At 44.5% G+C, this 483,150-nt stretch overlaps 7 protein-coding genes, 3 long non-coding RNA genes, 2 other non-coding genes and 5 pseudogenes across 101 annotated transcripts, besides 29 other annotated features; 11 read left to right on the top strand and 6 right to left on the bottom strand.

The window, feature by feature from the left end:
• Positions 2,159-52,675, top strand: USH1C (USH1 protein network component harmonin). Of its 22 annotated transcripts, NM_153676.4 has the most exons (27): positions 2,159-2,303; positions 13,253-13,320; positions 15,033-15,176; positions 15,283-15,421; positions 19,244-19,352; positions 19,535-19,559; positions 19,765-19,822; positions 20,134-20,228; positions 22,040-22,124; positions 23,097-23,156; positions 23,308-23,364; positions 23,649-23,791; positions 25,164-25,229; positions 25,581-25,705; positions 30,285-30,334; positions 34,521-34,673; positions 36,054-36,170; positions 36,737-37,219; positions 40,626-40,745; positions 41,878-41,928; positions 44,595-44,636; positions 45,040-45,093; positions 45,425-45,524; positions 48,304-48,413; positions 49,762-49,817; positions 50,898-51,006; positions 52,199-52,675. In NM_153676.4, exons 1-27 carry the CDS (start codon positions 2,268-2,270, stop codon positions 52,241-52,243), a joined length of 2,700 nt encoding a protein of 899 aa, NP_710142.1. In that variant the 5' UTR covers positions 2,159-2,267; the 3' UTR covers positions 52,244-52,675. The 22 variants fall into 22 exon arrangements, 21 of the variants coding, with proteins under 21 accessions (NP_710142.1, XP_016872564.1, NP_001427610.1 ...); XM_017017075.2 differs by lacking the exon at positions 52,199-52,675 and having other exon boundaries at positions 50,898-52,162; NM_001440681.1 differs by lacking the exons at positions 36,054-36,170; positions 36,737-37,219; positions 40,626-40,745; positions 41,878-41,928; positions 50,898-51,006.
• Positions 17,028-17,231: a silencer, noted in NCBI's record as "fragment chr11:17550891-17551094 (GRCh37/hg19 assembly coordinates)". NCBI's record gives its function as "represses an EF-1alpha promoter that drives an FKBP-Casp9 reporter gene in an ReSE screen in K562 erythroleukemia cells {active_cell/tissue: K562}" and the evidence as "EXISTENCE:reporter gene assay evidence [ECO:0000049][PMID:32094911]".
• Positions 50,569-51,069: an enhancer, noted in NCBI's record as "H3K4me1 hESC enhancer chr11:17517053-17517553 (GRCh37/hg19 assembly coordinates)". NCBI's record gives its function as "activates a minimal SCP1, AML or CMV promoter by ChIP-STARR-seq in primed H9 embryonic stem cells {active_cell/tissue: H9 hESC(primed)}" and the evidence as "EXISTENCE:reporter gene assay evidence [ECO:0000049][PMID:30033119]".
• Positions 51,070-51,570: an enhancer, noted in NCBI's record as "H3K4me1 hESC enhancer chr11:17516552-17517052 (GRCh37/hg19 assembly coordinates)". NCBI's record gives its function as "activates a minimal SCP1, AML or CMV promoter by ChIP-STARR-seq in primed H9 embryonic stem cells {active_cell/tissue: H9 hESC(primed)}" and the evidence as "EXISTENCE:reporter gene assay evidence [ECO:0000049][PMID:30033119]".
• Positions 52,842-53,341: an enhancer, noted in NCBI's record as "H3K4me1 hESC enhancer chr11:17514781-17515280 (GRCh37/hg19 assembly coordinates)". NCBI's record gives its function as "activates a minimal SCP1, AML or CMV promoter by ChIP-STARR-seq in primed H9 embryonic stem cells {active_cell/tissue: H9 hESC(primed)}" and the evidence as "EXISTENCE:reporter gene assay evidence [ECO:0000049][PMID:30033119]".
• Positions 54,210-69,924, bottom strand: LOC124902641 (uncharacterized). The gene is made up of 2 exons (XR_007062609.1): positions 69,844-69,924; positions 54,210-54,555 (listed from the first exon to the last, which is right to left on the bottom strand). It is a non-coding gene; the product is annotated as an uncharacterized LOC124902641 (long non-coding RNA).
• Positions 69,730-154,077, top strand: ABCC8 (ATP binding cassette subfamily C member 8). Of its 6 annotated transcripts, none has more exons than NM_001351297.2 (39): positions 69,730-69,946; positions 71,548-71,689; positions 76,353-76,474; positions 82,971-83,137; positions 84,750-84,989; positions 85,899-86,087; positions 93,292-93,456; positions 97,904-98,059; positions 103,263-103,397; positions 103,693-103,855; positions 114,331-114,371; positions 115,616-115,761; positions 117,905-118,010; positions 118,170-118,286; positions 118,633-118,708; positions 119,421-119,526; positions 129,613-129,645; positions 131,236-131,271; positions 131,965-132,063; positions 133,097-133,181; positions 133,829-133,909; positions 135,922-136,059; positions 138,058-138,183; positions 139,122-139,221; positions 139,446-139,687; positions 139,787-139,953; positions 141,012-141,081; positions 141,906-142,063; positions 143,822-143,914; positions 148,134-148,236; positions 148,778-148,891; positions 149,262-149,382; positions 149,529-149,659; positions 150,645-150,723; positions 150,857-150,965; positions 151,300-151,403; positions 152,176-152,309; positions 152,816-152,878; positions 153,447-154,077. In NM_001351297.2, exons 1-39 carry the CDS (start codon positions 69,799-69,801, stop codon positions 153,582-153,584), a joined length of 4,743 nt encoding a protein of 1,580 aa, NP_001338226.1. In that variant the 5' UTR covers positions 69,730-69,798; the 3' UTR covers positions 153,585-154,077. The 6 variants fall into 6 exon arrangements, 5 of the variants coding, with proteins under 5 accessions (NP_001338226.1, NP_001338225.1, NP_001338224.1 ...); NM_001351296.2 differs by having other exon boundaries at positions 129,610-129,645; NM_001351295.2 differs by having other exon boundaries at positions 84,750-84,992; positions 118,104-118,286.
• Positions 70,518-71,074: an enhancer, noted in NCBI's record as "H3K4me1 hESC enhancer chr11:17497048-17497604 (GRCh37/hg19 assembly coordinates)". NCBI's record gives its function as "activates a minimal SCP1, AML or CMV promoter by ChIP-STARR-seq in naive H9 embryonic stem cells {active_cell/tissue: H9 hESC(naive)}" and the evidence as "EXISTENCE:reporter gene assay evidence [ECO:0000049][PMID:30033119]".
• On the top strand, positions 110,369-111,552 carry SDHCP4 (SDHC pseudogene 4; annotated as a pseudogene).
• Positions 131,447-133,605: an enhancer, noted in NCBI's record as "VISTA enhancer hs1977". NCBI's record gives its function as "enhancer in: pancreas[10/14]" and the evidence as "EXISTENCE:transgenic organism evidence [ECO:0001131][PMID:17130149]".
• Positions 140,639-140,933: a silencer, noted in NCBI's record as "tiled region #5134; K562 Repressive DNase matched - State 8:EnhW". NCBI's record gives its function as "represses a minimal TATA promoter and a strong SV40 promoter by Sharpr-MPRA in K562 cells {active_cell/tissue: K562}" and the evidence as "EXISTENCE:reporter gene assay evidence [ECO:0000049][PMID:27701403]".
• Positions 156,836-156,935: a silencer, noted in NCBI's record as "silent region_3186". NCBI's record gives its function as "represses an Ori minimal core promoter by ATAC-STARR-seq in GM12878 lymphoblastoid cells {active_cell/tissue: GM12878}" and the evidence as "EXISTENCE:reporter gene assay evidence [ECO:0000049][PMID:35858748]".
• Positions 157,016-157,525: a silencer, noted in NCBI's record as "silent region_3185". NCBI's record gives its function as "represses an Ori minimal core promoter by ATAC-STARR-seq in GM12878 lymphoblastoid cells {active_cell/tissue: GM12878}" and the evidence as "EXISTENCE:reporter gene assay evidence [ECO:0000049][PMID:35858748]".
• On the top strand, positions 157,229-161,327 carry KCNJ11 (potassium inwardly rectifying channel subfamily J member 11). Of its 4 annotated transcripts, NM_001377296.1 has the most exons (3): positions 157,418-157,734; positions 158,499-158,557; positions 158,729-161,327. In NM_001377296.1, the coding sequence occupies exon 3, from the start codon at positions 158,745-158,747 to the stop codon at positions 159,654-159,656; it is 912 nt and encodes a 303-aa protein (NP_001364225.1). In that variant the 5' UTR covers positions 157,418-157,734; positions 158,499-158,557; positions 158,729-158,744; the 3' UTR covers positions 159,657-161,327. The 4 variants fall into 4 exon arrangements, with proteins under 4 accessions (NP_001159762.1, NP_001364225.1, NP_001364226.1 ...); NM_001166290.2 differs by lacking the exons at positions 157,418-157,734; positions 158,499-158,557 and adding an exon at positions 157,229-157,401; NM_001377297.1 differs by lacking the exon at positions 158,499-158,557.
• Positions 158,734-159,387: an enhancer, noted in NCBI's record as "H3K27ac-H3K4me1 hESC enhancer chr11:17408735-17409388 (GRCh37/hg19 assembly coordinates)". NCBI's record gives its function as "activates a minimal SCP1, AML or CMV promoter by ChIP-STARR-seq in naive H9 embryonic stem cells {active_cell/tissue: H9 hESC(naive)}" and the evidence as "EXISTENCE:reporter gene assay evidence [ECO:0000049][PMID:30033119]".
• Positions 159,388-160,041: an enhancer, noted in NCBI's record as "H3K27ac-H3K4me1 hESC enhancer chr11:17408081-17408734 (GRCh37/hg19 assembly coordinates)". NCBI's record gives its function as "activates a minimal SCP1, AML or CMV promoter by ChIP-STARR-seq in naive H9 embryonic stem cells {active_cell/tissue: H9 hESC(naive)}" and the evidence as "EXISTENCE:reporter gene assay evidence [ECO:0000049][PMID:30033119]".
• On the bottom strand, positions 164,914-194,775 carry NCR3LG1 (natural killer cell cytotoxicity receptor 3 ligand 1). Of its 4 annotated transcripts, XM_047426906.1 has the most exons (6): positions 194,536-194,775; positions 189,574-189,924; positions 179,228-179,566; positions 177,611-177,708; positions 166,910-174,569; positions 164,914-165,478 (listed from the first exon to the last, which is right to left on the bottom strand). In XM_047426906.1, exons 1-5 carry the CDS (start codon positions 194,603-194,605, stop codon positions 174,063-174,065), a joined length of 1,365 nt encoding a protein of 454 aa, XP_047282862.1. In that variant the 5' UTR covers positions 194,606-194,775; the 3' UTR covers positions 164,914-165,478; positions 166,910-174,062. The 4 variants fall into 4 exon arrangements, with proteins under 4 accessions (XP_047282862.1, NP_001189368.1, XP_011518376.1 ...); NM_001202439.3 differs by lacking the exon at positions 164,914-165,478 and having other exon boundaries at positions 169,234-174,569; XM_011520074.4 differs by lacking the exon at positions 164,914-165,478 and having other exon boundaries at positions 169,234-174,569; positions 193,892-194,564.
• Positions 167,191-168,390: an enhancer, noted in NCBI's record as "MED14-independent group 3 enhancer chr11:17399732-17400931 (GRCh37/hg19 assembly coordinates)". NCBI's record gives its function as "activates an origin of replication core promoter dependent on BRD2, BRD4, P300/CBP and CDK7 cofactors, and independent of MED14, by STARR-seq in HCT116 cells {active_cell/tissue: HCT116}" and the evidence as "EXISTENCE:reporter gene assay evidence [ECO:0000049][PMID:35650434]".
• Positions 169,697-170,235: an enhancer, noted in NCBI's record as "NANOG hESC enhancer chr11:17397887-17398425 (GRCh37/hg19 assembly coordinates)". NCBI's record gives its function as "activates a minimal SCP1, AML or CMV promoter by ChIP-STARR-seq in naive H9 embryonic stem cells {active_cell/tissue: H9 hESC(naive)}" and the evidence as "EXISTENCE:reporter gene assay evidence [ECO:0000049][PMID:30033119]".
• Positions 174,657-174,857: a silencer, noted in NCBI's record as "peak1220 fragment used in MPRA reporter construct". NCBI's record gives its function as "represses an SCP1 promoter by STARR-seq MPRAs in K562 erythroleukemia cells {active_cell/tissue: K562}" and the evidence as "EXISTENCE:reporter gene assay evidence [ECO:0000049][PMID:32103011]".
• Positions 193,360-193,409: an enhancer, noted in NCBI's record as "active region_4488". NCBI's record gives its function as "activates an Ori minimal core promoter by ATAC-STARR-seq in GM12878 lymphoblastoid cells {active_cell/tissue: GM12878}" and the evidence as "EXISTENCE:reporter gene assay evidence [ECO:0000049][PMID:35858748]".
• Positions 193,634-194,235: an enhancer, noted in NCBI's record as "H3K4me1 hESC enhancer chr11:17373887-17374488 (GRCh37/hg19 assembly coordinates)". NCBI's record gives its function as "activates a minimal SCP1, AML or CMV promoter by ChIP-STARR-seq in naive H9 embryonic stem cells {active_cell/tissue: H9 hESC(naive)}" and the evidence as "EXISTENCE:reporter gene assay evidence [ECO:0000049][PMID:30033119]".
• Positions 194,236-194,837: an enhancer, noted in NCBI's record as "H3K4me1 hESC enhancer chr11:17373285-17373886 (GRCh37/hg19 assembly coordinates)". NCBI's record gives its function as "activates a minimal SCP1, AML or CMV promoter by ChIP-STARR-seq in naive H9 embryonic stem cells {active_cell/tissue: H9 hESC(naive)}" and the evidence as "EXISTENCE:reporter gene assay evidence [ECO:0000049][PMID:30033119]".
• Positions 194,709-195,762, top strand: LOC105376576 (uncharacterized). The gene is made up of 3 exons (XR_931094.3): positions 194,709-194,796; positions 195,401-195,538; positions 195,664-195,762. It is a non-coding gene; the product is annotated as an uncharacterized LOC105376576 (long non-coding RNA).
• Positions 194,834-194,953: a silencer, noted in NCBI's record as "silent region_3184". NCBI's record gives its function as "represses an Ori minimal core promoter by ATAC-STARR-seq in GM12878 lymphoblastoid cells {active_cell/tissue: GM12878}" and the evidence as "EXISTENCE:reporter gene assay evidence [ECO:0000049][PMID:35858748]".
• An 832-nt stretch (positions 195,763-196,594) lies between the features above and the next one.
• Positions 196,595-269,836, bottom strand: NUCB2 (nucleobindin 2). Of its 53 annotated transcripts, none has more exons than XM_024448527.2 (16): positions 269,747-269,836; positions 263,632-263,786; positions 259,858-259,941; positions 255,210-255,335; positions 251,108-251,251; positions 250,364-250,471; positions 244,705-244,831; positions 236,900-237,003; positions 235,565-235,750; positions 235,292-235,382; positions 234,645-234,703; positions 234,455-234,547; positions 231,100-231,189; positions 216,278-216,448; positions 215,592-215,673; positions 196,595-197,230 (listed from the first exon to the last, which is right to left on the bottom strand). In XM_024448527.2, exons 4-16 carry the CDS (start codon positions 255,210-255,212, stop codon positions 197,211-197,213), a joined length of 1,278 nt encoding a protein of 425 aa, XP_024304295.1. In that variant the 5' UTR covers positions 255,213-255,335; positions 259,858-259,941; positions 263,632-263,786; positions 269,747-269,836; the 3' UTR covers positions 196,595-197,210. The 53 variants fall into 53 exon arrangements, with proteins under 53 accessions (XP_024304295.1, XP_047282938.1, XP_024304308.1 ...); XM_047426982.1 differs by lacking the exon at positions 269,747-269,836 and adding an exon at positions 269,480-269,552; NM_001352661.2 differs by lacking the exon at positions 196,595-197,230 and adding an exon at positions 214,364-215,163.
• LOC124902640 (uncharacterized) lies at positions 200,530-209,436 on the bottom strand. The gene is made up of 2 exons (XR_007062608.1): positions 209,041-209,436; positions 200,530-204,774 (listed from the first exon to the last, which is right to left on the bottom strand). It is a non-coding gene; the product is annotated as an uncharacterized LOC124902640 (long non-coding RNA).
• Positions 269,573-270,002: a silencer, noted in NCBI's record as "silent region_3183". NCBI's record gives its function as "represses an Ori minimal core promoter by ATAC-STARR-seq in GM12878 lymphoblastoid cells {active_cell/tissue: GM12878}" and the evidence as "EXISTENCE:reporter gene assay evidence [ECO:0000049][PMID:35858748]".
• Positions 270,193-270,282: an enhancer, noted in NCBI's record as "active region_4487". NCBI's record gives its function as "activates an Ori minimal core promoter by ATAC-STARR-seq in GM12878 lymphoblastoid cells {active_cell/tissue: GM12878}" and the evidence as "EXISTENCE:reporter gene assay evidence [ECO:0000049][PMID:35858748]".
• On the bottom strand, positions 317,387-318,324 carry RPS2P40 (ribosomal protein S2 pseudogene 40; annotated as a pseudogene).
• Positions 334,962-335,141: an enhancer, noted in NCBI's record as "active region_4486". NCBI's record gives its function as "activates an Ori minimal core promoter by ATAC-STARR-seq in GM12878 lymphoblastoid cells {active_cell/tissue: GM12878}" and the evidence as "EXISTENCE:reporter gene assay evidence [ECO:0000049][PMID:35858748]".
• Positions 338,276-338,798: an enhancer, noted in NCBI's record as "H3K27ac hESC enhancer chr11:17229324-17229846 (GRCh37/hg19 assembly coordinates)". NCBI's record gives its function as "activates a minimal SCP1, AML or CMV promoter by ChIP-STARR-seq in naive and primed H9 embryonic stem cells {active_cell/tissue: H9 hESC(naive and primed)}" and the evidence as "EXISTENCE:reporter gene assay evidence [ECO:0000049][PMID:30033119]".
• Positions 338,441-338,520: a silencer, noted in NCBI's record as "silent region_3182". NCBI's record gives its function as "represses an Ori minimal core promoter by ATAC-STARR-seq in GM12878 lymphoblastoid cells {active_cell/tissue: GM12878}" and the evidence as "EXISTENCE:reporter gene assay evidence [ECO:0000049][PMID:35858748]".
• PIK3C2A (phosphatidylinositol-4-phosphate 3-kinase catalytic subunit type 2 alpha) lies at positions 338,589-460,000 on the top strand. Of its 6 annotated transcripts, XM_047427127.1 has the most exons (35): positions 338,589-338,727; positions 342,200-342,268; positions 352,161-352,186; positions 376,769-377,898; positions 390,946-391,049; positions 395,920-396,077; positions 397,788-397,908; positions 398,947-399,058; positions 400,633-400,712; positions 400,844-400,907; positions 409,950-410,093; positions 411,416-411,464; positions 411,546-411,756; positions 414,537-414,659; positions 417,108-417,275; positions 423,762-423,873; positions 424,242-424,387; positions 426,601-426,789; positions 427,262-427,355; positions 427,836-427,930; positions 428,904-429,084; positions 432,110-432,214; positions 433,909-434,001; positions 436,014-436,143; positions 441,270-441,406; positions 443,744-443,913; positions 445,141-445,297; positions 446,606-446,715; positions 449,311-449,518; positions 452,190-452,314; positions 454,299-454,416; positions 454,507-454,579; positions 454,919-455,028; positions 455,116-455,241; positions 456,655-460,000. In XM_047427127.1, exons 4-35 carry the CDS (start codon positions 376,834-376,836, stop codon positions 456,835-456,837), a joined length of 5,061 nt encoding a protein of 1,686 aa, XP_047283083.1. In that variant the 5' UTR covers positions 338,589-338,727; positions 342,200-342,268; positions 352,161-352,186; positions 376,769-376,833; the 3' UTR covers positions 456,838-460,000. The 6 variants fall into 6 exon arrangements, with proteins under 6 accessions (XP_047283083.1, NP_001308307.1, NP_002636.2 ...); NM_001321378.2 differs by lacking the exon at positions 352,161-352,186; NM_002645.4 differs by lacking the exons at positions 342,200-342,268; positions 352,161-352,186.
• Positions 338,661-338,770: an enhancer, noted in NCBI's record as "active region_4485". NCBI's record gives its function as "activates an Ori minimal core promoter by ATAC-STARR-seq in GM12878 lymphoblastoid cells {active_cell/tissue: GM12878}" and the evidence as "EXISTENCE:reporter gene assay evidence [ECO:0000049][PMID:35858748]".
• Positions 338,799-339,322: an enhancer, noted in NCBI's record as "H3K27ac hESC enhancer chr11:17228800-17229323 (GRCh37/hg19 assembly coordinates)". NCBI's record gives its function as "activates a minimal SCP1, AML or CMV promoter by ChIP-STARR-seq in naive H9 embryonic stem cells {active_cell/tissue: H9 hESC(naive)}" and the evidence as "EXISTENCE:reporter gene assay evidence [ECO:0000049][PMID:30033119]".
• Positions 338,871-339,130: a silencer, noted in NCBI's record as "silent region_3181". NCBI's record gives its function as "represses an Ori minimal core promoter by ATAC-STARR-seq in GM12878 lymphoblastoid cells {active_cell/tissue: GM12878}" and the evidence as "EXISTENCE:reporter gene assay evidence [ECO:0000049][PMID:35858748]".
• Positions 344,164-344,665: an enhancer, noted in NCBI's record as "H3K27ac hESC enhancer chr11:17223457-17223958 (GRCh37/hg19 assembly coordinates)". NCBI's record gives its function as "activates a minimal SCP1, AML or CMV promoter by ChIP-STARR-seq in naive H9 embryonic stem cells {active_cell/tissue: H9 hESC(naive)}" and the evidence as "EXISTENCE:reporter gene assay evidence [ECO:0000049][PMID:30033119]".
• Positions 350,798-351,299: an enhancer, noted in NCBI's record as "H3K27ac hESC enhancer chr11:17216823-17217324 (GRCh37/hg19 assembly coordinates)". NCBI's record gives its function as "activates a minimal SCP1, AML or CMV promoter by ChIP-STARR-seq in naive H9 embryonic stem cells {active_cell/tissue: H9 hESC(naive)}" and the evidence as "EXISTENCE:reporter gene assay evidence [ECO:0000049][PMID:30033119]".
• Positions 352,150-353,131, bottom strand: RPL29P21 (ribosomal protein L29 pseudogene 21; annotated as a pseudogene).
• Positions 408,305-408,636, top strand: RPL34P24 (ribosomal protein L34 pseudogene 24; annotated as a pseudogene).
• Positions 430,812-430,923, top strand: RNU6-593P (RNA, U6 small nuclear 593, pseudogene; annotated as a pseudogene).
• Positions 468,675-468,874: an enhancer, noted in NCBI's record as "active region_4484". NCBI's record gives its function as "activates an Ori minimal core promoter by ATAC-STARR-seq in GM12878 lymphoblastoid cells {active_cell/tissue: GM12878}" and the evidence as "EXISTENCE:reporter gene assay evidence [ECO:0000049][PMID:35858748]".
• Positions 468,908-472,187, top strand: RPS13 (ribosomal protein S13). Its single transcript, NM_001017.3, has 6 exons — positions 468,908-468,956; positions 469,098-469,146; positions 469,329-469,407; positions 470,952-471,121; positions 471,378-471,478; positions 472,109-472,187. Exons 1-6 carry the CDS (start codon positions 468,934-468,936, stop codon positions 472,140-472,142), a joined length of 456 nt encoding a protein of 151 aa, NP_001008.1. The 5' UTR covers positions 468,908-468,933; the 3' UTR covers positions 472,143-472,187.
• SNORD14B (small nucleolar RNA, C/D box 14B) lies at positions 470,707-470,797 on the top strand. Its single transcript, NR_001452.1, has one exon. It is a non-coding gene; the product is annotated as a small nucleolar RNA, C/D box 14B (small nucleolar RNA).
• SNORD14A (small nucleolar RNA, C/D box 14A) lies at positions 471,831-471,922 on the top strand. The gene has a single exon (NR_000022.1). It is a non-coding gene; the product is annotated as a small nucleolar RNA, C/D box 14A (small nucleolar RNA).
• Positions 472,188-483,150: the final 10,963 nt, after the last annotated feature.

Here is a 483,150-nt window from a genome sequence, read left to right as displayed (position 1 = left end):
ATTCACTTCGTCATCACTTAGGGAACACCAACTAGATGCTAGGTCTTACAGAGGATGATGATGATGGTGGTGGTGGTGGTCGTGGTGGTATTGGCCCCAGTAGACTTCTAGGCAAGGGTATAGATTTGAGATGCATTCATTCATTCATTCATTCATTCATTCACTCAACAAATTTGTTTGGCATTGATTCCATGCCATGCACTGTTCTAGGCATATAGTGGTAAATAAAGCAAACACAGCTATCTTCACACAGGAGGAAGCTGGGGGCACAGATAGGAAGATGAAGAGGAAAGAGCTAAGGATGGAGCCTTAAGGAATGCTGGTTAAGGAACAGGCAAAGACTGATTGTCTCCAAGGAAGCTTGAAACAAAAATTCATGAGAGAGGAGAACCAGGTCTCAATGCTATTCTCAAAACAAAGCAGGGGGCATTTTAAGGTGGAGGGAGTCTGTGGGGGTAATGGCCAATGTAAAATAAGGATTGGTGTGGCAGGTGAACAGCATTCCCCTGGATAAGGACATTCATTCACCTCTGCCAGGATTCTAAATACAAAATAAACAGCCATATGACATTCTTTTCCAATGTAGAGAATCAATGAAGTAAGTCGGAGGGGAATGCATTTTGTGTGGCCTTTTCTGGACCATTCAAAAATCCCACAAGTCTTTCCATTTTATCGCTGACTTAATAGTTAATGCTAAGGTGAGAAAACAGATCATATTTTAAGGTTCTTCTCCAAGAGGGATTTACATCTTAAACTAGGCAACAAAAATAGTGTGCTTGTAAAACTTCAGCTATTGGGGAGAGGGACGCAGAGGGGTGTTTAGGTGCCCCAGAGTTACAATTGTAAGTGGTTACCTGATGTAAGCTGCTGTCCATCTCCTTGCCCCTGCCCTTGACAGGGCACAAAGGGCTCAGGTGCCTCCCTGGGTTAAGTTCAGGCACAAGCCCCATACTTAGCCTCTGATTTACACATTTTTATCACCCCTCTCCTAGCCCCTCTTTCCTTTCATCTCTTTCCAGGCCTGGTTCATCATTGTCTTTGATGAATCTTTCCTTTCATTCCTTTCCAGGCCTGGTTCATCATTGTCTTTGCACCAAGCACTAGACCTAGGAGTTAAGCAAATGCTGACCAAATTGAATTAAATGAACCAGAGGGTCTGGGCCCTGGGTGAAGGTCAGCCATAGATCAAAATGTCACTGCCAGGCTCTGCCAGGCTTCGATGGATATGTGAGTGTGTTGGGTTTGGGTTTTGTTTTGTCTTGTTTTGTTGGGGGTGGAGGTGTTAGGGAAGGTGGGAGGGGAAATCAGTTGAGGGGGGCACTCTCACACACACTGATTCAGACCCCTGCGGCCCACAGTAAAACCCAGCCCTGTCCCCAAGGAATTCACAGAACAAGGATTGATTTCTCCCTGGTGGAAAAGTGCAGGAGGAAGCCAGGACTGAAGGTACGCTGGAGGTGAGGGCGTAGCAAGGGCTGACAGTCCAGGAGGGCCATGAACCTCGACAAGAGTATCCAGAGAAGGCCGGGCGCGGTGGCCCGCGCCTGTAATCCCAGCACTTTGGGAGGCCGAGGTGGGCAGATCACGAGGTCAGGAGATCGAGACCTTCCTGGCGAACACGGTGAAACCCCGTCTCTACTAAAAATACAAAAAAAAAAAATTAGCCGGGCGTGGTGGCGGGCGCCTGTAGTCCCAGCTACTCGGGAGGCTGAGGCAGGAGAATGGCGTGAACCCGGGAGGCGGAGCTTGCAGTGAGCCAAGATCATGCCACTGCACTGTAGCCTGGGCGACAGAGCGAGACTCCGTCTCGGGGGGGAAAAAAAAAGAATATCCAGAGAAAACGGACTAGATTGCCCCGCCCCCCGCCCGTGTAAATAGTTTCCGTATCTCTCTATTCCGGTCCCCACAAAAAAGTCCCAAACCTCCTCCCTACGTCTCCACGATCTTCTTCCTCAAACGCATGTGTTCAGGTACCACTTCCAGAGAAATACCAGCTTGAAGCCCAGCTACTGCCACCTCAGGCCCATAGGCACACTGGGGCCCATTTGCTCCCAGGCTTCAGTGGGAGGCGACGACTCAGCACCTTCGACTCCAGCCTCGCAGCGGCCCCGCCCCACAGAGGCCTGGCCCCGCCCCTCCGCGCTCAGGCCCCGCCCCCAGCTCCGAGGGCGGCTGGCCCGGTCGCGGTCGCGGCTCTTTCCAGCTCCTGGCAGCCGGGCACCCGAAGGAACGGGTCGTGCAACGACGCAGCTGGACCTGGCCCAGCCATGGACCGAAAAGTGGCCCGAGAATTCCGGCATAAGGTCAGAGCTGCAGGGCGCCCCAGGCTTCTGGGACTCCGGAGTCCTGGGCGCGGTGGGTAGGGGGTGGACACCCCGGCACTGCCCCTCCCTTTTCCGGCCCCACCTGATGGCTCTGGTTGGGCTGGGACACCCGAGGGTCGTCTGGCTGGCAGCAGGGATCCCCAGTAAAGTGAGGGAGGGAATGCGGGGACTCCCGGCTCAAGGACTGCTAAACGAGTCGATCTTCTGCCAGCCTTTCTCCCTCTGCCTTCCAGGGGCAGGGACGTCTCTGGGGTTTGAATTCCTTCCAGTCTTGGCCGCTTTTCTGAGGTGCCCCCTTTGTGGGCAAGCCCCTCTCCTTCCTAGTGCCCCCAGCTCAGGGCTGTTGAGGCATGTGGAGACAGTCTGGGGCAGTATCTGAGAGGTGAGGGTTGGGAGAAGGGAAACTAGACGTCTCTCTCTCTGCCTTTTGACCTCAGAACATGAGTTAGAAGCATTTCAGCCCTGCCTGCCTAAGGGCGTTTCTTAGGGTCTGAGAAGTAGCTGAGGAGCTGGTGCTGACCCGGGTGCGGTGGGGAGGAAGGGAGGAGGTACTGAGGGCGTCGGAGCTGGGCTCTGGCCGGCCAGATCCTTCAGGCAGAGCCGGGTCCACCCTGGTGTGTCCCAGTGAGGGGCCTCACTGGTGGTCTGGGATTCTCAAGGACCATCTCTGGAAGTGGCCAGGTTTCACACAGGGCATTTCGAGAATGATTCACAAAGCTGTGCAGAATCTGCTGAGGCCCTGAGACCAGAGAGGGCCATCAAAGAGATCCAGCCTACTTCCCCACCAAGTCTTAGGATGCCTCTGAGTCTGGGGATGAAGCCGCTTGGGGGGGGTGGGTGGTATCTGGAGCTCCCCACAGGCCCTGCCTGAGGGGCAGGTAACTATTGATAACTTAACTATTGATAACTGTGTGACCCAAGGCTCTCCCAAAGACCCCAGGGGCAGTGTCTTTAGACCAAGCCAAACCTCTTCCTGGTTTGAGAGCTGAGCTCAGGTAGGGCAGGTCAGGGTGCTTAACTCCTTCCTTCCCATAAAGAGGCCCATAGGAGCCCAAGGAGCTAGCCAGTGTAGGGGCCACAGGGGCTTGGGGCCAAGGGCCCGGGGTCAGTTATTCATTTAATAAGCATGTTTTGAGCATCCTCTCAGCCATACCCAGTCTGTGCCCTTTGCTGGTGGTGTAGGTGGGAGGCAGACCCTACCCTGGTAATTACCCATGTCTGAGTGCTGCGTGTTGAGGCCAAGCTTTTGTAGGGGCACAAAGGGACAGCTCAAACTGGCAGAAGGCTCCTGAAAACAAGGTCTTGGGCATTTCTGGTCCTGCTCCCAGGGGTGGGTGATAGCTGGAAGTTCAGCAGGAATTTAGGGGCTGGCGAATACCAAGGGGAGCTTGAGAGAGCATTCACTGTTACATCCTGTTGCAAAGAGACATGTCGGAAGAAATTTCAGCCACTAAGGACATTTTGTGAGTGTAGATTTCAGGCAACCCAGTTTGAAGGAGCTCAGCCTTCCATCCCCCAACCCAAGACTCAGGGTTGAATTTCAGTTTCCTGCCCCTGGCCTGAAATAACATCAGGTCTTCTGCCTTCACTCTGTGGGGTACCTGCTCTCTCTTTTTTGTGAGAATCATCTCCAGGGTCCCTGGTGTCTGATGCAGATCCTGGGTTTGCCCTGTTCCTCTTCCCCAGGTCCCACAGGCTCCAAAGGGCCTCAGACCTCCACGTTTCCTCTGCCCTACTCTTCCTCATCGCAACAGTCATTACTTATTAATATCCCTGTGTGCAGGCAGGGCAGGCGCCATGCGCTAGGCAAGGCCCAGGCTGGACTTTGTGCCCTGCTGCCTTGGAGACAGCCACAGCCTTCCCCTCCCAGGTTGGGGATCATCCAGGAACTGGGGAGAGAGGATGAAGCACAGAGGATAGAAAGGAGGCACACAGACATGCTGGGAGAAATTTACAGCTTGCTGTTGTTTGCTTTGTAGGGGTCCCTTCCTTAGTGTTTTGGAAGAAATGGTTTGTGATCTAAATCCTTAGTTGTTGGAAGTAATATTTAAGGTAGTGTGTTATAATGGAAAGTGCTCTGTGACCTTGAGCAAGTTACTTAATCTCTCTGTGCCTCAGTGCTCTTACTTGTGAAAAGAGATAACAATATTTAACGAATAAGGTTACCATGAATGCTGAATGAGACCTACATGTGTGTGGGGAGCTTAAATAGACCCTGGCACTTAGGGAGCTCTCAAGAAATGTCCATGTTGATTATTATCTGGAGTTAGCAGAACTGGGACCAAATCTTAGCCCTGTCACTGTCAGGAAGACCTTGACCAAGCCACCCACTCTCCCTGAGTTTTAGTTTCTTCAGCTATGAGATGGAGTTTGTAGAACTTACCTCACAAGACAGTCAAAACTAACTAGCAATTAAAGTACTGGCTGCTCTGGGCCCACAGTAACCACACTGTTTCCAGCTGATACCTGCAGAGTGTCCAGTGGGAGCCAACAGGCTCCAGGCATCGACTCCCTTTGATTTGTGAAGTTACCCCAAGGCCGCCAGGAGCACTTGCATACCCTTCCAGTAACTAGTAGCAACCTTGGGCCAGGATGTGGGGGAGCAGGGCTTGGTCAGAGACTGTTTTCTCCCTCAGAGAACCAGCTTTCAAAGGGAGACTGCTCTTCTGTTCGCAGCACCAGCACAGGGTAGGAACTTGGTTACTCATTGGCTTAAAAGTATTTATTGCCTCTTCAGCAATCATGCATTTATGAGCATAGCTGTGTATTCTGCCTGAGGCCAGGCATCTGACAACCGGTTGGGATGAATAAGATCAGAAAGAGCCACCACTCTCTAGGAATTTGTTAATCATTCATTTATTCACATAGGCAATAAATATTGACTGAGCCCTTAATATATGCCAGGCAGTACTCTAAGCATCAAAAAACAAAATAAAGCCCTTGCTGTCTTAGACAGTACATTCCAGTAGGGAAGACAGGTAGTTAAAAGGAAATCAACAAAAGTATCATACAATGCCAGATAGTGATAAATTCTATGAAAAAATAAACTAAGATGGGGAGAGAGAGATAGTAAGTGACAAGGTAGGCAGTCACGAAGGCCTCTCTGAAGAGGTGACATCTGAGCAGAGACCTAGAAGAAGTGAGGAGAAGGAGCCACAGAGATACATGTAGAAGAGCATTCCCTAAAGTGGAAGCAACAAGTGTGAAGGCCCTGAGGCAAGCAGATGCCCGCCTGTATGGAACAGCAAGTAGGACAGTGTGTCCCAGAGGAATCGTGAGTGGAGAATGGTGAGAAATGGGTCGGAGGGGTGGTAGGGGCCTGGTAGGCCATGGTCAGGTCAGGATTTTCTTGTAAGTGTGAATGATTTACATTTAAAAGGAATTGTTCTGGCTGCTCTGTAGAGAATCCACTGAGGGGCCCAAGAGTAGAAGGGGACCTCAGTCAGGAGGCTCCTGCAGGAGCCCAGGCCAGAGGCAGGGGCTCGGACTCGGGTGAGAATGGGTCGGATTCAGGATACATGTTAAAGGAAAAACTGACAGGCTTTGCTGATGGATTGGCTGCGAGCGTAGAAAGAGAGGCATCAAGGGTGAATCCACATTTGGTGGAGACGGAGCAGGTTGGTGGAGACGGAGCAGGAGGTGGTGGAAACCTAGCGTTCCACTTCGAATGCTGTAAGTTTGAGACGCCTGCTAGAGGTGACTGAGAAGGCTGTAGGTCTGGCCTGGAGATAAGCATCGGTAGGTCCTTGGGGGTGTGAGTGGTATTTAAACCCCTGAGATGAATGAGGTCACTTAGAGAGACAGTGCAGATGGAGAGGAGACCTAGGACAGAGCCCGGGGTACCTCAACTTTTGGAGGAGAAGGAGCAGCAAGCGAGGAAGGAAAGCAAGGAGAAGCAGGGCGTGATTGCTGTGCCAGGCACAGGGTGAAATACTACAAACTAGCTGACATGTCAAGAGCCTCTGAAAAGATGAAGGGCACTGTCTATGTCCTTGATGGTGGTGATGCTTTCACACGTGCACATTTATCCCCAAACTCATCAGGTTGTATACACTAAATATATACAGCGCTTTACATGTCAGGCATACCTCAATAAAGTGGTTCCAGAAAAAGAAAAGAAGTCAGGTGTGGCGGCTCACGCCTGAAATCCCAGCATTTTGGGAGGCTGAGGTGGGAGAATCACTTGAGTCCATGAGTTTGAGACCAGCCTGGGCAACATAGCGAGACCCCATCTCTACAAAAAATACAAAAATTAGCCAGGTGTGGTGTTGTGCACCTGTAGTCCCAGCTACTTGAGAGGTTGAGGCAGGAGAATCAATTGAGCCTGGAGGTTGAGGCTGCAGTGAGCTGTGGTCACACCACTGCACTCCAGCTTGGGTGACAGAGTAAGACCTGGTCTCAAAAAAAAAAAAAAAAAGAAAAAGAAAGAAACAGAAACAGAAAGAAAAGAAAGAGAGAGAGACAGAGACAGAGACAGAGAGAACCCTAGACAAGAAAGAAAGAAAGCAAAAGAAAAAGAAAAGATGGATGATAAGAAAATGAGAGTCAAATAAAGCCTGGTACCACTGGGATGCACACTCTAAAGGCCTGGGAAGAAGTGTGGCTGGATCTATTCATCCCACTAACATCTACAGAGGGCCACTCGCTGCCCACTGCTGTGGATATAGAATTTATGTCCACTTATTGTCACTTAGTTTTATGTAACAAACACAGGACTTACTACCTGCCAGGCACTGTTCTGAACTCTTCATAATTATTAACTCATTAAATTAATACTAAAAAACAATGATTAATCTCTCATAGTGATTAAATCCCATTTTAAAAAGAGATGTTAGTCCTCATTTTACAGATAAGGAAACTGAGGCACAGAGAGGAGCAGACCCAGTTGGGGAAGGGGTTCTTTGGCTCTACCACCACACTCACAAGCCAGGCCTGTGTCTGGGCCACACACAGGCTTGTGGGGAGACAGGAGGGTAAAGGGAGAAAGTTCAGCACAGCTTGGTGAGTCCCATGGCAGAGTTGGGGACAAAGTGCTGTTGTGTGCACAGAGAAAGATGTGGCCAGCTTTGTGTGGGAGCCTAAGGAAAGACTTGGCCAAGAAGAGGCGACATTTGAAGTGAGTCTTAAAGATAGAGGAGGAGTCCACAGAGAGGAAATACTGCTGGTACCACCATTGCTAATGGCTAACCAGGGTGGCAGCAGGGAGCAGGTGGCTCGTCCAAGGGGGAAGCCAAGAAAGCTTTATGAACAGGTTCTACAGAAAAGGGCAGGATTAAATGACCCAACAAGCTGCACCCTGGGGCCAGATGCAGGAGGCCAGCATCCCTGAAGGGGCCAGTAGAGGGAAGGTTACCAGAACAGGTGAGAACCAGGGCTGCCAAAGAGGCCCAGACAGCAGCTGCAGCCTTGGGTGGAGGAACCTGCCTAACTGTGGCCCAGCAGCCAGCCCCCAGGGACTAGGAGCCTCAGTTCCTGTCTCCCCACGCCTCTCATCTCCTGCTTGTGCCTCCCGATGGCTGAACACAGCAGAAAGCCAGAGGGGAGAGGAGCCCAGGCAGAGCCCTCTGGACAAAGGGCAGGGTGGAGAAGGCTGGAGGCATGAAAGGAAAAGATCTAGCACACATTTTGGAGACCTTGAAATGTCCCAGGCATTGTCATACGTGCTTTACACATACTCACTCATTTAATCCCCGCAACAGCCCAAAGAGACTTCATCAAGCAGAACAACATGCATTATTTAATTTGTTCTGGCTCTCTTTCTCCCTGTTTGGCTGGGTGCACACCTAAAGTTGAATCTTCCTGAGTTGACTGTCCCATGGTTCCCCTGTGTAGCTATCCTGAAGGGCCAGTCCATATGGGGGAATACAGAGGGATGAGACTGGAGGGTACCACATGGCCAAACCCAGCTTTTGCCTCCAATACCCTAGACAAGGGGCCTGAAGATTGTGAGGGTGGAGATGCTCCCTGTCCCCTCCTCCCTCCCACACAGACCAATAGCACAGTGCCAGAGAAACATCAGTCAGCAAATGCTAATCTAGGCAGGGCTGGCAGCAGGGGCAGGGGGTAGCAGGGATGATAATAGAGATCCCCAACAGCTATTTGTAGATGGTGGGCTCCTTTAGGGCTTCTGTGCTTAATATCAAGAGGGATCCAAGAAAAGGAAAGGCTTTCTAAATCTAGTCGGAGAAAGAAGACTGGTGTCTTTCCCACAGTAGGTGTTCAATAGATGTGTAATGGACAAGTGGACAACAAAGGAGTTATATTTCATAAGTGGATACCATGTGGTAGATTGAAAAAAAGCAGAGGTTTTGGAGCCAGTAGGCATAGGTTGGGGTCTCAATTCTGTCACTTCTCTGAGCCTCTGTTTCCTCATCTGTAAAGTGGGGATGATAACGTTCACCTCAGAGGGTTGTTAGGATATTAAAGATAATACACGTAAAGTTCCTCAGGCAGTGGACAGTCAGTAGGGAGAGGCTGGCTGGGATAAGTGAGCCAGACAGAAAGAGACTCAGGCTGGGAGGCAGGTGAGGAGGCTCCAGACTCTAGAAGAGGGGACTTGGGCCTCATCTGAAATGAAGGCAGGATTCAGATGAGAGGAGGAAAGCTGTCCATTGTGGATAGATGGAGTCGCTGGGACCTACTTTTTTGTGATGAATTGGAAGTGAACTAAGGGGAGGCAGACCCAGAATATATGTGCTGAGGACCAGTGGAAAGGTGGTGACCCAGGCCTGGGCCAACAGGTCAGAAAGAAGGCTCTAGACTAGAGCAAATAGAGTTCACGTTTCATCAACGGACGCCACTGGGCACCGTGCGCTTGTGTGCATGACATGGTTCTGGGTTCCACAGGGAAATGAAGAACATGTTTGGAAGGAAGGGAAGAAAGGAGTGTGGGAGATTTACTGCGTGCCTAGTGCTTCGTATGTACCTGAGTACAGGGTACTGGGACAATGGTACAAAGCACCCTAGAGCAGGGGCTCCCCAAAACTGATCCTCGGGCTAGTGCTAGGCAGAATTCCAGAAGAGAGGAAACTATATAATTTTTTAATATTGGAAAAGTAATTTGATTTGGACCACAGGGAAGACTACAAAGAAAAAGTAATTTAAGTGATGGTGGTATTGTTACTGCACGTTCAGGCTTTAGAGAAACTTCCATCTTTCTCAGCTTTCTTTCCTGGTGCCTTTTAATGCCTGAAGAGTGAGGTGTGAGTGTGTGTTTTCACTCAGGTGTGGTCAGAGAACAAAGCAGTGCTGTTCTTTCTGAGTCTTTCTGAGATATTTCTGGGTGAGAATGATCCCTCCCTTTGCAGGATCTCCTGTGTAACCAGTTTTCAAGTTTTTGATGATCTATCACTTAGATTCATATTTAAAGAGCATTCTACACAAACCAGATCTATTTTCCCTGTTAGCTGGTATGGTCTATAGAGAATTGTTTAAATAGACAAGTCAGACATGGCGGTAGATGGAATGTTCTGAGTGAGGACAAGGAGATTCCAGTGTGTCAGGGGAAGGATCTGTTCCACTGCAGCTGAGTCCCACTTGGGATGTGGTGAAGCGAGCAATGGCAGAACTGAGGACAGGGTTTGAGTGACCTAACCGGTGACAGTGGGTGGACATGAGGCCGAAGAGCTGAGCTCTGCAGCTGTCTCAGGAGACAGGTAGGATGAGACCTCTGGGAGCAGTGGTCAGTGCTGGAGGGCTGCTGACAAGGGCCAGGAGCCCGGGACCTTCAGGGACAGGCTCCTTTCCACCAAGACCATCTCCAAGTGATCTGTGCTTGGCCCAGGGAAGGGAGAAAAACAGAACCCTAGACCCTAACATTGCAAGTTACCTTACTCTTCTACCTCAGTTTTCCACCTAATGCACAATAAACATGGTCTAAGGAGGACAGTTCCTCACTACTGAAATCTAATGCTACAGCAAGATACATTTCTGCAAAGAGGGATAAGAGGGAACTTCAGTCCTAAGGCCTCAGTCAATAAGAGATTCTCTGTCCCATCTTCTTTCTTGTGTCACCACCCAGGGTTATAACTAGGCTAGAAGTCTTTAGTCAGGGTGTCCTCTCTTCAGCCAAAGCAGACGTGATTTTTATGCTCCCCTTAGAAAGTACAACACTTGGGTTCAAAGAGTCATTCAAAAGATGTCCCATTTTCTCACTCATTATAGACCAAGCCAAAAGTGTTTTCTTAACAGTGCAGAGGAGAGAGATGGGGCTTAGAGATAAGAAAGGAGTTCTTGAAAGCAAAGGGTTGGAAATTTTGGCCTAAAGGGACATTGGGAGTTATTTTCCCCTGCCAGGCCTGAGTCACAATCAATGGTCATCGTGGCGTAGCAGAAAGAACATGGGCTTTGGAGTCAGACTTAGGTTCATATCCTAGCTCTGCTTATTAGCTGTGGGACACTGGGTGAGTTGACTTAACCTCTCTGATCCTCAGTTTCCTCAGCTGCAGCATTATGTGAGAATATTGCCCCAATGTGATAAACAAATGGAATAAAGCCCATGAAAAGCTCCTGGTGCCACCGCATGGGGCATTATGGGGACAACATCATTTCCCTTCCCCTTCTGTTCCCATGGTTACCTCCCTCCCACCTGAACCATGTGGGCATACCAGGAGGCAGGCAGATAAATTCATTCAATACTTCTTTATTGAGAGCTTATTATGTGTTGGGCACGAGAAATTTAGAACAAAATAGATCTCATCTTTCCCCTCATGGGATTTTTCTGTCCAGCGAAGGTGACAGAGAAAACAATTCACAGAGAAAACAAACCTTAAATTACAAATTGTAGTCGATCTGTGAAGGAATTGAAACATCTCCGGGGTGCAGGAGTCGGTTCTGTCTGGGTAGGTGAGCAGGGAAGACCTCTCTGGAAAGGAGGTGGCCAGGCAGGGAAGTGGGGGAAGCAGTCCAAGCAGAGGGAACAAGCATACGCCAAGGCCCTGAGGCTGGAGAGCGTTCGGCCTGTGGGAAGAACTGAAAGGAGGACTTTGTAGCCAGGAAGACTGGTAGGAGAGGAGATTGGGCTTTGATAAGTCAAAGTAAGGAGTTTGGATTTAGGTTTGGTTTGGGGTACAAGAAACTACTGAGCAAGCAAGCAACATATCTAATTTATAAAGATATTTCTCGCCCCTGCTGCTAGGAGAGTTCATACTCCTCCATCACAGCCCAGTGTGGGCAGCCCAGGCCTGTCTCAGGGAGGCACCCCTGCCCCACAGGCCTGAGCAGAGGGGGTGAGAGAATCCAGGCTATGTGGAGAGATGAGCTTTCAGAGGTGGTGGGTGCGAAAGGCCAGCCTCCCACCCTAAGATTTAGTACCACCCACTCAAGCAGATGCTTCCATCTCCTGTCATCTGGGAGCTCCTTTTTTTTTTTTTTTTTTTGAGATGGAGTCTCGCTCTGTCACCCAGCCTGGAGTGCAGTGGTGCAATCTTGGCTCACTGCAACCTCCGCCTCCCGAGTTCAAGTGATTCTCCTGCCTCAGCCTCCTAAGTAGCTGGGATTACAGGGGCATACCACTACGCCCAGCTAATTTTTGTATTTTAATAGAGACAGGGTTTTGCCATGTTAGCGAGGCTGGTCTCAAACTCCTGATCTCAGGTGATCTGCCCACCTCGGCCTCCCAAAGTGCTGGGATTATAGGCGTGAGCCACCGCACCCAGCCCTAGCTGGGAACTCCTTGCACTGAGGTAGGGAGAAAGCAAGGGTGCCCTTTTGGAGCAGGTGGGCTGAACTTCTGTAGCAACTAAAGCCCAAGCTGTGAGTCAAGCCTCCCAAGTTATTCTCACCTTTAATGAAATGCTCAGTCTGATTTTATAGGGAAGGAGGTACTGTCAGATCTAGGCCAGAAATCTGCATTCTGTACCCCCTGCTCAGGCCAGAAATCCCAAGGGCTGGGCCCAGCATGTCCCCTCTGTGGTGGGACGGACAGACTGCCCCGGTCTTCCAGAACCCTTGGGATACCCACAGAAAGAGGTAACGCTGCTCTGGCCCTCTTCTGAGGACGAGTCAGTGGAGAGCATGCAGCTTCCAGCTGCAGCCTCTCTATGAAGGGCTGAGGCCCTGGGCCGGGAGGCTGGAGGAGAGAGGGACCCAGTGACCCCCCAAGCTTCCACCTTGCTCTGTTACCCGTTCTTGGGCTGAAGAGAGACCCAAAAATACAGTGTAGAGATTCACACTGAGGTAACTCAGGGAGTGGAATTCAGGGCCTCCCGCTGGGATTGAGGTGCTAATGACACAACTCCTGAACCTGACCTTAGAGTGCCAGCCATTGACGTCAACAAAGTTGAAATGATGTAACCTGACGCTCCCCCTGCGGGGCTTGTGCAGGGGCCTGGGGAGGGGGAAGGAGTGGCCATGAAACTGACTAGTGGACAGAACCCAGCTAAGGTCAGGACAAGACAGAGTGAAGGTCCCCTGGCACTGATGTTACAGAAGAATTCGGTGGTAAGGGGCTTCTGGAGAGTGGCATGTGCTATCTAAGCGAGTGGCCCAAATCCTTCCTGAAAGCATTTATCCGGCACTACAGCCACCATCAGGTAAGACAGTGGGCTTCTTCTGGCCATGGATGACACAGCCATGGGGGTGAGCAGCAGCACTGCCATGGCAGCGTGTCACTGTCACATGGGGATTCACATATGTACCTATGTGTGTTCATCCCCGTGTGTGCACATATTGCCCCACCTGGGGACAAAGGGTGCCTGGCCACATCTGGAGGGGCAGCGGTACTCCTGTGGCCACGTTGGGGTGGTCTGCATAGGTCTGATGCATTGGGGTCAGAGGGGCAGCCTGGCCTGTGGCTCCTCTTCTCTCCTCACAACTCCAGCCCTGAAAAGCTGCTGGGGAGGCCCTTGGGGATGACCTCTCCTCCCTGAGGTCTGCTATGGGGGCGGGTGCTGAGCCTGGAGCTGTGATTCTGCTATTGGATTTTCCAGGTGGATTTTCTGATTGAAAATGATGCAGAGAAGGACTATCTCTATGATGTGCTGCGAATGTACCACCAGTAAGTGTGCTGGGTCCAGCTCTTGTGGGCCACTTGGGTTCCTTTGTCTTCAGGGAGCCCTGGGATGGGTTGTTCTGAGACAGAGGAGCTCAGAGGGTGGATGCTCACGGCTCCTGGAAATCAAATGGACATACCATTCACTCATTTCAGCAACTATTTACACAAGTACTTTGTACTTGGCTTTGTACTAGGGGCTGGGTATAGTTGTGAGCCAGACAGATTGGTCTCTGTTTTCAGGTTGCTCACAGTCTGATGGAGGAGGCTGTCTAGTAGCCAGATAGATTCTATAGAGCATGATTGTTGGGACAGAACAAGAAATGCCAGCTGGCCACAGCCCTTGCATCAGATGTCTCCGATCACCCACTTGCTTTTTGATTCATTTTTTCTACTTTATAAGCTCCTGCCACTGCTGGGCACTGTGCAGAATCTGGAAATGAATTAGATCCAATTTCTTTCCTTGAGTAACTTGTGGTCTGGTGAGGGGAGATGAACATACACTGCAAACACAAAGAACTCTAATATAAGTTACATCAAATAACTGCTAAGTAGAGGTAAAAGCAGAAATGTGAAGAAAGGAGTTTTCCTTTCCAACTGCGAGGGAAGAGGAAGGACCAGGAAGGCTTGAGCAAGGCTTTGAAGGATAAGAAAGATTTGGGGCCAGGCAAGGTGGCTCATGCCTGTAATCCCAGAACTTTGAGAAGCTGAGGCAGGAGGATTGCTTGAGCCTAAGAGTTAGAGACCAGCCTGGGCAACATGGTGAAATCCCATCTCTACAAAAAAATACAAAAAATTAGCCGGGTATGGTGGCGCGTGCCTGTAGTCCCAGCTACTTAGGAGACTGAGGTGGGAATATCACCTGAACCCAGGAGGTCAAGGCTGCAGTGAGCCATGATTGCATCAATGCACTCCAGCCTGGGCAAGACAGCAAGACCCTGTCTCAAAAAAATAATAATAAAAGAAAAAGATTTTGGTAGGTGGAATATCTGGGAAGGGCATTCCAGAATGAGGGATCAGCATCAGCCAAAGTGTGGAGGCATGAAAGCAAGGGTGTGAATGGAGATAAGTAATCTGGGGGAGTAGGACTTGGGAGGGCACGGAGATCATAAATAGCCACAAGGCTGGAGAAGCTCCATGGGGACAGGTCATGGAGGGCCTTGAGCCTGCTGAGAAGAGTGGACTTTGTCCTCTGGGCAGTAAGGGGCCATCAAAGGGTTTTAAGCCAGGGAGTGCCTTACACTGAGAAAAGATGACGTGACAGTGAGTACATGGGCAGGCAGCTGCAGTCGAAGGTCTGAACAGCATGAGGGAGGAGGCATGTGAACTGTGGTGAGGTGAAATTGACAGAGCTTAGCAGCAGATACGAGTGGAGATGATGAGTGTGTGAGGAATTGTCAGCATCTCACACAGAGCTTTCCCCTCTGGAAAGATCCCAACAGCCGAGATAGGCAGCGCTGAGTTTGAAATCCTGGCTTCATCTCATCTGCAAAATGAGTCAACAATCCCTAGTAGACTGGTTTCCTGGGGATATTTATATAAGAGAACAAAGTCTTCTCAGGCACTGGCCCGGTGTGAAGAGCTCTGGGCTTTTCAGGAGTGGTCTACTCCATTCCTAAGCCTGGGCCCAGTGGCTGAAATGGCTTCCTCTTGGAATCCCTGGGTGCCTGAGGTCATGGCCAGGGGTGAGGCTCCAGGCATTCCCGGCATCTCCACAGGACCATGGACGTGGCCGTGCTCGTGGGAGACCTGAAGCTGGTCATCAATGAACCCAGCCGTCTGCCTCTGTTTGATGCCATTCGGCCGCTGATCCCACTGAAGCACCAGGTGGAATATGATCAGCTGACCCCCCGGCGCTCCAGGTGCAGAGGAAGCCACCAGGCTGGAGGCAGGGGGTGGAGAGATCACCCTGGGCGGGGCAGTGCTGGCAGCCAAGCTGCACCATCACCGACCTCTCCTGTGTGGCAGGAAGCTGAAGGAGGTGCGTCTGGACCGTCTGCACCCCGAAGGCCTCGGCCTGAGTGTGCGTGGTGGCCTGGAGTTTGGCTGTGGGCTCTTCATCTCCCACCTCATCAAAGGCGGTCAGGCAGACAGCGTCGGGCTCCAGGTGAGCAAACAGAGTCCGGGGGAGGGGGAGCGAGGGCCTCGGACCTCCTGCCTCCCCCTCATTCATCCACTAGGCTGTGTGGCACAACATGGTCACCCACTTTTCTGAGCCTTCGGGTGAAGAAGAGGCTGGCGCATCCTGATGGGTGTTCTTAGGCTCATAGAAATCAGGCCGCAGGCAATTGCCTGTTTTCTTGAGTGAAGCTGGTAACCTGGCTGCTGCCTGCTTCCAACTGCTGCCTCCTTCCAGCTGCTGCCGCTGCACTTCCCCCCACCTCCCCTACTCCCCAAGAGAGGAAGACAGTGATGCTGGCATATGAAGTTTTGGACCTGTTGCCTTTTACCAGCAGGGGGAAAGAAAGCCTGGTGCAGTGTGATGCCGAAGAGCATAGACTCTGAAGCAGGGTTAGCCGGGTTCAATTCTGGCTTTGCTGTTCATTAGGCTGTGTGACTTGGTGGAATGACTTAACCCTGTGCTTCAATTTCCTCATCTATAAAATGAGTTGCCGATAGTACTGTCTACCTCGTCAGGTTTTGTTAGTAAATGAATTAATAGTAGAAAGTGCTTATAGCAGGGCCTGGCATACAAATGCTGTGAGCCTGGTAAGTGAACAGAGAGAGGGAGATTTAAGAAACGCCTGGAATGTGCCAGGTCACATGCTCACAAGCAGTCCTTGCTATATGCATTGAACGGATCGTGCCCATTTTACAGAATTAATAGAGGCTCAGAGGCCAGTAAGTGGCAGAGCCAGGATTAGAAACTAACTGGGTCTCCTGACTGCCAAGCCCAGAAATCTCTCTTCAGCAACGCAGGTGCCTCTCCTTTGGGGTCCCCACACCTCAGGGCCTGAGCAGAGATGGGCAGACCTCCAGGTCTCACTCCTACCTGAGCCCAGGGCTGTGTTTTTGTGTGTTGAGATAAAGGAGGCCCTCCCACCATCACCAAGAGCTTCCAGCGGGTTTGTTATCAACATCCCAATCCAGGCTGCCAAGCTTGGGGCTTTCAAGGGGCTCGAAGGCTAATGGTACAAGACACTGTGGCGTAAGGGGTGGAAACAGGGAGCTGACAGACACCGCTTTGTTCTAAATCCCTGTCTCACGGCTCCCTGGTGGTGTCTGAAATTTCAGCCCCTTCATTATTTCTTTCCTCTGCAGCACATTTTCCAGCTCAGAAATGCAGCCAGAGAAAACACATAATGAGCGCCTCTCTTGGCGTCAGCTGAGGCCGCCTTTTTTCCAGGGCGAGCTCTCTTAGGACAAGCAGTTCTCAATGCTGCCTCGATGACTGGGGGCGTTGGGGTATTTTAATGAGACCTACAGTTTTACCTTCCTGGCTGTTTCTCAGGCTTATGAATTATCGGCCCTTTCTCTAGCTGACGGGTTCATCTCTCCTTTGTGCCGCTGTCCCTCAGATCGTTATATCATCGTGGCCCTTGCACAAAGGGCCCTTTGCAGGGCTCCACACAGGGCGAGACGGGGAGGAAAGTTGATCCTGCAACCTGAGCCAGGGGCTGTGTGGGAATCATTCCGACTGGGGTTCTGGGCAAATTCCCTTTAGGAATAAGACAGGGAACTTTACTCAGAGGAGCTTCGGGAAAAATGGCTGCATCCATTGACCTGTCTGGGGTTCATGCTTCTGGGGAGATCTCATGCCTGAGGGCAACTGGAAGAAGATGCTGGAAGGCAGGGGATGAGCAGGTTCAGATACAGCCCGGCTGGGCTAAAGACCTGTGCTGATTTGACCTGTGAGGCTGGGTCCCCAGTGGTGGGCTTGGACCCTCCCACAGGACCTAGTCCTGGGGGTCCACCCCTCTGCCCTTGTCCCCTGCTGGAGATACTTGGTTTTTGTTTTTTTTTCCCCAAGAATATCCTAACTTAACCTACATCCTCTGCCTTGCACAGGGCAGCCTGTGACATACAACTTGCTGTATATTCCAGACCTAGAAAATTATTCTGTGTGCTTTGGTTTTCCCTGTCATAACATGGACAGCTGCCTTTGTGTGGGACTTGAGGGCTCTGACAGGTGGCAAGGATCCAGAGAGGGCAGGATGCAGGGAATTGCAGCTAGGCTTGGCCGGATGCCCTTCTTTTCTACTTCCAGACACCCAAGAGACACCACTTGTCGATCAGGGAGACCTGACTTCAAATCCCACGACACTGTTTACTATTGGGGTAACCTTGAGCAAGTCACTTTACCTCTCTGAGCCTCAGTTTTCTCATCCGATTAACAGAGATACAAATTCCTGCTCTGCAGGGTTGTTGTGAAAAATAGGTGGAAGGAGTTAGTCTGGCCGCTGTCCTTGAATTACATGTTCCCAGAAACCTAGAGAGTTCTTTAGTGGGCCCCCACCCCAGTGCCATTTTGAGCCCTTGGCCACTCCTGTCAGGTCCCTGAGAAGACTGGGGTCTGTGTCCCGGAGTGGGAGGGAAGCGTTCCTTGGAATAGTGAGAAGGTGACTCTGTGGGAATGCTGTAGAGGGCAGGAGTTGCCCTAGAGGACCCCTCGGAGGCTGCATGTCCACCCAGCCCCTACCTACCTAGACCCACAGGGAGTCCAGCTTGCATCCCTCACGTGTGCCAGCACGTCTCCAAAGGGTGAGCACGTGTGTTTCGAGTTAAGCCCCCAGCTGACCTGCACTGGCCTCAGACCGGAACCTCTCCAGGAGCCAGTCTCTGTTTTGCAGCTACTGGCTGTGTGACCTTGGACAAAACCTCACTTCCTTGGGCTTCAGCTTCAGCTGTTATCTGAGAGTTCCTCCTGCCCTGTGGTTATTAAATGAGGAGCTCCAGAATTGATCCCCAGGGCCGGGGTGCCTGGAGGAGCCGGCAGTATCCAGCAGGGGGCAATCTCACCACGGCTCTGTATCCAGGGCTGGCTGCCCAGGGCCCATCTCAACAATCCACTGTGGCCTAAGCCCTGAGAAGAGAGATCTGAGCTGAGTATTCAGGGATCAGGACTAACTCATGATAACAATAGCAATCATGTATTGAGTGCTTACTGTGTGGCAGGCACTAGCTGTCTTTACATGCACAAGTTCACTTAATTCTCACAGCAACCTTGGTATTCCCCATTTTACAGACGAGGAAAACAGGTTCAGACAGTTCAAGAGACTTGCTCAAGGTCATATAGCTAATAATAATAAAAGAAGGGATTTGAACCCAGCACATCTGATGCCAAAGCCCTGTGCTCGTTCACTGTTCTTTGCTTGCTCCCAAAATAGGAATTCAGAGGTCAGGGCCACAGCAGAGTTAAAATGTTCATCAAGTTTCCATATGATGGGAAAAAAAAATCATATGTGTGTGTGTGTTGGTGATGTGAGCTTGGGTCAGGAGTCACAGAAGGTCCCCACCCCGACTCAGTTACAGTGTTGTAGCAATTAACAGAGATAGGGAGCCAACTTCCTAGGGGTGGGTTGGGACAAAGTCCCGGTAAGAATAGCTTAAAGCTGAGTGAAATGTCACCCTTTGCATAGAATCCAGAATCTGATGGTGCCCCAGTGGAGTGAAAGGGGCACTAGAGTGAGGGTGCAGAGAGTTCTGAGATCTTCTCCCAGCTCTGCTGCACACCCGCTGTGCCCCTCACCCCTGTCTTGGTTTCTCCATCTGTAAAATGGGGCGACAAGACTGCTTGGACATGCCACCTGAACCTGGGATCCCCCGGGCTGATGGAGGGTGGGTTGGTTGAGATCAAGGCTTATTCCAGGGGGTGGCACAGCCACCCTTCCCTTTTCCGGAGAGCAGTCCGGGAGCATCTGGTGGTGAGTCTGCCCCACTGCCTGATGCTCCCTCCACCTGGTGCTCCCTGCCTCTCTCTGTGGTCAAGGTAGGGGACGAGATCGTCCGGATCAATGGATATTCCATCTCCTCCTGTACCCATGAGGAGGTCATCAACCTCATTCGAACCAAGAAAACTGTGTCCATCAAAGTGAGACGTGAGTGAGGCCAGAGCAGGGCAGTACTCCATGACGGTGGGAGGGAGGGAGGGCGGGGGAGCAGGGCAGTACTCCATGACGGTGGGAGGGAGGGAGGGCGGGGGAGCAGGTCAGTACTCCATGACGGTGGGAGGGAGGGAGGGCGGGGGAGCTGTCCTAACCCCTGTGCCTTTCTCCCGCAGACATCGGCCTGATCCCCGTGAAAAGGTGAGAGGCCCCTCCTCTGCAGGCCAACTCTTCCCTGTGGGCCCAGGATCCTGGTACAGCCCTGGGGTCCGGCTCCCACCATGCCAGCCCTGCTTCTGGGCCAGTGGAGGCTGGAGGCTCTAGACATGGTGGATCTGGATGTGGGGCCTGGTTCCTCAAACGTCTCTCGCTAACCACCCTCCCATCTATTTTCCCTTCCCATCAGCTCTCCTGATGAGCCCCTCACTTGGCAGTATGTGGATCAGTTTGTGTCGGAATCTGGGGTAAGGGCCAGACCTCCTGTGATGGGGTTTGGGTGGGGTCATCTTCAAGGAGGGGTGGCCGGTCCTGAAGGGAGGGCTTGCTCTAGAGATGCACCCTCAGGGGCTTCACACAGGCTCCCAGGGCAGCCAGCACACCGCTGTGGGGCAGCAGCCCTCGGCCAGGCCCAGCTGGTGCAGACACATCCCCAGGGACGGAATGATGATCTGGCTGGCGTGAGTTCAGCAGTGCTCGCCCTGCAGATCCCACAAGCTCAAGAGGCCGCTTGCACGCATGTGGACACTCCGTGATTCTGCTTCTATCTCTCTTTCAGGGCGTGCGAGGCAGCCTGGGCTCCCCTGGAAATCGGGAAAACAAGGAGAAGAAGGTCTTCATCAGCCTGGTAGGCTCCCGAGGCCTTGGCTGCAGGTGGGTGGCAGGCATGCCCTGGGGTCATTCGTGGCCAGTGCACCCCAGCAGGCCCCTATTGCCCTCCCCTTCCTCACTGCCACTTCCGAGGAAACCTTGCCCACCAGGGGTGTGACTGTCCATGGGTGATGATACTTTTTTTGTTAGATACAGGGTCTGACTCTGTTGCCCAGGCTGGAGTGCAGTGGCATGATCATAGCTCACTGTAGCCTCAACCTCCCCAGCTCAAGCAATCCTCCCACCTCAGCCTCCTGAGTAGCTGGATCTACAGGAACACACTGCCATACCCAGCTAACTTTTAATTTTTTTGTAGAGATGGAGTTTTGTTATGTTGCCCAGGCTGGTCTCAAACTCCTGGGCTCAAGTGATCCTCCCACCTCAGCCTCCCAAAGCCCTGGGATTAGAGGCATGAAGCACCGCACCCAGCCTTGGTGTTGACACTTCTTGGTGCCTGATTTCCCCTCTGAACTTCATGACAGGCCTTTAGGGCCAGAGGGTCATCTCTAACAGAGCCCAATTTACAGATGAGGAAATTGAGGCCCAGAGGCAGAACAGTGTTACCTTGTGGGCCCTTGAGTCACTGCAAAAGGAGCCTGTTTGGCTGGTCATCTCTGTCACAGCTCTCTTGTCACTTATTAACTTGTTGGCTTCCTTAAGAGGCAGACAGGGAATTCCGAACAGACACTGGGCCACACGGGGCTTAAGCATGCAGGTGCCACCGTTACTCAGATCCCAGTTCCAGCCCTGCTTTCCCACTTAAGAGCTCTGGAACCTTGGGCCAGTTACTTAACCACTTTGAGCCTCAGTTTCTCCCTCTATAAATGGGCGATAATAATTCCCACATCACAGGGTGGTTGTGGAGAAAGTAAAGTGCCAAACTTAGTACCTGCTAAATAGTAAGCAGTTGGTAAATATTAGCTATTATTATTTAAGTTATCCCTGTTCTTTCCTTTCATTCACATTTATTCAATGTTTTGTGCCAAGCACAAGTGATAAAAAGTCCCACCTTTCTGGGAGACAACAGCCTAATCTAGAAGCCAACCAAGTAAATAGTTATAATATAGGGTGATAGGGACTCGAACGGGACTACATTCTGCGTCCAGGATGGCAAATAGGTGCCATCTCTAGTCAATGAGTAGCAGCTCCCTGGAGTGCTGCTTTGAAAAGCATTCTAAAGCTGTATCCAGGATTGTGGGAAAGAGTGCTGTGATCAATGAGTGACTTCTGCCACCAATCTAGGAAGGAATACTAACAGTACATGTACCATCCTTGCCGTAAATGTCATAGGAGCACTGAGAACAGAGCGGCTAGTTTAGTCTTGGGATAGAATAAGGGATCTGAGCCAGGCATGGTGGTGCACACCTGTAGTCGCAGCTAGGCTGAGGTGGGAAGATTGCTTGATCCCAGGAGTTGGAGGTTGCAGAGAGCTATGATCACACCACTGCACTCCAACCTGGGTGACAGAGCAAGACCCTGTCTCTAAAAAATAAATTTAAAAAAATAAGAGGATCTGGTAAAAACCTTATAGAAGGGATAGCATTTGAGTCTTAATGGATGGACAGGAAAGTGCTAGAAAGAAAGAAGAAACAGCATATGAGGTATATTAGGTGAGAGGTTGGGTAGGAAGAATTACAAGGATTTTTCTGTGGCTGTTGCCCAGGGTAGCAGTAGAAATCAGGCTGGAGAGGGACACAGAGGCTGAAGAGGTAGGCAGTCAAGGGCCTTCAGTCCTCAGCTCATGAGTGACCTGTATCCTGAGCACTGGACATGGGTTACCTGAATCCCGAGCACACATTTCCCACCTCCCGCAGCATTTCCAGCGGCCCCATCCAGAAGCCTGGCATCTTTATCAGCCATGTGAAACCTGGCTCCCTGTCTGCTGAGGTGGGATTGGAGGTGAGTGACGCTGGGCCGGCCCCAGTGGGGGCCCACTGGAAATTGGGTCAGACTGTGATCCCGCGGTGACAGGGGCAGGTGCCTTTCCACATGGCCCTCTTTCAGTGGACACTGAGGGAGTAGGAGCCCTACCCACCCTGCAGAGAAGGCTTCACAGACTGGGGATGTTTGACCCTTCTGCAGCCTTCCCCAGCTCTGATAGTTGTTGGTCACGAGCTTGGGAATGTCGTAATGGTAATCAAAGAGCGGACCTTCAGTGTCCACTTGCATCAGACATTGTTCCATGCCCTTTACACTTCACAAGAATGCTGAGGGTTAAGTACCACCATTATCCCCACTTTACATATGAGGAAACTGAGACCCAGAGAAAGTATATGATTTTTCCAAAATCGTGTACCTCATATGGTAGGGCTGGGATTCAAACCTAGGTGGTCCAATCCCAAAGCAGGAACCCTTAACCTCTTCTTTGGACAAGTTACTTCATGTCTGTTTGCTTACCTGTAAGATGGGGATAATACAGGCTTTCTTCCAAGGTTGTTGTGTGGGTTAAAGTAATTAATATGTATACTAGAGCTGTGCCAAGCACATTGTAAGTGATCAGTGAATGTTAGCTATTCTGTTATGACGATTCAACACAGCCTGTGCTAAATGAGAAGCTCAAAGGTTCCCGCATCTGCAAACTGTGATTTTTAAAGCAAATGTCATCAAATTTAGCCAAAGAAATGAACATGTAATGGTATAATATTTGATAGTTGATAAGATAGTTATGAAGTAGGGGAGTGCCAGGGTCAGCTTTAAGCCCTCCCAGAGCTCCACCAGAGCTTTCCAACTGCTCCATTCATCAGGAGGAGCTGAGGTACTGCCACTTGAAGATCCAGCATCTGACCCAGAGCCCCTGGGGGAGCCTGTCCTGCAGATGAGCGAGTGTACAGATAGCGCAAACACACTAATCTTTCTCCATTTCCCCACCAGATAGGGGACCAGATTGTCGAAGTCAATGGCGTCGACTTCTCTAACCTGGATCACAAGGAGGTGAGATGTGGGGGTCTTCACCTGTTGGCCCTTGTCATCTCCACACCCCACTTCTCATCCCCACCACCCTGGAGCCTGGGGCCTTCTGTGCTCTCTGCCTGGACTGCTGTGGTCTGTCAGGCCTCGGCCCACTGTCCTTCTGTCCCCACAGGCTGTAAATGTGCTGAAGAGTAGCCGCAGCCTGACCATCTCCATTGTAGCTGCAGCTGTAAGTCCAGAATGAGCTGGTGGGAGCCCCTTGACCTTCATCCCCAGCCCCTCTGACCTTTGATCTCTGCCACACACTCCCAGGGTGGCTGGTCTCCTTCCCTGAAGCTCTGACAGAGCAGAGCGAGAGGACTTCTGCCCAGCAAGAAGTTTGGGTCAGGGATTGCGGGAGCCGCAGTGCCTGATGGTGCTGAGAAGACCACCTGCATCTCGGCCCCCAGGGGTGTGTCAGGGGATCCCCAGGTTCCCCGGGGGCTGAGCAAGGGGCCTCTTTTCTCCCATGAGGGCCGGGAGCTGTTCATGACAGACCGGGAGCGGCTGGCAGAGGCGCGGCAGCGTGAGCTGCAGCGGCAGGAGCTTCTCATGCAGAAGCGGCTGGCGATGGAGTCCAACAAGATCCTCCAGGAGCAGCAGGAGATGGAGCGGCAGTGAGTGCAGCCAGCCCTGGATGCCCTGTCCCGCCTCCCACCCCACCACACGACCCCACCTAGCTTGCTTCCTGCCCGCTGTGTCCCCAGCCAACTTCCTCCTCCTCCCTGGAGGCCAGTCCTCAGACCAGATGAGTTTGGTGGTAGGTCAGCGTATCCATCCTTGGCCTCAGACCACCTGGCTCCTTCCTCCTTGCTGAGCAGAGCCCCCTGTCTTCCAACATTCCAAGAATATGGAAAATAAGCATCCTACTAGCAGTAGGCTCTAGCTAGCTAGGATTAGCTACCAGCTAACATTTGTCAAGTACCTCCATAAGGCTGGTGTTGTATTAGGGCCTTGTTTATGTTTCTTAATTCCCACAATAGCCCTGGGAGGTAGAGAGTATTAACCCCATTTTAGAGGTGTGGAGACTGACACTCAGAGAGGTGAAGCCACTTGTGTCTAACGTCACACGTGGCCAAGCTGGGATCACCCCCAGGCAATCTGGCAAGTCCCCACAGGGCTGCCCTGCCTATAGTGATGAAGCTCACCCTTGTCCAGGAGGATTGAAATGATGGCCTAAGAGAATAAATGGGGTGAGCAATTCATAAATCAAAAACTACTGTCAAGATCCAAATCCAAATACCTTTTAGGCATTTAAAAGTATTTCATGGCTGGACGCAGTGACTCACGCCTGTTATCCCAGCACTTTGGAGGTCGAGGCCGGCAGATCATCTGAGGTCAGGAGTTCGAGACCAGCCTGGCCAGCATGGTGAAACTGTGTCTCTACTAAAAATACAAAAAAAAATTAGCTGGGCATAGTGGCATGCGACTGTAATCCCAGCTTCTCGGGAGGCTGAGACATGAGAATCACTTGAACCTGGGAGGCAGAGGTTGCAGTGAGCTGATATCGCACCACTGAACTCCTGGGTGCAAAGTGAGACTTTGTCTCAATCAATCAATCAATTAATGTATTTTGAAAAGGAAAGAGGAAAGGCTGTCCCCATCTCCCCCAACACAGAGTTAGCTGGGAGTATTCCACCTGGCTAGGAGCCCCTGCTTTGCTCCTGGGGTCAGTCCAGGCCCCGCCTGTCATCAGTCACCTTACCTAAGTGTTTGGAGGAGGGTGCATGGAGTGTGGCCTTCACATGGATCTGCTTCCCTCCTCCCACAGCCCAGCATCTCTGCTCAGCCATGCCAGACAAAACCACGCAAGAGCACAGCGTCCAGACTTTGTTAGATAACGTCCCCCAAAACCAAAGCTGGTCCAGGCCTCCTAGGAAGGGAGCCTGGAGAAAAATCCAACTTTTCTCCAAATCAAGAATTCACAGTAAGGAAGAGTTCATTTCTCTTGCATAGGGCCAAACATGCCAATCTGCATTTGTGTTTCAGAAGGAGAAAAGAAATTGCCCAGAAGGCAGCAGAGGAAAATGAGAGATACCGGAAGGAGATGGAACAGTGAGTACCTCGGCTCCACGCGTGTCTGTGCATGAACATCAGTGTGCTCAGGGGAGTGTGGCCAACCAGAGGCTGCCTCCAGAACCAGTTTACCTGGTTCTCTCATCCCCTGGTGGGTCCTCCTTTATTTGTAGTAAAGCCTGTCATATTATAGTAACTGAAACATAGTCTCGTATAATTGCCAAGGTGGGGTTCACACTCAATTTAGAATACAAGCTCGGGGACTTTGCTTGATTCATCATGACTAGAACCATGAGGCTTCTCCCCAGGCTGGCTGGGGCTCTCCGATATGCAGGAGATGGGCCTATGGGGGTTCTGACTCCAGTAACAGGCATGGGGGTCTCATTTTAGGATTGTAGAGGAGGAAGAGAAGTTTAAGAAGCAATGGGAAGAAGACTGGGGCTCAAAGGAACAGCTACTCTTGCCTAAAACCATCACTGCTGAGGTACACCCAGTACCCCTTCGCAAGCCAAAGTGTAAGTTTCATGAGCCGAGGGGAGAGGCTAAGGGAACTAGTCAGAAATGCTGGCCCTCCCTCCCCTCACCACCACCTCCTAGATGGATAGCCCTTGGTGCTCTGGGCTGTGGTTCCTTCATGGAGGGGCAGCTGTGGGTCAGAGACCATCTGCCCCAGCATCGAGGTAGGAGGGATCTGTCTGCTCCCCTTGTTCACGGGCCAGCTCCACATACCCAGCTCCCAGGTCCCCCACAACACTGACATGGGCAGGCTGTCAGGCTGCTGAAGAGGGAATAAGGGCCATAGTGAAAGTGGATTAGCTCATGGGATTACCGTCCTAATGTTTTGGGTACCATGTCCTCCTCCTACTTGGTTCTGAACAGGGGCTGGGGTGAAGCCAGCAGCAGAAAAGAGGGGAAGGACCTCACATCAGAGAAGGGCTCTGGTGGTCCAAGGTTGATTCATAACTGTGGGAGGAGCTTACTAAGTGTCTCCAGCCCCTATATCCCTGTATGTGGACCAAGGATGGAGGCAGGAACAGGACAAGGAGGCCTCTCCCAGACACCCAGCTATGGGCTGTGGCTGTGCTGTCCTGGGGCCTCAGCTCATACTCTCCTTACCATCTCCTCTCTTCATCCGTCCCACATCCTCACCTCCATTTTCAGTCTAAGCCTCTACCACCTGCTCCCTGACCACCTTCTCAACCCCAGCTTCCATATGCCTCTTTAAGAGGCAGCCCACACTGCCAGAGGAAAACGGGGACCATGACAACCACAAGTCCAGGATTGCTGGTTGGGTCCTTACTCCTGCCTTCCAGCTGTTTTGACTTATAGTTGACACAGGACAGGTCCTACTCCAGCTGATTGTGCTCAGCTGACCTGGGAACCTCCAGCAAGGGGCTATTCTGGACTCAAGAGCCCAGGTTCCCCATCTCTGCTGTGGGGCAGTCATTTGGCATGTTGTGATGGGGTCTGGACAGCTCTGTCCCCAACTTTGGGTCACATATGAGACCTATGGGAATGTCAACCTGCCAACATAGGCCACTTGCACCAAGGAAGAGGTGCAGGGCATCTGGATGGTTCCATTTCACCCCTCCCTGGTGCAGTCAAACAGCTCCCAACACATTTCTTCCTGGCAGCAGGGCAGTGTCATCTCCTGGTCCTCTCAGAAGGACAAAGCACACTCTCATCAGCCTCCCCCGTGACATTCAGTATCAGTTGAGGATATGGCCAGAGCTAAGATCCCAATGAATGATCGCTGTTTTAGACAGACAGCTAATTTGCTCTTACGAGTGAAATAGGAGCTTCAGGAGAGAAATCGATTTTAATTGCTTCTCATGGAAGTAATCCTAGTCAATTTGGTACCTTCCAAGAAATTGGGCCTCAGCTTCACAGCAAACACACCCTCTCAGGAGCAATAGAAAATAAAAACCCTTTCACTAGCTGGTTATTTATTTAGTGCCTTTTAAACAAATCAAGCTCTTTGAATAAAAAGACCAAGAATTTTGCATTTGCTCAAGGTAAATGTGATCTTAGGCAGCTCCACAAAGCACAGGATGGATGACCCCCGCCTGCCCGCTGAGCTGGGACAGCTGCTGCCTCTATCTGTCTCTGTATGCACCAGCAATTTAATTCTCATTTGGACCTAAGGCAGGAAATGCAGTGAGGTCCCTGAGCCAGCTCACCTCCTGCCTCACTCCCTGTTCCCCGGGGTCTAGCATGGTCAGGGCTGAGTTGGTCCAGCAGGCCTGGGCCCCAGCCAGCTCCTATCCAACCACCCTTCAACTCAGCACCCAGTTTGCAATAGGTTATACCTGACTCAGGCTTCTATGCCTGCAAGGGGTGGGCCCTGCTTTTTTTTTTTTCTTGAGACAGAGTTTTGCTCTTGTTGCCCAGGCTGGAGTGCCATGGCGTGATCTCAGCTCCCCGCAGCCTCCGCCTCCTGGGTTCAAGCAATTCTCCTGCCTCAAAGCCTCCCGAGTAGCTGGGACTACAGGCATGCGCCACCAAGCCCAGCTAATTTTGTATTTTTGGTAGAGACAGGGTTTCACTATGTTGGTCAGGCAGGTCTTGAACTCCCAGCCTCAGGTGATCTGCCCGTCTCCACCTCCCAAAGTGCTGGGATTACAGGCATGAGCCACTGTGCCTGGCCCCGGGCCCTGCATTTTTTAAAATAAAAGAGCATGGGGCATCTCTTACCTAGAAAATGAAGTCACTCATCCTAATTATGTGCCTGGGACTGACTGCCCCCCAACCTGCCCCAGGGGGCCCTTAAAATTGCTCCTGCCCACCTACCCGTGGCTGATCCAGCAGACCCCCAACATTTTGCCAAGCCCTGAAGGCCAGGACACCACCACAGAGGCTCCTAACAGACCTTCCCTTAGCTTAGGCAGGAGTTATGTAGGTGGTTATGCAGGAGTTGCCAGGGGCAGCCTTGACTAAGGATCTGGTAGCTGAAGGATTCTTGAAAGATGGAGATGTTTAAATAGGACATCTCCAACCTTCTCTCCCTATCCAAGGCCCCATCAACTATCTCCCCCACCTCCACCACAAGAGACCCCACGATTTGGAAGTTGAGGTTATTTTCCTACCGAACTATTAAATAATCATTTGTGTTCCATTGTTTTATTAAGTAGTCCTTGTTAGTAAGGGAGCATCAGGGTTCCACTGTTGGGTAAATGTAATTTGAGCCAAGAGCCAAAGAACTTAACAGCCTTTGCATAGGCCAATGGGCAAGTTCTGTTAAGCTTTTAAAATATTAAAAAGCAGCTCACAAGCAAACGGGTATACTACCTTCCAGAGTCCTAGGGAGGCCGGAGGCCAGAGTCCAAGCTGGAAACTCTGGAATGGAGGGTTTGCTCTTCTCTCCACATTATGTCAAAATTCAGGTCTTCCTAACTGCATGTACCCCTTTTACCTTTTGGGATGTCCCCACCTCCTCAGGACCTTCAGCCTCCATCTGCTGCCCACACTGTTCAGACATCCCCTAGGGTCCCAGAGCTCCAAGGCAAGGGTGATAAGCACAAGGCTGGAGGGTCTGTTCTCCCATTGCAGCCCCTTGCCCTCAAACGTGTGCGATTCTCAGATATTCCCATCCTCCTCACTGCACTTCCCAGCCTTCAGCCCAATACCCTACAAAATGGTTCTCATGCTACCCTCAGATCTGAGTTTCCTGTTGTTAGCCCTTTGTACAGACAGAAAAACTAAAGCTGCCAAGGTTGAAAACACTGTATGCACCAGCTCAGAGCAAAAAACCTTTGCTCTGCTCTCCTGAACTCTGTCCCCTGCCCCTGACCTCACAGCTCCCATGGAGGAAGCTGATTACAGGTCCCCAAACTCCTGAGAAGGTTCTCCGGCCTCTTGGGCTCCCAAGTCCCTTTTGGTTCACCAGCTTCCTCCTCTTTTCCCTGGGTAGATGATCAGGGAGTGGAACCTGAGCTCGAGCCCGCAGATGACCTGGATGGAGGCACGGAGGAGCAGGGAGAGCAGGTTCGCGTCCCCGCTTTGCTCCCTGGCCTGGCTGCTCTGCTTTACCCTGCCCGCCTCCTCCTGACCGCAGTGCAGACACCCAGCTTCAGGGGCCCAGCATGTGTGGGGGCCAATAGAGTCTGTAAAGCTCCTCCAAGCCCCAGCTTGGCCCAAGCACTGTACACAAAGCCTAGACGACAGGACTCAATGCCCAGGCTGGTAGATCAGCTGTTGCACACTGGTACCACTGAACCGCTGGCTCGAATATTTAGATATTGCCAAATTCCCCCTCTGCTGCTCTGGCCCCTCCCCCAGGACCCCCTAGACCACTCTCAAATCCAGCAACTGAGGAGGTAGTGTCTGGTCCAGCAGGAGGCTTTCAGCATCCTGTTCCAGCACTCAGGCTGGTCCGGGGTGGGTAATTCAGCCATCGCTCTTGGCCCCAGGGAGCTTCAGATTGGGGGTATTACTCTGTGGAGCTGCGGCCTGGGGAAGGAAGGGGGCTGGTGCACTGGCTATCTGGCCTGGATGAGGATCTGTTTTCTGGGGGCACATCTCCTGCCCGCTCCTGCTGGAGCTGTCCTTCCAAGAGCTGTCCCAGCCACTGCCTTCTCTTTGAATGTTGAAAGCGGAGGACTTGACCTGCACTATGAGACAAGCCAGTTTTGTTCTGTCGAACAACAGTTCTAGGCAGACACCCAGGCTCCCTTTTGTCTCGAGCCATTTTTTGTATGGAGGGACCAGACATGGGTTAGAAAAGGCCTTGTTCTCTTTCAACAAGGCTTTGTATGTGAAGACTGTGATTTGGAAAAGCTCATCCTTCCACAAGGGGTTTTCTCTTTGATGTTCTGGCCCTGACTTCTGAAACCAGTGTTCTGGGGAGAGGCATTTGAGAGTGACCCAGGGCCTGGGAACCGGGGCTTTTCTCGGTGGTCTTAGGCCTGTTCTGCAACCAAGGCAAGGCCAGGTAAGCCGAGTTGGACAGAGGGTGCAGTTTTGCTGTCGGATCTGCCAATGCTGTTTATCTCACAAAGTCATGCATTCCTTGGGAACCCAGCTCCCATCTGCTGCCCATGGATGCTCTGGCTGAGCTGAACTGTGTCTCATCATTTTGTTATCTGTGTCTTATAGCTTTTGGATGGTTTTATCGTTACGATGGCAAATTCCCAACCATCCGGAAGGTAGGACAGGGTTGGGTGCTGTGCTGGTGTGCTGCTTAGTTTGCTGTGGGTTTTGGCTTTTCCCAAACATTCCTTGTCCTATCAACACTAAATGGTGTGACTTGGCCTGTTCACTTGGAAGGCTAACTCCATCTCCATCTTTGTGTCAGGCTGACATCAAATGGCAGGGTGCTGTTGCAAAGGCAACATTGGGAGAGGGATCCATGGTGTGAGACCTATCCAAGTACCATCTGGCAGTGTGTGCATCAGCACTGGCCCTGATGGGAACAGGAAAGGGGCAGGAAGCTTCTCCTGTGTTTCTCTGTCAAGTAGAACTAGAGACCAAGGCCAGAAGCTTGGGGTCAGACAGAGCAAATTATCGGAGTGGGTGTACCTAGTGCATGTTATGAGACCAGCTGTGCCAGACGCAGCCTGGCTGACGAGGTGGGGATTTGCTGCCTCAGGTTGGGACAGAGACCCACTCCAAGCACAGCCCTCTCCTAGGAATATCTCTGCATGTGCCCAGGATAATGCATTTTTCCAATTTCTAGGACCTTTAATTTTCTCTCTAAATCTTATTACAATATCTCCAGGCCTTGTAAAACTCTCTTGTCCTTATCTTTCTAAATCACATTGACATTTGATTGTGAAAACATTGCTGTTAATATCTATAATTGGACATTCGAGATGACTTGGTATTTGGAGGTCAGGCAGCAGCATAAATCTGGGTGAGCTAAATTGGATGTTATCACTTGACCAGCGCTTTCTGGCAAGATGTCAGTCCCCCAGAAACCAGAGCACTGGCAGCTGAGTGACCTTGATGATATATAATTCTCCCTGCCTGTAAAATGGGAATATTAACTGTGCCAGGAAAATCTACCCCCTTCCTCCAGCACATTGCTATTAAAATAACAAACAGTAATATTTTTCCTGACAGAGGTTAATGCCTTTATCTAGGAACATCTATCAGGATTTGTATAGCATTGAATAAACTTGGAACAGAGTTCCTCTGGGAATTCCTTCACACATTGTCCTGGTCTCAGAAAGGCCTTGGTCTCATAAGACTATCTGTTTCCCTTGACAGGCTGACTTTGGTGGCTTAGGATGCCTCATTGGGTTAGATTTCTAATTCTTCTCTATATTCTGCCTCTACTAGAACTCAGCTAGAGAGGACAAAACACACACACACACACACAAGCACACACACACATGCACACATAGGATTTTACTTGAAAAAAATAATAAAGGAGACAGATATGTCAAATCTTTTTCAGGCACTAATAACATGTAAATGTAAAAGAACTAGAATCTTCTCCACATACCACCTCCCATCAGAAATCATGTCCTTGAAAGTGCTGTTGATAAAGAAATAGGGTTGCCTTTCCCCTATTCCTTAATCTAATTATTCCAGAAACAGCTGTCATTTTGGTTTTCATTTTCACTTCAAAAAAAAAAAAAAAAAAAGAATTGCTTCTGGGTAGAATCAATAGCACAATCGCCCCATCTGCCTCACCTCTCAGTCTGGACCAAAAGGAATATTGTAACTGACAGGCCATGGATGTAACTGACAGCTGAAAGGACAACAGAACCATGCCCCTCATACTGGCTCTGAAAACCCGTCATCATTTTTTCTAGAGCCGTGAGAGACTCTTTGTCTCCCAGCAGCTGGAACGCCAAGTCTCCAGGAAATGCAAGTGGGTATCCATGGCCATGATATCTGTGCATAAATTCCCCTTATTTAAAAATATAAAGATTCAGCTCATGTCTATAATGCCAGCACTGTGGGAGGCCAAGACAGGCGAATCACGTGAGGTTGGGAGTTCAAGACCAGCCTGGCCAACAGGGTGAAACCCTGTCTCTATTAAAAATTCAAAAATTAGCTGGGTGTGGTGGCGCATGCCTGTAATCCCAGCTACTTGGGAGGCTGAGGCAGGAGAATCACTTGAACCCTAGAGGCAGAGGCTGCAGTGAGCCGAGATTGCACCACTGCACTCCAGCCTGGGTGACAGAGCAGGACCCTGTCTCAAGAAAATAATAATAATAATATAAAGATTCAGTGTCTTCTATTTCCACCTTGGCAGTAAATCCCTCTGGGGCTCAAGGTTCCCAGGCCTTTGGCCCCACAGAATTTGTGCCAGGGCATGAAGGATTCATGATTCTGACTAAGCCCTTTCATCAGAATTGCTTGAGTCACTCACACAGACCAGCCCTACTTGCAGGAGCCCACCGTCTGGCAGGGAAGGCAGATTCACACACAGCTAAGTAACCTGTGTGGGGCCAGTCTGAGATCAGTGGGAAATGCCATGGGGCAACTTGCCCTCTGCATCTGTACAGATATGACTTTCTTGGGCATGAGACAGAAACTGTCTACTACCCCACCCAGAAGCCCTGACTCTATAATCTTAGCACTGGTAGTTTTTTTTTTCTTTCTTTCTTTCTTTTTTTAAGCAACAGAATGGCCATTATTCTCGTGGTGGTCCTGGAGGAGGCCAGGCTCTTACTCTAGCAAGCTACCATTAGGCAGTGTTTCTGGCTCCTCTTGGGAAATTGCTGTCTGAATCTCTACTACGATGGCAGGGATTCATCTATCAACTGAGTCTAGTGAACAAGGTAGGCAAGGAACCAAGCAGGACTCTGAAGCAGTGAGAACCATTTTCTCGAGAGGCTCATACACTGCTCTGGAGGTGGGTCCCAGAGGTGACCATTTCCAGAGCACATTAGCAGTACACAGAGGTGTGTGTCTTTAGGAGAGGAGCTAGGAAGAGTCCCTCAGAGGTCCATAATGGCCCACCAAGTCCCTCCAGCTGTGGATGAATGTTGTGTGTCCATTGCTAGGGAGCTCAATTCCTTATTCCTGGCCTTGGATACTAAGATGATTCAGAAAATTCAAGAGCAGATCCCCAGAAGGCTTGTTGGGGGCGGGGGTGAGCTCAGTGAACAGGGGGTTTCCTCCTTGCCCCAGAAATTGCCCAGGGTGTGGGCTGTCTCTGCTGCCCCTCTCCTGAATGCTCGCTCTGTCCTCCACGCTGTGTGTGATAGGGGCTGACCCTCCCTCCTGCCGTGTTTCCCTTGCCCCCAGCTCATCAGGGCACCATAGAAAAACTAGGACCTCGAAGACTCAGGTCCAAATCCTGGTACTATCAGTTACAAGATGTCTGACATTGAACAAGGGACTTTACCTCTCTGAGCCTCAGCTCCTTCATCAAAGAATGAGGATAAACCTACATAGGAGATCATTGGTATAAATCCCTTGGCACATAGGCAGTTCATAAATGATCATTCTCTTCCTGCCTTAGCCCCTGGCTTCCCTGCAACCCCATGAGAGAAGCAGCCAGGAATGCAGGCTCGGTGGGTCTAATTCCTACAGGAAAAATAAGGAGTCTATTTGCCTTTCATGTCCCTCCCCAAATCCTCTAGAACCCTGATGGTGAGTGTAAAGCAGTTAAGCCATTCTCTCCATGCCCTGCCTCCCAGTCCTGCAGTTTCCAGCTAGCCCTCGGTAGAGGGGCACAATTCAGAGGAAACTGTGGGTCTAGACTCTCCAGGGTGAAATGGTCCAGAGCTTAAGCATGCGGGTAAAATCTGATGTCCCTGGGTCTGAGCCCCCAGGTCTCAGTGTGACTCCTATCACTTCTAGCTTAGGACGGGACCTCTACAGATGAAGCTTGCCAGCCCTCCCAGATTTTCTCTGGAATCTCCCAGGATGCATCTCTGAATCTGAACATGAGATGATGCAGAAGGCATGTGCCAGATACTGGAAAATCAGCACAATGCCCTTTATTTATATGGCACTTATTTATTTTTTTATTTTATTTTTTATTTATACAGAACTTTTACAAAGTTCTTTCATGGATGTTATTTCATTGGCACTGGGTGGCAAGCCTGTGGGGGAGGTATTTTTACCATTTTGGAGATGAGGCAAATCAGGCCCAGAGAGGTTAAGGAACTTAGCCAAGGCCACACAGCTAGTTAGTGAACTAATAAGCCAGTCTTTCTGGCTGGTAAAGAGAATGTGTCTCCCACTCTGCAGTAGGTAGCAGTGGCCTTCCTGTCCTAAACCTGAGGTCTGATGTCCAGAGTGGTGAGAGAGCTGGGGGAGGGGCTCACCATGGGATGGTTGTGTTATGTGAGGACTGGATGCCCCGTGTGCTGTGCTGTCGACACTATTTCTAACCTTTGTCATATAAACAATGCCACATCTACTCAGAAAGGAAAAGATAAGAAGAAAGCCAAGTATGGCAGCCTGCAGGACTTGAGAAAGAATAAGAAAGAACTGGAGTTTGAGCAAAAGCTTTACAAAGAGAAAGAGGAAATGCTGGAGAAGGAAAAGCAGCTAAAGATCAACCGGCTGGCCCAGGAGGTATGTGTCCTGCCTGCAGGCCAGGCAAGCAACCCTGGGACACAATGTGGTCGTTCTCCATGTGCTCCCAGAGGACCAGCTGGAGTTGTTCTCCTCAAATGGCATACAAGGGTGGAGTGAGCCCTTTCCTGCTCCCCAGCCTGGAGAGAGAGATCATGCCACCTGCCCAGGGCCATCTGAGGTTAGCTCCTGGCTTAGGAATTGAAACTAATCTCCTTGCTTGGGGGTGTGAGTCTTGCTCCTGGCTTTGGAATTGAAACTAGCCTCCTTGGTCGGGGGGTGTGAGTCTGAGGTTAGCCTTTCTGACCAGATGGTAGGTCTCAGGTTAGCCTTTGATACACCTGGCTTAGAGATTTGAGTCTGTCCTCTTCACTCTACCCCACCAGAGTCTAAGGCTGGGCCTCTCCATCTCAGGTGTGGCTCTGAGGCTACTTAGAGTATGGTCTGCGGCTAACCCTTCTGCCTTGCTTGTAGCTTTGAAGTTAGGCTTCCACTGACCTGTCTACGAGTCTGAATCACTCTGGCCTCCCTTCCCAGGTTATTGTAAGACCAGACCCCCCCCCACCCAACTTAGCTTGGCTCTGAGAATATGGGTCTGAGGCTAACCCCCTTATGCAGGTGGTAGGTGCGAGGTTATCTCCCAATTAATCAGGCTATCAGTCTAAGGCTGCTCCCCTCAACATAGGGTGTGTCTAAGGCTAGACCTCATCAACCTGGGAATATATCTGAGGCTGTCCCCATGAAGACATGTCCAAAGCAACCTTACACCATGAATAATTCCTATGCTAGGTGAGATGGGTAACCTTAACTCCCCAGCTGTAGGAGGTATCATTGTTTCTGCTTCTCTTTAACGCATCCATGAATCAGAATGCCAATTTGATTAGATTATAAAACCAGAGAAGTCCTGGAAAATGTGAAATGCATTAGGTCTGACATTATGAACAAATTAGCCACAAAATTAAAAATAAGATTGAACTTATGCTTCTGAGGGCAAGGCAGAATGGAGCAGGAAAAAAAAGAGTCAAGTTAAACTCTTGGAATGTGCTGGGGGAGGCTACAAAAACTCCATTCTTGGAAAATCATAAGAGCCTCAGGGTTCATGGGGATCTGGGATCCAGCTAATCCCTCACAATACATAAGCCCCTTTTCTGATTTTGCCTACAAGTTCTGCTTAGTGAATTTGACACCCCGCCACTCTCTTCTCCCTTGCTGCTGCCTCCTTGAGGGCCAGTTGGAACAAGCCCAGGTCTCTTTCTAGATAGCTGATGCACCTCACAGTACTCTGGAGTTTCTAAAGGAGTGCTTTCATGCTATTTCTATCCACATGTTATTCAAATGTGCCCTTTGTCCTCTCCTTTCTGCGCCGATCCTGGGTCCCAGGTGTCTGAGACAGAGCGGGAAGACCTTGAAGAATCGGAAAAGATTCAATATTGGGTGGAGAGGCTCTGTCAAACGCGCCTCGAGCAGATTTCCTCTGCTGATAATGAGATTTCAGAGGTAACAGAGCCCTTCTTTCCACATAGACCCTCCTGCTGTCTTCAGAATGACCCACTGTGGGGACAGCGGGAGGTGAGATGACAACTAGCAAACGTCACTAGCCTCACAGTGCCCATCCACTGTCCAGGCCCACCCCTACCACCCCACTCCCCTCTTGAGGAGGAGGGATATGTCTGTATTTCTGGGTATACTCCCAGAGTGATCTCTAAGTCCCAGCTCATCTGCGATAGTCTCAGTTAGGCCTGTTGTCCTGGCATCATGACTAAGAGTCCCCCTTACACTCTCAAGGGCATTCCAGTTTAGAGAATGAACTCTGTGAACACCTTACCACCCACAGATGGCATAACTTGGGGCTCTTCTGCATTTGGGCACTCCCTAACAGCAGCCTAGTATGGCCTCAGCTGGGCATCCAGGTGGCAGAGGAATGGCGCCCCATGGTTCTGATGTAAGGGTGGTGGGTCTCCAGTAGCAAGAGAAACAGATTAGAAGAGCATAGTGCTCGCTGTATTGTGAAGTGGAGCTCTAAGCAGAGTGACAATTACAGAACTTCCTTGCAACACCCCCAGATGACCACAGGGCCCCCGCCTCCCCCGCCTTCTGTGTCTCCCCTGGCCCCACCCTTGAGACGCTTCGCAGGCGGACTGCACCTGCACACCACTGACCTGGACGACATCCCTTTGGACATGTTCTACTATCCCCCCAAGACTCCCTCTGCCTTGCCTGTGATGCCCCACCCTCCACCCTCCAACCCACCCCACAAGGTCCCGGCGCCCCCTGTCCTTCCCTTATCTGGCCATGTGAGCGCCTCATCCTCTCCATGGGTGCAGCGCACTCCACCCCCCATTCCCATCCCTCCCCCGCCATCCGTTCCCACCCAAGACCTCACTCCCACCCGCCCACTGCCCTCGGCGCTGGAAGAAGCACTGAGCAACCATCCCTTCCGCACTGGGGACACAGGCAATCCAGTGGAGGACTGGGAGGCAAAGAACCACAGTGGGAAGCCCACTAACTCCCCTGTCCCTGAACAGAGCTTCCCACCCACCCCAAAGGTAATGTCCCTGTTCTGCATGCTATGTTTGGAAGTAGGAAGAGTGGGGAGAACTGCTGTTTCCCATGTCCTCCACTGCTCCTGAGAGTGGAGACAGAAAGAAACATCATCTCACCCCATTTTCCAGGAATGCCCCCTCCGTGTGCATGTGTGGACATCCTGCATGTATATGGTGGTTCTCACTGATTTTGAAGTGCTGTATTGTATGGTGAATGGCCTGGGACCTTTGGGGTAAGCAACGGTGTGTCCATTTGATATTCATTGCTCTCTCTTAGCTCTTCTTTGCTAGTGTAGGCTGGTAACTTTCAATGTAGGACTTGGAAGTCTATGTTAATGAATAGCCAGCACTCTGTCACATCCAGTCACTTCCTGATATTATCCCAGAAAGCCTTGAATATGGGAAATGGCTCCTGATTTAACGGGAAAAAAAGGGAGGGGAGGAGGAAGCAGGGGCGTATTTGGCTCTGTAAATGAAGTGATAACACTGTACCATCAAATGCAGTATTAGGACATTCCAGTGCCATTTTCTACAGTACTGGCCAACTGCACTGGCTTGAAGTGTAATACCCAGAAATTTCTGGCCAATTTCCAGCTATAGAAAAAATGAAGATGAGAGAGTTCCTAGAAATAATTTACTATTAAAAGAATAGGAATGTTTTTCTTGGATGTTAGGAAGATGAACAGTGTCTTTCTGAAAAAGACATATTTCTTATTAATTATTCGTAATCCAAAGACTATTTTGAAACATGCAATCTCTGAGGAAGACAGGGAGCTTGGATCCCATGAAGGGAAAAACAAAATATTATTCCACTCCCGTAGCCATGAGGCCAGGCTTGAGTCAGTGCAAAGGCATCTCATGTCAGCTGAGGGTAGCAGGGGTTGCTGAGGGAGGGCATAGTCAATAGCACCTGACCAGTGGTTTTTATTAACCTTCCCTGCATGGATTTGAGTTCCTGCGTGGAGAGCAGGACAAGCATCTCAGAGCACTCAGGAGAGCTTACAAGGAAGGTGGGAGTGAAGAAAGTGCCAGATGCCAGCAAGGCTGAAGCTTCCAGCGGGAGACTCTCAGAGGGACCCTTTCTGGACCTCTGGTTGGGGTCGTGAGCCCTGCAGCTTTGACAGGAAGAAATCTGCCTGTTCTCGGGACATCTTTCCCCAGAGCCCAGCCAGGAGCTGGTTTCTAGAGCTGAGTTAGCCTTGCACAACATTTTTCTCTGTAAGTGGCCTCCATCAAGATGAGCAGTAGCTTTTCCTCAACAAATTTGATTCCACTTTGATTGAGTACCTGCCTGGGGCCTCTCTCTGTGAAGGGGAGAGGGGAGCAGTGCTGAAGAGGATGCAGAGGAGATTGACATGCCTGTGCTTTCCAGGACTTTGCCATCTGAAGGATGAGCTGCTGCCCAGGCAGGCTTCTGCTATAAAATATGCATAAGCCATGCGCTATGGGAGGGATTCATTCTAACTGAAGATTGAAGACACCTCTGTAGAGTAGAGGGCTTACGAGCTGAGCCTTGAGGGATGGCAACACATGGAGGATGGGAGCAAGGGCATTGCAAGTGCAGGGAACATAAAGATGGCAAGTTGGAGTAGCAGGGAGTTGGCCTGCCTGGGTTTGAATCCTGGCTGTGCCACTTACTAGCTAGGTAACTGAACACATGCTACTTCATCTATCTGAGCCTGGGCATCCCTGTCCAAAAATAGGAATGCTAATGGCAGCTACCTATTCGAATCAAATAAGTTAATACATGGACACATTCTAAGTTAAGAATGGCAAGAGTGGCAGGCACATCGTGGATGTTCAGTAGACATTAACTATGGTTATTGATAGTCCAGAGTAAAAGAAAATTTGGGTGAAGCTGCAAACCTGGGATCTTAGCAATCTCAGTGTCAGCAAAACTTTGAGTCAGGATCAAGATTCAAGACAGAGTCCAGACTTCTCAGATTCTTCAAGGCATCACCAAGTTCCCACTGTTAGTTCCTGATCAGAGCCCAGGGAAGGTTAAAAGCCCCCCAACACAAGGAGCCTCTGAAGAACTGGACTATAAATGTCACAAGCGACATCAAAGCCAGGGTTGTCCCAGCCTCAAAAGCCAGGGGGCTGTTGCTTGGTTGGCTTCATTTGGCCCACCTCTCACCCTTGTACCACCCACCCTCCTCCTCCCTGCATGCCCCTGGCAAGCTGTCATCAGTGCTGCAGCAGGAAGTGTGAGTGACCACACGCCCACACAGTCAGCCCAGCCACCAGCAGGCCCCAAGTCATGGAAACAAACACCTGTGTTGGCTTGACACTTGTGCCTGCCACACCAGCACCGGCCATAGGGGGGTTTTCAGGGCCAGATCTATCCACAGGCACTGTCCCATGTTCTCACCATACTATTTAGTCATTCATTTATTCATTCAACACATGCTTATTGAGCACCTACTATATGCCAAGGCACTATGCAGGGCACTGGGAATCCCTGCTGGATAGACAGCTGCAGTCTCCCTTCTCAAGACAGTCTGGTGGGGAACAAAGAAAAGTAGGCACCCGCCACACCATCAGCGTGGAGACGGAGGAAGCACAGGTGCTATAATAAGGAAGAGGGCTGGAGTAGAGGAAAAGCTCAAGGGAGGCTTCCAGAAGGCAGTGACGCCCAACTTAAGACCTAGGAGGCAAAGCGGAAGAAGGAAGAGCACGTGCAAAGGCCTCAAGGCAAGAAAGCCTGGCATTTTTTGAGGCTAAAGCTAGGCAGTGTGAGGAGCGTGGCGAGGAGTGAGAGATAAGGCTGAAAAGGAAGCTAGAGAAGCTCATGAAAGGCCTTGGGAGTCAAGCCAATGAGCTCAGTAGTCAATGCGGACACTGGGGAGGGTTTGGGGGCAGGGCTGTGAACTGATTTGATACATCTTGCCCAAAAAGATCAAGTGGGTTAGAGCCAAGCAGACAGGTTGCGTCAGCTCCCCTGGATGCCTCTCTTACTGGTCTTCACCCCATGGCCCCTAGAGACTATGTGCCTACCAACTAGGAACAGCAGATGCTTCACACTGTGGTCCAGGGACTGGAACTGTGGCCAAAGAGACAGCCCTTAAAGACAAGGGACACTGGATAGCACCCATGGCCACTGAGAGAAGGGTCTGAAAGTGTGTCTCCTGGGTGACACTGGCTGCTGGCACCCCCAAGCCAGGCTCTAGCTCAAGCGTCCAATTTCTTAGAGCCGCTCAGTAGTTTCTGTGATCTCAGCCCACACTGTGGCCAATGGGCTTCTCATCTCTCTGCTGAGGATCACAACCCCAGGACCTCGAGCAGTTGAATGACCAGGCTGGCTTCACATATGCATGGGTGTAGATTTGCATGTGTGTAGAAGTAGCATGGCTGGCCTTGGCCACCCCACCATGACCTCACCTGGGTCCCTGTTAAACTAACTCCTTAGACATTTTGCCCAAGCCCACAGCCTCCACGAGGCCCTGGCGTGTCCACCATCTCCAAACCTGTCATGGTCCACCAGGAGCCCAATTTCATCTACAGGCCAGCTGTGAAATCTGAAGTTCTGGTAAGCCCCTTGGGTCCCCTCCAGGTTGTCTCTAGAGGAGCAGACCAGGGCTACCTCCCCTGGGCTCTGCTGTCTCTGGAGGGCAAGTGAGGTGGGACAAAAATGCAGATCACAGATGCCATCTCTTAACCTTCTTATTGGCCAAGAGATGAGGCCACATGGGTGTAAGTGGATGTTGACATGACCAGTGGAATTTCTGTTCCCCACTTGACTGAACAGCCTGGAGCTCTGTCTAAAAGTAATAATGATCGCTACGACCTGTGAAGAGCCTACTATATACCAGGCTCTGCATGGCCTCAATTAATCTTCACAGCAGGACTGTGAGATGGTTCCTGTGGTCATCCTGTTTAACACTCGAGGAAAGGGAGGTTTAGAGAGGTTACCAGAGGGGCACCAGGTTCCCCAGGCAGAGCCTGGACTTAATACTTACCCTCATGCCTTTCATACTCCAAAGCCCACGCTGTTACCCTCGTTGCCATCTTGCCAAAACCTACAGAGATTCCAGGTGCCCTGGCCCCTGCCCTAAGGCCTGTTGTGGCCTGGCATGAAACACCCTCAGATGGGAAACTGGCCAGAGCAGGTTCACTCCCTTTCTCCAACTTACTTCTCACCTCTCACTGTGACTGGAAGTCTGAGGTGTGGTCCTGGGGAAGTGAGAAATGTCCGCCAGTCTCAGTTACTGACGGCTAAGGGAGCTGGGATTCGTGTGCACCTCCCAGAGGTGCCGACCACTGGCTGGCCTCCCATGCACAGTGAGAAGACAGTCATGTCAGAATTTTAACTTCCCTTTCAAGGAAACTCTATCCAAATGTCAGGGCAGGACAGCTGAGATATTTATTTTGGGCCTTAACTGTCCCGTCAGCTCCCCAGAGAGCAAAGTTTTTGCTCCTGGGACAGCCTGCGGATGCATCCATGTCATGTTCTCTGGCTAATATCAAGGGGTGGTGTCTGCTTGACAACAACTGGGTAGCATCTTTGGGCATTGAGCAGGCCTTTAACGTAAGCCAGACTGCTCGGGGAGGGACATTGGCACGGCAGCCCCAGACTGGCAGGCCCGAAGCCTGGCACCAGGGGGCAGCCAAGACCTATTGGTAACATCCAATGTGGAACTTTTTTTTTTTTCCTCTGGCAGCCACAGGAGATGTTGAAGAGGATGGTGGTTTATCAGACAGCATTCAGACAAGTAAACTGATACCCATTGTGTGTCTGGAGGTCTCCCCACCACCCCCGTCCCTCCCACTCTGTGCCACTTCTTTCTCTCTGGGAGTACCTGGTCAGGTCCATGGTGGCCCCATCTGCCACCAAGCCTCAGGCCAGAGCTGTGTCCTCCATTGCCTGCGCAGGGGTGGGGGAGGATATCATATCAGATGGGGACCCAGGGCTTATTAGACCCCATGCATGAGCTGAGAAACAGCAGTATCCCTGGGAACTCACCTCTTCTGCTGCTGTTTGTCCAGAGAGGAGCAGGGCAGAAGGAACCCTCAGAGGCCCACAGAGGCCAAGATGGGCCCTCGCTCCAGCCCTAGGAGAGAGGGAAGGGGCTGCTTAGGTGTCTCCCTGTACCTTCCCCTCTTCTTCTCCGGGCAGATCACAGCTTCACCAACCCTGCCTGACACTGAACCAGCGTCAGGGAGGAGGTGGTGGCTGAGGTCCTCCCTGTGCCTAGGGCACTCCTGTGCACAGGGACGTGGAAGTCCTTGCTGGTCCTCTGAGTGGCATCAGGCAGGCAGCCACCTACCTCCCTGCCTCCTGGGGTACCTCCATGGAGCCAACCATTGGATTGGCTGTTTCATCACCAATGAAAGAAACCCCAGGACAGAGAGAGATCTTGCAGCCAGCCCAGGCTTCTCCAGCCTCCTCACTGATAACCCACCAACAGACCACAAGCTGATTTGACTACAGGCAGGGAGCAGAGGGGCAGTATCAACTGTGCAGTGAGACATAGGTGTTGGCAAAAGAGGCTGCTCCCAGCCCAAGGATTTGTCAATTTAATCTTTCCAGCAACCCTGGGTGGTAAGTGCTATTATCATACCCATTTTATCTATGAGAAACTGAGGCAGAGAGATTTGAAAATGTGCCCACGATGGCACAGCTAATGTCAATCCCTGGATTTGAATCCAGGAGGTCGGTCTCTGCAGCCTGTGCTCTTAAACACTGCACCATCCTGCCTTAAAGCACTGTCGTCACACAAGAGGCCTTCCAGGACCTGGCGGTTTAGGGCACAAACAGCCCTCACAGGGAGAGAAGCAGGGAAGTGCAGAGTCTAGGCTCCAGAGGTGGAGTCAAACCCTTGCTCCCCTGCCCACTGACTGGGTGACCTTGGGCGTGAATATCACCTCTCTGGGCCTCAGTTTCTTCCTCTGTTGAATGAGGGGTTGGGCTGCCTCTTTAAGGGCCAACCAGCTGCAGTGGCTTATGAGTCTCTGATCTAAATTCACACAAAACACAAGTACCTGCCATCTGGCCCATCCCTGAGAGCTGGTTCTCAGGATCATGGAGCAAGGAGGCCAGAGCCAGCACTGCCCAGCCTTCCAGGAGAAACAGCCGGAGTAGGCAGGGCCCTCAAAGTCAAAGAGCATCGACTCCACATCCTGCCCAATGATCCTTCTTGCCTGTGCATTCACTGCACCCCCTCCTCTGTCTGCTGCCCACACACTGACCTGGATGTAGCTCCCAAGCTGAGCCGAGCTCATGGCCTCTTGGGGTTGAGCCTGGGTGATTGAGGCAAGTGAGGAGGGATGCCAGGCAGATGCTTGGGGATCTGTCTGCTGATATTTGGTGCTCATCTTGTGCCCGGAACCTAGTTGGTGCATTCTGAGGATAGGGGAATCTGTAGCCTCCCCACCACACAGACCATGGGCCCCATGGGTCACTTGGTGTGGTCTAGGGACCTGCATGCTGTGGGTGGCTCCACTCAGTCTGGCGAGGCCTGCCACGGGGCTCTCCTCTGCTCCCACCTTCCATGGGGACCAGCCGTGGCTCTGCTGCCCTTGTGCTTAGCATCCTGGCCCCTCAGCCTGGGGATGCCCCTGGCTCCCACTCACTGTGTGTGACTCCCGAGGAAGGCCACATAGTTCAGGGACTACCTCACTGTGTGTTCAGGTGCCACCTCACTGTCTTGTTTCTACACCCTGGAGCCATTGTCCCCACAGCATCCCCCATCAAGCCAGGTCCCCTGAGCTGTGTGTCCTCCCTTCTCCCCTAGCTAAAGGGCCAACCTGCGCTCCGCAGAATCTGGGGAGGCCTCTTACCTTCTAGGTAAGCATTACATGAGGACACTGCCAGGCTCCAGGCCAACACTGCTTCTCAACACCACCTGCTTTCTTCTTGTTGTCCGTGGGCTCCCTCCACCATCTTGTGGCTGATTTCCAGGAACAGCCTTCTCTTGAGCTGGATGGGCCCCTCCTGTGGGGTCAGAGCACTGGGTGGAGACACCTTGGGCTTCATCCCCCAGGGCCTGGGCCTGCTCCAGTGGAGACTTGGAAGAGATGAGGTGGGGCCTAAAGGACTTGAGGCTGGGGCTGAGACTTTCAGCAAGGCAGATGCCGCCTCTCCAGACCATCTAGACGTCACTGGTGCCCCTGCAGCCCCTGACGCTTGTGCCGCTGAAGCAGGGCAGGGTCAAGATCCTCTAAAGTCTTCCTCAGCCTCCTGCTTGTCCCTGAACAGGGGTGCCCTGGCTGCTAGGGCTGCCGGCCTCCTGTCTGCATCCCGTACCCTGGCCGTGCCTTCTCCCGCCCTACCCCTCACTTCTGACCCTTGGATTCCGACCATTCATCCCCCTACTCCTCGGCTCTGACCCTCAAGACCCTCTGCTGTGTTGCCCTAAAGCCCTCCCTTTGCTTCCAGGATTTCCGGAAATATGAGGAAGGCTTTGACCCCTACTCTATGGTAAGAGATGACGCTTCTCTCCTGGACAAGTAACCCCAGGAACAGGGCAGTGTGGGGGTTAGAGGGTTTGATAGTGGTGCATTCTGGGCCTTGGGGTCCTGGGATGAGGTGGGGCACAGAGGAGCCCCAGTGATGCCCCAGCTGCTCTTCCCACGAAGATTCCTTCCAAAGGGCACTCCAGTGTGAACTGTATGGTGCACATGCACGTGTGTGTGTCCACTGTCCCCATGGGGCCTGGGACCCCCAGTTGAAGACCAGTAGGGGTGGGGCTGGGCACGGTCCCCTTGCCCATGTGCTCTGTGGGGCCCAGTGTCCCATAGGTGCCTGGATTCCCCTTCCAGCCCTACCCCAAGCGCCATCCTTCAGGCCAGCTCAAAGCTTCCCACTGTCTTTTTCTCTCTAGTTCACCCCAGAGCAGATCATGGGGAAGGATGTCCGGCTCCTACGCATCAAGAAGGTACCTGGGCATGTGGAGGCCGGTGGGCCGCCATCCCTCTCTGTGCCTGCCCCTCCTCCCTTGGTCTCCTGCCTCTACTCTCAAGGTCACTCCTGGGTGGTCTCTCAGGTCCCCACTGTCCTCCCCTCTCCCACGGAGACGCCCCTCTGTTGTAGGGCCGCATACCCAGGCCCCACTTGGCACCAAGGCTGCGTTTTCTCCAGATGGCACTGCCGGTGACCCCATGGCTTCTTCCACTCTTACTGTGGCTCTGTCAAGAGACTCCTTGGTGCCCAGGTGTCCACAGGCTGCTGTCTGCTTGGCTCCCTAAGGCCTGTTTTCCTCTAACCAGGAGGGATCCTTAGACCTGGCCCTGGAAGGCGGTGTGGACTCCCCCATTGGGAAGGTGGTCGTTTCTGCTGTGTATGAGCGGGGAGCTGCTGAGCGGCATGGTGAGTGGAGACTAGCCACACCCAGGTTTGGGGATGATACAGTGGTTAGACGGGGCCCTCCCGGAAAGCAAACAGGTGACCACTTGGAGTGGGCTGACGGTTGCTGGAGAATGCCCTCCCACTCGGGTCCATCCATCCGACTGCCTGTCCAATCCCTGGGGGCATGGGATGGCGCCGGGACCTGTGAGTACACAGCCAAGCCAGATGCCACCGTGCCCTCAGGGGGTCCCCAGCCAGGGTGGGAGACGGACTCAGAATTGCCAGATACTGAAAGTCACAGCATGGTCTGCTAAGGGCTGACGGGGAACTCAGAGTGGAGGGAAGCCATGGGAACCCTGAGGGGCCTCTAACCCACCAAGAGGAGATGGGAGGCCAGGAGTGCTCCTCAGAGGGGCGAACCCTGAGCTGAGCATAGTCAATGTCAGCCTCGCGAAGGGGAGAAAGGGCTTTCGAGGAAGAGGAGCAGCACGTGGAAACCCCCGAAACCTTGCCTGTCCTTTCAGTGATGGTAGGAGCCGAACGTTTGGCCAGAACTAGCCATGTGCCAGAAGCTATTCATCTGGTTTGCAGCCCTGTGTCTGAGCGTTTCATGGATATTAACTCACTTAATCCTCACAACAACCCTGAAAGCAGGTTCTGTTATTATTCTTATTTTACAGCTGAGGAAACTGAGGCTCAGAGAGGTTAAAGTATTTGTTCAAGGACCCACAGCCAGGAGAAGGTGGAGGCAGGACTTGAATCCAGGCAGTTTGGTCATTTTGCTTTACTGTCCGGCACAAGTGCCACCTCTGTCTGAGGTCTTCTGCAGCCTTGTCCCTTCCCAGAGGGCCAGAGGCCCCCATACCCTGTGTCTCTCTTCTCATTTTGCCTTGTTCTTTATCCCCTTATCTACAAAAACACCCTCTGCTGATGAGTGAAACCTTTGCAGACCCCAGGCACAGTCTCTTGCTTCAAACCATCACCCCGTTCACCTGTCGGACAGTGTCTGAAACCCCACCATTGGTGATTTCTTCTTCCATGTCAAGGAAGCTCCTGAGTCCTTTGTGGCCCTTTGTGGAGATGTAGGTGCCCTTGGAGGAGGAGCCCCAGGCCTCTTACCTTCCCAGGCCAGAGTGGGGGACCCTATGAGCAGATCCCTTCCAGGCAGTCCTAGGCTGGAGCCAGGCTGTACCATAAGCTGGAGGTGGTAGAATGGAGGTGGTAAGAGGTAAGGGGCAGGAAACAGGGATGGGAAAGGCCCTTGGGGGCTGGCAACCAGACCTCTGTGGGTTACTAAGGTGAGGTATGGGCATTGGGAGCCCTGGATACAAGTCCAGCTCTGCACCCATGACCTTGGTGACTTCACACTTTAAGCTTTCATTTCAGCCATAGAAGGGGGACCTGCCCAGCTGGGCAGCTGCCCCAGCCCATCAGTGCCCACCCAGGCCCCACCTTCTTCTTCTGTCTTCATTTCTCTGTCACCTGGTGACACTTCTGTGATACCTGCCTGCTGTGTCTAGCAGAGAGAGGGGACCAGGATGGATGGGTGACTCTCCTGGGTCCTTCCCACTTACAAAGCCCCAACCCAACCACTGCCTTATTGCCCCTGAGACTCTGTCATGGATTTGTACAAAATGAAAAGGTGAAAGTCACCCATCCCCAGTTGCACTGCACAGAGGCAACTGCTTTCTGTGGTTTGGTCCTGCACTGCTTTGAACATAACTAGTCACTGATGAAGCTTCCCTAGGAGCACGTGTGTTTTAAGCCACCATGGCCACCATTGTCAGTATCATACACCACATTCCTATGGGCCTTCATGCCACAAGGCTCCTGGGTGATCTATTTCAATGTAACCTGGAGAGTGTTCTGTGGACATCAGGACTGGGAGAAATTCCTCCAAAAAGGGCTCTGATGTCAAAGAGGTGTGGAAAACCACGCACAATCTGTCTACCTCTTGGAAAGCTGCAGTGCATGTTAGCACATTCAAGACTGACAAATCCTGCAGTGAGTAGCTCTGTTCAGCTTATAACTCAGCTTTCCCCAAAATTATTAGATCCCAGGCAACTCTTTCAGGAGCACCTTATTACAGCTTCATTTATTCAACAAATATCTACTGAGGTCCTATTTTGTGTCAGGCATTATGTTAAGTGCTGGGGATATTATGGTGAACCAAAAAGACAATCCCTGCCCACGTGGAGCTGACAGTGTGGTGGGAGAGACCATCAGTAAACAAACAGATTAATGATTACGAATTGTGGAAAATGCCAAATAAGAAAAGATTGGGATGCTGTGAGAGAATAGGCAAGATCTACATTCGACTGAGCGGGGGTCAGAGAAGCCCCTTCTGACATTTCCTCTCAGACCTAGAAGAAGAGAAAGCAAGGTAGGGAACAGCGACATGAAGCCTCTGAGGCAGGAGAGAGCATGGCAGCTCAGGGACCTGAACAGACCAGCATGACTGGCAACAGGGAGGGCCGGCTGGCAGAATTGACTCAGGCCTCATACTGTGCTGGAAATGCAGGTCTGTGTCCCTCTGTAATAACAGAGGCTCATCATCAATGATATCCAGGTTCTCCTGAGCTGGGGTGAGGGGGTGTGGAAGGGACAGGGACTAAATGCCCTTTGACTAGCCACTAACCAGGTGGCTAGTTTCCCCTCATGCTTTCTGAGTCCACATGAGCTTTCAGAACCCAGGCTCAGGTCTCTTCTGCTGTCTGGCAATGACCCCCCTTTGCCAAGCCCTGGGCCAGGCACGTGTCACATACAGCCCAGTTGGCCAATCAGCCTCATCTGCCTGCAGGTGGCATTGTGAAAGGGGACGAGATCATGGCAATCAACGGCAAGATTGTGACAGACTACACCCTGGCTGAGGCTGAGGCTGCCCTGCAGAAGGCCTGGAATCAGGGCGGGGTAAGAATAAGGCCCCTCCCTCCTTTCCTCCCTCACCTGCCTGCCTCAAACCCTGGCCTCTGCAGCCAGGTCTCACAATAGGATGCCTCATTCCAGGGTGGGCATCTGGAGTCCAGGCAACACTTTGGTGACACCATACCCCATCCAGCCTGTGGTTTAAATCTGACAAGATGGGATTCAGAAAAATAGATGTCAATTCCTGACCTTGGATCCAAAAAGCCAGTGGCTTAAACAGACTCTTGAAGCCAGGGCATGGCAGGTCACCCAAGAAAAAGACTTAAGGTCTTTTCTAAGTGCACACTGAACAAGAATCAAGAGAATTCTGGGGGCTACCAGAAAGCATTAACAAAAGCAGAGAACCCAGGATGAAGGAGGGGCTGGTGGGAATCTGCTCTGCACTCATTAGACACCCACCTGGATCACGGCCACTGCATAAGATTGCCCAGGCTGTGCACTACATAATCTGAGGGGGTGCCCTTTTACAGACTGTAGTGTGAATGGTGCCTGCTCATGGTGTGCAATGCACAACCTGTGCAACTGTATGCAGGCAGCCGAGCCTGAGGTATTAAGTTCAGTGCCGAGGAAGCTGACCAGATGGGCCTGGGACCCACATGAAGGGATGTGGAGAAGAGAAGACTCACGGGTAACATGATGACTATCTTTGATTATCTGAAGGTCTGCATTAGGGCAGAGGGAGCAGAAGTGTTCTCTCTGATTCTTGAGGGAAGACCTGGATTGGATGGAGGGAAGTCCTGGGGAAAGAGAGAGAGATTTCAGCTCAATATTAGGAACCAGCTCATGGTAGAGGGGCCCAGTGATATTTCCAATACTTTTCAGGGGATACACCTAAGCCAAGGAGGGAGAATGAGGGGCAAGTCAAGGATGGCAGTAAAAGGGATTCAGGTGTTAGGATCAAAAAGCTGGGCCAGAAGTCCCCCACTTGATTGTGCATCAGAAAGTGCGTCGGAATTACCCAGAGAGGTTGTTAAAAGTACTATTTCCCAGGACTCACCCTTGACTTCTGGGGGCCAAGTCTACGAGCCTACACTTTTAAGAAGTTCCCCCAAGTGATTCTGAGGTTGCTGCCTGTCCCCGGTCCATAGATTGACATTTGGGAGCTGAGTGTCATTCAAGGGCCTTGCAGCCCTGTCCTCTATGGTCCCGAAGCCTCAGAGACTAGAAACGTCCTCAGACCATGGAAGTCACAGTGGGCCCCAGGTGGGCCCGTGGGAAGAAGGTGCAGCCTGGCTGATCCTAGGCCATGGGGCCCAGAAATGGGGATGGAGTGCCGGGGCAGATGCACCATCCAACTGAGTGTGCCCCAGAGTCACACGGCTTCTCCCCACAGGACTGGATCGACCTTGTGGTTGCCGTCTGCCCCCCAAAGGAGTATGACGATGAGCTGTAAGTGTGTGCAAGCACCTAGCCTGAGACCTCTTCTTCCTTCTCCAGAATCTCAGCCACCTTTCTCCAGCCCATCCCCAGCCTTCTCCCAGCCTGAAGGAATGGCCCAAGCACGCAGCTTCTCATAGCCAGAGCTCCTAGAAAACTCCTGGACTAGAGCCAAGTCATTGTCCTTAAGCAGTGTCTGAGCTGCCTCCCGGGCAGTCTTGTCCAAATTCTTCTCTACTATGGGGAATTGAGGCATGAGGTCTTAGACCGGGTAAGCAGAGACGTTGGGAAAAAGACTCAGGATTGTTAATTCCCCACTCAGAACTTTATCCCCTGCCCCATTATTAGATGGTTAGAAGGTGTCTGTGTCCATCCTTCACTCTCTGGAAGGTCTTCCTGATGTCTAACTGCATTCACTCATACTGTGCCTCTAGGCAGCCGGGACCACAGGCTTTTGTCCCCACGCTGTGGGATCTCCAGGGAGCTTTGGCCTAGACTGTCTCTCTCTGTGATTCCCTGTGTGTCTGTCTCTTGTGTCCTGTGGGTCTCTCTGTCTTCTCTCCTCCTCCCTCTCTGTCTTTCTTTCACCCTTTCCTTCCTTCCTGTCAACATCTTATCTGCCCCCCTCCTTCCCCTTCATCCCGGTCCCCTTTCTCTCTCACTGTCTCCTATTCTTTCTTCCTGTTTCTCTTCATCCCTGTCTCTGAGTCCCTGTTCCTCTGTCCTTGTCATTCTGCATCCATTCTTACCTCTTTGTCTGCCTTTCTCTGTTTCTCTGCCTCTGTGTGGTGTCTCACCTCCATCCTCACCTCATCCCATCACCTCCCCAGCCCTCACCCACCCACCACTCACCCACTCACTGACCATGCCCTGCCTCCCTGTCGTGGCTGGGCCTGCTTGCTCCCCGTGCCCAGCAGAATCTGAGCTCTACACATGTCTTGGAGAAACCAGGGTCTCGCAGCTCCTAATTCTGGAACCCAGGGGCTAGGCAGAACCCGAGGCAGGAGCCCAGTGAAAGGAGAAGCCCCATGGAGCTCTGCCTGGGAGTAACCAAGCCTGTTTTGTGTTTCTTGCTCTGCTCTGTATATATAGAGCTTCTCTTCCCTCCTCCGTAGCTGAAAGCCCCCAACCGGTCCGAAAGCTCCTTGAAGACCGTGCTGCCGTGCACAGACACGGGTTCCTCCTGCAGCTGGAGCCCACGGTGAATAGGCAGGCGGGCCACAGGGCCCTGTGTGTCCCTGCTGCTTGCAGTGGCCATCTGCTGCCCACGCTGTCAGCAGGTTCTTTGGACTGGCGTCTGGAGGGTACACAAGGCGCCATCCCTGAAGTGCTGCCTGGGGCCTGCTGTTGGCCACAGTGGAATTCCTCAGACTCAAAGCCCTCCCCTCAGGGAAGTGGTGCAAAGCCCAGTCTGTAGTACTTGCTTGGGACCCAGGTGTCCTGACTCATCACGGCCCTGGGACCTGCTTTGGGTCCCAAGCAGCACCCAAATGAGCAGGATGAAGCCCTGGGCAACATTCTCTGAGGGACACAGACAATGCCTCGAACCAGGCATGTGGGGCTGAAGGAGCCCACAGGAAGCCTGGCTGGAATTGCCCCCAAGAGATGTCCTCAACAGAATGTGAAAATTCCCCTTCCTGTGAATGCCAACCTCCTGGGAGCTCTTGCTCCACCATGGCCCCCACACTTGGCCAGAACCAGGGCTATTAAGAGGTTTTGAAGGCTGGTCCAAAGAACCAGGGTTGGTGGATTAGAGTTGCTCATGTCCTGTTGTGCCCTGTCATGGCCTGAGCCGTGCTTAGACCAAACGGTCTTCTCTGCCTTCTCCCTTCCTTGGCTCTGGGCTCTATCTGTGGGATATACCGTGGAACCCAGCTGTAGGATGTGTTTCTCACCCTGTGATAGGGATGTGCCCGTGGACAGAGCTGGCAGGTGGCTGTGAAACTGGTGTTTGGTGTGGCCTGAAGCCACAGATGGCAGCATCTGGGGCAGACCCAAGCCTGGACTTGACTTTTCTGTTACAACTTTCCCAAAACATTAGGGCCTCATGCTCCCAAGACACTTGGCCGGGTAGACCATGGCTTCTGGGGTGGCCTGCATGGCCCTATGTTTTCTGTTACTTGCCTTTTGCAAAGGACTCTTGCCCCTGTTCCTCCCAGTCTCCTCCTTCCCCCATCCCAGGTGTCCCTCCCGCTTTCTCCCTGGCCTCCTGTGTGCTGTGGCTGTGGCTGGTGTGTAGCCACTTGGGGCCTGCACCCAGAGGGGTCTCCAAAGGGTGGCAGGGCCTTGTGCTGCCAGAGTGGGTACTCCCCCTTGTGGGGCCTTGCTCTGGCTGGGCTGAGTGTGCACCCACAAAGCCTGTATCCACCTGGGCTGTTTCCACTTCCCTGCAGGACCTTCTTCTGAAGTCCAAAAGGGGAAACCAAATTCACCGTTAGGAAACAGTGAGCTCCGGCCCCACCTCGTGAACACAAAGCCTCGGATCAGCCTTGAGAGAGGCCACACTACACACACCAGATGGCATCCTTGGGACCTGAATCTATCACCCAGGAATCTCAAACTCCCTTTGGCCCTGAACCAGGGCCAGATAAGGAACAGCTCGGGCCACTCTTCTGAAGGCCAACGTGGAGGAAAGGGAGCAGCCAGCCATTTGGGAGAAGATCTCAAGGATCCAGACTCTCATTCCTTTCCTCTGGCCCAGTGAATTTGGTCTCTCCCAGCTCTGGGGGACTCCTTCCTTGAACCCTAATAAGACCCCACTGGAGTCTCTCTCTCTCCATCCCTCTCCTCTGCCCTCTGCTCTAATTGCTGCCAGGATTGTCACTCCAAACCTTACTCTGAGCTCATTAATAAAATAGATTTATTTTCCAGCTTATAGGAGTGAGTGTGGATTTGGGCAGCAGATTCAAGGCTGCAAATCAAAAAACCATAAGGTTTGTGGCCCCTATTCAAGGGTGATAGACAGATCCCAGTGCTGTGATCTGGGTCTGACATGAAGGGTGTGATCAAATGGCCAGGGCTGGCTTGGAGCAGAGGTTGAGAAAGCAGGAGATGGGCTGGGCTGGGCTTCAATGTCTTCTCAGCAGAGATGGTAGGAGATGAAGTCTGTGTGGCAGGGATTTTGCTCAATTCCAGAAAGCAGAGCTGAAGGCAGGAGCCCCGAAGGGTCACCTCATGATATGGGGTGCCCAGCTTCTTTCAAGAACGACACAGCCACCAATGCTTCTCCTGAGGTCACCACGACAGCATGTGAGGGAGGAAGATGGCAGGGTCCACTCCCTCCGTGGAAGCACATCCCACAGAAGCTCATGGGAAATGCAAGGGCTTGAGGCAGGAAGGCATAACTCCGGGGGCCCAGCAGGGGGAATGTCACAGTTCTTCTGGTGACAGGGACCAGGGCTGCTAGCTCTGAGGAAGAGGGTGGGGCTGTATCAGCACGACTCGCCTGACCCCGTCTCTGTTTCCCCATTCCAAATTCCTGTGGTACAATCTGATCAGGCCAAATCACCTGAGCGGGCGACCCTTGGGTTAGGGACCAGTCACAGGTCCAATCAGCTGTGGCCGGGGGTGGGGTCACATCCCACCCAACATGGCTGCTGAGGCAGCAAGGACCGTGGGCAGCAAGTCATGATCACCACCCCTACCAGAGGATGACTATGACATCTCTCCTCCCCCACCAAACCCTGGGTATGGAAAGGAAGTGGACTGGGGTCCCAAGGGAAGGCAGTCTTAGGGAGAGTGCCTCTGTGTGAGGGGACCACAGGAAAACCCCTTCCTGAGGTGGGACACTGCAGAGAGCCCCTCGGGGACACACCCACTGCCCATCCCCCAGGTTCAGCCCTATGTTCAGCTGAATCCCCCACTTCATCCCACAGTGGATGCAGACTAAGCTGGATCCCGAGAACTTGGTAATAAAACAGACAGGCTCTCAACACCTCCCAGAATCATGGCAGGGGAGAGGGGCTCAGACCAAAATGCAGCGACTACCATGTGGGACTGAAAGAAATCAATGGGTGGGGACAGAGAGAGGGAGCAGAGAAACTGCCAAACTTTCTGATGTCCTCGATGAAGACAAAGCCACAGTGACCTTCAAATTACTGGCGCTCAGAGACAGCAGCCACACAGACGAGCTCCCTGTGTTTTCCTGTCAGGCACCTAACCTGGTTCTGGAGAAAATTCCAAAACCCAGGTAAGAGGAGGGAGCTCCTATTTGCTGTCACCCATGTGCCTGGCCTAGGCTAGACCCTTGTCTGCTGTTTCAAACTGCAACACCTGGGCTTCATGCCTGGCCATCCCAGGAGCCTGGTGATAGCAGCCCACACTCAGATGGCATTGACTAAGTGCCAGGTATTGTTCTAAGCACTCAGCTCATACATTCCATCAACAACTCCATGAGGCAGGTAGTATTATTATCAACAACCTCATTTTATTAAGAGACAGTTGATATAAAAAGAGGTGAAGTCACTTGCCCCAGGTCACACGGTGAGGAAGTAGTAGAGCTGCGACTCCAGCCAGGCACTCTGGTCCCAGAGACTGTGCACACCCGTTTCCACCATATGCTCTAGAGGGCAAGGCAGCTCCCATCGGAATGTCTCAAATTCCAGGCCGTTGGCAGAACACTTCTCCCCACCACTGAAGAACAGTGACTGTTCTGCTGTTGGGTAGTGGTCACTTCCTCTTGTGCCCTACAAAAACTTCTGCTGAGGCCTTCAGCTAGTCAGTGCCTGGAATCTCACCATTGGAAATTCACCTGTAGCAGGAGTGAATGAGTTTATCAGCCCTTATCCGGACTTGGTGAGTGAGACGGTAAAGAGGCTTTGAGCTCCTGATTAGAGGAGAAGGGCAGGGAGGATGAGCACTGGGCCGGGCAGGAAGGGGGACTGAGAGGAGCCGGGGGAGGTGGATGGCATAGCCCTCAGCCAGGAGGCCACCTAGGGCTGGCAAAGTGCGTAGGCTATGATGGGCTTCAGCTTCCTTTTTTGTGATGCTCTCTTCATTGTCATCAAGGAAATGAACTCTCATTAGAAAGTTGTCTCACGTTGAACCCAGAGTGCATAGTTCTCTCCAGCAGACATTGACATTAACCAGGTAGGAAGGGAAAGAGCCAAAGAATTTGTATAGAGGTAGAATCTAAATCAGCTCCTGACTCGCTTTGGGAGCCATAGGAACACTGCTGGGGCCAGAGTCCGTGGGAGGACTGAGCCAGACATCAGGATCCACTTCAGTGACCAAGACTGAGCATTTTAGGGCTAAAACTAGGGCAAGGACTGCCCATGGGCCAGTACTCTCTAACCAGCCAGCCAGGCAGCCACTTACCACTCCTCAAATCTGACCCAAAAGATGAACCTTGTTTGCCACCCTAGACCCTAACCCCCCCATCACTGGATGTTCAGGAAAATTGAACCCAAGGAGGGGATGATTTGTCAGGATCCCCCTAAGTTGGTGGCAGAGGTGCCCTTTCTCTGCACCACCCAGTGGAAACACAAACCTAAAAAGCCTGGGAATCCAAGGATGCCCTTTGACTCTGAACTTTTGGCATTCTACGCATCTCATTGAAGTTGCTTTCCACAGCTAGTCCCCAGGGTTTGCCGAGCTGGCTTTGAGCCTCTCGCCTCCGTATCTGGGAGTCAGAGGGGAAAGGGCTGAGTTTATGGCCTCTGTACTTCTGTGACTCTCTTTGGGCCTGTGTGGCTGGGAAGCTTGTTCTCACCCAGTTCCAGCCTAATTCCCAAGACCAAGATGAGGATAAGAATCTGTTTCCAGAGCTGAGAGCCCTGTTCTCTCCTGTCACTGCAATGACAATTCCAGCTCTCTGGAGGCCAGGCTGGCCATCCCTCTGTGAGCAGGAGCAGCCCCCTGGGGAAGGCAGGTGGGCTGCCTGACGCAGGGAGAGGGTAGAGGGCTGCAATTGTCTTTCTGGGGCCTGGTGTTTGCAGCCCAGGAGCCTGCCACTGGCCTTCGTAGGAATAAGATTGTTACGAACTACTAGGTGTTTACTACTTGTCAAGCACTGTGCTGAACTCTAAATGTGTGGTCACTCATTTAATCATTACGTGGAATCCTATGAGGTAGCCAATGCTGTTATCTTCATTAGGGAAACTGAGGCACCAAGGCATTAAGTAACATACCTGAGGTTAAATAGATAGTAAGTAGTATAGACCAGGCAGGGCTGCTCCAGGAATCCATGTCATTAACCACAGTGCTATACTGCTTCAAGTGGATGAGAAAGAAACGATGTACGGAGTCTGATTTCATGTGCCCCTCAGCCTGGCATCCAAAGTTCTACATCCTCTGGCCCCCAGACCATTTCTCCAGCCCCAGTTCTTGCCAAATGACTTCCTCTGCTTCTGCCACATCAACCTCTCTGGTTTCCTTGGCCTGCCATGCTCCATCGCTTCTCTGTGTCTTTGCACGTGTTCACTCTACCCTGTCCTCCTCATGCCTACGTGAACTCCTATGCACCCTTTAAGGCCTAGGTCAACTGTCAAAGGAGGGCATTGAGCCCGGCATAGAATGAGATTTCAGTCAATGTGAGCACACCGCTCCCTCCTGAAATGAACCCTTTGGATTCCAAGTGACAGAAACCCAATTGAAGAGGACCAGTTAAGTGAAAAACCCAGGAGTATAAGATGTCAGGTTTGGCTGGATCGAGATATTAAAATGATGTATCTATTCTGGCCATCTGTGTTAGTCAGGGGTCTCCAGAGAAATTGAAGCGAGAGAGAGAGAGATTTTTATTTTAAGGAATTGGCTCACACAATTGTGGAGGCCAGCAGGGCCAAACCCTGCAAGGCAGGCCAGCAAGCTGGAGACAAGGGAAGAGCTGATATTGCAGCTCCGGGCCAAAGCCAGTGTGTTGGCAGAATGCTCTCTTCCTAGGAGGACATAAGACTTTTTTTCTTTTAAAGCTGTGAGCCGATTGGATGAGGCCCACCCACATGATGGAGGATAAGTCTACTGATTTAAATGTTAATCTCATCTAGAAAATGCCTTCACAGCAACATCTAGATGTGTTCGACCAAATATCTGGGCACTGTGGCCCAGCCAAGTTGACACATAAGATTAACCACTGTGCTGTCTCTGGACTCCTCTATTTGGCTTCATTCCCAGATGGGCTCTTTCCACATGATGCCAAGATGGCCTCTGCTATTCTAAATGTATTCCACCAAGTAGTGCAACCCCAGGGGGAAAAGCACACCTTTTTCCTAATAATTCCAGCTAAATCCTGAGGATTTACTCTGATTAGCTCAACATGCGGGTGTGGCCATCCCTGATTAGCCAGACCTGGGTCACACACCCACTCATGTAGCCAGGGTTTAGAGTTAGCCCCTCTAGTACCACATGGACTAGGTAAAGGGGAAAGGTGGGTTCCAAAAGGAAAATTGGGGGCTGTTGCAGAAGAAGGAGAAATGGATCTAAGGGAGACACAGAGGGGTGTCCCCTGAGAACCCTTGTCCCCACAAGTGCCCTTTCTCCTCCTTTTCACCTGTTCTTCCCTTTTCCTCTCCCTGCGACCTACACTGGAAGGGGCCTGTGGCCAAGACACCAGGGGTTCATTCTCTTGGTATGTGGAACCCTCACCAACTCCCAGCTGCCAGGGTTGGGTAGTCGGCCAACAGTTGGGAGTGAAAAATGGTATGTGATCTTTCATGACCACAGGACCCCCAAGGCTAAGATATGAGGGTTCCAATACTTGCTCTCCAAATGTCCAGGGGCGAGAACTGAAATCTGACCTTGGTCACATTTCTTAATTCTCATTTTGGTTTCTTCAGCTATAAAGGGGGTATAAATAGAACTTACTTCATAGAATTGTGAGGATCAAAAGAAATGCAGATAAACTGCTTAGAAATAGTTCTTGGCCCTGAAATTAATATTAACTTAAAATCTGGGATGAATGCTATAGAAAGAGCAGCTTGGGGCCCATCTCACTCTTGAGGATGGAGTTTCCTAAGGGGAGGCTCTAAGGCAAGGGTTGTTCCTTACTGTGCCCCCCCACTTACACCTGTAGCACTTACACCTGTAGCAACTTCTCCTCTCTGCAGGAAATCCTCTAAGCTCTTTCCCTTTCCCTAGGGACCCCCAATAAACCACCAGTTGAAAGCGTGCATGTGGGTACACACATATGTACATGTTGGGGTTTTAGTATTCATCTTTATTAATTTTATCCTTAATGCACACAGGAGGTAGAAGAGACAGATTTCTTGTCAGTTACCTTACAGTAAATAAGTGTGTCAGCTTCCCTTGCCCCAGACCTTATCCCTGCCTGATGTGTTAAAAGCCTACAGGAAAAAGTCTCCTCCCCGAGTGGCAGGACACTCAGTGAGAGACCAAAAACAATGGTTTTCTCCATTTATATACAGAAGTTAGACAGCCGTCCCTGCCTCCTCTCCTGAGAGGTGAAGGGAAAAAACAAAACAAAAACCTTTTCTTCTTTGAGAAGGGATAGAAAGAATCTTGGATTTTCACTCTAACTTTTTTGAATGTAAATACTTAGGGGAACAAATGCTGGCGAGGGTGTGGAGAAAAGGGAACCCTCGTACACTGTTGGTGGGAATGTAAATTAGTACAGCCTCTATGGAGAACAGTTTGGAGGTTTCCTCAAAAAACTAAAAATACAGCTACCATATGATCCAGCAATCCCACTGCTGGGTATATATCCAAAAGAAAGTAAATTTGTGGTGGGGCACAGTGGCTCATGCCCGTAATCCCAGGACTTTGGGAGGCCAAGGCGAGCAGATCACGAGGTCAAGAGATCGAGACCATCCTGGCCACCATGATGAAACCCCATCTCTACTAAAAATACAAAAAGAAAATTAGCTGGGCGTGATGGCGCGCGTCTGTAGTCCCAGCTACTTGGGAGGCTGAGGCAGAAGAATCACCTGAACCCGGAAGATGGAGGTTGCAGTGAGCCAAGATGGCACCACTGTGCTCCAGCCTGGTGACAGAGTGAGACTCCGTCTCAAAAAAAAAAAAGACAAGAAATTAGTATCTGTGAGATATATCTACTCTCCCGTGTTTGCTGCAGCACTGTCACAATAGTCAAAATTTGGAAGCAAGCTAAGTGTCCATCCACAGATGAAGAAAAAAAGGTGGTTCATATACACAATGGAGTACTATTCAGCAATAAAAAAAGATGAGATCCTGTCATTTGCAACAACATGAATGGAACTGGAGGCTATTATGTTAAGTGAAATAAGCCAGGCACAGAAAGACAAACATCACAGGTTCTCACTTATTTGTGGGATCTAAAAATCAAAACAATTGAATTCATGGAGATAGAGAGTAGACGGATGGTTACCAGAGGCTGGGAAGAGTAATGGGAGGGTGGGGAGGGAGATGGAGATGGTTAATGGGTACAAAAAAATAGTTAGAAAGAATGAATAAGTCCTAGTATTTGACAGCACAACAGGGTGACTATAGTCAATAATTTAATTGTACATTTAAAAAATAACTAAAAGAGTATAATGGATTGTTCGTAACTCAAAGGATAAATGCTTGAGGGCCCTGGATACCCCATTTTACATGATGTGATTATTTCACATTGCATTCCTGTATCAAAACATATCCCATACCCTATAAATATATACACCTACTATGTACCCACAAAAATTAAAATAAAGAAATACCTAGGGATTTAGGTAGGGAGATAGCATTCTAGTCTTCCTGGCACCTTGGGACCTTAGCCTGGGGACCTAGCCCTAGCTGTAACCCTTTGGCCCCCTTGGGGAGATAAGAATTCTTTTATCCTTAAAAAAAATGTGGTACAACACACATAACATAAAACTTACCATTGTAACCATTTTTAAGTATGGTTGAGTGATATTAAGTACATTCACACTGTTGTGCAACCATCACCACCACCCATCTCCAGAACTCTTTTCATCTTGCAAAACTGAACTCTGTACCCATTAAATAATACCTCCCATTCTCCCCGCCCCGCGGCCCCTGGTAATCATCGTTCTCCTTTCTGTCTCTATGAATCTGACTATTCCAGGTACCTCATATGAGTAGACACATTTTATTATCCGTTTAGAACAGAACCATTAACTAGACACATAGCTACAGATCTGATTCCCATGCTTATATGAAGGGCAGAATGCTCCCAAGGAAGGTGAAAGCACAACTTCTTTTCCTTTATGTCATATACATTTTCAAGTCTCAGGAGACTAGGGCTTTCTACAGGAGCACTGAGAAATTCAAGGAAATGTTATTTCCCCACAGTCCACGTGTGCAAACAGTATGATGGTTGCAGGCTGGCCAATGACAGCAGGTTCTCGGCAAGCACAGAAAGCAGCCGCCTCCAAGGAAGCAGAGTCTCTCCCTCTCTGCCTGTATGTGGCACAGCTGGCCACTCTGGCCACAGACTCTTCGTTGGTCAAGGGTGATCCTGAGACCAGTGAGCCAGCTCAGACTACTCTGCAGGCCCCATCACTTACCTGACAGGTACCAAGGAGCAAAATTTTGTCTTATGTGATTCCAGACCCTCGACACAGTCCAACAGCCATCCAGTGGGCAGCTACGTCAGGCCTGCAGCTCCTAACTCTGAGTCCATAAGTGCATTTAGGAAGGGGGATGCAGGGGAGGGGCCTTTAAGTCAGCCCACCTCGGGGAAGGACCAGGAAAGGGTTAACTAGAAAGTGACAACGGAGCCCAGTGCTAAAAGCTGAGAAGCAGGTCGTCAGATGGCTGGGGGATTTGGAGGTGACATCCCCAAGAGGGAACAGCACAGCCTCTGGGAAGGCCTGCTTTTAGCTTCCATTGCCCTGTTCTGGGCACACACAGCAGGTGCTTCGTAAATATAGATTGTCAAATGAATGATGGCTGCCTATAGGAGCAGAAGCTATGTGGGGAACTCATTGGCTGAAAGTTCTGAAGCACTAACAATCCAGCCTCCCTCCACCCCATTATTTTCCATGACTCCCCTCAGCCTGCACCCTATCCTAGAAAGACTCATTTGTTCACTCACTGCATCTGGAAAATTGTATCTCAGCGGCCCCTCCTTTGCACACACTGGTATATCCTTCCCAACCAGGCTGTCTTCTTCACCTGTACAGACTGGGCCAACCCTCAAGGCCACCTCTTCCCCTAAAGCTTCTAGGAAGCTCCCAGACAACTTTTTGTTTTTAAATAAACATATATTTCTTTTGTTTTCCCAGCCATATTGTAAACCCCTAAGGGCAGGGACCATCAGTTATTATTCCTTAATTGGAGACAATGTGGTGGAGAGAAATGGTTCTCAAACTTTAGCATGAATCACAGTCACCTGGAGGACTTGTTAAAGCAGACGTTTGGACTAGAGTTTCAGATTTAGTAGGTTAGGGGCTGACCTGAGAATATGCATTTCTAACAAATTCCCATGTAATCTTGCTGGTCCCAGGGACCACATTTTTTGAAAACCATCAGTACAGAAAGCAGACCCAGCTTAACCTGGGTTCCAATCTATGCTCCAAATCTTACTGGGCTGTGTGAGCTAGGACAAGTCCTTTAGCCTCTCTGGGCCTCAGTTTCCTAAGGACACAATAATATTGACTTCGCAGGCTTACAGAGAAACCCAGCTGGCACAGCAGGTGCTTAATAAATGCCCATTACTGACTGTCTCAGTTACACATTGGTGCACTCCCTGGCTGAGCCAGGTTATTTCCCATTAGGGGAATGAGCAACACCTCAACACTCTCCTCCCCTACTCCAACCCACCAGGGGACCAGTCTCTGGGGCAGCAGAGGAATTTTACATGATTTCTCTGGCTTCAGTGGAAAAGGTGATGCTTCTCTCCACACTGCTGGGGTTGCTCTTCTAAACAGAACTTCTCTAGCCTCTGTCCTCTGCCCAAGCCTCAGAGCACTTGCATCATTAAATAATTACCTCCTCAAGGACACACTGGAAAAAAACCTTCAAATTTAATATATTCACCGATTTGAAATTTTAGTGTACAAATTTTAGCTAAAAAATACCTTTTGGCTCAACATAGGGCATGAGGAGGCACTTTGGCAATGTCGTCTTACAGCAGGTAAATGTTAGGTACTGGCTGTGAGTCTGTCTCCATGTTTCTCTCACTCCTAACTCTCTCTCTCACACTCTTTCTCCCTTTCAGGTTTCTGTTTGCCCTGACTGGAGAGGTTCTTCTCTGGCCAAGTACCAGAGAAGGGTCTTCCTCCCTCCTCTCCCACAGAATCATGGTCTCACGTGTAGCCACACTTACCTGCACTTATATAGCAAGTTTTCATCAGTGCACAAGTGGCTTAGTTTGTGCTACTCTAACAAAATACCGTAAGTTGGGTGACTTATAAACAACAGACATTTATTCCTCCTAGTTCTGGAGGCTGGGAAGTCCAAGATCAAGGCACCAGCAGAATTGGTGTCTGGTAAGGACCTGCCTCCTCATAGGTGGCCATCTTCTCACTGTAAACTTACATGGTGGAAGGGGCAAATGAGGTCTCTGGGGCCTCTTTTATAAGGGTACTAATCCCATTCATGAGGACTCTGCCCTCATGATGTAATCATCTCCGGATGGCCCCACCCCCTAACACTATCACCTTGGGGATTAGGATTCGGGGGTGGGGGGTACCTAAACACTCAGTCCATTGCAAAAAGGAAGTCAACTATATACATTATGTATGGAAACGCACTCAACCAGCCAAGTCTAAGTAAGAACAGGGGATTGATCGTCAGAGAAATGCAAAGCAAAACTACAGTGAGATATTATCTCACCCCAGTTAAAATGGCTTATATCCAAAAGACAGGCAATAACAAATGCTGCTGAGGATGTGGAGAAAAAGAAACCCTCAGACACTGTTGGTGGGAATGTAAATTCGTACAACCACTATGGAGAACAGTCTGAAGATTCCTCAAAAAACTAAAACTAGAGTTACCCTATGGTCCAGCAATTTCACTGCTGTGTATATACCCAAAAGAAAGGCCATCAGCATATTGAAGAGATATCTGCACTCCCATGTTTGTTGCAGCACTGTTCACAGTAGCCAAGATATGGAAGCAACCTAATTGTCCATCCACAGATGAACAGATAAAGAACACGTGGTACTTATACACAGTGGAGTACTATACAGCCATAAAAAATGAGATCTTGTCATTTGCAACAACATGGATGGAACTGGAGATCATTATGTTAAGCAAAATAAGCCAGGCACAGAAAGACCAATTTCACTGTTCTCACTTATTTGTGAGAGCTAAAAATGGAAACAACTGAAGTCATGGAGATAGATAATAGAAGTACCAGAGGCTAGGAAGGGTGGAGGAGCGGGGGAAGGGGGGAATGATTAATAGGTACAAAAATATAGTTAGATAGAATGAATAAGATCTAGTATTTAGATAGCACAACAGGGTGACTACAGTCAGCAATAATTTATTGGTACATTTTTAAATAACTCAAAGAGGGCCGGGCACAGTGGTTCACACCTGTAATCCCAGCACTTTGGGAGCCCTAGGCAGATGGATCACCTGAGGTCAGAGTTCAAGACCAGCCTTGCCAACATGGTGAAACCCCATCTCTACTAAAAATACAAAAAAATTAGCCCGACATGGTGGTGTGGGCCTGTAATCCCAGCTACTCGGGAGGCTGAGGCAGGAGAATCACCTGAACCCAGGACGTGGTGGTTGCAGTGAGCTGAGATCATGCCACTGAACTCCAACCTGGGTGACAGAGTGAGACTCCGTCTCAAAAAATAAAATAATTCAAAGAGTATAACTGGATTATTTATAACACAAAGAAAAGATAAATGCTTGAGGTGATGGATACCCCATTTATTCTGATGTGATTATTATACATTATCAAAAGATCTCATGTACCTCATAAATACATCCACCTACTCCGTATCCACAAAAATTAAATAAATAAATAAGAACAGGGGGCTTGCTCTGCAGACACTGCATCCAGACAAGTCCCCCATCCCACCACATCACACCCCCTTCCAAAGGGATAGCTTCCACTCCCGTTTTCGCCTTCTTCATCTATCCCACCCCTGCCTAAGCCCATCCCTGTATCTCAGAAGGCTGCCCCAGTAGGAACCCGGACTCTGACACCTTCTTTGCTGGATGACCTTGGTCAACCAAGGTTTTCTCTCTGCCTTATTCTCAACTTGGTAATAGCAATCATACTACCTGCTTTAAAGAGAGATGGTGACTAAGCCAGAAAATGTAATAAAAGACTTGGCACTAGGTAGGAACTCAATCAATTATTAAAAAAACAAAAATAAAAATAAATATCAGTGACCATCTTGGGATTTCAGACAAGAAGCCCTCGGCTGACCTGAAAGTGGAAAAGCTTGACTCGAGTGTCTCCTTTGTGCCAGGCTTTCTCACACACACAACCCATAAAAGAGAGGTTATTCTTCCTATTTGACAGCTGAGGCTTAGGGAGGTTGACTGGCCCAAGGTCACACAGCTGGTCAGGGGTAATGCCAGGACCTAAACTTCCCCACCACAGAGTTTGGTTTTAGGCAAGCTCTGCTCAGGGGATAGGAGCTGAAGTCCCTCTGGGGAGAAGAGAGGAACATACAGGAAATGGGAAGTTATTGAGCAGTGCCCTCGCATCACTTGGCCTCGGCCCCAGCTCTAGCAGGACCCTCCAGGCCCAGACAGCTGAGGCCATGCTGTGCCAGCCAGAGGCATCTGTCAAGGTCCTGGCTGGGCCAGAGAGCAGAGTCCTCTTTGGCTGAACTCTGAGAGACAGTCTGCAACACTGTGGCCCTGAGCAGGGAGCGGGTTCAGCCAGCACACCTTATGGGATTCCACAGCATTGGGCCAGACCCAGAGCTGTCGCCGTGCTGTTCACACACATTTCCTTCCATCAGCAGTGGCAGCTGTCTCCAAAGCAAATCACTGCAGGGTCATTTGTGTACCTGTTTCACCCACGGGTATAAGGCCCCAGGGAGCAGGGCCCCATCACCCTCGAATCTTCCCATCTGACCCCCGACTGATAACAGTGACAGAACTAGGCCTTTCTTTCGGGTTCTAACACAGAGAAAAGGCAAAAGGCACAGATACACAGGTTTCCCCAAAGGTCTGTTCTTTGGGCCTTGCGCTCCTTCCTCAGGAGCCAAAGTCTCAGAAGCAGAAAAATCCTCGATACCCCCAGGATCCCTTTGGGAAGTGGTTAACAGCACAGGCTTTGAAGCCAGGCCTCACTGAGTTTGGGTCTTTTCTTCACCAACTCCTCCAGCTGTGTCACTAGGGAATGGGGCTTAACCTCTCTGAGTCTCAGTTCTCCGATAGTTGTAACTACTAGGCAGGGTTACTGTGAGATTTAAAACACGTAAAGTGGTTGGCATATACTAAGCACTCAACAACTATTGGTGAAACAAAAAGGAGAAAATCTTATCCTCAGTAATCTTCCCAGGAAGAGAGCAGGTTTGGGGATGACCAGCAGCTTGGGAAGGGAGCAAGACTTGCTAGAGAAGTCCTAAGTGGGTAAGCAAGCTGAAGGCAAATATTGACTTGCTCTGGGTCACAATGGGCATGTTTTTTAAAAAAGACACCGTGTGGAAGAAAGGAAGAGGAGATATGAGATACACACAAAGGAGAAGACCACTGGGGGTACAGGAGAAATACGGGGGTTTACTAAGTTTCTGCTGTGAGTTGTGTGAATTACAACTTTTCTAGCTCTCTGTAAAGAGCTCAGTAAAGCTTTCATTTTTTTAAACCAATGGACTGGGTGTTGGCTGTTTTAGAGGATGCAAGGAGATGCTGAGTTTGACCTTAAGTGGCCTCAAGGGTATAGAGCAACCAGGCCATCCGTAGGAGTTACCCTTCTGCATTGTGTTACTGTCGTGAGGGGGATCTTGGACCAAAACTTAAGTGGGCAAGAGCAAGAATGTTATTTAATTTCTGTATCAAGTCCCCATCCCACTAGACTGGCAGAAAACATTAGCCTTGGGCCTTCTTGGATTTCCTTCCCCACCTCTCCAGTTACGTGATGCCAAGAGACCGGGGAGAGTTCGTCTTGTTCCTGCCTCACCCTCGCCATTCAAGTATGGCTGAGGGTCCCCTGCCTCTGTTGTCTAGAGGCCCTGCCCTGGGACAAGAACACCTTTCTTCAAAACAGCCCTTGTATGTGAGCCAGGCACAGTGGCTCACACCTGTAATCCCAACACTTTCAGAGGCCAAGGTTAGGGGGCGGGGGGGATCCCTTGACGCCAGGAGTTTGTGACCAGCCTGGGCAAAACAGTAATACCTCCATCTCTACAGGAAAAAAAAAATAATCTTAAAAACCTAAAAAGCCCTTGTATGGATTTTCTAACACAGTCTACACACAACCTGCCCTTTCTGGGTGGCTGTCCCCCAGCCACCTCTACAACAGACAGGCAGGGAGGCTGGGCACAGGCTCCCTCTCAAAAGAACTTCTCTCTCTACTTCCCTCCTCCTGACATGGGGCAGGATGGAGATGAGACAGGAGATCACTTCTCCCTCCCAGGTTCCAGTTAAGACATTTTGTCTCTACATCAGTCCTCTCTTTCACTGGTTCTACAGTCTTCCAAGTTCCCCTGTGGATACAGGCTTTGAGCACCTGAAGGAGACAGGAAAGGACACACCTTTCCCAGTCAGTAAGGGTCACCCGAACTTAGGCTCTGTACTTGTTCTCCACTATTCCATAGTATAGGTCACACCATGAGTTTTGCTTTTGTCTGTTTTTAACCAGGCCGCTGTTGATTGTGGTTATTGAAAGGGTTTATTTCTTCAACTATAACCCCACTCCATTACGTCACCATTGTCATTGTAATGACCCCCTCTGCCATGGTCACTGGAACACTGGCACTCCTAGTCAGCCAGATAGAGACAAAGGCACTAAGGCCAGAACAACATCAGAGCTGGAAGGGACTTTTTGTTTGTTTGTTTTGTTTTGTTTTGTTTTGAGACAGGGTCTCTCTCTGTCGCCCAGGCTGGAGTGCAGTGGCCCGATCATGGCTCACGGCAGCCTTAACCTCCCTGGCTCAAGGGATCTGGAAAGGACTTTTCTGAAGCTCTGCACCAGCCCCTTTACTGCACCCTGCCTGAGGCCACACCCACCCAGTAGCCGGTGAGTGTGAGAATCCAATCCCGGAAATCCAGCCCTAGTTTTCATTTTGCCAGGAGAATGGCTGGGAATTCTCAGAGCGGGGTACCCTTGCTCAAAGCAAGCTCTCAGAGTCTGACCTTCTTCCAGCCCCTAGCAAGAGAAACAAAAGGCATGGCTAGAGGTGGGGAAGCACCAGAGACCCAGCATCTCCCCGACAGAGGCAGACGTAGCCCTGTTACAGACATGAATGATTTTGTATGCCACACACCGCTCTGCGTCTGTGTCTTGGACATCTTCCCCTGCCAGTAAGCATAACTCTATTCTCTGCGCTTGCTCCACAGTATCCCACAGTACAGACAATATCTGTTTTTTGTCTGTTTGGGTTTTGTCTGTTTGAACCAGCCCCATACTGATGAGCATTTGGGTTGATTCCAGGAATACAACCCATATACTACAAAGGAAGTCCTTTCATGCCTCCGTGCGCACCTGACTCCACACTTTTTCAAAGTAATTCTCCCACCCACATGGTGGGCAGTGTGGTGCATGTCCTCAGTGTAGACCTAGGTGCAGGGAAAGGTGGAATTTGTCCACAGTCACACAGTAAGTTTGTGCTAGAGATGGCAAACACGAGTCCCCAAGACTCCAGACTTAACACTCTCTTAGTCCCAGTTGATGCTCCCTTAACACCAGACTTTTTGTTTGTTTCAAATGACCCAGAATAGGCAAGTGTGAGGGTTGCACCAGGCAATGTGGGGTGAGGGAGAGACCATTAAATAACCCTGATTGATCAAGGGGCTGCCGTGTGTAGTCACCCATGGGATGAAGTAGCTTGGACTATCTCCCCAACTTGCAAAGCACATTCATACCCATGATCTCATCTTAATCTTCTGGGTTCCATATTATTATCTTTTCCATTTAGAAATAAGGAAACTGAAGTGCAGAATGGTAACCTGCCCCCAAATCACACAACTAGTAGTAGTAGAGCCAGGACTAGGAGCCCTGTTCTTTAAAAGTAAATATATTATTACTGCTAAAAAGAAAGATAGCATTGCTGAAAGTGTGAAAAAACTGAAATTGTAACTACAAAAGAAAATAACAACATTGCAGAAAATATGAAAAAAAAAAACCTTGAAAGCAAGAAAAACAAACTAAAAGAAAAAATCTTACTGGGTGACCATGGACCTGTCATCTCATCTCTCTGAACCTCAGTTGTCTCATTTTTAAAGAAAGGGAATGAGGATAAGCACAGCGACGGCAGCCAGTACATACTGAGCACCGCCTTACCAAATTTCCAAGTCTGACCTTTCCCTGCAGGCTTCATGCAAGTATACATATTTCGTACGGCTATAATCATGGGAAGCACAATTTTGTTTGCCGTTTTTCACCTGACACTATCTTGTAAAGTTTTTCTATTGACTACACAGACTCAGCTAGCACCGTCCCAGCAGTTGCATTTTTCAAGGTTGATTAACCCCTGTCCCTGGTGCTGGATATTTCTTGCCACCAAGTTTTCACTATTTTGGCTGATGCTGCAAGAAACATCTTTTGGCTTCTGAGAAATTCTCCAAAGTCAGAGACTGAGGCATTCAGACCCTGAACTCCTGCTTTCCCAAGGCTTTTCACCCAACCCCATCTGCCCTCTGCCTCAGGGCCTGGGCAGAGCCTCGGCCTTGCTGACAGCGTGCTGGAGAGGCTCACCAGGCTCAGCAGCCTCAGGGCAGGCTCAGTGAAGCTTGTAGGCAAAGGGGCTGAAGGGGTCTTTCTTTTGTGTTCCCCTGACTGTTCCTAAGAACATGTGCATTTATGCTTCATACCCTAACTAGGAAAGTTCTCCTTAAATCTAACCCCCAAATCCCATCTTCTGTTCTTTCTACATACAATATAAACTTCTTTGGGCCACAGTCTTGTGAGAATCTCTCCAAAACGTATAGGAAGACATAATGTTGTCTTTACAATTGCACGGTGTCCTCCAACTGTTAAGCCTGTCCCAGGTGAGGTTAAGAATTTCAGTCCCTCTCCACTGCCTCACATCCATCTGGCCAGATGCGTTTCTTAAACTCCTCTTTATCAGCCTGGGGCTGTCACCCATTCTACCCATTGGTCTGCCAGTCGCTGTAAGGTTGTCATGTACCAGAGGCATGAGTACAAATGATGGGGGTGGGGACGGGGGACCTGAGGAGCTGGGTTCAAGCTATGCTTCCCTGCTTGCTGGCACTGAGACCTTGGGGGAAGTCATGTTACTGGCCTCCCTTCAGCTCCCTCGCAGCTTGGGTTTCCCCATCAGAAAATTGGAAGCGATTAGAACCTGTACTTAGCAAGAGTTCTGGGACATCCCTTGTGTGAAAGTGCCAGATACGCTGTAAAGCAGTACCTAGGAGTGCCCCACCTGGGACCACTTTTGAAAATGTCCAAGCCCCACCCCACCACCACCACCACCACAAGGTAACGTTCTGCCCCACTTTTCTCATCCATGTTGGGTGGAGACTTGCGCCATCCCTCGGCTCTCTACATCCATCCGCACCACGCCCAGGTGAACTCACACTCGGGACCCTGAACCCGCCCACTCCAGGCCTTGCGGGCCCTTCTCTCCTCTTCTGCACGCCCCACCCTCCTTTCCCACCCAGACTCCAGTGTGCCCACACCCCACTCCCCATCTTAGCCTGCCTTTCCCCTCTCCCCCAGCGCACGCGTGCATCAGGGCACTCACGAAGCCACCCCGGCAACATCTGGGAGCACGCGCCTCCACATCTGGAAGGTGGGCGCAAGCGTAGCAGGGCCGGTCGGGTTCCTCGCCGCCCCCCGGCCCCGCAGGTGGTGGAGCAGGGCGGGGTGAGGGAGGGGGAGGCCAGCGGGGCTGGGCGGGGCCCGGGGGGCGGGGGCCTGACGGCCGGGCCGGGCGGCGGAGCTGCAAGGGACAGAGGCGCGGCAGGCGCGCGGAGCCAGCGGAGCCAGCTGAGCCCGAGCCCAGCCCGCGCCCGCGCCGCCATGCCCCTGGCCTTCTGCGGCAGCGAGAACCACTCGGCCGCCTACCGGGTGGACCAGGGGGTCCTCAACAACGGCTGCTTTGTGGACGCGCTCAACGTGGTGCCGCACGTCTTCCTACTCTTCATCACCTTCCCCATCCTCTTCATTGGTGAGTGCGCGCAGCGAGCCGCGGAGGAGGGGACGGGAGAGCAGGGAGGGAGGAGGAGGCGCTGCGCGCCGCACCGCTCGGCGTCCCCTTCCGGCCCGCGACCGCCGTCCGCCTCGTTCCCGGGGTCCCCTGCCCTGTGTCCTGCCCGCCGGTCCCCGCACTCGCACACCAGCTCATCCCTTCACTCCCCCGGTGCCCCCGATCCCGCGCCAAACACAGCGGACGTTTGTGACCCATGGGATCACCAAGTTTTGCTTCTGCAGGGCCAAGAGCTGGGATGGGGAAAAGGGAAAGAGGAGGTCTCAGCACGCAGTGGGAAACTGGAGAGGGGTCGGGCCTCACCCTCCGTGGCGCAGCTTAGGGAGCCGGGTCACCCCTCCCGCAAGGCAGCCTCCCTGTCAGCCGCAGCTGGGCCTAGGGAAGAGGGAAGCCTGTGCTTTGGAGTCTGGGATGGAGGCCCAGCTAACCCCTATGCTTTCACCGGGCTGAGCCGCGCAGTGGTCCGTGATCTCTGACAGTCCCAGGCCCGCGCCCTGGGCGAGGAGAGGCGAGAGCTAGGGACTTGGATTCCCTTCCCCCGCCACCCCACCCGGGCATGTGTCTCCAGAGCGCAACTTCTCAGGCTCTGCGCAAAGTAGCTCCGACTCGCCGACGCAGCGACCCCGGCGCCCTTGCTTGCAAAGTTGGGCGCCACGGCCGGGACAATCGTGCGTGCCTCTCCACTGAGGTCCCCCCCATCTCTCTCCAAGACCTTGACTCTTCCAGACCAGTCAAGTCTATCAACTCATAGGGTGTCCCCTGCATCCCCAAAACGTGTTCATTCACTTTAAGAAAACAAGCAAATCTTAAAATTCATATACAGCTTTGGGGAAGAAAGGAAAGATTGTCACAAAATTAGATTTACAAGAGGTTGCTGCAGAAGCAGAGTTGCTAGTTATTAACAAAGACAGTTAGATAGAAATAGAAATAAAACATACAAAATATGTGCTCATATGTGCATCAAAAATCAAAAAAGAACAGCATTTACACTTCTGTTCTCAGCCAAACGGTTTATTAACCTGATGACTTGTCACACAAGAAGTTAGTATGTATAATGGGGTACCTTGGCAGGGCACAGTGGCTTACATCTGTAATCTCAGCATTTTGGTGGGCTGTGACAGGAAGACTGCTTGAGTCCAGGAGTTCGAGACCAGCCTGGGCAACATAGTGAGACCCCCCCCGCCCTTTCTACAAAAAATTAAAAATTAGCTGAGCATGGTGATGTGCGCCTGTAGTCCCAGCTACTCAGGAGGCTGAGGCGGGAGGATCACTTGAGCCTAGGAGATCAAGGCTGTAGTGAGCCGTGATCGTGGCACTGCACTCCAGCAGAGGCAACAGAGCAAGACCCTGTCTCAGTAAAAAGGTGTGGTGGGGGAGGTACCAGCATAGGACCAGGCTGAATGAGTTGGACGTTTAGTTTGTGTGTACCAGCCTTGGGGATCCTCATGTGTAGGTGTCACCCTCACCATGGACCCAATGCCCAAGCACCTTTCTGGGGTTCATGCACCCTCTTCCTCCTCCAAGTGGGCAGGCATCCTGCCTCTGACTGTCTCTCCCTGCAGGATGGGGAAGTCAGAGCTCCAAGGTGCACATCCACCACAGCACATGGCTTCATTTCCCTGGGCACAACCTGCGGTGGATCCTGACCTTCATGCTGCTCTTCGTCCTGGTGTGTGAGATTGCAGAGGGCATCCTGTCTGATGGGTGAGTGACTGTCTGAGGACTCAGGAAAGTGAATCTGCTCCAGGGTACTTCCTGAAAGGCCCAAGGAGATCCTAGCTCACCTATATTCCACAAGCCCATGTCTTTTGTTACTACATCCAGCAGCTCAGTGTCTTCTATGTGCCAACCTCTCTGAGCTGGGCACTGGACGCAAGTGAGTCCCAGGCCCTGCCATCAGTCCAGGAGAGCAGAGGGAACACGGACCTGCATGCCAAGTCCCAGTGAAATAATGCTAGAGCCTATTAGAATGCCACAACTCCAGTGAAAAATGTCTGGCCTCTTCTACAACCTGCCGGAGTTACCTTCTTGGAAAAAAAAAAAAATCTAACCATGCCACCCACTCTTGCATAAGACCTTTCCTTGGTTCTCAGCTGTTTTGAAGATGTGGTCTCAGATCCTCAGCCCACCATTCAAGGTCTTCACAGTCAGCCCCACCTATCTCTGGCCTCATTCCCCATGCCCACCTTCCGTTTGGGCCTCACAGCACACTCCTCACACCTCTGCTACAGCACAGATCACACTGTATGTTAAAGTTTATGTCTATTTGCAAAACTGTCTTCAGAGTCAGAAAGGCCTAAGAGTTAGAATCTGAGTCTTGTTCATCTTTGTGTTCACAGTGCAAGGCATGTGATAAACATAAACATTATTCAGTCCATAAACATTTATTGGGTCCTTAGGAGAATGAATGAAACCATGTTACAAATAAGTACTCTGGGAGGTGAGAGGAAGGCAGAATTGGGCAAGCTCCATGGTTGAGAGGGCTTTGGAGCGGAGTCTGGAAGGGTGACTAGGCTTCAGACACACAGAGGAGGAAGGAGAGAGAGAACTGGTGGTGCCTGAGGGAAGGGAAAAGGCACCAAAGAGAAAAGCAGGTAGGGCTAGGGAGCAGCGCAGGGGCTGGAGCATTAAACACAGGCTGGGGAGCGATGGAGGCTGAGGCTGGGAACCCAGGTTGGGGCATCTCAGGAGGACTGTGAATCCCAGCCTGCATGTTTGGGTCGGATTTGGTCAGCAGTTTGGAACAGAAGAGAGATGTCATCAGCATAACACTTTTAGGTGGGAACCTGAGGTGTTCAGCGCAGGCTGGAGGCAGGGAGAATCTAGAGGTATAATAGAAGCAGGACTTAGCATTGACTGCAGTAGTCTAGGTGAGCAATAACTGCAGACAGAAATGGTGTGTCAGCAGTCAGGGACAGAAGAGGAGCGGGAGCAGCCATCTCACTAAGGAAGAATCCAGTAACCAGCAAGGATGAGAGACTGCCAGGAGAGGGAGTGGTGGAGGAGAGGGATATTTGGCTTGAGTATCTGAGGTCCAGCGCCCCCTGAGCTGGAATCAGATTATACCCAGACTGCACTCCTGCAGTGCTGCCTGGCTCCTGTAGTTGGATGGCAGGGGATAGGCTCCCTCATCCTCCCTCCCGTTCCCCACCTTCCCTTCCCCAATGTCCCTGCATCCTGGCTTCAGCAGTGATCTCTAAAATACCTGCTTGACTTGGAGGCAGCAGCTCTGCCTGCTTATTAAAGTCCCTAGACCAGCAAGAAGACCAGAAGGCATACTGCTACACAAGCACGTGACAAGTCCGCCTCCACCCCCACCCCTACACCCCTTCCAAAGTAGCACAAATGCCACAGTGAGCCCTCAGATGGGAAATACTCACCAGATGGTGACAGAGAAAGACACCTCCGCCCTTGGAGAAGGAAGACCTGGGTCTTCAGTGAGCACTGCTGCTGTGTACCAGCTATGGGACTTTGCACAAGTCATTCAGGCTTTCTGGGCCTCATAAGCATTTATAAACATACGATAAAACATTTTAGTTGCCAACTTAAAAATGTGTGAGAAAGTATAAGGTGTTTCAAAATTATTTCAAGGAGTAAAGAGGCAAGAGTTTTGAAGATCCCTGGGCAGGGTGTTGGCTGTTCCCAGTGTGGCCATTCATGACTGCTCTCTGGCCTTATGAAACAAGCATCATAGTCCCTGGCTTGCCTGCTTCATGGGGCTGTGGAGGGTGAAATTCGAGCATGGACAGGGTGCAGAGCCCGGAGTGGCAGAGCACTGGGTAGACTGTGTATTCCCAGAATGTGGGAAACTGGAATGAATCGGTCCAGGGATGCCCTCCTGCTGGCTGTCAGCAGCCCCTCCTGTGTGTGGCTGTACTGCTTCAGCTCAGTGCAAAGGGCCATCTCCTCCCCAGGGCACAGATCAGCTCAAGCTGAGTAATTGTCATCTGGTCTTTGTGAGCTCCTACCCCCAGGCCTGAGTGAGGGGCAGGAAAAGAGCAGACAGGAGAAGTCACAGACCCTTGTGATACCTCCAGTCTAATCCAGCCTGGGTTTTCAGAGCTGTCTGGAAATTTAGGGGGCAGGTGGGAGGGGGCTGATTAAGGCAGCCCTGATTTGATTTAGAGTGAGCCTCATTTAGTGACTAATTAAGCCATCTTAAACCTGTAGGGCTTCCCCTCTTCCTTTGGGTATTATTTCTTTCTGTGATGTTCTGAATTCAGAACAATCAAAACAGTATAAGTTAGTGAAGAAGATATTTTTTAATAACTACAATATTTTCCCAGACCACCATACACTGGATAAAGCCTGTATATAAAACTTTACCTAATTTCTTAACTAATTGAATGTGTATTATTTAACAAAGCAGCTAAAAACTATTCTATGAAGCCATGTCATGAAATATTTAGTTCAATTATGGTTAATCCTCATCTTATTTCGTCTTATAAAATTTTAACATTTCTACCTCCTATTGCAAAAAAAAGCATTTATATCAGCATATAATAAAACATGTCTAGATGTCAGCTTAAAAATGTGTGAGAGAGTAGAGGGTGTTTCAAAATTATTTCAAGGAGTAAAGAGGCAAGAGTTTTGAAGATCCCCAGGAAGGGTGTTGGCTGTGCCCAGTGTTGCCATTCATGACTGCTCTCTGGCCTTGTCTGTCTTGTACCTTCTATATTAGTTTGAAGACCTTTTTTGGAGAATATTCACTAAAGAATATCAATATCTACCATTTCATTAAAAAAGAAATGTGGAGTTTGCCTTTTCAAGTTGGTTTGATGCTTATTGATGTTTTCAGGGACCCAGCCTCTTCCCATCTTTCCATACCATCCTGTGTGTGTGTGTCAGCCTATCTTCCCCATGGTCACAAGGTGGCTGCCTAGCTCCGGGTATTGCTTAGCATGAGCAGAGAGGGCATGCTGCCGACATGCCTCTCCTTTATGACAGAGATCATTCTTTCTTTGACATCTCACTGGCCAGAATACGTGGACCAACACTGGCAAAGGAGTATGGAATTGCATGGCTGCTTAAACCAATCACCATCCATTCCCTGGGGCTGGGTATATTGCTGCTGGAGCAAACCTGTGGTCCTCCTGGCACAGAATAAGGGGAAGATACTCTTTGGTGGACAGCCCACATTGCCTCTACACTTGCACCTCAGTCCCACCAGACCCACTGAGGTCACAGGATAGCTCTCCTCATGTCCTTCCTCCTTCTCTGTTGAACTCTTATGTATCCTTCAAAGTCCAGCCTGGTGCCACCTCCTCTGGGAAGCTGTCCTTGGTTGCCCACCCCCTCCTTTGTGCTCTCTCAGTCTCTGTCCATCGGCAGTATCACTTCCCTAGCCTGCTGACTCCAACAGTTAGCTCTGAGCATGGCAGCCCCCTCCATACCATCAGCTTCTCAAGGGCAGGGACCCTTGGCACACTGGATAGAAGTAGCCTGGTGGGCAACAGCAGCACTGAGGCAGCAAGCTGTAGCAGGCCATCTGGGAATGGAGTGGGTACCACAGGGCTGGAGCAGAAAGGGCAGGCTGGGCAGATCTGATAAAGTGGCTGGAGGCCACATAGCCTGGGCCTTTCGTTCCAGGCTGAGCAGAGTGGGTTTTGCTGTCTGCAGGAGGGAGCTGTGGAAGGGCATGATCACGACCAACTAAGGTGACCCTCCTCACCAGGCCCAGGGAAGACTGAGGCCTGGAAGGAGGCTCTGGCTGCCTCTGGGTCTTACCCCCAGGCCACAGTCCACCCACTTAGAGGCCTCTGTGAGTTAAGGTGGAGAGACTATGAGCTGGTATTGACTGCTCCATTCCCCATCCCGAGAGAGGAGACAAAATCAGTGACCTTGGAAATGCCTCTTCGTGCCTCAGTTTCCTCACCCCATAAAATGGGAGACTAAGAGTACCCACTCGATGGGGTTTAATGAAGATTAAATGGGTTAACATATATCGCATGCTTAGAACAGTGCCTGGCACAGAGTAAATGCTCCATAAATACTGACTCTCATCAGTTTGTTATCACAGCCTCTGGGGAGGGCGCCAGTGCTGACTTATGCTGTTCGTGTTAAATGGGGCTGTCACTGGGTGAGTTGTGGCATACAGGCCCCTGCACTGTTCAAGAGACCCCAGCAACCCTTGTGCTTAGGGCTCAGCACATAGTAAGGCCTCCAGATCATATACCCAGCTCTACTCCATGTACTGGCAGCTCTGCCCAGCCCATACCCCAAATACGCCCATTAACTAAAGGGCCCTGCAGCCTATAAAGTGATGCTATAAAGGTTCAGTGTTCAGCCTTTGAAATTCAAGGCCTGGGCTGCTCTATTGCAGTACTTAGCATGTCCCCATCCTGTCTGTTTCTCTCTCCCATCTCAGGGTGACCGAATCCCACCATCTGCACCTGTACATGCCAGCCGGGATGGCGTTCATGGCTGCTGTCACCTCCGTGGTCTACTATCACAACATCGAGACTTCCAACTTCCCCAAGCTGCTAATTGGTAGGTGAGGTGTAGGAGGGAGGGGCAGTACCTTCATTCATTTCTTCAGATAATGTTTACTGAGGACTCATTATGTGCCAGCTATTGCTCTAAACAGTAGAGATTTGGAATAGAAAAAGAAAAAAATCCCTGCCTTCATGGAGCTTACAGTCTGGTGAAGGAGGATAGACAGGCAAAGACAGTGAATAAACAAGCAAACAAATAGGTGGTGGGGATGCTATGAAGAAAATCAAGCTGAGTAAGGGGTAGGGGCAATGACAATGTTGCTATCTACACAGGATGGTCAGGGAAGGGCTGTGGTAACTGTGGGCATGCAGATATTTGGGGGAAGGTATTCCCTGCAAGGGGAGTGACAAGTGCAAAGTCCTCTGATAGGGATAGATTTGGCAAAGATGTCACTGTGGGCAAAGCCAAATGAGCAAGGGGAAGAGTGGGAGGTGAGGGCAGGCGTCAGGAGAGGAGCGAGCAAGAGTCCCAGGCTCTGGGCCTGAGAGCCTGGGTGAACTGTGGCATCAATAACTGATGTGACAGAGGAGGGGGAGGTGGGCTGTGGTGGGGATAAAGTTTTCTACTGGGGGCATATCGAGTTTGAGATGTCACAGAGACAGCCAACTCAAGTGTCAAGTTGGGCTTTCATGGGGAGGTCAGGACAGGAGCTACACTTTCAGGAGGTGGGCCTTGTAGATGACATCTAAAGCTTGAGCCTGGGGCTGGCTGCCGTGGCTCACACCTGTAACCCCAGCACTTTGGGAGGCCGAGGTGGGCGGATCACCCGAGGTCAGGAGTTTGAGACCAGCCTGACCAACATGGAGAAACCCCCACCTCTACTAAAAATAGAAAAATTAGCTGGGCATGGTGGCACGCATCGGTGGTCCCAGGTACTCAGGAGGCTGAGGCAGTCAAATCTCTTGAACCCAGGAGGTGGAGATTGTAGTGAGCTGAGATCGCGCCACTGCAGTCCAGCCTGGGTGACAGAGCAAGACTCCATCTAGAAGGAAGGAAGGAAGGAAGGAAGGAGGGAGGGAGGGAAGGGAGGGAGGGAGGAGGGAGGGAGAAGAAAGCTTGAGCCTGGATGAGGTCACCTGGGGAGAGAAGAGAAAGGCTCTGGGACCAGAGCTTGAGGTTTGCTAACATTTAGAGAGACTCGGGAAGGACTGCCCACTTAGAGCTTCTGAGATGTTAAATACTGCAGGACTGGGGTCCCAGGCAGAAGCAACAGGATGATGGTTGGTGTTTACTGAGCATGTGCCATGGGGCAGGCTCCATGCCATGTTCCTTACATTCATTGTCCCACAGGCTAATTCCCCCAGCCTCCTTATTGGTATTGTTAATATCCCCATTTTCCAGTGTGGACCCTGAAACTGAGAGGTTAAAAATAATAACAGTAAATACTCACTTTGTACTTACTGTATGCCAGGCCCCATCCTACCTATGTGATATATTAATTCATTTAATCCTTGCAACAACTCTATGAGGTAGGTACCATTATTATTTTCCCTTTACATATCAGAAAACTGAGGCTCAGAGGTTAAATAACTGGCACTAGTCTAGCTCGTCAAGGGGCACAGCCGGGAGTCTAGCATCTGTGCAATCTCCTAATCATTTCTGAGACTGCGTGTCTAAGGGCCCTCAGACTTCGTCCTTGGGGTAAAGGTATCAATCCGCAGGTCTGCCTCTGTGTTGGGGTTCAGCCTGTGTGTCTAAGGCTGGGGCTGTACATCTGGCAGTTAGACTTTGTTCACACTATGTCCTTAAGTCAGACTGATTTTTAGGTATCACAGCATCGAATTGACATTTGGAGTCTGGCACACTCTGTGCTAAGCCAGTGACATCATGGTGTTGTCAGGGAGTACAGGGTGTTTCTTGCACTAGTCACAGGTCTGCCTTTCTGTAGAAGGTGGGATCTGAGCTCCATTAGGATTATCCAGGTGATCCCCCTACCCCTAGCCCAGGGGCCCCCACATGAGTATGAATGGGAGCTGGGGGAAGCAGGTTGAGAGGGGAGATGTTAAATACAGGCTTCAGAGAGCCACCCTGCTTCCATTTCTGAAGTAGCTCCTTGTCTGTAGAGAACCCTTCATTAACCAGGGCCTGGCTGACCAGTGTCCTCTGGAAACACCCTGTCTGGACATCTGAGGAGTTCATTTTCTCATTCTCCAGCAAACACATAATGTTCTCTCTTTAAAGCACAAGTTATCACCCGTGGATGGATTTGTCCTTTTCTAAGGAACAAAGACTAACTCCCTCCATTCCCCTTGTTGGAGTTATCTCCCCTTGAAAGGACACTCCACAGAGCCAGAAATTCTAGAACAGGGAAAAGTGGAGGGGACGTGCCTGTGAACTGCAGGGACAGAAGGAAATGGGTATTGGGAGAATGGCCAGCCCTCCAAGGGGCTGATGTCTGGCCTGGGTATGGAGTCCCACAGAAAGGGGACCTGTGATGCAGCTTACATTGTCCCGTGAGGGAACCATGATCCTGGAACCCAGATGAGGCCAAGGAAATGTTCTCTGAAAAAGTCATATTTGAGCTGAGAACTGAAGGAACTAACTGGGAGAAGGGAGGAAAGAGTGCTTCAGGCAGAGGAAACAGCATGTGCAAAGGCCCCAAGGCAGAAGGAACAAAACACATTAGAAAATTCAGAAGAAGAAGAGTGGCGTGGGTGCAAAGTGGAGGGGAGCTGGACTTTGGGTTTTGTTTGCTTGTGCCCAGGCTGGAGTGCAGTGGCACCACCTTGGGTCACTACAACCTCCGCTTCCTGGGTTCAAGCGGATTCTTGTGCCTCAGCCTGCTGAGTAGCTGGGAATACAGGCGTGTACCACCACACTCAGATAATTTTTTGTATTTTTAGAAGAGTTGGGATTTCACCCTGTTGACCATGCTGGTCTTGAACTCCTGGCCTTAAGTGATCAGGTCTCAACTTCCCAAAGTGTTGGGATTACAGCCGTGAGCCACCGCACCCACCTGGAAGGTCATACCACAGATGTTTGCCTTTATCCCAACAGCAATGGGAAGTTGTGTGTGTGTGTGTGTGTGTGTGTGTGTGTGTGTGTGTGTGTGGTTTAACATGTTTAACATAAAATTTATCATCTTAACTGTTTTTAAGTATAGTGTTCTGTGGCATTAAGTATATTCACAGCCGGGCATGGTGGCTCATGCCTGTAATCCCAGCACCTTGGCAGGCCAAGGCAGGTGAATTGCTTGAGCTCAGAAGTTCGAGACCAGCCTGGCCAACATGCCAAAACCCCGTCTCTACAAAAAACATAAAAATTAGCTGGGCGTGGTAATGTACACCTGTAGTTCCAGCTACTTGGGAGGCTGAGGTGGGAGTATCATGGGAGGCTGAGGAGAGAGGATCAGTTGAGCCTGGAAAGTGGAGGCTACAGTGAGCCAAGATTGTGCCACTGCACTCCAGCCAAGATTGTGCCACTGCACTCCAGCCTGGACAACAGAGTGAGACCCTGTCTCAAAAAAAGAAAAAAAAAGTATATTCACAGTGCTGTGTAGCCATCACCACTATCCATCTCCAGAACTTTTTCATCTTCCCAGGTTGAAACTCTGTACTCATTAAATGATAACTCCCCATTTCTCCCTCCTTACAGCCCCTGACGACCACCATTCTACTTTCTATCTATGAATTTGAGCACTCTAGGTACCTCATCTAAGCGGCATCATGCACTGTCTTTTTTTTTTTTTTTTTTTTTGAGATGGAGTCTTGCTCTGTTGCCCAGGTTGGAGTGCAGTGGTGCAATCTCGGCTCACCGCAACCTCTGCTTCTCTGGTTCAAGCGATTCTCCTGCCTCAGCCTCCTGAGTAACTGGGACTATAGGTACCTGCCACCACGCCTGGCTAATTTTTGTATTTTTAGTAGAGACGGGGTTTCACCATATTGGCTAGGCTGGTCTCAAACTCCTGATCTTGTGATCTGCCCACCTCGGCCTCCCAAAGTGCTCGGATTACAGGCGAGAGCCACCTTGCCTGGCCTATTTGTCTTTTTATGACTTGCTTATTTCACTGAGCATAATGTCCTCAAGGTTCATCCATGTTGTAGCATGTATTGAAATTTCCTTCCTTTTTAAGGCTAATATTCTACTGTATGGATATGCCACATTTTGTTTATCTATTCGTCTGTCAGTGGGTTGCTTCCACCTCTTGACTCTTGTAAATAGCACTGCTATGAACATGGGTGCATTGAGGGGTTTTCGACATAATCATAATAATTGCTTTATGGAGACCAGCTTGGAGGAGAACAAGATGGGGAGGAAGTGTGGAAACCAATGAGAAGGCTCTCAGGGTATAGCGGGAATACAGAGGACGCATGATGATGCCTGGACTTAGGTGGTACCACAGGGATGGAGAGAAGTAGATAGAGTCAAGCTATTTAGGACGTGAAATAGACAGCATTTGTTAATGGGAGAGGTGTGGGGCGAGGGAGAAGAATAGAGGGAGAAGGAGGAGTAATGGGAGCTCACCAGCAGCCCCCATGTTATGCCTCTTTCCTTCCTTTTCCCTCTTCTCTCATCAGGCATTCAGCTTTTGCTGAGTACTTCTGTGTCTGACAACAGGCTGAGCACTCAGCACTGCAGGACAGGACTATGCAAAAAACCTCTGGGCCTAGTCCTGGGTGCACTGCTAATTCCCTGTGTGACCTTGCACAAGACATCCAAGCTCTCTGAGCCTCGGATTCCCCACCTGGGCAGGAAGAGTAAGTCCCTGCCTAAGTCATAGGGTTGTAATGAAGAGCAAAGCAGACCATATCTGTTAAGTGTTAGGGACAAGACAAGCATGAGGCATATTTTCAAGTCTCGGCTCCTGTAGGCAGCTCTCACTAAGGGCTAAAGGGCTTCTGATGCCTGGGATAGAATCTGTCCGGCAGAGTGGAGTGGAGGCAGGGGGACAGCCTTCAGCTGTGGAATTCCTCCAGTCCTAGAGACCAGCCTGAGCTGGGGGACATTATTCCAGTCCTGAGGCATGAGAGCAGAAGGCCGATGCTTCTGCCCTCCATCCTAATGTCCTCCTGCAGGGACCCAAGGTGGATGGCATCGATCCCCCCGGGTGAGCTCAGCCCTGGGCGCATGGTGGGGCCCAACATCTCAACCTGTTTCCTAACCCTGAGCCAGGCAGGACAGATCCCAGATTTGTGCCCAAGAGATGCTCTGGCATCCATGCCCAGGCCCACATAGGGATAGAGGGCAGGGTGAAAGTCTCTCTCCCTCACTCGGGTCCTCTGGAGAGGGGCTCTGTGTCATGAAGCTGACCTTATCCGCATCTGGTCTAGGAGGGAGGAGGGAAGGAGCTGCCAGTGCTAAAATCTCCCCCACCCTCAAAGGGGGACTTCACAGGTTATTGCTGGTTTTGGTTGTTGGAAGCTGACAGTGATTTATTGGCAGATTGAAGTGAGTGTGTGTGCGAGAATTTAGGATAGAATCTACTGATAGCTTCTGAGGTTTACCTTCCCCAGGTCTTAAATCTGGAGATAATAAAAATATAACAGCTAATGTCCAAAGAGCACCCGCTGCGTGTGAGGCTCACTGCACTAAATGCTTTCCATATGTTTCTCACAAGAACCTTCTAGGTAGCACTATTATGATTCCCACTTAATGGATGAGGAAACTAAGCTCTAGAAGGCTAAGTGACTAATCCAAGGTCACACAGCTATTATGTCACAGGCTCTGAGCCCAGGTGTATCTGGCTGCGGAGCCACCACCACTAACCCCTGTATAACGCTGCCTCACAGAACTGTGGCTGGCTCTTTCCGTATCCCCCATGCCCCTGCTCCATCATCATGCTGTGGTGGGCTCTGAACTGTGAGGACAGGGATCCAGGCTTTCACCCTCTCTCTGTCCCTAGCTGCCAGTGCACTTGGGCAAGGTCACATCCTATTTCTGGGCCTCAGTTTCCTCATCTGTAAAATGAAAGGCTGGATTGAATGACCTTTAAGATTTCCCTCACTTGGAAATTCCACAAGTAAGTCATTATAGCATGGAGCTTGCATGCATGGGCTCCAGCGTCAGGCCAGCCCAGCTCTGCCAGTTAATGGGTGTGTGGCCTTGGATCTGTTACCTAACCTTTCTGAGCCTCATTTCCTTTGTCTGAGAAATTGGGGGTGACGGCAGTGTACTTTCTTTGAAAAGTTATGGTGAGGAATAGATAAGATCATGTGTTTAAAGTGCTTACTTGGCACAGTGCCTGTAACTTAGTTAAATTCAATAAATAAATTTCCCATTCTTCCCATGATCATTTATTTTTAAGGGACATTTGTCTGACCAGTTTGATTTATGAGATTATTGGTGTTTTTCATGAATGTTAAGACGTACGTGCGTCATCTTAGAGTCATGTACTCTGATATATTCACACGTGCACATCCACTTACTCGGAAATGTACACACCCAGGCACGCTTATTCTGTCTCCTTCTCTGCCACATACTTGCACACATTATGTGAGTGTACACACATGATGCACACACGTCTCTGCGATCTTCCATCTCTCCTCGGCAGCCCTGCTGGTGTATTGGACCCTGGCCTTCATCACCAAGACCATCAAGTTTGTCAAGTTCTTGGACCACGCCATCGGCTTCTCGCAGCTACGCTTCTGCCTCACAGGGCTGCTGGTGATCCTCTATGGGATGCTGCTCCTCGTGGAGGTCAATGTCATCAGGGTGAGGGTAAGCAGGCCACCTGGGCCAGGGTGGGGTGGGAAGCAGAGGCTCTGGCCTCTGTCCTGCCCTGGGTTCAGGCCCCCACCCTGCTTCTCAGCCAAACTGAGAAGGGATCAGCTTGTTTTACCCGCCCGTGTAAAGGGGAGTGGGGCCGTGGCGGAAATTTCAGGATAGACACTGCATCTGGCCCACGTGTGCTCTACCCCAGGGTCCCAGAGGGAGAGGGGGGTGATGGGTGTGTTCGCTGAGGTTGGCGGATGACTTTCCGTAGAAAGGGAAGATAAGCATCAGGCACTGGCCTCTCCTACTTTCTTTCTTCGGGGGTGGGGGACTTTGCTTTAATGTATTCATATCGTCACGCTGGTAAATGAATGAGTAAGTGTTTTGTTTTCCTTTCTGTTTGCTCCCGCCTCCCTCTCTCTTCCTCACCCCAGACTCCAACCTTCCCCTTCCCCTGCCCCTACCTCCCCAGGCAGCCCAGACTAATGAACTCGTTTGTCTTTCCCATGCTTTGTTTTTATTAGTATAATACCATATGTGTCTGTCTAAATAAATACCTATTCAGGTTTTTTCCTCTCAACACAAGTGAATATGTAGGTTTCCCCCACGGTATTTATCTTGTAAGAATGGGATCATATTATGCAGTTTTCTGCACTGTGCTTTTCTCACCCAACAAATATCTCTTGGGACTCCCTCCAAGCCATCTGATATGGCTAATTCCGTTTTCTTAATGGCTGCATAATATTCCATCGTATGGATGAGCCATAATGTGTTCAGCTATTTCTCTATGGATGGGCATTTACTTTGTTGCCAAGTTCTTGCCTTCATGAATAATGGTGTGTTGAACATACTTATATATTTATGTATTGCTGCTTTTATTTCTATGGGAGAGAGTCCAAGGAATGGCGTTGCTGGGTCAAAGGGTCTGTGTATTTTAAATTTTGATCAGTGTTACATATTGCCTTCCAGAAAGACTGTAATCTGCCAGCAATGAGTGAGAAAACCCTTTCCCTGCCTTCCAACCAGCAGTGAGGGCTACAGCCCTTTCGAACTTGGACTGCCTGCATTTCTCTGACTCTTCTGCTTTTAGTTGGTGATCTGCAGGGCACAAAGCTCCTTATGTGTCCCCCCATCCAGTGACCCTCACAGGAACCCTGTGATGCAAGCACCATCCCCTTTATAGATGAGGAAACATTTTAGATGAGGCTTGTCCAAAAACACCTTGCTAGTAAGTGGAGGAGGCAGGATTCAAAACCAGGTCTGCATGACTTGGAGTTCTGTGAACTGTATATGAAACATGGTGGTATCCTTAGATCTGTGGAGAAGATAGCATATGAGAGATTCCTGCTCCTCCCCAACCCAACCTAAACCCAACCCAGCCTAGCCATGGGGGGTTCAAAGTCGACCTCAATGAGCAGTTACAAAGTCAGGATGCCCTGACATTGGTGGCCAAGAAGTGTTGGGGAATCCTTTTCCTGGTAATAATTACAGGCGAAAGATGGCCCCATCTGTTAGAGATCAAGTGTGGAATATCACAACCCCAGATCCTTGCTGGGGCAAGGTAGGGAGTGGTGAGAAGTTGGACTTACCCATCCCCCATGGCCCATGTGCCCCACAGAGATACATCTTCTTCAAGACACCGAGGGAGGTGAAGCCTCCCGAGGACCTGCAAGACCTGGGGGTACGCTTCCTGCAGCCCTTCGTGAATCTGCTGTCCAAAGGCACCTACTGGTGGATGAACGCCTTCATCAAGACTGCCCACAAGAAGCCCATCGACTTGCGAGCCATCGGGAAGCTGCCCATCGCCATGAGGGCCCTCACCAACTACCAACGGCTCTGCGAGGCCTTTGACGCCCAGGTGGTCAGTGGGGGCACAGCCACACCATCTATTCACTGCCTTCTGGTTTAGGGTCACAGAGAGGGACCTCAAAGGGCATTAGGTCAAAATCCTGGTGGGACAAGAGGGGAAACTGAGGCTGGTGAGGGGAAGAAGCTTGCCTTAAGTCACACAGTGAACCAGGGACAGGTGCAGGGCTGAGGATTCATAGGACAGGCACAGTTGGAATGGCCCTTACCGTTTAGGTCGTCTAGTCCAAAGTCCTTATCCAGATGGGGAAACTGAGGCTCTGAGAAGGGAAGTGACCCCACTGGACTCTCACATCCCTGTGCTCTTTCCTCTGCAGCTTACTGACTATAAAGGTTGGAGTGTTCACTTGATTTGGAGCAGGGGTGTTAGTGGCCTGATCCTTATGGTAACTCTATGAGTTGAGCCAGACAGGAATCTCCCCATATCACTGAGGAGCAAATTGAGGCCCTGAGAAAGGCTGTGACCTGCCCAGAGCTGGCCACAGCTGGCAGGCGGCAGAGGCAGTCTCCTGGCTCCCAGTCCAGTGCTCCTTCACTTCCTCTGCCCTCGCACCAGGGCAGTTGCTGAGGCAGACACGGTGGCAGGTGGTAATGAGTGAGTGTGGCACATGGCCACCTCCTCATTCCAGTGCTGTGCTCATCACATAGTCCCTGACCAGCTGTGTGACCTTGAGCAATCATCTGGCCTTAGTTTCCCCATCTAGACCATGTTGGTGTTGATAGGGCCCTCCCAACTGTGCACTTGCTGATTCCATGATCTCTTCCTGGAGTTCACCTATTTGCAGAGGATGTGACCACTGGGTTTCCCCAGACAACAGGAGCTAGGGGCATCCTGGGAGGCTAGGCCCAGCCGTGAATTAGCCCTCAGGCACTCTGACCTGGCCATGGTCTCTCTGGGCAGCGGAAGGACATTCAGGGCACTCAAGGTGCCCGGGCCATCTGGCAGGCACTCAGCCATGCCTTCGGGAGGCGCCTGGTCCTCAGCAGCACTTTCCGCATCTTGGCCGACCTGCTGGGCTTCGCCGGGCCACTGTGCATCTTTGGGATCGTGGACCACCTTGGGAAGGAGAACGACGTCTTCCAGCCCAAGGTAGGCAGCCCCAGGGGTAGGGTAAGGCACCCTCTAGATGGTTTTCAGTTGTTTCTGAGAGTGCAACAGGCCAATGTGTGTGAGCCATGGCCACACTGGAGTGGCTCCTCACACATGCGCAAAGCCCATAGCAGTATCCCCACCACAGAATACTCTACATCTGGTCAACAGAAATGCCAGAGGGCGAGCCTATGCCCCAAGGGTATCCTACTCTCCTCTCACCGTCACTACCATAGTACCTCTCCCGGTAGTTAGGTCAGTCCGAAAACTGCAGGAAGTGCTTTTGTTTGTCCAGTGTCTAGAGCTTCTGTGACTTGGATTTGTTGGCTTTCAGTTCATGTCATCTTAGTAAACTCTTTAAAAGTTTTCAAGATCTGTCTTCTTCAGTCCTGTAAAGGCTGGCACTTGAGCTTTCTGCAGGGGCATCTTGGGAGCTACTGTCAGAGGAGAGAGAAGTGGGAAACCCTCACGAGTGGAGCTTTGTCTCTCCCCACTCCAAATTTCATTCAAAGCTGCCCGTAGTTTTATTAATATGTTGGACTTTTCCATTAAAATTTCTTTTTTAAGAAAAGTTTCCATGGCTTAAAAAACACTGGAGACTTATTAGACTAGATTATATCCAATGGCCTTGGCAGTTGTAACGATTCTGCAAACTGAAATTTGTTGGAGCTAGAAAACCTTTCCCCGGGGTTATTTGCCCTGCGTGGGGCCGTAGCATCCACTTCGGGGGCTGGGCAGACTGTGCTCTGTTGTCTGTTTCCTTGCAGCCGTTTAGGTTTAAATGGCCACAAAATGAAAACTTTTTCACCCCTAATAAGTTTCAGAGTTTTAGTTTCCAAGTGAGGATGTCATTATAACATTTTAACCACAGACAGTCTGAAAATAATGCAGAGAATGGGGAATTAGGGTTTTTAATAATTTATGACACCCTTTGCGTAACATTTGTTCATCTCATGAGCTCCAAAATCGCAGCCAGCAGTTAATCCTCAGGAGGTTTATGTTCATTTTTCTGGAGACATAATTAGTCAGCTGAACAGTTTTGGCCACAGATATGAGATACGTTGAGTCTGATTTATGCAGCAAACTTTCATTGAACACTGCTGTGTGCCAGGCCTGGGTTGGGCTGTGGGAATATGAAAGCAATAGTTATGATGAGGATGATTAACAATATTAACAGCCACTTACTGACCACATAATACATACCTGGCTGTGTGCAGGAGTTATCCATGTGTTATTTAATCCCTAAAACTATCCTTTGGCGTGAGTATATTTTGCAACATCTTTACTGTGGTATACCTCAAATACTGTACAGTTTATGAGATGATAGGTATTCTTATCCCCATTTTACAGATGAGAAAGTTGAGGCTCAGAAAGTTTAAGTAATTTTCCCCAGGGTCTCTCAGCTAGTTAATAACAGAGGCAGAATTTGAACACAAGACTCACTCCACAGTCTGGGCATTTACAGCCAGGAAGCTAAATTGACTATTATTATCAAGCCATCACCTCTGGCTCCAAGGATTATGAAATCCAACAGTGAGGAGAGAAATCAAAATAAAATACTTTTATGCTATGTGTTACATGTGACTCTTAGGAGGAATATTCAGGGAATTGTGGGAAAAGATAGTGATTAACTTAGCCAGTGGTCATGAACAGCTTCATAGAGGAGGGGATGTTTGAAAGGGGTCTTGACGGATGAGTAGGAATTTGCCAGGCTGCCATGGGAAGATTTCTTGCTCAACCAAGAATGCAAGGACCACTTTTGCTTATTTAAACTTTGATGGCTTTTGAAGCCATATCTGGCTTTTTGAGCCTCTCTACTTTACCTGGCCCATAAAAGAGAGGGGAAGCGGCTGCTTCTCTTGTCTACAGGAGTGTCACCTTTGGCTCTAGCCTGACCATAGGCTACCCCAGAATACCCCCATTGGCGATCCTGAAGCAGCATGGAGCCAGTTGTTAATATCAGGGGGAAATGGCACAGGCCAGAGCCCTTATCAGAGTGTCCACACCACGCTCTTCTTCCTGTGTTTCCCAAAACCCTTGTGGGATTCTGCTAAGGAGAGAGCTCTGAGGCAGGACGTGCCAAAGAGATGGCGAAAGCACTTAGAATTTTAGTTCATCTGAACGTTATCATTGCCGTTTTTTTCTCTTTGTTTATACACAAACCCTGGGGTTTATTACCGTCTCATTGGAATGCTCTTGTCCCAGTTACTTAGCACACAAATCCCTGAGACAGATGGCCCTGCCTCAGTGGCAGTGGGCCTTATCAGATTTAATATTTTTTCCCTGCAGCCCAAACACAATCAGAAAATTTCCGACACAGAAACAAGAGTTGAAAGTAAATATAGTCTCCAGTGTCCGCAACAAAGAACTCTCCATCATGTGGTTGCCTGGGATGTGGCTTAATTCTCATGTGGGCTTCTGAGCTCAGAAAATGGGGGAAAGGGATCATTTACTGAGATCATTTGGTTCATCTCCCAGCCCCCAAGCCATTCTAATCCAGAGAGAACCGAGTGCTATTCTGGTCTTTATGAATGACAAAGAAGGAAGCTCCCTAGCTACATGTTGCAGTGTTTCACAGTCTGGGAGAGGAAGCCGTTTTTTCTGCCCAGCCTGAATCCATCCTGCAGCAGTTGGCACAGCGAGGCACCTGTGGTTTATTCATCATCACTCTTCCTTCCTAAGATACTCAGAGTTGGCAAGAAACATGTCATCCTTGGTATCCGCAAGGACGAACATTTCTGATGTCCTCTTTAGTTACTGAAAGTGTCTGTGACTTGCCAGATCTTTGATGCTCCTGTCACCCCGCTGCCACTCCCCAGGGAAAGCTGGGACCCAGGTTGGGCTCTGCCTATGATCTATAGCTCTTTCCAGCCTCCTCTCCAACCCAACCCCTACTCCCAATCTGTCACCTCCCATGGATGCCACTGATCTGGCTGAAGGACAAGAGAATTAGATTCATAATGAGCTGCTGGTGTCTGAAACCTGCCAGCACTGCCCTGGGCTATCAGTTGAGCCAAAGGAAGAAGGAACAGTCTGGGTTTGATCGAAGGGCTAAAGCTTCAAACAGCCTCTAAGTCTCAGTAGGAAAATGTGTAGGTTTGGGAGGGTGTATGTGTTTCCGAATGAGTTCCCCTAAGAACTGCTTATGGTTCTATATGTGTGTTCTGTTTGTCCCTGTGTCTTTTGGTGTGTCTTTTTCTGCGTGTGTGTGTGCATGTGTGTGTGTCTATGCCCCCGTTTGGATTGCCATATTTGTGGCTATCATTATGAGTGACTTAATGAGTGTATATGCATTGGTGTTTCTGTGACTTTGTGGTTTTGATGCATGGGCTGGCCTCTTCATAACCATGTCCATGCAGCTGGTCTGGCCTAGAGTACCTGCCTTCAATTCACTAGCTCCTTCTTGGCCATCAAGACTCTGCTCAAATGTCACCTGCTCCAGGGAGCCTTCACCTGGTTGAATTAGATGCCCCTTATCTGTGCTCACATAACATCCTATCAAAGCGCCCTGTTTCTTTCCCTGACTTGATCCTCTGTCCCCTATTGCCTGACCTCTGTGTGCCCAGCACTCAGCCCACTGCCTGACACCCAGGAGATGCACGGGAAATGGTTCTGCAAAGAAGGAATAATGCAGCAATTACTATATATTGAGTGCTTACACTTACTGTTTTTTCACATGCACTGTTACATTGACTTCTCATAACAACTCTCTGAAGTCCCTTCATAGCCTCACCTTACAGATGAGGAAACTGAAGCTAAGAGAGGTTGAGGAACTTACCTAAGGACACAGTGGCTAATATATGATGAGTCAGGACCTCTAAGTCCAGGCTCTTAACCACCGTGTCAAACAGTCTTGTATGAATGGGTAGGTGTGTTGGTCTCTGGGTGGCCAAAGATAATTTTATTCTTTACCCAGGGCCTCCCGGGGCTGGGACCTACGGACAACTCACCTTTTGACACCTGCCAAAATAGGAAACAAGAGTCCAAGTGATCCCCTCTCCTTTAAGCACCAGAGAACATGTGAAGGGGACCTTTCCAATCATACCTCTGGCCTGGCAGAGACAATGGGGCTCCAAACTGTAGAGTCGGGAGTGCTGGGTTTTAGTCCTACCTCTGCAGCTAACTCATTTATTCTCCTCAGCAGTCACATTCTGCAAGCCTCAAATGCAAAATGTGTAATAACTTCTGTAGAAAGTACATGGGGGCATGAAGATCATTGGCTTGATTGCTTTTAAAAAATCGGTATTGAGCACTACTGGGGAAATCCCTGGAAACAAACACAATTCTTCCCTGAGAGCTTGTGAAAATGCAAGACTAGGGCCTATGATTTTCCAAAGCATTTTCTTCCACCAAGTGTCAGGTTGTAGGTCCTTGGTCTTTTCTCTCTTGCCTTGGTACCTGCAGGGTGCTGACCAGTGCTATCATATCCCCTCCCCGTTTCCTAGGACCCTCTTCTCGGTAGACTCCAACAGGGCCTGCCTTCCTTGGGCAGCATGGCAGGCCTCTTGGCTAGTCTAGTACCCACTTCTTTTTTTTTTTTTTTTTTTTTTGGATGGAGCCTCACTCTGTCTCCCAGGCTGGAGTGCACTGGCGCAATCTTAGCTCACTGCAACCTCTGCCTCCTGGGTTCAAGCAATTCTCCTGGCCCAGCCTCCCAAGTAGCTGGGATTACAGGCATGCATCACCATGTCCAGCTATTTTTTTGTATTTTTAGTAGAAACAGGGTTTCAGCATGTTGGCCAGGCTGGTCTCAAACTCCCGACCTCAGGTGATCTGCCTACTTCAGCCTCCCAAAATGCTGGAATTACAGGCATGACCCACCACGCCTAGTCAGGTACCCACTTCTTAACTGAAACTTAGCTATTCCAGGTTCTATCCCTTTTAAACCAACTCTTTGAAGAGAGGTCTAATAATGACCCAATGACTTATAGCTGCAGTGAGATTTTTATTTTAACAGGTCACAAAATTCTCAATCCACAAAAGTAGATTTCTGACCCTAGGTTATTTTGTTGGGGGCGGAGAGAGGAAGTCAAAGGTTTTGCAGCCTTTAGAGCTGCAAAACCAGAATTTGTTGTTTTGTTAAAAATGCACAAATACCGACGAGTATATTTAAGTAACACCCATAGTCTAACGAACAAACATGATCAGTTGGCTTTTCCAGCCCTCATTCTCCAGCCTGTGTGTTTTCTGCTCATTGTAACACAGCGTGTGTGTGGCATTCCATGTTTCTCCAGAGCTTTCATGAGAATCAGTGGTCTTGGATGCATAGTGTTCCCATGAGTACCTTAATTACCTAACCATTCCCTGTGGTTGGAAATTTATATGGGTTTTTGCATTCTCCTTCTGCTCTGACCCCAAAATAAATGTCTGTGTTCATACAGCTATTACCTTATGTGAAATTATTTTCTTTGGGATAAATTCTCATGATGTGTTGTTGCTTTAAAATAGTGGACTCCAGTCTCCAGAGCTGCGTCTCTGCAGAGGACAGTGGGACAGAAGAATCCCAGGGCATGTTAAAAAGGACCGGGTCTTCCTAAACCCACATGCCTATATTTCTGACCCAGTACCAGCCAGGGGGGCAAGTTTCCATCCCCCACAAGTCACAAACCTGTAACTGACACTAGGATGCTTAAGGTCAAAGGCCTGGACGAGGCCTAGACAGTGGGTCTGGGGTAGTGTTTTTGACATCACTCAGGTTCATGTTCACATGTTGTCCCCTTACCAGCATGTGACCTTGGGCCAGCCACTAACCCTACTGAAACTCCTTTTTTTCATGTATGAAATGGGGCTAATAATGGTACCCTCCTCATTAGGGTATTGTGAGGATAGAGTTTTGCACCTGATAAATATTGTCTCCTGCCCCTTCCTCCCCTGGAAATTCAGGTCTCTCCCTGCAGCCTAATTTTAAGGCCCATTTTTCTGCTTCCAGCCCACCCCTGCCCTTCTACCTTCGACCTCCTCCCTCTGCCTCTCCCTCTGGTGCACTGGCAAATGGGACAGAGAGCCTCGGTAGGGCCTTCCTCTTAGAGTCTTGCACGCATCCCTCAGTGGTCTCCCTGTGGCTGCTTCCTGCTGCCACCAACAGATACAGACCCCTGTCGCACAGATCATGGTAGAGACAGTGGTGAGCAGGACCAGACAGCTCCAGGGAGCAGTGAGGGCTGGCTTAGAGAACCTCTGTTAAACTGAGAGGCCACCATCAGGAAGCTCTGATCCAAGATCCAGGAATCCCTGACTCTAGGGAAAGGCCTCCAATGAGAGCCTGGGCCCTCTCTGCCTGATTCTGATTGTGGATGTGCCCTCAAACTCCTTCTCATCACTTTGTTCCATCCCTCTTTACCCTGCAGCAGCTCCCACACCCTGCCAAACAGGATGCACAGTCCAGGGCAGTGTCTGAGAAAGAGCAGAGATCTGTCTTCATGGAAATATTGATGTGGCTCTGCTGGGGAGCAATGGATTTATCAAGATCAAAGTTTTCCTGGGAGTTATTGATGCTTAATTTGGAAATAGACACACTGTTGATCCCTGGTATCTTTAGCAACAAAGTTAAAATGTTTGTTTTTCTTCACTGGTTGCCATCTGAGATCTTGCCGGAAGTACACAAGAGAACCTTAAATTTAACAGGAGGCCCTGGGAGCCCATGAGGCTGGCGGGCTTGGGTCTGAAATCTTTTCAGTCTCTTGTAAGTGATGAGCTCTCATTCTCTCCTGAGAGCTCTACGGTGCCATGTTTTCCACTGGCCTTTTCTGCTCAGTAATTGCTACATTACAGGCTGTTGGTAAGTTCGGAACAAGGGAGCTGCTGATTCCATTTCTGTAGCAGAGAACATGCACCGTGAGACTTGTTGTACCAGTTCAGGTTTTAGGTGCTCTATTTATTCTTGCCCCATTCAGAATGCTCTCCCCTGGGTCTGTGGCCACAATGCTAAGAGTCATATTTATGGGCCTGCAGTTGTAATTGGGCCCCATTCTGTTCCCCCAAGTGGAAAGATGAACAGGGTGTAAGCAACCTTCCCTGTAGTTAGAAAAACGTTTAGTTGGATTTATCAGTCTGATTTTTCACTCATAAACAATTGCACAAGCCTTTGCAAGCCCAGAGGGTCTTGTAATAATGATGGCCGTGGTCCATTATGGCACAGTGATGTGTTCTACGGTGGTCATTTTGCTGGCAATGACAGTCACCTCTGAACTTCTCTTTCCAACAGACACAATTTCTCGGGGTTTACTTTGTCTCATCCCAAGAGTTCCTTGCCAATGCCTACGTCTTAGCTGTGCTTCTGTTCCTTGCCCTCCTACTGCAAAGGACATTTCTGCAAGCATCCTACTATGTGGCCATTGAAACTGGAATTAACTTGAGAGGAGCAATACAGGTACTTGGATGATTATTTTTTCACTTTGCCATAAGAACCATTATTAGGAATAATGTCCATGAGTGTTATTCATCCTCATGGACACTCAAGAATAATTCTGCTGTAAATTTATTTTTTGTTGCCCATTAACGATGTTTTAAAACAGTAACCATTGACAAGGCAGTGTGGGATAGTGGAAAATATCTTGGGCTGAACTTGGGAGACAGTGTAGCTCTGGCTCTGGTTCTGCCTTGGACTGGGTCTGAAAATCCAGCTGCTCAGCCCTTGGCTTGAAAGTGGTAGACGTCACTAATTGATCACAGCACTCTTTCTGACCAAGGGTAAATGCAACCTTGGAATCCTCTCTAAGTGGCTGTTCCAGAGTTCTGCTACCAGACAGTCTTCTTTGGGTGTGAAAAAAGGAATGTGCTTGACATACAAGGTCTAGATAGCCTCTAAGACAGGGTCCCCTCTAAGATGGGGTATTGGTCCATGGCCTGTTAGGAACTGAGCCACACATCAGGAGGTAAGCAGTGGGAGCAAGCATTACTACCTGAGCTCTGCCTCCTGTCAGATCAGCGGCTACATTAGACTCTCATAGGAGTGCGAACCCTATTGTGAACTGTGCAGGCAAGGGTCTAGGTTGTGTGTTCCTTATGAGAATCTAATGCCTGATGATCTGAAGTGGAACAGTTTCATCCTGAAACCATCCCTCTCCCCCAGGTCCATGGAAAAATTGTCTTCCACGAAACCAGTCCCTGGTGCCAAAAAGGTTGAGGACCACTGCTCTAAGTTCTATTTGAACCCTTAAGTCTTGCTCACTAATGAGAGTGACCTATTTGGTCTGTTGGGTCACTTAAGTCTAGGCTCTTGGTCCTGCCTTCTGTGATTTCCTTCTTAGAGTTTCTGGAAAGATGATCAAAGCCAGGGAGTGTTCAGGGCCCCTCTGAAGAAGGTGATGATGAGAGTTGTCCAAGTCCCAGGGTCTTCACTAGGATTTTGGTTCAGCTATCAGACTAGAGAGACATCCTGATTGAGAGTAGTTTAAATGGGATAGAAGTTTGTTTATTCTTCAGATAGAGTCAGGGCTGACACAGGAGCTACTCAATGATCAGAGACCTGGCTTCTTCTGTCATGTTGCTCTGCCAGCCTTCTTTTGTGACTTTTGTCTCCATAGCCATGGTGGGTATTGAAACTGCCACTATATTTACATTTAAACTAGCCAGAAGAAGGGACAAGAGGAGGGAACGCATTTTCCTTTTAAAATGGTAATACCTGATTTGCACATACCCTCTCGCATCCCATTGGTGAGAAAGTGGCCAAATGGCCGTATCTAGAGAGTCTAGAAAGAGCTTGGTCTTTATTCTTGACAGCTATATATGCACTGCTAGAAATTCTCTGTGCAAAGAGGAGAATGGGCATTGGGAATAACTAGATGCAGCTATGCCTAGTGATGTCCATGAAGTTGTGGTAAAATCCTGAAGCTACCTTGTTCTTTGGAAATGTTCCTCAGAATCATTAACATTAGTCATGTGGGAGACAGGAGAAGAAGCTCTGCAGAAAAGGGACCGAGAGGACAAGGATATAGCTTGGGCTGGGGACAATGTCAGAGTCCAAACTCTGGCTATCTTGGAATAGTCTGTGTGAACGGTGCCCTCCCAAGTTGTGCAGTGCACAACCTGTGCAGCTATATATGGCAACCCTGCCCATCCCCAGTGGTTTCTCACTGGGAAAGCAGAGTATTTCCTCAGGGATGTCATTATGTGACAATAGTGGAAAAAGCCCAGGAAAATCTAAGACCTTCTAAGACTCATGGGGGCCCAGAGCTGGGAGGAACCAAGCTGTTGCTCAGTTCAGAAAACTTCTCTAGAAATCCCAGCCTCTCCTCACACCCCTCCAGTGACAGGCAGACTTGCACCACCACAAGCAACAGCCACTTTTGTGGTTGGGCAGTTTTGTAATTAAATATACTAATGTGTGTATGTCATAAATTACATTTTCCAATTATGCCAAAAGAGCCAAAAATGGTTTTTTAATGGTTAGCATATAATCGTTTTTATCAAATTGCTTGAATCTTTCATGTTAATAAGAGAGATTCATTACTATGCCACAAAAAGCAAATACTGGCATTAATTATAGAAACAAATTAGGGGGGTGGAGCGCAATGGCTCATGACTGTAATCCCAGCGCTTTGGGAGGCTGAGGCGGGTGGATCACAAGGTCAGAAGTTTGAGACCAGCCTGACCAACATAGTGAAACCCCATCTCTACTAAAAATACAAAAATTAGCCAGGCATGTTGGCGTGCACCTGTAGTCCCAGCTACTCAGGAGGCTGAGGCAGGAGAATCGCTTGAACCCAGCAGGTGGAGGTTGCAGTGAGCTGAGATCGTGCCACTATACTCCAGCTTGGGCGACAGAGTGAGACTTCATCTCAAAAAAAAAAAAAAAAAAAAAGTGGCTCATGCCTGTAATCCCAGCACTTTGGGAGGCCAAGGCGGGTGGATCACAAGGTCAGGAGATCGAGACCATCCTGGCTAACATGGTGAAACCCCGTCTCTACTAAAAATACAAAAAAAAATTAGCCAGGCATGGTGGCGGGTGCCTGTAGTCCCAGCTACTCGGGAGGCTGAGGCAGGAGAATGGCGTGAACCCAGGAGGAGGAGCTTGCAGTGAGCCGAGATGGCACCACCGCACTCCAGCCTGGGCGACACAGCAAGACTCTGAAAAAAAAAAAAAGGAAAGAAAGAAGGAAAGGAAAGGAAAGAAAGGAAAGGAAAGGAAGGAAAGAAAGAAAGAAAGGAAAGAGAGAGAGAGAAAGAAAGAAAGAAAGAAAGAAAGAAAGAAAGAAAGAAAGAAAGAAAGAAAGAAAGAAAGAAAGAGAAAGAAAGAAAGAAAAAGAAAAGAAAGGAGTTAGGGAGAAAAAAACCCTTTCTTTCTTTCTTTTGGAGATTTCCGGAAAATGTACCCTTACGGATGAGAGCCTGTGTCTTCATGGGTTAGAGAATAACCACGCTTTGTGCATAAAAAGTTATTAAGCACAATTCCTGAATTATACATAATTACTAGCTGTCAGTCAGTTGTGCATTTCTGTGTATGCTGGTCTTCACTTAATAAGACTTTATTTCACAGATCACTTGGTGTCCCTACTTCACTGAAACTAGGTGATTATCTTTTGAAGTCTCATTTCACATAACCTAGGAGGTATATAGATTTCTTTAAAAATGTCATTGCCATTATTTTAAACCTTACCCATGGTATATATAAACTTACAGAAAGACAGAATAGGTTCATTATTTTAAACCTTGCCCATGGTGTATATTAGCTCACAGAAAGACATAGAATAGGTTCCTGCCTTAAGAAAACCTGACCCACAAAAAAGCCTGGGTTTACACAAAAGAGGAATTAAGGGCGGGGAGCCCACCTTACAACAGAATGAATAATAGAATTTTATCCAAGAGCAGGCATCCTGAGGACATTTAAGACCCGGATGCATTTTTCCTTGTTCAAGAGCACACATCCAAAAATTGCAGTCTTTCTGCGAGTCATGATCACTCTGCACATAAAGCGTTTAGGTTCAGAGCTCGGGGAGGCCATTACCATGGCTGCTCTCTGTCTGCCCTGTGAGGGTCCTTGGGGTGGCTGCACTCTGGGGATGGTGCTGGGGCTGACTGACTCACGCGGTCGTGTAACACATCAGACCTTCCAAAGTCGAACCCTTGTTTTGTTTCAAGGCTCAATTATGACAGGACTTGGTCTCAGAGCAGATCCCCTCCCTAGGCTGGAGAAGGCCACTTTAAAACAGATGGCCTGCCCCACTTCATCATTTTTATGGCTCTGATCTGTGTTCTCCACTGGCCTCTGGTAAATCAAGAATACAAGTGGACATGAAGATCTGCTTTAAAAAATAAAGAACAGACCGGGTGCGGTGGCTCATGCCTGTAATCTCAGCATTTGGAGGCCGAGGTGGATGGATCTCCTGAGGTCAGGAGTTTGAGACCAGCCTGGCCAACATGGCAAAACCCCATCTCTGCTAAAAATATAAAAATTAGCTGGGCATGGTAGGCACGTGCCTATAATTCCAGCTACTCCGGAGGCTGAGGCATGAGAATTGCTTGAACCCGGAAGGTGGAGGCTGCAGTGAGCTGAGATCATGCCACTTCACTCCAGCCTGGGAAGCAGAGCGAGACTCTGTCTCTAAATAAATAAGTAAATGAATTAAATTAAATAAAAATAAAGAACCAATTAAGTCCTGTCTACAGGAAAAGGCCTTACTTGCTGGAGAAGTAGCTTGCTGTGCTGGAGTAGACTAGTAAGTTGGAACGGTGATACAGTACCACCTTACAGAGCTGCTCTAGGGCACCATGGGGACTGTCTGAGAAGCCCCTGGCACACTGTAACAGGTGGCATCTGGTGTGGTGATGATGATGAGAATGATGATGAATGTGAAACACTCTGCTCTCATTTCTAGACCAAGATTTACAATAAAATTATGCACCTGTCCACCTCCAACCTGTCCATGGGAGAAATGACTGCTGGACAGATCTGTAATCTGGTTGCCATCGACACCAATCAGCTCATGTGGTTTTTCTTCTTGTGCCCAAACCTCTGGGCTATGCCAGTACAGGTACTAGATGGGCTGAGGGGAAGGGAGGGGGGCAGCAGGACACACAACCAGAATCTGCTGGTCCATGGCCAGTAACTAGGAGCACACCGTCTTCCACTCCATGCTTGCCTGTACCTTTCACACACTTGGCTATACCACAGGCTGTACCTCTGGGTCCCTCCTGTCCCATACTCTGCAAGCACTGACCATCTCTCTTAATGACCAGAGAAGGCAGTATCATTAAGACTTTAAAAATGGAGCCAACTTTATAAACTATAGAAAAATCAAGCCAGGTTCAGGGGCTCACACCTGTAATCCCAGCACTTTGGGAGGCTGAGGCAGGAAGATTACATGAGCACAGGAGTTCAAGACTGGCCTGGGCAACACAGTGAGACCCCTTCTATGCAGAAAAAAAAAAGAAGAAAGAAAAGAAAAATCGTACATGGAATGCCCACAGATCTTAAAAGCTATGTTGTAGCAAAATATTTAATTACATCAAAAAGTGTTAGTGATGTATTTTTAAGCAAAAAGAGTAAGTTACAAATAGTATATGTTGTATGCTTACTACTAAACTGGAATATATGTTATGTATACATTTGTACAGATTCACACATGAAAAAGAATTGGAAAATCACATAGTGGGATTATAAGTGATTTTTATTTTCTTTATGTGTTTCTAAATTCTCTAATAAGCGTGTATAAGATTTGGAAATCAACAACATGATACTTTTAGCCTAGGCAACAAAGTGAGACCCTGTCTGTACAAAAAATTAGCTGGAAGTGGTGGCTCACAACTATAGCCCCAGCTACTCAGAGGCTGAGGTGGGAAGATTACCTAAAGTCCAGGAGGCAGAGGTTGCAGTGAGCTACAATCACACCACTGCACTCCAGCCTGGGCGATAGAGTGACACCTTGTCTCAAAAACAAACAAAACCTGGTGTTTTTTAGCCAGATGTGGTGGTGCGCCCCTTTAGTCCCAGCTACCTGGGAGTCTGAGATGGAAGGATTGCTTGACCCCAGGAGTTCAAGGCTGCAGTGAGCAATGATCACGCCCCTGCACTTCAGCCTGGACAACAGAGAGACTCCTGTCTCTTAAAAAATAAAAATAAAAACGTTAAAACATGGTATTTTTTTAAAGCAAGACAACCTTTGGTGCTGGCTCAGGAAGAGGTACATTACCCCCCAATAATCAGAGGAGAATCGTCAGCATGATTGATCTGACCTCGGGCTTCATGTGTCCCATCTCCCACCCGGAGCTCTTCCACCACAGAGTCTGATCCTGTCCTATGCCTGGGACTAAATCTTCACCCTGGTGTTCAGGCCAGAAACCGAAATCCCAGACCCATTCCCAGAGGGCGGGAAGGTTCCACCGGGAGAGCTTGATGTAGCAGAAAGTGACTTGGGTGAGACAGGCTGATTCAAATACTTAACCTCTCTGAGCCTTGGTTTCTTTATCTATGAAATGGGGAGGCTGCCCACCCTCTGGAGTTGCTATGGCAATTCAGTTAGATAATGTAAGTAACACAGCAGGCAGAGTGGCCCCCAGAGTCTTCACTTCGTAAATATCAGATCCCTCTACCTTGCACATGTTTGGTATGAGTGAGGTGTTACCAATCCAGAATCCATTGCTTCTTGGGATAAAGATTCCATAAACCTTCATCTCCAGTGATTTGTATTGGTCCTCCTTACTTGTAAAGCTTAGAGTTTAAAAATATTAAAAGAAAAAAAGGGGAGAGGCTCCCACAGGGACACAGCTAGACAAGATGAGATGCAGGGAATCTGATGTTCTTTTTTATGGGAACAGTCATATATGCCATCCCCCATTACCACCTACCCATGCCCAGACTGCCCCCGCTCCATTCTGCCAAGACAGATCAATGACTATAAAAGCTACAAAAGGGCCTGGAGATCTCATCTAGTTTAGTTACCAACCAACCTTTTATGCACAAGACTTTCTAAGCTGGGTGTGGTGGCTCATGCCTGTAGTCTCAGCCACTCAAAAGGCTGAGGTAGGAGGATGGCTTGAGCCCAAGAGTTCGAGTCCAGCCTGGGCAACATAGAGAGACCTCATCTCTAACACAATTTTTTTTTTGAAACATGAAAAATGAAGATTTCTGACCATGCTTCTCTCATTAGTTAACACTTTGGGCTGTGAGGGTCTGATGCAGAGAGACACAGCCTGGGAGGATCCTAACATGTACACAGCATTCAAAAGGCTACAAGACACTTTCTGTTGTGTCCCCTTGAACAAGCAGTTTGTAAGATTTTGTTGGCCAGGCATGGTGGCTCGCTCCTGTAATCCCAGCACTTTGGGAGGCTGAGGCTGATGGTTCACCTGAGGTCAGGAGTTCGAGACCAGCCTGACCAATATGGTGAAACCCCGTCTCTACTAAAAATACAAAAATTAGCCGGGCATGATGGCGTGTGCCTGTAGTCTCAGCTACTCCGGAGGCTGAGACAGGAGAATTGCTTGAGCCCAGGAGGCGGAGACTGTGGTGAGCTGAGATCGTGTCACTGCGTTCCAGCCTGGGTAACAGAGCGAGACTCGGTCTAAAAAAAAAAAAAAAAAAGAAATCAGGTTTTGTCTACTAAACCTGCTGCACGGTTACCGTTACTAGTACTCACAGGGTTTGTTGCACATGCATCGTTGCTAATAGTGCTAACTAATATTAACAGCCCTTGCCCTATGCCTGGCCCTGTCCCAGCCCCCCTCCCTTGTATAATTTAACCCTTGCACTGGGGGTAGAGATTTTCATATCTACTGATTTCTTACCTTTGCTCATTTATCATGGAGTGTCCTTTGGTTTTCTGTGTTTGTATATACCTTTACCACTTATAGATTTGACCAGCACTCAAGAACCAGTGTTACTCCTGGGAGTTAATACAATCCCAGCCCCATGGCAAAGAAACTCATGTGGTTAGGATTCTGTGTGCAGCCTGGTTAGCCACAGGGCACGTAAGGCTTTTTATAATATTGACATGAGTGCAGAAGCCCCATTCCCGTGTAAGCCCTGAGGGCTCTTGTTTCATAATCTTTTTTTGGTCACATGCACACAGCTTTATTGAGATATAACCCACTCATTTAAAGCATACAAATCAGTGGGTTTTAGTGTCCTATATTCACAGAGCTGTGCAGCCATCATCACAAATGTGGAAGTTTTCATTTCCCCAAAAAGAAACCCGTACCCATTGGCAGTCACTCCTCATCTTCGCCCCCAGCCCTTGGCCACCGTTTATCTACACATACTTTTGAAAGGCTAGTGAAACTTTCTCAGAAAAATAAATGCTTGCTCAAACATTTGGGCTATAATTTCAGGGGCTTCATGGGTGCCCCCCTGACATTTATCAAGAACACCAGGTTAAGGAATTTAGCTATAATGGAGGCCTCTGTGTTTCCCAGTCTCCTGGGTATCAGAGGCCCAGAGAGGGCAGGTGCCTTACCCTGGGCCACGCAGTGAACCAGTGGCAGCACCATACTCACACATCTCCTTTCTGCGGTTCCCCAGTGACAGAGTTCTCAGGAAGCTTTTTCATTTATTTTCTGAGAGGAGGGTAGGCCATCTTGTATTGATCTCCAACTATATGCCAGCCACAATTCTAGGTGCTTATCATAAAGGTTCATTTAATCTTCACAATAGTCCTGCAGAGTGGACAGAGTCCTTCAGAGTGGGCATTATAATCACCATTTTAAAGATGGAGAAGCTGAAAACCAGAGAGGTTAAGTAACTCACCCAAGACTGCACAGCAAAAGGCTGGGGCTTTGAAACTCAGGGCCACAGACTCCAAAGACTATGTCCTCCCCACTATGCTAGATTTTTTTCCTAACCTGTGAATAGGAGACAAAATAGTCCTTTTATTTCTCACAGTTGCTTTGCACACTCAGAATCCATGATTTCTTCTGCATGAGGGCCATTCAGACCTGTGCAGAAGAGAGTAATGGACCAAGGAGTCTTGGGAGCACCTAGGAGGAGGGGATGGGGGAGCATGAGGAGGAGCCAGGGAACAGCAGCAGCTGCAGCACCAGCTCCCACCCCAGCCTCTGCCAGTCTCTTGGAGGTGGTGTGGGTGCAGACACCGGCTCACAAGGTGCCCTGTTAGTGAGCTTGGGGTGCCATGGGAGCCTTCTTGTTGTCAGGCCCAACCCAAGCTGGCTGAAGAACACCCTGATGGCCTCCATTTGAGCACAACTAATGAAGGACTGGATGCCAGAGATAAGTCCAGGAGGGTGATGCTGCAGGGCAGGCCAGGGAAGAGGGTACTTCATCTCTATCATGGTCCTCTGCCCATCCATGCCAGCATCTAACACCTGTTAAACACTGGGAGGCAGGTGGTGAAGGGGCCACTTCCCAGCCTCTAAGATACCTCCTAAGCCAGGAGGCATTCTGTGATTAAATTACAGGGCCTCCCACTTACTCCTTTATCCTTGAGGCGGTGCTGGAAGCTTAATGCCAATCTGGTGTAGGGCTCTGGGACTACAGGACCAAGGCAAGCAGTCCTTTCTCTCTCTCTCTCTCTTTTTAGCTAAGGAAGCCAGCACATCTGTTCTTTGAGAAAAAGCCCTGTATTTAGAGGTGTCTGCCTTTGAAGGCAACCTGAGAAACTGTCATCTTGGCGCTTTGGGGACTGGCCATTTACACTTCTCATAAATATTCAGAAGTAGGCAGTCATTTACATAAAGCTAAATGCAGAAGGAATTCTCTTTTCAGGGAATACCTGGCAGATTCATTAAAAAAATTAAAGAAACCAAGAGCATAAGAATGAAAAGCGAATTCTCGGACCCCAGGCTGGTTTTTTCTGGCATGGGTGCAGTAACTTTGCCTCTTTGCTCAGTTATCACTTTTTTCCAATGACAGTAACCATAAGCCCTGAGAGCCAGCAAATAGAACAAAAGGTGCTGTCACAAACATTGTGCAATCTCATCTCTGAGATTTCCATCTGGAAAATAGACTGGAGAGAGTTAAGGCTTCAACCAGCCTTGCAGATAAATGCAGTTAGTTACCAGCCCAGCAACCCTCTGCTTGCATGAGAGCCCATTATGCTAACCTCCTTTTGAAATTGCTTTGTTTCTCCTCCTTCCCTGCACTCCACTCCCCAAGATAATTTGGAAACCTGGGCACCAAGGCTTGTCCCACTCTAGGGGACTGGGGAAACAGGGATTTTGCCAGCACCTCCTGGCAGGGCAACCATCAGGTCAAAGGGACCTGACCCATGACCCCTTCCTCAGATCATTGTGGGTGTGATTCTCCTCTACTACATACTCGGAGTCAGTGCCTTAATTGGAGCAGCTGTCATCATTCTACTGGCTCCTGTCCAGTACTTCGTGGCCACCAAGCTGTCTCAGGCCCAGCGGAGCACACTGGTGAGTGCCCAAAGGTGTGTGTGTTTTGTCCCTCTTCCCCTCCTTCCCTCGACAGCAGCAGGTCTCCTCCCACACACCCACACTGTCATTGACTTTGACTTTGACTTTGAGTAGGCCACTTCACCTGTCCAGGCCTCAGCTTCTTTGTCTGGGAAATGGAGTCAATGGGGGAGGAGGCTGCCTCCCGGTGAGGACAGGAGGCGGGCATGGCAGTGACAGTATTGACACTCAGGCCTTCCTCTCGGGTGGGAGACGGAGCAGAAGCCTCTCCCCTCTGACTCGGGGACCCCTGCAGGAGTATTCCAATGAGCGGCTGAAGCAGACCAACGAGATGCTCCGCGGCATCAAGCTGCTGAAGCTGTACGCCTGGGAGAACATCTTCCGCACGCGGGTGGAGACGACCCGCAGGAAGGAGATGACCAGCCTCAGGGCCTTTGCCATCTATACCTCCATCTCCAGTGAGTTCACCCCACACAGCCAGCCCTGGGTGCTGCTGCGTACATGCAAGGAGAGGGTGTCAGAGCTCGGGTAAGAGGGGGTGCAGGGACAGAAGCAGGAGGCCTTGAGATTATCCGACTCAGTAGGGGAGCCTCAAACTGGCTCTGATAGCTAAGCTCCCAGAAATCAAAGTACTCTTCATTCATTTATCCAACAAACATGCATGGAAAGCCTGCTATGTGCTGGACACTGTGCTGGCCCTCAGGATACAGTGATGAGGAAGAGAGATGAAGTTTCATTCCTCATGGAACTGATATGTTATTGACAGACAGCAGCAAGTAAGTAAATGACCACAGTTTTGAACTCTCCTAAGAATGAAGACTTTTTAGTAAGTCAGACTGAGCTGTCATTGCCCTGGGGAAGCTACAAGAAAGCTTCCATCCACTTGGGGCTATGCAAAAGAAAAAGACTAGTTATCCTTAAATATCAGAAGCCCAGGCTGAAGGTACTCACAGGTGTAGGGACTGAATTTATATTAACCAAGTAGTTTGGGAACCCCAAGCCAAGGAAGAAGAAAAAGACCAAAACTGGTAAAAGTCCTAGAGTCCCATATACTTGAAACCATTTTACTGAGAATGTAAAACTTTTTTTTCTTTTTTTGAGATGGAGTCTCGCTCTGTCACCCAGGCTGGAGTGCAGTGGCAAAATCTCGGCTCACTGCAACCTCCACATCCCAGGTTCAAGTGATTCTCCTGCCTCAGCCTCCCATGTAGCTGGGACTACAGGCACACACCACCACACCCGACTAATTTTTGTATTTTTAGTAGAGACAGAGTTTCACCATATTGGCCAGGCTAGTCTTGAACTCCTGACCTCGTGATCCACCCGCCTCAGCCTCCCAAAGTGCTGGAATTACATGCATGAGCCACTGTGCCCAGCCCAAAAGATTTTTTAGAAATTGAAATTTTAGTTATGGAAATTAATTCAGTGAACAATGGTCCCCTGGTCAGAGTGAGGGCTTACGGAGGTCAGGTGATCCATGGAGTCCTGGCCCAAGTTTATCTCACAGTTGGTCTCGTGGCTCCGTGGACCCATCCCATGGTGGTTACTTCCCAAGTGCATAATTGGGATGTAGATATTTAGCAACCAGCTGACTTCACACTAGTTCCCTGACCTGTCCAGTCTAAGAGTCATTATGGCCAAGTGGAAGCCCCTGGAAAGAAGAAAACAAAAAAGAAACCAAAACTTACTCAGTGCACAGGTTACATGAATGAGTATAGCTGAAGAGAGAATTTTTGAATTAGAAGACAGATGAGTGGGGATTACACAGAACGTGGCAAGGAGAGTAAGTTGGTAGAACCATTTTACAGATGGGAAATTAAGGCCAGAGGGGAGTGTGTTCCTGAGATCCCTCCTGAGGTTAGTAGCATGGCTCGGACTAGATCCTCCAAAGTCTCTTAACTCCTGGTCTCAGGCTATTTTCCACAAAGAGCTGGGGGCCTCTGTGGGGTGAAGAAGACTTAGGACACCATGGGGCACCATTATGAGGCCATTTCCTCCTAGGAGAAAAAAAATCTCTGGGCTCTGAAAGGAGTAGAATTAGGGTAGGAAATTAAGAGAGGCTACCGACCACCTCCTCCAACTAAAATTGGTTCTTTTGGTGCCAGGAAGAGACACACCTGGTGGGGGAGGGAAGGTGGTAATGGAGGGGGTGCTGGTAGTGTCTCCCAGATAGACCCATCCAACAAGTCTCATGGAGAATGAGACGGTCACTCAGGTCATCTGCGTATTCTTGGCATTCTTGCTGCCTAGAGAGAGAGTCTGATGGAGCTAGGTGGCCACCAAGCTGTCCCACTCCCCAAGACAGTTTGGAAACATGGGCACCAAGGCATGTCCCTGTCTAGGGGACTGGGGAAATATCCCATAGCAGTGTTCTCACAGTATGGGGCTGGCCATGAATACCCCAGGAGTCCAACCTCCCTTTGTCCAGCTAGACCATGGTGTCCTATGCCTCAGGCAGGGAATGTGGTCCAGTCATCAGTGGCTGGGCCGTCTGCCATACATGGTGCAAGCCATGGCGTTTTATGCAGAAAGTCCTGCTAGCATTTGATTTTCTCAGAATGGAGCTGTGAGCATGGCAGGCAACCACTGTTTCCTGGATTCTTCACCAAGACACCCCAAGTTCCTGGTCTCTCCCCGTTATCCTCATCCCTGACCCTGTGGTTCTCAGAGCCTCCAAACACACTCAGGCTAAGCACTCCATAGACAGGGGAAATTTGGAAGGAACATCTAGGGAGCTCAGAAAAGCCAATGTCCCTAGCCCCAGGCCCACTTCAACCTTCTCTCTGTCAGTCCTGCCTGCCCCTGGAGGCTGGTTACATGAAGAGTAACCCCCTGCTTGTGTATAGCCCCCCAGTTTTGTACAGGTTTAGAGACAGTTCCCAGCAGTAGGAACAGCTGCCGAGGTGGGAGAGGGCTTCTCCCGATAGCCGGGGGACTTCCTCTCCCAGGAACAACAGGGTGGGGTAGAGCAGGCTTGTCGTTGCTGAGATAGAGAGAGGGAAGGGAAACAACAAGGAAAGTGGGGGCACTGGGTCCCCAAGGTTCCTGGCACAGCAAGCAGTGAAGTTGGGGCAGCCTCAGGTCATGTAGTGGGGGCAGGTGACATCTGCTTTGACTGCTCCTAAGAGATATGTACTCATCTCCTGGATTCCAAACTGCAGCCTGGGACATGTTTTCTTATATAAACAGCATCAAAAGATGTGTGAGTTCCCAGGCTAGCCCACTGAACCCTACCTAGTGGGTGCTCATTGTCCCCCAGAGCCCCCAGAAGACAAGCCGTGGCTTTGTGATGGGCCTGGGGCCAGGAGGACCTAGGGATATGTTGTGAAGAGCTGAGAAGACTCTGGAAAAAAGGGGCTCTGGAGCCAAGCAGGAGCCCGCCCAGGACTCCTCACGTGTCCAAGTCACCTAGGGAGAGAAACAGAGCAGCCCAGGTTGGTCCCTGGAAGAGAGCAGCGGAGGAGGGGAAAGGGGAGAGCCCCTGGGGAGAGCTTTGAAAGTCAAGTGCTGTTTGCTCAGTGTGTTTGCCTTTCCGAGGATGTGTTTTTTTTTCCCTCCGTTAGTCAGCAGTGGGAGGGGGAGAGAGACGGGTGGTAGGGTGCAGGGTACCTCCTGGCTGCAGGCATATGCTTTGAGTGCGTGTTCATTTACCTCCTCTGGACTTCCTGCCTTCTGTTACCAGGGATCAAGACACAGGTCATTAGGCGTGAGGTAATGGGGCATCTCTTGTTCTGACCCCTGGCGCCAGTCTTGGAGTCCTGACGCTGCAGAGGAGCCCCAGAGTCACATTTCCTGTTGGGGCCCATCCTGCTCATATGCGGCACCATCAGACTTCTGGGCAGGCAAGATTACCTGTGACTCTGTCTGATGGTCTCGCCATCAATATCACTGAGAGTAGCTGTGTATGGAGTCCCGAACTGGTACAGGATAAAACAGGGGGCTGAAAAGGGAATGAATGGGCACAGTTTCTCTGGCATCAAAAGTCACATCCAGAATTGATATTTCCTGTTGAGTAAAAATAGAAATATAAGTTGCTCAGTGGATGTTGAGTGAGCCCTATTCATGTGCCCCACTCTGTGCCAAGCACCAGGAAGGAGGGAAGGGAAAAATGATAAGATGTTCTCCCCGTTCTCCAGGAGTTTATGCTCCACTAAGAAGTCAGAGCTAACATGCACAGAACAGTGTGGCAGCGAGAGCAGAACCGTGTGGCCAGCTCCATGCTTGCCGCCTAGCAAGCGTGATTGCACTTCATCCTCATAACAACTTGGTGAGGTGTGTTGCTCTGTTGTCCCATTTTACAGCAGAGAGGACTGACTCTCAGTGAATTGAAATGTCTCAGTGAGGTCTTCCACAGCAAAAGGCGAAGCACAGAGAAGGAAGTCCATGTGGGCTGGGAGTTCACCCAGAGATTCATGTAGGGGCAATGTGGGCTGTACCTTGCAAGATGGTGGGATTTCAATGAGGAGAAGACAAAGTGGGAGGAAGCTGGAGACAAGGACTGTGGTCTCTTCCTTTAGAAGTCAGTTCAATCTTTTTTTCCTTGTGGAAGCAGCATAACTCTAGGTGGTTCCTCTGTATCTGAGGACAAGCTTTGTAGAGGTGACAAAGGGGTCCTAGGTCCTATCAGGCAAGCACTCGATATGCTGCCAGTTCATTCTGTCCATTGTGAGATACCCATTCCAGAGCGCTTCCTCTGTGCCAGGCTCTACGGAGGTTCTGGATGTTAAAGAGGAAGCAGGCATGGCCCTGGCCCTCCCAGTCTTGTGGGAGATTGATCATGCCCATGAATAGTGACCATGTGGTCAGAGCCACAGGGTCAATTCCAAATGCCCCTGTTTCTCTTTTGTGTTACTCACCTGACTCTGGGTCTTTCGTTTCTTCCATTCATTTTTTTTAAACAAATATTTCCTGCCCACCTTCTGTGTGCCAGGCCTGGGGATGCAGTGGGAGAAGCCTCTGTCCTCCTCAGTGGAGGCGCTAACTCAGAACAGGCAGTGGAGAAAAACAACATGACCTGGAGACCTGGTGCCCCTTCCTTCCCCAGCATCTTTGAAATTCTTTTGGTTGTTGTTGTTTTGAGATGGAGTCTCACTCTGTTGTCAGGCTGGAGTGCAGTGGCGCGATCTCAACTCACTGCAACCTCTGCCTCCCAGGTTCAAGTAATTCTCCCTGCCTCAGCCTCCCAAGTAGCTGGGATTACAGGTGCTCTCTACCATGCCCAGTAATATTTTTTGTATTTTTAGTAGAGACAGGGTTTCGCCATGTTGGCCAGCCTGGTCTCAAACTCCTGACCTCAGGTGATCCACCTGCCTTGGCCTCCCAAAATGCTGGGATTACAAGCATGAGCCACTGTGCCTGGCCTGAAATTCTTCAATATCTACCTGCCCTTCTGCCAGTTGGTGCAGCCACAGTGGGCTGCTTATGCATATCCTGGCCTGGCTTGGTGGGGAGCATGGCTGAGGGAGAGCCGGGGCACCCATCAATTAAGGAGGTAAAGATCAGTCTGACTGAGATGCCTCCTGCCACACTTCCTCAGCTGCCAGCAACTGACACCATTAACCTGATTTCCTTCCCCCTCTGTTGACTGCACTGACTATTGGACTGAATGGGAAACAGCCCCGTGCACCTCAAAATGCACTTCCCCTCCTGCAGATGCATCTTGCAATTAGGCCCAAACTGTGAGCCTGCATGCTCCTCCCCTGGCCCTGCACAGGCAACAAAGCTGAAGTTAATCAGAGGTACAAATGGCTGGCTATGCCTCTCTGACACGTAACTTCTGGAACATGTATCAATGCTTTGGAAATGAAAAGCTCCTGGTATTGCAATGCCAGGCTGGTGCCCATAAGGGCCAGAAAACATTCCTTGGGCAAAGCCAGGGGGAGTGGGTGATCTGATCCCAGCTCAGGTTTGTTGATTTGTTGTTTTGTTTGTTTCGTTTTGTATGGGGCAAGGGTTGAGGGTATGAAAAACTTACACTATCATTTACTACCGTAGTCCCCAGAACCCAGCACACCAGCACAAGGCCTGGAACAGGGATACCTTTTTTGAATGAATAAGTCTTTTTTTTTTTTTTTTTTTTTTTTTTTGAGACAGAGTTTCACTCTTGTTGCCCAGGCTGGAGTGCAGTGGCGCGATCTCGGCTCACTGCAACCTCCGCCTCCTGGGTTCAAGCGATTCTCCTGCCTCAGCCTCTCGAGTAGCTAGGATTACAGGTATGCGCCACCACGCCTGGCTAATATTTTGGTATTTTTAGTAGAGATGGGGTTTCACCATGTTGGCCAGGCTGGTCTCAAACTCCTGACCTCAGGTGATCCACCCACCTTGGCCTCCCAGAGTGCTGGGATTACAGGCGTGAGCCACTGTGCCCAGCCTTGAATGGATAAGTCTTAAGGGATATTTTTGGAAAGGATATTCTAAAAAATACCCATGTCTCTACACTATTGCAGAAGGGCTTTCAGTTTTGATGGCAGCCTTTCAGGCCAGCCTACACGCAACTAAACTTTTCCATAACAGCATCACACTTACACAAGAAGAAGGTTTTATAATCCACTTGCCATTATTTAACATAGTTCTTCCTCCTTAACTTTCAAGATCTGAGCACTATAATGTTCTTCTTTTTGTTTTTGTTTTTTTCTAAATCAAATTAAGGTGAGTCACCTCACCTTGGGCCTGAGTTGGACAGAAATCTATTCTTGGCTATATTCCCCACCCCTCCACCACCTTGGAACCTTATAGAACTTTATGTGGTTCAGGAAAATGAGGGCGAGGCCTCAGATCTTCAACCCATGACAGCTGTATGCCCAGCTCCCTGCCTTCCTGTCTTACCCCCAGCTAGGGCACAGGACTGACTATTGTGCCCAGAGAGGTGCCAGAGCCTGTAACAACCCCAGACTTCCCAGGTCCAGCCACATCCACCCCAGAGCCCCAAAAGATGATCTTCAGAGAGACCTTTAAAACACAAGTAGCTGGTCACTTCCATCCAGACCAGAACCCAAGATGGCTGTGCTCTTGCTGAGACATGTTGGTTGTCATTGCCTCCGAGCCCACTTTAGCCCTCAGCTCTGTACCAGAAATGCTGTTCCTTTGGGAATCACAGCCAAAGAAGAGATGGAGCAGTTCTGGAATAAGAACACAAGTTCAAACTGTCCCATATCTCCCCACATCACTATCTACAGTTGGTCTCTTCCCATGGCGATGTCCATCTGCCACCGTGGCACTGGTATTGCTTTGAGTGCAGGGGTCTCTCTTTTTGGCATGTTGGCCCTGTTACTCCCTGGGAACTTTGAGTCTTATTTGGAATGCGTGAAGTCCCTGTGTCCGGGGCCAGCACTGATCCACACAGCTAAGTTTGCACTCATCTTCCCTCTCATGTATCATATCTGGAATGGGGTCTGACACTTGATGTGGGACCTAGGAAAAGGCCTGAAGATTCCCCAGCTATACCAATCTGGAGTGGTTGTCCCGGTTCTTACTGTACTGTCCTCTGTAGGGCTGGCAGCCATGTGAAGAACAGAGGTTCCCAGCATCATCTTCCTACACATTATTACATTCACCCATCTTTCTGTTTCTCACTTTTATCTCCAGCCTGGGAAAAGTTCTCCTTATTTGTTTAAATCCTTTTGTGCTTTTAGATCCCCTTGGAGCAGTAGAGTACCTTGTAGACCATAAGAGTGGAAAAGGGTCTAGTTTTCTCCTTGTTTCTAAAGATGGGGTGGCTGAAAAAACTCCCCTTTTTTGCCTACAGCTTGCCTCTCTGGGCCTAGAAGTGGTTATTCTGTCTCCATATTGGCCTTTGATTTGTGCTGAGGGTCAGCTTTTGGCTCCTTCTTCCTGAGACAGTGGAAACAATGCCAGCTGTGTGGCTTCTGCCCTGGGGGCTGGGGGTGAGGCTTTGGGTGCCACTGCCTGTGGGTTGCTGGCTTAAAGGACAATTCTGTTCATTGGTGAGAGCCCAGGCCATTAACACCTACGCAGTGTTATTGAAAGAAGAGAGGCGGGGGTGGAGGGGAATTAGTCTATCCCAGCTAGAGGGAGATAAAGAGGGCTAGTTAGTTCTTGGAGCAGCTGCTTTGAGGAGAAAATGTATAGCTTTTGACACAACAGGAAGATCCAGAAAATTATCATTGAACATATTAAAGGTTATTTCTTTTTCTTGCAAAACACACACACACACACACACACACACACACACACGCGAACACACGCAGCTGATGATTCTACTCTCCCAGCCCCAGCCCTGAAGGGGACCCAGAACTCCCTGCACAAAGGCTGTCCTTCAAGGGGAGGGTGAAAGAAGTGGAAAATCACATTTTCATTCTTTAGCGTCTCCATACAACAGCCAGAACTGGGCAGAAGCTAATTATATCAGAAGCATACTCCATGTTGCTGCATCAGCTTTGGGATGTTCATTTTTAAATTTATTTATAGCTTGTCTCATTCCTCAAAGGAGTTCAGGGAGCTACAAAAATAAAGACAATAAAATTGAAAAAAATTAAATTAAAAAAACCATGACCAGGGAAAATGTGCAGTAGAATGAAGTGTCAATTATCACGTTTTCTGACTGCAAAATCTCCCCCACGGCTGATGCACCATCATTTACTACAACAGCCCCTCTTGTTGGACATTTCCAGTTTATTTCGTTTGGGATGGTTTGTTGCTGTTGCTGTGGTTGTGGTTTTGTTTTATTGAATTTTGTGTTAGCTGCAGCTAATACCATCTTGCTGATGGCTTTGCGCTGCTCTTGAATGATTACTCAGGATAAATTTCCTGGAGACGGATTATAGGATCAGAAGGTCTGAACTTCTGTGTGGCTCTAGCTACAAAGCACCAGATTGCTTTCCAAGAGCGTTGTAGCAATTTATAATCCAACACTCAGCCTATTTTTTGGCTGGGAGTCAAGCCCCAGAATGTGAAGGAGGGGTCTTGGCCTGGAGCAGGGGCTGAGGGATGGGTGCACAGGACCCCTCCTTATTGGTTATTTATGGGGATGGGCCAGGAGGAGCAGAATAGAGGCCCCTGCCCTCCCAGTTGCTCCTTGGAGTGACTGACCCCATAGGGGAGGGGCGAGGCTACCTCACATTTAGAACTATGTAGTTGGTGATGGTCAAGGTCCTAGGTCTGATGGGCATCCTCCTCCCTCTCCTCCTCAGCCAGTAATGGCTGCACTATGTCGTATGTCCTAGATCTGGGTCCCTTTTGCTGTGGGAACACCAATAATACTTACGCTGTTTCCTGCCGGAAACGGTGCAGGAGGGCTGTGGCATGGTAGTGGGCCCTGGAAACCATCTAGCCTTCATGAGGAAGGGCAGTTAAAGCACAGGCATGTATGATGTTGGTATTGATTAAAAGCCTCACGGGCAGAGAAATTCGCCATCTGCCAGGGCCCCAGCCATACGAGGGCTCCAGCCATACATCCTCCAGGAGACTGGGACCTCTCCAATTGCAGGAGCCTTGCCTTCCCCATCAGATTAGGAATTCCCCGAGGATGGGGACAATGTCCTTCCCACCTGCTTGAGAACTCCTAAGGGGCATGTACTCTGTCTCCCCATTGTATCTGGAACTTCCTGGGAGCATAGCTCCTGTCTCCGTCCTCAGACTGGGAATCCCCTAAGGGCAGAGGCCATGTCCTTCCACCCACTTGGGATTCCCTGAAGTTGGGGACCACATCTCTGATGTACAATGCTTTGTATGTACTGACTGCTGCAGGATTCTTGGAGTAAATGGGCAGTCAACTTCTTGGACTGGTATTGACCATCTGGACTTCATCAGAGTGTCCAAGACTTTGCCATTCATTAGACAGGGGCCATGTGCACAGGCAGAGCCCTGGCCTCTGGCTTCTGGCTCCTGACTCCTGGTCCCTCTGCTTTAATTTGGCTAATGGCAGAACCAGACTCCTTTCTGGGCTGCCCTGGAAGGGGATCCTTGAATGAAAGAGGATAGATGGGAAGGTGGCAGCTGACATGGTTACCTCTTATGCCATGGGGGGGCTGCTCTCTCTGGAAATTTAGGCCTGGGGTCAGGGCACTGTTGAGCATTTTACACCCTAGGCCAGAGGAGGGGTGACCTGTGGAGCAGGGCTAAGCTAGTAGCCCATGAGGTATGATGTGTAGGCAGCACCTGGGGCTCACAGAGCCTGTTACCCATGTTATCTCCTCTGACCTTGGAAAGAGCTGGGGTGTATGAACAAGTATTTATAAGTTTACAAAAATCATATGAGGAAACTGAGGCACGGGGAAGGTAAATGACATGCCCTAGGTTACACAGCTTATAAGTAGCAGGGATTCTGCCCTTCTGTCACACCAAGTCCCACTGTCTTTTCTTCCTGGAGTCCCTGTGACTGATCTAAAGGCCACATGTTTAACAGAATAAGGAGGAGGCCTCTGTTGCAGCAAACCAGCTACCCCACCCGCACACAGACTCTAAGGGACATCCTGCTTTAAGCTGTCCTTAGTTACTAATACCTCAGTGAGAATGAGTTTGAAATTTTCTCAAGAGCCATGGGAGACTAGGAAGTCTCTAAGCTTCATAGAGAGCCTGGCTTGGGGGGACACAGGAGCCAAAGGCAGAGGAAGAAGTGGCAGCTTTGTGCCCCCAGAAACACGTGCTCCTGACCTCACAGTTGGCCACAGCCAGCCAACTCTCCCATCCTTCTCCCACCACTTTCCCGTGGGGCTAACTTCACCCTGTCCACACGGAGTGACTTAACAGTTTAAGCCCCAGAGTCGGGGGCCGGGGTACCTGGGACAAGAGTCCTGAGGGAAATGGGGTGAGGAACTGGAAGTGCCACAGGGCTAGAGTTCTGCCCCTAGCCTACTGGAGCTGTGCCCCACAGGCTGGCCCCACTGGACTGCGCTGCCTCCAAGCCATCCTGGGCATCTCCATGTGTAGCTGTCACGCTCCTCCCACTAAACGCCTCCCTGTGCTTCCTCTGCAGTTTTCATGAACACGGCCATCCCCATTGCAGCTGTCCTCATAGTAAGTGGATCCTTTCTCCATCTCTTGGGGGTAGGGTGGAGGGGGAGGGCGTCTGCAGTGACAGGCTGCCCAGATTTGGCCTTTCTGCACAGGGGCCTCAGAAGACAGGCTCCACAGCCAGACTGAAAATAGGATCGAAAGTTTATAGAGGGTGTGGCCCCTCCCCAACTCCAGCCGAACAGGGGCCTCTGCCTCCAGGCCTGGAAGACCGGAGGCTTAGTATTTAGAGAAATTAAACTTTCTTTTAAAAAATAGCTATCCAAATTTTTAATTTTTAAAGTGAAACATGTGTATTGTAGAAGTGATGGGAAATCCAGAACAGAAAGCTCAAAGAGAATTAAAATCACCCATAATCCCACTGGTAACATTTTTAATGTGTTTCTTTCCAGTCTTTTTTTAAGGCCTATGATATGTCATTTTCTACAAAAATAGGAATGTGCTATGCATGCAGTTTTGCAACCTGCTCTTTTAAATTTAGGAATATGCCACACACAATTCTCCATGCCACTGAATATTATGATGGTGGCTTTCTAAAGCAATTTTGATAAAAGCTGTGTGTGAGCTGAGCCATGGGGGTCAAGCAGCATGCTCCTACAGAAAGGCCTGGGCCCCTACGAGCCTGCAGCCCCCTCACCCAGCCTCCCATCCCCATCTTCTGTGATGGCTGCAGTTCCTTAAAAAGATCTGCTTATTTCCCCCGGGGCCAGTGTCCCTGAGCTGTGTAGAGTTCACAGCCTGTCGGATACACTTGGGAATTCACTTCCAATGTGATGTATTGAGCTGGTTCCTGGCCTGGCTCCTGGGGGAACTGTGGGTAACAGAGGCCACTGAGCCAGCCAGGTGGCTGGGGCAAAGCACTGTGCAGTTTCGTAATCACTCTGTTTACGTTATCCCGATGAGGACTGGGGAGATGAGCACCCCGCCTGCTGTCTGCAGAGGGGGCCGTGCTGACCTAACCCGAGATCTCCTCCCTGCTTATTCCCAGCCAAGACTGGGCAGGACAGGGAGTCTTGGCCAGGACAGGGAGGGAGCAGCCCCTGCTCTCCAGCTTGAAGTCCTGAACTTGTTGGGGACGTTTCCATGAGATGACTGTGGGGATGATGAAGGTGTCTCCAACTAAAAGATCCTCTTAGGAGCCTGCTCCCTGACAGCCCTCTCATTTCCCTTCCAGTGCTGAGCGTTTCCAGTGTGGGAGGGACCCACACCCTGGGCCACCCTGGCCTCACTTGTGCCTCTGTCCACAGACTTTCGTGGGCCACGTCAGCTTCTTCAAAGAGGCCGACTTCTCGCCCTCCGTGGCCTTTGCCTCCCTCTCCCTCTTCCATATCTTGGTCACACCGCTGTTCCTGCTGTCCAGTGTGGTCCGATCTACCGTCAAAGCTCTAGTGAGGTGAGGGGAGGGTCCGGGCGAGGGCACTGGGCAGGCAGGTCCTGTGTCAGCCTCAAGGCTTGCTCGAGTGATGGCCAAACCACAGCTGTTTGGTCCCGGAACACACCCCCATTGCTGGGCCTTGCTGTAGCTGGTCCTGGTTGGTCAGAGGGACATTGGCCTGTATGGTTTCCCAGCTCGCCATCCCTGAGCAAGGACTTGCTTACATACCTCCCAGGAGAGGGGACTCACTGTCACTTTCACGACAACTTAAAAAAAAAAAAAAACCAGTGTTGAGCCAAATGTGGAATCCTCCTAAATTCTACCCACTGGTCCTAACTTCACCCTCCAGAGCCACCAAGAATGAGGCCATCCCGTCCCCACGTGGCTGCCCCATGGATATCAGAAGGCATCCACTGTGTCTATCTTTCCCAGGCCAAGTATCCCCTACCCTTTCCACAGCCCCTGAGCCCTCACAGCCTCAGCCAGTGAAACAGCTTCCCCCAAGCGCTGGGTCCTGCTCTGATTGGCCCACAGCTCTTGGAGGCTCCCACTTCCAGGCTCTAGAGCCTCATGGGGACTCTGCCACTGTCCCAGAGGCATTGCCCTCTTGGGAATGAAAGCCTGAAGGTAGAAGGCTGAGGCTTTGGCTGGGAAATGCCCTGTCTGGAGTGAGAAGATGTCCTTGGGCCTCTGAAGTAGCTCTGCCTCCTTGAAAGCAAGAGCCTGTCATGCCTCTATGGAGGGCTGGCTTGTCCTTACCCATGGCCAGAGAACCAGTCAGTAACAAATGTCCTCTGTGTCTTCAGCCTTGAGGAAGGTGACACCCCTGTCTCATGGGACCCTGGCAGGTACTGGGAAGCTGGAAGGAAGGAGTAGCTGTTGGAATGAAGTAGCTGATAGAGAGGGTAGCTTGCAGGGGGAGACTCTAGCATGGGTTCAAAGATGGAATGGGGCATAACTCAGCAAAATTATGCTCTAAGGAGTATCTGACCAGGCAGTAGCTGGTTAAACAGGGATTAGCTCCCATTTCCACAGTCGGCTGTGCTGACTCAGTTTCTTGACCAGGGTGTTGTGGGGTCTGAAGATCACCCCTCCTCCCACCACCCACTCTCCAGCCCTATGATTCTGTGTAGAAACCACAGATTTAAGAACGCTGCACCTGCCTGAAAACTGTTGCACTGATCCCAAAGCGTTCATATTTTCAAACACTCTGGATCCCACTGTTTCCAGGAATGGAACACCAGAGTAGCAGAGGCCTTTTCAGTGAGGCAGCTCAGGCTCTGGCTGAAGGTGGGCGCAGGACACTACCTGAAGCTTCACCCCAAGAGATGAGGGCCAGCTCCACTCTTCCCAGTCACCGCCTGTGGGGGAGGGAGGCTGGACAGGGCATGAAGGCAGAGCCTGGTGGTCTGCCCCTCCCATCTAGGGGTGGCGCACAGAAAGGGAGACTCCAGGCCACAGCTCACTTACACCCCAGAATAACCTTGCCTTGAGGGTGGGATGGCTTGTCTGCCCCAGGCCTGTTGGACATTTAGCAAAAGAGAAGAAAGGGGAATACAAACAATCCTGAGCTTCCCAGAAAGCTTTCACACCTCCAGGATGGGAGAGAATGAACTAGAAGAGTGAAGCTTCCAGTGCTTCCTCAGGTCCACAGGGAAATCTGGACAGGGGAGAGGGTAGGAATAGCCGCCTCCCCCGTGAGTAATGACACCTCCTCCAGCAGGCTGTTATGGGGATCCGATTACATAATGCTACAAAACAGTTAACACAGTGTCTGGCATTTAGTGTATGCTCACAAAATACTAGCTATTGATTCTTTACCAATCCTAGTCCTAACTAACCTTAACCCTGACCAATCCAACACCAACCATCCTTCAGTCTAATAACCCAGACTAACTAACTTCAACATTAACCCTAAAACTAACCAATCTCACCTCCAATCCAGACCCCAGCCTATTCCAGCTGACTGGTCAACCCTAGCAAACCCTGGTAACACCAATTACCTGCCCCCATGCCCACTGGTCTGCCCCCTTCAGTGTGGGCTTTGTGGGACTATACTTCAGGCCTGAGATCCTGCTCAGAGCTCTCTATCAGGCTGCGCCCTCTCCCCTCCCCTCTGCCCCTGGCAGGGGTGAGGGGTGTCTCTGTGCTTCCCGAGCAGCGTGCAAAAGCTAAGCGAGTTCCTGTCCAGTGCAGAGATCCGTGAGGAGCAGTGTGCCCCCCATGAGCCCACACCTCAGGGCCCAGCCAGCAAGTACCAGGCGGTGGTGAGTGCCCGGCCTCCCCTTGCTACTCCCAGCATGGTCCTCTAAGGCCCAAAACTTGGGCCTGCTGTGTCGGACTTCTGCCTTTTTTCCCAGGAAGAGGGGCTCCCTTCCCTACACAGCTCCCAGCCCAGTGGGTCCTCACCTCCAAACCACCCCCAGCCCCTCAGGGTTGTGAACCGCAAGCGTCCAGCCCGGGAGGATTGTCGGGGCCTCACCGGCCCACTGCAGAGCCTGGTCCCCAGTGCAGATGGCGATGCTGACAACTGCTGTGTCCAGGTGAGTCCTGCTGCCCCATGCCTGGCCACCCAGCACCAACTCCCAGAGGGAGCTCAGCACCTGGAAAGCCAGAAAGCTGCATGCTTAGTCCTCTGCAGAGGTCACCCTGCCTGCCTGTACGGTCCATAGGAGTCCAGAAACCAGGGACCACCAAGTGGGGGGACCCCCAGCCTTAGGCAAGGGTCAGCATGAGAAGGCCAGTCTCCCACTCCCCTGCTCTGGAAGTGATCCAGGGGCTGGAATCAGTGTCTTTTGGCTTTCATGGAGGAGGGGAAGCCAGAGACTATTCACTGGGAACTGGCTGCCTTTCTGTTCTCTCCTGGGCGGTGGGACACGCCTAATGAAGATCATGGGAGGCTACTTCACGTGGACCCCAGATGGAATCCCCACACTGTCCAACATCACCATTCGTATCCCCCGAGGTATGGCCCAGTCCACCCCTCCAGCATGCCCCTCCCCATGTCCCACTGAATAACATAGAGATAAAAAGACAAAGCTGCATTTATTGAGCACCTACTCTCTGCTCATTCTTGGTGTATGCCCTGGGTATATTATAGAAGGGGAAGGCTACATTCTAGAGGCTTCCGTGTGCTGGGTGGGAGTGAAGCACTAAGGACAGGGTAAAATTGCCAGCCTTAATGTCAAACCATCCATTGCAGACAGTATAGGTAATGCACAAAAAGATCAGAAGTGGGTAGCCAAGGAACGCAAGTGGAAGTGATGGGGTTTCTGAGAATGGACAAAGGCCCTGAGGCCATGAGGCAGGAGGATTTTCTGGCAGAGGCAGCCATGAGCAAAGTATGGAGGTGGGTTGGAGGTGGGACCCAGGATGGTGTTTCTTGGGACCACAAGGAGCCTGGGCTCATACTAGGAGCATGGGAAAGGAGAAGCGAGTGCTTAGGAAGGGTGGCGGGGCAGGAAATCAGAGAGGGGGAAGGACCTGGGGAGCCAGAGGAGGATGTTGATTTCCAGAAGGAAAGGATTAAAGAGGGAGAGGACTTGCTGGGGATTCTAGGTAGGAAGAAAGAAAACAGGGGCCCCAGGGTTGGGTGCATCTGTCTGTCTGTCTTTCTGGGTAATGGTTGTTCAGACTCCCCCGGCCCCACTCACATCTGCCACCCTCCCTCCCTGCAGGCCAGCTGACTATGATCGTGGGGCAGGTGGGCTGCGGCAAGTCCTCGCTCCTTCTAGCCGCACTGGGGGAGATGCAGAAGGTCTCAGGGGCTGTCTTCTGGAGCAGGTAATACATGTATCCTCAGGGCCCAGTGGAGGGGAAATCTCCTTTTAACCATCCTCCTCAGTTGAGGATGCACACACATTTATTGGAGGGCCCACTCTGTGTTCAGTGAGGACTCAATAAATGCTGCTAATGGATATTCTCATCATCATCACTAGTACGTATTCACCTCTTACTATGCGCAGGTTCTTTGCTAAGTCCTTTGCATGCATTATTTCATTTAATTTTTATGATAACTAACAAGGTCCATACTGTTCTCAATTCTCATTTATAGAGGAAGGTTAAACTATTTGTCCTAATTCACACAGCTAATAAGTGGCAGAGCTGGAATTGAAACTCAGTTCTGTCAGACTCTGAATCCCATGGTTACTCAGATGCACGGCAGTAATTTCCCAGTGTGGGAAATTGCAACACCAACATTGGTTTCCAGCTTGGTCCTGAGCTGCACTGACCTACACACCATAAGTGGGTGTTCTGAAGATCCAGATGTAACCAATAAATGTTGGTTTCTGGGCAAAGATCACTGTCTTAATTAAAGAGCCAGAACCCCAGGCTCAGTCAATCACGAATCTGTTATTTATACCCACCTACTTCCAAGAAGCACTTGAAACTAGTTGATGAAAGATTCATGTAAAAATCAAAACCACAATGAGATACCATCTCACACCCGTTAGAATGGTGATCGTTAAAAAGTCAGGAAACAACAAATGCTGGAGAGGATGTGGAGAAATAGGAACGCTTTTACACTGTTGGTGGGAGTGTAAATTAGTTCAACCATTGTGGAAGACAGTGCGGTGATTCCTCAAGGATCTAGAACCAGAAATACCATTTGACCCAGCAATTCCATTACTGGGTATATACCCAAAGGATTATAAATCATTCTACTATAAAGACACATGCAGACGTATGTTTATTGCAGCACTATTCACAATAGCAAAGACTTGGAAACAACCCAAATGCCCATCAATGATAGACTGGATAAAGAAAATGTGGCACATATACACCATGGAATACTATGCAGACATAAAAAAGGTTGAGTTCGTGTCCTTTGCAGGGACATGGATGAAGCTGGAAACTATCATTCTCAGCAAACTCACACAGGAACAGAAAAGCAAATACCACATGTTCTCACTCATAAGTGGGAGTTGAACAATGAGAACACATGGACACAGGGAGGGGAACATCACACACTGGGGCCTGTCTGGGGGTGGGGGGCAAGGGGAGGGATAGCATTAGGAGAAATACTTAATGTAGATGAAGGGTTGATGGGTGCAGCAAACCACCATGGCATGTGTATACCTATGTAACAAACCTGCACGTTCTGCACGTATATCCCAGAACTTGAAGTATAATAAAAAAAGATGCATGTAAAATAAAACCCTTTAAAAAGGTAAGAAAATAGGAACTGAGAAATGAAGAGGGTAAAAAGATGTTCAGCAACCTGGGCAGAGGACAACTACAGCCATCAACATAAAACCTGGCTCTGTGCCCTCTGGTAGCCAAGGGAAAAAGGGATCTCTGGGCTTTGGAGTATTCATTTAGGAATAAAAGTTGCAGCCAATCAGCAGAAGGGCAAGCTTTCCCTACCAATCATTTCTAGGGGAAAATTATTGAAGGTGTCAGGTTTTTCATAAGCATGAGTACAGAACTGAGCAGGGAGAAAGACTTTGGGCCCAATGTCTGAATATCAACATGCACCCCCGTTTCCTGCATTTCCAAGATGTCCCTGAATGGTGTATCCAAAAGATGGCAAATTTCCCTCCTCAGTGGGGTCGTGGGCTAGCAGATGAGCCCCTTGGGTTTCCCATCACCTCCCATCAGGGACTGTGATGTCTTTGGGGGCAGAGGGGTCTTTGCCTCCATTCGCCATTTTATTTGGGAGATTTTTCAACATAGCCTGACTGGGAAGGCCCAGGTATTCGGTTTGAGATCATATTGCCTTATTCCGACTGCCTCTCCAGCCTTTGGAGGGAGGAGCCCTTTTCTGCTGTCCAACTGCATGCCTGCAGCAAGAAGACAAGAGTCCCCAGTGCACTGTGAGCTGAAGAAAGTAACCAATATTTATTGGGTACCTCCTATGGGCCATGCCCTTTGCTAAGTGCATTGTCAACATGATCTCATCAAGCCTCCTACTAAGTTTAGGAGGGGAGTGTTGTTACCCCATTTCACAGAAGCAGAAACTCAGGCTCAGAGAAGTTGGGTGACTTACTAGTCAGTGTGTGGAGCAGAGACTCTGCCCATGTTCTTTCCCTCAAACCTGGTCACTGCTGGGGCCCCCAGGGCCTAGTCCTAAGGGTTATTGTCCAAGCCCCATGTAGTGGTCAGGCTGGATCTGGGCTCTCCTCCAAGGCAGGGCTTTTCCAGAAGGATTGCAGGGCTCAGACACTGGAGCTGCCCCTGCCTTGACCTGCTCAGCATGGATGTCAAAACCCACTCTGAACCTGGTCCCTTTGCCCTGCTTTCTTCTCCTCCCCCACCCTCATGCCCTCATGTGGCATCGTGCCTGCCTCAGGAGCTCTCCTTGTCCTATGTAGATGAAGCAGGCATGATTGGCAGGGGTCTGCTCTGCCCTGCCTCAGTCCCCACCTCTTCTCCAAGCTGTGCCAACCCTCCGGGTCTGACTGCTGCCCCTCTCTCTTAGGAAACCTCTGCCCCAGCCCAGGGAACACAAGGAGCCTCTCCAAGGCAGAGGACCCTAAGCACTTCTTTTTTTTATTATTTTTTATTTTATTTTAGGTTCTGAGATACATGTGCAGAGTGTGCAGGTTTGTTACATAGCTATACATGTGCCATGGTGCTTTGCTGCACCTATCAACCTGTCATCTTTTTAAGCCCCACATGTATTAGGTATTTGTCCTAATGCTCTCCCTCCTCTTGCCTCCCACCCCCCGACAGGCTCGGTATGTGATGTTCCCCTCCCTGTGTCCACGTGTTCTCATTGTTCAACTCCCACTTATAGTGAGCACATGTGGTGGTTGGTTTTCTGTTCCTGCCTAAGCACTTATTATAGGCCAGGCACTGTGCAGGCACCTCATCATCTCAGTCAGTCTGCACCGAACTCTGTGCAGTAGATATTATTATATCCTCATTTATCAGATTAGGAAACTGAGGTGAAGCAAGTTGTCCAAGGCCACCCAGCTGTTAAATGGCAGAAGTGGGATTTGCACCTAGGTGCTCAAGTGCATTGGTTTGCCACCATGTGCTCAAAGAGAAGGGGCACAAGAGCCTCATGAAGAAGGCATAGCTAGCCTGACAGTCCAAAGGCCAGCAGCCGCTGTGGCCATGACTCACACACACCTGCCTCCTCCCAGAACTGCCACGTGGGTCCTCACAGCTCTGTCCTTATCAACACTTACTCTCCTTTACAGGTAGCCTAGGCCCCAGCTCCCAGCTCTGTTCGAGGCTCGCAGAGGGGCGGTAGTGAAGGGGTCTCATTTCTCCAGGATCCTCTTTGCTCTCTCGCCCGGTCCTGGTCCAGCTTCCCTTTCAAGCATAGTGAAGTGCATTTGTTAGCTTGCAGCCAACCCTGGGAAATCATGAGAATTTGTTCCCAAGTCAACTCATTCTCCAGCGTCCACAGTGACGTATTCACTCACCCAGTTGAGCGCCTAGTGTATACTAGACCCTGTGACAGCAACAGGAGTGCAAAGGTGACTAAGACGTGGCCCCTGCTTTTTTTTTTTTTTTTTTTTTTTGAGACGGAGTCTCGCCCTGTTGCCCAGGCTGGAGTGCAGTGGTGCGATCTCAGCTCCTCACAAGCTCTGCCTCCTAGGTTCAAGCGATTCTCCTGCTTCAGCCTCCCAAGTAGCTGGGACTACAGGTGTACACCACCATGCCGGCTAATTTTTTGTATTTTTAGTAGAGACGGGGTTTCACTATGTTGGCCAGGGTAATCTCGAACTCCTGACCTCATGATCCGCCCGCCTCAGCCTCCCAAAGTGCTGGGATTACAGGCATGAGCCACCACCCCTGGCCGGCCCCGCTTTTAAGAGAGGGGAGAGAAGACCTGGGCCTTAGAAGAGCTCAGAGGAACCACAATTGACTCTGCAGTCAAGGAGAGGAGGCTCACTGCGGATGTGGTATTTGAGCCTTGAAGGATGAGTGTGGTTTCATCAAGTAGAAAAGGCAGGGATGGGAAAGGGAGGTGGTCCAGGCAGGGGTGATGGTGTGGGCAAAGCCTTGCTGATATTAAAGAACATAGTTCTGTGCACCTGGAACACTGGATGCATGGGGTGCATTATGAAAGATGGGACTGAAGAAGTGAACTTGGCTTAGATCCCATGTAGTAGGTCTGAGAAGTAAGATTTAACCCAAAGGTTGCAAAAGAACCATGCTTGTGATAAAGGATGATGGATTGGGGAAACAGAGAAAAAGACAGACAGACTGTAGGAAGGGAGGTATTAGCAAATAATCATAACACAGTGTGAGGTGTGCATTAATATTCACTCATTCCAAGTATTGATCAAGAAGAGAGGTAGGTACTGGGTTAGGAAACAGCTTGGGCAAATGCATGGGGAAATGAGAGATGTCAAGATGCATTCTAATGGCAGCCTCTTGAAGATCTTAAGTTGTTTTTGGTTCACTCATTTCGCAAATGAATTCATTTAGCAAAAGCACTATGGATACAGTGCTTACCTCTAGGAAGTAAGTTTTAGCCCAAATGCTGCAGAAGGATCATGCTTATGACAAAGGATGATGGACTGGGGAGAGAGAAAAAGAAAAGACAGACAGACTCCAGGAAGGAAGGTCAGTCTGCAGCTCCTTATAGTGGCTAGGAGAAGGAGTCTAGGCAGATACGACTCAATTAGCTTCATCTGCTGTTTGTCTCTCAAAATCTAGACATGTGCACTGCTCTGGCTGGCCCACCTATCCTGGGCATTGAGTTAAGTGTGGGGGCTGTGTGTTGAGAGTCCCCCTCCATTACTGGCAGGAACTCCACACCTCAGACATTGAGCCCCAGGTCTGCAGGGAGAAGACGTGCTTGCAAAGTGAGCTAAAAGCAAAACAGCCTCTGACCTGGCAAGCATTCCCAAGTCTGCACGCCTGCAGCCAGAGGAGAGGGTGATGCCAGGCTGCTGCTCAGATGCTTTTCAGCCATACCCAGGCCAAGACCTGGTGACCAGGCAGCCAGAAGGAGTTCCAGGAGGCACAAGGCAGGAAGTTGGGGGATTAGGAGGTGTAGAATGGAGAATGCTCTGGGGAGATGGGTGCTTTGTTGGTGCAACTATTCGTTTATTCCTCCAGTGACCACGTGAGCAGTATGGCTGCACACACAGGCTCTGCAGCCAAGCTGCCTGGGTTCACATTTGGTCTCTGTGCTTTGGAAAATTTCATAAGCTTTCTCTACCAGTTTCCCTTATTACCCATGAGATTGATGTGAGGATTAACCTAGCATGTAGTAAATATCCTATAAATATTATTATTCAATAGTGTACTTCTTTGCCAGGAACAAAATTCACCTGTTCCTCTTTAAATGTCCTCCAGTCTGTCTCCTGGGAAAGATTCTTGTGAGCTCCCTGGGGACAGGGACCATATTTTGTTTGTCTCACTGTATCCGTAGTGCTTTTTGCTAAACGAATTCACTTGCTAAATGAATGAACCAGGAACAACTTAAGACCTTCAAGAGGCTGCCATTATAATGCATCTTGACATCTCTCTCCTTTCCACATGCCTTTGTCCGAGCTGTTTCCTAACCCAGTATTTCACTACCCCTCTTCTCCATCAATATTTGGAATGAGCAAATACCGTTAGTGCATACCTCACATGGTATTATAATTATTTGCTAATGCGTCTGTCTCCTCCATGACTCTGAGCTCCTTGAGGGATTATTCCATGTTGTACCCCAGGTGCCCCATGCAGATGTGTATTTTGTGCACTGTTCTGTGTAGGCTACAAAGGAAAAGGCCTAGCACCTGCCCTTGGGGAGCTCACCCACCCAGGATGGACAGAGGTGTGCAGACAGAGCTGCAGGGTGGGCACAAAGGGTCCATCTGCTGAAGTCCTGCAGATGCAGCCCCGAGCTTGTCCCTCACGTCAGCAGCCTGGCTCCTGGTCTCAGAGAGAACTGTGTGGTTCCCAAGCATTCACTTTAGGAAGAATCACTTGCCCCTCCCTGGCTCTCTGCTTCAAGGAACTGTGACAACCTTGGGATTTGCAAACTCTCTCTTTAATCCTTAAGAGGAAAATGTTTTGGTAAAAAGTCAAGATTAGCAGATACACTCGGGTGAAATTCTTTCCCTGGAAATAAAGAATAGAGCCATTAATATCCACAGTAGAGTGACTTTAAATGCCCCCGGGGGGTCAGCAGGAACCAGGGCCCTGAGGAAAGGATCAGCGTGGGGAAGAGGCTCCCACTTCCCTGTGAGGAGCTGCACATGCAGTCTCACTGGAGCTCCCTGCTGCAATGCTGTTGCCTGTGGTGGTTGGTGTGGATGCTGCCTGCCAAGAGCCCTGATTCCCCAGGAAGAGAGAAAAAGGCTTCTCTCAGGACGGCCCTGGTCGCATCTGCCTGTACAATTCCTGGAGCCTTTGGGGAGCTGAAGTCAGGGGCTCAAGTGCCCCTGGGTTTCCTGGAGGAGGCAGGTGTGGTGAGACAGCTGACAGACAGGAGAAGGGATGCTCTGAGGAAGTGACTGTCCAGCCATGGGAACCAGATGGCCCCTGGCTGTAGTCCTGATGCTGCCACTTGCTAGCTCTGTGACCTTGAGCAGGTTACTTCACCTCTCTGAGACAGACTCACTGTCTGGACAATGAGTAAAACCCTACCTTTCCTGTCTCAGAGATTTGGCAATGGGACCCAATGACATCAATTGGAAAGGATGCTGTGGGTGAAAGGTAACCTTTCAGGACAGCGACAAGCCTGTCTGGGCAGGATGAATGGGCTGTGGAGCCCTGTATATCCTAGCTCACTCTTTGAACCTCAGTTTCCACTTCTTCCCTTTTTATTTATTGCCGGGGTCTTAAATGAGTGTTGGGGGTATCTGATTCTCCCTCTGCCTGTACTTTTGGGGCCAAGCACTGAGCTGAAAAGACAATTCCTCCTAGTTCTCCAAGCCTACAACCTGCCCCCTAACCAGCTGTGAGCTGTAATACATTCTCCAGTGTCACTGTGAGGTTTGTGCCTTCACCCCCATTTTATAGATCAGGAAACAGAGGCTCCTCCAAGTAAAGGAGCTTGCCTCAGATTTCACAGCCAATGAGTGGAAAAGCCTCTGGGATTCAAATGTCAGAGCCCATATTTTTCCTACTTCTCGCACCTGTTATCATATGCTGCCTCTTCCTTTAACCTGCAGTTCCCTCCCTTCACCTCCACCGTCTCAATCCTTCCCACTCTTTAAGGTTCAGTTCAGCTATGACTTCTTCTATGAGGCTCTACTCATTTTCTCAGATTTCTTCCTCCTCCAAATTTCTTGTAAAAATTATGTTTTTTCTCTGATTCTAAAAGAATGCACATTACATTAGAAAAGATACACAAGCATACAGAAGATAAAAACCACCTAATATCCCATCACCCAGAAGCTTCCAGTTTTTCTTTATGCATTTGCATATGCATTTGTGTTTACTTTTCCCCAAAAGTTCTCCGATACTTTGTCCTACTTTTCTTTTGACCCTTATAACTTCCTGACTTCGGTACCTTTCTGATTTGCCCTACCAGAGTGTGAGCCCCTGGAAGGCAGCCTCTGCACCCTGATTCAGGTTGCCACACATATGCCAGCTCCTAGTGGGCTGGAGGGAAGGACATGCGGTTGGGGAACTGGAAGACTCATGCTTTCAGCTGTGTGCTTCCTCCCTAGAGTGCAGGCAGAGGAGGAATCGAATCCCCTCAGCACTCTTGTAAAGACCACAGCAATGAGTGAGAGATGGTGCCTGCCAGACATACCATTCTTTACTTTTCAGCTTAAAACAGATACAAAGTTTGGGGAGGCTCACTGGAGGAGGCTTGGGGCTACACTGGAAAGAGAAGAACTTGGATTCACACCCCAGCTTCCCCTCTTCCCAGCTCTGTCACATTTGCAAACTCTGAGTCTCAGTATCCTCATGTGTAAAATGGGGATAGGGTTTATAGGGTTGTAAGGATGAGATGATGAGTTGTTTGCAAACAACTTCTCACAGTGCACAGTGAAGGTCAGCAATGAGAGCCAGCCCCGCCCTTTCTTCTTTCCAAATGATTAATATATCTGTTACCAGCCTCCATTCATTATATAGCTCTGTCATGTGCTAAGCACCATGGGGGCTGAAAAAGATGTTCTTCCTGCCTTAAAATTCCACTGGGGATGAACAAATTACACGGGAGCTGATCAGAGAGGAAGGCAGTCCATTATGAGGGCTAATTGAGCAGTGCAGACCATGTTGCAAACTGAGTTAGGGCCTGGAGAGCTTACTGTGTGCTGGGGTCCTCAGGAATGCCACAGATGCATCAATAACCACCTCTGCTACTCTGGAAGTAGTCACATCAGGAAGACTCCAGAGATAAGCTTATCTGGGCTGTGGCCACAGAGCTGGAATTTGTAAGCTTTAGGTTTCTATGTCTCATGTTACCAGCTTGTCTATAAATTGTAAATTACAGCCATCTGATGGTTAGGGAATATGAAGTTTGGTTAAGAGAATGAAATGAGACCACGAAGATTAGAGAACAGGAAAAGAGGGGACTGGGGACTACATACCCATCAGAATCTTCATTCAGTCCTGACCCTCAGCAGGAGGGGGATTTCATCAGGCTCATTTCCATCCTTGATTTCGTCCATCCTGGTTCTCCTGACAAGGGGCATTTATCAGAGTTATGGCATGGGAAATCACAGGGGAGTAATGTACCATGGCATTTAAGAGTATGAACGTTGGAGTCGGAGCTATTTTCTCCGCTACTTACTAGCTGTGTGACTTTGGGCAAGTTACTTAGCCTTTCTCTGAGCCTCACTTTCTTTATCTGTAAAGTGAGGGCGATCAGAATAAACCTCCTTCATATGGTTATTTTGAGCTTTATAAAGAGACAATACTGGCTGAGCACGGTGGCTCACTGCCAGTAATCCCAGCACTTTAGGAGGCCAAAGCTGGAGGATCGCTTGAGCCCAGGAGTTGGAGACCAGCCTGGGCAACATAGGGAATGAGACTCCTGTCTCTACAAAAAATATACAAAAATTAGTCAGGCATGGTGGTACGTGCCTGTAATCCCATCTACTCAGGAGGCTAAGGCAGGAGGATCGCTTGAGCCCAGGAGGTGGAGGTTGCAGTGAGCCAAGATCACGCCATTGTACTCCAGCCTGGGCAACAGGAGTGAAACCCTGTCTGAGAGAGAGAGAGAGAGAGAAAATACTACTATGGTGCTTATAAAAGTTCAATAAATTTTAGCTGTTGTTAGTATTATTAAAGTAAGATCTGTATGAAAATAAAGCAGATTTTTTCCCCCAAATGTTCATGTCAGAAGTATATATTTCATTGGCAAGGGGCTGCTTCTGGAAGGTTGAGAGGTATCCTGGGGGAGGGGATAGAGCACTGGCAAAATTGGCATCACAATTCAAGTCACCTCACTCAGTGTTTTTTAAGTTATCAAAATCCACAGTATGAAAAGCATTTGACATTACAGTCCACTATATTTATGCATTTATAAACAAGAGAAAAAATCACGAAAAATACAGTACCACGTGCAGTACACACTGATTCCATCTATTCTTTTTTTTTCTTTTTCCTCAAATGCACTTGCCGCCTACTTATTCCAGACCCAATGATTGGGTCCCTATCCACAGTTTGGAAAACACTATAAGAAATGATTGTGTCCTCTCACTTTCCCTCTCTGGGATTTAGTTTTCCAACTATAAAATGCTCCTGATGCCCAGCCAGCCTCACCGCTGCTCCGAGTCAATGCCAGGAACGCTGATTTAGCACATGCTATTTGGAGGGTACCCATCCAGGTGCTGTGGGAGGGACAGAGATTGAGAAGAGTGCTTTCTGACCCCACAGAGGCCATTTGGAAACCCTGGGAATGGGTGGGAGGGTTGGAGGTGGGGATTGCTTCTCCCCTAAGACTCAGCGTGATGGAAAGGCAATGGGGTGGGAACTAACTGGTGTTGGTCTGTCCCATTTGTGTCCCAGCAGCCTTCCTGACAGCGAGATAGGAGAGGACCCCAGGTACAGCCTTGGGACTGGGTCAGAAGTGGGTCTCAACAAAGGGAAGGGGTAGGGTGGGGGTGGAGGACTTGTGGGTGGGTAATGCTGAGTATGGATTCAGGGATGTGCAGCCTACATATTTTCAGAGACATGGGGCTAAGGCCTGCATTCTCAATGAGGGCAAAATTTGGTTCTTGGGGACAGAAAACACTTAGACATTGCAATGCTTTGTGGCTGTCCAAAGTACCAAACAGATGCCAGTATATCTGTGGTGCTGAAATTTCATGGTGAATGGAGTCAGAAAATAGACTAGCGATTGCCAGGGTCTGGTGGGAGAGAGAGGGAAGGGACTGCCAATGTGTATGGGATTTGTTTTGGGGAAGATAAAAATGTTTTGGAATTAGATAGTGGAGATAGTTGCACAACCTGGTGAACGTACTTTTAGTTTCAGAGGTTTTCTAAACCTCTGATTTTTTTTTAAGTGACAGGAAAGACAGAAAAAAGTATATCTAAAAAGGCTCTAGGGGTGATCATGGAAAAGAAAGTTAAGAAATATGACTGTAAGGAAAGGAGATGGGTGTCCCTCAGGCCAGGCAGAAAATTCAGTCTTGTTGCTTTATGTTCATGTGCAAATCTAAAAAATCCAAGTGATATAGATTAATGAGGCTCTGAGTCCCTCAAAACCTTCCCTCCCCTTACCTCTCCAAAAAACACTTGAGATACCCTAGAGGTGGTATGAAGTCAGGATGGGAAGGTTGGCTCAGCTTTGCAAATAAGTTTAAGCCTCTGGCCTTTGCTCTCCAACACCAAAGAGGCTTCACTTTGGTATATTTTCTCTGCCCTTTCTCCCTCCTTGTCCCCAACTGTCAGTATGTGATGACAGGCTCAGCCTCTGTAATGGTAGTGATCATATTTCTTGAGCCAAAAATCAGACCTCATGGCATGTGACAAGTTTGCATATGTGGATGAGAACAGAGTGGCAGAATATTTGACACGGGAGCAGCTTGGGCAGTCCAGGGCACATGGCACTGCACCTGACATCCCTGGCAGATCCCCCACATTCCGTGGTTGTCTTCTGATGGGGCCATATGGGGCTGCAGATCATGCCTGGAGCCCTCGCAGCTCCAGGGCTGCGGGTTCCCAGCCCCAGAGTGCAGGTGCTGGTGTCAGCCTGCCTGGCCTGGCCTGGCTCTGTCCAGAGCACTCCTTGCCCCAGCTGTTTGTGCAGCTGTATCAGCCTCAGACCTCAGCCTATTCATTCCAACCTGAATGCAGAGGCTGGGTCTGGAGGAGCCACATTGCGGGCTTCATACTCCTGATCTGACAAGTTTTCCCCCCAGAGCCTGCACCAATGGCACCTCTCCCCATTCTCCCTCTTAACTGGGTCCTCCAGGGCCCTCCTCACACACCCACGTGGTCAGGCAGCAGAGGCTTCCCCAAGATGGGCACACCCCACTCTCCACACCTCTCTATGCAGCATTTGTGGCTACAGACTGGGTCCAGGGGATTGTAAAGGCATGCTCATGTTGGGTTGGAGGGAGCTCAGGATCTTCCTGGAGGATATGGTTCACTCCCATGAGAGCTCAGTATGCCTTTCCTCCCCTGCTGCAGCCCAGAGCGGGAGACAGCGACCGACTTGGATATCAGGTACTGCGTCCTGGGAACATTGCCCCCCAGGGTCAACTCCCTCCAGGGTGCTCTCAGGCCCAAGGGAGCCACATCACCCTGCTGGGCAGCCCCCAGACCCCAGCCCCAGTGTTGGGGGAGGCCAGGGAGGGCCCCTGTGCTCCACCAGGTGGCTCGGGAGCTGCTGCTGTTTCTGTGCATCCATTTACTCCCTTCACATAAGATCATTTTTATCTGGGATCTCTTTTTCTTTTTTCTTCAAAAACCACATCACTCAAAATGTGGCTTCCTTGGCTCTGCTTTTAAAAAAAAAAAAAAAAGTTCTTCCATTTGGAGAATTACCTGCTGACTTCAAAGTCCAGTGGCTTGAGGGCTACCCAAAGAGGGAGGAAGCCAGAAGTTGAGTGTTCCCTTGGTTTGGTCACACTTTTGGGCTCCTCCCTGACTAAGGAACAACAGACTGCAGGGCTGGGGCAGGCTGGGTGTAGGGCAGGGAGGGGATGAGGTCCTGCTGCCCCAGTCAGTTGAGACCCAGACCTCTCAAACCTGCCTGGGGGAAGGCAAGGCCACCAGAGGCCACACTAAGCAGATTTCTACCAACTGCACCTCCCCATCCCCTTGCCTCCATCTGAGCCATCAGCTTGACAACTGCCTCTGAGAACAAGCCCCTGAGAATGCCTTCCGCACCCCCTACTCCCGCCCTGCTTTTTCCAGGAAGAGAGGCCCCGTGGCCTATGCTTCGCAGAAACCATGGCTGCTAAATGCCACTGTGGAGGAGAACATCATCTTTGAGAGTCCCTTCAACAAACAACGGTAAAAGCCTGTCGGAGGGAGGCAGGATGTGGAGGGGAGGAACTGTCTCTGGCCAGCCTGCCCCAGTTCCGGGCCCCTCCATCGATCACCCACACCCAGCCATCTCACTCCCCAGGTGCTTACCTGCACTCCAGCCTCTCCATATGGTGCACCTGGAGAGGGGCCAGGTGTGCCTGAGCATTGGGGCAATCCAGCTCCCATAGGGGAGAGGGCAGGAATGGAGGGAAGGGAGAGAGCCCCGCTGCCTTTTCTCTAGCTGGTGGGAGGGCTAGCTAGCTCTCTCTGTGAGTCTCCATTCGCCTGGCTCCTGCACTATTTTCCCTCCAATGATAATAGTTAGGGCTAGCATCGACTGCGCTCTTACTACATACCAGGCACAGTGCCGAGCTCTTTGTACACGGAATTTCCTCTCATGCTTACAACAACCTCAGTAGGTAGATATTATTGTTATTCCCACTCTACAGATGAAGAACCAAGTTTCAGAAAGGTCCCAAGGCCACCCAGCCAGTAAGTGACCAAGATGGGTCTCAAATCCAAAGCTGCCTAACACCTAAGTACATGTTTGTCACCAACATACTCTGATGCCTCCATGAACTCTGGCTGGCACCTGCCCAGGCTAAGGGCTGGCTGGGGAAGTATGAGAGGAACAGGCTGGGCAAATATTTGACCAGCCATCATCATTACTGCCTAAACCAACCAGCAGTGGTTTTCCCTGCAGTGCCCCAAGCACGGGTTCCGGCTGCAGCTTTTCCCACTGCACAGAGATCATGAGCGCCCTTTCATCACTTACTCTGCATATTTGTTCCCAACCAATTCCATCCTTCTAGTATTTAACCTGCCCAAACGCTGTGTGAAGTGCTGACCTCAGCTCTTTTCAAGCTCACACGGTGTTTGCTTGCACCCAAGCGGGAGGCCTATTAAAGCCATTGCTCACCCTGGGCATAGCTACCCAGAGACTAATGACCCTCTGCAAGTGCTCGGGCCAACTCTGACCAGGCTGACCAGCTGCATCCCCTGCCTCTACCCACGCCAGGTACAAGATGGTCATTGAAGCCTGCTCTCTGCAGCCAGACATCGACATCCTGCCCCATGGAGACCAGACCCAGATTGGGGAACGGGTTAGTAGCAGCCTCTGAGGGGTTTTTTCAAAGCCAGGACCCCCAACCTACCATGCCCTGAGACACTACTCAGGACAATGGGTAACTAGGAAATAGGAGACATTGAAGGCTGAAGAGTTGCCTGCAGTAAGGTCAAACATGTTGTTCTTGATGATGTCCTTTGACAGGTTTTCAGTCCTGCTTGGAGGGCAAGGTCAGCTTAGTGCCCTCCCAGGCTGGGGATCTTCTTCATTTGCACCCCAGGTATACACTGAGAGCCCACACAGCACTGTGCTCAGCCTGGGGTTGTATTGTTCCTGTTCATCCTCCAGATGGGGTCCCCTCCACAAGCTTAGACGAACAGGATTCTCCTGTGACTGTCCTCCTTTTGTGTGATTTTAATCCCTGCTGCCTCTGTCTTTGTTTGTACTGGTCAGATGGTCCCTAGCGCCTACACAATGAATCTTTAAAGACTTGGGGCTCATGCTGCCCTCTTCTGAATGAATTCAGTAAACACGTGCAAGTTCCTTCTCTATGCAAGGTGAGAAGCAGGCAAAGAAGTGGATAGAGCCAGGCCTCCATCCCAAAGAGCTCATAGTCCAGTAGGGTACAGGACAGTGTCTCCTGAATGGCTGAGGGCATGATGTGTTCCTCCTCTTTGGTGACAGGGCATCAACCTGTCTGGTGGTCAACGCCAGCGAATCAGTGTGGCCCGAGCCCTCTACCAGCACGCCAACGTTGTCTTCTTGGTGAGTGCAAGTTCCCTTGGGGTCCTGGTCTCTGGCTGCCTCCCAGGCCTAACTGCCCACCTCCACCTCCCCGCAACCCCACCATCATCCAACAATCTCCCTCTCCAGGAGTAAATCCCTCCTGCCAGAGATATTGCCTTATCATCCTAGTGATAGGGAAACTGAGGCAGGCAAGGATAGCACAAATGACCCATTGCAGACTTCAGATGGAGCTCTGCAGTAGCCAATGAGGAGAGGCAAGCTGTAGTTATAGGCTGCCTGTCTGTGGGACAGCCCAACCCCTCAACACTTATGCAGCCCGACTATAAGAATGGCTGATAACAGAATGTGTGCTGCCACTTCCCATCTTATGCCCAGTGCAGACATTGCTAATTGTTCACAGCATTATTTCCCATGGAACTTAACTCATCCTCAGAATCCTTCTCAACACAGCACTCCAGGTAACCACTAGCCATCAAACATGAGATAAAACTAGGCCAGGCGCGGTGGCTCACGCCTGTTATTCCAGCACTTTGGGAGGCCGAGGCAGGCGGATCACGAGGTCGGGAGATCGAGACCATCCTGGCCAACACGGTGAAACCCCGTCTCTACTAAAAATACAAAAAATTAGCTGGGTGCGGTGGCGGGCGCCTGTAGTCCCAGCTACTCCGGAGGCTGAGGCAGGAGAATGGCGTGAACCCGGGAGGCGGAGCTTGCAGCGAGCCGAGATCGCACCACTGCACTCCAGCCTGGGGACAAACCGAGACTTTGTCTCAAAAAAAAAAAAAAAAAAAAGAACGTATTCGCAATCCTTACACTACTTCATGTCAAGTTCTGTTGTGTCAGGTGCCTTGACTGACACTGAAGAATTCTAAGAACCAGTCCTTGGCCTCAAAGATTTAGAATCTGATTAGGGAGACAGAGCTCACCCAGTTCAAGAGGCCCAGCCCGGTTCAAATCCAAACTGTGCGGCATAAACTATGAGGGGGCCTTGTCCAGGGAGACAACTGTGAGGGCTGGAGTAATCAGGGAGGGCTTCCTGGAGGAGAGCCTCAAAGGGAGAGTCAATTAAACAGAAGGAAAGAGGGAGGCCATTTGCACAGTGAGTTGGAAGAAGGAAGCTCAAGTCTCTGATTCCAGCTTTATTCCCTCCCCTCTCCCTACACCACACGCACAAGCACTCCTTTACTAAAGACACTTCACAGTGGGAAGATTCAGTCTCCGTTACCGTCTGACACACACACAGCGTTTTACAAAGCATGGGTGCATTCGCGATCTCTCATGAGATTTAAACAACCCTGCTAGAGAAAAGTGAAGTGGACATTTTATTTCAGTAAACGTTTATGAAGCGTCTACTCTGTGCCAGGCACTAAACGTTTATGAAGCGTCTACTCTGTGCCAGGCACAGGCACAAGAAGTCTCAGTTCTTGGGAGTGCCATAATCAGGAATGGACAAACAATGATCAGATCTGGCTTTGCGCCAGTGTCACGGGAATAGGGAGGAAGGAAGGGTAGGCGTGGGGGTCAGGACAGGATGCAGGAGGAACTGGTGCTTAGGTGAGCGAAGGATGGGTGGGAGTTCACAAGGCAGACAAAAGGCAGAGCAGCACTCCAGGCAGAGGAACAGCTCAGGAGAAGGCCCAGACGGCAGGCTTCCTGGGAACCTGGAATGCAGAGTGCTGGGAAAGCACAGATGAAGCATGAGTCTAGAAGGGAAAGCGAGAGGTTATAAAGCACCTGGAACACCAGCCCACAGGGTTTGACTTTAGAGATGATGGGGAGCCGTTGAAGGTCCAGGAGTCAGGCAGTGAAGTGATTAGATCTGTTTGAGAGTGATATCTGACAACTGCCCCATTTTAAATGAGGTAACCAAGGCCCAGAGAGGTTGGGTGAGTTGTCCAAAGCCACACAGCTAACTAGCTTCAGTCCCTAGAGCAGAGTTGATAGAACTCTAATGGGTTTTATACTCATTGTCACCCCTCCCCACCATGCCTTTCCCTACCCTCTACTCTCTTCCTCTCCCTTCTGCCCAGGATGACCCCTTCTCAGCTCTGGATATCCATCTGAGTGACCACTTAATGCAGGCCGGCATCCTTGAGCTGCTCCGGGACGACAAGAGGACAGTGGTCTTAGTGACCCACAAGCTACAGTACCTGCCCCATGCAGACTGGGTGAGGGGGAACAAGGGGGTCAGGCTATAGGGGGCAGGGCTGGGGAGGCTGTCAGGCATCTTGGCAGGAACCAATCCGTTGTCTTGGTAGCAACTGCTGAGGGCCACAAAGCATAAGAGACCAGCACTGGATGGCTTTATGCATGCTGGGCATTTCAGGGAGACCCTGTACAGGCCAGGGGTTTGGTATCACCTAGACCCACAGACACTCCCCATCCTGGCCCGGGCCCCCCATGGTACACTCAAGGCTGGCACCAAGAAGTCTCAGGAATAATCAAGTGCTCACTTCTCACCTTCTGATTCCTGCCCTTTTGATGACCCATCCCCGCAGTCATGGGGAGTGCCCATTTGGATGGAAAAGCCCTCTTCCCACCCTATGACCTTCCCGGGGTGGATGGATGCACCACCCCGGGAATCATATGGGAAATATGGAACCAAACAATAGCAGTAGTAATAGAAACTTCAGGCTGGGCGCAGGGGCTCACACCTGTAATCCCAGCACTTTGGGAGGCCAGGACAAGAGGATCACTTGAGCCCAGAAGTTTAAGGCTGCTGTGAACCATGATCATGCCACTGCACTCCACTACAGCCTGGGCGACAGAGCCTTGTCTCTGAAAATTTGAAAAAGGAAAGAAAGAAAGAAAGAAACTTCAATATTATCAGTAGAGTCCAATGTTGTGAAACCCCTCATTAACTAAATTTCCATACTCTTCAGTAGGTAGAAAATAATTACTTTTTGATTCATTAGAAAGCACTTAATTTTTAAGATGGAGATCATGTAATTTTGAACTCTAGGTCTTGCCTACTCCTATATAAATTCTCCTCTAAACAACAGCCAAAATTGAGGCCCTCTTTGAGCTTCAGGCTGGTGCCAAATGGCTCTGCTTATTTTCCCCAAAATAAATCTTCCTTCCATGTATGATGAGACCCCCTCCAGTATAAAGAAGACCCAAAGAAAATCACCCAAAGAAAAAAGGCCCAAAGATAAGACCCAAAGACCTAAAGATTTAAATATATATACAGATACAGAAGGTTTGTTTCTGAGTTTCTGTAGTGACCTTGGCAATACCTTGTAGTTCAGGACAATCCTGAGGAACACAGAAGTGCTGGCTTCCTTGAGGAATCAGTGATCAGGACTCTCGAGCCCCTTGAACCCCAGCATAGGGCGGGAGGGGGTGAGGGCAGCAGGGGTGGGTGTCTGAATTAATGTCAGGTCTACGTGATGGTGTCATCAAGTGTTCCAGATAAAAAGTTTTATTGAGCCGGGCGCGGTGGCTAATGCCTGTAATCCCAGCACCTTGGGAGGCCAAGGCGGGTGGATTGCTTGAGCCCAGGAGTTCGAGACCAGCTTGGGGCAACATGGTGAAACCCTATCTCTATAAAAAAAAAAAAAAAAATTAGCCAGGTATGGTGGCGTGCACCTGTGGTCCCAGCTACTCAGGAGGCTGAGGCAGGAGGATGGCTTGAGCCAGGAAGCAGAGATTGCAGTGAGCTGAGATGGTGCCATTGCACCCCAGCCTAGGCAACAGAGTGAGACCCTGTCTCAAAAAAAAAAAAAAAAAAAGATTTATTGATTCCAAAGAGGCATGGCCACACACACTTAGACCAGCAGGTGCTTTGCTAAGCCCTGATGGAGGCTGCCAGACCCGCCGTCAAGAGGAGCTAAGGGTAGTGTACAATGAGCCCACTTAGTGTATGACGGCCGCTGCCGTGGGTGGAGTCCTTGTGAGTAACCAGCCAGCTTGAGCAGGATGCACTAATTTGCTCTGCAAACCCAGCCATTGAGAAATACGCCTCAGATGTACCGAACTCTAGGTCCTAGGAGTATGTTGGTTGGGGTAGGTTATCAATACCAGCCCACTTGCAGTGGATGAGCTGGTGGCCATTTGTAGTGAGGAAAGGGATGTGTCAACCTCCATCTTAGACTCCACAATTGAGGGATGTGACCACCATTCCTCCCCAGCCAGCCCCCAAACCACGTTTGTTGCTGCCTTTCCAGATCATTGCCATGAAGGATGGCACCATCCAGAGGGAGGGTACCCTCAAGGACTTCCAGAGGTCTGAATGCCAGCTCTTTGAGCACTGGAAGACCCTCATGAACCGACAGGACCAAGAGCTGGAGAAGGTGGGTATATCCAGGGATGGCCAAGCAGCCACCCCTGGATGCAAAGGTTCTGCTAGAACCTGAACTCATAAAGGTCTTCCTGTCCTTAGTGCCCCAGGAAGCCCCCTAAAGGGCAGATGTGGGAGCTGGGCATGAACTGGCTCCTACCAGAGGAGAGACAGTACCTGTGCCAGGTGCCCAGGGCAGAATCAGGTGGGCACCTTCGCCTTATCCTGAGGTAGTCAGATACTATTTAGTTGCAAAGTTTCAGAAAATCAACTCAAACTGGCAAAGAAAACTAAGCAAAGAAAACAAGAGGGAATTAAGGATTTATTGACCCATGAAACCAAAAAGTCCAGGTGTGTCATAGCTTTAAGTGTGCTGGATCCAGGTAGTCAGTGTAATCAGAAATCTGTTTCTCCCATCTCTTGACTCTGCTCCCCTCAAATTGGCTCAGCTCCCCTCAAATTGGCTCCATTCTCATGGTATCAGTGAGGGCCACCAGCAGTCTTAGGTTTACATTCTCCCAGCTCAACAACTCTGCCAGAAAAAAAGTGCCTCTTTCCCCATAGTTCAGCAAAAGTCCCAGGGCTGAGTCTCACTGGTCCAGTTTGGTCATGTGCCCACCCCTGAACAAATCACTGTGGCCAGCGGTGTGGAATGTGAGGATTGGCCTGTCCTGGGTCACGTGCCACTTTGGGAGCCAGATCCACCTGAATCACAGAGACTAAAAACAGGGGAAGAGTGGTTCCCCACAGGGATATGGGGGTGCTATTATCTGATGAAGGGGAAGGACTAAATCCTGGCAAGATGAATGTGTGTCTGTCTGCCCCTCCCTCAGGCAGGGACAAAGTAGAAATCTGACATTGGTCATCACCAGAGTAGTTACCCCTTAACTTCCCCTTCCCCCACCAACCATATATCCTGAAGACATTGCCCAGGCCACATCTGTCTTTTAGGAGACTGTCACAGAGAGAAAAGCCACAGAGCCACCCCAGGGCCTATCTCGTGCCATGTCCTCGAGGGATGGCCTTCTGCAGGATGAGGAAGAGGAGGAAGGTACAGGCAATGGGACTGGGAGTGAAATTATGGCCTGAGGTCTGATCAGCCACAGAGAGGCTAAGGTTTGGGGTTCTGGGTGTGGTGCAGTAGTGTGCCTTTGATTAAATGGCTTCCCTCTGTGTGCCCCCGTTGTCCCCTCAGTAAGTGGGGATAAAATGCCCTGATTCACCCTCAGAGGGATGGAAATGTGTAGCCACAGAGTGGGTTCTTGCGGCCTGCAGAGGAGGCAGCTGAGAGCGAGGAGGATGACAACCTGTCGTCCATGCTGCACCAGCGTGCTGAGATCCCATGGCGAGCCTGCGCCAAGTACCTGTCCTCCGCCGGCATCCTGCTCCTGTCGTTGCTGGTCTTCTCACAGCTGCTCAAGCACATGGTCCTGGTGGCCATCGACTACTGGCTGGCCAAGTGGACCGACAGCGCCCTGACCCTGACCCCTGCAGCCAGGAACTGCTCCCTCAGCCAGGTGTGACTGGCGGCCCATGGCAGAGGTTGGGAGTGGGGATGGGGGAAGGGCTGAGCCCATGGGCACCCTGGAACTCCAAATCACTCTCTGCCTGTGAAGGAGTGCACCCTCGACCAGACTGTCTATGCCATGGTGTTCACGGTGCTCTGCAGCCTGGGCATTGTGCTGTGCCTCGTCACGTCTGTCACTGTGGAGTGGACAGGGCTGAAGGTGGCCAAGAGACTGCACCGCAGCCTGCTAAACCGGATCATCCTAGCCCCCATGAGGTACCCGTCTCCCCTGGCCAGGCTGGGACTGTGAGCAAGTCACTGTTCTCTGAGCCTTAGTCTTCCCATCTATAAAATGGGGATATACAACCTGTCACAAGCTTGTGGGGGTGACTCAAGGAGACAGTGTGTGTAAAAGTGCCCTCCTTGTGCAAGAAGCAGGGAGAAACTGGCATTTACTCAGCCAGATACTGTGATAGGCATTGTGTGTGGTTAGCTCATTTAATTGTTACCATGGCCCTTTAAAGTGAGCGTCTGCACATCCAAGTAAAGATTGTTTTCTCCTCCCTAAGTGGGTGTAATTTGCCCATCCCCACCCATGAGTTCAGCTCCCTGCCCTCCCCTCACTCTCTCTCCCTCAGCCAGCCTCAGGTTTTGACACTGGGGGAACAGGTAGCTGTTCTATTAATAATTTCCTGTAATGGGATGGATAAAAATCTCAAAGGCCACTTGATGTCAAAGAGGTTTAAAGTTGTCCCTGCCCAATTGGTTGGCCAACTTGGCTTAAAAACACAACAGGCAAACAGATTTTCTGGCCCCTTGTCGAGGCTAGACCTCACAATCTAACTGCACTTTTTACTTTCCAGCCTCATGAGTTTTCTGTGGCCCACAGATATGGCCTCCAAGTTTATTTACTTTTACTCTCTATTTGCCCCAGCTCTGTAGTTCTGAAACTCCCTGGTTGGGGTTGGGCTGACTCTGGGTCAGCCAGCCGGCAGGCTGTCCCCAGGGCCCTGTTCCTCTTGGCAGGTTGTCCCTCTGGAGAGGACTCTGTGTCCCAGGAGGACAGCTGCTGAGTCAGGCCGAGCCGGCAGCTGAGAAAGGCGGCAGTCGTCAGATGGGCTTGAGAAACTGAAAGGCTAACGAAAGGCCAGCGCCCCTTTGGGCAGCTGCAGGAATTCACGGGGATACAGGCCAGATGTCTACAAATTGGCAGAGGATGCCAGACCCATGAATGACTCCAGAGACACTTACATGAAATAATTAACTATCTCATTCAGTAAACAGGAAGTAAATCAATGGACAAATGAGTAACTCTTCCTCTGGCTGCCTCTTAGGTTTTTTGAGACCACGCCCCTTGGGAGCATCCTGAACAGATTTTCATCTGACTGTAACACCATCGACCAGGTACAGAGGACCGTGCCACACTATCCCCCCTTCCAGAGACACCTCGGACCCCTGGGGGCTTCTCCTGTCTGAGGCTGGGTTCCCCAGATCAGGTGATCACAGCCCTCTGGGAAGAAGCCAGTGTCCCCGATCCGATTATAATGCTGCTTCAGGGCTGGGGCCTCCCTCGTGGGAGCCTCACAGTAAGGCTGAGGGAAACCAGATCCCTTTAGCTTCCACCTGAGATCCCACTGGCTTTCTCTAGTAAAGTTCCAGCATATTCTGAACCAAGGTGGCTGATTGTATGGAGAATATTCATTTTGATTCAGCCTGTGTTCTTTATTTACCATTGTACCAGATGGTGTGAAAACAAAATCTTGATTCCTACCTCAGGGAGTTTACCTTGTAGCTGGAGAGATGAGATACGTGCCTATAATAAAGGGAGAGCAAGGCCGGGCTCAGTGGCTCACTCCTGTAACCCCAGCACTTTGGGAGGCGGAGGCAGGCGGATCACTTGAGGCCAGGTGTTCAAGACCAGCCTGATGGCCAACATGATGAAACCCCTTCTCTATTAAAAATACAAAAATTAGCCAGGTGTGGTGGCAGGTGCCTGTAATCCCAACTACTTGGGAAGCTGAGGCAGGAGAATCATTTGAACCCAAGGGGCAGAGGCTGCCGTGAACCGAGATTACGCTGCTGCACTCAAGTCTGGGCAACAGTGAGACTCAGTCTCAAAAAAATAAAGGATCAAAAAATAAAGTGAGAGCAAAACATGGCGGCCAGTAGCACTCTAAACACAGTCAATACCAAAATTCACCTCACTCTCTCCCCCTCGTCTCCCTCAGCACATCCCATCCACGCTGGAGTGCCTGAGCCGCTCCACCCTGCTCTGTGTCTCAGCCCTGGCCGTCATCTCCTATGTCACACCTGTGTTCCTCGTGGCCCTCTTGCCCCTGGCCATCGTGTGCTACTTCATCCAGAAGTACTTCCGGGTGGCGTCCAGGTGATGGCCTCAGGGGTGAGGGGTGGGAGGTGCTTTGCAATGTGCAGTTTGGTGTACTTGCTAGACTCATCGTTATGAGAGTAATAGGGTCGTGTTCCCTCCAAAAAATAAAAACAAAAAACAGAAATGAAGGAAATAGAAATATCCACATCTTATTCCACCGCCCTAATATAATAGTCTGCCAACACACGCACACACTGAGGTTGACATCTGAATTATTTCCTTGGGCGATATGGTCAGGACTGGAATTGCTAGGTCATGATAAATGCACATTTTATGCCCTTCATTCATTTTGCCAACATGCTTCCCAGGAGGGTTGCATCATTCTAGTGGTCAGGCTGATTGCTGATGCATGAAATCGGCGGGCACCTGATTCAAGCAGTGTTATGATAACACCTCCCAGCCCACGTGAGTCCAGAGTGTAGCTGTAAGCCTTGACTTGAGGGAGCCTCTCACAGCCATTCTCATGGATCACATTTGCCCTCATGAGCTTTGGATCCATGCACGCCTCTTTCCTCCTCAAAATTTTCTAAGAATGTTCTCTAGGGAGTTCTTTCTGGGAGTGATTCTCCCAGATTCATAGAAACTCATAGATTCAAAAAATTGTAGGAAAAAATTTAAAGAACGTCTAGGCCAGTGTTTCTCAAACTGCCAATTACAGCCCATCAGTGGGTCATGAAATCAATATCATGGATCACAACCAGCATTTTTTTAAAAATGAAAAAAACATCAGACTGTATTCATAGAGTAAAGCAAGCTTTGCTTCATGAAACCTTTGTGTTGGTCATGGAGGTGTGTGAGTACTGATTTGTGAGATAAAATATATTTCTGACTGCAGGTTGTGGTCAGAAAGGTTAAGTACCTTTCCCAAGTGCACATAGTTGGCTAGAAACTAGAGTTGAGATACTTATTAGCAATAATAAAATTTAGATGCATTTTGGACACAATTACCTGCCCCAAAGGATCAACATTTGTATAAATGGCTTTTTGCTTGGATGATCCAGAATGGCCCGACACCCACACGAACAACATAGCTTTTTGACACTCAAAAAATTCAAAGTGCTGCACAAGCTGTTCTACAAAGTTCATTTCTTCTGCCAGAGAAACAGCCCAGTCTCTGTGGCACCCAGTCTGACCCTGGAGATGGTTTATCAGGGAAATCAACTTCCTGCATCCCAAACTGGCCTCCCTGGCACTGATGTGCTTGTCGAGGTGCAGCTTTGGGGAGCAGGAGGCAATTCTGTTGCCATGGAAACCTCTGGCCTTACCCCGAGACGAAACCTATCATTTCAGCACATCACTGGCCAGGGTCTAAAGAGCTCCTTGATGGGGTAAGCGGAAGACGGGGTTGAACGCTTTGAGTTTGGTCTTCTGTTCCTTTGGCCAGCTGTCTCAAGGTTCAGATTGTTCACCTGTAAAATGGAACTAGCACTGCCTGCCCAGCCTTAGCTCAGCTCCAGGCTGTGCAGCAGAAGTACAGGGACAGATGGCGACCTGGGGTTGACAATGCCCAGGACAGCAGTAATTGTGCCCCACATCAGGCTGTGTCTAAGCATTGTACATAAACGATCTCATTCAGTGCTCACAAAAGCTCAATGGGCTGGTGGCATTGTCTTCCCCCTTCACGGGGTAAGAAGCTGAGGCCTAGAGAGGTAAGGCCATTCACCCACACAGCGGTAGCAGGTGGAGCTAGGCTTCAGGCCCAGGCCGAGCCCTGAGCCTGCCCTCTTAACTGTTCCACTCTGTTCCCCGCCACAGGGACCTGCAGCAGCTGGATGACACCACCCAGCTTCCACTTCTCTCACACTTTGCCGAAACCGTAGAAGGACTCACCACCATCCGGGCCTTCAGGTACGAGTCCACATTCCCCCAAGGTAGGAGTGGAACAGGGGTGGGGCCAGGGGGCACAGGCCATGAGATTTGATTCTCAGGACTCCACTTGGGAAGGCCAAGGACACGTTCTCTCTCAAGCTGCCTCAGGTCCCAAGGCCCAAGGGATATCCACCAGCAGGGACAGGCCAGGTGGGCTCCCACTGAATGTTCTAGAGAGGAAAATTCCAGCTCTGTAGACAAGCCCAGGACCTCTGTGAGGCAGAGCATGAAAAGAGACAAAGCTGGGACAAGTCTTCATGTATCAACGCTAGAAAGGGCCTTAGGTGCGGGCCACCCTAAGCCCTTCTTTTATTAAGGAGCCCCTGTGTGCCAAACACTATGCTGAGTACTGTACAGGCCAATCCCACTCATTCTGCACTGCAACCCTCGGTGCTGAGAATGGTCATTTCCATTGCACAGACAAGGAAACTGAGGCACAGAGACGTTCTATAACCTCTCTGTGTAAGGTGCCACAAAGCCCAGACTTGAACCTATTTGTTCATGCAACAAACATTTACTAAGCCCCGACTATGTGCTAAGCCCCATGCCAGGCACTAAAAAGATGAGTCAAATAAGCCGCTGCCCTGCAGGCGTTTACAGCCCAGACTTTGAGCAGGCCAGGATAAATCCACGTGACAAGTATTCTGAAAAAAGCGGATTCAAGGGCTGTGGGAGCATAGAAGAGAGACAGTCCGGGAAGGTTTTTGTACCAGAGGTGTCATCAGAACTAGGACTCAAAGGAGGGGCAGGAGTTCACCAGGCTGAGGAATTCCTGAAAACTTCAGTGCCCCTGCCATCGTCTCACTACCCTGAGTGGTGATGTTGGGGTGGACAGGAGCATCTGAGGTTGCCTGGGGAATGAGGGAAGCTGTTGTTTCCCACTCCCCAAGAGTCTGTCTGATCTCCAGAGGCATCTCTCTTCCAGTCAGGCAGGCCAGAGACCCCTGACACACAAAGTTGGGCTCTTTTCTCATCTTCATCCAGAGAGTGATAATAGGTTATTTTTAGGGTGGCACAGCTGCACGAAGTATGACAGTAACCATGAGACACCAAGCACTGTGTCCAGGAGTAACCATAGGGCACAAGGACCAGCCAAGGGCCAGAGAGGCTTACATCTCCTCCCCCCAACCCCTGAAGTCCAGCTTCAGCCCTGGAGAGGTATCCAGGCCCCTCTGCCCACCCTGGAGCACCTAGGGCCAGTGGAAATCCACCTCTTAGGGATCTTGTCTAAGTAAAGAAGAGCAGAGCAAAGCTCTGCCCTGGCCTTGGCGCTGCTCCCTGGACATCCCTTGCCCCTGGACAAGCCTATGCTGTGTCTTCCACAAAGAAGCTTGCTGGGGACTGGATTATGACTCTAGAGTCTCCTCCCAGCCTCCTCTTCTCAAGCCTGAACTTCTCCCGTTCCTTCAACTTCCAGGTCCCTCGACATTACTGAGCCTAGCCTTTGCTCTAAGTTTTGGTGATTTCCCTCTCTCAATTGGTGTCTCAGAGGGCCCTGGGGTAGAGAGATGGTGACTCTTCTAGAGTGGGCCACAGCCCCTTGTGTGCAGATCCCAGCTTCCTGTAAACAGCCTCAGATCAGGCCAAACCTGTGGTCAGCCAGAGCCACTGCTACCCAGTGAGGTCTTCCACACCCTACTGACACGGTGAATGATTTTTAAATTTGAATGAAAGGCTTTTTAATCAACCCCATACACATTTAATGCATTGGCTTTAATCCAGCAGCCTGTTGAGAGCTATTAGCACTTATTGATTGCCCACTTACTGTATGCCAGGCACCGTGCTAAGTGTTGTATGTGCATTATTACATTTAATCCTCACAAGGACCACATAACATAGGTACGAATCGCCACATTCTCCAGATGCAGAAGCGAGACCCAGAGAGGCTGGGTAATCAATCCAAGGTCACACAGACTGCGGGGGCTGGCGCTGAGCTTGGAACCCAGGTTTGCCTGACCTTCTGGGCTTTCCTAAGAGATCTTATTTTTTCCCAAAAGAGTTTCAAGAGTGCCCAGCACTGGGCTCAGTGGCGGGCTCGGAGGTTGTTTTCGTTCATGTAGGAACTATCACTTCCCCATTTTTTTCATAAGAAAACTGAGTCTCAGTCCTGATACACAGCCAGGAAGTTGTGATGTTCAGGCTCCAACCTGGGTTTACATGGCTCCGAGGCTGGGGCTCTTTTCTAGTCCTCAGACACACTGTCGCACGCCTGTGGCAGAAGCTCCCATCTCACACTTGCCGACCCTCAACTCACACAGTCCTGAGACCCACATACGCTGAGCGCCTCACACTCCTATAACACGCACATGCCCTGATGCACACACATTTTCAACACGCACTTACTCTACCCTTCAGGCATGGTTTCACACTCACTGCAGACACGTCACCCTCCCACACGTCTCCACCCTGGGGGTGTGCAGTAGCATGCTCTCTCCCACCTCAGAACCTCCCTTCAGTCCCCTCAGACACATGCCCTCTCTCCACGCAGAGACAATCAAAGCTGAACTAACACCTTCCAGGGTGAAAAGCAAATGCCCAGTAAGGTACGTCTTGGGTGCCTCCGTGTCCCCTGAGTTTGGTCCTATCAAACCAGCGATGATGAGGCAGCTTTTCTTTCGTTCCTTCCTCCATCATCAAACAAGTGCTCCTGCATCTCCTCTGGGCCGGGCCTACGTCAGCAAGGTCTGAGGGAAGCGGCCAAGGAGAGTGATGACGGCAGCCCAGGTTGATCAGAGAAAGGAGGCAGGTCCATGCGCAGTAACTCAGGGAAAACATGATGAGGACCTAAGGATGAGAAAGAAGCCTCCAGAGTTCCCTGTGCAGAGAGATTCCATCAATTTCAGAGGGTCAGGGGAGTGCCATGCATTCATCCAACAAATATTTATTGATAGTGCCAGGTGCTGGGGTATATTGGTGAATAAAACATCTTCATGGAATTTGCAGTCTATTGAGGGAGATGATTATAAATAGCTAGAGAAATGCATGTACAGCAGATACTGTGGAGCAAACAGGTTGCAGACAATAATAGGGGAAACCTACTTTATAGTAAGGTAGTAGCCAGGAAGAGCCTCTCTGAGGAGGCAGCATTTAAGGCAAGCCCTGAAGGTTGAGTTGAGCCAGCCTTATGAAGAGCAAGGGCAAAAGCCTTCCAGGAAAAGGGAATAGTGTGTGCAAAGGCCCTGGGGTAGGGAAGACTTTAGTATTGTCACAGAGCTTTTAAAAAGCTGAGTGGCTGCAGCATAGTGTGTGGGGTGTTTGTGGCAGGAATTAGGTTGGCAGGAGGGGGTTCTTCATCCTATAAGCAGTGGAAGGTCATTAATATTCTTTTTTATTTGTTTTTTTTTTTTTTTTTTTTTTTTTTTTTGAGGCAGAGTCTCACTTTGTCACCCAGGCTGGAGTGCAGTGAGGTGATCTTGGCTCACTGCAACCTCCACCTCCCGGGTTCAAGCAATTATCCTGGCTTCCTCAGCCTCCCAAGTAGCTGGGATTACAGGTGTGCACCACCATGCCCAGCTACTAATTTTTGTATTATTAGTAGAGACAGAATTCCACCATGTTGGCCAGGCTGGTCTTGAACTCTTGACCTCAGGTGATCCGCCCGCCTCAGCCTCCCAAAGTGCTGGGATTACAGGGGTGAGTCACCGCATCCGGCCGGAGATCATTAATATTCTAAACAGTGGGGGAGAGGACACAGTTTGCGATTTAGATAGATTAAGCCAGCCACTGTGTGGAGCATGGACTGTAGGGAGACAGCAGGTAGACGTATTCAGGAAGCTGATGCAGTAGTCCAGGTGAGAGTTTGTGGTGGGCAGGAAGCAGGATAGAGGGGGAGGGAGGCAAGGACTCTTTTAGAGAGAGACATAAGAGGACTTGCCAAGGGGCTGAATGTGAATCCAGGTGATTCCTGGGTGAGAAACTGGGTAAAGGGAGGTGCCCCTTATTATAATGGGAAAGACCTAGAGAAAATGGATCTTGGGGTGAAAACAAGAGTTTGGAGGAGGTGGGGATTCTGGACAGGTTTGAATAAGCAGAAAGGAGTGGGGTGGACATTCCAGAGAGGGATAGCTTACATGAAGTGGCCACGGTGGCATGTCTGGGGACTGGAGGGGCCCTGGAGCCTCCCTCTGCAGGTAGGGAGACTCCTAGGAGCTATGTGGACCAACACTGTTCCCTTAGGAGCTTCTCATCCTCCCTCCAGGTATGAGGCCCGGTTCCAGCAGAAGCTTCTCGAATACACAGACTCCAACAACATTGCTTCCCTCTTCCTCACAGCTGCCAACAGATGGCTGGAAGTCCGAATGGCAAGTGCTATTCCCCTCTACCCTGGCCTCTGATAGGAGGGTGGGGCCAGAGCAAGAGCACACAGGTACCTGGGGATGAAAGAGAGGATAGGATACCAGATCGTGTGGACACCAAGCCTTCCTGCTTCCCCCAGCCCTGGTGGTCCTCCTAGTGTCTAGCCTGTGCTCCTTTTCCCCATATCACTGCCTGGAGGCTTGTGTATCTGAGGTGTGTGCCAGTGGCAAGAACAGTTGTGGTGAATGTGTATCTGCAGTGGGTCATATGACACCCACATTGTGTGTGTTTGTGGGCCAGCTGAGGCGTGCATGTTAAAGGGTGTGCAGGGGCTAGGGGGTAGGGGAGCATGAGCTTGTGGGACATGTTGGCTCCTGGGGCTCCAGCCTTCGCAGCCCTTGTGTGTGTCTGGTGACGTGTGCATGAGTTGCAGGGCTGGAGTGGAGGCCTGGCTGAGCTGCTCTCTGCCCCGAAAAGGAGTGAGGTAGAACAGGGGCCTGTGGCTCTAACCCCTGAGCGCCCAGGTCAGCTCCTCTCCCTCCCCAGGAGTACATCGGTGCATGTGTGGTGCTCATCGCAGCGGTGACCTCCATCTCCAACTCCCTGCACAGGGAGCTCTCTGCTGGCCTGGTGGGCCTGGGCCTTACCTACGCCCTAATGGTGAGCGGCAGTGGGCTAGGGCAGAGGAGGGGTCAGACACCAGCACTCCCGGAGCACCTTCGTCACTGGAGACATGAGACACTCCCAGGCCTTACCCCAATTTCATTTGCATCTGATGCCAGAGGGACAGTGCGGGCAGGAAGGCTGACCAGCAGGCCCCAGGGCCCAGGCCCCAGACAGGTGGAGGTTGGGGAGCCACATGACTGACCCTCCCTGTGCCTCCAGGGAGGGCTGCTCTGAGCAGGCAGTGGATGGCAGCAAAAGGAATCTGGGGCCCTGGCCCCTCTCCAGCCTTAAGAAGAGCCATTCTGGTGGCTGAGGACAGAACTAAGCGACCATGGAGTGTGCGCCACTGGCTTGCTCCCCACAGGTCTCCAACTACCTCAACTGGATGGTGAGGAACCTGGCAGACATGGAGCTCCAGCTGGGGGCTGTGAAGCGCATCCATGGGCTCCTGAAAACCGAGGCAGAGAGCTACGAGGGGCTCCTGGGTGAGAGGCTCAGGGAGAGGGGTGGGGAAGAGTCCAAGGAGGAGTGTGTCTGGGTTGGGGGCCACAAGGGAGCCTGGGGATGGGGTGGCACTTTCGGATACTAGCTGTGGCCCATGCCTGGTGGCTGAGCCCAGCCCGGCCCCCAGCACCATCGCTGATCCCAAAGAACTGGCCAGACCAAGGGAAGATCCAGATCCAGAACCTGAGCGTGCGCTACGACAGCTCCCTGAAGCCGGTGCTGAAGCACGTCAATGCCCTCATCGCCCCTGGACAGAAGGTCAGAGCACGGGCCCAACCCAATGCTGCAGGACAGGCGTGAGCAGGGGATGGGGCATGCACGGAGCTGGATGGCTTCGCAGTCACCTCGTGGCCCTCCAGGGCCGAGGCCTCTCACTATTCAGACATCGCAGTCTCCTGCCCTGGGCCTGTGGGGGCCCATCTTTCCTCTCCTTCTATTGCCTTCCCCCAGTGCTGCCCTCAGGCCTTGTCTTCTCACTCATCCACCAAGGAGACCGACACTCTGGACTCCCCCAGCTCACACGGGCTTTGTCAGGGCCTCCCTCTCTGCGAATGGTCAGGGGCTTTCCCTAGGGCACTGCCCCGAGCTTCAGGGCAGGGACCTGGGGGCAGACAGCGAGGCCACCCTTGTATTGAGGGTGAGCCCCTGCCTATGGCCCTGGCCCAGCTCTCCTCTCGTTTCCCACTCTGTCTCTTTGTCTCTGTCTCACTTTGCTGTGGCTGTCCATGTCATTCTCTGACCTTGGGATGTACCTCTGTCCCTGCCTCTCTCATCCTTCTATGTCACTATCTGTCTCCGTATTGTAATTTCTGTTGGTACCCAAGTGCCAGGAAGCAACGGGATCAGAGGTGGCTCCATTGTAGGGCGGGGCACACAGACACATCCATGCATACCACTCTCAGCTGCCCCTGTGTCCTCCTGCCACACCCATGCCCATAGAGACACACCACTGCCCCCCAGCTCTCCTTCAGCCAAGTACCCGGCACACCCAGACCCACACCAAGGCCCAGGCAAATGGACATCCATGCCTGCACTTGCGTGCCGGTCCCTGTGTAAGCCCTCTCTGGACCCACTGCAGGAAACAAGCCCAAACCTGTGGTGTCCAAAGAGAAACTAGTCAGAAAACCAGGCCAAAAAGATACCCTGTGACCTCCCACACCTGCACACACACCCAGAGCTAGCATAGAGGCTATTCCCAGCAGCCCCAGAGTCCCAGTGGCGGTGCCTGCTTCTCTCTTTCCAGATCGGGATCTGCGGCCGCACCGGCAGTGGGAAGTCCTCCTTCTCTCTTGCCTTCTTCCGCATGGTGGACACGTTCGAAGGTGAGTTGTAAGGCGGGCACCCCACGTGTACCCACAGCCACCAGATGAGGCCTCAGCCCTGGCACGTGGTCAGACATGACAGGAGGCCCAGCAGTCACCGCCTTCCCCTGCACCCTCACTGGGACCCATGCAGGGCACATCATCATTGATGGCATTGACATCGCCAAACTGCCGCTGCACACCCTGCGCTCACGCCTCTCCATCATCCTGCAGGACCCCGTCCTCTTCAGCGGCACCATCCGGTGAGCCCCACCACCCCTCAGGCCCACCCAGCCCCAGGCCGGCTCAGTTCCATCAGATCTGGAGCACAAAGAGGAGGGGGTTGGGGGAGACCAGGATCCCAGAGGTGTTTCCTGCTCATGCCCTTCTCCATCCCATCAGGCCCAGGCAGCCTCTGGAAGGGGATCCCCCACCCATGGGTCTAAGATGCTGTCCCCCACCCACTGCCACCACCTCGGTGCTTCTCCCAGCCAGACCTCCAACTCAGTCTGCTCTCGCTCACTGCCCTCTTTGCCGCCTGGGGATGCAGGCAGGACCCTGCTCCCTCCCTACTGGGGCTTTCTGTGCCACTTCCAGATTTAACCTGGACCCTGAGAGGAAGTGCTCAGATAGCACACTGTGGGAGGCCCTGGAAATCGCCCAGCTGAAGCTGGTGGTGAAGGCACTGCCAGGAGGCCTCGGTAACTACTCCTGGCTATGCAGCTGGGTTGGTTGGGCACTCAAGGACCCTGTAAGGATGGCAGACAGAAGCCCGTGTCTCAGGTTTGCCCCAAGTTTGGAGTCTGAAGCCTGGCAGGACCATTTAGTCCTACTTCTCACTATACGGGGGCCCAGAGAGGTCAGGTGTCTTGCCCCAGGTCACACAACTGGTCAGTTCAGGGTCTGGCTCCTCCTGCAGGGTACAGCGGGTACAGTCAGGGATCCTTGTGAGACAGAGATTGCGAGTCCCCCATGCCAAGGGGGCATCTTCAGCCCTGCCCTGCCCCATCCACCTGCATGCCCAGTTCTGCCTTAGGGGAGGAGAAGATGGACTGGGCAATCATAGACACGGGTCACTCATCAAGGCCACCGGTGATTGGCAAAGCCTTGGTATATTTGCTGCAGCTCCTGGAGCATTGGGGGTGGCCAAGCCTTGGTTTCAATGAATCACCCTACCAAGGCCCTACATACACACTCAGTGCACCCCTCAGTGCACACGCCCCCTCCCAGAACTGCCCAGGGCCACAGCAGCACACACCTCCAGGGGTGCCCTTCTCGTTGCAGTCCTTGCAGACGGCCTCCACATTGTTGTGTCAGGTGCACCAGCCCTGCACACGCCTGTGCTCTTGGACACACACCCACCTATTTGCCCCCATGCACACATTTTCCAACAGCCCCCCAAGCCATCCCATCTGCTCCACTCACAGCACAAGATTAACTCAGTCCTACTTCATCTCCCCGGGCTGTTTTCAGATGCCATCATCACAGAAGGCGGGGAGAATTTCAGCCAGGGACAGAGGCAGCTGTTCTGCCTGGCCCGGGCCTTCGTGAGGAAGACCAGCATCTTCATCATGGACGAGGCCACGGCTTCCATTGACATGGCCACGGTTGGTCCTGGGCCCCTCCATGGGACCATGGTCTTGGAAAGGGTTTAGTGGGATGCTAGGGAGAAATTTGCACGAAGTAGTCCTGAGGCTCAAGTTGCCTCTAACATCAAATGCTATGTGTTGCAGAAAATGAAAAGAGCTGGGGGGACCCTGACTCTGTCTAGTCTTAGGGAATGTTACACACACACACGCACACACAAAAACACTATGCAAACACACACATAAGCTGCACACACAGACCCACACAGACTTCACACTGTCACCTATCACAACAGCACACACACAGCCACAACCACAACCTACATACACACACAGAGCTGAGCTCCCAACAGGCTGAGTCCAGTCCCTGAGTGCCGGGAACCTGTTCAGTCCTGTGGGGTGGGGGTGGGACTAGGATCGGGGTCAGATGGGAGCTGAGCCACAGACCTGGGCTCCACATCCCCCAAGCCAGGCCAGACCCCATCCACTGGGCAGGTGAGCCAACAGCTGTTGCCCCCACTTGGCAGGAAAACATCCTCCAAAAGGTGGTGATGACAGCCTTCGCAGACCGCACTGTGGTCACCATCGCGGTAAGGGGCCCATTGATGGGGTGCAGAGGGACACCCAGGGACAGGACTGGCCTGTTGTGGCCGTCATCAGTGCACAGCCCCTGGGCTTGCCTGGTCCCAGTAATCAAGAAAGAACCCTGAAGCAGGCAGTTCAGGGCAAGGGGCCTGGAGGGCATGCAGGGAGCCTGGGTTGCAGGATTTGGGGTGGGGGGTTTTGCCCCTGTGCTTCCCTCAGACCTCCCCTCTCCTTCTCCAGGTTCCAAGGCCTGCCCCTGTCCCAAGGCCTTATATGTTAGGCTGGCGTTACTTCTCCATAGGAAGTGGGGGAGGGGTTGTGGAGGGTCTCTGAGCCTTGAAGCCTGGAGGTGGGGTAGAGTTGGGACTTGGAGAGGAGAGAAGGGTGGTATTAGCAGATGGAGAGCTTGTAGTCACATCCACCCCAGGAAAGTGCAGTCCCCACAGTGACAGGACATTCTGGCCACATGCCTCATCCTCCTCCTCCAAGCCGCAGGAGGGCCACCCTCAGCTGTGGCCCCCACCGCGGGTGGTATTCCCACCATCCTGACCCGCCCCCTCCTGCCCTGCCCAGCATCGAGTGCACACCATCCTGAGTGCAGACCTGGTGATCGTCCTGAAGCGGGGTGCCATCCTTGAGTTCGATAAGCCAGAGAAGCTGCTCAGCCGGAAGGACAGCGTCTTCGCCTCCTTCGTCCGTGCAGACAAGTGACCTGCCAGAGCCCAAGTGCCATCCCACATTCGGACCCTGCCCATACCCCTGCCTGGGTTTTCTAACTGTAAATCACTTGTAAATAAATAGATTTGATTATTTCCTACTAGAGGCCCTAAGTCTGGTGGGCAGGGGCTGGCGGTGGATGGTGGGTTCAGTAGAACCAGCCTGGCTCTGACATCAGGCAGAAGCTGTGTGAGCAAAAGCCTGCTTCCTTACCTGTGAAATGAGGCCTCTATTAGTCAGCCAGGCTGCCACAACAACATATCACAGACTGGGTGGCTTTAAAACAGACTTTTTTCTCACAGTTCTGGAGGCTGAAGTCTGGGATCAAGGTGTTGGCAGGTTTGGTTTCTCCTGAGGCCTCTCTCCTTGGCTTGCAGAGGGCTGCCTTCTGGCTGTGTGCTCACATGACCTTTACTCTGTGCACATGCATCCCTGCTTTCTCTCTGTGTCTTAAAAGGACACCAGTCATATTGGATTAGGGCCCCACCCCTATTACCTCATTAAACCTTAATTATCTCCTCACAGGCCCTGTTTCCAAATACAGTTACATTGTAGGATTAGGCTTCAACCTGTGAATTTGGCAGGACACAATTATGTCCATAGCAAGGGTGATAGCATTTCTGCAATGAGCTTATCAGATAAGGTAACAGATCTCCATACAGCTTGGTCTCCTTTCTTCTCACTTTCATTCTTGAATTAAAATCTGGATTAACACTATTTCAATTGCAAATGACAGGAACCCAATTCAAAGTAACCTAAGCAGAAACTGAATTTATTGAATATGTGACTGACAAGGCTAAGAGGTATACTACTTCAAGCATGGCTGGACCCAGGTGTTTGACATCCATCTGGGATGTGTCTTCCTTTCTGGGTTCCATTTTCCTCCCCTTTCATTATGACAGATGGCCACTAGCAGGTCCAGCTTACATCCTGCCCCAAGGCAACCCAAGAGGCAAAACAGATACTCCTTCCCAATAGTTCCAGCAAAAGCTTGGGAGCAAATCTCAATGCACCAACTTGGATCACATTCCCATCCCCACCCCACTGTGATCAGAGGGGTGGCATACACTGGCTGGCTAGGCCTGGATCATGTCTCCATCTCCATCCCTCAAGCAGGGGCATTCAGAAGTGGAAAGGTGGTCCTTCAGAGGGAAAGCACAGTGCATGAGTCACAGGTCAGCCAGGTGGTGTCTGGGAGACGCTGGAGCCCAGACACCAGGGAGACTAAAACAGCAGCTGTCCTGACTTCCTCTGCATCACGAAACAAGAGTGCACACCTGCCCTTGGCCAAGAAATGGCAGGTGCTCATTTACATCTCATTTTATGATCATTTGCATATCATCTGCAGTACTGGCTGCACCAAGCCCTGAGGTGCAGACCTAAGAGTCTTGAACCTGCATCCTCTTGGCTGCAAGGGGATCATAGAGGCACAACATAAGAAAAGCCCACCAGTTATCGGAGGCAGGTCCAGTGCAGACCCCTGTGGATGTTCCAGGAGCCAGAGAAGCTCGGAAAGGAAGAGCTCTGTAAAGCCTGGCAGCCTGCCTGGAAAAGACAAAATTTGAGTTAAATATTGTGGGGGATAGGGATTGGTTAGGCAGAAAGTCAGAGAAAGGGTTGGGGTGGCAGGTAGGGACAGCAGGAGCTAAGGAGTGATGGTGGAAGTGTGTTAAGAGTGTTGGTTGATCAGGGAGGTGGGAGAGAGATTACAGCAGTGGGGAGGGCATCATATCAGAGAGCCCTGAATGCCAGAGCAAGGAGTGTGGGCTATGCCCATGGACAAAAAGGGAGAAGGGTTTTGAGCAAGAAAGCGACTTGACAAGTTCAGTATTTGGTGGAGATGACTATAAGCAAGTGCAGGATGGAGCAAAAGGGGAGGCTGAGCCTTTCAGGTGGGAGACTCAGCCTCTCAGAAGGGTGAGCAGCAGGGAGGGAGGTAAGGCCTCAAGGCTGCACCAGGAGGCAGAACCCAGCCTTTCCAGCTCTGAGATTTCCCCAGGGGCCCAGCAGCTTCCTCCACTGTGAGATCTCCCAAGAGCAGAGCCGGGGAACTGAAAGAGGACTCCACAAGCCTACCACTGCTCCAAAGCCACCCCACCTCAACAGATTGAAGGGAAGTAGCAGGGGCAGGGCTGGGCCCACAGTGAGGTGTTGCAGGGATGCCCAAGGTCATCCTGGCCCAAAATCCCTGTATAACATCCCTCATGGCCCACCGACTTGATTTGGGTACCCCACAGATGTGGCTCATCTCTGGTTATTGTTATTAGAACTGACTCTTGCATATGTGAAACCAAAGCCTGCCTCTGTTCCACTTAGTGTCCTGGTTCTACCCTTTGGGCCACAAAAAACTACTAGTTCATCCTCCTTCAAGGCCAGGTGTTTCTGCAATAGTGCCCAAATCCCTGGGGGACTTTCCTTTTCTGATGGCTGGACAGTTGTAGTTGCCTCAGAGATTTCCCCATGTAACCCTGTCTCCTTGAGCTTCCCACTCTGCTCATCTCATTTTACCCTCCCCTTCCTAGACACTGCATCTTTGTTAATATAGCCCATGATCACACCCATCCTTTGTAGCGGTGTTCGCTCTGCCTGCAGGTGGGTAGGGAGAGAAAGGAAAATCCAATATAAAATGCATATCTTGCCCCCACTGTGGCCCACAGCCACACTGCCTTTTCCAGACCCTGTCTCAAGCCCCCACTCCAACAAAATGGCCGCAGATGGTCAGGGGTTCTTCCATAAGGATCTGAGCCACAGACAGCGGTAAAGCCGTTACTGTTCCAACAACAGAGATCTAGCAGGCTTTCCCTCCCAGCTGAGAACCCGGGTCCATGCCACAGGGCAGCCTCAGGCTGATGCCTGAACAGAAACACCACCATGCCGGGACCAAGAGCCTGGGTCCCCCAGTGCCCGAGGCAGCCCTAACACACTGTTCAGGCCTAAATACCACCCATGACCTAACGTGGAAGAAGTCAGGTGACAGGTGTGAGAAAGTGTAAAGCAAGTGGCCTCGGCTCAAACCTTCTTTAAAGTAGGGCCGGAATGGCTGAGAAGATGGAGCCGCCCAGGCTGCCCCACAGCAGTAGCAGGTGTTAAACTGTGCTCCTTTCCTGCCGAGGCCTTTTTTTTTTTTTTTTTTTTTTTTTTTTTTAATGAGAGGGAGTCTGAGCTTCCATCAGATTGTCAAAGGATTCAAGACTAAGATTAAGAGCATCCCCCAAAGAGAAGCAGCTGCAGGTTGAGAAGTCCTCGGACCGCCTAATTTCCGCCAGCCCTGGGATTGGTGGCGCCGCCTCTCAGCGCCTCCTTTCCCGGGGAACCTGCAAACCTGGCGCGGCCGAGAGGCGGATTACTGACCCAAATACGGATGGGGATATTGGGGGAGGGGAGCCAGGGCGACAGGGCGGCGGCCCCAGACTGGGAGGGCGGGTCACAGATCCCTCCCAGCCCCCCACTTTCGTAGAGCGTGGGCAGGAGGAACCTCTGGGTTCCGCGGATCAGAAAAACTCCAAAGGCCGGGTTGTGAGTCCCGGGAGGGGAGGTGGAGGGCGGGGGCGGGGAGGGGCGCGGGAGGGGCGGGGGCTTGCTCCGGCCCCGCCCCCTGCGCTCCGGTGCAGGTCGGGCTCCCCCTGGCGGTCCCCGGCCCCGTTCCTCTCCTCGTGCGCCCCCCTCCCGCCGTCCTAGACCCCTGCCTAGCCCAGGTCGGTCTCCGCGGACCCACGGACGGACAGACAGACGGGAGGACGGCCAGCCGCGAGCGCCCGGGCGGCGGGAGGGGGCGGGGAGGCGACGGCCGTGGCGTGAGGAGCAGGAGCAGGTGCAGCGGCGGCGGCGGGCGGGGCCGGGACCCGGCGCGGAGCGGGAGCCGCGGCGCGGGCGGGCGGCAGGGACCGGGAGGCCGCGACTCGGAGTCAGCCCCGCCGGGTCGCGCGCAGGTCCGGGGAGCCGCGGTTGAGCCGGGTGGGGTGGTGACTCCAGAGAACGCAGGATCCCAAGGAGACAGAGAGGACGAGAGCTGGAGGGGGATCCGGAAAGCGGCGGGGGCGCTCCGGGAGGGGTGGAGTAGGACATAGGGGGCGCACCTGGAGGAGAGACGGGGCGGGGGTGGCCAGGACCTGAGCTGGAGCCTGGGAGCCCGAAGGCCAGACAGGTGAGGCGGGAGACCCGGAGGTGGGGGTGAGGTCCGGTTAGTGGGAGAGATCCGGAGGTGTTAAGTTCTGAGCTGGGCTGGGAAGGCAGGCTGGGCGGGGAGAAGGGCTCTTAGCGGGAGGCCCAGGGGTGGTCAGCTGGTGGGGGAAGCTGGGGGAGGACGCAGGGCCAGGTGGAGAGCCGGCAGGGTTGGGGGCTCCCTAGGCGCCAGGCAGGTGGGCTCAAGGGTGAGGCTGTTTTTTTTGTTTTGTTTTTTGTTTTTGAGACGGAGTCTCGCTCTGTCGCCCAGGCTGGAGTGCAGTGGCGTGATCTTGGCTCACTGCAACCTCCGCCTCTCGGGTTCAAGCGATTCTCCTGCCTCAGCTTCCTGAGTAGCTGGGATTACAGGTGCGCACCACCATGCCCGGCTAACTTTTGTATTTTTAGTAGAGATGGGGTTTCACCATGTTGGTCAGGCTGGTCTCGAACTCCTGACCTAGTGATCTGCCCTCCTCAGCCTCCCAACGTACTGGGATTACAGGCGTGAGCCACCGCGCCCGGCCTGAGGCTGGTATTAAGAAGTGAAGTGGGACCCAGGTGGAGGTAAGGAAGAGTCTGGTGGGGAGTTATCTCAGAAGTGAGGCCAGCACAGGCTGAGTGCAGCCCCAGGGTGAGAAGGTGCCCACCGAGAGGACTCTGCAGTGAGGCCCTAGGCCACGTCCGAGGGGTGCCTCCGATGGGGGAAGCCCCTCCCTGGGGGTCACCGGAGCCATGCTGTCCCGCAAGGGCATCATCCCCGAGGAATACGTGCTGACACGCCTGGCAGAGGACCCTGCCAAGCCCAGGTACCGTGCCCGCCAGCGGAGGGCCCGCTTTGTGTCCAAGAAAGGCAACTGCAACGTGGCCCACAAGAACATCCGGGAGCAGGGCCGCTTCCTGCAGGACGTGTTCACCACGCTGGTGGACCTCAAGTGGCCACACACATTGCTCATCTTCACCATGTCCTTCCTGTGCAGCTGGCTGCTCTTCGCCATGGCCTGGTGGCTCATCGCCTTCGCCCACGGTGACCTGGCCCCCAGCGAGGGCACTGCTGAGCCCTGTGTCACCAGCATCCACTCCTTCTCGTCTGCCTTCCTTTTCTCCATTGAGGTCCAAGTGACTATTGGCTTTGGGGGGCGCATGGTGACTGAGGAGTGCCCACTGGCCATCCTGATCCTCATCGTGCAGAACATCGTGGGGCTCATGATCAACGCCATCATGCTTGGCTGCATCTTCATGAAGACTGCCCAAGCCCACCGCAGGGCTGAGACCCTCATCTTCAGCAAGCATGCGGTGATCGCCCTGCGCCACGGCCGCCTCTGCTTCATGCTACGTGTGGGTGACCTCCGCAAGAGCATGATCATCAGCGCCACCATCCACATGCAGGTGGTACGCAAGACCACCAGCCCCGAGGGCGAGGTGGTGCCCCTCCACCAGGTGGACATCCCCATGGAGAACGGCGTGGGTGGCAACAGCATCTTCCTGGTGGCCCCGCTGATCATCTACCATGTCATTGATGCCAACAGCCCACTCTACGACCTGGCACCCAGCGACCTGCACCACCACCAGGACCTCGAGATCATCGTCATCCTGGAAGGCGTGGTGGAAACCACGGGCATCACCACCCAGGCCCGCACCTCCTACCTGGCCGATGAGATCCTGTGGGGCCAGCGCTTTGTGCCCATTGTAGCTGAGGAGGACGGACGTTACTCTGTGGACTACTCCAAGTTTGGCAACACCGTCAAAGTGCCCACACCACTCTGCACGGCCCGCCAGCTTGATGAGGACCACAGCCTACTGGAAGCTCTGACCCTCGCCTCAGCCCGCGGGCCCCTGCGCAAGCGCAGCGTGCCCATGGCCAAGGCCAAGCCCAAGTTCAGCATCTCTCCAGATTCCCTGTCCTGAGCCATGGTCTCTCGGGCCCCCCACACGCGTGTGTACACACGGACCATGTGGTATGTAGCCCGGCCAGGGCCTGGTGTGAGGCTGGGCCAGCCTCAGCTCAGCCTCCCCCTGCTGCTCATCCAGGGTGTTACAAGGCACTTGTCACTATGCTATTTCTGGCCTCAGCAGGAACCTGTACTGGGTTATTTTTGTCCCTGCTCCTCCCAACCCAATTCAGGACTGGCTCACCCCTCTCCCCCGCCCAAGGCTGCAGAGGCTGTGGGAGGTACTGGGCCCTAGAGCTGTGCGTCCAGCCAGTCCTGGGTCCCCACGATTGACCAGCCACACTCTGGGCCGGTGGCTGGGGAAGAACAATCCCCGAGGGCTGCTGCTTTGCGTCTGTGGCTCCAAGAAGTGCCTGTGGTCAGGCCCCAGCTCTACTTGGTCCCTGAAAAAGCACCTGGCTAAGGGCTGGGCCTGGCCAGCAGGGAGGGCAGTTGATGAGAGAGGGTGTTCCCGCTGGAGGGTTGGTGCTGTGGAGCCTACACCGGCAGGGACAGCCTGGGGCTGACAGGGCTCCCCTCCGAGGGCCAGTTTCAGGTCTGGAAGGGGAGGAAGCAGGGGAAGGTGACCTGAGGAGGCTCGGCTTTGTAGAGCCCCGCTCAGGCACAGGGAGGAGGAGATGCCAGGGCTCCTGCCTTTTGCCACATCGGCCTCGTGCAGTGAGGGCTCTGTGGGCTGGGGCTGCTGCCCCTGCCTACCTCCTGCCTGTCCCCAGAGGCTGAGGAGAGGGGGTACTGTGCCCACCACACATGATTAGGCCTCAGACCCAACTCTGGTCCTGGCTCCACAACAGTGGCTGCCACTCACTTTGTCCAGAAGGTGGCTTGGGGGTGGATATCTTTGGGTTGCTGGAAAAGGTGTGGGAAGGTTCAGGATGGTGGGAGGGACTGAGGTCCCTGAGGTGAAGAGGCCCTTGGTCCTGACGGGTTTGACCCGTGCCTGGACCCTTGGAGCAGTGTTGTGTGAACTTGCCTAGAACTCTGCCTTCTCCGTTGTCAATAAAGCCTCCCCCTCATGACCTAAACTCTGGGCTTTTCTTGCTGGGGAGGCAGCAAGCATGCTGGTGGGAAGGGAGGCAGGGACTGGCAGCTGCCACCCCCTTCAAGAGGCGCCATAGACCCTAGCGGGGAGGGCAGGGGAGGGACGGAAGGCTGGCACCTCTTCCACCAGTTCAGGGGGACTTTCCCCTCTCCTGTCTCAGGTGGCCCAGCCCTGTCAGCCTGTCTGGCCAACTCAGCCTTTGGGCACTCACCAGGCTTTGCAGCCCTGGGCTCTGTCTCTACTCCCAGGGACCTGCTGGAAGGCTGGAGTGCCCAGGGAGAGGTATAGAGGTGTCATAGGCATTAGTGTAGTAATTGGAGCACTAACTCTCGAGCCAACTGCCTGGGTTCGAATCCTGGCTCTAGCTGTATGACTTTTGTCAAGTAACTTAGCCTCTCTGTGTCTCAGTTGCCTCTTCTATAACATGGATGCTAATAGTACCTACCTCATAGAATTGTTTTGGAAGTAAATGAAAAATATGTAAAATGCTGAAGTGCCTGGTCTACAGTAAGTGCTCAATAAATGTTAACTATTGTGATTGCTGCTGAATCAGCTACATGCTGAGGAAACGGCCAAACAAGTGTTAAAGAGAGACGGTGCTTTTATTTTGCCCTTGGTCATGTTTCTTTGCCAGGTCTTTCTTTCCACACGGTGTCCCCTCCTAGCTGAGACCACGATTTTAGGGGCTGTGGCAATGCCTGTGACCTGGTCCCCTTGTCTCCATCTCACCCACTGTAGTCCATCTGCCACACAGCCTCCAGGGTGGTCTTAGAAGGGTGGGTCACCCCCCACCCTCATCATGAAATACCTTCGGTAGTTCCCCATCACCTCTGGGTCAAGGCTAGCTTCTTAGCAGCCATTTCAGGCTGTGACTGCCTCTCCGGCCTTATGGCCCACTGTTTTCTTGCCAGGAGTCTGCACTTGCCCACCCACTTCCCTAGGTACCTCGCTGTCCTATCCCTCCTGACACATAATGTTGAGCTTCCTACCTCCCAGACCTTGCTTATGTTACTCCCTTGGCCTGGACTGCCCAGGCCTCATCTCTGTCTGTTGAAATCCATAAAAATCCAGGCTGAGTGATGCCTCCTCGAAACCTTCCCTGATTTCTCTGGAAAAGGAAGGTCCCTTCCCTCTGCTGTGCTGTGGGCATTCTCCTTTTGCCTACGTTTAGGGGTCTGTCTCCCCATCCACAAGTCCATGGCTTCCTGAGGTCAGGGACTGTGACTCAGCACTGTGGCTGGCTTACATGGAGTAGGTGCTACATGAATGAACAAATGAATGAATGAATAACGGATGGATGGCGTACAGGACAAAAAGCCAGGGTTATTGCTACAGTGTGAGGCCTGCAGACAGGGCATCAGTGAGGGTCTGTCTCAGGCGGCTCCAGAGGCAGGGCCAAGGGGCCAGGAAGTTGCCGCTGCTGGTCTGAGCTCTAAGCTGCCCTCTCCCAGCACCCATGCAGTCCCCAGCGCTGATTCCCTTCCTTGCAGAGCTGACCCATTTCTGGTTTTGAGGGTGAAGGGGTGAAAGCTACTCAGAGTCAGCCCAGGATCCTAGGAGGCTGGCTCTTGCGACTCAGCTTGGCTGCCATTAAGGCCAAGGAGAAAGGCCAGACTCACTAAGGACCTGCTGGCAGTACCATCCTTGGAGCCCAAACCAGAGTAACCTTCCTCCACCCCTCAGGGACCTTAAGCTGCTGGTGAGTGTGAAGCCCACAGAACTGAGGGCTTAGCGCCACCTGCTGGCCACAGAGAAGACTTACTTCGGCAGAGAAAAATCAGGACCACTGGTCCTAGGTTTTCCACCAACTCTGAGGGAGACCCCCAGCCTTAAGGCATAACCCAGGGAGGGGCTGGAAAGCTCCAGGCATAGAGAGGCAGTTCGACCAAGCCTCCCTCCTCCGCGAAGGTGTTCTTGCCCACTGATGGTGCTACCTCCATCTGGGGGCACCCTTTCTCTATGGCACTGGCCTCAACTGGACAAAGAAGTTCACCTGAGCACTACTCAGCCCAGCAGGAACTTCTGTGATAATTTTGTTTGTGATATTCTGCCTCCAGGATTGCATCCCTTAGTCATCATGTGACAGCAGAGGAAGCAGTCTGGCCCATCCACACGCTATGTGCAGAGCTGTCTCAACTCCAGGGCCCCTGAAAAGGAGAAGGGAAGTACCATGTATCACTGTGGCCCAGCAGGACTATGAGAGAAGCACTGTTCTTCTTTGAGTTTGTAGATGAGGACACAGGGTCAGAAAGGGTGGTGTCTTAGACCATTCAGGCTTCTATAACAAAATACCATAGACTGGGTGGCTTATAAACAATAGACATTTATTACTCACAGTCTGGAGGCTAGGAAGTCCAAGATCAAGGTGCCAGTGGATTCAGTGTCTGCTGAAGGGCCTGTCTTTCCCCTGTAATCTTACATGGTGGAAGGTGTGAGGGAGCTCTCTGGGGCCTTGTTACATAAGGGTACTAATCCCATTCATGAGGATTCCACCCTCATCACCTCCCAAAGGCCCCGCTTCCAAATACCATCACCTTGGGCATCAGGATTTAACATGTGCATTTTAGGGGGACACAGACATTTAGCCTATAGCAGGAAGTAATTTGCTAAGATCTCACAGCTAGTAGGAGGCAGGTCCAAGATTTCAGCCAAAGTCTGTCTAATGCCACAGCCCTGCTCTTCCCTCCCCCTCTTTCCCCTAGCACACAGTCCCAGTGACCTAAGCTCCAGCTTTTAGTAGGGCTGCACCTTGTTCTAAGTGTCACATTCACCACAGGGAGAAAGTTGTCTCCAAACCAAGGGAAAGAGGGAAGGTGGAACTCAGCAAGCCCCTGGGCCTCCCTGAGATCCCAGATTGGAAACTGGCAGCAGGCTTGGCTGTTTTGTGACAGCCTAGATTATGTCCAGAACACCTATGGAGTCAGAACAACCTCACTGGCACTTTTTCTGGCCCACGTGCATGATGAGCCCTCCATCTTCTTCCTTCTTACAGGAAGACTGGGCTCTTTGCTTTACAGGCTCTTCTTCCAGCCAGTCAGGTGTCAATGCAGCCTGATTGGGCACATCTGCCACCCATCTGTCCCCAACTCATATCAATGGTGTGAGACATGTCCTGGGCCTCAGTCCTGAGCTTCAGAGGGAAGGCAAGCCAGGCCACCCTCTTCCTGTGTGCTAGTCTAGAAAAACTAGCCCACTCGCACACTAGAACCTGCCCAGGCCTAACGCCTGTGGATTTGGCATCTCCAGCCAATGTCACCATGAGACCCACCCGAGCCCCACTAATGTGCACCTCTGGCCCTTCTGCTGGAGAGGACTCATGCAGCTTCTCCAGGGCCCACTTTCTCTCCACGGGCAGGAGGCTCTGTCCTTCACCTGAGCTCCTCCCCCACATCTTTTTCTAGGGAGAACTTTCCCAGGGAGCTTGCATTCACAGCAGGAGAGCTGCCCTGACACTCCACAAGTCTCTGGGCTCCCCAGGGCCTCTGAGGTCTCCCCAGGCCCAGATATCAGACACTCTGTGTTGTACCAAGTGTCCAGATAACTTTAGCAAGAAGACATGAATTCCGTTCATCAAAGTCATGTTGACCTCAGGTCCGAAGAACAACAGATTGATTCCAGCTTGAAAGAAGCTGGGGAAAGGAAGAACAGTGGGGTTAGTCAGAGCTGGGCCAGAAGTGCCTTTCGTTGTGCTGGATTCTGGGTTATTGGCAGCCCCTCTGCCAGAGCTACCCGTCTAGGGCACTAATCTATGGGAGGGGAAGCAGGTGCTACCCACACCCTATTCTAGTTCCACTCTGGGCAGGTCCAACTCTGGAGTGATGTGAAGAGCAGGCTGCCTGGACTGGCCAAACTGGGTCCAGGAGTGTGAACTTCTGCCTTTCCCCCGACCTCAATTTCTGGCAGGCACCAAGGCCAATGAGTGAAACGAGTAATACAAAATGCCTGTGCAGCTCCACAGCTTATTACCTTCCGTGGGGGAAGCAACAATGTTCAGGTATGCAGCACAGGTTGGCACTGCCTAGAAGCTGTCTATAGCTTATAGGATCCAGTTAACCCTTTTGTTAGTCATGCACCTCCCCTGCATGAAACAATATTGTTCCTTGCAGCACAAATATGTCCCAACCTCCTCCTCCCCAGATCATCAGCCCCGAACTGAAGCAAAACAGACTTTGGGTAGTCTTTCCTCTGTTTACTCTTTACTTCATTTGATCAATTCCAATTTTTTTCATAATGCCATTATTATTGAGGGAAGGGGAGTAACTTCAAGGTAATCCAGAGAGAAGCAAATGCAATACAGTTCTGACTGAGATGCAGATTCCTTTTTGTTAAATGCTGACTGTGTCCTTGGTTTCCCATTCACCTGGGAAGTAGAAGAATAAAAATCATTCCATAGTTCCATCCAAGGAGGGCAGCTGCAACAGTGTGCTCTTGAGCAGGCTGTCTGGGTCATCAGGAAAAGCCATTCCAGTTACTCACGCATTCTCTGAGAAACCTTGTCATCTCTGCCATCTGTCTCTGTGTAGGAACTGCCAAAGTCCTTCGGTTCCCCATCTCAAATAAGCAGTGCATGGGTTACTTCCCTCATTCTAATCCTTCAGTCCCTCCTTGTGTCCGTTTGGATCTTCCAGGAAGCAGCTTTCAAGATGGAGTTAGAAGTACGAGTAATGAGGGGTGATTACCGTGAAAGATAAAGGGGAGAGGCTGTAGGGGGGAAGGCCTCAGACCACCATGCAGGCTGACTGTGAAGGAAAGGCAGGGGGGATGAGGGAAGACTAAGATGAGCCTCAGGCTACAGTACAGTAAGTCCTCACTTAATGGAGTTGATAGGATCTTGGAAATTATGACTTTAAATAAAATAATGTAGAACAAAACCAATTTTCCCATAGGCTAACTGCTATAAGAAAGAATTAAGTTCACAGCATATTTCTGGTCATAAAACACAACATCAAACTTCTAAATAAAGACCAAACACTTCAATATTTAACACTGAAATAAATGTTTACATATACATTTAGGAATGATTACTAATACTAATGACCAATACTAGGCCAGGCACAGTGGCTCATGCCTGTAATCCTAGCACTTTGGGAGCCCAAGGCAGGAGGATAGCTTGAGCTCAGGAGTTTGAGACCAGCCTGGACAATACAGCGAGACCTTATCGCAACAACAACAACAACAAAAAATTAGACAGGCATGGTGACATGCGCCTGTAGTCCCAGCTACTCAGGAAACTGAGGTGGGAGTATCGCTTGAGCCCAGGAGGTGGAGGTTGCAGTAAGCCAAGATTGTGCCACTGCACTCTGGCCTGGGTGACAGAGTGAGACTTTGTCTCAAAAAAAAAAAAATTACTAAAAACAAATAATAATTACTCACCCAATGATTCCAGTTCAGAGTTGTGGGTGGCCAGAGCCTATCCCAGTGGCTCAGAGCACTAAGTGGGCATCAACCCTGGAGAGGATGGTATCTGGCTGTAGGGCATGCTCACACCCACACCCTCACTCACTGTGGCACCATCTAGACACCCCAATTTACTGGAAGTGCTCATTTTTGCGATGTGGGAGGAAACCAGAGTACCTGATGAAAACCCATGCAGAACATGCAAACTCCACACAGACAGTGGCTCAGGTTGGGAACTGAATTTTTTTTCATCAATGTGATAACAAAATGACATCAAATAAAATGATGTTATTCTAGCACCTAATATACACTCTGAGAAAGTCTTGGCCACCCCAGATCCCCGAGATCAGCAGCTGGAGATCTCGGGATATAGTTCAGTATTCCAGCATCAGCTCCCAACACGGAGCTCCTGCCTTGCTCAGTCAGTGGCAGAAGCAGTCTGGGGAGAGCATGGCACCAGCTGGAACACTGATGCAGATCCCTGAGATCTGTAGCTGGAGCCCATCAGCTGACTGCACTCCTCACACAGGCTCTCTCTCGAAGGGGGTCTCAGACACATCTCTGTGGCTACCACACTTCTTTTGGTCAAAGCTCAGCTTCCTGAGGAGTTGTAGCACTTAGCTTATGCTGTGTAACAAAGCCAGTATAAAACAGTGGCTTTAAAAAACATTTTAAATATTAATGTAATATTTAAAATGTTTTACATATTAAAAGTATTTTCCAAGTATTTGAGAGTTGGCTCTGCCAGCTCTGCTGATCTCAGATTTGCTCACATGGAGTCAGGTGGCTGTCATCTAATCTAGCCTGGCCTCCACTGGAGCAACAAGGATGTGGTAGCCAGCATCTCTCATCCTCCAGCAGGCTAGTCTCGACCTGTTCTTCTCCCAGCACCATTAGAAGCACACGAGGAAGCAAATGAAGACACACAAGACCTCTTGGGGCTTACACTTGGAACTGGCACGCCTTCACTGCTGTCTTCTTAAGTTGGCTGAAAGAGGTCACACAGTTAGAGGCACTACAAAGTTACACAGCAATGGACATGGATTCAGGGAAGGGTGTAGGATTGGAGTCATCTTTGCAAACAACTAAAGGATCCAGCTGATCATAAAGGGTTTGTTTTCTTTTTCCATAAGCATCATTGCTGATGTTGGGGTTATCAGCAATAAACTGATAGTTTTACAGTCTCACCAATGCACCACAATGTAGCAGTCTCTCATTGCCCAAGGTATCACCTGAAGTTCTTTGTCTCATAACCAAGAAAATTAAGGAGCATGGACCCCAAAGGTGAGGTTGGAGCAAAAATTTAAAAAGTGAAAAAAGAAAGCTCCCCACTGCCAAGAGGGGGCCCAAAAGAGTGTCGCCATTTCACAGTTGAATACAGAGGCTTTTGTAAGAAATTGATGAGTGCTGGGCATCTCATTTGCATAAAGCATGAATTTCTGGTAGTTCTACCCTATCCTCCCAGTGTGCATGCAGGCCCTTAGCTTGAGTTACTCCATATGGCTTTGTTCCCCTTACTGCGCATGTCTCAGGGAATGGAATTTTCCATTGTGGGCATCTCTGGGCAAGTCTCCTGTGTAGTCTTTCTTACCTAGGCAGCTGTGGACATGTCTAAGGCAAGCCTCCCTGTACAAGTTCTCTTCTCTGTGCCTGCAGTTTGATTTTTCAAGCTGTTCTTTTGTTTGGAAGAATTTTACCGAGGACCCACCCTAACTGCCTGTCTGACTGGTTTCTTCCTTCCTCCTTTCTCATTCCCTGCTTCAGGAGTGGAGACCCCAACTGCTGTTGGGGAAAGTGGACGATGACCACTCCTGGCTGCTTCCTGCTGGAAGGGGGCGTCGTTGGGGTTACAGCAGTTAGGGCTCCTCCTGAGATTGGTCTAAGGGTCCCCAGAAGAATGGCGTGTCTATGTGTGGTTCTATCTGCAGCACCATTTGGAGTTTAATAGCCTCTAAGTGAGAGGAAACAATTTGAGTTACAGTATTGAATATACAAAGTCCAAACATTAGTACAAAACACACGAGCAAAAGGGGGCCTAATAAAGGAGCTAACCAGTTCCACAAAGAAGACTGGAATCCATTTAAGAGGGATTGTAGCCAACTGGGACTGGAGCCCGCATTCTCTCTTAATCTGTCAATGTTCTAATTTGATCTTTAAGCACCTGTACATTCTCTTCTACTTGACTAGAGGTATTGATCTAGAAGTGACATGCTTCTTTTTAAAAGTGCACAGGTACCCCCTACTTTGGCCATAAGGATATCTAGGGCCTGTCTATTTTGCATAACTACTGAGGCTAAAGAGTTTATGAATTGTTGTTGTGCTTCTATGGCTCCTACTGTTAGCTTCTACCCTTGTGGCATCATAATAGAAATATTAAGTACTGATTTTTCAAGGAGAGGAATACCAGCAAACCAGAATAGGCCTCTGACTATAGAATCCCCTATCCATGGTTTTTCTGAGATAGGATTGTCATGTGCAGGTCCTACCCAATCTTCTCTTTCAGTTAAGTCTCCATATGAGGGCATGGAAATGATAGACCTCTTTGTTCAGCGCATCTGAGATAGCACACTCACTAGAAAAGACGCTAGGCTAGGGATGTCCCCAGATGATGCTGCCATATCAGTGGAATTTAAAGATAACAGGTCAGGAACCACTGCCACGATAGTGCAGGTTCCCTTCCAGTGCCTAGGGAGGATTAAGTGTAGCCAGGAGCCACAAAGGAAATAAAGCCCTGTCCCCTGAAGGGCCAGTTCTAAGTTGTAGCTTGTGAGAGACACAGGCAGATCTTTCTCATATCTTAGAAGCTTCCCCCTCCTGCATGTAATAGGAACATCTTTGGGATGGGGATATCTATACTCAGGATAGTCACTCACGATGCCATTTGGAATTTTACATGCTAAATGAGAAAGGTCCACCTGATAAATTGAGTTTTGTTTGTTTGTTTGTTTTTTGAGATGGAGACTTACTCTGTTGCCCAGGCTAGAGTGCAGTGGCACAATCTTGGCTTTCTGCAACTTCTGCTTCCCGGGTTCACGCAATTCTCCTGCCTCAGCCTCCCGAGTAGCTGGGACTACAGGCATGCACCACCACGCCTGGCTTTTTTTTTTTTTTTTTTTGTATTATTAGTACAGACGGGGTTTCACCATATTGTCCAGGCTAGTCTTGAACTCCTGACCTCATCATCTACCTGCCTCAGCCTCCCAAAGTGCTGGGATTACAGTCGTAAGCCACCACACCTGGCCGACAAATGGAGTTTCAAAAGACCAGGGACACGATATGCCCTGGCCAATATCTCAGATAATGCCCCCTTGTGACAGGGGCTGTCAGTCCAGAAGTCTCCTGTTCTGTTCACCCACAGATTTGTAGGCCACTACTACTAAGCATCATACAGGGGGTCTGGAATCCCATGAGGGTGCATGTCTGGGAAGGCCTATGTGTTGTTTTTTACATTATAGTGCCATGTGTCAGGGTGGTTACCCAGAGCCTGCCATTCCCAGCAGGACTTTCAACCAGGAGGAGACGCTGAATTCTGAAAGCCTCCCCTCCATATGGCTTCCAATTTTCTTAGATCATCCTTCTTATGTCTTTTTCTCCAAACTTCCGAGCTTTCAGCAATTACAAGTATGGTGTTATAATATTTGAGATCTCCCAGGTATGGTCCTTTTCCTCTGCTTTTAAAACAGGAGGAGGCATTTGCTATTACCCGGCCAACTTTTCCTAGCCTGAGGGTGTGAGGCTTATCTTTGGGGAAAGTGTTTTCTGGCACCAGGGAGGAAATGCTTTCCTGGGAGGAGTTAGTTACTCAGTTGAAAGTGTTCCCATACCATGTTCCATTTATGCCTGACAAGTCTTTAATGGCTAAAGGTAAAGCTAACAAAGGGAATGCTAAGACAGTAAATACCAAGTCATCAAGAGGTTCCTTAGTGTTACTGAACTGAGCAAACCGCTCAGGACAGACCCAGCAATTTGTCTTGTATAAATGGGACATGGCTGACACAGTAGAGGCTAAAGGGTGTGACGTATTACCAAACCCAATAAAAAGTCCTAGCAGACTCGGCCCTACTGGGTAGAGGCTTCTTTAAATGAGGGACCATTGTTGTTTTGGAAGTACTTAGGGAGCCCAAAGTGAGGAATTATTTAACTAATTAGTATTCTCACCACCTCAGAGGCCTTTTCTGTTGGGCATGGGAATGCCTCTACCCAGTTAATGAAGGTATGCACCCACACCAAAAGACATTGAATGCCATTTATTTTGGGCATATGGGTGAAGTCTATCTGCCAGTCCTCCCCTGAGTAACTTCCCATCCTTTGATTGTGGTGGGGAAGAAGTCATCTGTTAAAGGGATTATTTTTAAGAGGGTTTCACGAGTATTAACAACCTATTTGACCATTTTTAGTAGATTTTCTCCTGAGAACAATCTTTGGATGCACTGATGTCTTATGCTTTCCTAAGTGAAAGGCTCAGTGGAGGATTTTAAGAATCTTCCATTGGCTGGAGGCTGGCAAGCGTACTTTGCAATCTTCTGATTGTAACCATCCTGAGGGTTGAAAAGTATACCTCGAGAGGTGGCCCATTCTATCTCTGTAGGGGAATACTGAGGCTTTATTTCCCTTATGTAGCCCTCCCAAATCAGAGGGGCCTCAAGTGTTTTGGGACCTTGGGGCCTTCTTACTGCTGACTTAGCTCTTTGGTCTGCTAGCCTGTTTCCTTTCGCTATTTCATCTACCCGCTTCTGATGCCCTCTGCAATGTCTGACCACTAATTCTCATGGGAGGAACACTGAGGATAATAGCCTGTTGATGTCTTGATGGTATTTAATGCAAGACCCATTAGCGGTGAGGAAGTGCCTTTCCTTTCAGATGGCAGCATGGGCAAGGAGAACTAGAAAGGTACACTTGGAGTCAGTATAAATGTTAGCTGTCTTTCCTTTGCTTAGTTCAAGTGCTCTTGTGAGAGGGATCAGCTCAACTGATTGAGTGTGTGTGCCTGGTGAGAGAGGCACATTTTCAATGTTATTTAGGGTGACTACTGCATATCCCACTTTTCAGACTCCCTGTCCTACAAAAGAGCTCCCATCCATAAAGTGGGTCCAGTCTGGATTTTCTAGGGGAATTTCTTTGAGATCCTCCCTAGCGGCATAGGTTGTACTACAGTCTGTTCACAATTATGTTCAGTTTCTCCAGTTTCCTCTGGGAGGAAAGTGTCTGGGATCAGGCAAGGTCAGGTTTTTAACTGGACTGCAGATTCCTCTAGCAGCAAAGTCTGATACTTGAGGAGGCAGCTGTCTGTTAGCCAGAGACTCGCTTTAGAGGACAGCAAGCCTGCCACATTATTTATGTGAGGCATAAACAGGTTATTCCCCAGGGTTAACTTGGTGGCCTCTGGGACTAGCAGGGCCACTACTGTAACTGCTCAGAGGCAAGCTGGCCATCCTTTAGCCTCCAAGTCAAGCTCTCTACTTAAGTAACCTACTGGCTGTTGAGCTGGGCCTTGAACTTGAATTAAAACTCCCAGGGTCATTCCTTTCCTTTATGATACATAAAGATTAAAGGACTTCCCTACAGAAAGACTGGGGGCTGGTGCTTTAAGCAAGGCTTGTTTTAACTGATTAATGGCCTTTTGACCTTCAGGTTCCCAGGTCAGGAAGTGAGTTTTAGCCACTTGAATTTCTTTTATAAGGTGATATAAAGGGCAACCTATTTTATCATACCTGGGTATCTATAACCTACAAAAACCTGTAATGCCCAAGCATCCCTCAGCTGCTTGAGGGTTCTGGGGAGAGGAAGGGAGGAAATGGGATTAATCCTCTCCTCGCCTAGTGCTCTTGTTCCCTTCTGACAAGACCAGACCTAGGTACTTTACCAAAGTCTGATAGAGCTGAGCCTTAGATTTTGAAGCCTTATATCCCTTTCCAGCTAGGAAATTAAGGAGAGCCTCAGTGCCGTCTCAAGAAACTTCCTCAGTTGGGGCACAGAGGAGAATGTCATCTACATATTGTAAAACTTTAACCTGAGAATGGAAGAATTCGAAGAGATCTCTTGACAATACTTGCCCAAATAGGTGGGGGCTATCTCTAAATCCCTGAGGCAGTACAGTCCAGGTTAACTGGGTGGTTTGATTGGAGGGGTCTTCAAAGGTAAACAAGTATTGGGAGTCAGGGTATAAAGGTATACAGAAAAAGGCATCCTTTAGGCCCAGAACTGTGAACCATTTAGTTCCCTTGGATATTTGAGTTAGCAAAGTATAGGGACTGGGATCTACTGGATGAATCGTAATCACAGCCTCATGAATAAGGCAGAGGTCCTGAACTAGTCTCCCTTCCCCATTGGATTTTTGCACCCCTAATATTGGGGTGTTTCAAGGGCTACTGCAAGGCCTAAGGAGGCCTTGTGCCTTTAGGTTATCAATGCTGGCGTCTAGCCCTTTTCTACTTTCTGGCTTCAGAGGGTATTGTCTCTGGTTAGGAAAAAAAGTGGGATCCTTGAGGTGGATCCAGACTGGTATAGTGGTTATAGTCCGGCCACTTCTTCCCTGAGTTGCCCAAACCTCTGGGTTAATACTGGTTTCCACTAAGGGGAGGCGGAGTTTGTCCTGGAGCCATAAGGATGGTGGCCCCCATACGTGCTGGAATATCTCTATCTAATAAAGGAGTGGGACTTTCAGGCATGACTAAAAAGGCCTGTGTAAACAGTAGGTCCCTCTGACTGCAACTAATAGGTTGAGAAAAATATCAAGTTAAAGTCTTTCCTGAGATGCCCATCATGGTTGTGCTATGGGAGGAACGAAGGCCTGAATTGGAGAGGAAAACAGAAGCCTGGCTCCAGTGTCCAGAAAGAAGTCTACCTTCCTCCCTTCGAACTCCAGAATCACCTGGTGCTCCCGGGTAGTAACAGCAGTCTGAGCCACTGGAGCCAGGGAGTTGAGCCCCAGGACCCATCAGTCCTGCTGGACCATTTGTGAGACTGGCTCTGGACTCAGTGACCTATGCTTCCCAGGACAGTCTGCCTTCCAGTGGTCCCCATTGTATACTGGACAGGGTTGAGGTGGCTTCTTCTTGCTGCCTGGGCAGTCCCTTTTGAAGTGCCCTAGTTTGCCACATTGGTAGCAACTAGCAGGTGTACCTTGGGGATACTGGGTTTTATACAAAGTGGCCACCAGAGTCTCTGCCTTTTTCTTGTGTTTCCTCTCCTTCCCCTGGGCCTCCTCCTGGTCCCTATTATAAAAGACCGAGGTGGCTACCTTCAGGAGGTTTTGTAAGGTGCTATCTAATCCCATGGCCTGTTTCTCTAGCTTCCTTCTGATATCAGGGGCTGTCTGAGTAATAAACTTGTCTTTCAAAATTAGCTGTCCCTCAATTGAATTATTTATGTGAGGTATAAACATACCTAACAGGAGACAAGGAAGTGTGTTTCACTACAGCCTCTCTCAGCCTTTCCAAAAAGGCTGAGGGATTTTCATCTAGTTTTTGATCTATCATGGAGAGTTTGGGGTAATTAAGAGGCTTGGCTCTGGTCCTCTGTAGGCCCTCTAATAAGCACATTTGAAAATGTTTTCTTTGCCACTCATCTAAGGTACCACTGGGGTCCGAATTATGTTGTTCAAGGGGCACTGCCTCGCTTCCTATTGGGTATGTGAATGCTGGTTGTTTCTCACCTTCTTTCCTTATTGAGTGGCTATAGAAGACATGTTGTTCATCTCTGAATTTTTCTGCTGCCTGCAGGGCTACCTGTTTCTCTGTAGTAGTTAAGAGTTTAAGAGCAACATAACATCACCCCAAGTAAGGTCAAACACCTGAGTTAGGTTTTGGAAAGCCTCTATATATCTATCAGGTCATCAGAGAACTTGCCCAGGTCCCCTCTTATTTGCCCAAGGTCCTGTAATGAAAAGGGAACTTGGACCCTAGTGGCACCAGGTCCATCAGGCATTTACTGTAGGGGTAACAGTAAAGTTGGGGGTTGGGAGGATAGAACTGGAGTTGTTGATGTTGTGGCTGGAGGAGGTTCCCAGATAGGGGAGACAGGAAGGATTGGGGCATCCGGAACTGCATCCGAGTGTTCCCTAGGGGTTTGTTTCTCAGACTTTGTGGAATTATCATCTATGGACTTGCCTGATGTAACTGTTAGGAGAGCAGGGTCAATTCTACAACACTGACAAAGATCTGGGTTGTCTCGCAAGGCAAAGAAGGCTTGCACATAAGGAACCTCGGACCATTTGCCCTCCTGTCTGCAGAAAACATCTAGTTGTTGAATAGTATTAATATTAACACTTCCCTCAGGAGGCCAAGCCTCCCCATCCTGCAGCTGGTAAGACGGCCATGCCCGAGTGCAAAAGAATATGAGGTGCTCTTTCTTCAGAGTCTGAGTGTCAAAGGAGTTCCAGTGTTTCAGAATGCACTTGAGAGGAGTATAGGCTGAAGATGATTTGTTACATATCTAGAAAAAGAGGAGAGAAAAGGCATCCCTTAGTCTCCTTTGTCCTTCTGGAGTGATCGACAGCAGAGAGAAAAATGGAAGGGGCGTCCCCCTTCTCCTCTTCCCTCCCATTTCCTCAGGTTCCTGGTGACCATTATAGGTGCTGCCCATGGATCAAAGCATGACCTTCACCCATGAATCCGGAGGAGCTAGCTTGTGCTCACCTGCACAAGGTCCTAGCTCTCTGCCCTGCTGGTTTCCTAGACCTACTTGGCCCATAAGGCTCCTGAGATTCCCTAGAACCATGGGAGAGATTGTGCAGTAGTTGGATTGGGGCAAGACCCTTTAAGGAAGGGAACATCTTAACTCTATCCTTACATCCTCTTACTACCACCCTGGCAAAGTTATGAATTCCTAGAGAATGAGACTGATTGATTTCTAAACACAAGATCCCTTTCTCACTTAGATGCCAGTGTAGCTGTGTACAGAACAGATGCCTCAAAAGAATGTAAAAATTGAATGGCTGTTCTCCCTCCAATGGGGATAACACTGAGGCTAAAATATGTCTTCCCAGGGTAGCTTCTTCCTGGCTGTTGAAAGAGGAGTTTTTATGCTTACAAATAGGGCATGGGGCCTGATCACTGAAAGAGGGACATAAGAGAGAAAGGAATCAGGGAACTAGAGGTTTTGGGCAAAGGGCTGACAAGGCTTCTCACAGAGAAAAATCCCATCCCACTAGGTAGCACTATAGGGTTTGAAATGTTAGGAAAAAACTCTGACTACAAATTCTTTCCAAGCAGAGGTCAGAAAGGGAGGTTTGGGGCTTAATAGGCTGTCCCCATAATATGCTGTCCAGTAGAAAAAAAACTAGTTTGTCTCATAGAGGGAATGCTTAAATTCATTGGGCAATGCTGAGCTCTTACATGAAGGAAAAACAACCTGATGGAGAAAAGGGTATTCACTTGGGGTGAAACATCCCCCTATAGAGTGCCATGAATGTCTATCACTGGGGGACAAAAAGGCCCTAAGTGAAAATTTAGGCTGAAATCTTGAAGTCCCCCTGTCTCAAGGAAATCACAAAAACAACAATTATTTGAGTTACATTCCTCGTTACTAAGGCACTTGCTGACTTTGCTTAACAGGATTATCTCCCCAGGCTATAAAGACACCCACAACATTGCATACAAAGAAGGAATAGGAGACATAGTAGCTGCGAAAAGCAAGGAAGAAAATGCAATAGAAAAGTCTGGAAGTCCTGGTGCCAACATTCTGACGGGCTGTCGGGGGCTGGAGTTAGTCCAGGGACCTTCAGGTAACACTGAGGAGTAGCCTCAAACAGAAACCTTCAGTTGCCCCAGGACCTCCTTCTAGCCCATGTGACAGCTAAGTCCTCTGTGAAAGGAAACTGGATTAGAACAGAGCCAACATTCCCAACACCTGAGGGTGAAGGGGGACTGACAAAGTCCTCTCCAGCAAGCCTGTATCTTAAGTCTCATAAGGTTGGCAGCCGCTCTAAAAGCTTTTAACTGGCCCAGTGTTTTGTTCAGTCTTCAGGAAAAAATCTGAGGACAAGAAGCCTCTGAAATGAAAGTAAAGAGTTTGGAGGTCCGCTCCTACTCACCCTTCCAATGTTTCCTGGCCAATGCACCAAAATGTTAGTCTCGTCAATGCACCACAATGTAGCAGTCTCTCATTGCCCAAGGTATCACCTGAAGTTCTTTGTCTCATGACCAAGAAAATTAAGGAGCGCGGACCCCAAAGATGAAGTTGAAGTGAAAGTTTAATAAGCAAAAGAAGAAAGCACTCCACTGCAGAGAGGGGGCCCAAAAGAGGGTTGCCATTTCACAGCTGAATACAAAGGCATAAGGCACACATTTCTGGTAGCTCCACCCCATCCTCGTAGTGTGCATGCAAGCCCTTAGCTTGAGTTACTCCATGTGGCTTTGTTCCCCTTACTGTGCATGTGTCAGGGGATGGAATTTTCTATTGTGAGCATGTCTAGGCAAGTCTCCTGTGTAGCCTTGTTTTAATGTATGTGGCTGTGGGCATGTTTTAGGCAAGCCCCCCTGTACAAGTTCCCTTATCTGCAGTTTGATTTTTCAGGCTGTTCTTTTGTTTGAAGGAATTTGACTGAGGGCCCACCCTAACTGCCTGCCTGACTAGTTTCTTCCTTCCTCCTCTCTCAATAGCACCTGAATATCAGAACCAGAGAAAGGCAAGAAATATGACAACAGTCACAAATACCACAAGAAACATTTGAAAACCACTTTTTATCCAGTTTTCTCATGGCCTAGATCCAACAGGAATAAGTCCCGTGAATCTAAATGGCCAACTTTAGATAAAGGGCCATTTTTCTTAATTGACTGATTATTCCACTTCTCCTAAATTATTTATAATGAGATGTACTGGCTGTTGTGCAGATTTTGCCTTGACAGGCCCATAAATAATTGAGGGCCCTTTTATTATCTAAAACTATTTTAACCAACACATTTACATAGGTCTCTTGGGCCTCTAAAGCTTGAGCTGTTTTATTTACTATTTGGGCCATAGTCAGGGATAAAAATGTTTAGAAACATGTTTTAGTTTAGAAATACCTAGTGAGGGTTAGAAATTCTTAGTCAAACTAGTGAGATCTGGTGGTCAGTTATTGATCAGATAAAATATGAGGAATTCCCCTCTCTAAGCCATAGTTTCTAAATGTGTGAGAAAAACAAGCAGTCCACACATAGTTCAGGGCCTGGTCTGAACACTAAAGTCTGGTTCATTCACAGAGATATAATACTTGTTTAGTATGGAGAAAGAGAGGGAGGCTTTACAACACATCACCCCAGAGTCACAAACCACCATACAGAGGTCAGATGGTATGTGACAGCTAGGTCCTCTGTGATAGGAAACTGGATTGGAACACAGCCAACATTCCCAACACCTGATGGTGAAGAGGGACTGACAAAGTCCTTTCCAGCAGGCCTGTCCCTTGAGGCTTGTAAGGTTGGCAGCAGCTGCTCTAAAAGCTTTTTACTAGCCCAAGACACAGGGCTGAACTTTGCTTTGGAGCCCCTTACCTTTTTCCAAGGAATCAAAACAATTAATAAAACCAGTCCAACACCAATGAATGAAATAGGCCACCAATGAATGGAAAAATTATCTGTCTTCTCAGTTTCTGCAGAGAGAGAAGGAAAACATTAGCAGGAAACCTACTGGCAAGGGCCAGAGAAACCACACAACTGCTGCTGGGAACTGTGTGGTTGTGTCATCCTCCTTGTCAGAGATTTAACCACCAGCCCTCTGCCACATGTCTCAGCATCTCCATTCCTATCACATACACCTCCATACATCAAACAGTGTATGTAGCACTTGCCAAAAATATGGAAGATGAACACCACGTACCACATAATTGTGCTACCCTCATCTTCAAACCTTGTGTAATACGACACCATCTTCTATCCCTATGTGCATACCACATAGACAACCCCTCGTACCATACATGCAAGGTATATTTCCATTTCATACTCCCCATGGACACACATACCCTCCCTGCATCCCTGCACATGCCACCCACACACACACCTAGTCCTAACTTCCAAGAATAATTCCTCTCTCCCCAGGATCATCCTGGGCCCCATATGGCATTGCCTGACCACATTCCTCAGTGCCCCAGTCACTCCCTGCCTTCCTTACTCTTCTCAGCCCCAGGGAGATGCATTTTACCAGCAGAGCCACCCACACCCAAGACCAGAGCTATGACCAAGGCATATGAGCTCAAAAAGCCCCAGCCCACCAGCAGGAGTGGGTCTGCCGTGAACTGTGTTTTAAGGATCCAGTGTGCCTGGGGAAGGCATTGAGCATTTGCAGAACCACTCTACTGTAGCCCTCCCCATCTTGGGACACAGCCCATAAGACAAGACTACTGGCCGGGTGCTGTGGCTCATACCTGTAATCCCAGCACTTTGGGAGGCTGAGGCGGGCGGATCACCTGAGGTCAGGAGTTCGAGACCAGTCTGACCAACATAGAGAAACCCCATCTTTACTAAAAATACAAAATCAGCCGTGCGTGGTGGTGCATGCCTGTAGTCCCAGCTACTCAGGAGGCTGAGGCAGGAGAATCGCTTGAACACGGGAGGTAGAGGTTGTGGTGAGCTGAGATCACGCCATTACACTCCAGCCTGGGCAACAAGAGCGAAACTCCATCTCAAAAAAAAAAAAAAGACAAGACTACTGAGTCAGCCTCTACCAGCCAACAGTTTACAGTGGACCTAGAGCCTTATTAGAAGGGCTGCTAGCAGGACTGGTCCCTGGCCCCTGATAGCCCCTTATCCTCAGGGAACACGGGTAGGATACTGTCCCCATTCCCCTAGCAACTGGCAGGTTTCCTATTTCAAGCCATATGGACCATCCAAAACCCTGAAGCTGCCATGAGCTGACAAATAGCCCTGCTCCACCTGATGACTACAGTCACCACTCTCCACCTACTAAGACCATCATCTGCCCAGGTGTAGGGACCTAGGCTGGACTGCTGACTCTGGGGCTGAGCTAGGCCAGACTCCAGCTTGGTCCTTCCAGTCCAAGCTTTCTCTGTTTCCCCTTCAGTCCCCAGCTAAGACCCAGGCTGTGTGGGAATAAGTCTTATGTTATAGTCCCTCAAGGCAAGGAAGAGAAGAAATGTCCAGAAAGACCCTTACCAGAAAGACTGTGCCGAGCAGCAGTCAGGGTAAAGTTGCTCCTCAAGGGGGTATGCAAGGACGCATGCCGTACCACACACTGGTAGACAGTCCCAGGGTCTTCCTGAGAGGAGTTCAGCTTCAAGCAGCTAGTGACATTAAATGTGCCATCCATATTCTTGATGGTGGGACCAGTGATGACATCCTCAGAAATCTCTATGGGATGGGGAAACTTCTGGGTCTGCTTCTCCCATGTTATATTAATAGCCTCTGGGTAGAACCCACTTGACTCACACATATATTTGTCTTCATTCTCTTTCATGCCCACTTGATCCAGCAACAATCTGCTGGCTGGGGAAGCTGTCAGGGAAAAAAAATCATACAGAGTTGGGCCCAGCACCCTTTTATCCCCACCACACCTTATGCTAACTGGCTTCTACCATACCCTCACAGCTATGCATCACTGCTCCTGTAGCCAGATAAGACAAAAAACACAGGATGCCTACTCTTTAAAAATGCTGCAACCATGTCCAGCAATGAGCTGGAGATTTACAATACCAGACTGGGCACTCCTTAAGGGTAGGGAGGGATTAGCTTATTATCAGCCTGACATCTGAGCCATGGTAAGCCTTCAGGACATGTGAGTGACTGAATGCAAGTCAGCTTGGGCTAAATATTCTGGGTATGTTGGTGCCAGTGCCAACCGGGTACTGACATGCTGTGACCACAACTCTCACAGCAATTTTGTAAAGCAGAGTTTTCTTAAGCTGTGTTGTGAAACAGACACCTTTCATAATCTGAGGAAAGCCTTGGAACACTGTTGTGGTAGAGACTGCTAATTGCTCTTCAATTTCCATTCTGTGCATTTTTAGCTGGCCATGACATATCCAGATTAAACCTGTATCACCCAACCTCCACTGCAGGTATGTTTGGTCATGCAAACTCAGGGGTCTAGTAGGCCTGGATTTATGCAAAAGTGGCAAGAGCAACTTCTAGGAAGTATCCTTAAACTAAAAGGATGTCTTAAAAGACTGTCTCTTTCTCTCTCTCTCCTTATTTCCTGCAGAATGTTTGGAATACTATGTGATGACTGGAGATGGATAAGCCATTTCCAAACACAAGGTGGACGATACATACTGAAGATGGCAGAGTGACAAGATAAAAGGATCATGGGTCCCAGATGATCACAGAGCTAGCTGCCATATCTGCCCTGGGCTGGCTACATTAGTGTGAAAGAAAAATAAACTGCCATTTCCAAAGCCACTATTGACTTCCAGGTTTCCCTCTCACATGAGAGGTCATCACTCCCACCCTATAATAAGAACAAAAGCTGAACAAATTGAAAATCAACAGCTTTTCTTAGATTCCTCAGAGAATTGAAGTGACAGGGCAAACTGCCACTCAGAAAACTGGAGAAAGAAGGAGATTAAGAAAATTACAGCTAAGATCAAATCACCTCATGCAGAAGCTGCTGGAGTCATAAACCAGTAGAAGTACTTAAGCAGTAACTCCGACAAACTGCTAAAGGATGAGTGTGGACTAGCTTGAGAATAAAAACCTCCTCAGGTCCTGGTCTTAGGGATGCTTACCACACTTTCATGGGTTTTCATCCTCGGGACCCAGTCTTGGGGATGCTATCACACTGTCATGAGTTTTACTTCCAGGAACCCCACCAGATTCTCACAGTAAAGAGCCAAGAAAAATCTCCTCCTCTTTCTGGGGGATGGAAAGAAGTAATCATTTTAAAATATACCTAGATTATTCCCTCCATCTCAAGGGAAGATGTCAGAGCCTTATCTGACCTGAGAGAAGAAAATTAGCCAACTCCAGCTGTCTATAGCCTTTCTGTATTACTTAAGAAGAGAGAAAGAGAAAAGGCTAAGAAACACTTCTGAAGGCCACAGTCCAGAGGCTCAGGCCACTAAAAGAATAAGATTTAATCATAAAAGTATAAACAGATTCTCCTCCAACACTTTACTACCACATCAACAGGGCTCCAGTATAATAACAGAAGATTATAAGTGAGAGAGCTACAAGGCACAGAACCTATTTAAGGAGTTCATAAGGAAACCCAAAGACAATAGGAAAGGAGAGAAAAAAACACTAGAGAAACTGAAGTCTCTGGCACCTATAGCTACAATAAGCATTAAACACAACCCAGCTCCTAGCCAAATTAACATAAGGCCGCATAATAAAAGCCTATTACCTGATACATAATATCTCTCTTTCAACTAAAAAATTACAAGGCTAAAAAATACATAAAAACAAAGCAAACATCAGACCCAGACTCAGGTATGACACAGATTTTAGAATTATCATATAGGGAATTTTAAAAAACTATAATTAAAATGTTAAGAGCACTAACAGAAAGAGCAGATAACATGCACAAACAGATGGATAATATAAGCAGAGTGATGGAAATGCTAAGAACGAACCAAAAGTGAATGCTAGAGCTCAAAACACCATTAAAGAAATGAAGAATGCCTTCAGTGGGTTCAACAGTAGACTTGAAACTGACAAGGAGGCTGAACGCAATGGCTCATACCTATAATCCCAGCACTTTGGGAGGCCGAGGTGGGTGGATCACCTGAGGTCAGGAGTTCGAGACCAGCCTGACCAATATGGAGAAACCCCATTTCTACTAAAAATACAAAATTAGCCAGGGGTGGTGGCGCATGCCTGTAATCCCAGCTACTTGGGAGGCTGAGGCAGGATAATCACTTGAACCCAGGAGGCGGAGGTTGCAGTGACCTGAGATCACGCCACTGCACTCCAGACTGGGCAACAAGAGCAAAACTCCGTCTCAAAAAAAAAAAGAAACTGACAAGGAAAGAATCAGTGAGCTTGAAGATGTTAATAGAAACTTCCCAAACTGGGCACGGTGTGGTGGCTCACACCTATAATCCAAGCACTTTGGGAGGCCAAGGTGGGCAGATTGCTTGAGGTCAGGAGTTGGCGACCACCCTGTCCAACATGGCAAAACCCCGTCTCTACTTAAAAAACAAAAATTAGCCAGCATGGTTGTGCACACCTGTAGTCCCAGCTACTCAGGAGACTGAGGCACAAGAATTGCTTGAACCTGGGAAGCAGAGGTTGCATTGAGCCAAGATCCCGCCATTGCACTCCAGCCTGGGATACAGAGCAAGACCCTATCACAAACAATTTTTAAAAAAGAAACTTCCCAAACTGAAATACAAGGAGAAAAAAGAATTTAAAAAAAACCCCAGAATAGCCAAGAACTGTGGGATACTGCAAAAGGTGTAACAGATATATAATGGGAATACAAGAAGAAGAAAAGAGAAAGGAGCAGAAGAAATAATTTGAATAAATAATGGCTGAGAATTTTCCAAAATTAATGATAGACACCAAACTAAAGACCCAGGAAGCTTAGAGAATACCAGGCATGATAAATATCCAAATATGCCTATCCACGTCTAGCCATATCATATTTCAACTTTAGAAAGACAAAGATGGCCAAGCATGGTAGCTCACTCCTATAATCCCAGCACTTTCAGAGACCAAGGCAGGTGGATCACTTGAGCTCAGGAGTTCGAGGCCAGCCTGGGCAACATAATGAAACACCATCTCTACAAAAAATACAAAAATTAGCCATGCTTAGTGGCACCCGCGTGTGGCCCCAGCTACTTGGAAGGCGGAGGTGGGAGGATCACTTGGGCTTGAGCCCACTAGGGTGAAGCTGCAATGAGCCGTGATCATACCACTGCACTCCAACCTGGGAAACAGAGTGGGACCCCATCTCAAAAGAAGAAAGAAAGAAAAGAAAAGAAAAGAGAGAAAGAGGAAGGAAGGAAGGAAGGAAGGAAGGGAGGGAGGGAGGGAGGGAGGGAGGGAGGGAGGGAGGGAGGGAAAAGAAAGACAGAAAAAAGTCACAGGAAAAAAAACACACCTTACATATAGAAGAACAAGAACAACACTGGACTTCTTGTCAGAAACAATGCAAGCAAGGAGAGAGTGAAGTGAAATATTTAAAGCATTGAAACTTAAAAAAGAGAAAAACACCAACATGGAATCTTATATCCAGAAAAATTTTCCTTCAAAGGTGAAGTATAAATAAAGACTTTCTCAGACAAACCTTTCACCAATAGACCTGCTGTGCGAGAAACATAAAAAGAAGTGCTTTAGTGGGCCAGGCATGGTGGCTCATGCCTGTAATCCCAGCACTTTGGGAGACCAAGGTGGGAGGATCACTTGAGCCGAGGGAGTTCAAGACGAGTCTGGGCAACATAGACTCCATCTCTTAAAAAAAAAAAAAAAATTAAATTAGCAGGGCATGGTGGTGCATGCCTGTGGTCCCAGCTATTCCAGAGGCCGAGGTGGGAGTATCGCTAGTGCCCAGGAGGTCAAGGCTGCAGGGAGCCATGATCGCACCACTGCACTCCAGCCTGGACAGCAAAGCAAGACGTTGCAGGAAGAAAGGGAAGAGAAGGGAAGGGAAGGGAAGGGAAGGGAGGGGAGGGGAGGGGAGCGGAGGGGAGGGGAGGGGAGAAAGAAAGGAAGGAAATGAAGAAATGAAGAAAGGAAGAAAGGAAGAAAGAAAGAAAGAAAGAAAGAGAGAGAAAGAAGGAAAGAAGGAAGGAAGGAAAGAAAGAAAGAAAGAAAGAAAGAAAGAAAGAAAGAAAGAAAGAAAGAAAGAAAGAAAGAAAGAAAGAAAGAAAGGAAGGAAGGAAGGAAGGAGACACTGAGTCAATAACTAGTAAAAAAAAAAAAAAAGAAGAAGAAAAAAATCACCTTCCAAAAAGGAAAGCACCAGGTTCGGATGGTTTCACTGGTTAATCCTACTAAACATTTAAGGAATAAATAATGCCAGTTTTTTACAATTTCTTCCAGAAAGTAGAAGTAGACAGAGGGAACACATTCTAACTTATTCTACAAGCCCAATATTATCCTACTGCCAAAACCGCATAAAGACATTACCAGAAAAGATAACTACAGATCAATATCACTCATTAAAGTAGATACAAAATCCTCAAGAAAATATTAGCAAATATAATCCAACAATACAGAAAAAATTACATACCATAACCAAGAGAGGCATATTACACATATGCAAGGCTGGCTTATCATTCAAAAATTGGTTAATGTAAGTCATCATATCAACAGGCTAAAGAAAAAATTATATGATCATACCAATAATGCAGAAAAAGTATTTGACAAAACCCAAGACTGATTCATATGAAAAACTCTTAGCAAACTAGGAATAAAAGGGAAACTTCCTCAACTTGCTAAAGAATATCTACCAAAAAATAGCTAATATCATATTTCATGGTTAGAAAGTAAAATCAGAAATGGACAAGATGTCCCTTCTAACCACTCCTGTGCAACATTGTAATGGAAGTCTAAGCTAGCATAACAGGACAAGAAAAGGAAATAAAAGGTATAAAGTTAGAATGGAAGAAATATGAGGCCTGGTACAGTGGCTCACACAATGTAATCCCAGCACTTTGGGAGGCCAAGGCAGGGGGATCACTTGAGCTCAGGAGTTCAAAACCAGCCTGGGCAACATAGTGAGACCTCACCTCTGTAAAAAATAAAATAAAATAATGGAAGAAATAAAACTGTATTTTTAACAGACAGCCTGATTTATGTAGAAAAATCTCAAGACTTGGCCAAAAACAAAAACAAAAACAAAAACAAAAAAATCCCTAGAATGAATAAGTGATTAAAGCAAGTTGCAGGATACAAAGTTAATAAGCAAAAATCAATTATTTGACAGGAATGAACAATTGAGCAACTGGAATTTGAAATTAAAAATATAATACCATTGGCCAGGTGTGGTGGCTCACATCTGTAATCCCAGCACTTTGGGAGGCCGAAGCTGGTGGATCATTTGAGGTCAGGTGTTTGAGACCAGCCTGGCCAACTTGGTGACCCGTCTCTACTAAAAATACAAAAATTAGCCAGGCGTGGTGGCGCATGCCCGTAATCCCAGCTACTCGGGAGGCTGAGGTAGGAGAATTGCTTGAACCCAGGAGGCAGAGGTTGCAATGAGCTGAGATTGTACCACTGCACTCCAGCCTGGGCAACACAGCGAGACTCTGTCTCAAAAAAAAAAAAAAAATGTCAATTTTTCCCAACTTGATCTCTAGATTCAATGCAATCCCAGTCAAAATCCCGGAAAGCCATTTTGCAGATATCAACAGATTCTCAAATTTGTATGGAAAGAAAAAACCCAGATAGCTAACACTATACTGAAGAAAGGCAACAAAAATGAGGGACTAACACTACCTGACTTCCAGACTTACTACTAAAATACAATAATCAAGATAGTGTGGTACTGGGGAAAGAAGAGGGAGATCAATGAAACTGAATAGGGCAGGGTGTGGTGGCTCACACCTATAATCCCAACACTTTGGGAGGCTGAGACGGGGGAGATCACTCGAGCTCAGAAGTTCCAGACCAGCCTGGGCTACACGGCGAAACTCTATCTCTACAAAAATACAAAAATTGGCTGGGAGCGGTGGCGCGAGCCTGTAGCACAAGCTACTCGGAAAGCTGAGATGGTAGGATTGCCAGGGCCCAGGAGGCAGAGGCTGCAGTGAGCCAAGATTGTGTCACTGTACTCCAGCCTGTATTAAAAGAAAAAAAGAAAAAGAAAAGAAACTGAATAGAAAGCCCAGAAATGGACCCACACAAATATATTCAACTGATCTTTGACAAAGAAGCAAAGGCAATTCAATGGAGAAAGGACAGTCTTTTCAACAAATGATGCTGGAACAATTAGGTGTTCATATGCAAAAAAAAAAAAAATACATATAGAATATAGACACAAACCTTACACTTTTCACAAAAATTAAAGTAAACTGCATCATAGACCTAAATGTCAATGGTAAAACTATAAACCTTCTAGATGATAACACAGGAGAAAATCTAGGTAGCCTTGGGTTTGGTGATGAGCTTTAGGACACAATGTTAAGAGCATGATCCATGAAAGAAAAATGTAGTAAGTTCGACTTTTTAAAATTAAGAACTTCTGCTCTACAAAAGACATTGTTAAGAGAATGAAAAGACAAGCCACAGACTGTGAGAAAATATCTGTGAGACATCTATCTGATAAAGGCTTGTATCCAGAATGTACAAAGGACTCTTAAAACACAACAATTTAAAAAATGAGCCCAGTTAAAAAATAGGCAAACAATCTGAACAAACATCTCATCAAAGAAGACATACAATTCCCAGTACTTTGGGAGGCCGAGACACGCAGATCATTTGAGCCCAGGAGTTCAAGACCAGCCTGGGCAACACAGCAAAACCCTATCTCTACAAAAAATACAAAAATTAGCCAGGCATGGTGATGTGCACCTGTAGTCCTAGCTACTTGGGAGGCTGAAGCCTGGGAGAATCACCTGAGCCTGGGAAGTGAGCTGTAATCACACCACTGCACTCCAGCCTGGACAACCAATGAACACACAAAAAAAGAAGACATACGAATGGCAAGTAAGAATATGAAAAGATGTCCAACATTATATCATTAGGGAACTGCTAATTAAAACAACAAATGAGATACCACTATATACTTATTAAAATGGCTAAAATCTGGGCTGGGTATGGTGGTTCATGCCTGTAATCCCAGTACTTTGGGAAGCTGAGGTGGGCAGATCATCTGAGGTCAGGAGTTCAAGACCAGCCTGGCCAACATGGTGAGACCCCATCTCTACTAAAAATACAAAAATTAGCCAGGCGTGGTGGCGGGCACCTGTAATCCTAGTTACCTGGGAGGCTAAGGCAGGAGAATCGCTTAAACCTGGGAGGTGGAGGTTGCAGTAAGCCAAGGTCACACCACTGCACTCCGGCCTGGGCAACAGAGCAAGACTGTCTCAAAAAAAAAATCTCAAAAAAAAAAAAAAAAGGAATTGCCAAAAAGCACTGTACTCTAGTAGATAAAGTTGTTTCTTATCGGAGTACAGGTTAATAATTAATTCAATAAACAGAGGATGGTGGGTACAGGTTTCTCACTGTTGGAGTGGGAGTTTACAGATGAGCAAGAGAAGGAAACTAGAATGATCTATGTGGTGATGGACTAAAGTTGGAGACATCAGTAAGAACAAATGTTTAATGTAATATAGGTACAGATGGTTACACATAGAAATATTTGTAGATATGTGTATATGCAGAGGTTAGTATGCATACATGTATTTCTTTGCTCTGTTGGCTGAGAGGGTCTAGAATCAATGATACCTCAGCAGCAAAAAGTACACTTACTGTCCAGGTCTTGGTTTCTAAGATCACTTTCCAATAAAAGGAACCAAGGTTTCTTGGAGTATTGGTTGGTTCTAGGACTAGAACCAGGAAATATACAAGAGAGGAAATATACAAGATGAGTCTGGAGCATCTTATAGTGCCAAAATGTAAAAAGTGCTTAAAATCAAACAAAATTCTTGATATGAATTTGCCAAAAATTAAATAAAACAAAAAATAAAATAATAAAACAAAACAAAATCTTACAATGATTGGGGTATGTCAATGTGACACAAGAGCCAAGTGAATGAGCTCCCCGTGGCCAAAGCTGGAAAAATTTGAGAAAAAATAAAGTAGTATTGCATTATAACACAAAGTATAAAATAAATATCCTTGAGTCCTTATTGATATCAATGATTGAATAAAGTCATAAATGGGAGAAAAGAGATAAATCTCCCATGCAGAAGAATTCTTAAAAAAATTATGTAGATACTCCACCTCCAAGGAGGAAGAACATAAGTAACCCCCAACCTTAAGTGTGGGCTGCACAGAGTGACTTCCTTTCAAAGAGTACAGTATGAAAATAGGAGGAAGAGTAACTTTTCAGTAGAGAAACCAGACAAACACTACTTCAACTAGATGGTCAAGGTCAACATCAACAGTCATAAGTCATGTGATTTGATGTGATGAAAATGGCAGTTTACCTCTGCGATGTTCCTCCAAAAACCCATAACCCCAAGTCCAATTATGAGGAAAACAGCAGACAAATCCTAACTTAGTGACATCCTGCAATATACCTGACCAATACCCTCACCAAACTGTCAAGGACATCAAAAATAAGGTCTAAGAAATTGTCACAGCAAAAAGGAGCCTAAGAACATATAACAATTAAATGCAATGTGGTATTCTGACGGGATCCTGGAGCAGGAAAAGGACATTAGGTAAAAACTAAGGAAATATGAATAAATTACACACTTTCATTATAGTAAAATGTCAATATGGGTTCATTAATTATATCAAGGTACCATACGAATACAAGATGTTAATAACAGGGGAAATGGTATGCAGGGCGTGAGTGATATGAGAACTCTCATACTATTTTTGCAATGTTTCTGTAAATCTAAAACTGTCCTTAAAAAAAGTCTATTAATGTCTTTAAAAGCCACTGTTGGCCAGGCATGGTAGTTCATCCCTGTAATGCCAGCACATTGAGAGGCCCGGGCACAAGGATCTCTTGAGGCCAGAAGTTGGAGACGAGCCTGGGCAACACAAGGCCCCATCTCTACAAAAATGTAAAAATTCGCCAGGCATGGTGGCATGCAACCGAGGTCCTAGCTACTCAGGAGGCTGAGGCAGGGGGATCACTTGAGCCCTGGAGTTTGAGGTTACAGTGAGCTATGATTGTGCCATGCTCTCCAGCCTGGGCAACAGAGGGAGACCCTGTCTCCTATGTAGACCCTTTATATAGATATATAAAGCCTAGAAGAACAGTGGCTATATATATACGGCCACTGTCAGTTGGCCGTATATATAGCCACTGTCACTGTTATTCCTCTGTCAGTTGCAGAGGAAGTGAATCCTAATTAATATGCCTCTCACTCCCAAAATTACTACGGACAAAACATTCAAAGTCTTATGTACAATTATGGAGGGCCCATGCTGGGCTGAATTATGTCCTCCTAAAATTCTTATGTCCTCCCAGAATTCCCAGTATCTCTGAATGTGACTGTATTTAGAGATAGGTTCTTTAAAGAGGTAATTAAGTTAAAAATGGGGTTATTAGGATGGGCTCTGATCCAATATGATTGGTATCCTTATAAGAAGAGGAAATTAGGACACAGATATAGGCACAAAGGAAAGACCATGTGAAGACACAGGGAGAAGATGGCCAGAGAAGAGAGGCCTCAGAAGAAACCAATCCTGCTGATGTCTTCATCTCAGACTTCTAGCCTTCCAAAAGTGTGAAAAATAAACATCTGTTGTTTAAAGGCATCCAGTCAATGGTATTTTGTTATGGCAGCCTTAGCAAACTAATACAGCCACCAAGCTCATCCATGTATTATCAGACCATTTTATAATACAGGAAAGTGGAGCTCAAAGAGGTGTGTGGGTTTTGTTGTTGCTAACCCCAACACCATGGGAACTGTAGGGCACTGCCCCGAGACACTCACCCACAACTTCAAGCTGGACTGTTCCCTGTGCCTTCAGAGGGGTGACCACCACCTCACATCGGTACTCTCCTGCTTCCTCCAGCTGGATTCCAGGCAGCCGCAGTGAGGCGTCCCCACTCTTCAGCCTCCATGGAGACACAATGGCTCCAGGTCGGAATGCCTCTTGGTGATCTCCAAAAAATTCAAAGACTTTGACTTCTTTGTCAAACGTCAGACTCTTCCAAAACCAGGTGATACCCATAGACGTGATGTTGAGGGGTTGGGAATAAAAGATATTGCAGAATATGGTGACATTGTCATTCAGGGGTGTGATCTGAGTCCCCCCTGCCATCATCTCTACTTTCAGATCACCTGTGGCAATAAGAGGACACAATGTTCAGTTTACCAATGTATGAACATCTTTTTGAGATGTGCTATGGACTGAATGCTTGAGTCCTCCAAAATTCATATGGAGGCCTGACCCCCAGTGTGATGGTATCTGGAGGCAGGGCCTTTGGGAAGCGATTAGGTCATAAGAGGAAAGTCCTCACGAATGGGATTAGTGCCCTTACAAGAAAAGACATGAGGCCAGGCACGGTGGCTCATGCCTGTAATCCCAGCACTTTGGGAGGCCCAGGCAGGCAGGTCATGAGGTCAGGAGATTGAGACCATCCTGGCTAACATGGTGAAGCCCCATCTCTACTAAAAATACAAAAAATTAGCCAGGCGTGGTGGTGCACACCTGTAATCCCAGCTACTCGGGAGGCTAAGGCAGGAGAATTGCTTGAACCCAGGAGGCAGGGGTTGCAGTGAGCTGAGATCATGCCACTGCACTCCAGCCTGGGTGACAGAGCGACACTCTGTCTCAAAAAAAAAAAAAAAAAAAGAAAGAAAGAAAAGAAAAGAAAAAGACAAGACATGAAGCTGGGCCTGGTGGTTCACACCTATAATCCCAGCACTCCCAGAGTCTGAGGCCAGAGGATCGTTTGAGCCCAGGTGTTCCAGACCAGACTAGGCAATATAATGGGACCTTGTCTCTACAAAAAAATAAAAATAAATTAGCCCAGCATGGTGGTTAGCACTTGTAGTCCCAGCTACTTGGGAGGCTGAGGTGAGAGGATCCCTTGTGCCCAGAAGTTCAAGGCTGCAGTCAGCCGTGATAATGCCATTGCACTCTAGCCCGAGTGACAGAGTGAGACTCTGTCTCAAAAACAAACAAATAAATAAATAAATAAGAAAAGACATGACAGAGAGATATGTCTCTCTCCACCACGTAAAGATACAGCAAGAAGGTATCCTTCTATAAACTAGAAATGAGGCTCTCACCAGAAACCAGATCATCCACACTTTCCTCTTGGACTTCCCAGCCTCCAGAATCATGAGAAATAAATTTCTGTTTAAGCCACACAGTATATATCTGTTATGGTAGCCTGGCAAGACTAAGACAGGACATTTTTCCATTTCATTTATTTAGATTTTAAATTTCTTTCAGCAATATTTTACAGTTTCCAGAGTATATATTTTCTGTTTCTTTCGTTAAATTTACTCATAAGTATTTTATCTTTTGATGCTATTGTAAAGAGAATTTTCTCTTTTTTTTTTGATGTTTTCCTATTTATTTATTTAGAGACAGGGTCTCGCTGTGTCACCCAAGCTGGAGTGCAGTGGTGCTATCACTGCTCACTGCAGCCTCCACCTCCTGGGCTCAAGTGATCCTCCTGTCTCAGCCTCCCAAGTAGTTGGGACTACAGGCACATGCCACCATGCTCAGCTAATTTTTTCATTTTTTGTAGAGATGGAGTCTTACTAAGTTGCCCAGACTGGTCTCTAACTCCTGGGCTCAAGCAATCCTCTCATTGCCTCCTCAAGTATTGGGATTACAGGTATGAGCCACTGCGACTGGCTAGATGTTTTCCATTTTAGAACAGTAGGTTGCTAGCAAGTTTACGCTTATACCTATTCCAACAAAAAGTGCAAGGACAGTTCAAAATATTACATTTGCTATTTCAAAGAAGAGTACAACTCCAAAGAAGTCAGACTCATTACTAACAATGCAGAGCTAGACATCTATATTTAGATAAATGTCAGAAACCGAATTCCCCTTGTTGCCATCAAACATGTCCTTTCATTAGTCACATCCAACATATCTAAATAAAGTTTTCAAAATTAATGTTAACAAAAATGTATCCAAAAACCTGCCAACTTACTCAAAGATTTGTGCAAGTCTATTTTTTAAAATAATACATTAGGGAAACGCGGTGACAAGCTTTCTGTTCTATGTATCAAAGCAAAAACAGACTTGACCTACAAAATGAAGATAGGGTCAACTGTAACCAAAAAAACAGTATGCTTCCCCCTGGTGGCCAACCAAGAAATGGAGAAACCAAGGATATGAAACAGCCAGGCCACCTAGTTGTATTGTCACTCTTAAAAACGAAAAGTGACTACCAAAAAAAAAAAAAAAAAAAAAAAAAAAAGAAGAAGAATTGGGGGGTCGGAGGGAGAAGGGAAAATATCAAAAACACTAACATGTGCTTAAAAGGAATACAAACCTGAGTGCCAGACTACATAAATTTAGAAGATTTAAATCAACAAATCAAAATTTAGAAGGCAAATTTGGGAAACCTCGTCTATTTTCAGAGCGCCCAAGCGCTCACCCAGGACCTCCATGTATTTTCATTTAAAGGTACAGAGTGTAGTACCTTAACAGCTTAACAGCATTCGCCTTTTTCAAGGACTAGATCCTTGGAATTTTCTGCAGTCTTGTTTCCAAGGAAAAGCATTTATGCATTTATCTTTTCAAATCAACTAGTGGTATAACCTACATAGAGAACCTCCAGTTCTAGAGCTCTCCAACTAGGGAGGACTGTTAACTACAGCTTTACAAATTGCTCTTTTCAACTTCATTTCTGAAATAAAACCTAACGTTCTTTAAAACATTTTCTATATCAACAACCTTTAAAGACATTCTCATACAAAGACGGGCTAGAATCTCTTGCATTAAAATCTGACGAATTCCTTTGTATGACTGGATTTTTTTTTTCTTGTACCACTTTAAATTTGCTTCCACGCAGAATAGCAGCCAGGCAAACAGATGCTCCATCCTAAGGTGTAGGAATTTCTTGTAGGCGGAAATGATTTGTTAGGCGAAAGCTTCCGAAACGGTTTTCCATTTCACAGTCTCTTCCGGTGCCAAAGTCCAGCACCAACGCCTGGTTCTGGGGTCCGACCCTCATGCAGCCGCCGCCGCGCTCCTCGTGGCTGGACGAGCCGGAACTAGCTTCCTCCAGGAGCTGCTGCTGCTGCTGCCGTCACTGGGCGCCGCCGCACAGCCAAACGGCGTTCCTCCCTCTCCGCTTCCCTGAGAACTCGCGGCCCTTCTCCACCACCACCAGCATCCGCGGGGACCGAGACCGGACGAAAGTGGCGGGGACCCAAGGCCCCTGAGGAGGGGGCGCCGGGCCCGGGAGGGGGCGCGGGACGGGCATGGGACCGGGTGGGCGCGGCGGCAGCCCACTGGCGCCACTTCGAGCTCGAGGAGACCCAGACTGATAGAGCGCGGAGGCGTTTCCAGACCGCAGCGACAGGCGTTTCCAGACCGCAGTGACAGGCGTTTCAAGTCCGCAGCGCGGAGACAAGCGCAATTTTGGCTTTCCACTTCACCGCCCACACTTCACTCGGAACTGTCTTATTTTCACATTGCTTATTGCAAATGTATAGAAATACTATTCACTCGTTTTTATTTCCACTTCCCTCTCCCATCGGGCAGCCATTCTAAGGTGTTTAACATGTAATTTTTGTTCTCTTTAAGGCTGTATCTTCTGTTTCTCAAACTGTGGAAATGGTATTGCATTGTATGTCCACTGTTTACTTGGCTCTACGCCTTCAACATCCGTTCACGCTGCTCGGCAAGCAGCAAGGGCGTGGTGTGAAGCTGCCGCCAAGGTCTCCACGGTGAGGTCCACACGCGGCTCTCCTCCACCTGCAGTGACTCGGGGCGCCCAGAGCGCGCCTCCGGGATTCCTACATTCCACCTCCACCACCCGGCACCCAGGAGCGTATTTTGGCCAGCCTAGTAAGGGTCAAGCAGCATCTTGTTGTTTAATTGCCATTCTTCTAGTTAGAAATGAGTTTAAATATCTCTACATACGCGTTTCAGCCTTTTAGTCTCCTGTTTAAGTTAACGCAGAACACGCCCATACGAGTTCCCAAAAAAGCAAGAGAACGTTTGAAGGTCACCACAAGATCAAAACACTCCCCTCCCTCTCTCAGTAAAGACCTAACTTAGCAAAGCCAGGAGGACCCACTGATATGCGGATGAATGATTTTTCCAATTTACCGATTCCCTGATTTTCTTCTCTCCTCCGGCCCCTCGGATGATGCGAGAGAGGCGCCAAATACCGAGGCACCAAACGCGCGACATCCAAGGAAGCACCGTTTCCGCTCTCACAGGTGTCGACCCTGCACAGGGCAGGCCTTCAATGTAAACCTGTTGCATCGGGGACTCCGCTTCTCACAAAGGAGGGACGCTTGAAAATAGAGCCCCCAGGCCGGGCGCGGGGGCTCACGCCTGTAATCCCCGCACTTTGGGAGGCCGAGGCGGCTGGATCACTAGGTCAAGGAGACCATCTTGGCTAACACTGTGAAACCCCGTCTCTACTAAAAGTACAAAAAATTAGCCGGGCATGGTGGCGGGCGCCTGTGGTCCCAGCTACTCGGGAGTCTGAGGCAGGAGAATGGCGTGAACCTGGGAGGCGGAGCTTGCAGTGAGCCGAGATCGCGCCACTTCACTCCAGCCTGGGAGACAGAGCGAGACTCCGTCTCAAAAAAAAAAAAAAAAAAAAAGGAGAAGAAATAGAAAAGAAAATAGAGCTCTCAGCCCCCAGGAAGTTGAGGTCCCCTGGCGGGATGCTAGGGAGCCGACCCGCGAGGACCCTCTGGCGCCAGGAGCCCCCGCCCCAGCCCACCCCAGCCGCCCCCTACCTTCGGTCGTCAGCGCCCACAGCAGAATCAGGAGCGCCGCGCACGTGGAGGCGGCAGCCCTCCACGTCATCGCCGCGGCTGCTGTTGTGTAATTTTTTTCGCCGAGTGGGAGCAGGCGGCCCGGTAGAAACCAAGGGCAGGGGGAGACCTCTGTTGCGTAAAGAGTTGACGGAGACACAGCCGGGATTTCCAGCCGGCGCTTTTGCACATCCCACTTCTTCAGATCCCTTCGGCAACTGCGAAGTCGCCTGGATTTCCCAGGTTCGCACTGCAGGAAGCCAGGCGCGTGACCAGCCCCACCCGCGCCGCACTTTAGCCCGGGGGCGGGCACCGGCCGGGGAATCCTCCCTCGCCTCCGCCCGCGGCACGAGGTTGCGCGGTTACAGCCCCGGTGCCTCTCGCGAGCGGCTCTGCGGTCCAGGACTCGGGGCATCCTCTGGGTTCGCTTAGTAAATTGAGACCGGGATCCAAGTGGCCCGGGGCGCTGCTCTAAGGAAGATGCTGACCGCAGTCGGTGATTGCGAGAGCAGGTGCACGCGTCCAGAGCGACATCTTACCGTTGGCGCGATAAACTTACATTACTTTAAAAACCAAAAACAACAAAAATTTAGCATTAAGTCGAAAGGCAAATTAAATCCCCAGGACAATTCAGTTAAACGCCTGAAGGTGGCCCTTAATTTCCCATTTCTACTAATCAAGAAGTGGCTTGCGACCTCCTGAAGCAAACCCAAATATTCTCATTCGGTGATTAAGTTTTACCACCTCTACACCAGTTTTTAAATCAATTTAACCGCAAAGTTCAGAACCCAAGTGGCACAGTAAATGTGTGTGCATTTATAACGCAGAACCTGCATTCTTTCCCCAGCAACCTGCATTCCATTTGTCTCATTGACCCTACTGCATTTTTCCTTCGCATCATTAAAAAGGATGTAATGTACAGAAAAGCACAGACAGACCTAAACTCCAATGCCAACCATGCCATCTGCTGATTATAAGACAGTGGGTAAGTGACCTCATATCCCCAGCCTGTTCACATGTCTCTAAAACTGAGAGAGTAAAAGCTTCCTTTCCAGGGTTAGAGACACTGTCACTGACTAAGCAAATAGTCACATTCTCACTTATCTGCAGAACAGAGTGCATACAGAAAGAGCTCAGAAGTGAAAGATGCGCAGAGTGCCCACAGTGGCAGCAACTAGCTGAGGGGCCTTCAGATCGCAGCCTTCCGGACCACCGTTATAACAGGTAGAGATATGCAAGGTTAAGTCCAGCTATTGAATTTTTAAAACCTAAATTACACCTCTTCTCAACCTCTGCCTCCTCCAAGGAGCCTTACCTGAGGAGACATCCTTGTCTGGTATTAGTGACATCATTAAATAACATTCCCAATGGAGGTATATGACGACTTCTTATACATGCCCAGAATAGTGATTCACAAAGTTGTGACACATACACATCACCCTGTAGAAATTATCAAATTACTCTTTTGGTAATTTTTACTGTTTTGGTAATTTTTTTGTACCCTTTTTACTCTAAAGGGTAAAACCGGCAGGTTTCTCTATTTATATTTCATTAGAATGAAAAGTCATTACCTGTGTTTTCGTTTTTACCAATATCATGTCTATTTGAACATCTTTTTTTTTTTTTTTTTTTTTTTTTTTTTTTTGGTGAGACAGAGTCTCGTTCTGTTGCCCAGGCTGGAGTGCAGTGGCGTGATCTCAGCTCACTGCAACCTCTGCCTCCCAGGTTCAAGAGATTATTGTGCCTCAGCTTCATCCTCCCAAGTAGCTGGGATTGCAGGTGCCTGCCACCACACCCAGCTAATTTTTGTATTTTTAGTAGAGACAGAGTTTCACCATGTTGGCCAGGCTGGTCTTGAACTCCTGACCTCAAGTGATCCGCCCACCTCGGCCTCCCAAAGTGCTGGGATCACAGGCGTGAGCCACCACACCCGGCCTGAACATGTCTTTTAATACTTTTGCCAACTTTCCATTCAACCCTAAAGCACACAGCAGATACCTCACGATGCTTCTCAAACAAAATAAGCATATATTCTCAGGAATTATTTATGGAAAACTCTGACTTTCTGTGTTCTTTATTGGTGCACAGCATTGAGACACGGTATTCAAATGCTGGTTGACACTGAGGTCATTTTTATGACACATTGCATCCAACTTGCTGTTGGAATATCACATACAATTTTGGAACCATATTGTAACACATATTGAAAATATCCAACAAGTAATCAGAATGGTAAATAAGGGACATTCACTCAAAGACATGTATCCAGGGACAGTATGGCAGAGACTGCTATTTGTCAACCAATATCTGTTTTCCCCTTTTTCCTTGAAAAAGGCCTCCAATATTTTCCTGGGCACAGGGATCAATAAAAGACTGCATTTCCTAATCATTCTGGAACTAAATGTGGCCATATGACCAAGTTCTGGCCAAAGTAATATAAATGGAAATGTTCTGTGTGACTTCTGGGAAATGTCCTTAAAGAGAAGGAAATGATCTTCTTTTCCCCTTCCTTCTTTCTGACAGCAGGATAGCAGATGTAATGCCTAGAGCTTGAGGAGACATCTTGCACCACAGTGTGGAAACCATGCACTAGGACAAAGGGACAGCAAAAGAGAAGGGTTCTGGGTCCCTGATGACTCGTGAAACCTCTACCAGCTTTAGAAGGACACCTCTGGACCTGTGGAACATAAGAAATAAAGTCAGTAAGCTACTCTTATTTAAAATGTTCTCATTTTCAGCAGAACCTAATCCTAATCACTACAAATGAGTAAAGGAGCTGAGCCCATTTTGTTTGGAGTAGCCTGGGGGTTTAAGAAATGGTACCAGTCTTGTAAGTCTCTGAAAAGCTAACACCTGTGTATGTGAGTACACATGTTAGGTGATGTTCTTGAAGGCAAAAGCAAGTTGGAGAGAGATTTTGGCTCAGTATAAGAAAAGCTTTCTGCTGGGCGCGGTGGCTCACACCTGTAATCCCAGCACTTTGGGAGGCCGAGGCGGGTGGATCACCTGAGGTCAGGAGTTCGAGACCAGCCTGGCCAACATGGTGAAACCCTGTCTCTACTAAAAATACAAAACTTAGCCAGGTGTGGTGGCAGACGCCTGTAATCCCAGCTACTCGGGAGGCTGAAGCAGGAGAATCACTTGAACCCGGGAAGCGGAGGTTGCAGTGAGCCGAGATCAATGCCGTTGCACTCCAGCCTGAGTGACAAGTGTAAGACTCTGTCTCAAAAAAAAAAAGGAAAGGAAAGCTTTTCTATTAAAGGAATGGGACATTTCAAGTTGCCCCTCAGCAACAATTTATTGAACTCTGCCAGGCACAATCTAGGAGTGACGAATTCAGCGATGGCTAAAGCACAGTCCTTAGCTTCAAAAAATCTGTCTAGGCCAGGTGTAGTGGCTTATGCCTGTAATCCCAGCACTTTGGGAAGCCAAGACAGGAGGATCACTTGAGCTCAGGAGTTTGGAATCAGCTTAGGCAACATAGTGAGGCCCCATCTCCACAAAAAAAATCAAGATATTAGCTGGGTGTGGTGGTGTCACCTATATTCCCAGCTATTTGAGAGGCTGAGGTGGGAGGGAGGATGGCTCAAGGCCAGGAGGTCATGGCTGCAGTGAGCCATGATTGCACCACTGCACTCCAGCCTGGGTGACAGAGTGAGACTCTGTCTCCAAAAAAAAAAAAAAAAAAAAAAAAAAAAAAAACACAAAAACAAACAAAAAACACCTCATTCTAGACCATTGTTGTTCCAAGTAGCTGTGCTGAAGGACTCTTTAAAAGTGTCCAACCTGGCCAGGCATGGTGGCTCACCCACTTTGGGAGGCAGAGGCAGGAGGACTGCTTGAGGGCAACAGTTCAAGACCAACTGGCCAACATAGCAAGATCCTGTCTCTATTATTTTTTCTTAATTCTAAAAAATAAAAGTAAAAATAAAAAATAAGTGTCCAACCCACGAAGAACTGTCATTTTGTGAAATAAAAATGAATTACTAGAGAAATGAAATAAAAAGACATAAAAATCCAAGCCCTCAATTTTTATTCTTAGATTCAAAAGACATAAAATTATTTTTGAATTGCTATAAAAGTTTCCAACAGCATGAGTAATGTTGGTTGGCCTTCTCACCATTAGGTAACAGCCAGGCATAGACCAGCACCAGTCACAGACCACACTGTGAGAAAGACCAGTCTAGACAAATGCAGATTGAGAGCCATTCTATAAAACAAATGACCTGTACTCTCAAAAAATGTAAATGTCATGAAAGACAAAATACAACTGAGGAGCTATTCCAGATCAAAGGAAATTAAAGAGACCTTACAACAAAATCCAACACACAAATCCTGGATCATGAAAAAATTATTATAAAGGACAGTATTGAGACAGTTGGTGAAATTTGAATACGGACTATGTGTTAGATTAATAGTATTGTAACAATGTTAAATTTCCCAAATTTGATAATTATATGATGGTTATGATTAAAAAAATATTTGTTCATAAGAGATGCTCACATATTTAGGGTAAGGGATCACAATGTTTGCAGCTTAATTCTGAAACGCTTCAGTCAAACAAAGAATTGGACAGAAAGAGTGAAAGCAAGGTATACTAGAATTTGTGAAAGGAAAATATTTTGGGTCCCCAAAATCACTAAGGAAAACTCAAGATGAAAAACTGCTTAGGGTAAACCTGTCTCCTGTTGCCCTGTTTCTATTCAGTCACTCCTCTGCTCACGGAGATAGATGCATATCTGACTTGCCTCCTTTGGAAAGGTAGAAACTCAAAATGGGAAACTCAAAAGAACGTAACCCTTTGTGTATCACCTGTGACCTGGAAGCTCCCACCGCACTTAGAGCCTTCCTGCCTTTGCTTCAGGTTGTCCTGCCTTTCCAGGCCAAACCAATGTACTTCTTACATATATTGATTGATGTCTCATGTCTCTCTAAATGTATAAAACCAAGCTGTGCCCCGACCACCTTGGGCACATGTCGTCAGGACTTTCTGAGGCTGTGTCATGGCTGTGTCCTCAACCTTGGCAAAATAAACTTTCTAAATTAACTGAGACCTGTCTCAAATTTTCGGGGTTCACAAATTCATTATACTATCGTTGCAATGATTTAATTTTTTTTCAAAATAACAAACACATAACAAAACTAAATGCAATGTGTGATCCCAGATTGGATCTTAGCGCAGAAAAAATTTATAGTAGGATAACTGGCAAAATTTGCAGATTAGTTTATAGAATTGTATCAATGTTAATTTCCTGATTGTAATACTTTTACTGTAGTTATATAACATGTTGATATTTGAGGAAGCTAGATGAAGGGCATATGGGAATTCTTTATACTATTTTTGCAAATTTTTTGTAAGGCTAAAATTATTTAAAGTTGGGCAGCTAGAAGTCCTAACACCCAGTCCAGGACTTTCCACTATACCAACATCATGGACTCTGTCAGTGTGCTATCTTATTAAATGGTTCTTGAATTTAAATGGAAATATTTATTTATCATACAACACTGAAGGGTAGGGAGTGTGGCTATAAATGCTCTCAATGACATCTAAATGCTTATTAGACTCTTCATAACATCAGCCAGGTTTCCTTTCCATTATGGATTCTCTAATGATGAAAAAGAGTGAGGTGCTTTTCCACATGATTTACCACTGGTTCCCAAACTTGTCTGCATATTAGAATCACCTGGAGATGGGACCCAGGTACCAGTATTTTTTGTATCTCTTAGGTGATTCCAATATGCAGACAAGCCTGGAAACCACTGTGATTTCCACTTCAATGCTATCACTGGAAGACTTGAAGCAGGAGGTGGATAACCACTTACTAGCCATGCTGGAGAAGGGGTTCCTTCATTGGAAGATAGTATCTAAGGCCCTTACTCAGGCTCTATGACTCTCTAATATTGGTGTTTTACAAATAATCCATTCTATTAACATTGTCAAATCTTTTTTCCCAGAAAATTACAACAAATATTACATATTTTTCTAATTTTACTTTTAATATAATTAGAAATAAACCTATACAAACAACGACTAGAACAATATTTTCCAAAAAATATTGCACTGGAAGAATTTTTACAACATATATTTATAAAATGAATTCAAATGTAACAAAAATTATATAAAGTCTCTGTTTTTCTGATTCTCTATCAAATTAAAATCCAATTATTTATTTATAGTTTTAAAAATAGGCCAAATATCTAAATAAGCCAAGAAAAAATAAATCTAAGTAATCTTCAAGCTAGTAGAACTTTTTCCAAAATTTAAAAATAACGTTTTCAGCCCCATATTTATAAAAGGTTACTTTTCTTTTTTTTGAGACGGAGTGTCGCTCTGCCACCCAGGCTGTAGTGCAGTGGTGCGTTATCGGCTCACTGCAACCTCCGCCTCCCGGCCTCAAGTGATTCTCCTGCCTCAGCCTCCTGAGTAGCTGGGATTACAGGCGCCCACCACCACGCCCGGCTAATTTTTGTATTTTTAGTAGAGATGGGGTTTCACCATCTTGGCCAGGCTGGTCTTTAACACCTGACCTCGTGATCCACCCGCCTTGGCCTCCCAAAGTACTGGGATTACAGGCGTGAGCCACCGCACCCAGCCAAAAAGGTTACATTTTTAATTCAACATTTAAATTGAAAATTTTTCAATATTCTCCCAATAATTAGTAATAACAAATAAAAGCTCTTTAAAATCTTGACTTTAAAATAGGATATGTAAACCATCATTCTTAAATGGTTCTAAGACATAATTAATATTGGTAAAATATGGATTACACAGCACTGGTTTTCTTTATTTAAAAAAAAGCAATAATGGATAGGTTTTTTTTTCATGTTTTAGTTCCAGAAGACAATTTTTTTTTCAGAAGATACTGAATGGTCTTCCATCCAGAACTATTTTAGTCACAAGCTTACACACATTTTCCATCCAAAAATAAGATATTTCTATTAAAAGCTATACAAATTGGTACACAGACAGCATTTACTACACAGATACTATTTCTAAAGTTGCAAGGTTTCTAATTCTCATGTGTGCTAATAGATACCAGACTAACAGCTTCAGGAAAGATTAACCCTCCTTTCACTGTCCCTGAAAGGGGGATCCATCTTCCACCTTCAGCCTCCAGAGCTCTTCCATTCTTAGGTCCTGGAACTGGACACAGGGGCTCGGACAGAATTATCAGGAAGTCACCAGAGCCATAGCAGAAGAATGAAACAGTCACTCTAGGCATTAACTGACTTCAAATTGCTGTCCTTACAAAAATACTTAGCCTCTGTTTTATCATTTATATAAATCTTTTAGAAGATAACCCTGTTTTAATATAGTCACCTAGTCTTAATTAGTAATACAAAAGGCTTCCTTAGAGAAAAGATCAATAGCTTGGGATTGTGAGGGAAGGGAAGAATTTGTTTGAAAGGCCTGATAATAGAGTCCCATAAAGCTGGTGGCTATGAAACTTTAAGACTGAAAATGGTGCTAGGACCTCTTACATGCCTCAAAGCTTTCTCCAGTGATTAAGAAGGTGCATTAGAAATACAATAGTGGGAAAGTCAATACAAAAGTGGGAAAATGGGGGAGCGCATATAGAGAGGAAAGAACTTCTTGATTAAAATTCAGGTCATCCAGGCAAAAGTAGTGAAGAAGTAATAAACTAGGCTACTTTTCTCCTAACCAGAGATTGCTGAATTAACACCCTAGTCTTTCCGTATCAAAGATGTTTCTTCCTGTATTAACTGTAAGATGAATAATCCCTGCTGAGATCTATAAAGTACTATAGATAGGCTTCTGCTTATCTTTAAAACCATTATTATTTAAGGAGGATACAAAAAAGTCAAAGAACTGAACAGGGACATTCATCAGAGCATCTGACTGCTACGTATTTGCCCCAGATGCTGGTTCACTCAATCAGAGAGGAGTAAGGAGTCAGGGACCCACCCCATGAGTCAGAAATTCCCCTGCAGAGATACAAGAACTCTCTGCAATTGAAACCAAACCAGGAATGAGGGCCTGCCTAACTAGCTCTAGAAAAACTGACTTTTCTGCAAAGGTGCTTTTTCTTTTCCCCAAAAAATCAACCTTGAACCTCAATGAAACATACTATGAACATCAAAGGGAATAAATACACACACATATCAAAAGAAATAAAAAATGATATGGGATTAGGACTGAGATTTAGTTAGAAAAAAATTAAGATGCAAATTCTAAGATATATTACTAAGTGTCATAGAACAAGAAAGAATCACTACACAAAGTTGATAGGGATTTTAAATAGTCATGTTTGATAAAAATACTTCAATAAATACCTCCATAAAACTGTTTAAAACATTAAAGGACATAGTAAATATGCTTTAAAAAGGAAATCATCTATATATCACTACTTTAATAAGGAAATATTTAGAAAGTTGTCACACCAAGAACAGAAAGGATAAAATTCAAAAGTAAAACAACTCCAAATCACCTTAACAATGGAGGACAGCATGGAAGCAAAATAGGCCAAACAACATGGTACAAAACAAATACAACATGGCACAGACTGCATATGTGCCTCACACCCCATGCACAGAAAATCTAAAGCAAGGGCGGGGATTTAATTAAATGACACATACTCTGACATCACTAAAAATGCACATTGAAAATGAACTAAAGTTGAGCAGAAATAACATGTTAAATGCAATGATTCATGGGAGATAGCAAAGAGAACTAGATGCAATTTTTTTTTCTCTCTCACCATTAAATCAATTAAAAGACACAGACTGGCAAATTGGATAAAGCGTCAAGACCCATCAGTGTGCTGTATTCAGGAAACCCATCTCATGTGCAGAGACACACATAGGCTCAAAATAAAGGGATGGAGGAAGATCTACCAAGCAAATGGAAAACAAAAAAAGGCAGGGGTTGCAATCCTAGTCTCTGATAAAACAGACTTTAAACCAACAAAGATCAAAAGAGACAAAGAAGGCCATTACATAATGATAAAGGGATCAATTCAACAAGAAGAGCTAACTATCCTAAATATATATGCACCCAATACAGGAGCACCCAGATTCATAAAGCAAGTCCTTAGAGACCTACAAAGAGACTTAGACTCCCACACAATAATAATGGGAGAATTTAACACCCCACTGTCAACATTAGACAGATCAACGAGACAGAAAGTTAACAGGGATATCCAGGAATTGAACTCAGCTCTGCACCAAGCAGACCTAATAGACATCTACAGAACTCTCCACCCCAAATCAACAGAATATACATTTTTTTCAGCACCACACCACACCTATTCCAAAATTGACCACATACTTGGAAGTAAAGCTCTCCTCAGCAAATGTAAAAGAACAGAAATTATAACAAACTATCTCTCAGACCACAGTGCAATCAAACTAGAACTCAGGATTAAGAATCTCACTCAAAACCACTCAACTACATGGAAACTGAACAACCTGCTCCTGAATGACTACTGGGTACATAACGAAATGAAGGCAGAAATAAAGATGTTCTTTGAAACCAACAAGAACAAAGACACAACATACCAGAATCTCTGGGACGCATTCAAAGCAGTGTGTAGAGGGAAATTTATAGCACTAAATGCCCACAAGAGAAAGCAGGAAAGATCTAAAATTGACACCCTAACATCACAATTAAAAGAACTAGAGAAGCAAGAGCAAACACATTCAAAAGCTAGCAGAAGGCAAGAAATAACTAAGATCAGAGCAGAACTGAAAGAGATACACAAAAAACCCTTCAAAAAATCAAAGAATCCAGGAGCTGGTTTTTTGAAAAGATCAACAAAATTGGTAGACCGCTAGCAAGACAAATAAAGAAGAAAAGAGAGAAGAATCAAATAGATGCAATAAAAAATGATAAAGGGGATATCATCACCGATCCCACAGAAATACAAACTACCATCAGAGAATACTGTGAACACCTCCATGCAAATAAACTAGAAAATCTAGAAGAAATGCATAAATTCCTCAACGCATACACCCTCCCAAGACTAAACCCAGAAGAAGTTGAATCTCTGAATAGACCAATAACAGGCTCTGAAATTGAGGCAATAATTAATAGCTTACCAACCAAAAAAAGTCCAGGACCAGATGGATTCACAGCCTAATTCTACCAGAGGTACAAGGAGGAGCTGGTACCATTCCTTCTGAAACTATTCCAATCAATAGAAAAAGAGGGAATCCTCCCTAACTCATTTTATGAGCCCAGCATCATCCTGATAGCAAAGCCTGGCAGAGACACAACAAAAAAAGAGAATTTTAGACCAATATCCCTGATGAACATCGATGCAAAAATCCTCAATAAAATACTGGCAAACTGAATCCAGCAGCACATCAAAAAGCTTATCCACCATGATAAGGTGGGCTTCATCCCTGGGATGCAAGGCTGGTTCAACATACGCAAATCAATAAACATAATCCAGCATATAAACAGAACCAACGACAAAAACCACATGATTATCTCAATAGATGCAGAAAAGGCCTTTGACAAAATTCAACAACACTTCATGCTAAAAACTCTCAATAAATTAGGTATTGATGGGACATATTTCAAAATAATAAGAGCTATCTATGACAAACCCACAGCCAATATCATACTGAATGGGCAAAAACTGGAAGCATTCCCTTTGAAAACTGGCACAAGACAGGGATGCCCTCTCTCACCACTCCTATTCAACATAGTGTTGGAAGTTCTGGCCAGGGCAATCAGGCAGGAGAAGGAAATAAAGGGTATTCAATTAGGAAAAGAGGAAGTCAAATTGTCCCTGTTTGCAGATGACATGATTGTATATCTAGAAAACCCCACTGTCTCAGCCCAAAATCTCCTTAAGCTGATAGGCAACTTCAGCAAAGTCTCAGGATACAAAATCAATGTGCAAAAATCACAAGCATTCTTATACACCAATAACAGACAGAGAGACAAATCATGAGTGAACTGCCATTCACAATTGCTTCAAAGAGAATAAAATACCTAGGAATCCAACTTACAAGGGACGTGAAGGACCTCTTCGAGAATTACAAACCACTGCTCAATGAAATAAAAGAGGATACAAACAAATGGAAGAACATTCCATGCTCCTGGGTAGGAAGAATCAATATTGTGAAAATGGCCATACTGCCCAAGGTAATTTATAGATTCAACGCCATCCCCATCAAGCTACCAATGCCTTTCTTCACAGAATTGGAAAAAACTACTTTAAAGTTCATATGGAACCAAAAAAGAGCCCACATTGCCAAGTCAATCCTAAGCCAAAAGAACAAAGCTGGAGGCATCAGGCTACAGTAACCAAAACAGCACGGTACTGGTACCAAAACACAGATATAGACCAATGGAAAAGAACAGAGCCCTCAGAAATAATGCCGCATATCTACAACTATCTGATCTTTGTCAAACCTGACAAAAACAAGAAATGGGGAAAGGATTCCCTATTTAATAAATGGTGCTGGGAAAACTGGCTAGCCATATGTAGAAAGCTGAAACTGGATCCCTTCCTTACACCTTATACAAAAATTAATTCAAGATGGATTAAAGACTTAAATGTTAGACCTAAAACCATAAAAACCCTAGAAGAAAACCTAGGCAATACCATTCAGGACATAGGCATGGGCAAGGACCTCATGTCTAAAACACCAAAAGCAATGGCAACAAAAGCCAAAATTGACAAATGGGATCTAATTAAACTAAAGAGCTTCTGCACAGCAAAAGAAACTACCATCAGAGTGAACAGGCAACCTACAGAATGGGAGAAAATTTTCACAATCTACTCATCTGACAAAGGGCTAATATCCAGAATCTACAATGAACTCAAACAAATTTGCAAGAAAAAAACAACCCCATCAAAAAGTGGGCAAAGGATATGAACAGACACTTCTCAAAAGAAGACATTTATGCAGCCAAAAGACACATGAACAAATGCTCATCATCACTGGCCATCAGAGAAATGCAAATCAAAACCACAATGAGATACCATCTTATACCAGTTAGAATGGCAATCATTAAAAAGTCAGGAAACAACAGGTGCTGGAGAGGATGTGGAGAAATAGGAACACTTTTACACTGTTGGTGGGACTGTAAACTAGTTCAACCATTGTGGAAATCTGTGTGGCGATTCCTCAGGAATCTAGAACTAGAAATACCATTTGACCCAGCCATCCCATTACTGCGTATATACCCAAAGGATTATAAAACATGCTGCTATAAAGACACATGCACACGTATGTTTATTGTGGCACTATTCACAATAGCAAAGACTTGGAACCAACCCAAATGTCCAACAATGATAGACTGGATTAAGAAAATGTGACACATATACACCATGGAATACTATGCAGCCATAAAAAATGATGAGTTCATGTCCTTTGTAGGGACATGAATGAAGCTGGAAACCATCATTCTCAGCAAACTATCGCAAGGACAAAAAACCAAACACCACATGTTCTCACTCATAGGTGGGAACTGAACAATGAGAATACATGGACACAGGAAGGGGAACATCACACACCGGGGCCTGTTGTGGGGGTGGGGGGAGGGGGGAGGGATAGCATTAGGAGATATACCTAATGTTAAATGACGAGTTAATGGGTGCAGCACACCAACATGGCACACGTATACATATGTAACAAACCTGCATGTTGTGCACATGAACCCTAAAACTTAAAGTATAATAAAAAAAATCACTTGGACTAGTCATAACTTTGAAATCATGTGGAAAATAAATCATTACTCATTTGAAAATTCCATTAGCCAGGCACAGTGGCTCACACCTGTAATCCCAGCACTTTGGGAGGCTGAGGCAGGTGGATCGGCTGAGGTCAGGCATTCAAGACCAGCATGACCAACATGGCAAAACCCCGTCTCTACTGAAAAAACAAAAATTAGCTGGGTATGGTGGCACACGCCTGGAGTCCCAGCTACTCAGGAGACTGAGGCAGGAGAATCACTTGAACCCGGGAGGCAGAGGCTGCAGTGAGGCAAGATTGCGCCACTGCACTCCAGCCTGGGCAACAGAGTGAGGCTCCATCTCAAAAATAAATAAATAAATAAAATAAAATAAAAAATAAAAATAGGCCAGGCACGGTGGCTCACACCTGTAATCCCAACACTTTGGGAGGCCGACGCAGGTGGATCACCTGAGGTCAGGAGTTCAAGACCAGCCTGGCCACCATGGTGAAACCCCATCTCTACTAAAAACACAAAAATTAGCCAGGTGTGGTGGCATATGCCTATAGTCCCCGCTACTTGGGAGACTGAGGCAGGAGAATTGCTTGACCCTGGGAGGCGGAGGTTACAGTGAGCCGAGATCACGCCACTGCACTCCAGCCTGAGTGACAGGGCAAGACTCTGTCTCAAAAAAATAAAATAAAATAAAAATAAAAATTCTACAGAGTAGCCAAAATTATAAGAATTGTAAAATAAATATTGTAACACTTTAATTCTGAGGTATATATTCATAAATCTGGAAAGGCTTGGGAAATATATTTATTACTAATTATAAAATAATAAAAGGAGGTAAGCAAATTTTCCCAGCAAAACTTAAACTATTAACTGCAATTGATTATAAACAATTAGTAAAACAAAACTTGTTGACACAGGCATGCAGAGCTTTGATGGTAACCAGAGGGTGGAGCAGAGAAAGAGAAGTGCACTGTCAAGGGCTGGCTGACAATCAAACTGCTACATGGCATTCAGGATCACCAAGAGCATGGCTGACATCAATTAAAATATAAACTAAAAGCTCTGCTGTGAAAATTATATATATATAAAAACATGAAATATAATTGTTTGTCTACATAATTTGATGAGCAATATTTGAAAAAATCTAAATTCCTAAAACTAAATCAAAAGTTTGATTGGTTTTGATTTGCTTTTGTCTCAATAAACAGGTTGGCAATGCTAGAAACAATATATGCACATTTTTCAATTTGGTGTCTTCACCACTTGCTGATGCTGCTTTTTCTGGCTGAGTTCTTAGACTTTTAAAGAAATGGTTACTAATTCATAGCTAACAACTCATTTTTTAAATAAATTAAAAAGTAGGTGGAGAAAGATTAGAATTCTACTAACGATATTAGGTCTTTTTAAAAATCAAGGAAAAGGCCAGGCGCAGTGGCTCATGCTTGTGATCCCAGCACTTTGGGAGGCTGAGGCGGGCAGATCACCTGGGGTCAAGAGTTTGAGACCAGATTAGCCAACATAGTGAAACCCCGTCTCTACTAAAAATATAAAAAATTAGCCAGATGTGGTGGCAGGCACCTGTAATCTCAGCTACTTGGGAGGCTGAGGCAGGAGAATCGCTTGAAACATAGGAGGTGGAGGTTACAGTGAGCCATTGCACTCTAGCCTGGGCAACGAGAGTGAAACTCTGTATCAAAAATAAAAAATAAATAAATAAATAAAGGAAAGGTCTGATTTCCTTCAAATCTCACACCTGGAAAGCAGACATTTTGTCACTCATAAGGAATGAAAAAGTAAATATTGTATTTTACTTAACACACCTTAGTATCCCAATTCCAACAGAAACAAATGAATTTTAAAAGTATTAAGTTGAGGCACCAGTGGTTAAGGGTGAAGGTGGACTTCTCTAGCAGGTTCTTCAGGGGATAAAAATCCTGCATGACAAACGATGAAGCTCATCATCTAACTCTGACTGTTTTTCAATTTCTTCTTGATTGTACTTCATGGCTATAAAACAAAGATGAAAACTTATGCACTAACCAGAACCGGGATTGTCAAAACTTTATTCTAAGTTAACAGATTTTTTTAACCCCTCTCTTAAAAATCACATTAACAGCCAGGAACAATGGTTCATGTTTCTAATCCCAGCAATTTAGGGGGCTGAGGCAGGAGGATTGCTTGAGGCCAGGAATTTGAAGCCAGCCTGGGCAACATAGCAAGACCCCATCTCTACAACAAATTTAAAAATTAGCCGGGCATGGAAGCACACACCTGGAGTCCCAGCTATTCAGGAAGCTGAGACAGGAGGATTGCTTGAGCCCAGAAGTTCGAGACTATAGTGAGTTATGATGGCACCACTGTACTCCAGCCTGGATGACAGAGAGAGACCCCATCTCTAAAAGAAAAAAAAAATCATGTTATCAAAAAAATTTTATAATTTTCTTTATATTTTTCCTGAGAAAGATTTGCATTTAATCTTATTATAATACAAATCTGTTCAATTGTACATAAAATAATGCTGTTGTAAACAAATCTTGGCATAAAAAACATATATCTATGTCTCAGAGTATTTTTTTTTTTTTTTTTTTTTTTTTTTTTTTTGAGACGGAGTCTCGCTCTGTCGCCCAGGCTGGAGTGCAGTGGCGCGATCTCGGCTCACTGCAAGCTCCGCCTCCCGGGTTCACGCCATTCACCTGCCCCAGCCTCCCGAGTAGCTGGGACTACAGGCGCCCGCCACCACGCCCGGCTAATTTTTTGTATTTTTAGTAGAGACGGGGTTTCACCGTGTTAGCCAGGATGGTCTCGATCTCCTGACCTCGTGATCCGCCCGCCTCGGCCTCCCAAAGTGCTGGGATTACAGGCGTATTTTTTAATTATAGTTCTAAATTGTCTTTAGTGAGAGTTAAATATTCTAGAATATTTAACTTCAGAATCTAATTTTAATTATATATACAGTTTAAGATTCTCAAATTCAAAATTCTGAAGCCCAAAATGCTCCAAAATCCAAAACTTTTTGAGTGCCAACATGATGCTCAAAGAAAATGCTCATTTCAGATGTCTAATTTTTAGATATTGGATTACACCTGCATTATACCAATAAAAGTACAATGCAAGCTGGGCGTGGTGGCTCACACCTGTAATCCCAGCACTTTAGGAGGCCAAGGTGGGGGGATCACTTGAGGTTAGGAGTTTGAGACCAGCCTGGCCAACATAGTGAAACCCTGACTCTACTAAAAATAAAAAAATTAGCTGGGTGTGGTGACTCACTCCTGTTAATTCCAGCTACAAAAAAATCCGAAATCCAAAACACTTCAGGTCCCAAGCACCGTGGATAAGGAATGCTCAACCTCTACTTAAGTATATTATAAAATGTACATGCTTCATGAAAATTCATATGTGAAACAAAACTTCAAATTAGTAATAAATTTCACTAAGTCAGCTAAACCAAAGACATTTAATAACTAAAGAAATATGAAGAAGAATGGTATAAACACAGACCAATACTTTCTAACACAACTGAAAAGAATACTGTTTGCAACTTTCTTAGGAATAATAGGCTGGGCGCGGTGGCTCACGCCTGTAATCCCAGCACTTTGGGAGGCCAAGGCGGGTGGATCACGAGGTCAGGAGTTCAAGGCCAGCCTGACCAATATGGTGAAACCCCGCCTCTACTAAAAATACAAAAAGTAGCCAGGCACGGTGGCAGGTGCCTGTAATCCCAGCTACTTGGGAGGCTAAGGCCGGAGAATCGCTTGAACCTGGGCAGCACATGTTGCAGTGAGCCGAGATCGCACTACTGCACTCTAGCCTGGGTGACAGAGTGAGACTCTGTCTCAAAAAAAAAAAGAAATAATATTCATTCATAAATGCCTAGTACTCAAAAAATTACAATTCCTTAATCCATAATTTCAGGCTTAGTAATTCTTTTCTGAATAATATAAATTACATTAGTTTGCTGGAAACTGTGAAATATTTCTACATTAATATCCATCATTTACTTGAGCCAAAAAAGCATTTCAAGAAATTACTCTATGTCTTCCAATTAATTCGATTTAACCACAGTTTACCATCTAAAAACGTTTACCCAAAAGAATGTCTTATCAGTTTCATGTCACAGATAGTAGTCATCAACAAAAGGATATTCCAAACCATTTTTCCATATTGCTTATAATTTAAGCAATAGAGATATTCTATTGCTTATAATTTAAGCAATAGAGATTCTATTCCATTTCTTAAAAAAAATAGCAAGCACTATTACTACATTGAGTGGTTTTTGTAGGGTTTTTAAAGCTGTATATAACTTTTCTAAACTGCTATATTTAATTTTGGGATCCATTATTTAAGTATGTTTGGAGGAATATGCAATGATCATCTAAAAATTTATAAAATAAGGACTAACAGTTTAAAAATTATTAAGTGAAACAATGTAAACTTGTGAGGTGCTAGGGTAGCCTTTTTTTTTTTTTTTTGAGATAGAGCCTTGCTCTGTGGCTCAGGCTGGATTGCAGTGGCATGATTTCAGCTCACTGCAACCTCCACCTCCCAGGCTCAAGCAATTCTCCTGCCCCAGCCTCTTGAGTAGCTGGGACTATAGGTGTGCACCATCACACCCAGCTAATTTTTGTATTTTTAGTAGAGATGGGGTTTCACCATGTTGGCCAGGCTGGTCTGGAACTCCTAACCTCAGGTGATCCACTCACCTTGGCTTCCCAAAGTGCTGGGATTATAGGCGTGAGCCACCATGCCCGGCCTAGGGTAGCTTTTAACATGCATTCCTGTCACACAGAGGTAGGAAAGTTGAACATTATATTTCCCAACCTCCTTTGCAGCTAGGGTTTCAGATATGATTGGTCCAGTCCATCAGATTCACTCACTTGAGACTTTTACTCAGAGCCAAGTAACGTGGGGACAGAGGCAGGAAGAGATGTATCTATTTTTGCTGGCATAAAGCATGGCAGAGGTGGTGTGGCTCTGGAACTGGCAACTGTTCAGCAGGCAGCTTCCTAATCCAGCAGGCAGCTTCTTGATTGTTCTAAAAGCAGCAGCTCTTTCAGCAGCCTACTCTTGTGACATAATTCCTAGAAGCTCAGCCTAGATCTGTTTCTTCAACCCTCCCATTGATTCTGTGACCTATATATACTCATTCATCAATTCCCTTCTGTTTAATAGCTAAAGAAGATTTCATTGCTTACAGCCAAGAATCTTGACCTATACAGAATTTGGCAGCTAGAAGTAAAGCACAGCAAGTCGAAGGCCCTAAATCTGGGGTTGGCTTAGTTGAGGAGGTAGGGCTTTGGGCAGTGAGACTTCTTGCCAACAGAAGTCAAGGTGAGGTTGAGACTTCCTGCCACAGAGACGAAGGTGGTAGAACTTCAGAGTGCTAGCATGTGTTGGCTGCTTCTTGCCTCTTTTCAGCAAAGCCCTACAAGAGATATGTGACTTGGACTAAGATTAACAAGTCTGCAGTGACGCAAGGGAAAAATAGCTTTGCTGAGAGAATTGCTCTTTGTCTACCATATAAATTGACCAAGTCCCAAATCTGGAGCCCTGAAGAATTGAAAACTGTACTCCAAACTGAAACATTTATAAGTAAAGGCTCTGAGGGAGCTACTAAAACTTTCTCAACCTTTTTTAAGAACCTTCCCTTAAGAATTTTCTGCCAAATAATAGGAGCCATCCTAGGGGAAGAGATCAGATTAAGACTGTTGCCATTCCATGCAAGCCTACAGTCTCAAAGGATCTCAAGGAGGTACCATTCCTGTAAGAACAAAGGGGATGGAGAGCACACAGAGGCCAGCAAGTAAATGATGAGGTTCTTTGTTAAAAACAATGTATTTTACCTTGGTTAATACTGTCCATGTAAATGACTGAAGACAACAGACCAGAAACTTACTAAAGTTTTAGGAATCCACTTGGCCAAGAAACAGAACAAAACAACAACAAAAACCCAAACCTGGCCTGCAATAGACTGTAGCTGTTACGGATCTATACTCTAATTCCCAAGCCTGCCCCCAGACTCACAATTATAGGAAGTAAACTGCTAAGGCTGCCCAGCCTCCAAGAAGGGTATACTTTCCAATGCCCATTCAGATTGTGTCTGAAAATTAATGTACAATAAAAACCTCCAAGAAAGTAAAACCAAGGCCCCCTGAGGACATTAGGTAAAGGAATTCCTCTCAGAAAGGTGAATCAGGGGTTGCCTGATAGGCAAACCAAGGAATATATTCATGAACTATAGCAGAGAGATTTAATTATTTTTGCCAAGTGGTACTTTCAAATTGCTATGGATCAGTGGCCACTATATTTCTATTTCTCCCTTTTTCTAAAAGGTCAATTTTAGGGATCTTGGGCATGGTGGCTCACACCAGTGATCCCAGTGCTTTGGGAGGCTGAGGTGAGAAGATTGCTTGAGACCAGGAGTTTAAGACCAGCCTGAGCAACATAGCAATACTCCATCTCTACAAAAAAAAATGTTTAGCCAGGCGTTCGTGGCATGTGCCTGTAGTCCTAGCTACTAGGGGGACTGAGGTGGAAGGATCACTTGAGCCCAGAAGTTCAAGGCTGCAGTAAGCTATGATCACACCACTGTACTCTAGACTGGACAACAGAGTAAGACCCTGTCTCTAAAAAATTTAAAAGGTCAGTTTTCCTGCACCTTTGCATTATGCATCTGGTGCTCTCAGGGCAGAAAACTTGTCTTTCAGTTTGTAGGTGGCCAGAACACAAGGAGCCACACCCTAACATGATGGAGGGGACTGTCTCCAGATAGCATGGTCTTTCATCTAGTATGCAATAATGGGCTGGATTTCTGGTGGTTTCTCTTCAGGGAGAGAGGGGTGAGTGTTTTCTCTCTCGGAAGAAGAAGGTACACAGAATTTAGGTAGCCAACAAGGCTGGCTGAGTTTAAAATCCAAAGTTGCCTACCAAACATTCCCTCTTCCCTTCTTCCTTAGTAAAAGAATCCAACTTTTAGCTGGTCACATTGCCACATTGACTTCTCAGCCTCCCTAGCAGCTAGGTGTGGCCATCAGTGTGACCCAGTTCTGGTCGAAACATAAGTTCAGGTGCTGCTGGTTCTGGAAAATGGCCTCAGGGAAGCTAACTCAAGCAGAGAAAGTCCAGTTTTCTTGCCTTCCCCACTGCCTCCAGGAGCAAACTTGAACAGTGAGAGTGAGGTAATCTGAGGATAAAAATCATGCACTGAGGATAGCAGAGCAGAAAGATAGGAACCTGGACACCACCTACTTCTAGACTTATGTAAGAAGAAAAACTCCTATTTAGTTTAAACCACTGTTATCTTTGTTTTTTCTGTTATATGTAACATAACCTAATCTTAAATGATAAAGTATAGAGCAAAATAAAAAAGAATGAAAAATGACCTGAAGTGGTAGCAAAAGTGATTCAGGTGAAGAATTTCTAGCAGTTGAGGTTGCCAAAACTAGAAAAACGTTACCAGGAAACACAGGGAAATACTGTGGCCTTTCCAGAATTGTTAATATCAAACAGACATTTATTGAAAGAAGGAATGATAAGCACCCATAAAAGAATACCTATGTTTACGAGTAAGTGAGAGCAATCTAATTTAAAAGCAAGAGGCAGAGTTTTCTCACTTAAATAGTTCCTAATAGTTTCACTAAATTATGGCATAAAGCCACTTAATTAAATCATTAAAGGAGAACAAAAAAATAAATAAAAGAGCCGTGTGAATGTGAGAGCAGAGAGCAGACAGTGAGTTTGTTTTCTTCCTGGTTCTGATAAACTTCAATCCTTTAATATCTGTGTCCCAAAAAAAGTGTTTTCATTTAAAAAGTATCTCCCTTTATTTCAAATATGCTTTTAAAATATTTATTGAGCAGAGAAAAAGGAAGGGAGCTAAAAAGATGAAATAGATGTTGAGTTAACAGCTTTCTTCCAAGTTCTGGTGGACTTCAGACTTTAAATGTCTGTTGGAAAAAAGAAAAAAGTTCTTATTTTAAAAGTATCTTCCTTTATTCTAAATGTTCCTTCATATACAAATATACTTGTTTTAAAAAATATGCTTAGCTAATCATAGATCACAATTTTAAAAAACATATTCTCTGGTAAGATTAATATAATTAGAAAGAATTACAAATAAAGTTGAAATAAATCATTTTACCATAAATATGGTTATCAAATTATACAAATGATACAGCACTTAAAATTTGCTGCTACATAAAACTTTTGGAGGCATTTTCATTTTTCTATAATCTAAATTGCTCTAATACCACAAAAAATACACAAAAAATAACATAACATCTTAATGATTTGAAATTATATTTGTAATAAATGTGGATTTCAATTGATAAAATAATTTATTTTCCTAAATAAATAATCAAACAAAATTACACACGTGGCTCAAACTTCAATTCTCCAGCTGGCCCTGATGGAGGAATTCCTTGTTGTAATTTTTTTTGTTCCATCTGCTGTATGACCTGGTGAATGGAAAATGAAAGTTAAAAGTATAACTTGATTTTCTATCATATGTGTGACCTTTGACAAAGCACAACAAAGTAAATGAAAATTGTTTTCTAAAACAAAGATATTCAAACTATAAGATTTAGATTTGACTAGGTGCAGTGGCTCACGCCTATAGTCCCAACAATTTCAGAGGCCCAGGTGGGAAGATCACTTAAGGCCAGGAGTTCGAGACCAGCCTCGGCAACACAATGAGACCTGGTCTCTACAAAAAATATTAACATTAGCCAGGAACACTGGCATGCACCTGTAGTCCTAGCTACTGGGGAGGCTGAGGTGGGAGGATCACTTGAGCCCAGGAGTTTGAGGCTGCAGTGAGCTATGATCACAGCACTATACTCCAGCCTGGGAGACAGGCTGTCTCAAAATAAAATAAAATGAAATAAAATAAAATTTAGATTAATATTCCACAAAACAGTTTTAAAGTATTAAAATTTAAAATACTATAGTATAGCTATAGCAGTGTACTATATAGTACAATGAAATATGTTACAAAAACACAGGCTTTTAACAAAGCACCTAAAATCTTTTTAATGCCATAATCTTTTGACAAAATGCCACCTGATGATATTCCAGCTTCTGAGCCTCCAGTTGATCATGCTGACGTTGTAGCTCTTCTTTTTGTTTCTGAAGCTCATCTGCCTTCTTCTTAAGTTCATTTTCTTGTAAAGCAATAATATTTTCATATTCTTTTAGTTCTTCCTCTGTGAAGAACTGTTGCTGATCTAATGTCTAAAAGAAAAAAAATGAGGAAAGAATAATCTCAAAACTACAACAATAAAGTCTGATTTAGCTTTAAAATTCTATGGTTAGCAAAGTATAAAAGAGTATCTATAGGATTACGCCTTTGGAGGTAAGAAGGAAGGGGAAATAAGTAATATATATTTATGTACTCATTTGAACAAAAGGAAAAACAGGAAGAAAAACTCAAGAGATTCTCTTCTGGGATTGACAACTAAAGGCAAAGAGTGAGAACTGGGTAGAAGAGGCAAAGAGAACGTGGGAAGAGAAATAAAATTTGTCATTCCCCCCAACCCTCACTGAAACATGAAATTTTAACAGCTGTCTGCACACAGAAAAGCACAAGAAGCAAACATCAGGTGAGCACTCACAGTACCTGGTTTCAACTTCATATCACCTGCAAAGACACTGAGAAGGGCAAAAGAGACAGTCTTGAATCACCTATGCCACCTCTCTCCCATTCCCTCGTGGCAGACCTGCAGCACAGAGAGTCTGTGCCCTCTGGGGAGGGAGCATAGCGACTGGGGGACTTTACATTGAACTCAGTGCTGCCCTGTCACAGCAGAGAATAAAGCTGTGCTGGGCTCCACCACTGCCCATGCATAGGAGCATTTGAAGCAGCCCTAGCCAGAGGAGAATCACCCATCCCAGCAATGGGCACTGAATTTCCTGGCAGGCCTCACCATGCGGGCTGAAGTGCTCTGGGGTCCTAGGTAAACTTGAAAGGCAGTCTAGGAAAGGAGGACTGTAATTCCTAGGCAACTCCTAGTGCTAGGCTGGGCTTAGAGCCAGTGAACTAGGGTAGCAGGTGACCAGGGGAGATACCAGCTGGTGAGGCTAAGGGAACGCTTGTGCTACCCCTCCCCCAACCTCAGGCAGTGCAGCTTGTGGCTATGAAAGTGACTCCTTTCTTGAGGAAAGGAGAGGAAAAAGTAAAGAGGGCTTTGTTTTGCATCTTGGATACCAGCTAAGCCATAGTAGGATAGGACACCAGGCAGAGTTGTGAGGACCTGATTCCAGGCCCTAGCTCCCAGGTGACATTTCTAGACATACCCTGCTGGCCCAAAAGGAAACTGCTGCCTTAAGGGAGCAGTCCTGGCAGGCTTCATCACTTGCTAAGTAAAGAGCCCCTGGGCCCTGAATAATCAGCGGCAAGACCCATGGAGTATGCTGTGGGTCTTGGACTGAGACATGCTGGCTTCGGGGTGACCCAGCACATTCCCAGCTGTAGTGGCTATGGCGAGAGACCCCTGTTTGAGGAAAGCAGAGGGAAAGTAAAGGCGATTTTTGTCTTGCACCCTAGGTACCAGCTCAGCCACAATGGGGTAGACCAACAAGCAGTCTTTTGGAGTCCCTGAGTCCAGGCCTTGGCTCTTGGACAGCATTTCTGGACTCGCCTTGGGCCAGAGGGGAGCCCACTTCCCTGAAGGGTAAAGGCCTGGCAGCATTTACCGCAAGGTGACAGAAAAGCCCTTGGGCTTTCAGTAAATATCAGCAGTGGCTGGCAGAACCCCATGTGGACCAGAGATGGTGGTAGTAATGGCCACAGGGAGAGGGTCCTCTGCCTGTGGAAAGAGGAGTGAAGAGCAGGAAGGCTTTTGTATTGTGATTTGAGTGTCAGCTTAGCCACAGTAAAACTGAACATCAGGTAAATTGCTAGGGTTTTTTACTCCATTCCCTGGCTTCTAGACACCATCTCTGGACACACCCAGGATCTGGGGGAACTCGCCACCATGAAGGAAAGGGCCTTGGGCAAGGCCCAGTGCCATGTTGGCTTCAGGCTTGACCCAGCACAGTTCCGTGGTGATGGCCATAAAGGTACTTGCATCACCACACCTCCAGTTCCAGGTGGCTCAGCACAGAGAGAGAGACCATTTGTTTGGAAGAAAGTAAGGGAAAAGAACAAGAGTCTCTGCCTGGTAATCTAGAGAATTCTTCTGGATCTTATCCAAGACCACCAAGGTGGTACTTTTAAGAGTCTGCAAAAATCACAGAATTACTGGACTTTGGGCCCAAGTCCCGTGGAATACCTGGAAAGCTTTCCAAAGAAGGACATGCACAAACAAACCCAGAGTGTGAAGATTACAGTAAGTATCTAACTCTTCAATGCTCTGATACCAACAAACATCTACACACATCACCACCACCCAAGAAAACATGACCTAACCAAATGAATTAAATAAGGCACCAGGTTCCAATCCTGGAGAACCAGAGATATATGACCTTTCAGATACAGAATTCAAAATAGCTGTGTTGAGGAAACTCAAAGAAATTCAAGGTAACACAGAGAAGGAATTCAGAATTCCATCAGATAAATTTAACAAAGAGATCAAAATAATTAGAAAGAATCAAGCAGAAATTCTAGAGTTAAAAAAATGGAACGGACACGCTGAAGAATGCATCGGAGTCTCTTAATAGCAGAACTGATCAAGTATAAGAAAGAATTACTGAGCTTGAAGACAGGCTATTTGAAAATACAGAGGACACAAAGGAGAGAGAATGAAAAACAATGAAAGCATGCTTACAAGATCTAGAAAACAGCCTCAAAACGGCAAATATAGGAGTTTTATTGGCCTTAAAGAGGAGGCAGAGAAAGAGATAAGGGTAGAAAGTTTATTCAAAGGAATAATATCAAAAATATTTCAACATTCAAGTGCAAAAAGGTTATAGAACACCAAGCAGATTTAACTCACGTCAGACTACCTCATGGCATTTAATAATCAAACTACCAAAGGTCAAGTACAAAGAAAGGATCCTGGCGAGGCGTAGTGGCTCACACCTGTAATCTCAGCACTTTGGGAGGCAGAGGTGGGCAGATCACTTGAGACCAGGATTTCAAGACCAGCCTGGCCAACGTGGAAAAACCTCATCTCACCTAAAAATATAAAAATCAGCCAGATGTGATGGCACACACCTGTAATCCCAGCTGCTCGGGAGCCTAAACCACAAGAATCACTTGAACCTGAGAAGCAGAAGTTGCAGTGAGCCAAGATCACGCCACTGCACTCCAGTCTGGGTAACAGAGCAAGACTCTGTCTCAGGTGGCAGATTTTTCAGTGGAAATCTTATAGGCCAAGAGAGACTGATATGAAATATTTGCAGTACTGACAGGAAAAAAAATTTTTTACCCTGGAATAGTATATTCACTGAAAATATCCTTTAAGCATGAAGGAGAAATAAAGACCTTCTCAGATAAACAAAAACTGAGGGATTGCATCAACACCAGACTTGTCCTATAAGAAATGTGAAAGGTAGTTCTTCAATCTGAAATAAAAGGATGTTAATGAGAACAAAGAAATCATCTGAAGGTACAAAAGTCACTGTTAACAGTAAGCACCCAGAAAAACACAGAATAGTATAACACTGTAATTGTCGTATATAAACTTCTCTTGACTTAAGTAAAAGACCAAACGAGGAACCGATCAAAAATAACTAAAAATAAATAAAATAATAACTACAACTTTTCAAGGCAGGCAATAAAATAAGATATAAAAAGTACAGCCAGGTGCGGTGGCTCATGCCTGTAATCCCAGCACTTTGGGAGGCCGAGGTAGGCAGATCACTTGAGGCTGGGAGTTCGAGACCAGCCTGACCAACATGGAGAAACCCTGTCTCTATTAAAAATACAAAAAATTAGCCGCGTGTGGTGGCACATGCCTGTAATCCCAGCTACTCGGGAGGGGGAGGCAGGAGAATCGCTTGAACCCAGGAGGCAGAGGTTGCGGTGAGCTGAGATTGCACCATTACACTCCAGCCTGGGCAACAAGAGCAAAACTCCATCTCAAAAAAAAAAAAAAAAAAAAAAACGGTAACAATGAGGCCAGGCACAGAGGCTCACGCCTGTAATCCCAGCACTTTGGGAGGCTGAGGCAGGCAGATCACCTTAGGTTGGGAGTTCGAGACCAGCCTGACCAACATGGAGAAATCCTGTCTCTATTATAAATACAAAATTAGCTGGGCATGGTGGTGCATGACTATAATCCCAGCTATTTGGGAGGCTGAGGCATGAGAATCACTTGAACCCAGGAAGTGGAGGTTGTGGTGAGCCGAGATCTTGCCATTGCACTCCAGCCTGAGCAACAAGAGTGAAACACTGTCTCGAAAAAAAAAAAAGAAAAAGTAACAACAAAAAGTTAAAAAGCAGGGGGATGAAGTTAAAGTGTAAAGTATTTATTTTCTTTTTGCATGTTTGTTTATGCAATCAGTGTTGTCATCAATTTAAAATAATGGGTTATAAAATATTATTTGCAGGCCTCATGGTAACCTCAAATCTAAAAACATACAATTGATACACACACAAAAAAAGCAAGAAATTAGAGCATGCCACCAGAGAAAATTAGCTTCACTAAAAGGAAGACAGGAAGGAAGAAAAAGAAGACAGCAAAACATCCAGAAAAATAACAAAATGGCAGGAGTAAGTCCCTACTTATCAATAATAATAACTTTGAAAGTAAATCAACTAAACTTTTCAATCAAGACATAGAGCATCTGAATAGATGAAAAAACAAGACCCAATGATCTGTTGCCTAAAAGAAACACACTTCACCTATAAAGATATACAGACTGAAAATAAAGAGATGGAAAAAGATATTCCCTGCCAATGGAAACCAAAAAAGAGCAGTAGCAGGAGCAGTACTTACATCAGACAAAACAGAGGTCAAGACAAAAACTAAGAAGAGACAAAGAAAATGATAAATGGGTCCATTCAGCAAGAAGATAGAATGACTGTAAACAGATATGCACCCAACACTAGAGCACCCAGATATATTAAGCAAATATTATTAGAGCTAAAGACAAAGACAGGCCTCAATACAATAATAGCTGAAGATTTCAACACCCCACTTTCAGCATTAGACAGATCTCCCAGACAGAAAATCAACAAAGTAACATTGGACATAATCTACACTATAGATCAAATGGATCTAATAGATACTTAACAAGTATTTCATCCAACAGCTATAGAGTACACATTTTTCTCCTTAGCACATGGATCGTTCTCAAAGATAGACAATATAGGCCAGGCACGGTGGCCCAAGCCTGTAATCCTAGCACTTTGGAAGGCTGAAGTGGGTGGATAACTTGAAGTCAGGAGTTCAAGACCAGCCTGGCCAATATGGTAAACCCCATCTCTACTAAAAAGATACAAAAATTAGCCGGGCGTTGTGGCACACATCTGTAATCCCAGCTACTCAGGAGGCTGAGGCAGGAGAATCGCTTGAACCCAGGAGGCGGAGGTTGCAGTGAGCCAAGATCGCGCCACTGCACTCTAGCCAGGGCAACAGAGTGAGGCTCTGTCTCAAAAATAAATAAATAAATAAATAAATAAATAAATAAATAGACAAATAGACAATATGCTAGGTCACAAAACAAGTCTTATAACATTTGGCTGAGCATGGTGGCTCATGCCAGTAATCCCAGCACTTTGGGAAGCCAAGGTGGGCGGATCACTTGAGGTTGGGAGATCAAGACTAGCCTGGCCAACATGGTGAAACCCCATCTCTACTAAAAATACAGAAGTTAGCTGGGCGTGGTGGCATGCACCTGTAATTCCAGCTACTTGGGAGGCTGAGGCACAAGAACTGCTTGGACCTGAGAGGCGAAGGTTGCAGTGAGCTGACATAGTGCCACTGCCCTCTAGCCTGGGCAACAGAACAAGACTTTGTCTCAAAAAAAAAAATTCAAAAAATAGAAATAATAGCAAGCATCTTCTCTGACCACAATGGAATAAAACTACAAATCGATAATAAGAGGAATTTTTGAAACTATACAAACACATGGAAATTAAACAATATGCTCCTGAATAACCAGTGGGTCAATGAAAAAATTAAGAAGGAAATTGAAACATTTCTTGAAACAAATGATAATGGAAATACAACATACCAAAACCTGTGGGATAAAGCAAATGTAGTACTAAGAGGGAAAATTATAGTTATAACTGTCTATATCAAAAAAGAAAAATCTCAAAATAAATAACCTAATAGTGCATCTTAACTGGAAAAGCAAGAGCAAACTGAATCCAAAATTAGTAGAAGATGAAAAAATAAAGATCAGAGCAGAAATAAATGAATATGAAATGATACAAAAGATCAATGAAACAAAAAGTTGGTTTTTTGAAGTTAAACAAAATTGACAAACCTTTAGCCATACTAAGAGACAAAGAGAGAAAACCCAAATAAATGAAATCAGAGATGAAAAAGGAGACATTACAACTGGTACTGCAGAAATTCAATGGATCCTTAATGGCTACTATGAGCAACTATATGCCAATAAATTGGAAAATCTACAAGAAATGGACAAATTCCTAGACACATACAAACTACCAAGATTGAATTCGGAAGAAATCCAAAACCTGAACAGACCAGTAACAAGTAATGAAATCAAGGCCATAAAAAAAAGTCACCCAGCAAAAAAATGCCCAGGACCCAATGGCTTCACTGCTGAATTCTACCAACCCTTTAAAGAAAAACTGATGCCAATCCTACTCAAACTATTCCAAAAACTAAAGGAGGAAGGAATACTTCCAAACTCATTTGACAAGGCTCGTACTACCCTGATACCAAAACCAGACAAAGTCACATCGAAAAAAGAAAATTACAAGCCAATAGCTCTGGTGGATATTAATGCAAAAATACTCAACAAAATAATAGCAAACTGAGTTCAACAATACATTAAAAAGATCATACATCACGGCCAACTGGGATTTATCCCTGTGATGCAAGGATGGGTCAACATACACAAATCAATATGATATATCAACAGAATGAAAAACAAAAACCATATGATCATTTCAACTGATGCTGAAAAAGAATTTGAAAAAATTCAACATCCCTTCATGATGAAAACCCTCAAAAAATGGGTATAGAAGGAACATACCTTGATATAATAAAAGGCATATATGACAGACCCACAGCTAATATCATACCGAATGGGAAAAACTGAAAGTGTTTCCTCTTAGATCTGGAACACAACAAGGATGCTCGCTTTCACCACTGTTATTCAATGTAGTACTGGAAGTCCCAGCTAGATCAATAAGACAAGAGAAAGATATAAAGGGCATCCAAACTGGAATGGAAGAAGTCAAACTATCCTTGTTTGCAGATGATATAATCTTATATTTGGGAAAAACCTAAAGACTCCACACAAAAAAAAAACTATTAGAACCGATAAATTTAGTAAATTTGCAGGATACAAAATCAACATACAAAAATCAGCAGCATTTCTATATGCCAACAATAAGCAATCTGAAAAAGAAATTTAAAAAGTAATCCCATTTATAATAGCCACAAATAAAATTAAATACCTAGGAATTAACCAAAGAAGTTAAGATCTCTATAATGAAAACTATAAAACACAGATGAAAGAAATTGAAGAGGACATCAAAAAATGGAAAGATATTCTATGTTCAAGGATTGAAATAATCTGTGTTGTGAAAATCTCCATACTCCCCAAAGCAGTCTACAAATTCAGTGCAGTCCATATCAAAATACCCAATGACATTTTTCACAGAAATAGATAAAACAATCCTAAAATGTATGTGAAACTACAAAAGACCTAGAATAACCAAAGCAAAAAGAACAAAGCTGAAGGAATCACATCATTTGACTTCAAATTATCCTACAAAACTATAGTCACCAAAACACAATCGTACTGGCATAAAAACAGACATACAGGCCCAATGGAACAGAATAGAGAACCCAGAAACAAATCCACACACCTACTGTAAACTCATTTTTGAAAAAGGTGCCAAGAACATACATTGGGGAAAATACAATCTCTTCAATAAATGGTGCTGGAAAACTGAACATCCATATGCAGAAGAATGAAGCTTGATACCTACATCTTGCCTTATACAAAAATCAAATCAAAATGGATTAAAGACTTAACTCTAAGACCTCAAACTATCAAACTACTACAAGAAAACATTGAGGAAACTCTCCAGAACATTGACCTGGACAAAAAATTCTTGAGTAATATCCGTAAGCACAGACAACCAAAGCAAAAATAGACAAATCAGATCACATCAAGTAAAAAAGCTTCTGCAGAGCAAAGCAAAAAATCAACAAAGTGAAGGGATAACCCACAGAATGAGAGAAAATAATTGCAAACTACGCATCTGACAAGGGATTAATAACTAGAATATATAAGGGGTTCAAACAACTCTATAGGGAATTATCTAATAATCTGACAAAAATGGTCAAAAGATTTGAGTAGACATTTCTCGAAAGAAGACATAAAATGGCAAACAGGCATATGAAAAAGTGCTCAACATCACTGATCATCAGAGAAACACAAAACTACAATGAGATACCATCTCACCCCAGTTAAAATGGCTTTTATCCAAAAGACAGGCAATAACAAATGTTGGCAAGGATGTGAAAAAAAAAGAACCCTCGTACACTGTTGGTAGGCATGTAAATTAATACAACCACTATGGAGAACAGTGTGGAAGTTCCTCAAAAAATTAAAAATAGAGTTAACATATGACCCAGCAATCTTAATGCAATCTTAACCCAAAAGAAAGGAAATTGGTATATCAAAGAGATATCTGTGTTTCCATGTTTGTTGTAGTACTGTTCACAATAGCTAAGATTTGGAAGCAAGCTAAGCATCCATCAACAGATGAATGGATGAAGAAAATGTGGTACTTATACACAATGGAGTATTATTTCAGCCATAAAAAAAGAATGAGATTGTCATTTGCAACACCATGGGTGGAACTGGAGGTCATTATGTTAAGTGAAATAAGCCAGGCACAGAAAGACAAATATCACATGTTCCTACTTATCTGTGGGATCTAAAAATCAAAACAATTGAACTCATGGAGATAAAGAATAGAAGGATGGTTACCAGAGGCTAGGAAAAGTGTGGAGTTGGGGAGTGGTGGGGATAGTTAATGGGTACCAAAAAAAAAAAAATAGAATGAATAAAACCCAGTATTTCATAGTACAACAGGGGGACTATAGTCAATAATAATTTAATTGTACATTTGAAAATAACTAAAAGAGTATAATTGGATTGTTTGTAACACAAAGGATAAACAGTTGAGGGGATGGATACCCAATTTTCCATTATGTGATTATTACACATCACATGCCTCTACCAAAATATCTAAGTACCCCATAAATATATACACATACTATGTATGCACACACAACAAATTTTACTTATTAAAAAAAATAAAGAAAAAACTTGTCTGAATACACCTTCTTTGTACAGATTCAATTTCTGGAAATGTGTTAATGTTTCACATACTCAAGAAAATTAAAATCCACAAGACAGGAAAATCCTAAAGCTTGAATAGAAAAACAGAAGTAAATAAATAGTACTTTTATTTTAAATGAGTAAGATAACCCACAGAACGGGGAGGAAAAAAATGAACTAACCCAAGTAATTTTTGATCATAGTATTTGTACAATATGCCCTCACCTTAAAAATAACAATAAAATCTTTTTTAGTTTTTTGAGACGGAGTCTTGCTCTGTCATCCAGGCTGGAGTGCTGGGGTGCAATCTCGACTCACTGCAACCTCCATCTCCCAGGTTCAAGTGATTCTCCTGCCTCAGCCTCCCGAGCAGCTGGGATTACAGGAGTGCACCACCACTCCCGGCTAATTTTTGTATTTTTAATAGAGACAAGGTTTCACCATGTTGGCCAGGTCTGATATCAGGTGATCCGCCCACCTCGGCCTCCCAAAGTGCTGAGATTACAGGCATGAGCTACTGCACTGGCCCCAACAACAACAAAATCTAAACAAAATTTAAACTCTTATTTTACAGAGGCATGGATTAGTATTCTGAAACTTCTTGTACATTCTAGGATTGAGTGAATAAATGAAATATTTTTAAGGAAAAGGGAGTTAGGTTTTGCATGAAATATGGCAAAAGATAGAATGCTAAGTTGAAATCAAAGTTGTGGCACATATGTTCATTGCAGCACTATTCACAATAGCAAAGACATAGAATCAACCTAAATGCCCAAAGTAAGTGAGTAGATAAAGAAATGTGGTACATATACACCATGGAATACTATGCAGCCATAAAAAAAGAACGAGATCATGTCCCCTGCAGGAGCATGGATGAAGCTGGAGGACAGTATCTCTAGCAAACTAATGCAGAAACAGAAAACCAAATACTGCATGTTCTCACTTATAAGTGGGAGGTAAATGATGAGAACACATGGACACATAGTGAGGAACAACACACACTGGGGCCTATAGGAGGATAGAGGGCAGGAGGAGGAGAAGGATCAGGAAAAATAACTAATGGGTATGAGGGCTTAATACCTGGGTAATAAAATAATCTGTAAAACAAAACCCCATGACACAAGTTTATATATATATAAACTATATAATAAACCTGCACATGTACCCCTGAACTTCAAAAAATTAAAATGAAAAAAAGGAAATCAAGAGTTGTTGGATTGCAACTGGAGATATCAGTGTAAATTCATGAGTTTTAATATATATTGATAGATATGTAGAAATGAATATTAATGTATATAGGTGGGTATATGTGTGTATGTGTGCATGTATGTGTGTACATATGTACATATACACATCCATATTATATACATATTCTTTTAATTCCCCTGCTCTGTCATCTGACAAGACCTTGGAAGCAATGACACTACAGTAGCAAGGGGAACATCCAGGGCCCAGATCTTGGTCTGCAGGGCTTCTCAGAAAAATGGGTCATTCTGGGTTGGGTCAGGGAAAGAATAAGGTAAGCCTTGAACATCCTGATATACTAAAAGTAAGGAAGTCCCCAAAGAATCATTCGGACATGTCAGAAGGACACAAAAGCCAGTCTGAAGAAACTCTCACTGGCCAAGTCTGGGACAATTTGAGTATGGAAATAATGATGGTAAAGATTAGAGCTTATTGAATAAAAGAAGCCATGAGTCTACACTGATATAAGTAGAAGGTCGAGGGGAAGGAATAGTTTTTCATTACAGTAGAAAGCCAACTAACAAATGTAGAAGGGATGATCAGGTTAGAAAATCTCCATTTGTCAACCATCACAGTAATAATTCTAGCTAGAATCATCAATGGACATCAACAATAATACATTCACATATTCTCAAAGTATTTTAAAAAAATTTTTTTTTTCTTTTTAGAGACAGGGTCTCATTACATTGCCCAGACTGGTCTCAAACTCCTGGGCTCAAGTGGTCCTCCTGCCTCCTAAGTAGCTGGGCCTACAGGTAGGCACCACCGTGCCCAGCTCTGATATGTTTAAAGAGTGCACACGTTTTTAATGGTGGAAATATAAATGGCGTAAGTCTTTTGAAAAGCAATTTTGCAAAAGAATTCGGCCTTCTCTCTCCCTCTACTTATATCAGTGTAGACTCGTGGCTTCTTGTTTTATTCAATAAGCTCTAATCCTTATCATCATTATTTCCACGTTCAAATTGTCCCAGATTTGGCCAGTGAGAGTTTCTTCAAACTGGCTTTTGTGTCTTTGTGACATATCTGGATCATTCTTTAGGGACTTCCTTACTTTCAGTATATCAGGATGTTCAAGCCTTAAAAATAGCCTTAAAAATATTCCCTGGGTCCTGGTAATGCTACATTGAGAATCTACCCTATAAAACAACCCTAATCACGTACAAAGCTTTATATAAAAATGTATTTGTAGCAGCATTTTCTTTTTAAAATAGCAGTAAAAAATGAAATAATTTAAATGTCAAACCCTAAAAAAATGTTTATATACCTCCATAGCTTTTAAAATAAGGCTTACAAATATTATGTGAAAATACTTTTGATATGATATTGAATGTATTTTTTTTTTAAAGCTGACTTCTGTCTGGGCACGGTGACTCACATATGTAATCCCAGTACTTTGGGAGGCCAAGGCAGGCAGATTGCTTGAGCTCAGGAGTTTGAGACCATCCTGGTCAACATGACGACATCCTGCCTCTACTAAAAACACAAAAAAAAGATCCAGGCATGGTGGTGCATGCCTGTGGTCTCAGCTACTCAGGAGGCTGAGGTGGGAGAATCACTTGAGCCCAGGCAGGTTGAGGGGGATGGGGGCAGAGGTTGCAGTGAGCCAAGATCACGTCAGTGTACTCCAGCCTGGGTGACAGAGAGAGACTCTGTCTTTATTTTTCCTAAAATTATTAAAAAAAAAAAAAAAAAAAAAAGCTGACTTCTTTCCAGGCACAGTGGCTCACACATTTTGGGAGGCTGAGGCAGGAGGATTCCTTGAGCCCAGGAGTTCGGGACCAGCCTGGGCAATATAGTGAGACCTGGTCTGTATTTATAAAATAAAAAAACAAAAACTGACTTCTGATTCTCTCACTATGGTGGGCTAGACGAGATACTTTTTAAAATGTGAAAGGTAAAATAATAACGTTACATAAAAAAATCTGGTAGACACCACCTTAACAAAATGATCAAAGCTACCATTACCAGTTATGGGGATCGTCAACATGTGCCTTCTAATAGGATACACTGAGCATCTCTTCTGTGGTATTCAAGGGACATTGTACAACATAATAGTCTGTCCTCTTGATTGTTTCAGATGGAAGGAGACTAAAAAGACATTACAACTGAATTCAATGTATCATCTTGGATTTTCTTTTGTTATAAAGGATATTATTGGGAAAATTGACAAAATCTCACTAAGTCTAGAGATTGGAGAAGAGTACCATGTGTGTAGTATTGATAATTTTACTATGATTACATAAGGTAAATCTTTGTTTGCAAGAAATATACACTCAAGTATTTTAGATTAAAGTGGCATGATGTGTAATTTACTCTTAAGCAATTCAAAACTTTATATATATGTACACATATACATGTTTATATATATACATAACATATACATAAGTATATACATTACAACATAATTATATGTTATACATACACACACATAGAGATTAAAAATAGAGAGGAGGGAAAGAGAGAAAGATAAAGCAAATGTAGTTAAACCTGGTTGAAATGTATTCAGGGATTTCCTGTCTATTCCTGCAACTCTTGTAAATCTGAAATTATGTCAAAATTTTAAAAGTATATAATTATCTATTGATCTTCTAGTCTACCAGATGCACTAAAGGGAATGTAGATTCAAATAATCTTAGCATTCTTCTTCTTCACCAAAGTCAAGAAACATTTCAAACGTTAGACAAAAACCCAATACAAAAAGAGGCTGACTTTTCTGATGTCAAACTAAAGGGGCCAACTGTCCCAATTTGCCCAGAAATGTCTGGCTTTAGCAATGAAAAGTTCCACATCCTTGGAAATTCCTCAGTCCTGGGTAAACTAGAGTAGCTGTTCACCCTTTCTTAAACTATTTTCTGGACAATTAAAATTTTAATTTAAATAGTAATATTTTCAGTTTTTATGTAGAAAAAGACTATGTTCTTTCTTCCATCCATTTTGGTTGGTGCCTCTCAACTATTCTTTTCAAGTTGTCTATGCATTCATTTATACACAGTTGACTGTGTTACAAGTTGATATACTTTTCTCGAGCAGTTTGCCAAGATATACTGAGAAATTTAAAAAATTTTTCATAAATCTTAAGAATAGTTCTATTCCTGGGAGTTAATCCCAGGGAAATCATTATAGATTGCCCAAAAATGTGTGAAGAAACAGATAGTCATCATAGTGTCATTACAGTAAAATACTGGAATTTACCCAAAAGGTCTAAATTTGGAGAAATGGATATATAAATTATGCTACAGCCATATAACTGCATATTGGGTAGTCATTTTAAAAATCATGTTTTTGAAGAATGATATTAAAAGATGTTTGTGAAATATTGTTAAATTTTTAAAAAGTATTTCATCAACATACAAAGTCATTTATACAGTATGAAGCCATTTTAAAAAATACATAAATATGACTGGCCTGATGCGGTGGCTTATGCCTGTAATCCCAGTACTTTGGGAGGCTGAGGTGGGTGAATCACGAGGTCAGGAGTTCAAGACCAGCCTGGCCAAGATGGTGAAACCCCATCTCTACTAAAAATACAAAAATTAGCCGGGCGTGGTGGCGGGCACCTGTAATCCCAGCTACTCAGGAGGCTGAGGCAGAGAATTGCTTGAATCTGGGAGGCGGAGGTTGCAGTGAGCCAAGGTCGCGCTACTGCACTCCAGCCTGGGCAACAGAGCAAGACTCTGTCTCAAAAAACAAAAAAACAAAAAACAAACAAACAACAACAAAAAACACATAAATATGAATATATGTATATGTGTGAATTTAAAATGAGACAATACATTGTTTACATACTGTATATGTGCATATACTATATATACAAACTGCATACCATTCCAAATTAACACAGTACGATGCATAACTCAAGAATCTACCTCTGATTAGTAAAATTATAGGTGAATTCTAATTTATTCTTTCAATATATCTATATTTCTAATTTTCAATAACGAATCCTATTTTATACTTTGAAAAAAGTATAATTTTTAAAAGACTTCCAATTTTATGCAGTATGATTATAAACAAGAAATAAATTGCTACAAGCTTTCCAAGAAATGAAGTTCATTATTTTATACTGACATTTATATAAAAATCCCAAGATAGTAAGACTATACATGCAAACATAATGGGGAATAAAAGTTAAAAGTAGAATAGACTGATGTAGAATTTGTTGAACCATACATCTCATTTAGAGTAGGTTCTATTACCTCCCAGCTATCTGGCTCCAAGAATTCTTTTTTTTCTGTGGCTTTCAAAAACTCCTCCAGAGTCACCAATCTGTCTTTGTTAGTATCAACCTGATTAAAACAAAATGTATACATAATATAAAGTAAATCTTTCTCATATTATTTAGACACTATCAACTGTCTTGTAATAGATGCCACTACATAAACATACAGCAATTAGGACTCACTTAACTTCCACAGAAACTGGAGGAAAAAAATAAAAAACAGAGCACTCAACATTATACTAGAATTACAAAATAAACATCTTTCTCTTCTATATAATTCAAATTGGAAAATATGAGATATCTATATACCTAATGCCCACAAAACCATTAAGTTTCAGTCAGCTGATCTGAGTGGTTAGGTGACTGTTACTGTCTTCCTCCTTTACCATAATATGTATAATCCCTCTTGAAGCCAAGTTCTTGGGTAAGAAAAAGAACCATTCCAGAAAGAGGACGGTTTTAGCCAAGAGTAAAGGAGGTTAAATTAAAATGCTCTCAACATTTTTTCTTAAAAAAACACAATTACCAAAATCAAAACTAAAGCTGACAACCTCTCCAAATCCTCTTGTACAGCTGTTACAGGCTGTGGCAAATTTCGTTACAAAGGTGTAATCTATAATGGTCAAAGAAATTCACTTGATAGTTGGGATGTCAGCAGTCAACAGAGACCCCAATTTAGCATTTACCACTCAAAAATTCAGATGAAAGTTACTGAAGCAAAATAGTGGGATTCAGTTACCCTGCATATGATGCCTATATCAGAGTTTTTGGCTTAAAGGGAGGAGAGGCAGAGCAAGAACTGCAGAGAAAGGCAAATATTTAAATGAGCGTAGTCATTGGATGGACCATGGACATTTGAGCACAGACTCGGTGGAAGTAAAACCTTGTGATGATCTAGAAAAGGGGTATTCCAGAAAAAAGAAATATTAAGTCCAAATGCCCTAAAATGGGAACAAGCTTGATGAGAGGTAAACATCAGAAGGCCAGAGGAGAGAGAGTCACAGAGAGCAAGGCAAGGATGAAGTCACGAATCTTTTGGAAATAGGAGGGATTTGGGATCATATTACAAGGGAAATTGCAAGCCACTGAAGTATTTCTGTGCAAGAGAGCACATGACCTGATTTATGCTTTTAAGAGCTTACTCTGCCTACTTATGAAGAAGTGTCTGCAGTGGGGTAAGGAATAGAAGCAGAGATGCCAGTTAGGAGACTTGCTTGGACTTGATTGGTATTAAATAGTAGTGGAAGTGGGGGGAAGTGGTCAAATTCTGGATCTGTTTGAAAGATAGATCAGACAGAACTTATAGAGGAAATGCAGGATGTGAGGAAAGAAGTTAAGGATGACTTAGCCTGAGCAACTAGATGAATTATGATTCATTTGTTGAAATGAAAAAGGCTGAGGAAGGAACAGATCTGGGTTTGAAGAAGATGTGAGTTAAACACAAGGAGAACTGTCAAGCAGATACAACCCTAGAACTCAGAGAAAGGAGACAGCTGAAGATAAAAATGTTGAACTCACCAGCATACATGCAGATATAGAGCATATATAGAGACATGGGGCTCCACACTATCACTTAAGGAGAGAACGAAGCGAGAAAGGAGAACACGGCCAAGGGATGGGCCCAGGGCAATGCAACATGTAGAACTTGGAAAGAGGAGGAAGAGCCAGCAAAGAAGAGAGAGTGAGGTATGAGGAAACTGAGGAGGGGTGGTTTCCTAAAAGCCAAGTGAAGAAAGCATTTCGAGAAAGAGGGAGGCATCAACTGTATCAGCACAGATTAAGGCGAAAAGGAAAAGTGAAGAATTAACAGGAAGAGGAAGAATAGACAACTCCTTGAAGAGAAACAGAGAAATGAGGCAGTAACCAGAGGTTGTTGTTTTTGTTTTTCAGTACTGAAAAAAGGGTTTGCTTTGGTTTGGTTTTGAGATGGAGTCTTGCTGTGTCACCCAGGCTGGAGTACAGTGGTGTAATCTTGGCTCACTGCAAACTCTGCCGCCTGGGTTCAAGCGATTCTCATGCCTCAGCCTCCCGAGTAGCTGGGATTGTAGGTATGCACTACCACACCCAGCTAATCTTTGTATTTTTAGTAGACACAGGGTTTCACCATGTTTGCCAGGCTGGTCTCGAACTTCTGACCTCAAGAGATCCACCTGCCACGGCCTCCCAAAGTGCTGGGATTATAGGCATGAGCTATCATGCCCAGCCCAAAAAAAAAAGTTTTATACCTGATATGCAGTAGCATCTTTATCTTTTAGAATATTTTAAAGTAGTTACAAATTATTTTATTCATACTAAAGGCATCTAGTATAATAATCTGGATCAAAAATGCAAACTTCAGCCTGGGCAACATAGCAAGACCTTGTGTCTCCAAAAATTAAAAAGTTAGCTGACAGCCTGGGCAACGTAGCAAAGACATGCTGTCTCTTAAAAAAAATAAAAATCGGCCTGGTGCGGCGGCTCATGCCTGTAATCCCAGCCAGCACTTTGGGAGGCCGAAGTGGGTGGATCACTTGAGGTCAGGAGTTTAAGACCAGCCTGGCAAACATGGTGAAACCCCATCTCTACTAAAAATAAAAAAATCAGCCAGGCGTGGTGGTGCATGCCTGTAATCCCAGCTACTCAGGAGGCTGAGGCAAGAGAATCACTTGAACCCGGGAGGCAGAGGTTGCAGCGAGCCAAGATCGCACCACTGCACTCCAGCCTGGGTGACAGAGTGAGACTATGTCTCAAAAACAAACAAAAAAGGCCAGTGGCTCATGCCTGTAATCCCATCTATAATCCCAGCACTTTGGGAGGCCAAGGCGGATGGATCACCTGAGGTCAGGAGTTCAAGACCAGCCTGGCCAACATGCTGAAACCCTGTCTCTACTAAAAATAAAAAAATTAGCTAGGTGTGGTGGTGGGTGCCTATAATCCCTGCTACTCAGGAGGCTGAGGCAGAGAATTGCTTGAATCTGGGAGGCGGAGGTTGCAGTGAGCCGAGGTCGCGCCACTGCACTCCAACTTGGATGACAGAGTGAGACTCCGTCTCAAAAAAAAAAAAAAAATATTAGGTAGGCATGGTGGCTCCAGCTTGTGGTCCCTCCTCAGTCTCAGGAGGCTGAGACCAAAGGATTGCTTGAGCCCAGGAGGTTGAGGCTGCAGGGAGCCATGATTGCACCACTGCCTCCAGCCTGGGCAACAGAGTAAGACCCTGTCTCAAAAAAAAAACAAAAACAAAAACGCAAACTCCATTTAAATACAAATTCTGTATATTTTCCATCTTAAAGATTTATTGCAAGAATTAAATAATACATAGAAATAACATATTATCTTAAACTTTTAAAACATACCTCATTCATTACATGTTCCCTCATTCTAAGCCTTTCTTCTTCCATTTCTACCATATCATCCTCTTCATTTTTAGGGTCATATACTTTCTCCAACTAAAAAGAAAAATTTTAAATGAACATGAAAGGAAAGAAAGTAACAGGAAAAAAAGAGAGAGAACAAGAACACTGAATACTTAATAAACTCCTTTACCTCTTTAGTAAATAGGGCTTCTAATTCTTGTTCATCCAGGAATCCATCACTATTGACATCTAAAGTTTAAAAGTTACAAATGCAAAAATAGATTTTAATAACTTAGAAAATAATTAAAATACAATGATTTATAAAGGGTTTACAAAAGTAGTACTGATGTGAAGCATCAATAGACTGCAGAAAAGCATTTATTCTTTGTCATGAAGCTTTAGATCAGCTGAACTGATAAATATGCTGTATTTATTTGTAATTCATAATCATTTGTAAGGAAAGCGTATCTTGACCATTTTTTTCCAAAAATATAAAGTAAAGCAATATTCTATGAGAGTAGAAGTAAAATGTAATATTATAGTATAAAGCCTATTAGATATAACCTAGCTAGTCACAGTTTAGTTTTCACTTAACAGAGAACTTTGCAGTAATTCATATGACTCAACAGTAAAAGCCAGTATAAAGACAGAGCTACTAATCTAAAACATTTTATACTGCAGGTGAGCAATAAAGACTATCATATTACCCTAGAAAAACTCTAACCATTTACTCTCACTAGAACTCAATAGCAGACCTTGGCAGAAATCAATTAAGAGGAAAGCAAATACTTTTTCAAGCAGCAGATATAAATATTAATATTTGTATCAAATCGTTACCATGTAATTTGAAAAATGTCTTGGGGTCAAAGTCATTAGGATCCAATCCATCAGTCTCTTCCCATACCTCTTTTAGTTGATCTTTGCTTCCCTGTGAACCAATTTTAAAAAATTGCTCAAAACAAAATATAATCTATCTGTACAGACTCAAAATATAAATTTGAGGAACTTGGCAGAAGAATCAAGATTTAAGTACTAATAACACAATAAAAATCCGCTGATACGAAGAAGTATCTTTATCTAAAAATGGTTTCATAAAGTCACAATCCTTACTGGGTGATTAACTTTAGGGTGATTTTCATGCTTTTTCTTCATTTCTTCAAATTTAGACTCTTCTTCTTTTCTCTTTTCTTCATTCAATGTTTTTAAATATTCTCTCCTTTCATGTTCCTTCATCATTTCATATTTTTTAAATTCTTCATGACGAGTCTTGTCATAGTGTTCCAGATCACTTGTTGCCTGAAATGCAATAATGCATTTAAGTTAAATAAAAACATTCACTTGAAAAATGTAAATAAAGCCATTCTTGAATATAGCATACTCTTGAACAGAAGTGGTACGGGAGGGCAAAAACATACTGGACTCCTCTTTTTAAATTCTACCATTTCATTTTAGTCAAGTTTTTTCTTCTTTTTTTTTGAGACGGAGTTTCACCCGTCACCCAGGCTGGAGTGCAGTGGCACGATTTCGGCTCACTGCCACCTCCACCTCTTGGTTCAAGCGATTATCCCACCTCAGCCTCCTGAGGCCTCTCGAGTAGCTGGGATTACAGGCGCTCACCACCACTCCCGGCTAATATTTGTATTTTAAGTACAGACAGGGTTTCACCATGTTGGCCAGGCTGGTCTTGAACTGCTGACCTTGGGTGATCCACCCTCCTTGGCCTCCCAAAGTGCTGGGATTACAGGCATGAGCCACCATGCCCAGCAATTTTAGTCATCATTATTACCAGAGAGTATTCAAAGAAACTAAAAGTTCAAAGCTAGCCCCAACTTTAGGAAACTCCTCATAAGCAAGTAATATGTAAGTTGATTTAAAAAAAAAAAAGAAGAAGAAAGGAACTATTATCAAATCTAGACAGTACAGAAAACTAAAATGGCTTCTAACCATTTAACTAATCTAATACCTGCCAGGTTAGAACTAGTTCCATTCACACATAATGTGAGAGGTCCACAAACTCTTATCTGGAATCTCTGAGGCCAGATGTGCTCAGAATTTTCTACCTTAAAGAAAGGGAATATGGTACATATGCCATATTATGGAATATCCCTGTAGCATCTGTAATCAAACAGACTAGTATTTCTTAAGCAAAATCTATAAATATTCACACTAAGTAGGTTAAATAAAAACTGTAAATGGTTTTACTATAATTGGTTCATTCAGGCCAGGTTTCAGTTTTTACAGCTTTTGGATTTAGGAATTGTGGATAAGGGATTTTAGACCTGTATGTACATATTAATATCTGTATTAATAAGGGTTAAGCTACCTTCCTTTAAAGAACTTCTACAGAATATATAAAAGTTATATTTCCATTTCATTGGGTTTACTTGTCAAATTACAAAACCTCAAAGGCACAATAAAGACAAAACTTTTTGGAATTATTCTCACCGCTTTGATTAGCATATCTAAATCTGTGGATTCAAACTTGTCAGGATTCAGGTGGTTTAGGTGATCAAATTGTTTTAGAAGAGCTTGGTGGTCCATGCCTATATCTGAAAGAAAATAAGAAAACTGTAAATGATCAATTTCTAGAAGCTAGAAACATAATAATTATACACAAGAAAAAGATTTCATATTTATTCCTATAGGATTTTATAAGGAAATCCAAAGTTTTAGAATAAAGGCTTATATTTACTTTATGAATACTGCGTATGTTATTCTAGTTAAAGGTAGTGTCCTTGAACCTAGAGTGGAATGCAATTTAACATGTATATTTTTAAAAATTCTCTCTCATTTTTTTTTTGAGACATGGTCCTGCTCTGTCACCCAAGCTGGAGAGCAATGGTGCAATCATGGATCACTGCATCCTTGACCTCCTGGGCTCAAGCAATCCTCCCACCTCAGCTTCCTAAGTAGCTAGGACAACAGGTGTGCACCACTACGCCTGGCTAATTTCTTTTTTTTTAATTTTTGGTAGAGACAGGGTCTCACTATATTGCCCAGGCTGGTCTTGAATTTCTGGCCTCAAGTGATCCTCCCAACTCAGCCTCTCAAAGTGCTGGGGTTACAGGCATGAGCCACCATGCCTGGCCTTATGCATATTTTAATGTTATATCTTAAATAACTAGTTGACTATCAGCACAATAACAAACCCTTTTTAATTATCTTAAAACTACTAAATATCCTGCTTTTAATAAATCTCTAATATAGTATCCTTATCAAAGGTTTAAGTAGAATTTCTAAAAATAATTGCTCTAAAGCTTACATGAAAGAATTCCTTGTATATTGCTCCAATGGATCACTTATGAAACAATAAAAATCTAATTTAGGTAAATTTCCTTTTAATTATGAAGTATTTTTAAGGAAATATCAATTTTTTTAACGTTTAAAAAACAAGTTACAATTTACTATAGTGAAATGGGTGAAGTGATGCTGGATTGTTTCAGTTGTATTACATAGTGGACACATGTAATGGATACACAGTGGATATACATACAAGACAGCTCACCAGAAACAACGCAATACGAGCCCTTCTAGAATTGAGCAAAATGGGTACATTGTTGAAGTTGTTGGAAATCAGCTCTCATTTAGGAAGAAGGAATATACAAATATGGAAGGGTGAAAGGCAAGAAAGAAATTGCTAGAGATGAATGGGAATTAGCACTATCTGTGTGAACTCAGCATTTCTAAAATATGTACATTTAACATGTATATGCATGTTTCACATGTATATGAATATGTATGTGTTTATATATGTGTCTATGTGTATAGACATGCATATTTCCTAGCTCCATGCAATTAAGGTGCCAAGAAAATACACTCCAGTAGCAAGGAGCGTACCTAGTGCCAGCTCTTGATCTAAAATATAGTTGCCCCTTAAGAAAAACCAGTGCTCCTCAGAGAAATGGCTCATTCCAGAGCTGGGGCAAGGTAGGTACAAGTTGATCCTGGAACATATTGTTATGCCAGAAAGTGAAGAACTGCTAAATCTGGTTCAACCAAGTTTTCACTGAATTCTAAGTATGGCACTGTACTAGCAGTTCTATTTATGAAGAAAATACTTGTTTTAAGACTTAGCCCTAAAAAAAATGACCAGACAGTGAAATATATAAAAAGACCCTTAACCTCACTCAAAATAAGAGAAATACATATTAAAACTGCACTGCTATACTATCTAACAGAATGGAAAACTCCTAAAGTTTGATGACACATGCCATTAGTAAGCCTGTGAGGAATTATTGCTGGCGGGTATGTGTATTGATACAACCTCTATGGAGGCAAATGTGGCAATATCTATCAAAATTACAAATATATATATATAATTTGATTTGGCAATTCCACTGTGGGGAAATTATCCTAAAGATAATCTTACAGGGATACACAGTGACATATGCACAGATAGTTCACTAGAAATAACCTAAATGTCAATTGACACGGGCCTGGCTAAATAAATTATAGTATATCCATATAATGGAGTTCTATGCAGCTGTAAAAAAACAAAAAATAAAAAGAGAGATGGTCTCTATGTACTAATACAGAAAGATATTCAAAATATATTATTAATTGAAAAACAATGCACAAAAATGTGTATTTCCTTTTGCATAAAAAGAAAGGGACAATAAAAAAATTGTATTTGTATTTGCTTATATATAAAGAAACTCAAGAGTCAGGCACAGTGGCTCATGCCTATAATCCCAGCACTTTGGGAGGCTGAGGCAGGAGGACCACTTGAAGCCAGGAATAGGAGTACAAGACCAGCCTGGACAACATAGCAAAACGTCATCTCAATTATTTAACTTAAAAATAAACAAATAGATAAACCCAAGGAGGATGGTGTTAGGGGACATTGGGAACTGACAGGATACAAAAATATCAGGTAGATTTTTGCTCTACATTTTCTACATTTGAACCACGTGAATGGGCCAGGCACAGTGGCTCATGCCTGTAAACCCAGCACTTTGGGAGCCTGAGGCAGTTGGATCGCTTGAGCTCAGGAGTTCAAGACCAGCCTGGGCAACACAGCCAGACTCCATTTCAATAAAAAGAATAAAAACTGCCTACTTTAAAAATTACCCCCCTCCCTAAAATTAAGACTGTTTAAGCCCTTCCTCAAATTATCAGATATTTCAATTCATACTGAACCAATGAGAAAACAATATTCCTTAGTTTAAAAGTTACATCAGACTGTTTTCTTTTCTTTTTTTTTTTTTTTGAGACGGAGTCTCACTCTGTCACCCAGGCTGGGGCACAGTGGCATGATCTCGGCTCACTGCAACCTCCGCCTCCTGTGTTCAAGCGATTCTCCTTCTTCAGCCTCCCAAGTAGCTAGCAGCACATGCCACCACATCTGGCTATTTTTTTGTATTTTTAGTAGAGACAGGGTTTTGCCATGTTGGCCAGGCTGGTCTCGAACTCCTGACCTCAGGTGATCCACCCACCTCGGCCTCCCAAAGTGCTGGGATTACAGGTGTGAGCCACCACGCCCAGCCTACACTGTTTTCTTTATGCAATGAAATTCAGTACCCATCTTGGAATGAAGAGGATACTGTTAAGACTGAGGGGATGGAAGTTGTCCCAGGGAGAGAAATCTCCACACATCTTAGGCCTGGCTTTAAGTATGGAATTACCTTGCATGCCTGACTACCCCAAGTAGCATGGCATGACTCAATTTACTTCTCATTGATATCCTTAATTTCAGGATGATGAGTATTTGGTATTTGTTTTCTAAGACTATATGTTTAAAATGTAGATTATTATACTCTTTCCCAGAGTCAGAATCTCTGGAGGTGAGATCTAGTAATCTACATTTCTAACAAGATTTCTAGGAGATTCTCATGCAATCTGAAGTTTTAGAACCACTATTCCAAGAGTTAAATGTTCAGATGTTTATTAATGACAACAAACCACCCAGATAACCAACCTATGGGAGGCTATCACAAGGACACATGAACCAGCTTGAAAGATCTTCCACTGGCTAAATCTACTCTTTGATTTTGACTCATAATTAGAAAGTTCATTCCAAGATAATACAGGAAATTCACCTGTGCTGTCACATAGTACTTTTATGATTTTATTTTCTACATTTAAATCTTTAATTCATTTACAATTATTCTGATAAAGGATATAAGAGATGTGGTTTTAACTATACCTTTGTCCAAATGGCTAGCAAGTTATACCAACACTACTTAATTAAAAATGTGTTGGGTGTGGTGGCATACACCTATAATCCCTGCACTTTAGGAGGCCAAGGCAGAAGGATCATTTGAGGCCAGGAGTTCCCTCAAACCAGCCTGGGGAACACAGTGAGATTTTCTCTCTCCAAAAAAAAAAGAAAATTAGCCAGGCATGGTGGCACACTCCTGTAGTCCTAGCTACTCAGGAGGCTGAAGTGTGAGAATCTCTTGAGCCCAGGAGTCTGAGGCTGCAATGAGCTATGATTGCATCACTGTACTCCAACCTGGGCAACAGAGTGAGACCTGTCTAAAAAAAAAAATTAATAATAATAAAAATAAAAACCTATCTTTATCCCACTAATAATGAGATATCACCTTTATATTAAACTAAATTATGTTGTGTGTTTAACTCTACTTCTGGAATGTCTGTTGTGTTTCACTGGTCTTTCCACTTTTTGCCTAAGCCATACAGTTTTAATGACTGAGGCTTAGTGACATAATTTAATATTCAATATTAAAGATTTAATAGATATTAAAGATTCAATTTCTAATATCTAGTCCTTTATTGTTCTTTTTCAGAGGTATCTAAGTTTTCTTACTTGTGTTCTTTTTCTTTTCTTTTTTTTTGAGACACAGTCTCACTCTGTCACCCAGGCTGGAGTGCAATAGTGTGATCTCAGCTCACTGCAACCTCTGCCTCCCAGGTTCAAGTGATTCTCCTGCCTCAGCCTCCTGTGTAGCTGGGATTACAGGCATGTGCTACCATGCCCAGCTAATTTTTGTATTTTTAGTAGAGACAGGGTTTTGCCATGTTGGCGAAACTGGTCTTGAACTCCTGACCTCAGGTGATCCGCCCGCCTTAGCTTCCCCAAGTGCTGGGATTACAGGCGTGAGCCACCATGCCTGGCCTACTCGTGTCCTTTTTCATATGCACTTTGAAAAATTCACTTGGCTGGTGCCAGAAAAATAAAAGTATATATTTTTATTTGGATTATGTTTAAATTATATATTAATCTAGAGAAAACTGACATGTTTATAACACTGAGCCTTTGTATCAAAAAGTTATTGTGTCTTCCCACTTATTCAAGTCTACTTTTGCATCCTTCATGAGTATTTTAAAGTTTTTGTCTGTCAGTTTTGCACATTTCTGAGTAGGTTTATTCTGGACATTTTATCTTTGTTGCTATTGTAAATGGAGTCCTTTTCTTCCATTCTGTCTTCTAACTGGCTGTTACGTACATATGGAAAATATTGATTTCTACGGATTAAGTTTACCATAATTTTCCTATTGAGGGGCTCAATTTTCCTGTTGTTTATAGTAATTTTTTCCATTAATTATTTTGGGTGTTCCACATATATATAAACATCATATCATCTGTGAAAAAAGATGGTTTTATCACCTCCTTTCCAATTACTTTACCTCCAAATTTTTTTTATTTGTATGAATGTTTTGGCTAGATCAGGCACGGTGGCTAATGCCTGTAATCCCAGCATTTTGGGAGGCCAAGGCAGGTGGATCACCTGAGGTCAGGAGTTCGAGACCAGCCTGACCAACATGGTGAAACACTGTCTCCACTGAAAATTAAAAATTAGCCGGGAGTGGTGGCAGGCACCTGTAATCCCAATGACTCAGGAGGCTGAGGCAGGAGAATCCCTTGAACACAGGAGGCGGAGGTTGCAGTGAGCTGAAACTGCACCACTGCATGCTCTAGCATGGGTGACTCAGTGAGACTCGGTCTCAAAAAAAAAAAAATTAAAATTAAAAATTTAAAAATTAAAAATAAATAAATGTTTTGGCTTGTACCTCCAAAGCGATGTTATTTAGTGGTGGTTACAGTGGGCAACACTGTCTTGTTTCTAATTTCAGTCAGGATACATACTTGTGCTTCCCCACTAAGTATGATGTAACTGAGTTGGATATAGCTTATCGTGTTACAGAATTTATCTATTAATTAGTATTTTATTACTTTAAATTATGAATTGGTGTTCAATTTTGTCAAATGGATTTTCTGCATACATGGAGAAAGCCATATGACTTATAACTTTTCTTTTTTTTTTTTTTTTTTGAGATGGAGTCTCGCTCTGTCGCCCAGGCTGGAGTGAGGTGACGTGATCTCAGTTCACTGCAACCTCTGCCTCCTGGGCTCAAGCGATTCTCCTGCCTCAGCCTTCTAAGTAGCTGGGATTACAGGCATGTGCCACCACACCCAGCTGATTTTTGTATATTTAGTAGAGATGAGGTTTCACCATGTTGGCCAGGCTGGTCTCAATCTCCTGACCTCAGGTGACCCACTCGCCTCGGCCTCCCAAAGTGCTGGGATTACAGGCGTGAGCCATCATGCCCAGCAAGATAACTTTAAGATATCCTTGCATTTCGGAAATTCTATTACATAGCTATTTAATCTTCTCATAGCCTAAAATTAAAAGAATAAGGATTCTAATATTTATTCCAATTTATCATTTGTCCTTTGACTTTATGACTTTTTTTTGATACATCAAAATTTTAAAGATTTTTTTCTCCTTAGGACTATTTATATGATGATTTATAATATTAGATTTCCTAATATTAAGTCCATCTTATATTCCTGAAATAAATCCAACTGTCATGAGATAGTATTCTTTGGAGACATAATAATTTTGATTTTGGCATCAATATATGGCAAGAATGTGGAAGCTTTCCTTCTTTTTCTATGCTCTGGAATAGATTAAATAGAATTGACAATCTGCTCTTTAATGGTTTGATAGAATCACTCAAATCATTAAAGAGTAGACAGATAGTATCCCTTTATGAAACTTATTCTTATGCATATGTAATCCTAGCAACTCAGGATTACTTGAGGCCAGAAGTTTGAGACCAGCCTGGGCAACACAGCAAGACCATATCTCTAAAAAACGTAATTAAAAAAACAACTAGGCCGGGTGCGGTGGCTCACGCCTGTAATCCCAGCACTTTGGGAGGCCGAGGCGGGTGGATCACGAGGTCAGGAGACTGAGACCATCCTGGCTAACATGGTGAAACCCCGTCTCTACTAAAAATACAAAAAATTAGCTGGGTGTGGTAGTGGGCGCCTGTAGTCCCAGCTACTGGGAGGCTGAGGCAGGAGAATGGTGTGAACCCGGGAGGCAGAGCTTGCAGTGAGCCAAGATCACGCCACTGCACTCCAGCCTGGGCGACAGAGCGAGACTCCATCTCAGAAAAAAAAAAAAAAAAATTAGCAGGGCATGGTGGTGCATGCCTGCACTCCTAGCTACTTGGGAGGCTGAGGTGGGAGGACTACCTGAGCCCTAGGAGTTCAAGGCTGCAGTGAGCTATGACCATGCCACTGCACTCCAGCCTAGGTGACAGAGGAAGATCTCGTCTCCTAAAAGATTTTCTTTAAAAAAAAGAAAGAAAAGAAATGGTCTGGATCTTGTGTTTTTTTCTGGGGCTAGATCTCTGAAAAATTTTCTATTCCATGTATGAAAATTCTTCTGATTAGATATTCTTTCTCTGCTTCCTTTTGGTTTCCTTTAATATTATTTTTCCTTCTTTAAACCAGTTGTTTAATTGATTACTTTTCATTCTTCCTTTTCATTGCTATAATTATGGCTTATTATACTGATTTTTGAATGATATAAAATGTATTATCTATTTAAAACATTAAATTCTAAAAATTAAGAGAAGCCAAATCAATACTAACATAAAATTTTGACTAGAAGAACATAGATGGCACGTACTAATATAAACTGACCTCAACAACCAAATGTTAAAATTTTCTAGCCAGGCCCGCCAGCTCATGCCTGTAATCCCAGCTCTTTGGTCAAGATAGGAAGATTGCTTGAGCCCAGGAGTTCAAGACCAGCTTGGGCAACACAGCAAAACCCTGTCTAACTAACAAAAAAAATTAGCCAGGCATGGTGGCACACACCTGTGGTCTCAGCTACTCAGGAGGTTGAGATGGGAGGATCACTTGAGCCCAGGTGGTCAAGGCTGTAGTGAACTGTGATTGTGCCACTGCACTCCAGCCTGAACCACAGGGTAAAACGCTGTTTCAAAAGGAAAAAAGAAAAAAAAAATCCTACCTTTTGTTTAGCACTTACCTTGAAGGGAATCCAACTTAGCTTTAATTAACATTCTTAACCTTCCTACTTCTTGCCTTTTCAGTTCATCAAGTTTTGTCCTCACATGGTGACTTACTAAATCCAGTTCTTTGCTTAGCCTCCCACTCTGTTAACAAAATTAGTAAGTTAGTTTTATCTATTACATTCCATTTTTAGACAAATGCAACAGCTTAAAAACAGGGTTACAATACATTAGTGATAAATACTTTTGACTAATTTAGATAAATTTAATATTATAAAAAGAATTTCTTTCAAAAGATATTAGCTTTAGGGCCGGGCGTGGTGGCTCACGCCTGTAATCCCAGCACTTTGGGAGGCTGAGGTGGGTAATCACCTGAGGTCAGGAGCTCGAGACCAGCCTGGCCAACCTGGCGAAATACCGTCTCTACTAAAAATACAAAAATTAGCTGGGCATGGTGACACACGCCTGTCAATCCTAGCTACCTGGGAGGCTGGGGCAGAAGAATCACTTGAACCCAGGAGGCAGAGGTTGCAGTGAGCCAAGATTGCACCACTGCACTCCAGCCTGGACGACAAGAGCGAGACTCTGTCTCAAAAAAAAAAAAAAAAAAAAAAAGGCCAGGCGCGGTGGCTCACGCCTGTAATCCCAGCACTTTGGGAGACCAAGGCGGGCAGATCACTTGAGGTCAGGAGTTCGAGACCAGCCCGGCCAACATGGTGAAACCCCATCTTTACTGAAAACACAAAAATTAGCCAGGTGTGGTGGCCCATGCCTGTAATCTCAGCTACTCGGGAGGCTGAGGCAGGAGAATTGCTTGAACCCAGGAGGCGGAGGTTGCAGTGCGCCAAGATCATGCCATTGCACTCCAGCCTGGGCAACAAGAGTGAAACTCCGTCTCAAAAAAAAAAAAAAAAAAAAAAGATTAGCTTTAACTCTAAAATCAAGGTGTCTGAAAAACCATGTAATTTAGAAAAGCATCATTAAAGCACAAAGCAGAAACTCAAAAGGTTAAATTGTAAAATGGTGTAGCCACTTCAGAAAACAGTTTGGCAGTTCCTCAGAAAGTTAAACATAGGGTTACCATGACCCAACAATTCCATTCCTAGATATATAACTAAAAGAACAGAAAACATGTTAACACAATAACTTAAACATAATATCCATAGCTGCATATTCATACTCGCCAAAAAACCAGAAACCTAAACGTCCATCAACTAATGAACGGATAAACAAAATATAGTATACCAATACAATGGCATATTGTTTGGCCATAAAAAAGTATAAAATGCTGACACATGCTGCAACATGAATGAACCTGTAAAACATTATGCTAAATGAGAGAAACCAGACACAACAAACCACTTATTGTATGAGTCCACATATATGCAATGTCCAGAACAGGCAAATCCACAGAGATGAAAAGTAGATTTGCTGTGGTTGGGGAAAGGGGCGCAATTAGGAGTTACAGCTTAATGGGCACACAGTTTCTTTTGGGGAACAATGAAAATATTCTAAAATTAGATAGTGGTGATGATTTCACGACTCTGTGGGTATATTTTAAAAAAACTATTGAAATGGCAGGGTGCAGTGGCTCCCACCTGTTATCCCAGAACTTTGGGAGGCTAAGGTGGATAGATCGTTTGAGCGCTGGAGTTTTGAGACCAGCCTGGCCAACATGGCGAAAACCCATCTCTGCTAAAAATACAAAAATTAGCCAGGTGTGGTGGCACATGCCTGCAGTCCCAGCTACTCAGGAGGCTGAGATAGGAGAATCGTGTCAGCCGGGAAGGTGGAGGTTGTAGTAAGCTGAGATCATGCCACTGCACTGCAGCCTGGGCGACAGAGCAAGACTCCATCTCAAAAAAAAACAAAACAAAAACAGACAAAAAGACACTGAATTTTATCCTTTAAAAAGATAGATTTTATGGTGTATGAATTATATGTCAACAAAGTATTTATTTTTATTTTATTTTATTTTATTTTATGACACAGGGTCCAGTCTGTCACCCAGGATGGAGTGCAGTAGCATGATCATGGCTCACTGCAGCCTCAATCTCCCAGGCTCAAGCAGTCCTCCCACCTCAACCTCCCGAGTAGCTAGGACTACAGATGCATGCCACCATGCCTGATTAATTTTTGTATTTTTTGTAGAGACAGGGTTTTGCCATGTTGCCCAGGCTGGTCTCGAACTTCTGAGCTCAAGCAATCCACCCACCTCAGCCTCCCAAAGTGCTGGGATTACAGGTGTGAGCCACCGCACCTGGCTTGTTATTTTTTTAAAAAGTTAAGTTGGTCAGCACCATTAGGGCAAAAAAGAACATTTAAATTAAGTTAAAAGTCAGTGGGCCTCTATAAGCATTAGTCATTCCATATATAAAAGCTTTTCAAAATTTATCTTTTTTAGGTCTCTTTTGATTACTTTCTTCATAGATGAGTAATTAGTAGGAAAACTAGGAGAATATACTGTTACAGAATCAAAAAGAGCAGTATATTTCAAGGAGAGAATAGTCATTATTATTAGATAAAACAATGGTTGTCAAAATGTAGTCCCCAACTGGAAGCATCAGCATCACCAGGGAACTTCAGAAATGCAGGCTCTAGAGTTACTGAATTGGACACCCCGAAGGTAGGAAACAGCAATATGTTTTAACAAACCCTGAAATCTAAAAACTATTGAGAGAAATAAAGGAGCCCAGTAGAATGAGGAATCAAAGATGTTAGGATGTTCACTAGATTTGGCAATTAAGAAGTCATGGATGCCCTCCATGAAGGTATATTCAGTGGAACAGTGAGGGCAGTACCATCACCTTTCCAGTTAGGGAATGTTTGGGAAGTGAAGAAATGTAATATGATTCTCCTTTCAAAATGCTTAGCTGAAAAGGAAAGAGAGGCCGGGCATGGTGGCTCACGCCTATAATCCCAGCACTTTGGGAGGCCAAGGCAGGGGGATCATTTGAGGTCAGGAGTTTGAGACCAGCCTGGACAACATGGCAAAACCCCATCTCTACTAAAAATACAAAAATTAGCCAGACAAGGTGGCCCACACCTGTAATCCCAGCTACTTGGGAGGCTGAGGTGGGAGGATCACTTGACCCTGGGAGGCAGAGGTAGCAGTGAGCCAAGATTGCATCACTGTACTCCAGCCTGGGTGACAGAGTGAGACCTTGTCCCAAAACAAAAAAAAAAAGGAAAGAGAAAATTCTAACTTTTTTTTTTGTCAGTTTTTTATGAAACAGAAGTCTTTGCTTGGCTATTTGTGATGATTCTATTGGTTTGCGTTTTATTGTCTAGTTTTACTCATTTTTTTTTCTTTTTTAAGAGATGAGGTCTCGCTCTGTGTCATGCGGGCTAGAGTACAGTCATATAATCATGGCTCACTGCAACCTCAAACTCCTGGGCTCGAGTGATCCTCCCACCTCAGCTTTCTGAGCAGCTGGGACTACAGGCACACACCACCACATCTAGCTAATTTTTTCTATTTTTGGTAGAGATAGGGGTTTCACTATGTTGCCTAGGCTGTTCTTGAATTCCTGGGATCAAGTGATCCTCCCGCCTTGGCTTCTCAAACTGCTGGGATTACAAATGTGAGCCACTGTGCCTGGCCTCAGATGATTTTTTTTTTAATTTGAAGGATAATTTTTAATTAAATTAATTTTAAATTTTAATTTTTTGTAGTGACAGGGTCTCGCTATGTTGCTCAGGCTGGTCTCAAACTACTGGCTAGAAGCCATCCTCTTGCTTTAGTCTCCCAAAGTTACACGTGTGAACTACTGCCCCGGCCCCCCTTTTTTTTTTTTTTTTTTTTTGAGACGAAGTCTCACTCTGTTGCCCAGGCTGAAGTGCAGTGGAACAATCTCGGCTCACTGCAACCTCTGCCGCCCAGGTTCAAGCAATTCTCCTGCCTCAGCCTCCCGAGTGGCTGGGATTACAGGTGCCTGCCACCACACCCGGCTAATTTTTGTATTTTTAGTAGAGACAGGGTTTCACCATCTTGGCCAGGCTAGTCTTGAACTCCTGACCTCATGATCCACCTGCCTCAGCCTCCCAAAGTGCTGAGATTACAGGCGTGAGCCACCACACACGGACCCTCATTTCTTTTTTATTGTGTAACTGTTTAACTTCATTTTGGTTCCCCCTAACCCTTCATAGAAACAGGAATTGAATGTGAAAGGAAGATAGTTATAAAAGTATTCCCTGCACCAATCCAGGAAGCTTATTTTCTTCTTTTGCCTGAATATCTCTATGTAGTATCTCCCATGATCCACATTTTCTATGTCACCCCAAATAACGTTCTTACTCCTGATACAAGACATTAAGAGTTCTACATCAGATATATTCACCATAGGAAACTTGTTCCACAGATCGAATTAATCCTTCAGAAGAAGAGTAGGATTATCCTCAAAGACAATTCCGGGGAATTATTAGCATAACACTATTACCTTTTCCCCAGAAAAGTTCACAACTTCCAAGAGGAGAGCTGCGAACTAAATGCCACACCTGAGCGCTGACAGACACCACAACCTAACGGGAGTCAGTCTTTCAAAGAAGTTCACACCAAGAACAGAAACTAAAATAAAAGGTTTGTTTGACCCAGAATGAGTCTTTCAAACACAGTTCTCTTATTCTGATTCTAGAAAAAAAGCAACGTAATTTTTTAAGAAAGTAAAACTTAAATAAATAAAGGTAACATAAGCAAACAAAATTATCTTAGGAGACATTATTGGAATTTTAAAATTAACTGGATTTTTTTTTACTCACTGAGTCTAAGATAAACCCAGCTAAACTGATTCATTTCCTTTTAAGGAAAGACTTTACAAGAATCTCTCATGTCAGATCTTTACAACCCCCTTTCTTATTATGAGTACTGAAGAGCTGACTATGGCTGGAATTATGTCAAATAGGGTTCTCAGGACAGAGTCAAATGGTTAAACCTCTCTGATTGATATAATACATAGCCCATTATCTCTTCTGTTAATCTGGACCTGATTAAAACACCAGGACCTCACCTATTCCAAACTTTTGAATAACTTCCTACTGTCCTCAGATAATGACCCAAACCCCTTAACATGATATACAGGCCCTCTGTCAACGAGACTGTGATTCTTTCCAAACCTCATCTTTTGGCCACTCAGGCCTCCATTTCCCATTCTGGGGTCTAGCCACAGTTACTGCTTCCAGTTTCCCATATACTTCTTGCCTCTGTACCATTGCACCTTTGTCTAGGATGCCTCCCAGTACCTCTCCTTTTCTCACTACATCTTTAAGCTCTGGCATAATCTCTATTAGGAAGAATAACTTCCCACCTCGCCCCACTGCTTCATATTAGATTATGTGTCTGCCTTCTGTATTTCTAGATTAAATACTCATCATATAATCCATCCTATAATCTATTTCTGGATATGATTTTCCCTTGAGGGTTCCTTAAGGGCTGGGAATAAATCTCATCTTTGTATTTCTGGTACTTAGCTCAGTGCCTGGCACGTGCAAATGTTTGTTAAATATTTAAGCCAAGCATGGTGGCACGCACCTGTAGTCCCAACTACTGGAGAGACTGAGGTGGGAGGATCACTAGAGCCCAGGAGCTCAAGGCCAACCTGGGTTATATGGTGAGACCTCATCTCTAAAAAAATTTTAAATTAAGATACATATATGTATATATTATTGAATTGCATTTACCTTTATTTCCTCTATGTCTGCTTTCTGGAGCTTTTCTCTGAAGTGTTTATCTGTTTCCAGCACATCAATCACTTGCTTGAGATATTCATCATAATAAAGTCCAGTATCCTTCAAATTAAGAAACCAACAGTAATGCTTCTGCAGGTTTTTCCTTGTTTGAATCTAAAGAGGTCAATCCTGTGAAACAATTTCTAGCAAAATGGCATTAAGACATATTTACTTTGATAGTTTCAACAAAGTGAAAAGCTATATTTCTGAAATAAATAGTTTTATATCAGAACCAATATCATCTTTTATTGTTACTTAAAGGTAGATTTTTCTTTTTTACGACACTCTCTAGTCCAGTAGATTTTCTATATAGTTCAGACAATGAAGATTTTACCACTTTGGTTTCTCCCCATTGTTATCTGCCTCTGCTTTGAATATAATACAGTGTTTTCTTGGCTAGTCAGGTCTGTGTTGGAAATGTATTACGATTAATTCTTCTATCTAATATACTAACTATATTAAATAAATATTGTGTAATGGTAAACAGCATATGCTTGGCCAATACTCTTTTCACTGCTATTTCAGAAATAGTTCCCAAGTGTACAATTTTATAAGTAATAAATATTAGCAATATTTTTGTTATAATTCCTCTCATTTCATTTAGTTATAGTTTCACCTCATTCCACCTCATTTAGTTACAATTATAATTCATTTCATTTAGTTATAATTCCTCCCATTTCACTTCATTTCACTTACTGGTGGTTCTATCTTCGCACTTTCCACAGGGTGAATATTTTGTACTTTTGTCTTGTCTATGTCAATAGGCACAGCTTCAAGAGCAGTAAGTAAACATGTAATCAAGAGAAAGCAATACTGTAGCAGGATGGTCCTCCACCTCATCTGAAATAAAGGAGTAATTATGGTAAAGTCATGAATAATGTTTTAACTCTATATACATGCATTCCGAATGTCACATTAATCATATATTTAATCTCAAGAGGTTTAATAAAACAAAAAAAAAATTATAGGAAAGGAAAGAATAGATTAAAACTTGTCAAAAATAATGCTTAAAATAGATCACTAAAGAAAATCAAGGGAGAAATGTTTTTGTAGCCAAAATTAAAAAGACAGAATACAATATTTTAAACTGTTTTTGTTTGTTTGTTTGTTTGTTTGAGACAGAGTTTCACTCTTGTTGCCCAGGCTGGAGTGCAATGGTACGATCACTGCTCACCCCAACCTCTGCCTCCTGGGTTCAAGCGATTCTCCTGCCTCAGCCTCCCAAGCAGCTCGGATTACAGGCATGTGCCATCACACCTGGCTAATTTTGTATTTTTAGTAGAGACGGGGGTTTCTCTCTTTTGGTCAGGCTGGTCTCGAACTCCTGACCTCAGGTGATCCGCCCGCCTTGGCCTCCCAAAGTGCAAAGATTACAGGCGTGAGCCACTGTGCCCGGCCTATATTGTTTTTATAGTATAAGAAAACATTTGGCTAATTACAAAAGCTTCAATCTAGCCATGGCTTTTTTTTTTTTTTTTTTTTTTTAAGGCAACACGTTTTACCCACAGAACACCATTTGGAAAAGAACACATAACCCCATTTTCACCACAACCCTAGGTGGTACATACACAGGAGAGTGACACATTTTACAAATGAAGAAATTAATAATTAAACCAATTCCCTTACAGAGCATTGTCTTGCCATTAACAAACCACTAAAACTTACATTTTACTATCTTTATGCCAATTTTTTAGCATCTTTATTGAGATATACTTCACGTCATAAAATTCACCCATTTAAGTACAGCATATGTCTAATCTATAAAGATGCTACCCAAAGTTTAGTTCTCAATCTTACAAAATCTTACAAGATCATCTGAAAGCAGATCAGAAATGCAAATTCTCAGGCTGTACCCAAGACCTCTGGGGTGGGGGCCAGGAACCTGTTTTAACAAACAGGGGGTTCCAGGGGGTTCCTATGTATACTAAAACCTGAGATCCACTCATCTCTAGGATACTAGAATCTCTAATAGGGTAGTATACTTCACAGAATGTCTTCTCACTATGAATCACCTCCTCTTCCCCACAATTACTTTTAATAACAAAAAAGGTTTATTATTCATTCATGCTTCTTGTCCACACATACATAGGTGTGCATTTTGGGTTTTTTGAGATATAACTCATAAGGCATAAAATGTTTTAAATTATACTATTCAGTGTTTTCTAGAATATTCACAAGGCTGTGCAACCATCTCTACTATCTAATTTTAAAACATTTTCATCATCTCAAAAAGAAACCCCATACCCATTATCAGTCACTCACTGTTACCCTTTTTTCCCATCCCCTGGCAACCACTAATCTACTTTCTATCTGTATAGATTTGCCTATTCTGGGCATTTCATATAAATGGAATTATACAATATGTAGCCTTTTGTGTCTGCCTTTTATCACTTAGCAGTATGTTTCCAGGTCCAACAACATTGTAACAAGTATCAGGACTTTATTTCTTTTTTATAGCTGAATAGATAGTCCATTGTATACATATGCCATATTTGTTTATCCATTCATGAACTGATGGACATTTGGATTGTTTCTTTCAGGCAGTTTTGAATAATACTTCAGTAAACATTTGTGTTTAAGTTACTTTGTTAACAGGTTTTCAATTCTTTTGGTTATATAACTAGGAGTAGAATTGCTGAGTCAGTTTGGTAACTCTAAGTTTAACTTTTTGAGGAACTGCCAAACTGTTTTCTAAAGCAGCTATATCATTTTACATTCTCACCACCTATAAATGAGGGTTCTAATTTTTCCATATCTTCCACGTGTTTTTGTCACTTCTGCTGCTCTCTTCCTCTCCTGCCAAGACTACCATAAATAAGAAGGAAAGTCAAGAGAATGTGTTTGTATACATGAGTGTGTGTGTGTATGTCCTAACAACACCTGACAACATCTTTTTTTTTTTTTTTTTTTGAGACAGAGTCTTGCTCTATCGCCCAGGCTAGAGTGCAATGGCCCGATCTCGGCTCACTGCAACCTCTGCCTCCCGGGTTCAAGCGATTCTCCTGCCTCAGCCTCCCGAGTAGCTGGGACTACAGGTACCCACCACCACGCCCAGCTAATTTTTGTATTTTTGGTAGAGCTGGGGTTTCACCATGTTGGCCAGGCTGGTCTCGAACTCCTGACCTCAGATGATCCACCCAGCTCAGCCTCCCAAAGTGCTGAAATTACAGGCATGAGCCACTGCACCTAGCCGCTGACAACATCTTGAAGTGACAAAGTCACAAAAAGTTTCTGAGAAACTGCTTTAAAACACTAACTGAATTTATGGTTCCTAAAGATTTAATTGATCCCCATGCTTATTATAAATAACAACAGAAACCATCTATTGAATGTTTACTATGTACCAAGCAGTATGCTAAACTTTTAAAATATATTAACGCATCAACTCTTACAATGACTCTGTGAAGTCAATATTATTATCCCCATTTCAAAGTACAAGAAACTGAGACATATCACTTCTAGTTCACACAGCAGTCAGTCATACAGCTAGAGTGTAGACCTGGGAGTGACTGACTCCAAAGCCTTTGTTGGCTTTTCAGGAGTGGTTCTCAAAAGTATGGTCCCTGGGCCAGCAGCACTGGCATCACCTGGGAATTTGTTAGAAATGCGAATTCTCAAGGCCTACTCCATATTTTCTAAATCAGAGACTCTGGGTGTAGGGGGCCTCACAATCTGTTTTAATAAGCCCTATAGGTGATTCTGATACATGCCAACATTTGAAAACCACTGCCCTAGAACATACTGCCTCCCTTTGCTCTATTATTTACCAACCTCACCTACAATGAGACAGAAAGAGAATGCTCATCTCAAAGGTAAACTTGGATCTTTAAAAAATAGAAAGTGGGAAAAAAGGAGAAATAGAAAGTGGGTTTTACACCAAGCAGTAAGGCAGAACTAAATTTAGATCTATATTCTAGTTACAGCTGCACCACTTACTTGCTATATGATCACAGGTTAGCCAATTAACTTTTCCCACTTCAGTTCCCTCATTTATAAAAATAAAAAAAATTTTAAATAAGAGAATTTAACTTGAACTTAGTATTACTTAAGTACTTAAATTCTATTATCTATTTATTCTTTTTAGTACAGATCTTTCCTGTTACGTAATCAGAAATACTAAACAGAAATAAAATTAAAAAAAAAGAAAAGCTGCTTGTATTCACACCATTCATTTAAAATGATTAAGTTATATGACTTGTAAATGCCTTTAAACTAAATATTGCTTACTCAGCCAGCTTAAAATTATGTTGGTAAAGCAAATAGCAGGCCTGGTTGCTGAGATACAAAGATTAACAACAAGGAAAATGAACTAGCAAAGAAAGTTCATATCTAGACACAATAAAAATGATGTAAAGCCAGGAAAGTTTCACACTTTGGAAACAAAATATGGAACATTATCCTCTCTGATCAAACTGAGAATTTGCTTCTGTGGAAGCAGAAACAAAGCTCCTCCTTGATTTCAGGTTTAGAGATTGTCAGACTTACATTTCATTCAAGCTGGATTTATTTTTAACTTTTGCAAGAAAGAGGACAATGAATTGTGACTGCCATTTCAAAGCCAAAAACTTTCACTTTTTGATAATTTTAAAGGACAAAAGACTGATTTTTTTTTTTTTTTGATGCAGAGTCTTACTCTGCCACCCAGGTTGGAGTGCAGTGGCATGATCTTGGCTCACTGCAACCTCTGCCTCCCGGGTTCAAGTGATTCCCCTGCCTCAGCCTCCAGAGTAGCTGGGATTACAGGTGTAGGCCACCATGCCCAGCTAGTTTTATATTTTTAGTAGAGACAGGATTTTACCATGTTGGCCAGGCTGGTCTTGAACTCCTGACCTCAGGTGATCTGCCCGCCTCAGCCTCCCAAAGTGCTGGGATTACAGGCCTGAGCCACCGTGCCCGGCCAAGACTGATATTTTTAAGGAGAAATCTGTTTAAAAATAAAATACAACAGAACTGATTAATAGTAAATACAGCCAGAAGCAAGAGGACACATATTATACGATTCAATTTATATAAATGTGGAAAATAGGCAAATCCACAGAGAAAGAAAGCAGATTACAGGTTGTTGAGGGCTGCTGGTGGAGGGAGGGGAAATGAGAAATAAGTGCTAAATGGGTACAGGGTTCCTTTTGGGGGTGATGAAAATATTCTAAAATTAGATCGTTGAGATGGTTGCATAACCTTATGAATATACTAAAAGCCAGTGAATTGTATACTATAAAAGAGAGAATTGTATGATATGTAAATCATATTTCAATTTTTTTAAAAGGAGTAAAAATAGAGCAAAAAAATCCAAGTTTATAAAATGTGAAAAATTTTAAAAATACAATTCATGAACCACTATTCACCTTCTACACTAGTCATGCTTATAATTTTTCAAAATTATCCCATTTTCTATGTTCTCAATGATTTTTGTTTGCTTGTTCTACAATCACTAGAAAAGCACATGAAAATCTTATATCATGATTTTGTCTCTTTTTCCTTATAATTCTGTTAATTTTTATTCAAATATTAGGTATATATATATAAACTTAAGATTTTCTAGCTTTACAGTAAATTTAATCTTTTATCTCATGACTGACCTTTATATCCCAACCATATTAGTATTTTTTTTATTGTTTTTTGAGACAGGGTCTCAACATGTTGCCCAGGCCAGTCTCAAACTCTTGGGCTCAAGCAATCCTCTTGCCTCAGCCTCCCAAAGTGCTGGGATTAGAGGCATAAGCTACTATACCCAGCCTCAATTAATGGAATATGAAAATTGTAATTAGCCACATAGCAACAGCAACATAGTCTTTGTTATGTGTACATGCATGAACTTTATTATAGTTATTATTATTGTCATAACTTCAGATTGAGTTTTTGCATTGTTGGTGCTTGTCATTGTAAATATCTTCATAAACATTAAGCTATGATTTGGCATTAAAATGAAAAGTTATTTTGTAAGCACAGAAACAAAGCAGCTGATGTTAGTGAAGCAAATACTTGATATTAGGGGAATAACAGCAATTTTACTCTTTCTTATAAAGGAACAACTAGTGCTTTACCTGACTCTAGACAGGAAGATACCTGCAAGTAGACAAAGCCATGTTACGTTTTGTTAGTAAAACACAACAGGATTACCTATCAGCAGCCAAACAATGCAAATGAAGATAGCAGAAACCAACTATGCCTCCAATAAATAAAAAAACTCAAGGAACATGAGGCTGAATTGATGGACTCATGCAAATGTCAATTTGTCAGGAACTTCCTGAAAATACTGAACAGAAGCTGCACAACTTCCAGCAAAGTATAGTTTAAGGAAAAAATAAAGCTGAGTTTAGTCAACAGGAAATTCTGACAAAATCCTGATGTTCTTTTACATGCCTCAAAATCTACATTAATGCTAAAGGTGGTAAAAAGATTGATACGAGAATGGTCAGAAAATAACAAATCACTGTAACATTGCTGTAAATGCCTACAGCCAAAAGTTGTTGCCATATTAAACATTAAATTATAAAATGATTTCCCCCAAGATGTTATATTAAGCATTTTTAAGAAGTATGGGGTTGATGGATGGTGGCTGAGCTAAAGGAAGAGTAGCTAAATCTGATTTGAATGTTGAAGAGCACTACATAACCTGACAAGTGTGTTTATTAGTTTAGTTCTTGATACATTCTGAGAGCGTGTATCTGAATAAAGAATAGGTTGCCTGAAAAGTAATACAAGTTGGTGTGATTCATGAAGGCCAGCCCTCCAGGTCTTCATCAATGAATCATTTAAGGAGAGTTTGAGGAAAGACTATGAATCTGAAAACTTCCTGTCATCATCTTCTGATAAGATGAAGAAAGCACCAGCACCAAGCTTGTAAAGCTTGTAAAATTAATATAGGGTGCTTGGAAGAAAATCTCTAGCAAAAGGGTATGAAGAGGCTGGGCGTGGTGGCTCACGCCTGTAATGCCAGCACTTTGGGAGGCCAAGGCAGGCAGATTGGTTGAGGTTAGGAGTTCAAGACCAACCTGGCCAACATGATGAAACCCTGTCTCTACTAAAAATACAAAAAATTAGCCGGGCATGGTGGCACACGCCTGTAGTCCTAGCTACTCAGGAGGCTGAGGCAGGAGAATCTCCTGAACCTGGGAGGCAAAGGTTGCAGTGAGCGAGACTGCACCAGTGTATTCCAACCTGGGCAACAGAGCAAAACTCCATCTCAAAAAAAAAAAATATATATATATATGTGTGTGTGTGTGTGTGTGTGTGTGTGTGTGTGTGTGTGTGTGTGTGTGTGTGTGTGTGTGTGTGTGTATATACATGTTATTAAATAGACTTTAAGGGCCAGGCACGGTGGCTCATGCCTGTAATCCCAACACTTTGGGAGGCTGAGGTGGGTGGATCACCATAGGTCAGGGGTTTGCAACCAGCCTGGCCAACATGGCGAAACCCCATCTCTACTAAAAATATGAAAATTAGCCTGGAGAGGTGGCGCATGCCTGTAGTCCCAGCTACCCGGGAGGCTGAGGCAGGAGAATGGCTTGAACCTAGGAGGCAGAGGTTGCAGTTGCAGTGAGCCAAGATTGTGCCACTGCACTCCAGTCTGGGCAACAGAATGAGACTGTCTCAAAAAAAAAAAAAAAAGAAGAAGAAGAAGAAGAAGAAAAAGATAAAATAAAATAAATAGGCTTTAAGATTCCATTGGGCTGGGTGCAGTGGCTTGCACCTGTAATCCCAGCTATTCAGGAAGCTGAGGTAAGAAGACTGCTTGAACCCAGGAGTTCTAGGCTGCAGGGAGCTATGATTGTGCCACCTTACTCCAGCCTGGGTGACAGAGACCTCAGGGTGGGATAAAAGATTCCATCGATATTAAGACACACCATTGTATACTATATAGAAAAAAATGCTGCCAATTAAATTACACCACCGTGCTTTTTCACTTACAATTCTATCTTATGTTTGCTGAAAGTATTTTTAGGCATATCATAGATTTTTCTCACATCATTTTTATGCACACATAAAGAAATTAAACGAAATAAATTGATAAAGGTATTCTAAGGACTTCTTCACCTTTGTAGTCCAAGTATTTTTAAACACTTTCTTGAATTGTTACCTTTTGTGTTTTCCCATACAACACTGTTCTCTCTACCGGGGAGAGGAATGGTGATTTCTTCAAGCCATTTTTGTTTTTTGTTTTTTGAGACAGAGTCTCACTCTACTGCCCGTGCTGGAGTGCAGTGCCGCGATCTCGGATCACTGCAACCTCCACCTCCTGGGTTCAAGCGATTCCTGCCTCAGCCTCCCAAGTAGCTGGGATTACAGGTGGGTACCACCACACCCGGCTAATTTTTGTATTTTTAGTAGAGATTGGGTTTCACCATGTTGGCCAAGGTGGTCTCAAACTCCTGACCTCAAGTGATCCATGCAACTTGGCCTCCCAAAGTGCTGGGATTACAGGAGTGAGCCACCACATCTAGCCCTTAAAGTTGATTTAATAACGTATCTTTTTTTTTTTTTTTTTTTTGAGGTGGAGTTTTGCTCTGTTGCCCAGGCTAGAATGCAGTGGTGCAATCTTGGCTCACTGCAGCCTTCACTTCCCAGGTTCAAGCGATTCTCCTGCCTCAGCCTCCTGAGTAGCTAGGACTACAAGTGTGCGCCACCATGCCCTGCTAATTTTTTGTATTTTTAGTAGAGACAGGGTTTTGTCATGTTGGCCAGGCTGGTCTCAAATTCCTAACCTCAACCAATCTGCCCACCTCAGCCTCCCAAAGTGCCGAGATTACAGGTGTGAGCCACCACGCCCGGCCTTAATACCATATCTTGATTTTTAAATCTACCACCTTCTATAGGGCTTTTTTGTTTTTTGAGACAGGTTCTCATTCTGCCACCCAGGCTGAAGTGCAGTGGTGAGCTCACAGCTCACTGCAAATTTGATTTCCTGGGCTCAAGAGATCCTCTTGCCTCAGCTTCTCAAGTAGCTGGGACCACAAGCAAGCCACCATGCGTGGTGATATATATATATATTTTTTTTTGGTAGAGTTGTGGTTTCATTATGTTGCTCAGGCTGGTAGGGCTTTCTATTTATCCTACCTCTTTAACATTTATTTCCTCTCCTTTCTTGCCTTTTAAATTTATTTTTGATTGATGGAGAATGTTTTCTACTAGTTTCTAATCTGTTAGTGCTTATTCTAGACATAACTAGGACAATTAATTTAAACACTGACTCTAATTCTTAATAAGGCCTCCATAAACATCAACTGTATTTAAAAAAAAAATGGTAAGTATTCCAGCACATTAGGCAGAAAAATAATGACACAAAAGTCTCTTTAAATGCCAAGATGTCAAATGTGTCTGCATTAAAGGAATAACAGCAAATTTACTAGGTTTACAGATTTTCATGAATGAGAAAATATACAAATATCCATATAGAAGAAAGAGATGAGTGATAAGGACAGGCAATAGGAAGAAGGAGAACTAACCTACTTTTCTTCCACTATCAGGTCAGTAAGAATGGCCTTCTCCTTTCCTTTATCACCCTCTTCTTTCATAAGAGAGATACGGACCTAAAGAGGAGACACTGGGCTGAACCAGGCTGAAACAGTAGACTCATCCAAACCAGGACAGGCTGATAATTTACTCTCTAAAGTAGGATGGTGTGAAATTCTAAATTATGTAGTCATCTCAAGACAGAATGGGAGGCACTGACCCCAAAGGCATCAGAGCCTCTGGTAAAATTACAAAGTAAGCAGAGTTCTTAAGCTTCTCTTAGTATTCAGTAGATATAATTTCCTTAAATTTTAAAGTCCTAAAAGAAAGCTAATCTCTCTTCCCCTGTCTCAACCAAGTCAAAATTTCTATTCTGCTGGGCACGGAGGTTCCTGCCTATAATCCCAGCACTTTGTGAGGACAAGGAGGGTGGATTCCTTGAGCCCAGGAGTTCAAGACCAGCCTGAGCAATATGGTGAAACCTCTGTCTCTACAAAAAATACAAAAATTAGTTGGGCATGGTGGCACATGCCTGTAGTCCCAGCTACTTGGTGGGGGATGAGGTGGGAAGATCACCTGAGCCCAGCAGGTTGAGGCTGCAGTGAGCCATGGTCACGCCACAGCACTCTAGCCAGGGTGACAGAGTGAGAACATGTCTCAAAAAATAAAATTTCCATTCATACACAGAGGCAGATTTCTTAGCTACTGATTTATACCCATAGTTATACAGATTAAGTTTGCTTTGTGTGTGTGTGTGTGTGTGTGTGTGTGTGTGTACGCACACGTGCGCGCATGTATGTGTGATGGTTTCCTGTTTTGATTGTTGGGCAAGATATCCTGGAAGTGGTTAAAAAAAATTACCATAGATAACCAGGGTGAAAAGTACAGAAAACTGAAAATTTTCTCTTTCCTTGGAAGTAGTCTCTGTTCCTCCTTTATATATCTTTTTTTTTTTTTTTTTTTTTTTGAGACGGAGTCTCACTCTGTCACCCAGGCTGGAGTGCAGTGGCGCGATCTTGGCTCACTGCAAACTCCGCCTCCCGGGTTCACACCATTCTCCTGCCTCAGCCTCCTGAGTAGCTGGGACTACAGGTGCCCGCCACCACGCCCAGCTAATTTTTTTTTTTTTTTTTTGAGACAGTGTCTCGCTCTGTTGCACAGGCTGGAGTGCAGTAGTGCAATCTCAGCTCACTGCAACCTCCGCCTCCTGGGTTTAAGCAATTCTCCTGCCTCAGCCTCCTAAGTAGCTGGGACTACAGGCGCATGCCACCATGCCTGGCTAATTTTTTGTGTTTTTTTTAGTAAAGACAGGGTTTCACCATGTTGTCCAGGCTGGTCTCGATCTCTTGACCTCGTGATCCGCCCGCCTCGGCCTCCCAAAGTGCTGGGATTATAGGCGTGAGCCACCTCACCCAGCCACGCCCGGCTAATTTTTTTGTATGTTTTTAGTAGAGACGGGGTTTCACCATGTTAGCCAGGATGGTCTTGATCTCCTGACCTTGTGATCTGCCCGCCTTGGCCTCCCAAAGTGCTGGGATTACAGGCATGAGCCACCGCGCCCAGCCTCTTTTATGTATCTTTTTCCATCTTCCTCAACCCTCTTCTTTTGCCCCTCTTCCTTTTCAATTAATGGCTGAATTGAAGCATGTTTCCTTTAACCTATTATAAGTATGTATGTATGTATGTATGTATGTATTGAGACTTTGTTTCTAAAAACAAAACTAAACTAATATTTATGTATTAAGTAATGACTATGGTACCAGATACTATGCTAGAAGACAAAGGTAAGCGAGATCGACATAGTCCTTACCCTCACAGGGCTTCAATCTAGTGAGGAAGGTAAGCTATTAAATACAATTGCAATTTTTAAAATGCTGCTTACAAAACAATGCATAGCATGATACTTTTCTGTTAATTAAAAAAAATTAAAAGTCATGAAAATGGTATTCACCAAACAGACATTCTCAGTCAGGTGATTTATAACGTTAAATGTCTCTTAAAAACTGGGTTGTTTTTATGGTCACAAGTCTCCTGATTATTTTGTTTGAGGTCAACAAGTCTAGATCAGAAAAAAGGAAACTGCAATACTAGCAGCAAAAGAACTACTGTACTTTGTGCCTATCTAATACAACCAAAAAATGTAAAAACTTTCAAAAATACAAATATACTGTGTAGAAATAAAATCTTAACTTACTGTCTCCCTTCTAAAAACTCTAAAAGATTGACTGAATCTTTAGAATCTTTCTCACTCCAATTTCCATTCCCTGAATTTCTTTTTCTCAAAGCTATTTATTTCAGTTTACTTTTGAAATAGAAATAATGACAATTGAACCATTTTGCAGGACAAGTATAGGGTATATTTATATAATATTCACAAAGAAAAGTCTGGAAGGGGCTGGGCACGGTGGCTCACTCCTGTAATCCCATCACTGTAGGGGGCTGAGGCAGGCAGATCACCTGAGGTCAGGAGTTCAAGACCACCCTGGCCAACATGGTGAGACCCCATCTCTACTAAAAATACAAAAATTAGTTGGGTGTGGTGGTGGATGCCTGTAGTCCCAGCTACTGAGGAGGCTGAGGCAGGAGAATCGCTTGAACATAGGAGGCAGAGGTTGCACTAAGCCATTGCACTCCAGCGTGGGTGAAAGAGTGAGACTCCGTCTCAACAAAAAAAATAAAAGTCTGGAAGGAAATAAAATATTGGTGTGGCTAAATAAGTTAAGCAAGAACTAGTAGTAAGAGAAAATTTCAAGACAACTAACAGTTAAGTGGTTAAAAAAAGAAGAAAGGAAAGAAAAAGAACAAACTACTTTTAGCTAGCAAGGAAGGCAAGTGTTCCTCATGTGACCATAGTGAAATGTATCTTGAGATGAATTATATTTACTTTCAATATAAATTTACTTCCTGATGATTAGTTATGTGATACCCTTGGGATAACTTATCTCTGTCATTTTAGTGCCTTGATTATAGCAAGTAGCTCAATAAATGTTAGCTCTTTTTAACACAACCATAAAATGTACAACAAACATCTATTGAGCATTTATGGGTAATTTTAAAAAATAACCAGAACAAATCCACAAATAAGACAGAAAAGCTTCTATAATGAATTAAGGGCTAAAAGTAAAAACAGAAACACAATTTATTACATGAAGATTATTTCCTTCTGTAGTTAATAGTCAGACTTATATCTCTGCCATGGCAAATTATAGAAGCTTCTATGAGTGGTTATCACAGCTTACAGATTTCAGAGCTGAAAGATAAAAAGATTCATATCATGGCAGACACTTCTATTTGCTTGCCAATATCCAAATCTTTCCTTCCTTCTCAGTAACAAAAGCCCAATTTTATAGAGGGCAGACATGCAGTCAGCTACATTTCCCTGCTTTCTTATAGCCTCAGCCTTGGTTCAGGAATTCTCCTTAAAGGAAGAGGATGCATCTTTCTTCGCCTATGCTTTGCTGCCTGGAACATGACAGTGATGGTTAGAGCTCTGGCAGCTATCTTGGACATACAAGAACCAGTACTACAAGAATGTCTTAGGGATCACTGATAAAAGAACTGAAAGAAGCTTAAGTCTCTGATGACTTTATAAAGCCACTATACCCATCCTAGAGTGCTATTTCAATTATTATTTTATATAAAAAATAAATATTGCATGTTTAAGCCATCTGTGAGTTCGTTTTTGGTTTTTCCTTTTTTGTATTTTGGTGGTGGTGGTAGTGATAGTCATGTTTCTTTGCAACCAAATGCAATTATTGAGTACTTACGTTCAGGCAGGTAAATAATTTTTATCTCCTTTTTACAGATGAGACAACTGAGATCCAGAGAGGTAAGATGACTTGCACAATACCAAAATAGTGAAGAGATGGGTCTTGGCTCCTAGCTCAATGTTTTTTCACTAAAAACTGACTCGTAACACGTTCTAAATGTAAAAAAAAATAAAAATAAATAAATAAAAGACACAAAATCACAAAATTTAGACTTTTTACAGTGGTAATGGTACATGATAGTGTATGCATTTGTCACATAATGTGAAAAGTGCCAAATTTTTATGATGTGGAAGGAGACTAAATTATATCATATTCCATTAAGGAGGGGAGAAAGATACATGAAATAAACAGAATCAAAAACCGGAATAAACAAAGATGTTGGCCGGGCACGGTGGCTCCTGCTTGTAATCCCAGCACTTTGGGAGGCCGAGGTGGAGAGATCACCTGAGGTCAGGAGTTCAAGATCAGCCTGCCCAATGTGGTAAAACCCCATCTCTACTAAACAAATACAAAAATTAGCCGGGCATAGTGGCAGGTGCCTGTAGTTCCAGCTATTCAAGAGGCTTAGGCACAAGAATCGCTTAAACCTGGGAAGCAGAGGTTGCAGTGAACCGAAATGATGCCACTGCACTCCAGCCTGGGTGACAGAGCGAGACTCTGTCTTGGGAAAAAAAAAAAAAAATATATATATATATATATATATAGATAGATAGATAGATAGATATAGATATAGATATATAGATATAGATATAGATTTATTATGCCCAAATTTTCCTGTATTCCTCCACTCTTGAATAACTAGGAGGAATTCAGATTAAAAGCTTATTTTTTTCAGCAATGAGACTTCAAGATATAGGGCAACTTTTCCTGTTAAATCCTTAACTGGAATTTTTCTTTACTCTTACCACCAATTTAAAAAAATTAACTTTGTTCCTAGTTTGTCACAGAGATCAGTAATAAGATGAAATATTTCAAATTCTTTTTTGAAACCCCACCAAATAACATGTAAAACATAAATCAGCTCATGTGCAAACTCATTAGTAAACATAAGCAGTTATTTCTAAGTAGTCTGTTAAAAAAAAAAGCAAATAAAATATTTTCAAATTTTAAGGAGACATGTATTTCTTGTTTTACATATGGTATATTTAACATAAAATAATCTATGCAGGAGAGTAATCACATGCATGTTGTATTTTGGAAAGTTATATGACTTTTATTGACACAACATGGTAAAAAATAAACACACAAACAGGAGATTAAATCCTAACTTCCCCCATTTACTCGCAAGCTACTTGCCTCTGAGTCTTGATTTTCCTACCTAGAAAACTGAGCTCATACCTCTTCACAGGTTTGTTGATGCGAGGAAAATAAGAATGAATACAAAGTAACCAGCACAGTGCATGACAATGGTAATTGCTCAATAAATATTAATGCCCTTCTTGTCTTGAAAAGGAAACATAAAGAAATATGAAAATCTGTTCTGTAAACACCCAAAGTGGTAGAACTTAAAAAGCAAGACCAGGTTGGGCATGGTGGCTCACACCTATAATCCCAGCACTTTGAAAGGCTGAGGCGGGTGGATCACTTGAGCCCAGGAGTTCAAAACAAGCCTGGGCAACATGGTGAAACCCCACCTCTACAAAAAAAAATCAAAAAATTAGCTGGGTGTAGTGGTGTGCACCTGTAGTCCCAGCTACTCAGGAAGCTGAGATGGGAGGGTTGCTTGAGCCCAGGAGGTCGAGCCATGCATACCAATGTACTCCAGCCTGGATGACAGAGAAAGACCCTGTCTAAAAAAAATAAATAAAATAAATAAATAAAAATTAACGACACAAAAAGCAAGCAAGACCAGTTTGACATACAACTTTAAAAGTAATTTTTGTTTTCGTTTTTGTTTTTTGAGACAGGGTCTGACTCTACCACCCAGGCTGGAGTACATTGGCGCTATTTCAGCTCATCAAAACCTCCACCTCCCAGGCTCAAGCCATCCTTCCGCCTCAGCCTCCAGAGTAGCTGGAACTACAGGCACGCACCACCACGCCCAGCTAGTTTTTAATATTTTTGGTAGAGATGGGATTTCACCATGTTGCCCAGGCTGGTCTCAAACCTGTGAGCTCAAGTGATCTGCTCACCTTAGCCTCCCAAAGTCCAAGGATTACAGGCCTGAGCCATCATGCCCGGTCTTACAGTCATTTTTGAAAGGCCACATTAGAGCTCTTCTCTGAACATTGCCAGAACCAAAGTCCTGATGCAATCATAGACCAATGAAAGCAATGCATCCAACATAATCTCTTCCTTCCAACCTTAAATCAGAACTGTAGCAAGAGACTCAGGTTTCCTTCTCTAAGACACTGCCTTGAGCTAGGAAACGTGGATTGCTTCTTCTTACTATCAATGTCACAAATCTAATGATGAAACAGGGTAGGGTGAAGAAAAATAAACGGCTTTTGAGTTTCTCCATGGCACCAGTTTCAAAGGCCACAGATAACCTGGTGCTCACCTCCATTTTCCCTTTGAAAATGAAAGTCAACAGGAAAGTGAGGTTCAAATAAAATATCAAGTGTATGACCAGCTGAGTTGGACTCCAGCTTTTCCCTGATCAAGACATTAGTATAGATCTTAGAGCCTCTGTTGTCTACATCTGTAGAAAAGGACACTCATCAATGAAACTATTATATCTCCTTTTTTTCCAGTCTTAACAACGGATTGGAGTATCCTAGATTATAGGCTTATGAAAAACAGATCTGTATCACTCAATAAACATATTATTAAAATTATAATCTCTTTATTATTTACATATACTGTACTTCAGATAATTAAAATACACTGCCAAAAAAAACTCTGCCAAGGCCAGGTGTAGTGGCTCATGCCTGTAATTCCAGCACTTTGGGAGGCCAAGACAGGCAGATCGCTTGAGCCTAGAAGTTTGAGACCAGCCTGGACAACATGGCGAGGCCTCTTCTCTACAAAAAAATACTTAAAAATTAGCAGGGTGTGGTGGCATGCTCCTTTAGTCCTAGCTACTCAGGAGGCTGAGGTAGGAGGATCACTTGAGCCTGGCAGTTCCAGGCTGCAGTGAGCCATGATCACACCACTGTACTCCAGTCAGCCTGGGCAACAGAGTGAGGCCCTGTCTCAAAAAAAAAAAAAAAAAAAAAAAATGCTCTGCCAAAAATAAAATCAAGTAACTACTATCTGAACTTCTATTAGGCTGCTTTAGGATTTTAGAATCAGAGAATTCTAAGATCAGAAATAATCTTGGAGGTACAGTAGTCCTCCCTAATCTGCGATTTCACTTTCTGCAGTTTCAATTACCTGAGGTAAAACAAGATATTTTGAAAGATCACATTCATATAACTTTCATTTCAGTGTATTACTGTTATTCATTTTATTATTATGTATGTATAGCAAAAAACATAGCGTATATAAGGGTTGGTACTACCTGTAGTTTCAGGCATCCATTGGGACCCTTGGAACATATCCCTCTAGGATAAAGGAGGACTACTGTAATCTAATTCAGCCCTACTTTTATAAAAGGTTATAAATACAGAAGGAAGTTAACTGACTTGGCCAAGTTCGTTTGGCAGAGCCCGTACTGGAATCTGGCCATGAAATTCTAACTAAGTATACTTTTCACCACATCATGGTTGTAAAAAAAATTTTTGATTGGAAATAATGAAAGTGATTGAAGTTTTTCCTTGAATAAATTATTTGAAATTGTTAGTAGCCTGTTTTTTGTTTTGTTTTTGAGACGTAGTTTCACTCTAGTTGCCCAGGCTGGAGTGCAATAGCGCGATCTCGGCTCACTGCAACCTCCGCCTCCAGGTTCAAGCGATTCCCCTGCTCCAGCCTCCTGAGTAGTTGAGATTACAGATGCCCGCCACTACGTCTGGCTAATTTTTGTATTTTTAGTAAAGACGGGGTTTCACCATGTTGGCCAGGCTGGTCTTGAACTCCTGGACTCAAGTGATCCACCCGCCTCAGCCTCCCAAAGTGCTGGGATTACAGGCATTAGCCACCATGCCCGGCCTAAAGGATTATTTTCAATACATTTTTAAATCCTGCACTTGCTTCTGCCAGCTACCCAGTACTCAAAAGGGTATTTTGTAGAACCCAGCCTTCAAAAGGGTCCTTAGAAAGTGGAAAGTAATTTACATATTATTCTAAGTAATGCAAAATTAGTTTAGTATGTGTTCAGAGATTAATAACATATCCCAAAACAAAAAAGACATCTGAATTGATGTTATTGATATTAGTGCCCATAATTAGTTGTGTCTTGAAAAGTACCTTAATTGTCTTAATTGTGCATTTTATCTCAACTGTTATTCACAGAGCGCAAACCAACTTGGCAAAAAGCATGCTGAAAGAATATATACAAAATACGTGATATGAACAATATGTACCTTGGGAGAGCAAAGAAAGGTAAACACAACATAGACAGATTCGACTCTTAGAACATGGGTCGTCCAGGCACGGTGGCTCACACCTGTAATCTCAGCACTTTGGGAGGCCAAGGCAAGTGGATCACCTGAGGTCAGGAGTTCGAGACCAGCCTGGCCAACATGGTGAAACTTCGTCTCTAATAAAAATACAAAAAATTAGCTGGCTGTGGTGGTGGGTCCCTGTAATCCCAGCTACTCGATGGGCTGAGGTAGGAGAATCCCTTGAACCCGGGAGGCGGAGGCTGCAGTGAGCTGAGATCGGGCCATTGCACTCCAGCCTGGGTGACAGAGTGAGACTCCATCTCAAAAAAAAAAAAAAAAAAAAAAAGATGGGTAAAATTTGGATAGAGAAGAGCATGAGTAAACACACGGAGACAGAAATAAATTTTTGCCTCCTTTAAGTTTCTAAAATTGTCTAGTTAAAAAAAAAATTTGACCCCCTACTACAAAGGTAGATGAGATCATGGAAAGCTTGAAGACCACGATGAGAAATAGAAGTTTCCATGTTCATCCTAATTAGGAGAGTGACATTATTTGAGATTTCATTTCTAATTCTAAATTTCCAGAATTTTAATTTTTGACCCTATTAGCTGAAGAAGATTTGTTGAAATATTTGTTCAACATTTGTTGAACTTATTCAAGTTTCAAAAAACAAAAACATTCCTTAAAGCATCTATCTCATCAATTCTTTAACTTTCCCATAGGGAAAGTCCACAATCTCCCTCAAACAAAATTCACTATCAGAAATATTTGCATTTAACCTCCCCTATTTTTAAACCAAGGTAATATCTTTTAGTGTTCATATTCGTCCACGGATTTAACAGAGCCTTAGTAGCAGGCTTAAATGGTAGCACTAGCTTATTCAATTGCATAAAATGTACATTATTCAATTTAGAAGTTTAGCAGACATAGAATTTCAAGAGGTTCTGTCTCTCAAAAATCATAATGGTTCCCGTTCATTCTCATTCCCTCATATTCTCTCTCTCTCTCTCCTTCTTTCCCTCCCTCTCCCAGCCATTTGATACTGTAAAATAACTGTCATCTAAGACCGTTGCAAACACCAACCACAATAACCATATTTGCTCACTGAGTTGCCACTTAGCAGGTGCAACAAGGAAATACTGTTTCTCATCTCCTAAAACCAAAAGGGTTCATCTCGTACCTAATTTGTCACTTAAGTGAAAAGCATATCACGACTTACACTAACTTTCTCCTAAGTGTCAGAGGTTGCTGGCTTAACCAGACCGGAGAAGAGCAGGATCCCCGGGCCTAGCTTTGCTGAGCGGCACAGGGGAGCATCGCCTGGAATTGGTGGGTGTCCCTCCTCACTAGTGGGCACCCCCTTGCCCATCGACCTGCCCAAACCCGAAGGGACCCCGCCAGGGTCTCGGTTTGGCACCTACCCTCTCCTGCTCCCCGCCAAGAGCCAGCCACCCTCCTCGACCCCGAAGAAAGCTCGGGTGCCCAGCTGCGAGTGGAGCAGAGGGAACCCAGCGCCTCCGGCTCGCGCTGGGAGCCCCCTCCCCGCCGGTGCCCCGCCCACAGCACGGCCCCCACCATCCTCTCTGCTCTGGCAAGGCAGGCGAAGACCGGAGCCTTATCTCCGGACTCCCCCACCCCTAATCTCCCGCCGCGCTGCTCCGCACCTACCGCGCGGCCACCGGCCTTACCTGGCCGGGTCTCGGCGAGCGAGGCTGCGCCTGGTGCTTGCGTCCAGCGCACAAACCTGTCCTCCAGCCCCCGGCCCACCGCTCCGCTCTGCCCCTCCTCCCGCCGCGCGCGCCCGCCTCCTGGCTGCCATGGCGACAGTTCCCACACTCTGCGGCCGCTGATTGGTCCGGTTCGCGATTGCTGACGACGCCGATTGGCGGGAGCAGGGACAAGGCCGCGCCGGGGAGCCTGGAGGCGGGCGGTGAGGAGGGCCGAAGCTGTGGAGCCTGGTGGGAGGCTGAGCCAGGAGGGACGTGGCGCTCTGAGATGCGGGCTCAGGAGGCCGCGCCTCTTCCTTCCCTAGCTTACCCGGAGAATCCTGTGGAGCAGGACTCGGGCGGGTGAGGTGCCGTCCTGAGACCCGGGCAGAGCCCCAGGGATCGCCTCTCCCTTGGCCTCTGGCCTGCGCCTGCAGCGCCCACGCAGGTCGGAGAATGGCTGTCAGGCCTATTCTCGCCCACAGGCCTCGCTCGGCTCTGACACCCCCGTCCTCCGCCTTGGCGGGAATCTTAACGGCATTTGTAACCGCACCCACCCCCGTTGTGCTGGGCCCTCGGTCACTGTGGTTTAACTGTATTTACCCACCTTCTCTCTTGCCCATTCGCAGACAGCTCTTTCCTCTGCATCCTGCCCCAGAGAACAGACATCTATTCCAAACCCCTCATTTTAAAGATGGGGAAACTGAGGCTCAAAGATGCACATGGGTAGCTTGAGCCTTCCAGAAGCTTTTGGAGCCACAGGCTGTTTACGAAGTTTCATCCTGCCGATTAGTTTTTTTCACCTGAAAAATTGGTATCATATCTACCTTAGGGTTATTCACGAAGATTGAATGAGATAACATTGCCAGGAAAACAGTACAGACTAGGCATGGTGACTCACCCTGTAATGCCAGCACTTTGGGAGGCCAAGGCAGGAGGATGGCTTGAGCTCAAAAATTTGAGACCAATCTGGACAACAGTGAGATCCTATCTCTACAAGAATATTTTTTACTTTTTTATCTTTAACACAATGATGTTTCAGTCTGAAGAAAATACTTAAAAATTTGCCAGGTGCTGTGTCGCACATCTGTAGTCCCAGCTACTCAGGAGGCGGAGGCAGAGGCGGGAGGATCACTTGAGCTCAGAAGGCCGAGGCTGCAGTGAACCATGATCATTGTGCCACAGAGTGAGACCCTGTCTCAAAAAAACAAACAAACAAAAACACACAGTACAGAATCTGCCACATAGTATGTTAGCAATGAAAGCTTCTGTTATCAGGAAGTACTACCAGCCAGATTGCCTCTGTTGCACAACTGGACTCTGTGTGCCCCTAACCGTGTAATTTGCCAGTTATTTAAGTGCTCTCTGCCTCCATGTCCTTGTCTGTAAAATGAACATAATAACAGTACCCTCCTACTTACAGCATAGCAAATTAATTTAAAAAGTGACTGGCACATAGGAAATTTTAAATAAATGTTAACCATTCTCAGATTAGTGGCTGAGCTGGGACTATAACTTAGGTCTCTAGATTTCAACCCAATCGTATTTATTTATTTATTTAGAGATAGAGTCTCCTTCTGTTGCCCAGGCTGAAGTGTAGTGGCGCAATCTCAGCTCACTGCAGCCTCAACCTCGCAGGCTCAGGCAATCCTCCCACCTCAGCCTCCCAAGTAGCTGGGACTACAAGCACACACCACCACGCCTGGCTAATTTTTTGGCATTTTTTTGTAGAGACGGATTTTTGCCATGTTATCCAGGCTGGTCTCGAAGTCCTGGACTCAAGCGCTCTGCCTTCCTCAGCTTCTCAAAGATTAGAAGCGTGAACCACCACACCTGGCCTCAATTATCTTTACTAACACTTCTCATCCACATACATAGATCAGTACCTCAAGGTTAGGCTCCTTTTTGAGGTTCAGGAGAAGAGGACCCTCCAGCCTGGGCGACAAGAGCGAAACTCCGCCTCAAAACGAACAAACAAACAAGGGTGAACTCCTAGGAGCAGGAGACTGATGCAGGACAGGAAAGCGCCAAAATTGAGGATTCTTGGCTTCACCCAGTAAAGAATTCAAGCGTGAGCTGGTGGTGTTAAACAGCAACTTTTATTGAAGCCGCAGTACCCGGCAGCAGCAGAGCTACTGCTCCTTGCAGAGCAGGGCTACCCTGTAGGCAGTGTGCCCAGAGCAGCAACTCAGAGGCAGTTCTGCATTCCTGTTTATACTGATTTTATTTTATTTTTATTTTTATTTATTTATTTTGAGACAGAGTCTCACTTTGTCACCCAGGCTGGAGTGCAGTGGTATAGTCTCAGCTCACTACAGTCTCCACCTCCTGGGTTCAAGTGGTTCTTCTGCTTCAGCCTCCTAAGTAAATGGGATTACAGGCACCCGCCACCACTCCGGCTAATTTTTGTATTTTTAGTAGAGACGGGGTTTCACCATGTTGGTCAGGCTGGTCTCGAACTCCTGACCTCAAGCAGTCCACCCACTTCGGCCTCCTAAAGTGCTGGGATTCTAGGCATGAGCCACTGTGTCTGGCCCTATACCCACTTTTAAGTATATGCAAATTAATGGGCAGTTTATGCAGAAATTTCTAGAATGAGGGTGGCATCCTCCAAGTTGTCAGGTCATTGCCACAGAAAGGGGCCATAACTTCAGGGTGTTGTCATGGCAATGGTAAACTGACATGGCACAGTGGTGGGCGTGTCTTATGGGGAGGTGCTTCTGTTCCAAACCTGTTTCAGCTAGTTCTCAATTTGGTCTGGTGACCAAGCCCTGCCTCCAGAGTTGAGTTCTGCCTCCCGTCTCAGTACCACCAGCTTGCCTAAGGAGGCATGAACTGGTCCAGGTTGGAAACAGAGCAGGTCAAAAACTCCTTTCCTGATCAGTAGTGGGATCACGCCTGTGAAGAGCCACTGTGTTTCAGCCTGGGCAGTATAGCAAGACCCTGTCTTGTCTAAAACAGTTCATTCGTGTGCACAATTGGAAAAAGCTGCTTTTAGAACCAGATAAATTGAATGGGAGACCTTCTTTATGTTTGTCCTGGTTTCAGTCAACTAAAACCCTCTTTTCCCCGCTTTTCTTTTAGAGATAGGGTCTCACTATGTTGCCCAGCTAGTCTTGAACTCCTGGCATCAAGCAATCCTCCCACCTCAGCCTCCCAAAATGCTGGGATTACAGGCATGAGTTACTGCACCTGGCCTACGCCTGTCTCTACAAAAAGAGCTTTTTATAAATTAGCTGGGAAAGAATCCACAGACCCTTTGAAAGATGCAGCAGGCTGCAGCGTACTCTGTGAGACAGGTGAAAAACTGTCAATTCCCAGAGTGTGAGAGGGGGAGAGTCTTCCTCCAAGCACACATTCCTACCAGGGAATCTGAACCTCTAGTCCACAGGAGAAGGCTTTAACCCTCCCCAGAGCCGGAATGGATTTAGGGAGTGGCGTGAAATAAATAAACGTAGAAGCAGTAGTGGGAAGTGCCTCGTAGGCATTCCCAGTCTCTATTGTGAATGGAGGGAAGCCATTCCTGACTGTATCTTACAGGGGCCCTCAGGGAAGCCAGCCAACAAACTGAGGGAGGGGTCCCAAGGTGAAAGAAGCTCCCAACTGAATTTTATGATATAATCTGGAGTGGGGATGAACTCCCTTGAGCAGAAACCAGTGGGCAAGCGAGAAGTGTGCAGGAGACACAAGCATACATGCTGGGTGTTCAGCTTACCAGCAGAAAGGGAAGGGCATGACCTGAAAGCTGTGGTTTCAGGTCACAGTGTGCACAGACTGCCTGGATCTAAACTCAGTGCTGCTAACAGGGCACTGATGGAGCAAGACCAGCCTTGCCAACTGCATGGGAGCTGGGTGAGGCTTGCTGCTGCCTGCTACTCCCCACTCCCTTTGTGAACTCATGTGCAGCAGAGGCAGTTATACTCCCTTCTGGAACAAATGGAAACACATCCCACAACACTGCCAAAAGCAATCTACAGATTCCATACAATTCCCATCAAAATACAATCATCATTCTTCACAGAACTGGAGAAAAAAATCCTAAAATTCATATGGAACAAGAAAAGAGCCGCATAGCCAAAGCAAGACTAAGCAAAAAGAACAAATCTGGAGGCATCACCTTACCCAACTTCAAACTATACTACAAGACTACAGTTGCTGCCGGGCATGGTGGCTCACGCCTGTAATCCCAGCACTTTGGGAGGCCAAGGCGGGTGGATCACCTGAGGTCAGGAGTTCGAGACCAGCCTGGCCAACATGGTGAAACCCCGTCTCTACTAAAAATACAAAAATTAGCCAGGTGTGGTGGCAGGCGCCTGTAATCCCAGCTACTCAGGAGGCTAAGGCAGGAGAATTGCTTGAACCCAGGAGGCGGAGGTTGCAGTGAGTCGAGATCATGCCATTGCACTCTAGCCTGGGGGACAAGAGCGAGACTTCGTTTCAAAAAAAAAAAAAAAGGCTATAGTTACCAAAACATCATGGCACTGACATAAAAACAGGAACACAGACCACTGGAATAGAATAAAGAAAAATGGCCAGCCACGATGGCTCACACCTGTAATCCCAGCACTTTGAAGGCTGAGGCTGGTCATCACTTGAGGCCAGGAGGTCAAGACCAGCCTGGCCAACATGGTGAAACCCTATCTTTACTAAAAGTACAAAAATTAGCCGGGTGTGGTGGTGGATGCCTGTACTCCCAGCTACTGGGGAGGTTGTGGTAGGAGAATTGCTTGAACCCGAGTGGCGGAGGTTGCAGTGAGCTGAGATCACGCCACTGCACTCCAGCCTGGGTGACCGAGTGAGATCCTGCCTCAAAAAAAAAAAAAAAAAAAAGTCAAAAAACAATAGATGTTGGCATGGATGTGGTGAAAAGGGAACACTTTTACACTGCTCTTGGGAATGTAAATTAGTACAACCTCTATGGAAAACAGTATGGAGATTCCTTAAATAACTGAAAGTAGAACTACCATTCAATTCAGCAATCCCTCTATTGGGTATCTACCCAAAGGGAAAGAAGTCATCATATGAAAAAGATACTTGCACATGCATGTTTATAGCAGCACAATTCTCAAGTGCAAAGACATGGAACGAACCTAAGTGCCCAGCAACCAACAAGTACACAAAGAAAATGTGTTATATATACACTATGGAACACTACTGATTCATAAAAAGGAACAAAATAATGTATTTTGCACCAACTTGGATGGAGCTGGAGGCCATTATTCCAAGTAAAGTAACTCAGGAATGGAAAACCAATTATCATATGTTCTCACTTATAAGTGGGAGCTAAGCTGTGAGGACACAAAGGTAGAATTATATAATAGACTTTGGGGACTCAGAAGGTAAGGTTGGGAGAAGGGTGAGGAATAAAAGACTACATATTGGGTACAGTGTATACTGCTGGGGAACCGGGTGCACTAAAATCTCAGAAATGACCACTGAAGAACTTATCCATGTAACCAAAACCTACCTGTACCCCAAAAACTATTGAAATAAAACACTTTCAAAGATAAAAAGTGGCCAGGCACAGTGACTCATGCCTGTAATCCCAGCACTTTGGGAGGCCAAGGCGGGCAGATCACCTGAGGTCAGGAGTTCAAGACCAGCCTGGCCAACATGGTGAAACCCCGTCTCTACTTCAAATACAAAAAAATTAGCTGGGTGTGGTAGTGCACGCCTGTAGTCTCAGCTACTTGGTAGGCTGAGGCAGGAGAATTGTTTGAACCCGGGAGGCTGAGGTTGCAGTGAGCCGAGATCATGCCACTGCACACTCCAGCCTGGGCAACAGAGTGAGACTCTGTCTCAGAAAAAAAAAAAAAAGAAAAAAAAGAAAGAAAGAAAAGAAAAAGAATAAATAAAACCCCAGCATTGAAAGTCTTGCTGCTAGGAACAACGGATGCTTTTGAAGCACCACCCTTTGTGCTTTGTTGGGGGAAACCAGTTATGTGGAAGCACTTGTGGATCCTCAAGAGTGTGCATGGGAAGGAATGAGTGTAACACGGGCAGGGCAGGGACCAGTGGACTTTTTGTAAGCTTTCAGCTCAATAAAATGAACCTATGTGGTGAGATAATAACAGTAAGTAAAACTAAAACTTGAAGGTTTAGCACTGACAGAGAATCTCCTGGTGGGAAAGATGTCTAAAGAACATGGGCCAGGCGCGGTGGCTCACACCTATAATCCCAGCACTTTGGGAGGCCTAGGCAGGTGGATCACTTGAGGTCAGGAGTCTGAAAGCAGCCTGACCAACATGGTGAAACCCCATTCTACTAAAAATACAAAAAAATTAGTGGGACATGGTGGTGCATGTCTGTAACCCCAGCTACTTAGGAGGCTAAGGCAGGAGAATCGCTTGAACCCAGGACACGGAGGTTGCAGTGAGCCAAGATCATGCCATTGCACTCCAGCCTGGACAACAGAGTGAGATTCTGTCTCAAAAAAAAACAAAAAGCAACAACAACAACAACAACAACAGAAACCATAGTCACTACCTTGTGTATTCCAACTGTTCTATAATACTAATTAAGAACATAATCACTACCTTGGACAAGGGAAAATACACAAGCTTTAGCGTCAGAATTGGACCCCAACCCTGGCTCTACTGCTTATTACATGTGCCCAGTTTTGAGTTAGTTCCCTAACTCTAGGCCTGGTGCATTTTCTAGAGAGTAGTTGTTCAAGTCTGGAAAGAGTGAATCTGGGAGGTATAGTGGTTAAGAGCGTGAACAATGAAACCCGTCCACCTGGATTAAAAACCCAGCTCCATCCATATTAGCTAATGTCCTCCAGCAAGTCACTTAACCCCGCTCTTCAAAGCACAGCTTTCCCACTTGTAAAATGCAGGCAACAATAGTTCAAGCTTCCTATAGTTGTGGTAAGGATTAAATGAGTTTATATTTGTAAAGCAGAGGGTGCCCGGTGCAAAGTGCTTTATTAATGTCTAATAATATATTGGTCTCCGTTTCTCCACCTGTAACCTGGGGATAATAATGCCGAACTAACTTTAAGGATTCCAATGATACATGTGAAGTGCTAGAAAGGTGGCCAGATGCGGTGGCTTACGCCTGTAATTCCAGCACTTTGGGAGGCCGAGGCGGGCAGATCACCTGAGGTCAGGAGTTGGAGATCAGCCTGGCCAACATGGTGAAACCCAGTCTCTACTAAAAACACAAAAATTAACCAGGCGTGGTGCTGAGCACCTGTAGTCCCAGCTATTCAGGAGGGTGAGACAGGAGAATCACTTGAACTCTGGGAGGCAGAGGTTGCAGTGAGCTGAGATCACCCTACTACACTCCAGCCTGGGCAACAAGAGCGAGACTCCATCTCAAAAAACAAAACAAAAAAAACACCAAAAATAAAAAATAAAAAACCCAAAATAAATAAATAAATAAATAAATAAATAAATAAAAATAAAGTCCTAGTGAGGAGATGTCCAATAGCTTTTATTTCTGTTCCCCACCTCGCCCCTACTTCTGCCCTGTTACCTTGGAAATCCTGTCTGATTACTGCTACCTCTGCCTTCATGTTGTCTCTTGCTCAGCTTGGTGTAAGTAATTGATTCCTTGATTTCCTTGATTCCAGGAGATTTCTTGATTTCCTTTGGCTCAGCTGAGAAACTCAAAATGTGTTTGCTGGAAGCCAGAAGAAAATAAAAGTGAAACAACCCCAGAGAACCAGCTGACGCGAACCCTGCCCCATATTACATCTCTTGGTACTTCTAGGGGGAAAAAAATGGTTTCAAGGACATTCTGGCTTTCTAAGACTTCAGTTCCCTTCTTATCTCCTCTTTTAGGATCCTGCAGAACAACAACTGGCCAATTAGTTACAAAATCAAATTCTTCATTGTGTTAAGAAAAGGGAAGAAGGGCTGAGTGCAGTGGCTCACGCCTGTAATCCCAGCACTTTGGAAGTCTGAGGCGGGCAGATCAGGAGTTCAAGACCAGCCTGGCCAACATGGTGAAACCGCATCTCTACTAAAAATACAAAAATTAGCCGGACGTGGTGGCATATGCCTGTAATCCCAGCCACTCAGGAGGCTGAGGCAGGAGAATCACTAAAAGGCAGAAGTTGCAGTGAGCTGAAATCGCACCACTGCACTCCAGCTTGGGTGACAGAGTGAGATTTCATCTCAAAAAAAAAAAAAGGGAAGAGGGAGAATACTTACTCCCAAGAGATAGTAAGTAGTCAGAACTAGAAAACTCAGGGTAAACTTTTCTTGGGAGCTAAGACTGTTGTTGTTGTTGTTGTTGTTTTTATCAAGGTCAAGATCAGGGATCAGCAAACAATGGCCCTTGGGTCAAATCAACCCATTACTTGCCATTACTTGTTTTTATTGACAGTCTTATTAGAACACAGCAACTTTCAACATCTGTCCATCTTGTGTATGTGTTATCTATCTTCTCAGGCTGTTTTCGTACTACAATGGCAGAGTTAAATAGTTGTGACAGAAACTGTATGGCTCTTGGCCCCTTACAGAAAAAAAAAAAATTACTAACATCTGGACTAGATAATTCACCCAGGATCATATTTTCAGTATTCTCAGTGCAGAAATTCTTTACCTTCATCAAATCCTGTAATGCATGGCTTCTCAATCTTTAATGTGCATATAAGTCACTTCGGGAACTTATTAAAATATAAATTCTAGTGGCTCACGCCTGTAATCCCAGCACTTTGGGAGGCCGAGGCGGGCGGATCACGACGTCGGGAGATCGAGACTATCCTGGCTAACACGGTGAAACCTCGTCTCTACTAAAAATACAGAAAAATTAGCTGGGCATGGTGGCGGGCATCTGTAGTCTCAGCTACTGGGGAAGCTGAGGCGAGAGAATGGCGTGAACCCGGGAGGCGGAGCTTGCAGTGAGCCAAATCGTGCCACTGCACTCCAGCCTGGATGACGGAGCGAGACTCTGTCTCAAAAAAAAAAAAAAAAAGAAAAGAAATACACCTGTAGGAGGCAGTTTTTGCCCTGTGTTCAGCTGCTAAGTAATATCATCATAGCCTCTCTGCATTCCTCAGCTCTGACTTTTCATCTTCAAGCTTATTGCCTCAGGTTGAAAGACAGCTAGCATACTTCCTGACATCATGAGTCATGACCACATTCAGAAATAGGAAACAGGCTGGGCATGGTGGCTTACACCTGCATTCCTGTGTTTTGAGAGGCCAAGGCAGGAAAATCACTTGAGGCCAAGAGTTCGAAACCAGCCTGAGCAACATAGCAAGTCCCCATCTCTACAAAAAGAAAAAGAAAAAAATTAGCTGGGCATAACAGCATATTGAGACCCCCATCTCTACCAAAAAAATAAATTAAATGCAGAAATTAGCCGGGTGTGGTGGTGTGCACTTGTAGTCCTAGCTACTAAGGAAACTGAGGTGGGAAGATCACTTGAGCCCAGGGGCTCGAGGTTACAGTGAGCTATGATTGGCCACTTCCCTCTGGACTGAGAAAGTGAGACCCCATCTGTATAAGAAAAAAAAAAAAAAAAAGTGGGGCGGGGCCAGGCACGGTGTCTCACACCTGTAATTCCAGCACTTTGGGAGGCCAAACTGGGCAGATCACCTAAGGTCAGGAGTTCGAGACCAGCCTGGCCAACATGGTGAAATGTGTCTCTACTAAAAATACAAAATTAGCTGGTCATGGTGTTGGGCGCCTGTGATCCTAGCTACTCGAGAGGCTGAGGCAGGAGAATCACTTGACTCTGTCTCAAAAAAAAAGAAAAAAAGAAAAGAAATTAAAACACATGGGATAGGGGATTGGGGGATGTGCGGAGGCAGCAAAAGAACCTTTTATGTAAGAAGTTCCCTCTCCTTTTGTTAGCAAAGGAAAAACTGTCACAGAGCCACCCCACACACCACCCCACTCCCACCCACCAGCTCCAGCAAACAAGCCTTAAAGTTCCATTGACTAGAAATAGGTTATATGACCATTCTCCCGGTACAAGGTATGATAGAAAGCGTCTGGCAAAGAAAGAGGAATGCAGTCATCATGACTGTCTTACACCAATTACAACTAATCTCCTAAGTATGGACACACTGCTACCCCCACACCAAATTTTGGGTTCTATTAACGAGGAAGAAGAGGGTCTGGCTGTTAGGCAATAGTGCAGTGTTTGCCATGTCTTCCCGATATCAAATCCACAAACACTCATGATTCTGTACCCATGTCCTCTTTCTTTCCTTCTGTAACAACAAAAGGCAGTCCCTTTACTCTGAATTCCATTCCCCTCACTTCTCAAGGACTTCACTCCTTTATTTGGCTATTGCCTTTCCTTCCTATATGATGAATCTTCCCCTGGCTACAGAATCACATTCTAGGCATACAAACATGCTATAGGACTGTCTTCCATCTTTTAAAAATCCCCTTCCTTATGGATAAAGAAATGTGATAATGCAAGCCGAGTAAAATGTCAAGTAGAAAATTTAGTGATTTTACTGCAAAATTCTTTCAACTTTTCTATATGTAATTACATACTTTATACAATGTAATGTTGGAAATAAAATCTCTTCCTTGACCCCAAATCCCCCTCCAAAGTATTTCCCTGCTTATTGTTCAAATTCATTGAAAAAGTTCCTTCCCCTAGTTGCTCACCTCTCTTTTCTTATTATTTATACTAGTCTGGCTTCCATTTTCTCCAACAGTACACTGAAGTTGCTTTTTTTTTTTTCTGAGATGGTGTCTCGCTCTGTCGCCCAGGCTGGAGTGCAGTGGCACAATCTCGGCTCACTGCAACCTCCACCTCCTGGGTTCAAGCAATTCTCCACCTCAGCCTCCCAAGTAGCTGGGATTACAGCCGCCCGCCACCACTCCTGGCTAATTTTTGTATTTTTAGTAGAGACGGTGTTTCACCATCTTGGCCAGGCTGATCTTGAACTCCTGACTTTGTGATACACCTGCCTCAGCCTCCCAAAGTGCTGGGATTACAGGTGTGAGCCACTGAGCCCGGCCTATTATTTTTATTTATTAAATTTTTTGTTTATTTTGTTTTGTTTGAGACATAGTCTTGCTCTGTCACCCAGGTTGGAGTGCAGTGGCACAATCTCGGCTCCCTGCAACCTCTACCTCCCAGGTTCGAGTGATTCTAGTGCCTCAGTCTCCTAAGTAGTTGGGATTACAGGCATGAGCCACTGTTCCTGGCAGATTTTTTTTTTTCCTCGAGACAGAGTCTTGCTCTGTCATCTGGGCTGGAGTGCAGTGGCTGACTGCAACCTCTACCTCCTGGGTTCAAGCAATTCTCCTGCCTTACCCTCCCAAGTACCTGGGATTACAGGTGCCTGCCACATGCCTGGCTAATGAGATTGCTTTTATTAAGGTCACCTTTCAGTGGACACTTTTCTGTCCTTATCTTACTCAACTGCCCAGCAGCACTGTTTGCTTCTGACTTCCTTCTCGAAACACTTTCCTCTCTTAGCATCTGACACCACTCTCTTCTGGTTTTCTTTCTACCTTTCTAGATAATCCTTTTCAGGCTCCTTTGCCATCTTCTTCTTCATTACCCAACTTCTAAAAGATAGAATGTTCCAGGGTTGGTTCTGGGACCTCTTCTCTGTCCACAGCAAATTTTTTTCACAGAAGCATTATTGGTATTTTATGTGAGACATTTCTTCATTGAGCAGGATTTCCCGTGCATTACACAATGTTTTATATTCCTAGATTCTACTCACTAAGTGCCAGTAGTGTCTCCTTTGTCCCTGCAGTCAATGTGACAACCCAAATTACCTCCAAACAATCTCTAGAGAAGTAACACTTCTCCAAGTGAAGAACAATCTCCTCTTTCATTTGGTGGTGCAAGCCAGTCCATAAAACATATACGTACCATGTACAGTATATGCAAAATTCTCAAATATCTCCAGTCCAAACTTCTTTTAGGAAATTTAGACTATCTTTAACTATCTACATTTTTATTTGGATGGCCTATTGTGGGAGGTCAATACATATTTGATGAATTAATGATCTAATTAACTATCTTAGTCCCTCTTTTTTTGGTGGGGGGAAGGACAGAGTCTCACTCTGTCGCCCAAGCTGGAGTGCAGTGGCACGATCTTGGCTCACTGCAACCTCTGCCTCCCGGGTTCAAGCGATTCTCCTACCTCAGCCTCCCGAGTAGCTGGGATTACAGGCATCCGCCACCACATCCATCTAATTTTTGTATTTTTAGTAGAGACAGGGTTTCACCATGTTGGCCAGGCTGGTCTTGAACTCCTGACCTCAAGTGATCCACCCATCTCGGCCTCCCAAAGCGCTGGGATTACAAGCGTGAGCCACCGCACCCAGCCTGTCCCTCTTTTGTCTAACATTAAATTGCTGATCTTCTCATGCCTGTTGTTCACTGTGGGAGACCGGGAGATGTGCTGCTCAGATCCCCTTTCAAGAAAGGACCTGCTGCCCAGCTGTAGGAGTGTGGTTAGCTGAGAGTCTCTAGCTGTTACTGGCTTTAGGGTCTACCTCAGCTCTAGAGCCAAAGTCACACTCTTTTTGGCATGTAGTTAAGTCATACTCTTCTTGGGCAGGTTTCCAGCCAATGAATGAGCAAGGTGGTAGTTCATGGGTCTAGTCTAACATGGAACCCCTTCAACCGGCATTTTTTGCTCTGGAACCCCTCCATTGAGCTGGCAGAGACTTTGTCAGGTTTACATCATTATCTGCAAACTCCTCCTGCACAATTCTGCTTCTGTCCCTTTTCCTACACAGGTATTATCCCCCTGATAAACCTTTGGCACACCTAACTCTGTCGTAGCATATGCTTCCCAAACAACCTGCTCTGCACTTTCTCTATCCTTCTCATTTTAATAATTGGTATCCATTCAGTTGCTCAAGCTAAACCCCTATGAGTCATCTCTGATTCTTTGTTTTCCTTCATACCTCATATCTGCTTCATCAGCATCAGCAGTTTCTTTTGATTCTACCTCTAAGGAACATAATCAATCTCTCTCTCTCTCCCCCTCCCTCTCCCTCTCTCTAATAACCCAGTCTCAGTTATCATCATATCCCAATGGAATACTGCAAATAGCCTCCAAATTACTGTCCTACTGTCAATTTGGCATCCATTCTTCACACAGCAGTTGGAGGAATGCTTTAAAACATAGCACTACTCGCCGTGCACGGTAGCTCACGACTGTAATCCCAGCACTTTGGGAGGCTGAGGCGGGTGGATCACGAGGTTAGGAGTTCAAGACCAGCCTGGCCAACATGGTAAAACCCTGTCTCTACTAAAAATACAAAAATTAGCCGGGCGTGGTGGCATGTGCCTGTAGTCCCAGCTGCTTGGGAGGCTGAGGCAGAAGAATCGCTTGAACCCGGGAGGTGGAGGTTGCAGTGAGCCAAGATCGCACCACTGCATTCCAGCCTGGGCAACAGAGTGAGACTCTGTCTCAAAAAAAAAAAAAAAAAAAAAAAAAAAGGCACTACTCTACTTGAAAATAATATGTTCTAACCTAAACCTCTTACCATGTCTGTCAAGCCTCTGCATGATGTCTCCTTCATCTTTCTGTCCAGCCTCATTCCTCACTATTCCTCTCTGTCACTATACTTTAACCATGTTGGTTTTTCTGATCTTTGAAACTATTTCCACCTGAGGCCTTTGCCAAGGCTGTGCCCCTTTCAGCAGACCACTGTTCCCCCAGCAGTTTGCATGGCTGGATTCTTTTCATTCATTAGAAGTCAAATGCCACTGCTTCAAAAAAAGCTACTTGGACCATTTAATCTAAAGTAATTTTCCTCTCCTCCCTCCTATTACTCTCTCTAATTGTGTGTGTGTGTGTGTGTGTGTGTGTGTGTGTACTTTTTTCCTTAATTGCTTTTTGTCTGTGTCTTTCACTAGATCATAAAATCGATGAGGGCATAAACCATATTTGATTTGTTTATACCCAGAGCCTAGCACAGTGTCTGATGCATATAGTAGGGCAATCCATACATATTTGTTGATTTGTTGAATGCATGAAAGTCATCTAATTTTTTTTTTTTTTTTGAGATGGAGTTTCACTCTTGTTGCCCAGGCTGGAGTGCAATGGCATGATCTCAGCTCACCGCAACCTCCGCCTCCCAGGTTCAAACGATTCTCCTGCCTCAGACTCCCGAGTAGCTGGGATTATAGGGATGCGCCACCACGCCCAGCTAATTTTTTTGTATTTTAGTAGAGATGGGGTTTCTTTATGTTGGTCAGGCTGGTCTCGAACTTCTGACCTCAGGTGATCTGCCCGCCTTGGCCTCCCAAAGTGCTGGGATTACAGGCGTGAGCCACCGCGCCCGGCGAAAGTCATCTAATTATCTTAGGTACTCATATTGTTGGGTTGTTTTCCTCATAGTGTTTTGACAAAGGGATTTAATTTTTGTTTTTATTTTTTTCCTTTAGAAAGAGAATGGGGCCCAGCGCGGTGGCTGTTGCCTGTAATCCCAGCACTTTGGGAGGCTGAGGCGGGTGGATCATCTGAGGTCAGGAGTTTGAGATCAGCCTGGCTAACATAGTGAAACCCCACCTCTACTAAAAATACTAAAATTAGCCAGCCATGATGGTGTGTGCCTGTAATCCCAGCTACTCAGGAGGCTAAGGCAGGACAATCTCTTGAACCCGAGAGGCAGATGTTGCAGTGAGCCGAGATTGTGCCACTGCACTCCAGCCTGGGCAGCAGAGCAAGACTCCATCTCAAAAAAAAAGAAAGGTTTATAATATTCTAAGGACAATAATCCTACTTCCTTTTAGCAATCTTACCAAACAAATTTAAAAAATAAATAAATAAAAAGAACAATATATTAGAAACATAGTAGGAGGAATCCTGAAGCATATATCCCATGGATTATAAAAATGTAGTGAGAATAAATAAGTTATGGCTGGGCACGGTGGCCCATGCCTGTAATCTCAGCACTTTGGGAGGCCGAGGCAGGTGGATCACCTGAGGTCAGGAGTTCAAGACCAGCCTAGCCAACATGGCGAAACCCTGTCTCTACAAAAATACAAAAATTAGCTGGGCATGATGATGGGTGCCTGTAAACCCAGCTGGTCATGAGCCTGAGGCAGAAGAATCGCTTGAACCTGGGAGGCGGAGGTTGCACAGCCGAGATCACATCATTGTACTACAGCCTTGGCAACAGAGCGAGACTCCGTCTCAAAAAAAAAAAACAAACCAAAAAAAACACAAATAATTTATAAGTTCAGTCATACTGCAATGAGGAACATTATCAAATAAATATTGAGTGCTACGCTTATAATTTTTTTTCATCCAAGAAAAGACCTTAGAGAGACTTTGCAGTGATCAGATCAATTACATAAATCTTGTTTCCTAACCTCTGGATTTTCATTCCATAAACTAAAAAAAAAAAAAAAAAAAAAAACCTCTTACCACCCCCAAGGAATACATACAGTGAGCAGTCTCTTCAGATAATTCCTATAATTATTCACTATGATAAAAGTTGGTCCGGGCGCAGCTGCTCAGGCCTGTAATTCTAACACTTTGGGAGGCCGAGGCAGGAGGATTGCTTGAGCCCAGGAGTTTGAGACCAGCCTGGACAACAAAGTGAGGCCTCGGCTAATCAAAAAATTAGCTGGACGTGGTGGTGTATGCCTATAGTCCCAGCTACCCAGGAGGTTGAAGTGGAAGGATCACTTGAGCCCAGGTTTAGGCTGCAGTGAGCTGTGATTATGCCATTGCACTCCAGCCTGGGGGACAGAGTGAGACCCTGTCTCAAAAAAAAAAAAAATGCCCTGAAATACTTGGAAAACTGAGTTTACATTTTTTATTCACTCTAAAACAATCTAAATCACATATAATCATCAATTTTTGGCTGGGCGCAGTGGCTCACGCCTATAATCCCAGCACTTTGAGAGGCTGAGGCAGGTGAATCACGACCTCAGGAGTTCGAGACCAGCCTGGCCAACATGGCGAAACCCTGTCTCTACTAATAATACAAAAATTAGCCAGGCATGGTGGCGCACACCTGTAGTCCCAGCTACTCAGGAGCCTGAGGCAGAAGAATTGCTTGAACCCGGGAGGCGGAAGTTGCAGTGAGCCAAGATCGCGCCACTGCACGCCAGCCTGGGCAACAGAGTGAGACTCCATCTCAAAAAAAAAAAAAAATCAACTATTATGACTTTTTTTTCTTTTTTTGAGAGAGAGAGTCTCACTATATTGCCCAGGTTGGAATACAATGGCAATTCACAGATGTGATTATTGTGCACTATAGCCTCAAACTTCTAGGATCAAGGGATCCTCCTGCCTCAGCCTTCCAAGTAGCTGGGACTAAGGGCACACACTACCATGCCCAGCTGTGATTCTTTTTGAAAGCTCTACTGATGCAGACATTCTCTTATGACATCATGAACTTACCCAAATAACCTTATCCTTTTTGGTGATGCTGTAAAAATTGTATCTTCCCACTCACTGCAATCTTGGGTTGCAGTCCTGAGATGAGATTAACACATGATGTCATAGGGGGATGATACAAAGAGATGTGCAAAGGCTTGCAATAATATGGAGGAATAAGTTGTTATTCCAAGGTGTTAGAGCAATTCATGATGTCATAGGGGGTGTGGCCAAGCAACCCTCAAAAGTGGAGGGGAAGACTGTTCATATAGTTTATGACATCACAAAGACAGGGCTCAGGACATTACAAAAACTTGACATCTTAAAGGGATGGTCAAACTCTGAAATCACCAGTGGGAGGTGCACAACAGGAAAAGGGTTGGGCCCATATTTGGGAAGTCAGTGATCATGATGTCATAAGGGAATGGAGCAGTCATTCATTCCTTCAAGCATGATAACATAGAAAAGTTTGAAAGTTTTAGGACAAAGATCACAAGACTGCTGCCCAGGGGTGGGATCTGGCCCATAGACATGTTTTGTTGGCCTGCACACAGGATTTTGTGTGTTTCTTCCCCAGTTAGTTGCCAAATTTGGAATTTCTATAATAAAAATCAGGATTTCTGGCTTCTTTTTAAAAATGTTGGAGTTCTGACAACCTTTGGTCTGCATTCCTACCTGGCAACAGCTGGCTGGAGCACACTAACAGCTTTCTTTTTTTGGATGAGACAGGTACTCTTAGTTTACCACAGTCCTCATTTAGTTAGTTTTACTCATATTATCCACCTAGCACTTGTGGGCATTCAAGTTTGTGACACTGGTTTGGGGAATTCCATATAACAAAGAGGTGAGGTAATGTTGGGAAATATGTTGTAGGAGGGGAAGGTAATCTATGACATGAGAAGCTATGTAGACCTTAGGAAATTCATTGTGACAAGGATGGAAGCAGTGGAATATTGATACACTGCTGTTTTAACCCCAAGAATATTCCGATCCTGCCACCCTTGACTTCTGGGAGTATTTTGCCCCCATTGTATTGAAAGCATGAAGAATATGCCACCCCAAAGTATGCTGTTCTGGCATATTGACTATTTTGAATTATATATATATATATATATATATATATATTTTTTTTTTTTTTCTTTTTCTTTTTGAGACAGAATCTCGCACTGTTGCTGGGGCTAGAGTGCAGTGGTGAGATCTCGGCTCACTGCAATCTCCACCTCCCAGGTTCAAACGATTCTCCTGCCTCAGCCTCCCAAGCAGCTGGGATTACAGGCACCCACAACCATCCCCAGCTAACTTTTTGTATTTTTAGTACAGACGGGGTTTCACTATGTTGGCCAGGCTGGTCTCAAACTCCTGACCTCATGATCCATCTGCCTCGGCCTCCGAAAGTGCTGGGATTACGGGCATGAGCCGCCGCACCTGGCCTGAATTAAAGATTAAAAAAAGAAAACAGCAAATACAAGAAGATCACTCTGACCTTCATTTTGTTTCTTAAAAGCAAGAGATGAAGTTCCTATGTGAAAGATGCCCTCCCTATAAACCAACAAACATTCTTATTATCAAGGACAGGAAGAAAATTCTGTACAAACAAACCTTTTAAAACTAACCCTTATCTTCCTAGTCACTTCTCTATCCAATGAGCTACCCTAGTCCAAGCTCTTTTGCCTTATCACATTTTCACAGTTACTACTCTTTGTCCAAAGTCCAATTCAGTATATAAGTGACTCTCACTGCTCCTTTGTATCTTCATTTCTTTGTGAGGACTCTGGTGCCATGTAAAACTTGTATTTCTATGCTTTTCTCCTGTTAATTTGTCTTATGTCAATGTGATTCCCAGGCTCAGCCAGGACCCTAAGAGGACGGAGGTAGAGTTTTGCTGCCCCACAGTGTATTCAAGAGCTTTATAGTGCATGCATTAATCATGGAATTAAACTGAATCAATAAAATTTGACTCATAAAATACTTTCCAAGAAAATTCACTGATATTGACATAATTCTTATTATATGTTTGTTGTTAAATATCCTTGGTGTTGGCTGGACATGGTGAATCACACCTGTAATCCCAACAATTTGAGAGGCCAAAGCAGGAGGATGGCTTGAGGCCAGTAGTTCAAGACCAGCCTTGGCAGCATAGTGAGACCTCAACTCTACAGAAAAAATAAATACGTAAAAAGTACAAAAAACCCACACAAATCCCTGGTGTCAAATATCCTTGGGTCAGGTTTAGAAGAAATCTTATTACTCCCCAAGTGGTATAAACCATATCTTCAAAAGATCCATAACATCATCAACAACTGTCCTTGAAACATCCCACTCTCTTTGCTGCCTGCATACCTCAGCTCAAACTGTTCCTTTTCTTAGAAGGCCCTTCTCTTTCACTGAACTCTGAATTATTCTTCAAATAACAGTGGAGAAATTACTTCCCCAAGCCACACTCTCCTAGCATTAAGAAACAACTCCTGGCCGGGCGCAGTGGCTCATGCCTGTAATCCCAACATTTTGGGAGGCAGAGGCAGGCAGATCATGAAGTCAGGAGTTCGAGACTAGCCTGGCCAACATGGCAAAAGCCCGTCTCTACTAAAAATACAAAAATTAGCTGGGCTTGATGGTGGGTGACTGTAATCCCAGCTACTCAGAAGGCTGAGGCAGGAGAATGGCTTGAACCTGGGAGGCAGAGGTTGCAGTGAGCCAAGATTGCACCATTGCACTCCAGGCTGGTCAACACAGTGAGACTCTGTCTCAAAAAAAAAAAAAAAAGAAAAAAGAAAAAGAAAAAAGAAACAACTCCTCCTCCTACAGAACTTTGAAGACATCTTTATTATAAAATTTATCACAGTGGAGTAGCTTTTTAAACAATTTTATCAATTTCCTTTGGTAGAATTAAAGATTGTGAGTTACTTAAAGGCAGTATTTTCTGGCAATCTAAAGTCATTTAATAAATATTTGTATAGTGAATGGTCATAAGCCAGTATAGAAATCTACTAGGTCAAAAGGTTATGGGGTGGGGCCATGATGAGACATGCTATTATATGACAAAATTTGCCATATGAAAATGAAGCAGAATATGATGTCATGGGGAAAATCTATGCAAGCTTATCTGATGACACTAGTCTGGATGTGCTGACAACAACAGGAAGAGGAGCTGAGCCCTACATTTGATCACTAGGGTGGTACAAGCTTCTAGGAAATCCTCCCATGTCCAGATCATCCTAAGCACTTACCACAGTGCTTGGAACAGAGTAGACCTACAGTAAATACCTACTTGATGATAATGAGTGAGTGAATACGGGAATAAGCTAGCATATTCTGGGCTCTAAGCCATCCTAAATCAGGCTTCCCCCCACCCCCCGACAGTCTCTCTCTCTCTCTGTCACCCAGGCTGGAGTGCAGTAGCACAGTCAAGGCACACTACAGCCTTGACCTCCCAGGCTCAAGCCATCCTCCCATCTTAGCCTTTGGAGTATCCGGGACCGCAGGCGTGCACCACCATGCCTGCCTAATTTTATTTTTTGTACAGATGGGGTCTCTCTGTATTGCCTAGGCTGGTCTTGAACTCCTGGGCTTAAGTGATCCTCCTGCCTCAACCTCCCACGGGCTTTGGTTCTGAATTAGGTTAGTCTGGAGTGGTTTAGTTCTGTTGCAAGCTGTTCTTTGTTGAGCCAATGTCTTAGTTGAGGTCAAGCATAGTTGTCTACGTCAACACAGTAGTCCCCCGCTTATATGCAGTTTCACTTTCCTGGGTTTCAGTTACCAGCAGTCAACTACAGTCCAAAAAGATTAAATGGAAAATTCCAGAAATAATTCATAAGTCTTAAATTGCATGCCATTCTGAGTAGTATATAGTATGATGAAATCTCAGCCATCCTGCTCTGTCCCACTCCAGATGTGAATCATCGCTTTGTTCATTATATCCATGCTATATACACTACCCATTTATTAGTCACTTAGCAGTCATCTCAGTTATCAAATCAACTGTCACAGTATCACAGTGCTTGTGTTCAGTAAGTCTTATTTTTCTTAATAATGACCCCAAAGCCCAAGAGTAGTGATGCTCAAATATTGTTATAATTGTTCTTTTTTTTTTTTGAGATGGAGTTTCACTCTTATTGCCCAGGCTGGAGTGCAGTGGCCTGATTTCGGCTCACTGCAAACTTCGCCTCCTGGGTTCAAGCGATTCTCCTGCCTCAGCCTCCCAAGTAGCTGGGATTACAGGCACACGCCACCACACTCCATGTTTTTGTTTTTGTTTTTGTTTGAGATGGAGTTTTGTTCTTGTTGCCCAGGCCAGAGTGCAGTGGCCTAATCTTGGCTCACTGCAACCTCCGCCTCCCGGGTTCAAGCGATTCTCATGAACATGTACAATGATGGTCCCATGATTTAAAAATGGAGCTGAAAAATTCCTATTGCCTACTATTTACCACACTATACATTTGAATGTGTGTGCGTGTGTCTGTGTGTGTGTTTGTGGGTGTGTGACAGGGTCTCACTTTATTACCTAGGCTGGAGTGCAATGGTGCAATCACAGCTCACTGCAACCTTAATTTCCTGGGTTCAAGTGATCCTCCCACCTCAGCCTCCTAAGTAGCTAGGACCACAAGCTAATTTTTGTACATATATTTTTCTTTTTTAAGACGAAGTCTCGCTCTGTCGCCTAGGATGGAGTGCAGTGGCGCCATCTTGGCTCACTGCAACCTCCACCTCCTGGGTTCGAGTGATTCTCCTGCCTCAGCCTCCAGAGTAGTTGGGACTAGAGGCATGCGCCACCATGTCCAGCTAATTTTTGTATTTTGTTTTTTTTTCCGAGATAGAGTCTCGCTCAGTCACCCAGGCTGGAGTGCAATGGCACGATCTCGGCTCACTGCAACCTCCACCTCCCAAGTTCAAGTGATTCTCCGCCTCAGCCTCCAGAGTAGTTGGGACTACAAGTGTGCGCCACCATGACAGGCTAATTTTTGTATTTTTAGTAGAGACGGAGTTTCACTATGTTGGCCAGGCTGGTCGCAAACTCCTGACCTTGTGATCCACCTGTCTCGGCCTCCCAAAGTGCTGGAATTACAGGCGTGAGCCACAGCACCCAGACTGTACTATATCTTTTATCATTGCTTTAGAGTGTACAAAGTTTGGTGCAAAAGTGACTGCGGTTTTTGCAATTAAAATAATGGCAAAAAATTCAGGCATAGTGGCTCATGCCTGTAATCCCAGCACTTTGGGAGGCCAAGGTGGATGGATCAACTGAGGTCAGGAGTTCAAGACCAGCCTAACCAACACAGTGAAACCCCATCTCTACTAAAAATGCAAAATTAGCTGGGCGTGGTGGCACAAGCCTGTAATCCCAGCTACTTGGGAAGCTAAGGCAGGAGAATGGCTTGAACCTCGGGAGGCAGAGGTTGCAGTGAGCTGAGATCGTGCCATTGCACTCTAGCCTGGGCGGCAAGAGCGAAACTCTGTCTGAAAAAAAAAGGTAATGGCAAAAACCACCATCACTTTTGCACCAACCTAATACTTCTACTTATAAAATAAAAAAGTAAAACAGCCTCAGGCACGCCCTTCAGGAGATAGTCTAGAAGACAGTCTAGAATATGACATCCAGAAGATGATGCTCCGTGCATGTTATTGCCCTTGAAGACTTTCCAGGGCGACAAGATGTAGAGTGATATTGATGATCTTGACCCTACGTAGGCATAGGCTGATGTGTGTGTTTGTGTCTTAATTTTTAAAACAAAAAAGTTTACAAAATGAAAAATTGTTTTAATAGAAAAAAGGATTATAGAATAAGAATATAAATAAAATAATTTTGTTTAGATGTACAATGTGTTTGTGTTTTAAGCTAAGTATTATTACAAAACAGTCAAAAAGTTTTTTGAAAAATTTTAAAGCTGGCCGGGTGTAGTGGCTCACGCCCGTAATCCCAGCACTTTGGGAGGCTGAGGCGGGAGGATCACCTGAGGTCAGGAGTTTGAAACCATCCTGGCCAACATGGTGAAACCCCGTCTCTACTAAAATACAAAAATTAGCCGGAAGTGGTGGCAGGCACCTGTAATCCCAGCTACTCCCAAGGCTGAGGCACGAGAATTGCTTGAACCTGGGAGGCAGAGGTTGTAGTGAGCTGAGATCATGCCACTGTACTCCAGCCTGAGCAACAGAGTGAGACTCTATCTCAATAAAATAAAATAAGATAAAATAAAATTTAAGTTTATAAAGTAAAAAAGTACACTTAGCTAAGGTTAATTTTTTATTGAAGAAAGAAAAATATTTTTTATACATTTAGTGTGATCTGAGTGTACAGTGTTTATAAAGTCTACAGTATTGTACAGTAATGTCCTAGGCCTTCACATTCACTCCCCACTCATTCTAGTCCTGCAAGCTCCATTCATGGTAAGTACCCTATGCAGGTATATCATTTTTTATCCTTCATATTTTTACTGTGCCTTTCTATGTTTAAATGCACAAATACTTATCATTGTGTTACAATTGCTTATAGTATACAGTAACATTCCATACAGGTTTGTAGCCTAGGAGCAATAGGCTATACCACATAGCCTTGGTGTGCAGTAAGCTAACAATCTAGGTTTGTATTTTGCTAAACCACCTTTGCAAAATTATGACTGAGACAGTGAAAGAGATCTAACTTTACCAATTCCATCTTGCTTTGAACCTCCAAGCCATCCTTGTTCATTCCTGGGTGTAGGCTTAAATAACTTTGGCAGAAACTCAGTTTGTAGTTTATAGTTTAAACAAAGACGGTAACAGCCCTTTCCCAAAGCAGACCTCCTTCTTGCCTGGGGACTAGATTGCTTTTGTAGGACTAACAGCCACAGGATTAGAAATTATGGTGTAGGAGTCATGCAGCTGGAGGCTACGGGGTTCTGACCCTCCCTAAACTGCTCCTAAAATCAGTGTTTGAGATATTTTGCAGACCCTGCACTTGATGGATCAGCTGGCCCCACCCAGATCAATAAACTGGCTCAGTTGATATTGTGGCCCCATGACCTAAGAATTGACTCAGCACAAGAAGACAGCTTGGACTCCCAATGATTTCATCCCTGACCAATCAGCAGTTCTGGCTCACTGGCTTCCCCCGCCCTGCCAAGTTATCCTTAAAAACTCTGCTCTTCTGCCCGGCGTGGTGGCTCACGCCTGTAATCCCAGCACTTTGGGAGGCTGAGGCGGGCGGATTGCCTGAGGTCAGGAGTTCGAGACCAGTCTGGCCAACATGGTGAAACCCCGTCTCTACTAAAAATACAAAAAAATTAGCCAGGTGTGGTGGGGATGCCTGTAATCCCAGCTGCTCAGGAGGCTGACGCAGGGGAATTGCTTGATCAGGGAGGTGGAGGTTGTAGTGTGCTGAGATAGTGCCACTGCACTCCAGCCTGGGCAACAGAGTGAGACTCCATCTCAAAAAACAACAACAAAACAAAACAAAACAAAAACAAAACAACAACAGCAACAACAACAATAAAAAAACACGCTGCTCTCCAAATGCTCAGGGAGACTAATTTGAGTAATAATAAAACTCAGGTCTCCCATACAGCCGGCTCTGCATGAATCTTTCTCTATTGCAATTTCTCTGTCTTGATGAATCGGCTCTGTCTAGGCAGCGGGCAAGGTGAACCACTTGGGTGGTTTCAACATGACTGTCTATATAGGGTTTAGTACTAGCCAAAGTTTCATTCATCCACTGGGGGTTTGGGAACTTATCCACCACAGATAACTAGGGACTACCCTAGTTATTTCATCCCTGGAATTAGAAACCCAAAAGAGTTCTATAGTGACTTCAACATACCTATACATCAGAACAAACTCTTTATGACAGCCTTGAAGATTTCTTTTCTTTTTTTTTGAAACAGAGTCTCACTTACTTTGTTGCCCACACTGGAGTGCAGTGGTGCAGTCTCGGCTCACTGCAACCTCTGCCTCCCAGGTTTCAAGCGATTCTCGTACCTCAGCCTTCTGAGTAGCTGGGACTCCAGGTGGGCGCCCACCTGACTTTTTAGTAGAGATGGGGTTTCACCATCTTGGCCAGGATGGTCTCCTCCTGACCTCGTGATCCACCCACCTCGGCCTCCCTAAATGCTGGGGTTATAGGAGTGAGCCACCACGCCCAGCTTCCCTTCCCAATCTCACCAGCTCCACTGTTTTTCTTATTGTCCCCAATACTTTCCATTGCAGTAAAATCTAGTGCTTATATGCCATGTTCTCTCAGTCTTCCTTTTCTTTCCCTAAACTTATCCTTTTGCCTAAGATCCTCTCACTTTTCTCACTCTTCTCTCAATGTATATTCTTTACGTTTGTCAAGGCCGAATTCAAAATTATTCCTCTGTAGGAAGTCTTCCTTGACTGACCTATCCCAAAGCCTTCCTCTGTATAGGAAGGTAATCTTGGTAATTTCTCACTTAATCAAACCCAGCCCTTGTGCAATCCTTATCCTTCTCGGGTCCTTGGCAGCATTTGATGCTGTTGGACAGCCTCTCCTCGGCACTCTCTCCTCCCTTGTCTTCCCTCATAGGGTTTTCTCAATTTTTTTTTTTGAGAGACAGGGTTTCACTATATGTTGGCCAGGCTGGCTTGAACTCCTGACCTCAGGTGATACGCCCGCTTTGGCCCCCCAGAGTGCTGGGATTACAGGTGTGAGCCACAGCGCGTGGCCATTTTTTTTTTTTTTAAAGACAGTCTCACTTTGTCACGAAGGCCGGAGTGCAGTGGCGTGATCTCAGTTCACTGCAAACTCCACCTCTCAGGTTCAAGTGATTCTCATGCCTCAGCCTCCCGAGTAGCCTGGATTACAGGTGCCCGCCACCACGCCAGACTAATTTTTGTATTTTTAGTAGAGATGGGGTTTCACCATGTTGGCCAGGCTGGTCTCGAACTCCTGACCTCAGGTGATCCTCCCACCTTGGCCTCCCAAAGTGCTGGGATTACAGGTGTGAGCCACCGCACCCAGCCTAGGTTGTCTCAACTTCTTCCTTCCTCCCTGACCTGTCTTCTCCTCCACCTCCTGTCACCTAAACATAGGGAATCTTCAATTATCTCTTTGGGTTGAGCAGACTTATTTATCAGCAATGCCTTGTATGTTCCTTACCTCCCCTTCACATTGCAGAGTACTAACCACTATAAGATCACGGCTTTACATCCCCTTTGGTATTTGCACTATTTCTAGTGTTTGCCACACTCATCTGACAAGGAAAGAGGCAAGCTAAGAGCACACATGGACTTCTACAGGGTCCCTGAGGCCCACAGGTATTGAGGTCTGCCCTGGAAGATGCCTAATGAGCCCTGGTGGCCAAAGCCTCAGCATGGAATGCATTGGCCAGTGAGGAGTGTATAGCCTTCAAAGGACCACTTGGAGGCTGCCATAGCTTCCTAGAAGACCAATGACTCAGATCTCCAAAGACTCAGCAGTCACTCAGCCAGAGGGAATGGGCCAAAGCAACTCCTGGCACTCAGACTTGGAAGCTGTTCTGGGAGTCAGGTAAGTTGGAAGGCAGCATGATTGTGTCAGCCCAGAAAACTTAGTTCCTTAAAATTATGAAAGTTCTATAGTAGCTGACTTTGCCTTTTCCCTGTGTTAGTAAGAGAATCCATAGGCTTTTGGTTAATATGAGATACTATGATCAAGAAAGGCAGCAGCTGGAGTACAGGCCTAGACCCTCAGAACATTCCTTTATCTTTGGAGGAAGGACAAGGCTCCATTTGTGAGCCTCCATTTGCAAGAGTGAGTGGACCTTGTTGCTCCTGCCAAGAACTGGGAAAACTCTTAATTGGAAAGACACCAAGCTGTGGCTTTCTATGAGAGCAGATCCTGACTTGGACTTCAAAGGCATGATCCCCAGAAGGGTTAGTTAAATATGTGTGTTGAGGATTTCAAAAAGATATGAATGCTTACTATGTATTAAGCCCTGTGCTAGTCATTCCATGTATGTGTGAGAAAAGTAAATTAGGACAAATTAATTTTTTTCATCCTCCCAGGGATGAGCACACCCATATACTCTACAACCAGTAAAAAGTATAAGATAGCTCTGATATGTAATAATCTTTAATATGTGCCAGCCGTGGTGGTTCACGCCTGTAATCTCAACACTTTGGGAGGCCAAGGTGGGTAAATCGCCTGAGGTCAGGAGTTCAAGACCAGCCTGACCAACATGGAGAAACCCTGTCTCTACTAAAAATACAAAAAATTAGCTGAGTATGGTGGCACATGCCTGTAATCCCAGATACTCGAGAGGCGGAGGCAGGAGAATCACTTGAACCTGGGAGGTGGAGGTTGCAGTGAGCTAAGATCACACCATTGCACTCCAGCCTGGGCAACAAGAGCAAAACCCCGTCTCAAAAAAAAAAAAAATCTTTAATATATATTGTTAAATGAAGAAAGAAAGAAGTAGAAACATTACATATATGTATGTTCCTATTTGTGAATACAAATACACATACACATGGATGATCCATCCAGCACCTTAGTTTCTCAGTTCCTTAATATCTTGAATTATTGCCTTATATGAACATGACGAGAAAAATAGACAATCATGCTAACTGATCTAATTTTAAATGTATGACAAGCTGAGTGCAGTGGCTCATGCCTGTAATTCCAGAACTTTAGACGGTCTAGGCAGGAGGACTGCTTGAGGTCAGGAGTTCAAGACCAGCCTGGTTAACATAGTGAGATCTCATCTCTACAAGAAATTTTTAAAAATTAGCTGGGCATGTTGGTGCACATCTGTAGTCCCAGCTATTCAGGAGGTTGAGGCAGGGAGGATCGCTTGAGCCCAGGGGTTGGAGGTTACAGTGAGCTATGATGTACTCCAGCCTGGGCTATAGTGATACCCTGTCTCAAAAAATAAATTAAAAAAAATGAATAAATGCATGGCCAGAATCCTCAAGTGGACCCTCATTGTTATACAGCCACCCTAATTTCCCTAATCCAATTCACTCTCCCACTCTCCTTAGTACGCCATTTCACTCCTTCTCCTTCTCAACCTCTAATACTCTCCCTCACTGTCAGCTGATAACATTGCTCTTCATATCACTGAGAAAATGTTAGGAATCAAAGAGAATTTCCACATCCTCTCATCAATAAAATCTACTCATTGACCTACATGTCTCTCTACCCGTACACTGTGTCTTCCCATTAACAGTGGATACTTCATTCAAGTGCCCACCTAAGGCCAACTCCCCCATTTGTGTGGTGACTGTAACCACCTCTCCCCTAACTGGTTGGATTTTAGATTCATTAAATGGAATTTGAGATCCCATAAATTCAAGAAACCAAGAATTAAAGGCAAGCATACGCGACAAGTTAAGGAAACTGAGTTGACTCCCAAGTGCAAGGCCGGGGTAGAGGTCCCCAGGATTTTTCACAAGGAGATCAACTGGGCTAAGAATTAGGAGGTCTGTTGGAGGGGTGTTGGAGGTTTTAGTAATGGCTGTGCCACCTGCTGTGTGAACTTGGCCAAGTTACTTAGATCCATGGACTTGGGCAGGTGGTGAGGAGGCCACAGACAAGACCAGCAAAATTAACTTTTGACCCATGGAAGCCCTCTGTAACATAGTCCCTAAATCAGTCAATGTTTTCACAAACAACAGAAATCAACTGAGCTAAGCAGAAAAGAACATGATTAAAAGAATATTGGTGGTTCACAGAATTTCAATAAGGGCAGGAGAATCAGGATCGAAGGTTTTTGCAGCTAGGGACCAAGCTCAAAATCACATCCTAGAGCAATCTGATGAAGACGGTCCAGCTGCTACTGGGCCTACTGGACATCACAGCTTACATTGGGCATCCCCTAAAACTAGACACTGGGTGCCTGCCTCTGAACCTGCTGCCACTGCTACTTCTGAGAATGGATGGAGCTGTGATTCTTGGAGCCACCTCTCTAGAAGAGATTCCACACAGCCCTTGCTAAGCAAGGAATCTCTTGCATCCCCAGCTTCATACCCACTGTCTTTTTCTAAGGAAGCTGCCTCACCCATAGCCCTCTGCTAAGAGAAGGTGTGGGAGCCAAGGATATTGCATAGAGACCGCTACACTTGAGCAAACCATAGGACCCGATTTAAGAACTACAATCCGTCTGGCACAGTGGCTGATGCCTGTAGTCCCAGCACTTTGCGAGGTTGAGGCAGGAGAATTGCTTGAGCCCAGGAGTTCAAGACCAGCCTTGTCAATATAGCAAGATCCCATCTCTATTAAAAAAAAGGAAAGAAAATTTTTTAAAAATTAGGCCAGGCGCAGTGGCTGACGGCTATAATCCCAGCACTTTGGGAGGCCAAGGCGGGTGGATCACTTGAGGTCAGGAGTTTGAGACCAGCCTGGCTAACATGGTGAAACCCTGTCTCTACCAAAACATACAAAAATTTACAGGGCATGGTGGCATGTACCTGTAGTCCTAGCTACTTAGGAGGCTGAGGTGGGAGAATTGCTTGAACCCAGGAAGCGGAGGTTGCAGGAAGCCAAGATCACACCACTGCACTCCAGCCTGGGTGACAGAGTGAGACTCTATCTCAAAAATTTTAAAAAATTAAATTAAATTTAAAAAGAACTACAAACCCATAGACTGGCCTGTGACCTATGAGATGGGCATAATAAAAGTTACATAAGGCAATCTGGCTCTCTGTGTCTCAAATTTGAAATTTGGGAATTTTTTTTTTTTTTTTGAGACGCAGTCTCGCTCTGTCACCTTGGCTCACTGCAATCTCCACCTTCTGGGTTCCAGCCATTCTCCTGCCTCAGACTCCCGAGTAGCTGGGACTACAGGCACGTGCCACCATGCCTAGCTATTTTTTAAAATTATTATTTAGTACAGACGGGGTTTCACCATGTTGGCCAGGCTGGTCTTGAACCCCTGACCTCAGGTGATCCACCCGCCTCAGCCTCCCAAAGTGCTGGGATTACATGTGTGAGCCACCACGCTTGGCCAATTTGGGAAAATGTTAAGAGATTCACCAGTTGGCAGCAGGGGGAAATATAAAAAGACACAGAGAAACAAAGAGAGCTGCAGAAATCTCATGAATGGGGTAATAAGTAAAAATGGATGATAAAATAACCTTGCATTCTGAAGGATGGTTGGTATTAGATTTCTGTGAAACTCTCTCTCCCTTAGTGCTGCATATATCCTCCATTCGAGAACTACAAACAAGGCCGGGCGTGGTGGCTCATGCCTGTAATCCCAGCACTTTGGGAGGCCGAGGCGGGTGGATCACTTGAGGTCAGGAGTTTGAGACCAGCCTAGCCAACATGGCAAAACCCCATCTCTACTAAAAATACAAAAATTAGCTGGGCGTGGTGGCTTGCAACTGTAGTCCTAGCTACTCAGGAGGCTGAGACAGGAGAATCGCTTGAACCTGGGAGGTGGAGGTTGCAGTGAGCAGAGATGGCACCACTGCACTCCAGCCTGGGTGACAAAGCGAGACTCTGTCTCCAAAAAAAAAAAGAACTACAAACAGCTGGGCACAGTGGCTTATGCCTTTAGTCCCAGCCTGCTTGGGTGATGACTACAAAAATTATTAATGTATTAATATTCGAACCTTCACATTAATACATTATATGTTCAAACCTTCTACATTAATACGTTAACTCTCAAACCCTCTAATGAAAGTTCAGTTTTTTCAGGTTGGTTCCTAGACTTTTTTTTTTTTTTTTTTTTTTTTTTTGAGGTGGAGTCTTGCTCTGTCACTCAGGCTGGAGGGCAGTGGCACGATCTTGGCTCACTGCAACATCTGCCTCCTGGGTTCAAGTGATTCTCGTGCTTCAGCCTCCCATGTAGCTGGAATTACAGGCGTGAGTCACCACACCCAGCTAATTTTTGTATTTTTAGTAGAGACAGGGTTTCACTATGTTGGCCAGGCTAGTCTCGAACTCCTGACCTCACGTGACCCACCCGCCTTGGCCTCCCAAAGTGCTGGGATTACAGGTGAGAGCCACCGTGCCCAGATGGTTCCTAGACTTTTATGTTGCAGAATCAAGGAAAAGAGTAAAGAGAATCAGATGGAGAATGAGGAATCTGTTTCTCCAAGTCTGAAATTTTCTCGCTGGAGAAAATGTTGAAAGGAGACTGAAGGAAAGGCTGGGGCAGAAGATTCTTCAGCTACTTAAGCTAGTTGAGTTCAAAGTTGAGCGTGAGAGAAAAATTGAGTGAGAGAACAGTTGCTCCTAAGGGTGAAGAGTACTGAGTGAGGCAGAGGTATGAAGGAAACTTAGATTTTTTTTCTGTATCCTTTCCTTTTTTTTTTTTTTTTTGAGACAGAGTCTTGCTCTGTGGCCCAGGCTGGGGTGCAGTGGTACAATCTCAGCTCACTGAAACCTCTGCCTCCAGGATTCAAGCAATTCTCCCGCCTCAGCCTCCCAAGTAGCTGGGATTACAGGCATGTGCCACCATGCCTGGTTAATTTTTTTGTATTTTTAGTAGAGACGGGTTTTCACTATATTGGCCAGGCTGGTCTCAAACTCCTGACCTTGTGATCCGCCCGCCTCGGCCTCCCAAAGTGCTGGGATTACAGGCGTGAGCCACCGTGCCCGGCCGTGAACATTTTTTAGATGGTTTTTATTAATTAATTGAAATTGTGCCTACTTATACTCCCTCACTTTATGGTGACATGTTCTTGTACAGGTTACCTCCTCTGTGCATCAATTTCCTCCTCTGTAAAATGAGAGTAAGAAAAATACCCATACTATTGCTCAGATTGTTGTGACAATTATCCAGTAGGACAGAGGTAAAATGTGGCACCTGGAAGAGGGTCATCTCTCAACAAAGGTCTGCAATTATCATCTCCTTAAGGACCCTCATTTTACAGATTAGACATTTGAAGCAAAGAGAGGTTAGGCATCCTGCTCAAGGGTCAGAGCCAGGACTTAAAGCCAGGCTTCTGCCTCCAACCCACCCTCTTAACTATTCTCTCTGTGCTGCCTAAACCGGTTCTGGAACCGAGGCCTCTGAAGCTTCCACTGCCTCCACAGAGGATTTTCTGGGCCCTCCTTTTATCATTAGCTTTGGATTTAAGCTGTTTAGTGCATCAGAATGGCTGAGGCTGGCATGTGCTTGGAATATGAGTATCTGCCATTTTCAGCTTGTAGAGTGGGAAGTGACTCTGCCTCTTTCAAGTCTCACCAAGATTCTCCTAACCTAAGAAGTGAGCTTAGAAGCTGAGCAGCCAATGGCCAGGTGTAGTGGCTGACACCTGTAATCCCAACTTTTGGGATGCCAAGGCGGGCGGATCACCTGAGGTCAGGAGTTCGAGACCAGCCTGGACAACATGATGAAACCCGTCTCTACTGAAAAAAAAGAAAAAAAAAAAAAGCCGGATGTGGTGGCCCGCACCTGTAGTCCCAGCTTCTCAGGAGGATGAGGCTGGAGAATCACTTGAACCCAGGAGCCGCAGGTTGCAGTGAGCTGAGATTGTACCACTGCACTCCAGCCTGGGTGACAGAGCGAGACTCCTGTCTCAAAAAAAAAAAAAAAAAAAAAAAAGAAGCTGAGCAGCAAAGGGAGAAATGCCCACTCTTACCACTTCCTTTGTAGTCCTTTCTCAAGGAGAAAGTGAAGCTTGGTGGTTAGGAGCATAGAATCAGGAGCAAACCGCCTAGGCTCTGCTCCTTACTAGCCATATGTCCTCAGGCAATTTACTTATCTCTCTGTGCCTCAGTTTCCTCATTTGTAAAATAGAGATAATAGGTTACTTACCATAGAGTTCTTAAAATGATTAAATGACTTAATATTTATTTGCAAGTACTTATAACAGTGCCTGGCACTACTAAGCGTTATATAAATATTACATAAATATAGAAATCATAGAAATTTTTAAATGAGTCATTTTGTCATGCAGTTTATCCCTTTTCTAGTAATATGTTCAGATACACTAATGTTAAATATATAATAACTTTAAAACTTTCTCAAAGGAAGAAGGGTGGGGAGGGATATAATATATTTAGAAAACACAGATGGGGTTTCTTTTCTCTACAGTTCCCTTCCTCATCCCCGAGTTGTGTGGAACTATGGTTGAGGATACCTGACATTTCTACTCATGTGCCTATGCACAGGACTGATTTATGTTTGGCTACTATTATAAGATCTCCTTCCATACCTGCCTTGTCTTCCGGAGATGCCCCTCCCTAATGCTTGAGCCAACTCCTTTGCCTCAGTCCTGCTCCCAGGCCCTACACTCATGGGATGATCTCCAAGGTGCAGAATACCTGCCTTGCTAACTACACAGATGGGCCAGGCATGGTCTCTGCTCACAGGTCACTCGTATACCAAGAGGATCAGTACTGCTTGGTCTTGAAAACAGGCATTTTTGCTGTGTATGAGAACTTGACCTGCTTTCATGTGGTTCCCTAGAAATAATTACATCCACACTTCTGACCACAATCAGTTACTTATGACTTATATTAAGCCACCCAGGGAAATAATCATTTCCTTAGAAGAAGTTATGTTATGACCAGCCTGGCCAACATGGTGAAACCCTGTCTCTACTAAAAGTACAAAAATTAGCTGGGCATGGTGGTGCATGCCTGTAATCCCAGCTACTCGGGAGGCTGAGGCAGGAGAATCATTTGAACCCAGGAGGCAGATGTTGCAGTGAGCTGAGATCGTGCCACTGCACTCCAGCCTGGGTGACAGAATGAGAACCTGTCTCAAAAAAAAAAAAAAAAAAAAAAAGAAAGAAGAAGTTATGTTAGCTTAATGTTTTATGTAGTTTATGTTTATTTTGGTTACAATTTCATACATATAGCAGGAAAGCTCATCTCTGGAAAGAATTTCAAGCCGCATGACATTATGGAAAATGCTCCTGTCCTGGAAGTCAGACACCTTGGAGTTTAATCCTAGCTCTGCTTCTGTGTAACCAGGGGAGAGTTGCTTCACCTCTTGGGTCCGCTCTTATTTTTCGATGCTCTTTTTGATGGTAAATAGTTTTTGATGCTCTCAAAATCAAAAGCAGGCTTTTACTGAATCAATGAAATGTGGGGACTAGGTACCAGCTAGTCCAATCCCTCATTTTTTTTTAACTCAATGTTTTGTTTTGTTTGTTTGTTTTTATTATTATTATACTTTAAGTTTTAGGGTACATATGCACAACGTGCAGGTTTGTTACATATGTATACATGTGCCATGTTGGTGTGCTGCACCCATTAACTCGTCATTTAACATTAGGTATATCTCCTAACACTATCCCTCCCCGCTCCCTCCACCCCACAACCGTCCCCAGTGTGCGATGTTCCCCTTCCTGTGTCCATGTGTTCTCATTGTTCAATTCCCACCTATGAGTGAGAACATGCGGTGTTTGGTTTTTTGTCCTTGCGGTAGTTTGCTGAGAATGATGGTTTCCAGCTTCATCCATGTCCCTACAAAGGACATGAATTCATCCTTTTTTATGGCTGCATAGTATTCCATGGTGTCTATGTGCCACATTTTCTTAATCCAGTCTATCATTGTGGCACTATTCACAATAGCAAAGACTTGGAACCAATCCCTCATTTTACAGGGAAGAAAAGGGAGGCTAATGTTGATAAACTGGTTCACCATGGTCAGACATCTAGCTGAAATCAAAGTGAAGACTATGTGATGAAGAATTATTCTTTGTTGCTTGCTAGGCCCCAAGCCATTGTGTGCCTGTTGGTTATTATGAAGCAGCCAACAATATTATGCTTAGCTTATTACACAGTTTTCCCCCTTTATTTAGACAGTTCCCTTTGAAGAAAAGAAAGCCCTTGGATTTGTTGTGATTTGCTTTGAGGGATTACAAGCTTTTATCTTAAGTGTTTTGTAATAATTAAAACTTTGAACAGCTTTAAGCATTATTTGGGGGATACAAAAAATTGAGTAAAACTTTCTGAGATGAAAATTTTCTGTTTTATAATTCAATAAGACATTTAGCTTGCAGGAAAAGGGAATATTAAAATGCCTTCATTTGGATTTAAGAATTATAACAGGATTTCCTTTGTGAGAGGAAAAACCACAGTGGCAAGTTTGAGGACTTGAAGGATTTTATTTTTGTAATTAAGTGATAGTTTATTAGCACAGTGGTAATTGTTTCTTCTGACACATTGTACTTTATTCTCATATAACACCATTCATCTAAAGATTACAGATGAATTTTAATCTTGTCTATAACTAAGTTTCACATAATCCATTCATTTTCTTTCTTTTTTAAATTATTTTTTATTTTTTAGACACTGTCGCTCTGTTGCCCCAGGCTGGAGTGCAGTGGCATGATCTCAGCCCACTGCAACCTCTCCCTCCAGGTTCAAGCAATTCTCCTGCCTCAGCCTCCCAAGTAGCTGGGATTAAAAGCATTTGCCGTGACGCCTGGCTAATTTTTGAATTTTTAGTAGAGACAGGGTTTCACTATGTCGGCCAGGCTGGTCTCAAACTCCTAACCTCAAGTGATCTGCCCGCCTCGGCCTCCCAAAGTGCTGGGATTACAGGCATGAGAAACCGCACCTGGCCAATCCATTCATTTTCATTTATCTCTCTCATTTTTTCAGATGAGCAAATATAAATTTTGAAAAATAAGATACTCTCAAATGCCCTGAATTGCCTGTCTCTTATTTCAGCAAATTCAAGTCTGAATATAGCTTGTAAATGTTATCTATTCAAATTCAGCCTCGCCTGTAACAGCAGTGATGATACCATTATGCTAGCTGCCAGTTCAGGGTCTATCAGACTCTGCCTCTCTAAACCAAATAGTTTGAAGCTACCTGGTGCTAAAGCAATCATTCACCCTCCTCTCAGGCTATTTTCTCACTTATCCAGCTCCTGCCCAGTAAGTTCACCAAGCAATTTCTTTCTTTCTTTTTTTTTTTTTTTTTAAGAGTTGGAGTCTCACTCTGTCTCCCAGACTGGAGTGCAGTGGCTCAATCACAGCTCACTGCAGCCTCAAACTCCTGGGCTCAAGAGGTCCTCTGGCCTCAGCCTCCCAAGTAGCTGGGAATAGAGGTGCATGCCACCATGCCCAGCTACACTGACCAGATTCGATTCAGCTGTCTCTGCTTCTGCCTTTGAGCCTCCCCGAGGTTCTCTCTCAGCTTCAGTCTACCTCAGGCAAGACACCTGGCTTAAGCAGCCATTTAGCTAGTGCTGGTCCTGCCCTGGCCCAAAGAGAGGGAGATTTGGACACCTATTACTGCCCTATCCTGACCCATGTCTAGGTATAAAGGGACAAAGACGAACAAAACAAGTCAAAGGCTTGCTCTAAGTCTCTAGATATAGAGGGCCTAAACAGCAAGCATTAGGTTCTGAATTGGACATTTATGACCTTCAAAATAGAAGGGATGATAAATATTATGGATGAATCCTTGTTGAAAACAGAAGTATGGCCAGGCGCAATGGCTCATGCCTGTAATCCTCGCACTTCGGGAGGCCAAGGCCAGAGGATTGCTTTAGCCCAAGAGTTCAAGATTGTGGTAAACTATGATTGGGCCATAATGTTTTCCATCCTGGGTGACAGGAAGGAAGGAAGGAAGTGAGGGAGTGAAGGAGGGAGGGGAGGGGAGTGAAGAGGGGAGAGAGGGAGGAAAGGAAGGAAGGGGAGGAAGAGAGAGAGAAAGGAAGAAAGGAAGGAAAGGAAGGAGGGAAGGAAGGAGAAAGAGGAAGGAAGGAAGAGGAGGGAAGGAGGGAAAGGAAGGGAAGGAAGGAAGGAAAGAAAGAAAGTAGAAGTGTAACTGGAAGTGTTGATGGTTGTTTGCAGCTTTGCTGCTCAAAGTGTGACCCAGCAGCATCAGTATCAATTGAGAGCTTGTTAGAAATTTGGCATCTCAGGCTGGGAGCAGTGGCTCTTGCCTGTAGTCCCAGCACTTTGGGAGGCTGAGGCGGGTGGATCACTTGAGGTCAAGAGTTCAAGACCAGCCTGGGCAACATAGTGAAACCCTGTCTCTACCAAAAATACAAAAATTAGCTGGCTGTGGTAGTCCATGCCTGTAATCCCAGCTACTCGGGAGGCTGAGGCAGGAGAATCGCTTGAACCTGGGAGGCAGAGGTTGCAGTGAGCCACGATCTCACCACTGCACTCCAGCCTGGGCAACAGAGAAAGACTCTTTCTCAAAAAAAAAAAAAAAAGGCATCTCATGCTCCCTCCTAGACCTAATGAATCCAAATCTACATTGTAATAAGACCCTTCAGGTGATTTTTCTTGGCACTGTCTATATTAGTCTGGTGGGGCTGCCATAACAAAATTTCACAACTTGAGTGGCTTAAACAACAGAAATTTATTTTCCTGAAGTTCTGGAGACTGGAAGTCAAGATCAAGTTGTCAGCAGGTTTGGTTTCTTCTGAGGCCCCTCTCCTTGCTTTGTAGATGGCTGCTTTCTTTCTTTTTCTTTTTTTTTTTTTTTTTTTTTTTTTTGAGACAAAGTCTCACTTCCACGCCCAGGCTGGAGTGCAGTGGCATAATCTCAGCTCACTGCAGCCTCGACTTCCTGGGCTCAAGTGATCCTCCCACCTCTGCTTCTGGGGTAGCTGGGACCACAGACATGCACCACCATGCCCAACTAATTTTTTGTACTTTTTGTAGAGACAGGGTTTCACCATGTTGCCCAGGCTGGTCTTGAACTCCTGGGCTCAAGTGATCGACCCGCCTCAGCCTCCCAAAGTGCTGAGATTCCAGGTGTAAGCTTTCACGCCTTGCTAAGATGACTGCTTTCTTACTGTTTCCTCATATGGCCCTTTCTCTGTGTGTGCATCCCTAGTGTCTCTCTGTGTGTCCTAATCTCCTCTTCTTATGAGGACATCAGTCGGATTGAATTAGGGCCCCCTAACCATCTCATTTAACTTAGTCATCTCTTTAAAGGTCCTATCTCCAAATACAGTCACTTTCTGAGGTACTGAGGGTTAGGACTTCAAAATATGATATGTCAGTGGGGATATAATTCTGCCCATAACAGTGTGTAAAGCAAGTCTGGCTTGATCTGTCCTTTCCTTTGAAAGTCCCCAGCATGACCAGAGCCTCAGAGATGATAGACTTGGGCTGCCCAAAGTACACAAGAGCCAAATGCCAAATGCTAATCCAGTCATCAACAGAGAGACATCACTGTCATAGGATTGACATATTTGAAAGATACATGCCCTCATTTCTCTCTGTTGACTTACCTAGGAGGCTAGATCCTCCTCAGGTCACCAAGTAAACCTGGCATGTTTACCCCTTCTCAATGACACTGTATTTCTCTAGATACCTTAATGCAATCCATAGTGTCAGCATATTACCAACCTGGGAAACCTTTAGTCTCCTTCATCCACTTCTTAAAAGCAATCCTATGTCTCTCATTTTCTCAGGTTGGGGTGCATATCCTGGTAACCCCCAAACAATGTGATATAACCATACACCACTCACCTGATCTTATTTTTATTTATTTATTTTTTGTGTGTGTGAGGTGGAGTCTCGCTCTGTTGCCCAAGCTGGAGTGCATTGGCGCAATCTCAGCTCACTGCAACCTCCACCTCCCAGGTTCAAGTGATTCTCCTGCCTCAGCCTCCCTAGTAGCTGGGATTACATGCACATGCCACCATGCCAGGCTAATTTTTGTATTTTTGTTAGAGATGGGGTTTCGTCACGTTGGCCAGGCTGGTCTTGAACTCCTGACCTCAAGCGATCTGCCCACCTCTGCCTCCCAAAGTGCTGGGATTACAGGCGTGAGCCACCTCGCCTGGTCTCCATAATCTTATTTAATCTTATTTATGTTGTGAGACAACAACACTATGCAATAGATACTATTATCCCCATTTTACAAGTGAGGAAAGTGAGGCTCAGGGATATTAAGGAACTTATTTAATGTTACACATTTGGTAGTAGGAGGTCAGAATTTAAGCCAGCTCCAAAGCCTGTGGTTTTAGGTCCTGCACTATACACACCACCTCTTTGGCCTTTTCCTCAGGCAAGCTCCAAACCTGCTTTGCAAGCTATTATGTACAGACTTGTGACTGACTTGTTTTCCTGCTCCTGCACGTGGTTCATATGTCATGTGTCAACCTCATCATTATGATCACTATCATCTTCGTCATTATTAACATTTGCTGAAAGCTGTCACGTTGCTAGGCAATTTAAGTTTAATTCCTCATGTGCAGCTTCTATCTGCATGCTTTTCCTTTAAATAATCACACTGCTAGGAATACAGTACTTCTTTTTGAAAGTATGACACCACAAGCAACTGTTAAGGTATTTGTTTTAGTGCTGGAAGCTGGAGAGAACAACCATTTTGCTCAGTTATTCACCATGCACAATTGGTCCTCTGGTTTCACCCTTCATGCTTGATGCCTTCAAAGATCAAGATAAATCCTTTTAGCCAAAATAAAAATAAATCCAAAGGAACTTAATCTGTGGGCCTATTACTGCTCAGTGTTGAATGACTGTGCTTTTATTCTAGTCAGATTTCTTTTTAAATTTTAAAATGTGGCTGGGCGCAATGGCTCACTCTTGTAGTCCCAGCACTTTGGGAGGCTGAGACGGGCAGATCACCTGAGGTCAGGAGTTTGAGACCAGCCTGGCCAACATAGTGAAACCCTGTCTCTACTAAAAATACAAAAATTAGCCATGCGTGGTGGTGCATGCCTGTAATCCCAGCTACTCAGGAGGCCGAGGCCAAAGAACTGCTTGAACCCAGGAGGCGGAGGTTGCAGTGAGCCAAGATCGTGCCACTGCACTCCAGCCTGGGCGACAAAGCAAGACTCTATCTCAAAAAAAATAAATAAATAAATAAATAAAATAAATTAATTAATTAAATTAAATTTTAGAATGCTAAGATTTGTTATTGGAATTTACAGTTTTGCTGCCTAATCTTCAGATCATGGATTTTTATATCAGTCAGTAAATGAATGTAAAGGAAGACAGATTGTTTTGTATTTGAAGTTTGGTTAATATACTTACCAGTTTTGGTCACTTTGGGAATGTTACTTAACTTCAGAGTCTCAGTTAATCTCCCTATTACAATGGGTTACTCAACTTTTTGTTTGTTTGTTTTTTGGGGTTTTTTTTTTTTTTTTTTTTTTTTTTGAGATGGAGTCTTACTCTGTCGCCCAGGCTGGAGTGCAGTGGTGAGATCTCAGCTCAGTGAAACCTCTGCCCCCCAGGTTCAAGTGATTCTCCTGCCTTAGCCTCCTGAGTAGCTGGGATTACAGGTGGGCACCATCACAGCTGGCTAATTTTTGTATTTTTAGTAGAGACAGGGCTTCACCATGTTGGCTGGGCTGGTCTCAAACTCTTGACTTCAGGTTATCCACCCACCTTGGCCTCCCAAAGTGTTGGGATTACAGGCGTGAGCCACTGCGCCTGGCCAATGGGTTAATCAACTCTTAAAAGACTTTTTATTTTTTAGAGATAAATACTGAATAAAATGATATGATGGCCAGGAGTTGCTTCAAGTCATCCAAGTATAGGGGAAAGTGGGTGGGTATACAGTTGAAACAAGACAATATACTGATCATGATCATAGCTCAAGTTGGGTGAGGGGTACACAGAGATTCTTATACTATTCTCCCTATTTTTCTATATGTTTGAAATTTTTCTATTTTTTCTTTTCTGTAAGAGATGGAGTCTTGCTCTGTGTCCCAGGCTGGAGTACAATGGCGCGATCTCAGCTCACTGTAACCTCCGCCTCTGGCGTTCAAGCGATTATCCTGCCTCAGCCTCCTAAGTAGCTGAGACTACAGGCATGTGCCACCACGCCTGGCTAATTTTTTGTATTTTTAGTAGAGACGGGGTTTCACCGTGTTAGCCAGGATGGTCTCAATCTCCTGACCTTGTGATCTGCCCGCCTCGGCCTCCCAAAGTGCTGAGATTACAGGTGTGAGCCACTGCGCCCGGCTGCGCTTTCTCTAAATTAGCAGAGACAAATTTGGAGTCAGGCTGACTGAAGCTCTTACTTTTCAACTGAGTAACTTGTTTGGTCTGCTCTATAACTAATGTGTCAACAATGCATGGAGTACTAGTTCAGGATTAAGAACTGACTCTCTTGGAGGAGGAGGGAGGAAAGTTCTGATTTGTAACATTTGCAGGGGTAAATACTTCCACCATTGCCAATCTTGCCATGTCACTGAGTACAGAATTGGGAGATGTACAGTTACTGCATACCATTACCTAGGATTTCTACTATACAGATGCAGTAGATATAAGTAACCTCAAAACATAGATCACAGTGAAATGTAGCAAAAATAATTAAGAAGTGACGAGTTTTGATAATGTTTTTGCCTTTGTTCTTAAATTTTTTTTTTTTTAAGACAAGGTCTGGCTCTGTCTCCCAGGCTGGAGTGCAGTGGCACGATCTCAGCTCACTGTAACCTCTGGGGCCCAGGCTCAAGCAATCCTCCTACCTCAGCCTCCTCAGTAGCTGGGACTACAGGCATGCACCACTATGCCTGACTACTTTTTGTATTTTTTGTACAGATGGGGTTTTGCCATGTTGCCCAGGCTAGCCTTGAACTCCTGGGCTGAAGCAATCTGCCTGCCTCAGCCTCCCAAAGTTCCAGGATAGCAGGCGTGAGCCACTGTGCCTGGCCACATAAGTTAATTCTTTTTTTAATTTTAATTTTAATTTATTTATTTTTGAGATAGGGTCTTGCCCGGTTGCCCAGACTGGAAAGGAGTGGTGCCATCATAGCTCACTGAAGCCTTGAACTCCTGGGTTCAAGAAATCCTCTTGTCTCAGCTTCCCGAGTAGCTGGGACTACAGGTGCACACCACCTTGCCCAGCTAATTTTATTTTAATTTATTTTTATAGTAGAGACAGGGTCTTGCTATGTTGCCCAGGTTGGTGTTGAACTCCTGGGCTCAAGTAACCCTCCTGGCTCGGCCTCCCAAAATGCTGGGAATCTAGCCATGAGCCACCATACTCAGCCGAGAAGCTTACTGTTAAAGAGATCCACTGTTCACTTTGTTGAGGGCAACCAAGAGGGAAAGTTTTTTACACAAGGAGGATTCCAGCCCTTTGTTAGAGCCAGCAATACAGCCTGAGAGGTGAAGGGTTTAATATCCAAGGAAATGACTGAATCAGGATTCGATCAAGAACATCTTAGCACATCCTCAAGGTTCTATAGGTATTGAAAGTTCCACAATGTGCTGTGTGATAATGTGCTATTGAGAGAGAGAATAAAGACATGCCCAGAGCATAGGCTGTTTTCTTTGTGGTATGTCAGAGGACAGAGCACTTCTTACATAAGAGGGCTAATAAGCATATTTTGGATCCTACTTATAGCATTTCTGAGCCATTCTGTCCTGGGCATCTTCTAAGATTTTACAGCTTGGAGAAACAGAGACAGTTCACTTAAGAGGTTTATCTTTCTGTCATGAACTATACATATTAAATCTGGATGGGTAGCAATTTAATCATTTCCCGTCAAAGATGGCTGCATTCAAATGAAGCCTCTAAAGAGTATAAAATATATCATGATCATTTAAGAGTTTAAGAGTTTCAGTCTCTGAGTATGCATCCTTGAAGTAGCATTATATTTCAGCCTTAAAAATGTTCATATCCTTTGACTTTGTAAAATTCTATATAAAGGAAAGAATCCCAAATATGTAAAAAGTTTTATGACGGCCAGATGCAGTGGCTCATGCCTGTAATCCCAGCACTTTGGGAGGCCAAGGTGGGTGGATAATTTAAGGTCAGGAGTTCAAGACCAGCCTGGTCAACATGATGAAACCCCATCTCTACTAAAGATACAAAAATTAGCTGGGCATGGTGGCAGGTGCCTGCAATCCCAGCTACTCGGGAGGTTGAGGCACAAGAATCGCTTGAACCTGGGAGGCAGAGGTTGCAGTGAGCCAAGATCAAGCCACTGCACTCCAGCCTGAGCGACAGAGTGAGACTACTCTGTCTCAAAAAAAAAAAAAAAAAAAAAAGAGTTGGCCGGGCGCAGTGGCTCACGCCTGTAATCCCAGCACCTTGGGAGGCCGAGGTGGGCAGATCACAAGGTCAGGAGTTCGAGAACAGCCTGGCCAACACAGTGAAACCCAGTCTGTACTAAAAATACAAAAAATTAGTTGGGCGTGGTGGCAGGGCGTGGAGGCAGGGGAATCTCTTGAACCTGGGAGGCGGAGGTTGCAGCGAGCTGAGATTGCACCAGTGCACACCAGCTGGGGTGACAGTGCGAGACTCCGTCTCAAAAAAAATAAAAAATAAAAATTAAAAACAATGTTTTATGACAAAGTATTTACCAAAACATTATTTGTAACAGTGTAAAAGTGGTAAAAACCTAAAGGTACAATAATAGAAGATATATTAATTATGGTATTTCAACCAGATGGGCCATTATGCAGGCATTTAAAAGGATGTTTCTGAATAATTTATAAACCCCCAGAAAAACACTTAATAATATAACATTGTTATTAAAAATTGAGACATAGGCTGGGTGCAGTGGCTCACATCTGTAATCCTAGCACTTTGGGAGGCTGAGGTGGGCAGATCACGTGAAGCCAAGGGTTTGAAACCAGCCTGATCAACATAGCAAGACCCTATCTCTATAAAAAATAAAAAATAAAATTAGCCAGGTGCAGTGGCACATGCCTATAATCTCAGCTACTTGGGAGGCTGAGGCAGGAGGCTCACTTGAGTCAAGGAAGTCGAAGCTGCAGTGAGCTATGATGACACCATGGCACTCCAGCCTGGGCAACAGAGCAAGACATTGTTTCCTAAAACAAAACAAGGCTGAGTGTGGTGGCTCACACCTGTAATCCCAACATTTTGGGAGCCAAGGCGGGTGGATCATCTGAGGTCAGGAGTTCCAGACCAGTCTGGCCAACATGGTGAAACTTCGTCTCTACTAAAAATACAAAAATTAGCCAGGTGTGGTGGTGGGTGCCTGTAATCCCAGCTACTCGGGAGGCTGAGGCAGGAGACTCCCTCAAAACGGGGAGGTGGAGGTTGCACTCCACTCCAGCCTAGGTGACAGAGCGAGACTCTGTCTCAAACAAAACAAAACAAAAAAACCTACAAAACATAAAATTGGATATACAATATGATTACAACACACACACACACACACACATACACCTAGGCTTAATTTTTTAAAAGCCAGGGGGAGGAAATAAACAAAAATGTTAATAGAGGTTACCTTTGGTTATGAGAATATAAGAGGATTGGAATTATTTTCCCTCATCCTTTCCATATGTATTTTTCCAACTTTTTTGTAAAGAACCTACTGTGTATTTTCCTGTTGTTTCTTCATCTGTTCTTTGCCCTATGTAACTCTTAGAGTCCCAGGCAGCAGTGGCACAGCAGCTGTGCTGTGGAAGGATTAGTATAATACCAAAGGAATGGAGGCTGGAACTCACCATCTTAAGAACCAAAAGAGGACTCATCCAAAGCTAATGTCAGACAATGTTTCTCATGTGAACTTTTAATTTGCTTAGAATTTGTCAAAGTTACAGAAGTCCCTAAATGACAACTAAGTAGCAGGCTTAGAAAACAACCTATCCACATTAAAGGAGCCTAAGGACAGAGCTCCAAGATCAGAGCATCTCCAGGAAAACATAAACGGTCTGATATGTTTGACTCCAAAAGCCTGCAATGAGAAGCTGTTGGAGTTTATGGGAAGAATTAACAACAGATATATAGAAAATTAAGCCAGGCGTGGTGGCTCACGCCTGTAATCCCAACACTTTGGGAGACTGAGGCGGGTGGATTTCCTGAGGTCAGGAGTTCAAGACCAGCCTGGCCAACATAGTGAAACCCTGTCTCTACTAAAAATACAAAAAATTAGCTGAGCGTGGTTGCGGGTGCCTGTAATCCCAGCTACTCGGGAGGCTGAGACAGGAGAATCGCTTGAACCCAAGGGGCAGAGGTTGCAGTGAGCCAAGACTGCGGCACTGCACTCTAGCCTGGGTGACAAGAGCAAAACTCAATCTCCAAAAAAAAAGAAAAAGAAAAGAAAAGAAAATTAAGCAAATTTTAAAATGAGGCAATTATTAAATCTGGAGAAAAACAAATGTTAAGGAAACATAATTTATGTACACTACATGGCTCAGTAGTAAATGATACTTAGTCATATTGAATTAAGTAAACAAGTTTACATAACTATATTGGAAAAAAGGGAGGAGTGGAACAGAGTGATTGAAGGATGCTAAATCTTTTCCTGCCATAATTACAAAGTAATGATAATTTTAGAAGACAAATTAAGAAATAACATTACTAGGCCGGGCACAGTGGCTCATACCTGTAATCCCAGCACTTTGGGAGGTCGTGGCAGGTGGAAACCCTGTCTCTACTAAAAATGCAAAAAGTAGCTGGGTGTAGTGGTGCATGCCTGTAGTCCCAGCTACTTGGGAGGCTGAAGCATGAGTATCACTTGAACCCTGAAGGCGAAGGTTGCAATGAGCCAAGATCACACCTCTGCACACCGGCCTAGGTGACAGAGTGAGACCTTGTCTCAATAAATAAAAAATAAAATAGGCTGGGCACAGTGGCTCATGCCTGTAATCCCAAAAGTTTGGGAGGCCAAGGCTGGTGGATCACTTGAGGCCAGGAGTTCCAGACCAGCCTGGCCAACATGGTGAAACTCTGTCTCTACTAAAAACACAAAAATTAGTTAGGCATGGTGGCGCATGCTTGTGATCCCAGCTTCTTGGGAGGCTGAGGCAGGAGAATTGCTTGAACCTGGGGAGTGGAGGTGGCAGTGAGCCGAGATCATACCACTGCACTCTAGCCTGGGCGACAGAGCGGGACTCTGTCTCAAAACATATATATATAAAATAAAATAACACGATTAGCATATTACTTAAGAATGTGGGTTCATGGACCAGAAGAACTAAAAGTGTTGAAAATGGCTGTCTGTAGGGAGCAGGATTGGGGGACAAAGAGGATAGGATAGGGCTTTGGACATTACAAACCTTGTAGAAATGCATTATTTGACTTTTTAACCTTATGTAGATTTCATGTTGATTAAAAAAGAAACCACAAAACCACAATGAGATACCACCTGACACCCATTAGTATGGCTACTATAAAAAGGAAGAAAATAGAAAATAGTAAGTTTCGATTAGGATGTGGAAAAATTGGAACCCTTATTTTTGGCTGGTGGAAATGTAAAATGGTGCAGCCACTATGGAAAACAGTGTAGTGGTTCCTCAAAACATTAAAAATAGAATTACTATACAATCTAGCAATTCCACTTCTGGGTATATACCCAAAAGAACTGAAAACAAGGTCTCAAAAAAAAAAAAGTTTTTATATATCCATGTTCATAGCAGCATTATTCATAATAGCCAAAAGGTGGAACACAACCAAGTGTCCACCAATAGGTAAATGGATAAACAAAGTGTGATATACATATGCAATGGAATATTATTTAGCCTTAAAAAAGAAAGAAATTCTGACACATGCTACAACATGGATGAACCTTGAGGACATAATGCTAAGTGAAATAAGCCAGTCACAAAAAGGCAAATACTGTATGATTCCACTTATGTGAAGTACCTGGAGTAGTCAAATCAATAGAGACAGAAAGTAGAATTGTGGTTGCCAGGGACTAGGTGGGAGGGGGAAGTGGGAGTTGTTTAATGGGTACAGACTTTCAGTTTCACAAGATGAAAAGAGTTCTGGAGATGGATGGTGGTGATGGTTGTGCAATGACATGAATGTCCTTAATATCACTGAACCGTATACTTAAAAACGATTAAGATGGTAATTTTTATGTTATGTTTTATCACCTTTTTTTTTTTTGTTTTTTGAGACAGTCTCATTCTGTTGCCTAGGCTGGAGTGGAGTGGCATGATCTCTGCTCACTGCAACCTCCTCCTCCCAGGTTTAAGTGATTCTCCTGCCTCAGCCTCCTGAGTAGCTGGGATTACAGGCACGTGCCGCCATGCCCAGCTAATTTTTGTATTTTTAGTAGAGATGGGGTTTCGCCATGTTGGCCAGGCTGGTCTCGAACTCCTGACCTCAGGTGATCTGCCCACCTCAACCTCCCAAAGTGCTGAGATTAACAAGCATGAGCCACCACACCTGGCCCATAAATGGGAAATTTAAGCTGAGTCTTCAGCGTCAAATAATGTTTACACAAACTGACATTCTGTACCTTGAAAAGGACTCAAAAAAGTGAAAGTTTTCTATTGTGACCTGTCTCAACTTCAGATTTATGCCCTAAAGTCTCAGAGAGGAAAGAGCTGCTCAGGGATTTCAAAGGAAGGCGGAAATACAATACTTCGGAAATTAGACGGCATTTTCTTTGAAAAAGGAATCTCTTTGCCTGAACCTCCCATTTTTGTTTGTTAGTTTTCTTTCTTTTGTTTTGTTTTGGATTTTTTGTTTTGCCTTTAATCAACATGGACCTGGCTCCCTCTGCTGGAGCTAAAGTAAAATGCTGCTTTAAAAATCAATTTGGGGCCAGATGCCTTGGCTTAGGCTTGTAGTCCCAGCAATTTGGGAGGCCTAGGGGGGCGGATCACTTGAGCCCTGGAGTTCCAGACCAACGTGGGCAACATGGCAAAACCCTGTCTTTACAAAATATGAAAATTCACCAGATGTGGTGGTGTGCGTCTGTAGTCTCGGCTACTCGGGAGGCTAAGGCAGGAGGATTTCCTGAACCGGGGAGGCAGAGGTTGCAGTGAGCAGAGATGGCATCACTGCACTCCAGCCTGGGAGACAGGAGTGAAACCCTGCCTCAAAGAAAAAAAAAATTAGCTGTACACATGAGTCCTAGCTACTTGGGAGGCTGTGGTAGGAGGATTGCTTGAGCCCAGGAGTTTGAGACCAGCCTGGGCAAGATGAAGAGACCCCCATCTCTACAAAAAAAGTTTTTAAAAAATAGCTGTGTGTGGTGGCAACTGCCTATGGTCCCAGCTACTCAGGAAGCTGAGGCAAGAAGATCCCTTGAGCCCAGGAGTTAAGGCTGCAGTGAGCTATGATCTGGTCACTGCACTCCAGCCTGGGCAAGAGAGTGAGACACCGTCTTGCTCTGGTGATTCATTACCATTGAATCTCTTGAATTATATCAATAATCACTTGGGTACTGAATGTCTCCTGTGTGTATAGCAATACTCAGGGCCCCGGAGGAGGCCAAGAACTGCCATGTTTCCCCCCTCAGGATCTGTGGGTTTTTTGTTTTGTGTTGTTTTTGAGACAGAGTCTTGCTCTGTCACCCAGGCTGGAGTGCAGCGGCACGATCTTGGCTCACTGCAACCTCCACCTCCCAGGTTCAAGCGATCTTCCCGCCTCAGCCTCCCAAGTAGCTGGGATTACAAGCATGCACCACCACGCCTGGCTAATTTTTGTATTTTTTTAGTAGAGACTGGGTTTCACCATGTTGGCCAGGCCGGTCTCAAACTCCTGACCTCAGGTGATCCACCTGCCTCGGCCTCCCAAAGTGCTGGGATTACAGGTGTGAGCCACCATGCCCAGCCATGGATCTGGGTGTAATTTTTTTTTTCACGCTTAATTCACTTTATTTTTCTTGTATAAAAACCCTATGTTGTAGCCACAGCTAGAGCCTGGGTCCACTGCACGGAGACTCTGGTGTGGGTCTTGACGAGGTGGTCAGTGAATTCCTGATAGGTAGACTTGGTAAATACAGTCTCCTTCCAGAGGTCAGGGGTCAGGTAGCTGTAGGTCTTAGAAATTGCATCAAAGGTGGCCTTGGTGAAGTTGCCCAGGGTGGCAGTGCAGCCCCGGTCTGAGGTGTAGCAGTCATCGATACCAGCCATCATGAGCAGCTCCTTGGGCACAGGTGCGGAGACGATGCCAGTGCCCCTGGGTGCAGGGATGAGGCGCACCAGCACAGAGCCGCAGCGGCCTGTCACCTTGCAAGGGACGGTGTGGGGCTTGCTGATCTTGTTCCCCCAGTAGCCTCTGCGCACGGGGACAATAGAGAGCTTGGCCAGGATGATGGCCCCACGGATGGCGGTGGCCACCACTTTGGAGCACTTAACACCCAGACCGACGTGGCCATTGTAGTCCCCGACAGCAACAAACGCCTTGAACCTGGTGCGCTGGCCGGCACGGGTCTGCTTCTGCACTGGCATAATCTTCAAAATCTCATCCTTGAGAGAAGCCGCCAGGAAAAAGTCAATGATCTCTGATTCCTTAATGGGCAGGGAGAAGAGATAGATCTCCTCCAGGGACTTGATCTTCACGTCTTTGACAAAGCGGCCCAGCTTGGTGACGGGCATCCACTCCTTATCCTCGGCCTTGCCTCCGCGAGCTCTGCGGCCCTGGCCCAGGCCCAGTCCACGGCCGCTACCCTGGCCCCGGATGCCACTGCCGAAACCTCCGCGGAAGCCACCGCGGTTCCCCATCCCAGGGCCACCAGGGCCTCCGGGCCCCCCAACTGCACCGGCGTCACGCCATTTGGTGTTTTCTCAGAGAAGAGGCGGATCTGGGGTTTTTAAGGGAACATGGATGCTGTATACAGTGATTAGCATGGTGTCTAACATATAGTAAGTCCTCTGTAAATGTTCACTTACTCTACTGAGTGCGGCTTCTGTTCAGGGCTAGAATCTCTGATCCAGGCCTGACGGAACTTTTTTTTCAGATGGATTCCTCCTGGCCTCTGCTAAATTGTCAATACCATGAGAACAGGAACAAAGTCTTATTCATGCTCCATCCCTAGTTCTTAGGATACCTGGCACATGAAACACACTCAAAACATTTTGTTGAGTTAATGATGTCTCAAGGAAACTCACTCTACCCTTTGCTTGCTCCCATTGTTTAAAAAAGGGAGGTGACTGGCCGGGTGCAGTGGCTCACGCCCGTAATCCCAGAACTCTGGGAGGCCGGGGCGGGCAGATCACCTGAGGTCAGGAGTTCGAGACCAGCCTGACCAACATGGAGAAACCCCGTCTGTACTAAAAACATAAAAAATTAACCAGGTGTGGTGGCCAGCGCCTGTAGTCCCAGCTACTTGGGAGGCTGAGCCAGGAGAATGGCGTGAACCCAGGAGGCGGAGCTTGCAGTGAGCTGAGATTGTGTCACTGCACTCCAGCCTGGGTGACAGAGCAAGACTCCATCTGAAAAAAAAAAAAAAAAAAGGGAGGGGATGCCAGGTATAGTGGCTCATGCCTGTAATTCTAGCACTTTGGGAGACTGAGCTGTGATCGTGCCGCTATACTCCAGCCTGGGTGACAGAGTGAGACCCTATCTCAACAACAACAACAACAAAAAGAAAAAAAAAAGGAGGTGAAATATATCTTCCTATGACGTGTTTTGCCTAATCTAAGTGGTTCTCAAAAAATGTAAGTTCCCTTTCTACCTCCCCTTCTTGTCCTTCTATCATTGCCCTTTTCTTCTACCCTTTTCTTCTTCTTCATTTTTTTTTAAGACAGAGTCTTGCTCTGTCGCCCAGGCTGGAGTGCAGTGGTGCGATCTAGGCTTACTGCAACCTCTGCTTCCCGGGTGCCAGTGATTCTCCTGCCTCAGCCTCCTGAGTAGCTGGGACTCCAGGCATGCACCACCACGCTCAGCTAATTTTTGTATTTTTAGTAGAGATGAGGTTTCGCCATGTTGCCCAGGCTGGTCTTGAACTCCTGGCCTGAAGTGATCAGCCCACTTTGGCCTCCCAAAGTGCTGGAATTACAGGCATGAGCCACCGCAGCTGGCCTCTTCTACCCTCCTCTATTCAATTACTGGAGGCCTGCAAATTAAACTGACAAAAGACAAATTAATAAGAGTTCACGCATGCAATGCACATATGTGTGGGAACGCTCAGTGATGAGTAACTCAAAAAGGTGGCTAGAATTTGTGGCTTATGGCTGGGCACAGTGGCACATGCCTGTAATCCCAGAACTTTGGGAGGCCGAAATGAGTGGATCACTTGAGGTCAGGAGTTCGAGAGCAGTCTGGCCAACGTGGTGAAACCCCTCTACTAAAAATACAAAAATTTGTCAGGCGTGGTGGTGCACGCCTATAGTCCCAGCTACTCGGGAGGCTGAGGTGGGAGAATTGCTTCAACCCAGGAGGTGGAAGTTGAAGTGAGCCGAGATCACACCACTGCATTCCAGCCTGGGTGACAGAGCAAGACTCCGTCTCAAAAAGAAAAAAAAAAAAGAATTTGTGGCTATATCTAACAGTAGGGGAAGGAGGAGGAAGAAAAGAGTCCCATGGGAAGGACAAATAGGTTTTTAAAGGAAATACAAGTGGGGTTTTTTTTGAGACAGAGTCTTGCTCTGTCGCCCAGGCTGGAGTACAGTGGTGCGATCTCAACTCACTGCAAGCTCCGCCTCCCGGGTTTAAGCGATTCTCCTGCCTCAGCCTCCTGAGTAGCTGGGATTACAGGCACATGCCACCATGCCTGGCTAATTTTTGTATTTTTAGTAGATACTGGGTTTCACCATGTTGGTCAGGCTGGTCTCGAACTCCTGAACTTGTGATCCGCCCGCCCCGGGTTCCCAAAGTGCTGGGATTACAGGTGTGAGCCACCACACCCAGCCACAAGTGAGTTTTTAAGAGAACAAATGAGAGCCAAAGTTTGTGATAATATTTGGCCACATAACTATGAGTGGTCTTTCTGCCTTCTTCAAGGCCGTAAAACTTCCCTGGAGGGAGAATTCATGATACCTCATTTCTCAGAAGTTGCTGCTTTTAGTCACATAAGGGAAGCTCCGAGAAGGATTCTTTATGATTCTATTGAATCTCAAATGTGTTCTGCTTACAATAATCTTTATACTAACTCTGGAGTTCTGAGTTAGCATAAAGGTTCGCGCACCCTCATGAATATGAGACTATTTAAATCCCCTGCTGATATCCAGATTCCACTGCCTGTACCTTCAGTGTTCCTCTAATAATCTATTAGCCAAATAATTTAAAACTTACAAAGTAATTGGGGAAATCCATCCTGAAACACGAAACAAAGAGGTATTGAGGGCTTTAAACGTGCCGAGTGACTAGGTTCGGACAAGATAGGAGTAAATTCAGGAGTTTTGAAAAGGGAATATTCCTGAGAGTACAGAAGAGTTAGAAGAGGTTTTCTGCAGTTCATAGGCTCAACAATTTATTCATGCATCTGAAGACCTGGATTGCTGGGAACAGTGGCTCATGCCTTAATCCCAGCTACTCAAGAGGCTAAGGCAAGAGGATGGTTGAGGCCGGAGATAAAGACCAGCCTGAGGCTGGGCATGGTGGGTCACACCTGTAATCCCAGCACTTTGGGAGGCTGAGGCAGGTGGATCACGAGGTCAGGAGTTTGAGACGAGCCTGGCCAACATGGTGAAACTCCTTCTCTACTAAAAATATAAAAATTAGCTGGGCATGGTGGCAGGTGCCTGTAGTCCAGCTACTCATGAGGCTGAAGCAGGAGAATCACTTGAACCTGGGAGGTGGAGCGTGCAGTGAGCTGAGGTCATGCCACTGCACTCCAGCCTGGGCAACAGAGCAAGACTCCGTCTTGGGAAAAAAAAAAAAAAAAAAGACCAGCCTGAGCCGCACAGTGAGACCCTGTCTCTTAACAACAACAAAAAAGCAAACAACATGGTACTTACCCTCACGGAGTTCACCCTCTAGTTGAGTAGACATATAACCACCAAGGGAATTAATAAGAAAATGATGACAGAATATAGCGAAGAAAGTAAGCAAGGTGCTGTTTATATATGAGGTAGGGCGAGCAGGGGACAAGAGTCAGCTTTAGAGAGGATGAGGGTCAGGAAGTCTCTCTGTGTAGTTGGCAAGGAACTGATAAGAAGTCTGTCAGGAAAGAACATTCCATTCTGACAGAGCAGCTAGGGCTGAGGCCCTTGGAGGAAGATTTGGCAATGAGGAGAGGAAGGAACAGGGAATAGCTTAAGAAAAAGCAAGGGTGGGAGCAGTCTGCAGCATGGGTTGGAGGAGAGAAGCAGTGGAGTATAAAGAAAGAAACAAGGCTGGGTGCAGTGGCTCATGCCTGTAATCCCAGCACTTTGGGAGGCCGAGGCGGGCAAATCACCTGAGGTCGGGAGTTCGGGACCAGCCTAACCAACATGGAGAAACCCCATCTCTAATAAAAATACAAAATTAGCCAGGCATGGTGGCGCGTGCCTGTAATCCCAGCTACTCGGGAGGTTGAGGCAGGAGAATCACTTGAACCCGGGAGGTGGAGGTTGCAGTGAGCCGAGATTACACCATTGCACTCCAGCCTGGGCAACAAGAGCAAAACTCCGTCTCCCAAAAAAAAAAAAAAGCCAGGCACGGTGGCTCACACCTGTAATCCCTGTAATCCCAACACTTTGGGAGGCTGAGGTGGGTGGATCATGAGGTCAGGAATTGGAGAGCAGCCTGACCAACATGGCAAAACCCCGTCTCTACCAAAAATACAAAAATTAGCCAGGCATGGTAGTGCACACCTGTAATCTCAGCTACTCAGGAGGCTGAGGCAGGAGAATTGCTTGAACCTGGGAGGCAGAGGTTGCAGTGAGCCGAGATTGTGCCACTGCACTCCAGCCTGGGCAACAGAGTGAGACTCCATTTCAAAAAAAAAAAAAAAAATTAGCTGAAAAAAAATTAGCTGGGTGTGGTGGCACACACCTGTAGTCCCAGCTACTTGGGAGACTGAGGCAGGAGAATCGCTTGAACCTGGGAGGTGGAGGTTGCAGTGAGCCGAGATTGTGCCACTGCACTCGAGCCTGGCAACAGAGCAAGGCTCTGTCTCAAAAAGAAAAAAAAAAAAAGAAAAGAAACATGAATTCCAATGCAAAACTTTTAATGAAAAATATGCAATAATAGTGTTTAAGGGAACATGTATTTCAACATCTTTTGTTATTCGAAATATTTGAGCATTACTTTAAGCATATACATGTAAGTACATGCTCAAACATATAATTCCTATGTTTCTAAAGTCTTTGAAGCAATTTATAGAAATGTAACATGAAATAATGGGTTAAGTAATTGGTGTGGAGGAAAGAAGTAAAGGCAAGCAGGAGAAGGAAAATAAGCTAAAACCAACTGTTATGATGACACACAAAAGTGCATATTATATAGTTCTAGACAATAGCTAGACCTGGGCCGTAAATTTGATTCTGAGCTTCCAGGGACAAAGCCATAGGGAAATCTGAACAATGATGAAATTTACTTTCCCTTTGATAAAAATAAAAGAGCTCATTTTTTTTTTTTTTTTTGAGACAGAGTCTTGCTCTGTCGCCCAGGCTGGAGTGCAGTGGCACGATCTCGGCTCACTGCAAGCTCTGCCTCCCGTGTTCACGCCATTCTCCTGCCTCAGCCTCCCGAGTAGCTGGGACTACAGGTGCCCGCCACCACGCCCGGCTAATTTTTTGTATTTTTAGTAGAGACGGGGTTTTACCGTGTTAGCCAGGATGGTCTCGATCTCCTGACCTCATGCTCTGTCCGCCTTGGCCTCCCAAAGTGCTGGGATTATAGGCGTGAGCCACTGTGCCCAGCCAAAATGAAGTAGCTCTTAAGAGAAACATAGCTTCCTGGTAATAAGATCCGAGAGAAATTTTCCCTAATTATGAGTCACTCTATAACATAGTGGTCAAAGTCCTCAACAACATCCTTACAATAACTACAACAGCAAGATTCCTAGGGCCATCTCTTACAACCAGCTTTGGTGTGTAAAACCAAAATGCAATTCAGCACAAGCAATTCTACAAGAGACAGGGGCAATCCAGCTACATAGCTTATTCTAATAGTCATAAATAAGGGATAACATTTAGATTGTTTAGAGAAGTGGATAGATTACTTATCCTTCAAGTAATCCCCAATGAGTATTATTTTTTTTCACTTGAGCTTTTGATAAATAAAGTGCAGAGAAAGTTTGAAGTTATTTTTCTGGTAAGAAACTAGAATGGAAATGATTTTGCTGCTGAGTAATAGTTGATTTAGCACTCAATGGGGCTGAAGGTAGGACTGACATTCTTTCAGAGCAATGAGGCATCTAACAGTGCGATAGCCCAAAAAGAAGGCCATCCCACTGCCATTTGGAAATAGGCCTAAGAAGGTACATGTGCAAAGACAAGACTTTCTTCAGAAATAGATCTGGACTCACTTAAACACATGGACAAGTGATGTCTCAGGCCCCAAAGTTCTTCCACATAAATGTAGTCAAGATCATTCTAGCTCCCAGAAGTCAAGAGAATATCTTAATAAATTAGCTAAGAAATTTACTTACCAGATAAGTGCATTATTTGTATGCTATATAAATTTTTTGACAGTAAATCAAAATACTGGAGAACAGTTACCAAAAACAGTATTTGAATATAAAAAGAGTTGTTCTCAAGCCATGCTTTCTGACAATAATTATACAGAAGGACTGGGTGGTAATAATATCATATCTACAACATAAAAATAAAGGACTTCTTCTTAACAAAAGACCATGAACTAAGCTCATTTAAAAGTTGTTTCAGTTTGTTAAGGAGCACCTTTTGAAAAAAAAAAGGGAAGCTCTCTGCTTGAACCAATAAAGTTGTCTGATCTGCTGGCATGACAAATACTGGCTAGCTGGTTACCAAACCATTTTTTTCCCCTGTTGGACCACAGTTCAGCTACATTTCCCAGCTTCCCTTTTAGTTAGTCATGGGCAAGTAGTTCTGACCAGTGGAATTTGATGCATTTCACCTTCAAATGAAGGTGCAAGAAACCTCAGAGTGATGCTGATATAGTGAAGACAGCAGACTTTCATCATTCTGAGTTTCTCAACACCCAACCTCATATTGGGCTTATGCGGAGAGAAATACACTCCGATTGTGTTAAGCCATTGAGGTTTCAAAGCTTATTTTTACAGCAGCTAGCATAAAGTCAATATAGCATTTAACTAATACAGTCAAGAATTATACTTCTAGGACAGGTGCAGTGGCTCATGCCTGTAATCCCAGTACTTAGGGAGGCTGAGGTAGGTGGATCACCTGAGGTCAGGAGTTCGAGACCAGCCTGGCCAACATGGCAAAACCTTGCCTCTACTAAAAAATAAAAAAATTGGCCGGGCGTGCTGGTGGGCACCTGTAATCCCAGCTACTGGGGAGGCTGAGGCAGGGAGAATTGCTTGAACCCGGGAGGCAGAGGTTGCAGTGAGTTGAGATTGCACCACTGTACTCCAGCTTAGGTGACAGACTGAGACTCTGTCTCAAAAAACAAAACAAAAGAATATACTTCTTACATTTCAACTGCTCTGTACAAAAAAAGTATTTTAAAAAAGAAAAAAAGAATATACTTCTACTCTGTTTTAGAATAAATGTCTTTTTTTTTTCCCCTGGCTGCTGGGTGACATGTAGGCCCAAATAAGTGTCATTTTTAAAAAAATAATTTACTTCTACCTCTCTGCACTTCGGTTTCCTTGCTTGTAAAATGAAGATATTAACAGCACTTACTTCGTAAGTTTGCTCTAGGAATTAAATATGTTAATGCATGTAAAGTACTGTACTTCTAACAGTGCCTGACAAATAGTAACCATTCCATTCACGTTAACTATCATTGTTATTATTACAAATCTTCCTAGTGGTATTAAGATTTAGCTTCCACGTAAGAATATCCTAATTTTTTTCTAACTCATTCAGACTGCAATTACAAATGATGTCACATTTATGTTTCTATCTGCATAGTGCTGATCCATGCCTCCATCACTGTAGAGCTTCAGTACATTTTTCAGCACCTTGGGTTGTCTCAGACATGCTCTGAAATTGTTCTTCTTCTCCGACCTCCATATTGTTGTCAGCCCACCATGTTTGAAGCTGTGGGGGCAGAACTGGGGGCAGAATGAGGAGCGCTTGCTACCATGAGTGTGCTGATCCTGCCCAGGGATCCTGCCTCTCATTTGTCCCAAAGCTGCAGACACTCAGAATGCCAAAATAGACTTCTGTCCACTTGTAACTGTTTTTTTTTTTTCCAAATTTGCTTTAACTTCGTAATTTTGTGTAATAATTTACTTCATTTGGGGAAATGTTAGAAACACATCTAAAAGATTATCTCAGATATCACAGAAACAAATTTTACTTCATTTATTTTCTCATTGTCCTTTTTTTTTTTTTTTTTTGAGACAGAGTTTCTCTCTTGTTGGCCAGGCTGGAGTGCGGGGGCGCGATCTCAGCTCACTGCAACCTCTGCCTTCTTTTTGGGCTATCACACTGCATTCTCCTGCCTCAGACTCCTAAGTAGCTGGATTACAGGCATGTGCCACCAAGCCAGGCTAATTTTGTATTTTTAGTAGAGGCAGGGTTTTACCATGTTAGTCAGGCTGGTCTCAAACTCCTGACCTCAGGTGATCCACCCGCCTTGGCCTCCCAAAGTGCTGGGATTACAGGCGTGAGCCACCACGCCTGGTCACTCATTGTCCTTTTTCAATCATCAGGCTTATGGGAAGGGGTGACCAGTTCACACCACTGAATCCCTCTTCCCAGTAATTCCTGGTCAATTCCCTGCATCTACTTCTTGTCCATACACCGGGTCACTACCGTATATCCAGAAACTGCTCCCAGGCTCGGTGGCAGGGAATAATAACCTGGGGGTATATAGATCTGTCTCCACCAAAACTCCCTTCCCCAAAGAAATCCATGGATGGAATTCAAGAGGCCTATGAACTTGAATGGGAAGGAAAAAATATCATGTCTTTATTTTCACTAATCTCAAATAGAAACTTAGCAATTCCTTCCCTTACTAATGTAGGCCACAAGTCATAGCAGTACTAGCTGTATCTGTGACTTTGTCACTAACAGATATCCCAGATATTTTTCTTTTTTTTAAATGGAGTCTCGCTCTGTGGCCCAGGCTGGAGTGCAGTGGTATGATCTCAGCTCACTGCAACCTCCCCGTCCTGGGTTCAAGCGATTCTCCTGCCTCAGCCTCCCAAGTAGCTGGGATTACAGGCATGCACCACCACACCTGGCTAATTTTTTATATTTTTGGTAGAGACAGGGTTTCACCATGTTGGCTAGGCTGGTCTCGAACTCATGACCTCAAGTGATCTGCCTGCCTCGGTCTCCCAAAGTGCTGGGATTACAGGTGTGAGCCACTGTGCCCGACCACATCCCAGATATTTCTATGTCACATTATTGCAGTTAAAACTATCTTGAAATATCATTTGTGTTCATACTGCTATGAAATTATGGTAGTCATTAGACTGCCATTAGATCTTTTTAATATATCAACAAAAAGCATGTATATTATATCCCACATGGTGATTTAATATTTTGAGAACTGTATTTCACTATAATAGGTTTCCAATTCTATTTTAGCTTTGTATGTAAAAACATTATTCTGAGTAGGGGGTCTATAGACTCCCTGACTACCAAAACGGTCCATGGCATAAAAAAGGAAAACCTCTGGAATTTGGACTTGATTGGATTTGACACTTAGCTCCAAACCCCCATGTATTTTTCCTTATTTACTCTCCTTTGTAGTCCCAAAGGACTAAAGTGGCGACAAACATTCAGACCCACTGACATGCATTCCCCAAGGCAGCATGGTAAGATGATTAAAAGCTCAGACATTGGAGTCAGCCTGCCCAGCTCTACCACTCATTAACCATGTGACCCAGGCAAGTTACTTAACCTCTCTGTACCTCATATCTGTTAAGTGGGAATTAGAATTGTCTCTCATAAGGTTGTTCTGAAGGTTAAATGAGTTAATTTATTAAATGTTGGTTGGGCACAGTGGCTCATGCCTATAATCCCAGCACTTTGGGAGGCTGAGGTGGGCGGATCACTTGAGCCCAGGAGTTCAGGACCAGCCTGGGCAACATGGCAAAACTCTGTCTCTACAAAAAATACAAATATTAGCTGGGTGTGCTGGTGCATACCTGTAGTCACAGATACTTGGGAGGCTGAGGTGGGAGGATCACTTGAGCCTGGGGAGGTCAAGCCTGCAGTGAGCTGTGATCATGCCACTGCACTTTAGCCTGGGGAACAGAGTGAGACCTTGTCTCAAAATAAAATAAAAATAAAATAAAGTAACATAACATAAAATATAAAATAAAATAAAATATCTAGCACATAGCAAGCTCTCAGCAAATGTTAGCTACTCTTCCAAGTACCTATCACCTGTTTCTTTATGATATTCTGGGGAGGGGAAGAGGAGGAGAGAAAAGAGTAGGTTGGCTATTCCTCTTGTGAGTCACAGCCTACACATCATACTTTAATGATGCACAAAATGGCCATCCTTTTTAAAGGCATATCAAAGAAACAGTTGATAGTTCTTTGAAATTTTTCTAACTTAATTTTAGGTTTTATATAGTAACTCACAACTGAATTTAAAAAATTATTCAGTGCAATACAAATGCTCCTCACCACTGGTTTACAAGGCAGGGCTTCCACTGAAATAATATTAGTCTTTCATAATTCATGCTCAGGCCAGGTGCAGTGGCTCATGCCTCCAATCCCAACACTTTGGGAGGCCAAGCGGGGAGGATTGCTTGAGCCCAGAGGTTCGAGACCAACCTGGGCAATATGGTGAGACCTTGTCTCTAAAAAAATTATTTTAATTAGCCCAGTGTGGTGGAGTGCACCCGTAGTCCCAGCTACTCAAGAGGCTGAGATGGGAGGATTGCTTGAGCCCAGGAAGTTGAGGCTGCAGTGAGATGTGATCATATCACTACACTCCAGCCTAGGTGACAGAGTGAGATTCTGTCTCAAAAAAAAAAAAAAAATCATGTGAATTTCTATACAAGAGGAAAGTCTTGGCTATGTTGTTTTAACTGAAGGGGAAAAGGTATTAAATATAAATGGAAGTAATTTCATTCATTCACTTAACAATTATTAGGCTCTCTGAGCCAAGCACTGCTCTAGATGCAAAGGAATTAATGGTGAACAAGACAAAGTCCCTGCTGTCATTGAGCTTACATTCTAGTGTGGGAAAATAAATACCTAAAATAAATAAATAAGAAAAGTATCAGGAGGTAGTCAGTGCTTCACAGAGCATTAAAATAAAGTCACGCTATATATATAGGGACGAGGTGAGTATTTTAGACTGGGTGGTCAGTGAAATTCTCAGGAGGTAACATTTAACCAGAGATATGAAGGACAAAAAGGAGCCAGTCACACTCAAAGGGACAGCATTTCAGGCAAGGGAATAGCTAGTGCAAAGTCATTAGAGCAGGAGTGAGCTTGCATATTCTTGGCTGTTTAGGAATGAAAGAAGGCTGCTGTTGCTGGAACAGTGGTCAAGGGGCAGAGCGATACAGGAGAGGTAAACTGGATCAGGTTTGTAAGGCTTTGGAAGCAAAGGGAAGGTTTATTCTAAGTGCAATGGAAAGCTACTAGTGAGTTCAACCAGTTGGTGAGGTGATCTGATTTACCTTTTATTATTATTCTTTTTTTTAAGAGACATGGTTTCCCTTTGTTGCCCAGGCTGGAGTGCAGTGGTCCAATCATAGCTCACTGCAGCCTCAAACACATGAGTGCAATGAATCCTCCTTCCTCAGCCTTCTGTGTAGCTGGGAATATGGGAGCGCATCACCATGCCCAGCTATTTAAAAAAATTTTTTTTTAGAGATGAGAGTCACTATGTTGCCCAGGCTAGTCTCAAACTTGGGCTCAGGTAATCCTCCCATCTCAGCCTTCTTGGCAGCTGTGATTTACAGCTGATTTATCATTTCATTTTATTTATTACATTAGAGACAGAGTCTCCTTCTTGTCGCCCAGCTGGAGTGCAGTGGTGCGATCATCGCTCACTGCCGGTTCGAACTCCTGGGCTCAAGTGATCCTTCTGCCTCACCCTTCTGAGTAGCTGGGACTACAGGCATGCACCACCACACCTGGATAATTATTTTATTTTTTGTAGAGATGGGGTCTTGTTATGTTGCCGAAGCTGGTTTCAAACTCCTGGCCTCAAGTGATCATCCTGCCTCTGCCTCCCAAAGTGTTGGAGTTGCAGGCATGAGCCACCCACTCAGTGATTTACCATTTCAAATCATGCCAAGAATTGCATGGGGTACAAACTTAAGGGGTTAAGACTGGATGCAGGAAGACCAGTTAGATGGTGGCTTAGACTAGGATTACAGGAGTGAGATGGCAAGAAGGGTCAGGTTTGGCTTTAGGATGTATTTTGGAGATAGAGCCAGTAGGAACTATTGACTGGGATATGGGAGAATGAGAGGAATCAAGGATGACTCCTGACCTGGCCTATGTAACTGGGCTGATGGTGCCAATTATTTAGGCGGGTAAATATTGGGGATGATGAGGGGATGGGAAAGTGGGGAACAGATATAGGGTGATAAATTGAGAGTTCTCAATTTGTGCTCATTTTGAGTTGCTTATCAAACATCCAAATGAGGTAGACAGTTACACAAATCTAGAGTTCTACAGAGGACTAGTCAGGGGCTGGAGATATAAATTTCAGAATGATTGACCTAGGAATGGTACTTAAAACCATGGATCTTGAACTCACCTAGTTGAACCATAAAATCAAAGAAAAAAAAAGAGGCTGGGTGCAGTGGCTCATGCCTCTAATCCTAGCACTTTGGGAGGCCAAGGCGGGTGGATCACCTGAGGTCAGGAGATCAAAACCACCCTGGCCAACACGGCGAAACTCTGTCTCTACTAAAAATACAAAAATTAGCCAGGTGTAGCGGCGCACACCTGTAATCCCAGCTGCTCGGGAGGCTGAGGAAGGAGAATCGCTTGAACCCAGGAGGTGGAGGTTGCAGTGAGCCGAGATCACGCCACTGCACTCCAGCCTGCGCGATGGGAGCGAGGCTCCATCTCAAAAAAAAAAAAAAGCTGAAGATGAAGTCTTAGAGCTCTCCTACCTTTAGAGGTCTGATAGAAGGGAAGGAACTGATAAGAGACTAAGTGGTACGCAGGGAGGTAGAAGGAAAACTAGGGGGATCTGATGTCATAAAAGCCTACAGAACAAAGTGCTTCCAGGAAGGAATGGTCACTACAGTGAAACACTGCTGAGTGGTCTGGAAAGATGGGGACAGAGACTTGACCGGACTTGGGCAAAATGTGGGTCATTAGCAACTTGATGAAACATTTCAGTATACAGAGGATATAAAATCCCAAAAGAGTAAGAAGGTAGGGTCAGCAAGTACAGGTAGTTCTTCTGAGTTTCATTATAATAGGAAGCAGGGAAGAAGGCAGAAGCTGGAGAAGGTGTAAGATTAAGGGAGAGAGGGAAGTTATGTGTGTAAGGGTCAAAGGGAGAGAGACTGGGTGGGGAAGCTTCGAGAAGAGAAAACATAGACATCAACTTTTTTTTTAAGATTTATTTTAAGTGATATTTTCACTGTGTACAGAATTTCAAGGTTGGCATTTGTTTACTTTTAGTACACTTCATCCTTGAACAATGAGGGCATTAGGAGAACTGACCCCTACACAGTTGAAAAATCTGTATGTACCTTTTGGCTCCCTTAAAAAAAAAAATTTTTTTTTTTTTTTTTGAGACGTAGTCTCCTCTGTCACCCAGGCTGGAATGCAATGGTGCGATCTCGGCTCACTGCAACCTCCACCTCCCGGGTTCAAGCGATTCTCCTGCCTCAGCCTCCTGAGTAGCTGGGACTACAGGCGTGCACCACCACACCCAGCTAATTTTTGTATTTTTAGTAGAGACGGGGTTTCACCATGTTGGTCAGGCTGATCTCGAACTCCTGACCTTGTGATCCGCCTCGGCCCCCCAAAGTGCTGTGATTACAGGCGTGAGCCACTGGCGCCCAGCCAACATCAACTTTAAAAACATAGACATAAACTTCAGTTTTGTTCAGACTAAATATACTTCATACCAAAATTACCAAGCTCCCTTATGCTTCTTTTTTTATTTTACTTTAAGTTCTGGGATACATATGCAGAACGTGCAGGTTTGTTACACAGGTATACATTTGCCATGGTGGTTTGCTGCACCTACTTCTTTCTTTTTTAATTTGAAAGTAATACATGCCCATGGTAACAAAGTCAACCTGTACAACAGGAGTATATAGTAAAAAGGCTCCCTCCTATTGCTGACCCTCAGGCTCCCAGTTCCTCTTTACGTATGTAGCCACTATTACCAGTTTCTTGTGTATATTTGTGTATATTTCCAGAGATATCCTATGCTATTACAACACATTCCATTTTTTAACATAAATACTGGCATGCCATAGATTACTTGGCAACTTGCCCTTTTCCCTTAATAAAATATATTGGAGATTATTCCACAATGGAAAATATTCTTATCAGTACATCTTTTTAACAGCTGCATAGTATTCCATTTTATGATATACCATAACCTATTTACCCATTCCCTATTGATGAGCATTTAGTTGTTTTCACTCTTTTCCCATCACATGATTTTTATGGTGTGGGGACAAGAGTGACTGTATTTTAGATGCTAATCTGCCATGTGACTCCTGACTAACCCCCAGTCCAGGAATACCTCCAAGATGTCTAGTTATTACTCTTTATGTAGAAACACCTATTCACTGTAAGTTTTGTCTTTCCTTCAAAACCACCCCTGATGTCATTGCATAAATCACAGGCTGTGAGGTCCATAACCATCTACACATTTCTCCCAGAGCATGTATGATTCAAAATATAAGCCCTGGATCAGGGGGTTTGTGGTGTGAAGAACTACCTGTCTTGTGGCCACCGAAGACCATACTTTTGTCCGTAAGCTCCCTAATAAAATACTCTATACCAACAAACCAGATTTGTCTTCCTTATTCTTTGGTTTCTTGGTTCCTTTTGTGTCTGCAGGTTGCTTTGCATATATAGCCCTTTCATGGAACATATGGGTGGAATTGTGTACCCTCCCCCCAAACTCATATGATTAATTTCTAACCCTTAATATCTCAGAATGTGACCTCATTTAGAGGCAGGGTCTTTACAAAGTAATTAAGATAAAATGACATCATTAGTGGGGGCCCTAATCCAATATGACTGGTCTCCTTAAAGAAGCAGAAATTTGGATAGAGACATTTAAGGAGGGAAGACAATATGAAGACAGGAGACAATGACCATCTACATGTCAAGGAGAGAGACCTGGAACAAATTATTTCCCTGGCAACCCTCAGAAGTTGGGTGCTCCGAAAGAACCAATCTTAGGCCAGGCGCAGTGGCTCACACAGGTAATCCCAGCACTTTGGGAGGCCAAGGTGGGCGGATCATTTAAGGTCAGGAATTTGAGACCAGCCTAGCCAACATGGTTAGACCTCAACTCTACTAAAAATATAAAAATTAGCTGGGCATGGTGGCGCGCATGTAGTCCCAGCTACTCGGGAGGCTGAGGTAGGAGAATCGCTTGAACCCAGGAGACGGAGGTTGCAGGGAGCCGAGATCGTGCCACTGCACTCCAGCCTGGGTGGCAGAGTGAGACCCTGTGTGAAAAATAAAAAAAGAAAGAACCAATCCTGCTGGCATTTTGATCTCAGACTTCTAGCCTCCAGCATTCTGAGACAATAAATTTGTTGTTTAAGCCACCCAGTTTGTGGTCCTCTGTTATGGCAGCCCTAGCAAACTAATATAAAGATGATGCTTTAATGAATATATTCGTATGTATATATTTTTCACAAAGATGCAGGTATGCTGGTAGAATTCAAAGAAGTAAATGTATCATCTTTCAACCAATGATACTTTACCTCCTCTTCAAATTTGCTCAGCTGAATCAATTATACTCCCCAAGCCCCTCTCGCCTGGTCACAGAATGGCCAACAGCGTATCCTGAACACATGAAGTTCTTCCATGCCTCTGTATCTTTGCACACGTCCTTTGCTTTGCCTGGAAAGCCCTTCCTCCTGAAATGCTCCTGAAAAACTTTAATACAACTACTCATGTACTGCCTCCTCTGTGGAACCTACTGTGGTAGGCAGCCACTAAAATGAACCCCAATGATCCCCACCTCCTGCTATTCACACCTTTGTGTATTCATCACCTTTGTGTATTTCCCTTTTCTTGAATGTGGACTGAATTTATTGACTCACTTCTAATAAATAGAGTATGGCAGAAGTGATAAGACCATTTCTGAGATTAGGTTACAAAAAGACTGTGGCTTCTTTCCATGGGTGCTTTCTCTCACATACTCTTGGTTCTCTTGCTCTCTTTCTTGGTCACTCACGTTGCGGAACGTCAGTGGCCATGTTGTGAGGAAGCCCTGGGGAGAGGGCTGCCTATGTAGGGAGAGATCAAGGCCTTCTAACAACCACATGAGTGAACTTGGAAGTGGATCTCCCCCCATTCAAGCCCTCAGATGGGATTGGCAGCTGACAGCTTGACTGCAATCTTGTGGGAGATCTTAAATCAGAAACACTCACCTATGCCATGCCAACATGCCTGTCCCACAGAAACTGTGATCTAGTAAATGTTTATCATTTTTACTTTAAGCTGCTAAATGCTGGGGTAATTTGATATGCAGCAATAGATAACTAATACATTTTCCATCTTCCCTCTATCTTTTCTCCGAGCTTCCAGAGTTATTTGGGTTTACCTCTAGTAGTGCTCATAGCACAATATACTATTTTTATTTCTAAGTTGCTCTCCCCTACTGGACTGTCTCCAAGGCCAGGAACCCTAGCTCAGTCAACTTCACATTTATTGTGTCTTTTTTTTTTTTAGATGGAGTTTCGCTCTTTTTGCCTAGGCTGGAGTGCAATGGCACGATCTTGGCTCACTGCAACTTCCACCTCCTGGGTTCAAGTGATTCTCCTGCCTCAGTCTCCTAAGTTGCTGGGATTACAGGCACGCACCACCATGACTGGCTAATTTTGTATTTTTAGTAGAGATGGGGTTTCACCATGTTGGCCAGGCTGGTCTTGAACTCCTGACCTCAGGTGATCCACCCGCTTCGGCCTCCCAAAGTGTTAGGATTACAGGCGTGAGCCACACACTTATTGTGTCTTATCCAAGGTTCAAGCCACCATCATCACTTCCCTACACAGTTGCAATAAACTCCAGACTGGGCTACCCAAATCCCCTAGACCCTTCTAATTCTTTCTCCTCCTAGCTTTATGAAATCTTTCAAAAATGCAACTCTGATCACTTGAAGGCTTAAAATCTTTCTCTTCATTCTTAAGATAAAGACCTAAATTCTTAATACAGCCTCCCAGGCCTGGCATTATCTTCCTGTCTCACTATAGTACCTAACATGCTTCTGGCCAGGCACAGTGGCTTACACCTATAATCCTAGCACTTTGGGAGGCTAGGTGGGAGGATTGCTTGAGGCCAGGAGTTTGGGACTAGCCTGGGCTACATAGTGACACCCCGTGTCTAGAAAAAAATTTTTTTTTGAATAAAGATACTTCCTTCTTCTTCTCAGTATAACAACAACACTGGCCTCTCAGTTCCTCAGCTGAGCCATGCTCCTTTCTCAGAGCCTTTGCACACACTGTTCCCTCTGCTGGGTATGCTTTCCCCCATCCTCAATTTCTATTTATCCTTTGGATCTCAGCTCAGTGTCACTTTTTCAGGGAAGGCCTTCCTGCCTTCTATTCTAAATCAAAGAACACTGTAGTTTTCCTTCAAACTGCTTACATAATCAGGATTAAATAATTGGGCCCGGTGGCTCATGCCTGTAATCCCAGCACTTTGGGAAGTTGAGATGGGAGGATCGCTTGAGGCCAAGAGTTCCAGACCAGCCTGGTCAATATGGTGAAACTCTGTCTCTACTAAAAGTGCAAAAAATTAGCCAGGTGTGGTGGTGTGCACCTGTAATCCCAGCTACTCTGGAGGTTTGAACCCAGGAGATGGAGGTTGTAGTGAGCAGAGATTGCGCCACTGCACTCTAGCCTAGGCAACAGAGTGAGAGTCTGTCTCAAAAAAACATAAATAAATAAATAAATAGGTAGGTAGTTTGGTATAGTACCCAGCAGAGTCCTTCTACTCAGGTGGGGATATAACATTGAGAAAGGAAATAAAAACCTAACTATTATACTTCTTAACAGCATTTCGTAGATGTTAAAATCTTGGCCCGCTGGCGGAACTGTGAGGTTAAAAAAGCATGGGTTGTGCAGTCAGACCCAGTTTTGGATCCCAGCTCTGCTCTTTAGTAGCTGTGTGACATTGGGCAAGTTACTCTCCTCTCTGTTCCTCAAATTTCTCAGCTATAAAATTAGGATATAATAATTATATCTTTCAGGAAGGTTGTTGGAGGAAGTCAATGAGATAATACTCATAAAACACTAAGAACAGGGCTTGGCCTTAGCAAATGCTAATCATTGTTATCCACTATATTTTATCTGTGGTTAAAAAAAAAAGATTGCCCATTTCTCATGTGGTACTGGAAGAAGCTGGGGAATATTTGTGGTACTGGGAAGTTGTCTGTGGGAAGTTAGGATTGAAACAGTGAAAAATGTAAGGCCTCTGCCTGTAATCCCAGCACTTTGGGAGGCCTAGGCAGGCAGATCACTTGAGGTCGGGAGTTCGAGACCAGCCTGACCAACACGGAGAAACTCTGTCTCTACTAAAAATACAAAAATTAGCTGGGTGTGGTGGCACATGACTGTAATCCCAGCTACTCAGGAGGCTGAGGCAGAAGAATCCCTTGAACCAAGAGAGGCGGAGGTTGTGGTGAGCCGAGAGCACACCATTGCACTCCAGCCTGGGCAACAAGTATGAGACTCTGTCTCAAAAAAAAAAAAAAAAAAAGTGAAGCCAGTGGAAGAAAGGAAACAGGAGAAATGGTTGCCAGCTATGTTCTAGTTGGTTCCAAATGACAGCAGCACCAGTTTGTACTGTCTCCCAGAAGTCTGTGTTCCTACTGTTTACACATGCATCTTCACAAGCCATTGCTGACAGATGAGATATGCTGAGAGAGGGTTACCTGTTCAGATTCTTGACACCTGGCAACTTGTGAAAGCTAATTTTTTTGGAATCTGGAAAACTATCAAACTCCTTTTCTTTCTCTTCACCTTATTGGGAACCTTTTGGTTGATCAGAGCCTACCATGTATCAGTCATTCAAAAGCTATAATAAAATAATGAATTCAGAACTGCAACAAGGAAGTGACTCAAGGACCAGGGCCCTCTGCTGCTGAGACTCAGGGGAAATACGTTTCATTAAAAAAAAAAATTAGAAGAAAAAATCCAGTCTGTCTCGCTGGATCAAAAAAAAAGAAAGGAAGAAAGAGAGAGAGGGAGAGAGGAATAAAGAAAGAGAAAGAAAAAGAAAGAAAGAAAAAGAAAGAAAGAAAGAAAGAAAGAAAGAAAGAAAGAAAACAAAAGAAAAAAAAAAGACAGACAAATAGTTACTCTTTCCTGAAGACTCAGTGTTCTCCCAAGGCCTCTTCCTTCTTTCCTGAAGGCACACTCAGATCTGGAGCAGAAGCTAGGAAGCTACCCTGAGATAAATCACTTTCCCCACCCTTTTTAATCTTGTGAAAGAGCTGCTGCCAATTTTAGAAATTCCTCCTTTGATCAGAAGATAAAGCAGAACAATGCTGCGGAACTAAGTTGATTTCTAAGGGACATTCTTCTAGAGTGTGTAGCCTGCCTGGAAGTGTGTGTGCATAGAGGAGGGGCGGGGTTGGGGGAAAGATAGGAGTTGGAAGGGGGGGGGGTGTACAACAGCCAGTAGCTACAGCCGTAAGAAATAATCACATTTGTTTCTAGAATTCCCCATAGAATAGAAACTCCATCCAATTTTACCATCCCTGCGGAGGTGCAGGCATGTTTATTACAGCGCTATGAGGGATTCATCCACTCCACATTCCCCATTGCCCTAGCCCCCTTTCGCCAACCCCCGTCCCTGCCAAATCAGGCCAATTTCTTTCTTTCCAGTTATTTGCTGAAAGTTCAACTTCTCTTAGAGCCTTCTAATTATGCGTATATCATATAGGCTGATAATTTTTAGTTTAGGCTGAGAAATGCAGCCTAAATCAGTCTGCCACATCAGATTGTGAACGTCTGGATGGTGTGGACCCCCTTCTCCTACTGCTTAAAAGACAATCTTGTTGTAAAACGCTATGGAATCGTTCCTCTCCCCTTAACATCTTTGTGCCCCAGAAGCCCCATCTGTAAATGGGGATAATTTTCCTATATCTTCCCATGGTTACGTAATTTTTAGATCTAACACGTGAGGACCAAACGCTTTACAAGCATAATCTCATTAAATTCTCAATAAGAATATATTATTATGGAGGTTGCATGTGAAAATACTTTGTAATGTAGAAAGAGCCGTCTGGCTGTGAGTTATTATCAGGGGGTTATCTTCCTTACCTGGCTGTTGTGAGGATGAAACGAGACGCCGACCTGAAAGCGTTTTACGTGCTATCAAGCATTTTACAGAAACCACGTGATAGGCTACTAATTACCCACCGTATACCACCTGACCCACCGTGAGGCCTCGGTAAATACTGGTTGGAGTGGACGAGTTTAAGTCTTGCCTGTTCCTTTCAGTCTTCCAATCACAAAGTAATCTCGGCGCCGCCAGGGGCCAAGACACAAATCTGGGAACCTCAGCCTAGATGGAGGAGGGTGCGGGGTCCCGGGAGAGGGGATGAGAACAATAGGGTACTTCAGTGCCCGGGCCCTGTTTAGCGGGTCTTCGGACTCAGGGCCCGAGGGGCGGCCAGCTGGGGTGTCCGGAGAGCTCCCCTCCCCAGGTCTGGGGTGTGCACGGAGAGGCGTCCAGAGCCTGCTCAGCATTCCTCGGGAGAGAGCCAGACCCTGGTCCCCCGGGCCCGTGCGCCCCAGCGCCCCAGCTCCCTTGCTCACGCCACCCCGGCAGCGTCCAAGCCCCGCCCGCCAGCTCAGGTAGGCCGTCCGCGCCAGCCAATTCGCAACAAGTCCGGGCGGGGAAGGCGGTGCTTCCCTGTCCGGAAGTGACGTGCTGCGCTTGGCTGGCTGTGGAGTCGGCCGAAGCTTTCGGCGGCGGCTGAGCCAGCTGAGGGGAAAAATGGCTCGGACTGTGGCGGCTTCGGCGGCTCAGGTTGTGGTAGAGGCGGAGGCTCAGGCAGCTTGAGGTGAGGAGCGGTCGGTGCGGCTGGGGACGATATTCGGGGTCCTGCTCTGCAAGGGTGGAGAGGGGCCCCGGGGTTCCCGGGCTGGAAGGGTCTCTTGTCGCGGCCCCCAGTGCCTTGGGTGCCCGCGTCTGACCCTCCATCCCGTGCTCTTGGCGTTGCCCAGCCCGACTCCCCCCTCCCTCCGGGCCTTGCTTCCACCCAGGCCGTGAGCAAGTGCTGCGCTGGAGGTGCGAGGAGCCCGCGTCCCCACCAGGCCCCTCTTCTCGGGAGCGGAGGTGCGCCAGGGAGTTAGTTTTGTCCCACAGAAGGAGGGCAGGCCCCCCGGCCGCCGGCCCCCCTCCCCCGCCTTGTCCCGCGGGACCGGGCTGGAGCCGCAGTGGCCGGTCCTATTTTCTTGGCAGATTGTTAGTTCTGGCGAGTGTGTGTGTTGTACTTCTCAGTGACGGCCCCTTCTTTCACCTCCTGTCCCATCTCTGGCTCTGGGGGCCAAGGATACTTTTTCTTCTTCCCGGACCCCCCACTCCCACCGCGTTGCCTTTAGCCGCGAATCCACTTGCTTTGGGAACACTATTCTTTCAGTGTGTATTTAGCGCATCATCCTTCTGAGAGAGCGGTCAGATTAAAAAATACTAGCTTAACTCTTCCTGAGTGACGGAGGAATCATAAATAATTGAAGAAAAAGGCACATACTTATTTTCCTCACTGAATTTCTGGCTTTAAAAACGACATTCTCTAGCTGTGGAATTATTTTTTGGGGGAGGAGGGATTGAGGAGGGAAATGAGGAAGGAGAAACTAAGGAAAAAAGTCTGGACATAACGTGGAAGAGAGAGCCTGTTGTAGTTCTTTTCCTATACTGGCCCGATAGAAATTGAGGTTATAATTATATTCTTATTTTGAACAGTGGGGGTTTGAATTAAGTGAAACGAAGGAGGCCTGCCTCTTTGAACAAGATTAGTTATTAAAGAATGTCCTGAAATCTTTCCTGGTGGGTTTCAGGCAGAAAAGCTCTGTTGGGAAAATTTTTAAATCTATTGTAGCATCAAAGGCCACAGCATATAAGAGATGCAAGAAGAAGAAAGCTGTTTGTAGGGGAACGGTGAAGACATAGTAGAAAGAGGGAAGGCTGCACAGAAGTCCAGGAACTAATTCCAGGAGAGACTTTGTACCTTTGCCTCCTTGGCTTGTGGTTCAAGTCTCCACAAGAGACTCCTTTAGCAGCTCTGCCATAGTTGGGGTTGGTGCTCTTTTTTTTTTTTTTAATTGACATGGGGTCTCACTGTGTCGCCCAGGCTGGTCTACCATGCCCAGCAGAATGGTGCTTTTTTTTTTTTTAAATTTGATCTAACCTTATCTGGACAGGATGGTGCTCTTATTCACAGCAGCAAATTAGACGAAAGGACCCTAGTTGAAGTATACAGATTTTATTTTTATATAAGATATTTGTTTAGTATCAAGACAGTGGTTACATACTGAAAAACAATGTAACTGGGAATAGAGAGATTTTATTTGTTAACTCAGATTTAGTTCAAAAGTGATTTTACGTAGGTAGAAAGCACATATGGAGTTTCTTCCATAAATTCCGTAATTTTGGCTGAATTAATACATTCTAAAGTAGGTTTTTTCTTATCAAAGTGTCTTGCTATTTGTGTTTTATATGCGTGTTTCCTGCAGTTTTCTTTGCAAATAACATGTTTTAATGTTTTCATCACAGGTTTTACAATTTTTTTCTGTTTGAATCTCGCTCTGTCGCCTAGGCTGGAGTGCAGTGGCACGAGAGCTCACTGCAACCTCCACCTCCAGGGTTCAAGTGATTCTCCTGCCTCAGCCTCCTGAGTAGCTGGAATTACAGGCACGCGCCACCACACATGGCTCATTTTTGTGTTTTTTCAATAGAGACTGGTTTACACTATGTTGACCAGGCTAGTCTCGAACTCCTGACCTCAAGTGATCTGCCCGTCTTGGCCTCCCAAAGTGCTGGGATTAAAGACTTGAGCCACTGCACCTGGCAGTTTTTTCTGTTTTATAGAATACAAAAGCTGGCATGTTTGCATTGAGGAATTTTAGAAACTAACTTTTTGTAATGAATAACTGTATACTAAGTTTGTTTCTTCTGCAATTAATAGTTCTAAAATTTTCAATTAATTGAAGATTGCTTGCATTAATTCCCATGTCCAGGACTCTTTCTGTAGCACAAAGTTTTGCATTTAAGTAAGCACATTCAATAAGTGAACTTATACCTAAAGAGTGTTGAATTTCCTGAGAACTCAGAGTTCTTATAGAGCATCAGAGCAGCAGTAGTGCAAAGCATTTTTTGTAACTTGTTTTTCTTTGATAACATGAATTATTCTTTTTTTTTTTTTTTTTTTTTTTTTTGAGATGGAGTCTCACTCTGTTGACGAGGCTGGAGTGCAGTGGCACGATCTTGGCTCACTGCAACCTCCACCTGCCGGGTTCAAGTGACTCTCCTGCCTCAGCCTCCCGAGGAGCTGGGACTACAGGCGTGTGCCGCTATGCCCAGCTAATTTTTGTATTTTTAGTAGAGACGGGGTTTCACCATGTTGGTTGGCCAGGATGGTCTTGAGCTCTTGGCCTTGTGATCTGCCCACCTCGGCCTCCCAAAGTGCTGGGATTACAGGCTTGAGCTACCCTGCCCGGCTCTTTTTTTCTTTTTTGAGACAGTCTCACTCCGTCACCCAGGCTGGAGTGCAGTGGCGTGATCTCAGCTCACTGAAACTTTTGCCTTCTGGGTTCAAGCAATCCTCCTGCCTCAGCCTCCCAAGTAGCTGGGATTACAGGTGCACACCACCACACCCACCTAAGTTTTGTATTTTGGTAGAGACGGGGTTTCACCATGTTGGTCAAGCTGGTCTTGAACTCCTGACCTCAAGTGATCCGCCCGCCTCGCCCTCCCAAAGTACTGGGATTACAGGTGTGAGCCACTGCGCCTGGCCTATGCATTGTATTAATTTAGCATATTCCAAAAATAATTTAAGACAGGCAAATGATAAATGTGGATGTTTCTGGTGGTGCATCACATTGTAGGTGATTTCATTTTAGTAGTTGTACCTGCATAGGGCTAAAAATTAACCCTCTCAAAGCTCTGAGAGTGCCGGAGGGCCTGAAAGAGTGCCTGGTACTTCAAAGGTTCCCAGGGATAAGAAAAATGAATGAGACAGTGCTTGCTCTCAAGAATTTCTCATCCATTTGGAAGACAACGTACATTTTATAACAGTATAATTATAAGGGCAGGCTAAATAGGATATGGTCACCTGGGCTGGGAGATGGAAAAGGAATGAGGGGGTTTGAGGAGGAAGAGGATGCTCAAGTTGAGTCTTAAATGATTAATTCCTTCTATTCATAAGGGCAGGATGGATAAACGTGATCAGGTTCTAGGCCCTGCTCTGCTTCTATCAAGCGGTGAGATATTGAGCAAACTGCTTAATACTTCTGGTATCCATTTTCCTTATTCAGGATTCGACTACATATATAAAGCAGTGCTGTACATGAGAAATATGTGAGCCAAAAATGGGAGTCACATAGGTAGGAGATTTTACATTATTTTTTTCCCCTAAATCTTTTAAATCTGGTGTATGTTACACTTGGTACATCTCAATTTGGAACAGCCACATTTCAGGCACTTAATAGCTCCATGTAACTAGTAACTGCCATATTGGACAGTATAGATCTAGAGGCTGGGTGCATTAATGCATGCCCATAGTCCAGTGCTTTGGAGGATCGAGGCAGGAGGATCTCTCTTTTTTTTTTTTTTCTTTGAGACGGAGTCTCGCTCTGTCGCCAAGGCTGGAGTGCAGTGGCGTGATCTCCGCTCACTGCAAGCTCCGCCTCCCAGGTTCACACCAGTCTCCTGCCTCAGCCTCCCGAGTAGCTGGGACTACAGGCGCCCGCCACCACGCCCAGCTAATTTTTTATATTATTTTAGTAGAGACAGGGTTTCACGGTGTTAGCCAGGATGGTCTCAATCTCCTGACCTTGTGATCTGCCCGCCTCGGCCTCCCAAAGTGCTGGGATTACAGGCGTGAGCCACTGTACCCTGCCAGCAGGAGGATCTCTTGAGCCTAGGAGTTTGAGGCTGCAGTGAGCTATGATCACCACTGCACTCCAGCTTGGGTAACAGAGTGAGACACTGTCTCAAAAAACAACCACCACCACAAAAAAGATCTAGAGGCTATTCTGTCTTGGTTCTCTGCTTGAAAAAGGAAAAGGGACTCCAATGAGAAAATTATCACTGGTAATTTATAATTTGTAATCATTTTGATGGTACTCATATATGATGTTCTTTTGATGAGAATTATGGTCATACTTGCAAATATTGCTGTAAGTATCTTTCAGGTTGTTCATAGGATTATGGTTGGGATGAGAAGAAATGTCTTTGTTTTCTCTGCATCTGTAGTGGAGTCATATTTTTGTTATCTTTATTTTGTTCATTTATGTATACTTTGTATCCTTTTTTTCTACAGTATGTTATTTCTTTTTTTCTTTCTTCTTTTTTTTTTCTAATAGAGATGGTGTCTCACTATGTTGACCAGGCTGGTCTTGAACTCCTGGCCTCAAGCGATCCTCCCATCTTGGCCTCCCAAACTGCTGGGATTACAGGCATGAGCCACTGCACTCGGCCTGCAGTCTGTTTTTCTAATGTAATGGATTTAAAACACAATGAGAGTGCATATGGACATTTTAGAAAGTTAAAAGGAGAATTTATACAATTTTAAACTAATTCTTGGATTTCTTAAAATTTTAAACTTAGCTATTTGGGTACAAAAACAAATGGGATTTATAAATCCTCTTTTAATAGATTTGAAGGCAGTTATTGTTGGCTTAGCAACAAGTATTTATCTTTTAACCTTGAGACTGCATTAAGATAGTGTATAATTAACATGCTTACTGTTAAACATAAGGCTTTCTGTTAGTATTACAGTATAACAGTTACATTATTGATATGACTGATGTGCAATGTTGGTGCACTTAATTTGCTGTGCACTGAGCTTGGTTAAAAAACACTAGTGGCTAATTTTAGACAAGATAGCTATGACTGACAATAATACATCTTTACACTTGGATTGACTGATGGTTATAGCTTAGCTAACACTGTTTTCCCTCCAAGACCTTATTACCTGTGAGGTAAATACAGCAAGTATTCTGATTTTGCTGAGGCCCAAAGATGTTGTGACTTACTTAGCATAATAAATTAGAAGCATTGCTTGAATTCAGGTCTTAACAATGCTAGGCCCAGTGTTCTGTTCTTTTTTTTTTTTGAGGGAGGTTCTCTCTGTGTCGCTCAGGCTGGAGTGCAGTGGCTCCATCTCAGCCTACTGCAACCTCTGCCTCCCACACTTGGGTGATTCTCCCACCTTAGCCACCCAAGTAGCTGGGACTACAAGCACGTGCCATCACGCCTGGCTAATTTTTGTGTTTTTTGTAGAGGAGGGGTTTTGCCACATTGTCCAGGCTGGTCTTGAACCCCTGGGCCCACCTTGGCCTCCTAAAGCGCTGAGATTACAGGCATAAGCCACCACGTCCACCCCAGTATTCTTTTCTTTTCTTCCTTCTTTCTTTTTTTTTTTTTTTTCTGGAGATGAAGTCTCACTCTTGTCGCCCAGGCTGGAGTACAATGGCGCAATCTCAGCTCACTGCAACCTCCGCCTCCTGGGTTCAAGTGATTCTCTTGCCTCAGCCTCCCGAGTAGCTGGGATTACAGGTGCATGCCACCATGCCCGGATAATTTTTGTATTTTTGGTAGAGATGGGGTTTCACCATTTTGGCCAGGCTGGTCTTGAACTCCTGACCTAAGGCGATCTGCCCGCCTCTGCCTCCCAAAGTGCTGGGATTACAGGTGTGGGCCACCGCCCCGGGCCCCAGTATTCTTTTCATTGAATCTCTTCATATGGCATTTGAGTGTTTAGATACATAGTACAAACCAGATTTTTGGAGTGTATAAAGAAATAGTTACTTCCTGCCTTTGGGAAGTTTATATTCCAACTAGGAGAGACCAACTAACTACAATCCATGTAGCAAAAAGTACTTCAGTTATTTAAAAAAATTTGTTACGGGAAAGAAAAGATGTAAGGGATAATATAGTCAAATGGAAAATAGATAAGAGTTAATTAGACAAGATTTTTGAGTAAAGAGTTTAGATTGTAAATCCTTACTATAGGAAGAAGAAGATGATGAGGTGTTAAGGATAGTGTTATTTCAATGCACAGAGAACAACTTAAGGGAAAACTTAGCTAAGGGAACATAAAACGTAGGTTTAGGGAAAGCTTTTCTTTTTTTTTTTCTTTTTTCTTTTTTTTTTTTTTTTTTGAGACGGAGTCACGTTCTTTCACCAGGCTGTAGTGCAGTGGTGCGATCTTGGCTCACTGCAACCTCTGCCTCCCAGGCTCAAGTGATTCTCCTGCCTCAGCTTCTCAAGTAGCTGGGATTACAGGCACACGTCACCACGCCCGGCTAATTTTTGTATTTTTAGTAGAGATGGGGTTTCACCATGTTGGCCAGGATGGTCTCAATCTTTTGACCTCATGATCTGCCTGCCTCGGCCTCCTGAAGTGCTGGGATGACAGGCATGAGCCACCACACCAGGCCTAGGGAGGGGTTTTCAAGGCTTATTTTTTATTTTTATTTTTTAGATAGAATATCGCTCTGTAACCCAGGCTGGAGTGCAGTGGCACGATCTTGGCTCACTGCAACCTCCGCCTCACAGGTTCAAGCGATTTTCCTGTCTCAGCTTCCTGAGTAGCTGGGATTACAGGCGTCTGCCACCACATCTGGCTAATTTTTGGGTTTTTAGTAGAGACGGGATTTCACCATGTTGGCCAGGCTGGTCTTGAACTCCTGACCTGAAGTGATCCGCCCACATCTGCCTCCTAAAGTGCTGGGATTACAGGCATGAGCCACCGTGCCCGGCTTGAATCGCCTAGTTTCATCTGACTAGATCTCATAATGACATTTATCAGGCTAGAATTCTGTGTGTATTGAAATGTATGACATGATACTACCATTGTTAAGGATTCTTTTTGAAAAGTCATACTTATTAAGGTATAATTTACACTTAGTAAAATTCATCTGTTTTAGGTGTAAAGTTCTGTATAGTTCTGCTAAAACAGATGAATTACAAAAAACAGTGACAGTTGTGTAACTGCCACCACCACAATTAAGATACAAGATATAGAATATTTCCATCACTCCAAAAATTTCCATAATTATGCCCTTTTGAAGTAAATCCCTTCAGCCCACCCCTCACTCCCTGGCAACAGCTCATTTGTTTTTTATCCCTATAGTTTGGCCTTTCCCAAAATGCCATATAAATTGGCATCACACAGTGTATATAGCCTTTTGAGACTGGCTTCTTTCATTTAGCATAACACTTTTGAGATTCAATAACATGTCTCTTTTTTATTAATAAACTTTTTTAGAAAGTTTATAGAAAAATCATGAAGTTACCAATTTACAGAAAATTTGTAATTGTAGTACAGAGAAATCCCTTAAACCCTGCACCTAGTTTCCCCTATGTTTAAATTTATGTAAACTACTAATTTTTGCTAATGGTCAAACCTGCAAGGTTCTAGAATTAAGTTTGTTGAAAATGGGAAACAATATGAAGATTTCGATCAAGACGATGACTTTCTAATGCCTTTTTTTTTTTTGAAATGCAGTCTCGCTCTGTCGCCCAGGCTGGAGTGCAGTGGCGCGATCTCAGCTCACTGCAACTTCCTCCTCCTGGGTTCAAGCGATTCTCGTGCCTCATCCTCCTGAGTAGCTGGGATTACAGGCACGCACCACTATGCCCAGCTAATTTTTGTATTTTTGTATTTTTTGTATTTTTTACCATCCCAAACAAACTCTGTAGCTGTTAAGCAGTGACTGTTCATTCTCTTCTCAACCCAGCCCCTGGTAACCACTAATCTACTTTTTTTTTTTTTTTTTTTGAGATGGAGGCTGGAATGTAGTGGCACGATCTCAGCTCACTGCAACCTCTGCCTCCCAGGTTCAAGCAATTCTGCCTCAGCCTCCCGAGTAGCTGGGACTACAGGCATGTACCACCACGCCCAGCTAATTTTTGTATTTTTAATAGAGACAGGGTTTCACCATGTTGGCCAGGATGGTCTTGATCCACCTGCCTTGGCCTCCCAAAGTGTTGGGATTACAGGCGTGAGCCCCTGTGCCCAGCCTCTACTTTTTGTCTCTGTGAATTTACCTATTCTAGATCTTTCGTGTGATTGGAATCGTGTAATATTTAGCCTTTTGTGTCTGACTTATGTCACTTAGCGTAATGTTTTCAAGGTTCATACATGTTGTAGAATGTATCATTTTTATGGCTGAATCATATTTAATGTACCACATTTTGTATATTAATTCATTGATGGATACTGCATTTGTTTTCACCTTTTGGCTATTATAAACAATGCTGCTATGAGTATTAGTGTACTCCTATTTTCAGTTCTTTTGGGTATATATCTAGGAGTGGAATTGCTGGGTTGTTGTAATTCCATATTTAATTTTTTGAAGAAACACTAAAGTGTTTTCCAAAGTGGCTGTACCATTTTACATTCCCTTAGCAGCAAAGTATCAGGGTTCCACTTTTTCTACACCCTTGCCACCACTTGTTGTTTTCCTTTTTTCCAGTTATAGCCATTCTAGTAGGTTGACTAGTGATATTGAGTATCTTTTCATGTCCTTATTGATAATAAGTTGGCTTTTTTTTTTTTTTCTTGAGACGGTGTCTCACTCTGTTGCCCAGGCTGGAGTGCAATGGCATGATCTCAGCTCACTGCAACCTCTGCCTCCCAGGTTCAAGTGATTCTCTTGTCTCATCCTCCCAAGTAGCTGGGATTACAGGTGCCTGTCAGCACGCGTGGCTAATTTTTGTATTTTTGGTAGAGACAGTGTTTCACCACGTTGGCCAGGCTGGTCTCGAATTGCTGACCTCAAGTGATCCACCCACCTCGGCCTCCCAAAGTGCTGGGATTATAGATGTAAGCCACTGCGCCCAGACTAAGGTGGCTTTTTTTTTTTGTTTTGTTTTGTTTTTTATGAGGTCTTGCTGTGTTGTCCAGGCTGGGATACAATGGCTATTCGCAGAGACAATCGTAATGCAGTATAGCCTTGACCTGATAGGCTCAAAGGATCCTTCTGCCTCAGCCTCCAGAGTAGGTGGGAGTACAGATGCATGCCACTGTGCACAGTTAATGGTAGCAACATACTGATGCTTGTTTCAACAATGGTCAAGGCAGGGTGATGTTAACATTTTTTAAAAGGAAAAATAATTGGATGGAAACGTATTTTAAAATCGCTATTATATGCTAAGCATTTTATTATATAATTTTATTTAACTCTGAAAACACAGTATTATCTGTGTTTTACAGATGAGAAAACTAAAGACAAAGGGAGATCAAGTAACTTACTTTAAAAATCACACAGTTGGCCTGGCAGTGTGGCTGATGCCTGTAATCCCAGCACTTTGGGAGGCTGAGGTGGGTGGATCACCTGAGGTCAGGAGTTCGAGACCAGCCTGGCCAACATGGTGAAACCCTGTCTCTACTAAAAATACAAAAATCAGCCGGGTGTGGTGGCGGGCACCTGTAATCCTGGCTACTTGGGAGGCTGAGTTAGGAGAATCGGCTTGAACCTGGGAGGTGGAGGTTGCAATGAGCGGAGACTGTGCCACTGTACTCCAGCCTGGGAGACAGAGCAAGACTCCATCTCAAAAAAAAAAAAAATCACACAGTTTATAAGAGGGAAGTCTGATATTTGCTTGCTGCTACATGGTTCTTTCTCCTGCTATCACTGTTATATAAAACTATGAATTTAATCCACATGTTGATGTCATGTGAAAGTAAGACTTTTTTAGTCATAGAAATTGATGGAGTTTGGGGGAAAATTCCAGAAGTAGTCATGTCAGTTTTTCGTTATTTTTTATTATTCACTATTCAGGGTTTCTCAGTTGCAACTCAGTTTTATCTTTTTTCTACCTTAAGCCATGTTAAATGCAGGTATATACCATAACATTTAACACAGAAGCTTTACTGTTATCTGTCATGTTGGAATTGGGGTGATGTCAAAGTTTATTTAATGATTCATGTCAAGTGAATGAACAATGAAGTAGATCAAAGTTCAGTAATTATCTCCACAAAGCAGTACTACTGTTGGGATTCTGAGTTAGATTGAAAACTTCTTGGTCAGCAAAATGTCTTTCAATAGGGATCTCTTGCTGTGACTATATCCCCTTTCCTTGTCCCCCTCCCACATACATACAGTGATACACATATGCAGACATAGAAAATTATCATGGTTAGATACCCTGGTTGTGAATCACTTATGTGTAGAATGTTGCTCCTAAGGGCTGAAGACTACTAGTCTTCAGGAATAATGACTACTAGTGGATATTAAGCTATGGTGCAACCATTGCCTTTTGTCAAAATAGAATTAAGGCCTTTATTAATGTGCTTATAGTAGTTGTGCAGTGGATAATCGTTTTAATAGAGTAATATGGAGGCTAAAGAATGGAGTGGGGGCCAGGTGCGGTGGCTCATGCCTGTAGTCCCAGCACTTTGGGAAGCTGAGGTGGGTGGATCTCTTGTGCCCAGAAGTTCAAGACCAGCATGGGCAACATGGTGAAACCGCATCTCTACTAAAAATAAAAAATTAGCCAGGCATGGTGGTGCTCGCCTATAATCCCAGCTACTCAGGAGGCTGAGGCGGGAGGATCGCTTGAGCTGGAAGGTGGAGGTTGCAGTGAGCCTCCTGACCTTGTGATCCTCCCACCTCAGCCTCCCAAAGTGCGGGGATTATAGGTGTGAGGCCCCGTGCCTGGCCAGGCTCACCTATTTTTAAACTTGTGACGAAGCTTGGGAAGACTCTCCTCTTCACTTTTCCCATGGCTCACTCTTTTTTATGTCCAGGTTGTGGCTCCAATTTTTTTTTCCCTGACTACCCTATTGAAAATTGTATCCTTGCCGGGCACGGTGGCTCACGCCTCTCACGCCTGTAATCCCAGCACTTTGGGAGGCCAAGGTGGGCGGATCACGAGGTCAGGAGATCGAGACCATCCTGGCTAACACGGTGAAACCCCATCTCTACTAAAAATACAGAAAAATTAGTCAAGCGTGGTGGCCGGTACCTGTAGTCCCAGCTACTCGGGAGGCTGAGGCAGGAGAATGGCGTGAACCCGGGAGGCGGAGCTTGCAGTGAGCGGAGATCGAGCCACTGCACTCCAGGCTGGGTGACAGAGCAAGACTCCGTCTCAAAAAAAAATAATAATAATAGTATCCTCCCCAACTAAATCATTCTCTCTCACATTACTGTTCTTTTCTCCTATTTCATTTACTGTCTGTATGTACCATTTTGTTTACTTGTTTGAATCAAACCACTTCTTAACATTTCCATTGCTGTTATCCTAGTCCAAGTCATTATTCTAGACTTTTTCAGCTACCTGTTAATTGGTCTCCCAGTTTCCATTTTTGTTTGTTATGCCTATTTTCCACAGAACAATAGGGATCTTGAGCAATGTAAATCAGATCACATGACTGTGTCTGCCTGAAATTCACCCTGGGCTTCCTATTATACCTAAAATTCAGTATAGTATCCCCCATCTTGGAGGTATATCAAATTTAATAATTAAAAAAGTTTTTATTGATAGATGGAGATTTTAAGATTTTTTTGGAGAGATTTCTGATTTTTGATAGTTGAGCTTAGTGATTTAACTTGTTTCTGATTTTTTTTTGTTTCTTTTCTTAATCCACAATGTGATAGTATGTTTCTTTTCTTTTTTCTTTTCTTTTCTTTTTTTCTTTCGAGATGAAGTCTCGCTCTGTTGCCCAGGCTGGAGTGCAGTGGCACTATCTCGGCTCACTGCAAGCTCTGCCTCCCTGGTTCATGCCATTCTCCTGCCTCAGCCTCCCAAGTAGCTGGGACTGCAGGCGCCTGCCACCATGCCTGGCTAATTTTTTGTATTTTTATTCAAGATGGGGTTTCACCATGTTAGCCAGGATGGTCTCAAACCCCTGACCTCGTGATCCACCTGCCTTGGCCTCCCAAAGTGCTGGGATTACAGGCGTGAGCCAGCGCGCGGGGCTCCTTTTTTTTTTTTTGCAATAGAGTCTTGCTCTGTCTCCCAGGCTGGAGTGCAGTGGCATGATATTGGCTCACTGCAACCTCCGCCTCCTGGGTTCAAGCAATCCTCCTGCCTCAGTCTCCTAAGTAGCTGGGACGACGACAGCAACAACGACTGCTATGTGGTGCACTCCACCATGCCTGGTCAATTTTTGTATTTTTTGGTAGAGATGGAGTTTCACCATGTTGGCCAGACTGGTTTTGAACTCTTGACCTCAAGTGATCTGCCTGCCCTGGCCTCCCAAAGTGCTGGGTTTGCTGGCATGAGCCACTGCACCTGGCCATGTTTCTAATTTTTTTTTTTTCTTTGAGACAGAATCTTCCTCTTTCACCAGGTTGGAATGCAGTGGCGCCATCTCGGCTCACTGCAACCTCTGCCTCCCGGATTCCAGCGATTCTCCTGCCTCAGCCTCCTGAGTAGCTGGGATTACAGGCGCCTGCCACCATGCCCAGCTAATTTTTGTATTTTTAGTAGAGACAGGGTTTCACCAAGTTGGCCGGGATGGTTTTGATCTCTTAACCTCGTGATCCACCTGCCTCGGCCTCCCAAAGTGCTGGGATTATGAGTATGAGCCACCACACCCGGCCCCCTATATTTCTAATTTTTATAAAAAAATACATCACAAGAAATCCACAGGGTAAAATTAAGTTAGATTCGAATGAGGAAGTTTCATTGTGTCATACCCTCAACTTGGAAATGTGACTGCATACTTAACGTAACAAAATTTGGAGAAAAGAATTAAACTTTACAAGTTAAATTTAATATTATAGAAATCTAAGAGTTAGAATTAATCTTTTTTTTTTTTTCTTCGAGATGGAGTTTCGTTCTTGTTGCCCAGGCTGGAGTGCAATGTCGCAGTCTCGGCTCACTGCATCCTCTGCCTCCTGGGTTCAAGCAATCCTCCTGCCTCAGACTCCCGAGTAGCTGGGATAACAGGCATGTGCCACCATGCCCAGCTAATTTTGTATTTTTAGTAGAGGTGGAGTTTCACCATGTTGGTGAGGCTGGTCTTGAACTTCTGACCTCAGGTGATCCACCTGCTTTGGCCTCTCAAAGTGCTGGGATTACAGGCATGAGCCACTGCGCCAGGCTAGAATGAATCTTATCATCCAATGTCTAACAACTTTATGTACTTGAGAAATTGAAGCTCAGAGAGGTGAAGTGCTTTATTCAAGTTGAAATAGCTAATTAATAATAATAGGGATGGGGCAGAAACTCAGTTTTTCTTTTCTTCTAATTCAAAGTCCTCATTTGTTAGTTTGTGATGCCTGTATTTAGCAATTTCTTTTTTCTTTCCTGCCTCAGGTTTATTTGTACAAATAGCACAGGAGGTGAGGACCCCAGCCCCATGCAGACGGCAGCCTGGGCAGGTTGCACCAGTCCTTGTGTCCTCACGTTGGCAGGCAGATACCTACTCTGAAGCCTTTGTAGGAGCCTGAGCACCTTTGCGAACCTGAGCTGGAACTGAAGCTGGAGTTGCAGCCTGGGCCTTGGTTTGATCCTTGTCCTTGTCGTTTGGCCGGCACAACCCAAGCCCCTTGGCAATGCGGGCACAAGCACGCTTCCCAAGCTTGGGGTGGGCAATGTAGGCAAGTCGATGGAGCTTGCTGCTGACACCCTTTGGGATCTTGGGCTTAACCTCCTTTACAAGGGCCTTCATAGCCTCACCACGTGGACTGATGGCCTGCCAAAGCCTGCATCTTCTTTAGGCCCTTCTTGTTTTGCTTCTTGGCAATGCACATGTTCCTCAGGAATTTGGGGTCCACCCCCTTGAGAGAGTCATATCTTTGTGATCGGGGTTTCTTTTCTTTTCTTTTCTTTTCTTTTCTTTTCTTTTCTTTTCTTTTCTTTTCTTTTCTTTTCTTTTCTTTTTTTGAGACAGAGTCTCGCTCTGTTGCCAGGCTGGAGCGCAGTGGTGCGATCTCGGCTCACTGCAGCCTCCGCCTTCTGATTTCAAGCAATTCTCCTGCCGCAGCCTCCCGAGTAGCTGGGACTACAGACGCGCGCCATCATGCCCCGCTAATTTTTATATTTTTAGTAGAGATGGGGTTTCACCATGTTGGCCAGGTTGGTCTCGATCTCTTGACCTCGTGATCCACCCGCCTTGGCCTCCCAAAGTGCTGGGATTACGGGCGTAAGCCACCACACCTGGCTTGATCGCAGTTTCTTAATACCATTTCTGTGCCATTTTCGGGAATGTTGTGTGTGGTGTGGTTCTTGGACTTGGCCATGTCTGCACCCTAAGCCATGGCTCCTGAAGCACCTAGAACCGGAAGCTATATTCAGCAATTTTTAAGTTGAATTTCTGTTAATACCTTTAGATTTAAGAATATTTTTTAAATATAAAACTTAGTGGGATAACAAAGCCGATTTCTAAGGAAATATTCTTCAGGGAATTTCAGTTTCTAACTGCGGCGGAAAAATCTCTTATTTCAGGATAGTTTTTATTGGAAGAATGTCTTAGTTCATTTTCTGCTGCTGTAACAATACCACAGATTGATACTTTATAAAGAAAATAAATTTATTTGGCTTACAGTTCTGGAGGCTGGGAAGTCCAAGGGCATGGTAGTACTAACATCCGCTTGGCATCTGGTGAGGGCGTTCTTGCTGTGTCCTAACAGAGTGCAGGCGACCACATATGACAGAGAGGAAATCTGGCTGAACTCATCTTTTAATCAGGAGCCCATTCCTACAGTTATGGTATTAATCCCACAATTATGACATTGTGTGAGTGTACTCCCACAGTCGTAGTCATGAGGACTATGCCCTCCTGGCCTAATCATCTCTTAAAGGTCCCACCTCTTAATACTATCACAATGGCAATTAAATTTCAACATGAGTTTTGGAGGGGACATTAAAACCATAGTTGTTTTCATAGTTACCACATAATAATTGGCTGAATGTTTAAAGTCAAATACTGTATTTGCTATAAAAGGTTGACTAGTGATGAGGTTTCCATAACAGTTGTTTTGTGGCCAGGCACGGTGGCTTACGTCTGTAATCCCAGCACTCTGGGAGGCTGAGGAGGGCAGATCACTTGAGATCAGGAGTTTGAGACTATCCTGGCTAACATGGTGAAACCCCATCTCTACCAAAAATAAAACATTTAGCTGGTTGTGGTAGCACACACCTGTAATCCCAGTTACTCAGGAGGCTGAGGCATGAGAATCACTTGAACCTGGAGATGGAGGTTGTAGTGAGCTGAGATTGCGCCACTGTACTCCAGCCTGGGTGACAGAGCAAGATTGTCTCAAAAATACAAAAAATACAGTTCTTTTGTGGGGATTATTTGTAGTTGTTGGACCAGAAGCAATTATTTTTTTCATATGTTAAAAGAGTTGTATAAAATATGAGATGGAGATGTACAGTATAGTAATGTAGCTTATTCAGCTTGTTAAATTAAGTCTCCTGTTCTGATTTAGATTGACCCACAATGTTGGATTTAGCTTGGAGAATATAACTTTACTGTATCAGCAATATTCCCCAAAGAGCATCTTCAAACACATGTTTAAACAAATAATAAGAGGATCCATATGTTTCTATTACACCTGCATTATTAATTTATTTATTTATTGAGACAGGGGTCTCGCTCTGTTACCCTGGCTGGAGTGCAGTGGTGCGATCTCCGCTTGCTGCAACCTCTGCTTCCTGGGCTCAAGCTTTCCTGCCACCTCAGCCTCCTGACTAGCTGGGACTACAATCATGCACCACCACGCTGGCTAATTTTTCTATTTTTTTTTTTTTTTTTTAGTAGAAGCAGGGTTTCCTTATGTTTCTTAGGCTAGTCTCAAACTCCTGGACTCAAGCAGTCTGCCCACCTTGACGTCCCAAAGTGTTCGTAGTACAGGCATGAGCCACCACACCTGGCCAAGCCTGAACTTTTAACTAGCTTTCATCATTAAATGAACCTAAAACTTTTATGAAGATCCTCTCCGAGTTAGCTAAACTGTAAAGTTTGAGGACACAGTCTTCCATAAGACCACTTTCACTTCTGACACCAACTGCAAGTCTGGGGGCTGGGGAGGTTCCCAAAGTTTCGATAACTTGCTAAAAAGATGCCAGGAGAACTCACTGCTAAGAGCTATTATGTTCATGGTTACAGTTTATTTCAAGGAAAGGATACAGATTAAAATCAAGGCAAGGAGCCCATAGAACCAAGTTCAAGAGGGTCTCAAATGTTGGAGCATCTGGTATTCGCTCCCCATTAAGTCAGGAGGTGTTACTCTCAGTATCAGTATGTGACAGTATGCATGGACTGTTGCCATCCGGGGAAGCTCACTTGTGCTTCAGCATCCAGATTTTCAAATTAGGACTTCATTAAATAGGCATGTTTGATTGATGGATTGCCCACATAGTTGAGCTCAGTCTCTAGATTGGATTCAGACTGATACTGGGTGACCCAAAGTCCCCATCCTAAATCACATGGTTGGCCTTTCTGGTTGGCCAACCCTGGCCAGAAGGACACTCCTGTCAAGTATGACATAGATTACCTCTCAGGAGCAGAGGGCACCTGTCTTTGGGCAAGGCTAAATTCTTTAATAGGTAGGATGTAAAATTAAAACTTACCTCCATGGTTTCTTTAGGAACAGACTCTGTAGACAATAGATGGATTTGATCCTAACTCCATGTATTAATAAGAACCGACATAATTTCTTTCAAGTAGTCATTTAAACTACATTATAACCTCATTGGGTGAATCCTCTAGTATATTTTTATCCTGCTTGGGCTTCACTGAACTTCTTGGTTTTGTTTGGTTGATGTCTTTCTTTGTGGAAAGTTCTGGCCATTTCCTTTTAAAATATTTCTTCTGTTTCATTCTCTCTACTCTCCTTCTTGGACTCCAATTACACATTATATTAGACCATTTGAAATTGTCCCACAGAACTTAGACATGCTGTTGTATACCCTTCCCCCTCTTTTTCTCTGTTTCATTTTGGATATTTTCTATTGATCTGTCCTCGGGTTTATCAATCCTTCTGCTTAGTCCATCTAATTAATTATTGATTTTGAATATATTTTTCCTTTCCAGTATTTCTTTTCTGTAGTTCCTGTTACTATGCTGAAATGTCCCATCACTTCATACATATTGTCTATCTTTTCTACTAGATCATTTAATATTTTTATCATAATTTTTTTTTTTTTTTTGAGACAGAGTCTTGCTCTGTCGCCCAGGCTGGATGGAGTGCAGTGGCGCAATCTCGGCTCACTGCAACCTCTGCCTCCTGGGTTCAAGTGATTCTCCTGTCTCAGCCTCCTGAGTAGCTAGGATTACAGGTGCGCACCACCACGCCTGGCTAATTTTTGTATTTTAATAGAGATGGTGTTGCACCATGTTGGCCAGGCTGGTCTCAAACTCCTTACCTCAGGTGATCCATTGGCCTCCCAGAGTTCTGGGATTACAGGTGTGAGCCACCGCACCCAGCCTATCATAATTATTTTAAAGTTACTATTTTTTTTGAGATGGAGTCTCACTCTGTTGCCCAGGCTGGAGTACAGTGGCATGATCTCGGCTCACTGCAACCTCTGCCTCCCAGGTTCAAGCAATTCTCCTGCCTCAGCCTCCAGAGTAACTGGGATTACAGGCACGCGTCACTATGCCCAGCTAATTTTTGTATTTTTAGTAGAGATGGGGTTTCGCCATGTTGCAGGCTGATCTTGAACTGCTGACCTCAAGTGATCCACCCACCTTGGCCTCCCAAAGTGCTGGGATTACAGGCCTGAGCCACCACGCCCAGCCTAAACTTACTATTTAATAATAATTCCAACATTTGGGGCATCTTTGAGTTTGCTTATTTTGACTATTTCCTTTACTTTTACTTACCATTGGTCACATTTTCTTGCTTCTTTTTATGTCTCATAATCTTTTATTTTATACCAGACATCTTTTTTTTTTTTTTTTTTTTTTTTGAGACAGAGCCTCACTCTGTGACCCAGGCTGGAGTGCAGTGGCTCAATTTCAGCTCACTTTTTAGTTTTTCATACTTCTCCAAAACTGTCTTCTTTTAAAATCACTAATATTAGGGAGGGGAAATGTGACTGCTAATGAGTGCAGGGTTTCTTTATGGGGCGATGAAAGTATTCTGAAACTTGGTAGTAGTGATGGTCACACGCCTGTGAATATACTAAAAATATACTAAAAACAACTGAATATACTAAAAACAACCACAATCTCTGCCTCCCAAGTTCAAGCAATTCTCCAGCCTCAGTCTCCTGAGTATCTGGGATTACAGGCCTGTGCTACCATGCCCAGCTAATTTTTGTATTTTTAGTAGAGATGGGGTTTCACCATCTTGGCCACGCTGGTCTTGAACTCCTGACCTCAGGTGATCCACCCGCCTCGGCCTGCCATAGTGCTGGGATTACAGGCGTGAGCTGCCGTACCTGGCATGTATACCAGACAGCTTCTATAAAACAAAGGAGAACCTGAAGTTTACTTATTTTTTACTTAATATTTACCTCCAAAATTCCATTTATTCTGTCTGGCCACTAAATTGAGTAAGTCTAATTTATAAGTAAGATGAGTCTGTGCTTTGTTGCAGCTGTAGTTTGATTCAGTTTACCACTGGGTCCAAATACTTTGGGGCAGAATTATGACTTTCTCCTCAGCAGGATTTGGGATCTAAGCACTGACATGATTTCAGAGATCTGTTTTGCCAGCTGAGCTGCCAGCTTTTTAGGTCGCTGGGAGGTTCTCTTTGTTCTTTAATTGTGCTTCTTGCCTTTCTGTGTCTCAGGAGATCTCTGCAGCAAAGGAGATCTCTGCCTTGCTGCTCTTACCCTTGCCTCAGGAGGGCAGCTGTTTTACATTCTGTGAAGGCCTGGAATGCCGTGGAGAGCTTTTTCTCAGCTCTTGCCTCCACAGCCTTTGGTAGCCAAAAGCTTGGATTACCTCAGATGGATTTCTGTCTGCCACTTGCCAATCCTCCTTTGGAAGATAACTGCCTTGTACTTCAGGGAGGCCTACATACTTCAGATGGGATCTCTTTCAGTTCTTCTGATCTGTCTTCAGCTTTCAGTGTGCTACCTGTGTATTTAGTGAAGACCTGTAGGAGAGTTGGTAGATGGGTACAGATGGGTTCCATGTCTGGGGCTCCTTGTAATTCTTTTTCCAGCACATTAGACTACTCAGCTTTACCTCCACCACGCCTTAGAATTTTAATCTGTCATGCTAGCCTACATTTGGCATTAAAAATTTCTTAAAAGTCTGGTTTGTTTCTTCTTATCCCCATCTACAGTACGTTTTCTCCTGATGCTGCTGCACCAGGGAAGAGAGTAGTGTTGGGCCTCTCTCTCTATTAAAGGGCTATCACTTTCTGAAATTTAATTCATTAGGTGTTTGTGTGTTCTCTGTTCTGTGACATTTCTTTTTCTTTTTTTTTGAGACAGGGTCTCACTCTGTCACCCAGGTTGGAGTGTAGTGGTGCATGATCTCAGCTCACTGCAATCTCCACCTCCTGGGCTCAAGTGATTCTCCTGCCTCAGACTCCTGAGTAGCTGCAGATTACAGGCATGCACCACCATGCCCAGCTAATTTTTGTATTTTTAGTAGAGATGGGGTTTCGCCATGTTGGCCAGGCTGGTCTCGAACTCCTGACCTCAAGTGATCCACCCACCTCGGCCTCCCAAAGTGCTAGGATTACAGGCGTGAGCCACCATGCCTGGCCCAAAATCCCCGTATTTATCATCTTTATTTTGAGATATTAAAACATGCAAATGATGAAAAATTTAAAACTACCAAAATTTAGCAAAAAGTAAATCTGCTTCCTACCATTGGCTCCCAGCTGTCCCTCATTTTTAGTTATTGACTTAGTAGTTTCTTACTTTTGTCATGATAGTCCCCTAAGGTGTCTCTTCCTTTCCAAGTCAAACCCCTCCATCTGTGTTTCTGATTGTATCCTGTTCAACTGTATCCAGTTTGTGAGCGAGTATATATCTTCTGTCTCTGTGCCTCTCAGTCTTTTTCCCCGAATCCTTCCCTTCAGTCTATGGCCTTTCCCATTTTAAACAGCCATTCTGATACCACCTCTTCCTATTTACCTCTCTCTCCTAGTTCCCTTTGAAAGCATAATATACCCTTGTTACTTATAATTCCTTACTTTTCTTTTAGTTTTTCATACTTCTCCAAAACTGTCTTTTTAAAAAATCACTAATATTAGGGGAAATGTGAAACCCTGCCAATGAGAAACTCTGCTAATGGGTGCAGGGTTTCTTTATGGGGTGATGAAAGTGTTCTGAAACTTGGTGGTAGTGATGGTCACACACCTCTGAATATACTAAAAACAACTGAATAGTATACTTTAAAAGGGTAAATTTCATATTAAGTGAGTTATATCTCAATAAAGCTATTATTTTAAACATCACTGAGTTCTTAGATTTAGTGTTTTATTCCAGTCCTTATCCTGTGTCATCTCTCTGTAGTTTCTGACAATATTAACCATTTCCTCCTTAGGATACTCTGTTCCTTGTATTTATTTGATACCAGTCTTCATGTGCTAATCGCTCTCATGATTTTTTTCTTGTTTCTTTTTTATCTTCACTCTACACATTCTCCCAGGGCAATCTCAACTACTTCCATGACTTTAGGTCTTCAGCTGTACACTTAGATAACGCCTAAAGATTTATCTCTAGCCAAATTGCTCTGTTGAGCCCAAAGCCAGTATTTCTTTTTTTTGAGACAGGATCTGCTCTATCACCCAGGCACTAGGGAGCCTTGACCTGGCTCAAGCAATCTTCCCACCTCAGCCTCCTGAGTAGCTGGAACTACAGGCCCGAACCACCACACCCAGCTAATTTTTGTATTTTTAATAGAGATGGGGTTTTAGTGTGTTGTCCAGGCTGGTCTTGAACTCCTGGGCTTCAATTCCTGACCATTCGCCTTGGCCTCCCAAAGTGCTGGGATTATAGGCATCAAGCCACCGTGCCCGGCCAAGGCCAGTATTTCTATCCCCAAGCAGACATGAACTGTATTTCTCACAATTACTTCAAAATAGGAATGTGTTTTGGTCTGACTAAAAAGGGCCATGTGGCTCTGAAGAAGAATTCCGAGATATACATATGGATTTTTTTCCCTTAGAGGAAGAAATTGACGGCATATTATTTGGCACATTTAAGATGGCTTCTAAATACTTTAAAAATGAATGCAACAAGAGGGGGTTAAAAATCTATTGTATCTCTTTATTATATCTCTTAGGTTAAAATACTCATTTTGAATGTGATATTTTTGTTCCATATTAATTTCACCTATTTGTTTAACAACTACTTGAATGAAAGCTTTGTTATTCCAGGACTAGAGTGCTGGGAATATAGCAGTAAACCAGACAAATAAATCCCAGCTTCATGGAATTTATAGCCTAGAGGGGGAAATGCAGGCAATAAACAAAATAAATAAGTAAATATATAGTATACTAGATGGTAGTAAATGCTAAGGAGAAAATTAAGGTAAGGTGATAGGCAGTGGAGTTGGAGAAAATTGCAGTTTTAACTTGGTTATCAGGGAGGACTTTACACAAGTGTCACCTTTTCAATGAAGACTTGAAGGAAGCGAGGGATTAAGCCATTCAGTGATTCAGCGGAACAGTCTAGTCAGAGGTAACAGAAGAGCAGAGGCCCTGAGTTGGGAGCATAAGGTGTTGAGGAACAACAAGGGGGCCAGTGTGATGGAAGCAGTGCACAGTTACAGGAGGGAGATAATGGGGGGCCAAATATTAGTGTGCCTGGTGGGCCATTGTAAAGATTGTACCTTTTCTCTGAATGAGTTAGGAGCTATTGAAAATTCTGTGCAGAGGAGTGACAAGTTCTAGGTTTTTCAAGATCACTCCAGCTACTGTGTTGAGGATAGTCTGAAGGTGGGGAAAGGAGGGGTTATAAATGTAGCAGGGAAACAGTTTGGGGAAGGCTATTTCAATAATCCAGGAAAGAACAAGAGATGATGATTAATTGGTCTAGGATGGTATTGAGAACGTAATGAAGAAATGTTTAGGTTCAGAAATATTTTGAAGATAGAGCCTGTAAGTATCTGATATAGTGACCACTAAATGTTGTTGCCTTCCTGATAAGCTATAACTGAATTAGAATTTTCTAATATAATAGAAATAAGTAAATTTACTACCTATGCATACAATGATGAGAGTGTATAATCATTTCTCTCACTGATTGTAATATCTTACTATAGTAGTTTCCCCACCTTTTCCTTAGTAGGATATGTTCCAAGATCCCCAGTGGATGCCTAAAACTTCGGATAGTACCAAACCCTATGTGTACAGTCATGTGTTGCTTAATGGCTGGGATATGTTCTAAGAAATGCATCAGTAGGCAATTTTGTCATTGTGTGAATGTCATAGCAAGAACTTAAATCTTGATGGTGTAATCTACTACACACCTAGGGTATGTAGTATATAGCCTTTTGCTCTTAGGCTACAAACTTTATGACATATTGCTGTACATATATTAAATGCTGTACATACTATAGCATGTTATTTTACTAAATACTGTAGGCAATTGCAACAATTGTTAAGTATTTGCGTATCTAAACATAGAAAAGGCACAGTAAAAATATGGTATAAAAGATTTAAAAATGTACCTGTGTAGGGCACTTAAGTATGAGTGAAGCTTGCAGGACTGGAAATTGCTCTGGGTGAGTCAATGAGTGAATAGTGAGTGAATGCAAAGGCCTAGGACATTACTGTATACTACTGTAGATTTTATAAACACTGTACATGTACTATGCTAAATTTGTAAAAATATATATTTTTTTCTTTTTAATTAAAAAAAAAAATCTTTTTTAGACAGTCTCACTCTGTTGATCAGGCTAGTGCAATGGTGTGATCACAGCTTACTGTGGCCTGGAAGTCCTAGGCTCAAATGATCCTCCCACCTCAGCCTCCTGAGTAGCTAGGAATATAGGTGTGTGCCACCACACTCGGCTAATTATTTTTTAAACTTTTTGTAGTTGAGAAAGGTGATCTCGCTACATTGCCCAGGCTGGTCTCAAGCTCCTGGGCTTAAGGATCCTCTCCTCTTGGCCACCCAAAGTGCTGGGATTATAAGCATGAGACACCATCCCCAGCCATTTTTCTTTCCTTAGTAATAAATTAACCTTAGCTTACTGTAACCTTTTTACTTTATAAACTTTTTAATTTTTTTTAACTTCTGACGCTTTTGTAATAACATATAAGAACATAGTACAGCTATACAAAAATACTTTATATCCTTATTCTACAAGCGGCTATTTTCTATTTTTTAAATTTTAAATTTTTTTTTACTTTGTAAACTTTTTTGTTAAAAACTAAGACACAAACACACATGGCAGCCTAGGCCTACACAAGGTCAGGATAATCAATACAGCTGTTTTCCATCTCCACATCTTGTTTCACTGGAAGTCCTCAGGGGCCATAATATGCATGGAGCTGTCATCTCCTAGGATAACAATGCCGTCTTCTGAAATACCTCCTGAAGGACCTACTTGAGGCTGTTTTACAGTTAACTTTTTTTTTTTTTTAAAGTAGAAGGAGTGTACTATAAAGTAACAATGAAAAATATAGGAAATATTACTAGGAGTTTTTCATCTCTGTTATAACATTATAATCTTTTTTCTTTTTAGAGACAGGATCTTACTCTGTGCTCAGGCAAGAGGTACAGTGGCATGATCATATAACTCACTGTAACTTCAAACTCCTGGTCTCAAGTGAGTGTCCTACTTCAGCCTCCCAAAGAGCTGAAATTGAGTGGCTAGAATTGCAGGCATGTGCCACCATGCCTGGCTAATTTTTTTTTTTTTTTTTTAAAGAGGGTTCTCACTATGTTGCTCAGGTTGGTCTCAAACTGCTGGGTTTAAGCATACCCCACTCCTCGACCTCCCAAAGGGAGGGTGCTGGGACTACAGGTGTGAGCCACTGCACCTGGCCCATTATAATCCTGAGGGCCCACTGTCATATATATGGTCTGCTGTTGGCTGGAGTGTCATGTGGTACATGACTATACTGTGTTTTTTCCTATATGTACATAACTTACGATAAAGTGGTTTTCTTTTTTTTTGTTGTTTTTTTACAGTTTCTTTCTGTTGCCCAGGCTGGAGTGCAGTGGCACGATCTCAGCTCACTGCAACCTCTGCCTCCCAGGTTCAAGGGATTCTCCTGCCTCAGCCTCCCAAGAAGTTGGGATCACAGACGTGTGCCACCACACCACGCCCGGCTAATTTTTGTATTTTTAGTAGAGACGGGGTTTCACCATGTTGGCCAGGCTGGTCTCAAACTCCTGACCTCAGGTGATCCACCCACCTTGGCCTCCCAAAGTTCTGGGATTACAGATGTGAGCCACTGTGCCTGGCCAGTAAAGTTTAATTTATAAGTTAGGCACAGTAAGAGAATAACAATAAGTAATAATAGAATAATTATAACAGTATACTTTCATAAAAGTTGTTTAAGACTTATGAATTGTTGATATCTGGAATTTTCTATTTAATATTTTTGGACCACCTTTGACTGTGGGTGACTGAAACCTTGGAAAGAGAAACTGTGGATAAGGGGGAACTACTGCATTCATTTTTTAATGTTTTACTTGTATTTTAAAATGCAGTGAGGCAGAGCGTGGTGACTCATGTCTGTAATCCCAGCACTTTGGGAAGCCAAGGCAGGTGGATTGCTTGAACTTAGGAGTTTGAGACCAGCCTGGGCAACATGCATGGCAAAACCTCATCTCTACAAAAAATACAAAACTTAGCCAGGTATAGTGATGCATACCTGTAGTTCCAGCTACTCTGGAGACTGAGGTGGGAGGATTACCTGAGCCTGGGAGGTCGAGGCTGCAGTGAACTGTGATCATGCTGCTTCACTTCGGCCTGGCGACAGAGTGAGAACCTGTCTCAAAAATACATAAATAAATAAATAAAAATGCAGTGAATGTTTTACATAAATTGATCATGTTATGTGCAGTGCTCATTAATTCACAGATGATGAACATTTGAGAAACTCTATTTTATAAAGTTTGTTATAGTCTTATCCTTTCCCCATGTCTCTTAATGAGTGACAGCAGTCTCCTTAATTTAGCCTCTAGATTGGCAAATGAAAGGGGGACAGTATAGCTTTTATTTGTATTTTTTAATGTTATCACTAAAAGATAAACTTTCCAAGTCGAACTTTTTTTTTTTTTTTTTTTGAGACAGGGTCTTGTTCTGTCGTCCAGGCTGAAGTACAGTGAATGATCTTGACTCACTGCAGCCTCAACTTGCTGGGCTCAAGTGATGCTCCTACCTGTCAGCCTCCAGAGTAGCTGGGACTACAGGCATGCGCCACCATGCCTAGCTAATTTTTAAAATTTGTGTAGAGATGGGGTTTTGCCATGTTGCTTAGGCTGGTCTCAAACTCCTGGGCTCCTCTTGTCTCAGCCTCCCAATGTGTTTTGTGAGTCACTGCACCCAGCCAAGAGTAGATTATTCTTTATGGTTAAGTAACGCACAGAAAAGTGCACAAATCATATATGATTATTTAACAAATAATTATAAATACATACTTGGGTAACCAGTCACTAGGTTAGGAAGCAGAACATTGCTAGTACCCCAAAGTCCCCACTATATTTCTTTCTGATTATAACTTTGTGAGTAACTACTATTCTAACTTTTTTTTTTTTTTTTGAGACAGAGTTTCACTCTTGTTGCCCAGCCTGGAGTACAATGGCACGGTCTTGGCTAACCGCAACCTCCATTTCCCAGGTTCAAGCGATTCTCTTTCTCAGCCTCCCAAGTAGCTGGGATTACAAGCATGTGCCACCACGCCTGGCTGATTTTTTATATTTTTAGTAGAGATGGGGTTTCTCCATGTTGGTCAGGCTGGTCTCGAACTCCTGACCTCAAGTGATCCACCCGCCTTGGCCTCCCAAAGTGCTGGGATTACAGGTGTGAGCCACTGTGCCCGGCTATTCTAACTTTTGATAATCATTTCCTTCACAGTTTTGCCATAATGTAAGCATTCTTAAATAAAATAGTTTTTCATGTTTTTGAACTTTATATGAATCAAATCGTGTGTGTGTGTTTGTGTGTGTGTGTGTGTGTGTGTGTGTGTGTGTGTATATATATATATATATATATATATATATATATATATATATATATATATATATATATTTAAAAATGGGATCTCACCATGTTGCCCAGGTTGGTGTTGAACTCCTGGGCTCAAGGGATCTTCCTACCACAGCTTCCCAAGTAGCTGGGACTACGGGCATGCCACACCCAGCGCCTTACGTGTGTGTATATGTGTGTGTTTTCTGTCTTTCAGTTGCTCAACCTGTTTCTAAGTTTTATTGTACAACTCTAGTGGATCCATTTGCATTGCTATATAGAATTCCATTGAGTGAACTGTGTTATAATAAAAAAAAAAATCAGATGATTGGTGACTGGGGGCTCTTAGATAACTTCAGGATGGGTGTTGGTTGCCTGAAAGACCAAAACATGATTAGAGGGTTAGGGAGGGGAGAAGTGCTAGAGACCAATTACCAATGGCCAGAGACTTAATCAACCATGTCTATATAATGAAGCCTCCATTAAAACCCTTAAATGACAGGGTTTGGAGAGCTTCTGGGTTGGTGAACACATAGAGGTGCCGGGAGATAGTGTCCAGAAAGGGTATGGAAGTTCTGTCCCGCCACCTCTAATACCTTGCCCTATGCATCTCTTCCCTTTGGCTGTTCCTGAGTTGTATCCTTTATAATAAGTCAGTAATAAGTAAACTCTTCCATTTGGCTGTTCCTGAGTTGTATCCTTTATAATAAGTCAGTAATAAGTAAACTCCACCTGAGTTTTGTGAACCATTCTAGCAAATTATAAAACCTGAGTTGGGTTCATGGGAACCCTTGATTTGAAGGCAAGTCCAAAACAGTACAAGTAATATAGGAACCCACTACTTGTGACCGTAGTCTGAAATGAGGGTATCCGCTGGAATGCAGTGGCACAATTTTGGCTCACTGCAACCTCTGCCTCCCGGGTTCAAGTGATTCTCCTGCCTCAGCCTCCTGAGTAGCTGGGATCACAGGTGTGCGCCACCACATCTGGCTAATTTCTGTATTTTTAGTACAGATGGGGTTTCTCCATGTCGGTCAGGCTGGTCTCGAACTCCTGACCTCAGGTGATCCACCTGTCTCAGTCTCCCAAAATGCTGGGATTACAGGTGTGAGCCACTGCGCCTAGCCTTTTTTTTTTTGTTTTTTGTTGTTGTTGTTGTTGTTGTTTTGTTTTCTAGTAGTTCTTTTTAATGTATTAGAAAGATTAGCTCTTTGTGATAGGAATAGCAAAAATTTTTTCTTGGTTTATTGCTTTTCACTGACATTTTTATGGTTCTATTGTTTTTATTTATTTATTTTTGACAGAGAGTCTGGCTCTGTGGCCCAGGGTGGAATACAGTGGCACGATCTTAGCTCACTGCAGCCTTGACCCCCTGGGCTCAAGCAGTCTTCCCATCTCAGACTCCCGAGTAACATGTGCCACCACGCCCTGCTGATTTTTATATATATATTGTTTTCATAGAGTTAAGGATTCACCACATTGCCCAGGCTTGGTTCAGTTATTTTTATTTTAGCTTTTCATTGCCTGCAGCAGTGCTTGATGCATAGTATACACCCAATAAATATTTACTGAGGAAATGAATACATTCATTGGTGCTTTTTTGCCAAACAAAAGTTATTTTAAAAGATGTTTATGTGCTTGAATCTTTTACATATGGCTTCTAGATTTTGAGTCATATTAGGAGGCCTTTATGCTGAGGTTACAAAGCAATTCTATGTTGTCTTGTTTTCATGATAGAATTTCTTTACACTGATATAGAGCCAGGACAATGGTTCACACTGTAATCCCAGTGATTTGGGAGGCTGAGGTGAGATCACGTAGGGCTAGGAGTTCGAGATCAGCCTGGGCAATATAACCAGACCCTGTCTCTACAAAAAATGAAAACATTAGCCAGGCCTGGTTATACTGGTAATCTCAGCTACTCGGGAGGCTGAGGCAGGAGGATCCCTTGAGCCTCTAGGAGTTTGAGATTACAGTGAGCTATGATGATGTCACTGCCCTTCAGCTTCAGTGATAGAGTGAGACCTTGTCTCTATTTTTAAAAATTTAATCTTTTTGTAACTTATCCTATGTGGTTGATTGTGAACACATTTCTCTCTAAAATGTTAAGTTTTCTAAATCTAGAATATTAAGGTAATTAGAAAGTATGTACTTTAAAAATTAAAAAGTTATAAAGGATAAGACCTCATTTAAAGGCTGTAGGTTGGCCAGGTACAATGGTTTCTGCCAGTAATCCCAGTGCTTTGGGAGGCTCAGGTGAGAGGATTGCTTTGAGCCAGGAGTTTGAGACCAGCCTGGGCAACACGGTGAGACCCTGTCTCTATAAAAAATTTAAAAATTAGTTGGATGTAGTAGTACATGCCTGTAGTCCCAGCTGCTCAAGAGTTTAAGGCAAAAGGATTGCTTGAGCCCAGGAGTTCTAGGTTACGGTGAGCTATGATCGAGCCGCTGCACTTCAGCCTGCGCAACAGAGCTAGACCCTGTCTTCAAAATAAATAAATAGGCCAGGTGCGGTGGCTCACACCTGTAATCCCAGCATTTTGGGAGGCTGAGATGGGCGGATTACCTGAGGTCAGGAGTTTGAGACCAGCCTGACCAACGTGGTGAAACCCCATCTCTACTAAAAATACAAAAATCAGCGGGGGCGCGGTGGCTCACGCCTGTAATCCCAGCACTTTGGGAGGCCGAGGCGGGTGGATCATGAGGTCAGGAGATGGAGACCATCCTGGCTAACAAGGTGAAACCCCGTCTCTACTAAAAATACAAAAAATTAGCCGGGCGCGGTGGCGGGCGCCTGTAGTCCCAGCTACTCGGGAGGCTGAGGCAGGAGAATGGCGTGAACCCGGGAAGCGGAGCTTGCAGTGAGCTGAGATTGCGCCACTGCAGTCCGCAGTCCGGCCTGGGCGACAGAGCGAGACTCCGTCTCAAAAAAAAAAAAAAAAAAAAAAAAAAATTCAAAAATCAACCAGGTGTGGTGGCTAGCGCCTGTAATCCCAGCTACTCTGGAGGCTGGGAAGTGGAGGTTGCAGTGAACTGAGACTGCGCCACTGCACTCCAGCCTGGGCGACAGAGCAAGACTCTGTCTCAAAAAAAAGTAGATAATAAATAAGACAGTAAGTTATCTGTGGGACTTAAAAAAATAAAAATAAAATTTTGTTCTCCCCCAGAATAACAGGAATTTGAGGTATTTTATTGGCGTATGGAAAGAGATGACTGTGGGGAAGATAAATTTTTCCTTACCACCCAGAAAGCAATGATACTTGTTCACCATGTTTTTTGTTCCTGTTTCTCTCTTCATAAACTCTAACCTTGCACTGTTCACTAGATACCTTTGTCTGCTGAGCACTTGAAATGTAACTAGTCCAAATTGAGATGTGCTAATGCATAATATGCACAGATTTCAAGGACATTGTGTTTTTTAAAATCATAAAATATTTCATATTTTTATATTACCTGTTAAAATGACAATATTTTTGATAGATTAAATATGTCTTTTTTCATTAATGTAGCTGTAGAAAATTTTAAATTATATGTGACATGCAATTTTTTTTTTCTTTTTTTTTTTTTTTTTTTTGAGATGGAGTCTCACTCTGTTGCCCAGGCTGGAGTGTGGTGGCATGATCTCGGCTCACTGCAACATACACCTCCAGGGTTCAAGCAGTTCTTCTTCCTCAGCCTTGGGAGTAGCTGAGATTACAGACACCCACCACTATGCCTAGCTAATTTTTGTATTTTCAGTAGAGACAAGGTTTCACCATACTGGCCAGGCTGGTCTCAAACTCCTGTCCTCAGGTGATCCACCTGCCTTGGCCTCCCAAAGTGCTGGGATTACAGGCATGAGCCATCGCTACTGGCCTCATTCTGTTTCTTTTGGACAGCGTCGCTGTAACCGAATCACATCAAATACCTGGACATTCTTTTATTTTTGTCTTTGTGACAAATTTTTATAGTTCCTAACACCAGAGTACTTGGTTTCTTTCATCAGATGACATTTTTTCCTTCCATGAATCAGTAGAGATATGAGAATATTATCTTGTCATGTACTGGGGTTTTTCCTTTTAACAGAGATGGAACAACTTTTACTTTTAGTTTTCTATTACCATCTCCCTCCTAGTTTTTAAGATAATCTGCTCCCCCACCCCACTTGTTTATTCTAAACTCAACCATGTTATTTTTTAGTAAAGTTTGAATTATTAATGAGTCATTTTAGCCTGTTTTTTCTGTTTCAGAATTTGAGCTTCTCTTTGATAAAAGGAATGGTGTCTTATGTTCTCTAGTCATTGATCCATTCATTCAACTGCATTAGAAGTTTGAGAGTAGAAGATGAGAAAAAGTTCTTGCCCTCAGTGAAATTACAAATTTGCTAGTCATCTGGTGATGATAAATTAACTGATAAATTGGTACATGTTATAACTAAATAGTAGTATTAATTACCTCATGATATAATTAAAAGAAACAAATTTATTAAAATAAAATAACCTTATGATTGAAGATGAAAGTTGATATTTATAGTGGGTAAATTATACTAATTTAGACACTTACCCAGATAACTTTAAAGTGCATTGTGGAGAATTAGTACTGCCTGAAATTGAGTCCTGATTTCACCACTTGCTAGCTGCTGTGAGACTGAGCAGATTACATAACTTGTATGCTTAAATTTCTTCATTTGTATACTAGGGATACTAATAGCTACTTTATAAAATTTGTGAGGATTAAATTAGTTAATACATTGCTTAAAGCAATGTTTGGCATATAGTATCTATATATCTCTATACATAGATAGAGATATGCAGATATTTGCTGCAGTTTTATCAGATACTTTCCATGGTTGACTGCAGTCATAATTATTTTATTTTTGTTTGGTTTTTGTTTTATTTTTTAGAGACAGAAACTCATTCTGTCCCCCAGGCTGGAGTGCAGTGACACAATCATAGCTCACTCTAACCTTGAACACCTGGGCTCAAGTGTTCCTCCCACCTCAGTCTCCTGAGTAGCTGAGACTACAGGCATGCTCCAACACATCCAAATAACTCTTTTTTGGTAGAGATAGGGGTCTGGCTATGTTGCCCACGCTGGTCTCGAACTCTTGACCTGAAGTGATGCTCCTGCCTTGGCCTCTCAAAGCCTCAAAGTGCTGGGATCATAGGCCTGAGCTGCCATACTCAGCCCATAATCTTTTTTTTTTAATTTTTAAAATTTATATATTTATTTATTTACAGAGATAGGGTCTGGCCATGTTGCCCAGGCTGGTCTGGTACTCCTGGGCTCAAGCAGTCTTCCCACTTCAGCCTCCCAAAGTTTAAGAATCACCTCGCCCAGCCCATGATTTTATTTTTAATGGTGGTATAATATTCAGTTCCAGCTGGGCTCAGTGGCTCACACCTGTAATCCCAGCACTTTGGGAAGCTGAGGCGGGTGGATCACCTGAGGTCAGGGGTTTGAGACCAGCCTGGCCAACATGGTGAAACCCCATCTCTACTAAAAAAAAAACAAAAATGAGCCGGGCATGGTGGTGGGCACCTGTAATCCTAGCTACTCAGGAGGCTGAGGCAGGAGAATTCCCTGAATCCGGGAGGCAGAGGTTGTGGTGAACCGAGATCGCACCATTGCACTCTAGCCTGGGCGACAGAGTGAGACTCTGTCCCCCACAAAAAAAAAAAAAATCAGTTCCATGGAAGTACCCTAATTTATTTTCCTTTAAGGTTTATATTCATTTGGGGGGACAAATATCTGTATTGTTCAACTCAAATAATTCTTTTTTAGTTTTCTTAGTTGTCTTGAAATTTTAAGATCAGGAAAACATTTAGATGGGTAGCAGCACCAACTTGCTTTTTTCTGTTTTCTGGGGTTTAAATTTAAATTGTAAATGACTGTCTAACACAGAAGAAGCCAAGAACTTTTAAATTAATTCTTCTGTTTTGGGATATGCAAATGGTGTCTAAACGTTTAACTAAATAGTTTAATTACCCACTTTTGAAGAATTTTAAAGTAGCTACAGCCTTGTGATCTTCACTGGGTTACTTTATGTTGAGAAAATTTTGGCAGATGATGTGCAGGCCTCATTCAAATACTAGTTATATTGTCTTTCTCAGCTTGAATTAGGGGAACATTAGCATTGAAGTTTTCATTTTGAATTAGGATGTAGGAAATTATTTCCTGCTAAATGTTTGTCATCAAATGAAGTTTTATTTTAAAAAATTAATGGAGCATGTCAATGCAGCAGCCCCAGAAAAACAGCTGAAGCACAGGGTTACTTTTGGACAATCTGTTAAGTCCTTTTATTGCCATTTTAGTATACATGCATGATAACCTCTTGGAAAACTTAAATATGGTAACTTAGCTGGTAGCAATCAGCTCACTTTTACTACTTAGAGTTGAATTTACTTTAGCATATACTACTTTGGGTGTTGGTACTAGAAATAGAGCAAGCAAATACATTGGTGATGTGAGAAAAACCCATACTCACTATTAAAATATATTTCAGATGATTAATTTTATATCTTTATCAGTAAATGAGAGTTAACATTCATTTGAAATACTTAGAACAAGTGTATTCTCCTGTGAATAAATTATTGTAAACTAATTTTAAAAAATCTAGATCCTTCTTTCAGAATAGTGTTACATTGTTCATTACCAGATGTGGCAACAAGGAGAATACTTAAATAACAAATTGGCATTATGCTTGTGGAAGATGAATTATATCTACGTAGCCTTTCTCTTTGTAAAATGCTATTTTTTTATTTTTTATTTTATTTTATTTTTTTTTGAGACAGAGTTTCACTCTTGTTGCCAAGGCTGGAGTGCAATGGTGACCTTGGCTCACTGCCATCTCTGCCTCCAGGGTTCAAGGGATTCTTCTGCCTCAGCCTTCTGAGTAGCTGGGATTACAGGCCTGGCGTGCCACCACACCCAGCTAAATTCTGTATTTTTAGTAGAGATGGGGTTTCACCATGTTGGCCAGGCTGGTCTTGAACTCCTGACCTCAGGTGATCCACTTGCCTCAGCCTCCCAAAGTGCTGGGATTACAGGTGTGAGCCACTGCGTGGCTGCTGTTTTGTTTTTTTTTTTTTTTTGAGACGGAGTCTCGCTCTGTCGCCCAGGCTGGAGTGCAGTGGCGGGATCTCGGCTCACTGCAAGCTCCGCCTCCCGGGTTCACGCCATTCTCCTGCCTCAGCCTCCCAAGTAGCTGGGACTACAGGCGCCCGCCACTACGCCCGGCTAATTTTTTTGTATTTTTTTTTTTAGTAGAGACGGGGTTTCACCGTTTTAGCCAGGATGGTCTCGATCTCCTGACCTCGTGATCCGCCCGCCTCGGCCTCCCAAAGTGCTGGGATTACAGGCGTGAGCCACCGCGCCCGGCCGCTGTTTTGTTTTAATACATCTAATTTTGTGAAAAATAGGCAGTATACTTTGGTGTTCCACAATAGGTGATTACACTTGATTTATTTTTCCTACCATATATCCATACTCTTGTGCCATTAGAAATGCCTTCTTTAAGACTGTCCAATAGCCCTCACTCCCTCTTGTTAAAACACATGTTCAGCCAGGTGAGGTGGTTCACGCCTGTAATCCCAGCACTTTGGGAGGCCGAGGCAGGTGGATCACTTGAGGTCAGGAGTTCAAGACCAGCCTGGCCAACATGGCAAAACGCTATTAGTCTCTACTAAACTTTTTGGTCTCTACTAAAAATACAAAAATTAGCCGGGTGTGGTGGCGAGCGCCTGTAATCCCAGCTACTCGGGAGGCTGAGGCAGGAGAATCGCTTGAACCCAGGAGGCAGAGGTTGCAGTGAGCCGAGACTGTGCCACTGCACTCCAGTCTGAGCAACAGAATGAGACTCTGTCTAAACAAACAAACAAACAAACAAACCCCACGTGTTCAGTAAATTAAGTTTCTTATTCATTAAGCAAGGTACTTTTAAATGTTGTGGGGAACTCCAAAAATAAACAAGTAGGCCTTTGCACTTAAGCTTATTTTAGTCTGTTGGGTAGACACATAGGTTCACAGATTCTGTGTTAATCAGGACATTTTTTGTTATGGCAGAAACTCATTTTAAACTGGCTTAAGCAAAAAGGGAGACTTACTGGCCTGCATAAATGAAAGGTTGGCTTTGGGCTTAGTTGGATCCAGATGCCAGTGTAATATTAGCCAGAATCTGTCTTTCTTCGTTTTATCTTAGCTCTGCTTTCTTCTGGATTGGATTCATTTTTAGGCATTATCTCCTCAAGTGGTGACAAAGACGGCCACAGCAGGGCCAGGCTTATATCTGAGTTTAGTAAGCTCAAAGAAAAGCTTTCTTTCCAAATAGTTTCAGCAGAAGTCCAGGAGTTAACTCTGATGGGCCATATTTGGATCCTCTGGAGTGGATGGGAATGGGGGACAAGGGTAGAAATGGCCAGTTCTATTTTAATTAACTATGTGGGATAAAGGGAGATCAGTCTCCAAAATGGAAGCCGTAGGTTCTGCAACCAGAAGCAAAGATGTTGATAGGCAAAAACAGCAAAAGGTCTACAGAAGTGAAGAAGAGAAAGCTGTGATAAAAATGTTTTGGTTGATCTAAAAAGATGAATTCTGATAAGAGCTGCTTAGGGAAGGCTAAAGAGAGGAGACAGTATTTGAATTGGGCCCTGAAGGACAAGTAGAGTTTTTCCAAGGCAGAATGTGTAAAGAAAAGATTCTGTAGGTCCCTCATTGGAGAAGTTTGACAGTGAAAAAAGAAAATTAAAATGGAAGCTACTGGAATCTAAACGGGAATGTTAAGATTTCCCCCCCTTCAATATGGAGAAGACTTAAGCTTTTTTGTGGCACAGGACCCTAAGCAAGTAAATAAGTTAACAATGCAAAGGAGGTAATCACCGATGATGAAGTGGAGGGTAATCATTGATGATGAAGTGGAGGGGAAAATACATTTATGTTTAGAAATCTAAGGTTAAGGATACACATGGAGGAAGTCGCCTTAGAAAGGAAAAGAAAACCGTTTGTTCCCTGAGGATAAGTGAAGGAAGGTGGTGGTGGAAGTTAAAACAGAAGTTTGTTGCTAAATAGTAAAAATGGCTTGCGCTTTGTTTTCTAAAACTAATAAGAAAAAGTTTATCAGTTATCTATTGCTATGTAACAGAATCATTCCAAAATGATTCTGTGGGTTATCAATTTGGCTTTAGCTCAGCTTGGTGATTTCTTCTGCTGGTCTCACCTTCAGTCACTCATGGAGTTGTGGTCATCTGGAGTGTGGATGGATGGTCTAAGATGGTGGCTTCACTCACATGTTTGGTGGTTGGTGCTGGCTGTTAGCTGGCCCCTCTCATCCTCAGTGAGCATTCACATAGCAGTGGCTGCATTTCAAGAGACAAAGAACTGAGGTAGTAAAGCCTCTTAGGACCTAGATTTGGAACTCCTATTCCCACAGTGTCACTTCCATTTCATTGGTAAAAGCCAAGTCATAAGGCCCGCTTAGCTCAAGAGAGTAAAGAAATAGATCCCTCCTCTTTATGAGAGGAACAAGAAAATCACATCCCAAGTAGTGGGAGTATGTGTTGAAATGGGAGGAATTTGTGCTCCTCCTATTCCCTACTATCCAGCCTTTTATTTTGAAAATTTTCAGTCTTGGCAACCAAGTTAAAAGAATTTCAAAGTGAATACTCATATTTGTATCACCTAGATTCTACTATTAACATTTTTCTATACCTGTCTAATCACATATTTATCCATCTATCCTGCTATCCATTAGTTTACCTTTTAAAAAAAATGCATTTCAAAGTAAATTGTAAGAGCCAGGCACAGTGGATCATGCCTGTAATCCCAGCTGAGGCAGGAGGCTTGCTTGAGGCCAGGAGTTCAAGACCAGCCTGGGTAACATAATGAGACCTCCCCCATCTCTAAACGACAAGAACAACAAAGTAAATTGTAGACATTAGTACTTTCCTCTAAGTGCTTTGTGCATATGTAGCAAGAGTTCCATATTTACAGCTTTTTCTTTTGATATAAAGTTTACATACAGTAAAGTGTGTATATTTTAAATATACATTGTGCCCATGCTTTGTAGTCTACCACAGAAGGGAAAATAGTTGTATGAAGGAATTGCAAAATAATACACTAAGAACATTCCAAGGACATTCTTTGAATTCCTCTTTCTTCATGACCTCCTTAGTAAAAATTTTTTTTTTTGTTTAGTATTACCTCAACACTTAGGATTTTCATTTGTATTATACTAATTTGAATTTATTTTGGGTTTTTCCCTACCTCCTTGTCTCACGTATATATTGAGCATATACGGTAGACAAGCATTGTGTTTGCTAGAAAGAAAGACCATAGAATGTAAACAGGAGCTCTCTTGCTTTCTAGGTATTTAAACTGGATGTATCACAAACCAGATTAGATTAATAATACGTACCATTTATTTAATGCTTATGCCCAAGGCCAATGAGAGGCACTTTTATGTGTATTATTTCATTTAGTTTGTGTACTAATTTAGATTGATACTTTTTTATTTTAAAAATTAGGAAACTAAGACATACAGAAAAGTTTTCATTTGCCCAAGGTCATATACCTTCTTTTTATTTTTTTTGAGACGGAGTCTCTCTCTGTCGCCCAGGCTGGAATGCAGTGACGTGATCTCGGCTCACTGCAAGCTCCGCCTCCCGGGTTCATGCCATTCTCCTGCCTCAGCCTCCTGAGTAGCTGGGACTACAGGTGCCCGCCACCATGCCCGGCTAATTTTTTGTATATTTAGTAGAGACGGGGTTTCACTGTGTTAGCCAGGATGGTCTCGATCTCCTGACCTTGTGATCTGCCCACCTCGGCCTCCCAAAGTGCTGAGATTACAGGTGTGAGCCACCGAGCCCGGCCAGTCATATACCTTCTTAAACTAAGGTGATGTGACTCCAGAATCCATATTTAACCCTTTTATCATATTGATTAGAAGCAGGAAATGTGCTCGGTGTTACAGAGTAGCTAAGCAACCTTTCAGTTGGTCGTATTGCTTCACAGGGTAATCTTGGTCTGAATTAAGTGTTTGTCTTAAATAGAGGAGTATAAATTTTTATAAGCTAAACTATGACAAAGTTTAAAAATTATCTTCTCATCTTTTCGTGAAGAATAAAAATATTTAAGGATTTTGAAAAGGAGAAATTTTGGTATTATAACTATTGATTTAACTGCAGAGAATCAGAATAGAAATGTAATTAAAACTATATGGCCAATTCAGCTATAATTTAATCTTTGAGTGAAATATTGCCTCAGAACTTCTAATAAGCCTTAACACTTTGTCTTATTATTCAAATCCATGTTACATTATACATTTTTAATATTTCTGGAAGATTATTAAACCTTTATCAGTTTTGCACATAGTATTTTGATAAAATAATAGTTTCCTGTTTTATTGACTAGGTATTGGATGTTTTTATTGCTAATTGGCTTTTGAGCAATTTAACAAATAGCAAAAGATCAAAAACCATTTTGACTTGCTATTTCTGCATATTGGTAAACCCTGTCTGAACTGTTGAAAATATGTGACTAGCACTTAAGTCATTTCATGCTAAGAATTCTGCCAGAAGTACCACTGGTTAATGGCAGCCATTTTGACTGCTAAAATGAAAGCGTCTAAAGTTCATTTACTGTGCCAGCTTTCCAGTTGTGTCAGGAAATGGGGTTAAAGTAATGTGTATCTGAACATCTTCTGTAACCCAACAGTGTATAAGGTGTTAAGTGTTCCTTCACCCAGATTTTATCTGTTTTATTTTGTTTATTTTGTAGTATATTTTTCTAAGTGGCTTAAAGTCCAAAGTCATATGGGGTAGGTTGCAAACAAAATATATTTATGTTTAGAAATCTAATTGAGTGTTATGTTTATTTTTATGTATAGGCCTTGCTATTTTGGAAGCTACAAGAAAAAAATAGAGGAAGGAAGGTTTGGTCTTTTTAGTGGACATGGCTCAGATATCTAGCAACAGCGGATTTAAAGAATGTCCATCTTCACATCCGGAACCAACAAGAGCAAAAGATGTGGACAAAGAAGAAGCATTACAGATGGAAGCAGAGGCTTTAGCAAAACTGCAAAAGGATAGACAAGTGACTGACAATCAGAGAGGCTTTGAGTTGTCAAGCAGCACCAGAAAAAAAGCACAGGTTTATAACAAGCAGGATTATGATCTCATGGTGTTTCCTGAATCAGATTCCCAAAAAAGAGCATTAGATATTGATGTAGAAAAGCTCACCCAAGCTGAACTTGAGAAACTATTGCTGGATGACAGTTTCGAGACTAAAAAAACACCTGTATTACCAGTTACTCCTATTCTGAGCCCTTCCTTTTCAGCACAGCTCTATTTTAGACCTACTATTCAGAGAGGACAGTGGCCACCTGGATTACCTGGGCCTTCCACTTATGCTTTACCTTCTATTTATCCTTCTACTTACAGTAAACAGGCTGCATTCCAAAATGGCTTCAATCCAAGAATGCCCACTTTTCCATCTACAGAACCTATATATTTAAGTCTTCCGGGACAATCTCCATATTTCTCATATCCTTTGACACCTGCCACACCCTTTCATCCACAAGGAAGCTTACCTATCTATCGTCCAGTAGTCAGTACTGACATGGCAAAACTATTTGACAAAATAGCTAGTACATCAGAATTTTTAAAAAATGGGAAAGCAAGGACTGATTTGGAGATAACAGATTCAAAAGTCAGCAATCTACAGGTATCTCCAAAGTCTGAGGATATCAGTAAATTTGACTGGTTAGACTTGGATCCTCTAAGTAAGCCTAAGGTGGATAATGTGGAGGTATTAGACCATGAGGAAGAGAAAAATGTTTCAAGTTTGCTAGCAAAGGATCCTTGGGATGCTGTTCTTCTTGAAGAGAGATCGACAGCAAATTGTCATCTTGAAAGAAAGGTGAATGGAAAATCCCTTTCTGTGGCAACTGTTACAAGAAGCCAGTCTTTAAATATTCGAACAACTCAGCTTGCAAAAGCCCAGGGCCATATATCTCAGGTATAGTCTTTTCTTACTAACTTCTCAAACTTAGTATAACACAGAGTTCATATTTGTGTACATAATTTGTGTTTTTTTGTTTTTGTTTTTGTTTTTAAGAAGGAGTCTCGCTCTGTCGCCCAGGCTGGAGTGCAGTGGCGTGATTTCGGCTCACTGCAAGCTCCGCCTCCCAGGTTCACACCCTTCTCCTGCCTCAGCCTCCCGAGTGGCTGGGACTACAGGCACCCGCCACCACACCCGGCTAATTTTGTGTATTTTTAATAGAGACGGGGTTTCACTGTGTTAGCAAGAATGGTCTCGATCTCCTGACCTCGTGATCCACCCGTCTCAGCCTCCCAAAGTGCTGAGATTACAGGCGTGAGCCACTGCGCCCAGCCCATAATTTGTTAAGAAAAAAAAATATTTTTCACTTTGAATTTTGTTTTTCTTTGCTCTCAAGTGTGCTTTGATTCTTTGCTTGTGTGGCAAAGGATGAAATGTGATTAGGCCAATTGAAAAATTGCTTGCTATTAATATTTTTCTAGGATTGTAAATAAAAAGCCTCTAATGAAGGAACTGGCTGTCACTGAGAGGCATTTAAGATATTTTAAATTTGTCTGTCCATGTCTCCTCATTACATATGCTCCCTTCTTTCTCTTCCTTATTCCTGTTTTTTTTTAAATGCAAATAAGAAATTTTGGTTTTTAGCCCCATTATAGAAATTCTCACGCATTTTGTTTTGTTGTTTTTAACCATGAATCAATGAATAAATAACCCCAGAGAGAAGAGCAATTTAAAGGACTCTCCCTTTAAACACTTTTGTCGATAAAAGTGAAGAATGAAATATTACCATTGCAGATTTGTGTTTTGCTTTTATATCTGTGTATCCTGGGAATGTTTAAGCCTCATTCTCACTTTAACGTGAATTAATATTCAGCTAATTAGATCAGCACTTACCTACTATTTTATCATTGGGAGTTAACTAGCATTTAGATGGGGAAGGGAGGGATGGATTTTGCATGATTTGGATCGGTTTATGTTGAATTGTTGACTTTATTTATTACTATTATTATTTTGAGATGAAGTTTTGCTCTTGTTGCCCAGGGTGGAGTGCAGTGGTGCAGTCTTGGCTCACTGCAACCTCCACCTCCCAGGTTCAAGCGATTCTCCTGCCTCAGCTTCCTAAGTAGCTGGGATTACAGGCATGTGCCACTACACTGGCTGGTTTTGTATTTTTAGTAGAAACCGGGTTTCTCCATGTTAGTCAGGCTGGTCTCGAACTCCCGACCTCAGGTGATCAGCCCACCTTGGCCTCCCAGTATGCTGGGATTACAGGCGTGAGCCACCATGCCCGGCCAAATTGTTGACTTAAAAAAAAAACATTTTGGATGTCTGGAAGGAAGAGAAATCGGTGTTAAGAAGGTTTAGACAGCATGATGGCTCATGTTTATAATCCCAGCACTTTGGAAGACTACGGTGGGAGAATCACTTGAGCCCAGGAGTTTGAGACCAGCCTGGGCAACATAATGAGAACCTGTCTCTAACACAATTACAAAAAAATTAGCTGGGCGTGATGGCATACTCCTGTGGTCCCAGCTACTTGGGAGGCTGAGGTGGGAGGATCGTGTGAGACCAGGAGGTTGAGACTGCTGTGACCCATGATTGTACCACTGTACTCCAGCCTGGGCGACAGAGCAAGACTCTATCTCAAAAAAAAAGGGGCAGTTGGGGGGAAGGCACTGGTCCCCCTAATTTTCCCATCCTGCAGGGCCCAGGTCACTGCTGGATTCATATTCGGGTCAATTTCTAATAGGCAGATGACTCCCCAGCTGTGGGTCTCTATTTTATAGGTTTCTCATGAGAGAAATGAATTCTGTGTTTAGTGCCTGGAGTCAGGATTTGAGATGTAGTCTGGATTTAAGATGTCAGCTGTTTATAGTTGTTTGGGAAGGGCAACTGCCTTGAACCTGGAGACAGACATTGGGGCTCTGATAAGTTAGTCTTGCTATCAAAGAAAAGGAAGCCCCTTGTCTTGTAGGGAGCTGCGCTTAGGCTCAAGCCTTGCACTGGTAGAAGGCAGAGCCCCACAATGAATGCATTGTAGCTACAATAGATTGTCTTGAAGTTAATACAGATGTTTATAAATTACCTTGATTAATTTAATTATATCTTAAATTCTGAACTTCCCATTATTGAAAAGTCATTTACCTACTGAGAGAAATAGATTATCCCAGCTAAGCTGATATTACCATTCCAGATGCAATGTAGTCATCATCTTAAGCAAGTTGAGGTTTCTGGGTAGGTGGGTTATTTACTGTCCAAAGCTCCAAGACTGGGATTCGGAACCCAAGAACTTACATGCTTTTTATCTATGTTGTACATACTCAAACCGAACTCTTTATTTATTATTATTTTTACCAATATGTTGCCAAAGCCAAAGGACTCTTCTGCATTTTTTTTTTAATCACTGAGACAGAAAGCTCACAAGAATCCTATGAGGCCAGAGTATGACCCATCCCTATTTTACAGTTGAGGAAACTGAGATGTAAAGAAGTTAAAAGGAATTACTGTTAATATTTTGGTGTAATAATGGTATTGCAATTAATTAAATGAATCTTATATTTAGAGATGTATACTGTAGAATTTAAAATGTAGTAAAATCAAGTGAGGTATTGGGGTTTGGAGGGCTTATAGATGAAACAAGATTGGCTATATGTTGATAATTGTTGAAGCCGATGATGGATACCTGGGTGTTTATTCTATTATTTACTTTGTGTATATTTGAAAATTTTCATGATAACAAGTTGGAGGTCAAGGAGAGGGCTGCAGAACTCTTTGCAAGCAGCAAAGTTCTGACATTCAAACCCATCTGACTCTAAAAGCCCTCCCTTTTTTTTTTTTTTTTTTTTTTTTTTCACTTTTTTGAGACAGTTTCTCTCTTGTTGCCCAGGCTGGAGTGCAATTGCGTGATCTCAGCTCACCGCAACCTCTGCCTGCTGGGTTCAAGCGATTCTATTGCCTCAGCCTCCCGAGTAGCTGGGATTACAGTCATGCACCACCACGACCGGCTAATTTTGTATTTTTAGTAGAGACGCGGTTTCTCCATGTTGGTCAGATTGGTCTCAAACTCCCGACCTCAGGTGATCTGCCTGCCTCAGCCTTCCAACGTGCTGGGATTACAGGCGTGAGCCACCAAGGTCTGCCAGCCCTCCCTTTTTCAAACTCCAGTGATACAACATGCTATTTTGGAAGGAGTAAGTTCCCTGTCATAGGAGATATTCAAATATGGTTCAAATGGCTTCCCAAATTTAGTTATATGTCACAGTATCCTAGAGAGTTTAGGCCTACTCAGTCCTGATTTGGAGGAAGGGGTGTCAAAGGACAGTATGGAATTTCAGGGGGAAGATAACCAGTTTTTTCAAAACTTTCCCCCTTGGACCTCCATTTGGGACCTCTTGACTAGGTTATTTTAAAGTTTATTCATACTCAGGAGCCTATAAAGTTGGGAAAATGACAAGACAAATAGCAAATGTGAAAATAGAGTACCCTGGGAACAGTTTCTTTTCAGCTCAAAACCCAAAGCACAGGTTGTTAATGCTTTCATTGCGAAACTCAACTTCCTGCCCCTGCTTGACCTTTTTAGTTTAGATTGGTCACTCCTAGTTCAACACATGTGTTCTCCACCCTTTCCTTTGGTGGGGCAGGGGTGTGACACCCATGTAAGTCTCCCTACATTTATTTTTTCTTATGTATTTAAAATATTTGTCACAGTACCATCTTGATATTTTCCTTATTTGGGGTGCTTTCAGAAAGTATCTTGGAGGAATAATGAGGATGGGTGGTTTCCTAAAGATAGGAAGAAGTTTGCCTAGCAAGATCTGGGTAATCAAGTCACATAGGTGTTACAGAGAGCTGCTAGTTGCTCAAACTCTAGGAATTAATTAACTAGGCTGCCAAACAGGATTAGTTTTAGCAGAAACAAGTTCCTAGATCTTAGTTAAAAAATATAGGGGAAGGATTAAAGTAGTAAGCAAATGGATTATGAGAGATATGAGTCAGAAACTGGGTAAGCAATAATATGACTTGATCAGGGGATCAATCAGAGAGTGGAGCTAGATTACTACAGTGTAGCATATCAACAGCTTTACTGATAGCATGCTATCTGAACTGACATGGCTTAGGCTACTTGCCAGTCTTAAGGCAGTCTAACTGCAGCATGGCTGAGGAAGTGTTCATCATTCCATTATACTCTAATCAAACCCCATCTAATAATTTTGTTTGAGTATATCCTAAGAGGGGCCACCAGTAAGGAAACTGAAGTTTGTCTTTTTTTTTTTTTTTTTTAAGACAGGGTCTCACACTGTTTTACCTAGGGTGGAGTGCAGCAGTGCGATCACGGCTCACTGTAGCCTCTACCTCCCATACTCAAGTGATTCTTCTAATGCAGCCTCCTGAGTGGCTGGGACTATAGGTACACGCCACCACACCCAGCTAATTTTTTTGGGTTTTGTGAAGATGAGGTCTCCCTGTGGTGTAAGCCATTGTGCCCAGCCTAGAGTATGTCTTGAAAAGAGAAGACTGTAGTTTTCAGGATCTAGAACGTATGCCATTTGAGGAACTGTTGGAGGCATTTTGTCTGAAGAAGAGAATATTAATTGGAGTTAAATCACTGAATCTGAGTTTCTTTATCTATGAAATAAAGTTGGCTAGACTAGATCCTTTCATAAATAATAGTTAAAATTTGGGAAGTTGCCATGTGGAAGAGGAAGTGGACTTTTTTTTTTTTTTTAAGGTTTTGTATTTTGGACATACATTTTCAAACCAATTCAGGAAGTAGAATACCTGAAAGTCATGGTGCTCTTATAAAACAGGATGAAATGTTGATATACTAATTTTTTCAGTACGTTAAATATATTAAGTATACTACTTTGTGTTACATTAGATGACAATCTGTGCTAGATTATAATAGAAACAACTGGTAGAATGGTGGGTTTGGTGGCTCATGCCTGTAAACCCAGTGCTTTGGGAGGCCGAGGTGGGAGGATTGCTTGAGGCCAAGAATTCGAGACCAATCTGGGGAATGTAGGGAGACCCGTGTCTATAGAAAAAAAAAATAGCTGTGTGTGGTGATGCACGCTGGGACTACAGCTATTCTGTAGTCCCAGCTACTCAAGAAGCTGCAGTAGGAGGATCTCAAGCCCAGGAGTTTGAGGCTGCAATGAGCTATGATGATAAGGCCCTTGTACTCCAGCCAAGGCTACAGAATGAGACCCTGTGTCTAAAAAACAAAGGAATAACTGATAGTAAGGGCTGAAAGTTAAAATACATTGCATAGAAAAACTTAAAATTAAACAAGTCCTATTTGTTTGTTTGTTTTTGTTTGTTTTTTTGAAACAGGGTCTCGCTCTGTCACCCAGGCTCTGGAGTGCAGTGGCGTGATCTCGGCACACTGCAACCTCCACCTCCCAGGTTCAAGTGATTCTCCTGGCTCAGCTTCCCGAGTAGCTGGGACTACAGGTGCATGCCACCATGCCCTGCTAATTTTTGTATTTTTAGTAGAGTTGGGGTTACACCATGTTGACTAGGCTGGTCTCGAGCTCCTGACCTCAAGTGATCCACCCGCCTCAGTCCCCCCAAGTGCTGGGATTATAGGCGTGGCCACCGTGCCTGGCCAAACAAGTCCTATTTGTTTATATATTTTTTTCTGTGAATTGAGAATTCAGTTTAGTAGCTTAATTTTAAAATCTGTTGTCCTAAAAAGTAGAACAAGAACCAATGGGGAAGAAAGTCAGGGAGACAGGTTTCATGGTTAAATATCTATAAAGGAACTTAGAAAGAGACATTTCATGATGGTTGCTCTCAGGTTGTGTTAAGAGAAAAACTTTAGACATATTTAACATAGTTTAATTCAGCAAAGAAGAGATCACAAATCAGGCAGCCCCTGAAGCAGAATGGGTTCAGGGAGACTCCAGTGCAGCCATGTGGTGGAAGATTTATGGTCAGAAAAGGAAAGTGATGTACAGAAAATGGAAACGAGGTACAGAAGCAGCTGAATTGGTTATGGCTTGATGTTTGCCTTATTTGAACAGGTTTTGAACAGTTGGCCACCCTTGATTGGCCGAAACTTGGTGATTGGCACAAGAGTAGGTTACAGTTTGTTGTACACATCCAGTTAGGTTACAGTTCACTATGCATGGAGAAATTGTTAGGCTGAACTTAAAATGTGTTAGGAGGCAGGTTTAGGCTAAATTTAACAGTTGTAAACACAATTATTTGAGACATTGACTTAGAGGCTTGGCATGCACCTGTTATAAATGCTATAGATAGGATTTTGTTTTTGTTTTTGTTTTTTTTTTTTAGATGGAGTCTCACTCTGTCGCCCAGGCTGGAGTGCAGTGATGCAATCTTGGCTCACTGCAACCTCCACGTCTCGGGTTCAAGCAATTCTCCTCTCTCAGCCTCCCTCCTGAGTAGCTGGGATTACAGGCACCTGCCACCACACCCGGCAAATTTTTCTATTTTTAGTAGAGATGGGGTTTCACCATTATTGGTCAGGCTGGTCTTGAACTCGTGACCTCAGGTGATCCACCCACCTCAGCCTCCCAAAGTGCTGGGATGACAGATGTGAGCCACTGCGCCCGGCCCAGAATGGATTTTTGTATGAAAAAGTTCTAAGCCTTCTTGTTAGTGCTAAGATTTCATTTTGTTTGTGTACAGGAAGATAAAGTTTGGTTTTATGTAGACCAAAATAGGGAGATAAACTGAACACTGGTAATAGGCTGACTTTGGAAATCCATGGCACAATTCATTGGCACGGAGCTTTTAATTTTTCACACACCATTCATCTCTACTTACAAACTTTTCCCTGATATTTTTTATTGGAAAATAATATTGCAATGCCTATTCTTTATAATTACTTCACATGCTTAAGTGTTCATTTCCTGTAAGAATTTTGTGCTTTGTGGTAAAAACTCAACACAGAGGGTATTTTTCTTCTCACTCAGCAAGCTTACTTCCTGTTTCCATCTAGTGTCCTTTGTTTTATTAATAATAACCTAAATACATTAGTTCCAATTTTTTGTGACCAAAACCAGTAAAAGACATAATACTTAAAACTGTCTTCTGGAAATTTAAGTTTAAATCAGGCTTTTAGTTAATAGCTGTGAATTTAACTACTTTGAGCAGATTTCAAAGAATTTTATAATAGATCAAATTATTGTCATAGAGGTGGCTTTGCAAAGTTCTTTGGTTGTAAACTCTTTCTAAAAGTTAATTGTATTAACATTTTAAACATATCCCCATTGGCAAAATGTCTATTATTAATTTTAAAGAAGAGCAAAAGTTAAACAAAATGTGATTTTCATAGTCTGACTGAGTATATTTGAACAGTAAATATAAGTTTCTTTGGGAAAAAGTCCAATTAAGGATGTAACCAACTTTCTTCTGAAAAGTAATATGTATTTAATGTTTAAAGTGCATTTATTGAAAACTTGGTGTTGTGTTCCATATAATTTCTGGGTAATGTGGCATGAACCTTGAACTTGTATAGGTATAAATCTTCCCCATATTCTTGTAACTACTTTACAGAGTATTAATGATAAATTTTTGTGAATTATTTTAAACCTTCACCACTTTCCTTAAACCTCCAAACTCACCTCTGCCAACTCTCTACCATTTTTTTTCTTTTAAATTGAGGTCAAGGCCATCCATGTGTGAACTGCTCACCTCACATTTCCCTCATCTTTCTGGTTTGAAAGGAAGAGATGTTCCTTCCCTTTTCCAAAACTTAACTGTTTTTTTTGTTCCTGTTTGTTCCTGTCTTCCCCAAAGTTATTACTGTTTGTTTGTTTGTTTTGTTTTGGTTTGGTTTTGTTAAGGCAGGGTCTTGCTCTGTCATCCAGGCTAGAGTGTAATGGTGCAACCTCGGCTAACTGCAACCTCTGTCTCCTGGGTTCGAGCCATCCTCCTGCCTCAACCTCCTGAGTAGCTGGGACTACAGGGGCATGCCATCATACCTAGCTAAGTTTTGTATATTGTGTAGAGATGGGGTTTCACTATGTTGCCTAGGCTGGTCTCCATCTCCTGGACTAGAGCTATCCACCTGCCTCCCAAAGTGCTAGGATTACAGATATGAGCTACCACACCTGTCCTTAAAGTTATTACTCTTTAAAAAGGAATTTGTACTCACTGCCTTTCCAGTCTCTTGCTCTCCTTCTGTTATTCCCATTATGTTATAGAATTGCCAATCCCTCGACCATATTCACCATTTAGCCCTTTTGCTTATTTTTTAAAAATTGACTACATCCTTTTCTTGAAACTTCTGTTGCCCTGGGTAAATCTACTTCCTATTTTTCTTCCTGTGATTTTTGACTCCTTTTTCTTTGTCTAGCCTTTAAACATAGGCATTCCTCCAAAGGTTTTGTTCTTGGTTGTTTTTAATAATGCTTTACTTGTTTTCCCTTGGCCAGTGCTTTATTCTTGAGGCTCCAATTTACTTAAATTGAAAGCTACTGATCTAGACCCTTGTAGTAATGTGACTCCTTGGCTGTCTATGCTCGAGATGCTGTGATGGTTAATTTTATGTTTCAGCTTGACTAGGCCATGAGGTGTCCAGATATCTGATCAGACATTATTCTGGGTATTTCTATGAGCGTGTTTTTGGGTCAGATTAATGTTTGAATTGGTCAGCTGGATAAAGCAAATTCCCTGCTTAATGTGAGTGAGCCTCATCCAATTAGTTGAAGGCCTGCAGAATGACCCTCCCAAAAGTAAGGGGGAAACTCCTCCTGCTTGACTGCTTTGAAGCTGGAACATCAATTTTTTTCCTACCTTTGGACTAAAACAGAAGCATTGGCCCTTCCTGCGTTCTGCAACTGCACCATTGCTCTCCTTTGTCTCCAGCTTGCCAGCTGCAGATCTGGAGACTTGTCAGCTCATAATTGCATAAGCCATTCCATATATACGAAAATAAAGAGATGTCCCAGTTCTGTGCCTCACAGATACAGGCCCTTATGTCTCCTTTAGCTTCCCAAAGAGACTGTTTCCTCTTAATGGAGCTTGACCCAAAGACTACTGACTGAGAATTTGCTGTCTCAGTGATCCTGATGGATGCTGACAGCAGTTAACAGAGAGAGTGAGTTCCCTGTAAAAAATTACAGAAATTGGATGATCACTAAATCTTTGTTTCTAGCTCTGGAATAGAATATTTCTGGAGTAGAACATTTCTAGACGATGACCTAAACATCTACATGGATTTTCAAACACAACATATTTACTAGAGAACTTTGTATCTTCCCCTGCAAACTTCTTTCTTTGTTCCAGGTATTGGCTAATGCATTGGCAGTGTTTTCTTATTGATTATCATATATCTCTTTCATTTGTTAAAAAATGTGTGTGGTTATACAGTGTGAGGATTGCACATACTAATCATTTGTGGACTTCACCATTAAAGAACTTGGGCTAGAAAGGGGAGACAAGATGTGAATGTGTATAAATGCAGTACAAAATAGAAAGTCTTGAGTGCCACAGAAGAAAAGTCTGTGCAAGATCCATGGAGAAAAGAGATGATTTGATGCTTTGGTTTGTTTGTGTGGAGTTTGGAAGTGGGGTGGGAGTATGGGTGAAGGGAATAGGTGTAAAATATATGTATTTTTTATTCCAGAAAGAGCAGAGGGAAAAACCCAAAACTGTTAATGTTTGAGGTGAAATATTGGCAGCCTAGCTATTTTTTACCCTTTACAGACTTTAACATTTGAGTTAACTTTCCAGATTCTATTATTACCTTGATGTGTGACTAGATAATTATTATATTCAGTTTTTGTTAATTCAAACTCGTAACTTGAATAAAAGGAAAGACCTAATTCACGAGAGACACAGCAAAAAATACAACTATTATTATTTTTTTTAAATCCTAAAATGCCACCTAAGGAGATTCAGAATCTGTTTTTAAAATAAGTAAAACATGAAGAACAGTTCTTCAGGGAAAGATGATTCTTGGGTCAAGCAAAGCTTTAGGTTTTCCCAGCACTGCTCCCACAAAGGTCACAACGTTGTTTTTCACATTGTGTTTTTAAGGATTTTTAAGGATATTCTTTTGAGAGACAGATTAGCATGGTGATTAAGCATGTGACATTGAAGCCAGACTGCCTGGGTTGAAATTCACACTCTGCCTATATTAGCTGTATGACCTTGTGAGTTAATTAACTCATCTGTGCCTCATTTTTTCCATAAAATGGGAGTAATAATAGTTCCCACCTATTAGAGCTTTTTTGATAAATAAGTATATAAATGAATGCCTGTAGATATATAATTATATATATATATATTTATTATTATTATTATTTTTTTTTGAGACGGAGTTTTGCTCTTATTGCCCAGGCTGGAGTACAATGGCACGATCTCGGCTCACTGCAACCTCCGCCTCCCGGGTTCAAGTGATTCTCCTGCCTCAGCCTCCCGAGTAGCTGGGATTACAGGCATGCACCACCACGCCCGGCTAATTTTGTATTTTTAGTAGAGATGGGGTTTCTCCAGTTGGTCAGGCTGGTCTTGAACTCCCGACCTCAGGTGATTTGCCTGCCTCGGCGTCCCAAAGTGCTGGGATTACAGGCATGAGCCACCGTGCCCAGCCAAAAATTAATAGATTTTTGACACATGTGGTGAAGGAAGTTTAAGAGGAAGGTGAAGGGAAAAGTCCAGAGGCAGGATAGCTTGATTTGTGTTTTATAGGAACAGGATATGATTCAAGCTAACTGGAACATAGAAATCTTTAGGGAGATTCTGGGAAATAAGATTGGATTAGATTGTGGCAGATTTGGAGTGTGAAACCAGAGGATTTGCTAGGAAATATAAAATCCCATTCTTTAGAGTAATATAGTCTATTTGTCATAGTGGTTGCTTCTGTAATACAAATTGATTGATATGTGATTGGTAACTATGAGACTGAGGTCAATACAATGGGGAAGTAGCATTAGTTCAGACGTAATCTTTCCCGGCATATTAACTTTTTGAAATAATCAGAAACAAACTTCTCACAACCTAAGGGAAAGCTTTAGCACTATATGAAGATATTAGGAAAACACTGAGAATCCTGCAGAAGTGTCCTCTTATTAATGAAAATGAGTGGCTTCAAGAACAGTTTCACATTCCACAGTATTAATCTGTCAGCTATAACGATGTTTGCAGACCAAGAGGCTGCAAAAACATTTCTCTTTGAATTTTTTTTTTTTTTTTTTTTTTGAGACAGAGTCTCACTTTGTTGCCCAGGCTGGAGTGCAGTGGCACGATCTCAGCTCACTGCAACCTCTGCCTCCCAGGTTCAAGCAATTTTCCCGCCTCAGCCTCCTGAGTAGCTTGAATTACAAGCACTTGCCACCACGCCTGGCTAATTTTTGTATTTTTAGTAGAGACAAGGTTTCACCATGTTGGCCAGGCTGGTCTTGAACTCCTGACCTCAGGTGATCCGCCTGCCTTGGCCTCCCACAGTGGTACTGTACTTTTAACTTCATTGCAATTGGTGTTGACTAGAAGCATATGTCCTGAAGAATTCATATCTCAAATGAGGAAACAAGAGCCCCAGGGTTTTAGGCTTCAAAGGATGAAATGCTAGGTGCAAATGGGAGCAGACATTTAACTGTGCTAGTATTTTTATAAGGTCCTATTATCGTTTTAGTTAGGGCTTTGATTACAGAGTTATATTGATATAAAAAATTATTTTTATTTTTAGAGATGGGGCTTCACTGTGTTGCTTGGGCTGGCCTCGAACTTCTGGGCTCAAGTGACCCTCTTAATTTAGCCTCCTGGGTACCTGGGACTACAAGTGTGCAATGCCACACCTGGCTACATTGATATTCAGTAGTCTACCTTAACTCTCTTTTCCCCAGGAGACTTGTTACTTTTAATTGTGGTTTTGTAGCACTCGAAGTATTTATTTTTTTCTCCAAATGTGTATATCACATTCTAGCAGAAAGGGCTCTGACATGTTTTAAAGGAAGGAAACTCATAAAGGAATTGTTGACCTAAATTTTCAGTTTAATTTTCTCACACAGAATCATCTTGTGTGCTGAGGCAGGCAGATTGCTTGAGCCCAGGAGATTGAGATCATCCTGGGCAACATGGTAAAACCCCGACTCTACAAAAAATACAAAAATTAGCCAGGTGGGGTGGCCCATGCCTGTAGTCCCAGCTACTTGGGAGGCTGAGGTGGATCACCTGACCTCAGGAGGTCAAAGCTGCAGTGAGCCATTGTTGAGTGACTGTGCTCTAACCTAGGTGACAGAATGAGTCCTTGTCTCAAAAAACAAAGAAAAAAAAGTCTTTTTGTGTGCCATAGTCATTGAAATCTGTTATAGCTCTTGAAATATACGCACTTTGTTCTCACTGAATTTTGAATTGAGAATGTTCCAATTCTAATTTTAAAGGGAATTTATATTTGAAATTTGCACCAAATCAAGTTATTTTTATGTAGTGTCAAAACACTCTCAATGGACTCTGCTGTTTGGCTATGCTTGGGTGGTGAATTGATCTCCCTGAAAGCTGTAAACAGTTTTTGACCAGACGTAAACTTAGCTTTTTAGGGATTGTGAGGATGTTAGTATAAGTTTATTAACCTAGAAAATGCCCATTCTCTTACATAAAAAACCATCTTTCTTGGGATTTGGGTCCTAGTTGAATATATAGAATTTCTGGCTGATTAGAAGAGTCCCAAATGGGCTTGATCTCTTCATATTCTTAAAACAGAGAGTCCTTTAATTTCATTTAGTTGTAAAATTTCTAAAGTGTCTATTTTAGGAATATTTTGAATGGAAAGGTCTTTAGCATTCCATTCTTACTGACCGGTATAGCCTGTTTCTACTATTGAGCAAGTAAAACCAAGGAACGAAAATAAGGCTTAGTTGACATTACTTTTACAAAGATAGAAATATATAATTTAAAAATTTGTTATTGATATGATTTATTTTACCTCCATTGCTTTGTACATATTTTCATAAAAATGTGTTTGTGCTGTGCTGCTATGTAGCATTTTGTGGATCTTCCACTTTTAAAATAAAAACACTTTTTTAATTACAGAAAGACCCAAATGGGACCAGTAGTTTGCCAACTGGAAGTTCTCTTCTTCAAGAAGTTGAAGTACAGAATGAGGAGATGGCAGCTTTTTGTCGATCCATTACAAAGTAAGGAATTTTTCTTTATAAATGTTCATTTGAAAAATTCACTTGAAAACCAGTTTAGTGCTAATAATTCTAAAATTTTAAAAATTTTAATTATTTTCTTCTTGTGGCTAACATTTCAAGTCAAAGAGTTAATTGGCACGTTATCACAAACCACAGTTGAACTTGTATCTTCACCTGTTAGATTTCTTAATATTTGGAAGAAAAAATTGAGGTCAGACAGTAGACTTCTGATACTGTAATAACCAGTGAAAAATATGACTTACCTGTAAGCTTCAGTACACTTAAAAAATACCTACTTTTGTTTTAGAGAGACTTAATTTTGCTGTAAACTTTCTAGCATTCAAAATACTGTTCAACATATTTAAGAGATGATATTATAATAGGCAAGTTTAGAAGAGCAAATATATTTTCTGAAGTTTAGAAAAACACATTTATAGAATGTTCTCTCAATCTTAAATGTGTCTAACATTCATTATAGGTGAGGAAACTGAGACTCAGAGAAGTAACCTAACAAACTTTACTTGGCTAGTCAGTAATATCAGTAGTAGAACCAACTCTCTTTTGCTTCTGGTTAAGCATGTTTTCTTCCCATTATATCACTATATTAGTTGTGACTTCTGTTACGAGTGCTAGAAACCCATCTTGAACTTAAAAAGGGTCATGTATTGGTTCACAACCCAAATAGCAGATAGAGGAAGGATGGGATAGAGTTCATTAACAGCAAGATTCAGGAATTCATTACTATAAATCATCCCCCCTTCCTTCAATTCTCCTTGTCCACTCCATTTCCTTTCCTTCACCTTCCTCACTTTTCTTCCTCTGCCTTTCCTCCATGCAATTTAATGGTCTCAGTAGCAGAGAAGAAAAAGGAGTCCCCTTAGCTAGCCAGATAGGAAACACCCATAGGAGGAAAGAGTGGAACAACAGTCCTTGTGGCCAAGAGGATGAGAGATCTGTTATCTAAAAAAGGGAAGTAGATCACCACTGGGAGATTTTTTTCTGAATCCAGCATTGTCTTCAGTGTGGTCTGCTTTAAGCATAGCAGGATTTGGGGTTCCCAGAACATTTTTGAGTATGTACATTATTTTAATGTTAAAGAACTTAATATTTAATGAGATTTTCTGGACCATTGGTGATATTTTATTAAAACTCTGTCTTCCTTTATGTTACCTTTTAACCAGCATTTCTTTTCTTCAGAATACCTTAGGAAAAAAATATTATCAGTAGAGTCACTTTTTCTTGGCAAAGGTTACTCTCCCCAGACAGGCCTTGTATTTTCCTGTTAGGCCATGTTAAGTAACTACTACATTTAAGCTTTGCAAGTTGAGAAGTTAGGCTCTCTGAGACCTACCTTTTTTCTCCCATTTGAATCTTAGAGCTATTTATACAAACTCTGCCACTAATTGAAAATGATTGTTTTTGTTTACACACACACACACACGCACACACTTAAATGTGATACGAAACTGCAAATGGACTAAAGAGAGAATGAGTTCTCTTTGTAATTTTATTTTCATTAGTAGACTATGACTGCAACAAATACTAGAGCAGTAAGAAGTACTGGTGTTTTTGAAGGCATGTTCTAGGAACTTCCCCTGTGGTGACCATGGAGATTGAGATGAGGAGATGTACTTTGAAATTAGTGGCTCTGTTTTTTCCATTGTGCTCATTTTGCAGTGGATTTTTAAAACAAGTATGTAGGCTTTTAATTAGAGAGCCAGTTCTTTGCTTTTTGAGATCTCCTAAAATTATTCATTTATTCATTTAAATTCAGCTGTGAAATTAGTGTCAGGCTGTCAGAATGATATTTGTTTATAGTTAAGATAAAATACAAAACAGACTTGGAATTTATTACCAGTTCTAGGTATTGGTTTTTGTTGTTGTTTCTCATCTGTGAAATTAAAGAGTTGGACTAGTGATTTCAAAGATCTCTTTCAGTTTAAGATTCTGTAATACATTGATTCAGGACTACTTTTCATTATTACTGAGTTTTTTGTCCTATTTCTTTCCTTTTACACCTATCATAATTGACAAAGCTTGCTATATCTACTAGTTACAGGTGCTGAAAAGGTTCTTTTTTTTTTTTTTTGAAATGGAGTTTTCACTCTTGTTGCCCAGGGTGGAATGCAGTGGTGCGATCTCAGTTCACTGCAACCTTTGCCTTCCAGGTTCAAGCGATTCTCCTGCCTCAGCCTCCTTAGTAGCTAGGACTGTAGGCATGTGCCACCATGCTCAGCTAATTTTTTTTGTATTTTTAGTAGAAACGAGGTTTCACTACATTGGCCAAGCTGGTCTTGAACTCCTGACCTCAGGTGATCTGCCCACCTCGGCCTCCCAAAGTGCTGGCATTACAGGTGTGAGCCACCACACCCGGTCGAGAAAGTTCATCTAATAGTGTTAAATACCAGTAGAAGTTATTGCCACTTTATTTGTGGTCCTTTAGGATAAGATGAGAAACCACATTCTACACCTGTCTTTCTGAATAGCTTTATGGTCATATAGTATTCATATATTCATATATATACTATTTATATCCTATACTAGTATCTTGACCCCAAAAACTTCCTGTATGTTTTCAAGGACTTCAACTCTGCATTTGGTTAATTTTATTCTAAACAGTGCTGACTGTACTTTCCTATAGAATAATATTAATTTATTTGAAATTTTTCAAAACCCTCATTTTTATCTCTTTTCTTCTTTTTATGTTCTGATTTTGCATGATTTGGTTATCTGTGCAGAATTTTAGTCTGATTGAGCACACAAAAGTAGAAAAATAAACCATAAAGGATTTTCATTTCTGCATAGAGATACTGAATTTCCTGAACTGTAGAGCCACACTAAATAGACAAAGCCTTTTATTTGGGTGATAGGGAAGTAGAAATTTTAGAGAAAATAAAAAATTAGAGTTAAATACTCTTTATAGATAGTTACTTAAGAACATCAAACTGTAATGTGTGGCTTAGAGTATCCATAAAAATACCTTATCTGGTCTATATTGAAAGTGAATAATTTACTCAGTCAGCAGTTATTCATTTAATAATTTAATTTGATTTTGTATGTTTAAATGCTTAAAGATTTCGCTACAAAAAAACCCCACAAAAAAACCTCAATTGTAAGGAATCTTAAATCTTAGGTGTTTTATGGTTTTTGGCAATTTTTATAAAGCAAACAAACCATGGATTAGAAGAAATCAATTTTACAGAAAAAGGTAATTAGTGTATTTTCTGGATCTGGTATCTTCCATGGTACCAAGTAAATACAAAAAAGACTCATTATAAAAACATTTCTTAAATTGTGATAAAATATACGTAACAAAAATTACCATTTTAACTGTTTATAAGTGTACGGTTCAGTGACATAATTACATTCACATTGTTGTGTAAAAGAAAGGACTTATTTTAAGAAAGGGAAATGCAGGTTTCCTCCTCTCAAACCAAGCTAAGTTTTATCACTGGAATTTTTGTCTAATAAATTCTTGTCTTAGCTATCAAGAATTTCTGCTTTTACTTTTGTCATCCTTAACGGTTTCTGAAAATTGAAAGCTTGCTTAGATGTAGAAAAAATTCTCTAACATTTTATACATTAATTTCGTGATTTGATGTGAGCCTCTGTCTTAGTGTTTGTATTACTATAAAGGAATGCTTGAGACTGAGTAATTTATAAAGAAAAGGTGTATTATATTTTTAATATTGTTGCTTAGGATTTCAGTGCAAAAACCAGATTTATTCCTTCACTAACTCAGTTATTTGACAAGAAGGTTAAAGCACTTACTGTGTACTAGGCACTGTTCTAAACGCTTTATAAACTAAATTCACATAATTCTCACAACAACCCTATCAGGTAAGTAGTAGTATTACCCCCAGTTTATAGAAGAAAAAACAGAAGCAACAAGGAAATTTAATAACTTGAATAAGTTCACACAGCTAATAAGTAGTATAATCAGGATTCAATCTAAGGTAACCTGGCTCTAGAGGCTATGCACTAATGGTTACATGTGCTACCTCTCCAGAACCTTTTTCTGTCATCTCAAGCTGTTTTATTCTACTTATGTGACCTGATTATTTTAATCTCTACAGAAGCAAGTATACAATACTTCTAGCATTCATTCCATTCATAGCCCTATGAAAAGCAGGAAGGAGGACTGGTACCTGTCTTCTAAAAAGTCAGTTTAAAAGAGCTCACAAGTGTAAAGAAGTTATCAAATCTTTGTCTTACGATAACAGCAGTGCTGGCTGGAGATGAGCCATACACCACATTCATGTATTTAATTTTGAACTGTGTTGCTCCTATGAATACCTTCACAGGCAGTTCTTTCAATTCCCTAAGTTTTAGAAATCACTTTGAGGGAAGAAAGGCCTTGTAGCACTGTAAAAAACCATTGTCTATATTTTGTTCATTATCTAGCAGCCAAAAACAATGTTTGTACGAAAAAGGTCCTTAGAAGAAAAATATTTTTTAAGACAACCAACTTGTTATCCTTTTGGCCATTATAGTTTTAGGACTACATTGCCTATAGAATAATTTAAAAGGTACCATTTTGTGTAATTGTACTGTGTGGCAAAAGATTTTTAAGCAGAGGACCTCATTTAAAATGCCATTTATCCAAGCATGTGCTTGGGTAGTGTTGATAATGTTACCAAAGATATCCTGGCAGTAGTTCATCTCTTCCTTTTCCTTGGGTTTCTTTTATTTAAAAGGAAAATGCTGGTATTTGGAGTTTCAACAGGAGCTCATTCATTGCAGTTTCATGAGCTGCTTGAGTTGGACAAAGACACAGAACTGAGTGGCTGTAAACATGTAAAGCCTTGTTCAGAGCCCTCAAATGAAGTTTTTTTAAAAAAGAATTTAATTTCTTCTTTCTTGTGAACAGATTGAAGACCAAATTTCCATATACCAATCACCGCACAAACCCAGGCTATTTGTTAAGTCCAGTCACAGCACAAAGAAACATATGCGGAGAAAATGCTAGTGTGAAGGTCTCCATTGACATTGAAGGATTTCAGCTACCAGTTACTTTTACGTGTGATGGTAGGTTTATGGTTCCTCAAGCCTCTCGTTTTGCTCTGTTAGGGGGAAATGTTTAAAATATCAATATTATCATTCTTTTAATAAACCAATTTTGTTATGTGTCTTTTTGGCATTCATATGGATAGTTTTCTCGTTAGAACTAGTGGGGAATCAGGTTACCTTTATAAATAGATAATTATCTGAAAAGTGCTAAGTAACTTTTGTTAATCAGTGGCTCTTGGCCAAGGCTGAAAAGCATTAGATAGAAAAGCTAATTATAATTTAATTCTTTATTTTTCTCCTTCATTTTATGACAGGAAGCATGCTTGCTTATAAAGAGCTGTCAGTGAAATTGAAATTCCAGATATCTTGCTAAGTTCTTCTGTGGAGAAGATAATTCTCTTTTATTTTAATCCTTTCTTCCAAACTTGGTATGGGTGTCCTCTCTAGAGATGTATTCCCAAAGTCTGTAGGAAATTTTTTTTATAGTTTTAAAAACTAATTTTATTTCCTTGCAGAGTTTATTGCATTTCATAATATATATTATCTTAACGGGATTCCAACCAAGGAATGAGATCCTGTATTTCTACAGTACTTTGGCCTAAGAATTATGCTGTTTTTATTCTTTAATGGTTATGACTAGGAATGTGTCTAATATTCAGATACATTCTTTCTAGCTTTGTACTTTTGAAGGCCCTTTGAAAAAATATAAATCTGAAACAGAAAACCATTAGCTACTGTAACAATTATTCTTTTAGTTGTTAAAGGAAAAGTTTTGTGTTTTTTTGTTGTTGTTGTTGTTTTTTGAGAGAGAGTCTCACTCTGCCACCCAGGCAGGAGTGCAGTGGCATGATCTTGGCTCACTGCAGTGAGGGTGACAGAGTTAGACCCCATCTCAAAAATACAGCCTACCTGCTGTATTTTTATTTTTCATTGGAAAATATACCAGGCAAATGTCAAACATTTAAAATGGTGAATCTTTTTCTTATAATTCATTTTAAATCATTGTTTGCTAGATACTGCTAAATATCATCTGTGGGGGATTGTTTCCAGGACCCCCTTCAGATACCAAAATCCCAGGATGCTCAAATCCCTGATATAAAAGACATAGTATTATCATACAACTGATGCACATCCTCCTGTATACCTTATTTATTTTTAGTTTAATTTTTAAATTTTTAACTTGTATGGGTACATAGTAGGTATATATATATTTATGGGGTACATGTGATTTTTTTTAAAGTATCAAAGGGAAAGGGTAACGTGATGTTTTGATACAGGCATACAATGTGTAATACTCCTGTATATTTTAAATCATCTCTAGATTAGTTATAATACCTAATACAATGTAAATGCTATGTAAATATATGCTGTACTGTATTGTTTAAGGAATAATGACAAGAAAAAAAGTGTGTACATATTCAGTACAGATGCAGTTTTTTTCTTTTCAAGTATTTTTGTTCCAAGATTGGTGAATCCACAGATGCAGAACCAACATATATAGAGGGCCAACTGTATTAGGTTAAATAAAACATATTATTAAAATTAGCTTCACCTCTTTCCATTTACTTTTTTCAATGTGGCAACTAGAAAATTTAAAATTATATATGTGGCCTACATTTGTGGACTACATTATATTTCTATTGTATACTGCTGTCTTAAATTATAAGTAATACAGTCTTGAATAAATATAAATGAGCAAAGTGAAAATAATGACTAACTCTTTTACAGTGAGTTCTACTGTAGAAATCATTATAATGCAAGCCCTTTGCTGGGTACATGATGACTTGAATCAAGTAGATGTTGGCAGCTATGTTCTAAAAGTTTGTGGTCAAGAGGAAGTGCTGCAGAAGTAAGTTTATTTAACTACTGAGCAACATCCTTGGAAATTTCATTTTTAATGGTTTAATCTAGAAAAATTTCAAGTTAAATTTATAATGCAGAAATACATTGGATCCTATTGAATTGATTTATTGAATCAATAAACTTTTATTGAAATATATAATGTCTAAGATGTCATGTCTAAGACAGTGGTGGGGTTTCAGAGATAAGTGAGACATTGTATTCCCTTAAGGAGCTTGTAGTCTTTACAGGAAGAGTTTCAGGCAGTTGGTTAATAAGTGATATAATGGGTCTTTCTTACTGTAAAGAGTCAATAGTCACATCATTATAGACTATATTCCTCTTGCAACATGCACTGTTACTTTATGCACAGTAGTCAGCTGTGATTTCCTTTTAGTTGCCTGAAATAATCATTATATGAATCTTTTTCTTACCCAGGTATTTATTATATCTTTTTTTTTTTTTTTTTGAGACGGAGTTTCACTCGTTACCCAGGCTGGAGTGCAGTGGCACAGTCTTGGCTCACCACAACCTCCACCTCCCGGGTTCAAGCGATTCTCCTGCCTCAGCCTCCTGAGTAGCTGGGATTACAGGCATGCACCACCACGCCTGGCTAATTTTGTATTTTTACACAATACAGCCTGTTGGTCAGGCTGGTCTCGAACTCTCGACCTCAGGTGATCCACCCGCCTCGGCCTCCCAAAGTGCTGGGATTACAGGTGTCAGCCACTGTGCCCAGCCTTGTAATTCATTATATCTAGCATTTAGTCCAGTTGTTTTACAGATTTTATTCTCCTAGGCTGCTAGAAATGCCCTGTCCCGATTTTTCTTATTTCCTTCTTCATCTTTGTCTTCATCTTCTTTCTTTTTTACATTGACTCTTCTCGTACAGAATAATTTCTCTGTTTAAATGCTCAGACTTGATTTTAAAACTGTCTCTGTTTCACCATTCTCTTCAATTTCTGATGCAGGTGCAATTTAAATTTTACCCTCACCTTTATAATTTCTAATTTGAATAGAATAGTGAATAATTAATATATCTTAACAGTAATCATTGCCTTGGAAGTCATGAGCATATTCAAAACTGTCGAAAATGGGACACAGAAATTAGACTACAACTCTTGACCTTCAGTGCAATGTGTCAAAATCTGGCCCGAACAGTAAGTGTGTACCTCATAACTGAATTCCATTTGTTTGAATCTGAATAATTCTGCTAATTTGCCAATTTTCAACTTGTACATTTTTCATGATTTCATAGTTAGAATGGGGTGATGAACTCATCCTCAACAGGAATCTTCTTAGCAAATGAGGGGAGATGTTCAATCATGGAGGTTTAGGTAACATAGTCCTTAGAGGTAGAGGCATATTTGAAAATCAAAGTGGAGAAATTAAAATTTGGTTGGTAATAGCTTTATACAAGAGTGAAAACATCAGGGTGAGTCAGGGAAAAATGGGGAAGAAGGAAAAATTTTGAATACTAAATATGGGTTGGGGATGAAAAGAAAATCCACACTGACCTTTGTACCAAACTGAGAAAAATAAATTATTCATCACAAAATGAAAACTAATTCCCTGTTTTAAAAGTTCACTACTTTCAGTAGGTGGATGCTGTTTAAAAAAAAAAGTGCTTTCAATGCTTTCTTTTGAGGTTAAAGCAAAATAGAATGCAGCAAATTTAGCCATTTTGTTTTACTGCGTGAACCCTTGATGAACTTAAAATCGAATTTTTAATCTCTAAAGAGAATTATTCTTTATTTGTTAGAATTTTGGATGGAAAAATATCAGTGATGTCTGCTTTCTTTTTTTCTTGGTTTTCTTGAGTTTTGCTTTTATGTTAGGTAGAATTCATTTCAATTGGGTAAAGACTATTTCATAAAATTTGGTACATTTTAGCAGTCATTGGTAACTTTTCTTCTTAGTTTCTTAAGGAATGATGTTCTTTTTTTTTTTCTTTTGGAGACAGAGTTTCCCTCTGTCATCCAGGCTGGAGTGCAATGATGTGATCTTAGCTCACTGCAACCTCTGCCACCCACCCTCAAGCGATTCTCATGCCTCAGCCTCTGGAATAGCTGGAACTGCGGGCATGCACCAACCCACCCAGCTAATTTTTTTTTTTTTGTATTTTTAGTAGAGACGGGTTTTTGGTGTGTTGGCCAGGCTGGTCTCGAACTCCTGGCCTCAAATGATTCACCTACCTTGGTCTCCCAAAGTGCTGGGATTACAGGCGTGAGCCACCGCGCCCTGTCAGGAATGATGTTCTTGACTACATTTGCGTAATGTAGACTTAGGGTAGAAGAGCGAGTACCTTGTTCATGATGGGGAGTGGGAGGAAAATTGATTATCATTAGAAAAAATAATGCAGAAATTTAAATGACCTCCATCTGTTTTCTACCCCATATGCATTTGGCTATCAGCCATCTTTAGTGTTTTTAGCTCTCTATTCTCTATATATAGAACAGAAGTAGTTTTTGTTCCAAAAGCTATTTATATATCTGAAAGTAGGCTTGAAAGCATTTATGTTTTCCATTTAACAAACAAGTTTTTTTTCAGGATGTTGACTCACTTTTTTTCTGAGTCAGTTACAAATAATATTTAATTCTGATAGAATTTTATTTTCAGTTCTCAGAAAAACACTTTAGTTGCAAGATTTTATCATACACTTAACTATATTTAATTTGACAATAGAAAGACCAAAGAGTGGATGTGATTTTTTTGTGTATATGTGTTTGTTTAGGCAGAAGATGATGAAACACCCGTGGATTTAAACAAACACCTGTATCAAATAGAAAAACCTTGCAAAGAAGCCATGACGAGGTATATCATCTAAAGCATTAATTGCAGGTTTTCAGACTTTGTTTTTGGATGCAAATACACTTATTTTGGTGATGAAAACAATCATTTTGTGTGTAGCATCCTTCAGCCACAATAACTGTTGTTTCTTTCAGACACCCTGTTGAAGAACTCTTAGATTCTTATCACAACCAAGTAGAACTGGCTCTTCAAATTGAAGTAAGTCTTAATTCACATTTTGGCATAATGACTTAAAGATTCTTGCTGCTTCTTTCTCTTAAATGGTAGTGTTGGCATTGGATTAAATATTTTAGGACTTTTAAGACTATATTCTTCTTTTTAATTTATAAAGAAAATAGGTTTAATTGACTTACAGTTCAACATGACTGGGGAGGCCTCAGGAAACTTAAATCATGGAAGAAGGCACCTCTTCATAGGGCAGCAAGAGAGAATGAGTGTCAAGTGAACGGGACCCATTATAAAATCGTCAGATCTCATGAAAACTCACTCACTATCATGAGAACAGCATGGGGGAAACCACCCCCATGATTCAGTTTATTGCCATCTGGTCCCACCCTTGACACGTGGGGATTATTACATTTCAAGGTGAGATTTGGGGGGGACATAGAGCCAAACCACATCATTGTGCCCCTGGCCCCTCCTAAATGTCATGTCCTCACATTTCAAAACACAATCATGCCCTTCAAATAGTCTCCCAAGGTCTTAACTCATTCCAGCATTAACCCAAAAGTTCAAGTCCAAAGTCTCATCTGAGACAAGGCAAATCCCTTCCACCTATGAGCCTGTAAAATCAAAAGCAAGTTAGTTACTTCCTGGATACAATGGAGGTACAGGCGTGGGGTAAATACAGCCGTTCCAAATGGGAGAGATTGGCCAAAACAAAGGGGCTACAGGCCCCATGCAAGTCCAAAATCCAATAGGGCAGTCATTAAAGCTTAAAGACTTTTTTTTTTTTTTTTTTTTTTTTTTTTGAGGCTGAGTCTCCATGTGTTGCTCAGGCTGGAGTGCAGTGGCACGATCTCGGCTCTCTGCAACCTCTGCCTCCTGGTTCAAATGATTCTCCTGCCTCAGCCTCCTGAGTAGCTGGGATTAGAGGCATGCATCACCATGTCTGGTTAATTTTTATATTTTTTAGTAGAGATGGGGTTTCACCATGTTGGCCAGGCTGGTCTCGAATTCCTGACCTCAAGTGATCCTCCCACCTTGGCCATCTAAAGTGCTAGGGTTACAGGCATGAGACACCGTGCCCAGCCAAGACTATATTCTTGACATTAATGTTTCATGTCTTGTTTTCGGACCTAACTTACCCCCAAAATTTTCAGTAATGCTTAAATTAACATGTTTATTCTCACTTCAGCTCTGTTGCCAAGAAGAACCTTCAGTTCATCTCTAAAAGCATTTATTGGATGCTTACTATATGCTGAATGCTAGAGTTATGAAAATGAATGACCTAGTCCCCACCTATCAGGAACTTAAAAACTAGTGGTGAGGGATTTAAACAAAACTTCAATATAGTATAGTAAAATGTATTATAGAGGTATGCCTTGCAGTTATGGAAATCAAGGAAGAGCACCTTACCTAAGTTGAGGGTTCAAAGAAGGCCTCTTAGAAGGGATGTTCCCTGAACCAAGTCTTACACAGTTAGCAAGAAAAAATTGGGAAGGGTATATAAACAAAAGCAGATAGGTGTGATATTTACATGGAAGTATAAGCAATTCTGTGATAGAGTACAAAGTATAAAATGAAGATTGGCAGATGACATTGGAGATAGCTATGTGATTATTATCCTTATAATCCATGTTAAGGAATTTTACTTTATCTTCTAGGTCAGGAGACCATATCCAGTCTACTTTCTAATTTGTAAATTAAAAAAAAAAATTAACAAAACCACACCCCTGGATTTTTTGTTGTTGTTGTTTTTTGTTTTTTGAGACAGAGTCTTACCTTGTCACCCAGGCTGGAATTCAGTGATGTGATCTTGGTTCACTGTAATCTCTGCCTCCTGGGTTCAGGTGATTCTCCCACCTCAGCCTCCCTAGTAGCTGGGATTACAGGTGTGTGCCACCACGCCTGGCTAATTTTTGTATTTTTGGTAGAGACAGGGTTTCACCATGTTGGTCAGGCTGGTTTCGAACTCCTGACCTCAAGTGATCCACTCGCCTTGGCCTCCCATAGTGCTGGAATTGGGCGTGAGCCACTGCGCCTGGCCCCATACCCTTTTTTTTTTGTTTTTTTTTTTTTTAACATATTCTTTCTTGTCATTTACATTTGTGCTCCAACACTAGAGTTGAGTAGTTGGAACAGAGATTGTGTATCCTGAAAACCTAAGCTGTTACTGTTTGGCCCTGTACAGAAAAAGTTGGCCGACTCCTGCTCTAGCCACTTAAGGTGTTTTTAGCCTAGGGTGGGTTGGGTGAATTGTTTAGTCCTGTGATCTGAAATCACTCTGGCTGTATTGTGGAAGTTAGATTTCAGGTTGGGATTGGTTTCAGAGCGAATATTTAGAAAGGTTTTTATAGCAGTCCAGGTGAAAGATAAAGAGCATGGAGAAGTTAAAAAGGAGAGAACTGATTAACAATATTTAGGAGATAAAATTGAAAAGATTTTAATAGGTGATGAGATGTGAGTGAAGGGGAAAGAGTATGAGTGTAGGATGGCTTCCATATTTTTATCTACAAGTACATTCTTATCAACATATAAATATATTTATTCAAAAATATTCACTGAATATCTCTGGTAAGCTGGAGTTTACTAGAATCTGGAGTTTCGTATGGAGTGTCCAGGCTAGAGATAATAAACTTGGAAATCATCAGAATATAAATTGTATTTTGCAGCCATAGGCAGGATGAGGTCACCAGGAAAATCATTGTAGATGAAGAGTTGCCCATCTTAAAAAAAAAAAAATCCCCACCCCGCCCCCTGCCGCAGGAGCCACACCATTTCTCTATTCTCCTTGCCACAAAACTTCTGAAAGTTAAGTGGTTTTACAGCTTCCAATTCCTTTCTTCCCATTCTCTTATATGCCCACTCCAATCAGTTTAGTACTTCCCTGAAACTGTACTTATTAAGGTCATCAAGGACTTCCATGATCCTGAATTCAGTAGTCAGTTCCTAATCTGTTGATGGATGGATCGATGGATGGATGGATGACAGGGTGTCACTCTGTCACCCAAGCTGGAGTGCAGTGGTGTGATCACAGATCACTGCAGCTGCAACCCCCTGCAGATTTCTCTGTGTTGTCTGGGCTGGTCTTGAACTCCTGGGCTCAAACAATCATCTTGCTTCGGCCTCCCAAAGTGTTAAGATTACAGGTGTGAGCCACTGTGCCCACCAAGTCTTTATTTTTCTCAACCTGTCTGTATTTTTTGATACAGTTGATCATGTCTTTCTTTTTGAAATACTTAGTTGGCATCTGGGATACCACCTTCTGCTTTCCTTATTTCCATTAGCTGCTCTGTCTCACTCTTACTTGTGGCTTCTTCCTTATCTTCCTGACTACCAAACATTAGCATATCCCCAGGGCTCAGTTCTAGGACCTCTTCTCTCTGTATTCACATCCTAGGTGATCTTGGTATATCCCTATACTGATTGACTCTGAAATTTATATGTCTAACCTTAACCTTTTCCACATCTCCAGACTCAAATATCTATTACTTGACATCTTTATGTGAATATCTAATTAATTGACATCTCAAATTTAAGATGTACAAAACTGAATTTTTTATAGTACCCATCATATCTATTCATCCATCGACCTTTCCTTTCTCTTTTTAAGAGTTTATTTTTTGAGAGCAATGTTAGGTTCAGAGCAAACTGAGAGGAAGGTACAGAGATACCTCATATACCCCCTTCCCTACACATGCATAACTTGACCTCATTATTTCCCTTTTTAATAAATGGCAACTTTGTCTTCCATTTGCTCAGACCAAAACCCTGGAGTCATCCTTGATGTCTCAAGAAAAAGATCTTATACATTTCACATTCAGTCTAATTCTGGTCAGCTCCACCTTGAAAATACATTTAGAATGTGAGCACTTTCATCATTACCAAAGCTATACTCTAGTCAACTGCAGTAGTTTCTTACTAATTTCCCAGTGTCTACCCCTGCCCTCTACAGTATGTCTTCCACAGGCAACCAAAATGATCTTTTGAAAATAAGTCACTAAATGTAATGTGATATCCTGGATTATATTCTGGAAGATAAAAAGCTCATTAGTGGAAAAGTTGGTGAAATCTGAATAAAGTTTGAAATTTACTTAATAGCAATATACCAGTGTTAATGTCTAGCTTAGACAAATGTAACGTGGTTTATGTAAGATTTACTTAGTCTAGTTTTCCAACATTATATGGGAACTTTGTATTTTTTTATAACTGTCTATAAATTTAAAATTATTAAAAGGTAAAGATTTTAAAAATGAAAATAGGAAAATTAGCCGGGTATGGTGGCGTGTACCTGTAATCTCAGCTACTCGGGGCTGAGGTAGGAGAATTGGTTGAAACCGGGAGGCAGAGGTTGCAGTGAGCTGAGATCACACTGCTGCAGTCCAGTCTGGGTGAATGAGACCTGTCTTAAAAAAAAAAAAAAAAAGGAAAAGAAAAGAAGAGCAGAAAGCAAAATAAGAGAAAATCAAAGGCAGAAGGTGGGGCTTTGAAAAGATAACGTTTGTAAATCCTTTAAAAAGTGTTAGATCATGTCACTCCTTCACTGAGAATCCTGTTTACTCTCTTACTTAGTAAAATTCAAAGCCCTAATTGTAGCTTCAAGGTTCCGCACAGTATGGACTCACTACCTCTCTGATCTGGCTTCTTATCACTTCCCTTTGTTTTTTTTCTGGTTGATTATCTGCCAGTTATGTTCCCCACTGGGGACCCCTGTGCATGTTGTTCCCCTCTAAATGCTTTTCCCTGTGACATTTGCATGGCTCACCCTTACACTTTTTTAAGGTCAGTGCCCAAATATCACCAGAGATTTCTTTACTCACCATCTTATCTAAAATAGTAACTCTATATTATACTTATCCCCCTCCTTTATTTTTATAGCTTTATTGAGGTATAATTTATATATCATAAAATGTACCCATTATATGCACACAATTCAGTGATTCTTAGCCAATGCATAGAGTTGTATAATTATCACCACAATCCAGTTTTAGAACATTCTCATCACTCCCAAAAAAGTTTCCTTGTACTGATTTGCAGTCAATCCTCACTCCCAGCCTCAGCCCCAGACAACTACTAATCTGGTTCCTATTTCTATAGCTTTGCCTTTTCTGGACATTTCATGTACATGGAATCATGTACTATGTAGTTTTTTACATCTGGTTTCTTTCACACACCATACTGTTTTTGAGGTTCATCCATGTTGTAGTAGGCATCTATAGTTCACTTTTTTCTTGCTGAAAAATATTCCAGGCTACCCCACATTTTGTTTATTTGCCAAATGATTAGCATTTGGACTTAAACTTTATAATTTTTGGTTATCATGAATAATGCTGTTATAAACATTTATGTATGAGCCCATGGATATATGTTTTAATTTCTTTTGGATGGATTTTAGGGGGAGATCAAGAAGTTGCTGAAGTTTTTTTTATTGTTGTTTATTTTATCTTTTTTAAAGAAATGGAGGTCTCACTGTCTTACCCAGGCTGGCTTCAAACTCCTGGGCTCAAGAGATCCTCCCACCTCAGCTTCTCAGGTAGCTAGGATTACAGCCACACACCACTGTGCCCAGCTAGGAAGTTGCAGAGGTTTTGATTACTCCTGGCCTTTAGTTTTCTGAAGATAGGATGTTAATTCAATTTGCTAAAATGAAGTCAGGATGGCAGTAGGGGTTTTGAGGCAAGGAATAATGGTTTGGTTTAATATCCTATAGGGAATGGGAAGGAGAGCTGACCAAGGGCAGATTAAAGGAATTTTAGGTGCCGTGGAAGTTTGTGCTGAAATTGAGGACTGTTGAATCTATAAGATTTTCCTAAAAGTGCTCAGCTGCCTGGTAGAAGAAGCAGAGAAGAGTTTAGTCAGAATGAGGGAGTGAGGACAGAAGAGAGTTTGGTCAGAATCAGAGTGTGAGGACTGGAAGCAAAGGGGTTGTAACCAGATATGATATTGTGGTTAAGGTTTCAATAGGATACCATTTGGGGGTTGAATATATTGTGAATTTTCCACATGGACGTTTATGTAACGGAGGCTTGTATTACAGGATGTAGGGTAGAAAGTTAGATAAATATCCAATGCAAAAATATGGCATGCCGTTGGGGAAATGACCATGTCGGTAGTAAGATGTATCAGCGTGGGCCAGCCAGGAGACGGAAATTGTACTAGTTACTTGAAAAGGGAAATTTAGACAGGGCATGGTGGCTCATGCCTGTAATCCTAGCACTTTAGGAGGTGGAGGTGGGCAGATCACCTGAGGTCAGGGGTTGGAGACCAGCCCAATATGGCGAAAGCCGGTCTCTACTAAAATTACAAAAATTAGCCGGGCATGGTGGCACATGCTTGTAATCCCACCTTCTCGGGAGGCTGAGGCAGGAGAATCATTTGAACCCAGGAGGCGAAGGTTGCAGTGAGCTGAGATCATGCCACTGCACTCCAGCCTGGGTGACAGAGTGAGATTCCACCTCAAAAAAAAAAAAGGGAAATTTAAAGAATCATTAGGCCGGGCGTGGTGGCTCATGCCTGTAATCCCAGCACTTGGGGAGGCCGAGGCAGGTGGATCACCTGAGGTCAGGAGTTTGAGACCAGCCTGGCCAACGTGGTGAAACCTCGTCTCTACTTTAAAAAAAATACAAAAATTAGCTGGGCGTGGTGGCAGGCACCTGTAATCCCAGCTACTTAGGAGGCTGCGGCAGGAGAAACGCTTGAACCTGGGAGGCGGAGGTTGCAGTGAGCCAAGATCGCGCCATCGCACTCCAGCCTGGGGGACAAAAGCGAGATTTCGTCTCAAAAAAAAAAAATCATTAATTAGTAAAAGATGATTAATTGCTTTAAGGGGTGAAAGAGGACTCTAAGGCAGGAATTGGCATACTATGGCTCACACACCAAATCTGGCCTGCTCTCTGTTTTTGTAAATAAAGTTTTATTGGACCTATAGTGACAGTCATTTGGTCATTTGTTTATGTATTGTTTGTGTCTGTGTTCACGTTTTAATGGCAGAGCTGAATTGGTGCCAGAGACTGTATGGCCCACAAAGCCTAAAATATTTACTAACTGGCCTTTTAAAGGAAAAGTTTGCCAACCCTACTCTAAGGGGTCCAGCGATAGGAGGTGCATAAAAGCAGCTGTCACCTCTAGGCTGAGGAAAAAAGGACAGTAAAACACTCTGAGGACTGTGATAAAGTCTCTCCCCGAACCTTAGACTGAAATTTAGTCTCTTTGAAGAGAGTATGGCTCTCACAGGAATACATAGTTGCCTATGGCAAAGAAACCTGCTAGATAAATTTAGCCAAAGGTGTCAGGTAGGAGAACATAGCATGAGGGTGCAGCTAGAGGTAGTCTTTGAGGACTACTCAGCTCTCACACTGAATTAAAAAAAAAAAAAAAAGGAAGCTGGCTGTTTTTCGTCTTCCGGGGCATTTGGCATATCCTCATAGGCTTTCCTAGCCTGTCCTGAACCCCTGGTAATAGAATTGTTTACCTTTGTACCAAGAAGGTTGGGAAAGCACCAAAATCTGCATGTGGTGTGTACCCAGGTAGACTTTGAGGGGTTCGTGCTGTGAGACCTAAAGCCCTTATGAGATTGTCCAAAACAAAAAACATGTCAGCAGGGCCTATGGTGATTCCATGTGTGCTAAATGTGTTAGTGACAGGATCAAGCATGCTTTCCTTATCAAGGAGCAGAAAATCATTGTGAAAGTGTTGAAAGCACAAGCAGGGAGTCAGAAAGCTAAATAAAAGATGAAGCTTTTTTGAGTAATAAAAATTAAAAGACTTTTTAAAAAAATTAGAAGGCAGGAACCCAGATGGGAAGTGTCTTCCTAATGCTCTTGGCCTTGGAGGGTCCTTTCTGTGTGTTCAATTGACAAAATCTAAAAATGCGCTAGCTTGGCAAAGAGAAATGTTTATAGGGTCTAGCTCTAGTATCAGAAAGGAAAGCAGAGGAAGGGTGGATTTGGAACTGATAGACAATAAATTGATAATTGGCACTTAAAGAGTAGTGTAGGCCAGGCGCAGTGGCTCACGCCTGTCATCCCAGCACTTTGGGAGGCTGAGGCGGGCGGATCATCTGAGGTCAGGAGTTTGAGACCAGCCTGACCAACATGGTGAAACCCCATCTCTACTAAAAATACAAAAATTAGCCAGGCATGGTGGCAGACACCTGTAATCCCAGCTACTCGGGAGGCTGAGGCAGGAGAATCACTTGAACCCAGGAGGTTGCAGTGAGCCAAGATCCCACCACTGCACTCCAGCCTGGGCAGCAGAATGAGAGTCCGTCTCAAAAAAAAAGGCAAAGTAATATGAAGTAATATAGGAGAATGGCATGACCTTCAAAACTGGAAAGATTTTTGCATGAATGTGAAGTAAAAGGAAGCAGGAAGTATAAGTCAAATAAGCAAAAATGAGGAGCTAGAAAACAGGCTCCGAGGACTACAGGGTAATTGGGTATTTGAGAAAATTAGGTGGTTTCATTTAAGCTTGAAGGTGAAGGTTTATAGTAGCCAAGCCTCAAGGGTGGAAAAATTTAAATTTTTAAGGGGTGGTATAGTACTGAGTTTCAGCCCATTCTAACAGTACTTGGCATAAAAGTTTGGCATAAATGTTTTATGAATTAATACATTATATAAGAATGTTTCTTAATATGTACTTCTCCGGTAAATGTTGCCCAGTGTTATTAATATGTGACCGACCTCTGAAGAACTTGGTTTTTGATACCATATTTTTGCAGGAGGAAGAGAAGGGTTATTTTCAATGTGGAAATTATTTCCAAATGAGAATAAGAAAAAAATAGCTCTAGTTTTAGTGATTTGCTACTAATTTATGCTTCTACTTCTGATTCTAATGTAAAATTAATAGCAATTTGCATATGAATAATTGTGTCAGACGAAGTGAAAATTAACCCGGCCTTGCCTTTTCCTACTTTGAAATAAACTATACAATTGAAAAGCTATGTTTTTTCTTTGTCATCACAAAAGAGTAGAGGATATCTGTTAGGGATATCTAAGATATCTAGTTTCTGACTTCGTCTCTGGAATTGGTCCTTTAAATTTCACCTACCTATTTTTATTTTATTTTTTATTTTTAAAGAACCAACACCGAGCAGTAGATCAAGTAATTAAAGCTGTAAGAAAAATCTGTAGTGCTTTAGATGGTGTCGAGACTCTTGCCATTACAGAATCAGTAAAGAAGCTAAAGAGAGCAGTTAATCTTCCAAGGAGTAAAACTGCTGATGTGAGTATTTTTGGTAACTAGGATTTTATTACATGCAAATATGTACTTAAACAGGAGATTTTTGCCTTATCCTAGACAAAATATTGTCATTTTAACTTTGGCTTTTACTTTTGGGTTGAATCACTTACTTGGTTAGGTGGGGATTCCTTGGTAAGAAGTTGGGCTGCCTTGGAAGAGCTTTATGAGAGTTGACATTCAACAGGTGGATGTCAAACTGTGAACCCTTTGTGTATAGAGGAGGACCTCTGGCATAAATGAGTTGGTTTGGGGTTTAAGGATAGATATTGAGCTTAGAAGACCTGGAGGACAGTAACTATCACTTCTCCCTTGGGGTGGAAGCATCCTGATTATCAGTGAGGGAAGTTCTAATCACTGATAATCAGTGGGGGAAGTGGCTAATACTTCCTGTAGAAAAGACCAAGGGCCTCAGCTGTAATGCCTCAGAAGCAGCCAAGTTAGGGGCCTTCCCTTTAGATTATACTGTTGCTTTTAATAAAAGCTGTCCGTCATGACATTTCCAGGGGATTTAATTAACTTGCTTCATAGAGACATTTATATCTTTAATTGCAAGGATAAAAGAAGGGGTGCATCTCAAAGGCCATGATAAATATAAAGGATAGAAAAGTTACGTTGATGGTGTGCCCCTCGATATCTAGAAGATAACATAGTCCATGCATTCTCAGAAAGATCCTATCCATGTGGTATGTAGAGATGTGGGTTTCTTTTTTTCTACTTTTTTATGTGCTTCTTTTTAGAAACTTATACACACACACACACACACACACACACACACACACACACACATATATGAAATTACTTGAAGGTGATCAACTACCATGGACCTAATTTTGTCTGAGGCTTCTATTTATTTTACCCATTTGATGGATAAAGGAGCAGACAATAGATGGGAGAGGAGTCAGTTTAGATAATTATAAGCACTTTTTTGAGTCACCAACCAAGTGGTAATAAATACAGTTCTAGATTTTTTTCTTTAAGGATATTCTTATGTTGTTTTAGAGCAACTAATGGAAAAATACTGTACTTGTCACTTCTAGATTTCAAATTAGTATTAACCAAGCAGATTTTGTTGTGTTTCTGTGATATTTCACAGTAGTTTTTAGTTATTCTGATTTTCTTAATACTAAAAATAATCTTGGTTTGTGGTTTTCCCTTTCTTTTTGCATTATTTATTTATCGTTTTATTAATTCTGTAGATACTTGGGAGGTTTCCCCTGGAAAGAGTTTCTTGGACATAGTATTTGACATTTTATATTATGTCATAGGCAGTTTTCTGACTATTGTGTGTGTGTGTGCATGTGTAGGTGACTTCTTTGTTTGGAGGAGAAGACACTAGCAGGAGTTCAACTAGGGGTATGTGTTTAAATCTTTAAATTTTAGCAATAATCATCGCCTTTTCAGAGAATCTATTAACTTTTTTTTTCTTTAATCTAGGCTCACTTAATCCTGAAAATCCTGTTCAAGTAAGCATAAACCAATTAACTGCAGCAATTTATGATCTTCTCAGACTCCATGCAAATTCTGGTAGGAGTCCTACAGACTGTGCCCAAAGTAGCAAGAGTGTCAAGGAAGCATGGACTACAACAGAGCAGCTCCAGTTTACTATTTTTGCTGCTCATGGAATTTCAAGTAATTGGGTATCAAAGTAAGTAACTGTTTAAGCAGCCAGGCATGGTGGCTTGCACCTGTAATCCCAAGGCTTTGTGAGGCCACAGTGGGAGGATTGCTTGACCCCAGGAGTTGGAGACCAGCCTTGGCAATGAGACCTCATCTCTACTAAAAAGAATTTTAAAAAAATTAGCCAGTCAGGCACGGTGGCTCATGCCTGTAATCCCAGCACTTTGGGAGGCTGAAGCGGGTGGATCACCTGAGGTCAGGAGTTCGAGACCAGCCTGACAAACATGGAGAGAACCTGTCTCTACTAAAAATACAAAATTAGCTGGGTGTGGTGGCACATGCCTGTAATCCCAGCTATTTGGGAGGCTGAGGCAGGAGAATCACTTGGACCCAGGAGGTGGAGGTTGCGGTGAGCCAAGATTGCACCATTGCACTCCAGCCTTGTCAACAAGAGCTAAACTCCATTAAAAAAAAAAAAATAGCCAGTGGTGGTGTGCACCTGTAGTCCCAGCTACTCAGAAGGCTGAGGCAGGAGTATTGCTCGAGCCAGGAAATGAAGACTGCAGTGAGCTATATCATGCCACTGCACTCCAGCCTGGGTGACAGAGCAAGACTCTGTCTCAAAAAAATAAAAAGAAAATATGTGCAGCTTTATCTAGCAACTATTCTGATCTTGTAAAATGTCAGCAACCAGTTATCTTGGTGTTTAAATGACTAACCAGCAGATACCTTTGTTATTTTCTTAAAAATTACAGAGGTATTTGAAGCACTTCCAGTAAAAAAAATGTAACTCTTTACATGCCAAAAGCAGGAAAATATAGCAGGAAAACAGAGCAAATATAGCAGGAAAACAGAGCAAATGTCAGTTAATTAGGCAATTTAAGACTGGTGTTCGTTCATTATTATTATTTTTTTTTTTGAGATGGAGTCTTGCATTGTTGCCCATGGTAGAGTGCAGTGGCGTGATCTCGGCTCACTGCAACCTCTGATTCCAGGGTTCAAGCAATTCTTGTGCCTCAGCCTCCCCAGTAGCTAGGATTACAGGTGTGCACCACCATGCCTAGCTAATTTTTGTATTTTTAGTAGAGACGAGATTTCACCTTGTTGGCCAGGCTGGTCTCAAACTCCTGACCTCAAGTGATCTGCCCACCTCGGTCTCCCAAAGTTCTGGGATTACAGGCATGAGTCACCACACCCAGCCGCCAGTTTTACTTTATTTGAAAATCAATGTATGAACTGAAAAGTCAGAAATATTTTTAGTGAAATAGTTTTATAGTAGCTTAATGCTATAAAAAAGTCTACTGAAGAAATATCAAACCTAAGTTTTGCTTAAATTGGGCTTTAGATTAAAATATAATAATTTAGTGACTTAAAAGTGATGTTTTAATTTATTCAATAAATATTTATTGAGCACCATCTGTGGGCAGTATTCTTAGTACCGGGGATTCAGTAGTACAAGGCGGCAAAAAACCTGTACTCTTCTGGAACTTGGATTTAAATGGATATTGATGGTATCTGAAGGTATTTCATTACAGGGATAATAATCTTCACATTCTCCATAGGCACACACACACACACACACGTTTGTACATAGACACACACAAATATACATAGGGACACTAATGAGGTGAACAAATACCCAGTAGAAGACAATACAGAAAACGGTGATAAAAATAGAAAGTAAGTGAATAAAATGCTGACATAAATAGGAGTAAATGGAATAAAGTTGAGAAAAATAACCAAATAGTTTGCTTAGGGGTATTGTGTGAACCAACGAAATTTGATTTGAATTAAATTTAGAATGATAAATAAATTGTATATATGAACAGAGTGGTTAACATGTAAGGCTAGCAGTAAGTTAGATTAAGTAGAATACAATTTTATTGAATCTAAGACTCCTGCTTTACAAGATTACCTGACTGTATCCAACCAGCTGTGTACTTGGCAATTAGTGGCTGAGTCACTGCAATCTAATGAGAGAATTCAATAGCATCTGTCCCCATAAATGGAAGACTCCCAATAGACTAGGAAGATTGGCTTGATGCAAGTCAGGCACATGCTTAGCTGACTCTATTTCAGTAGCTTAGCAAAGGAAAATGCACCTAGGGAAGGTAATGTTTGTACTCTTTCTACCTAGAAATGAATAAATACATTATTCAGTGTTGTTCAACTAAAATCTGAAGCTAATAACTAACTGAGCACAAAATTAAAGTAAATTGGCCGGGCGCGGTGGCTCACGCCTGTAATCCCAGCACTTTGGGAGGCCGAGGCGGGTGGATCATGAGGTCAGGAGATCAAGACCATCCTGGCTAACAAGGTGAAACCCCGTCTCTACTAAAAATACAAAAAATTAGCCGGGCGCGGTGGCGGGCGCCTGTAGTCCCAGCTACTCGGGAGGCTGAGGCAGGAGAATGGCGTGAACCCGGGAAGCAGAGCTTGCAGTGAGCCGAGATTGCGCCACTGCAGTCCGCAGTCCGTCCTGGGCGACAGAGCGAGACTCCGTCTCAAAAAAAAAAAAAAAAAAAAAAAAATTAAAGTTAATTATTCAGCTGGTGTTATTATGACCATGCTTTAAACTGGGACCTAGGAACTTACATTCCCCTTTTTATCCCCTTTACCAAACCTCTTTTCTATTTTCATAGAATTTGCAGTGGTTAAATTTCAGATGGACTTCTAAAAACTCAAATGAAAGGTGACCAGATTATTTCAGATATTAGTCTCTTTGGAGGAAGAACTGCTAATGTATTTGTATTAGTTAACTAATTTGTATTATCATGATAGAAATCAAGTTAAACTTTCTTTTCTCAGTTATGAAAAATACTACTTGATATGTTCACTGTCTCACAATGGAAAGGATCTTTTTAAACCTATTCAATCAAAGAAGGTTGGCACTTACAAGAATTTCTTCTATCTTATTAAATGGGATGAACTGTAAGTGAAATTTCTGGCTTTTTATTCTTTCAGTGTGTCCTGTTGTTTACTTTTTCCAATGTATGCATCCTAGCTTTAATTTTTATTGCAATTTTCATTGAAATTCATTAACTTCTGACTTATGTCTTAAGATCTCTCTTCTAGATATGATTTTATAGAACAGACTGAAATTCTCATTAAAAAATATTAAATACCGACCGGGCGCAGTGGCTCACACCTGTAATCCCAGCACTTTGGGAGGCCAAGGCGGGCGGATCATGAGGTCAGGAGATCGAGACCATCCTGGTTAACACGGTGAAACCCCGTCTCTACTAAAAATACAAAAAATTAGCCGGGCGTGGTGGCGGGCGCCTGTGGTCCCAGCTACTCGGGAGGCTGAGGCAGGAGAATGTCATGAATCCGGGAGGCAGAGCTTTCAGTGAGCTGAGATTGAGCCACCGCACTCCAGCCTAGGCAACAGAGCAAGACTCCATCTCAAAAAAAAAAAAAAAAAAAATGAAATACCCTTTTAAGCCTTTATATTATGAAATTACAAAAACATACCATTCTTTTTAGACTTTGTCAAGTTAAAGATATAAATTTATAGTTATAGAAAGGAATGAAAGTTATAGAAAGACGGTATTTTATAGCATTGCTTGCTTCAGTATTTATTCTGTAACACTATATAACAATTCTGGCTCTTAGATTAATCAACACTTAACGAAAAAAGTTATCTTTTTACTTTTTTGAGGCGGAGTTTTGCCCTTGTTGCCCAGGCTAGAGTGCAGTGGCATGATCTCAGCTCACTGCAAGCTCCACCTCTCGAGTTCAAGCAATTCTCCTGTCTCAGCCTCCTGAGTAACTGGGATTACAGGCATGCGCCACCACGCCTGGCTAATTTTTTGTATGTTTAGTAGAGTTGGGGTTTCACCATGTTGGCCAGGCTGGTCTTGAACTCCTGACCTCAGGTGATCCGCCCACCTCGGCCTCCCAAAGTGCTGGGATTACAGGCGTGAGCCACCGCGTCTAGCCGAAAAAAACATTATCTTAAATCCATGTACAAGATGATATTTTGTACTATTCATATTTTTTAAATAGTGTTTTTTCTTTTTTCTTTTTTTTTTTTTTTTGAGATGGAGTCTCACTCTGTCACCCAGGCTGGAGTGCAGTGGTGCAATCTTGGCCCACTGTAACCTCAGCTTCCCGGGTTCAAGTGATTCTCCTGCCTCAGCCTCCTGAGTAGCTGAGATTACAGGTGTGTGCCACCATGCCTGGCTAATTTTTTTGTATTTTTAGTAGAAAAGGGGTTTTGCCATGTTGGCCAGGCTAGTCTTGAATTCCTGACCTCAGGTGATCCGCCCACCTTGGCCTCCCAAAGTGCTGGGATTACAGGTGTGAGCCACTGTGCCCGGCCTAAAATAGTGTTTTTAAACTAAGGGAACTCTCATTATTTAGGCAGATAGACAGTTGCAGAACTTTTTACTATTCGTTCCACATTTATTAAATGTTTTCCTATTGTCTTATTTTCTTTTATATTATAAAATAATACATGTCTGTGAAAGCAATCAAGTAACACAAAAATGCATATAAGTAGAAAGTGTCACTATTTTCAACATTTGCTATCAGAGTGCCTACTGTTGACTTCAAGTGTTCTTTCAGACTTAAAAAAATAATGCATTGGTAAACATATGTCTGTTGGTGTATATACTTTTCTTTTTTTCATGGGAGGGAAGAGAGGGAGGAAAGGAAGGAGGAAGGAAGGCTGTTTGTGTATATACTTATTATATATGTTTGTGTGAATTCTTACATCCCAAAACAGAAATTCTCATAAACATTCATCTAGTTTTTCCAAAAGGAAATAAAAATGACTAATATTATTTTGCCTGGAAATTGACACTAGAAATCTCAAAGGCATTTGTAAGTCTTTAAAGAAAGAAATGTTATATTTTGAAATTTTATACTGTTAATAAAATTTATTTAAAATTGTTAATAGGACAAGTTAGCCAGACTTCTATTTAGCTAAAGGTTACTCAGTATTAAAGATTATTTGAGGCTGGCGTGGTGGCTCACGCCTGTAATCCTAGCACTTTGGGAGGCTGAGTGGATCACCTGAGGTCAGGGGTTTGAGACCAGCCTGGCCAACATGGTGAAACCCCGTCTCTACTAAAAATACGAAAATTAGCTGGGCGTGGTGGTGGGTGCCTATAATCCCAGCTACTTGAGAGTCGGAGGCAGGAGAATCACTTGAACCCAGGAGGCGGAGGTTGCAGTGAGCCAAGATCGTGCCATTGCACTCCAGCCTAGGCAACAGAGCAAAAACGCCTTCTCAATAAAATAAAATAAAAATACCAAAATAAAGATTATTTGAAAGGTTAAATACAATACCTAAAATTGTCAGTCTCATTAAAGTGTTAAATTTCAAAATCATTCAATCTAATTTGTTCTATTAATACATTTTTCCCCCCATAGAATCATTTTTCCTATCCAGATATCACAATTGCCATTAGAATCAGTTCTTCACCTTACTCTTTTTGGAATTTTAAATCAGAGCAGTGGAAGTTCCCCTGATTCTAATAAGCAGAGAAAGGGACCAGAAGCTTTGGGCAAAGTTTCTTTACCTCTTTTTGACTTTAAACGGTAAGTATTACCGAATTGTAATGGTGAGTCACTGTGGACACATCTGCACATCAGAATTGGCTAGATGACAAGGAGGTGAGGGGAGGAACATAGATGAGTGAATGAGCCTCTTCAGTTTTTCTAATGTGATAAAAGGAGGTCAGTTCAGAGACACAGATTAGAGGAAATCAAAGTTAGTCTGCTATATTCTAAACATATCTGAATAGGTATGCACAGCTTTGTTTGCCACTCACTGTTCCATGGAGAAAAGCAGCAGCCAATGACTGTCGTTTATATAAAGTACTACATTGTTGACATAATACCACAGTCTTGTAAGTTCCCTTGATGTTAACCAAAGAACTTCGTTTTTCCTTTTCCCATTTCTTTCCTACTCTTCTCCAGTTTTAGAGAATCTATAGGTGCACATTATTCCCTTCCTTAATTCTCTTTACTAATCTATCCCTTACTGCCAAATGCCCCTAGTCTTTAATTGCCATACATCCCACAAGTATGCAAAACCCTATTAGGGATTCTTTCCCTTATCCTTAGGGGTAAAGGAACTTCTTTTGAGCTTGGTGTCTGTTAATAGCCACTGGGATAGTATAATCTATATGGCCTTTCAGCTGAATATTTTAATTATGTTTTAAGGAATAATGTTTCATGAGATGATCAAGAGTTTTCCAAAGGAAAAATAATTGGGTAAGTTCGGGATATGTTACATTCAGCACATGGGTGCATTCTGGAGAATAGATGATGCACATTGGCATATTAAAGCATCTCTAGGCAGGGCTCTGTGGCTCATGCTTGTAACCCCAGCAATTTGGTAGTCCAAGGTAGGCAGATCACTTGAGGTCAGCAGTTTGAGAACAGCCTGGCCAACATGGTGAAATCCCACCTCTGCCAAAAATATAAACATTAGCTAGCTGGGCATAGAGGCACACCCCTGTAATCCCACCTACTCTGTAGGCTGAGGCATGAGAATCACTTGAACCTGGAGGCAGAGGTTTCAGTGAGCCCCTCCCCACCCCCCGCCAAAAAAAAAAAAAAGCATCTCTAAAGTTCTAAAAGAAAAATTAAAAAAAAAAAGGAGAAAAAAGCATCCCTAAAGCTTTGTAGTCAAGAAGCCTATTTAACTGGGTCTTATGGCAATATATTTACTATAATAACAAACACTTATGTAGCACTTACTATGTGCTAGGTATTCATCTGAGTGCTACATAGGTATCCTTATATTTCTCACAACTGCTCTATGAAATAAGTGGTGATTTTATCCCTTTTTACGGAGTGGGGGGAATCAAAGTACAGAGATTAAGTGACTTTCCCCAGGGCACTTAGCTAGTATGTGGTAGAATTGGGATTTGAACCAGGCAGTTTGGCTACAGGGTCTACATTCTGAACTATTACCCTATATTAACATACTGAAACTTAGTTGATACCATGACACTTTTTTGTTGTTCTAGAATATATCTTTTGAAACCTTGTGTCCCTTGGGACAGTTTGGGAAATGCTTTAATAATAGATCTATTTAACTTAAAACAAATACCGAGAATGAAAATTTCTGCTAATCTAATACTTTTTCTTCTTAAATGGCAAATACACCATTTGATTTGCCAGTAATCATCTGTTGACAATAATAGGATGTTCAAAACACTGACTTGACAAATTTGTTCTTGAAATATTCTTTTCCCATGTGCTTAAAAATAACATTTATTGGCTGGGCACAGTGGCTCACACCTGTAATCCCATCATTTTGGGAGGCTGAGGTGGGTGGATCACTTGAGGTCAGGAGTTCGAGACCAGTCTGGCCAACATGGTGAAACCCCATCTCTACTAAAAATACAAAAATTAGCCAGGTGTGGTGGCGCACATCTGTAATCCCAGCTACTTGGGATGCTGAGGCAAGAGAATTGCTTGAGGCTGGGAGGCAGAGGTTGCTGTGAGTCAAGACTGCGCCACTGGACTCCAGCCTGGGTGACAGAGCGAGACTCTGTCTCCAAAAGAAAAAAAAAACACATATTTATTTTAAAAATATTTTTCTTTATTTTAGTCGCTTCCCCCCTATTTGAGGAGGCAGTATAAGATTTTTTGTTCTCTACATTTTGGTGGATTCAGATTTTAATACCTGACATAATTTTGAACTACCAAAGGCTAAAGAAAGGCAGTTGAAGGGATTACTGTTAATGGTGTGTATTAGGAACCTTTTGCTAAATATAATACATTACTACTCTAAAACAGAATATGCTTATATACTGTGAAGAATTGTATTCACCACTGTCTTTGATAAATTAGTGTCAGAGAGCAGTTATATGAAAGTTAAATACAATTTCATCATTATCATTAATTTTTATAAATAAATTCTGAAAACCTTCTTGCTCTTGAAAGCACCAGGAGTCTTTGCATAATTAGAGAACTATCACATTTTGCCACTTTTATTGTCTAGTAATAAATGGTTTTGTTAGATAAATGATATAATATTCTTTCATAATTCAAGAGACTATCAAGTGAAGGGCAGTTGACTTCTGCTAGACATTTAAATAGTTTGCATCCAACACTCTGCTGTTAAAATAGTGAATAGATTGTATTAAGCTTGAGACTGCCAAGTAGTGCAGGCGATCTTGGTAATGTTAGGACTTCACGTTCAAGGAATACTCAGAAATTAAGAGGGAAGATGATTAAGAGAGATGATTATTATTATTACACTTTGTTTCTCTACATTAGTACATGTAGAGAAACAGTATATAATATAGTTGAGTTAACCACTGTGTTATAATGATTAGTAATCCTAGTCTTGAAATTCTTTATGAAATAATTTCTGTTGAAGATGCAATCTTATATGACCTAATGGTCACTATTATTGAAGCCAAATGACTCAAAGGCATTTCATTCAGCCTTAATAACAAATGAGTTCTTTTTTAAAAAACTTTTTTTTTGTAGAGATGGAGTCTCACTGTTGCCCAGGCTGGTCTCAAACTCCTGGCCTCAAGTGATCCATCTTCCCGCCATCCGATCCCATCCGGTAGCTCAGATTATAGGCGTGAGCTACCATGTCCAGCACAAATGAGTTCTTAACTAATTTTTCTGAAAACTGGCATATAAACAGAATTAAGCAGTTAACCTGTCTTTCCTTTACAGTTATTTCTGAGGGTTACTAAATAATTGAGGTGGCAAAGTTTTTTTTGTTTTTGTTTTTGTTTTTTGAGACAGAGTCTCACTCTGTCACTCAGGTTGGAGTGCAATGGCATGATCTTGGCTCACTGCAACCTCTGCCTCCTAGGTTCAAGTGATTCTCATGCCTCAGCCTCCAGAGTAGCTGAGATTACAGGTGTGTGCTACCATGCCTGGCTAATTTTTGTGTTTTGGGTAGAGACAGGGTTTTGCAATGTTGGCCAGGTTGGTCTCGAACTCCTGGCCTCGAGTGATCCACCTGCCTTAGCCTCCCAAGTGCTGGGATTACAGGTGTGAGCCACCATGCCTAGCAGTAATTGATATGACAAAGTTTTTTTTATAGAAAATCTTTAGCTAGCCCGTTATGGTGGCTCATGCCTGTAATCCCAGCACTTTGGGAAGCCAAGGCGGGAGTTTGAGACAACTCTGGCCAATATGGCGAAACCCTGTCTCTACTAAAAATACAAAAAAGTTATAGCCAGGTATGGTGGCTCGTGCCTATAGTCCCAGCTACTTGGGAGGCTGAGACGGGAGAATTGCTTGAACCCGGGAGGTGGAGTTTTGCAGTGAGGCGAAATTGCACCACTACACTCCAGCCTGGGCGACAGAACGAGACTCCATCTCAAAAAAAAACAGTGAAAATCTTTAGATAATAGATGCAGAAGGAATGATAGAATTAGAATATTATAATTTTGCAACCCATGCTGAAATAATAGATTTCGGCCAGGGTTTCTCAATCTTGGCAGTATTGACATTTCAGACCAAATAATTTTTTGTTGTGGAAGACTGTTCTGTGCATTGTAGGATGTTTAGCGGCATCCCTAGATTCTACCCATTAGATGCCAGTTGTCCCCCTCAGTTTACAACCAAAATTATTTCCAAATTACCAAATGTCTGCTGGAAGGAAAATCACTCCCAGTTGAGAACCATTGATGTAAGCAGTGATCATCAGTGCCGCCTTTTTTGTTTTTTGTTTTAAAACCTTAAAATCTGTGAAAATGCCTTCCTAAAACCATTAAATAGTTTTTCTGCAACTTCATAATTGATGGCTTAAACTGATGGCACTAGAACTAAACTGATCAATAGTAACATCACAGAGAGATAACCCAAAGAGTGTGTACCTTTTAATTTGATAGAATTAGAAGTAGTATACAATACCAACTGCAAAATAGTAAGTATTCTTGCCAAAGAACTAAATCTGAATCAAATCAGGCCTCTAGGTCTAACTTCTTCTCTATGGAAAATACAGGAGGACATGTGAAATGACACCAGAGGAGTATAACCAGCAAAATTCAGGATATGGAAAATTCTACAGAACAAAAGGCCTGGTATCATCAACAAATAAATAGAAAAAAAGAGAAGGAGACCAAACAAGAGTTAACAAACTTTTTCTGTAAAGGGTGCCAGATAAAAGTAGTTTAGGCTTTGCAGACCATATAGACTCTGTCACAAATGCAAAAGCAGTCGTAGACAGTACATTAACAAATGAGCATGGCTATGTCTGGTAAAAGTTTATTTACAAAGCCAGGTGTGAAGGCCAGTTTGTTTACATGTGGCTATAAATAAACTCTGTAAAGGCAGGTTGGAGTTTGCTGACCCTGAATTAAAAGATGCTTAAAAAGACATCCAAATGTATTGTGCCACTGCACTTCAGCCTGGGCGACAGAACAAGACTCCGTCTCAAAAAAAAAAAAAAAAGACATCCAAATGCAAGTGTTAGGCCTTGCTTGGATCTTGTTTTAAGCAAACCAACTGTTTTTAAAAAACATCATTTATGGGACAATCAGAGAAATTTGAATAGTGACTAGATATTTTATGGTCTTAAGTAATTATTGTTAATTATTTTAGGAGGGATAATGGTATTGTACTTATTACAGGAAACTTTATTTTTTAGAGATATATAACAGTATTTGTAGATGAAATAATATGATCAGGATTTGCCTTAAGTCTAGTTGGAAGTAAGGGTGGTTCTTAGACATAACAGACTATAGCCCGGTGTGGTGGCTCACACCTGTAATTCCAGCAGCTCAGGAGTTCAAGGCTTCAGTGAGCTATGATCACACCGCGCATTCCAACCAGGGCGACAGAGTGAGGCCCATCCCCATATATATATATATATGATGGATTATAAGGTATCAAAGATTCAAAGCCTGTTTGTCAAGAGAAAATTTTAAAACTGGAGTCTAGTTTTGGTAAAGATATTTGCTGTTTGAATAAAATGAACAAAGATTTGACAAACTATAGTTTTCTGCTTTTGTATATCTTACGTTGTTTTCAGAAATTTCTTCTGTGTAAAGATATGTCAATATCTTTGAAAGAATGTTTTGATTGAGTAGGCCATAAATTAGTAGTCTAGGGCAAGGGTCAGCATACTTGGCCCATTGCTTCTTTTTATAAATACAAATACAGTTTGTTAGAGCATAGCATGCATATACATTTATATGTTGTTCATGGCAAATTTGAACTACAACAGGAAAATTTAGTCTTGCAGCAGAGACTTTATGGTCCACAAAGCCTAAAATATTTACTCTCTGGCTCTTTATAGAAAAAGTTGGCAGACCCCTAGTCTAGGAAACAGATAAAACTTCTCATATCTGGCCAGGTGCGGTGGCTCATGCCTGTAATCCCGGCACTTTGGGAGGCTGAGACAGGCAGATCATATGAGCCTCAGGAGTTCAAGACGAGCTTGGGCAACATGGCGAAACCCCTTCTCTACAAAAAAAAAAAAAAAAAACAAGAATTAGCTGAGCATGGTGCCACGTGCCTATAGTCCTAGCTACTTGGGAGGCTGCAATGGAACAATCATCTGAGCCCAGGGAGGTCAAGGCTGCACTTAGCCATAGTTGTGCTACTACACTCCAGTCTGGGTGACAGCAAGACCCTGTCTCAAAACAAAACAAAACAAAAAAACGTGTTTTGTTTTCTTTGGCTTGTATTTTTGATCTAATGATTAAAGTCAGGAAGCAGTTCTGTAATCCAAACCACCACCTTGAGATATATTTCTTTGTAGAAAATCTTCAAAGACTATTCTTAAACTTCCTATTTCTAGAAGTTGTTTTCTGAGTCCTTACCTTTTTTGTGTTCTGTCCTCAACACCATTTTCCCCAAGATAATGTCCTTTAATTCTCCCTCTCTTTGTTCCCACCCTACATTTCAATACATTTACCCTACACCTGAAAAGTTTCAGTACAATGTGGAGAGTGAATCCTTCTGATATGTTCTTAAAGATATCCTTTTTATTTAGTTGATCTCATACTAACTTTTCAAATTCATTACATGTGTTGTAAATTTTGAATTGATTTTTAAAATGAAAATCACATTATTATTTTTACATCCGTGAAGGTTTTTAACATGTGGAACTAAACTTCTATATCTTTGGACTTCATCACATACAAATTCTGTTCCTGGAACAGTTACCAAAAAAGGATATGTCATGGAAAGAATAGTGCTACAGGTAATGGTACTTCTTGACATGTAGAGAGGTGTACATTTAAATTTCTTCATAAAATGTGTGTGTGTATACCATGATTTGGGTTGTTAAAGAAACCTAACTGATCTTGTTTTAGTCTCAGGATCTATCTTCTATTTTAATATCAATATTTCTGAGAAGCAGTAAAACATGCACTGTACTTATCCCAAGAAATATGTATGTGCTGTTGAGAATTACCAACAATGGTAATCAATTGCAACAAGAAGCATTAATTTAATATTCAATGTAAATATGCCCCGATTGCTAAGAAAAATCTGTTTTCTTAAAGACAAAGAGGTTAATGTGGCAAATACGTAGACTGTAATTTGATCAATTTCTGTTAAATTTTAAAGGTTGATTTTCCTTCTCCTGCATTTGATATTATTTATACAACTCCTCAAGTTGACAGAAGCATTATACAGCAACATAACTTAGAAACACTAGAGAATGATATAAAAGGGAAACTTCTTGATATTCTTCATAAAGACTCATCACTTGGGTATGTTCTGTTTATTCTGTTTTGGGCTAAGTATCTCCTGTAATGTAAAAGTCAAGTTAGGACTTACATTAAATAACCTGATTCTGTTCATGATTTATCAGCTTTCTTGGTGTGGAAAGTTTTCTATTTAACTTACTTTTTTTCCTTTTTTTTTTTTTTAATAATCTACAAAACTTTTGTCTCGAGGGCCAGCTAGTATTTAAGTTATTTTTAAAATTATATAAAAAGACTACATAACTGCATAAAATTTTAGAAATTTGTCAAGTCAAACCTTTTTACTTAAAAGGCAAACAATAGACTGGAAACTATATTTACAATACATATCAAGAGATTTTTTTAACCGTAAGGAACTTTTTCTTATTAATAAGATTAAGACCAAGAACTCAGTAGTCAAGGAGACTAAGTAGGAACAAGCAATTTTTTTAGAAAAATACAATACTTTTAAACAATCTGAAAAGATGTTCAATTTCTCAGTAATCAGGGAAATATAAATTAATTCAAGATACCATCTAACACATCAGAGTGGCAAAAATTAAAATACCTTGTGAAAAGTGTTGATAAGGATACATAAAATGGGAATTATACTATTTGCAGAAGTATAAAAAGCTATGTCTCCTTTGGAGAGCAATTTGGCAAAATCTACAAGGTTATAATGTGTATATTCTGTCCCAGCAGTGCCATTTGCAGTTATATAAAACTCTTTTATATTTGCTTATGGAGTCAAGAATATTCATTGCAGTACTTATTTGGATTATTGAAAAACTGTTCGGAGACTGGGCGTGGTGGCTCATGCCTGTACTCTTGACACTTTGGAAGGCTGAGGTGGGAGGATTGCTTGAGCCCAGGAGTTGGAGACCAACACTGACAATATAGTGAGACCCTGTCTCTACAAAAAAATTAAAAGTAGCCAGGCACAGTGTTGTGCATCTGTAGTCCTAGCGACTCAGGAGGCTGAGGTGGGAGAATTGCTTGAGCCCAGGAGGTCAAGGCTGCAGTGATCTATGATCTCATCACTGCACTGCAGCCTGGGCAACAGAGCAATACCCTGTCTCAAAAAAGAAAAGAAAAGAAAAGAAAAGAAAAATTGATTGGAAATGTCCATCAATAGGGATTAAATTAAGGTACATTTATCTGGTAGAGAACCATGTAACTATTAAAAATGAGATTGTAGGCTGAACGTGGTGGCTCACACCTGTAATCTCAGCACTTTGGGAGGCTGAGATGGTGGCACATGCCTGTAATCCCAGCTACTTGGGAGGCTGAGGCAGGAGAATCGCTTGAACCTGGGAGGCGGAGGTTGCAGTGAGCCAAGATCGTGCCACTGCATTCCAGCCTGGGTGACAGAGCGAGACTCCATCTCAAACAAAAATAAAATAAATAAAAATGAGATTATAGCTGTATGTACTAATTTTTAAAATAGGTTAGCTGAAGAAAACCAGGAGTAGAATAGTGTATATAGTGTATTACCACGAAAATAAAGGAAAAAAGAGGATCTACATATATCCGTGTGTGTGCCTCTGTATGAATAAACTCTCTAGAAGAGCATACAAGCTTAGGTGGTTGCCTCTTAGAAGGGGAATTAGAAGGAGAGAGATTTCACTGTATACCTTTTGCAGTGTTTGAATTTTTTCATTACTCCACATGAAATGAATAAATTTCAGTGCATGTATATGTATATATATATTTATATATATATGGATGGATAGTAAAATGGTGAAATATTTCATTCACGTAAACATTTGTGATTAAGCTTAAAACAATTAGGATCTTCAAAACAAGTCCTTTTCATTTGAACTGTATAAATATGTTCCAAAATTTTATAGTAGTATTTTTTTTTTCATAGCATTTGATTTTATTTGTACGAAATGGATGAAATCCTTGCTATCTCTTAGGGTGGGATCTGCTTTTTCAACTCTGATTTCTAGTGCCTGGCATCTAGTTAGAGCTCAATAAATTTTTATTATACTGAATTATCCTTCATTTTCCTAACTAAGCATCTTTTATCAAGACATAATCATTCCTTTCAGTTCCCGGATTAGCATTAATTACTGGCATTTGCCATACATTGCATTTTTCTATTCCAAATTAGTATTAATGATTTTATGAAGAAGTAGCTGTCCCAAATAAATAAATTTCTTCTTTGTATTTTTAATCATTGAGATTATATCATTATGTTATCACTGAGAAGTAATTTAATTCTATTATATATGCAGACTTTCTAAAGAAGATAAAGCTTTTTTATGGGAGAAACGTTATTATTGCTTCAAACACCCAAATTGTCTTCCTAAAATATTAGCAAGCGCCCCAAACTGGAAATGGGTTAATCTTGCCAAAACTTACTCATTGCTTCACCAGTGGCCTGCATTGTACCCACTAATTGCATTGGAACTTCTTGATTCAAAGTAAGTCAAATACATTTATTTGCTCTTGTTTTATTGTCAGTTTTTCCAGTAAGGTATGTTGCCAGAAGTATTTCCTTTCCTTTTAACATGAAAGCAATTCAATATAATCCAAATGTGTAAATGTATATTTATACAAACATATCTTCTGCATTGAAGTTGTCAATAAAGCATTGCATGTCCTTTAAAACTAGCCTAAAGGAAGGGTTAGGTTGTAAATTTTGAATAATTTATATTTTTATGATGTGGGCCAGAATTAATTTTCATAAACTTAAGATTCCTAAATAATCCCTAAATTGAATCTGTATAGCACAATAAGATTGTCTTCTTACAAAAAGAAGAAATACATTGCTTTTGAATAAAAGAGATATCTTAGTGTTCTTTGTCAGGACCAGATTGAGATTGTGTTTTCAAAAAATACAGCTTCACTGGAAAGAAATCACTGTCCAATCTTGGTTTTATGGTAATCTTCTAGATTTGCTGATCAGGAAGTAAGATCCCTAGCTGTGACCTGGATTGAGGCCATTAGTGATGATGAGCTAACAGATCTTCTTCCACAGTTTGTACAAGTGAGTTTTTTACTAGATTACCTCCCTTTATACTTTCACTCTAGTTTTTTATGGGAACTTGCTAAGGGATCCCCATTCTGTTTAGATTAAAAGTCGTTTTTTAGTGTGGGAACATTGAGGGGCATTGCATTTGGATTTAGTGTGAATTTTTTCCCCACTATTGTCATCTGCCCCATTTGAATATTGTATATAGGCACCTGTATTTTTAGTTTTCAGACTTTTTAGAACAAACCAGACTTGAGCTTTTCCTTGATTTTTCTTTACTGGTGAGTTCAACATAGCTAATGAATGTTACTCTATACTTTTGTGTTTGATTTAAATTAGTTTGGCATAGGTTAATTCATCTATTTAATTTTTATAAGTATCATCTTTCATCAGTAAGAGTAATACTTGCTTTATATAGTTTCTCTTTTGATAGTTTTATTGGAACAATTTAGTATGGGTTAGACCACTAATAATTCTTATTTTCTTTTACTGTAGGCTTTGAAATATGAAATTTACTTGAATAGTTCATTAGTGCAATTCCTTTTGTCCAGGGCATTGGGAAATATCCAGATAGCACACAATTTATATTGGTAAGATTTAAATTTTATTGATTACCGTATTTCCATTCCTAGAATTTATAGAAATGGCATACCCTGTAAGTCTAAATGGTATGCCACACTACTTATTGTGGATACAAGATATTTTATTGAAGGTATTATTTTAAAGGAGCTAAATTTACCCTCTAATGCAAAAATTTGAAAACCCTCATTGCAAAAATTTGGTGTCTTATAGCTCTGTAATAATGAATGGGTTTCGACTTGCTTATATAGCTTAAAATACATTTCTGGTTATCAAAAATTGAGGCCAAGCGTGGTGGCTCATGCTTGTAATCCCAGCACTTTGGGAGGCTGAAGCTAGTGGATCGCTTGATCTCAGGAGTTTAAGACCAGCCTAACAATCATGGTGAAACCTCATCTCTACCAAAAATATAAAAAATTAGCCGAACATGGTGGCATGTGCCTGTGGTCCCAGCTAGTTGGGATGCTGAGGTGGGAGGATTGCTCGAGCCTGGGAGGTGGAGGTTGCAGTGAGGCAAGGTCATGCCACTGGACTCCAGCCTGGGCAACAGAGCCAGACCTGGTCTCAAAAAAAAAAAAAGAAAAAAAAATTGAACTTGTTATTTTTCAGAGAGGTTCACCTAGTTCTTAGAAGTGACTAACATGGCCGGGCATGGTGGCTCACGCCTGTAATCCCAGCACTTTGGGAGGCCGAAGTGGGCGGATCACAAGGTCAGGAGATCGAGACCATCCTGGCTAACACAGTGAAACCCCATCTCTACTAAAAATACAAAAAATTAGCCGGGTGTGGTGGCGGGCGCCTATAGTCCCAGCTATTCGGGAGGCTGAGGCAGGAGAATGGCGTGAACCCGGGAGGCAGAGCTTGCAGTGAGCCGAGATGGCGCCACTGCACTCCAGCCTGGGTGACGAGTGAGGCTCCGTCTCAAAAAAAAAAAAAAAAAAAAAAAACCAAGACGTGACTAACATAAATATTTTGCTGTATTAGGCTTCTCAAAGATGCCCTGCATGATGTACAGTTTAGTACCCGATACGAACATGTTTTGGGTGCTCTCCTGTCAGTAGGAGGAAAACGACTTAGAGAAGAACTTCTAAAACAGACGAAACTTGTACAGCTTTTAGGAGGAGTAGCAGAAAAAGTAAGGCAGGCTAGTGGATCAGCCAGACAGGTATGTACCCATAAAAGGTAATATAAATGTGTTAATGTTAAAGGAAGGATCTTTATGGTGCTGACTAATTAAGTTGCTATTCTTTATTGGTAGACTCCCAGTAGAACTCTAACTATACCCATGCTATTTGGGGCAGATAAATTCAAAGATTGTTTAAAATATATAGGAACATATTTCACAACCTATTAAAATCAGTGATTTTCCCATGCTTATTTATTTCCATGCTTATTTATTCCTTTCTGATGAAAATTGTTTTCTTGAATTCCTTTACCTCCACTATCAAAGTCCACAGTATTTTCATCACACCAAAAAGAAAGCATGTCCCCATTTTCCCCTCCCAGCCACTAAACTGTTTTCTGTCAATATGGATACGTCTATACTTCTATATGGATATTCTGGACACTTCATGGACTTTTCTGTCTAGTTTCTTTCACTTAGCATAAAGTTTTCAGAGTTCATCTGTGTTCTAGCATGTGTACTACATGCCATTTTTGGTTGAATAATATTCCATTGTGTGGATATACCACATTTGGTTTAAACATTCATCAGTTGGTGGACATTTGGGTTGTTTCCACTTTTTGACTATTAATAATAATACTGCTGGCCAGGCGTGGTGGCTCATGCCTGTAATCCCAGCACTTTGGGAGGCCCAGGCGGGCAGATCACGAGGTCAGGAGATCGAGACCATCCTGGTTAACATGGTGAAACCCCGTCTCTACTAAAAATACAAAAAATTAGCCAGGCATGGTGGCGGGCGCCTGCAGTCCCAGCTGCTCGGGAGGCTGAGGCAGGAGAATGGCGTGAACCCGGGAGGCGGAGCTTGCAGTGAACCGAGATCGAGCCACTATACTCCAGCCTGGGCGACAGAGCAAGACTCTGTCTCAAAAAAAAAAAAAGAATACTGCTATGAATATTCATGTATAAATTTGTGTTTAAACAACTGTTTCCACTTAGGAATGGCAGAGCTAGGTCATATGGTAGTTCTGTGCTTAACTTTTTGGGGAATCATAGAATTATTGTCTGTAGCAGCTATATCACTTTACATTCCCACCAGCAATATAGAAGGGTTCCAGTTTCACCACATCCTCACCAACATTGTTTTTTTTCCTGTTTTTTGATTATGGCCATTCTAGTGGGTGTGAAGCAGTATCTCGTTGTGGTTTTGAGTTGAATTTCCCTAGTGACTAATGATATTGAGCACATTCTCATATGTTTATTGGCCATTTGTATTCTTTGGAGAAATATCTATTCAAAGTCCTTTGTCCATTTTAAATTGGAATGTCTTTTTTGTTGTTGAGTTGTAAGAGTTATTTATATATTTTGGATACTAGACCTTTATCACATACACTATTTGCAAATATTTTTTTCATTCTGCAGTTGTCTTTTTAATTCCTTAATAGTGTCCTTTAATATATTAATACAAAAATGTTTAAGTTTGATGAAGTCCAGTTTATCTATTTTTTTCTTTTGTGGCTCATGCTTTTAGTGTCATATCTAAGAATCCATCATTAAATCTAATGCCATAAAGATGTACACCTGTGTTTTCTTCTAAGCTTTTCTAGTTTTAGCTCTTATGTTTAGGTCTTTGATCCGTTGTGGTATGAAGTAGAGGCCCAACTTTATTCTTTTGAATGAGGTTATCCAGTTGTCTTAGCACCATTTGTTAAAGAGACCCCCTCCTTCCTCTTGAATGGTTTTGGCGTACTTGTCAAAAATCAGTTGACCCTGTGCTTGCTTCGGTAACACATATACTAAAATTGGAATGATACAGAGAAGATTAGCATGCCCCCTACACTACGATGACATGCAAATTCGTGAAGTGTTCTGTTAAAAATTTTTAAATAAAAAAGTTGACCACATATATGGGTTTTTTTCTAGACTCTCAATTCTATATCATATATGTCTATCCATATGCTATATTTGTTTTTTTTTTTTTTTTCCTTTTTTTCCTTGAGATGAGGTCTCTCTGTTGCCCAGGCTGGAGTGCAGTGGTGTGATCACAATTCACCACAGCCTCAGCCTCCTGGGCTCAAGTGATCTTCTCGCTTCAGCCTCCCAAGTAGCTGGGACCACAGGTGTTTGCCACCATGCCTGTCTTTTTTTTTTTTTTTTTTTTTTCTTGTAGGGACAGGGTTTTGCCATGTTTCCCAGGCTGGTCTTGAACTCCTGGGCTCAAGCAGTCCTCCCATTTTGGCCTCCCAAAGTCCTAGGATTATAGATATGAGCCATCCACCCAGCCTATACTTTTTTTAATTACCATAGTTTTATAGTAAGTTTTGAAATTGGACAATGTAAGTCCTCCTACTTTGTTCTTTTTCATTATTATTTTTGGCTATTCAGGGGACACTTGCAATTTCATATGAATTTTAGGAACCGTGTATCCATTGCTGCAAAAAGGCAGTTGGAATTTTGATAAGAATTATAGATTAATTTGGGGAAATATTACATACAATCTTAATTATAAACTATTACCTCTATATACATTGTTTACCTGTTTTCTCTTTACTAAACAATACTGCAATGAACTTTGGTTGGTGTGTACATTTTTATTTCTTTGCTAGTATTTCTTTCAGAAAATTCCTACAGGTGAAATAGCTGAGTCAAGAGCGACATGTATTTTTAGTTATAATAGTTGTTACATTGCTCTACAAAAGAAGCTACACCTGTGTACACCTCTCTCCCTACCAATAAGTTATGAAATCGTTTCCTAACACAGGATGTTGTTTTAAATTTTCATCTGATAGGTGAAAAACTGCATTCATTTTTGTTTGGCTTCTATTTCTTTGACTATTAGTGAGCTTTAACATTTTCGTATACATTGGTTGGCCAAATGTACCTTTGCCCACTATATTTATAGCCTTTGGCCATTCTAGTTTTATAGTAAAAATTAACTCTCTTTAGTAACAACCTTTTTTTCACCGTTTGACAACTGGGCATTTTATAAATTGTATCCACAGCATAACTTGTCTGAAAAATAGATCTTCATTTTCATTATGTACTTACAGTATCACATCTCTTTCTATAGGTTGTTCTCCAAAGAAGTATGGAACGAGTACAGTCCTTTTTTCAGAAAAATAAATGCCGTCTCCCTCTCAAGCCAAGTCTAGTGGCAAAAGAATTAAATATTAAGGTGACACATAAAATACTTATAAGTTCATATTACATTTGAAAATAATAGGAAGAAGGCAAATGGGCAGGTATGCTTAAGGCAAATGAAGGTAAAACCTGCACAGGTTGGTTATAAGCATGGATGGTTGTGATTAGGATCCATATTTATCTTAGCATATTTTTTTACCTAACCACCATTCCTGGGAAAAAAAAAGTATAAAATTATTTACTGCCTTGGGCTTCATTTTTTTAAATTGGTCTCACCTTTTTATTTATTTATTTATTTATTTATTTATTTATTTTTTGAGACAAAGTCTCACTCTTGCCCAAGCTGGAGTGCAGTGGTGCGATCTTGGCTCACTGCAACCTCCACCTCCCAAGTTCAAGCGATTCTCCTGCCTCATCCTCCTGAGTAGCTGGGACTACAGGCACACGCCACCATGCCCAGCTAATTTTTGTATTTTTAGTAGAGATGGGGTTTCACTTTGTTGACCAGGCTGGTCTTGAACTCCTGACCTCGTGATTCGCCCACCTCGGCCTCCCAAAATGCTGAGATTACAGGCATGAGCCACCATGCCTGGCCTTTTTTTTTTTTTTTTTTGAGATGGAGTCTTGCTCTGTCACTCAGGCTGGAATGCAATGGTGCAATCTCGGCTCATTGCGACCTCCGCCTCCCAGGTTCAAGTGATTCTCCTGCCTCAGCCTCCCAAGTAGCCGGGATTACAGGTGCCTGCCACCACGCCTGGCTAATATTTGTATGTTTAGTAGAGACGGGGTTTCGCCGTGTTGGCCAGGCTGGTCTCGAACTCCTGACCTCAGGTGAGCCACCATGCCCAGCTGGTCTCACTGTCTTAAATTAGCTTTTTAGTCGGTTTCATTTTAAAAGTAAGATTTGATCATTGCTAATAAAATTTTTAGTTTTTGTGAATACTTCCATGGCTAATTAATTACAATAGTACCATAAACAGAAGAATGGAGGTCTCACATCACAGTGATTTAGAAGAAGGAAAAGGATATCACAAGACGTTGTGTTCTGTTGATGGATTAAGACATTTACAAAGCTCAAACTTTAAAGTTTGTGTCTCAAGTTTTTGCTTCTCTGCCTAGCGAGATGATATTTTAGTCATATATGCTATGTTTAAGTTTCAAAAAGTATTTTTGCGTATCTGTTATCTTCCAGAGAGTCTAGAAAAGCAATTCTAAATTAGCCGGGTGTGGTGGCGGGTGCCTGTAATCCCAGCTACTCGGGAGGCTGAGGCAGGAGAATTGCTTGAACCCAGGAGGCAGAGATTGCAGTGAGCTGAGATTGCACCATTGCAGTCCAGCCTGGGCAACAAGAGCAAAACTCTATCTCAAAAAAATAAATAAATAAAATGAAAAAGCAATTCTCATGTGTTATTTCATTTGCTGTAATTCAAAGGAACAGGTGTTTAGCTGGGCATGTTGGTGCATGCCTGTAGTCCCAGCTACTCAGGAGGCTGAGGCAGGAGGATCACTTGAGCCCAGGAGTTAGAGGTTGTGGGAAGCTATGGTTGCATCACTGCATTCCAGCCTGGGTAACAAAGCAAGACGCTGTCTCTAACAGAAATAAAAATAAAAAATAAATCTAAAAACAAGACACAAAGGAAGAAGTGAAAGGGGAAATGCGTAGGACAAAAAAAAATTCTAAATCCATTTTCATTTATCTTTCTAATGCTTAACATGTTGTATTTGCAGTCGTGTTCCTTCTTCAGTTCTAATGCTGTCCCCCTAAAAGTCACAATGGTGAATGCTGACCCTATGGGAGAAGAAATTAATGTCATGTTTAAGGTGAGTAAATAATGTTACTGTTTTTTAATGGCAATTTAGAAATTTTTTTATCAAATTACTTTCCCAAAATTGCAAAGGTGATTTTGTTTAATATTTTTTTTATTATTTATTTATTTATTTTTACACAGGGTCTTGTTCTGACGCTCAGGCTGGAGTGCAGTGGCACCATCTCGGCTTACTGCAACCTCCACATCCTGGGTTCAAGTGATTCTCCTGCCTCAGCCTCCCAAGTAGCTGAGATTACAGGCACCTGCCACCATGCCCGGCTAATTTTTGTATTTTTTAGTAGAGACGGGGTTTCGCCATGTTGGCCAGGCTGGTCTTGAACTCCTGACCTCAGGTGATCCACCCACCTCGGCCTCCCAGAGTGCTGGGATTACAGGTGTGAGCCATCGCGCCCAGCCAAAAATTTTACGTGTTTTGATCATGATTTGTACATTTTGAAGACAGGATGAAGAATTTTAGTTTAATTCAATGAGTTGGACACGTGGAGGTTCATAAAGATTGCTTCTACTTGAACCACTTTTGATATATATATAATAAATTCCTTTGTACTCACATCTGGTTTTGAACTCTATATTTGGTTTTATTGATGTAGGTGCCTTTTTCTAAACCAGTAATATCTGTTTTGAATACAAGAATTTTATGTGTTAAGTTTTTTTTTTTTTTGAATTTTTTTTTTTTTTTTTTTGTTTTGGAGACTGAGTTTGCTCTTATTGCCCAGGCTGGAGTGCAATGGCGTGATCTCAGCTCACTGCAACCTTCACCTCCCTAGTTCATGCAGTTCTCCTGCTTCAGCCTCCCAAGTAGCTGGGATTACAGACACGTGCCACCACGTCCAACTAATTTTTTTATTTTTAGTACAGACAGGGTTTCACCATGTTGGCCAGGCTGGTCTCGAACTCCTAACTTCAGGTGATCTGCCCGTCTCGGTCTCCCAAAGTGCTGGGATTACAGGCGTTAGCCACCATGCCCAGCCAAGTTTTAATATTTTTTAAGGCAAATTCTCCTTATTCTTTTCCATAATTTTCTTGGCTAGTCTCAGAATGTATTCCTTATTATGTGTTTTTAAATTATTTTATCCAGTTTAAAGAAAATGAAAACTTATTCAAGTTTTAGTTAAAAAGTAATTCATTTTGGGGGGTTAATTTTTTTAAGTAAACTTTTCATTTTGAGATAATTATAGATTCATAGGCAATTGTAACAAACTGTACAGAGGAATCCTGTGTACTCTTCTTCATAGTAATATCTTGTATAACTGTAGTGCAGTATCACAATCAGGATATTGGCATTGATACAGTCAAAATGTAGAACATTTCATCATCCCACAGATTCTCCATGTTGCCTTTTTAGAAAATTGAATATAGGCCACATATGGTGGCTCATGCCTGTAATCCCAGCACTTTGGGAGGCTGAGGCAGGCAGATCACCTGAGGTCAGAAGTTCGAGACCAGCCTGGCCAACGTGGTGAAACCCCATCTCTACTAAAAATACAAAAATTAGCCAGGTGTGGTGGCAGGCACCTATAATCCCAGCTACTCAGGAGGCTGAGGCAGGAGAATCAGTTGAACCTAGGAGGCGGAGATTGCAGTGAGCCGAGATGACCCCTCTGCACTCCAGCCTGGGTGATAGAGCAAGACTCAGTCTCAAAAAATAAATAAATAAATAAATAAATAATTGAATATAATTCACATACCATAAAACTGAACCTTTTAAAGTGTACAGTTCAGGGAACTGAGATATGAAGAGGTTAAGTACCTTTCCCTAGAATGCTGCAGAAAAATAAAAAGGCAGTTCATTTTATAGGTGTGTGCAACCATGCCCAGCTAATTTTTGTGTTTTTAGTAGAGGCGGGGTTTCCACCATGTTGGCCAGGCTGATCTCGAACTCCTGACCTCAGGTGTTCTGCCCACTTTGGCCTCCCAAAGTGCTGGGATTACAGCTTTCATAGTATGTAATCTGTTAAGTCTTTTGGAGATGTACAAGTTTCATTTTGTTTCCTTGATTTCAAGGTTGGTGAAGATCTTCGGCAAGATATGTTAGCTTTACAGATGATAAAGATTATGGATAAGATCTGGCTTAAAGAAGGACTAGATCTGAGGATGGTAATTTTCAAATGTCTCTCAACTGGCAGAGATCGAGGTAAGTTTATTAGCTGTGTCTTGATGTCTTATTTTTTTCCTTGAACTTAGCTTAAAGTGTACCTGCCGTAAACATCCTGATGCAGATACCCTGGTATCACAGTTGTTTCTTATTTTAATCCAGTGTTACTTTATTGATTCAGTTGCTCATAATTAAGTCTCTTTGAAAAATAACTTAGTGGCCGGGCATAGTGGCTCATGCCTGTAATCCCAGCACTTTGGGAGGCCAAGGTGGGTGGATCACATGAGGTCAGGAGTTTGAGTCCAACCTGGGCAACATGGTGAAACCCTGTTTCTACTAAAAATGCAAAAATTAGCCAGGTGTGGTGGCGTGCCCCTGTAATCCCAGCTGCTTAGGAGGCTGAGATGGGAGAATAGCTTGAACTTGGGAGGCGGAGGCTGCAGTGAGCCGAGATTGCATCACTGTATTCTAGGCTCGGTGACACAGTGAGACTCTATCTCAAAATAAATTAAAAAAAAATTTTTTTAACCTAGTGTAGCCTAAATAAATGCTTTGCAGTAATCAGAGGTGTCCATTAATTGACCCAGTGAGGACTGTATGGTCTTTAGCTTTTAAACTTAAAAATAATGCCATATCTCTGGGTGCAGTGGCTCTCACCTGTAATCCCAGCATTTTAGGAGGCCAAGGCAGGAGGATCACTTGAGTCTAGGAGTTTGAGACCAGCCCAGGCAACACAGGGAGACCCTGTCTCTACAAAAATGAATAAATAGTCTCAGCTGCTCTGGAGGATGGGGTGAGAGGATTACTTGAGCCTAGGAGGTTAAGGCTTCAGTGAACCATGATCATGCTACTGCACTCCAACCCAGGTAAAACAGTGAGACCTTGTCTCAAAACCTAATAAATAAATAAGGCCATATCTAAGTTAAATCAACTTTGATTTCATTTTTATAAAATAAAGTCATACAAAGTTATTTTCTACTAATAGCAGATTTCTATCTTACTATTTATTGAACTGTTTTGAAATAATGGATGTAAAACATCCTAATATCTGATATGTATTATGTGCTCAATAAATGGCAGCCATCATTATTCTTATTCAACAAATGTTTGTTGTTTACCATCTATAAAATGGTAAGAATATATGGTACTCATATTTTAGAAGGAAGCAATAATATGTACAAGTAATCAGAGTATGCTTTAATAAGCTGAAAGCTCTAAAAGTTGTAAAGGCAATACCATCAGGTTTTAAACGAAAGATCATCTGCTGTTGGTGGAAATGAGAAACACTTCACAAATTCTATGCATAGGCACTAGGAAATCACCTGAAAGATAATCGTCCTTCCAATATTTGCCATTCAATTTATGCTTAAATGCCTGTAGTGAAGGGGAATTCACTGCATTTCAAGGCGGTTCATTCTATCCTGTGTAGCTCTGATAGCTATAGATTTCTTTTTCATATTCAGGTGATTAATGGGAACTGAGTCCTGGTGTCTTTTACCCATTGGTTCCAGTTCTGTTCAGAGACTATCATATAATTAAGTTAAATCCATCTTCACCCTTACCAGTAGTGTGGCTTCAGATTCTGAATTCCAAATTCTTCAGCCATTTATGAAATATTACTTTAAATTACCTTATCACCTTATTATTCTCCTTGCAAATGGTTCAGGTAATCTGTTGTCTCTAAGAATGGCACCTGGATTTTGTAGAATACAAAAGGGTGGGCATAGTGTCACACATGTGAAACTATTCATAAATAAAATCAGTAAGTTGTCATCATACCAGCTTCTGCTAAGCCATGTCTTGGCCATCCTGTAACTTGTACATTTTCTTTTTGTTTTCTTTCTTTTTTCAGAGATGGGATCTTACTCTGTCTGTCATACAGGCTGGAGTGCAGTGGTGTGATCATAGCTCACTGCAGCCTCAAACTCCTGGGCTCAAGCAATCCACTTGCCTCAGCCTCCCAAAATTAGCTTGATATGATGGCATGCACCTGTGACATGCCACCACACCCAGCTAATTTTTAAAATTTTTCATAAAGACAGGGGTCTCACTATGTTGTCGAGGCCGGCCTCGAACTGGTCTCACGAAATCCTACCACCTCAGCCTCCCAAGTAGCAGGGAGTGTAGGCATGCACCGCTGTGTCCAGCTATGTACTTGTACATTTTTGTGTCTTAGAACCATGTGTAGGACGTTAGCTATTAACTTTGTTATATTTGATACACTACTTTTCAATTTGTTGAGTTCGTTTTAAAACCTGATTTTTGAGTGTTACAGCTCTTTTAGAATTCACATAGCAGAGGCTGGGCGCAGTGGCTCATGCCTGTAATCCCAGCACTTTGGGAGGCCGAGGCGGGCAGATCCCTTGAGGCCAGAAGTTTGAGACCAGCCTAGCCAATATGGTGAAACCCCACCTCTACTAAAAATACAAAAAATTAGCCAGGCGTGGTGGTGCATGTCTGTAGTCCTGGCTGCTGGGAGGCTCAGGCACTAGAATCACTTGAATCCGGGAGGCAGAGGTTGCAGTGAGCCCAGGTGGCGCCACTGCACTCCAGCCTGGAAAACAGAGTGAGACTCTGTCTCAGAAAACAACCAGAAAAAAAGGAGCCAAATGAATTCATTCTGCCATATGTAACTAGACTACTAGAATTACAATCTGTCCCCACATACTTTCTATCGGGGTACCCTGGCAGCCTTGGTCAACTTCTGTTTCCTCCAATCCTTTGTCCAAAGCAGAGCTCTGTTTTCATATATTTTATTTTAACACAAATGCATCTCCTTCATTTTAAAAATGTATCAATTAATATTTTAATTGTATAAATAATATTTGCACATAGTAGGATATCCAGATAGCATATAGTAGAATAAATTGAAAAGTAAATGTTCGTTTTCTCTCATACCTTTATCCTCAATTCTAGGTACCGTCTTTCCACAATATAACTACTTATGTAGCCTTCTGGAAATGTTTTGTGTATATTCTAATATGCACAACCATCCTTCTTTTCAAACACAGAAATACAGTTCTCCATCTGGATTTTGTCTTTAACATTATTTTTGAGATCTTTCTATCAAAGCACATAATTCCTCCCTCATTGTTTTCTTTTGTGTAAATATCACATAATTTATTGTTTGATACTTATTTTATTTTTTTTTATTTTTTGAGACGGAGCCTTGCACTGTTGCCCAGGCTGGAGTGCAATGGCGCCATCTCAGCTCACTGCAAGCTCCGCCTCCTGGGTTCATGCCATTCTCCTGCCTTAGCCTCCCGAGTAGCTGGGACTACAGGCTTCCGCCACGACACCCGGCTAATTTTTTGTACTTTTAGTAGAGATGGGGTTTCACCATGTTAGCCAGGATGGTCTCGATCTCCTGACCTTGTGATCTGCCCGCCTCGGCCTCCCAAAGTGCTGGGATTACAGGCATGAGCCACCACGCCTGGCAGATACTTGTTTTAAAGGAGTCAGAGAGAAAACAAAAAACAATTTGTTCAGCCAGGCATTTATATTTCAATTAGGAGGCCAAAATATATACTTGAGATTTAATCATATCACAAGGTCAGTCTTCATCTCTTCTTCCTTTCGAAAGTGCTAACGTATTCTGGAAGGTTCTTATCTTGCCCAAATATATGATTAAAGAAATTTTTTTGTGCTGAAGTGGGACAGTGTGTGTCTTATATGTAACTTTACCAGCTAGGTCAGTGTCTTCTTGTTTGTAATTAAAATAGTTTTCCTCACTGGGCACGGTGGCTCACGCCTGTAATCCCAGCACTCTGGGAAGCTGAGACAGGCGGATCACTGAAGGATGGGAGTTCAAGACCAGCCTGGCCAACATGGTGAAACCCTGTCTCAACTAAAAATAAATAAATAAATACAAAAATTAGCTGGGCATGGTGTTGGGCATCTGTGATCTCAGCTAGTTTTCCTTTGGGAATTAGTACATGGATGTACAGACTAGAGAGTCTCAAATAGTCAAAATTGATGTTTACATGTTAGATACTTTTGAAAATAAAGAACAATTTTGATTGGCGGCCAGACTTGATTTTTTTTATTTTTTATTTTTTTTGAAGACAGGGTCTCGCTGTCGTCCAGGCTGGAGCGCAGTGGTGTCATCTTGACTCACTGCAACCTCTGCCTCCTGGGTTCAAGTAATTCTCATGCATCAGCCTCCAAAGTAGCTGGGACTGCAGGTGTGTGTCACCATGCCTGGTTAATGTTTGTATTTTTAGTAGTGGTGGGGTTTTGCTATGTTGGTCAGGATGGTCTCAAACTCCTGAGCTCAAGTGATCCACCCACCTCAGCCTCCAAAAGTGCTGGAATTACAGGTATGAGCCACCATTCCTGGCCAGACTTGATTTTTTTTTTTTTGAGATAGAGTCTGGCTCTGTTGCCCAGGCTGGAGTGCAGTAGTGCTATCTTGGCTCACTGCAACCTCTGCCTCCTGGGTTCAAGGGATTCTCCTGCCTCAGCCTCCTGAGTAGCTGGGATTACAGGTGCCTACCACCACGCCCCGCTAATTTTTGTATTTTTAGTAGAGACGGGGTTTTGCCATGTTGGCCAGGCTGGTCTCAAACTCCTGACCTCAAGTGATCCACCCACCTCGGCCTCCCAGAGTGCTAGGACTGCAGGCGTGAGTCACTGCACCCAGGCAGACTTGAATTTTTTTGAAGGTAACAATTGCTAGCTGGTTTCCTATGTCAAAGATTGAAAACTATAACTTTTTAAAAGGCATGCAGCCATAAAAAGAATGAGTTCATGTCCTTTGCAGGGACATGAATGAAGCTGGAAGCCATCATTCTCAGCAAACTAACACAGGAACAGAAAACCAAACATCTCATGTTCCCACTCATATGTGGGAGTTGAACAGTGAGAACACGTGGACACAGGGAGGGGAACATCACACACCAGGGCCTGTTGGCAGGTGGGAGGCAAGGGGAGGAAGAGCATTAGGACAAATACCTAATGTATGCGGGGCTTAAAACCTAGATGACGGGTTGGTAGGTGTAGCAAACCACCATGGCACATGTATACCTATGTAACAAACTTGCACATTCTGCACGTGTATCCCAGAACTTAAAGTGAAATTTAAAAAGTAATAATAATTTTTAAAAATGTTTAAAGGCTTACTTTGGAGAGACAGTTTTACATAGCTTAATATTTTATCATTAAAGGCATGGTGGAGCTGGTTCCTGCTTCCGATACCCTCAGGAAAATCCAAGTGGAATATGGTGTGACAGGATCCTTTAAAGATAAACCACTTGCAGAGTGGCTAAGGAAATACAATCCCTCTGAAGAAGAATATGAAAAGGTAATTAGCATGTCTCCTCATTCTAAAAAGCTTTGTCAAAAATGTGTTACAGAGGTTTTAAGTTCTTTCATTTTCCAGCTCTGGTGACCAAATAGTCATTTAGTCTAAGTCAGGAAAAGAGCATCTTTTTCTAAGTATAGGAAAGAATGTAAAACAAGACGCATTTAATGGCAGGAATCTGAGTGAAACCAATGCTAAATTACACCCCCAAAAATTTCCAAACACATACTTAGAGGCCAGCAAAACAGAGGCATTTTTCTAATGCAGAATGTTATATTTCCCAAAGATCTTGGAGGAAGGTAGGGAAATGAGTAAAATGGGCTGCATCATGTGGTAGTTAAGAACATAAATTAGGGGCCAAACTCTCTGGGTTTGAATTCAGGTCCCGTCCCAAGTCACTCAGCAACAGGGCCTTATGCAAATTTTTTTTTTTTTTTTTTTTTTGAGATGGAGTCTCACTCTGTCACCCAGGCTGGAGTGCAGTGGCGCTATCTCGGCTCACTGCAAGCTCCGCCTCCTGGGTTCACGCCATTCTCCTGCCTCAGCCTCCCAAGTAGCTGGGGCTACAGGCGCCCACCACCACGCCCAGGCAATTTTTTGTATTTTTAGTAGAGGTGGGGTTTCACTGTGTTAGCCGGGATGGTCTCGATCTCCTGACCTTGTGATCCGCCCGCTTCAGTCTCCCAAAGTGCTGGGATTACAGGCGTGAGCCACCGCACCTGACCTATGCAGATTATTTAACATCTTTGTGCCTCAGTGACCTCTGCTATAAAGTATTGTATATATTATGGTATTATAGCATATACTATGGCTGTAAACATAAGCATTGAGATTTTTGTGAAAATTAAATGATTTAATATATATGAAGCACTGCATAGTGAAAGTTGTATAATTGATAGCTCTTATTACTGGAAACATCAATTTTCTGTTTTACTATTATTTAGAATTACATATGAGGAAAGGGCAGTCTTTCAGGACATAGGCCTCTAATGATCCTAACTTGGCCTAAGGAAGACCCAAGAAAACTGAGTGGTGATGTAGGAAGACTCCCATTTTAATGTCATGGAGCTGCCTAGTTTATGTTTCATTAATGGATCATCTTTATAGACATACACGTGCCATCTGTTGACCTACAAAGCTAATGCAGGGGAATTTTGACCTTTGTTAGATCTTTTAAACTGTGAGATCACTCCCTTTTCATACTTCTTTGTGATCTGGGGAAAAAAAGCAGTGCAGCAGAAGCCAATACTTGTTTTAGTAATGTTGGCCCTTTTGTGATTCCTGGTGAGGAAATAATTGCCAAGTAGCATACATTAAGCATCTTTTATGAATTTGGCTTTTTAATGTGATTTAATAAGTAAGAGGGAATATAACTTAGTGAAGTCATATTGCCTGGATTTGAATCCTCACTCTGCAACTTAACAATTATGTGATCTTGGGCAAACAACCTCTGTTTCAGTTTTCCATCTGTACAATTGTTATGATGATAGTACCTAAGTCATTGATTGTTGTGAGATTCTAAATATGTTAATGTATACACACACACACACATATACACACATACACAGAGAAGTGCCTGGTTTGTGCTAAATGCTATATAAACATTTGCTGTTATCATCATTGGTAATGATTTCTGGGGAATTATGGAATAAAATTAACTACATGGGCAAGTCAGGCCAAGTGAATGTACCACTCAGAAATACAGTATTTTGTATAAATAAACTAAATACACATGCTTTAGATTAAAGAAAAACCTCATTGTATGTGTCTTGCTGTATCCTTCTATACAATATTATATTAGTAATTTTAATAATCCCCAGGAGAGGGAGGACTTAAGATGACACACAGGGAATCACCACATGGGAAACAAAACACATTACTTGTATTCTTGGATGTTTTCAGATATAAGCTGATTTTCCTTACACATGTCTTCCCTGCAGGCAGAGGAAAAAAAGCAAAAAATCTTCTATCCATCATGTTTGTGGAATCCTGCACCTCACCGATTCTAAGCAGCAGAGTCAGAGAGGTGCAGGATTCCACAAACATGACGCTTAAAAGATGTTTGAAGGCAGCACGTACCTAAGTAGGGACTGGTAGAGATCCCAGACTTTTAAAAGAGAAAAGCTAGAGAAGGGGCAGTAACCACCCTTAGAAGAGTGTTTTTGTTTTTGAAATATGAAAAGATTGGCTTTTATTACTATATCCCAGTTTGTATGCTATTGAGAGAGTGGATTACAATAGTGTTTTTAAAGAGTGATAAATTACTTTACTATTTATAAACTCTGCCTCTTTTAAAAATAATTCATTTTCTAAAATAATTGTGTATGTTTTTTATAGGCTTCAGAGAACTTTATCTATTCCTGTGCTGGATGCTGTGTAGCCACCTATGTTTTAGGCATCTGTGATCGACACAATGACAATATAATGCTTCGAAGCACGGGACACATGTTTCACATTGACTTTGGAAAGTTTTTGGGACATGCACAGATGTTTGGCAGCTTCAAAAGGTATAATGTTATTGCTGTTGCCAAAGAAATGAGGCACTTCCTGTTTCACAAATTAAAGTTTGTCTCAAGCTTTGTGTTTTGCCTCGCGGCTCCATTTGAACATAACTGGGAATGAAAAAGGCCCAAAGATATGACCATACCACATAGTAGACAAGAATGTGTGTAAATGTGTATAAACTTTGTTTTGTTGTTGTTGTTGTTGTTTTGTTCTTTTGGTATTTTTTTGAGACGGAGTCTTGCTGTGTCGCCCAGGCTGGAGTGCAGTGGCACGATCTCGGCTCACTGCAAGCTCCGCCTCCCGGGTTCACGCCATTCTCCTGCCTCAGCCTCCTGAGTAGCTGGGACTACAGGCGCCCGCCACCACGCCCGGCTAATTTTTTTGTATTTTTAGTAGAGACGGGGTTTCACCGTGTTAGCCAGGATGGTCTCGATCTCCTGACCAAGTGATCTACCCGCCTCGGCCTCCCAAAGTGCTGGGATTACAGGCGTGAGCCACCATGCGCAGCTAAACTTTGTTGAAATGAATTAAGGGACATATATTTTTTTTATCTACTTAGCGATAACTCTTAGAAAGAAATGATTTCGTGTGTATAACGGCAGTAAGTAGTTTTCTATGTTTGTAACTACTGTTTGATCTCTTTGGGTATGTGGATTTATAAATATCACCTTATTTTCATATGTAAGGAAATTTCATACATAAGTTCTCTCTAAATAATGAGATTATTATGTGATAGCTTTCTTGAAAAATGTTATTTTAGAGGCCGGGTGCAGTGGCTCACGCCTGTAATCCCAGCACTTTGGGAGGCCAAGGCGGGCGGATCACAAGGTCAGGAGATCGAGACCATCCTGGCTAACACGGTGAAACCCCGCCTCTACTAAAAATACAAAAAATTAGCCGGGCGTGGTGGCGGGCCCCTGTGGTCCCGGCTACTCGGGAGGCTGAGGCAGGAGAATGTCATGAACCCAGGAGGCGGAGCTTGCAGTGAGCCTAGATCGCGCCACTGCACTCCAGCCTGGGCGACAGAGCAGGACTCTGTCTCAAAAAAAAAAAAAAGAAAAAAAAAGAAAAATGTTATTTTAAAATTATGGAAATTCAAAAGTGTGTGGTATTAAGTTTCCTAGTTGGAAATGGCTGTACCTCAGATAGCTTAGTTTAATAATCATGTAATAGCACTATTGGAGTATCTTCTGTAAATAATATTTTGTATGTACTTTCATTTTAAATAGGGATCGGGCTCCTTTTGTGCTGACCTCTGATATGGCATATGTCATTAATGGGGGTGAAAAGCCCACCATTCGTTTTCAGTTGTTTGTGGACCTCTGCTGTCAGGCCTACAACTTGATAAGAAAGCAGACAAACCTTTTTCTTAACCTCCTTTCACTGGTAACTATTCTTTATAAGCACTTAATTAGTTTTATATTAATGCATCTATGTTTCAATACTTAAAAAAGATTATTTTGTGATTTTGGAATAAAATTTGCTTTAGTCACAAATGTCAGATACATTATTGCTCAGATATTTTAAACTTACTGCCGTGTGAAATAAGCCAGACACAAGAGTACCTACTGTCTGACTCCATTTGTATAAAATACAAAAAATAAGTCAGTAGAGTGGCTCCCCTTGGGATGGGAAGTATTAGTAGCTGGACCCCAAGGCAGGCATCTGATATGCTAATGAATGTTTTGTGTATTAATATGGGTGTGAATTGTCAACATTCACTCAGCTGTACAATGAAGATTTCTGTACTTTCCTGGGTATATATTATCGTTAAGTAAAAAGTAAAAAACACGAACCCACTATGATTATTATGAGTAAATTGATATGGTAATAAACAGAAGGCTACAATTGTCTTAAGTGAAATAACTCAGAAATAGAAAGTTAAATATTGTGTGTTCTCACTTATAAGTAGGAGTTAAATAATATGTATACATGGACATAAAGAGTAGAATAATAGACATTGGAGACTTGGGAGGGTAGGAAGGGGGATGGTGGATGGGAGATGAGAAGTTACTTAGTGGGTACAATGTATACTATTCAAGTGATGCACTAAAAGCCCAGACTTTATCACTATGTGATACATACATGTACCAAAATTGTACTTGTACCCCCTAAATCTATAAAAGTAAAAACAGTGGCCTAGGCCAGGCGCGGTGGCTCATGCCTGTAATCCCAGCACTTTGGGAGGCTAAGGCAGGCGGATTGCTTGAGGTCAGGAGTTCGAGACCAGCCTGGCCAACATGGCAAAACCCCATCTCTATCAAAAATACAAAAAAAAAAAAGTTCGCCAGGCATAGTGGTACGTATCTGTAATCCCAACTACTCAGGAGGCTGAGGCAGGAGAATTGCTTGAACCCTGGAGGCAGAGGATGCAGTGAGCCAAGATCGCACCCGGCTCCCTGCCCCCCCCCCCCGCCCCCAAAAAAAGAGCCTAGACAAAAGGAGATCTGGATCTCACAGGTTTAATTCTATAAACTGGGTTTTTGACCACCACCAACAAATTGCTTGACTTCCTTGGTGTCCATTTCCTTATTTGTTAGATAATCACCTAGGTCCCCAATACACTAATGAACCCCTCAAGACTGATTATTTTTGTTTGCTTTAGTTCTGATTACTTGAGCAGCCCACAGGAAGGAGTGAGGAACAAATGTTTTAAAAAATTTAACTCACAGAACTTTTTGTTTTCTTCTACAGATGATTCCTTCAGGGTTACCAGAACTTACAAGTATTCAAGATTTGAAATACGTTAGAGATGCACTTCAACCCCAAACTACAGACGCAGAAGCTACAATTTTCTTTACTAGGTAAAGCATATTTAAGTATATTGCAGAAGGAACATAAAATATTGCTTTGATTTGTTTTACCTTAGTTTAAACAAATGCTATTTATCAAAATTCTAATTTATAGGAACAAATTCTGATTCATAGTAATTGCACATAGTAGGCTGTCAAAAGTTGATTTACTAATAAATACAAAGGATTTGCAATAATATTTTTTAAAATATACTTATTTGCCTCAAAATATCTCAAGGTTTATTTAATATGTAATTTCAATGATAAAAACATATTTTTCTACAGTGCCATGTGCCATTTTAAAATCTTTTTTAATTTTTTATTTTGAGACTGAGTCTTGCTGTTTCATCCAGGCTAGAGTGCAGTGGTGCAATCTCAGTTCACTGCAACCTCGCTTCCTGGGTTCAAGCGATTCTCCTGCCTCAGCCTCCTGAATAGCTGGGACTACAGGCGCACACCACTAAGCCCAGCTAATTAAAGTCTCTTTCTAAAATGTTATCTGTACTAATCTATTTTTCAGGATTTTGTCTTAACAATTTCCATGGAGACCTTTGGTGTTTTTAATCCAGCAAACCCTGGTCACTGCTGCAAGTAAACTATTACATGGCATAGTACTTGAAACACATATACCAATGACTGGTACTTGAATTTGTTATTGCTTTAAAAACAGATCTTCCAGCCAGGCGCAGTGGCTCACGCCTGTAATCCCAGCACTTTGGAAGGCCGAGGCGGGCGGATTACCTGAGGTTGGGAGTTCAAGACCATCCTGACCAACATGGAGAAACCCCGTCTGCACTAAAAATACAAAATTAGCCGGGCATAGTGGCGCATGCCTGAAATCCCAGCTACTCAGGAGACTGAGACAGGAGAATCGCTTGAACCTGGGAGATGGAGGTTGTGATGAGCCGAGATTGCGCCATTGCACTCCAGCCTGAGGAACAAAAGCGAAACTCTGTGTCAAAAAAAACAGATCTTCTTGACAAATATGTTCTAAAGGTCTGGTGATCAGGCTGGTTACTGACTGCTGCTGCCACATCATCACAATACCACAGCAGGGAGGGGTACCTGAGCTCATGTTCTTTTCTCTCCTTTTTCTCTTGCCTTCTTCCTCTCAGTGGAGAAGAGGTATAAAACACTGACTGGACTTCCCTAGTCTCAAGAGTCTGGGCTGAAATGAATTGAAGGAAGCTGACTTTTGTATAGCCTTCCAAACTAATCCTGACAATTTAGGTATTGATGGGTTTTCTTTTGCTTTGTTTTTTAAGAGAGATTCATTGGCTCCCCTGGGCAAAACCACAAAGCAGGCATGTATTCGTCTGCCTGCTTAGACTTCCATAACAAAATACTATAGACTAGTGGCTTAAACAACAGATATTTATTTTCTCACAGTTCTGGAGTCTATGAGGTCCAAAATCAAGGTGCCAGCCAATTACATTACTGTTGAGGGCTCCCTTGCCAGATTGCAGATGGCCACCTTCACAGTGTGTCCTCACATGGTAGGGAGAACTAGCTCTCTCATCTCTTCTTAGACGGACACTCCTATTGGATTAGGGCTCTACTGTTTATGGCCTCATTTAACCTTTATTACTTCCATAAAGGCCCTATCTCTAAATACAGTGGCAGTGTTGGGGCTTCAGCATATGAATTTGAGGGAACACAAACATTCAGTCCATAGTGGGGCAAAAGCCTGTGTTTGAGATTCTCTCACTTCTCTTTTTGAATATCCTTCTTCTTTCTAGCTTCCTTAACCTTGTTTCTGAGACTTATTTCCTTTGCTTGCCTAAAATGTTCTTTCCAGACCTACTTTCCATCCTGTCAAAACTTCTTTTTCCAACTGAATGAAAATATGATTACCTGAAGGAGTCTGACACTGAATTCTACAGTTCTACTGTTTGATAGGAGAGAATTTTTAAAATTTGGATTACTTTGTTTTTGTTCTTTTGTTTTTGTGGTTTTTTGGAGACAGTCTCACTCCAGCACCCAGTGTGGAGTGCAGTGGCGCAATCTCAGCTCACTGCAACCTCTTTCCTCCTGGGTTCAAGCAATTCTCCTGCCTCTGCCTCCCGAGTAGCTGGGATTATAGGCGCACACCACCACACCTGGCTAATTTTTCTATTTTTAGTAGAGTCAGGGTTTTGCCATGTTGGCCAGGCTGGTCTCGAACTCCTGGCCTCAAGTGATCCGCTCCCCTTGGCCTCCCAAAGTGCTGGGATTACAGGCGTGAGCCACCGTGCCCAGCCCTTGGATTACTTTCTTTCCCACCTATTTGTCATCTTTCTCCTTTATTAAAAGGAAATAAAGTAATGAAGTCATCTTTTTAGCATTATACCAATCATCATCTATCTATAATAGCTCTTTAATTAGTCTTGGGGACCCTACAGGGTTCAAGAAAACCAAGCATGAATTCTTTCTTGGGCTAAATTATTTTGTTGGGGTGAGATGTGTTTTAACAAACCTTTGGCCTGTAGAACAAAGGGAATCCTTGGCAAAGTGACAATCTGCTTAATATTTTTAAAGGAATGAAAGTGGTTTTTGTCATTTATTACATTGAAAGAATTTACCATGTGTTCTCATTTACTGTTAACGAATTTTCTGATTATTTTGTAGGCTTATTGAATCAAGTTTGGGAAGCATTGCCACAAAGTTTAACTTCTTCATTCACAACCTTGCTCAGCTTCGTTTTTCTGGTCTTCCTTCTAATGATGAGCCCATCCTTTCATTTTCACCTAAAACATACTCCTTTAGACAAGATGGTCGAATCAAGGAAGTCTCTGTTTTTACATATCATAAGAAATACAACCCAGATAAACATTATGTAAGTTTGATTTCAATATTCATAAACAATCATGCATGTATTATTGTTGTCCTTTCTACTTCCTTTGCTGATTCTGCTAAAGTTGCAAGCATTTGTTCTATTCATGCTTGTTTCTTTCATGAATGGTCCATAAATAAGTAAATGTACTTGAAGCATCCCTAACTTTTTTGGTATTTAATTCTTGCTATATTTGCTTCAAACAATAAGGACCGAGTGGTAAAGTGTGCTTGTTGTAACAAATTTAATCAATAGAGAAGTATGTAAAGTAAAAAGTCAAAGTTCCTATTCCAGTCTCTGATACAAAACACGCACACATTGTCTTTGAACAGATACAGGAACTTCAGCATGCTTTTTCCTCTTCGAGACTGTAGTGTTATCTTTTTTGTTGCTACTTTTCACCCTTGTGCTACCTTTTTTGTTAGATAATACTTTCCAGAACTGCCAGTTTTTAAATTTTTGGCAAATAGATAGTCTTTAAAAAGCTATTTTACTACTGTTTTTCATCTATTCTGTTAATAAATTTTAGTATCTTTTTGTGTGTTTATTAAAGTTATCCTAACACCATTTTATTGCATAGTCCATTCTCTCCCCAATATATACTACTACCTTTAAGTTTATATATATATCCCCAAATTTGTTTCTGGCCTGCTATAGATAGATCCTACTTGGCACCAGTATTATATGCTTTAAAGTATTGTAACTTTATAAAAGTTTAAATAGGCCGGGCGCAGTGGCTCATGCCTATAATCCCAGCACTTTGGGAGCCCGAGGCAGGTGATCACCTGAGGTCAGGAGTTCAAGACCAGCCTGGCCAACATGGTGAAACCCCGTCTCTAATAAAAATATGAAAATTAGCTGGATGTGGTGGCATGTGTCTGTAGTCCCAGCTACTCAGGAGGCTGAGGCAGGAGAATCGCTTGAACCCGAGAGGCAGAGGTTGCAGTAAGCCAATATTGTGCCATTGCGCTCCAGGCTGGGCAACAGAGCAAGACGCTGTATCAAAAAAAAAAAAAAGTTTAACTAGCCAGCAAAACAAGTTTTCCTTCACTACCCCCCATAAACCTTTTGCCTTTTTTTAACTGACTTTTTATTTATTTTTATTTTATTTTATGTTATGTTATTTTATTTTATTTTATAAATATAAAAGAGTCTCACTCTGTTGCCCAGGCTGGAGTGCAGTGGCGCAATCTCGTCTCCTGAAACCTGTGCCTCCCAGGTTCAAGCAATTCTCATGCCTCAGCTCCTGAATGGCTAGCTGGGACTACAGGCATGCGCCAGCACACCCGGCTAATTTTTGTATTTTTAGTAGAGATGGGGTTTCGCCATGTTGCCCAGGCACATGGCCAGGCGAATTCCTGGCCCCAAGTAATCCACTCATTTCGGCCTCTCGAAGTTCTGGGATTATGTGAGCCACCATGCCTGGACTATTTTATTTATTATTTATTTTTTTATTTTTTTATTTTTTTGAGACGGAGTCTTGCTCTGTTGCCCAGGCTGGAGTGCAGAGGTGTGATCTCAGCTCACTGCAAGCTCTGCCTCCCGGGTTCACGCCATTCTCCTGCCTCAGCCTCCCAAGTAGCTGGGACTACAGGTACCCACCACCACGCCCGGCTCATTTTTTGTATTTTTTTTTTTTTTTTTTTTTAGTAGAGACAGGATTTCACCATGTTAGCCAGGATGGTCTCAATATCCTGACCTTGTGATCCACCTGCCTCAGCCTTCCAAAGTGCTGGGATTACAGGCGTGAACCACTGCGCCCGGCTGCCTGGACTATTTTTATTTCTACTTTTTGAGAAACGGTCTCGCTCTATTACCCTGGCTGGAGTGCAGTGATGCAGTGTTGGCTCATTTGGCTCACTTGGCTCACTGTAGCCTTGACACCTGGGCTGAGTTGATCCTCCCACCTTAGCTTCCCAAGTAGCTGGGGCTACAGGCATGTGCCACCACAGTTGGCTAATCTTTATATTTTTTATAGAAACAGAGCCTTACTATGTTGCACAGGCTGGTCTCTAACTCCAGGGCTGAAATGATCCTCTCACCTTGGCCCCTCAAAGTGCTAGGATTATAGGCATGAGCAACCGTGCCCAGCTTACACTTTTAAGTTCTAGTTTATCTATCTTAGGATGGTTATGATCACTCTTAAAATGTAGTTAGATGTGTTATAAATACAATGACTTATATTTGCTTTTTCCTATTGGTGACATATATATTACCAAGATAAAAGTACTTGAACTGCATATAACAATTAAGCTATAAATTTCTTTTCTGTCAGGAAAGGAGGTTTTTTTGCTTCTTGGTCTTTTAGCTAAGATCAATATAGGAAAGAAGGTTTTTTTGAGATGGAGTCTCGCTCTGTTGCCCAGGCTGGAGTACAGTGCCATCTCGGTTCACTGCAACCTCTGTCTCCCAGGTTCAAGTGATTTGCCTGCCTCAGCCTCCCAAGTAGCTGGGATTACAGGCACGCACCACTATGCCCAGCTAATTTTTGTTTGTTTAGTAGAGACGTGCTTTTACTATGTTGCCCAGGCTGGTCTCAAACTCCTGACCTCAGCTGATCCACCCACCTCGGCCTCCCAAAGTGCTGGGATTACAGGCATGAGCCACTGCACCCGGCCTGGAAAGAAGGTTTTAAATATAAATTTTATGTGTTTGTGGTGTGATTTCTTTTCAGATTTATGTAGTCCGAATTTTGAGGGAAGGACAGATTGAACCATCATTTGTCTTCCGAACATTTGACGAATTTCAGGAACTTCACAATAAGCTCAGTATTATTTTTCCACTTTGGAAGTTACCAGGGTATGTATTCATCCTTGTACATTAATCCTTTTTGTAGGAAACAACTTGTTATCAAATGTAGGTAGAAAGCTTTGTGTTAACACTTAGTAAGATATTATCGGCCATGTGTGGCTTATTTTCCTTTGTGTCATAAAGACCTAATACAAAAGCAGACATAAACAAGGAACTGGAAGTTTTTGTTGAATGAATAAATGATCGGGATGTTAAAATATGAGATTTTCAGACTTCTAACTCTTATTGAAGCTTTAACTTTGCTGTCTCTACCATAGTAAGCAACACAAGATAATAATTTGGCATCTTGGTTTTGAAAAAAGTCATATCCTGCCAGGTGTGGTGGCTCACAAGCTTATAATCCCAGCACTTTGGGAGGCCGAGGCAGGGAGATACCTTGAGTCCAGGAGTTGGAGACTAGCCTGGGCACCATGGCGAAACCCCATCTCTATAAAAAATACAAAAATTAGCTGGGCTGGTGGCACATGTCTGAAGTCCCAGCTACTCAGGAGGCTGAAGTGAGAGGATTGATTGATACCAGGATGTGGAGGTTGCAGTGAGCGAAGATCACATCACTGCATTACAGCCTGGGTGACAGAATGAGACCCTGTCCCCCCCCCCCAAAAAAAAAGTCATATGCTAAATCAGTGTAGAAATAATCTATCATGGGCCATACTGAGCTCCTCTGCTAAAAAAACTGAAGCATGGCCGGGCGCGGTGGCTCACACCTATAATCCCAGCATTTTGGGAGGCCAAGGCGGGCGGATCACGAGGTCAGGAGATGGAGACCATCCTGGCTAACACGGTGAACCGTCTCTTCTAAAAAATACAAAAAATTAGCTGGGCATGGTGGCAGGCGCCTGTAGTCCCAGCTACTTGGGAGGCTGAGGCAGGAGAATGGCGTGAACCCAGAAGGTGGAGCTTGCAGTGAGCTGAGATGGCACCACTGCACTCCAGCCTGGGCAACAGAGCGAGACTCCGTCTCAAAAAAATAAATAACAAGCAAACATCATCGAGACTGTCAATCAAAATCTTAGTTTTGTATCTGATACCCTTTGGGAGTCTTCAGTTTTAATGTAGCTCAATGACCAGTAGATTTCCTGTGTCGAGTTTTTTCATATTTTCTTCAGACTAGATTTCAAAAGTGAGGATGAGGTGAAGTGGGTATTAGAGTTTGTTTCCGTGTACAGTTTCATTTTTCCACTGCCACCAAAATAAGTGGAATTAAGATTATCCTTTCAGCACCTTACTTAGGCCTTATGTTATTATTTGTGGATTTTACTGGTATATGTAATATTTATGGCTGATTGAGTAGTGATTTTATTTTTTAGGGATCAGATCTGGATAAAATATTTATGAGTGATTAAACTTGAGAAGAAATATTAGAAAATAAGTATTAAGTAGGTACAAAAGTAATTGCGTTTTTTGCCATTACTTTTAATGTCAAAAACCACAGTTACTTTTGCACCAAGCTAATAATAAATATAGGAAATCAACACATACACCTTTTCAACCAAGGCTCATAAAAGGATAATGGGTGACTGAACGATGTCATCTCCAATACTTTGAAGAGAAATCACAAAAAATTACTTATTTTATTTTGAGACGGAGACTTGCTCTGTCACCCAGGCTGGAGTGTAAGTGATCTCGGCTCACTGCAACTTCCGCTTCCCAGGTTCAAGTGATTTTTCTGCCTCAGCCTTCCGAGTAGCTGGGATTATAGGTATCTGATTATAGGCATCAGCACGCTAATTTTTGTATTTTTAGTAGAGACAGGGTTTTATCATGTTGGCCAACCTGGTTTCAAACTCCTGACCTCAAGTGATCCACCCGCCTTGGCCTCCCAAAGGCCATGAGCCACCGTGCCCGGCCACAAAATATTACTTTATAATGGATTAAGACTACTTTGTCTTTAAGTATATATGAAAAAGTGTATTTCTAAGGAAATATTGTACTTATTTAAATCCCACTTGTTTTTGTTTTTCTTTTGTAGCTTTCCTAATAGGATGGTTCTAGGAAGAACACACATAAAAGATGTAGCAGCCAAAAGGAAAATTGAGTTAAACAGTTACTTACAGAGTTTGATGAATGCTTCAACGGATGTAGCAGAGGTAACCTTACTAAATGAGAAGTAATAACATCTTATACCTTTTGTGTTACATAATATTTAAACTAATGAATTGCTTTCTCTTTATTCTTAGTGTGATCTTGTTTGTACTTTCTTCCACCCTTTACTTCGTGATGAGAAAGCTGAAGGGATAGCTAGGTCTGCAGGTGAGATTATTTTTTTTCTCTTTATTGGTAACTCATGATCTGCAAGTCTGTAACTTCTCGATGAATGTGGTAGAATGACAGCAGGCTTACTAGCTGTAGTCTGAGAATGGGAGGAGAGTATTCTTTCTAAGCCAGTCTATTTCTGAATAAATATAACTTTCCTAATAGATGTGATTACTAAAGAAGTATAAATCAATGACCTATCAGGTTGTTTACTCCTTTTTCCCCTCCCTTCTGTCCGCACCACATGTGACAGTCTTGAAAATAAAGCAAAATCCTTTTATTGCAGCTTGAACCACTACAACCAGTAAATAAAGATGAAAATATTTGTATTTTCAGATGCAGGTTCCTTCAGTCCTACTCCAGGCCAAATAGGAGGAGCTGTGAAATTATCCATCTCTTACCGAAATGGTACTCTTTTCATCATGGTGATGCATATCAAAGATCTTGTGAGTGATTACAAAGAATGATGGTTGTAGAGGAAACCCTTACCTTGGTAGGAAGCATTACTATTAAGGGACTGCTTTTCTTTTTAGGTTACTGAAGATGGAGCTGACCCAAATCCATATGTCAAAACATACCTACTTCCAGATAACCACAAAACATCCAAACGTAAAACCAAAATTTCACGAAAAACGAGGAATCCGACATTCAATGAAATGGTAAGTTAAAATCATTTCTAGAAGTTTCCTTGGTTTATTATTTTTTTAATTTTCATTTTTAAGTTCTGACGTGCGTAAGCAGGATGTGCAAGTTTGTTACATAGCTAAACGTACCATTGTGGTCTGCATACCTATCAACCTATCACCTAGGTATTAAGCCCAGCATGCATTAGCTATTTTTCCTAATGCTCTCCCTCCCACCATCCCATCCCCCAACAGGCCCCAGTGTGTGTTGTCCCCTTCTCTGTGTCCATTGTTTTGAGATTTTAAATTTTAAAACATTTTAAGGCCAGGCGCAGTGGCTCATGCCTGTAATCCTAGCAATTTGGGAGGCCGAGGTGGATACATCCCTTGAGCTCAGGAGTTTGAGACCAGCCTGGGCAACATGATGAAATTCCATCTCTACAAAAAAAAAAAAAGAAAAAAATTAGCTAGGCATGGTGGCACGCACCTGTAATCCCAGCTCCTCGGGAGGCTGAGGTCAAAGGATTGCTTGAGCCCAGGAGGTCAAGGCCACAGTGAGTCATGATCATGCCACTGCACTCCAGACTGGGCAACAGAGTGAGAGACCCTGTCCCAAAAAAAAAAAAATTTTAAGTTTTTAGGTATCAGTTGCTGAACTATTTGTTATACAGTGTACACCAATAACAGTCCAATAGTATTTAACAAAATGATATAAAATAGAGCCCTCATAGACCTTAGGAGCCATAATTCAACTACGTTTCCAGTGTGTGAACCCCCCTCTATAATAGTCACAAAAAGTGGTTGTCTAGTCTGTGCTTAATTACTTCCAGACTATTCAGTTTGTCTTAGATCACTCCACCTCTTAGATGATTATTATTATTATATTATTTTATTTATTTTTAGAGGCAGAGTTTCGCTGTTGTTACCCAGGCTAGAGTGCAATAGAGCCATGTTGGCTCACTGCAACCTCCGCCTCCTGAGTTCAAGTGATTCTCCTGCCTCAGCCTCCTGAGTAGCTGGGATTACAGGCATGTGCCACCACGCCTGGCTGATTTTGTATTTTTAGTAGAGACAGGTTTCTCCATGTTGGTCAGGCTAGTTGTAAACTCCCAACCTCAGGTGATCTACCCGCCTCAGCCTCCCAAAGTGCTGGGATTACAGGCGTGAGCCACCATGCCTGGCCTCTAGTTTTTATTTTTTAGCTAATGATTAGTCTTGCTTTGTATCTCTCTATGTCAGACATCACAGGAATGATAGTACAATCCAAGACTCCTGAAACACAAAATGTCCTTCTAAAGTATTCAGACAAAACCTACCGGATGTGTCATAATCAGTGTCACTCATTGTGGTCACTCTTTGGCTAATATTCTCACGTTTTCACTTGAAATGTTCCAAGAAACCAAACAAACTTTAATTTGTGATTTACTGTTCTTTTTTCCTTTGTTGTAGCTTGTATACAGTGGATATAGCAAAGAAACCCTAAGACAGCGAGAACTTCAACTAAGTGTACTCAGTGCAGAATCTCTGCGGGAGAATTTTTTCTTGGGTGGAGTAACCCTGCCTTTGAAAGATTTCAACTTGAGCAAAGAGACGGTTAAATGGTATCAGCTGACTGCGGCAACATACTTGTAAACTAGTGAATGTTTGAGCTTTGGAAGCATGAACAGTTATAAACGTGCATGCATACATGCACACACACACAGACACACACACACACACTTGTTAATTTTGTATAGTATTTTTATACTTGGACAGAACTTATAAAGTTAAATATACTTGCTGCATTTCAACACATCTGTTGGACCAACAGTCACATAACTAACCTTTTTGAATTTTTGGAAGCCATTGCTGTTTTAAAGTCATTATGTAGAATGCTACAAACCCTAAACTTAATATATACTAATTCCTGAAAAAGACTTTGAGACAGTACTATGTCAGTTCAGCCACCTATTTTGCATTGTTTTCTATAAGGAGGCAAAGCATATGTGTTTTCCTGTTATGCACCTTTTATAGCCTTTACCACTGTGTAATGTTCACAAACACCAAAGTAAAGGAAAAATGCAGGATGTTACCGTAAAATCCAGCTGCTATTCATGGAGCTGAAAAACAAAGCACAAATAATAGATAGCTAAGTTAAGAACTACTAAGTAGTTTATAGAAGTAGGGAAAAACGTAATACTGCTTTTTATTCATGTCTTTAAAGCCTTTTTCAGAATAAGTGCCAATCACTGATGTTGTAAATAATGGTGCCTTAACTTTATATGCTTCCCTGGCACTTCGTTTCTGATTTTTTTCCTGATTTGATAAATAATTAGTACATAGTTTTCACTCACTTGCAGCTTACTAAAGACAAGAAATTATGTACATGTACTAATGTTTTTCCCACAAAAAAATCCTTTACTTCTGATGTATGAATTAGTTATCTAAATAGTTAAGCCTAATACCTGAATAAGACTCACCAATGTGATTGTACAATAAATTCTATCATTCCATTAAAATCCTACATTTATTCCCAGGAATGGTAATTTCACCTCCCTACATCTATACTCCACTCCCTCAGTAAATAAGTGAAAATTGTTAACCCATGTGCCCATTCCTGAGTAGGGCAGACTCTTCACAAGAGGCCCATGACAAGAATTCTAGGGTCCAGATTGAACTTTAATATAGACCTTTGTCTGTGTAGACCAGTTTGTCTTGTAAACTGTCTTACTTATGTGTGTAAACATTTTACATTCACATGAAAAGTTATTTTCCTTTATATAATTGGATTCAGAATCATAAGGGACAGGACTGAAATTATTCTACAGTAACCAGTAAGAATAAGATTCGGCCGGGCACGGTGGCTCCTGCCTGTAATCCCAACACTTTGGGAGGCCAAGGTGGGCGGATCACCTGAGGTCAGGAGTTTGAGACCAGCCTGGCCAACATGGTGAAACCCCGTCTCTACACAAAAATTAGCCAGGCGTGGTAGCGGGCATCTGTAATCCCAGCTACTTGGGGGGCTGAGGCAGGAGAATCGCTTGAACCCAGGAGGCGGAGGTTGCAGTGAGCCGAGATCACGCCACTGCACTCCCGCCTGGGTGACAAGAGCAAAACTCCATCTTAAAAAAAAAGAAAAAAAGAGTAAGATTCATTTTTATTAGTTACTCAACTTCAGACACAATTTTGTTAATTTGGATATATACATATATATAATAAGAACTCATGGTTAGAATAGAAATACAGATACTTTAAAAATGGTAATAGAAATTGTACCAATCAGGTTGCTGTGAGAAAACTGACAAAATATGCAATAAAGAATACCAAGAGAGAAAGGACAATCGCCAATTCAGTTTCCCAGAACAGAATTTTTATGAACTGCACAAATGTTTAATGTAAATGGTGATACCTACAGGGAAGAAATAGAAGAGTTGATAATATATCACTGGGACGGGGTGGGGGAAAGACTTGAAATTTTTGGTGCCTAACACTAATGGTCCATATGTAGTTAAACCCATGAGTATGGTATATGAATGTCTTTTTTAAATGTTAAAATGTGTTGTCTATTTAATGTTAATTAAAATGCAGATCAAAGCACCACCATTTGCTTTTTCCACAGATCATTAACATTTCCTTAAAGTATGTAAGTACCTTTGCAAATGCAAATGTACTAGTAATTTTCACTTAAGCTTTTGAGACCGAATTCCATTCCACCAGTTATCACTTAGCCACTGTAATTTAAAAACAAACAAACAAACAAAAACTGTCTTGGTAGAGGTCGTTAATTAGACTCAACATGTACTGCCTTTTTGCAGTCTATTATGACAGTGTCTTTTAGCACAAATAATAGAGCTAAAAAATGTCCTGTCACTTCCATTATAAGAAATCTGGATTCATATCTAAGTGTATATTATAATACTGTACAGTTAAGAGTTCAGAACAAGTGGTAATGTTTTCTCTTAATTTAACTCATTTTGTGCCTTCTTTACTCATTCAAACACACATACATTTTACATATAGTTTATTTCTTTATGAAATGCTAATCTTCAGCCCGTACCAAAAAGTAGAGTGGAGCCTCTTTGCACTACTACTATCAATAAATTTTAAATCAGTTGGATTTTTAAGCATTTTTTAAAAGCTGACATTAAAGTAAATCTAAAAAAAGTTTAACAAACTGGCCAAGACACTAATTTTTATGTATAATCACAATATTTTATACTCACCTTTATTGACTAAAAATAATTATGCTACATGTTGTCCTGCATCAGAAGAATTATTTCTTCTTGCCAGTGTTTTGGGATTTGAAGATAATGGTTCACTCAAAGAACCTATTATTTTCTCTACTGAGGAACCCAATGTAGAACTTGCACTGATATTTTTATTACTGCCTTTATATGAATCTATAGGTATCTAAATGTTAAGGCATGTATGATCTTTGATCATTTCTTTTTTCAAATTAAAGTTGTATAAAAGTTTCAATATCTTGCCTTAAATTAGTTGCCTATTCTTTCTAGGATTCAAATATTGTGACATTTAAAAAAGAAAACATTCACTTTTGAAACTTAGACTTCAGATCAAAAAGGACTGAACCCCCACTATCATAATCCATACATTCATTTCCATGTTGTTTGACTAGCAGTGCATATATGAATGAATATGGTAATTAATCTTACCTATAAGAACCAAATACTTTAATTATATTAAGATAGTGAATAAAGATGTATAATATTTTTATTAATACCTTGAATATATTCAGTGGATTGAATGTGACTTCATAACTGTACTACGATTGTATTAAAATATTTCTGGAATAAAAGAACTCTGCTATCATTTCTTTCCTTGTTGACATACTAACATTTTTGGTTCCAGACTTTGCAATGAGCTCACTCTTGATGTTCTTTGCATCTCACCCAGGAGTCTATTAGGTTTAATAATCCTGAATTTCAGAACTAACCTGTTAGTTGCCCCTAAAAATGTTCAAATAGAGATTCTGACTTCTGAGTGTTAACTCTTTTTTTTTTTTGAGACAGAGTCTTACTTTGTCTCCCAGGCCTGGAGTGCAGTGGCGACATCTCGGCTCACTGCAACCTCCATCTCCTGGGTTAAAGCGATTCTCCTGCCTCAGCTTCCTGAGTAGCTGGAACTACAGGCACACACAACCACGCCCGGCTAATTTTTGTATTTTTAGTGTAGCAGGACAAGCCGCAGACAAAACTCCTCAGACGCGGAGTTAAAGGAAGGGGTTTATTCGGCCGCGGGCATTGGCAAGACTCCTGTCTCGAGCCGAGCCCCCCCAGGGAGCAATTCCTGTCCCTTTTAAGGGCTCACAACTCTAAGGGGGTGCGTGTGAGAGGGTCGTGATTGATTGAGCAAGCCAGGGGTATGTGACTGGGGGCTGCATGCACCGGTAATTAGATCGGAACAAAACAGGGATTTTCACAGTGCATTTCTATACAATGTCTGTAATCTATAGATAACCCATTAGGTCAGGGGTCAATCTTTAACTACCAGGCCTGGGGTGTGGCACCGGGCTGTCTGCCTGTGGATTTCATTTCTGCCTTTTAGTTTTTACTTCTTTCTTTGGAGGCAGAAATTGGGCATAAGACGATATGAGGGGTGGTCTCCTCCCTTATTAATAGATGGGGTTTCGCCGTGTTGGCCAGGCTGGTCTCAAATTCCTGACCTCAAGTGATCCGCCCGCCTCGGCCTCCCGAAGTGCTGGGATTACAGCCACCACGCCGGGCCTGAGAGTTACTCTTTGAAGGTCTGGATTGCAACCACTTTGCTACAGTCCATCACTATTTCTTAGAAGGGAAATGCTTCTGTGAGTATAGTCCCTGGCCTTTGGTACTTAAGATATTAAGTAGTCCTGCAACAGTTATATTACAGACGTATCTACAGAACTGAGAAATGTGGATTCTTCTTATACAGTACCTTCATCCTGTAATGGTAACAGTGTGAAGGTGTGGTTCTCTGACCCTAAGATGACATGTGAAAGGGCCCAGAGACCATGAAAGAGCAGTAACTCAATTAGAGCCAGCTTTGGGGGTGACAGTTTCTGTCAGAAAAAAAAGGATCTTTATTTCATCCTTACTCTTCTGAAAAACTTCATTATGCAAGTCTTTAATCATTTACAAAATCAGATAACAGCATAATGAACTCCATGGGTGAATCCATCACACAGCTTCAATAGTTATTACCTTAGGGCTAACCTTGTTCCATCTGTATTAACTAAGATGTTCCTAGGTATGGATATCTTTGAATGTATCCTATTTAAGATTATTTATTTATTTATTTTTTGAGAAGGAGTCTCACTCTCGCCCAGGCTGGAGTGCAGTGGCGCGATCTCGGCTTACTGCAAGCTCCGCCTCCCGGGTTCATGCCGTTTTCTTGCCTCAGCCTCCCGAGTAGCTGGGACTACAGGCGCCTGCCACCACACCCGTCTAATTTTTTGTATTTTTAGTAGAGACGGGGTTTCACCGTGTTGGCCAGGATGGTTTCGATCTCCTGACCTCGTGATCCACCCGCCTCGGCCTCCCAAAGTGCTGGGATTACAGGCGTGAGCCACCATGCCCAGCCGCCCTATTTAAGATTCTTAAAACCGTGGATCAGGGCTGGGTGCGGTGGCTCACCCCTATAATCCCAGCACTTTGGGAGGCCGAGGCAGGCGGATCACGAGGCTAGGAGTTCGAGACTAGCCTGGCCAATATGGTGAAACCCCCACCTCTACTAAAAATTTAAAAATTAGCCGGGCGTGGTGGCGCGTGCCTATAATCCCAGCTACTCAGGAAGCTGAGGCTGGAGAATTGTTTGAACCTGGGAAGCGGAGGTGGCAGTGAGCCGAGATCATGCCACTGCATTCCAGCCTGGGCAACAGAGCGAGACTCGTCTCCAACAACAACAACAAAAAGTTGGGTGTGGTGGCTCACGCCTATAATCCCAGCACTTTGGGAGGCTGAGGTGGGCAGATCACGAGGTCAGGAGTTCAAGACCAGCCTGGCCAAAATACTGAAACCCCATCTCTACTAAAAATACGAAAATTAGCTGGGTGTGGTGGCACGCACCTGTAGTCCCAGCTACTCGGGAGGCTGAGGCAGGAGAATCGCTTGAACCCGGGAGGCAGAGGTTGCAGTGAGCTGAGACTGTGCCATTGCACTCCAGCCTGGGCAACAGAGTGAGACTCCGTCTCAAAAAAAAAAAAACAAAAAAAAAACTGGATCAGTAGCTTTCTTCAGTTCTGAATACTTGCTAGCCATTATCGTTTCAAACATTTTGTCTGCCACCTTTTCGAACTCTGATTAAATGTATAATGTATAATAGACATTTCCACTCTTCTTCCATGTCTTCTCTTCATGTCTCTTTTTTTTTTGTCCCTGCATTCTCAATAATTTTTTCTGACTTATTTTCTAATTCACTACTTCCAACTGTTTAACCTATCCATTAGTTTTTAAATTTTGGTTGTTCTATTTTCTTTTTCTTTTTTTGAGACGGGGTCTCAATCTGTTGCCCAGGTTGGAGTGCAGTGGCACAATCATGGGTCACTGCAGCCTCAACCTCCCTGGGTTCAAATCATCCTCTCACTTCAGCCTCTGAAATAGCTGGGACTACAGGCACATGCCACCATGCCTGGCTAATTTTTGTATTTTTTGTAGAAATGGGGTTTCACCATGTTGCCCAGGCTGGTCTCAAACTCTCAAATACCTGGGCTCAAGCAATCTGTCCACCTTGGCTTCCCAAAGTGTTGGGATTACAGGCGGGAGCCATCATGCCCAGCCAATTCTTGTATTTTTTCATTTCAAGAATCAGTATTTAGTTCTTTTTATTTGTTTGAATCATGATCCAGGAAAGACACACACCAACACTGTCAAGACCATTTAAAGAAAAAAAGTTGTGGTTTTTTTTGACCATTTAAAAAAAGAAAAGGTTTTTCCAATAAATGGTGCTGGTACAACTGGATAACCACATGCAAAAGCATCAGTAGGACTCTTACACCACATAAAAAAATTAACTCAAAATGGATCAAAGACCTAAACATAAGAGCTAAAAGTGGTTGGGCACAGTGGCTCACACCTGCAATCCCAGTACTTTGGCAGGTCAAGGTGGGAGGATCCCTTGAGCCCAGGAGTTCAAGGCTGCAATAAGCCAGATCTCATCACTGCGCTACAGCATGGGTGACGGAGCGAGACCTTGTCTCTGGGAAAAAAAAAAAAAAAGAAAAAAAAAAGCCAAAAATATAAAACTCTTAGAATAAAACAAAAACCTGGGTGTACACACATCTTTATGACCTTGGATTTGATGATTCTTAGATGTGACACTAAAAGCATGAGCCACAAAAGAAAAAAATGGATTAATTGGGACTTCATCAAAATTAACTTTTGTGCATCAAAGGACGCTATTAAAGAAATAAAAGACAACCCATAGAATGGGAAAAAATATTTCCCAATAGTGTATCTGATAAAAGGAATCAGATATATGTAAAGAATTCTTACAACTCAACAACAAAAAGACAGTCCAATTTAAAAATGGGCAAAGGGCCGGGCATGGTGGCTCACGCCTGTAATCCCAGCACTTTGAGAGGCTGAGGCGGGTGGATCATCTGAGGTCAGGAGTTCGAGACCAGCCTGGCCAACATGGCAAAACCCTGACTCTACTAAAAAAAAACACACAGAAACTAGCTAGGCGTGGTGGCACGCTCCAGTTACCGGGTTTCTTTTGTGGGTAGTAACATATCAGGAATTAGTGGTAATGATTGCACAACATTGTGAGTGTAATAAAAGTTACGAAGTAACTGTATACTTCAAAATAGCTCCTGTGATCCCAGCTATTCAGGAGGCTGAAGCACGAGGATCACTTGAATCCGGAAGGCAGAGGTTGCAGTGAGCCAAGATCGTGCCACTGCACTCCAGCCTGGATGACTGCAGAGCAAGAAAAAATAAAAAAAATAAAATGGGCAAAGGGCCAGGCGTGGTGGCTCACGCCTGTAATGCCAGCACTTTGGGAGGCCAAGGCGGGCAGATCACCTGAGGTTGGGAGTTCCAGACCAGCCTGACCAGCATGGAGAAACCCCGTCTCTACTAAAAATACAAAATTAGCTGGGCATGGTGGTACATGCCTGTAATCCCAGCTACTAGGGAGGCTGAGGCAGGAGAATCGCTTGATCGTCTCAAAAAAAAAAAAAAAAAAAAAAAAAAAAGTCCATACAATGGACTTTTATTCAGTCATAAAAAGGGAAAAAGTACTGATACGTGCTACAACATGAATGAACCCTGAAAACATGCTCGGGAAGCTGGGGAGTGGCTCATGCCTATAATCCCAGCACTTTGGAAGGCTGAGGCTGGAGGGTTGCATCAGCCCAGGAGTTCAAGACCAGCCTGAGCAAAATCGTGAGAACCCCGTCCCTTTAAAAAAAAGTTGGGCACGGTGGCTTACACCTGTAATCCCAGCACTTTGGGAGGCCGAGGCAGATGGATCACCTGAGGTCAGGAGTTTGAGACCAGCCTGGCAAACATGACAAAACTCCATCTCTGGACATTTCATATAAATAGAATCATAAGGCCGGACGCGGTGGCTCATGCCTAGGCTGGAGTGCAGTGGCACCATCTCGGCTCACTGCAACCTCCACCTCCTGGGTTCAAGCGATTCTCTGCCTCAGCCTCCGGAGTAGCTGGGATTACAGGTGCCTGCCACCATACCTGGCTAATTTTTGTATTTTTAGTAGAGACGAGGTTTCACCATGTTGGCCAGGCTGGTCTTGAACTTCTGACCTCGTGATCCACCCGCCTCGGCCTCCCAAAATGCTGGGATTACAGGCATGAGCCACCGTGCCTGGCCTTATGATTCTATTTATATGAAATGTCCAGAATAGGCAAGTCCATGAGACAGCAGATTAGAGTGGGGAGAGGAGACTGGAGAGCCAACAGCTTAATAGTTACCGGGTTTCTTTTGGGGGTAATAACATATCAGGAATTAGTGGTAATGACTGCACAACATTGTGAGTGCAATAAAAGTTACTGAAGTAACTGTATACTTCAAAATGGTAAAAAAGTGAATTTCATGGTATGAATTTACCTCAGTAAAAAAATATTAAAAATTCAGTTTGTAAAGCTATTTGATCACTGAACTTCTGACCTTAATAAATGCATTAACAGTAACTATTTTCTAGATACTAAAATTATAACTTTCCCTTTGTCTAAAAAATTAGAAGTTTCCAATTTGCAAAAGCAGCTCTCACAAAAGCATGCCACATATAAAGGCAATGGAGCATGGCTTAATAGAAGGTAAACACCGTTTGATTAAAACTCAGCACTACATCGTATTTTATCATCATTACTGAATATACAAACATTACCAGATAAAATAACTATGGCAGGCCGGGTGCAGTGGCTCACACCTGTAATCCCAGCACTTTGGGAGGCTGAGGCGGGCGGATCACTTGAGATCAGGAGTTTGAGACCAGCCTGGCCAACATGGTGAAACCCCCATCTCTACTAAAATACAAAAATTGGCCGGGCGTGGTGGCGGGTGCCAGTAGTCCCAGCTACTCGGGAGGCTGAGGCAGGAGAATCTCTTGAACTCGGGAGGTGCAGGTTGCAGTGAGCCAAGATCAGGCCACTGCACTCCAGCCTGGGTGACAGAACGAGACTCTCTCAAAAAACAAAAACAAAAATCTTCATGTATAACTAACTGACAACCCAAATTACACACAGACATCCTGTAATCTGGGACTAGATTGCTAAATCTACTATTCCCATCATCTTCCTGAAATAAAGTCTACAATCTAGACATCTACAAAGGGGGAAAAATGACATTATTTAGGTTCATTCTTTCAAATAATTACTGAGTACCTAACTTCCCGCCAGGCACTCTTGTGGGTGTTGGAGATAAAGCAATAAACGTTGTACTCTCAGAGCTAATTTTTATTGGAGGTGGACAGGCAACCAAACAAGCAACTAGAAAGGATGTTAGAGATTTGGGTGCTTTGAAAGTAATCAATAGGATATTGTGTTGGGAAGAAGGACTACTTTAGATGATCCTATTTAGGGAAAGCCACCCTGAGATGACATGGAGGCCAGGATGTGAAAGTGAGACCTGAAAAGGTCTTGAGGAAGAGCAAGCACTTCAGGCAGTGCCAACAGCAAGAGGAAGGGCTCTAAGCAGGAAAGGAACACATTGCTACCTTGTAGAGTCAGAAAGGAGTAAGTGCGGTTAGAGCGTTTAGAATCGGGGGATAGTGGCAAGACGTGGGTCCAGGGATTGGATCTTAGGTGCATTGAGAAAGTATGGGAGGGATTTACACAGGGGAGCAATGAATTAATCTGCTTTATGTATTTAATGGATCACTCTGACTGCTAGGTGGAGAGTGGGTTGTGTTTAGAGTGGGGACGTGACCAGACGGTGTGGATACTACAGAGTTGCCCAGATAGGAGGTGATGGTGGCTGGGACTGAAGGTGGAAATGGGGCAAAGGGAACATATTCATGATACATTCTTGTGGTAGAGCTGGGATGACAGAGGGAAATCAGAGAAAAACGGAGATGCCTAGGTTTGTATTAAGTTTGAGCAAACAGGATCGTGTTTAACTGAAACAAAGGGGCATGGTTTGGGAATTGGAGTCATATTAAATTTGAGATACCTATTCCATATCTGAACTAAAAATGTAAAATTGGCTAATGATAAACTTTGCTAGAAAAAAACATTACCCAAATAGGGTACCCGATTTGACTAAAATTCCTAATGCTTTGGGAAAAGTTATTAATCAAATAGTGACAGATTATGGCTTTTTTGGGGGGGAGGGGTGTTGTTTTCTTGGAGAACTGACCCGTTTGTTGTTATAAAGGGTTCTCTCTTTATCCCTGATACTTTTTTTTTGAGACGGAGTCTCGCTCTGCCACCTAGGCTGGAGTGCAGTGGTGCGATCGTGGCTTACTGCAAGCTCCGCCTCCCGGGTTCACGCCATTCTCCTGCCTCAGCCTCCTGAGTAGCTGGGACTACAGGCGCCCGCCACCACGCCCGTCTAATTTTTTTGTATTTTTAGTAGAGACGGGGTTTCACCGTGTTAGCCAGGATGGTCTCGATCTCTTGATCTCGTGATCCGCCCGCCTCAGCCTCCCAAAGTGCTGGGATTACAGGCGTGAGCCACCGCGCCCGGCTATCCCTGATAACTTTATTTCAAATAGTGACAGGTTAAAAGTTAAGAGCGGATGTTTCAGTATCTAGTTTCCCAGCGTCTTGCCAGTTACTTTAAGCTTGTCGACAGGAGTTTGATTTCACTGACCTCCCTCCTTCCTAGAGCTATGCTTACTTTTTAAAATTTTAAGAAGCTGCTTCATTTGCCCATTCTTTCAACGCATTGTTGTGTACCGGCACTGAGTCAGTCTTTTTCTTTCTTTCCTTTTTTTTTTTTTTTTTTAAGACAGAGTCTTGCTCTGTTGCCCAGGCTGGCGCGCAGTGGTGCTATCTCGGCTCACCGCAATGTCCTTCCCGGCTCCAGAGATTCTCCACCTCAGCCTCCTTCGTAGCTGGAACCAAAGGCACGAGCGAGCACGCCCGGCTAATTCTTTGTATTTATAGAGAGGGGGTTTCGCCATGTTGCCCAGGCTAGGTCTGTCTTAAAAGAGCTTCTTCCGGCCAGGCGCGGTGGCTCACGCCTGTAATCCCAGCACTTTGGGAGGCCGAGGCGGGCGGATCACCTGAGGTCGGGAATTTAAGACCAGCCTGACCAACATGGAAAAACCCGTCTCTACTAAAAATACAAAATTAGCTGGAAGTGGTGGCGCATGCCTGTGATCCCAGCTATTCAGGAGGCTGAGGCAGGAGAATCGCTTGAAGCCGGGAGGCGGAGGGTGCGGCAAGCCGAGATCGCGCCATTGCACTCCAGCCTGCGAATCAAGAGCGAAACTCCGTCTCAAAAAAAAAAAAAAGCTTCTTCCTTGACGGTTCCCTTTTCCCATGAAATTCAAATGCTTCATTTTATCCCTCATCCTCTTGGCCTTTGCAGTCTTGCTCCCAAGGCTCTTCCCTGCCCGCCAACTCTCTCACTTGGGAACATAGCTCCGTAAGCCTCTGCCCAACCCTTCTCCCCGGCGAGCCCAGCGCCCCAGAGCCCTGCGCAGGGGAATTCGAGTGCGGAGGGCGGCAGGCATCCGTGGGGACCTGGTTCAACTCCTTAGACCGGTTCTTCACCGTCAGCGACTCTCCCCTGACAGATTAGGGTAGGATTTAGAAATGAGAAATGGAAGCGCTGGCTGGGCGGTAGCCGCTGCCATGGCTTCCCGTGTGGTCCTCATCACATGCTATTGTATCTGTTAATTTATTAGGCGCAGGGCCGACTCTGAGGGATCTAGTGCCAGGACAAAGCCAGGCACTGGTGAATGAGCAAACACCTGTGTATGGCTGCTTCTTCCAGCCCTACCTGCTCCATACCCACCCCCAGCGCAGCATTCGAATCTTTGTGATCTCGGCGTCCACAGGGAATTTCGACGCAAGCTGGCGTCAGCCTCAAATTCCCGCTCTGGCAACAAGGCTGACCAAAGACCGATGCATGCCGGGATGAGGCTGGATTGACGATCTCTTGCGACGCTGAAATGCATTTCGGGAGATGTAGTCACACAGACGGGCGGTGGCTGCGCAGCGTAGCTCCGCCTCCTGCGTGAGAGGAAGCGGGGACGTGTGAGGTCACTTCCTGCGTGTTGGGTGGCTTCCTGCGGCGTTTCCACTCTCGCTCTCCTTTCGTTGCCTGATCGCCGCCATCATGGGTCGCATGCATGCTCCCGGGTGAGCTCGGGGCATCAAGCCGGATTGCTGGGCGGGGGGTGGGAGGAAGACAGGGAGTGTGGGCAGCGGGCCGAGGGGATGATGTTCTGGGCTGCTCTGGCACTAGCCGCCACCTCACCTCGAGACTGCTTCTCTCCCCAGGAAGGGCCTGTCCCAGTCGGCTTTACCCTATCGACGCAGCGTCCCCACTGTAAGTAGCGCGCTGGGACCGGGGAGAATCCGGGGAGGGGGTTGGCATTTGTCTCGGGTGAAGCGACGCCAGGGTGAGGAACTTGCGTGTATGAGGAGCGCGGTTTTGCGGAAGGAGAGACCGCTGTTCTGCGGCGCCATTCCTGGGTTCTCATCCTAAGGCTGCTTTCTATTCCATAACAGTGGTTGAAGTTGACATCTGACGACGTGAAGGAGCAGATTTACAAACTGGCCAAGAAGGGCCTTACTCCTTCACAGATCGGTGAGTGTTTGTGTCTAACATAGCCTATTTCGCCTGTCCTCGTGTGACTTGTAGGATCTAGTAGGTGGTAAAGTTATTTTAAAAATAGCCAAAACTCTGGTCTCGCCACCGTGCTAGAGGCATCATTGTAAGCACTTCACATGTACTGATTTCGTTTAATTCTGACCACAATACTTTGAAATAAATCTTCATGGCTTTCACCCCAGTTTACAGTTGAGGAAGCAGAGGCACACTGCCGCTGGATACTAACCAGCCCCAAATCACACAGCTGTCAAGTGGAGGAGTTGGAATTGGCTAAGCAGAGTGCCTGACACAGTTCCTCACAGTTAGGTGTGGTTTGAATCTCAGCTGCGTGTGACTTCGTGCAAGTGGCTTCATTCAGCAAATGTTTACCTTCTATGTGCTGAACATGGTTCTGGGGCCTGAGAACATACTACTCTCCGACTCCCCCGCCCAAAAAAGCCAGCCGCAATGTGCCTGTAGTCCCAGATACTTGGGATGCAGAGGTGAGAGGATCACCAGAGCCTAGAAGTCCCAGGCTGCAGTGAGCTATGATGAAGCCACTGCACTCCTGGGTGACAGAGAGACCCCACCTCTTTTTTTTTTTTTTTTTGAGACAGTCTTGCTCTTGTCGCCCAGTCTGGAGTGCAGTGGCGCGATCTCAGCTCACTGCAACCTCCACCTCCTGGATTCAAGCGATTCTCCTGCCTCAGCCTCCCGAATAGGTGGGATTACAGGCGCCCGCCAGCAGGCCCAGCTAATTTGTGTGTTTTTGTTTGAGACCGATTCTCACTTTGTCACCCAGGCTGGAGTGCAGTGGTATGATCTCGGCTCACTGCAACCTCCGCCTCCTGGGTTCAAGCAAGCAATTCTCCTGCCTCTGCCTCTGGAGTAGCTGAGACTACAGGCCGCACCACCACGCCCGGCTAATTTTTGTATTTTTAGTAGAGACGAGGTTTCACCATGTTGGCCAGGCTGGTCTCAGACTCCTGACCTCAGATGATCCACTGCCTCGGCCTCCCAAAGTGCTGGGATTACAGGCGTGAGCCACACCACCTGATCCCACCTCTTAAAAGGGGGAGGGGGGTGCAAAATATCTGTACTCCTGGAGCTTGTAGTCTAATTGGAGGTATGACACATCAAAAGAAAATATGTCATAGATTGTAAGTAGTCAGAGCTCATTAGAGGTTTAAAAGAAATAACGTGTAAAGTTTTTAGAAGAATATCTGACCAGAGTTCTCAGTAAATGTTAGCTGTGGAATCTCATTAATCCCTTTGGTCATCTGTATTCCAGCAAGCTCACTGTGATGATGGTTTTCCAACATTCGCAGTTTCCACCAGAAAGGTTTTCCTTAGTGTTGGGTAAACCTTCCTTGGATGTCTGAGTGAGCTTTATGTGCATTCTCACGTTGGTTTCTGTGATGTATAAAAGTATACCCCCATCTTACAGATAGGAAACTATGCCCTGATTTCTGAGCCTTGACATCATCACATTCTCCAGTTTGTGTTTCGTGTTGAAAGTTAAAACGTGATTCCCTTTTCAGGTGTAATCCTGAGAGATTCACATGGTGTTGCACAAGTACGTTTTGTGACAGGCAATAAAATTTTAAGAATTCTTAAGTCTAAGGGACTTGCTCCTGATCTTCCTGAAGATCTCTACCATTTAATTAAGAAAGCAGTTGCTGTTCGAAAGCATCTTGAGAGGAACAGAAAGGTAAGCTAATAAATAAAACCTGGTGCTAAGTAGGACTGCTTGTACTAAATTTTTTCGGTAAAATGTAATGCATCTGGTTTGAATTATCCAAGGCTTAGTACACAAACCAGTGTAGTGCTGCTTTGAAGTTCAAATTCTATCCAAAGAGATTTTCATTATAGAAAGTGCATGGTAGCTCTACATTCTCTTATTAATGTTTGATAATGTTAGGTCATTTTGGGTGGTTTTCTTGAATTGCACCAAATTTTATTTTTAGGATAAGGATGCTAAATTCCGTCTGATTCTAATAGAGAGCCGGATTCACCGTTTGGCTCGATATTATAAGACCAAGCGAGTCCTCCCTCCCAATTGGAAATAGTAAGTATCAACTCTTTTGTCGTTGTTATCAAGAATAGGAGTCAGCCAGTAGTAAAAGTCCTAGTAGTAAATATGTTCAGCCTTGGGGGCTAGTAGTAAATATGTTCAGCCTTGGGGGCTATTTTGTTAACTGCTCTTTGAGCTCTGGCCTGGTAGTGGGAAAGCAGCCACAGGCAATACATAATCGAATGGGTGTGGCTGCTTGTCTTTAATAAAGACAAGCAGAGGGCCATAGTTGCAGACCCCAGATTTAGACCATGAATAAGCCCTTTGACTCTCTTTTAGATAGTAGGTAGATTTTCCTTTCATACCTCTACTCCCAGGAGTTTGAATTAATTTTCACATGAATTGCTCACTATGATGATTGGTTGCCAGACATTCGCAGTTTCCACCAGAAATGTTTTTCCTTATGTTGGCCAGTTCTTCCTTGGATGTCTGAGTGAGCATCTTCATTCATTGTGCTTGAACACAATGAGTTGGTTCAGGTATTCAGAAGTTTGGTGCACTTTATATAGTTTGGATTTATTAACTGTTTGAGAATAGCACCATTAGTGGGGAGATTCTGTTAATGAATGTGGAGGGACTAGTATTAATCCTGATTTTCTTTCTTTCCCCTTTTTTCTTTTTCAGTGAATCATCTACAGCCTCTGCCCTGGTCGCATAAATTTGTCTGTGTACTCAAGCAATAAAATGATTGTTTAACTAAAAGCATGTTTCATATTTATTTTCCTAGAAGAAAAATTATATATATCAGTGGTTCATATGTGTTGATCTTGTTTGATGGGGAAGTGTTTTGGGTGATTGATGTTAGGATTCCAGGGAGCAGTAAGATACTGTCCATCACATCCCTTGATTGGCCCCTTAAACCAGTTGAGCAGCTTATAACCTCATAGGTGGTTGCTTTAAACATGGAGAACTGGAAGACACTAGGAAATAATGCCTTTGTGTTTGTTTTGGTGTCATGGCAAAAATGTTTCTAAGTATTTTTGATACATTTAATGTTAAAAGACTGAGACAGATCCCTGGCAGATGTTAACCACTTGTAGCATCAGAAATAGTAATATTAGGTTGGTGCAAAAGTAATTGTGGTTTTTGCCATTACTTTAATGCAAAAACCACATTTACTTTTGCACTAACCTAATACATAAAAGTGTCACTGGAGGGAGGGGAATCTGATATGGAGAGACATTGGATCTTGTGGTGAGGGTTAAAGATGAAGGAATCTAGGGGACAGTAAACAGGCACAGTTCGTCTGGAGCATTGGGGGTTTAGGAAGAATATCTGAAGTGGGCTTGGGTTCCTGGCCTTTGAAAATCTTTGGATGGGTTAAAGTAAGATTTACTTGTTCTGGTATTGTGTTTTAATTTAATTCTTAACCTAATGGGGTACATGGGTATTGCTGCTTGAATGAGTAAAATCTCAGACAACCCTAGGGAGTGGTTCAAGGTTATAAGACTTAGAAATGGTTAAGCTGCATGTCTGGCTGGTGTTTGTTGACAGAGCCATGATCCTTCAGAATTCAGAAATGGCTGCACGTGTTGGCTCACGCCTGTAATCCCCGCACTTTGGGAGGCCAAGGTGGGTGGATCACCTGAGGTCAGAAGTTCAAGACTAGCCTGGCCAACATGGTGAAACCCTGTCATTACTAAAAATACAAAAATAAGCTGGGCATGGTGGCAGGCACCTGTAACCCAGGAGGTGGAAGTTGCAGTGAGCTGAGATCACATCACTGCACTCCAGCCTGGGTGACAGTGAGACTCCGTCCAAAAAACAAAAAAAAAGCATCTATATGCTTTTTTTTTTTTCCCTAACATCTACTTTGACCCAGTTGGAAATAGCATATGCACATTATTTTTCCTAATCTATCCGTGTGAGCACCTAGAATTTGTAGGTTTCCTGCAACAACTGTTTTCTTCCTTGAAAAATCATCTTTTCAAGTGGTAGGTGTCCATCTTACAGTATCGCTCTGTCGCCCGGGCTGGAGTGCAGTGGCGTGATCTCAGCTCACTGCAAGCTCTACCTGCCGGGTTAATGCCATTCTCCTGCCTCAGCCTCCTGTGTAGCTGGGACTACAGGCACCTGCCATCATGCCCGGCTAATTTTTTGTATTTTTAGTAGAGACGGGGTTTCACCGTGTTAGCCAGGATGGTCTCGATCTCCTGACTTCGTGATCCACCCACCTTGGCCTCCCAAAGTGCTAGGATTACAGGCGTGAGCCACTGCGCCCAGCCGATTTTTTTTTTTTTTTTTTTTTTTTTGAGATGGAGTTTCACTCTTGTTGCCCAGGCTGGAGTCCAATGGCGCAATCTCTTCAACTGCAACCTCTGCATCCCGCGTTCAGGTGATTCTACTGCCTCAGCTTCCCAAGTAGCTGGGATTACAGGCATGAGCTACCATGCCTGGCTAATTTTGTATTTTTTTTTTAGTTGAAACAGGGTTTCACCATGTTGGTCAGGCTGGTTTTGAACTCCTGACCTCATGTGAGCCACTGTGCCCGGCCCATCTTATTATTCTTAAACTTACACATGTATGTGGTTTTATTTATCTTTTCAGTCTCACTGTCACCCAGGCTGGAGTGCGGTGGTGTGATCTTGGGTCACTGCAACCTTCACCTCCTAGGTTCAAGCAATTTTTGTGCCTCAGCCTCCTGAGTAGCTGGGGTTACCGGTGCCTGCTACCATGATTGGCTAATTTTCGTATTTTCAGTAGAAATGGGATTTTGCCGTGTTGGCCAGGCTGGTCTCAAACTCCTGGCCTCAAGAGATCTGCTCACCTCGGCCTCCCAAATTGCTGGGATTACAGGTGTGAGCCACTGCGCCCAGCCTGTTGAATCATTTGGTAAGACATAACTAAAAACAATCTTTTCCTTTTTGCAGCCCCACCTTCCTGAAGATGAGGGCAACCACTTTAAATACATAGCTGTTTTTCTGGTATATAATATGCCTTCTTATCATTTTCTTTTGGAGACAGAGTCTCGCTCCGTTGCCCAGGCTGGAGTGCAGTGGCATGATCTCGGCTCACTGCAACCTCCACCTCCCAGGTTCAAGCAATTCTCTTGCCTCAGCCTCCCGAGTAGCTGGGATTACAGGCATACGCCACCATGCCCAACTAATTTTTGTGTTTTTAGTAGAGATGGGATTTCACCATGTTGGTCAGGCTGGTCTTGAACTCCTGACCTCGTGATCTGCACGCCTTGGCCTCACAAAGTGCTGGGATAACAGGTGTGAGCCACCGCGCCCGGCCCACTTTCTTATTTCTAAGTAACATTCTTTTTAAAAAAATTGAGGTGAAATTCACATTATAAAATTCCCCATTTTAAAGTGAACAATTCAGTGGCATTTGTTTGTTCATAATATTGTACAACCACCACCTTTATGTAGTTCCAAAACATTTTTCATCACCTTGAAGCAAAACCCCACACTCCTGTTGACTTAGTCCCAGCATTTTGGGAGGCTGAGATGGGAGGAACGCTTGAGCCCAGGAGTTTAGAGAGCAGCCTAGGCAACATAGACTTCTGTCTCAAAAAACAAAAAGCCCATACTCATTAAGCAGTTATCCCCATTTTTCACTCCCCCCACCAACCCCTAGCAGCCACCAATCCGCTTTCCGTTTTTATGGATTTGCCTTTTCTGGATATTTCATATAAGTGGATTCATACAGTATCTGACCTTTTGTGTCTGGCAGTCTTTCACTTAGCATGATGTTTTTGAGGTTCACTAACATAGCATGTGTCAGTACTTCATTCCTTTTTGTGGCTGAATAGTATTTCCCTATGTGTACCACAGTTTGTTTATGCATTTATTAGTTGATGGATATTTGGATTGTTTCCACCTTTTGACTGTTTCAAATAGTGCTGCTCTGAGTATTTGTGTACATGTACTTGTTTGAGTACCTGTTTTCAATTTTTGGGGTGTGTATCTAGGAGAATTGCTCCAAATAACATTTTTATGCCCCTTTCCTGGCATCCTCATAATTCTGTAATCGTTTATGGTTCAATCAATATTCTGTGTTTACATTTCTATGACTTTTATATACAGTGTTGACGTGATTCCATATTTACAATTCTGTAAATATATCTACAAAAAAATGTTAGTAATTACCTTGTTTTTCCATGTGCTTAAGAGTTCTGTGTTCCTGTTTCTATCTCATCCCCAAACTTTGAGCCATAGTTTAATCTCAGTATATTCAAACAGGGTTGCTCTTTTTGTTTTTCCTTGGTGATACCCTCCCAGGATGCTTCATCCTCTAGTGCCAGTTTAGACATCTTACCCTGAGACCTGTAGTTCTGGAATCCCCGTTCACCACCAATCTGAATATTCTGTCTCCAGTGTCAGATTCCTCCTTCCTTATCTTCTGTCTTCCTCTTTCTTGGTTTGCTCCCTTTTGGAGGATGTGGGAAACACCGCCTCTAGCAGTCCCTAACAAAAGGCTCAGTCCTTGGACCTCATTTTTTCTGTTCATCTCAACTCCTGTAACTTCATCTCATCTATGGCTTTCCATGCCATCTTTAAAGCTACTACACTCAAATTCATATCTCCAGGGCAGACCCTCCTTGGACTCCAGACTTAGGTGTGCATCTGCCTATTCTGTATCCCCCCTTGAATTGCTGATAAACACCGGATATTTTGACTCTTTTTTTTTTTTTTTTTTTTTTTGAGACGGAGTTTCATTCTTGTTGCCCAGGCTGGAGTGCAATGGCACGATCTCGGCTCACTGCAACCTCCACCTCCCAGGTTCAAGTGATTCTCCTGCCTCTGCCTCCCAGTAGGTGGGATTACAGGTGCCCACCATCACTCCTGGCTAATTTTTTGTATTTTTAGTAGAGATGGTTTCACCATGTTGGCCAGGCTGATCTCAAACTCCTGACCTCAAGTGATCCGCCCGCCTCGGCCTCCCAAAGTGCTGTGATTACAGGCATAAGCCACCGTGCCTGGCCGGAAATAATTTTCCTTAAACGTTTTTAGCATCGCTTATTGTTTATAGCTTTAAAAACAAAAACCAAATGCTATTGCCGAGAAGTCAGATGTTATGCTGATTCCTACTCCTTTGTAACTTGGTGGTTTGTTTTTTTCTTTTTTGACTGGATGCTTTCAGGATCATCTTATTAGTGCTTGATCTTCTGAAATTTGCAAAAATACCTTGGCTTTTATTTTTTTCATGTTTTGCAAGGAACTCAGTGAACTATTTCAGTCTGAAAATTGTCTTGCAGTTCTAGGAAATTTTCTTGAATTATTCCTTTAATAATTTCCTTCCCCACTATTTTCTATGTTCTCTTTGCAAAACTCATTATTTGTACATTAGACTTTCTGGAACTCCCACCATGGCCGATTTCAAGTTACTAATGGGATGTTACAACCAGGGGTTGGTATGAGATGCTCAGGAGCAGACCATTACATTGTATCTCTCCTCTGCAGATATAACAGACATAAATGACTTGGAGACCATGGATAATAGTGAAATGGTGTGAAATAATTAGAAAGTGGTGAGTTCTGAGGATTTACTATACTTGTTTTGAATATACTTTATCTGCGAGTTTATATGATTTTTAATGCCTGTGTTTAACTGGCTTGCAGCATTCCTGAAAGCTTGAGAGTTGGCTCTTGTGAGCCCATACAAACCAGCCCCAGTGCACCACTGCTCAGAGTTCAGAGTTCATCCTTGTTCCGTTTTTTTTTTGGAGGTAGAGTCTTGCTCTATCCCCCAGGATGGAGTGCAGTGGCATGATCTCAGCTCACTGTAACCTCCACCTCCCAGGTTCAAGTGATTCTCCTGCCTCAGCCTGTCGAATAGCTGGGATTACAGATGCCTGCCACCATGCCTGGCTAATTTTTGTATTTTTAGTAGAGACGGGGTTTCGCCATGTTGGTCAGGCTGGTCTTGAACTCCTGACTGCAGGTGATCTGCCCGCCTCGGCCTCCCAAAGTGTTGGGATTACAGGCATGAGCCACTGCGCCCGGCCTTGCAGTGAGTATTTTGTAAGTATGGTAGTTTCCCCCCTTTTTCATGGTTTCCTTTATCCATGGTCAATAGTGGGCTGAAAATATAAAATGGAAAATTCTAGAAATAATTCATAAATTTAAAATAACTTTTATTACAGTATATTGTTATAATTGTTCTATTTTATTATTAGTTGTTGCTAATTTCTTACTGTGCCTAATTTATAAATTAAACCTTATCATAGGTATATATGTGTAGAAAAAAATAGCATATAAAAGATTTTGTACTGTCCACAGTTTCGGGCAACCCCTGGGGCCTTGGGACATACGCTCTGCGGACATTGGGGAACTACCATATTGTCTCATTTAGTCCTCATGGTCACTCTATGAGGTAGATAGTATTAGCCTCTCCATTATTCAGAAGAAACTGAGGCACAAAAGGTAAAGTAGGCAGACAATTTGACACACTGGTGAGATGGAAAAGTCATAAGGGAGGCTGGGTGGCGCTCCCTCCTGTCATCCCAGCACTTTGGGAGGCCGAGGTGGGCAGATCACTTGAAGTCAGGAGTTCAAGACCAGCCTGGCCAACATGGTGGAACCCTATCTCTACTAAAAATACAAAAATTAGCCAGGCGTGGTGGCGTGTGCCTGTAATCCCAACTCCTCAGAAGGCTGAGGCACAAGACTTGCTTGAACCCGGGAGGTGGAGGTTGCAGTGAGCGGAGATTGTGCCACTGCACTCCAGCCTGAGCAACAGTGTGAGACTCGGTCTTAAAAAAAATAAAGAAAAAGAAAAAAAAAAGTCATCATGGAGGAGCAGAAAGTGAAGCCATGGTCACATGAAATTGCCTAAGGATAGAAGAGTCCAGCTTCTTTCCCATCTTACCTCCATTGCACCCAGCTGGGCCCCTCTCAGGCCTGCCCTCCTGGCAGTAAATGGTGTGCCTGGGTCCACCTCGGGTGTGGTAGACTGTATGACCACAACAGGCCAGATTCAGTGGCTCATGCCTGTAATCCCAGCACCTTGGGAGGCCAAGGCAGGAGGACCTCTTGAGGCTAGGAGTTTGAGATCAGCCTGGGCAACATAGTGAGACTCACATCTCTACAAAAAATAAAAAAGCTAGCTAGATTTTTTTTTTTCCAGAACTTGGAAGGCCAAGGTGAGAGGATTGCTTGAACCCAAGAGTTTGAGGCTGCAGTGAGCTATGATTGGGACAGAGGGACCCTGTCTCTGGAAAAAAAAAAAAAAAAATGACCACAACAAAATCTGTCCCACTTGTCTTCTTGAACCTTACTGCTCTCCAGTCAAGATGTGGTGTCTAATTCCTCTCCCTATCAACATGGCAGGCTGTGGCTGGCTGTAACAATAGAATTCAGCTGAAGTGACACCTGAGGAATTCCGAGACCAGGGCAGAAAATGCCTTGTTGCCTGGGACACTCATGTCTGGGATCCTGAGCTGCTGTGCAGGCCCACCCCGAGGCCTCCATGCTGTGAGGAAGCCTCGGCCATGTGTGGGTGCTCTGGAAAACAGCCATGGTGGAGGTCCCATGTGACAGCCGGCGCTAACCACCAGGCTCCTGAGTGAAGATACCTCCACATGATACCTGCCTCCAGAGCCTTTGAGTCGCCCCAGCCACTCAATCTTCCCAGCTGAGACTACAGACATTCTGGAGTAGAGAAGCCATTCCTGTAGTACCCTATCTGAATTCTTTTTTTTTTCTTTCATAGAGACAGGGGTCTCCCTATGTTGCCCAGGCTGGTCTCAAACTCCCGGGGTCAAGCAGTTATCCTGCCTTGGCCTCGCAAAATGCTGGGATTACAGGCATGAGCCACTGCACCTAGCCCTGAATTCTTGACCTACAGAATCCTTGAGCATAATCAAATGATTGTTTTAAACCACTAGGTTTTTGGGGTAATTTGTTTCATAGCAAAAGTAAGGAGAACATTTTGTTGAGGAGAAAGAGGCTGTGTTTCTATGGTCCTACGGCTGCTGGAGGGACAGGGCAGAAGCTTTCACTTGCCTTTCCCCATTTGCCATGCCTCCCTGCTCTCATCTCATCTCAGCCTGTACTGGAATTACCTGTGGATGTGTCTGTCTGCCCTACCAGACTGGACTGTGAGCCCCTGTTGGGGAGGATGGCAGAAACTGTCTTGGTTGCCTCATATTCCCAGTGCCCAGCACAGAGCCTGGCACATAAGATAATCAGCAGATCCTTGCTGGGTACATGCACAGCGGTTGGTCTGATGTTTATTTCCCAGTTAGAACTGCTGGCAGTGGGGATCCCAAACCTTTTCCAAGGACTTCGTGGGAGCTGGAAGGAAGCTCTTGCTGGCTGCCTCCCACAGAAGCATATGATTGGACTGAAAGCAATTTTTCTGAAAGCATTCTGGTGAATACAACATTTTGATTGAAACAATGATTTGATTGAAAATGAGTATTTCCCAGTTGTTGTTTTTTTAAATATATATAATGTTGGTCATTCTCATGCTTTATCAAGCAATTTTCAATGCTTTAAGTTTTTAAGCATTTTTGTCCTTTTCCTGAACTTTTCAGGGGTTTTCCCTAATTATTTGTAATTTGTTTTTTAGCCCACTTTTACTGTTTTTTCAATATTTGTAATAGTACAAAATTGGAACTGCCTAACTGATTAGTGGGCTGCTTAAATTAAGGTATGAAATGTACCTCAATATATTAACATATATACAATAATTCCAGTTTTGTTAAAAAAAATTATGCACAAACATACAAATATCTAGAAAGATATCCACCAATGCTTCTTGACCAGGAGGCATTCACTGGGATACTCCCAGAAGACTTTTAAAAATAGTGATTTCTTTTCCTTTTGAGACCGAGTCTCACTCTGTTGCCCAGGCTGGAGTGCAGTGGCATTAGCTCACTGCAACCTCTGCCTCCTGGGTTCAAGTGATTCTCGTGCCTTAGCCTCCCGAGTATCTGGGACTACAGGCACCCACCACCACACCCGGCTAATTTTTCTATTTTTAGTAGAGATGGGGTTTCACCATGTTGGCCAGGCTAGTCTCGAACTCCTGACCTCAGGTGATCCTGCTGCCTCAGCCTCCCAAAGTGTTGGGATTACAGGTGTGAGCCACTGCTCCTGGCCTAAAATACTGATTTATTTATTTATTTATTTTTTTGAGACAGAGTCTCGCTCTGTTGCCCAGGCTAGAATGCAGTGGTGCAATCTCGGCTCACTGCAGTCTCCCCATTCTGGGTTCAAGCAATTCTCCTGCCTCAGCCTCCTGAGTAGCTGGGACTACAGGTGAATGCCACCATGCCTGGCTAATTTTTGTGTTTTTAGTAGAGAGGGGGTTTCATCATGTTGGCCAAGCTAGTCTGAAACTCCTGGTCTCAAGTGATCCGCCAGCCTTGGCCTCCCAAAGTGCCGGGATTACAGGTATGAGCCACCGTGCCCATCCTAAAATACTGATTCCTTCATGCCTGTAATCCCAGCACTTTGGGAGGCTGAAGTGGGAGGATCGTTTGAGTTCAGGAGTGTGAGACTAGCTTGGGCAAAATAGTAAGACTCTGTCTCAACAAAAAATAAAAAAATTAGGCCAGGTGCGGTGGCGCATACCTGTAATCCCAGCACTTTGGGAGGCCGAGGTGGGCGGATCACGAGGTAAGGAGTTCAAGACCTGCCTGGCCAATGTGGTGAAACCCCATCTCCACTAAAAATACAAAAAAATTAGCCAGGTATGGTGGCGGGCACTTGTAATCCCAGGTACTTGGGAGGCTGAGGCAGGAGAATTGCTTGAACTCAGGAGGCGGAGGTTGCAGTGAGCTGGGATTGCACCATTGCACTCCAGCCTGGGTGACAGAGCAAGACTCCATCTCAGGGGGAAAAAAAAAAAAATTACTCATGGTGGCACATGCCTATAGTCCCAGCTACTCAGGAGGCTGAGATGGGAGGATTGCTTAAGCCTGGGAGATCAAAGCTGCAGGAAGATCACTACTACACTCTAGCCTGGACCACAGAGCAAGACTCTGTCTCTGAAAAGTAAAAACAGTTTTGGTTTTTTTTTGAGACGGAGTCTTGCTCTGTGGCCCAGGCTGGAATGCAATGGCACAATCTTGGCTCACTGCAACCTCTGCCTCCCGGGTTCAAGCGATTCTTATGCCTCAACCTCCCAATTAGCTGGGATTACAGGCACATGTCGCCATGCCCAGCTAATTTTTGCATTTTTAGTAGAGAGGGGGTTTCACTATGTATGTTGCCCAGGCTGGTCTTGAATTCCTGACCTCAGGTGATCCACCCACCTCGGCCTCTCAAAGTACTGGGATTACAGGCATGAGCCACTGCACCCGGTCACTAAAAAATATTTTTTAAAAATTGATTCCTTTACTCCAGAAAGGGAAGAAGAAGAGATGGATACATAGGTAGGTAGGTAGGTAGGTAGGTAGGTAGGTAGATAGATAGATAGATAGATAGATAGATAGATAGATAGAGATTCCTGAGCTCTGTCTGGGAAAGCAGAAATCTGCTAGGATGGGGAGTGGGTTGGGAGTGGGGAACCAGACATCTGTATTTTTAAAAGGCATCTAGGATTGGGACCCCTGACTTAGAATCACAGAAGAGTAAACCAAGTAGGTACTTAATTCAGTCCTCATTTTGTGTATGGGTGAGTTAGACTCCAAGAAGGGACTTGCTCAGGGTCACACAGTGGGAGGGATGACAAGGACTAGAGTCCAGGCCTCCTGGCTCCTGGCCTAGTTGCCCTTTCCTCTTTGTTCTTGCTCCAGGTGTGAAAAGAAATTGTCTCTAGGTGGGATTATGGGATTTGTTTGAATCATTCTTTTGCATGTTTCTATTTTCTGACGTTTCTGTAAGAGTATCAGTTGCTTTTGGCACAAGATAAAAACAAAGAATAAAAGAAAGGATAAGGCCAGGTGCAGTGGCTTATGCCTGTAATCCCAGGACTTTGGGAGGCCAAGGCAGGTGGATCATTTGAGGTCAGGAGTTCAAGACCAGCCTGGGCACAGGGACATGGTGAGACCCTGTCTCTACTAAATATACAAAAATTAGTCAGGCCTGGTGGCTCATGCCTGTAATCCTAGCTACTTGGGAGGCTGAGGCAGGAGAATCGCTTGAACCCAAGAGGTGAAAGTTGCAGTGAGCTGAGATCACACCACTGCACTCTAGCCTGGACAACAGAGAGAGACTCTGTCTCAAAAAAAAAAAAAAAAAAAAGGAAGAAATAAAAGATAATTCTGTTAAAGCTATTTTACCTGGTGTCTCCTCCCCCACTTCCCTACCCTCCCTCCCTCCCCAACTACCAGCACCCCCGGGCAGTGGCACTACTTACTGTCCCATACCGCATTGCCTCTACAAAGACTGTGGCCTTTAGGGACAGTCTGGCTCAGAGTTAGGGACACACAGATCATACGTCTGAGCCAGGTCCAGGGAAGTCAGTGTACTCTGGGTACACAGATCCCCTGGGCCTGGCCCACCCAAGACTGCGTAGATGCCAGGTGGAGAGAGGCAGGCCCTAGAGTAGAGGTCCCCAGGGCACTGGCCCTTGAGCCACCAGGAAGCCCCACCAGAGGGCAGCAGAAGCCTGGTCCAGAGCTCCCATCAAGCCTCCCATGGGGATGTCACTGGGGTTCAGGGAAAGCTTCAGGGAGAATTTAGGTACTGTTCTGAAGGAGGGGAGTTGGAAAGGGTACTTTAGGTTTGTGTGAGGGCATGGCCTGTACAAAGCTAAGGAGGCAGGAA

The sequence above is a fragment of the Homo sapiens genome, chromosome 11 (genome assembly GCF_000001405.40).
Source record: "Homo sapiens chromosome 11, GRCh38.p14 Primary Assembly".
Classification (NCBI taxonomy): Eukaryota; Metazoa; Chordata; class Mammalia; order Primates; family Hominidae; genus Homo; species Homo sapiens.
This window is presented reverse-complemented; position numbering and strand designations above follow the sequence as displayed.

Bases quoted from the DNA above. Each gene is read 5' to 3' on its own strand.
- USH1C (XM_017017075.2), top strand. From the start codon at position 2,268: ATGGACCGAAAAGTGGCCCGAGAATTCCGGCATAAG. The intron at 34,674-36,053 runs GTATGTGTCCTG...CCTGGGTCCCAG, and splicing joins TCAACCGGCTGGCCCAGGAG to GTGTCTGAGACAGAGCGGGA. The intron at 36,171-36,736 runs GTAACAGAGCCC...CAACACCCCCAG, and splicing joins CTGATAATGAGATTTCAGAG to ATGACCACAGGGCCCCCGCC.
- ABCC8 (NM_001351295.2), top strand. From the start codon at position 69,799: ATGCCCCTGGCCTTCTGCGGCAGCGAGAACCACTCGGCCGCCTACCGG. The intron at 98,060-103,262 runs GTACTAGATGGG...CCCCTTCCTCAG, and splicing joins TCTGGGCTATGCCAGTACAG to ATCATTGTGGGTGTGATTCT. The intron at 143,915-148,133 runs GTACGAGTCCAC...TCCTCCCTCCAG, and splicing joins ACCACCATCCGGGCCTTCAG to GTATGAGGCCCGGTTCCAGC.
- KCNJ11 (NM_000525.4), top strand. From the start codon at position 158,484: ATGCTGTCCCGCAAGGGCATCATCCCCGAGGAATACGTGCTGACACGC.
- NCR3LG1 (XM_047426906.1), bottom strand. From the start codon at position 194,605: ATGACGTGGAGGGCTGCCGCCTCCACGTGCGCGGCGCTCCTGATTCTG. The intron at 177,709-179,227 runs GTAAGGGTCTTT...CTCTCTCTGCAG, and splicing joins TGCTCGGCACAGTCTTTCTG to AAACTGAGAAGACAGATAAT. The intron at 174,570-177,610 runs GTAAGGGGCTCC...CTCTTTTTCTAG, and splicing joins TTTTGATTCCTTGGAAAAAG to ATATGTAACAAATCATCTTC.
- NUCB2 (XM_024448527.2), bottom strand. The intron at 234,548-234,644 runs GTAAAGGAGTTT...TTTTCTTTTTAG, and splicing joins AAGCCCTATTTACTAAAGAG to TTGGAGAAAGTATATGACCC. The intron at 215,674-216,277 runs GTGGCATTTTGT...TCCATTCACCAG, and splicing joins AGAAGCTGGAATATCATCAG to GTCATACAGCAGATGGAACA.
- PIK3C2A (NM_002645.4), top strand. From the start codon at position 376,834: ATGGCTCAGATATCTAGCAACAGCGGATTTAAAGAATGTCCATCTTCA. The intron at 424,388-426,600 runs GTATGTTCTGTT...TTATATATGCAG, and splicing joins CATAAAGACTCATCACTTGG to ACTTTCTAAAGAAGATAAAG. The intron at 454,580-454,918 runs GTGAGATTATTT...TTGTATTTTCAG, and splicing joins AGGGATAGCTAGGTCTGCAG to ATGCAGGTTCCTTCAGTCCT.
- RPS13 (NM_001017.3), top strand. From the start codon at position 468,934: ATGGGTCGCATGCATGCTCCCGG. The intron at 468,957-469,097 runs GTGAGCTCGGGG...TTCTCTCCCCAG, and splicing joins GGTCGCATGCATGCTCCCGG to GAAGGGCCTGTCCCAGTCGG. The intron at 469,147-469,328 runs GTAAGTAGCGCG...ATTCCATAACAG, and splicing joins ATCGACGCAGCGTCCCCACT to TGGTTGAAGTTGACATCTGA.